This window comes from Aulonocara sp. 'chitande type north' Nkhata Bay, linkage group LG4 (genome assembly GCF_057382095.1).
Source record: "Aulonocara sp. 'chitande type north' Nkhata Bay isolate Kocher_YH1m ecotype deep benthic linkage group LG4, A_spYH_male_GT1.1, whole genome shotgun sequence".
Lineage (NCBI taxonomy): Eukaryota > Metazoa > Chordata > Actinopteri > Cichliformes > Cichlidae > Aulonocara > Aulonocara sp. 'chitande type north' Nkhata Bay.
The window spans coordinates 34,895,611-35,362,006 of record NC_141347.1 but is presented as its reverse complement, the minus strand read 5'-3'; the positions used below and the strand labels follow the sequence as shown (position 1 = coordinate 35,362,006).

At 43.5% G+C, this 466,396-nt stretch overlaps 1 protein-coding gene across 9 annotated transcripts; it reads right to left on the bottom strand.

Moving 5' to 3' along the window:
- Positions 1 to 18,535: 18,535 nt before the first annotated feature.
- On the bottom strand, positions 18,536 to 453,067 carry LOC147333167 (RNA binding protein fox-1 homolog 3-like). 9 transcript variants are annotated; one of them, XM_086290156.1, is made up of 17 exons: positions 452,722 to 453,067; positions 406,378 to 406,500; positions 360,445 to 360,536; positions 293,134 to 293,196; positions 230,651 to 230,744; positions 161,555 to 161,664; positions 73,671 to 73,964; positions 62,457 to 62,600; positions 51,674 to 51,727; positions 47,616 to 47,708; positions 46,859 to 46,919; positions 46,726 to 46,779; positions 41,757 to 41,889; positions 40,563 to 40,602; positions 38,227 to 38,285; positions 34,728 to 34,806; positions 27,176 to 32,602 (listed from the first exon to the last, which is right to left on the bottom strand). In XM_086290156.1, the coding sequence occupies exons 5-17, from the start codon at positions 230,670 to 230,672 to the stop codon at positions 32,558 to 32,560; spliced, it is 1,188 nt and encodes a 395-aa protein (XP_086146282.1). In that variant the 5' UTR covers positions 230,673 to 230,744; positions 293,134 to 293,196; positions 360,445 to 360,536; positions 406,378 to 406,500; positions 452,722 to 453,067; the 3' UTR covers positions 27,176 to 32,557. The 9 variants fall into 9 exon arrangements, with proteins under 9 accessions (XP_086146277.1, XP_086146282.1, XP_086146283.1 ...); XM_086290157.1 differs by lacking the exon at positions 293,134 to 293,196; XM_086290151.1 differs by lacking the exons at positions 27,176 to 32,602; positions 360,445 to 360,536; positions 406,378 to 406,500; positions 452,722 to 453,067 and adding an exon at positions 18,536 to 24,576 and having other exon boundaries at positions 293,134 to 293,539.
- Positions 453,068 to 466,396: the final 13,329 nt, after the last annotated feature.

Below are 466,396 nucleotides of genomic sequence, written 5' to 3'. Positions count from 1 at the left end.
TCACAGCTTCACCCTGGATGAAGCCAGGGCTTTGTGTGGGTTTTCCTCGCAGAAAACTTTTCCTTTATGGAGACACACTTTTCACACCGTTAAACTGGACCCTCCGAATCCCAGAATAATGTCAGGTTAGCTACATTTCTGGATGTAAAGCATGCTTTGTAGCAGTGGTTCTCAAACTGTGGGGTGAGTCCCACTGGTGCATGAACCTGATGTTAACCTGTAACTTTGATGCTGACGTGAATCTTTAAGTCAAATTCTTTTCTGCCTCCTGAAGTGGGGCATGTCCGAACCACTGGGTGTGTATGAGAATCCACTTACAAGTTATTGGTCTGAGTGGGACCTTGTTCAGCTCAGCGAACCGGTTCTTCGCACACTTCATGCTTCAGCGTAACCTTCAGGTTCATAACTGGAGCAGAATAACCGCAGGACGAGATCTGGGCCAAGCCAGCTGTTGGGCTGAGACGGGAGAAGCAGAAAACAAACTTTAAGAAAATTAAATAAATAGAGTGCTAAAATAAATCCCAAACATACTTGCTGTTAACGTACCTGTTTGATGCGTGGGAAACAAGTAGCTTCTCCAGGTATACAGTGATGTTTCGCTCAGTATACTTTAAATATGCCTCATTTTTTCATGTCCGTTTAACAACAAGATAAAAAAAAATCCTTTGGAAATATGTTTGTAATTTATTTATTATTTAAATTAACACGTTTTGCAAATTTATATGACTTTGAGGTTACTTTTGTCCGTCTTTGAGCTGGAAGTCGTGCCTCCTATCTTTCTTTGAACGATGCATTTTTCACAATGCTGTTGTTTGGAAATAATTTATATTTTTATATCTTGTCTCTTAGAATAGAATAGAATAATCCTTTAATTGTCCCACAAGGTGAAATTTGGTTGCAACAGCAGCCAGAAAGACACATATACAACAAACAAATCTTGTCTCTTGTAAAGTTAGATATATTTTCCATCCATCCGTCCTCTTTCGCAGGGTCGCAGTGAGGTTGGAGCCTACTCAGCTGTCACAAGGTGAAATGCAGGGTCAACCTATCACAGGCAGCTAAGAATCACCAGCTAACCTCACATGCATGTGTTCAGACGGGGCTGTCCGGAGAGAACCCGCGCACACGCTGACTGACTTTCAGCATTTAGCTGAGATTTATCATCTGTTTTCACTCCCTGCTTGCAGAGCAGCAGGTCGATACTGTGCTGAGAGAGACGCAAACTGAGGGGATGGCTGCATGTGAGAATCTGTGTCTCTTCGAGGGGAGCATCTGCAGGCTGTGGACGCTGTGGCGAGAGCGTAGTCTGTTGGCGAGGGAGGGAGGAGCACTTGATGCACGTGTTCGGAGAGTTGCGTTCCCCTCCTGATGCTTGCTGTAATGGTCACACTAAAACGCTAAAATGACCCCCCACACTGGGAAAGGTCCCGGTGCTCCCCGTGGGCAGTCTGCCAGCATGTTGAAATTGATCATTCCTGTTATGAAATGATTTTTGCACGTTTGACCTGATTCCACAGCTGATGTGAAAATACAGCTGCAGCTTTGACCTTGGTTGACCTTGGCCATCTCCCAGCAAACATGTTTCACTCCTCTGACCTCAGAGGCTCAGCGTTGTTGTGTCGAGTCTGCAGGAACTGCAAAGTAGAAATCTTTGAAAGGTCACGCTGGTGTTCTGGACATGAAACGGCACCGAGACAAACTTGACTTTAACAGACCGGCGCAGGCTGTCTGCAGGTGACTCATACTCGTCTCGAACGCACCACAAACACGCCGCCTGAAGCTGTTTTAGCTCCACGTTACTGATTTGATCAGGACACCAGCCCCCCCTAGAGTTCAGAGAGGGGAAATGCACCTGCTGATTTGCACGTGAAATTGCTGCTCAGAAACACTCTTACCTGTGAACTGCGCTGCACTTTGCCCTGTGTTTAAATATTTCAGTGTCTCAACCTGCACTCCACTTTCTCAGCCCCGAGCTGACTGTGAATGAGCTCAGAATCATTTTGATGACACACGTTTACGCACTTCCAGGTCACATTTGCATATATTACATTGCCGAGCTGCAAACAATCTCCATCACAAAGGCAATTGCAAACCGCTGTGGCACGCACAAGCCATTAATCTTAATTTCTTCCCTTGTGGATGAAACCTTGGAAAAATGAATCCTTTTTCTCGGGCAGAAGGACATCAGTCGGATTTTATGAGCCTGTCAGGGCGGCACTGAGAGATGTGCCGGCGAGGCCGTGTTTGTTTCTCTGCGTACGATGCTGGAGGCTGAGCCCGCGACCCCGATCGATCACCGGACGATAATAAATATCCACGAATCCCCAGTTTGTAATCAAGAGCTCACAGGCTTTCCTCCATTGATATTTGATCAATAAGGCGAACAGATGGGACTGTAAAGCTACAACGAGGTGTTGGGTTGTTGCTGAGCAGGAAGTGTTACCTGGCCGACGCGGGTACACCTTTTATTGTTTATTTTTAGTTTCTCTTTTCTCCATCAAAAGAAGCAGAAAACAAACCTGAGACTTTCTTTAATCTACAGTCAGAACTTTTCTGTTTGTTGTTTTGAGCAAATAATTGCTCAGCACTCAGGATGATTTTGACCTTCATACCACAGGTGATCTCAAGTTTGACCTTGACTTTTAGTTTGAGGTCAAGTTTTGTGATTTTTATATTTATGCTGTTCATGCATCTGCTAAGAGGGAAGCCCTGGTGGCCTCCAGTATTTTCAGGAATAGGAAACACGTGTTAAGTTTCTTGTTTGACTGCTCCTGATTTATTTATTTATTTTAAACTACATGACTACATTGTTTTTTATGTAGGACGATGACGCGCTGTTAAAGCACGTGTTAAAGGTTTGTACACTCTGACTGTGCGTGTGGCTCATCATCCACGCTCCAGGTTTTTTTGCCTCACACTTCCACTTGTCATCTTCCTGAACCGTCGGTTCTTTCCTTTTCCGTGCTTGTTCATAGAGGCTCACCTGACTGTTGGGGTGTCTCTGTATTAGCGTAAGGTTGTACCTTATAGTATAAAGCACCTTGTTGCTGTGATTTGGTGCTTTGTATACATAAAACTTCCAGATATTCCACCCACTGGCTGGTGAAGTCTCCTTTTTAAACCTCTAACTGAGCTATTTTCTGAATTGCCATTGGCCAAACAGTGATTTCTGACTCTAATAATGACGATGATTTACCGAATCGAAAGTGTTTACCGAGGTCACAGACGAGGAGAGCTGAGCGCCGTGCATCTGCTGGCTATTCAGAAGCCTGCAGGTTAAGGTGCTTCCACTTTGGCTTCGCTCTTCAGGCACAGATGCTATGTCAGTCTTTTATACCAACCAACGGATTTTCTGATTTGGAAGCATAAGAAATGGATCTGATTTCAGAGCATCAGTTCAAATGACTTCAGCGAACTCTTTGATGAGCCTGATCTGTTCAGGCTGACACACTCTGTTGCTGTAGGCTGGCATTCGTGTAAACTGTAAGGCTTTGGCCGAGCAGGTGGGCTGAGCGAGGAGGAAGTAACACATGTCGGGGCAGCAGCAGAGGGAAAGGCAGACATATGCTCTTTCTCTGTGGCCTGGCCTTCCTGCTTCACCGGACAATATGGCAGCGAATCACAGCTGACCCAAAATAATATTTCCTCACAAACGGCAAACCAAACGTCATCTCGGGCGTCACCGTGGCATTTAGAAAGAGCCTCTGCTTTTCTTCCTGGCAGCGCTCGGAGATATTTTCAGATGAGTCTGAGGTGAGGACAAAGAGTAAGGTAGAAGGTAAAAGGCCACACTCGGCTGCTGTGGATCTCACGAGGGGGCGCACATTTATCCCACCTGTGACCGACACCAGCTCGACTTGTTTATGAGACTCCTGAATGAAAACGTTTCTGTAACGGCGCTGTTAACAGTGATGTCCCAGACTCATTTACTTTTGAGCCTGACTCCTGCAGCCTCAGCCGGCATGACGAGCTGCTCCCAAAGTCCGCTGGGTGTCTCGAGGCTGTTTGGCGTTTCCGTCCAGCAGCCAGCGGCGCTTCACTCGGGCCCAGAGAGCCCGGACGCAACCTGTCAAGCCGTTAAGCGTCTGTTCTCCCCAGAAGCTCGTGCCAAGCTGAGACCGGTCACCTGATGGATGATGCAGTGACTGTAAACAGGTCAACATCACTGCTCAGGCCACTCGCCACCAAAGAACAGGAAACAAACATGGATGCAGAAAATGACTTCCTGCTGCACGTTTATGGAGCGTGTCTGATAAACGAGTTCACGCGCTCACATATCTGTTACCTGCAGCTGAACTTGGCTTGGCACTGACTGTACAGAGCTGAAGCAGCTTAAAGTGTGAGCAAAGCTTTTCTCTTCTAAGCTCACCGTGTGTCCTGATAGCAGACACACAGCAGTGTAACGCAGGTGTTTGCATTTCTGGGCAGACAGGTGGGTACATTAACTTCACATCTTTTCAAATGGATGTCCATACCTCCCCTGAACATGTTTAACCTCCAGTGTTCTGTTTGGTTAGCCGACCTCAGCTAGCCTGGTTTTGCTATCTTACCTCTATCTGCTCCTTTGCAGCTCTTGACTCAGCTAGAGAAGCTTTGCATGAATCGCCTGTTAAACAAAGTGTATTTATGTGAAACCTGCCTTTGCTGTGCTCACTTCTTCACCTCCCTGACACTAGTAATTTTAGGCCCCGCCCCCTCCCCCTTTAGTTAATCCATTAAAAACATATAGAAGAGGGCGCCGGTTGGCCCACCTCGTTGAAAACTATCCTGAATGAAATAATATTTTGTGAACCTTCAGTAGTGACGTATGTAACGCATATAAAAGCTAGACTTGCATTTATTCTTTGACTTTTATTTAAAGCGGTGAGAGCTTTGGAGATCTGTAAGGTGCATTACTCTGGAGTGTAATGTCACAAAAGCACATGAAATCTAAGAAGCCTTTAATGTTTCACGTTCAGGCTGTGCACAGACTACCGACGTCCTTTATTCTCCGTGTGCTGTGACAGGCTCTCGGGTCTGTTTGAGGACTTTCTCTGCAGGCGAGCGTCAATTGTTAGCACCACCCCGAGACTTCACACACACATGCAGAGACTGAGAAGTGTGTCCTCAGCACCTCTCCAGTCAGCTGCTCTCATCGCCGGTGTGCCAGCGCCCTCCACAGGCAGCTCACGCCACTCAAATCCCGTCTGTCTGGATTTTGCACCCAAAGCTTTGCCCTTTCGACAAAAACAAAGCAAAGCATTGGTGACAAATTGCTTTTATTTGCAAGGCGTCGCCAGTTCCCCTCTACTTTCCGTGCTCTATATTCAGGACGTCCACCTGCACGAGTCCCCGCTGGCTTTAGTTGCACGAGGGCGGCCTTGCCAAGCAGTCGTATAATCCACAGGGTGAATAAAAATGGATTTGGCTGCAACAGACGCCCGGTAAGCTGCCTTAAACCAACAGGCAGAATTGTGCACAACACAGATTCTCTCATGTACATCCTCATTTTTCACAGGTCACACTGTTCCTGCTGATAACACTAATCTGCACGTCTGCAAATACACTTTTTGATCCCCCAAAATGTAATCTGAAATGAGATCATAACACAAAGACAAACACCCTCAGTTCAGCTAAGATGGCGTTAAACGCTTCATTTCATTGATCAGAATTAGTTTTTATTCCCGTCAGCACACGGGGAGAACGCTCTTCTTCACGAGCTGCGTGAATGATTCGCACCTCCCGATAAAGAGCTTTGGTCTCGAGAAAAGCCGCACGAGCGTACACGTTCGAGCGTTTCCTGGCACCGTGTCCTCTTCTCCCTCCGTCTCCAGAGGCCTCGGACAACAGACGGGTCACAGCGTAGCCACATTTTAAATCCGGTGTGCAGATGGACACCAGTAGTGGTTCTAAATCCTGAGCGCCTTGGCACCAGGCAAACGCAGAGAGAGAGAAGACAGCGATTCATCATCGGTTCGATTTTGTTTCCAGTGAAAAAATGGTCCGAAGGAGCGATCATCCAGGCTCTTTGCTCGCGGAGCTTTGTTTTCGTTGCGTTAGATAATCAAGCAGACAGATTTTCAACTGATGTCAGTGCTTTGACTCCAATTAGGAACCAGCGGCGTTATAAATAATATGAATAAGCACAGTTACAGTGTCACAGATGGGCTCTAATTGTCTTACCAAGAGGCAGAAACGAAAAGCTTTTGTCTCCCACAAAGGTTTAAATGTTATTTCTTCAGTTTTCTTTCCAGCTTCGTTCCAGAAAACGTCCCAAACTTGTTTTATTTCCTTTGCAGTTGTTCTCTTTATGCTTCTACTTCATGCATTTACGGAAAGAAAATGTTTCGAAATATGTTTTTCGCTTTGGGTTTGTGCTCGTTTGAAGCTCGACGCTGTTTTTTCACCCGTAAACTATTATTTTGGTAAATTCATCGTCATCGTGTTAAATTTAAGTCCTCATTAGTCACCCGAACACTGTCTTTTAGAGAAAAGTATGTCAAATAATGGGAATTATTTTTTGATGAATGATTAGTGTGTTGTATCCACCCTGCCGGGACACATTCTGACATATTACGATTGAAGTTTGGGGTAATTAAGACCTCAGATATTGGATATTAGATACAGTCATAACTTCCAAGCATCCATTCTCTTCCGCTTTTCCTTGTTAGGGTCGCTGGGGGGTGGAGCTTATCCCAGCTGTCTTAGGGCGAGAGGCAGGGTGCACCCTGGACAGGTCGCCAGTCTGTTGCATTGCTAACACACAGAGACAGACAACCATCTGCACTCACATTCACACATATGGGTCATTTAGAGTCACTAATGAACCTTTCCCCACTAACTGCATGTCTTTGGACTGTGGGAGGAAGCGGAGTACAGAACCCACGCAGAGAACATGCAAACTCCTACAGCCATAACTTATCAGATATAAACAGACGGGTTGGAGTTTACAAGATGCAGAACGACCAGAACGAGATCTTTTAATAGTCTTATAATCAGAAATAATATTAAATCTCCCTCCACCCCTCTTCTGATAGTAACAGGTCTTTCTCTCTGACAGACTTCACTTCTAAGCTCTTCTTGTAAAATTTGCAGTCCAGAAGTGCTGCTCATCCTCGGAGTTTCTAATTCTTTTGGCCGTAACAGATTGGGTTAATTGTGGAAAAGGATAAAATAAAAAAGATCACAGCAGGCGGCAAATTAAAGGGAACACACTTCTCTTTTTAGTTTTCTAATGAAGAAGAAGATAATTATGCCCGCTAGTTAGAGAGATAGACCTCTGCCTTATCCTAACTTCTGTAATGCTGCGTGCTTTCTCTGTGATGAGGCTTTCTGAAGATCTTCTGGAGTTTGTTGGTCGTATGATGAGACAAACGGGTGTCTGATGGGCCAGTGACACGTCTGTGTGTGCATTAGGGGAGAACATCATATCAGGGAGGCCCCGAGTACATGTGGTTTGATGGCAAGCTTAACCTAAAGGATCCTCTGGAAGATCCAGGAGAGAAGAGAGACACGTTTTCTCAAAACATCACATCTCTGTGGTTTTCAAGTTGCAGAACATCATTTAAACCAAACAACCTTCGACTAAACAGATGGCGCACCACAGACGAGCTACAGTACCTCGTCAGGCCGGGACTCTGCGGTCTATTTACACCCACAGGTCTGTGGCCGCTCTTTCACTGGTGAGGCGTACACTTCCAGGAGGAACGCTGGTCTGAGCGGGGAGTCAAGGGTCCGTCCTGTCATAGGCACTCATGGCCATTGATCGGTGCTCAATTAGCATATTGGTGATCATGGAACTGACTTCATGGCCCATGTTGGCCCATTATGTAAATGTGATGTTTATAAGGTTGAGAAACCTGCAGTCAGCTGAGACAGAGGACGTCACTCGGATGACTTAGAGATGCCACACTTCCTCAGCCCGTGAGCATCGTCTGCTGGGTGAAGCTGGCTAATGCTAGCATGGCGCCAACCGACCCAGAGAGACGCGTAGAAACCAAACAATCTCCCCGGAGATAAACTAGGCCAAGTCCAAAATAGCACGAGTTGCGAGCCAGAGACGGCAACACTGCTTGGATTGTGTGAAGTAGTGTGGTAAGGTGATGGAGGCAGAATCACTGATGGTGTCTTTGACTGCAGACACAGTACATCTATGTTCCTCCTCATGACTGCGAGCGACTCTTCTTCCCCATTCACCCCAAAGTTCCTTTAATTCAGGACCCCGCCCACTTCTTGTTGGTTACTTCACCTGTCACCAACATCGCTGCTAGTTTCCTACTTTTAGATGATGTGAACTGAATCTTTTTGGGATTTGGAGTTCCAATTAAACCACCCGCTGTATCAGCCACTCTTTGCTTTCTTCCCTCTTTTCTCCTTCTCAGATTTTTCCATCCCTCTCTGCTGTTGTTGATTTGTCGCCTCGTGCCAACAAAGCGGTTCTTCCAACCCCTGGCTCTCAGATCACCCAATTCCTCGGACTGACCTTGCATTACCCACAAGGCCATGGGTCATCAAGCGTGCGCTCGCCTCATCCCACAAATTGTGGCTGGTGCTCCTTTTCTGTTGAGCCCAGCACTTTTGTTTCCATTTATAGCCGGCTCTTTTTCAGGATCCCAATCATTATAAGAAGGGGAGGTGAGTTACAGCCCTGCTGAATTGCTAATGACAGCACCTCTCCACCGCTGTAATGGGTATTAAACCACAATCATATTAGAGTGGAGGGGATGTCACCAAGGCCGGCCTTTCTTTGTGCTGCACGCTGGGAGTGGGAACAACCTGCAGACGAGCGTGAACATCTTCCAGCAGATCTTAAAAGTCTTATTTTTACTTGTGAAAGACTGACTCCTTTAATTAAAGCACGTTTTATCAAATATATACCACTGTACCTAATTACATTATTTTTACTGCCTTTATTAAGAAGCAACCATCTTCACAGTGTGCACGTGTCAGCTTCTGATCCCTCAGTCTCTGAAAGCGTGGTCAATGCAAAACTGATGAGACAACACATCCAGTCGTTTGTCTCTCAGATAAAACATTTCTCAGTCTTGCGTGTGCGATCATTTCTAAACAGCCTCACATTGTTCGCAGGGTCTGATGCCGGCTTTGATTTGAGTTTTAAGCTGAAAACAGTGACTCGCTGCAGGACCGGCTCAGCGGGACGGTTGTCTCCGGTGCATGATTGTTCCTGGCTGATCTGTGTGTACATTTTAAAGGTTTGTCTCCCTCATCTGGACAGACGGCATAACTACAGCTCAGGTTGGACGACTAAGAGTTGGACAATGTGTGTAGATGAAGGGTTGTGACATTAATGAAGTCTTATGGGATCATATGAAACAAAAATCCAAGTGTTCAGCATGATCGATGGCACAGAAGGAGAACTTACGCGTTACCAAGTTTCTGCCTTTCACCTGCTGCCGCCTTCTCAAACGGACAAATGAGATCACCGGATTTAACGAAGCCCCACCCCTGCTCCACTCAGCGCTCGCGAGTCCAAAGTAAAAGTTCTCCGAGCGATGTAAGCGAAGTTGGCTGCAGATGGCACTTAGCTGGGCCGAGCATGCAGCGTTAGCAGCAGATGGCGCAGTGCTGGGCTGATGGATGCACTGTCGAAAACTCCAAACAAGAAACCTGCTGCTCTGCTTCCATCAGAGAGGCTGAGGAGGACGAGCCTCTGTCGCTCTCAAACGACAGAGGCGCACACAGACTGGTGATGAATGCTGCGTTAGCTGATTTATTAGAGCCATATTGTGGGTTCATACTCTCCCCTGTTGATTCTTGTTATTTTGTGTGATGGGATAAAGTCTGCTGAGGACTGCGATGGCAGCGAAACTGGACGGGAAACAACGGAGGATCGCTTCACGGGGATTTATAGGTCGTTAAAAGAAGAGAAGGCTGAAATCTGAGGGTTGTATTTTACTTCATGTGTCATTTATATACAATGACACATGACATCTATCACTTTTGCATCACGAAAAATTTGAATATTATAAAAAACTTTCCTTTATTGAGCATCTTAGTTCGGCCTCCATCAGTTTCTGGAGATGGCCGTGTTGCGATTGGCTGAGGAGGCAGATAATGGAGTGACAGTGACCTTCAGTCCCTCCAACTGCTCGTGTCTCTTCAAACTTGGAGACAAGTTTCTGTCCCGTCTCCAGGCTGATTGTCCTGAAGCTCCTCGGGGATTCAGGTTGATGCCCAAGGACTTCAAATCCTCCTTTATCTCAAATTATTTCCTAAAATCAGCCACAAAATACTAAAAGAAATGGATGGTTGGCACTGATGCTGTAATTACATGAATCACAGCATCAGTGTGGCACTGCTGAGGTCTTATTGTGATGGCAGAGATTACTTAGTGTTAGTTACTATAATAACCGTGATGCAGAGACAATATATCTATTACAAAAGAAGGAAGAAGTAACACGATGTTTTCAGTTTATTAGCAGAATCGGTGGTTTTTATGTCCACACGGTGATAGAATAGCACAAAAATATGAGGACTGTTGCTGTGTGCTGTTCACGAAGTGGACACAAAAACAGTTTTTTATGTCATTAAGTTTCTTTTGAAAAGGACCGCATACAAGAAATGTCTCAAAGAGGAGAGGAGATCCTAGAGTCTGTCCCTGAACGGTGACCTTTCACCTACCGCTCCGTGTTCCTGACCTCTGGGCCCAGCCCGGTCCGGCTCGTCCCTGCGGAGAGGAGGGTCAAAGCGAATCAATACAAAGTATTTCCGATCTGTCGCCTTTATCCCGCGGTGAAACAAAACGATGATCTTCATAAGAGCGAAGTGACGTTGTGACTTTTACAGTCTCAACCCGTTTTAACACCGGTGGGAAATTTTCCATCATAGCGCTCTCCTATCAAAACACCAAATACCTGCTGGAGGAACGTCGCGCGCCCCTCCAGGAGAGGCCAAGAGACTTGGAAAATCAATGCCAAGGTGCAGCGAGGCTGTTAGCTCATACTAACACAGCTATAAACTCTACTCGAACATCCATTTTTTCTACCTGGAAATTCACCCCTGCAGTATACGTGCAGCTGTAACATTATATGTCTGCGGTATGTGTGTGGACACTGATGAACAGAGCATTCATTCAAACAGCAGCAGTCAAAGAAAGCGCGCGGGCCTCGTGTCATCCGAGATTAATCGCTGTGATATAAATACTCGAGCGGCTGAAGAGCGAACTGTATTACAAGCCGGTTTGGACTCGGCCGTCATTTGGCTCATGAATCATCTTTGTTAATTGTATTTGCTACCAAAATTACACGAGGGAATCCTGTATCTACAAAATTGATAGTGGCTACAAATATTTGAGCCGTGTTTTTCTTTGACACCAGCGGGCTCGTCGTTTTGTCAGCGGCCCTCGGCTCCCCTCTGCTAGATGTGCCGTGACTTGATATATTGGGTCTTTTAGCCCCCGCTTTGGCTCAAATCCAAGGCCCATTTGTACAGATGGGGTTTTACGTCGGCCGTTTTAGCAAAGCACCCTCCCCATAAAGCCAAAGTGTCTCATCGCTTCATAATTGTGTGATTATGGTCAATTGCTGCGGTTGGGGTGACAGATTCTATCGGAGCCCAACAGATGCTTTTATCATATTTTAGATCTCCATTTGACCTTAATCAACCGTTACATGTATGAATAAAATGGGGAGGTGATATTTCACGGGATCAGGTGTGCGAGAGGAGCAGGTGTGACAGAACGAGGCCGTGAGGGACGATGACACACTTGGGTTAACCCACACGGCTGCTGGCGTGGCTGAAAAGTGATGCCGCTGAATGAACTGTGCAACAACCAAGGCAGACAGAGGGTGCCACCAGGTGGGAGAGGGTTGACATTGCAGCTATTGTTTGAGTATCTGTGAAGTAGAAAGTTATAGCATATATATTTATTATTGTACAGAAGGCATTAAAATGAACCCAAACACTAAAAAATAGCACAAGTGCTCAGCTGAAGGCAAAAACGACACATTTCATTTCGACTCTTCCACAATGCTGATTTCTGAAACACAAACAAAAGGATGAGATGATCTGCCGCCGTCTCAGCCCGTCCCCTGGATCCTTTATTTATTATATAAAGTATTTTGCGTATTTGATTTGGTAAAAATTTGGCCTGTAAGACGATTCATTCCTCGTTCTTTCAGCTACATGTTGCTAAATTTAAATCAGAAATAGGCTGATTTACTCTTGCAGCACTGAAACACCTCAGTGTCCAAGTTTGGCATTAAATCTATGAATACTTATAGAGCAATAGAAGTACTTCAGATTTGTTTGCAGACATCAGGAAACAAAAATCAGCTTTGTTGTTAAGGATCCTCATCGGGGGAAAGTGAGCACGCTGAGGTTCGAGGGATCTTTGCCTACTAAGAGTAACTCGAATCTCTTTTCTCAACTCAGTGATTTCTGCCATGTTTCAGGCTTAACAGAACAAAACGACTGCGTCTCAAGCTACCCTGGGAAACATCTGGAAACTATTCTAATCAGCCCACATCTTTAATCAGACATACTGAGGTGACAAAAGTCATCGTTAAAGGTGCAGGGGAGGCCTGTGCTACAACATATCCAGGACATGTTTTCTAATAATAATACATGTGAAAACACTACAGCAGAAAATGAACGAGAACAATATTAAGAGATTTAAAATCCAGGAATAATATGAATGTAAAGTATGAAACAAGATGGTCAGAGGTGATGTGGCTGTAAAATCAGTTTCTCAGAGTCTAGCTGACAAAGATAAAGTGGTTATAGGTTCTATAGATGAGCTGCAGCACAGCTGAAGGCTCAAGCGCGATCACGCGGAGGCGGTTATCAACTGGATGGTCGACCCGTCTAACCATGAGATCACAAACTGAAAGCACGAGCACTGTGCAACGTTTACATCCCAGTATAAAAAAAAGTTTGTGTGCTTTTAAGCTCTTAAAGACCATTAAAAACTCTCCGAAACAAACAGTTTAGGTTGATAGAGTCATCACTGTCAGTAGTGAGTAATGGGAAGATTTGGGTATAATTACAGCTGCTTGTTCCATTAGATTAATGCATTGTTTAGATTTGCTTCTTAGACTGTTTATGCCCTACTCTTTCAGCTGCATCTCAGAAACTCAGAAAGTCAGAAACATTTTACATAATGTCAACAAGTAAAATGCTCCGGGGGCTATTTTTAGCATAATGTCACTGTATTACAGCTCACAGAACAATAACAGTAATGCTTTGTTTGCAGACACCAGGAATAAAAAGCAGGAAATAAAGTTTGTTTTGTTTCTTTAATGATGTTCGTCAGGTTTCAGGGATCTATTTTCTAGAGAATTGATTGGTTAGTAGGCGGTGGTTTGGCACATATTGATCTTTTACCTTGAACATAACCTGCAGGTCAGGTCTGCAGCATGTTACTGTGGTGAGGAACCACCTTCACAACCCAGAAAACACAGTGTTAAGCCTGAAGTTTACCCATCACCTGCTACTTAGGGCCTCGGGACGTGAATGCGAACACAATGTCAGAGTTCTTCTCAACATGTGCGCACAAATACATTTTTGCCATGATGTCACCACAGCAGTCAGAAACAGACATAATGTGACCAGGTGAGGCCCAACGTCCAACAACAGTAATGATTTAAGGCATCTGCAAGTCAAGCACCTGTAAAATAAATATATATAAATGTAATTAACACTGAGAGAAATGTGAATGAATGTAAATTAATATACACTCGCTATAAAGCAGTTCACCTTTCGCAGCCTCGCTGTGTCACAGATTTATTTTTGTGTACAATTTTGCGTGCTTTATTTTTTTTAATACAGCACATTTTCTCCTGCGTCCTGATTGGCTGCAGACCATTGTCAAAATCTTGCGCCGTGTCTCCTGTACAGTACAGAACGTGTTCAGCTTGTCAAATTTACATAAATCTTCGATCGCTAACAGCGTGACTCTGAAGTGCTGCACTGTATGTTTGTTTTCTCCCCAACAAACAACACTGTCGACGAAACGTTTGCACCGTCAAAAGCAGCTGCGGTAGCTCCCAGAAGGCAGAGGAAGATGCTAACCATCGCACAAAAAGTTGGACTTCCTGACATGCTAATGGAAGGTAGAAGTTACTGTGTTTTCCGGATTATAAGGCGCATTAAGTGAAACAAAACAGTCAGATAAGTCAAACTTTACTCAGCTCCTCCTTCTTGCTTCCTCTACTTCCGTACCAGTGATTCATTAATGTTGAATTCTCTGGCAGCTGCTCGGTTCACATGTTCTGGACCTGAAAACAGGGTTTGATCTTTGGTTTCTTTCTATAATACTGGACTTATTTTTCTACCAAGGTTTGAACTTTGAGTGTAAACAAGAGAGAAAAGTGTGAGAATGTTCACGCCTGTCTGAGTGTATAAAGTGTGTAGTGAGGGGTTTTACAGCCTTAAAACATCTGTAATAACTGTAAAAAATAAAGTTGGCTACTTTACACGTAATTAAATGTACAACCCTGAAAAATGATGGAGTAATCAAAGTAAATGTAATCTAACCTCTTTGCATTAAGAAAGCAGTTTAATTTTTATCCATTAACAGGATAAGTCGAGTGATTCCTGTAGCTGAATCTTTACTTCAGAGACACATTTAAAAAGTTAAACGTAAATGAACGCAGCTGTGTAATGTTCGTTGTTGAAGCCTCTTTGTGCTCGATTTTTCCTCTTCTACTCGGTCTCGGATGATAGCGCCCTCTCCTTGATCCCGGTTCTGTTAAAAGTGAGTTCCTCCTTCCCACTGTCGCCGAGTGCTGCCAATAGGAGATCATCTGATTATTGGGGTTTTTCTCTCAAACACTGTAGTTATTTACCTGATGTTTGACAGTTTCGTCACGTAACCTTTACTGTGTGGTGATGAGGGGCAGCCAGAGATGTTGTTCCATACTGACACAACAGCATCCATAATCTCCTCTGTTGGACTCTCATGGTGAACATTTTGAAAAAATCTTAATGTTGTTAGCTTTTACTTAATTTGCTCATGCTTGTATGGTTAATGAAAACTGGGGTGTCTTCCTTTAGCAAGCCTCGGAGATAGAGTTGGATGTCTCGAGACCGGTCTCGAGACCACTTTTACATGGTCTTGGTCTCGACGGACTTTGGTCTTGGTCTTGTCTTGGTCTCGCTGTTTCGGTCTTGCGTTCTCAAATCGACATAGTGTTCGGGAGATTTGGAGTCAACCATCAGCGGAGCGGGGGGGTGGCTTACTGGGCTTGAGCCCCGGTCATTTTTTCAGAAGCATGGGGTCTTTTGGAGTGTAATTTGTTAGTTAGAGGCCTGACTGACAACTGTATAAAACAAAAACAACACACGAAGCACAGAGCGCACCGTTGTAAATTCCCCCTAATTTTGGTATGATCCGAGCTCAGGCACTAGGCGACTGAGCACAGCACCCATGTGAGCGAGGGGGGAGAAGCTGCTGCCTGCGAGTTTGCTGCAGACAGAGGAGAGCTTAAGTTTGACCAGGTACCAAAGCAAATCATTCGTACTGTACAAATAATGTAAATATGAAGGTTTATCACAAAAGATTGATATCAAACTGATCACTTGGTTGCGTTACTTGCTCTTCGAGTGAATCAACAAATGGATAAATAAAAAGCCGAACAGCAATGCTGATTTTTTTAGAGAGTCTTAGCTTACATTTCATATTTTCAGTTGTTTCCCTCCACGGCTAACCAAACTCTCTAAATCGGTTTCAATTGTGTACTGATGAACACAACAATGGACATAAGGAGCTTCTTTCAAAGAAAAAACTCAGGTAGATGTTATTTTATATATTATGCTTTGGATGTTGTTCAGTATATCTATGCAAAACAAGAGGAATTTCAATACACAGCAGGATATTCACAGTTGAAACCAGATATTTACACTTTATGGAGAAAACATAAAAACTTTTTTTTACTGTTAAACATCAATTTAGAGCAAACTTTTGTTTTAGATAAATAAATGTTGAAATATCTTTTGAATTAGTTAAATGTCAGAATAAAAAGAGGGAGCTGTCTATTTTAATCCCTTTCATCAAATTTAGGAGTACATGTACACTAAGTTTATTGTTAATTAATAAGAAACTCCAGACGATTCCATTCTGAGCTGAAGAAGCTTCTGATAGGTTCGTAGAGTCCATGTGAGTAAATTGGTGGCACAGCTGTGGATGCATATAAGGAAAAACACAGAGCCTGTTTCTGTGACATGGGAACATCAAGACATGTCAACCAAAACACCAGGAAAATAATAATGGAGTGGATTTATATAGCGCTTTTCAAGGCACCCAAAGCGCTTTACAATTCATTCACTCTCACATTCACACACTGGTGGAGGCAGCTACAGTTGTAGCCACAGCTGCCCTGGGGCAGACTGACAGAAGCGAGGCTGCCATATCGCGCCATCGGCCCCTCTGGCCAACACCAGTAGGTGAAGTGTCTTGCCCAAGGACACAACGACCAGGACAGAGAGCCCAGGGATCGAACCGGCGACCTTCCGGTTACAGATGCGCTTCCCAACCCCCTGAGCCACGGTCGCCCCAAAGAATTGTGGAGCTCCATAAGTGTGGCTCAATTTTGAATACAATTTGGTGCCATTTGCAATTAAGAAATACAGATAGTTTCTCATATTTATCAATCTTAAAAAAAATAAACATTTAGTCTGATTTGATGTTACAATTAAAAAAGTGTTTGTGTTTTTATCTGAAGAGTATTTAAACATCTGGTTTCCACTGTATATTTGATGATGTTGGTGTTTGGCTTGATTGTCAGCACAAAGAGGGAGAGAGAGTGACGACAGAAGAGCAGGTGAGACACACATGTTAGTCAAATGGTTGTTTGCCAAAACTCATCAGAACATGTATCTCGTACCTAGTGTTTCTTTTTAGGTTTGCTATTTTTCAAATTCTATATTTATTAAGTTATGCAGGCTTGTTTGCACAACAAGGCTAAATAATTATATGAACTTTTCTCAATCTAAATATTGTACTTTGGTAGAATTAAAAAATAAGTGTAGTGCAGGTCTATGATGATTTTTAGTGCTACTATCATCTAGTTCTGATTCTGGTTCTGTCTTGGTTACTGTTGTAGTCCTGGGTCTGGTTGAATTGGGGTTTAGTCCCTGTGTCTTGATACAGGCCCGACTTTGTTCTGCCTTGCTGCTTAATTAAAAAACTAGTTTAAGGTGTCCTGCATATGTATATAGAATAGCATCTGGCTGCAGTTTAAAGACTTTTTTTTGTCTCGGTCTTGGTCTCGATACCCTCTGGTCTTGGTCTTGTCTTGGTCTCGGATTAGGCGGTCTTGACTACAAGTCTACTTGGAGATACTTCCACATATTAAAATGATAAAAAAAAAAAAAAAGACCAAAACTAAGCAAAAACTGAACAATTAAAAAAAAATCAAAGCAAAAAATGAAAAAAGCAAACTCACTCTGAACCCAAACTCAAACCAACAACTGAAAACTAATAAAAACCAGAGAACTCTTTGTCTTTGTCTTGCACAGCGTGTCCAGGCTGCACCGTCACAAAGAGCGAACTCTATGTTCTCGCTATGGAGAAGCATCCGGAGACATTTTCCAGGGTTCTTGTGTGAAAACAGCTTTAGTTAAATATCAGGTTATACACTTGGTTTGGAAGAATACATAGAAAACTGATACGAGTCCTCTCTCAGCTGTTTGAATACTAAAGCTAAAAATAGTTTATTTTTCAGTGTCTTTTTGTCCCCTGCGTGCCCGCTCTCACGTGCCTTCGTCGCCTCCATTAAATGTCAGTTTCGTGTTATTATGTATTATTAATAAGCAGAAAACAGAAACTGGGGCATGTCTTAAACAGCTAATAAAAACGGCGACGTTAAAACAAAAGCACACGAACCGTATTCGCCTACTGAAGGGGAGCGTGTGCGCATCCTGATGTGGCACAGCAGTGACACAAATAACATTTTCTAGATTTTGTTGTGACAAAAAAAAGAAAAAATCCCATCTCCCATTGTTTGTAGAGGCTCAAAGGATTAAACAAAGTCAACAGTGATGGAGAGGCACTGATCTTCTGAAGTATTTACATTCGTGTTTTTTGTCTCTCCCGCTTCCCCCTGAAGGCGCTTCTATATTTCTCCACTCGCGGGCTTCGGTCTTTGAGTTTGTCTTTCTCCGGTTGGGTAAATGGCAGCCTCGGTGACAGACAGGTGCTCTCCATCATGCGGCCCCAGAGGGGCTCCGGCACAAGACAAATGGGTCTGGAAGCGTGGCCCCGCCCCCATTCCACCTGGCTCGTGTCACGCGGCGTCGTGGGACTTGTAGCGTTACCGCGAGCCCCGGCGCGTCCCGAGCATCCAGCAACTCATCACTCACCACAAAACAGCGGAGACGCGGAGGCTGAAGTAGACAAGTTTATTAATGATAATAATGAGGATGATGAGGATGATGATAATATTAATAATTAGTCATAATTATAATAACGTTAATGTCATAATAAATAGAACTCTTCATCTGAAGCACGTAAAGAGAAGCATACAGAAAGAGAAAAAACAAAAACACAAAGTTCAGAGTACAGAGCCAGAGGAGGGGGCGGGGACTTCTAGAGACATTTTTTTTTTTTAACCTTTCAATATATCCATTTAATTTTTTAACATTTTTTTAAACTTTATTTAACTGGAACATTTACAAAAGGAGAAAGAGTTAGATTTTAAAAAATCCTTATAAATAAATTTCGTCATTATTAGAACAAAATACAAGATTTCAGGGGAGTCAGGATGTTTTTGTTTTTTTTTTTCCCCCTGAAAGGACAGCCGGGGGCGGGTAGGACGGGAGAGGGAAGGGAAGGTCATTATGTACAGAACACCAGGAATACAAAAGGGGACCGGTCAACTCACATACTAGAAGGCTGGGGGGCAGGGCAGGGGGGGATTGGGATGGTAGTACTGGGGCGGGTGTGCTGGAGGCGGGGACATCCTGCTAGTGTCACAGCTCAAGCAGTTGTGCTCAGGAAGATCAGGACCAGTTCGTTATACTAAAGGCATCTGAAGGAAGGAAGGAAGGAAGGAAGGAAAGAAGGGAGGGTCACTTCAACCCCACCCCCACACACACACACCCACCCCCGCTCCATCCCACTGTTAAGGCGCAGGCTGGAGTTTTGGACACAACAAATGGATGCAGATGTAAACTTGGAAGTTCAGACTTTGCACCGGCGGACAGAGACAAACAGCCACAGTTAAAACGACCCCAAAAAAACAAAAACATGAAACAAAAAGTCCCTAAAAATTTTCATGTATCCTATAATCCAGACTTGACCACTGGAGAAAGAGACATTACAAACATCTAACTACTCAGATTACATCATTTAAAATGTAGTAGATACTTTTCATATTGACACGGATCAAAAGACTTTTTTTGTTGTTTTTTTAACTGTTCGAGCGCAGCTCCCGTGAGGCTTGGTGAGCACGTTTAAAGGAAGCTTTGTTCACAGGAGCTGTTCTCAGTCAGAAAATGTGACAAGATAACTTCATGCAATGAAAGCTACTAGGACAGAATTCTACCCGTAAGCAGGATGAGCTCTATTCTTTACACGTACCAGCAAAAAGTTATAAAGGACAACATTTTCTCTCTCACTCCGTCTGTTTTTTCTTTTCAAGATAATTCAAAAGTTGGCCAAAAGTCACCTGTAAAGCTGTTTACACGCTCGAACACTAAAGAGGAAGCGATGTACCCACGTTGTGTGCACACGTGTAGTGTCGTTGTTTTAATGGGCAGGAATGCAGGTGAAAATCACCTTGAAGCTGCGGCTCTAACGTGGTGTTCAGACCAAACATGAAACAGAGTTTCACTTTGTGTGACTCTCATGAATGCGGTTGCTGGTTTTGGATCGTTTTGCAACCCCTAAATATTCACCCCAGCGACCGATGGGACGCCCGGTTCCAGATTTCCTCTGAAACTTTCTCCAAACTCTTCCTCCCCCCTCGTATCTCTCGGATGCTGAGTCAGGGGAAGCAGCTGATCGGCTTTAACAGCACAGCTTGAAGTGAATTTCTCGCTGAAACCCCGCGGCTGTTTATTTGCCTCTATTCTCGCCTCACCCGGTGCAAATCGGTTTGAATTTGCACCTTTTGCATAGACTGTGTGTATCAAAATTGGTCTGAACACGTCATTAGATTTAGCGATGGTTTAGTGATATTTGCTCATCATAGTCATGTAAGTTGTCCAGTGTGACGTAAAAACTCTGTTTTCATTCTTTGTAAAACTTTTTTTTTGGTTTTGTTTTGTTTTTTTAGTACAAGGTAGAAAAAAAAGCGGGTCGGGTTAATTTCTAAATGGAGTCATTGCTCGGTTTTCCCAGCGGAGGGGCGCCGACGCCGTTTGCAGCACATGTAGCAGAGCAGCATCATGGAGTCGAGGCGTGTCTCTATTCTAAGTTGCTAAAGTGTTTCTGAAATACATTGCTGGAATACTGAACGGTGACCACATCGTTAGTTATTTGATATATCGCTCTAAAATACTGTGTACTTACATATCTATAAAAGAATACTGGCCCATATAAATCCTCATCAGAATGTCCTGCTGCCTAAACACTGGTGTGAGCGCCGGCCTCAAAAATCCAGCGGACTCTAAAGAGAATTGCACGAAATCCCGAACTACTCTTACTAAAACTACGACGACTACTGTGACTAATATTGTTCAGAGGAAAAACTAGAGAAACGGTTATACTGACTGTGAACCACTGTACTGTAAAAATTCAAGTTAGCAGTTAAGAACTAAAACCGTGGCAGCCTAATATATTACATGCGTCTGCATCGTCGCCCCGTAGAAATGCTTTATATTGACCTCTGACATCAAATGCAATAAAACGAGCAGAGGTGCAGTGTAGTATCGTGTGTGTGTGTGTGTGTGTGCCAGATGTATCTGCAGAGCTTCATTGTTGGCCAGAAACCGTTAAAATCCCAGCAGGGAGCCACACTGTTGTCCTTGATTACCACAGAAACACACACTATAGTTTACTCTGACCTGAACCCACACACACACCTCTGCTGCCACAAATACTCACCAGAGCACCAAATGTGGATTAATCAGCTGCTGGAAACAGTCCCTAAGTAATGCACTTCAGTTTGAGCAATGCTTACAAAAAGTATAGCGGCCAGCTGCTTCCTCGGTTTTAAAGGGGACTTATTTCAGGTTTATATCATATATGTGAGAGATTGCTGAAGCCTTCGTTTAATTAGGCGAACGTGTGTTATTGTAATCCCTGTGAGCTGAAAGCTTGAAGCGTTGGATCTCCTTACACGGTCGTCTCGAGAATCTCCCCTCGCCTGAAGCTCTGGGAGCCAATCAGAAGAAAAAGAAGGATTTTAAGACTAAAGGCGCCAAAACGGCTTTTCCAGGAGCGGCGTAACGAGCCAGGATACGATCGATACGAGTTTTTTAAATATGCGAATCACACATAATAGTCTTCACTATAAACCAAGAGACACGGTCAAAGTGGAAGTCAGAAAAACAAGAAAAATCAGAAACAAATTTTTTTTTTTTTTTGTCTTGTGTTGAGATTTGCTGACAAAATTAAAATGCATAATAATACCAGTGTTATCCGTTTAGGTTTTATCAGCTAGGAGTTGACTAGAAGAAGTAGAGAAAAGTGCTGTCTACCCAGAATGTGCCTATCACACATGACATCAAGTGTTCTTGTTGCAGAATGCATAGATATTTCAGTGGACAAAATCCGAACATCTGATCAAAACCTAAAGTTCGTTAAAAAACAAACGACAAACTGTGGCTCTTTATCGCTGCTGATCATGTAGTGACCATTTAGGTTTCCCCCCGTTTTCCTTTCAGAGAAGCTCTGCTTTCCACAAAGTTGCCATCGAAGTAAAACTCCAGCCTGCTCCTGCGTTGCTTCTGCCCTACCGCGGGGCTGTAACCCGTAAGTAGGCCAGAGGAACCGCGTGACAAACCTACAGGTATGAAGACGCTAAGCCTGCGTGTGATCGCTGCATGGGAGAACGAATGACCGACTTTACCCCAATTAGACTTCACGACAGTTAGTTGGCATGATATAGATACTCTGTAATATATGAGAAGCTGTCTACGGATGAACAGAGGTCGCGTGGGTAGGAGCCCTGATTTAGAACAAGTACTTTTTTTAACCTGAAATAAGATGAAGTTAATCAAGAAGTGTGAGGTGAGATTTACTGTACAGGATAATAACAGTACACACTGTAGTTTTGTACAGGAAGTCAGGAGCTTAACCTAGTCTTACCCTCTTGTAACCACTCACACAAAACCACTACCAAGTAGTGTACCCTGAACTCTCAAACAAAGTTGTGCTTCACCCGAACCCGCTCGCCTCTGATAAAGTTTCTCCTCAGGGCCAGCAGGTTGTTTCCAATACGCAATAAAACCGCCCGCCCACCAGGGTCAGCGCCAGAACAGCGGCTCATAAACCGAGGCAGCTGCCGCAGGAAGCCGCGAGCCGGGCTTCGTCAGCGAGGCTCGTTACGTTAGCGGGAGAGCGAGCTCTACCTCGGCGGCGATGAGCGAATGAAATCTGGGTCACGTCAATACACATCCGGGCTCCGCCGTCATCACCGAGTCCCGCTGTCTCCTGATCAAAGAGCACTGAGACTGTGTGTTCAAATCATGCTTTGGTTCAAGTAAGAAAAGAAAAATCAATATTCATAAACTTTTTATCCCACTAAACTTTGCGCCAATTAGCAAGTGCTGGAGCTCCGGCGCGGGGCCGGAGTTAGCGCGCAGATGTGGTTCTTTTTGTGAAGTGTCTGAAAGTGGGATGTGGTGTTTTTGCTCAGAGTGGGGCACAAAAAAAGAGGGGAAAAAAGCAGTTTGGGGATTGTGTGTGTGTGATCCTGCCTGTGTTGTTAACCTGTGTGTGGTAAACGTGGGATTCGGGGGGCGATGTCGGGGGAGATCAGTTCACACTATCACCGTCACACTTTCAATCATATAACACATGATCACATGTTACAGTAAATATCAGGGACATATTTAGTGGGAGGGGTCTGATATCTATGTTGGGGGCCAGAGGCTTTCCTGCCCACCCCCTCTATTCCCTGACATCACCACAGCCCATATAATAGATATGTATATATATTTATATACAGAAAAAGAATACATACTTATTGGACACCCTAGACATTAAAGTACATTCAAAAACTGAACCAACATTCTTGATTTAACACGTTTACAGTGATTTTTCCTGATATAAAGAATTAAGGTTTCGCTTCCACCAAATTAAAACTTTTTTTTTCCTGTTTAAAACTTTCAGTGCTGCAAAAAAATACAAAAAACACACAAATAAATATTCTCAGAATACACGGACAAAGAAAAGTTGACATATTTCAGCCCTAGTTCCTCGATTACCGTTGGATGGGCACTACTGTATTTCTATATGTTTTATCTAGCGACATAAGTCTATATGCCTCAGGCTTGTGTTTTGGTTATGCACCTGCTGATGTAGTACGATGGGATTATTCGATTATAATTCAATTTGTTACATGGACGTCGATGAGTTATTCTCGTCAGGTGGAAACGTGCATCCTTGGTAGTCGTACGCACCTTATCGTCGCGTTGGTCTGACAGTTTGTCCGTCGGTGCGGAGTGACGCAAAGGCTTGGGCTCGGAGTCTGGCAGGTGAGTAAAGTCGGCGACTTCTGCGCCGTGTTCTCTAACTAGTCCTCAGTCAGTGACCTCTGCTGGGGCGTGGAGAGGGGCAGACGGGGAGGCTCGGCTTTACACCGTCTCACCGTCCCGCCGTGGCTCACCCCCCCCACTCCCCAACGCTGTAAACCAGTGATGCTGCCCATTGGGGAGGGCGGGGATGCCCAATGGTGCTGCCGGGAGGAAGTGACATCACAACAGTATCCACGGGGGACGCTGCTAACGCTAGGCGCTGCAGGCCAGTGACACCGCAACAAGGAGGAAAGAGCGTCATCACCGGCCCGAGAAGGAAGGAAGGAAGGAGTTTTGGGGAGGTTGGAAGGAAGAAGGCGGAGCAGTTAGACCAGGAGGTTGACCTTTGACTCCACCCACAGGAAGTACAGCATAGAAAGTGCTTCTGCCTGGATGCCGAGCTCTCCCTGCCACCTTTTCTGTTTTGTTTTGTAACTTTTTTTTTTTCAAACACGACCTCGGCGACAGAGCAGTGTGCCACAGAGAGAGGAGGGGGGGCGGGGCTCCTCCCTCCTCCTTCCTGCATACCACAGAATCAGCATCAAGGGCCAACTGTTCATCTCCCTTACCAAAAAACATAAAAACAGATTTGTACATATATACTGCTTTATACACACTTTTTTTTTTACCATTGTAAATCACAAAAGTATAGAAAAATAAAATGTTTTATAATAACGGGACACTTTTCATTCTCTCTCTGTCTTTTTCTACCCGGCAAAAAGGTGGTCCCTGGTGGAAACTGGCTCACTCCGTCTGTCAAGTTTGTGGCTGGTTTGACACCACTGCCGCGGCGCCACTTTGTACGCCTCCCGTCTTTCCTCGCCAGCCTCAGTAGAGGGACTCCTCCTTGTCTTCTTCTTCTTTTGTTATTTTCTTAAAGCTAGTTCTCCTCTCTTCGTTGTTTTCATCTGTGATGTCCATCAATACTGAGTACAGCTCTTCATTTTGTATTTACTAGAAACAGGGGAGAGAAGCGGGAAGACTGGTGAATATGCAGAAAGTTATGTTTCTGATAGACATGCATAATGAGAGGTGCTGTGAAGAGTCAGTGTGCAGCAGCTCGGTGCAACTTTGTGCCTCTCTGAGTAAGTTTTTTGGGGGCGAGGATCGTGTCGCCGACAGCATAGTTCTCTGAGAGAAACCAACACTGGTGAACATATGGAACAACGTATGGAGTAAACAACCCGCGCTCGCTTTAAAGCCCCCTCCGCCCCATCTGTGCAATGTACACTAAAAAAGTTCAGAAGTTGAGGTTAAGACACGGCGTGGAGCCACAGCGTCTACAACTCAACTGCGAAAAAGTTTGGGAGCTCGGCGTCATTCGCGTTTCATCGCGCTCTTGTAATGCGGCATAAAAGAAGCGGGAGTAGAGGTCTCACGCATGCCAAAACCAAAGCTACTGCTCTCCCCAGGATACAGATCAGAGCGAGCTGTAATCGTGCGAGTGGAGATCGGCAGTTTGGCAGCACAAAGTGAAAAGTCTCAGCGTATAATGGGGCCGGATGGCAGCTGGGGAGAGAGGGGTGGAGGGGTGTGGGCGAGGCGAGTGTCCCGGGACCCTCGTCGTGACAGACGCTTCCTAATTCACAGTGATCTTCGGCAGCTCTGTTGAGCTTCTGATGAAAAAATAAATAAATGAAAGAAGATGAGGCTTTAATTTCAGAATGGCTTTGTAGTGCATCACCCCGCCCAGTCCCCCCACCACCTCCTAACCAGCAGAGACAAACAGTCAAACAAGTGGCGTGCTCAATCAGCCTCCACCCTGCACCCCCGCCCCAATCTGGCTCTTCCCAGAGAGGAACTGGCCCAAGCTTTTCCTCTCCTCTATCTATTCTATACCTCGGATTTACTGAGCGCTCGCTGGGGACCCACCATACAAAAATATCCACATGCGGTCTTACGGCTCAGCAGGGAGGGAGCACAATAGCGCTGCAGCTACATATAGGCCTCGCTGTCAGGCAGCCTGGAACTGGAAGGACTGCAGACACAAATATATTAATCACCCACGGATGTGAAGGATTCAGGCGTGAGAGCCTGTGCTGCTCTCACTCATAGTTTGTGAAGTCTGCTTAACAGTGTGCATGTTAGCTTTGAGCCCTGCGGACAGTTTGGGGTTTATTTCCTCAAGTTTTAATCTGTTTGTGCTGCCACCGTGCAGTGAAGGAGAGCGGACGCTAGTTTGGATGTTGCTGGAACGTTACACGGGCTAAACAGTCGCTGGATCGTCATTAAGACAAAGGCAGAGTAGGTGAAGATCCTTAAACACTGTCACCACTACAGAAAATAATCTTTGAGCTCTGAAACCCGCCCTTCCAAATCCGAGGTGTGTAATCACAGCTCAGAGGGGTTTGAAGCTTATTTGTGCTGCTCATCTCTAACAGAAGTGAGGCTCTTATCCAAGTCCTCAACACCTTCAGCTGCACGCAACCGCCTCCACAGCGTCATCAGGTAGCTAACCGACAGCGTCCATCCGTCGCGTTTTCCCCTCACAGTTTCTCCCTAACAGCATTTATGGTAGTGAAGGTCCTCAAAAACACCAAAGACTCCTGAAAATAATCTTTCGTCTGAGGTTAGCGGAGACCTGCTGAAACCAGCTGTGTGGTGTAGCTTCTGAAGCTAATTTTGGCTGCCCGTCATAGGCAAACAAGTTGATGCAACAAGTCCGCAACCGACCTGATTGGCTCCCACGCAACCTTTTTCATCAGTTACCTCAGCGGTCCCCATCCTTTAAGGTGTGGCGGATAAATACAACAATATAATAATAAACGTGACTTCACTGTGTAATTATGTAACTTTATTAGCAGCGTCCTCCTAAAATGCACCAACAACATTGAGCGTAGCATCCTCCTGTCTGCCCCTTAATGATCTGATCGTTATGGTAACGCCTAAATATTCCTTTCAAAATAAGACACACAACTACAACACGGGAAACGACGAGTTGACACTAAAAACTCTAAAAACCATAAACTTCACACCCCGGTACCAAACGACTCACGGATCGTTACTGGTCCATGCCCCAGGGATTGGGGACCGCTGAGTCACCTGACCAAAACAACCAATCACAACAGCTGATTCAGTCTAGCGCCAACCTTTCAGTTTGTGGTGTTCATGGCCTTTAATTTTTGAGTTTATTAGTTATTATAGTTCCAGTGTATTCATTTATTTTCCACAATTTATTATTAACCTTGTGCTCTAAGTTACCCATTTCCTGTTTGGATCATTTAAGCGTGATCAGATCAGTCTGTCAACCAACACAACTTATGACAGGAATACACGACAGTGGACGAGCAGTTACCTCAACTTAAATTATTAATAGTCTCCCCGCTGTTTGATTTCGTGCCACAAAGGAGCAACTTAAAAAAAAACTGAAAGAGCTACACGTAGCAATAAGTTGGGCTTATTCGACGCTTAAATCTCAATGAAGCGAAGAAGAAGAAAAGATCTGTACTGACTATTTTTGTTAACTGACTTTGGTTGGTAGGAAATTTAGACTGTGGTGAGAAAGTCTTAGATTGACAACAGCAACAACAACATCCATGTGTGAAGGCAGACATGATGATCATATAACTGCTTTATTCTGACACTCAGAAAACAATCAGAGGTTACTTATATATATGTCACATATTGACAACAAAAGAATTCATGAATAAAGAAAAGGCTCATAATAGCATACTTTTAGCTATGAAATTAACCCAAAAGAATTACTTTACACCTTTCAGACAATATATTTTCATTATAAAGAGAACATAGAATTCAAGAACAAGTTCAGCTGAATTGAAAATACACAGATGACCCCACTTCATATAGGAATACATATAAAACAGTTACTCAGAGAATTGTGATATAGTGTATGGGTGTGTGTGTGTATGTATATACAAGTACAGTAACTTTTTTGCTTGGTTTTCTTTTGTACAAATATTTTAGGTGGATTAATAAATTCACCTGCCAGCTTATCAGGGCTTAGTGAATACCTATAAATATAAACGATGGATGAAGAGTATTTTCAGCTGATATGTAAACATATATACTACTATTAATAAGTACCAACACATATTTGGATCAATTAGAGGTCTAGTTGCATATTAAGCTGGTTGTGGAATACAACTAAAGCAAACAAACCCAAAAATATTAAAGTGTTTGTATAATAAATTCACATTTAAGTTACCTTTGACTTACATAAGCATAATAAAAACGGCTCAGACCTCTACAATACTGACTGCCAGTTATTAATGTTATATCTTAACATTTAAGCCTTGATAAGCTGACACTGAAACGGTTAAACAATGCTTATTTTAACTTTTTCTGTAAACTGTTGACAAACCCGTGCAGACTGATAGGAGCAATTCCAGATGACAGTACTCAAAGTTGTCCCCGGACTAACATGACGGAGGGGAAAAGTGGATGTGCATCCCCAAATAAATCTCCATGTTCCCTTATTTGGACTGCACGTGCTCATGCTAATGCTTTGGCAAACCCTACATGTATTAAATTTTTACAAATCATCAAATGTGTACGTGACGAAAATCACTGAAACAAAGTTCAACTTACAGCGTAAATCTTGATTTTAGATGAATCCGTATCCAGTTTTATATAGAATGTGATCATTAATTCGTTTTAATTTAAATCACGGGTCTCAAACTTGTGGCCCGAGGGCCACTTGGAGCCCACGATACTTATCAAGGCCGTATGTTAACATGAAGAAATATAATGTAATTTGATCCTTGAAGTTACTTTGTTGTTGAGTGCAATGTTAAAAAAAGATTTAATATGAAGGCAACATTGGCAGAGAGTCACAAACTAATGTGGACACTTATATCTGAATTTTTATTTTATTTTTAAAAATGAAGTGATAGCAGAAGTGCTGCCACGTGTGTGGCCAGAGAGGACCAAGGCGTTTATTTGGTAGTTCAACGAACGGCTTCAGTTATTTAGGAATGAGGGAAAACTGTGTTCATGTTTGCAGTTTTGTCTTGTTATAAAGTATCTGAAATTAAAAGCAAACAAACAAAACGCTGCATTATTGTAAATAGTTTTGGGTGTGTTCTTGTTTCTTTTTGTACTACTTGGTCCTCCAATGAGATCCAGTATCAGCAGTGGCCCACAGCTCATTCCAGGTTGAGACCCCTGCATTAAAACAACAGAATCTGTCGTTTGTTTGTAAACTCTGATCATTTATAGTAGTTTTGTAGCATAAAAGTAGTTCTTCCTCCCCACAGTTGATAAATTCTTCTGTTGTTTATGACAGCGTAGTTTGTGGTAGAGCTGTGATTGGCTAATAATCTATGGTTTGGACAAATTTGAGGTAATTTCTACCTTTTGACATTGATAACAGTGATCAAGCTTCACTTTCAACCAGTTTTCATGTACGATCACTGTCTGTCAAAGCATTAGCACGTGCACCCGCTCCGCTCAGGAAACTGGACGTCCAACCATCCTTCATGAGGTAAAATAAATGCTGGAGCGTGATCAGATCGTCATTTTTTCATTGCCACTGAATCTTTTATGAGGTCAGAGCGTCTGTGTCGTCATGTTATTACAGGGACCGTAAGAGTGAAGTCATGCAAAGCTGTTAGCTTACTGCAAACTACAGTGTTTTAGCGAACTGCCTTCACTCCCCCATCTCTCTCCTCCCTCACACAATCTAATGCATATGTATGTATATATATATATATATATCTCACATAGGCACACACATTCAGCTCTAAAAAAGAAACAAATCGATTTCATTCCAGTCTAATAGTGGTCACTAACTGAACGCCCACACGTGTACTCTGCTGCAGAGTTTATGTGAGAAACTCCTACAAATGTACAATCAGTTCTCCCGTTTTTTAAAATGGTAAAAATAATATTCAAAGTTTGTTCTATAAAAAACCCCAAACGGTGCGGAGCGTACGTACTAGCATACAAAAGGAAGAATAATGTTTGTTTACCTACGTAAAGACTTTTCTTTTACTTATGAGATAATGGGTGTTTTTTTCTTTTTTTGATATACAACATTACTCTATATCATTTTAACATCTCGACTAAACATAACTAGCTGTATATGATACTTTTTTTATAAATATATTACATCTCAGAAAGAAAAAAAGGAAAACAAATAAAGTGCAACAAACAGATTTTTTTTTAAGACCACAACACTTTGAGTGTGAGTACATAGAAATTAAATATTATTGGCAAAAGCTTTCAGTTGCATTTCCGTAGCTGCGCTTAAATCTCGACAGCTAACAGCGGCTACACAGAGTTTCTTTTAAATCCACCTCACGCAGCACAAAGTTGTAATAGAAGCCAATGCAATGACCGCATGTCGACGAAGAGGCGAGTAAGTCTGCACTCTACACACATTTACATTGTGTCTTCTAACTCCTGGGTGCTTTCATATATAATATCTTCCTGGACTTGTGTGTGTATACAGTATATGTCTTAATATATATATAATACAGTAGTTTTAGTAAAGAACAACAGTACAGTCTTTATTTTATCATCATGGGATCTCTGCTTAAAGAAAAAACTGAAAAATTAGCTCTTCCGAAACCTGCTGGTTGTGTTAGAAAGGAAACTGTCCTGCCGGCTGAGAAGTGAGTAGCACTGTATCCTAGTTTGTGAGTTTCAGTTAGCTCATCCTGAGGTAAAACATTTTGTGCAATGCTTAAAAAAGAGAGCGGTGACTTGTAGAAGAACAGCCCTCTGCCAGGGTTAACCCACCTCAGTGCTGTGTCATTCCCGTGTGACGGATGTGTGGGGTTAGCGTAAACCTTGTGTACAGATCACCCCCCGTGTTGTATTAGTGAGAATATGCAACCGTGTCTTCTGCAAACTCACTTCACATGCGACTATTCTGCGTTTAACAATGGCGTTTTGGGGAAACGTACACTGCAGACACACAGGAACCGCTGCACAATGTTATGCAAATTTTTGATTAACCGATTTACCCATTTAGTCAGTGAAGTGTGAAGAAGAAATTGTTCGCGGGGCTTATCGTGACTTCCCAGAGCCGAAAGCGATGGCTTCAAATTGTCTAGTTTGCTCAACCAAAAAAGCCAAAACAAAAGATGCTCAGTTTACAATAAGACGCAGCAGCTGGGAGCATTACTTTGTCTGTCAGTAGACTAATCAATTATTTGACTAATCCTGCACATCAGACATGTAAGAAATTCCACTGCAGGTTTTTGGTTCATATTTAAAAATGAATCTCTACATCGTGTTTCCAGCGCACGTACGATATCGTTATGGATTCCCTGCACTCATGTTTCAAGTGTAATTAATTTACCCAAGATGAGCTTTACTGACACTATAATTTTTTCTTTAAGACTGAGGCCAAATATTTCAATTCATTTTCTTTCCGTGAAGCATGAACATTTATTCGTTTAACTTTCTGTGCGGCTCGCACAAACGTGTTGCAGAGTGCCCTCTGGTGGACAAACCTGGTCACAGCGTGTTGCTTTTCAGCTTTTAAATGTTTTGTTTTTTATAAATCGGATGGATTTTAATGCAAATTCTAGATTCCCATATTCCAGTGCCTGGTCCCTTTATCCTTTCGAGCAGGTGTTCCCAAACTTTGGAATTCTGAGGATCGCACAGTTTCACTTCTTTTTGCTGGTTTGTCGTTTTTTTTAATGACTTGTGTTAAAACCAGTGCACGGTAGGGTTTGGTCTGCTTCGATGGCTACAGCGACACAAACTGTGCGCCTCAGAAATGTGTTGATGCGACGCTACAAAGACGAAAACTAAGTACATTCATGAGCTGAGCTCCAACAACTTTGCAGATAAAGTTCTGTTTACGTGTCGTCAGAAGAACTTTTCAGCCAATTCAGAACTTTTGTATGTCTCCTGGAGAGGTGGTGTAAAGCAGAAGAACTAATTTTAAATCGCCTGGGAGAAAAAAAATCACTGGAACAGGATCTAATAAAAGACAACTATCCCTTAAAGTAATTTAAGGCGGCTTAAAGCACATGTTTCATGGTCCTATCAAATTTCTAAAAATACCAGTGAGCATGAGATAAGATGCGAACACAGGCCGCCGGTGGGAAATGCAAATGCTCATCCCCCATATTTACATTCAGCTGTACTTATATGAATCGCTGCACATCAACACAGCCGGTGTCACATTTCCCCCAAAACACAGCAGCTAATGCAGAACAGTTGCATATAAATGCACGGTGCTTTGCAAGAGACCGGGCTGGCATATGAGCATTGTGAGTTCAAGACAGAAATCTGACCTTCATGACCCTTTACTCTGCATGCTGTCATACCACATAATACAGCTTGTAAGGCTCCACTGCAAGTGCACAACAGTAGGACACTCCAATGTTTGAGGAAAAAAAAGAAAGCAATCAGAGCAGTGCTGTCTTTGAACTAAGAATTACCAAGGCATGCTCGTCAGCATTAAGCGTTCTGCGTGCTGGATGAGTCAAAGATTCGATGATAAAAGCTGGGAAAGGAATTAAATGGGATGGATCAGTGTTCACCATCAACCTGATTTCTCTTTGTTGTGTGCACACACACACACAGGATAGAAATGCCCCAGTATATTCTTAGTCAGATGACAGCAGCTGCATATACACACCTCTGAGCATGCACCATGCGTGCTGCAGTAGGCTCACATTGGTTATGGTGACACAGCACCCATATACAGCAGTCAAGATAATGCACATGTGCATAAAACTTTCCAAAAGAAAACCAAAAGCACAAAATGAATACGAAACAAGAGCAGACCAATGATGACATCAAAAAGGTTGTTGTAGAAATATCTGCTTGCGAGTGTCAGGGGAGGGGCTCAGCATGTGGACCTGGAAGCTTTTAGTTAGATTTAACTCTCCGCCAAGGACTGGGTGTTCGCTCGTTTTGTGTTTGTATTTTATTTTTTTAAAGAGAGGATTTTTTTTTCGTTTGTTTGTTGTGGGTAATGTCTCTGTCTTTTCTCGCTTTTTTCTTTCTTTTAGTAGGGAGTGAAGCGACTGTACCCTCCTCTGTATAGGCTAGCCTGCAACATCAAAGATGAAAAAGTACCAATCAGTATTCAGGTGACAGCTAGAGTCGGTTTCTCTTTCTCCACAAATTTCCTTCCTTTTAACTTATTGAGTTTTCATATACGTATAATCTCGACACAGATTGAGAGTTTGAGACACTGAAGCCAATAACGGGTTTTGTTGAATAAATTCCCCGATTGCATACAATCCGAGTGTGTGTTAGGAACGGGAGGTAAAGTGGATTGTTGGATTCGGAGCTTAACTGGTGCAATTCATACGGAGGAAATTGTTTATATGCATGTAGATAGAGCACTTTCTTGAACGGCGAATACATTTTGATTTCATTACGCTTAGAAATAAATTGAAAAACAGAGATTTTTGTCCTTTTACGGCCGTAACAATATCAGAGATTGGACTAAAGCAGAATAAGTTCTGAGAGGTTTAATCACGGCTCCTTTTCAAGTCTGGCAGAGGTGCCTGCACCTTTCTGGAGGGCCAAACCACCACAGGATATTAGCCCTTAGATTTAGCACCATGCTCAAGATATCTAGGGCAGACACACATAGAGCATGCAAGTGGGCCTATGCATGCACACCTGCACATGCACGCACACACACGCAGTCCTTCTCATCTTTCGGTGGCTCTGCTGCAATTAGGAATTCAGGCAAACTCCAAAGGCTACCGAATGTCTTCAAAGGCTAATTTTGCCTAATTTCGCGGAGCCCTCTTGCTTGTACAAAACTTTCATCCGTACGAGATGCTTCTGTAAACTGGAAACGAGTAAAGAGAATTTCCAACCTCAACCTCAGAGGAACTAATTATTGTATAGCTTTTAAATGCAAAATTGACTCCTCGCTGCTGGAGAACCATTAATCAAATATGATTAAAGAATTAGGAACCAAACTGGTCTTTTCTCTTTAGCTTAGGAGTTTATTAGATGTTGGCCTCAGCACAGCCTGCATCCCAGTAGCCTCGCCATTTGTTCAGCGCCCCGTGAACCCACGAGCACACACACACACAAACAAGCCTGCGTTAGCTCCCTGAGCTCCCAACACACACCACATTAGATATTTTTTAGGGTCCAGATCCTGACTTCTACATTCACTGAGAGGACGATTAAAGTGTCAGAGGAAAGGAAGGAAATTTGGAGGGAAGAGAAGAAAGAATAAAAAACATTCAAGCACATTTTTTTAATTAAGTAAATGAAGAGGAAAAAGAAATGTCTTAATTAATGAAAGCTTTTAGCTAGCAGCTGCACCGGGGAACTGTACGCTTCTTTTTTAAAGTTGTTGAAAAATCGCATGCATGCTGTAATGATGAATTTGAGTAATTTCTCAAGCTGAGAACACGCCACCGATCAAGCTTGTGGGCAGGAGAGGAGGGTGAGACAACTCCCTCCCTCAGTCTCGCTCTCTCTTTTATGTCCCACGGCACACTGCTGCATGCGTTTGATGGGCCTTAATCTCTAGGTTTGGTCTGCGAGCCCGGCCCAACTCCCTCCTCCTCATCATCCTCCTCGCCGTCGTAAAACAAAACCAAAGAGGAACTCTCAGTTTCGGAAAAAATCCTCGTTTGTTTATCGTCACTTTTCATCTTTGATGTTACAGTAGCTGCAAAAGCTAGCTAAAAACAGACATTAACAGTTCGACCTCATCTTTTCGGGTTCGGTTTGACTGAATGGGGGGGGGGGGAACAAAAAGAAGATGATCTGTCGCACTCGGGAGCAAGTTGAGCGATGTAGGATGAAAACAGAGCTTGGAAATGTATCTGTTATGTAACATGTAAAGCTCGTGTTGGGAGAGGGAGAAAAGACTGCAGTGATCACTCATTCTCACTTCAGGAGGAACTTGTGTCAGATCAATAGTGCAGGAGGTGAGCTTGCATGGCATTGCAGAAGTTTATTGCACTTAATATCTGAGCCAATTTCCACATGCCAGGGCTTCACAGTACTACTCAGTACTGCCCACTAGGGTGTGCCAGATAGCATGACAAAAACCCGAATCGATTAATGAACAACCCGTAAATAAAAACCAGTGACGAGTGAAGTCTCTGGTCTTTATTTTGGAGTGTGTGTGTGTGTGCTGTAGCCTGTGTCATGGAGGGTGCAGACAGGAACAGGCGGTGCTCTCATAGACTTACCATGGTCCCCACACTGTATGTGGCTGCAGGGCCAATCGTGTGGTGATAAGGGTCTGCTGTTGCATAGACTCTGCCATAGCTGCACAACAGGGGACAGAGAACGCGGTCATTGATCTATCATTGACGAGGAGAGAAGAACATTTATGCATGCTTGTTTAATGCTCAACCCCTCAAGTAAACCCTTTCAAGTCTCTAACGCAATCAATTATTTCCCTCCCCGGCCTCCTGGGCTTCCTGCTTTATACAAGGTGGTTCAAAAAGGGGAGTTCAAAGGTTGGTGAATTATACTTGTCTTTTCATTGTCATCTTGATTAGCTGGATAGAATAGGTAATGAGCGGAGGGAGGCAGAAAAAGAAGGATGCAGAGCAGAGTTGGTGCTGGAGGGCTCGCTCTCTCACCCTGCTCTTGTTTACCGAGGCTGCACACTGGGCTCACGCCCCTGTCTTTTCATTGTTGCTGGTTTGGAACTAATCCTTCCAATTTCCTTCTGAGACAGGACAAGATGTGTGCGCTTTATTTATTTATTTATTCGACTTCACATATTCCTCTATTTACTTTCTTTTTTTTTTTTTTTTTAGCTCTTGCTTGCAAATGAGGGTCTGCAAGGAGCAGATAAGGCACACCCAGCCAAGGACTGAGGGCACCAAATCAACCAGGAATTAAAAAAAAAAAAAAGGAGTGGAGAGAGGAGGAAATTCTCCTAAAGGAGACAACAAGACGTACGACGTTCGTACGAGATGCGTTGAGTTATATAAGATCTAAATATGGCGCGGCCCATTCAAGTCCGTCGGCACCCAAGGTCAGCGAGCAGGACGTGAAATCGGAAAGGCTGTCTCAGCTCCTTGGGGAGGAGGCCCGTGCCGTGAGATGGTCAGGGGAAGTCTCCGTGGTCCTCTTATCTTCAGTGAGCACTGAACCCCACAGGCCCTCTAAGGCTAATACATCTCCAAAATGACTCTCACCAGAGTGGCGCCGCTGACGAACAGCAGGTCAAACCACCCCGCGCAATGTCACAGAGCCGACTGGAAGCTAGCAGGGTCTCTACGATGTGCCTGGCTCCTGTGAAGGCCTCTTTGATTCATCAGCCTCGCCTGTACCAACTCTCTTTAGTTACTTAAAGGGCTTTGGTAATGCAGCCTGTGAGCGGTGTGGGCTTTTCGGATAATAAATGTTTCATATTTTGCAGGGTTTCACACGCCTTCCTCAATCCCGGCGACCTCTTTTTTTATGATTGGCTGACGGCTCCACGGTAAAGTCTGATAAGGTGCGGCTGAGACAACACCAGCAAACCCTTATTGATCCAGTGGGCATGACCGCTTATTCAAAAGGAAACAAACAGACAAAGCAAAACAAACAACTTGGGGCGAATTATATTAAATCTCAGAGAAAAGTAAAGGCAAGAGAAACACGAATTAAATCACTCGGAGAGGGAAAAAAAGCCGCCGTCCAATTTCTGCTCTCGCAGAGCGCGGCTGCTCATAATTCGAACCGCGGCGAGGCCTGATAAATCTTACATTATCGATATGATCTTCAGGCTCTCAGGCAGGGTGTACGTTATCACAAGTGACATGCTCAATCCTTCCCAGATTAGATTCCCAAACCGGCCCACATCCCGGCTGACAACGGCTTTCGGGGCCGAAATGAATCAGCGACGCCTCCTCAAACAGAGCACACCTGAACCAGAGTGACATCACTCAGAAGTGATAGAGTTCCCGCTGGTCCATCTCTGCCTCTCTCCGTCTCCCCACCTCCCCTCCGCAGACCCGAGGCCATTAATAAATACCGCAGTGATATACCCACTCTCCCCTCACAAGCGGAGAGTCACGACATATATCACTGCTTTTCTCATCGAGTCCAACAAGGTTAGTCTTTTTTTCTCCGTGCGCGTGTGTGCTCTTTAGCTCCGAGCTAAAAAGAATATAGCGGTTTGCCTAATAGATAAGATAACTCGAGAGGAAGAAACCCAAAATAACCCTCCACAGAATATTGTAAAATGCTGCCGGAGCAGCCCCCATTCATCACACGCGCTCTCCTACTATCACGTCTCCTGTAGATATGATCATTTTTGGTGGGAAAACACTAATTATTCAAAGCTGAAGCCCACCCTTTGCTGCATTTATGAGATTTATGAGGACATATTTAGAGGCGCACTCCTTTTTCCTTCTCCCAGTAATTTTCCCTGTTTCACAGCCTGTGGGATCAACTTGTTGCTTTAAATCAAAAGTTCTCGGGAGCCGAGTCGGACACATCGGAAACATGTCCGTGTTTTTACTTTCAATTCAGCATTTTCTCAACAGCTGCTCGTGGAGAAAAAAAGTAGCCTGTGCCTGCTCTGCAATGCATTTCTGTTTCTTTAAGCACTTGAGAAGTGAACGCTAACGATGGCTGAAGTCAGCCTTGTCTTATGGAATTATGGGAAACACTCAAAACAGCCTCAATATTCCCAGTTACAGCCAATAGTCTATTGGCTGTAACTGGGACGTTAGCATATGCTATTTCCGGTGTCCTATTCGCGCCTGGTTTACGGTCCAAAACAAGTTAAGCGGCGATTTACATTTCTATAGATGTCTTGGGCATTTACCCAATATATCTGTAAATGCTGTTCATAGAGTTGTCGATATTTTTTCCCTGCACCTCAGAGCAAAAGAAAAAATGGATTCAAATGTTATATTTCGCTGGTGTTATGTTCTAAAATAGGTGAAATCAAGTAGCCAATTTTATTTTTTGACGGTGCAAAACGTTTCGTGGACATACAGTACTGCACTTCAGAGTCACACTGCCAGCGATCGATGCAGCGATTCTGTACTGTACAGGAGAGATGTCACGGAGGAGATCGTCTGCAGCGATCAGGACGCAGGATGTGACGTAAAAAAAAACGTGCAAACTTGCACTAAAAAATCTGCGAAACAGCGAGGTGAAAGGTGAACCGCTGTAATTTTGAAGGTAAGTCACAACATACCCTTTGTAAATATTAATGTATAGAAACCCTTACAAAAAATGAATGATTGCTGGTGTGGCTTTTTTTCACGGTTTGTTAACATGCTGTGTAGGTGTGTACTTGATGAGCTGATATCAACATAACGGGGGAAACATCTGGTTTGACTATTCTTCACCTGTTTAAATCATCAGACCAGTGCTTCTGAATGTGGACGATGTGTCTTCTGCTGCAGTTCTCCAAACAACTGATCGATCTAAACTCTTTAAACGTAAAAATTGATCATTAGATTTTTTATGACACAACAGTGGTGAGTGTTCCCACCTTCTGCTCTTTGTAACTTAACGCCATCTTTCCGTTTTCTGGACATGATTTTGGAGGATATCTTGACCGCAAAGTAAAGCTACCGGAAACGTACAACCCTACATCCGGTCTCAAACCAGGAAGTTAGCATTTTCTCGTGCACAGGGTCTATTAATTAATAACTTTACAGAGATTTTTGTCTTTAAAACCCCTCAAATTACATACAAGAGAATCAGTCTCATACAATCTGAGACCCTCACCTGTCACTGTAAGCAGCGGTGGTGGTGGGTTGGGCAAATCTGTATGCTGCATAGCCACCCTGTAAAAGAACAAAAAAATACCACCATATTTAATCAGTGATTACCTGTGCAGACAAAGGTTAGCTCTCAAAGACGCAAGAAAACAACCACTTGCGCACACACAGCCTCAAATTGCCTTAATGGTTAAATGTCACCACGCAGTAGTTTGCTCATCTGCTCACACTCCCCGACTGCAGCCTCCCCGTGAGACACCAGAGGGTGCTGTTTGATATATGGTGTGTTAGGCAGGTGGTGGCAACAAGAGAATGAATGATGTTCTGAGAGGCAGCGCGTTTAGGGGGAGCAAGTCATTGTCGCACCGGAGGCTCATCCGAAGCGCAGCAACGGAGGCAACATGAGCCAAATCCCCACATTCGGCCCATTTTTAGATTGAGGGCGCGCCGCTGCTCCGTAATTGAAGATCTCCCCCTTTTTTCCCCTTATACATGACCCCCCCGGCTCACAAAAGAAGTAAGAAGGCAGAAGACGGTCGGACCATTGGGGAGTCAGGACCGCTGTATTCATTTGCCAGAATGGGGAAGGAATTAAAGACCTCATTGTGGAGTGCTGCTATTACTCTCCTTGAAAAATGAAGCTGTTCTCCCACTGTTTTTCTATTAGTGCCAGTGGAGTGTGTGCCCATCTGTGTCCATACGGTGGATAGGTGGCTTTTAATAATGCATGTTTTCATTTATTTTTAAACTCAAGGGGAGGGGGGTGTCCGATGCAGAGCGACATCGCGAAGTAACGGTGAGTCGGCCGAGGTCGTGGGTGCAAGCGAAATCGGGGCCACGGCGATCGAATTCCGCTCCTTGATGTTTACCAAGGGGACAGGAAGTCACAGCAATTGAAGCGGATGACTTCCTGTGGGACGGTCATGCCTTGGGAATGTGTTGATTACAGCAACAGCCTGAACAAACACGGAACAATAAATCACTCTCCCACATTGTCAAATCCTGCACGCGGCCGCGCAGCACATTTTTTATTTTGTCATGGGGAATATGTGGGTGTGCCGTGTGTGTCTATGCATGCATATGCATTAGCGCATGCCACGTATGTGCATTTATATGTGCATGCATTCGTTCCCCCCCCCCCCTTTCTGCTAATGTATTAGCAGAAGCCTTGACAGAACAGCTGGCTGCTTTTGACAGCACGCCAGTGTCCACTGAATGATTGTATAGGACACTGAGGGCTGTGGGACGGCTCCCTCTTGGTCACTCGAGACCTTCACATACTCTCAGCCAGTCTGAAGCAATGCAGTGGCCATTGCCAAAACTAATGGCAGTAAAGCACCAGGGGCCGGCCTGACGCTTTGAGTGATGGACCGACCTGGCCAGGCCTCGGTCAGGGGACATAGCTGTGTAGGACTTAGCTGGAGGTGGCTAAATGAGCGTGAGAGACAAACAACATCGCTCAGAGCACAGCCCGGGTCTCTTCCACAGTGGTGGGTGTCCCTACAACAAAAGCCGGTGAAATACGGCCCTATCGTGCGGGCCGGTGTGTAAGTCATGGATCACTTGGGTTTAGCATTTCATTCCCAGACACCGGTCTTTGTCAGGGTGAAAGTGAGAAGGAACTGTCATTGCTGCTGCTGCACAGACAGTCATCTCACTGCGGTGGAAAAAAAAAAAACCCAAAAGGGACAAATTACATTCCTCGCAAACGTTTGGACTCGTGTCAAAGTGGGGCAGCGTGGTAATTTCAGCATTATCTCCACAGAGTCCACGCTCTTCTCTGTCAAGGGCGAGGTGCAGCAGGGCCGGCCCCCGATGTGACCCTGCCTGCACAGACAGCTCCAGAGGGACAGTTAATCCCTTTATCTGCGGCTTCTCTTATCTCCCACTTGCTGATGGCTGGGAGGAACCGGCTCCACTCAGGTCTGCGCAGACCCCCTGGGGCAAGCAGGGGATATCCCAGCCAAACCCTGGGAGTGAATGCAAAAACACCAGAGAGGTAACAAGAAGAAAGAAAGCTGGCAGGGCGGCGGGGGGGGGGGACTTAAAAACCTCCAGACAAATATAAAGGAATAAATGACCAAACTTGACATGGGACACTGAGTCAGGGTCTGCCTCTTTGCCAAAGTCTGAGATCATAGGAAGAAAAGAGGGAGAGGAGGGAGGAGCTGAGGGGGTTTTAAATTTTGTTGTTGAGTTTCTTGGCACAGTAGACGGAGGCCTAATCGACGCCGGCTTGGCAGCGAGGCTGGGGGCTGAGGAGATCACGTTTTTGTCTCCAGGGCTGGGCTTCTTGTCTGTTTTACTTCTGTTTCATCTAGAAGAAAAGTCAACTGTACTTACATAGATCTCTGCACCGTAGAAGCCATCTTGGTACACCACCCTGTGAACGTGCGAAACAGGAAAGCACAGTTAGTTGACTTGGACTGCATCCGACCCCACCGACTCTCAGCCTTTGCCAATTTTCCTATTTTGACCATTTGCAGGTCTGTGGGGTCAGCTCTTAGCAGCTTTAGCTCGCTGTACCACAAATAATGAATGACACAAACTGAAAGGTGTAACGGTTTCACATCCCTGTCCAATTTTCTGCTCTGGTAAAATTGTTTGTCTTTCCAGTTGCTGCAGTTGCTATCAGGAGGGCTGGCGGTGGAGAGGGAGGACAAAAGAAGGCAGTGAAGGAGCTGCGTCACATGACTAGGCTATATAAATCAACCGGCTGCCATCAGCAGCAAAGGGGTCCCCGAGTGGGAAGGAGGCGAATGGGGATGTGGGATTTCCAGTCTCAGCTGCGAGTCCCACCGCACTAAGACAGATCCAGATCTAATCACAGATAGACAGCTATGGCGGGGCAGCGGCCAGCCTCCGTCAGACCTCTCCCACGGCCACACAGACCAGCGCTGATAAGAGACGAGTGCGAGGCAGGCTTGCATAAAGCCAGGAGATCAGCACGGGCCCCGGTCACAGTCCAGTGAGATCTGACTGGTAATACACTATCGCAGCTCTCACCTTGACTTTGTCAGTTACTCCTTTGTCAACACACGCTGTACAAATGTAAGGACGGGCAGGGTTCGGTTATGTATATCCGCAGATAAAAAAATATGTAAAATTACAGCAGCAATGCTGCCTGGCTATGTTAGACAAGCGGGTTTCCTGCAGGAGGGCACGGTCTTGAGACGCAACAGAAAGATTTCTTTTAAATTATGAGTAGAAAAGCAAAGTTTGGGCATAAATTCAGTCGGAGCAGTCTTGGGTACAGTTTCATTCATACTGCAGCGTGAAATCTAACCAAACGACAGCTATCTATATAAAAAGTGTTCGTTGTGTTCAGACTACACAGTATCAGCCCAGTTACGGCCTGACACTGATGATGTCGTGTGCTACTTTGCATCAGGAGGAACAGTCCACAACACGCATTTTGTCTTGATGTCTGAAAGAGTGTATAAAAGCTAAAACTCTCAGCTATGAAAAGACAAAACTTATCGTACCAGACAAAAATATCATGCGACCCGAACCGGGCCTCGGAGGGTCAGTACTCACGCTCCGTAAGCTGGGATTGGTGGTGGAGGTGGAGCTGTGCGGAATGTGTTGTACACAGCCCGTCCCCGTCCCCGCAAGTGGGCACCCCTATAGGCCACCGTAGCGCCTGTGGCAGGGTAGGGAAATCCTGTTACTATAGAACAAAAACACACACGAGAAGAAGAGAAAATGACTTTCAGAGAACATCCTCGACTTGGCATTGCTTACCTTATGACAGAATACATTAGAGAGAGACGTGTGGCACTGCTTTCCCTATGACAGAATGCATTATAGGGAAGACAAGGAAACAATAGATTTAATCTTTTCTAGGTGCGCCTCATCGAGCACTCTCCCCTTTCCCAGCTCGCTGCTTTGTGCCGTACTCAGCAAGGATCCACATTTGCTGTACGCATCCTTTCCCAATGCCTGGTGAGGGGCAGCCTTGAAGCTGGGCAGGTAATGGATGCAATACCACTAGTTTCGCACCACGGCTTTTGCATAGTTTAGACACAATGGGCTAGCAACAAAGAGCAGCGGGAGGGTGGACGGGGTAGAGGTAGAGGGCGTTTCTCGGTGTCGGGCGGAGACGAACAGGCGGTAAAGGTTGTTGAACAACTTGACTAGACGTTCTGAACTTCCCCGAGGGGAAATGGAGCAGATGGGCAGGACAGCCAAGTCCCAAACCTCAGCATGACCCCCATCTCCAAACCCATCTGGGACCATCTTTAGCCAATCGCACAGCCACATGCTCTGTCCTCTGCTGATGGCTACCACTGAACGTGAAAAGGGTCAGTTGGGGTGAAAGGCTTCGGGGTGATGAGTAAGGGTTGGTGTGACGGTGCGACAAAATAGCCACGGTCGCAGATTAGAGGACAGCCGATGTGATCGTCAGCTCTCCACTTAACCTTCAATCGGTCCACTGGCTGTCTGATTACAGGCTGTGGAGGTGCATACAAACACACTGATCTCTAGACATGATTAAGCTGGCCTCTACTTTTCCAGCAATTGTAATTCCCTCACTGCTCCCTTCCCTCTGGTCTTCGCCCTCTCTCCCTCCCCCAACGTCTGGTCCATCACAGCACAGTCAGCCCCGTTATTCTTTATCCCCAGAAACGCCCCTTCGTCACCCTCTCCTCACCTTACTCTTCGCCTTATTCATTTCCGCGACACGCTTTGGATGAATTCATCACGGACTGCTTCACTTTCCCCAATCACAGATCACTCTGTGATGTGGAGCTCGAGTCTGATTTGGTTTGGTGGGGTGACGCGGTGCCTCGGCTGGGGTAAATAATGCGGGTTAATAACACGCATCCGGCCTGTTTCAGACGACCCGCCAGTCCCTCGCAATCTCCGACAAACTAGACTACAATGAAGTTCCATGGCAGCTCGTAGGTAAGCGGTGCTGTATGGGTTTGTGCCTGGGGAGTGACAGCCTGATGGTACTCTGCCGTGTGCAGCGCCAGCCCTGCATTTGGTCGAGACCAGTGAGCACCCTAATGGACGATGCTCACCCTAGCCTCGCTGCTTCAATAAAGCTGACAGGGAGACAGATTAGTGGTGCTTTTAAAAACACAGAGAGCCCGGTTTAATGTCTTCTGCCATTAACATCACGCTCCATTAGTGAGTCCGCACACATATTCAAACTTTGCGTCTCATTTGGCCAGGTGACGCCCACCAATGTGCGGGGCGCTTTCTTTGCTGCCAACACACCCGTGGACGGCCTGGACTGGGACGGTGCCCCCTTTGCCTCCCGGGTGATTTATAACGCTGACCTTGACATTTAAATTAGTCCCTCCTTTTTTTTGGAGCAGTGGACGTCTGAGCACGGCCGCTAAAGGGCAAAAACAATCCTTGATAGTTTTCGAGGTGCGTTGCCCTCTTCTTAACAAATCGCCGCTGTTTCTGGGCTCCCACAAAGCCCAATTGCTTCCTTCTCTTTTTTTTAAAATTTGTATGCAATATGCATGCGGTGATGTATGTGAATGTAAACTCATAATGAGTTGGCGATAGGCTACACTGCTTCAATAATAACCCATAAATCAAAGGCGCTGTCACACCTTGGTAAGCCCATGAAAAGCAACAACAGCAACAGCGTATGAGAGCGCAAACCTGGTCTAGCCACCAAAGTCAAACACCCTTTCCGGGAGGGGGGCTGGAGAAAATATGAGTTATGCGCTGAAGGGCGGCGGGGTCACGCTGCACCTCGTATGTCATATGTGTCAACTTGAGAAAAGCTCAATACCTGCAGAGCCAGTTGGACCCGAGGTAATCCCGCTCTGTGCCAATGATGGGGTCATAACCGGCTCCCATAAAGAAAGATCTGATTTTCCACAAGGTTGATCTCTCTAATACTTCCTGCTCAAATACATCGGGCAATGAGCACTTAATCCACGCACTGGGGACCAAAAAAACAGTTTAATCTAATCAAGAGTCTGGAGCTTAATTATCCCCCTAAAGTACACTCCAACAATGAGAGGATCTGTCTACATATGTTAAGATGGCAATTAGCCTTTCTTTTCTGTCATTTACACAGCTGGTAGCTTTTCACGAGTCCTCAAAAAAGAAGAAAAAAAAAAGAAACCACCTTAGTCGCAGAAAAATATGAACTGGTGAATGAAAAGCTACTCATCTCCTGTCTTCCTGGGAATTAGCTGCCGAGAAGAGTCTCTTTGCGTTAGTCTGAGGAGAGCCGAGCCATACGAAGGGATTTCTAAGTGACAGCTGTCCATGGTGCTGAAAACATCCAGCGCAAGTTTGCCAATTGCAATAAGATGAGCTGAGAATGCAATATGCACGGGATGTGCCGCTCACCCTGACGAATGATGTCACATTAACAACAAATAACGTAAAACAGAGTCCCGACATTTGTGCCGTTTTTAGCTACACGCCTACTTGCTGCATCTGTATGGATGGAGCCAGACTCTTGTCATACTATATTTGGATAGCGGAGCACAGATTCTGGGGCTTGTTCTACAAAAGTTTAGCGCTCGCTAACACAGGATAAAAATGAGCACTGGTACTGGATGCCTACCAGCTACCTCACACTATGATTTGTGCCACAGCCATGTGCTATTGCCAATCCCTCCATCTGACTGGGAACCCCACTGCCATGCCTCTTTTTCTCTGGACCACACCGCTGTCCTCTGCAACCCCTTCAGCAGGGCTCCATGGGAGGTTTGGGTATTAGGTGGCAACGGAGAACACGGACCCACGTTTGGAGCTGGCTGCCAGTACCCTACCGAGAACCCTCCTACCCCCTCCTCCACGCAGAGGAGGAGCCAATCTACCCTGGAAGAGGTTAAGAGCGGGGAGCCGGTATGAGGCTCTCATCCGTCATTCTCCTGAATGGGTTTTGAGGACAATAAACCTGTAGCGCCAGGACGAATGGAGACGAAGTGCGCTGTCACCGAGCCAGGATTTATGGCTACCAATTTCACTGATCTCCTGCACAGAAATGAGGACTGATAAACAGTGATTAATCGCCTTTATATCCCATTTTACTCCCACCAAAAGTATATTAACTGTAGCTGTGATGATTTTGGAAAATGTCCTGAATGTGGTCATCATGTTTTTCTTTTTTTTTTTAAAGGAAGAGTAGAAGAAGAATGCAACAGTCAACAAGCTGGTCAGAGTTTGTTTTTTAGCGAGTTAAAACAGCCTTTTGCTGCTCATTAGGGAGGTTTTGTTTCAAAAATGTATCTCTTATTTATGTTTCCCATCTTCCCAGCTGGCAAGCATATGTTGTCGTTTAGGCTTGGCAAACTCCAGCGCCATGTCAAGACGACTTGAAAAATTAGCAGCCAATAAATCACCCAACCCCTCCTGCTTCCCCTGCCTGGAGTGGTGGACCACACTCCCTCTGATTTATGAGATGATTTGGGAAGTGTGTGTGTGAGAGAGAGAGAGCGAAGTAGAGAGTGTGTGCATGGAAGAGGGGACATGTATTTGAGTCTGTGCTCTACATAGGTTATCTATTTCTGTGTGCTGGAGTGCTTTGGTCTGAGAAGCAGGGCAGGTGTTAGCGTTGCGCGTGGATATGGGTCAAGTGAAATTATTGTTTACGTAAGCTGAGACTTACTTAACGTCCCGATTTTCAATTTAGAGAAAAGGCGCCACGTTTTTTGTGCCTGAGCGTGCAAGAAGGAGAGGGACGAGCGTACGTTTGTGTGTGTGAATAATTATCGGCAGGAGATGTCGAAACTAAAGGAATGTTGGTGGGGGGAGGTGGGGAGTGGGAGGCGAGGGAGGAGGCTCGGAGGGGGCGAGGGGTTGGGGATGAAATAAAAATGATAGATGACTGCTTTCTGTCATGGACAGTTATTTAGAGGTTCGCCGTAAAGCTGTCCGGGGAATGAACAGATTTTAGTCTAATGAGCAGAAAGGAAAGCCGTTAAAGTGGCGCGATGTGCTCAGCACTTCTTCCAAATGAAATAGTACCATTTCCCCCTCATTAAAATGCAAAGGGTTCATATAACATACAGCAATAAAGCTGGCATGTCGAGGCAGAGAGAGATAGGGAAAACCCCACTGAGCTCATCTCATTCCTCCATTACCGAGACCAGAAGGAATAGCGGCCTTCGACAGGGTAGGTGCCAACAATATCGCTCACTCAATCTCCTTTATTCGGTTAGCTCTGTAAAAGTCAATCTGGCGCACTTGGCAAATCCATCCACAGCAGCAGCCTCCACAATCTGATAACAGTTGCAGGGGCGCTTGCTCTCGAAATCATTTTTTTTCCAGCGTTACAGTTGCACACCGCGCAAACAATGGCTCAGGCTCCCTCAGCCACTCAGAGAGGCTTGGATCATCCACTGCTTATCTGAGCTGCTCTCCGATTCACTTTGATTCGAGGGGAATTTCATGTTCAGTAGGTTCAGGATGAACCTGATTGTAGAAATTCAGGGGTCAGACTGGGACTGATAGCGGCCTCGGGTACGGTGCGATGCGTACAGCGGGAGGTGGAGAGAAAAACACAGAAAACGGCTCTTACCGGCATACAGTTCAGGACCGTAGACAGCTCCGACCACCGGATTCAGCTTCCAGCCTGGCGAGAGGACCGAAAGAAAAACTTGACTCACAGCGACGACTACGAGCGAACTCTTATCGTTTAGTTTGCCACTCACCGTTCGTGTACGGGTTGGCCACTTTTTTGTTTGTCATCACTCGTGCTGTCGCGTTGTTCACCTGTTCCAAGCAGCAAACACAAAGCCTGTGATTACTGACCTTTACATTTACCATCCGCGTATCCACGGCGAGCTACAAGCGAGCAGCAAACCAAGATGAATAAAGACGGATTCATAAAATAAATGATTATGTAAATTTGTTTGTAGTGATTGAGTTTTGGTTCGCCCTTTCATGAATTTATTCATCATTTCAATTTTCTTACAGATGATTATATTACTGGAAAGAGAGGGAAAGCATGCACCAATTACCCACAGGTATGAATAATAATAATAATAATAATAATAAAAAGCATCCTCAGAATTGGTTGGATAAACAAATGGATTCCAAAAGCAAAACACAGACAGTGCTTTGATTTTCTTCTATTGACCTGATGAGAACGGCCGAGTGCGGGCTCGGCTCGTCGTAAACAAAAACAGAATTAGAGCAGGCAACACTAAACGGTGGCGATAGGGGAATGCACGACTGATGGCATGCATTCACTCTGCGTTGTCAGGTAATGATGGACAACTGGTGTTGACGTGTATGGATCCCGCATTCTGCCGAGAAGGATTTAAACGCACCGTCATGCATGCATACATTCAGGCACCACACGCACAGACAGAGCAGCCGCATGCTTATGCAGAGGTTTATGGGTAAGTTGAGAAGGCAGCAGGCAGGCAGAAGAGAAGATGAGAATAAAGGGAAAAATGAAAGCACCTCTATTTTGCGTCCCTCTACGATTGTACCGTTTAGTTTCTCCCGTGCACGATCAGCATCTGTGCTTGTTTCAAAAGTTACAAACCCAAAGCCCTGAGAGCACCACATTAGCCATTGGTAGAGAGACAAAGGAGAAGGAAAAGATGGACACACACACAGAGGAGGAAGAAAAGGGAAGGGAGGAGAAAAGGGAGAGAGAGGTGAGAAGACAGGAGTAGGTGAGCAGCAGAGTCGAGTTGTAAGCAGCCAGATTAATTAGAGGCAGTTAGTGAGGCGTCAGGAAACAGCAAACAGAGAGATCCGAGGAGAAGAGGATAACGGTGACGTGACCTCACACAACAACACCAACAAACCTGCCTGCTTTACCCAATTAAACAGCACAGCACCGGTGCCATGGGTGAATGTCAGGAAGCAGCGGCTGCCATAATAGTCGTATAATTATCTACACAACTTCAGCGGCACAGCCGCCGTCTCCCTTTGAAGGCGTGGGCAACGGCACAAGGAGTGAGGATGAATTCTCTGAACAGACACGTTAACTTGATCTCTGGCTGTTTCTTATTCACTGCACTAATAGGTGGGCCATTTTATGGAGGCGAAATTACACCGGCTCATTGATGCAACAATAAAAAGAAAAGAAAAGTGAATGGTGTCATTGCAAATATGCTCGTCTGTGATAGAGAAGAGCTCCGATATTGACTTTAAACCCCGACCAAAATATACCCAACCTCTCCAAACTCTCTCTGCCTGCCTCCCCTGGGGGGTTTGTCACTTCCTTGAGTTATGTGGACTGGGATACTGGACTCTCTATAGCGCAAGCTTTAAGATATTCTGGCCAAACAAGTCCCATTCCTGTGGTTTCTATATATACTTATAGAGGTATAGGCTGAGGGAGAGAGAGCATGGCCGGCGCTGCCTGATAATTGCTTGAGGATGTAATACATGTGAGAGATGGCGAGCGGAGTGATCTTGTATGCATACGCAGGATCTCCGGGCTGCTATTTCTAGCATAAATAACACGCGACCTGTCCTTGGGGAAAGAGAGATAAAGAAATAAATTCAAAAAAGGAATTGAGGGCAAAATTAATCCTTTGGACATTCACCCGACTGTGGTTACCCCCTCTATCTTTTTTTTATCATGCACAAATAATTAGCTTACAAGAGCACAGAGTGGAGCCACCATTTTTCAAAGGAGACAAACATATTGAATGCAAATTGCCAAAGCTTCATAGGAAATAGATTGTTTATTAATGGCCTGGTAGGTTCATTATATAGCACACAGAGTGCAAGAGGGAGAGAGGCATCATGGGTAATGGCTTTGTAGGGCACAAACAATAAATGCTTGTTACGGGCGGAGGAGACCGGTTTATCCGGTGCTCAATCTTGTCTGGCAGAAGGGGCTGAGTGCAGCAGCGTCGCCTGGTTCCGGGGCTCCCTGCACGCCTGTATACGAGCCCAAAGTACTCCCAGGTATGAATGGGAATCAATAGCATTCATGCCTCAACACCCAGCCAGGGAGCCTGTCGCCTTTATGAATGGAAAGCTGTGGAGCTTAGTACACTCTATTAAATGAACAGCTGGATGAGTAGCTCTCGGCTGCTCACACCTCCGCAGGCTTCACCTGTCCTGGTTGGGAGACTGATACTGCAGTAACGCATCAACGCTGTGGCCATTTTTCTGGCGGCTGGTTGGCGTGTTTACGAGTACAAATTATCTTTGAGACAAATGTAGAAATGATCCAAGGTGTGCAAGTTCACAATGTTGTTTAAGGAGGCGCAGCTTGAATTATAAGCAGTATTTCTTATTTTCTGCACGGGTGACCTTTAAGAACACTGCTGTCTGCATTCTGCGTTTTTCTTTGTCGGCAAATTGTACAAAAAGACAAAACTAAAGTATCGTGCTTCCTTGTGTATCCCTTTGCCGTCCATGAATTATTAAAAACACATCACAGAGTCACCGCAAAGACCCACTGCTTACACATACACTGCTCTGCTACTGAGCACCAGGTCTGCAGCTGAAAATAGTCCCCAGCAGTAGTATTTACTTCCCTTTAAGTCATGTTTCCTTTCAAAAACATCTTAAATAAGGGTTTTGGTTTGTGGCCTTTTTTAGTTGTTTTGCACTTTATTTCCTCTCACTATAAACTTCTTTGCTGATGATACTGTGATATATGCCCCAATCCTGTTCCTGCAGAGTTACTGATTCAGTCTTCTAATGATGTTTTGCAATTACTGCAGCCTCCTTTAAAATGCCTACCAACTGTGTGGCATTCTCCACCTTGGTGTATATGACTCTACCTGTCCTAGACTTTAAATGGTACTAACTGTTAAATTAATTGATGTTAAATTAAATCCATAGGTTGTTAATGTGTAACTATACAAATGTAGGATAATCTCCACATCTAAAATCTTTCCAAATTGCTGCAGAGAGAAAAGAAAAAGAGAAGAGCAGAGAAGAGATGGAGTTAGAAAGCCTCGCTGACTAAATTCATGAGGACAACGACCGGAGAAAGAGAAAATTATAGTATTAAGTTGTGTTTAAGAAACACAAACAAACAAAATGTATAATTTTTAAATTTTCCTACTAGTTTCCTAAAACACACAGAGTAATCTCTATTATCCAGCCATCTGTCAGTAAACTTGAATCTACACATTTCTAATGACGAGTGTTTCTATCATTGTAAGTCATCAGGGGCAAAAGCTTCAAATTTTAGTATTTTTAATATAACTTAGAACAGTTAAGTTAATGTAGCCTATTAGCCTACTGTGCATGTTAAGCACTTTTTACACATATATAAAGCACAGGCAGTCACACACTATGAAAACACTCAATTAAAGATTTCTATTCAACATCGAACCTACTCGTAAACACAAACGTCCACAGCCTGTCTTAGACAATCGAGATATTCAGTATTGTTCTGCGGGCCCATCAGCACTCCGGCAATTAAACCCTTCATCAGTTTTATTATTTATCACACTTAAATCTAATTAAACATTCTCATGCACTACTCTGGGTAAAAAAGGTTTCAGGTACTGCAAACTAACCTCAAACCGGAGACCGACGTTCCCCTTAGAGTTCCTAAAGCTTTATTATCTGATGTTTTTTGCTGCTGTTTTTATTAATTCCTTGTTTATTGTGTTCTTTTGTTTCTGCCTGCTCATTGTGTTCCTGTTAATGTTTTTGTTCTCCCTTGAAAAACAGATTTTAATCTCAATGAGAATGTCTGAATACATTAAAATTAGAAAAAAGATAATGGCCCGATGTATTGCAGAGGTGTTTTTTTTCTTTTCTAATAAAGTTTGTATCCTTCTTTTAAAGACGTTCAACCTCGGCACAAACCAGCAAGCTGCGACCCGAGTGCCACAGAAGTCAAAGAGCCGACAAACACCGCCAGTCCTCACCCCAACCAGTTTCTTTAAAATAACTTGTGGCCAATAGATGAAGCTCTTTTTGCCCAAAGTTGGACAAGTGTGTTAAAAGTAATAGATGTAAGAAAGAAGGGGAACGTCTACACAATCTTAAGCTTCACTTTAATAATTCAATTCTCTTGGAGGCAGCGTTTCGATCTGCAGGTTCTTCTCCAGGCGTGTATTTTCATAAACGTGGTATTAGCCTTCAAATTCATTTTAACTAAACTACATTTATTTGGTAAATATCACAAAGAACTTTGTTTTTCATCCGGTCTGAAACAAAATGATAAACCTGAATAATGTAGGACCTTTTCAATCAATGCCCAGGCTTCAAAGAGGACCCCCGTCTCTAAACAAGCAGTTTCAATTCCATATGCTGGAGGACCTGCAGCCTGTTGCTGGATTAAGTGAAATGTGAAACAGCTCAATAATGAATTGATTGACAGGGCTAATGATTCACAACTTGGGGGAGAGCTGCAACAAACAACAAAAACAATAGGGAGAGAGAGACAGGAAGGCAGTGGATGCAGCTCTCCAGGACCAGGCTTAGAGACCACTACTCTCAGCCAATGTACACACTACACTAATGCCATCATTAGGAAACAGAAGAAGTACATGGTAATGAAGCAGCTGGCGTTCTAGTTCACTTACCTTGGATCCTCGCTCATTAAAGATAATCTCCACATCTAAAATCTTTCCAAATTGCTGCAGAGAGAAAAGAAAAAGAGAAGAGCAGAGAAGAGATGGAGTTAGAAAGCCTCGCTGACTAAATTCATGAGGACGACGACCGGAGAAAGAAAAACCATTAAGGCAATATGGAAATGTTACTTTTGTGAGGAAATGGTGGTCAATTTGCATTTGTTAGCTCAGCAAACACTTCTTGAAGCTCGCTGGCGTGGTTTGAAAAGAGAACTCGTAGCTGCCGCTGCAACGCGTCTCTGCGCGTCTCTCGGTACTTTACGAAATGAAATCACAGTATTCGTAAAAGTACTTGATCTGTGATTACGTGGCAGTGTTTATGATGTAAGTTTGCTCGCCTGTTTCGACACAAAGAGAAGAGCGGCGTCGGACGGTGTTTTGATGTCGTCTTGAGACGCGGACCCCGACACCTCCGCGATCACCTCGGGGAAACTTGCTCCTTCGAGTCTTGTGAAGAGTTTAGTTGATTATTTCTACCTTTCTCTCTGTTTATAGAGCCTCCTTCTCTTCTATTCTTTATTCTCTCATCCTCTCTTTGTTTGTGTGCTCTCGCAGTCAACAGGACCTAAGGGCCGGTCCCCGGGGGTTAACACGCTGCAGCCTTTCGATTTTAACAGGCCTGCCTTCGGATCATTAGAAAACAGAGGAATGAAAGTAAACTGTAAGTTCCTTTAATGAGTGGAGTGAGAGCGACTTTTAATTGCTGTCTACAATGGCTGTATTATTTCATTAAAAGTAATTACCCTGTCAAGCGGTCCGCGTCGCCTTCATTTCAGCACAACAGGGAAGAAATGGGCCTTTCCATGTGGTCGACACTCAATGGGAATGGATGGATCGTTTGACTGAGCCACTAATAGGGGTTAGGAGGAGCCGGCTATTATCTGGCTGGAGTGAGTGGAGTGGACTCCAGGAGATGAGCGTTTATGGGTTAGCGGGAAAACGTATGTTTCCCCTCATTTCAAAGAACGCAGCAAGCTCAACGCACCAAGTCGCCAAGCCAAAAACAGGCTTTGTCATTTAAATCCACCTCTGTTTCCACAGGGCGTGTCCTCTCCCCTATGCGTCTGCTCGTGTTGAAACTAGTTCTATAGATCCTAGACGCACATCTGCTTCATATGGCGCTCGGCTCCACTGATTCGAATGGGGAGCGTTGGCTCGATCACGCACGCAGGCATTTATATCCCAGCGTGATGCCCCTTTCTCGCCTGAGAAGACAATGCTTCCCCCACGCAACGTGCAGATGCTAATTGTTTTAACCGAGCGTAATGGGCTTGTGGCGTCGATTAATTAGTTTCAGAGGAAGTCATCTTTGTGGATTTCCACATGGCGCTGGGGACTGCTCGCTGCTCACCAGTGATCTCATGCACTTCTATTCCCACCCACCTACTTGCTCTCAATCTCTCTCTCTCTCTCACACACACACACACACACACACACACACACACACACGGGGAGAAACAGCTGCATCAGCAGCCCCAATAAACAATAGCTTCAATGGGAGGAGTCTCCAGAGGGAGGACAAGGGAAAGACTGATGTCATCTAGGAGGCTGCAGCTACATGCATCCATCCATAGATTAGAAAAACCATCCAATATCTGTATGAAAATAAAAAAGCATTAAGAGAAGCATCGAATGATGATACTGGGGGTTTGCATGTTTTATCTAATTTATCAAACTCGTTATGTTTCAATTACGGCTTAACTGGAGCAAATCATTCCCGTGCTTTTGAGACATTTGAATGTTTTTATTTGGTTTCGCATTTTTTTTGTACATTATAATCTGCCCTCAGTACATAATGGGGTATGGTGATTGGGCAAAAATATTAGTGACTGATTAAATACATCTGCAGTCATTTTTTTATTTTGCTGGTTTTGTGTTCTGCTTCCTAATTAAAGTGCAATTACTCAATAGAGCCACAAGAGGGAGTCTACTTCGGTTTTGTTGAATTGAGCTAGATTGGAGAGTCGTGCATAGACACGATTAACAAATGTCGTGTTGTTGTCCTGTCTGTGTTATGTAAACAAAGCACCCGCGTGGAAGCCTGCTCTGAGTAAGTTCAGTGCTATCACGGAGCTTATGCTACGTAACCAAGCTGTTTGTTTTCATCAACGCTACCACGTTTCAGGTCGTGCACCCTAAATATTTACGGATCAGAGCAGAATAAAAACAGGATGGGAAATGTACCAAGTAGTTGCAGCAAACAGCTCCTTTTTCCGAGGCTGATCGTGCAGCACCCCCAACTTCTGGGCAATCACTTTTGTTCACATTGGTGATGGCCACAGGTTGACCGGTGCAAGGCATCCTGCCTCCAAACAAGAGCGCCACGACTTGGACTGATTGCCGACAGCTGCGTCACTGAGTTTCTGTTCCAAGGTTCTGGCTGAACTGAATGCAAGTCGTTACTGTGTTTTCTGTTTAGTGTGAACGTCTGTTTTCGGCAATTTATTCATCGTATTATCACAAACTGATTGCACGTAATTGCCAACCTGACCCCATTCAGGTTAGCAGTTAATTGGGGTCAATTCCCAACTTGAATGGCCAGCTTCAATTGCAAACTGATAACAGACTGACACCGTCTTATTGCATTTTTATCAGCGTCTCGATGCATGAATTTGATGACGACAACCGACTTCGACGTTCTGTGCCGCTGACCATTTCAAAGGGGATGACACTGCACCAAGGTTTTGTGGTAGCGTGACTGCACCATTAAGAACACAGGTCGTGCTTGTATGTTCAATAACAGGGCTGTAACTTGACTCTTGGGTGCTTTTCCATTTATTTTCTTTGTAAACCACAAAAGAAGAGGCTACTCTGAAACAGCTCTGGCTAGACAGCGTCTGTATTTTAAGAACACTAGTGTTTTTGTCTTTTTGCACTTGGAAGTGATAATCGACTATATTTACTAGACCTCAAGCTTCCAAGTGTGGAAGCAACAAACAAGATTGAGGCCCTTGTGCCTCCACCTTTGATTAGCCTGAATATCTTTAAGCTCTTCAGAAACCTATAATTACGCTACGGCGCCCTGTGTATTCAAACAGAGCACGCTCAGGCGCAGTGACAGTCGGAGTGGTGGTGGTGGGTGGGGGAGTGCAGAGGTCCTGATTGCTCTGGGGAGCGCTGCGAGAGCCCTTACGCTCGCTGCAAGAAGCACTGCTGAAGAACCCAGTCACACAAACGAGGGCACCCTCAAGCAGCGCAGCATGGGCGCCGCGCAGAGCTCACTCGCGCTTGGAGTGTTTTCATTTCCCCCACACTTACTCACTCTCAGAGATCACAGTTTCTAATTACTGATTAACGTCCGCTGCGGTTGCCCTAATGAGGCCTTCATTCAGCGCCTCGTTAAAAGCTCACAGGTTTCTCCACACCCTTAACCCTGTGATGTCAGGGTGGATTTCAGGCCCTCCCTTCTCGTTTGAACGCCGCCTACCGTTGTCGAAACCTTCGTGGCGCTCAGCGGAGACAGTTTCCCCGTGCCGTGTGGGAGCAGATGGAGGCTCCTGGTGGGGGCTTTGCTCTGCTGTAGACGCCTTCTCTAGTGAGCCGTGCCGCACTTCCACTCTCTCTCTCCTCTGTCTTCCCGCCTGCGTGTCTGTGGCCTTCACTCATGCGTAACAGTAATGGCGTATTGAGCCGGTGGCGCTCCAGAAGCCATTAGAGCTAGAGGGATGAGGCTTTGCACGTGCTGATCGCACAAAGGCCCATTGTGGAGGCCATGTCAGAGGGTGGAGCAGACCAGCTATCGCCTCGCCAAGCTCGACCCAAGACAATTGATCCCACAATTCTCTAGTGTGCCAACCACCAAGAATGAAAGGAAGGTGCAGGTAAGAGGAGGGAACGGGCAATGTGGGTGAGAAGGGTGATTGAGGGGGACTGGGTGGGCTGTGATCAATTCTGTATCATATATCTGCACGAGCCAGTCAGGCACACAAAGCTTCTAAGCTAATTACTGAGGTGATTTGGATTCCACACGACCTGCACCAGAGCTGGGAACAATAAAGCCAACAATCAGAGAGAGAAAGAGAGAGCAAGCACGCAGCCATGTTGTCTGCAATTTATAAAGCCACAGCCACGGCTCGCGAGTAATTAATATCATCAGCTGGATGTTGTCTTCATAACGACGAGAATTAACGCCTCTGGATTCTAATGGTCCAATTAGCGCATAACATTTAAAGTACATTTTTGGCAATCGTCTCCATTCAGATCCATTATCGTTATTGAATAGGGGATGTTTGGTTCAATTGGTATCGAGGCTTTTGTGAGACACGAGGGTGAGCTGTTGAACTGTATATATTGGCTCATTAATTGCAAAGAGACAGAGAGAGAGAATTTCTGTGGTGGACCTCTATGGAACTCCAAAGTGTTCAAAATTAAATAAATAAATAAATAGGTCAAGATGAAATAAATAACTATGTGAATAAATAAGACACAGATATGTAATGTGAGAATGATATTGTGAAATAATGGAACACATTTTGAAAAAAATGCTCATTATTGTGAAACATATTACATTCTGCTATATAAATTTTCTTATTATTGTGAAATATTATTTCATGGTCATTATTTTTCACAATAACAGAGATTATTCCTGAGGCATTTTATTTATTTCCAGCCGTTTATATTCCAAAATGACCTTTTTTCAAAGTCAGTCTTTATTTCAAAATCCCGTTTTTCCCGATGGTCTATTTATTTCATAATGCGACTTTTCAGCAGAATGACTTTGTCTGTCAATCAAGAAAGACAGGGCGGAGCCAGTTGTGTGATTGGTTGCTCCTTTACTCAGACATAAGTAATAGCACATGAATTGTCGATTTAGGTTTAATGGTGCAATGCGTCTCCTATGCAGCTGGCGGCAGTATGCAGCTCAAAATAAACTTAAGGCACCGACAAATGCAAAACACTGGGCGCGAATAACGTTACGGGCATGGCTGCAGGAAACAAGTCCGTTTCTGAGTTACTCAGAGAACTTGCTAACCGCTTAGATTGAACGTATTGCAGCAGTGTACTGGAGATGAAGTGGTCCCTGGTCCAAGTTCTCATCACAACCGCACAGTGTTAACGTTAGCAAATGCTAACGCTATCACAGCTAGCTCCACTCCACGAAACGCTGTTCAGGGTAAGTAACGATATGTTATTATTGCTTGGTTAGTCTGTCTGTCTGGCAAAAATGAGCTTTTTAATCAGTTTAGTCACAGATTTTTTTTAATACTGTTTTTTATCATAGGTAAGAGAAAATAATTGTCTTCTGGGTTAATGTCTGTATTACTATTTACATTGTTGTAGGTAATAGTTATTCATGACTGTTTTAAAGTGGCTTATGTTCTGTGCTAATATGGAAGACAAGTAATCTATGTGAAAGAAAAGAAAGCAATTTTAGTTCAACGTAGTGATTTTGTAAGTGGGTATAATTTGAAAATGCTTTTACTAGTACAGTGGATGTTCTTTAAATATTTAACATTTAAAGTGTGTGTCACTTTACAGACTCCAACTTCAGTTTTGGTTGTAGGTCATAACACAAACAAGTCGTCAAGTCAAGCAGCTGAGGAAAGGGCTTAAGGAAACCATGGTATGGCCGCTTCTGACAGAAAGATCAGACATCATTCCTCCTTTCTTACCAAGGGAATCAGAGACTGCTCCCTGTTGTGAGGTAAGGTCAGGTCACATCTTTTAACATCTGAATAGTAAAGGTTAATTTATGAAGGATGAACATTAATTGTTGACACAAAACACCAATATACTGTTTTGTATGCGTGGGTTAGTTGAACAGCTGGGTTACATTTAATAAAAATACACCTAATGTTGCTGATGCTCTTAAGACTACAAGATAAGTAAAGCTATAAAATGACTGTGGCCTGCCACAGAAGATGAAGATGAGGAAGAAGAGGAATGCTCTCGAGGATAAATGCAGAGTGGCAGGTTACCTTCGGTCCTTCATTGAAAATGGTAAGTCTGCTGCGATAGGTATTTTGCCATTGGTTTTCTCTGATTATACTTTGGAAAATTACATACAGTCCAGTGATCTTGGGTCATTAACAAAGTACACTATAGTAGAGCTGGGCGATATGAGATTTTTTCATATCACGATATTTATTTTTATTTTTATTTTTATAAAAAGGACAAGAGCGGTGAGGTCTATCGCAATAGTTTAATTTTCTATTGAGAAAAAGTTATTTCGCAATACATATCGTTATCGTTCTATCGCCCAGCTCTACGCTATAGTATAATTTTGTTTTGTTATTTGCTCCATGCAATACATAAGAGTGGTGGCATTATCAGTTGCACTAGAATTGTATGTAGACTACTTTTAGCTTTGTTAACATAAAAATATCTATAAAAGCTACAACAGCAATTTGAGTGGGGCAAAAATGTCTGGTGCCCTGTATGTAAGTGGTCATCTTTATGGTATTTCTCCATAAAAGATTCAAAATAATGAATATAGGATGTCATTATAGTTTAAAACAATCTTCTGTTGCAGCATCTTGTGCACAACAAAAAGCCCTCATCAAGTTTTGGACAGGATGGGAAGTCTTGCCGAGAAATGACTGTGGAAGTGGTCAACAGCAATCTTCCAAAGTCTTCCTGCACACTACTGTACCTATGAGTCATTTCTAATGGACATTCAGGTGTGTCTCAACTCTACTGACTCAGGTTTTGGTCTGGTTTACGATTGATTCCATAACCACATGGTAAAATTAGACCATTTCTTCTTTCTTGCATCACATTACTGTACTCGGTGTTCAAAGAAACGGACAATCTAGTGAGTTCTAGTTCTTTTTAATACACTTGACAGTGAAAAATACACACTACAGGTGTGCATTTATGGCTTTTTTAATATAAACTGATGAAGAGTTCAGATATCAAAATCAGTTGTTCACTGTACATTATAAATTACACAATATGTTTTGTTTATACTCGCTACTGATACAAAAAAAATTTCTAGAAAAAATTATTTGAATTAAGATGTTACACTACTCTACTGTGTTCATTGTATTAAATCTGCTCAGAGTTGACATGTACTGTATATCCAACCAAGAAATGAATATCATTAAAGTGACAGCTGTATAAAACAAATCCTGTTTTATAGCCACTCACTGTTTTGTTGAAAATGAAATTGGTTATGCTGTTTTGAGTCAGTATTAGCTACAAAGCTGTAGAAATTAAAAAAAAAAAAAAATCCTCCTGACATAGAAACTGATTAAATGTAATAATGTCTTTCTACAAGTGATTTTGAAGTATTGGTAGCACAGCAGGGTCTTGTTCATTCAGTGCATCTGGGAGCTGAATCTCAGGAATGGTGATCTCATTTGATGGGCGGCGATTATGTTGTCCTGTCCAGTCCACACCATAATCCTCATCAACCTGAAAGAGCATGCACATGTTTTAAATCTAAACTGAAGAGGTGTTTCCTGCAGCTGTTCCTAGATGGACTTATTGAGTCTGCCAGGGCCTATGTGAGTTGCTTAGGCATTGGCTACCAACTAATTATTCATTCACCCATTCTAGGTCAGGATTGGTTCTCTTCAGGTATAACAAATTTAACTTTGTTTAAAGTATTGCCATCTATACCTGACAGGTGGGATAAAAGAGAATGGCTTGGGAGGCGCACAGCAAATCTCAAAGTTTTCCAATTAATGCTGAAAGAACCAAGGATGTAAATGTATTCTTGTTTTAGCTTTACCGAAGACACCAGAGAAAGTATATCTATAATGCTGCTGAAATAGACAAAACCATTTCAATAAACTCGCTATTTAACATCAACCTTGTTATGCGTTATCAGAGAACAATCAACTGCAAACAGCAATGAAACATTCAACTATGTACTATTTAAAGCACTAATGACCCTGCTGTCTAACAAGATGTGATAAGTAAGTAGACTGTGGAAAGCTGGTGGGTCTACTCTCTGTGTAAAAGGTTCCTACAGGCTCCACTGACCCCAGTCTCCGAGTTAACACACTAACAGCTAACACTGCTAAACGTGTCTCAACGCCGAGATGGCGCCGATAGCTTTAGCCGTAGCTGCCCCACTTTAGACAGTAACAAAAAAAAGTAAGCGATAATAATTCATTGTCAAACGTCATAATTAAGGTCAACATCTAAACAATGCTGTGTACAGAATCACACAGGTGCTCAATTACAGCATAAACTTACCTTAGACCATCCTCCGTCATTTTCCTCCTAATTGTGCTCGGAGACACAGAAAATGTATCGGCAATTACCCCGACGGTTATCCCGGACAGCACTAAAGTCCTGAGTGCTGCACCGGGATTTCTAGACGTGGACGGCCAACATTTGAAGACTGTTCTTCCTCGGCGTATTCCAAACGAACACGGTGCTGAATTGATCTTAAACCTTTGACAATGCTGTCATCGATGCGAACATCTTGAAGAGCAATTATCATCCCAAGCATTTCAGAAACATCTAAACGACTCAAAACAGTATCTACAGGTAAATGATCCCTCTCTATCTGATTTGCTTAAATGAGCAGAACTGGCTGAAGTTCACACCAGTCCGCCATCCTCCGTGACTTTTGACCTAGCACGCTGTTGCTAGCTGCAGCAGCCGTCCGCGGAGCCGGTATCCAGGAAAACTAGTCGATGGTAAACGATAAGCCAATAGGTGCAAAGGTCCAGCCCACTTACATTGATTGACAGACAAAGTCATTCTGCTGAAAAGTCGCATTATGAAATAAATAGACCATCGGGAAAAACGGGATTTTGAAATAAAGACTGACTTTGAAAAAAGGTCATTTTGGACTAAAAACGGCTGGAAATAAATAAAATGCCTCAGGAATAATCTCTGTTATTGTGAAAAATAATGACCATGAAATAATATTTCACAATAATAAGTAAATTTATATAGCAGAATGCAATATATTTCACAATGTGTTCCATTATTTCACAATATCATTCTCACATTACATATCTGTGTCTTATTTATTCACATAGTTATTTATTTCATCTTGAACACTTGTAATCTCATTGCATTTGTCAGCAGCTGACCGTTCTGTGTGTAACTTCTAGAAAATAAGACTGTTTAATGACCTGTGGAGACTACCCATTGTATACGCTCTGATATACGAGAACAAAACAGAAACAGAAATTAAAGTTAAATCTGTTTCCCCCCCATTTTCTTTGTATTTGTCCTCATATTTTACGATTAAAATTACCCTCACGTCAGTTGTTCAGGGGACACGGTAGCCTAAAAAAAGCCCGACAAAGCGAGCCGCAGCTCTCTGGGAGAGCAGACAAAGATGAAGAGTAAAATCATTACCGCACCGGGCTCCTCTAACTTCTCCCCAGTGCCCAACCTGCAGTGCAGCGATGAGTTCAGCACCTGATTGGGACTGATTGAGCTGTTTGCTTTTAAAAACTCAGAAGACACTCCTCCTTCTCCCCCTTCTGACAATGCATTAACTAGATGACAGTTTAAGCGCTGGCTTTGCTCATTAAATACGCGTCCTGTTGTGTGGTTTAGATTGTTTTCCCAGAAGCTTCATACTCACTTTAATAAAGATATAATAATTTGCTCTGACTTTAGAGGATGCGCTCTTTAATTAGGGTGAGGTGGGACCGCTCAAGAACAACAACTGCTAGCATGTCAGATTCTCGAGTGCTGACCTTTAACTTTACATCCAAATACAATGTTTTTCATATATTCTGCAGAAACTTTGCTGTCGGTTTGGTTACCCGAGTGAGCCTGTGTGTTTCAGGCTTTGTTGTAGGATCGTTCTTCACATTGCAATAAACAGTACATACACTAATATAACAGGAACCTTCTTCAAGTGCCAGATTTTTGATTAGTTTTTCTTGCAGGGAAACTATTTTTAAAGATGTCCCAACTTGCACAAGTGGACACCGAGCATTCTGATTGGTGCAAGTGTCCTGCTAGTTATTATATGTAGTATCCCCCAGTTTTGGCAAAAGCATGAAAAAAACCCCCAAAACAACCCCCAACCAGTCACAGCTATAGCTGCCCAGAGCTCGGCTCTGCCGGAGGTCTCTTCCTGTTTAAAAAGAACTTCTTCCTCCCCACTGTCGCCACATACTTGCTCTGAGCGGGTTATCAGATCGTTGGTGTTCTCTGTCTCTCTAATATTGTCGGACTTTTAACTTACAATATGAAACACCTTGAGATTTAATTACAATGTAATAAAATAAGTTAAACCACAGATATTTCATGTAACGTTAAGACTCATCCCGTCATCTGTGGTCGAGCAAGACGGAGCGTGGCATCAGGAAAATAAAACGGCATCTTCTGATTGTTTCAAAGCAAACGTGCAGAAAAGTGAAGTATTGCTGTATTACACGTGCATGTAACTGAAGGGCTTTAATCTATTTAATGTGGCTGCTCTGCTGTGTGTGTGTGTGTGTACTGCAGCTCGGCTCTGCCATCCGAAAGAAATGCAGATCTGCAGCTTGGACCCAAACACGGAGCAGAGGAGAGAGACAGAGACTTCTAATGTGGCTCCATCATGTTGGTGCAGCATAAACATGCAACATGTTTACAAAGATGCCCAACAGACCAATGATGTTCATGCCTTTGTGCTTTATAGTTACACTTCCCACTGAATTAAAAAGAAATCCAGAAGCAACAAGAATTAATCTGATCACATCCCAGTAACAAGCAAAAACATTTTAGTTCCTTGGAAAAAGCTCCTGGGATTCAAAGTTCTGGATGGAAACGAGGCAACGGCAGAGCCAAGGTGTGATATTTTGAAATTTTTCTCCGAGGTACTCACCCCAAACATTTGCCTTAGGTCAGGGTCCCGGAAGCGGAAGGGAATGTTGGAGACATGTAACCTTTTGGGCTGCTGCTTCTCTGAAGAGTCTGAGTGCTGGAGCTGGAGCTGCTGAGAGCCCTCTGTTTGCGTCACATCATCTGTCTGCCAGAGGGAAACAAACAGAGGAAAGACACAAGCTGCTCATTAGCTGCTACAGTATACTGTACCTCCTGGTCATGAAGTATAGGAGAAGAGGGGGTTGAAACAGGAGGGTGGCAGGGTACGGGGCGGGGTGGGAGGCCTGGCTGACTGACTTCCTCGGCGTCTGCTATTTTTCAATCGGGCGAGAAAGCCAAAGCGATAAACAGCCTATGACTTATAGTGTCAAACCTGAGGTTGTGCATTACAAATCCACTTATTAATCTCTTGCACTTAGCTCTTGAGCAACAGGGAAGATTGAAGGCGCTGACAAAAAGGCGTGGATATAGATCCCACAGAGCCCTGACATGTCTAGACTAAAGACACATTATTGGTGACGTTTGCACACAGCCATCAGAGTGCGAGGCCCAAAGCCCTCAGCGTTGTTGTTTCCATCATTATGCGAATGCTGCGCTGACATTTCTATATAAATGACGTGTCTGATGTCAGTGACAAATTCCACTTGTTTCTTTCTGTGACACCCGTGATGAATCTCACCGAGGGTGCTGGTGGCTTGTCTGTTTAGATGGACCTCGTATTTGAGGCAGTTTTATTTTCTATGGACGAAACCTCATTGGTTAACTGCTCAGCTTATCCTCCCTTCGTATGCACTGCTCTGACATCGGTCCGTCTTTGTATTTGGTCAATAGGTTGCCGGTAAGTGTTTTCTGAAAATGTGTTTTATGCAAATTGATCAAATGCGTGGTTTCTGACCTGCTCGCTCTGTGGTTAAAGTTTAAGCCACTAAACATTTGGCTAAAACTATCAAAATATTCGTTTTAGATGGTAACAAACAGCATCAGTATATGAGCAGCAAGTATCAAGCTGGAGCCAGAAGCATAGACTGCATATAAAAAATGGATGTTAGCTGTTGTTGGTTTGTTTTTTACATATGCCATTTTTGAGTGGATTCCTGTTTTAAAACATTTGGTTTGAGATTTAGAAATGTTGACATCCACTGGGATGCGTGCAACCTAAGGATGGATCCTCTTTCTGTGGAATATTCAATGACTTTGCATTTTAAATAAAAAACAACCCATCATAGAAGAACTGTAAGGCCTGATTTTAAAGGTAACATCTTGATGTTTCTGTAGCTGAAACACAAACCAACCGATGTGTTTAAAGTCGTGCTTGAAGGCAGGGTTGGGAACTGTATTTTCCCGAGAGGCCACATGAGGAACTGGGACTCTTGTGGAGCGTCGCACCGATGAGTTTGCAAAGAGGGAAAATTAATAGTGAGCAGAACTGAGTTCAGCTTATTGGTGTGGCCCTCCACGAGAGTCCCAATTTCTCATGCGGCCTCTTGGGAAAATAAATAGCCCAGTCCTGCTTTTAAAGCCTACTCTGCTTTATGTTCTGTTTTACTCTAAATGGAGCCATCATTTACAAAATGACCATCAGGCTATGAAATGACAAAAATAAAATTAGGGGTTAATTATGCAGAGAATAAATCACAAGTCAAATCAGCATTTTCTCATCGATTCTGTAAAGTCTGACATCTTTTTGTCGAAAGGTGAGTCGCTTCCTGCTGGCCATTAAACAGAATCCAGGTTAGCTTAGCATAAAAAATAGAAGTGCCAGCTGTTCAGCAAACAGCAGAGGTGCAGTGACATCCTGGGGTTGTGACAGTGGTACGATATCACTGCACCAGGAAACCTACACTAAACTCTATCACCTCACACTAACTGGGCACATGAACAAAGTTGTGTTTATTCATTTGCACCAGAAAGCACAAACAATAAATAAAGTATATATTAAGCAAAATAAACACGAATGATCTCGTTCTTCTGGTGACAGTGATCTGCATGGTAAACAGGTGAGGTACACATGGGGGGGTCTGCATGCACTGGCGTCATATGAAACACGCTGGTAATAAAGGGTCACACACAAACACACACAGCGTCGTAGGTGTTGGCATTTCTATACTTCAACTCTGGAAAGTGCCGACTGTTAGTGAGCGACAAGAAGTGAACTACAAGCCATTCACTACAATTTCAAATAAAGTTTTAGTGTGAAGCAGCACTGCACAATTCCTATTTGTCTCTCAGAGAGGAAAAGTAATTGCTCTCATGACCACAAGAGGTCACTCATCAAGAAAAGATAAATGCTGTGGTTTTTTTGTGTGTTAGAGACAGTGTCCATTTCTCAAAAGCAAGCATATTAAAAACAAACAAACAATAAAACGAAGGCTGATTTAGAGCCAGAGCCTCTGGGAAGATACTAAATAAAGAAACGGCGAGAGAGGAGAGGGGAGAACGAGCAACGAGAGAGTGGAAGTGGCAGATATCGAGAACAAAAGCTGTTTGAATGTGATATGTAAACTGCCAGGTCTCCTGGGAAGTGCTCTCTGAGCATGACACACACACACTATGCTCTGACTGGGAAGTCACATACACGGATGCAATCTTGTACTGATACAGGCGTGAAAAGAGAGTAGGCCGTAGCCAGAGTACAAGCGGTTCGAATGACACGCACGCACACGCCGATAACCCTCACGCCGCTCCGAGGCTGTCAGATGGCTGCAGGCCTCTCGTAGTGATACATTTCCCACCATTTAGGAAATGGGGTAGGGATTTATTCATTATAATTCATCATCACAGTATTATCATTATCATCATGATCGTAATGATGATCGCCTTTATTATTCTCATTATCATAATCACAATCTCCACTGTAATGGCCGTCATTTATTTGGTTTTTATGGCCCATTCCGAGACGGTGACATACATTGTTAGCAGTGACAGTTGTTTGATTCAAGGTCCCGCTTTGTCTTCCCCTGCAGCCGTACAGGTAGGGCGGACTCGTGGCGGCGGCTTCCTAAGTCCCGCCTGCTCTGACCAGAGGTTAACAAGTGATAGAGGACGCGAGAGGCGGGAAATGCACTCGGTCGGCCGGCCGGCTACTAAGGAGTGGATTTGTGACAGAGAGAGACGGGTGGACGGGTCTTAACTCTGCCGTGTCCTCGTGCGCTGGAGGTTAATAGCCTGAGTAGCCATGTTGGGCCCCGGGGGTGACACATTGCAGACAGATGCCGGGACCGTGGAGGGTGACAAGGTACCACAGCCCCGCGGGTCAATCTGTTTCATCGGTCACACATGACACTATCGACCTTTAGCGTATGTTGCCAGACTACAGAGCACCGCTGTCCTCCAGCTCCTCCGCCCGGCTTTTTATCACGGCAGGCGCAGTCGCGTGTTTGCAGACATCCAGATTAACTTTGGCTCGACGCTCTGACAGGCCAGCGGCACACCCCGACACCGGGGGCAAGTACACATATGGAGAACACAAATACTGAACGCCGACTCCCGAGCGCCTCGGACCGCGTCCTGCTAGCTCAGTAACTCCGAGTGTCACCGCGATCCGCGACGGCTGCCTCTGCACGTTGCTCCCGAGGCTCCGACCTGCCTGGTTGTGAGACGCTGGTGCAGCAGTGGAAAATAATTACTTCCGTATTACCATAGGAGGCCACCTTCAGCGGCGCTTTACTGTCCCGACAGCTGCTGTCACGGGCAGGAGGCGGCGGGATGCAAAACATGCCGTCACCGCCAAAGCCAGCAAACCTAAGAGTGAGAGAGTTGTCAACTCCGGCAACTCTCCGGCTTCCTGTTCAGTCATTTCTCTAAAAGACTCCCTTGCTGTTATTTGCAAATCGCCTGCAAAGTGCTCTGCTCAGCACTTTCCCCCTCCTCGCAGAGTGGCATTACAAGAGCATAATTGAAACTATCTGATTGGAATGCTGCCAAGCAGGTAGATTACATCCGATTAAATAGGAGCTGGGGTGGGGGGTTTCTGAGTCTTCGCTCTCAAGAATTATAATGCCAGAGGTTTAATTCATTATTTTCCTTTTCCAGTCCTTCGCCGTTTGTTTTCTTTTTCTAAAGAAGCTGCAAATATAACCTTTCCATCACCTGAGAGAGCAGGGAGTTAAGTGTGGAGTGGAGGATCAGCCCCCACCACCATCTCCCTTCGATTCATATAAACAAGTCCGAGATGGAGGAGTCATTTTCAGCACGCCGGCAACACCGAGACCAATAGATTGTCTTTTGCGATAGGCCGTTTCGGCGCTAATAAAGCTCAGAAACGTGAAAGTCTCCTCTCTCAACTAACTCTGCAGAATCAAAAGCTGAGAAGCCCACTTCAGCTCTGAGGTATGTTTTGGTTGGTAAGAAGCATCAGTGGGGATAAATTTTACATTTAGGGTTGGGCTCACTTGCATCGGGTTTGACAGCTAATCCAAACTGTATCACTGCACTTGAGGCCAAGGAAAATATCGATGACGCACGTGTAATGCCCTCGTGGCAGCCGGTATGAAAACCACACACACAAGACAGATGCTGCCGGTGTGATGTCACCCACTACGTTATGGATTCTGCATTTTAAAGCCCGGACATTAGTGTTTTGGCCGCTTCCATCTCGCTTTTCTTGAGCCAGAAGCCACATTTAGACCCACGGGTGAAGTGCCAAGTTATCAGCGAAGGCTAGCGAGCTAATGTGACAAGCTGCATTCATTAACTGTACAGGTGCATCGCACAGACAGAGATATCTGCTTTTAGCGTGTTAAGTAACAAGCTAAAAAAGGGTACTAAAACACTATAGTCACCAAAATTGGAGCACAGACTTCTTGGACCATCTGGTGCATTAACCACACAACGGGCCAAATTATTTGTCAGATAATTCCATTAAAATGCTCCAAAAGGCAACAACAGCACAGACGCAGTCGAGAGGTCCAGTTCAGTGCCTCTAATTAGCTGAGAGGAAGCCCATTTTCTGGACACCGTCTGGGCGATGATTGTGGTGGCAACACATGCTCATATTTCAATCTATTTAGATTTTGAAAAGGACATCTACGTTCTCTTAAAGGTTATTTCTGCATGTGGTCTCGATTAATTAGACCGACACTTCGACAGCGTCACAAGGTCTCCTTCACGTTCGTGACGTGCGTCGTGTTGGTTTTGTGCACAACTCTGTGACTCGACACATCTTATTGTTCTGAAAACTTTTAAAAACACACCAGTGAACCTCTGCGTCGGACCGGCTGACGTGCATCTTCATTATAAAGGACACACTATGTACTGTAGCTGGGAACTCTTGCTGCTCTAAAGACTCACTAGAGACCCGACTCCGCATTAATGCACAGCTGAAAATAGTCCCCGACAAATGCGTTGTTTATCTCACAATTGCTAAAAACTACGGCGCCCAGATGTTTCGGGACATTACCGAGCCTCTATATTTGTGAGCGGCGTTTCTGTGAGTTGCGTCTTGAGAGGGTTCGGGCAGCAAGCTTTGAGAGACGGGCTATCGTGCTGTCAGTTTTGGCCTTTTCGTGGGATTCACCCGTTTGCTGACGATAATAGAATAACAGCATCCTCATCCTTTAAACGATCCAGGAGAGTATTTATTTTAGGGAACACTGAGGATATCTTTGAAAAGGGAATTTACACCAGGGGGAAGTAAGCGACTCCTCCCACTAACACAGTCATCCCCTTTTAATGGCGGCCTACATGCTGCCATCAGCAGTGTCTCTGAAAGCTACACCCTGGTGGTGTCTCGATCCCTTAAACACAGCTTGTGAGAGATGAGCGTGTGTGCGTGCACGGCTGTATAAGTGTTTGCATGTGCTCGCCCATGTTTTCTGCATGCCCCTGTGTGTTTGTGTGCGCGTCTATGTTATCACAGTCCCCCAGAATACCCTTTGGAAAGTCTTCGTGCCGCTGACACGGGCTGTGAAAAATCTGGAATTGAGTGCTGCCCTAACGCCACTGCCTTAATTTGTTATCTGAAAAGAGAATGATTACTCATGAAATTCAACCAAACCTCAGACTATTTGAACTGAGCCAGATAACGAGCTCAGTTTTTTTTTTTTTGCTCGAGCAGAGCTCCTTGGCAGCCCTCTGCTACCCTCATCTCTAAGGATTTGGAGAAAGTTGGGGGCTGCCTCTCTTCCTCAAGTCGACTGCTTTCAAGTCAGCTTGTTTGAACATGGCACAGAGCGAGGTCCCAGAGGTCTGACTCTGGACAACGCCACCTTCCCAGTATAGACGGTGGACTGGAGACACAGAAGCAGAGAGAAAGAAGTGGAGACAGTCCCCCTGCCTCATTAAAACATACACACTCTCCGTTCTCTGCAGGGAATTCGCACAGAATCCATACGTTTCACTGAATTTTCTCTCTCTTGACTCTTTTTAAGTCTTTAAGTCGAGAAGATGTGCAGAGTAAAGCATCGTCGTGGGGTAGAGGAGCTGAGCGCAGCAGAGTCGAGTCAAGGGAGGAGGAACTTAGGGGGGAGATTCGCAGCGAGTAGCTGATCTGCTCCCTCAATCTGTGTTTCTGCAGGGTGCCCTAATCAAAGGCGCCCGGGCCCGTCTGTGACACCCACAGCAAACAGGCTGGGTCTGTCATTAAAGCTGGGGAACGCAGCGGTGGGCGACACTACCCCACCAGCCCCGGGGATTAGACTCTCTGTTTACACCCCACTAATCTCGTCCCTCCGTCCTCTCGGAGAAAAGACGGGTGGAAGTGAGGAGAGCGTGGATGGAGAGAATGAAGATCGCGCGAGAAGGGGAGAACATGAAGGAAGATGAGGCGAGCTCTCATCTCTCCATGGCCACCATCACTGGGCTCTCTTCACAGCGGGTGAACAGATGAAATGAAATCAAATGCGAAATGGAGAGAGAGCGGAGACGGCGAGCGATAGAGAGCGGAGGGGAGTGGTGGGAAGGAGGAGGAGGAGGAGACTAAACCTCCTGCCAAGTCTCTCCTCACTTTAAATTCTCGTGTCCCAGCCATTACTGTAAGTGCAGCGCATAACCACAGAGCGGTCCGAGTGCGTCGCACAAATCTTCAAATCAAACATTGCCACATTACAGGCCGATGATGATACGACGTGCAGTGCTATCGCCCTGCTTATGCTGTATAAGCACTTTTCTGCCCCCAAATATTCATGGCTGCGCCGTAATTGTGAGGCTGGGAAAAATCGAGTTATTAAAGGTGCTCTTCATGAGCAACCCCGATGCCTCTCAGCAGGGCTGTGGCCTCACGCTGACCTCTAGCAGCAGGTGTTTTCATACTAAAGGAGAAAAAGAGGTACGCAGGTCCCGCTTTTTTCATCTCTGCCGGCACGATCCGTCTTTCTAGACGCGCCTCTTAAGTTCGAAGCTAAGCGTTCTCCCTTTTATCTGCATCTACCCCTTGTGAAGGTAAATCTCAGGTCAAGGCATTTTATGTAAGCGCACAAGAACGAAGTGTATGCTATATAATTTAGAATTTCTCTCACAAGCAGTTGCCAGAGGTTTGTTTTCTCCTTCGAGTGCCAACGCTTTAGAGGCATGCACTCTCATGATGGAGTGAAAAGAGGAGCATTATCATGTCCTGGCACAGACGACGGTGTCTTATGTTCGAAAGAAAAATCTCAAACGCCCGGGTGTAGTTACAGATAATTAGCTGATTTCACTAAGCAGCTGTTGGTTTTGGCTGCTGGAGAAAAGTGCATCTCTTTCTTTTGCTCCTTTAACGGAGGGAGAAGAAGACAAGTGGGGGAGGGCGTGTCCTCCTTTCAGAGAGCCTGAATCATTCATGTCGAAAGCATGTCAAATCTCCTTCACGCAAATAAATAAAACAGCTCAGGTTGACATGTTTTTCTGGGAGCCCCCTAATGGTTCTTCAGATATGCGCTTTCATTTTAGCAGCGCATTCTCAGTCAAATTCGCCTCCATCGTCAGGCGCCGAGCTTGGCCTGAACATGAAAGCCTGCTGCTGCTGCTGCACATGAATGTGCAGCCGTGCGACTCTCACTGTTAACCCTCACCTTTTAATAACACGGGCTGTTTTTGTGTCTGTGATGCAGGAAACATTCAAATTAGTGTCTGAAAAAAGAGGGGGGGAAGAAAAATGACCTAAAAAAATGGGCAACAAGGGTTGGGGCCAAAAATTTCACTTACTACTTATGTAAACATAAGAGAGAGAAAAAGTTAATTAAGGCTTTTGAAAAATGCAAATATGTTACAATAACAAAAATAGGCCAGATTTGCATGTTAAAGTAAGAATATGCAGCTTTTTCTGAACAGTAGAAACAGTGACCTCTGTGGCCAGAACGGGTAATTACAGGATTCTGGTGCATTCAGCTCATAGACAGTATACAAAACATGGGTGTAGCAGTGATAATCTCACATGTGGTTCATTCTGGGCTGGCTTTTTTTGCTATACATACTTTTTTTTGAACAGGATATTATGATAACTGGACAAATTCATGTAGTTATATGAGAAAGCAAGCGAGTTTAGTCACCAGCCTGCTTTCCAAAACAGTATTAGTCAACCAAACACGCAGTTGCTGATAAGTCCAAATAACAGACTAATACTATAAGTCCTCACACTAAAACTGGACTGCAGACGTCTTAGACAGACCTAAAAAGCAAGCAATAACAGTCTAAGTTGGGTTGGGTATTTTAACACTGAAGCGTATGTAGACCTACTAACATCTACTGGAAGCTGCTTTCTCTCGTGACCTCTGTGAACACTCTCCTGCAGATTTTATAGATTCAGGAACTCATTTTGGTCAAATTAGTTTTGTTTTCTAATTATGGTAAGTAGGGATGGGTACCGGTTCTGACATAAACAGTAGTAACCAGACCGAAAAGCAGCGCACATTTCGGTGCTTTTTTTTCCTGAGATGTCATACACTTTGAATTCTAGCCAATCATTTTACGTTTCCAAGGATAGTAGGCGGGTCCAGGTACGTACGTTCTTTTAGAGCAGAGCTACAGATTAAAAATGTCCAAGGCGAAGCGGTCAAAGTCTGGCTGTACTTCACAGCAAAAGATGCAAACTCAGCAGCAACAAGTGCTGATACTGTGATACTGTCAAAGGAGGTAACACCAAGAATCTGGCGACGCATAGCGTTTTTTTTAAAAGCCGAGAAATGCGCCGCATTTGATAGCTTGCTGCGAGACCTCACACCGAGCGCATCTACTGCGGGTGTGGTGCCTGTTATCGGACCCGGAGCAACATCCCCCAAAAACACGAAGAGGAGAGTCCTGGCCCCTAGCCCTGCCAGTGTAGCAGAAATGATGATGCAGCAGCAGCCGTTCTTCTCTGCGTGAGTAGCTTAATGTTGTTCGTGTGTAATTTACGTTGAGTAGGCTAACCACGTTATTACATTAATGCATGTAAGGTGAACTAGCAAACACCATCATAGCTACATGCGGCTGTCTTCTTGTTTGATGGCAGATACTCCCTTCACCCTGGCCAAAAAGGCTAAAATGACCAAAGAAAAAGTGGAAAACAGCTGAACATGAGAGGTTTTTGGACAAAGTTTGTGTTTTTTCCATTGATTAAGCACTGCTTCCAGCCAAGAGTGATACCATATATGCCCCATAGCTGCAGAAAAGGCTAACATTGTTATCTTTTTACAAAAAAAACAGCTGAACATGAGAGGTTTTTGGACCGATTTTGTGTTCTCCATTCTTTAAGCACCGGTTTGAGCACCGTTCAAGCACCGGCACCGTTTCAAAAGTACCGGTTTGGTACTGGTATCAGATAAAACCTAAATGATACCCATCCCTATTGGTAAGCTTAGCTCCATCTTTTATTATGCATATATTTCATGAGCCAGCCTCAAGTGGTCATTTGGAGAACTGCAGCTTTTAGGGTTGTGAGTTAGCTTCATTTCTGAGCTCATCAGCTGCTCATACAACAGATGAAATCATTTTCTTAGTACAAACCACAAATTTACTGTTAACACACCCACTCAGTGTTACGTGTGCTTCAGCAGAATAAAACCCATTTGTTTGCACAATAGCAGCTTCCTTTGTACACTTTATACTCCTAACTTTAGGAAATATTCAATCACAATCACTGACAGTAATGAAGGCAATGCAAATCCTGCACTAAGAACCACTTTAGCACACGTTATAATAAAGAGAAGAAGCCAGTGTAGAAGTTATTTGATCGGTTGAGGAAGGGAGATCTTTTTATCAACAAATCCAGAAATGCACATAACATGTGTGTGTGATATATGATGTTAATATGTTCTTCTGCTGCTGTTACAGTACCACCATGTTTCCCCTGCATGGTAGACTTTTGGATTTATGGCCGCAGCACCGCGCTGTATTCACAGAGTGCCCCTGAGCCCATGCAGTGATTTGCACCTCAGAATCAGATGTGTTTATAATGCAGATTGCAGATTACAATATTGAAAATGAAATTGTTTTCAGCCTCGTCCCTTGCGTACAGAGATCTCTCTTGATGCTCTTAATCTTTTCATCATCTATGGTACATAACAGAACGAAATTGCCAAATTCTTTGCAGCATTTTCCTGAGATACATTATCATCTTCCCCTTCTTCCCTTCTAAAGACTGAGCCTCTCTAGGATACTTTTTATGTATCCAGTCATGCTGCTGACTTCTTGCCAGTGACCTAATTATTTGTGAGATGTTTGGACTGATGTTTTTTAAGCTTTGAACAATTTTTACAATCTTGTTTTGACCATTTCTTAGGTTTGACTTCTGATTTACTGCCGCTGTACTATTCTTCTGTCAAACATGGGGTTTAATTTGCAGCGATTTAAGGGGTCGTGCTTCTGAATGAGAGTTTATGCTCCAAACTGCACCAGTTTTTCCTCAGTTTTCCGTACGTTACATGTTATTTGGTTCCAGTTATTTGAATCGTGCTTGTCAAGGCCACATTTACTTCCAAAATGTTTTTATACTGGAGCCGAAAAGTTTGAAGACTTTACATGCTGTGATTTGGGATCTGTTGAAAAAGTTTCCTGCATGCACACAGACTTTTCTGTCAATATACAAAGAGGGCAGAACTGGAGAGTTATAGGCAAGGACAGATCATGTAAATATTGACTGAATATTAAACAACAGGCTCACTTCTCAGTGAAACAAGGGAGAGGAAATGAGTCGAGAGAAATCACAGCATTTGGCTAAGCTCACACTGGTAAGCAGACGGAAGAAACCAGTCACGGGAAGAACAGTCGGACATTTGTAACGTTATAATAATACGGATAAAAAGATAATATGAAGATATTTTACTTGCTGACAGCGTGTTGAGAACAGTGTTTGCAGGTGGTGAAGGACACTGACCGGTGCGGTCGTGGTGGCGGGCGTGCTGTTGTCAGTGCCGGCCGGCTCGCTGTGCGTCTGTGTGGGCGTGTAGAGGGTCATGGCGTGCTCGGGCACCCGGCTCTGCCCGGTGTAGTCCTGCGTCGGGAGCGGGTGAGGTGCCGCAAACTCTGCGGGAATGCCATTCTGTGGGGGAGGCGGGTACTGGGCTGGGGTGTACGGCTGGGCCATCGCTTCTGGGGGGTTGGTGGCCTCTTGGTTACCCTGTGGAAAACGCACAGCAGGAGGCGGGTGTTAGAACTACGGTTAAAATTAAACTTAAAGTAGGTTGTTTGACTTGTAAAACCAGCATGAAAGAAGCGCAAAGATCCCTGGTGTGATATGGAAGGCAACCAGGGAGAGATGTCCTGCACACCAACTAAGTCGGGGGGAAACAGCCATCATATCACATCTCAGCTCATATTAGAGAAATCCTTGATCTTCTCTAATGAACACAGTTTATGTTGTAGAGCATGGCTTGCTGTTGGAGGGGCAAGAGTCATGGGGAATCTCAATTGCACTTGTGGCAAAGCACAGGAGGAAAGATCAATTAATTGATAAAATTTTGATTAGGGCCTTTGATTTCAATGACAGGTCTGTTAAACCAGCAGCTGCTCCCTCTCCAAGCTCCACTTTCATACTTTTTGCTTTATGAGCTCTCCTGCTCTTCGCCACCCCCGTCTTTGTTTCTGTCTCCGGTTATCGTGTGGACTTTTTTAAAGAGTTTTAGAAAGATTACTTTTCTCTAATTCTGTTTCTGCCGCCTTGAAATTTCAGATTCAGCCAGTTTTATTTTCGAGGCTTGCACGGCCTCTGGCTAAATAAACGGAATAAATCTGCAGAAATCTTCTTTAAATTACGAAAAACCGTGAGCAGAGAAAAACAATGTGAACAAGCATTTGTTTGCACCTTTTTGTACTTTTTGTCAGTACAGACATGTCTCTGTCAGTAGTGTTTTTCATAAACTGTAGATAAAAGATGGATGTAGTTACCCGTGGCGCCGACTGTTTTACTGTTTGGTAATACTTGTATCACAGCCCAGGACTAAGGGTGTGATTCCCTGTAATTAAATAGAATTTCAAAGTATTTTATTTGAAAATGCAATAAAATTATTACCTATACCAATACTGAAAGATATTGATGCTAAAATCAGACACCGAGTCAGAATTTTACAGTAAAAGAAGAAATAAATATGTTGTAAGTAATTTTATGTAATTTTACGTACGTTGGCTTTACTCTTTAGGGCAGATTTTTATATCTTTATTTAATTTTCTTCATGATAATGTGCACGACCAAAGCTTTATTTGACTAATATAAATGTGACCGTTCTCCTTTACCAGCTTACAATACAAAAATAAATACTATAAATACTTGCAGGCCTACAGTATGTGACCTCATAATTATGAGCCAGGTGGAAGTTTCTTTTCTTTTACAGTCACTGTTCGAACATAACTTTGAAAAACAGCGTCTGAAGAGTACAGTATACTTTACATGTAAGATAGTACTGTTATAGTATTGTTTGTTTTTCTGCAAAATTGCAGACACATTACACAGTACTTAAAATCACTAACAGTATAACTGTGCCTCCTTCCCCTCAGGCGACACCTAAATTTACTAACAAACTGCTGACAGGACTTTCTTTCTCTCCTGTAGAAATCTGACTTGTTACCCTCTGGTGCACCTGCCTTTAAGGATGGCGACACAAATATGTAATTTTAAATAAAATACCTTGAAATTCAGTTTTTAATACAGGGTACTTACAGTCTTAGTCACTGAACGTAATCTAAGGTGTTGCCTACTGTTTTCTGAGCATTTCTTCTGTTGGTCTTAGTTTTTTGAAACTGGACATCACAAGCTATGAGTGGATCTGACTGAGAAACCACGAACTCTGCGCTCTGGTACAGTAGCTACTTGTGAATCACCCAGTTGGCCAACCTCAAAACAGACTTGATTTATTGCTGCATATCAATAAAATGGGAAGAACGCAGGTTTCTGGCATTTTTCAGACCCAGAAACAACCTTATGTTATGGATGTTCTACATCTACTCAACACCCAATGAACACGCTCGTGCTTTAAGACAGTCGAGACCTGGATGTCAATGCTTCATCTTTAAAAGACAAAAAAAAAAGGAAATTGCACCGAATAATCTCGTGCACTGAAATCCACAAATAAAGGTTATCACTTTGAGTTTTTAGACAGTTGCACAGTTGTACTCTATGATCATAAAACAATTGCAGCAACACTGAAATGTAGGCCTACGTTTTCTCGACTGACCACAAACTAATAAGAGAATTTCTGAGGAACTGGACCGAGAATCGATTACGTCTGTGTTTGTGAAGTCTTACAAAGGTAAGGGTGAGCCGGCTGAGTCCGATGGAGATATACTCATATATATATAAAGTTGCAGAGCCCTGTCACTAGCAGCACGCGCCCTTTGTATAACTCTGATCCATCCATATGCTTCCTGCTCGGTTTGCGCTGTGTTCCACGTGTATTTTGTAGTCTCTGCTCCTGACTTAAGTGATAGATGGCTCTTTGCAATGAAGCAGTTTCACAGACCCTTTGTCTCGTATGGATGCTTGAGATGATGAGCTGCAGAAATAATGGACTTTTCTGGCTGGTGCACATTGTTAAACTCGGTAATGGCTGGACTACAGAAGTGCGTGTCTTATTGTTACGAAGCACCGAGGTCTGCGAATCCAGACTAATGAGCAGAACGGTGAGATCAGTGCTGCTGGAGCGGATATCCATCCCAACATTAAAAAACACAGAGGGAAAAGGTGAGACAATAACGCCGAAATCCAATAACACCCCCTGCAAATACCCTCAATCAAATTTAAAGATACAGATCATGCGAGCTCGACGCATAAGTCTCTCGGTTAGAAAGGAGGCAAAAAAGCACCAGAAGTAAGTCTTTATGATTGGAGAAAAACAATAACGGTAAACAGATCAAGAAGTTTCGGTCTCTTTCTTGACAAGCTGACTAGGGATGGTGTGATGGTAGATAAATGTGTTTTCTTCCTCCTTGCTACTCGGCCTCCTTCTGTAGATTTCCAAAAAAAAAAAAAAAAAAACAACCCTATCTGGGCAGGAGGAGCCTGCGGTTTTAATGAGAGAGCCGAGCAACACTATGCTGTAAATGTAGTGGAAATAATTCTGCTCTGACGTGTTGGCAAACAAACCCCGGCCTAAACTGCGCTCTGCCAATTAAGGAAATGCTCCATTATCTAAATGAAAAAAGAGAGGAGCCTTGAGAGAGCCGAAGGATTGACCAGCCTCCTGCAGCCTGCCAGGCCCAAAGGCTGCTCCCACTGTAGGGGTGAACCCTCACTCCTGCCTGACCTAATCCGCCCTTCTCTTTTTCATTACGCTATATTTCTATCTCTGTCTCTCCCTCGATCCCCCACCCCTCCCCCCTTTCCCTTTTATGCTCATCTCTTCCTCCCTCCTCTCTTTTTATGCAGAAAGTTTTTTAATCTCTACCCCTGTGCTCTACTTTTCCTCTCCCTCCAGTCATGGCATTATATAACACACTTGCATTGCAGGGCATCCTAATTCAAGGAAGCTCTTGATGTTGGCAATTTTCAACTTCTAAGCACCCATTTTAAAGGAGAATGGGGTTGGTTACCTAAAAAAAAGAAAAAAAGAGGATGCACCTCCTGGTATGACAGCTGAATGTACTACCAGATCCTCTGTCCTCCTTTTAACCAGCCCGTGCAAGCTGTCGACACGTCAACAGTCCGGCAGAGACAGGAAGCTCGGAAACAAGGAGGTGCTGTGTTTGTACATCAAACGCCGTCCGTGTCATTAAAGGGATCAAAGCTTGGGCTCCGTCTTTTATTTTAGCTACTGTCGGGACTTGTATCCCGATCTGTGTTTTTAAGAATTTACCAAATGCAATTTAAGTGTCCGCTGTCACGATCGGGAAAGCGTCGTCGTGTAAAGATTAGATCCACGGCTTAAGGACAAATCTTTGCTCCTGTTTTTTCTTTTGTAGGAAACCTCATTGTGCTTTAATCCAGTATATGGTGGCACCTTTAGGCTGTTAGAATAAAACACTGAGTCCTCATTAGTTTTCAATGAGATGCCTGCATTGGCACAGGAGAGGCTGCAGCAATATGCAGAGGCATGCGGCAAAAAGGTTGTGCCACACTACAATGCAGCGCCACACTCACTGAATCGCAGCCAATCGGGTGTTTGCACCGGATCACATTTTGTTTGTTTTTGCGTACGACGTGCGCGTTTTACTCGGAGTAATTGCAATGATTGCAGAAACCTTAAGAGAGGCCACAGTTTGGTGCTTATGAACGAGCGCGGTCAGCAAAATGAACGAAATCCCAAAAAACCTCAAGTCAAGAAGACTCTCCAGGAAGTAGGCGTGTCCTCGACAGAGTCGAGAGACGCTTTCATGCATGTAGATGAGCTCAGGTCGGAGTCCACTGGGAACGTTTAGGAACATAGTTCCAGCTGAATGTGTGCATGAGCGAGGGAACAAGAAGAGCACGAGGAAGGAGAGGAAGCGCTCATTATCCCAAGCAAACCGCATCATCTGTCAAACATGGTGGCGATGCACGCAAACGCAAATCCTTACAGGTCTGACTGCGTTACTCAAACTCCCCCCCCCCCCCCCCCGATGCTACGTTCCTTCGGGTCCCCCACGTGAACAGGTGGGTTCTCTTAATTTACTATTAGTTGATCGATAAAGCAAGAAAAATGACGCTCTACACGCTGAAAAGAAAATTGAAGATAAAAAATATTGTTGTTCTTGTCTGCCATTAATAACAATTAGATGCCAATCCAGCAGAGTGGTACATGCAGCAGCGTCCTGGAAGCCTGGAAACAAATTACGTTCAGCTTAAACCGTTTAGGTAACTACGCTGGAACAAACATGACAGAGTGCCTAAGAGTTGGAAAGTCGGTGTTTCTTAAAGTGATATTCTTTAATCAGCAGGTGCTGACTGTATTTCTACAGCTTATTTGCTGCGGATCCTCCTGCTCCTGAAATAAAACTCTTCCTTAACAACATGACATTTTTTTAAAGTTCAGTATACTCTTTCTGCGAGAGGAGCTTCTGGTTTTAGTTTCTTGTTTGTTATTTCCTTGGCTATTTACTTGACAGTTCCTAAGTTTAGGGACATTTTTTCCCCTTTCTCGCGCTTTAGTGCTGCGTTAGCCGCGACACGTTCCGCTAAACTTGTTAAACTATCATCTGCCTTAAAGTGTTCCTCTGAGCTGGGGACGCAATCTGAATCGTTGCATTCACAGATCACACAGGCCAGTGTATATGTGTCAGGTCTGCTGCCATTTGAGCTTTAAACAAGTGCGAAGGACTGAGACGGAGCCAAGTGACACACAAACAGCGCATCAGCCCGGAGCTCGGGATCGGCGAAAGAAAACTACTAAAGTGCTGTAGCACCACGTCGCTGCCATTTCAAAGGGCAGCAAGGCAAAAGCAAGGAGGCGGAGAGAACAGGGCTCATTAGTGAAACACAAAGTAGCGCTGGCTCTCGTATGATCTTCGCCTTCCTCTGATGTAAGTGACAAACGAGTTATTCGACTGGAAATGAACTGGGAGAAGAAGAAAGGCCCACGCAAATCAGGGGAGTTGTGCTCGTCCCAGCGCGACCGCACGCCCTTTCGGCTGGGGCCGAGCGGACCCCGGCAAACGTCCACGGCGCCTAATGAAAAGTCATCCGTGACAAACCGGGCAGGTACGCAGCACATCCCTCTCCCTCCTGTTCGTTATGGCTCCGAATGAGCGCTTGTTAGACCGGGATCCCGGTGAGTGTTTCTCTACCTGCAGGCCTGTTTATGAGAAAAGACCAGGTCCCTTTGCGACACTTTAATGCCCTCCCCACATGGCCTCCAGCCATGAGCCGCCTAAACCTCATCTCCACGGGCACGGCGATGAAGAATAAAGGCAACCGGAGAGAGCAGCCTTTATCGATCTCCCATCCTTTCCATTCCTCTTTCCCCCATCTCTCCTTTCACCCTTTCTACTCCTATTACTGAAGAGCACAATAAAAAACACTATGTCTTATCTTAAGCACTCTCCTCGTGTAAAATTGGATTGGAAACCCTTACTTAAGGAGATCACTTCTGGAGCGGAGTTTTGTTTTTACAGTCAGCATAAGGAGCCAAAGGGGTCAGAGGGAGGCCTGGTGGCGATGCCCACTGCCGAGGCTGTCAGTCTGGCACAAAATCCCATTGCGCGGTGCTCAGAAAGCTAGAGACGAGAGGCTTTCGCTGTTAACCCCGGTGTGGACGGTCAAGGCTATATTCCATCTCAGCAGGTACAAGGGCTTGGCCGCTCGCCAGCTACCCGTGATCCTCTTTAGCGGCACTCGCAGGGACGGTGTTGAGAGGCCGAGAGGAGACGGGCTGTGCAAATACAGGAGCTGTTAGGAGGAACTCATAACGGCAGAGTGCTGCTCTGACTCATACGTGCGATGGAGGGTCAAAGAGCAGCGCGGAGGCAAAATACGGCGGGCGACTAATTGCGTTGCATTGAATCCGGAGGGAAATCACTCAAATGGGAGCGGGCTGATCAATCTCAGCGATAGGAGCCGTGATGGAGTGGGCAGCTTTATGGCTTCAGCTCCGTCACACACAGCCTGGATCATTTTTCAGCAGATGCCTTTCTACTTTACTGGCTTCCTACTGTACTACGCTAATAGTCTAAAGAAGCAAGAAATGTTCCTCCCCACTCTATACATTAAGCAATTCAAGTAGATTTATGAAGAGCTCGGCAGCGCTTTTGCATAACCCAAACAGCGTGAATACTTAACACACAGCTCTGCCGCCTCATTCCTTCACGGAAAACATACACAAGCAACTTTTCTTTGTCAGATTACAGATGACATAACATTTTTTAAAGCGAACCTTAAAGCTTTTCGGTGCCTGAAAATGGTTCCTGTGCCATCTAAAAGCTCATGCCTCTCTAGAAAGATGCTCATTTGCTTTTAATGACTGGCTCACGGTGACAGTGGCAAACTTGTGACAAATCCCACGCGGCCGTCACGGCATGAACCCGAGCGCGGTTTGTCGTGAGAAGCGAAACGCAGCTCGGCGGAGGCCGATCGGTTGATGCAACACAAACGAAACACTGAGTGGTTTTCAGCCAGCTGCATGAAAGCCTCTTGTCGTCCCCCCGCTCTGCCGCTGATGCTCGGTTAATTGTAGCCCCGCTCGCAGACAGTCAGGCAGGCAGGCGAAAAGACGGCCTGAGATGATTTCCACAGGCAACTGGCATTCATTTTGTCTCGAAGGCGCATAAATAAAGGCTGTCTAGCTGGGTCCATTTTAATTAGATGAGCCACATGATCTTACTCCAAGTTTCTCTGTTAACACTCACCAGAGGCTGCGGCATGTGTTAATTACAACCACATGCCACACACTGAATCCAAGGTGTGCTGGAAAGGAGAAGCTAAGACGAGGTAAACAACAACAACAACAAAACACCTTCAGCAGAGCTTCTCGTGATGAGGTACGTATTTGGTGCAATGGCTATTCCCCTCCCCCAAGTCAACCAATTACAGCGAGCGGGAGAGAGAGTGAGGGAGAGAGCGAGCGGGGAGATTGCAGAAGCAGCCCAATTTAATGCAGATTCACATCACACCCCCAGCACAGCCAAACCCTGGTCCTCCTCACAACTACAGTAGGTTTATGATTTCAAATGGGCTGGGGAGTGGGTTATTGTTTTGTCTCACATTTCCTCCCCTGCAAACTCCCATCTTCCCATTTTTCCATCTCATTTGTGCAAAAATCAATTCGCGAAAATAAACACTCGGCTTCCTCGCCCCGTGTCCGAGTCAATTTAGATTTTGCGCGCGCTCCTGCCGCGCTTTTCCGAGAGCCTTAATCGTTTTCACGTGTCACATATGTTTCATCCGCTCTAACATGATTTTTCCTTGTTATTGGGAGCACTTATTTGCTCCACGGCCTCGGATGAAGGTATTAGAAGGAGAGTTCATTTTCCCCAATCCCTTGCTGATTTCTTCATTACATTGCAGCGGTGGCGCCGCACGCAGAGCCCCGCACCGAGATGGGACTGCTCTTAGCGGTGCGACTGCGAGCGTTACTATACCTCAGAGACGCCGGAGCGCCACTTAATAAACAGAGTAGACAGAGGATCACTTTGAACTCCTGTGACATGTAATGAACCTGTCTGCCGCAGCCACGGCGCTGTCTGGGCTCGGGCGCTGCGTGGTAAAAATGCAGATAAATAAAAAAAGAGAGAAAGGACCAAATAAGCCCGGAGGCCCTGTGAAAAAGCCATCAGTTACACATGGTTAGACTCGGAGCGTTTTGCCAACGCCGTAAGAGGAGATAATTGTCTGTTTCAGTGCCGTTGCCGCTTTTGTTGCATAACAGATATTTACATCTGGGACTAATTACTCCGCACTGGGTGTCAAAATTTGGATTAACTTGTGGGATTCGTCAAAGTTTTGTGTTTAGACTCGTTTATTAACGGGGAGCAGACAGTGTGCCCGTTTGACCTCGTCAGAAACGCGCCAAAGAACTTTTTCTTTTTTTGTTCTTTTAAAGTTGTCAGAACAAAGTGAAATCGACGTACATATTCCATTACTGAACAGCTGCTTGGAGATTGCAATTGATCACCGAAGGGAAAGGCCTGAACCGAATGAAAACCGATAACTGAACGGCGGGATGTTCTGTCATTCTGGTCATACAAACCCGCAAATCAATCGTCACGCCAGGGGTTGCTCTTCAGACTGCAGATGAGCGTTTTTCCAGATTCTAGTGGGGATAGAAACGCCAACATTGGTTTGATTGTCATGTTAATTCACTACCTTTTTTAATTTTTTTCCATTCTCACAGGCAGGGGTTATGATACCGGGGCCAGAGTTCCTCGTGAGGACAAAATGCCATTACTTAAGCATGCAGGAATCTCGACATGACATTCCTTGACCGCTGTGACAATGGCAAACATATGCAAATGAAGGAGAGCGCCACTGTCATTATGACCCTGTCACGGAGACGCTGACACCTCCCCGTGGACCCCAAGCATGTTAGGAAAAGGGGGAGATAAACAGCTGAATTCTGGGAGGAGAACAGGTGTAACGGCGTCTCTCGTGTTATCTCTTTATTCCCTTTGCTCTGCTGCGATTCCCGTCGTATTTGCATATCGTTCCAGCTTCCGCTGGCCTATTTGCCTCGTTGAATCCTTCGCTCTCCTTTTTTTTTGTCTTTGCTCTGCACTGGAAGGAGGGACAGGTTTACATGGGCGGGATTCTTTGAAGTGAAAAAGCCGACTACTCCCCGCTGTAGCCAAAGCTCATCTAATCAGGGGCTAATTCCAGTTATTAAGATTTGAGAGATAACTTTGATTCATCACAGTCCATCTACCCCGATCGGTTAATCACTGTCGCGCTAAGCTCTTTTTTAGTCATCCTTTTGTTTCCACTCCCTCTGGCGTGCAGAGAGAGAGAGGGGGATAGAAGAGAAGGAAAAGGGAGAAGATATTAACAATATTAATGACCCGTGATTCTCGTCTCCTTAATGAGAAGGGTTATTAACTATGATTATCCATGATGAAATGGTGGTAATTCTTGAAAGCTTGAGAAAACTTGTACAATCACTTGTCTGCTGATTTGCTCCTGTGATGTTTAAGAAAGAGAAAAGGTGAGTGTGGTGAGAGAGAGGAGTCGGAGGATAAAGAGGCGGGGGTAACTCGGGGAAACAGCGATGCTCGCAGCGGGAAGCTGGGAGGCAGGCGTCTCCAGTCCCGCCGCCGCTGCATTTCGCAGAGTTAAAATCTGTCGTCTTCAGAGAGATGAATCCAAACTCTGAAGTCATTCCCCCTCTTTAAAACCCTCGTCGCCTCGACGTCTCTCCTGATTCCTCTGCTGGTGGCTAACGAGTGGGCCAGCGCATGCAGCCAGTCGCCCATCTGCCGGTTGACACTGCTGAATGGCTGTTTGAACACCTATGCCACTCTCGCAGATCCCTGATGCAGCATTTCCCTCGCTCGCCTCTTTTTTTTTTATTCCAATTATAGGAAGTTGCATGCCTGTGGAGTCCCTGTCGGCTCCATATGATTCCCTCAACGGAGAGGGGGGTTGCGTGGTAGGGGGTGCTGTCTGGTGAATCATTGATGTGCAGTCAGACTGTTTCATTGCAGATCTGTGTGCGTGTGTGCATATGGGGGAAGAAAGGGGTTAGCAGCAGACAGATAACAATCCTGAATTATGCATGTCTGTCCCTTGTGAGGAGTCGAGGTGGCGGGGAGGGGGCTGGCGACGGGAACGAGCTACACTCTCTCTCATCCCCGGGGACAAATTTGGATAGGAAAGAGCTCGGTGCGGAAAAGTTGGGACCGCCGTGAGCTCCACCTGACCGATTCAGACGCCTCTCTTTAGCTCGACGAACTCTTCAAACTGTGATGGCTGCCGTCTCGTAGGCGCGGGATGCCCGGGAAATGAGTTCGGGAAACAGCGTGCTCTCTGGCAAAACTGCTAACAGGACAGAGCAGCAGATTTCCCAACTTATTTGTTAGATATTTTTTAAAGGCATCTTTGGGAATTCAAGCACGGGCCATGTGGAAACACTCACCTTCCCTAAATTACACTGTGTCACAGAAACACCTGCTGGGCCCATTTTAGATAATAATCCCATTTCTACATGCCAGTACAGCTCTCACACTGGAGAAATTGGATTGTTTGCATTACTGACCTGTGGAGCAAGGCAGTCTGGGAAAAGCAACAGCCTTGAGGCTTTATTAGATTCGGCCGGTCTTTCATAAACAAAAACCTTGCTTTTGAAAAAGGTACAAAAAAAATAAAAAAATCTACTAAATGTGGGTAAGCGAGCACTTTGTGGACACACTCCATTTATTTTCTCCAATTAAATCTCTTTAATTGGATTGAGGGCTGGCACCTGGTTTACACTCTGTCAACCACGCAATCCACAATAATTGATGCCAGAGCCGAGGTGTCTGTGTGCGCGTGGGATGTGTGGCGATGGGGGAGGGATTCAGAGCATGTCTCACTACTCCACAATTTCACTCTGATCAATTTATCAATGGCCCGCCTCGCTGTCCGCCAGCGTCCACTGCACTGAGATGGGGAATGCCTTAACGCTTTAGTGTGCAAGCCAACACACACACACACACACACACACACACACACACACACACACACACTAGCAGTGCCGGAGGAAGCAGACATGCAGCAGCAATACTACAATGTATAAAAAAAAAAAAAATCAATATAAGAACATTATCTAAGAATGCGCTGTATTAAAAAGCACACAAAAGAAAAGTGGACACTTTGTTACTGACGCCTTAATGTGTAACCATCGTTTAACCCTGAAGCTAAAATGGGCTGTTTTAACATGTTTTGGTAATACAGTGCACCATCTCCAAATGAAAGTTATCCTTTTTCTCAGGAAGAAAGGGCATTATCGTAGGTGGCGAGTTTGCATTTAGAATTTAAATAGCTGGTGACAAAGAGGATGCAGATTTTACAGTAGATTTGTTTACTTGCCGTCCATTGCTTTGGGTTTTAAAGCCGGTACGAGTGCTGCAGATCACAGCATCACCTTGAGGAGCACGTGACTTCAGGAGGATCGTACTAGGGCAGCTCGGTCGGCTGCGTCTCAGCGGGTTAATTCTGCAGATGTTTCAGGTGGAGCTCATTTAAGTACTTTACCATCAGGTAATTAAAGCTTTAACGGCGCATAATGCGTCATAATCTGATGATATGTTTTTATGTAGTAGCTTATGTTTTGTATTGTTCTCGCCATCATTCCAAAGTGAGCAGTTTGTTAAAGGGAGCGTGCGACCTGTGGCCACCACGCTGCACAGCTTCCATCAAAATTAGATTTTTATTATTTTTACATAGATTATAAAGTGATCAAAATAAATTAGAATGCATGTACGTTAATATGCAGATACGAGCTTTGTTTTTAGTCATTATAATAAAGTACTTACTGAGGTATTAATCTGCATGAATCTCTACCTGTAATAACTGTTTTGTAAATCGGTCATAAGCAATAAAACTCACTCTGGAGGCGTTACAGTTACAACTTTAATGTGCTACGTTTCAAACTGTTGGTGAATTAGCTATGAGCGAGGCCGAGCACGCTTTAACTTGAACCTAATTAAGAGTTAGTCGGCTGTTTTTAAAAGGTGCGATTTTATGTTTTGTTACATATGAACAGACCACAACATGAAGTGTAATTACAATGAAACTGGTGTTTTTTCCCCTTGTTTTCTGTCATGTATGAATTAATTAATATTGAACATAGTTTCAAATATGATAACGTCAGCTTATTATTAATACAAACTGCTGCGTGTATTTTTTTGTCCATAAAGGGAGACGAGCTACAACAGCTGGTTTGCTCTGTTGGTGAATGAACTGAAGGCCGGGTATAAGATAAAAGAGGATTAATTTGAACTGTGAGTTGTGTAAAGCTACTGTGGTACAGTTAGAGAATAAAAAGAAACGTGGACTGGGAAATAGTCTTCTTTGAGTTCATAATCCATGTACCACAGCTTCCTTTCTTACTAACAGAACGCCACAGAGGACGATGTCTGTTGTACGTCAGTATCACGTTTATAAGCATTTATAAGACTACACACACACACACACACACACACACACACACATATATACATATATATATACACATATATACATACACATATACATGTGTGTGTGTGTGTGTGTGTGTGTGTGTGTGTGTGTGTGTGTGTGTAGTCTTACACAATGGTCTGTAGCATGTGAGCTACTAACTGATGTTGTCACAAACATGTAGTGGAGTACAGTCACCTTTCTCACTCACTATGTGTTAACAGACCTCTCTGCATTGAATCATATCTGTTATTAACCTCTGTCTCTCTTCCACAGCATGTCTTTATCCTGTCTTCCTTCTCTCACCCCAACCATTCACAGCAGATGGCCCCGCCCCTCCCTGAGCCTGGTTCTGCCGGAGGTTTCTTCCTGTTAAAAGGGAGTTTTTCCTTCCCACTGTCGCCGAAGTGCTTGCTCATAGGGGGTCATATGATTGTTGGGTTTTTCTCTGTATGTATTATTGTAGAGCCTACCTTACAATATAAGGCCTCGAGGAGACTGTTGTTGTGATTTGGCGCTGTATAAATGAAACTGAACTGAATTGAGTAAAAAAATATTTTCCTCTGAAATAAAGTGAATTAAGTGAAGTAGCATAAAATGGAACTGAGTAGAGTACCTTAAATCGTTACTCCAGCCCTTACCCTGCCCATGTGCAGGCTACTTTCCACCGCTGTACATAAACATAATGAAAACCACACGCTCTCATATAAAGGGCCTGCTTCAAGGCTCAAACACATGCTAATGCCACAGATTTACATACATGGTTGCGAGCTGTGGAAACACACGTGATTATGCACACCTACAGAACTCGGATCCACTCCTGAATGCAAATGCAGGCGTGGAATACAAATGGTGCGCGCCCACGTGTGGGAATGCGCAGACGTACAAATCCAGGAGATGCATCACGACGCTCTGACAGCACCTTTAAGACACTTTGAGAAACGCCCGGCTGCTGAATACGGAGCGCCGCCGCCGCCGCCACTGCCGTACAAATGAAGAGAGGCAGAGACAGAGCGAGAGGGAGGCCAAGGGAGACCCGACACAGTAAATAAAAATACAATTTCCTCCAGTGACATGCCCATTCTGTTGGAAGCCTGACTCTAATTATTCTAAGCACTTTGAGGGATGGCTTTCCACTGCATTAATCTACACATCCCACCAGCCCATCCACAGTCGATGCACTTTTAACTACCTAAGGACGCTCTGAAACTCTTCCTGAAACCTCGGGAGGAGGAGATTGACTTTGTACAGTGATCGGGTAAGGTGCTTTGCCTGACTGAATCTTTCTCTAAATCTCCCAGCACAACACCGTGCAACAATTTTCATTTTCAATTTCAAACTGCGCCTCTCCCTCTCTCTCTTAAGGAGAAAAGATCAGATTCGAAGGGGGAACGTACGCGGCGCCGTGCGGCTCAAAATAAGTTGGCGAATTCTCATTACGGGGCTTGTGCGGTTTTGTGGTTGTTTTCCTCGGGGCAGGAAAGCACTCACAGCTCATTTGGAACTGAGATGAATTGATAAATCACCAGGGACCATCAATCAATCGATGAGCTTATCAGTACTCGCTGGTTGAGACTCCTCCCACTGCGAGAGGCCATTTTTGGTAGGAATATGTTGGGCAAATGGGCTTTTAACATAATAGCTCTGTCCACTTGTGCTGAGTGCAAGATTGATGCCGTGCAATGTTTACATGTTGACACAAGCAGTAATAGTGATGCACAGCAGGTCCTGTGTTTACATGTAAAATAATCTCCACACACACACACACACATACACTTAGACATACTGTAATATGAAAGAGTGCTCACATTCTGGTCGTGTTTATCAAAATCTAAACAAGATCAAACCATCTTTGAACGGCTGTGCTCTCTGATCGAGCCTGAACGTTTGGCTTTGCTGCGCTGCAATATCTTCTCTTTATAAACATCTGCCCCCTCAGCGGAGCGAGAGAGAAATCTAGCTTTCCAAATTATTCACCACTCTTTTTTAAGTAGAAAGTTTGTAATAACAGGAATCCCAGCAGCTATTTTTTTTTTGCCTCTGAACTGACACAGAGGCCAAACTGCAGAGTGATATTTCCAGCTTCTCCCATCATTTAAAAGAAAAATGCACAAAATGCAGAACACGAAGGAGGCTGCAATAAAGAGCGCTGCAGCTACTCTTAAACATAAGCATGCTGATATTTTTAAATGCAATGCAATGACTGTAACTGCATTACATCGCCTCTGTCAGTGCGCCCCAGGGTGGCTGTGGCTATAATGTAGCTGCCATCACCAGTGTGTGGATGGGTGGATGACTGGATGTAAAGCGCTATACAAATACAGACCATTTACCATAATTCACTCTGTCTCCTGTTCACACACACTTTCCTAGGAAGATGTGTATTAATCCGCCGCTGATTATCGTCCCAAACCGATGCAACATTTAGCACTAAAAAGTGCAGTTTAGTGAAATGAAGCCAGAAAAAGTGAAGAAAACAAACCTTTAAGTTGCTGTGTTCTTATATGGCATCTCATTCAAACACCTTTCATTAAGTGTATGCCTTCAAATCTCTTAGAGATACTTTTTTTTTTTTATCAGTGGGAGCAGGAACCTGAAATTTAGAGTGAAAATTCCTCTGCTGAATATAATTCCTCACACTGGCTGCGAGCGCCAAGTGTTGGCAGGTAAATTAACTTTCCTCCAAGTTACCATCTCCAACCCACGTGCCCTTCAGCAAAGCACTTATCCCCTAACCGAGCTGCTTGCTAAGCCATCAGCGGAAAACCGAGACTGCAGCGAGAGTTAACATGCGCGAGTGTGTGAGAGCACCGCAGGGCGATGCCTAGAAAAGAGGTTGCACACTCAGCAAACATGGGTCGAATAGGGGGAGAGAAAAGAAAGTAATGAATGAATAAACAAGCAGCCAAAGAATTAAATAAATAAAGTTGTCATGTTTTTATTCAGAGGGAAATTACTACAGTTGAGGACAAAGTGTGAGGAATTTGCTCCTAAAACCAGTGGCTTACAAACATTGATTTAAATTATGGAAAAAGAGGCAGCTGCATTCTTCTTTATTCAGCCACCCAATCAAGGATTTGAGACTTTGAAAAATGCCAGAAATCAGAAAGCGAAACGCTTTCAAAAGGAAGATAATGCGTCGCTTGTGTGCGGCTCTGCATCCGCATGAAAGAGCTAACTGCGCCGTAATGAAAGAACGTGACGTGCGACAGAAGGACGGTAAAGAGAAAGTGTCCAAACACTCAACTGTTGTGATCCATTCACGACAGCCTGACTGCTACAGACACGATGATGGACAAGGTAATAAATGGCTCTGCGTGAGATGCTTTGTGGTGCGGCGTATAATAACTGCTTGTTTTTGCCTATAATGCTGATGAAAAGAAGGCACAGAGCCCAGTGAGAAGGAGAAACTGCTCACGGCACAGTGATCGATCCTGCTAATTCCAAGTTTTAGAAAACACGTAAAAGTTTAATGCAAATGGAGAAAAAGAAAAGAAATTCTAGGCCAAATTACCAGACAGAACCACTTATGCTGTGATGCTTTTTCTATACTGCAGAAGCTTGTCAAGTATCCACTTATATCGCAAAGGGTTTTTAAGGAGCGCCGTTACCCTCGCCGAGGCCACACAAGCCTCTTTAAGGCGACGGTTTGCGCTGAAATCAAACTTACACGTTTGTCCTCCAGCCTGTAGAGCTGTTTATGCATCTGGAGTGTTTCAGCACAAGATAAGATAAGATAACCTTTATTAGTCCCACACGTGTCTTGGTGATACTGGCTGTTGCATTCGAATTAAAGAAAACTACGGGAAACCTGGCAGCGACGTTTCGATTTCCAGAAATCACGATCGGGTTACACAAAGGACGGAAGCACAAATCTACCCGCGACGAGAGATTTGTGCTCGTGAGGTGAACGTAAGTGACTGGCGAATGTAGTTAGGCAGAGAGAAAATAGTGCTCAAGGATTAGCTTTGAGGTGGCAAACTCACGCCAAGACAACCTACATGGAGAGTACGTACAGCAAATTAGAATTTGGAGTCATGTTGCCTCTGATAAAGGCAGATCTTTACACTGCATGTGGATAAACGCAGAACTACTTGTCCCAACTTTCACCAAATTTCACTTGCCTTCATCATTCTAGCTAACAACCACAACAACCCCCAAATTGGGCCAGCCCCCCTCCTTCTTTACAGTTAATGATCCAGCTCCTTATTTATGTAATTGATACAACATCCCCTCATCATATCAGGCTGGCCCGTCTCGTGACATCCAGTGGTTATTTAAAAACCAGAATCAGCTGGATGTATTGCTGCAACCTGAGAACACAGACGTGTGTGTGTGTGTGTGTGTGTGCTGAGGCTCTGAATACAGTGCTACTATGTGGCAGCTGACACAATGGAAACAGATTGCCACGGTTGCTCTGCAGCTCTCCATCACATCTCAGCAGAAGGAGGGAACGCGAGGCCTAAGGGTCAGCGCTGTGGCCGCCTGCAGATACAAGGCACCGGGCCCGGCCATTACTGTTAGCTAATTGGAGTTTTCCTCGGGGTCAGCCTCGCCATCTGTGGTGCCTTTACCAGCAAAGAGCACTCAAACCACTCCTGTATCGTTTTAAACACCGTGTCACCGCTTGACGTGACTCCCTTTCTCTCTTTCCACCTTTGAGGACAGGGAGAAGAGGGGGGAGGGCCGAGGAAAGAGCGCGATCCTCCTCCTCCACCGCAGCTGGTTAATAGGAAAAGTCTCTGTCTCCTCTGTGCACCATTCATCATGTCAAATGTTAATATCTTTAAAGGTCAGGCTAAGTCATAAAGAAAAAAGAGCCTTGGCTAAACTTTCCCTGGGATTTCCAGAGGTCTAATCACCAATCACCAAATCTGAAGTGTCTCTTTTGATTGGCTTTTGATGGCTTCGTTTCAGAGTGAATTATTACACAAAAAGGGACATTTAGAAGACAACAGCCAGCTTATTTTTTTCCATAGTAGCATGGAGGAAATTCTCCGGGTAGATCGATGGGGAAAAAAAAATAAGAAAAGAGGAAAAATGGAGTCTGAAGATGTATGGAAAGAAAAAAACTGCAGTGGCATGATTTATCCAGCTGACTTCAAGCTGGAAAGCAGCAGGGTGCACAAAAAAGGAGCATAAAAGCTAGATGAAATAGAAGAAGAAAAGGTTGCGGGAAATAAAAGAGAGGCAGAGGAGCTAAAGACTGCTACTGTCTGACAAGTGTCACACTTGCGCTTCGATCCAGCCTTCCTCCTGCGCTAATGACTGTCAACACGACAAGCAGGGCCGTCTGAAGGGGGAGAAAATTACTCGCTGAAAAGCAATTGACTGACCCCCATCATTTCTCAGGGAACCAGTGACCTGTGAATATTTCATTATGGGGAAAGTCGTGAGGCCCATATAAATGGAGGGCGGGGGTGTCGATCTGCCGAGCTGTGCCGTCCCCAGCCAGAGAGGGAAACCGGGGGCAGACCTGCCTGTCTGGTACCCTTTTCACCATTCTGCTCCTACAATGCAGATTTTAGCCCGGGGAAAAAAAGAAGAAGAAAATGAAAGGATTTACTTTCTGTTTGGAGAGAGATTTTTAAAAGGCTGCACTGGGAGCTAATCTAGAGCTTTTTTGTCCCCCTGTACATCCGAGGAGAGGATTCGAAACCGAAGAAAACAGGAAAAATAAATAAATAAAATTCCAGAGAGGTCTGGCAGGTGCGGGTCAAAGCGAGCCATTCTTTTACCCTCTGTGCGACATTCGTCTTACATCGAGAAACATCAGAGGCCTCGGAATCGAGAGGGGCAGAAAGAGAAAGAGAAGACGAGAAAGATGAAAGAAAATCAATCCGCCGGCAAGCCTGATTGATTGGTGGAGTTTTGGACAATTTCATCAGGAGACTCCACTAACCAGAGATGACACGACCCATATTGGAGAGAGAACGCATTGTGGAGATTGATACCCGCATTAGAGGCATCAGGTTGGATAAACGCAGGCTCTGGCAGTAAATACACCGGGCCCGCGTGCCCCCTCAATGACGACTTAATGCCAGAAAAATCCTCGCAACCCACACTTTACTTTTCAAACTTTGGCTGGACGGGATAATTGAGTCAATTAGGAGCACCTTAATCCATGGTAGGGATCTTCAAAAGAAAAATATACAGTCAAGGTTTGGGTACGGTCTTAAGGATATAAATAAAAAGGGCGCGGAGATCGTCTCTGTTTATCCAACGATGGAGGGAAAGAGCAGAAGGATTATATTTGATCCCATTCGGGAACCTGATGTTACATATTAAGTTCTGCTCTCGACTGTTTCGGCGAAACTTTAATTCCACACTTTGGGCCTAAAAACAATGTTTTTTAATTACTTCCTGACAGAGCTGCGATGTTCCATCTGCTCCACGATATGCACCGTGTCCTCATCTGGAATTGATTTCATTAGATAAGGACGGCAGAATCGAGTATGACGTCGTTTCCTGGTCATTTCTCTTTATTTGCTCTTACGAGCTTAGAAGATGTGAGGCGAAAGGAAGTCGATAAGCGCATCGCGATCCAAACTTCCAGTGAAAGGCAACTTCTCTGCTCCTTTGCCGCGTACGTCAAACCAATGGAGGGAGGAAATGGACAGGGCGGACGAGGGGGAGGTGCGGAGGGACGGAGGAAATACTGCTGATCGAGCAGATCAGGCGAGAAAGCATGAAATACTACATTGCAGAGGGAAAAGGACAAAAGCAGCCACCAGGGCCCGATCGTGTTGGCCTGACAGGGACGCAGGGGGTGGAAGTAATCGAGGGTCACGCGGGCCAGATGACTGATTGGGGGACGCCGGGCAAAGCGACAATTTGTTTGGATGGTAAATATTTCGACAGCGCTCGGTCGCACAGTGGAGGTCAAGCAAGCTCTGTTTTAAAACGCAATCAAGAGGTGCCTTTAATAAAACAGCCCACACAAACACACAACGACGAGGCCGCTCGTGAGCTTTCTTCACGCATGCACACGGAAAACTCGCTTCTTTTTCTTTTGCTTAATAGTCTCATTTCCTCGTCGCAGCGAGGGGAAGTTGCCCTTAGAAAAAGGATAAAATTCAGGTCTGTGCTCATAAGCAGGTGGCGGACGTGACCATGACAGTCACTGACATTTGCAATGATCCACGTTTCACACATTTTAATGCAACAAAAAGCCTCCTCAGTCCTCCGCTCGTATCTGGTTTAAAGAGATTCTGATTCTTTAAGTGCTCTGCTGATGAAGGGAGGGAACAAAGTGAAGCAGAAAAAAAATCAGCTAAGCTTCCAGCTCATAAGTCTGGCTTCCCTCCAGATGAGATGAGTGTCTCACTGATATGCAGCACGGGTGCAGGTGTGACAGTGCACATGGAGCTCTTCCACGTATCGCTGGCTGAACATCACTTGCTGCAGCTCCTGCAGACGCATCCAACTCAAACCCTTTGTTGACTACCCAGAGTGCCTCTGTTCTCTTTGTCCGTCAGCGCAGGTAGCTAGTCAAAGCGCGCAGGCACACAAAGCCCGAGCCTGGTCCGCAGGCTTTCCGCTGGGCCCCTCCCCCCGGCTCCTGTAAACTTGGCAGCCCGTGTCAGCTGGTGCCGAGTGGGGTTGGAAAAGCGATGTTCCCCCGTTTTGCTCTCGCATAGTCCGTAATAAGGCAGCTGAAGGGGTGGAGGGGAGAAGCGGGGCTTGTTATAGTGTGAGAGACGGGACTGGCCTGTCATCTTCTTTTTTTACATTACTGCATGTCTGCAGGAAAGTTGATTAAAGCCCGAGCGGAGATGTGAACTCCTCACCTGCTCTGCCTTTCATCACCGCGCGGGTGGCGAGGTTAGCGTGGCGTTCCCTGCCCCGCTTCGCCGTGCTGTGTATGCACTGAGATTATGGCCATGAAGGCTGCATTACAGTGCCCCCAAAGGGTAATCAGAAGCTCGGGGGTGGGTGGGGATAGGGTGGCCTGGATGTGGGTGGCTGCAAAGAGCTGGATGGTGGGTGCTCATTTATCAAACACCTCCAGGATAACCTCCCCCCCTGAAAAAGCCTCCTTGCTTTGAGCTTGAACCTTCTGCACTGTCCTAGTGACAAATTAGCAGTTATAATGAGCTGGAATCCAGGGCTCAGCGCTGCCATCAAAAAGAGCCCTTGGGTCCCAGGTAGACTCTGTTCCAGGACCACTGGTGTGTTAAAGCAGTGAAATGCACACCCTAGACCTCAAAGATGTACTGGCTGAACTCTTGACCCCCCCAGCCCCCTCACATTGGTCTCTCCTGACACGGTTCCTTGGAGCCGTGTCTCCTGATCCCAGAAGCCATTCACCCGTTTACCCATTTTGAAACAATAAAATGGTCACAATGACTTCTTGGATCGGATTCAATAGGTACTTGAAGAGAAGGGAAACCTGCTGAGATTGGCTTAAATGATGAAAACTATTGTGCTCAGAAAGAATCAATTGGTGCTTTTCAGCGTAATTCGATTCTTTTCACAAAGGGGTTTGGGAGGCAATCTGAAAATGGAAATGCCACTTTGCTCGGAGTGGGTGCGGAGGAGGTGAAGGGGGGGTTGCTTTGCATGGCGATACAACACCTCCTAAGGACAGTACACCTTTCAGTCATGTCACCGCGTCTTGCAAATCACTGTTGAGTTTGTGCTGAGCGTGACAAAACTGCCCTGAAGTGGGTTATCGTTTACAGACAAATAATTACAGCGATGTGGGCGGCCACACTTTAAACATGCCTCTGTTTGCACCTTTCACAAACCGCACTCCTTTAAGAGTGCAATATTAAAGAAATTTAATACACTCAAAAGTTCAGCTGGGACTGCAGATCATTCCTGCTTTATCTGTTTTACAAAGAACGTGAACGCTGCCAGTTCAGATAGCCGCTAGCAGCCAGAGAGCCTTACAGGTATTCAAGGTTGGGGGGCTGTGTTTCATATGGTTGCATAAGATATAAAAAATGTGACATCCTCAGAATAACAGCATGCTGTTATCTAAAAGCGCAGAGCTACAAATTGGTACATTTAGCTGCTTTGATAAAAGTAGGCCAGAGGGCAATGATGGCTCAAAGTGCAAGGAACTTTTTCTTGTTCTCTTTAATCAAATCTGGCACCTTTTTTCCTTCTGGATTAACGTCTTATACATTTTTGTCTGCACAACCTAGTGGACCGACTGCATTAGTTAAAAAAAAAATAAAAAAATCACGTGCACGCGGTGAACCTGCAGAAATCGGTGGAGCTTTTCAATGGGAGAGAAAAGAGATGCAAGAAGCCAGCTTCCCTCTCAAGCGCCAATCCAGCAGGATGTCGCTTATCTCTCTGGCTGGCAAAGTGCGGTTAAGGCTCCGGTCAGCATCCTTAACCGCTATCTGTCACTCTGCCTCCTTTCCTTTCACCCTCACCTGCCTGCCCCTTTGCTGCTCTGGGAGCGGCTCAGTTTCAACCTGGCTGTGGTTGCAAACGAACAGGATGAGGTGGACGGGGGAGTTGGACTGAGTCTGAGTCAGGCAGGCGGGCGGGTGGGAGGGAGGTTGTTAGAGGTTAACCCATGGGGCTGTTCAGTTCAGGGGCCCTTCTCTCTCTCTGTCTGTCTGTCTTGGCAAGAGAAGAGGCAGTGTCTGCTGCTGCATCATTAATGAAGGCGGTCGACGCCCCGTACAGCCGTGCCCGGCAGCCAAAGTCTCTGCTGCCTGCCTGCCTGCCACCAGCCTGCGAGTTTGAAAGAGAGGCGCTGTAGTGTATATCCCCACTATGGTAATGACAGCGGTAAAGCCAGGTCTCACTCTACTTTGGCAGCTCATGCTGAATAATCAGCCATGACGAATTGAACACCTCGGGAGATGGAGAGGTCTGCTAACTTTGGGCTGGCACGCGGTGGTCTCCATTGTGAAGTTTCAGAGTAATATTCAAAAAGGATCGTGTGAAACTTCTGAACATGAAAGCTGCTGTCTTTGTCAATGAAATTTAATCTCAACCAAGCAAGAACAATGAACTAATTAAAAGATTTTTTTTTCTTCTCAGAATTCAAGTTTGACTGAATGCTGGATAACTTGCATCTCAAAGGGAGATGGAGGCTCTGTCAGAGGCTGTTTACTGTAAAATGCACAATGGAGACAGACAGAAAGGGGGAAAAAAATACCTCTAGTCTCCTTTCATCTACAGTGAAGACAACCATGTCACAATTGTTGCCTCCTCAGATTTCCTGATCAAAGTGCCTTAGTTCAGTTCCAAGCCTTCAAATCACATCCATACTTCATTTTGGGAGTTGAACTCTCCGTCAGTGCAATCGATACTCCTTTTTGATTTCGGCTGAAAATTGCCACTTCTCAGAAATCTCAGCAAGCAGATGACAACAACATATAAACAGTATTTAGAGCCCCAACCTGTAATTCAGAGATAAACACAGGGTAGCCCCACTAAAACATCCGAAGCAAAGGACAGAGAGCCGTAAATCTGAGGCACAACGCGAAACGCTCCCGTGACAAAAAGCAGGACTGCAAGGTCTGACGGTAAGTTACAGTTTGTCAACATTGACTGAATTCATTTTTGTTGCCCACCGAGCCTGAAGGCCACACGCGCTGAAACTCAGCCTCCATTGTTCAAAAGTGTGCATGCAGATGGAGGCGTGCAGAACGAGCAAGAAATTTATGCACTGCAGCACAAAATGAAACTTTTACTACCTGCACTTTTATGACCGAGTAGATTCTTATTTTGGAAAATTGTTAAACTTGCCTAAAAAATGTGATGTAAATAATGTTCGCCCAATGGAAAGCGAGCAGCACGCTTTAAGCTGGGAGCACAATGTGTGGCACAAAGCGTGAGGGAGGTTATTAGATAATGGAAAATCGACTCAACTGACTAAAACATCAAAACCCTTTACAATGAACTAAATTAGGCATATGGGATGAACCTTATGAGGTATAATTCATCTGTATCCTGCCCACTAAACCATTAGGAAATAATAAATGTATTTATTTTTACCTGGCAGTCAGAGAAAAATACATTTAAACAAAGATGAATTTTAGATTTCTCAAATAAATCCTTTATTCCCCTAAAAAAGTATTAGTGTAGGTGGGGTCGTGTAAAGACCCAAAGGTTAACACAACTGAGAAATTAAATATGAGAATAGAAAGAGTAGAAACGGATCAGACCTCCAAAATAAAACTGATAATGACATAATTCCAACAATAACCTACAACGACGAACTGGACGAGTGAAAGCTGCAGTCCAAAAACCATAATACATCATCAAAGACGTTTTTTCTTTACTTCTTTTATGTAATCAGAAATTAATTCTGCAGGATCTGCAGAGTAATCAGCGTCTGGACTGAGCAGTGCACAGCAGACAGACCTCGCTGTTCCTCATTACTAATTTTCCCTTTAACGGTAAAAACAAATAAAATTATATATTTGTATTGGGTGGAAATGGCTGAAAAGGATGAAGGGGGAGGAAAGGCAGAAGTTAATTTCAGCTGCGGTTTATTCCTTTTACTGCGCTGTAGTCTTCAACAAAAAGCTTGAGGATATTTTTTGCATATGAAAGGCAATTAGTAATAAAAGTAGTCAACCCAGCCAGCGAGCCTTCAAAGCCTTTGTTGTTTATGTCGACAAGCTGCCTGAGCACATCAAAAATGTTTAAGTTGGCCACTGTTGACTTTCGTGAATCCATTTAATGTCATAAATAGAGTGGGCGGGCAGGAGGTGTGCAGCTACATGAAACTGTTGAATCAGTTTACTTGTGTGACATATGGAGCGGACAGCGCGGTATATAATACGCTATGTATAGACTCTGAGAAGGCCATTAAATATTTTATTGCACACCACCTGTTTTGGAGCAGAGCGGTTGGGCAGTCAACCTGAGAAAGTTGCCCAGAATCACAAACATTTTCTTGCATTGTCAGCAGGGTCAACTGAAGAGTAGAAGAAGAGTAAAAAAAATTTGTGAAAATACCAAACTTTAAACAAAAACACATCCACTCGCCGAAAACGCTCAGATATGCTGAGGAAACGGACATCTGTGCTTGTCACTTCCTTTTAAACTTGAGATATTACAGAACCGACTCAATGCTAATCGACATATGAATGAAGCAGCGAGGCGAGCTCATTCAGGAAGTGTACCAGCGCGGCCCTTTACTCCCAGAATAGCCTCCAGCTTTACTGGATCTTTGGCTCTTTGTTAGCACTTCGCCTCTAGCCTCAGCTCGCTACGTTTGTGCAAAAAGCCACAACAAAAGCTCTTCCCTGTAAAAAACGCTTGTTTTTAGAGGGAAGAGGCCGAATCCGATTCAACTTCAAAGGATTAGAGCGACAATGGAGAGCTCGTACGCTCACACGTGCGCGCGTTCGGGAGCGGTCCCTGCCCGAGTGGGAATGAACTGCTCCAGAAAGGCCAGGGCCTTGGCAAGGTAATTAACCGAGGGTGCTTGTTTCACATGGCAGAGTCCATTAAGTGCCATGTCACACTGATGTCAGGGTAAAGGTAGTGCGCGCACACACTCTCACTCACTCAGGAACGCATACATTCTGCTTTCAAATAGGAGCAGGAGCATCCGGGGTGGAGATAGTGCAGCGAGAGCGACTGTGGGAGAAGCAGCTGTGGCTCCTTTGGGCTCTCTAACCGATCCCTCCCTAATCAGCAATCCCACTCCCCCACTCCAGGTCCAGCCATCGATCGGCAGCACTACCACCGCAGCGCTGAGATGAGGAGCAGGGGGAGAAGTGGATGTGATACCCCTCCGTATACCCTCTAATTGCCCTGCCTGGGTTACCACCAGCACCACCCAGCTATCCCAGGAAAAAAAAAGGCCCCTGCAGTAACTGACGGAGCAACTGTTCTGCTGGCAAAGCTTGAAAACGGGGCCTCGACCTAAGCCCATTAGGTAAGGATGACCACACCAGAACGAGTGGATCGAGTTGGGAAGGGCTGCGTTAACCGAGGGAGGAAGCGGGCGCCATAACCGCAACGGCGAACAAACCGCACACCCGAGAGTCTAAGTACCAACACACACCGACGCGTATACCTTCCTGTGCCTCTCAGACTTCTGCTTCATCTCAGATAACGCCGTCCCCACTGAAGAGACTTCCACGCAAGCTAACTGAGGTTTATCTCCCACTTAACAGATGAGCCAAAGGAAACAAGAGAGGCACTCGGGGACTGAGCGAAGAGAGGCGAGGTGGGGACAAAGAGGAGGTAGGAACAGAGAGAAGCGGAGCAACAAAGCACCAAAACAACAGGCGCAGAACAAAAAAGGAGGCAGGAGTTAATTTTAAACAGAACGCACGGGTGTCTGTGTCAGCTTAAGGTGAGGCTGCTCGATGGGAGAACGCAAAGGACGAGATGATCACTGGAGGCGGGTTTCTCTGACGATCACGCCGAGCGCTGCCTTAAACTTGATTGCGCCGAGTGTGTGTGCGTGCACGCGAGCGGTGGACTGTGGCAGAGCACGTTGACGGATGGATGTGCGCCTGCAGTCCTATGAGCCGCCGTTACGCTGCCCAGAGCAGCACTGCAATTAAACGAGCAAAGGCCTGGATGCTAAGACCGGAGGAGCAGGGGCCAGAGAGCTTTGGACGCCAAGTGCTGAACTGAACACTGTGCTGATTTGTGCACTGACTGTCCCCGAGAACAGGGCCATGTATTTTTAATCAATGTCAAAGTGATGAAGTGTGTGTTTGCCACAAAAAAATCCCCTGACAAACACAAATAGAGAAAGACAAACTCCCCAAGGGGCCCCTTTGTGCACGCACACGCACGAGCGCAAAGCCTCGGCAGAACATTCCAGCAGCTGACCCGAACAGCTTCCTCGATATTACTTGAAGTGCACTACCTGCTATAAAAACTTCTTCATTTGTATTACATAACACGCACATGAAAAGCAGCCTAATCCAGAACGCAATTAACATTTTTAATAACAATAAATACTCCTCGGATAAGTGGTCGGCTGGCCGATAATTAGAAATTGGCGGATCTATGGCCATCCCTCAAGACAGACACATGCTGACGTTACTGCAGGTTATCTGGTATTGGGAATCATTCCTGAAGCATAAACAAGCCAGGGAGATAGGCTGGCTGCCCTCCAACAGCCTGTCTCCTCAATTTTACAGGCCTCTTTTCCCCTTTCAGCCAATTCAGCCCCAAATATCGATCAGCAGAGAGAGAGAGAGAGAGAAATTGAAAGAAAGAGATGGGTAGAAAAAAACGGAAAGAGGGGGGATTGAGAGATGGGATGGAGAGAGGGAGAGAGCGGAAATGGAGGCCAAAGAGGTTAGGCATGTGTGTAAGTTGTAGAAAGTTTTTCAGCACATTTCACGCACGCACACACAACCACGTGACACGAGCAGAAGATGGTGGAGACTGTAGAAGAGCACAACAAAGCAGGTGGGAAAGGATGAGAGATTGTGTTGTGTCTCAGTCCCTCAGTGTGATACTGAAAGCCGTGGCGCCTTAATCAGATCATTAACCCAAAGACCGTTGACCTAAGAAGAATGCTCCGTGATCCCTGACTGAGACGCAGAGCATTAAGGAGGCTTCTGGATGATTGCTTCAGAATTATGGGACCGCAGAACGTAGGCAGGCGGGCTTGTGGGCATAAATGAAGCCACAACCACATTTCTGTGATACATTATTCTCATAAGTTCTCTCAGCTTTTATTGGACTCTTTACACTCCTGCCCCCACCGCTTGGACTCCACTGTACTGTATGTAATCTGACAAGAGGCTTCAAGGGCTTGATTCGATTACACGAAATGAAATTACAACACATTCGATGCGCAAAAGCACTCTGCCTTATCAAAAGGACCAATTGGAGCGCTGCTTAAAGAAGTGCCAGATGTTATACGGCGAATGGCTCGGAATGATCTTATGGCCAATCGGCAACGGTGCATCCTCCAGCGGCGAGCGAGGGGGCGGAGAGGCAAAAAAGTGGCGAGTCAAAAGCCAGGCTGTACATAGTTTTACACACTATAAAATATTCATTTGCTAAGTGGTACAGCATTTTGCCCTTTGAGAGGTTCATGCATTGTTTAGGCAGCTGAGCAGAGGAGAAGGAGGCTGGATGGTGGTGGAGGAAGTGCTCGGTAATGGGGCCAAACAGGAGTGCTGATTTATGTGCACAGTCACCGAGGTAAAAGCGAAAAAGAGGGACAGTAAAAAGGGGGAAGAAGCTGCGTTTCGCCAATGCTCTATCCCCAAAAGCAGTTCACCTCCTCTGCACTGCACCGTGTTTGGCCCAGCTATCGCTGCACAAAAAAAAGTGTTCGTGACATGCCGAGAGCTTCAACGAGGCCACGGTTCAACTTCTCCTAAAATGCATCTACTATATTTTTAATTGCGTGTGTTCTCAACTGTCGATTAAGCCGAAGATGAAGAGCCACCTCTGGGACTGCTAGCATCACTGACTGATTCGCAGTATGTGCTTCTGACAGGCGTGCAGCCTCTCTGTCTCAATGCGAACCGTGCGATACCGGCACGGCGGCCTCGTGGAACCCTCTCACAGCCTCAACGCTAAGGTTACGTCAAGCATCAAGCAACATGAGAATGAAAACCGAGGCTAGGCAAAGACCGCGCCAGGCTCAAACTGAATTCTCTAAACGCTGTTGGTGGGTTCAAGCATTGTCAGCAGCTTTACCTCCCACTGTCTTTATACCAGACCCCCCCCCCCACAGGCCTGTAATGCAGTTGCCCCTCCCTGCAGCCACAATAGTGTAGGCTAATGTTTGGACCCAAAGTGGTCACCACATTCCCAGCAAACACAACCCAATCTTTAACCTCTTTACAGTGTGCATGATATACTTTGCAAGCAGGGGCCAAGGTTTTATCCATTATGAATGAGACCCATATTACTCTAGGCATTAGCAATGTATGAGCTGGGCTTTAGAAACACAAGGTCTGGGGTTTTTCTGCCTGCTTCCCCACCACTCCTTCTTCACCATACTTTTTTTTCCTCCTTCCCAGCCACGTGCTGCTGCTCTCACACAGCCTCCCATGGATGCCCCGACTTCTGCCTGACAGCTCATCTGGCCGAGCCCGGCCTGTCCAATCGGCAGCTTCGCGAACGCGGCGAGTTTGAAGAGGCAGGACCGCGCCCGCGGCTAAAGCTCTCCACTGATCTCGGCTTCGCCCGCTCTCCAGCTCACCGCTCCTAACCTGGCCGACCCTTGACTCAGCTCCATCGCTCGCACTTCACCGTCTTCCTCGGTCTGATCTCGGTGCATCCACAGCCTTTGTGATAGTATCTGATTTCCCAAGGCCAGCCGGCTGAAACTTTAATGAAATGTAAGCATGAAGAAAAAGGAGCAACATCACGACTGAATATGTTCTATTCTTACAATCCCCATAGCTTACAGCTTTCGATACATATTTCATAATATCGTGGGTTGTTTAGTTTGCTGGAAAAAGTCAGACTGCGACAGCATGTTGCCAACATGTGTTGCGGACAGTTTAATTTCATTCAAAGACTCCTTCCTCGCCCGATCTAAGCAACAAATCAATGCGGGCAGAGCTGGCGACGGCGCGATTGTGATGACTGGAGCATCTTTTACTGCTTACTTTTAGAATTCTGGCGGTGTGTAGTTAGGTGGGAAGATGGAGCAAGCGTTCCCAGTGGGGCCTGGGACTCCTCAGGGCTGCAGCCCTCATCTCCACCTCCTCTTTCCATTCCCCACTGTGGGACAACGAGATTACAAATGCCCCCGGGGATAGCCCAGCTCCCGGCAGGCGCCACAGTCCCCTGCTGGCTGCTTCAATATCCCTCTCTGGTCCTAACATGGGTCAGCCTGATAAAAATTATGTCTCATTTATAAATGAACAAAGCAATGTGCTGAAGCCATTAACCTCTAGTATAGTGTTGCTTCGCATTACTAGACAACTGCAGTGTAATTACTGAGCAACACGGCTCGGACGTGGTGGATATGTGTGGTTTCAGAGCCCATTAATAGTTCAATGTACAGAATGTTATTAGCTACAAGGTAGAATATGAGCGCTTTCCCCATGTTGTCCCCGTGTAAAAAGGAAATTAACATAGTTTCAGCTGCGTTTCAGCCACAACAAATAACGCAGGACAGGAAGGAGTGCGGTGAGCAGCCGAGCGGCAAGAGGCCTGGACGAGGCCTATTATGACAGGAAGCTCGACTCATCAGCCATTCAGGGTGCGGTAAGAGGAGACATAAATCAATGGCGTGCCAATTATGACACCACACTCAGCTGTGTGAGTGCAGGGAATTAGCCGCACAAATCTCAGTATCAGGTTCAGTAGATGGGCTGCTCTGGACCGGGGAGGCAACGCCGAGGAAGCACGGGGAGGAAAGGAGGGAAGAGCAGAAGTAAACACTGAAATGTGAGGAAACTCATTAGGGTTGATAAGGAAAAAGCAGTTATCTCTTTAGGTCGTTTTCAGCCTATAAAAACAGTATCGTACATGGATGGGGGGGGGGAGGCTCTGTGCAAGCCCCGTTGTCAAGTGCTCACTGAACCACACAAAACCATTTGAGGTGAATACTGTAAGACTGTAGTCGCCACACATCAAGCACAGTTCTCATATTTCATTCTCTCACACTGAGATTTCTCTCTTACAAACATTAAACTTCACCTGACACCTCCCCCACTACACACTCGCACGCAGCCTCGCGTAGTGCAATCAAGCAGGCATCTGAGGCGGGCTCTGGGATGCTGGGAGCGCAGGTTTGAGGCAGGCGGCGGCAGCTTTCAGCTGGGCCCGAACACGACGCCTTGACACCGCCGCGCACGCAGCTGTATCCCAGAACTTAGATTCTGATTAAATGGAAACAGAACAGCCCATTAAAGTCATTAACATACATCTCGAGTATGCGTGGAGGGGGATGTGCACCAAAGGGTGTGCGCGCACAGTAATGTAGCGCATATATTAAGAAAAGATCCGCAGATAGGACTTGAAAGAGCATATCTTGCGAAAAGCTTATATATATTATTTATCACTCAGACATCAAAAAGGAGACTTTGTAATGACCTTTTTAATTCATATGCAAAGGTAATGCAGATTCTGAAAATGGAAATCCACCGAGAAGCGCAGGCGCAAGAGGCTGCAGCCTGACTGTCCTGTCCTGGCCTGGCATGCGTTTCCATTTCACAGCTGCCAGTATCTTTAATTTAATGTCACAGTGGATATGGTACCGCTTTATCTCACGGCGTATCGCGAAGCACATACGCCTCTTTAAATTTCGAGCTTAAGATGTGGTAGTTATCTGGCTTGTGTGGGGGGAAAAGGAAAAGGAGAATACGTGACTAACGTTTAGGAACATTTAGGCACAAACTCATCGACAGGACTCTTCGTGATGGAAACAGTATTAAGTTTTCAGATTTTTTTTTCTTCATTTTCTTTTTTTAATAAAGAAAAAAAAATCTAATAGCGTAAGACATTATCCAAGTTCTATTAGATCATCTTTTGCAGCATTTATCAAACACGTCCCTCTTAAGTCTCAAACCACTACTAAAATCCTCCATTAAAAAACGCCATGCATGGCATTAAGACAATCTACTAATCTGCAGTTCTTGACGTACCCGTTTTTTTATTATTATGATGGATTTACCAGCGAGCAGCAGTTTTCTAAACATACACATTTCAGAGAAGCCCGTAAGCTGTGGTGACATCTTCCCAAATATAAGATTTGAACACAGAAGTTTGATTTTAAAACCTGTTCCCTGCTGTCGTCACGTGGATGAAAATCCCAGCTATTACCAGGTCTGTCCCTTCCAGAGCTTTTCAATTTTTGAAATTCAGAAAGAAAAAACATACCGGTCACTTATTTTAAAAGCCAATTTGCCCTCTCTCATCTTCTCGCTGTGACAAACATTAACATATAGTGAAATTCTGACCGGCTGTCAAAGATGGCAGATGGGGATGTATTTCTGATCGCTCGTCACCTCCGGTCCACACGCTGGGGAGCGGCCAGAAGCCAGATATTCCCAGTGAGCCTCTCGGGTCAGACTCCAGCGTGCGGGTGCACGCTCAAGTCATCGGGCCTGGAGGTTTGTTGCCTGCGATCCCTGCCGATTTTGGTTTCTGCTCATTGGCTGATAAATCGCGGAAGTTTTAATTGTACGCTGACCTTGACGAAATGAACGGACGTCATTTATCAATTAGGAGTGCAATGGGGTGATGTAGGGAGAAAGTGTCTGCTGACAGAATTATTTTTCATCTCATCTTTGGCTCAGTCAGCTCTACACTGTACACCTTTAAAAGGGTTGAAACAATTTTCATCTTGCAGTGATGATGGTGTTTTTTTTTTTATTGCTATTGCATTTTTTTTTTTCCTCGCTCATAAAATCCCTCCCCTCGGTACGATCTGCCGCTGTTTACCAAGTATAATTCAAAAGGAGGAAAAAAAATAAAGAAAGAAATGTAAAAAATTGAGAGAGAGAGCTGGTATGACCAGCCTAATCTGTGCGTGGGCGCTTCACTGTGCTTGCACAGTATGGCTTTTCATGACATGAACATCAAATCCCCAGAGAATACAGCTGCCATGATGAGATGTGTTTTTATGGGGATTTAGGCTCCGGAAGAGAGATTTGAGTATTACCTATTGTCAAAAATGTGCAATGTTAGGAGAGCTGCAGCAATGGAGGATGGGGATATTAAACGGGCCTGTTAATGTTTTACACAGTGTTGTTGATGCTCCTGCAGACCTGTAAAGTCTCGACAATAACTCTCGCTGTTGAGTGGTGCAGGACACTTATTGAATGGTGGCGAGTGGGAGGTGCATGAAAGAAGATAATTCTGCTCTTCTGAGGGTTTGAAGCGGTTGCATCCCCCCCCACCTCCACCCTCATCGGCCGTTTCTTAGCGATAGCAGTCTAGCATGCAAAGGGACATCGTTTTTCATCCCTCACAAAAGGCTCAGTGAGCCCTGTCTTTAACCAGCTAACAACAGACCAGACTCGCCTTTAGTTCTTCAGACATCCAAATGCTGGCGGCGTTCGTTTTCAGCCAGGCGTCGGAGAATCGGCTCGGACCAGTTTTCTAACCCGGAGTGCAGTCCGGCAACGTACCCAGATAGATTGTGTGACCACGAGCCAGAGAAGCCCAGCGCCGACCTTTTGAATGGTGGGCTGCCATTCTCAAACACCGGGCCCCAGATTGACTTCGCCCTCAGCCAGATGAGAGAGCCTGCTCATGTGTGAACGGCTCTGACTGCTTGCATGGGCTCGCAGATCCAAATGCCCTGCAGGTCTGAGGGAGCATTTTACAGCCTGTTTAACAGTAACTTCAAAAATCCCCCTGTCCCATTTTTTTTTTTTCCACAAAGAGATTTCTCAGACATCAGGCCTTGGTTGCTGATTGCCTCTGAACGTGGTGTTGATTAAAAAGTCAGCATTGTTCAGGCTTTCTTGTTTTCTCTTTCTTGTGGATCCTGGGAGTACAAACAGCTCGATAGGCTGCGTGTGAAAGTCTTCGGGCCTTGTGTCTGACGAGGAACCCGCGGTGAGAGAGAGAATGGGGCCTGCTCGCCCAGCTTTTGGAATCCAATAAAGTACTTTATTTCAGGGCTGGGGCCGACGTGAGGCTAATCTTTGATCTGAACTGGAAGCTGAGGGCTCCGGAGTGGGCCACGCCGCCCGATTATTTATGGGAACTTCAAAGGTTCCGCTGATCACACTTGTGTCTCTTATCTAGCGAGAGAGGAACAGCCACAACAACAAAAAGTGACTTTGCAAAGAGAGTGGAAATTCAGAGCACGGAGAGGAAGGTGGGGATGAAGGCGTAAGCATTTGAAATAGAAGGGGGAAGGGTTTGGTGGGGCTCTGCGGGGAGATCTCCAGATTAGGATGATCAGACCGATGTATACGGGCCATCTGCCTGGGAACGCGCCTCCGACTCCGGCCGAGAGACGGTTGGACCCGAGGAGGATAAGTATTGCTCCTCCTCCCCTCTCCGTTCTCATGGAAGAGAGGGAACCCTGCTCTCCTTTCCCCACCTGCCTCTCGCCATCTCCCTCACTTCCTCTCCACTGCTCCCCCTCCATCCCTCCTTCCACTATCACCGCCGCCACCTCCACATCACATCAGAAATGTGACTGGCCTCAAACTGCTGACTTGCTCACAGTCCATTGAGTTTCCTCTCCTTATCAAATTACAGCCACCTCAATAACCCACTCGCTGCAGCACGCCGGAAGAAATGAGGTTTTCTCCACCGCCCGCCCCTGGCACTGCACTCTTTCCCTTGCTTTTTTCTCCTCTCGCATTTTTCTTTCAAAAACAGCAGACAGGGTGAAGAAGGGGGGTGTAAAGAGGACTGAGGGGGGGGTTGATGTGAATGTCGGCGTGTATTTTCGAGGGGGCGTAAGTTCCTAATGTTTCGTACGATGTGTGGAGGGGATAGGGAGGGCCCTTCGCCTGCTGCACACTGCCGATTTGCAGACACGGGCACAAGTCCAGATGGTGCCCACCTTCCGGAAATGCATTTTTTACTTCCACCCCAACAAGTGCAGCGCCGCGGCGGCCCACCAAGACCCCTTTTTTCTGCCACCTGTCCTCGAAAACAGGCCGACGTGCCCGCTGCCGTCTTCCCTCCTTACCCCCGTTCGAAAGAGAGCCGCCGCTATCTTGCTGGAGAAGGTGACACAGTCTCATCACCTGTTCTCTACCTGCAATGAGAGAACTTTGGGGAGCCTACGAAACGGACCAAGCAAGGTCATCCATCTCATTTTGCGAGCGAAGCTGCTGTTATTACAAAGTCAAAATGAAAAGCCTCATCCCCGGGTCAGCTGTCTGACAGGTGATGGATGTCATTTAACCTTCCCAGCAGCTGGTTACTGGTTCAGATACCAAAGCAAATATGGTTGAAAACACCTCTCCGAGCCCAGATCCATTTTCTCCTGATGTGACATAGCTGGCATCGAAGAGTAATTGATTTATTTTTAACATCGGCGGCGTCGATGTTTTTTGAGGTCGTAATTGCGCCGGCGTTAGTGCATGCAAATGAGAGCTCGGATGAATTTACAGGAACTTGTGCACACCTCCCCTGCACACGCTGCTCCTCCGATGTGAATTAACATCAATATTTATCTTAGTTCTATTATCCAATTCTTACCTCATTCACATGCTAATTGCTACAATTACCATTAAATAAGGGCCCCAGTTCAGAGGAAATAACCTGCTGCTGAGCACTTGAATCACTGACTCGTCACCTGTGTGCACAAAATGCATTCACACCTACACAGGCACAGCCAGAGAGGAAAAGAAGAAACAGGAGGTATGTTAACATCTGCCTCGTGGTGGGTTTTTAAACCTCAAGCTACCTGACAAAACTACAGTGCAGCCACGAGTCGAGACGCGTTTTGGGGAGCTCTTCCTGTCAGTGGCATCGCGAGTGGTTCTCTGAAACAAGGAGACAGCGAGAATAACTGATTGCAAGAGGAGCCCAAATTGAGAATGAACACTCATGTATAATGATTGGATGCAACCCAGGGAGGGTTAACATGAAAGCCCAGCAGAGTGCCAGCCCCAGTTACCTGCAGAGCCGCAGTCAATGCGCTCTGCCTTCACCTGTTTTATTGGAGACGACGCCGGCGTGTCAGTGACAGCGAATGTCCAAGTTGAGTGCGAGTAGATTAGATTAACTCCCCTGTGAAAGAGCCTTGTCTGCTTCCATTGTGCATCCTGTCTAGTTAAAACGACGCAGGTATGCCATAGCAATAAGCAGGTGTGCTGACATCAGAGTCGTGTTGGGAACGCTGACGCTGATTGGAAAACCTATAGAGTATTCTTCAAACGCAAACACACGGCTGACGTGCAGCTTCCACCGGCCCTTGAGCAACACTCTTACGCTAAGATCAAGAGAGTGATTCTTAACTGCCGCTGGGGTATAAACTGTACTGCGCTACACCCACTGGACTCTGCGCGCGGTCCCTTAAGGGGGGTTTGGCTGTGCAAAGACATCCATTTTTTAAATGGTGGAAGACAGCAGGAAGGTGTTATTGAAAAAGGCCTCATGAGGAGGAAAGTCTAGAGGCACTGACTGCAACCAAAATAAAGGCCTAAAACCTAACTGGATAGAGACACAGAGCTCAGTACTAACTGAGTTGTAAACTTCCATTGCCCCGGGGTGCAGCCATATTCTGCTCATCAGATCAGCCTGTAACACAGGAGGGTGAATTCAGACGTCGTCAAGAAGACAAAAGGAATAAAAGCAGAAAGGAGCAGAAGGTGAAGAGTGAAAACAAAGAAAATCCAGATCTTCTGGCTCGCGCACTTTAATTGCAGTTGAAAGTTTTTCAGAGGAAACGTGATCCAAAGATGCTGAAGATCTTTCTTCGCGTGCAAAAAGTTTCTCCGTTTCAGTGCATACAGGGGGCTAACCTCGCTCCAACAGAAGTACGCATGAATAATGATTACCAGCGTCAGAGCTGTCTTGCCTTCAGGTCCGGCCCCACGCACACACCGCACAATCAGGGGAGCTGATGACCTTTGCTGATGGCAGAATACCTCAAAGTGAAGGCCTCTGAGTCGTAAAGTAGTAGACACCCCGCGCGAGATCTATTAGTTTGCTCTTTTGTCTGTAATAATCCTGACAGAACAAATAATACGCGGGCACATTCAGAGCAAAATCATTCAAAGCGATGCTTTGGGAACGAACGTGAAAATAAATTCTGTTTCGATAAATCGACCGCGCTCGCAGGGGCTGAAGTGAACGGAGGCCGTGGAGTGGATGGATACCACGGAGCGCTGTCTGTCTTACGCACACAAACCTCCCTCGTAAATTATCTCGAGCAATGTAGAATTTATGAGGCAGAGATATCTCACTGCCAGCCTATCATTTCCATGGCTCTGTCACCGTAATTCTCTCCAAAACTGCCCAAACCCATAGATAAAAATGGACACTGCAGCTGCAGATGAAAAAGTGCAAAGAGGCGAAAATGGACAATAAGCCAGTCTGGATGAAGAGACTGTGGGATTTCTTTTTTTTTTTCCTGACTCAAGTGACCGCTGCATCTGTAAAAGCGAGCAGGAAACATGCAGAAAGAGAGCAGAGGAGAGGACAAGTGTGACAATTAGAATTTGCTCTGTTTACGTTGCGTGAAATCAAGTGTCGGGGGAATCTGGCCAATTGGAAGATGAGTCAAATTGCCAGGCATAGGCTGCTTACATCTTTACCTCAGCTGGCGCGGCTCCTCTGCTCGACAATGGCTCTTACCTTTTGAAATATGTGTTTGTGTTTCCCTGTGTCAGTGGGAGTGTATGCGAGTGCGTGTGAAGAGATTTGGGGGAGCTTTTAGAGCGCTATCATAGAGTAGGTGGAGGACGGTGGAGTGTATCAGAGAGGGCAGTCCGCACATGCTGCCCTGTGAGATTGGATTCTCACCCATGAAATGTAAGCACACAGAAAAACGCTCGGCAGCAACAACCTCCAATTTACACAGCAATTTTCCACTCGCTCGCGACAGAACCAAATCGCATTTGTCTCCCTGCCGTTGATACCACGCCGCCCTAGAATTTCATTCATAGCCAGTTAATTAGCACTTTTGCGCCGGGCACCAGAAAGAGCAATCATTGGACAAAATGTGCAGAGTAATTTATTACAGTTTATTACAGTTCATTGAGGAAGACGGAACGTGTTGGATATTAGAACGATTACTTGTATTCGCGCTGATAGCAGTCAGCGTGACAGGAAGACGCCAAAACAACAAAAAAAAGTTATTTACCAAAAACAGCTGGACAGATAAATTAGGCCCTTTCTCTACATGACAGTATCTCCCCGGCTGCAGTGTTTCAACATTTCTGGGTGAAAAGCGACGTCTCTCAAGCTTTACTCCCTCCTTTGAAAACGTTAATTGCTATTCATTACTCGCTATTGCTGAATGATAACAATGTTGGGAGTTACAATTCTGAGTCATTAAATTAGCAGGAAGGGGCTGAATAGGAGGGGTGGGCAATAGAAAATCCTCATCCCCGTTAAGCCTCGCCTCTGTGTTTAAAGGGTCGCTTCATCCAAATTGGATTTTTTTTTTTTACTAATCTTTAGTAGTATCTACCCATGCAGATTTCTCCTGTTCGATTTGGCTGCCACGGGCGTTCCTAGACATAAAACCACCGGGGCACAACTGAAATTGCACTTTTTTGCCCCCCTTGGTGGATTAAAACCTGCTATATGGACTTCCTTTGCTTAGCTTGCTGTTACTGCTGTTGTCCTGCTGCTGTAACAGTAACAATCCTACAGGTTTTAATAAAGATGTATTTTTTATTTCCAGATTTGTGTTTCAGGCTTCAAATCAGAGGAAACTGGACTAAACTGAGTGAAGAAATAAGAAAATGAAATAATTCGAGGCAGCTATTTATATGCAAAGTATAAAATATAGCAAGTAAAAGTGTCTTGGGTTTAGGGCTGGGCCATATTATACCGTTCACGGTAATACCGGTATAATGTTAGGCAACGATAGGAGAATGAAATATCGCGATAGAATGGGAGTAAAACGCGCATGCGCAGTGCCTTTGTTTTCATACGCACATGGCCGATTGTTGAGTGAAACAGATGAACCAGAATTGGTTTGTAAAAATGGTGCAACTTCAGTGATGTGGAACTGGTTTGGTGTTTGTCCGTCAGATACACAACAAAGCACATTTTTTTGCAGAACATGCAAGCGGCCGTCGTTATTGTCATATTTGTCGGACTAAGATGCTCTTAAATCTGGGAGTAATCTGGGTCCTAAACTCCGTATGCTTCAGGTCAAACAACACTGCAGCATCACTTAGAGTTAAAAACTGTCTAAATTCTTTCATCTTTAATAAAACGATCAGCATTGCTGCTTTACCAGGTGTAACTATGAAGTTTAACATCCAGGCATCCATGAAAACTAAAGTTATTACATTTAACGGAGTTAGAAGTTAGCAGGAAGCTAGCGGAAGTTAGCTCGCTAGTTTCGCTAGTTACCTAAGCATGATATAGCATGTTCTGACTGAGAGATTTCTGAAAAAAATCAAACGTACAGCTCTGCTATCACTTCCAACATAAATGAAGACAGGAAACTAAACAGCAGTGACGTTTGTAGGGTTACTGAAGTTGGGCTAGCTGGTATATAATGATGTGCTACGTGATCGCTAGCGACATAGCTATGTTAGCATAACATAAACAGTGAAGCTGGAGGACGAACACTAACACTTTTCCACTTATAAAAGTTAACGTGAAGGTTCTTCATGGTTAGAGACAAATGCAATCGCATGGCAGGATGTTGTAAACGGACCAAACTTCAGTCAGGAGAACAACTGAGATAATCCATCCACAATACGAGGTTAGTCATTAATATACTGCAACAACATGGGAATAGAGCAGCTGCCAGAGAATTCAACATTAATGAATCAATGGTACAGAAGTGGAGGAAGCAAGAAGAATGAGTTTAATAAAGTTTGATTTATCTGACTGCTTTGTTTCGCTTAATGTGCCTTATAATCCCGTGCACCTTATGGTCCGAAAAATGCGTAGTGCACACTGCAGTTTAATGTTGCAAAGCACCTCTTTTTAACTTCAGTGGATATTATACATGGTTATGCTCAGGATATGTCAGCCCATTTCTACTGGAAATGCCTTTTGGTTAAACTTTCAGCAAGGAATTTGCATTTGCACTGTTACATTTTTATAAAGCTTTAATGTACATAAAAACCAGCTTCTTGTTTAAGTGAAAATAAATGGAAGGTTGTCTTTTTGCGCTAGTAATGTTGTGGAGTTGTATTTTGTCTCGCATCAATTATATCGTCGGTTATATCGTTATCGCAAATTTTCAAATATATATCGTGATAAATATTTTTGGCCATATCGCCCTGCTCTACTTGGGTTTAACATCGTTTTCATTTCATCATTAAGTTAGTCTGGATGCGTGTTTCACAGGTGTCAACACGCTCGCTGCCGTGCACGGACCTGAGGTTAGCCGTGCTGCTTTGTCATTCCTAGACCAAAAAACCCCCTCGTCCTTTACACAGCAGCACAGGCGATCGATACTGGGGGACGTGCCCCGCTAAAAGGGGTCTAGCGATGCTGATGACTTCTCCTGTAACGCAATAATACAGGATCTACTTTTACTTGAGCTGCTCAAAATACTGAAAAAAGAAAGATTATAAATGTTATAAGCAATCAGTCTTTGCCAAAAGAATCTGGTTAATACAATGAGTCTGCTGTCCACATTTTTCTTTCATGTCTTTTGTATAAATTGGTTCCATTAGTAATTGTTCCCTATGCAGCAGCAGGAAAAAGATAATATTCACCTTCCTTTTATTGACTTGCAAAGAAATTTCTCAAAAGTTGGACAGAGACATTTAAAAAAAAGAAGCTGTTTTAATAAAAATCCCATGTTTGAAAAATTTTCTTTTATGTAGTTTGAAAATATTTTTGCTTAATATGGTCTGCGGCGAATGTGAATTACTGGCCAGAGGAATTAGACGGAGAGGTCGAAGTGCACAGTTGGCATACAAAGCAAAGGTCTTTAATGGAGCCCACCGATCCACTGAGTCTAGATTTCTGGTGCCAAAGCTGGTAACAAATATTAGAGTGTGGAAAAACTAAAAATCAATATACTGGTCGGCTGCGATGACGAGCAGGCTTCAAAACGATGGGACGGGGAAATAAGAAGAAGAAATATGGAAAACATATCAGAAAATGCCTTTTTGTGACACGTGCGTTTCAATGACGTCATAAAGTATTATTTGGAGTTCAAACTTGGAACAAAAAAAGCCAAATCAAAATAACAGCTGATCAGCTAATTGCTTCATGCCTGAATGAAGGTTGTCTGTAAGTCCAAACTACCAAATGTGACTATATGTGCAAACTTATCAGCTAGTAATTAAAAGTTAACCAGACTCATCGTGTCTGAATGGTACTGATTTATATTTGCTTTCTTACAAACAAAAGAAGGAAACTGCTGTTATTTCCAGAGCCTCGTAGCACCGCTTCTAAAGTATCTGCATTACATCCAACTAAGCAACAAAATGTTATACAGACAACACACGCACTGATCCTGATGTAGCTGCGATAGGCCCACACGTGCACGTCAGCCTCGAGTCTTTAACACTGAAGCCCAGGTGGTTTCCATTTCTAGCCGGCGGGGACGGATATCGGAGACAAACATTAAATTTGTCAGCTATTGTTCTGCGATGTGTTAAATCTGCAGCGTAAAACGATCCCTTCAGGCGGTGAAAGTAATTACACAAACACTGTCGACCCCCTTCTAAGTTTTACCTCCATAGGTATCGTGGCTGCTTTATGTAAAACGATGCAGGTACGCACCGATGCCGCCATTTACGCGCGCTTTAATTCTACCAAATCCAGCAAAACAGAGCTTCACCCGCCTCTAACGTATATAATGTCCAGTGCACGAGCTTCAAACACATTAACACTGTGACACGTCTCCTTGGAAAACCCAGGATTTCTGCTGTTGCGTTTACAGAGACGGCAAAATATCACTAAAAGTAAGAGAGATGGAAAAAAACGACATTTTTCTCAGTGTAATTTACTTGAACTGACCCATCAGGCCAAAACACAGTCAACCTGACACCGACCCTCGCCATCACCGCTAATGCAGCACCCGCCCGGCAGCAGCGGCCGACATAGACGCTTTTGCGCTGCTTGTGCCACAAACACACACGAGAACATTCCTTCATTAAAGTGGCCGCGCTCGCCTCAGTCTCTGCACAAAAACACCGCCCGCTCGCAAACACACGCTGCAAGGTGGACGCACGCGCGCCCGTGAAGGCTGTAATCTGTAATTTGTAAGTTCCATTTGTTTTTAACACACACCAAAGCAGTGGTCCTGTGGGACCTAATAAAACCTCATAAGCACATGGAGAGGAAGCCCGAGGCGCTGCTCTTTCCCACAGATCTCACCTTGATAGATGATTTTAGAAAAACACAGAGGCGTGCTCCACTAACAAAGTGCTGCAAGAAAAAGCAGTGATATTTAGACTCTCCATCTAAGGAGAGGAAAAGCGAGGAGGAGGAAGAGGAGGAGGAGGGAGGGCGGCTCTGATTTGAGGTAAATTACATGAGCTTCTCTCCTTTCTTACCGATTACCCAAAGCAGAAACAGAGTAATCAGCGAGATACCTGTTTGGCTGCCTGCGAGGAAAGAGGCAAAACAACGTTTTCTTCTCTCCTACTGCTCACGCAGTGCAGAGCTGAGATTAACTAAAGCAAAAGGTCCCATTTTTTATTTTAAAGTCCATCCCACAGTCGTTCGTATCGCAGTGGTAAAAAGGAGTAGCCGGTGGAGGAACCCCGGCCATTACTTTATATGACTTCAGGTCTCTAAAAACCAGCGTGCCATAACCGGCAATTTCAGATGTCCAGCTCTGCATCCCAGAAATAATAATAATAATAATGATAATAAAAGGGCTCATTTAATTTGGGGAAACAAAAACAATTACCAGCCTGCCTGAGCGGAGGTCAGCTCCCCTCTGCGGCATCTTGGTTTCGTTTCAGAATACCTGTAGACTTTTTCAAGGAGAACTTGAAATCAATTTCAAGGCCCATTTAATTTTATACACGCGTACATGCTGACCCACAACAGCATAGTTCAAATATTGATCTTCTTTAGCGGGTGACCCAGGGTGCCTCTTAGTAGTCAAAAACAGCAGCACGAGTGCATCCTTTAAAAATGAAACACTGAGACCGGGAGGAGGCGGCGAGGGGAGAGAAACTTCTTCCTGACGTGAGGAATCATTTCCCCAAACTTGGCTCCCGTGCATCGTGCTCGCTGCTCCGACGAAGACGGATAATGACCTTTTGAAAAACAAAATTTGAGCGTTTGTCTGGAGATCTATTTGTCGGCGTGCCTTCTGGCAGTGGCGAAAACACGCTTGCAGGAGCACAAGGAGAACTGTAATAATGCTTTGCTGTTCACCACTGCCATTAAGCTGCTGGTGATAAAAAGGTGCAGTGCTTTTAATGGCTTGTGATGGCTTTTTTTTTTTCTTTCCGCTCTCACTCGTACGGCCACTCTGTTAACTCAGCACACAGGGTAATACGTCTCATTTGAGAGGATCCCGCCGCGAGGAGAATGCTTGAAGGACAGTGTGAGAGTGACACCACATTATAAACATAATAATCACAGCTGGCTAAGATACTGCAGTAAAGAAATAATTGGACTCAAGCTGGTCTGGCTGCTTAAGCATTTTAGCGTGCCATTTGTAGAAATAGAAAAACCTCAGGTCAGGTTTTATTCTCAGGGATAAAAAAAGAGGCTGCAAACAGTTTCTACTGCGAGGTTATCCCCCTGTCTTCATGCTGCTCTGACTGTATGAGCTGGTGTGTGTGTGAGAGAGAGTGATGTAGTTAGAGCTCCTGCAGTGTAAAGACAGGGAGGCGTCGTGTTGTGCGTCTTGTCTTTCTCCCTCTCGGCGTCTCCTCCACCTGCTCAGGCTCGCTTTGGCCTGAAGGAGCACTCGGGAGAACCGAGAGGCTGAGATTCCTGCGCTGTATTAAGTGGCCTGGGTGGGAAATACTGCAGTAGAGCAGCAGAGCAACCGGCAGCCTTTATTCTAACCTCTGTGTCTTTCTACGGTAACAAGAATCAAGAGAAAATCTCAGAGTTTAGACAACATCCAAAGGGCGGTGAGTTTTTCACGTTGCATTAGCAGGTAGCACAGAAAACACCGCCTGTGGTGTCATATTTCCTCATTTCTGTGCAATGCACACCAGTAAATGTTTAGCACAGATGTTAATTAAAAGCTTCATTAGATATTTGCCTCCGTCTAAAAAAAAAAAAGGAAAGAAAAAAAGCGACGGCTAATTATTGCGAGGTGAGGACATTTGCGACTGCAGCTTTGTTTTCCAGAAGTTGAGTATATTAGCATGAGCGGCGCCGTGAATGCTAATTTACTGACACTACAGGTCCAGAGCACTCCAAGCTAACGCTCACCATTAATGACTGGGAGATATTTAGCATTATTGGCAAAATGTAAATACACATTTATCGATGCGCTGCACGGCCCCGCGCACGCAGAGCCCTGCACCATCCACCTACAGATGACAACAGTTCCTCACGGGGAGGCAAATAAATAGAGATATGTCAGCTCAAATATGTACGTTCGCATTAAAAATACAGTCAGACTCCCAGTGGAGAAGTCTTTGTTGGTGAGTAAACCTATTGCACTGTTTGTGCCATTCTTCTATACAGGGAACAAATTTAATTTTGTTCCATTTACAAAGGTCTAGTGGAGTAAGACGGTGGGTAGCCTTAAGAAAAGCACACACACACACACACACACACACACACAACCTGATTGTGAAGTCTCTGTGAAGAACAAGGCAGCACTCGCTCACACACCAAATGAAATTTCAAAATAAACGACTGAGCTGTGATTTACAATTCTCCTCCGGGGCAGAGAAAAGTGAGAAAACATTTCAATCAGTCCCTCCGCCTTTGTTATGCTGCTATGAATCAGCTGTTTAAGGGACAAAACAGCTGAACAGCGGCGAGAGAAAGACTCTGAATGATTTCACACCAAAACACTGAACATATTGAGAGGTATATTCTAGAGCCCATGAAATTGGGTTTAAAGTTTTTTTGATTTGTGCCTGATTGAATCTGAGTGAATTGTGCTCAGCTAAAACTGACTGAAAAACAACAAAGCTGGCGTCGCCTTGTGATATAATGGAATATTTCAAATACACAGTTTATCTATAGAAACACAACAAATGAGAATCAGATAGCCGGTGAAAGCAGATCCCTAATCACAACATCTGGGTTTGGCTTGCAGGTGTTTTTTGTGCTTTTCTTCTTGTTAACGGTTTTCCTAAAAGATTAAAACCGACAACGCGTTCGTCCATCTTTCTAGGCTTTTACACGAGAGGAGTTGGGTCACAGCGATTCTGAAGGTGGACATCTTTCAACAAATTAGTCCGGGGGCCATTTTCAGTGGGGTTATGGGAGCAAAGGGGAAAACACAAACAAAAAGCTAGATTAATAATAAGGAATATTAAGGACAAATAATATGATTCGTTGCCATTAAGAGCCACGGCTGTTGTGTTTTAACCCCTTTTCCCCCCAAGATGTCGTGGGGGAGGTGGCAGGCCCGCCGAGTCCCATTGGCCTTGACTCACTTCTCAGACTCGTCTCCAATGTGCCCACACGGGCCTAACGAGAGCCCACGTAGAGACAAAAACCTATTAGTCCTCCCCAGTTACAGACAGCATCTCCATTTACAGCTGTCAATAGTACAGCTTGGCCTACAATAATTATCCCCCAGGAAGGAGCCGTCTCTGCACGGTGCGCATTAGCCCGTCCCCGAGAGACCACCAACCTGAATCCTTCGATATCTAAAGTCCCCCTGAATAGTGGCGCTTTGGGAGGCAGGATCAAGGCCCGAACTGAGGGGGGAAGTGTGTCACGAGTATTCCCACTACTCTCCTCTCTGCATTCCTCGCCTTTAACCAGATTTATCAGTGTGTGAGTGTGTGTGTGAGAGAGCAAGGAGAGAGTCGGTACCAGTGCAGGCGTAAAAAGAGATCAGCGTGAGTAGGAAGAGGAGAGGAGGAGGAGGAGGAGGCCGCTGAAACCAGAGAGCCCGGGCAATTCCTCGCAGGATCCACCGACATGAAAGGATCGCCTCTTCGAGGTGACCTAACCGTTTAGAGCGATACCAAAGCCGTGTACAGTTAAGGGGGAAATTCAAAACACCCGGCCCGAAGAAGCCACAAAAAAGAAATCAATAGATGCAACAATACCAATAGACACCGGCAGAGTGGAATGCCACGATAGAAAATCCAATTACAAATCAAAGGAAGACATTTTTAGAACACGGGAGATCTCGAGATAAGTCTGAGGCAAAGACTGGAGAGAGATGTGACATCAAGACAATAAGAACGGCTGCTTTTTTCCTCTTTAGACATAAGTGACGCCGAGCTTCCCGCCCAACAGCACCGTCTTAGATAATAGAGCTACATTTACGAGCGTCGCCATATGCCCACCCAGCGCCTGGTAAATAGAAAATCCATGAGATGCCATGTTTTTATGACTCTGAAGACAGCTACTAACTACCACCAGCAAACCTGAGCTACCCCCGTTAGCTTCAGCTTGTACCATAAATATATTTATACTTTAATACGGGCCTACAGCGGTGAGCACTGCATCCCATAAAAGTCTCACCACACTGTAATTCATAACTCCTTCAATATCCAGCGCCATAACTCACGAAACGAGCCCCTACAATACAAATTGAGGGTAGAGGAAAAGTGACATCATCCTGCGGAAGGATGAAGCCGGCACCCCGTGTGGCGGAGAAACTCTCCCCGTGTCGCGGAGGAGGAAAGGCCCTTCAGCGGTGGTGTGATACTGCCACTTTTTGTGCGCGCGCGTGTGTAATCAGAAGCCCACAGTTCTCCCACCACACCGCAGGGAGTCTCTCCTTGTGTTAATGAAAACAAACATTTAGCCGGGATTTATATGCACCGCAGCCGACTACAAAGAGCATCAAAGCAAGCTGCCTGAGAACACACACCCAAACACTGCTGCACACAAATAAAGGCAAGGTATGCTTTGCTAATCTTTTATGTAATAAACTCCTGTCTTCCTGTGATATCATGCAGCACCATGTTCACACATAATAAGCAAAGCTGTTCGGAGCCCAACTTAATACAGTGTCTTATTTGAAATGCAAACAAACTGTGAGGCAGAGGCTATCACCTCAATCTATTCCCCTTCTGTTCGCTGGCTGTCATCTTACACGAGCCGATGCTGCAGCTCTGCACTGTGGCGAACGGGAGGAAGCGGGAGAGTGTCGGCGGCGGGGGGAGGAGGAGGAGAGGGGAAAGGCGGGGGAACACAGGCGGCATGCTACGAAGGATGGGTGATGTGGGGGAGAGACGCTGGCCACAGTGTGACTCAGAGGGTTGCTTCCTCTCACAGCGCTGCAGGGCGAGGATTTACCGCAAAGAAGGAGGAAAAAAAGAAATAAACAGAAAAGAAAAAAGGAACAAAAGCTGCTGATACATTAAAGGGATTTGAAACAAAAGGGGGGATGTTTCATGAAAATAGCACACAGGAAGTTTCAATTTCAGCTCTGACTTGGACTTTAAAGGAATCCACTGTGGACCAAAACACACGCGCGCACACACGCGCTCCAGAGGCTCGTCCCGAGGATTTGGAGGTAACAGGATGTAGTGGAAGGTAGATGCACCTAAACTCGCTCGCGTTACATCGTGCTCGCTTGTGGAAAGGCGCTCAGAAGGATCCACGTGTCGAATCAAGACATTTAAGGTTGTGGTCTTCAAAGCGTTTTTGTCCCCTCAAATTTTCAATAAGCGATAACGAACATTCAACCATTATTCGAGTTTTTGGAGGCGGCTTTGGCTTCCTCCACAGTTTGCGTGTGCTGATGACACCTGGCTGTCCACATGCCCTGCACCCCCCACTACTCCCCCTCCCTCCCTCCCAATCACAGCCCGGCTGGTGGGGTGTGCCCACTCTGGACAGATGGGTGGGAGGTGGTGAGGGCCATTACCGTGATGGCGTTGGGGAGAAAGTGGGAGGAATACGGCTCAAAACGGGAGATTGAAAGCAGGATTTTCCAGCGCCGTTATTTCCCCTCAATCACTGCAGTAACACACTCTGTTTACAGCAACACATGGTGCCGGTAGTAAAAACAGAATTGGACGCTCGACACCAACCCCCCCCCACGCACCCATCATCCCACCACTAACAGCGCTCCCGCCCCCAACTCGCTGAATTAAAACATGTGAATTATTCAGCAGATAGACAGGCGCACGGGCTCTTAAGAGTCACCTTGTTGTTGATTTTTTCACCTCCCTTCAGAAGCAGTCTTCAGGTTTCACAAAACAAGGGGATCAGTGACAGAATCAATTTCCAAAGGAGGATGGCAAACACACTCGCGCACACGCACAAAAAGGAAAAAATCAATGTTAATTTGCTGAGAGATATAATTATTCAAAGTGTTGCCACTATGAGAAAAATTAAGGGGTGAAGAACGAGGCGCTTGCTTTGTTAAATTTAAACAAATCTCACGGTGAGAGCAGTTTTAGTTTAAACCTTAATGTGTGTTTTAAACAAATAGAGATTTTCTGTTGCCCGTAACCACATGAAATCAAAGGATTATACGGCAAGGATAGTCCAAAAAAGGAGATGACCAAGAAATGTGGACTTTTTCTTTTTGAAGCTCATAACAAAAATAAACTGCACACATTGTAATAATAATTCAAATAGGAGCGATCTCGTGTCATCACTGCTTTGTTCGTTACTCCTCAAAGCCCTCGAAGCTTTAACTTCCTAAATTCAGGGTTAAAATTTAAATTCGTGTCTTGAAGATTCATGTGATTTTAGCAAACACAGGCAGGGATCAGACTGGGTAACACATGCACAACTACCACATGTAGATAAACGAGGAGTGTTTTTTGCAGTCAGCTACAGAAAAAGTTGGCATCTACTTGCATAAAAAAATCTGAGATAAAGAAGCAATTTTTTAAAAGGAATTTTCCCATTTAAAAACACAACTAACTGTAAAATTGCCTCATCTTTGCAGCACAGAAGTGACAGAGCACAACAGACTGACCGAGAAAACATTTCCAAGCACAATGAGTCATGAAGCGACTGTTGTACACAAACGCTGCGTGCTCCCACGTCACAGCGATCGCTAATTCACTGCTTTAATTTCACTCAAAAAAAGGGAGGCACTGGAGAGAGAAGAGGAAGACGGGAGGCGATGAAGAGCGGGACGGTTCAGAGGGTAGAATTAAAGGAGGTGATCCCCGCTCCACCTCCGCCTCCTGCCCCCCTCTTTCTACTCCTCAAAGGCAGGCTGAGGGTCAAGGGTTAGGCGGGTGAAAGTACTCTGAGTAACAGCACAAAGCGAGCGCGATGCCGTCACGTGCTGCCGAGGAGCGCACGGAGAGACGAAAAGGGATGCAGAGCGAGGGAGAGGAGAGAGAGCGAGGGTCGACAAAGCGAGCATCGTTCAGTCTTACCTCGGGCAGGTAGAGGAAGGCAGGGGGACACTGGAGCGAGTGAGGTAGCATCCCGGAGCCGGAGAGCAGGAGGCAGCCGGAGTTGGCCATGGAGCTCAGCGTGGGGTGACGGGACGCTTTGCGCATTTAGCAGGGAGATCCTTTTGCTCTACTCTCTCCTTCTTCTCTCTCTCTCTTTCTCTGGCTCGCTCGCTCCCACTCACTTACTCACTCTCTCTCTCTCTCTCCCTCCTCGGATCAGTTCCCTTCCTCTGCCTCCTCTTGCCTTTTAAATTTCCCTTTTGCTGGCTTTTGTGTCGCTATTGAAGATGTAGCAGGGAGGCGAGCGGTGCGCAGACAATGTGCATGTTCCACGTTTATCACTATTGCACTCTCTCTCTCTCACGCTCGCTCTCTCTCTCTCTCGGTCTCTGCCGATCTCTCTCTCTCCCCTTTTCTCTCGCTCACTATCCCTGGCGCGACTCTGTTTACTTTGTGTGCGATAAAAGCCAACATAAGCATTCAGACACAGAAGGGGAGGTTCTGTGCAAGCTCGGGAGGAGGAGGAGGGGTTGAAGAGCCGACAGGGGGTTGGGTAGGTTAGGGTGGGGGTATGAAAGAGGTGCTGGTAGAATGAAAGGGGGGGAGGGGGGGTACTGATGAAGTCCCTGGTGGATTCATACATCAAACGGGCTGGCTGAATAGCAGAGGGGATGTGAATGACATTAGAACAGCTGATCCTGGGCATTAGCACCTCGTGGGACACTGCATGCTGCCTTTTAATTGCGGCCCCCCCATCCCGCAAAAGCACACATAAACACACACCCCCCTCGGTGGTCGGGCAGCACCTCCCTCTCCTCCCCCTGTGCGTGCGCGCGCGCTCAAGGACATAAACCGCACGGCACGTATAGCAGATCTATCCGTAAAGCCAGGGGAAAGTGCATTTACACAAAAACAGGCTGTGATTAGGCCCAGTCGTGACATCCCTCTTCATCTACTCAGCTGTAAACATGCATTCAGCCAAGCATGTACTGTAGAGCACGCTAAACTGTACAAGAAAAACAACTTCGAGCTTCCTTTTAATGTATTTTTCTGATTAATTCTCTTTGATACTGCTTTAAAAGAAGCAGACAAAGAGAATGCACAAGATGTATTCATTACATCACGGGCACCAGTTGGGTATAGAGATCGAAGTCAGAGGGGGGAAAAGCAAGAAATCCAGCTTGAATGTTATCCAACGCAGCCCTGGATTCAGACCCTTGATGTTTCAGCAGAGAAAGGCAGAACTCGGGTCATCGACTGGGTTTGGCCAGATGTGTTTACTCTCGAGAACGTCATCCAAAACATTTGATATATTTAGAAATTTGTCTAATAATGTTCTCTCTGTGAATGTAAGTTATTCCTGCCATTAATAACATGCAGGTTAGATTCTCCAAAGGGGCTTTGACCAGTGCACATGCCTAGAACTGATGCTGGTTCTTAATCCCAATACCGAGAATGGGTTTAATGCAATTTCCCTACAAGGATCAATCACGAATAACTTAACTTAGCTAATTCAGCTTAACCTTATTCCAAATATTCATGAACCTCTGGAGAAATTTAAGGCATGGATGTAGTATGATCCAGACTGACATTAAACTATTAAACTCTTTACTTGATTTTTGTCTTTTGGGTTCTTGTTGAGATCGACTGTTATGCTCATAGCTTTGGATTTTCAACAGAAGACAATAGGAGTTCCTTAGACATGGATAACATGAGGGATGCTGCCTTCATGTGAAGGCCCGGAACTGTATTGGAAAAAGGTGACGAGCACGGATCAGGCTTAAGGCTGTCAATGCTGAAAATCAATGATTCGAAGCATCAATTGATCCGACTCTAATTCTATGAGTCGAGCATTCGTTTATCCACAAGACAGAACGTTCTGTGCTCGTGGTTGACTAATGAGAAGCTGAATCTGAGGTGCAGTGATTCTCTTCATTTAGAAGTACCGGCCAAAGCTTTGCTTTCAAAGAAGGTGGCCTTGTGGATCATTTGTGTGTAGCGCAGGTCCGGTGTAGCAGAAAGTGAGTGACTGAGGGTGTAAGATGTAACATTACCAGCACTTTGCTGCAGCATTGTGAAGTGCATGCTAATAGAGGTGATTAAGTGATTGTAATCAGCTGCAAAGTGTTTAGAGATGCCTGAGTTTCAGTGTAACAGTTATCTGATTGTTGTGTAGCGTGTTGGGTGCCCTATAAGAAAGGAAATAAAGGTCCAGTTCATGTAGCATTGTGGCACTTTCTCTTCCTGCCTCATCTTCATCGCGGCAGAGTCGGTCCGAACAGTAAAGGTTACCAGTTAACGAGACAGGCTAGAGCAAAGTAACAGCAGCGTTTTGAACTTTCAAAGAACTTTTAAAAAGTTAATGCAAACTGTCCGAGCGAACGCTAAAACACGTCATTGTACGGACGAAGACTTGAAAATGGAAATCATAGAAGGCGATTCAATCAGTAGATATATGTATAAGAATTGTCTAGATTTTTTTCAGGGTCAACATGGGGGGTGGTCATTGAAACAGCTACCCGCTGCACCCGTGGTGTCACTGCTTCACTCGACCAACACGAAGGTAGAGAAAACCCAACATGACCAAAAGAACTGTGAATATAATACCAACTGTCGAGGAGGGAAATTATTTTACTGCTATAGTTAAATAATTGTCATCATTACCATTGCATTAATAATAAAATCTGGAGGTTCTTGATTCAGGGGTAGAACAGTGTGTGTCTCTTTCAGAAAGACTGAGTTGCAGGCTGACAGGAAGTTGTATGTAGAAAGAAGCAGGAAGTTATTTTGAGCCGCAGGCTAAGACGAGGCTTTAACAATGTAACAGATAGCTTTAAGAAGGCCTTAAGCAGTTATGACTATTTTATACACAATGCATATCTGTGCTTATTAAAGAGTTGGAGCTCGGTCAATTAATTGGGGGTCGGAAGCTTTGTTCGGCGCGATGTTCGGACAATCTATTGTGCAAGTGACTTGGAGCCATAGAAGGAATCGCAATACATGCTTACAAAACACTTATATCAGGTCATTTTATATTAAGGTTTTAGTAGAGGTTCTTGATTAAAACATTTATTTAGTAGAAGACATACACATAGTCTCAGTGAGCTTCTGGTCTGGTAAAAGGTCAGAAGTGCAACAGGTGAATTGAGAAAGAGCATTTGAGGACGAGACACAGACAGTAGGTGAAGAGGTGACACAAAGAGCATGTGAGGTCAACACACACACACACACACACACTTTAAATTAGATTTATTTAGAGGAGAGGTTAGTTATGTTTGGCCGTAACTGCAAAATTGTCTTGGTAAAAGAGGAACCGTTTCTTGGTGTCTCGGCAAGAAAGAGGAACAAGACAAGAACTGAAAGGTAGACAGGAAGGGCTAGTCATGAAAATAGAAGATGATTTTCTAGGTGAAAAGTCATGATGATGTTGATCTGATCTATGTATAAAATGTATCTGTGACGCATGAAGGGGCGTCAGTAAACAAACCCTGATGCTATAAAATATCTGTTCATGCTTTGATTAAGTCGAAGACTACTTCCTGTCTGCGTACAGAGTTGTCTTCCCACGCGTGTATTCATTAAAATCATCGTTTGACTTCACCCGGCCGGATCGGTGTGGTTATTCTTCGATCACCTCTTGTACCCTTCCTCAATATTGAATCTTAACACAACATACAACAACGCATTATCAACCCAGAACCCTCCACAGCAATTTCACAAACCCTACGCAACAATAGACGGCTATTTTTATATTATTATTTTTAAAACAATAAGACTGCTTACCATTATCTGAGTAAATGTTCCTTTATTTTGTCCAATAAATAAATAAAGGAACAAATTTTAGATTTTTTTCTCAACAGACAAATTAGTGAGTCTGGAGCAGACCTAGCTATAACATGTGTGCCTCTTTCTACTAAAGTTTCACCCAGTTATTGAGTTGTATCGTTATAATCAGCATGTATTTTTGTTCATGCCCATTTCATGCTAAGAAGCAGCTCTGCTTGCTTAATGCTCTGATCTACACAATGCATATGTAGATCTACAAAGTTCTGCTATTCCCATTTTTCTGCACGTACATTACCTGATGTGTCACCTTCTAGGTTTGGCGTTGTGGCCGTAATGACAGTAATAATTGGGTCCTGCTGTGGGAGACACAACACGGCGGCAGAGGAGAATTAACTCTCTCTGGGACACTCCCTCTGCAGATTAAATAATTCCAAGCAGCCACAGGGGGATAGTTGACCTGTAATTACATATTCGGTCGTGTATTTCGCTAACTTCAAAGAGAAAAACGAAATAATAGAAAAATCATTAAATGAAATAAGCACTCACCTTTATTGGTAGTCATCTTCATTACCAATATACACGCTTTGTCTGTATAATTGGCCTGACTGTTTGATGCAAAGACCAGTCCTCGCTGATATCTGGGCGTGCTTTAGGATTAACAGTTTGGCATCGCCTGCTACAGATGGGGATCCATCTCTCCGTCCCTCCTCTATGCGTTTTCCATCTCTTGCTTTTTGGCTCCTTTTTTTTTTGTCTTTCTTTTTTCTGTATCTGTCTGTCTCACCCAGTTAATAATTCAAATGAGCACTGCCAGATCACTCCCTTCAAAGGGAGTTTCTGGAATGTTCTCAACGGTGCCTTTTCTTTATGTCATGTGAAATCAAAGCCCTCAAACAGCAGAGATATCCTCAGTTAACTCCACACACTGCTGCTCTGCCAATTAAAGAAAGATCAACAACTGCAGCGAACGGCTCATAGTTGATCACAAAAAGAAAAAAAAAAGTGATCTTAATCATCACGATCAGTTTTGTCACCATCACCCTTTGTCTTCCTCCATTTCTTCCTTCAAGTGCAATCACCACATTGCTGTGGCAGGCCCGTAATAATCAGCGTAATGATTATTACCACAATCACCATCATCATCACTGTCACCGTCGCCTCTGTCACGTCTTTGCCCGCCTCTGTTACCGTCCTGTTAAAGACCACGATTTACCCTCTGAGTCCGGACTTGTGTTTGATTGTCATTAAGTCAGCAGGCGCGCGGGATTTTGCAGGTGTGTGCACATTTCTGTCGAGTCTCCGCTCTGGGCTCGTTTCGGGCAATGCGAGCTTTAAAATGTGTGTTCAATCTCCTTCAAAAGCATCTCCTCTGTCTTTGTATATGAGCCCGTGTTTGTCTTTTGTGCCGGCGCTACGTTAATGTGCTCCTCCAAGAAAGGTTGAAAGCAGCAGTTCTTGCAGTAAAAAGCCATCACGTGCACTGGGAGCACACTCAGCAATAATCAAAGGCATACAAGCGGCGACTAATGGGGCCCAAACGATTGGCGGCGCACTCCAGTTCGCCGCTGTTTATCGTATGACCGCTGATCAATAGAGCACACTCACACTAATCATCATAAGAGATGACTGTTTATTTCCCTTAACTCCATCACTCTGACAGTGGGGGAAGACACATACTTCGCTGACCAGTATCAATAAGTATAAAATACTGCATTAAGGTATTCAAAGATATCTGCAACTTTACACTTGACTTTGCATTTTTAATTTATATTCAAACATATTTTATAAAGCAGGAAGTAATTGTATATTTGTCGAGTCACTGTAACGTATAAATCGTTGGTGTGTAATGACTCTTCCAATTCAGGGTTTGGCTGAAACCATCACTTAATCATGATTAGATCATGAAGAAAAAGTAAACTCGTTCAATCGTTCATTCATGAATGAATCCGGGATCTTAATTACTAAAGCTATCATCACTCGAGCGTGATAGATACACCGACAGATAGAATGTGTAATGATAGAAAGCAGGCCGATAGTATTAGGTAAGGAGTTTTACCTAATACTTTTTACTGTGTAAAAGTACAAGTAGTACTGAAAACATTCAAATTTAATGATGCATTCATTTAAAAAAAGAACAAAAAAACACGATGAACAGGCTGAGATGTTTTAGGAAAAATATGTGGAATTTCGACGTGTCGATTTTTCAAATTTCTGTTTTCCTACATTAACTCGGTCGACTGTCGCTGCATGTGCACAGAGCTAAACAACAACAGCATTTTACTTCTTTATGATCCAAACAACTTGGCTTTAAAGAGCCTGCAGTGTAGCAACGCTGGCACCGCTATCACAGGAATACCGGTGAATGTTAATTAATGACTTGTCTGAAATTGTCACACTTTGCAGATTTTTGGGCCAAATGTTTTACAGCCTTTTTATATATATATATATATATATATATATATATATATATATATATATATATATATATATAGCCGTGCATCGCCACATATAAAATATTTTCCTAATGCAATCCTAATATGCAAAGAAAACAATTTTATATTTTGCAGGTAATATTCACTGAAACAATCAGTTCAATTAAAAAGGCACCGTTCCGAACAATTCATCTTTTTTTCTCATTTCTTAGTAACTGAATATTTTATATATTTTTAGCTGAAATGTTGGTTATGCATATAAAGCTGTGGGTGTGTGTCTGCTCTCAAATGCACCATTTGCCAAGTATCTCTAGACTGCAGAGCAGCTGAATAGATGTACTTTGCTACTGCACCCTGCACTTCACTATGGACACAGCTCCCCCATCAGGACGACCACCAGAGTCTGAACAAAACACAAACATGTCAGCGTGAGCATTATGCAATATTATTCAGCGATCCAGTCATTCTAAATGCGTATGAAAATAAATACAGGGATGTGTCACATTCTCCGGGGGGGCGCTCCACCCTGCCGGACACGCAGCCAAGACCTCTGGAGGCGCACTCTGAGGAAAACAAAGCAGCAGTGTTTGGTGCTGGTGGATTTTGTTAAGAAGCAGTGAGGCCTTTGGAGGGGCACCGCTGAAGTGCCCCTCTGACAGGCTTCCTCATTATCTGGCATCTCCAGAGTGCCAGCCAACCCCGCTGTAGAAGAGGGGGCATGAGGACGCCTCGATCAGCCTGCCTCGAGGGTACCCAGAGAGGGGAGGGTTGTGCTCTTGCTAAAGGTCCGCTGATTATATCTCAGGCCCAGAGCTTCAGGGATCCCCACTAATTAAAGGTTGTGTCATATCTGTTAGAGATAACAAACGTATGTAGCTCGTCTTTTTTTTTTTTTTTTTTTTTTTTTTTTTTTTTAATTCCTCCGCTCCCATATCTGCACTTTACAGCATCACGTCAAGTTGCAGCCTCGGTCTGCATTCAAGGCTGACCAGCTTTCTGCACCGAGAGGAAAGGGTTTCTGTTTAACCTGCCCTCACCCATCTCAGTGTGCCAGCGGTGTTGCGGAGGCATCAGGGATCCTTTGTCTGGAGGCATAATTAAAGCTCTCGTTCATTATTTCTTCACTTTGAGCGCAGATCTGAGTAATTAGGAGGCAGTGCCACGGGGAGGCTGGAACTTTCACGGAAGCAAAGAAAAACACGCACACAATTACACATGTCTGCACACATTAAATCGAGAAGAAAGTGAAGCCTGTACACACAGACCCAAAAAAGCTCACTCTTAGCACCAAATGAGCTGCATTCATCTCCCACCTATCTTTGGATGCCGATATTCTGCACCGAGTGAAGTATGCCATTTCTTCCCTCAGAGCTGTCAGGTACTAACACATTGATTAAAAATTTGATTAAACGGACAGTTAAGGGAGGAACTGGAGGAACGAGCTACGACCTGCACTTCAATCGGATGCCGGGGTAGGATGTGGGGCCCTGGCTTTTGCTGCATTTGGAGCTGAGGCACTTGCCTCTCTAATGGATTTTGAAACAGAGCTTGGCTTTTATATGGTGTCATTCATCCTCATATGTTTTCGCCTGCCGCGTCTTACAATCACTGCTTCTTTATGGCAAACTAATGCACCCAGTGCTAAGATCAGCAGGTTGGCTCTGGCCATCGCTCACTGAGCTCTGGCCAGATATTAGAGCATTTTGAAAGCTTCTACTGGGGAAGGCAGAGCAAAAGCCGAGGGGTACCGACTCTGCCTCCTCCACTGTCATATATCAACCGTCCACGCCACGCTGTCTACACCAATAACACACATACACACCGAGCCGCTGCTGCTCCGGCTGCTTTGACAAGGCAGGGAAGGAGAGGGTTGATTGAGCTTTATGGCAGCGGACAGTCAGCATCAATACATTGACCGTTTTACCACCCTCTCACCTAAAAGTCTGGTGCGCTTGCAGCTAAAAGACATCGAGGAGCGCGTGTGCGTGATACTGCTATGTGGTATGGGTGGAAGATGGGGAAAGGTTTGGTCGAGCCATGGTGGGAGACAATAAACGGGGGCGATGGCTCACGCCCTGTTAGCCCTCTAGGCCGAGCGAGGCTGCAATAGAGAGAGAGCTGACAGGGCAGAGGGATGGCCAAGCATGGAAATCACATCAGATCAATGATGAAAAATTCAGAGGCGGCAAGAGTTGCTCTTGGGGATGATATAACACGGAGCATGTAAGCTTGTGACTACATGGAAGTACATGGAGAAACTAATGTCTCAACCAGCAGATATACGAATTCAGACACTTTGTCTTTAAGCGGCTAGAAACGAGTTAAATGAGAAAGGAAACGAACGCAACAGAAACAGAGGGGAATGTTTGTATATGTACACTGTTTAAAATTACAAGACTGTTTCTTGGGCTTTACAATCTGAACAAAATCTATCATCCTCCATCCTTGAACCCTCAGTTACGTCCCAAAACATCCTTCACCAGGAATAAAAATGCTCTGGAGAAAAGCTGAGAAGCTTTCCACCTGCCTACATGACGTGTATATATCAAATATATCACACTGTTAGAAACTATTAGGGCTTCAGTTTCTAGATTTCCAGGGGAAAGAGTCATTATAATTTTATTCAAATAGCACTTTTTCAGACACACGGTTACTGTGCTTCACATCTGGGACAAACTCCACACATTAATAATAAACAAACATGCATACATATGCATAGGTCTCTATAGGGCTGTTGGATATAACGATATATATCGGGTGACGATATCACGCTATCGTTTGTTTACGGAAATATTTTTTCAGCGTTTTCAAAGTTCTCTCTCTCTCTTAAATGTAATATAACCACACTACGGGCGGACAACCGACTGTTTTTAAGTGTTGTCGTTAGCAACAACGACGGTAAAACCATCGCGTGGCTCCGCCGTCCGCTTGTTTATTTTCCACATAAACCTTTCAAAATAAAGCTGAAGATCCTGTTGAGATTTTTCAAAATAAACATAATTACGTGAAATAGTATGCAGAGTGTTTACGGACGAGAAGCTAAAAAGAGCCGTCGGGTGCTAAAAAATAAACCTTAGAACACGCCCTGTAATAAATACTCACAAAGAAAATTCTAACTTATGTAACACTCGAGTCCAGGTACACGACGCCCAGCTGAAAACACTTCACAGAGCTGCCCGAGATTCACAGAATTTACAGAAAATGTAACATTTTTCTGATACATATCGTTGTCGGGACGATAAATGTCTTATGATATGAGATTTTGATCATATCGCACAGCCCTAAGTCCCTACATGCTGTATATACGTGATGATCACAAACAAAAAATAGTGTGGCCGCCACTGCAGCCAGAATATGATCCCAGCAGCTCCACTTCATAAACTGAGCCAAGCAGATATGTTACATGTGATTAACAGAACTTTGAAATCGATGCCAAATTTAACTGGAGGACTTACCGGTATATAACAGAAACATGAAAGCATCACAATGTTTTATTAGCTTCAGGTTAGCTTAGCTGTCGACGAGGACGAGCCTGTAACGATTAATTAAACTGTAGGCAAACACTTGGAGCTAGATGAGGACCTGGTGGCTCACAGAGCACGTGACCATTGAAGGGTTATTAGCTGTGATCATTTTAATAACCTTTCTAATGACATGTCCCTTTGTCCTTATTTATAAACCCCAGAACAGCTGGTGTTAAACGATATATATGGTAAACCACAAGATGACACAGAGGTACGCTTCCCTTTGTTAGACCAGCTAATATAAGATTCAGAGAGCTCTTTGAATCCTATATTAGCTGGGATTTAACAGAGCAAGGTGTTTTCATTTGAATACATCTGTTAAAAATGTGTGCACATAAAAGAGCACTACCCAAAACACAGACACATGTTTGATTCACAGGATTTATAAATATGAAATATGTCTGCTTGTGAAGTATTTAATTATCGAGACGAACCTTTTGATACTTATGGGCTCAGCGCACGTCAGTTTTACAGGATCGGCAAAATAGTACTAATGTTCTTAAACGTGCATTTGTTTTTATATATTTTGTTATTTCAAGATTTCTATAACATGCCAGGTACAATTTCATATTGCAGTGTTATTGAATATACCAATATATAATTTCACTGGGGCTACTTAAACTATCCACACCATCGTGTGTGTTTGTTGAAGTGAGCTCTGCCATAAAACTTCATTTTGGATAATTCACTTCATTTTTGTAACGCAGACATGCGAGGCTACACAGCACCACGATACTGTAATCACGCCACTGCTAAGTTAGTCAGAGGAACGCTCTCAAATCCAGTCCTCGGGGTTCAGAGCACTGCTGCTCCTCTCTTCCGCCGCCTTGTTAATTGCATTCACCTGTTGTCCGCGGCCTAACCGCAGTCCCACAGACCGAGTGAATACTCCCTGGCAGCAGCGCTTTGCAGTCTGAGGACTGTGTGTGAAAACATGAGACAGTGCACGGTCCCCGTCGAACACATTCGTGGCCAAAATGTTCCAAAATTCAAATCCGTCCAGAGCAATCTTTCTCAGAATCTGCCATCCGAGTGCATTTCAGATTCCACTGACATTCTGTTAAAAAGAAAAAAGGAAAAAGAAGCACCCTTAACCATAATGGCTTCAGCCCCAACGCAAAGTCAATTACATAGATTGGTGCAGTGACATAAAGTGTATTCCATTTGGGAGCAGATTGGTCATGCCCAGTAATGTTCCCTTCCTGCAGGCATACCTTTGACCATTACTCTAAACAGGCATTCGGGGAACCAGAGACCTATTTCGCACAACTGTGAATGCCGGTGTGTCTCCCAGAGGGGTCAGGGGTTCACACTGCAACTACCATGCTCTCATATTTAGCAGCGGCAGGTGAGAAATGGTACATCAATACTGTCAGACGCACTGGGCCAAAGCGGCCTCCTGCACACACATATCATATTAGAATGGAGCGTAAGAAACCACAGAAGGTGTCAGGAAATGTGTGAACGTGCGTGTGTGTAACTGGAAACATCTAAAATGCCCGAAATGTGTTGGATTTTAAAACATTATTGGTGCAGCTACCTCATTTATCGACGCACCTGTCCCTAACCTCAGACCATTTAAAAACCATCGAACGCGATCGCCGCGGAGATGGCTTTGATCATCGAACTCAAGCTGATGGCGTTCGTGTTTTTCCCAATCTGAGCAATAAATCACTCCGCTGTTTATTTCGAAAGGATAACGCCACTTGCCTTTCCTCATACATGTTTAAATTTTTAATGTAACTAATGAGGATAAATGCGTTTGAAGTGACAACTGACATATTGATTCATTAAGACTTCTCGAGCTTTAATATTTTTGTGTTTTGGACCGATGCTCGAGACAAACGAGGAATATGACGGTTTTTAAAAGATTGATCAGTTACATGAAAATTAATCAACAAGTTAATCAAGAACCAAACAAAGGAAGCAGGTTTCAACCCTTCTGGGAAGCATTTGTGTATGAACGTCTTAAATTTAGTGGCTAATTTAAGGGTCCATTGAGGCTTTCTCCACAGCTCCATTTCTAGACTTTTAGTCTCCTGTAAGCTTAATGATTTCTTTTCACCCAATACTGTCAATGTCCAAGTCTAAAGGTGCCTGGAGGCTATGGACATCACAGTGGTTTCTCCCTGAAGGCTCCTGTTCTGGCTCCAGGTCCTATCGGCTTCAAAAGTGCAACCACAGGCTTTCTTTTTTTAGTGTTGCAAGGCAGAGCACAATCACTGAAGGGGCCACCGAGTACTACTACAATCACTAAAGTGGATTTGTTTGTTCAATTGTGTTGCATCAAATTTGGTAGAGCTCCACTTTACAGTTTCTAGAGCTGATTGTTGTGCAGGCTGGCTTTCGCGTGCACCAAGTGGTTCTCCAAACTGAAATTGTTCCATCTTCAGATGTTTATAGAAATTAATAAGTGTGTTTTTATTTCTTACTAGCCTATTATACTTTCCAGTGGGCTAAAGTTAATCGTGAATATCTGCTTTACCACTGGACCAGATAAGGAGACGCGCTCTTATCTATCGAGCTCAGAGATTTGACTAAATTTGGGGATTTATAAATTTTTTTTCCAGGTGGACGCTTTAAACAAAGGGGTTAAATCAGTGCCCTCCTTTGAATTGCCATCTCAAACACCATTTGAACCAAATGTCAGACTGTTGAATGTTTTATGTAGTCTTTTTTTCCCCCTACCAGCGTTTGGTAAGAGCCTGTGTTTTTAGAAGTGCTACTTAAATAGACGCTCTAAATATAAAGTTTGCGTGGGTGTGTTACTCTGCCCCAGTCCCAATGTGTTTCCCTCAGCGCTTGTATCTCCGTGGGAGCGTCTCCGGCTGTGGATGTATTCGGCGTGTAGGTACCTGCGCGGTTATAAAACCCTTCTGTGTAGAACGAGGCGCCCGGAGCATCTGCTGTCGCTACCCGTGATCCAACCCTGCCCTCTGACCACATCGCGGGCAGCATTCCCCCCCCCCCGCCCCCTTCCCATTCCACCGCCATCAAAACGTAGCTACGGGGACTCGCACGCTGATACAGATTTTCCACGGACATCTGCCCTGGAACGATGGCGGCTGGAAGAGAAAGGGTTTGCCCAAAGGAGGTGGAAGAAATGTGAGTGTAATATCTCCGAGTGGGAGTCATGAATGCGCTATGATACCGAACCAAAATGCTGCGATCGCTGCTCAATATTTCAAAAGATGTCTGGCTTTAATGCCGCCCCTGTTGAGGCCATAATATTGATGGTTCGATGGGAAATGTTAAAGTGTCAAACTCTGCAAGGCGCATCTCTGGAGGAAAGAAAATTACACACATACATACACAAACATGAAGGTATCATATAGGTAAATGTTGAAGTGCAGCACCCTCGGAGAGAGGGATTGTTTTTCCCGGTCAAGCGTGTCCTTTGCCATCGTTCACGCTCGTGTTGCTGTATTACTTCCTGTGACGCTTGTTCGCTCTTTCCCTAATGCTTCTTTTTCTCCACTCTCCAAATGCTATCTGTCAGTAGGTGTTGCAGGACTGATAGAGGCTTGTCTGTTGCCTTTCTCATTACAGCGGGGGAGACAAAACCCAGCGAGTGCAGTAACCTTTCATGGAGACAGAGGGAGGGAGGCATCCGCACAGAGCCGGCACCTCCGTCTACTTGACATAACCCTATTACCGCTTCCTTAATTTGTCCCGCCGTGACAACTCGCAGCCAAAGAAACGGTTAAAAGAATGAGTGAACAAAAGCTGCATTGCATTATGGGGAGTGGAGGAGGGAAGAAGGGAGTCTTTGAGGGTGGAAGACAATGGGGAGGCTGAGCTGATGCATCAGCCATACCGGATCATTTCTAAACTGCCACACATTATCCGGAGGTGGGCCCAGATATACTGATAGCTCTCAGTTTCAGCTCAGGGGCTCGTTCTTTTCAAAGATTTTTGTCTTTAATGTTCATTATTTAAGTTTCTCTTTCAAATTCTTTTCCTCGTCCAAGTTACGAGAGCTTAAAACGCCACCCAGGCTGATCACTTTTCACTTAATCAAAAGAGTTTGCCAACAGTTTACAGGAGCGCGATTTCAAAAAGCTCCAAAACGGCGATGACGGGGTTTGCTTTTTTCTTCTTTCTTTGGCCTCGTTTCCCTTTAAGGTCTGCTTTAGTTAAATGCAATAATGTTTCTTCCCTCATTTAATATTTACAAACAGCAAAGGCTCCAAAGAAACCTTCAGCGCTTCTGCTTTGTTTCCTAAATCTGTTTGTACAAAATATGATCAAAGCTCCGAGCAGTCAGACTGTACCTCGACATGAAAACGACAATGCCTCAGAAATAACTAAATGACTGGCAAAATGAGTAACAGCTTCAAAATGGCTGATAATAAGAGCAGCTGAAGTACGAGCTCAGTGAAAGTGCCAGACACTCAGACAAATGTGACACTAAATCCCGCATTTGGCACATCCCAAGTAAACAAAAGTGTTGATAAAAGGAAGCTGAGGCAATCTTCTTTTGTACGTAAGATTTGAGGAAAGGGGGGGGGGGCTTTCTCTGTCTGTGACCGCCCAACATGCGAGGAGAATCTCAACTCAAAGGCAAATAAGCTGTAGCATTTAAAAATCTAATAAAGAAAAAACAACCACACAGGAAGAATGAATTAACCTGGAAGCGGTTGCAGAAATACCTGTTTTACACCCTAATTTTACATCTCTCAACACTCGCTTGTATTCTCGAGTGATGCCGTTTCAGTGGTGAACAACAATTTACTCAAGCACAATCCATAAGTATAGATTCGAGGTGCTTATAAATCCCATTTTACACCGATATGTACTATGTTGTACATCCAGGAAATATTGCACTTTCTCCGCCTCTGCGTCCATCTGTTTGCTCATTCATATGCTTAAACGGCAAAATAAAAACGCCAGGCGCCCAAAACGGACAATCATAAATAACATTACGGCATAAAAAACAAAGCTGAACAAAATAAAGGAAAACGTGGTAATGCTAAAGAAGAAACTGTCCCCTCGTTGATTAGCGCCGACTGTTAGAAATGAGAGTTTCCTCTGGACCCGCCACCAAATGTTTAACATGTTGGTTAGATTTGAATCCATCAGAAATACCAATCCAACAGTCTTAATGAAATGGAAGGAAGCGGCGTTTACATAGCACTTCTCTAGTCTCACTGACCACTCAGAGTGATTTAATCTGAATATCATCATACAATTAGCTTCAAAGGATAGTTTGTCATTTAAAGCTGGGAGAATAAGATTGTAAGCATTTTTATTTTCCTGCAATTAACTAATTCCACTAAAAAGGCCAAAAAGCAATATTCCTAATACATTAAGCAAAGTCCTTCTACAAGCAAGTCTTGCCACTCTGCAGCCAACTTGGCCTGCAGGCACTTATTTTGGGCTAACAAGACCGAGCCCTTATCTAAATGAATGAGGAGCAAACGCTTGTGACAGAAAGCACACAAACTAAAAAAACAAAGGGCTGGAAATGGCGTTTCCATGTGCAAAAGTTCACATTACAGTTTCATTTCGGCCCAGCGTGGCTGCGCTTTTATCATCTCTGACTCCTTCCACTACAGCACAGAACAAAGGTGAGGCTAATTCACCTCATGAAATATACATAACTACATCTTAATTAACATAATGAGTTGATAAACCTGCCACCACGCAGTTGAAACTGTTGTAAACCTTGGCTGTGCTCTCGTGTCTACATTATGCTTCCCGGTTCGGCTGCTGATTGGCTCTTTAGGGCCAGACGCCACCGTCGCTCTGCAGATTTCAGCTGTAGAGTCAAGGCGGTGTCACATCTTATCCACACAGAGTCTCCTTCCTCGGGTGTTAAGACATTTTTAAAAGACATCTTTCAAGCACATGTGAATTGCTTTTTCAGGCAGGGACTATTTTCTGTGGCGGTTTGATCTACGTTTGGTATATTTGGGGCATCAAGAGGGGTTTGTATAAATAACGTACATGGTGTGTGTTGGTGTTAATGAAGGAACACGCCACCCACACGCAGCACTGTTGCTCACTGATGTATTTTTAATGGTTTTAGGACAACGAAGGAGTTCTGGGGTACAAAGGAATGAGCTTTGGATACTTGTTAGTCACATCGGTTTGTGGTGGTCTTTTGCTCTTTTAATGGGAATTGCTGACAAAAACAAAACTACGTGGAACTTGTCCCTTGAGTGCACACTGCTGATGGTAATTCTGGGCCTCAAGTGCAAATGTCAGTTCAGGAGATTAGTTTGTTACAGAGTAAGAGAATTATAGCTGTATGCTGTGTAGTAGTAGCAACAGTGGTGTATTTGAAGCAGAAATACAGTAGCGCGCGCACACACACACACACACACACACACAAAGACTTCTTCCCACCGGTGGTGAGTTTTAAAAAGTACTCTTCAAGCCTCCACTCCAGCTGTAGTACCTGTTTTGCAAGCAGACTTTAATGTCTTGGGAAAGCATCAGGTATGGGCCAAGTGTTGTTTGGAAGATGCTGGAGACAGTCCACAGTCATCCTGCCCACCTCAGAGGCTGAAACCCCTCGTGGCTTGAGCAGATTGCTCTCCCTCTTCCTGGCCTCTGATCTGGGTTGCAGCGGTGGCAGCCATGGGTGTGGGTTCAACGCCTGAGTGCGGGAGCTGTCTATGTAGAGAGATTAAAGGGCCTGTATCGATCCACAAGCGCTCATGCATTTTGCATGAGGGAGACATTGTCAAAGAGGCGTCTCAGATTAAAAAAAAAAAAACTAGTAGAGGGAGAGTTGTTGAAAATATGCTGAACTCTGTGAAAAATCTTAATGTTGAAGTGTTATGCATGTAAACTCGCTTTTATATATTGGATTGTCCATGAACTCTCATCGACCTGAGATATTACTCGTTTTTCATTTCTTCCCCTCCTCAACACCCCTCCACGCCGTCTTCTTCTCTGGTTGTAATGCTGAAGTCAGAATGTGAAAAACAAGCACCCCGAAAAAAAAAAAGAAAAAGAAGAAGAAAAACTGGCAGCCAGAGAGTGTCTAATGGCGGCAGTGAGTCCGTTGGAGAATTCTCAAGTAGAGTGTGAATTATTTAGGATGTGTGGCTAGTGTGCAGAGCATGAAGCCACCCCGCCCGGCAACCGCCAAGCAGCAGAGTGGCCGAGGAAATTCAGTGCGCAACAAACATTCGCCCGACTGAGGTCTTTATTTCTCATGCTCTGCTTCGGCTTGGTGGACTGAAAGGCTGAGGATGTGCTTGCAGCTTCAGACAGACGAGCAGATGCAGTGAGCGTCTGATTGAATGCATATCTTCAAAAACAAAGTGAGGCGCGCCGAAGCCACTTTGACCTATTTACAGTCCCCATGATGCAGCCGATTATTCATCATCAACATTTCATGCAGGTCAGCATGCATGTTTAACGGCGTGCCACCGTATCGTACTGAGGACCCCCCCCCCCCCCCCAGTCTGAGAGCCCCTCGGAGCCTTCTTATCCTGCAAGCATGTGTCAATCTCACCTAAACGACCCCGATAACAAGACAAAAGCAATCAATCTCTGATATTGGCCGGGTGGGAGAGTCGGGGATAACACCGACGCTATCAGCGAACGCCAACAAAGACGGAGATTTTCTGCGTGGGGATGATTAGAAACACGGTAGCTCTGACTCACTGATCTGCGGCGGGTTAAACAGAGGCGGCTGTCATCACTGGCAAATGATGACGCCGAGCACCGATAGAGGAGATGGGATCTAGGTGTGTGTGTGTGCTCATGCAAAACACACCAGTGTACTTTTACACACTTGCCGAGGCAGGCTCACACGTACAAACCAGATACTGTATATCTGAACACTGCAACGTTAGGTTCAAGTTAGTCAGGCTTTTTATAGTTTAACCAGGAAGGAATACAAATAATGATTAAACCCATCTGATACACAGGAATCTAAAAAGCTTTATTTAGTGGTTATGTAATGTACTCGCTTATTCGGCTGTATGCAAAGCGCTGGGAAGCTTTTAAACAACAAGTTCATTTACTTTTAAAAATATTGAAAAGTCATAAAAATTGATTGCAGGTTTTCCAGACTGTTTTATTGCCCCTGCGGTCAGCAGGCTAACGTCAGTCATGCCGGCGGTGGACAGCACTCGCTCTTTGATAATCACAAACCAACCCTGACCTCGACGTTGAATGCCAAGTTAGAAATGTATCATTGTAAAGCTCAAATGAATCTACCTTTGTGGATGGACTGTTTGTTTACTGTTATTTGTAAGTATGTTGCTACTCCCGCTCCGGTGCTTTGGAAGCCTGTTTAAGATAAGATAAGATAAGATAACCTTTATTAGTCCCACACGTGGGAAATTTGTTTTGTCACAGCAGGAAGTGGACAGTGCAAAAGTTATGACGCAAAAATTAGAATACAATAAGAATAAATACAGTACACAGCTGTACAGAATAGAATAAAATAATATACTATATACAGTAGAATAAAATAGAATAAAAATATACAATAAGATAAAAATAGAATACGAATGCTATATACAACTGAGTAAAAATACAACGATGCCAGAAAAGATTATTGCACTTAGTGTTATTGCACATGTGTGGATGTGTGTGTTTGTTCAGTTAAAGTCTTTGTTTGGCCTGAACATACAATTTATGCATGACGCAGTAATTAAATCAAATCAATCATCAGACCAAACTCCAAATACGTTCACTTTACATTTAGACTGAAAACTTTACTTTGGCTCAACATAACTCATCCTGCAAGACTTTCAAATATCCACTGCTAATAAATGCTCAACTTAATAATTATTAAACATGGAAATGATGAAAAAATAGTAATATTTTATTCCTTAATAAAAGTGTTGTAATTAATCTATGGATGTGAATGCTTACTGTAAAATTCAACTTAAAACATTGTAAACAGTTAATAATTACTGTGTAATCCAGTCGTAAACATCACTGGATGACTATTATAACACTGAAACCTTACACAGTAACACCTGTGTAATTAGGTGGGTGTTAACCTTCACTAGTTTATTGGTTAGATTCAAGCACCAGTAACAGTGGTTAGCTTTTGAAAAAGACAGTCATGTGCACATAAAAAAAGCTATGCTTAAAGTTACCCTTTATGTTAAAACGCAACAGCAAAAGGTCCCATCCAAGCGTCCACGCGTAATGATTAGGAACTGGTCCCAGCAGCATCACAGCACCAGGAAAAGGACGCCGTGTTTATCTCTGAGACACCAGCAGCTCAGACCAAACAGCAGTGTCTGAAGGCGGGGTCACAGAATAATAAGAAACCATTAAGTCGTCCTTAACACCTGTAATATTGTCAGGATGGTCCCATTATCCCTTATTTGGCAATTATAAAATACATAATGCAATGTATAATTATTAAAGTAACTATTACTATCAGTTAATATTATATATTTTTTCATACATACACTATGAAAGAGCGAGAGAGCGATGTGGTGGAAGTTGAATTGGGGACACTGCCGTCACGACTGGCCGATTAAACACTAAACATTAGCAAACCATCTGATTTCAGGTCTTTTTAAGTCGCTACCTTATTAAAGGATACACAAGGCAATTTACTTATATAGCACCCATCAGACATCGAGTGCTTCGCAGAGGTGTAGCACTACATTCAACATAAGGCTTCCGCAGTGTACAAATAACAGAGAACAGGAGCAAAAACACAAAAAAGGAAAATTCATTCAAGTGTTTTTTTTAATTTAGAAACTTGTAAAATGCTGAAGTATTAAAAGTCTCTTCCTAGCACACCCACGCACCTGGATCGAGAAGAATTACAGAATTACGCTGATGCTAATTCTGCTGCAAAGATGGCAACTATGTAACCAGAACGAAGGCAAAATGATGCCGAGCAAGAATAAAGATGCCCGGGTGCATGCTGGGTAACACAGTTGCTAAGCAACAATGAAAACTATGAGGAAAAACTGAATCTTTGAAATCACGAAACTGGATGAACAGCAGCGTTCCTATACCCTGATGAAAACTGTCACATGATAGAGGATGACATCAATAAAGTCTTTGCATTTTTGCCTGATTTATGATATTGATCAATCAAAAGCTGCTATTGATCAATCCCCCGTTGCTTCAATCCTTTCAGCAGCAATCTAAAACATAATGAAATAACGATAAAATAATATGAGCAGAAGCCCGACGGCTACGAGCGCACGCTCGCGCGCTCACTGTATATGCGGCGTGTTGGAGGGGAGTTTTCCTACATCAAAAATCAAAGCATTTAAGTAGATTGTACACAAGCACGTCTCGGAAGCTTGATCTTACTAATCTACAAATGGCTTCTTGTTATTAAACTGCTAATTCAGAGGATTAAAGGATCCATGAGAACACAATCCCCTTTACTTCCTTTCCAGGGTACGCTGAAGGTGGCTTAAATATTAATTAAGAACGCACACATGTTCGCTCATGAGCGCACACGTACAGCTATGAAGAGTTCTTACTTTGCTCAAGTTTGTATGTGTGGTACTTTCCTCCTTTCTTTGTCTCATTTTCCCTCTAAAAACTTTCATTTCCTCTCAGTCACAAACACAAACAGGCCTATTTTCATATCGCAGACGATCCTGCGGATTAATTCATTTTTTCTAAAGTGCTGCTATCCCTGCTCCTCGCCGCCTCCAAAAATCATCATTCGACTGCTTTTTTTTTTGCCACAGTGACTCAGGATGAGGAAATAAACTCAGGTTGTAAAGCACAGTGCCGCGTGTCAGGAGATTTCACCGGCTTACGCAACCGAACTCCGAGGAAGTCGGAACACACCTGTATGCTTTGGACAGCGTGTCATTTACTTCGCTGCTTGTTTTTCTACAACAAAAAATGCTGCATTCACTTTACAGCTCATTGTAAATTCATGAAAGCATCTTATGTGGAAAATCTAAAGTTTTTCCACTTTAAAAACACAGATATAGCAATGTGAATCATCTTTATTGTACTATATCTTCCAGGAGGAGGATGGCTCGGGCTAAGGAATGTGCTCATTTTTCAGCCAAGGGCATGCCTTTAAAAAGTACTGCAAATTGTTTCTTTTTTCCCTGATTAATATCACGATTCCACATCTCTCAAACTGCAGGGATCTCATTTTTGATTGAATCCGTTATATATAGGACGTTATACATTATATATAGTACATTAAGAGTGACACTAATAAGACATTTTGACATGCTTGCCTTGCTGAAGCTGCACAAACTGCTGATAATGTGGATTTATAAGGTGTATCGCTGCACCCGCATTAAATGAAAAGTTAAATTATGAACCAATCTATTTCTGATTTTAACAACATCCTCCAACGACACATTATTTTAAGTGTTCCTGTAAAAAAGCCATTACGGATATAAAACACCTCAAATTATTGTAATATCCCGACGAAAGGGAAAAGTTCATCTCGGCCGGTCCCTCCCGGTCTTAAAACGAGACGGTAAATTGACATCGAGTGTCAAGCGTGTAAAAGTCAAAGAGTCAAATCTGTGCCATAAGCCCAGAGAGAATGTACTGGGGCCAGCATGAAAAACTACTCACGGCGGATCGCATTACCCGCCTTTTTCACTGAAATAAGCAGTGTAATTTATCCTGACCTTTTTAGATTACTATGAATGTGCTGTCTGTGTAATTTTAACTGAAGCCCTCAGCAGCTTTGCTGGTCTGGAAACGCTCGCCATGAAACCCGAGCGGTGGTGTAACGCCACCAATACAGCAGTGATACAGTACCAAACAAATGCCGAGGGAGCGCCTGACACTCGCCGCCATTAACCCGCATCGAGGACAATCGCTGGGTTTCATCATCGTCACTGTGGCCAGCGTCACAGGAGATTCACCTTCAGAGCCCGCCACTTCGATTGACGGCTAATAACAAAAGTAGAAGCCTATTTTAGCTGTGACAAGTGTTTCAGGATTAGACTTTCATTCCTAATGGGTTCTCTGGTAACGGTTTAATTCACTACCTATGCGATATCAATTCCATTATAATCTCATTAAGCTATTGCACACTGAGGTGATTTCGAATGAATGTGAAACAGCCAACCGTACGCTCCCCTCTAATTGAGCAATACTTTTTATTCATTATTATTGCCCATTATTAAATTAATGAACTTAATGGACTTATTTTCCAAATTGCAAAAGACCCCTGGCAACATGTTTTTAATTCCATTAGCAGACATATTGAAATTAAAAAAAAGAGGAAAAAAAGGCAAAGAAACAGGGAGATACACGGAGGTGTGCGGGCAATTAGCCTCCTGCTGCGACAGATCATCAGTGGCACAGTTTCCCCCCTCTGACCGGCGGGAGTTTGTCCATCTCGTCCTGAATCCCGGCCGATGGCGCTCACCTGCTCACACTTGTATGCTAACGTGCTTCACAGCTCCACGTCGCGCCGCTTTAACCTCCAGCCCGTGATGTTAAGACGCCGCACACGACAACATATTTGAATATTGTATTGTAAGCCGAACTAAACATAACCTAAATAATATATGAAATAGATTTTCTGAAACGAGATCTTTTCAGTAACCAGAGGCCACCGTGCAGAATTGCCCAGAAGATGAAAGCGGCAGATCTGCATAACTGAACGGCTGATCGATACTCCTCAAACTAAAATGGCAAGTCTTGATAAGGTTATTGAATTTTCTTTTTAATTAAAAATCACACCACTTCACTCTGTCAAATACCAGAGCGGTGCTGATGATGAGGAGAGGAAAGGGTTGTCCTTGTTTATATGTTCATCACTATATGAAAAACAGCGGGGGAGTGGGGGGGGCTGTCGGCACATCATCAATCAGCGCGGCGGAGAAATTTATTTTCTGTTTGTTGTCGGTTGTTTCTTAGAATTAAGCTGTCACGGATGCCCTCAAATCCCAAACGATGACATTCGTATAGATATGAAGTTTTATTACATGTCATTCATCAGCTCAAAAACCATCAGTGCTATTTATTCCCATCCGGAGTCGTTTTCCATTTAATGTTTTCTCTTTTTTCAACCGGAGAAAAACAGCTTTCGTTCGGATTTTTGCATCTAAATCAAAAAAGTCAAAAAGGAAAAAAAAAAAAGATGCAACGACAGCAACGCAGCCGCATGCGTAGAGATTACGTAACGCGCGAGAGACTGCATCGGTTTTGTTTAATGCAAACGTCCAGGAGTGGTACGCTCGCCTCCCATATTCTAGTCATGAAAATGCATAATTTAAAAGAGCTGAGACCAAGCTGTTCCTCAGCAGTGCAGAGCTGCGTCGTATCAGTGCGAACATCAGTGGATGGAAAACTCTGCTCCCCAGAGAGAGCGCCATTACATTCAATCGTCAACCGCTGGATAAAACTCATTTCACTCTGCACAGTGTCTGAATGGCTCCATACATTCTGCCGAGGCCGCGATGTGATAGCGCAGCATGTCAGAAGCACACTAAAGGGCTTTTAAAGCAGGTTAGAGAGCCGCACAAAAGCCAGCGCACAAAGCCGCAGAGCGCTGGGGCAGAACGGCGCCGCCGCAGCTGACCGTCCTCACGCAGCCCCAAGGACCCCAGGTAAACAAGCAGCACCGAGTCGCCGCTCGCTGGGAGGTCCGAGCCAAGTTGTTAACAACGAGATAATGTCAGCTTCTATTTTTAGATGAATGGAAGCGTCTCTGGGTGAAGAGAGTCTTTTTTAAGTTTTAATTCATTCCCTCTGTTTAGCGCTCGCGCTGTGCAGCTGCACAAATGATTTAAGAGCGCATTTGGAAGTCGGCATTCGGTTAGCTTATTGCACAGTTATGACATGTCTGAGCCATGCATGTCAAGTGTTATCAGAACTATTTAGAAATTCTGTTTTGCATGGCTACTAGTCTTTTTGGATCTTTCCCCAAAACATCCAAAATTCCCTTTTATACGCTGGAGAATCCCCCTGCAGGACGGCAACAGCAGATACTAAAGTATAAAGAGCTCCTTATCAATTTAACTGCATTGGAGGGTCACAAGTAAACTGTGACGGTAGCTTTGCAGTCACTCAACAAGCAGTCCCAAAAAAGTTGGGTTACTTTTTCAGCAGACCCTCGACTGACATCAAAGAAACGTCTATACATTATCTTTATGAAAGCGTACGTATGACGCCTCTTCTTCTGTGGTATCACGGCACAGACTGTGCACAAAGCAGCTCAGGGCAGTAAAAAACAAACCAAACAAAAAGTGGTGTTTGGGATCTTTGGCCACAGTCCTGTTATCCTCTCACCTGTATTCATTTTTTTCCTGATAAAATGACAACGCTGTCACATTATACCGTGTTTTCAATAAGAATTATTTATCAGCGAGAGTTCAATCATCTTTATGGGGCTGGCCGTTTGCGCGTCGCTGAATATTTCTGTTTCTAGTCGGTGCTTAAACAGGAGCTTTGACCAGCTCTCACAGGGATGGAAATAGACACCAGTAGCTGCAAATATACCGCAGGTTATATAATGATCATGAAAACTACATGAGAACGAACACCTCCCCCACCGCAGACAAACACAGTCGAAAATCACTCTGACAGCAAAGTGGGTGCACATAAACACACACGCGTGCACGCGCAGACAGCGGCTGACACCGTGAGAGGCCAAGCCTGACACGAGGTGAGATGAAGTAGCATTTCTCATCATCTGCTGAGACTGCCTGTGTCTGACCTGGAGGATGGAGGTAGGCCAGGGGCATGGCCTCGGGACCCAGGCAGGCGGAGTGAAAGCAGCCTCCGCTGAGACTTATAAAGTCCCGGCCACAATTTACTGGGAAGGCTCAAATTGTGGTGTCCAGTGGCCACAGCGCAGCTCTGCTGTCAGCGCCACTCTTATTTGCTTCATTCCCTTTGACACTGCCACTCGATTAGGGTCATAAATTCCATGAAATCGGTCAATAACCTATAACACTAATGTCACTCTCCTACCATTAATTTTACAGCCTGTGTGCCACACTGTTTCTTAACCCCCTTTTACGTGACAGAGGGGGTTACACTGGCTGCGATTGATTGAGAAGAGTATATAACAAGCTTTGAGCACAGTCTTTGCACCCACATAGAAAAACACATGCATTAAAAACACCAGTGTTGCAGACTGTTGCCCAACAATGCATCCACTACTCTCTCACTGAACCATGCGACTGTGCAGAATTTGGATTTGCAGTTTTATTAACTGCAATATTCACAATTAGCACAAAAGCTACTTGGATGCTTCTGAATAGTTTGCATTAGATGGGAGTATAGTGGTTTTTTACAAAGTTGGATCTTGTACTAATACAAAAAAAACCCCAAAACATTAACAACACAAAATACTGCACAAAGCTGACCATGGTGTTCGTGTGTGTATTATAATTATGCAGTTCTGACACCGAACTCCCCAAAAAAGAAAAAAAAAACCCACTTTGTTCATCAAATATACAAAAATAACAAGAAATTAGACAGATTTCTACCATATATGGTAAAACAGGCTTATTGCTTTTACCATACATGAACTGTCAGACCGTCATCCCGAGAGGCCAATTCTGAGACCAGAAGCAGCCAGATGATGCGTCATATTCATATATTTGTACGATCTACAGCTACTGGTTTGCATTCAGCTGCTTCTTCCACACATAAGGTTTGTTCACTTGGTTTTATTGCCATGTGTTTTATAAATGCCACCGTGCTCCAGTGAATGCGGTCGGTCCAGGCTGCGGTGGGATCTGTTTAGAACATCGACATGTTCTAGTAAAAATGTAAATATTTGGCACAGACATATTGACGGGTGCAGACACGAGCTAATTTTAAGAAATGTCTTTTTATATACAGACAAAGAAACGGCAGTTCAGCAATTTTCCCTGAATGCACTTCCAAAGCTTGAGCGTCTTACAAATATAGTAGCTAATCAAATATATATGTGTGTATTTTACTGTACAGTAGAAGAACCTTTGGGTTATGAAAACCCTCCAAACTGACATTTATATCTTTGAGGAAAGCAACAGATACACCTGCTGACCCTGAACTGATGCACAGGTGAAAGATGACACACAGCAAGTCTGTTTTTTGTTTGTTTTTGGGGGAGAAACAGAAAAAAAAATAGGCCTACATCCCAAAAGATTTAAGAGCATAAAACAAATAAAACACACATGACTGTGGAGCACCTCAGTGTCCCAGCAGAAGGTCTGAAGGAGGAGGAGCTGCTCCCCCCACGACCTGGACAAATGGATGGAATCTAAAGATAACTATTAAAAACAATGTATCTATGAAAACTACTAATAACACTTAAAATATCATTTACTTACGCAGTACACTTGGTCAGTACATCCACACGACAGTGAGTCATTTACCTTTAACGATAATACCCGTTTTAAATCTTTTCAGATATTTCCCCTCATTATAACTTTAAAAACAACTAAAGTGATAAAGCTGCTAAAAAATCAACAGGTTTTCTATTTAATTTTACTAAAACTCAAAAAGAATTTTCGAGTACTCGAGTCTAAAATTGGGGGAAACACACAAATTACATTTGTTGCTGTGAGAGAGGGGCAGGAGTGGGTTTCTTGTCATGCGTGGCAGGTTGCCAGCGGATATGTTGCTGCCATTCTCACAGGGGCCTCTCCTCCAATCTTTTCTGTATGTGAGAGCTGACACTTCAGGGCAATATCTACAGCACAGGCGTGTTAGCAGCGTGCACGCCTTCTGCTGCAATGCAGCCGAGCAGGATGAAGGACTGCCGTGAGAGACTTGTGGAGTTACTGGAGGTGCAACGGGGCAACCGCGAAAAGTTGAATAAATTAATAACAAGGCTGAAAAATAGAATTAGCAGCATATGACTCGGCTTTGGAGGTCTTTCTGTTCAAATGAAGGAAGAGAGAAAAGGCAGCCTCTTCTAAACGCTACGATGCGCAAACTCACTCGTCGTCCTGCTGCTAAAGCTCAGGTGTTGTTTAAAATTTGGAAGGGAAAAAAAAAATCGTTCAACTTTTGCTCCAGTTTCATTTGCCGGAGAAGCCGTAACCTTAATATTTAATCCTCCGAGTCATTAAGATGTAAAATGAGTGCTTTGAACATCATCCTGCACAATCGCACGTCTCCTGATTCACTCGTGCAGGATTGTTCACTCAGTCAAGAGCGAAAAACAGACGATATCGCCTCGTGTTCTGGCAACTTGGCGTGCACTGGCAACAATCCATCCTACTACTTCGCTGGCTCCTTCCTCTCCTCGTTGTTTTGCTTTTCAGCCTGCGCTCCCTCACTCTCTCGCTCGCCTGAAGAAAGGGAGAGAGAGATAGAGAGCCAGGGCCCTTTAAACAACGCAGCCGCAGTTAATCATTAAATCAGATTTTTATTTTTGCCTCCTCTGGAATGGCTGGGCTTGAATTGACACCGAGCCTCGGCGGCGGCGAGGCAAAATGGCCGCTCGCAGTAACAGCTCACAAGACCCCGGACAACCTGAGGCATGGCCATCCAATCCCACATCATTAAGGCTAGAGTCCTTTATTGTGTTGGAGGCATTAAAGGGTGCGCTGGCTATAGCCCTGAAGTCACACTCCACTAGGAGAAAACAGCAGAAAAATAACAGCACAGCTGGATAATGACTTTTCCCTGGGAGGCTGACCATGTGTACAAAAGCGCTAATGATAGCAGGTGCAATAAGCGAGCGCGAGGCTTTTACTGCGTCCGGATCTATTTTCCTCTGCTAAACTCACCAGTGATTTCCCCCGTGTAGGTGTCTTTCTGTAGTTTAAGAACACCTACCTCCTCCCTCCTCTCCATACACTCTCTCTTCCTGTATCTAATCTCTTTATCAGCTGTGCAGCTCATATCAAAGAGGACTGTGGTGTGAAAATCCTGCAAGTAAAACCTGCTGTCAGAGCCTAATCACAATTAGCTGGGCTCTAGACCCATTAGCCCCAAGGGGAAGAGACCAAAAGCTGACAGAATTAATGTTAAAGCTACTGATTACTAATGATCCCACAGAGCACAAAGGGTGGAGCCCCGCTATCCCGAAAAAGGAGGAAAATAAAAGCCTACTGGCCTCATTTTTCTGACTGAATTGATTTTCTATGCAGCTGGCATTACACTGGAAAAGAACTATACAATTTGCTCGTCGGTGAAGTTGCTAGAACCTCATTGGTATTAGCGGTTAAAGAGATAACACAGTTCCTGGATGTACTTCCCATTGCTTCCTTAGCTCAGCTTTGTAGCAGCGTCGTTACATCAGCCCTGCTACAAAGGCATGTGTGCCGTCCAGATTATAAAACGTCGAGCTGGAAGTTAATGACTGATTGCAACAGCCGTTACTCAAACTCGTAAGGAAAAGAGAGCAACAACCAGCAGACAAAACAACGGCACACGGCCCCCCGCGGTGAATTTCAAAGAAGCGCCTCACATTTGATGTTAAGCCCTCAAACTGTTCGGGCTGTCGGAGGTCTTGCCGGGGAGATAGAAATGTCCAAAGTTATTACAGCAGTCAGGTAAAGTGTGTGGCAACACGGTCCTGTAATGGGGGTGGAGAGTCGGCCAGCAGCTGCTAATGAAGGCGTCTCGGGGAGTACTAAAGAGCCTACGTGACACTACTTCTGATTTTCCCGTCTAAGGACACAGATCAATTAATACATTAACAAACGATCGCGAGCACTTCATCTTGCAATATGAAACCAGCGGCCTGGACTCGCTGCTCTCCCGCCCAGAATGGCTGATCAGCTCTGCCTCTTTATGCTGTCCATCACGAATTTCAACATTTCCTGCTGGTCAGGCTGCAGACGTCTCTCTGAGTATTTGCAACCAGGCCATATGCATGCACATGAAATGCATACGGGACTTCTTATATGTGCACAGAGTTGGGCCTGAAACTCCACGCTGCTTTCATCTTTTAAGGAAATCTACCTTCATATCACTTCCACCACATGCACGTCCTAATTAAAGTGAGGCTGTGGTCTTCAGGTCGGCTGGTTGATTGGATGGTCACCTGATCTTGCAATTCTGATTGGCTGGACAATTGCTGGTGTTATTTTCATTAGGAGAATTAATCCATTATTTTTGGCAGCATGAGGAATAGACTTCCTCTAAAAAGAAAAAATTGCCCAGCTGAAGGCAGACTGCGTGATCCAAACTTCATTTCTTAATCAGAGCTGGCTCAAAACTAACCGACACTGCGTTTGGCTAAAATAGATGACCGTGCGTAAACTTTGCAGCTCTTTGCATTTCACAGCTCAACCAGCAGCTTCGCGTTTCATCTAAATCCTGCTTTACTAGTCAGTTAGTGGGAGAGAAAAGTCCAAGTAGTCCATTTAAAGTAAAAACACACCTAAAAAACTGCATTAACTTCAAACCCACAGGCCAGGTTAAACTGTAAGCCTTCTGAAACCATTAATCACATTCATTAATCAAACTGGATTTCAACTGTTGCTCCGACGTTACGTGGCGTATAACAGTGCACAGCATGATGCCAAATCAGTCACAGATCAGTATGGCTAACTTTAGCGTAGCTACCAGTAGCGGCCTTTTTTCTCTGCAGGCTAGTGGCCACACGCCTCAGCGACCCATTAAAGCACTCCAGCACCCGAACACTGTAGCGTCTTAGAACCAGCAGTTTGCAGCCATTGTTCATTGCAGACTAGCAAGGGCAGCAACATTCAATCATCTCGTTGACTAGTCACTGCTAGAAAGGGTAGAACAATTTGTCTGTGCTGGACTTTTCCTCCAAAATTTGTGTTTAAGACTTCCTGCTTTGGGTTTAAATATATCTTAATATTATTATTTGGTGTGATGGTTGTTTACAGGACGCCTTAGCATCTGCAGCACATCCAGGTAAACCGAGCTAGATGTAAAACTTCCTCTTGCATTAAAACAGAAAAATGAAATCATGAAGCTCAGGAGCAAACGGATCGTGTAAAAGTAAAAGCAAATGTCTGATTTTGCTGTTATCGCTTAAGGACAACAGCGACGAGCCTAGCGTGATTCAGCGTGCTATAAATACAGGCCTTTTGTGTTTATTTATAATTCATCTAGGCTAATAAGGCTGCAGGTCGAGTACACCAAGACCAATTTAGCTAATCTAGCGATAACCTGCAGTTTTATTTCCCCTCGATCGGTTGAAGAGAAGGCACAATTCAGTCAACCAAGTTGTTCTTTGGTTGAATGCAGCCCGAGATTGAACATCTGCCTAAAGGGAATGCACTCCTGCTAATGGCCACAGCTCCAGAGCCTCAAACCAGCCCCGCCGCTAGCCGCCGCGCATCGACGTCCGCTGTTGTTTGGTTCGGTTTTCTCCCCGATAAATAAAAACAAAACATTAATACAGGCCAAACACGCCGTGTGAGCAGTCTGCGGCGCACTCGAGTGCGTTGGTTGGGGAAGTCTAACGTAAACCATCGCTCCTTGGCATGCCATATATATCCAGTCTCCCCATTACCACCATCTCTACTCGACAGCAAGGGCCCTGCACTGCTAAATTATTCATCACACTGAGGGGAGGACAGAAGCATGCATGGTTTCTCCACTCCATGCCTCTTCCCTTTTTCTCTCTGTCTCTAATGCAAAGGAACAGCCGGGTGGAGAGAATGATATACAGGCCATCTTTCCATCACTGCATGGCCATTGCAGGAGATGTCGCCTCCACTTCCTCCAATTACCACAGTGGAGCTGATTTTGGGTTTTAGGTTGAACACCGTGGCAGGCCAGACGGTCGCCGGCTTGCCCGTCGCGCATATGCGGGGAATGGTGGGTGGCACCCAAGGGTCCCATGCATAACCTGGGACGTCTTTGTATACACATTCATCTATATCAGTGGGCAACAGGGAAATGTAAGCCAAAGGTAATTGCCCTGGATAAGAACATCTGCTTGGTGAATAAATATTCTAATGAGGGGAGTTTGCAGGTTCCCCAGACTGATGCACGGCTGACAGGCCTCCGGAGGGACCGCAGGTAATGCTCGCCACCTGCAGTTCAAACGGGAGCCAGTCGCACCCTCCTCTCGCAGCTAAATGCTGGCCGACTAACACAACTTCGCTTACTCCCGCGCACACACACATGAAATACACTCCAGGTATGGTATAGTAAATCATTCCCTGGATGGGATGCTGCTTTTCTCATAAGTGTTATTACACCCTGGCAGTTTCATTTTTGTGTACCCCAGAAAATGTTTTGAGTGTTTCAAATTTTACCTTTTTTTTTCTTGAGGAAACGCAAAATTCAGACAAGGTGAGAAGAAATCCATAATTCTTTAATTCCACTTCCTGGAGTGCTGTGGGAAGCCGGACTCTTTATATTTTTTTAAACTTTTAAAACACTCAGCAGTGACTCCCAATAAAGGCTTGGTCCTCCAAATAATTTCCCTTAAATCCTAAAATCGTATGGTATCCTTAAAGGCCAGTGGAAACCTTTATATGATGGTGGCTCGTGTCACAACAAGGAAGTCGCTCCCGCTCCTGCACAGTGGAAATATTTAAGTCAGTCTGCATCGTCAGACGAGGTTAAGCCCACATCAGCTACAGCTGCGTGAGAGCTACGAGTGGAAATTTTCTCCTGTGTAAAATATCTGTCTGCAAAATGTTTTAGAGGCTCCTGCATAAACAATAATATGCAATAATTATTTGGTGAGCTAAACACGTTTTAAAAAATTCATCTCATTTTTAAATCAGCCCAAGTTTGCTTCGTCATATTGTTTATTTTGTCCAAAGAAGAGTCAAAAAGCCGGAAATATTCCATGTCCTATGATAAAGAAGTAGGAGGAAGACAATCTCATACTTGAAAGCTGCAAACGTTAAAAACTTCTAGAAATTAGCTAATAATTTATTATCATTTGGTTATTTTTACTTGTGGTTAATTAATCACTTTGTTCCTTGTATGATTTTCTCGTTGTGGAAATATTGACCTCTTTTTAGGCTCTGGGTGAAAAATCATCACAAAGACATTTGGCTTCTGTGATCATTCAGAAATGCAGAGTCTTCAAAGATTTTGAAGTTTTAGAGGCAAAATGATGAAACGAGTCATGAGTCATGTATTGACTCCACGCTTTCAGCAAAATAATGTTGCTTCTCAAGTGAGCAGAAAGCGAAAGTAGTAAGATATATAACTTTAATTTAGCATAATGGATGCGCTCACAGATGCAATAGCTCCTTTACTATAAGCTCTTTTTTCTTAACACGATGAGAGTAAGCCCACTGCAGTACACGGAGCCTCATGTTACAGTGATGAGCCTGCAGGGCTGTAAACTGCCAGCACTACCGCTTCGGTCTGTTCAGCCTACATCTGCGTGTGGTCATCACTCTGACCGGCCGGAGGGGGAATACGTGATGAAACGGGAGGTGGAGATCGGTGAGCTGCTGCAGACAGTGATGAGCCTCTTTCAATAAGCATCAACACCCAGAAAACATCTCAAGGCGAAAGCTCAGAGTATCAAAGAGGCCTGTGTAGCAGCGAGGCCTCGGAAAGCACACGAGCACCGCACGCTGCGTTACGTTCTTTTAGTTATGGCATAATTTGGAAAGCATACGCCGTCCTGTCACTTCCATTCTGCTCGGAGACAAAAGGAGAGCTTCGCGTGAGGCTCGAATGTGAGCTCGCGTCACCACTTGGAGCAACTTTGGCCCCCAAACATCCTCTTTCTCCAGAAACGTGAGCTCTGAATCAATAGCCAGGGCTGTTTCATTCATAATGTGCATAGCATACTTTGCTTATTTATGTTTTGCTTCACTTCCATATTTTAAAAAAGTGGTTCGAGTAGAAAGTCATTCATAATGGAGTCATCCTTGTAAAGTAGCTTTTCCCCAAAAAGATGCACTCTCCCCAGAAATCTGAACTAGCGATCAATAGCTACACACACACACAGACACACACACAGTCTGCAGGAGACATATCTCCAACTGCATCACAGCTCAGACTGTTTACAGTGGCAAGGCTGAAAATATTCATTTACTTTGTATTTCTGTGAAGGTACAAAATACAAGTTAGCAAAACTTGGGGGGATTAAAGTGATCTGCAGTGTGCATCAGTGAGAAATTTAGATTAAAAAGCAGAAGAAGAAGAAGCACAAATGCAAAAGCAGAGTGAGCGTTGGGCGGGTATTGTTGTGGTGAGAATACAAACCACCGAGGAGACAAAACCAATCTGACTAATCACACATGATCTCAAAGAGAATTAATCAGCAGCTCTGGTTAACAATCTGTAATTATCCTCATTCTGCGCTTAATGCCATTTAATTTATGAAATTCTGCCTGACTTAGATATATAGGCGAGGAAAACAACAATATCACACAAAAAGCGTTGGAAACACAGCGCAGGCGAGGAAATCACAACGTGTCCCCGAAAGACCCCGAGCGTCGTTCTCAGACGGAGGGACACCGTTTCAGCTGCATGCTGGGTAGTTTGACAATCGGGGGGGGGGGGAAGTTGACGAACTCGTGAAGGTATTGGCGTGGATAACAATCGCACCCAAACATCCGATTTCGTTTAAAGGCTGAACAAATGTGACGGGTAAACACAGGCCTCTGTAGCTTCTGGCTGCAGCAACCCAACATCAATAAAACACACGAGAGTGGAAAAACCATCAGCTCTGTTCATGCATGTGGGAGGCGCTGCACCACACACACACGCACACACGCTCAAACTCACACTGTATATAATGTAAGGGCTGCAACACGCTCTGACACATGCGCCACACACGTTCTACACGCCAACTCTGTGCATACCGGAGCGGTGTGAGCAGGAGGAGATACCCACACTTTAGTGGTGCGGTACTCACCCAAAAGTACATCATCATGGTGGAATCGGGGCAGGTGTGGGCAGCCGGGTGGAGGAGAGCGGGGCTAAGCGCTGGGACCAGTCCAGCCAGCGTGGGTGTCAAGAGGAGTCCGAACGTTTGGACAGAGAGCTTTACTGGTCCCTGTTCCACTGAGGCAGCCCTCCCTCTCAACTGTTCAATGGGGCTTGACTTGAGGTCCCCCAGCACTTCTTCTCTTTTCGTTTCTTTCTCTTGACAAGCAGCTTGTTCTTCAGTTAATTTTTAAAAGAGCCCTTTCTCTCTCCTCTTCTTCTTCCTCTTTTGAGCCAACACAAGAAAGAGGGGGGGAAAGCAGACGGGAGAAAGGAAAGAGAGCTGGGGAGGTGTTGTAACCTCTTTTTTCTTTCGACACTCTTCCACTCCACTTGCCTCTCCACACCACTCACTTCAAGACTCTCTCTCTCCGTCTCTCTCTCTCTCCCCCCTGTGCCGTCTCTTATTGGTGAATGTGAAATCAGTCGGTACGGCACCGAGGCTCAACTAGAGCAGCAGGAGCAGCAGCCTGCGCTTGACAGCTGCCTCCAGCGTTCCTCCACCGGAGCCGTGTTGCTCTGCATAGAGGAGTGCGCCGAACAAACCGGGATCCTGCAGACGGTACTGTAAAATTCAGCGTCCCGGGGAGGAGGCGGGGGGTGGAGGGGGGAGAGTTTTGAGGGAGGGGGTGGGGGGTGGGGGGAGAGCAGGAAGCTGAGAGTCGTGGTGGGGATCTCTGCGGGGAGGGGGGTGCTGTGTTGGGGATGATGCTGGTGATAGTGGAGGACTAACAGATCGCTCCCCTTTCTTCTTTTCACCGTCTGCGACTGCGATGAGTTGCATTGAAGTTGTGGCAGTTTTAGTTCATTGAAGAGAAGAAGAAGGAGGCGATGCTGAAGGAAAAAAAGACTCTCAGAGAAAACCTTAAAATATGCCACAGGCAATTGGGAGGCGCAGCCTATTTTCCACTTGTTTTCTACTTTTAGCTGCCGATAGCTCCTCTGCCTTTTATTTTCCCTCTTTTCCTCCGAACTTGCGATTTGGTGACGTTTTTGTTTCGGTGAAAAAATAATAATTTTTTTTAAAAGCACTGTTTTTTCAGGTGGCGTTGTGGCAGATCAGAGGCCAGATGAAGTTGGTGTGAAATACCTCTGTGTGTGCCAAGCTATATTACATTACATGCTTTAGTGTGTTTTCCATCTGGCGGCTATAAAGGGGGAGGGGAACGAGGGAGAGAGAGGGAGGAGAGGGAGGAGGATTGGCTATCTTCTAGACAGCACTGTAACAATGAGCCTGCCTCAGCAATTTTCAAAACATATCATCAATACACGACTGGGAGCTCGCGCTTTTAAATATTAACCCTGTGGCAACCGGGGCAGGCTGCGGAGAGCTCAAGTGGTTTTGCGGCATCCTCTGGAGCCGGATCATCCAATAAAAGACGTCCTGGGGGATGAGCTAATTTGCTGTAGGATCCTAAAGAACATTTGCCAGTTATAGAGCACATTGGCCTAATGAACAGAACAGATATATGCAGGTTATGTTACCCATCAGTAATTGCCACATAAGGAGCCCGAGTTAGATTTGCAGCTGGCTTTGAGCGAATTGATACACAAGGGGCCTCATTCATATGGTGTAACTGTCATCTTAAATTTATCACCCGTTTTATTTTTTTCCTCCTCCTTCAGAAAAAGCACAAGTGAGCGGTGAAATATGAAATGGCACACAGGCAAAGAACCGCAATTAGTAACTTTGCAAATATTGTGATGTTTTAAGAAGCTTTTCATAAATCAAGACACGCGCCATATAATTCTTACACCACCCCCCTCCATCACATCGCACAAACCAGCATCTCCGTTGCTTTGCACGCACGCAATCTCCCCACTGGCATCACGGGATGCACATGCAAGGCTTCCATATCTTTATATATGTCCACCAGAAGTCAATGGATTTACATTAGCAATCACAGAGTGGATAACCGCCCCAGTCCTCCATCAATCTCTGATGGGAAATAAAAATGAAATGCACTTCTCAGGCAACTCAGATTAAGGATCACGCTTTTATCAAATACTGAAGTCTATTTCAAGTCGTGCTCATAAATAACTGAGGGGGGAGAGAAGCAGGAAAAGAACGAGTTCGGAGGCAAAAAAGAAAAAAAAAGAGCAGGACAGGCTGGAGAGCGGGTGGGGGTGGGTGTAGGTGCAGACAGAGAGCATCGCGGTCCGGAGCTAAGGCCACTTAGGGTTGGGGAGAAAAGAATCAGAGGGCATTTAAGCATTACGTAAAGTCTGCATCTCCTGTCTAGGAATCTACGCCCGTTACCAAGGGAAGTGCAATGCAGGTAAACACGGTGTTGTTTGGGATGCTTTTCCCTTCTTCCTGTCACCTCTCTGAGTTGCATTTCTCCCATACTCCACACTACTTACAGAGCATTGGAGTGGCTTTCCCAACCATTTAGATTTCCCACCATAGTCTAGACACTCCCCAGAGACTCCGCCATCCATTATAAAGATGGAGCTTTCAAACTGAAGAGGAAGTGAAGGCCTCACACACAGAGTGTTCTGCCTAAAATGTCCGTCTGTCTCCGACCGTCGCCGGCTCGAGATCTGCCGTCTTAATATTTTATGCCGATCTCACCTCTCGTCCGTAGCGCCGCTACTTACAGAGCATCTTCTGTCGAGCCACACTCAGATCTCGTCGTTAGAAAGACACCAGAGGAGACAATGAGAGTTCTCGCTCTCATCCCTGCGAGCTCCCCGCGGGGTTCTGGGCTATAGTCGCGGCCGGCTCGCCCGAACGCTCGGACCGAGCCGGTGCGAGCCCCGAAGGAAGACGGCGGCTCCACTCTGATGCTGCCAGGCTGGTTTTCTCTAATCACACACTTCACTTTATGGAGTGACCAGTTTTACAACTTGGCGGCCAAGGATCTGCAGCTATGCTCGTTTTATCGATTTATGGGTCTCCATCAGCTCCACAGGTAGGTATTGACATTTCTATACAGCACACGTCACGTGAGGAAAGGGCGCCGGGGAAGGCCGTGCAGGCAGAAACAAGCGGCTAAACGAAGCCCTTTCTCCTCTTTATCTCTGTGTGCTGAAGAAGTTTCATATTACATTTCCATTCCCTTATTATTCTCACACTGACAGGAAGTTGCGGCACTTGCAGGGGCAGAGCACTCTGCTAATAATACTCACATGAGAGATTTTTCATATGAAAATATATTAGAATTGGTGATAAGTAGGCAAAGCTTATGTTTGGACTGTGATTTGCCATAAAGAAAAAAACGAGATATTGTGTAATGCCATCAAGACGCTCTGGCAGCCAATAAATATGCATAAAATAACAAGAAAAAAAAGACAGTGTGTTACTTAATTCTGTATCTCCAGCTTTCTGACACAGCCTGCATATTTAGCCTTGAAAATGGTAATGTTTTGCTTCCTATCCCTGGAAGATATCATTAAACATCATTTGTAAGCATACATTACCCTATACGCAGCAAATCGCCCATCTGGTGATTTTGGAACTCGCTGTCTGGAAGACAATAAATTCATTGTATGCTTTCGCATAAAGAATCCCACTAAAGTAATGCCTCCATGTAGACATACGTCGAGTACATTAAACCTAGCCGTGTGCACAGACTGTATGTCGTGTTAATAATGCAGTGTTTACATCTTGGCATTGAGCAGTCAGTACTGGCCTAGGGGTACAAACTGGCAGGGCTGTGCAGTAATTAGGAGCTGTGTGTTGGGGATGTGAAGGCTTGCCGCGTGTCATGCTGATACCACTGCTGGGCGGACCTAGTGTGTCGGCAGCGGGCACACTGAGCGCTACACAAGGCCGCGCCTTGGTGGCGCAGCCGGGAGTCGAACCTTTTACTTCAACGAGTGCTCCTGCGGGCTCAGAGCTCGGCCGCTGCTCGCCGTGCAAAGGAGCGACACGGAGGATGTTAACCTAACGACAGCGGGGATTAGGTGTCTTCACACTGCGAGCGCACCGTGTGTGGTCTGTTTGTGTTAATCCTCCAGGCCTGTTTGCATTGTGACATCAATAAGCTGCACGGATGCCACATTATGTCTGTTATACGTACATATTATATTATAATATATTATTAAATGTTTACTTTAAACATTTGTGCACATCACCTCATTCGTGTTACATACTTGCACCTGTTATTGTTTCTTTTCACGTGATTCTGCATGACTAAATGTATTGTGGATTATTGAAGCATGTGCTTCAGCTTGTTCAGGCAGTCCACAGTAAACATCATAGATATTAATATGGAGGCTGGTTTAGAAGCAGCTGTATGTTGGGTTAACATTTACATAATGCAACACAGTAATTCCTTTAAATCACATCTGTCTTGCAAATACCAACAAAAACTGAAACACTTGGATAGTCTGCATGGGTGCTCGTCATTGAGCGGCTTGCCCTCGAGCCTCGAAATACACCAAACCAACCTGGACGCTATGGTGGCTGTCTCCATCTTTTATGTATTTTACCATATATTCACGATGTCATGGGGTAAACTCTTCTCGGAGTCACACAGTGGTTATTTTCCATCAGCTTTCTCTTCGTGGGAGGATTTGTCTGAGAAAATGTAAATATGCTAGTAATTAAGCATCCTACTCCATTAAACTCTCGGCTTTGAAAAAGGCACCATGAAGTGACTTTTGAGCCATGAAATATTTTAATCATTTTCCTCCTTCTACTCTTTATAGCTAAGAACAACAGGCACATTTTCCTCAAAAAACAATTTCTGTTTAATTAGAAGCCAAAGCTCTGTTACCTGTGGCGTTTGATGTCCTTCTTTTTGTTACATCTTTTAAAGACTTGTTTACCAGCGTTCGCTGTGCACGCGTGCTCCAGCGTTACTTTGAATTCGCCAGCGCGTACAATATTAAATATACATTTCACTGTAAAAACTCCTGGCTCTTCTTACAGCTGCAATGAGAGTAGCTTTGCCACATGCAACACAAGCAAACCCAACAGGATTCCTAACAGCCTCTTGCATCTCCGTTTGACATTAATTGATAATCAAACAAGGCTTCACATTAGACATTTATGAGATCAGCTGAATTATCTATTTAATGTAACCCAATTATATGCAACCCTTGTGCACCAATCAACGCTAATTCCTGACTCATAAATGACAGCAACAACGACAGATTTAATCAATAATAAACATTGATGAAAACTTGCGACCTGCTTAGAAAAAGGGTAATTAACAAGAAGGGAAAGGGCTTCGTTGGATTTCATCTTTTGGAATATCGCTCTGTGATCCTTCGTGTTTATGCCGTTCACAAGAATCTCCTAAGCTCACATTCCACCATCAGCGAGATTAAGTGTAAAACAAACATTCGCTTTCCCTTTGACAATTAGGGATAGACATTTATCATGAATTCTTAATGCAAGCTTCAGCCGCTCCGGTTCTTAATTAAAACCTTGTAATTTTTATAAAATTCTTGCCGTAAAACTAAATTTCATGAATTATTTAGCCAGCCTTTTTTCAGCACTACTAGCTACACACCCAGCCAGCCAGCTGGGGAAGAACTGAATCCATAGGTGGGCTCACCTGCACTTTAAGGCCAGAGAAAACATCTTAGTTATGCCTTTTAAAAAGTCTAATATGAAATGCATGTGTGTGTGTGTGTGTGTGTGTGTGTGTGTGGTGGGTTTTCCTCGTCTCCTACATCCACAGCAGAGGATTCACATCCAGGTCTTAACCTTAACTAACACATGTCAACAGAGCGGGCATCAAAAACAACATTACAAGCTTCGGGGAATTCCACACCTGTTAGATTCCACACAAGCGTGTGAAATTCTTCCAACAAAAGTGAAGGTAAGTGTGCACAGAGGGGCCTGCTGCTCTTACCAGTCTTGTAAAGAGGGGCACTCCCAAATGCCAGAGGTGATCGTTCAGCAGTCCGCTGTACACCACGTTCCCGAAGACAGCAATGCTTCCTGACTTACACAACGTGTTTCCTGCAGGGACACACAGAAACACGAGCAGGTGTCACCGAAACGGACAAGAAGCAGCAGAGGGGCGCCTCCAAAAAACACAAATAAAGCAATTCAATCGCAGGAAATCATTGCACAGGAAGAGGCATCATAGAGAATGCAACATTGATTGTTATAAATATTGATTTTGAGGTTTATTGACCTTACGTGCAGTAAGGAATACAGATAGGTGGCTTGGCTACGATCAATAAAGTTACACAATTGGGTCAAGTTGATCTACCAGCATAATATAAATAACCAAATGAGGTTTAGTATCAACAGGAAAACAGTGGGGAACATTTAATACGCCAGAAAATAACCGTGAACTGACCACCATCACATTTAAAGGATATCCTCTATAACCACTTAACTACCCCGTGTCTGTTATGGAATCAGCTCAAAAGTATGAACCCAAAATAAAACAGTTATTGCTCCTAAACCTTTGCGATTATAGTCTTGACTCGGTTCTCCCGTGAGATGTAGCACTTCAGGGACTACTATTAAAATGTCACAATAAGTGATCTGTGATAAATGCACTTCACCGAGGCACATCATTTTGGCAAAGTTTCAATGTATGATAAATTTACAGTTCTGTTTTTTGGGATCTCGAGAATAACGCGCACAAATAAAACACCGAAGCTTTCAGTTTGATGAGAAATGTGCGTTTTACCCAGATGCTACCCAAACGGGTTAATAATGGGCCTTGGTAATCTGTGTTCAGGCCGGCGCAAATTACTCGCAGAAAGTGACACAGCCATACTCTAACTTACTAAGTGCAACGCTGGCATAAAATTTGCATGTTTTTGGTGTTTAATTCAAAAACCAGGGGACTGCTGAAAAATTGATTTTCGAGGGTGCTAGTCCCGAAGTCACGTCCTGTCTCGCAAGTCTTCCGACGCAACCTCTGCAGCTCTCGCCGAGGACGTCCGTCACCTTTACTGTCTGTGATCCGAAATAAACGAGCAGCTTCTGCAGCACCCGATATTCAAATCTGCACCGTTCGAGACTCAAAGTTAAACAACGGTTAATTTGTTGGTCCCCGTGCCTACTTGTTCCTATTAAGTTTTACCATGTGCAAATACATCTTTGGTCAGCTCCGGATCCAATTTAGAAGTGGGGGGCTTATGTATGATTACAATACAAACCCTCAATATTCTCAGTTTACAGCAGGTGCACAAAAAAAAAAGCAAACAGGACACAAACACAACACACACAGTCCACCAAAGCGCCGCTCTGGCTGAGAATACAGAAACTGGATTTCAATGAGCATTATTGCATAATAGAATGGCAGTGCATCCATTGCTGACAATATAGAAAGATACATGCTAGATATGCCTACCTGTCCTGGGAGTACAGTATAAATATTGTATATATAGAATATCATTAGTATGTACTCACTGATATCCACTGATGCTCTCGTCTGAATCATTGTTAGCATGTTATAGCTGTTTCTCTCCCACCTGAGTATATGATTGGGTGATATTACAAAATGCATAAATACTAATAAACAGCAATAAACTGCAGGTTTAAATGTTAATTAATCTATTGGATGGCTAAACTCATGTCATTCCTTTTCCACTGAACAGTGTCAACCCACACTTGGACACGGAGACGTTTAATGTGCGATTAGCTTTAAACTCAAAGCGAAACTTTTTACCACACTTTTTCATGCAGTCACGAACGAGCAGGAGCTGAATACCATCATCTTCTTTCTCTGCGAATCGCCCCTCGTGCTGTTGTGTATCGTCTCAGCCGTTTTTAAAAATATATATTTTCGTATTGAACTTTGTGTGTTGTGCCATGATGTATGTGTATAATTTTGAGTTTGTTGTGTTTTGCTGATTTGTGTTCGTTTTATTGTTCTCGTTTTATTGCCCATCCAAGGATGGCCAAAGCAAATTAACTTATGCCATAAACGCTATGGTATGTATCACCGATTGCCGCTCCGCACCGGTCCCCGGACGAATGAAAATTAAACCTTCTCTTATTGATGAATCTCTTACTGTTGAATAAGTTAACTGCAAGTGAGCCCAGAGGATCCCGAATACTTCGGGGTCTATATGAGGTTTTCGTAGTTGCATAACAACAGTGGCATGCTCGGCAGACACACCAAACCGCTAGCGGACTGTCAGGTTTACTGTATCACAGAGAGCATCATCCTTCTTTATAAGTCATGTTCGGTGCCACCGAGCATCACAGTTCACCCTCTCAAAGACGCTCTTAATTAGCTCAGTGCCAATGAGGTGCCTTCACAAACAAAAACGCACACATGCGTGGCATGCGTGCCCACACACACGGCCCCGAGAGTGTGATGTACCGCACTCTGATGTCCCTATGAACGTGATGAATGCAGCTTACGGAGCAGGCGGCACAGAAAACACAGGTCTCCATTGTAATTTCTGCACAATGGAACGCTGCAAAGGCACACCAGGGGTGGAGTGAAGCAGTGCTGACAAGCAGCACATGCATTATTTAAAAACAAAAGTAAAAAATGCCCATTAAAGTGTCAGTGGTGCTTTCGGCAGTGCTGGCTTGGGCGCGGTGTGCGTATTACTGTTATTAATGGGCCAGGCGTGGGGGGCATTGCTTCGGTGTGATTGCTCTGCTGCTGTTGCTATCCGCGGTTCAAGCCTCCTCTCTTTTTTTCCCCCCATTTCTTCTCTGTATGTGTGCACGAGGAAGAGAAACAGATAAAGAGCGTGCTACAGACAGAGACGAAGAGACACCGAGAGACCCTGAGTGCACAGTCAATGAGCTCCTACAGCTAATATCATTTCACATTATTGAATGCATATTAAGGCAGAGAGACCTTGTCAGATAAATAGGAGCACCAGTGCTTATATCAAATTCTGATCTGCCTTCACGGCCATGTCTAAAAAAAAATGCTGGGAATGTAGTCAGCATATTGAAAATAAGTGCACACCATTTTTCTTTGCAGTTTAACATCAAGGGCTATACATTACCGCTACTGACACAGCAGAATGAGGTCATTGTGCATGTTGTAATTACAGCTGGGTAAACACTCTGCTCTCTGCTGCAACACTGGAAACAGAGCACTGCGAGACTGACAGAGATAAAAAAAAGAGGGCACCGACGCCGATGACTTTTAAGTGTTGGAAAATACTTGCATCAGTGGGAATAAATAAATTGAACACAATGATCACGGGTGTATGATCAATTCCAGAGTGATGCAATGCATTGAAATCAATCAGTGCACCGGCTGTAATGCGGTGCGCAAATAATACATACTCATCCCTGACCTATTCTTCTAGAACCGGTTTGTTATAGTTTTATTGATGGTGTTTATACGCAGGAGACAGAGCACATAATCAAATTTTGCATATTTGCATGTAGAAAATGTCACATAAAAGCGACAACTTAATTTTCCCCCTCACAAACTCTGCAGAACTCTATAGCCAGCGAGCTTTTGTTATTTATTTCTTTACAAAAAATGCATTCAAAGCTGCCTATTCGCGCCAGTGGACCGTCTGTATTTTCCTTCAACTTTAAGAAAAACTGAGCCTAACTAGCGACGTGTTGTCTAGCTGTTCATTTTTTCCTTTTTTTGGTTATTAATCCCCTTTTTTAAGGGCTTGTCTCAGCAGTTGGGTGTTCTCTCATCTGCAGGCTTGACAGCATTGAGCCCAACCTCTGATTAATTATTAATTGTGTGATTAAAGTATGTGTTGGCGGGGGTATGCAAGTGTATGTGTGTGGCTCCGAGGGAGGGGGTAGGAGCATGCAACGTGCTTTACTGTACTTTGCATTATCTACAACTCGGAGTTTTTATTTCTTGCATTTCACAGCAAGAGATTTAACTGCAGGCATCAAATTTAATACCCAAATCACCGGGCATGTACAATACCTGCAAGAGCAGAAAAAGGGAAGGATAAAGTATTGTTTTATTAAGTGATGCCTTGTTGAGTCTGGCTCAATATATGGAGAGTTTGCTCCACATAGATTTCAAGGCTTACGCAGCTATCAGTATTTCAGGATTGAATCTGCTTATAAATTATTCTAAATGTCAAGATTCAACCTTAAACTTGATCATTTTCAAACTTTTCTAAAGAAGAAAACAAATGTTCACTTGGATAAAAGTGGATTCAGTTCAAATATTTATTATATTTCTCCCATATATGCAATCATGAAAATGCACCATCAGTGCATCAGAGAAGATGTATTGACAGCTCTGAAAATTTCTCCATCTTACCAAGTCTGCACTTGAGCCCTAGAGAAAATTCAAAAAATACATTTCTAGTCCATCGCAGCCCGTTTGTTCCAGAATATTCTGCAGCACAAACGAGGTTCAGCCGCGAACGTATTTGTCTCAACAAAATCAAGTTAAACGCTCAATTACAGGCCGAATGAATTAAAGAGATGAGAGGAAAGTTTGGCCAGCGTGGCTACAGTAACTGTGACTCATTATAATTAATCCGAGTCCTTCTAAAAACAAAGCTATAAGCATTTATGGGTACATTTATTTGAAAACAAAAACTGCAGAGTGCTGGATCTGAAATATTTAAAGGGATTATTAGACAGCACTAAAACATTCATAAAAGACATCCCTTAGTTCCATCTTTCTTAATTGGGAGGACTTGCTTCTTCATCCTTTATGGTGTAAAGAATATGTGTAGGTTTGGGACTGTTGTTTGGGAAAAAGGCAATTAACTGTAATGATATCACCTTGGGCTTTAGAAAATTGTGATGGGCATTTTCACCATTCTCCAACACTTTATAGTGTAATGTCCATTAGGCAATAATGGAGATAATCATTAGTTGCAGCCCTGCACAGTTTAGCAAAACAAACTAGTTAGTTCACAACGTGCATTATATAAGAGAAGCGTAAGAGAGCCATCTGAGCATAACGTTGTGGTCATTCAGGTGTGTGTGTGTGTGTGTGTGTGTGTGTGTGTGTGTGTTGGGGGCCTTCCGTGCTCCTCTCCTGGCTTTGCCGTTGGAGGTGGGTCGCTTTAAGCATTCAAACTCCACAACGTGCAGCTCATTTCTAGCAAAGAGGCACATTGCTGCAATGCAATAAGGGAAAACAACACTTTTAATAATTCAGGCCCTGAGACCGTGAGGGGGGGGAGGCGGAGGGTGGGTGGGGGTGGGTGGAAGGAAGACGTCTTAAAGTACCGCAGAATGGCTCATTTAGCTCCTGCTACGCATTATTAAAGTTGTATCGAACCCCCTCCTGGGTCTTTCCCTAAGTTTTTTTTTCATTTTCCTTTCCTCTTTCCCCTAAAGCCTGCAAGGTAACCAATAACAGCTACCAACATTTATAAACGACAGAGTATCCTGCACCTTAGAGGAGGAGGTAAACAATGGTGTAGCTCTTAATCTCTCTTTCTCCCTGTCCTCCCCGCTCACTAGTCCTCCGGTCCGGAATTTGTCAGTGCTTTATCCCGTTTGAGCCGTAATACACAGCCCTCTCTGTCCAGATTATTTTCTGCTTGAGCTCAGCCCACAATGCATAAAAAATGCGGGGAATGAACCCTGTGTGGCATCAAATTGAGTAATAAAATTGTGTTCACGGTGGCACTGATGAACGCATGATGGTACCGTTAAGGACGTGTTCAGAGGTACCGTAAATTGCCTCTGAGCCTGATGGCAGTTTCCAGAGCAAAGACGGGGAATATGAATAAAAAATACACAGGCAGAAGAAAAATGGGAGCGAGCTAAAAATGCAGATGTGCTCGTTTTTGGTTTTTTGGAGGATATTAACTCCTCAACGTCCAGTTTCCCACTCCTTCATTACAATGTGAGGAGCTGAATGTTTGATAGCGTCACACAGACTCTGTAGCCTGGCCTCGAAACAGCTTTGTGATGTTTACAGTTGGTAAAATATTAAAGCCCGCCCCCTTTCTCTGTCTTTAGGGCTGCATTATGTGTTTGTGGATCACTGTATACAAATTTCCTTCAAATCATTTGGACACAAGTGGTATTCTTCAGAAACTCTAGCAGAATAATCACATTCAGCCTTACAGAACATTGTTTTAATTTGACGTTCTTACTTTAAGGTACGTTCGATTCCATACGGGCCGAGATTAACTAAAAACCACCACTTATTAAAATCCTCTCAAATCCTCGCACGTGCCGTGCTGGTCAGCCTCTGAATGGAGCTGTTTTCTTTGTGAAAACTTGACATTTCAGAGATACTGTGCAAGGCTTTCAGCCGGCAGCAACAAATTATGATTATAATAATTTATGATTACTGCTTACATTGCACAATACAATGAAAAAAAGTAAAAGCCTATTAAAATGTCCATTTAGGATATATACACCATAAACTGCTGCAGAGGTCTTAAATCAAAGCCTGCTGTGCTGTAAGAGATGCAGAGACTGAAGGCAGGAGGTCAGGAGAGAGAGAAAGACAGGGGGTGTCAGATGTGTTATGATTGGCTGATATATTGGTCTTTTATGAGATATCAAAGTGGCCATGTCAGTGTTGTTCACGGGGTATCGGTCTGATGACCGATTTCATATTCATTGTTGCATATGATATACAACTTCTTTATAAGACACTTTGAAACTGAGCTGCTTCCAAACCAATAACAAAATCCAGAGTTTTTAAGACTAAACACTTTTTGCTTTTTTTCTTGGGTTTGACAGGAAAACTATTTGGTGTGTTTACATTAACTGTTAAGCTAGAAAGACGACCAGCTGGCCAAACAGCCACTCTGGCAAAACTGTTTGTTGTACCAGGGTGCAAACATGGTTTTATTGCTGTTGGGTTGTTTTAACATAGGAGTTGATAAGGACTTCAGCCTCAGCGCGCCACTGCAGGAACTGCAGTCTTTGGGACTTTTATTTGGCTTTATTCTTCAGTTTTTCACCCTGGAAGTTGCAGCTTTGTTTGTTGAGGACCAGTTCAGTGACTGGAATTTCCACTTGGTATTCCTGGTGCAGCCCTGTTATCTACTGTGAAACCAGAGCTGGTCTTGGCATTTATTTAATTTACTTTAAACAGTTCCTTAATATTACTTTTAAACTGTGATCCAAATCTGCCCACAAGCTTCCAAGCAAGAAAGCAATATAATATAATCAATATAATAATATTGCAATATTATTGTGCATAACCAATCAGAGTTGGAGTCTTCTTCTGGGATGTCCTTCAAGTCTTTTGTAGTTTACTGCTAGTGTAACTTTCTAACTGGTATGAAATCACGTGAGTGGCTGTGATGGACTGAATTAAATTAAGTTCAGCTATTTTATACGTCGCCAAGTCACAACAGTCACGTCAGGGCTCTTTGTACTATAAGGTAAAGACACTACAATAATGCAGAGAAACCCACCAACAATCAGACAGTCCTCCATGAGCAAACATTTGGCGACAGTGGGAATGAAGAACCCCGTTTTAACAGAAAGAGACCTTGAGCAGAACGAGGCTGTGACAGCTGGAGGCGAGGACAGACAGCTAATAAATGCTGTGTGTAGATGTATCAGCTGAAGCATTCAATTAGCTCACAGACAGCAGGAAATACCAACTTTAAAGGGAACAAACTGTCAGGTGGAACAGATGTTTTTCCCCTGTGACAGGCTAGTTTTAGCACATTTTAAATAAAGAAAATAAAACCAATCTGTAATTTTCTAATACGAGTAATTAACACCAAAATGAAACACATAAATGATAATAAGGCTTAAAAAAAGCTGAATCGTTGCCCTGTTGACCTAGATTATGTTTTTACCACCTTATATTTAATGGTCTAAAAGCTATTTCAGATATTTTTCCATCCTGACAGATATGCAGTAAGAAGCAAATTGAATTTTTAGGAAGCACTTTTTAAATTCACAAAATCTGACAGCTACTGCTTCAGCAGGTTCAACCACCAAAGTATCTGCACCTTCATAAACACAGTTTGATGAGGTGCCTTGTACATCAAAGCAATACCAATGCAGCCAGCTAGTCATCCAGCCAGCCTGAACGTCAGAGAAACCAGTCAGCTGCTTTGTCTCCCGCTGAGTGTCAGACTCTGACGTTCCTTTGCCATCTAAGCTGACTAAACACAGACCCCGTTTTCTTCAAAGCTATGCAAATTAGCCACGTTGCTAAGTGGATTCCTCTTCTTTTTTTTCCTCTGTTGGAGAGCCGCAGGGCTGATTAGGCCCAATTTCTATCTACAGAATGTATACACACTTACATACAGTAAAAAAACTGCTGCATTACTGCCCATGGGCGATTCTTAGTGGTCCTTCCTTTCTCATAACACAGACCTGCTTTCAATGGGTCGGTTGTTGAATTTAAAGTGAAAATAATGTACGTTTCTCAGCTGAAACGAAATAAAAAAAAAAGGAGGTGGGAGGGAGCTCGTAAAGATCAAAGCGCAATGCAGAAAACACACAGCGGCAGTCATCTTTGACCTCAAAAAACATGGCTGCTCTTTGATTGCATTATGTACATTACATGGCAGGAAGTATGCGGAGAACTCAGCAGACCTAATGTGCTTTGGTTGGGATTTTTTTCCACGGCTTGCCATCTAATGACGGGAAAGCCGAACGCTACGGCGTGTAATATTTTATAGCTGCGGCTCCCAGCTTGAGAACTGGGACATCCACAAAGAGTGACGAGTTAAATCTGAGACACGATTTTAATCACGTAATCTGTCTTTTCCTTCATATGAAATATTAAAAAATGTAAAAAAAAAAAAAAAAACCTGATAAAAATTAAGATACTTCGAGAATGAAAAATAATCTTTAAATTAACAATTATATGCAACCCAGTATCTGGCCTCAACAACACTCAAAAACATGGATTCAGACATACCACATGACGTAACATTAACATTAGCATAATATATTCAGCTGATTCAAAATGTAAGCCTTTATTAAGTTACCTTCAATTCCACCTTAAGGTAACTTACTCACTGTTCACTGACAAAACTGTTTTTGGGGTTAATCAGTCCGCGTATTGTAAAATTACTTCAGTATTACAACTCGCCATTGTGTAGCGCTGAGTACTTTTGCAGCGTTTGAGCCGAATCAAAGTGAGCAGGTATGTTGGAGCTGCAGATGTGAGGCAGAGGGGTAGGTGGAGATAAAAGCAGCAACTAATTATTCATAGATCCATGCATACTTAAGGATGCAAAGGTGCAGAGTTACATCTAAGCCATTAAAAAAAACTTCTAAATATGTAATTTTTATGAACACAGACAAGTTTGTAGGAGTCTAAGCCTGCAGAAGAACAAAGGAATCGCGAGCCTAAACTGCGTTTTAACCTCAACATCAAGCAGGCCACCAGCTACCAGGATTCAGATTGGGTTTATAGGCAAATCCTCAGAAACTAGTGGATACAGATTAGAAATTAACCCTGATATATTTTAGCATTAAAGACTTTCTGCTGAAAGCTTTTTCTATTCGGATCCTCCAAAGAGGCGAATATTCTATAAAAGAGACGAACGCTCTCCGATGCTACCGTAAGAGATTAAAATTAAAAAGATGTGCTTGCATCTTCATGCCAGTGTTTTGGAAAGGTCCTTTCCTTGTTGATCGTGGCAAATGATCTCTTTTTCTTCTTTGCATCCCTTTTTTTTGAAGCTGTTCCAAAAATGGCTCATTGCTGTCTTTAATCATTCCTCATTAGTGCAAAGGCCTGTTCACTTACAGTGGAGAGATTAATAGGTCACTGGCAATGGGCACCATCCTTTGGTCCGAGCTGCGTGGGCCGGCTGAGTCGTGGGGGTTTCGGGATAGTTGGGAAAATAATTGGAAGTGGTGTTATGACCTCTCCTCTTTCTAACGAAACGCAGGGAAGACGAAGGCAAAGGCTGATGATGTGGGGAGGGGTAATTTTGGACTTATCATCATAATAATTATCATTGTTATTGGTGTAAGACGAGTGTGTCGTTGCTGTTGTGGAATCATCCTAAAAACAGAAACCCTATTTGCCAGAGTCATTTCCATTTCATCTTATCATTATCATTATCACCATTATGATTTGTCACAGCGTTTTTATCTTAATTGTTCTCAGCATCATTGTAACATACAGCCGCTAATGACAACCTCGAGATGTGGAGTGCGTGTGTGATGGGGGGGGGGGGGGGGGGGGGGGGTCTAAATGCAGAGCTAAATAATGCAACTACAAAACAACCAATGGAAAAATATCTGAACTGCCCAGCTGGCTTGAAATGTTCTGGAGACACAAGCGAGAGGAGAGAAACCCAAAGCTGTTTTGATGTCTCAGTCTGGATGTGCGTTGGCAACAAGCGAGGGCCTCGGGATTCCATCAGGCTATTGATCGTTACCAATGCTCAGGTCCTGCTTTACCACCCTTATAAACAATCTCTCTGTCAAGCACACTATAGGGCAACAAATGATTTTATTTCATAGATTTTCGGATTTGATGAATTATTCACTCACACTCTACCCTCGGTGCTGAAGTGGGGAGAGGCTGTTGAAACGGAAAAGACAAAGAAACTTCAACATGTATCACACACAAGCCCGTGTGCATGAACGGTTTCTGTTTCAAAAGGATTTCTTCTTCTTCTGCAGCTTTTTTTCCCCCCTTTCACCAACCCACATCAGCTCTACTTTGTCACCATCAGCTGAGTGAGAACTCCCAGGGGCTGACAAATCTCCTGTAATCTGCCAGACCTCCCCTGCATGTCCGGTGCTGTTGTTTTCCTGTATCCTTCTAAGTGTTATTGAGTCTGAAAAATTATCAATTTGGATCCGGTCCAGCACCTGTGAAAAGCACAGTATGGCTTCTTTTTTTTCTTGCCAGTGCTGTTGAATTACACCGCCTTTAGTAGCACACACTCTTGGCCCAGATGTTCAGGATAATGTGACAGTAAAACTACAAAGAAAGATGGTTACAGGCGTTAAAACCAATTTACAGCTCGGATTTTGCGACGTTTTCTATTTTGTAGGATGTTTAACTGTGGAGGTCAATTGCTGCATTTTGGTAGCGACGTCTCGTTTCGTGCACGCGTTGCGATTGTTGGCGTCCTTGGACGGCGGCCGAAGGCGTCTGTTTATTGAAGGTCTCTGGTGGCCACAGCTGGATCGCGTCGCTGGGGGAAATACTGCAGCCTATACTGGTGGAAGCTGACTGGGGTCTATAAAATATCAAAGCGGATCGATAAGTCTGACCTCATGGCGTATCCGTGCTTTGCAGGGAGGCAGGGTTAAACCCAGTCGAGAGAAAACAAACGCTTCACGACGGTGATTTGCAGATTTTCCAACAGGACGCCTTTTGATGCTTTCGCCTCTTGCAATAAAGATACATAACAATGTGGCTTCTTTGTGGATGCAACAGCACCAGCTGGAGCCATGCTGAAATTAACTTTAATGCCATTCTCTCTTGTGTGAGAGACAGAGGCTGAATAATGTAGCAGTGGTAGCTCACTTCCTGAAAAATCTCCAAATTCACATGGGATGATGATTGTTGTATTGCACTTGGCATTTGTGTTGTATCCAGTATCAGACCAAGGCGCTCTCAATTGCACCCTGGAGGCTGGAGCTCACTAACTGAAGGGAAACCAGGTCAACTGATAGGGGAATTGTGTAGTTATCTTTATATGTGCGTGCTGCAGATACAGCGGCGCAGCTCACGCTCACAGCTCGCTACATTTTACAAAGCAATCAGGGCCCGTCATCGACACAGGGCTAAACTACAGTAATCCACTTCTTGTTTACTAATGAATCGCCATTTAGGGACGCAGCTCATTTCTTTATCGGGCTGAGGGCGGGGCCGACACTTGGGTACATTCACATGCGAGTGAGGGAGCGCAGGCGCGAGGGGCGAGCGGCAGCCTCCCAGACTTGACATCCCATCGTGCTCGCTGGGCGGCTTGCTGGCAATGCAGAGTCTGTTTGTTGTGCATCCATCAACCCCGGTGTCCTGGCCAGGAGCCGATCGATAGCCAACACAAAAGCTCATTGATGACAGACAGCTCTTGACAAACATATAGCATTTTTTCTGTCTAGTATAGCAATAATCTCCAAGGTCACTGCGAGTCATTCGACGGCGGCCGGGACGCGAGGAGCTCCTACCGAGCCTTCCGTGTCTTTTCACGCTCGGGAACAAAAACGGCCTGATGCATTTTAAGTCAGCGCTGAAAGCTCTTGGCACATTGTTAGGCAGCTGTACACAAGAAGAATGAAAGCACACATTCTTGACAAGTGGCGAAGCTGCTGTGACATGTCACTGACTGACAGCTAATGCCCCAAGGACACACGAGCAACCCGGCACTTAATACCGTAACAGAAGGCCAAATTACTGGACAATCTCGGTCAGCATGATTGCAAATAGCGGTTAATATTTTAGGAACGCTTTCATGAGAAATCTTAGTGTTCTGTTTGCCTGCTGCAAAAGTTTGTTTATGTGACAGCCCAGGAAGTTGCACAGCCACACATGCGAGCGCGCGCACACACTGAGACTACAGGTGCGTTAGGGCACAGACTTGGAGTTATAATAAGAGGGCCAGGCTCCCCCCCCCAGGCCATCCTGCCAGCTGGCCGGACTGAGCGTGAGTGATGCCCGAGTGAGGCAGCCCCATTAGGGAAGTGCTGGTGGTGAGTGCAGGATAGCTCAGGTAATTAAAGCCAAACCAAAGCAGGCAGCCGAGGCGGGGGCTCCCAGATTTATGTGGCTGAGTAATGCACATACTGAAGTCAGCTCGCCATCCAAAGGCCTCGCTCTCTTACAAACAGTCTCAAGAGGCATTAGCTTCCTCACCACTCTGATGCAGCCTATTACTCTCGCTCACTCCATCTAGTTCTTCATTGCTCCGCTGTGTGACTCACACAGAACATCAACATCTTTGACAATTACGGCTAGATTTAGATTTTCTTTGATATTATTAGTCAACCGCCGCCTCATGAAAGGCTACTCGCTGACTGGCACATTAGGCTTGATTTAGGGCATTTATTTCAACATTGTCAATGGAAAAAGCATCTAAATGTGCCTAACCTTTAGTGCATTAAAGACCCGTTAATGCATTGTTAGAAGAATAATGTCATATTAAGTAAAGAGACGCATTGCGGGAGCGTCGCGTTATCATCGGTACAAATGTACTTTGGTTTTTCTTTCCAGCATTTTTTTTTCTTTTGTTGTCGTCTTTAAAAAGAATTATAAATCCTTAATGTCAGGGTTAGACCGCCAGAGTTTTGGATCATGTAGAATAAACTTTACAGGTTTTCTTCTGTCAAATATCAAACATGCAAACACTGAAAACAAATCCCACACACACACGGCAACGCGCCGCCTCACAATACAGATGTGAGCAACTGTGGAGACGGCGCTGTGAAAGCTTTCTCCGACGTGAGCAATAAAGCGAGAAGCTGGTTGGTGAGACGCGGTCAGCCTGGACTGCGCTTGTCTTTGAAATTCTGCTTGATTTGCTCTTTGTTATCACGAGTCTGTCTCTGTGATCCTGCAGACATCCACCGTAAGAAGGAAAGGACAGTTTTTAAGTCATCTTTGAAAAAAGACACTCTCGGTCTGCAGATGTCGAGGTTTGAGTACGAAGCCGAACAAGGATGAGACATTAGCAGCTGCACGTGGTTATCGCTGTATGGAATGATGGAGCTGCAATACAGCGATGATGCAGTCCCGGTTTCAGAACGGCGACATCCCTACAGCCAAAGCACGAGTGTCGAGGAAATGGGGTAAACTGAGAACATTCAGCAGATTTGTAACGCCACACGAACATATACGATTTTTGAAGATGGGTGAGGTCCGAGAACGGGTGTGCAGTGCGAGAAAAATCAAAGGGAAGCTTATTTGAGAGCAGCTATGATCTTTGCTACACCTTGTCACTTTCTCCTGACACACATTAACGTGATGCCGAACATTTCGCAAAATGATAACAGCATGTCTGAGCAGCAGATAGATTCCTGAAGTCAACACTGTCAAGAAACTGTCAGAATAAAATCTCAAAGATGAAGCTCTCAGAGGAAAGCGACCACACTCTGTTTTGAGGTTTTTGGTCGATCACACCTGTCAGCTTGTACATTAGTTACTTATATGGGGCCTTGTTAGCCGACTGATGATGTGAACAGCTACGGGCTACCTGCTGCTGCGGATCGGCTTATTTCTGACCGGCATCGCTGATCAGATGTGCCGTAAAAACAGATCAGCTTAGATACTCAAACAGAGAGCTGAGATCAGGGGTGACTGTAAGGTAGCATACAGTAAATCCAGCCTCCTGTCAGATCACATTTCATTCCCATCTCCACAGATGGAAAGATAGCCGGAGACGTATCAGATGGACAATGCTTAGATTGTCAAACAGAAAAACAGATCAACAAGAGAGAATGAGAGCCAGGCGGGCTTGTCCTCGGGAGGGACAGCAAATGAGAAAAAAAAGCCAGATGGGCAGACAAGCATAAAGTAAATCATGGAGAAGCTCCCCAATACCAAAGCGGTATGGGGAATGGCAGGGCAGGTTGGGAAGAGTTAGCCGCAGTGTGCATCAGCTAGCATTATCAATGCTGACAGGCAGACAACCCGTTTATAGGGAAAGGGGGGAAAAAGCATCAAGGAAATCCTGCTCGTCTATCCCCAATCGAATTACTGCCGTGATCCAAAGATGGGAGGAGTGAGTTGGGGTGGGGATGTGGGGGGCGGTTGAAGGAGGTGGGGTTGGTGGGGGGGGGGATAATATTCTTTGACGAGAAGGGCCGCTCCAAATGCGCACAGAAAATGTATATCCGTACAGTCCGTCCCCCAGGGCTCACATCTCACAACTTTGCCCATCTATTTTTATTTGTTCCCCGTGCTTCTAGTTAAAGCAGTGCTGCAGCCTACAAAATGGAGAAAGGGGGGAGGGAAGGGGAGAGAAAGGGAAAAGGGGGGAGCGTGGAAGCACTGCTGGGAGGAGATCGCATGACCCCTGCGATGCCGCTGGAATACTAATGTCACACAAAGTTCCCTGGAAAAAGCTACAGAGGAACAAAGTGCACAGAGAGACATGCGTGTATACACCGCGCAGTCGCATATACCCACCCACGCGCGGGAGGAAACGGTAAAGTCGCTGAATAACTCGAAAAAGGAACGCGTCCGCCAAACAAGCCCCTTCGGACCGACGGGAATCTGGATGAGACGCCAGCGGCGTCCAGCTTAGCCAAACACGCCGTCTAATCTCTCATTAAGCTGTCTCACCCTGAGCCAGCTGCCACAATACACACAACGTGATGCAAACATCGGTAGATCCTGCATCTCACAGGAGGCTTCCGATTTATTAAAACTCGGGTCTCATTGTTGTTCTTTACTTCATTATTTCTTAATTTTGTGCTCTCCCAGCTAATGCAAAGTGCTGCGAAACAAGAAACTTCAGCTCAGCCAAGTTACGAAGGTGAGGCCACAAGTGGGTTCCCAGGAAGTGCATGCACGTGCATGAAAACACCTACATCGCTGCAATATGTACAGCGGGCGAAAACAGGAGGCAAGTAAAACTTCCTATTAAACCAGCTTTAATAATGTTGGCTGCAGTTCATCGAGAGGACGCCCGCCCTAAATGAACACAAGCGAAAGGAACGAACAGGCAAAAAGAACAAAGTTTATTTTATCTGATCATTCATAATGCATGCTGACAGGTCAGTTAAGGATTTATGACAGGACATACTTCTTTGATGGCACCCATTTCCAAATTATAACTACAACAGATGTTAGCAGCGTGGTTAAATTAAACATACTTGTATATCAGAAGCAGCTGGCTGCCACGGTCGAAGGTGACTGCTGTCAGGTGGCGGCAGCTAAAAATTTGTTGCTGCTGCTCGTACGCGGCTCAGTACTAACGCGGAAAAGTATACAGCAGGGAAAAAGACGAGAAAAAGGAAAAAATAAACACATTTTTATTGTTTTATCAAAAATAAATCAGAAAACACACAATTTTTCTCTCTTTTTCACTCATTTTAGTTTTTATTTATCCTGCGAGAACTCCTCATGAAGCTGAACTGTCTGGTTTTTGGTACTGCAGTGCCATAAATAAGCAGCCTCAACCCCCGGGCCACGGACCGGTACCAGTCCGTGAGTCGTTTGGTACCAAATGTATGGTTTTCAGGGTTTTTAACGTCAACTCTGTTTCCCTGGGTCTTTTCCCGTGTTGTAGTTGTGTGTCTTATTTTGAAAGGAATATTTACACATTACCATAGCGACCAGAGAGCATTAAGAGGCAGAGAGGAGGATGTTACTTTAAATGTTGTTGCTGCATTTCACTAGGACGCTGCTAATAAAGTTACACAATTCAAAATATGCTCAGACACCAACACAGCTCTACTGTATTTCCTACTTTGCGAGTGCTCGATGGTTTCAGCATCGGCGTTATGGCCGGGGATGCGTGGCTGACCGAAGGAATGAGCTGTCAAAACTTTAAAAAAATAAGATTTAACTTGCAATAAACTGTAATTATTCTTAAGTGCGTCCAAAATCTCCTCGCTGGAAGCTTTTAGTAGCTTTGCAGACTGCACATTAACCATTGAATTCTACAGTACCAGTGTTTTAGCTCTCAGAGAGAGACTGATGCCCCGGCAGAAATTGTTGTATTACTGCCGATGCTTCCCCTCAGCCGTCGGTGAGCAGGAAATAGGAAATGATGCATAAGTACCAAGGATTTACTGTCACATACAGTATGGCTGTCATCACACAGAGGTGCATCATGAAGATATACACCTCCAATCCTCCGTTTCTACTCAGCGTCTTTATATCTCCGCCTTAACCCAAATCCCCGGCTGGCATTGGGAGGCATCAGTGGGGGTTTAAAGGTGGGGGCATTTCCTCAGTCACACCTGCCTATTATGTTTGCTACTCAACTTAATGGCACTCCCAAGTACCCCAAATGTCTTGGTGAAGATCATTTTCTTGACAAAATGCTCAACTCTGGAAGCTATTGTGCAATATTTCCAGAACACCTGTACATAAGCTTGTTTGGTTGGGGAAAAAAATGATGCAAGTCTAAAGAATCTACCCAGCATTTCTCATTATTATCCATTTTGTCTCGCTCAACACCTCAGCTACTATCAGTAGGTGGCACAGTTTGAAGTGTATCATAATACCCAGGCAGTGCTGGTACCTCGCCGAAACGGGGAGATATCCACTAAAAGCAACTCGCAGCAACATTCATTTATAGTTCACGTTTTCATTAATGAGTTATAAGCATGTGACCGCCCAGAAGATGCGGCTGTAGTCATTAACACAATGCGGCCGCCTCATTAATGGGGACAGACCATTTGGAATGAGCCAATTGAGCACATGCTGCTTAGCCAATCCCACGCGTTGCTGTACGCCATTGATTTCATTTGACCATTATCGTCCGAGGTTGTGACCAAAATTAGATGCAGCCTGGATAATTATCTGACAGTCGGCAGCTAATTATCAGGCTGCAGGGAGACACGTACACAAGAGAGGGTCACAGAAACCTCCTACCATCTCTCGCAAACCAGTCATGTGCGAGGCTCGTGTTGGAGACAACAGTGAAGGTGGAGATCAGGTCGAGTGATTTCACTTAAGACCTGAAGCAGGTTCCTTCAACAGAAACGGAGTGAAATGAAGCTTATTGTAAAACCTGGCCAGACTACAAAAAACACGGCTCTCACAAAAAGGCAGGAGGGAAAAAATATGAGGCATGATGCTTGGCCTGATTTTTATCTGATGAAAATTATTTCCATCATTCACGTAACGGCGGGAGGACTCTGCAGACAGAGCCAGCAGACCATAACACACACTGTGTAGTCAGTCAGCCAAACAAATGAGTGGAAGATCAGGCATAATAGCAAATTAGCACTGTGCTGCTTCCCAGGGATCAACTGCTGTTTGGTCTTTTGTTTGGCAGAGATTCACGAGGAGATGCCGACATTAATGGGGGATTGTAGTGCTGGGGGACAACTCTTGAGGTCAAAGGTTACCCTAACTAATTACCTAAGATGCTATTCCTTTCTGCTGCACACAAAGGGATGATATTGTTGGAGAGAATGACATAAGCAAACAGCATTGGCATTGCTTTCTTTTTCAATTTACACAACTCACTAACAAAAGCAGCTGAAATGAAAAACCACAAAGCAAGAATGTGGATTCCAGCTTCTCAAATGAGGACTACAAAATCCAGCTTCTTATTCCTGTGATGTCAAGTTGTTTGGCTTTTGCTGGTAAGACCAAGCTCACATTAGACACATGCTCTCGTAGATTAGTTTTTAGGCACCTAATCCTATATTTAACAGTGATTCGTGAAAAATGTATCATTTGGTCTTCGTGTTACCAAACGCTCTCAGTAACAATGACGGCAGAGCTTTGACACACATGCACATTTCAGACGACACATCAAACACACCGATGTTGATGCAACTGGCAAATTATTAGTAATTATAAATATATTTAAAAGAGAAATATGATTGTGGTCTAGCAAAGGAGACAGACAGCGTCCACGTATTGTGTTTGCTGAGCAGACCCTGGACACACCTTGCTGCATGCGCAGTCCTTTCAGTGGCTTATAAAATGTATAATGTTTCCAGTTTGGCCAGTTCCTTTTTATGCATATATTAGTATTAGTATGGAAGCAACAGTTGCTGATGTGTGGACATCAAACCACAAGTTCTGGTTGTAATATTTGGTTTCTGACTTCCTTCAGAGTTATGGCTCAGTCACGTAGGTGTAGGAACTGGACGGACACCCTGTAACTTTATGCGGCGACCAACTTGTTGAGGGTGTTACACATGACCACTTTAGACTGCAAGGTGATTTCACAGGTTCCAAATAATCATGGTCTGAACTGGAGGGACTGCAATCATTTTTAGACAGATTGACAAAGGTTTGCAAATAACGTCTTGATGCTTGCTCAATCATCCAGGTAAGTAAGTCTCCAAAGGTTGATTCTGTTCATGTGGACTTTTCCCCAACCTCACAAGCGGCTGCTCTGATGAACTTGTTTAAAATGCGTCTCTTTGCAGTTGTGGACCCGACTCAACTTGGAGCCAACGGGTTGTACTCCGAGCACACTCCTATATAAAAGCAGAAAATCTAGAAAAATAAACAGCATATAAAATGCAATGATTACAAAGGTGTTCGCGATATATTAGCAGTAACCTGAGGTAAACACAGGTTTTCTTGTTGTGTTTTTCAGACAGCTAAAGGACATCGAAGCCTGCAAACGGCAGCGCTGTCCTCAGTTTCCTGTGACCACCAACTTTTTTCCACTCTGAATGATTAGCTCGAGTTTCCTAAACCAAAACCAAACCTTGACCACAGAAAAACTGAGATTTTATTTGATCTTATTTTCTAAATAATCGTTCAAAGTTTCAGCGACGCTGGTAAACAACGCTATCCTGCTGTTAGAGTGCAGTAAGCTAAAAATGCTTCCGTTGTTGTATGGAGCCGTACAGTAATGAATAATTAATGTTTTGCTGCATAATTTACATTTTTCAACAATATTACATAAATTTAAGACCTCGCTGAGTATTGCTCCTCTCTCCCCCCTTTTTTTTTAACCTGAGAAATTACACTTCCACAAGAATATCCTCCTCTTTTTCAGCAACAGTAAACAGACCGCAGACTTCCTTAAGCCCTCATGCGTGACCCCGGAAGTACATCGGCAGGAAGCCCCCAGCAGACATGGGTTGCCATCGGGCTTGTCCGCCTGGCTCTTGGTAAACAATCTGCGTGTTTGTGTGAGCGATGGGCACGTCGTTTGTTTTGCTAATGGGTGTTTTTCTCCTTCACACTCCGCGGGGAGTGCTATCTAATGAGCCGCCCACCCGCGCTTTCCCTCCTGCAGCCCCTGTGCCCTGAATGTGCGGCTTTAACCCCAGTGCAGAGGAGGATGGATCACAGGGGTTTGGGCCACACACACACACACACACACACACACACACACACACACACACACACACAAATAAGAGACATATATTCATGCAAACTCAACTAAACACGCAGAGGAAGAAGAAAACTGATCAAAAAATATATTATACATAGTTAAACATTGATAAACATGCTCTCATACACCCACGTGAATATACCCATGTAGCTATTCCCATGCTAACACACAAAAATCTTTAACTGCTAACACATGCGACATTTGTGAACTGACAGGAACATGGTATCTCAGCTTTAGTGCTCTCTCTAATGCACCAGGGAGAGTGTTAAATATACATGTGAACCTATGAAGCCAGGCCATTCGGCTTCTTAGGATCATATCACACAGAGGATGCTGCTGATGAAGGAGGTGCAGTGATCAAAGCCCGTGCATATATGTAAGGATGCGAGTTTATGTGCTTCTTATAAAGTTACCCCATTGACTGGTTGGATGTCATGTTTCAGACGATGACAGTTTGAAGTCGAAAAGAAAGAAAATTCAGGACAATTATCTCTGTCAGCCTTCTGTACGTGTTTGTGGAAGGCTGCCTCTTTCCAGCGTTTTGAATACAGTAATGATCACATGGCAGAAAATGTTTTACAACACTCAGTATTTCCAGCACAAGTGCACGATATTTGTGGACGGGCTGCCAAAGGGCACCCAGGAGAATTCTAACAATAATATATAACAGCGATGTACCAGGGTAACTTTTATTTGAATAAAGAAAACCCATCCAGCACTGGTGCAGATTGTGCTGCTGTTAGCTGTTTCTACAGGTCAGACCCACCGAAGGTGTCGGTAGCATGTGGCTTCTCAAGCACTGTCTTCTAATCGATACCATCTTCCCTTCAAGATCATCTTCCCATGCTCATCTGCGCTGCTTCCAGCTGCCATTTTTAGACCGTTCCCTTTCTGTGCGCTGGAACTGACGCCTCCCTCTAGCGTTACTACGCTGACCTTTCACCTGAGTGAGACAAATATAGCCACGGCGTGGGTGGTGACTTCTGTGTGACAGAGAAGCTGATGCCTGCTTTCTCTGCCAGATTTTAGGTGTTAAAATGGCAAACAAGCAAGTGAAATCAATGAGTAGGGAACTTCCATAGAGTGATCTCAAAATAGGAGCGGCACCGGATGCATGAGAAGATGACCCTGAAGGAGAGAACCGTTTTACGGACAAAGTTGTGCAGCGACTATTAGCGATACTGAGGTCTGCAGGTAAACATTTAAAAAACCGTAAGAAATACTCGTAGTGCTGAACTCACCGAGAAAGCAAACAACTTTTAAGAAAAGGGCAACCACTGGCAGCATCTGCCTCTGAGTGATTAGATTTATTGATGCTGCTGCAGTACATCTTCCTTTTTCTGCAATTAAAGTGTTGCCATCCTGCACCCTTAGCCCATCCATAGCCTGCATATGTGATCCATAGTTAAAAAACACACCCAAATCCAGACAAACAAGCAGGTACTTGGAAGAAAAAATGGGATTTTAATAAACTTAGAGGATGCTGCAGTTAGAAGAATGTGAGTCCATCAAATTCCACCAAACACACACAAAAAACACTAATATGAATAAATAAAAAATAAAAAAAAAGATTAAGGGAAACGATCAGGAGACACGAGGAAGAAAACAGGTGGAAGTCAGCTTGGCAAACAGAGTGAGAGGAAGCACAAAGAATAAATGAAAACACCAAAGAGGTAGGGTAACAAGGAACAAGCGAACACAATCAGTGAAGAGCACACAAGAAAAAGTGCGAGGAGACAACAAAGACAGGAAGTAAAATGAGAAAAAATGCACAAAGAAAGGGATTTACAAAATAAAACAGGAAAAGGCTAAAGGCAGAGACATGAAATACAATAACAAAGACACAGGAGACACAAGACAAACAGGAACAACACAAAGAAAAACAAACACGGCCAACCTGTTGGTGCCATGAATTCAGCTTTTCTAGTTACAAGTGCTGGAGAACAGCACGACCCTCTGTAAAGGTCTGAAATATTACAGCAGATAACAGGAAATAATGGCTGTAAACAATACAGGTTTATGTGACGACTTCTTTTATGTAATGCAAAAGCACTGTGTAAAGTATTTAAGGACATTATGAAAAATGTTTTCCTTTTAACGTTAGCACCAGAGGCCAAATATTGCAATAAAATAACATTATTGTAAACATGCTTCATGTATGACGGCATATGGATGCCGCCATCTCGACCTAGGGCATAGGTTTTGATGTGCACGCCGCGCTATATTCAGATTAGTGTGACATCATATAAAATGCCTTTAGATTTGCTAACCATCTGGAGGCAGGCTGAAACAGGTGTTCCTCCAGAGTGGAGGCGCTCCCTCAACCCAAATCTCTGCATCGATGAGAAAACACATCAATAGCGAACAGCACATCGGAGCGCAACAATCCTGAAATATCTATGCAAATAAAACAAAATCCCGCGTCTTGAACGTGCTGAACGATTATAGTGAGAAAGGCCTTTTTTGTGAATGGGATCGTTATGTTTTCTAATACAGCCTGATTTCGAAAATACCCCCACAAAAACAAAGAAGAAACACTAAAAGACGGCAGTGTTTGATATAATTATGAATTCAAGTCATACGGTTATTTTAGCTGAGTGAAGATGGTTCATCCAGCTCACTCTGCCTCCCAGGGCGTCTCTATATTCATATGTCAGATGATGAACGGCGCCAAAGCCATCACGGATGAAGCGGCTGAGACAGGCAGGGGCAAAGTGCTGTGGGTAAGAAGAATAAGGAACAGCTTTCCTGGGAGCGCCGAGGCTATATGGGCCTTCTGTAAAACAGTGGCACAAAGGAAGGAAGAACTCTTTTTTTTTTTTTTTAGACCATATGCTCCTGTTCCACACAGGAGCTCGCCTGAATGGGATATGAGGTCCAGAGACACTGCCTGTCCAAGCCGAGCAGGTGTGCTGCCGAGGCTTTCAATCACACAAACACACAGGCGAACACACACTCGCGCAGACACGGATATATACTGCTGTTTACACTCTGCAAAGCCATAACGCAACACGTTTTAATGCAGCAGCTGCCCAGATCGGCCATCTCAAGCCGGGACGCTGCATACTTACACTGTTAAGCAATTTTCAGTGAGTAAAATTAAAGTTTTATGAGTATGACCGTATAAGAAAGCATCACTGGAAAAAATGTAAAAGGGCTGTCAGTGCTGCTGCTTTCATCCATAATTCTAGGCCTGAAAACAATAACATATATAGAGTGGTCCTTCAGCAGTGCTGGCCATATCCCTATTAAATTTGCTGTAGATACTCATTGTCCCCATGCAGTTTATTCTTTTGATTTCAAATGCCCTGTGACATTTGTGCTAGCATCAACAAAAGACCAAAACATGCTGTGGTGCACAATAAATATTGATCTAGAGCAAGTTTTAAATTTTTTAGTCCAGCGAGGATGCACTCTTATCTATTATGGCGACACTGTCCTCTTCAAGCATCTACAGAGCACTCTTGTAAGCTTTTGCACTCTGGACATTTGCATTGAAGAAACAATGCTTTCACAAAACTGCTCAGGCTTTTCTTGGCTTCACACAGCTCTGTTTCTTACATTAACTTATCACAGTTACATTATTTAATGATATAGTAACAGTACGCAAAACAGTGGCTGGAAACAAATAGCATTCTTGTGACTGTGCAATTTTGTTGCCTTTTGAAATAGTTACTTTAGAAATGGGGTCACAAATAACAACTCTGATTCCAGACCATCTCCGAGGCAAGCTTTCCCAGATGAATGTGCCTGATCCCATCTGCCGGTGGATCACTGACTTCCTGACGGACAGGAAGCAGCACGTGAGGCTGGGGAAGAATGTCTCGGACTCCCGGACCATCAGCACCGGCTCCCCTCAGGGCTGTGTTCTTTCTCCTCTGCTCTTCTCCCTGTACACCAACTGCTGCACCTCCACCCACCAGTCTGTCAAGCTAATCAAGTTCGCAGATGACACCACCGTCATTGGGCTCATCTCTGACGGGGATGAGTCTGCCTACAGGAGGGAGGTTGAACGTCTGGTGTCCTGGTGCAGCCACAACAACCTGGTGCTGAATGCCCAGAAGACAGTGGAGATTATTGTGGACTTCAGGAAGCACACAGCCCCACTCCCCCCCATCATCCTGACTGACACCCCCATCACCTCTGTGGACTCATTCCGCTTCCTGGGTACCACCATCACCCAGGACCTGAAGTGGGAGCCCACCATCACCTCCGTCATCAAGAAAGCCCAGCAGAGGATGTACTTCCTGAGGCAGCTGAAGAAATTCAACCTGCCAACACGGACGATGATGCAATTCTACACTGCAATCATCGAGTCCATCCTCACCTCCTCCATCACCGTGTGGTACGCTGGAGCCACTATCAGGGACAAACAGAGACTGCAGCGTGTTGTGCGCTCTGCTGAGAAGGTGATTGGCTGCAGACTCCCATCTCTGCAGGACCTGTACACCCGCAGGACACTGCGGCGTGCAGCCCGGATCTCAGCTGACCCTTCTCACCCTGGACACAGTCTGTTTGACCTGCTCCCCTCAGGCAGGAGGCTCCGGTCCATTCGCACCAGAACCTCTCGCCACAAGAACAGTTTCTTCCCCTCTGCTGTTGGACACATGAACAATAACCACATGACTGTCCCCGCCACTCACACATGACCCTACGCTGTGTCACTGCATCATTTCATGTCTGGCACTGATCACCACCTGCACTCATGTATATATCCTTCTACGTAGCACTCTTAATTCTTATTCTCATGTATATATCTCATGTATATCTCATGCACATATCTTTCTTTCTACATAGCACTTTAATTCTTATTCTTATTGTTTGCACTGAAGCACCGCAGCAAATTCCTAATGTTGTAAACCTCAACATCTGGCAATAAACCCATTCTGATTCTGATTCTGATTCTGATGTGCCAAATAGTGATTCAAGTGTCAGTCTGCTATCAGTTTGTGACTGAATGGGTCAACTTTAAATACAGCAAGTCTGATAAATCAACACAAATCACACATCTGTTACAGATATTCACATCGGCTACATCGGCAGCTTTTCTTTTATATGGGAATAGAACCAGTTGAGTCAACTCCACTATTGCAGACAGGTCGGCTAATTACCAAATACTGACTCACATTATTTCCAATCTGTTGCTAATGTGTCTGTGTTAGTTTTACATGAAAACTATTTACAAATCTTCATCAGTCAGTCTCAGAGTGACTGCAGTCAGCCCGAGTCAGTCTGTGATTGTTTACAGACTGGTTCCCTGTAATCAGAATCAGAATCAGAATGGGGTTTATTGCCAAATGTTGAGCAGGTTTACAACATTAGGAAATTGCTGCGGTGCTTCAGTGCAAACATAGTGTCATAAATAACACTTAAATAGACTTGGAAAAAAATAAAAGTAGGGATAAGAATTAAAAGTGCTACGTGGAAAGATATGTGCATGAGTGCAGGTGGTGATCAGTGCCAAACATGGAATGATGCAGTGAACACAGCGTAGGGTCATGTGTTAGTGGTGGGAACAGTCATAGGGTTATTGTTCATGTGTCCAACAGCAGAGGGGAAGAAACTGTTCTTATGGCGAGAGGTTCTGGTGCGAATGGACCGGAGCCTCCTGCCTGAGGGGAGCAGGTCAAACAGACGCAATCGCCCGACGATCAAGACCCCCAAAGGTTAAGGGTGTTGCACGCCAAAGCTGATTGCCTTAACACTTAAAATCAGACTTTGACAGCAAAAGAATGTAAATGCAACTGGTTTTTCCAAGTTGCAGGGACAGAACCGTCCTACTTTCCGGAAGGTTACATCTTAAGTTGAGACTTTCTATAGACAGGGGTGCACATAAGTGGTCCGGAGGTGCACATGTGCTGTCAAAATAAAAGACGCACACCAAATGAGCTGGCTTCAAACAAATGCTAGCTCACCTCTTGCAACCACTTTTCAGAAAATATGCGCTCCTTTTGTGGTTCGGACTCCTGACATTTCTTTGGAGGTGGAGAAATACCAAAGTAATTGCTTAAAGGAGCTTCTTCGACATCTTTAAGAGTTCTAAACAAATGTCTGTCCTCCTCCAGAAAATCTTATGTACGCAAACGCGCGTCGCAACTTCTTATCTTTTATTTTGACGGCGCATGTGCACCTGTGGACCACTCATGTGCACCCCTGTCTATAGACCAGTGCTTCCCAAACCTTTGGAGCCACGGCACATATTTCACATTAGAAAAATCACACGGCACACCAACAAACAAAAATGTCCCAAAAAGCATATTAATAATTAGCGGAATGGCCTCTGTTTGTCCCCAGTATACCGTTTTGCTTTCTTCTGACCACTACTCATGCTCGGGCCTTCATCTGGGTCGCAGTTTTCTCCAGGACCAGGTCAGACTGACTACTTTTTCTTTTCAAAATGTATCTATTGCCATTACGCACTGCATCGACTCACTCGCAACGTGACTATTATGTAATTTCTTCTTCTTCTTCTTCTGTTTTACTGGCAGTTGGCAACCCATTTAATTAGAGCAGGTAGTTGTGCTGCCTTCTAGTGGAAGAGAATGTAACTGCTTTGCTTGTTACTCGCGCCAGTCGCTTACAGTACCAATCAGGTGGAACCAGATAATCTTCCACGGCACACGTGATCATGTCCCGGGCCTCAGTGGTTGGGAAACACTGCTATAGGGACTCTTAACATTTCTAATCATAGTGCTACATGAACTCTATATGCAGAACAAGAAAGGGGAAGTCTTGGCCCTGATACCCTCAGACTTCGCCAGAAACCCCGAGCTCTGCACCACTGTCCCAGGAGGCTGACAGTTAATGACTTCTGAGATACGGCACAAATGTTTAAAACATCACACAATCTCTACTCTGCACATGGTGATCGTGTTATCGAAACCAAAACAAAATGATTTTATTAATACTACCCATTTTAAGGTCTCCTTTATGAAAAAACACAGGAAACATGTGGAGGGTGTAGAACATCCACTTAACTGTTTTAATTTCCTTACTGTCGAAAGCCCTCCAACATACCGCCGCTCTAAAGCGAGGCCAACTTCCAATTTAAATTGTTCTAAAACGTGCTTTTTTTGGGTGGATTTGATATTAGACTGACGCTTTATCCAAATGAGGCTTTGCACAAATTACAATATTACTGCAATATGTTTGTGGAAACGCACAGATCTGACTCGAACACGCGGGTGGACGCGCACACATCCATTAATGCAGCCCTCCCAGAGGCTCCAGTATTAGTGAAACCCCAGTCTGCTGGCAGCACTATCCATCATCGCACCACACCAGACAGACAACAGAGCACACCTTCACACATCCCACAGTCTCACATTTGCATTTGACCACCTTCTTAAATTCAGCAAAGGTAAGACTAATTCAGACTCCTGAAGGCAACGCCGCTTTTCAAAGATTGCCTGCTAATAGAAGCAAAGGTAGAGGTCGTGAGTAGTGTATTATTTAGGTGATGGACTCAGTTGCACCCGCTCTTTTGTTCTACAGTGGAATAACGTCCTCACAGTACGGCAATTTTATTTTTCTCTGCTGCCAAAAACTTTGTATGATATGTCAAATGTATCACAAAATTTTATTTTTAAAGATAAATGATTGCTTAAGAAAAAGGGTAAACAACCTGCTCGCAAAGGTCCATTTATGTAGTTGCCAATTTCAGTAGCTTTCTTTCCATCCACCTCCATGGTAGTTTCAACAAGGACAAAAGCAGAGGATTTAGGCCTCGTGGCTAATCCACTCCAAATCAACCCGAGCTGCAGGTGCATTTCTCTTTCCCGGCAAGCCTTTATATGACTGCAGATAAAATCTCTAAGCCCAAATGTCAAGAGGTCACACTGCATAAAAGCTGAGCAAGCTGATTAGACAGTACAAGCACCATTTCACTATACTCTTCAATTTTATTTCAGGCTTGTAAATGAATGTGCAGATTTTCAGTGTTTGCCTGCCACAAATATCAGGTAATTAAGAGGCTGAAAAGTTGAGGCAAACGTTATGGATGAATGTGTCGGTTCTGGTGCAGAGCCACAATCTTTCCCTTTTTTAAAGATTTATTAACATCGGCAGTCTCAGTTTAAAAAGAAAAAACTGCACATGGATGGCACGAGGGTCCCATCTTTGTCTAAAACCATCAGATTTTTTACCGTTTACTCTGAAAATATTAAAATATCATCATTATTATGCTGAATGCATGCATTTCCTCAGATGATTAGAATAGCCTCTCTTTATTATCAAACACTTTTGCCCGAGGTAAACCTTCAGAGCGTCTTCAACAATATTTAAAATTATAAATTCAGTTGAATGAGCCACTTTCAGTGAACTTTGGTTCAATCTGTCATAATTTGTATTAAAAAATTCTCACATTCAAACTTAGATCTGGTGTGTTTGCAGGAACTATCCGGAGGAAGATCATAACCCGGTGACTCCACTTTCAGATGACCTTATGATCTTCTACTATAGTGCACACTGCCTCTGCACAGTTGTTTATAGTACTAGGTGGTGTGCAGTAGCATCAACCTCTCACAGCTTGGAGCGATGTGAATACAGTGCGCCAAGCAGAGGCCTCAACTTTCATGTACATGTGTGAGCTTTCTCACTCCTCTGTTGGCCTCTGGCCTGGCTGACTCCTGACTGCTGCTCTGACCAGGTTCTTAACAGAGAATGTGAAGCGCTGGAACAAATGAGATGTCTCCTTCCACAAAAACAGCTTTGGTCTGCTGTGTATGCACACTCTGCCGAGGAAAACACTATATTCGCACAGACCCAGACGAGCCTAGCGCCACGGCTGCGGTCAAAATCTCTTCAGCCCCTTTCCTTTTTTCCTTTTTCTACTGCAGGTAAAGGAGCTTCTGTGATCGAGCAGCAAGCTACAGTTGCTTGCATCATCTGCAACTACACATCATAAAAAGAGTAATGTTATCTATTTTCATGCTAAAAGATGACAGTCATGCTGATTTCATACTCTTAATTCTTGGACTGTACTAGAGTTGCTTTGCATGAATTGCAGTTCAACATAAGCCTCATTTCGTATACTGTGCCTTGGCCTCAGTTCATCTTCATGAAACAGGATGTCGCACCTCCCTTCCCTGATCCTTAGGAAGGCTTTCTTTTGATTTGCTCCTCTTTACATACAGAACATTGAACTCTTTCCCACATAAAGACGACATCTGACGACCTCCCTCCATTACATATGAATATGGATGAGGTTTGATGACCACTAGAATAGTTTCTGGGATTTTCCAAGGGTAGCTGCAGAGATGTCTACACTGAAGCACATAATAATAATAATAATAATAATAATGGATACTTTATTGATCCCCATGGGGAAATTACTTGTTTTTCTCTGCATTTGACCCATTCACTCAGTGAAGCAGTGGGCAGCCCACTAAGCAGGCGCCCGGGGAGCAGTGTGTAGGGACGGTACCTTGCTCAGGGGTACCTCAGGGTAGCCGTTAAGTGGATTCGAACCGCCGACCTTCCGATCATGGGGCGACCACTTTACCTACTGAGCTATCCCTGCCCCTTGACATGCTGTCAAGCCTGACGTAAGCTTTTCAGGGGGTGAAGAGTTAAAAAAAAGCCGGTGGGTGTGTCCTCTTTTGCCGGAAATGACCATAAAAGGGAAATCCTTGGTCACTGACATCATCCAGATCCAAGAGGTTAAAAAAAGAAGGCAGACGCAGAGCATTTAGAGCATTGCTTCTTTATACAGTGACCTCAATTTTGAAACGTTGGACATTTGAAATGTGACTGTAACTTTAACAGCATTAACAGGAAGAAAATAAGGAAAATCATAGTTTCCCTTCAAGTAAAAGGAAGAAATGTGGCAACGGGTAAACTAAAATACAATAAAATATCTTTTCAAATTCAATAAGCATAAATATAAAATTGAAAAGTGAAAACAATAAAACAAAGTAATAAAAGTTTTTTTTTTAAAAAAGAGAGATAAATGAAAAAAAAATCTCTTGTCAGCATTATTAAGCTTCAAAGAAGCCAGAAACGTGCATACTATAGGCCGCGTCAATCAAGGCACAACAATAATTTCATTTTCATTCCTCGAGGAAACGCAAATCAAGTGAGCAGTGACTCGAGCCGCTCGATATCTGTGCACGGGCTCGACGAGCTGCAAGGTGAGTTCTGCAAACGCGCGAAGCCACGAGAGGCCGTTCAAAATGACGATCAGACAAAGAAAGAAGAAGCAAAAGTGCTTTTCTTTGGTGTGGATGATGAGGACATTTAGGTGTCCTCATTATTACTAACGTGGCGCTGCGCGGGTTCATCCTGTTATTGATTTTGTCCTCATCTTTGGTGATAAGAGGTCATTACTGTGGCGTGTTTTCACAGAGAGAGATGAGAGATGCTGAGTAAAACCCAGTTTGATGTAATACCTTTTTATCTGTCATTAATTACATTTGTCTTTGTCCGGAAGTCTAAATTTGCTAAATTTAATGGGGGAATGTAGCAGTATGTAGATACAAACATGATGATGATTTATTACTGTACCAGGTAGGGGTCCCCTCTTTTCTTACCTTACCTTTGTTAGTGCTCACCTTTGACCCTTTCTCGTGTTTCGCTGCGTCTTCATATGTCCCTGTCAGTTTACTTAAATCTTCTCTTTGATTCCCGCTGATCTGGCGCGCCCTCATTTGCATCACCTCCGTTTAGTCAGCACCCCGTTACAAACTCTGCCCATTTCCTGTGCTCGTTTAAGAGTTTTGCTTCGTGCCATGTCTTTGTGTCATTCGTGATTCGTCGGGAACTCTGTTTCTGACACTTAACGAGTTAATTTATCAATCTTTTTTTATTTGCTGCAGTTTTCAGGCCTTGTTGTGAAGCTTCACATCAGATGCACGCTTGGAGAACGGAGAGGCGGCTAATCTTCACCTACCCGTTTAACAGCTTGGGGTCAGCGACAGTTCTCATTAGCTCAAAGTGTCGTCTTCATTCAAATCGTGCACAGCAAACTGAAAAAAGTTTGGGTAAGTTTACAGCATAACTTACCAAGTATGTATATTTAGGTAATAAATAAACCCATCTGGGAGGTTTTTTCCTTCTCCCTGCTATTTAATTCCAGTCGTCTTTTTTTGTATGTGTGTATCTGTTTTAGTTTACCTAAATGAACAAATTTGATCCAATTTCTATTCATTTTTTTAAATTAGTGTTCTCTTGCTTGACTAATTTATTAATTGTTAGCACTTCGGCGCAGCTGTTATTACTGTAAGTATTATTATTTTTATTTTGGTAATTAAAGCCCGTTTGGCTAGAGTGGAAGATGGAGACGTAAGCGTGCACTACCCAGTGAAGTAAGGTGTGCACGCAGTATAAATCTCATATTGAAATGGGAGAGAGAAAGCAAAAGGGAATAAGACAAGGTCGCTGGCTGACTTATCACTTGTCTCATTACTTGAAACAGCGACTGTCAGCAACTGAGCCCCTTCCTCCTGGTCTAGTACATATCCATACTCTAGCAGAAAGGAAATCAGTGGAACAGCAGTCCTTACAGCGGTGATGTCTTCTGTTGAGCTCAATTAGCGATAAGATAGCAGAATGTGGATGACTGAGTTTATACGAGTGTGGAAAGATGGTAAAGAATTTGGACAGGATTCATAAAGGCAATAAAGACACTGTTTTAAAGAGGAGTTCCTGATGATACCGAGGACACGCAGCACATTAGCAAGTAGCAGCAACTACAAGATGAGTTATAAGTGAAAGCCAATTATCACGGTGGGGTGCGTATTACTGTACCGATGAGCTGCTCGGCCGCTCAAAGTTCTGTCAAGGTTAAAAAACAATGTTTCGAGCTTTAGTGTGCAGAAAGACTGGGACGAAAACAAAAGGAGTTCGACGGGGACACGCACAGAATGCCAAGGAAGGGAAAAAATGCGAGGAACAAAAAAAAGAAAAGACAGACAGACAGAGCGGGAGAGTGAGAAGGAGAAAACACAAAAGTGCGGCCCTCCTGGGTTGGATGCTGACACCGGTGAGGGATTACTGAGGGGAGGAGCACGGCCATATGGCTGCATGGCAAAGTGGAACCCACGGGGAGGCAGCGGGCACATTAGCTTGCACGGGGCCCTCCATCGCTTCCTCTGCACTGCGGTTTGCGGGACACACAGGAACATTGACAATGACATCAGGCTCTCCCACCTCTGTGATGGCTCCTGGATCCCAGCTGACACTACTGGCGAAAGGCCAGGAGGAGAAAAATCACCTGCTCCGCCCCGCAAGCACACAGTTACTTATGCCACTCAATAATGACCCGGGGACCGGCACAAAAACAACAAGCGCGATGGTCATGGGAAGGCCGAGACCAAAGGCGTTCACCCGGCGCTCAGTATCGCCGGGCCCTTTCAAGCAACGGAGGAGAGACTCATAATAGCACCACGTTTCACACCAAAAGCGCCACTGTCGTTAAATCAATAAGTCATTACCTTTAATGGGATAAGCACTTTGAAAACTAATTGAAAACAGCTCCATTTACTCCAGCCAGGCCCTTAATGCAAACAATACTGTTGTTGCAGCGAAAAAAACAAAGAAAAAAAGCAGAGGGAAAAGATGGAGGGAGGCACACGCGCTGCAGCCAGGGATCCAGTGTCTGATAATTCGGTCAACTGTTTCCACTTTGTAACACACTTCTTTCTCAAAGCGATACGGCCATTTAAACCAAATCGCATTTCAAACGCCGAGCATCAAGGGAGGAGAGCGATGGCGTCGAACGGCAGTTCGCCAACAGCCGCGTCTTTGGCTCGGGGAGATATTTCAGAAGTTTGGGGGGAAGAAAGGATCTGAAAACTTCTTACTTAGCAAGGTAATATGATTAAGTCTGAGTGGCTCTTAAGTGATTTGTTTTCCACCGTTTCACAAACAGACTAATCTCGCTGCACAAAACGTGTCAACTATCTGACCGCTTCACTAGTGCTCCAAACTCCACCGGAGCAATAGTGAGCATCAAAAAATGTGTTGTGGCAGGTTTGGAGAGTATTGATTTATATTAGAGAAAATGACTGTGCATTCAATTCCAATCAAAAGCCTCTGTGGCAGGCGGCCAGTTCTGTTACTGGGTGAAAGACACTGTATTAAATGTAAAGCAAATTGAATGCGCAAAGCCAAATATAAACCTTGGCAAGCGCTGCTTAATCAGAAATGGATCCTTATCAACACGGCTACTAAGTGGGATACGTCAGTGGTGGTTTGATCATATGTTAAAAAGCCAGGAAGCGATTATGCATGTGTGTTTTCTAAACACTCTCAATAGAGCGACACAGAAATCTTTTAGGTCCAGGCCTCTGAAACTCTACTAATTACTTTACCGAGACAAAAACTGAATATTTTGCACAAATGCGAGGAGCGCCAGTCAACTTGTAAAGGTATCGGGAATGTAAAATTCATCCTGTGAGTGTGCATCGCCCATCAGAGGTTGGGTAGTCTTATAACTAGGTTACCAATTAGACTGCGGGAGGGAGAGATGATCGTGCTGATAGACGATGCTGAAAGATTAGTTAACAGGTGGGAGTCTGGAGGCTCCCACAGTTATGTGTGTGCACCTCCACCCCTGCCACACACACGTGCACATCCAAACACTCATTCGCGTCAGTGTTTTTGGGGGCTTTTTTTACACTTGGAAGAATGACATGCCCACATAAATTGGTGAATAAAAGAATGGGGGCACCATCTGGTTGATCCCGGTGCTAATGGAGCAGCTCAATTATGCTTTGACTTTCAGTGGACTGACCGGGACGGCGCGCTAATGTTGGTGTGTGCTGTTTATGTTTAACTCCGCGCGCTAAGTGGACGTTCTGGTTTGCTGGAAGGCAAACCCCCCCCACTCTCAGTGGCTACTGCAAGGGCACCAACAGCGTGTCACCGATGGCGTCCAATTCAACTACCGCTTCCTGTTCCCCAAGAAATGCTCGGATGGGGCAGTAGTGGCGGAGGCGGCGATTCGGCAGTTGTTCTATCCTTGAACGAGGTGCTCGAGTTAAATTGGCTGCGCAAATGGCTAATGTGTATAATGGAATTGAGAGTTGCCCTGCATAAGGGCGTCTGCTAAGCAAATAAATAATTTAATGCAAATCCCAGCATCGTGCCTCCTGCCAATTAAGCTAACCTGTTTTAGCTGTAAGTGATTTTATTACATTAGCATGCCGTAGCTCTGACTGCATTAGGGAGGGTTTAATCAGTCTGTAATCAAATTAGAGCACAAGACAGGAGGAGGAAGTGCCACGCTTCCACAAAGCACCTTGCTCGCGCACCTGCAGGTCTCATCTGAGAAATCTATATTTAAAATGCTTTTTTTTTTACGTATGTAGCGTGCACCCTCGTGCTGCGTGCATGTTAATACTTTGAGCCTTCGAGCTGGATCACTTGCAACCAGTGACCACAAAAAAACCCAACTAAACAAAAATGTTTTTTATATTAACGTGCACACTGAAATCCAAACCTGCGCTTGTTTACGACCTATTGAGCCGCCTTTTGTTTTCAACACCATGCATATGGCTAACTACATGCCATCTTGTCCCTGTTGATGTTAGCTGTCACATTCAATAAAGCATCACCAACACGCAAACTGCATTACCAGCCTTATTAACATAACACGCTCATGCAATCATCCACGTTGCTTCATCACACTGACCAGAGAAGAGGCATTCAGAGATGATCTATGGCTACTATGCACACAACATTTCAGAAAATTCACAGCGAGGTAGCTTCTGTGCTTAAGCTGTCAAGGAGCAGCCTCGCAAAGCCTGACAAATCTGCCTCCGTGAGAGTGAGTGCTCAGAAGGCGCTGCCAAAACTGATACCCTCATTGCCTTGTTTTCCAGCTTTTGTTTTTCTTTTGCTTATTGGAAGATTGGGTTTAGAGGTGGAGGGGGGGGTGGGTACATGAGAAATGTGTTTGCCCTGAAGGCAAAGTGCAGAGAAGAGTCTTTAAAGACTCTCTGTGCTGACAGATGGTAGTGATGGCTGACAGACAATGTCTCACATGAAGGAGATCTGCAGGAGACGAGTTCAGTCGTGATCACCTTCCATCCCATTATTCTCTGATCACGATAAAGAAATAAACAAAAGAACAGACAGCATATTCCCAGCTAATTAAAGGTGCATAAACATACGTGGAAACATACAACCACGTGTGTCCACCCAAGCGTTTTTCCTTCCATTAAAAAAAAGGGAAGGGTACGCAATCGCTTTGAGTACAGAGGAAGGAAACAAGCTTTAAGTGCTTTTCCTCCTCTCAATGTTCGGGCTGATCTTTTCCAGAAGAGGGGGGATTCTCACATCTTGATGTGCTTATCATCTGGTCCCAGGGATGTGTGAGTAAAGTTCATCCTTTTGGCCTAATTAACTGATGCCTCCTCTGTCAGCCTGCAGCAGCATGGCCACTAATGAGGATCATTACAGGTGGGACAATACAGAGATTTTGTCGCCCGGACATATTTTATGGCATTTTCTATACCAACGTACATGTAAGTAATGAAGATGAGTTCATAAGAAATTTGTATAAGGAAATTAAAAATTACCCAGCTCTGCGGTGTTTCGTGAAACGGAGACTCGGGGCAAAGGTGGGCCGTCTGTCATACCTGTCAGTCAGGCAAAGTCAACATCCCTGCACTGCGAGCTGGCAGTGATGTCATACATTTTTACATGAACTTACCTATGCACTAAGCCAAGTCCTCAGTCCACCCCTGCAGCCCTCTCATGAATTATGGCCTTGCAGTTTGAGAAGTCATTGATAGGAAGGCTGGGCAGGAGCAGAGGAGGAGGAGGAGGGACGTGAAAGGAGGAAAAAAAAAGAAAGAAAATCAATCAGAAGCGTCTCAATTAATCTGGCGAGTGGCGGATTGATTGCAGCCCTAAACTGGGTAAACAGGATTGTCTATTTAAGGGCCATGATCCCTTAATCATCACTTTAACTCAAATAGACCAGGATCACCACATCTGCTGGCCTGGCGTGACGCAGATGCCAGGGCCTCTTGTTTTAACTTCAGCCTGTCGCACCCCGCCTCCCCTCTTTTCCTCCCCTAGTCCCCTCTAGCAGTGATGGACGGACAAGGCGCATGTGGCCTGGAGCGCTCTCGCCCCAAATTGCTGGCTTGGGACCTCTCGGAATGGTCCAACCTGAACCCCGACCAGCGTGCAAGCTGGGGCCTCCTGTTTGTGGCTGTGCTGAAACGGCTGCTATCGGGGTTGAATACAAAACGTGGCATTATGGCTCGCTCAGCCCGCCGTGAGGACAGCATTATCAGGCTTGGAGCGGGGTAGGTGGAGGACGCGGATGAGGACGGTATAGTCGCTGGTGAGCTCAGCTCAGGCTCTTGGGGCATAACACGAATTACAGTGGGGAATGTTTTACGGTGAGTTGCAGAGTATAGAGTACCTGAGGGTGCTGGCTTCAGACGAATGGTACACCTCACTCTGAGCATAGTCATCACCATACAGGAATATCACTGTATCTCCTCCCCCTCCCACTCTCTTGCTTATTGTCTAGAGTGCCAGAGTTGCCCAGGCTCCATTCTCTAGAGCCTGATTGAAGAGGCTCTCCTCTCCTCCTCACCGGTTTGATTTACTTAGGCTATCTGTGGGAATTGGGCTGGAAGCTTCCTTATTAAGAGGAGACTGTCTGAAGGGTTCCACTGACTGATTGGGCAATTGAAGGGAAGGCACGTGAGTAGAGATACAACAGCTATCGCTATCTCCCACAACACATACACACAAACGAATACAAACACCCCAGTGGTTTATGTATGAGGTCTAGCAGGCACATGTCTGTCACAATTCTTGGTAGCCAGCTTCAGCCCAGTAAACCGGACGGATCCATCTCTATAAAAGGCCCTTAAATCGCTCCCGAGCGGTGACTAGCTTTCATTCGGTGGCTGCTCCCACATATTCTGTACATGCACCAGCACACTTGTGAGGAAAAAGCAAAACAAAGCTAAGATCAGGTCCTGTGACTAAGGCGAGAAGCAGCCGAAAGGCGAGAAGCGCCGCGCCGGCGGACTCTAACGACAGCTCATCATTTACATTTTAGACACCGCTACTCGCATGCGTTACATTATGCACACTCCCCCTCCCTCCCGCTTCCATCCTGAACACCTTCGCATGATGAGGATCGCAGCCTCAAAGAGGAGGGACGTCGCTGGAGGAGCTTCCGGTTTTCCCGAAGCCACGGGGCCCTGCGGTCGCACAGACGAGCCTGCGCGAATGCAAAACGCGACAAATTCCAGCACGCTTGCTTCGTCTGAGAGACAAGTATAAAGCCAGAGAAGAAGAAATCCGCTTATGAAGGGGGGGGGGAAGGGGGGGGGGGGGAGCAAATGCATTAATCAAATTATCCCTGCCCATTGACGGCTGTCTGTGCCCAGAGGCTCGTCCTCTGCCATATGCACCGATTTGCGCAGAAGACACCTCTTTAAACAAAACTCCTTCCTTCCCGCGCTACACTGGCGTCTGATGTTTTGAACGCACGATTCACAAGACCTGCTTGATGACCTCAATTTGCTTCAGTGTCTGTATCTGTAATAGCCCATCTGTTTCGTCCTACTCATAAGCAAACCGGCATCGCCGCAATCTAATGTCCCCCGTGCTTATTTTAGGCACAACAGATAGATATGGAGCGCGGCGGTAACTTCCACTTTCGATGATTCTCAAAAAGTAGTCAGTAAAAATTCACAGTGCTTCAGACCTGATGCTCGTGGCAGCTAATGAAATGAAGCTGACTTATCGTAGGACGTATGAGAGGGAGCAGAGAGAGCGCTACAGAAATCCAGGCTTCCCGTGATGTCTCCATGACACTTCGATCACGGAAGCGCCGCCATCTTTTCATCCGTCTATCTCGTGGCAGAGCGGCACTCCGGTGCATTCAAATTCAGCCGTATGTGCCTCGTAAAGATTAGCCTTCATCTTAATCAATTCTGTAAATTATTTCATCATTCTGGGGATATCGCATCAATCCAGCCTGGATATATGTTTTTTCCGGTTGCTATTCTGCATACAAAATGTGCGCAATGTGCAATGAATATTTATTCTTCTCGCTGACGAATAATGTTATCTGTTTATTCGAATGAAAGGACTGTAATGATCAAACAAAATCACCATTTATGGCGGTTATGGTTCCCTCCTAAGACTGTGTGAATTATTAACGAGCTCCATTGATTGCTCGGTCTAAAGAAGGTGAATTCCATAAGTGCCATAGTGTAGATTGGTCTCTCAGCTCCGACTCTGGTTCAGCCTTTCCCCCCTCACTCCATCTCGCTCTCCATTTGTGCCTTTCGTGCAGTGCAGCCAGGGCAGGGTCTTTCCTGTAATTCCATTACTGCTGCTACTATGGCATCCCATCATCCCGCAGGACAACTTAGGGACCACTTAGAGACTTGTGCACGTTTAGCTGCGTTACGCTCATGCTGCCAACTAGGCAACAAGCACCATCTATCACTATCTAACAAACACCATCTCCTGCTCCAGAGTGTAGATGGATCAGTTTTAAAGACACTAGTGGGACGAAATGGAAAGAACCCCATATGGAAACAAAATAGTAAAAACTTATAAGACGTATGTCCGGCCTGATCTCATTCCCAGGGCGTCGAATGCAGCCGTTTATGTTCCTTGACATTTGTGCTCTGACACGCCGGCGTATGGCAGTTGTGAGACAAGCTTCACTCCCAGCTTGTAACACTGTAACGTGTAAACGCTTGTAAAGGAGCCCTCGGAGTCACATTTAAAGCCGCTGGGTAAATGTAATTTTTCACTGTGCGGGGTTAATGTTGTGAAGGGGCATATTTTAACCCAAACCACACTCTTTCCCTCAAACTAAACTATTCAAGCGTGGCTCTACAAAGTCAAGCTGAGCTACAATCCCAGCAGATCAGCTTTTCTCAATGCCAGCCCGCATCACCAGTTGGCCCGGCTGATTCACTTCTACGCACTACCCTCAAATTGGCAAGTCTCTTATAGGGAACCACGTTTAAGCTGATTCGGCAATTGCTGTGCAGCTACAAGCCGCTTTGCAACCCAACTTGACCCCAGCCTCGCCTCCTCCTGCTTTTTTTGGTTAATGTCTCACTTACTGCTATCCTAGAAAAGACCCACAGCATCAAATACATATATATTTTTTGTAGCGCTTTTAGCATTTTTGTTGCACAAAACTCATATACGAGACACTCACAAGACTGAAGTGATTAGAAGAGAGCTGAACTTAAGATTAATAATCAGTATTACTGTGACTAATTGGCAGAATATAAAAAGAAATAAATACACATGAGTACACATAAAATGACAAAGAAGAGACCGTAACAGAGAGCATATGGAATAAACAAATGATAGACAACAAAATGAACACATTATAGCAAATTAAATAAAGACAAATAACAGTGGATAGTAACAGATAACTACCCATGAGGGCTGTAATAGTGAGATTAATTGACTTAATTCTCAGCTGTGAGGATTTAATTGTTTTCTGTGTCATATATGATAGTGTATTGATCAATACGAGCAACGTAAACAGACTTGGAATAATAACATGACAAATAACATGTCAGCATGTAGAAAACACGAGTTGAAGCTACAGGACACGCAACGCAAAAACATGGACGCTGTGTTAAAATGGCAGCATGTGATATAATGAGACTTACTAAGGCATGACAAATTAATGGAAAGCCCTGAACCGTTGACCCCTACGGTGTGGAGATGCTGCCATCTTGGTTTGGGTCAACCTGGCCCCTTAGAGGAAAAGGTCACCAGAAATCAATACAAAGTTGTTCTGAGGGATCACCTTCATATTATGATGAAAAATTTCTATCCTGGTGGGAGTGGCTTCTTTCAAGATATCATCTTGATGGTTTGGGCTACGGTCTTCGTAGTCACCAGATGCCAAGTCAGTTGGGCATCTATGTTAGATAACACTCTCTGCCGCCATAATCAAAAGACCAACTGAGAGAATCAGTAGAAGAATGAGGGTCTATCCTTCTGCAGTGCAGAGGTTAGCTCCTTCTTTCATTTGTCGCCTACCTGTATGTCATCATTTTCATTTGGTTAAACGAGTCAGCTAAACTAATAATCATCAGCCACAAATAACATCTTTCTGACATATTTAAAGAATTTTTTGTACAGCTGCCGTTTGGTATTTTGGAAATGCAAAGTTACGTAAGCAACAATCCCTCGTAAATATGTATAAATATATATTTTTTGTCGATCTAGACCAATGCACGTCCTCAGAACAGAGGAGAACAGAGCAGAGCAGCAGCCCTATGAGAGAATAATGGTTTATTTTAGTGCTGTGACGGCTCAGTGGATTAGAGTGTGACCACAACGGTTCTGTGATGGGCTGAGGAAGTGCTCTCCCCCCGCCGCCGCCGCCACCCCTCCACACTGGGCTCACTGCTGTACTCAACAGATTAGCAGCCTTTGTTACACAAGTGGTGTTTTCTGAAAAAGGACAGGGTGTCTGAGAGGCTGAGGGCTGAGAAAAGAGTGTGTGTGTGTGTGCAGAAGCAGAAAAAACACACATTCACAGCGATGCTCAAAGGATCAGGCACAGATCTCATCACCAGCCCACTTTAAAGGACTCACTTCTCCCTCCATCTTGTGGGTTTGGACCAAGTCCTGCTATTCTGGTCTGCTTTGGCCGATCAGTCTCACTCATCTCCACCCACATCAGCGAGGAGCGAACCGGGCTGGAGGAGGGGTCAAGCGTGGGCTCACCCAATAAACCTGCCTCTCCCTAATCACCCTTCTCTCACTCCTTTTCATCCCTCCATCTCCAAGCCAGAGTGCATAAATCTGCCCTTCTTGACAGTTGCAATCAACAAGGGCCGTAGTGAACCATGCGTAATGGGCGGTTAAGACAGGGGCGTTGGGGAGCGGCAGAATTTACAGCAACAATTATATCCCCCATACAACGAGATGCCTGGGGGCGGCGAGCTGCTCGGGAAGGGGGCTGCGGCGCGGCGGTGGGTTTCAGCGAGATGCAGGTACGTCCCCCATACCGCCAGCCGCTCACAGCATCCTCATAGTAATACATTTGGATCTCTAGCAGAGCAGCGCAATAAATTCCCCAGCGACGCACGAGAGCAATTGCCTTGCAGCAAAGCCAGAGTCTGCCAGGAGAGAGCCAGAGCGGCGCAAAAATAATGTGTAAGAGATAAATGATGACAAGTGTGAGGAGAATACACGGATAATCCTTTTCAGTTGGTTGCTAAGGCTACACGTCTCTCTTCATCTGCTCGTACAGTATCTCCGCTTTTGACCGCAGTATGTAAAAATCTCACACGCGTGCTTTCTGTACCGAGTGACACGAGACGATGTGACAATATTTCAAGAGTGTGTCGCTTTTTATATATTTGCCTGACCTACTTCACTAATTCATGTATCCGTGGCCCTCTCTGCATTCATCCATAATAAATGGCACCGTACACCGTTGGACATGACCCACAGACGTGTGTGTGCGCGCGTGGGTTACCGGTGGATGCTTTTAACGATCAGTCATTTTAATCAACACGTGTGACCTTTTAAAAGCCATTATGACAAACAGATCAGCTATGAAAGCTGGTGACCTAGTGTGCAACCCCGGGATGTGTCAACGTGACCTCAACCCGCCCCGCCAGTCCTGCTCGCATATGTAAACAGAGGAAATCCCAGAGCAGGACGAGGACGTGGTTAAACCACAGCAATGTACGTCACTATAGGGAAAAAACTGATGGTAAAATATGTGAAAATATACGTCACAGCTTTTTATTTTTCTTATTTAATTTTTTATGAATGGAACCAGCTCACGTACTACTAAACCAATGACAAAAATAATAATAATTGGACTTACCAGTATAATATCTTTTATTGCAAAGGCTTCAACTTGAGGAACACTGAAATAAAATACCTTCTAATTAGCGATTCACTGCGCAAATTCATTTAGTTTCAATGAGCTGAGAAACTAACAATATCAGTTCTCAATTTCAAATCTAATTTTTCTGCACTACATATTGAATTACTGAAATGCATTGCAGTTGGGGGGTGGTGGTGGTGGTGGTGGTAGAGGGGTGGGGAGATAAACACTTGGTCATTAGTTCTAAACAAGGACTGAGATTCATTAGGATTCATCGAGAAAAAAAAAGTTTAGATAAACTCCAGGGGAGAAAAGAGAAATTGTAATTAGACATGAAAAATATTCCCAATAATCAAATCACATTTTGTACTCGGGGCTTTGAAATTAAATTAACTGAGTTCATATACTGGTATATCTCTCAGCCACTTTCTTCACTCTAAAATGTGTTGCCGGAACACCAGTCCCCAGAGACTAGATAGGAATCTAATTAACTAAGATCAATATTACTCAGAATTTTCTCTCTGTCTTTCCAGCTCTCCAGCTACTTGTGTCTCCTTTGTCTGCCAGTCTGAGGCTCAGATGAGTTTTATTTCTGCAAATGTGCTCGCTATGACAAGGTCAACACAAGAGCCGCTGCCTTACATCTCCATCTGGGGCGCGCGGGCTACAAATGCAGCCCTGCCTGGTTCTTGTCAAACAACAACCAGGAGCAACGCGACGAGCTTTTTATTTTCACATTTACCCCGCGGCGTTTCACAGCTCGCGCCCGAAGGGACGTTCGCGGCGTTAAAGAGCGACGCGTGGCGGGGCGCCCTTGCATGGCAAAGCCAAACGCGCTGATTCAGGTGGAAGGAGTGAGATTTGGTGCAGGGAGAGTAAGATCCCACAGCCATATGCCACGTCTAGATCAGCGGTTGGCCTTTTCCTCTCAACGGTTCAGATTAATTACGATCATCACGTCTCGAGTCTGGGCCCCATAAATCATGCTGACTTTAAAATAATGTAGTAAAAAAAATAATTCCATATATGGCATCTCAGGAAATTCAACACCATTATCGCCTATCTTCAGAGACGAGCGGAAAATTAGATAAAATGTGAGACTCCTTATAAAATCTTTCTCTCTACGCCGGAGCATAAATAATTACATTCCCAGTAAATGGCTGGAGGTTGAGAGCCACTCGGAGCAGGACGACACAGCTGTGAGCAAATGTAAAGTTCAAATAAAGAGTAAAATGGGAATATGGCAGCGCTACCCCAACAACGCTGGCCCCCACGGAACATAAATCCACTCTGAGGAAATCTACAAGGCTGTCTATCAGCAAGATAAGTTTGAGCTGCCTGTACCCCAACCGGACACAAATCCTCTCAATCATAAATCTGTATGGGGAGACAGGGACAGCCTCTCAATCAAGACTCCACTCCCGTCAACACGTACCCCCACCAGGTGAATGCAGCGTCTACATGCACGTGTGCAGATGCATATCACTGCCTGTGCAGACACTCCAACGACTGTATCGCCCTACAGCCGTTCTTGATTCGTTCTTCCTAATATGCTGCTGAAGCCCCAAAATATATTCAGGATCTACAGTAAACCTTTTGGTCGCAAGAAGTTTTGGGGTTTTTGCAAACCTTTGCTCGATACCCGTATTACAGCATTTACAAGCTTGTTGCTATCAGTCCCTTACATATGGCTGACATACCCTCCAGGCTCAGATGGCAGCTGCTATCATCTGTAACCAAAGAGATCAACCTAGATTGTGACATAAGACCTCTAGTGGTCATGTGAAGAAATGGTAAATGGCCTGTATTTGGATAGGGCTTTACTTAGTCCCTAAGGATCCCAAAGCGCTTTACACTACATCCAGTCATCCACCCATTCACACACTGGCGATGGCAGCTACATTGTAGCCACAGCCACCCTGGGGCGCACTGACAGAGGCGAGGCTGCCGGACTTGCACCACCGGGCCCTCTGACCACCACCAGTAGGCAACGGGTGAATTGTCTTGCCCAAGGACACAACGGCCGAGACTGTCGGAGCCGGGGCTCGAACCGGCAACCTTCCGATGCTGTGATAAGCTAGGACAGCTATCGGTAAGGTGTGTGCCGGTGCAAAGGTACGGCAGGTGGGCCACAGCAACATCATGGATTCATTTGAAAATAACGCACAAGCAGAGTGCAGTTACATATTTTAATAAATGTATTTATTATTAGAAAACGTGAATTAACACTGGTAATCTGAGTTGGTTACTCTGACCTAAAGTTACGGCTCTTGCATTGAACTTTGTGTCCCAGTGGCAGTGGGTCACACACTGGTCTCCATAATTTGCACAGAACAGTGTAAAATAAGCAATTTACAGCCTTTGTTGTGTTTTTTCTTTTTAAATTCGAGCACACACATCACTACTGTACTTTGATTAGAGTGAAGATTTAAGATCGGCCCGCAGCACTCCTGACTTTGGGAATGGCTGAACTTCAAACCAAGCGGACGCTTTTGAAGCTGAAAAACAAAACCAACACTGGAGTTCCAAAAACGGCAGATTTGAACCCAAACCCTGATCAGTTTTATAATGGGAACCCATCACTTTTGAGGCCTGAGCCTAAACAAAAAGCCCCAAAAGTAAACAGCAAGGAAAATATAAAAGAACATCAAAATATGAGGTTGAGGTTGCCAACAGAAATGAGCAGCGAGGCCATCTTGAATCTCAATTCCTAATAATCTGGATGAACACTCACTCTTATCTCTGCTATACTGAGGCATCATATACCTCAGCAGAAGTGGTGCAGCAACATCTCCTGTCTTTAATTATCTTGTTTATCAGCGAGTTATGAATTGATGAATTGTGCTGTCCTGCCCACTTCCATTTTTTCTCTCTTTAGAATCCATCTTTAAGAGAAACATCAATTTCTTCCTCAAGCATGCCGGCAAAAAGCAAACCAGCACTTGAAGACTTTAAGACTTCATCAGGAGCTAATAAACGCCTAATCAGTCTGAATTATATTCCTGCTCAGGGTCGCAGTCTGTCTTATTTATGTTGCCTGGTACGTAACCCAAAAATAAGAGTGTAAACCTGTCAATACACAACAAATAAAATGCATTAAAAAATCCAAACCATTAGTATTTTTACTTTATGTGTTCCATGACCGTCCTTTCAGCCAATAAGCTGGAAAAACAAATCATGACTTTTCTCTCATTGTTGTTCTTTCATCAATTAATACCAAGCAAGACTAGTTTACACTCAGCATGTGTTAGTGCTGTTTTCAGTGTTACAATGTAAACAAAGGAGTGTAAGAAAGTAGTATGCCTCCAGTTTTTGAGGTGCTACAACTCTTCTCGAGGCCATTAGAAAAATTTTAATTCATCAAATTCCCATAAACCAATTCATACGCAATTTGGGGCTACTGAGGCATTTGAGGGTCTGGGCCTGGGGCGCGAGCCCGGTGAGCAAAACAGAAAAATAAGCAAACGGCACTCGCCCTGTGCTTCCTGCCACCTCCACGTGAGGTGAGACGCAAATGCAAATCAGACTCGGGTAACGACGAAGCAGCAATCTGACGGCGTCTCGCTTACCCGACGACGGAGATATCGACAAGAAGAACGTGTCACTTCGGAGTACCTTTTCCTCACCAATTACAAAACTCAAACTCTGTGTTGTGCGAAAAAATTCATTAGGCTTGAAGTGTGTGTTTTGTGCCTCTGCTGGTGGTTCGGGCGCCTGTTCCAGTAGAGACAGCATAATACCTACAATGTAACAAACAGGAAATGTTTGCCGTCTGCTTCATTTCAGAGACACCGATGTTGCCTGGGGAAAACAAAAAGCAAGCAATGTCTGTTTGTGTTTGCCTATGTAGTGTACACAGGTCCAACATAATATTGCATAATGTCTTCCTTGCAAATAACTCGGTTTGAAATGTGATCCACTGCACTGCACACATGTCGCGGCGTGCATAAAAATCAGGCTGATTGGGAGTGACTGAGGAGGTGTTTTATATCTCCGTCCACCGTAAAATGCTGCAGCGAGTGGCGAAGCTGTAATTCGTCCGTGCCGGTTGTCGTTTTTAGAACGATAAGGATTCAAAAAAAGAAAAAAAAGAAGCGGGAGTTTGTTTATCGATCCCTGCTCCTGCGACAACTACATACAAAAGTAAGTGTGATTTGTTTGTGGCGTTTTTAACGGCGCACAAACTCATGCATACATACAAGTGAAATGAGAGGCCTTTAGGTGTCCCGGGCTGGCGCACCAGAGGGACTGTAAAACATTGATTAGTCATCGTTTCACTCCTGATGAGATTCCAGCACTTCAGTTGATGGGAAAGAGGGAGATCAAAAAAAGCTGTGTATATGCCTGCCTTCCACTTCCAGAGTTCCTTATCTCTTCTTTTTTATCCTCCTGGTATCATGGAGTGAATGCCCAGTCTTAAATAAGGAAAAAAAAAAAACCCAAAACATGTAATTAACATAACTCCCACATGTTCTCACTGTCTGTAATTCTCCTAAGCATCTCAAACAACAGATAAAAGCGTGGAGGCATCAAACAAGGAACATCCCGTCAAAGAGCCCGCGGCCATGCAGGGTTTGTTTCAGGCCATTGTTCTGAGAGAGAAACTCTTTATTTCTGGAGTACAATCCTCATCCCTCCCACCATCACCAGCTGCACCCCCATCACCACCAACTCTCCCTCTTCACAGAGCAGTTCTGTGCGTTCAGCACATTTCAGCACAGTGGATATTTGAAATGTCAGGACATTTACTCTGCTTATGTGAGGTAGATCTGAACTTCCATACCACTAGGCACATTCTTGAACCGGCCACATGTATTATTCATCCCCGGATGTATACAGTGCCAGTGCACTTGACTTTGTCAACGTTCTGTAAACACATGCACTAAATTATTGAGGTGTCTGAAGGAAGGCCTGTTTCTCAGGCTGGTGGGTGCAGTGCCATGACAGGTTGGATGGGCAGTAACAAGGAGCTGCGTAAGCAGCCCCTGAAAACCATTAAAAATGTACGACTCGCCGTGTCCCTCTAGCCAGGCAGAGGCTCGTCCCGCCACCCGCCGATTCAGCTCACCTCTCAATAACCACGGCAAAATACACCTGCCAATCTACTCCCGTCAGCCTGTCTGCGCGACATCACTGTCACCTCCATCAGCCGGGGATTATCAGCCGTTAGATTCGGATACAGCCGGGTCAACTCGTAATCGCTGCAACCGGAGCCCCCAGAAGAAAGACGACATAAATTCTCAGAGCCTCGCGTGAATCTCCTAAATCATGTTTTCCTCACAAGTGTTTGTTCAAAAGCTCTTCGATATGATGTTTCTAATGGTACACAATCCAGTAGATAGTAATTTCCTGGTGGTCTAATTGGTCCCGGGGGGAGTTTTGTCTTCATCTATTATGAGGAGACCCACAAGACCTTTGCTTTATTAGATTTATGACAGCAGAGAGAAAAGATACTAAAGGTGTAATTTATTAACAGCCATTTTTAATTGAGCTGCGTACTTTAGCTGCTTCCTCCTTGAGGTTTCCCACGTCTGTTCGGAGTCAGTAGGATGTGTCACTACAGAAAAAACGGCTACAAATATTTTAAATGACAAACGGCAGCCGATTATGTTGACGAATTACAGACCGTCCTTTAACCACATCTATGTCGGGCAAAAAGCTCTTCTTCAAATCTCGGTTGTGGGTCATTTTCTATTTTACGATGAAAAGAAACCAAAAATATGTTGAAAGTCTCCAGCAGTTATTTTCTATTCCAGCTATGTTAGGCAAACTTTTTCTATTGAATTAAAATATGTTTGCGCCATATTTTCACTGTGTGATTTTGCATAGCCACACTTAACCATTAGCCCCAGTCTAGCCGACTGCAATGCTATATGTCTGCTTACATCTGCTTTGCTAAAGGGATGTTGTGGATGAAAGGTCCAAAGTTCTCTCTAAGGGATCAATTATTGATCCTTAAAGTCAACAAGTCATAACAAACTAACATCTCTTAAAAATTGGGTAATTCATAACTGGGGATCCATACTCAATCCCACTTGTCAGAAAAATAGTAAATGAGGCTTTTTACACATATACTATATATTATATAGAATTTCAGCCTTGTGTTAACCCTTATAAATAAAACAGCAGCACAATCGCTCTCCAGCTCTCTCTCTCACATTGACAATATTTGCAACACAAGCCAAAGTTATCTCCCCAAAGATCTTCCCACCTCAGCCGCTCACATGCCCTCGGTGCGCATGCCTAAGGACCAAAAGGCAAAAGCCAAAGCAATTAGAAAAGCATCTCCTCCCCTGAAGATGGGTCCCTAAGGAGCGCCAGTTAAAGCTGAAACACCACCAGCTCTGACGCAGCAAGGCTCTCACCATTTAGGCAACGTGCTTTGTAAAAGCATGGTCATCATAATCCATCTGTTTTTAAGATGCATCCGAGTAGTTTTCCACATCCATCTTGTGCAAATTAGAATTTCTAAAGCATATGTGAACCAGAGCTGGAGCCCGGCTGAGATGATTGCAGCGGTTTTCTATAGTCTCCCGTGGTGCTCTCCCTGACCCCGAGTCTGTAATCTATATTTTCAGAATAATACTGAGAACCAGAGATGTTCAAGGGCATAACCCTCTAATCTACTCCACTTGCCATGTTCTTGGAATGTCCACAACCACTCTTGATCTCAGAGAAATAAAAGCTGCACTTTACAACGGGCTTCTCTTCAACACTTTGGCTAGTCTAAAAGAAAAAGTGACAGGTGCAAATATGCTTACTGGTTACATCATGCGTTTAATAGCTGACACACTTGCAAGAAGGAAAACACACATGCTCGCGCGTGCACGTCGCACGTGACCGAGGCAAACACAAGCCGAGAGACAGACAAACACAGAGCATATGCTCCTTCCACAATGATCAGTGACCTCCCAGGCTCGCAACACAGTGCTAAATGAGCAACTTTCCTCTGCGGAGTAGTCAATAACCACACAGCCACAACGATCGTGTCAGCGTCCAGCCTGGCCAACATCCCCCGTAATTAATTAGTTCATGTCTCCTCCGCTCAGAGAGAGGGAGACAGCACAAGGCATATGTACTCATCCATTACATGTGCTATCCAGGGGTCAGTGGCCCTGGCAGGAGCAGTCGGCAAGAACGCCTGCAGACTTCAACCCCAGCCCATTTTAGAAAATTGCCTTTTGGGTTAAGAAATCGCGGCTCTTGGCTGCTGTGTCAGTCAAAGACAATTTGATTAATATCAATCAGCATTAGAAGACAGCAGATCTATACGCTTGAGGACAACTTGTCCAGAAGCAACACCGGCCTGGCCTGAGTGGAGTCTCTGGGCGCAGGATGGCTGGAATGAGGCAGCGGTCCAATCCCTTCAGTCCCGGAGAGCGGGCCTCGGCTTTTCCATCTCTGTCTCAGTTTTTCACTTCTCTCTCAGCTCCAATCAACCCTGCCTATCCCCACATCACCGCCCTGCCATCTCTACCAATACCAATCCCACCATCTCTGCACAAGACTCCCCCCACCCCACCGCCCCTACAGCCAGACCCTCTCTGAAAGTCTCATATCGCCCTGTGTGAAAAACAAGCCCTATATCTCTGAGTGGGGAGAGAATCAATCTCTGCTCACTCTGTGGAATCCCTGACGGTCAGATAGGGTGGAGGGAAGAGAGGGAGGGGGGGTATTCGGCACATCAGTCTTCCCTTTGGTCACATGCTGCCTTTTTGACTTTGTGCTGAGTCAGGATAAACACTAAGGACAAAAGCCGACCCCCCCGATCACAGAGCATTCCCTTTATCGATTCTCTCAGCAGCCACCCTCTGCAACCGAACAAAGCACAGAAGCGCGACACATCTGTATCAATCTGTGCATTCCTATAAGTCTGCACTTTGAGCATCTGCGTTGCCTGTGTGGGGTAGCATTTTAATCAAGGCCTCCGCATCAGATTAATGGAGAAATTTGATAAACGTTTCCTATTCACGAGCAGATTTTTGCCAACTCAGGACTTCGGCTCCGAGCAATGGGAAATGAAGAATTAGAGCGGAGATGAGAGAAGTGAGATGTTTGAGGTCATCTCTTTAAAAAATGACTTTTAATCAGAATTAAAACCGTCCGCAATATCCCAGTGATGATTTCATTACCGGGGAATCAAGATGTCATCCATTTTAAGGACAGGACGTCAGAAGTTTGGGGGGCTGGATCACGTGGCGGCGTTGCAAAATCCCGAGCAGCTGCTGGCAGAACTAGTCACAGTCATCAAGACAGACAAGTCAGGGCTCATAAAATATTCATGCTTTAAATTTTCTCTCTGCAAAGTGAGCCTTCATAGATTTAATTTTTAATGAGCATTAAATATTCCCAACAAAAACTAATTGACATCGCTTTAACTATCGCAGTTAAATTTATGTACAGTAATTGAGTTCATCAACCATATCTGTCTTGAGCCAGTATCACCTGTAAGAAATATGTGCATCTTCATGAAAAGCCTCGTGCTGTCCGGCTACAGCGAAAGGACTGCAAAACACAGAAGCTGAGTAATAAAAAATCAAAACAAAAATCACTTATAAAACTCTTCCTCCCCATACAAAACACACCTCCATTTTCCATTACGGCTTAAACGGCTGCACGCGAGAACACAGACAATGGCAAACTTTCATAACAAATATAGATTGGTTGTTTTCTTGCTCTCTTTTGACATTGTCACAGAGCTGGGATAATATTGATGGCAAAATTATTCTATTTATTAAGTAATCTTTGCAAGGCTGGGTTTCTATCGCGTGCTGGTTCCACCGGCTTCCACAGTGGCACTTTACGGGGCACATTGAACCGTGTCACCGCTAAGCGAGGCTGACACATCGGGAGATGAAAGTCTTGTCATTCATTTACCACTGACAACCTGTGTATGCTAATGTCCAAGCATCTTTAGCTCAAGACGGAGGACAGTTCTGCTTGTGTCGGCACACAATGGGGCCTGCGGGGAAATCTGCAGGGACGTACAGTTCAGCACCAGCGCGCGCCTCTGAACAATGGAAGACACCGATGCAGCATGTGGGCTATAATGGCGACACATTCTGCATTAATAAACTGCACTGCTGCATATATGCTTAATGATGTTGTGCATTTGGGATTTTTAGTAGCATTGTTATTCTTCTTCTTTATTGTCTTACACATAGTTGGCCACTCCCCAGAGGACTGGAAGGTAAATGCCATCCTATAACAGCAAATACTGCCATTACATCAGAAACTGGTGCCGTGGCGGAGACTTTTGGTGGACCGGCCACCGCAACACCGGTCGATGACATTAACGGAAGTCCGCTGTTGGAAGTTAGAAGGATGGCGTTGGAGTAAATCTCAGCCAGGAGACTGTGGTTTGTGTCCTGTTTAAGAGCTCTGCACTTTGTTTTCACTCCCTAGTTAGATTTAGGCACGAAGCCCTATTTTGTTAGGCTTACCAAAAGACTGTGGTTTGGATAAAATATGTCCCTTTACAACATTTACCCTGCACATCATGCTTACCCACTGATTTTAAATGTGACACCATGGAGTCTTTCTCCATATGTGACAAGTTGGGAGCGAGAGAGAGCCGTCTCAGTACTGCCATAGGCCAATGCATCACAGGACTAATACCAAAGGACAGCTGTGAGACGCTCGTGACTTTCAACACAACAGCAGCATCATGGGAATAAGACTGGGATGGACAATTGTTCTAGGTTTACCAGTCAAAATGCAGGATAGTTCATTAAGCAGTTACTACACTCTAACCCTTACCCGAGCTGTCAGTGGTGGGATACTCAAACTGCCTTTAAGGGAAAGTTTTTATTAGATTTATCTTCCAAGATGTGTTAACCTAACAAAAATATCATTGCTTTGACACTACTGCCCTGGAGCGCTGACTGCAGTGACCCGTGGATCAATGTTAGGTAGCTAGCAAACGTTAGCTAATTAGCACTTACTTTTACTTTGACAATGAAGAATTTATTGTCCTTCACCTCCCCAGGGCAGCATTATTGACCCATGCGAGTAACATACTTTTGTACATTTTCACCCTGGCTCGGGTGTAAGATAAAGGTGAGCACTGCCAAAGTGGAGCTCCAGCAGGAACTCCTGTGTTTCTAGTCATCTAAATATTCAGTTCATCACATGTCCACAAAACCTAAAGAGTGTTGATATATATTTGCTTTTTATTGAAGGTGAAATATGTGTGGCTTGGACAGGACGGACAACTGACAGATCGACAGACAAATTAGCATACAGAGATGGTGTTTTTGCCCTCCCACACCTCCTGTGCTGGTTAAAATGACAACATGTCCTTAGTCTTAATATTAAGGCCTTGTTTAGAGCTTTTGACCTATGAGTCTATGAGACTGTTGTCAAAATGTAAACCTAACAGTCCTGCAGCAGAAGCAACATTAGGCAACAACTATTAAAATGTAATGTTGTTATCCAATAAACTTTCCTGCGTTACATCGTGCTGTTGCAAAGCTTTAAAGATTGTACAAATGTTGCTATTTTCACTTGTCTAACACAAGCAGCTCTACAAATTATATATATATATATATATATATATATATATATATATATATGTATGTGTGTGTGTGTGTGTGTGTGTGTGTGTGTGTTGTTATCTTAAAATAAACAGTTTTGCACTTAGCGGTGAGAAACGTGCCATACAGGCGCCTCTAGCTGAGCTCTGTGCCCGTCACCTGGTAACCAAGACAAATACTAAATTCTTCAAATGCTGCACGTCGATAGAATTCACCTTTGAGCAATATTGACATACAGTTAGCTTTTCAAGTATTCACTGGGGCTATTTAGAGGGCAATAATTACATAGTATGGATCCCTGTTTGTTCAATAAATTCTCAGAGTGGATTGATACATTGAATGGGTGGACGGTGTATTTAGTGATTAATGTAAAAATCTATCACATAAAATATTCAAGAGGTCTGCAGACTTTTTTGTAGAGTTTTGATTTCACGTGTCGTCGACGCGGCTCGTTGGAAGTCTTGCTGTCCCAACGTCTGATTTCCAGCCATCCGGCAATTTCAACAGGCAGAAAGGCAAAACGTGAACGAAAACGTGGAGCATACATTATATTGATGTATTGATCGTACACATCTGTTAAGGCAGTCGTGCATGGGAATGACTTAGAGCCAGTGCAGATGACTAATTCTGCTGAAAATCACGGCCATCAGTGTTTCTCTCATTTCCATTACTCAGCCATGTAATGTATGTTGATTTTGGTTCCTGTTCATCCCCGAACAAATGCTGCAGACTCCAGGCAGACTTATGCTGTTGCTGCTGTCAGGGCCCTGCATTTCCCCGCCTGCGCTCGCAGCTAATGTCTACGCCGCAGCACAGACGGTGCACGCACGTGCTCCTTTTGACCACATCAACAGCACGGAGCTCTAAATGTAACCGCTCTGCAATTACAAGCTTAGATCGACCCAGTTAATAAAACAGTCCATTTGATCCGCCGAACCCGTCCGTGTTTTGGCTCTGAGGTACAGTGAGTGTTGGTGTCGTGATCAGATGTATCGAGGCAGACACCTGACATGCTGGTGTTACTTTCACAGCAGCTGTCACTGCGCTCTGTCAGTGATTGACTCGCACCAGATTTGCTTTAAGATTAATATTTCATCTCTCACTTAATAGAAAAACAGATGTTCTGCAGCCGTGTACACTGGGAAATAAGCTGGTGGTAATGTATGCATGACTTACAGCCAGCTAACTAAATTTAGAATGAAATATGCATCTGACAGATGCCTCACAATCAAGTTCCAAAAGCCTATAATGGGATATTGACAGATTTCATTTATGCAGGGCAGACTGACCTCATTGGGGGAACTAATAAAACTTTTGGTACATTCAACCGGAAAGATGCCCTGGCTGTATTTCAGTCTTAGGCAGCTCTCTGGGTGCCCTTTAAAGCATTGACCTCTTCACAGAGTGAGGGCTCCTATGTGATTAATACTGCTAGGCATTTATTGGCACGCAAGGCACTTTTACCAATAGGTCACCTTCTTGACCTCGGCGCGAGCACGGAGATCGAAACCGAGTGGACAGCAAACTATATGGCTTAAGGTGGTAACAACAGGCAAAATACCAAAAAAGCATCTCAAACTCATAACCAACCCACACATATAAAGCTATTTGGGCACGCACACACACACACACACACACACTTACAGATCCTTAGTCTCTATCGCATTCTCCAAGACCCACCCACACAACACACACAGCCCGGGGCATAAAAGGTTTCTGCGGCCAGAACACAAACAAACTCATTTGTAACCTGCCACGACACACTCCAACACACACGCGCACGCACACAACAGAAAAGCCAAGTAACATTATCCCTCTGTGCAGCTAGATGGATCAGACTGTTTATCAGAGGCTCTCCACCAGCACATTGTGAGAAGGATCATAATGTCACCAATCGATTCCATGACAATCAATACAGATACCTGTTCGGATATCTATTGATGCAATTTAACACGGATATTAGTCCACGCTCAGGTAAATGTCAGGAGTTCTGCTAAACAGCATTTCTGGGTCAAAGCTGAGCGGAGAGGTGCCTACGTGACGTCCAACAGTTGCATAAAGTTAACTTAAAGCGAACTAAAATGGTGCTAAATGATAGAAAAAATGTTACGTTTTGAAAAGCCTTCCTTTTTTTTGCCTGTATCAGGTCAACAAGCTTCCTAAAAATAGGAAACAATTTGTCTTACATAAAGCAGGATAGATGGAGCATCTGAATAAGAATAACACAACAACAAATGCACACTCTGGTTTATCAGCAGTAAGTAGCCAGTGCCATGTTTCCACGCTCCTTAATCATACTGATGCATGTACACAAACACAATGCGCACACGCGCACGCACACACGCCTCTCCTCTATCTTCCACAAGCAGTTGAAAATACGCACACGCGACACATATGCGCGCTCATTCGCACATATTTTCCGAGACCAAAGGAAGAGCTGACTGCAACATTTTTCTCCACTTCAAAAAAGTAGCCAGTGTCAAAATGATAAATGAGGGATCATGAGGGAGAGCGTGCATACTTACATTAGACTGCACAGGAGCTTCAGGACGAACGCTGGTTTCAGATGGTTTCAGCGCCGCTTTAAGGCTGCCGTTATTACTCGGAAGGAGTCGACATGCAAATTGCATGCCACAGCAGTGATTAGCGATGTGAAATTACGATCGGGGTAACAAAACATCTTCGACACAACAGGCGTGCGAGGGTGTGCGACCTGACATTACAAGGGTTGGGTGGTGATGTTGTGCTCCTTATACAGGTGTTGGCTGGTAAAAGGTTGATTGCTAATTTCCCAGAGGTGAGTACAGCTCACAGATGTGTGCGGAGAACATCCGATAGGCCCTCAGACTGCTGATGCAGGCCAGTGCAGGGATATTTTCAACCCTCATTTATAACATCATTTCAGCATCAGTTACAAAATGGTGGCGAAAAGATTGATGGGTGGCGAGGGCTGGTTAATATGCGTGATCGGAATGATACGCGTGGCGTGCCGTTTGGTGTTGTTGTTGCGAGGGTGACGGCACAGAAAATGAAAAGACAAGCTGTCGGATTTTCAGGATCAACATTAATTCCAATAAAGCTGATATTGACATGTAAGCATTTCTGTGCATATAGCAACTAATCAGCATGTTTTCTATGCTCATGTTATGACTTTCAATAAAGTTCAAACCTGCTTAAAGGGACAGTCCGAAAATCAAGCTCGCATACTTTCTTTTGGCTCGTAGTCCTTCTTGTCTTTCCACACTGTTTTGTGAGTAACCCGAGCATGTGTACAGCTGAGCTGCAATGTCTCTTTCCAGAAATCGTGACCCAGATAAATGTTCACCTCCTGCTGTGATTATGAGCCACACCTCGCAGGTAGATGCACGTGTCCTTTTGCACAAACATGTTAGAACAGTGTAGTTCAACAGAAAGAAAATAGTCTGTGCTCACAGCGAGGCTCCGGGATATTTTTGAGTAACCAGGTCATGATTTCTGCAAAAAGAAACTGTTGCAGAGTTTCTCTCCATTTTTTGGGGGGGAGGGGGTCTTTTTGAGCAACACAGCATGAGGTCCATTTGGCTCCATTATAGTCAAGAGAAGGCGAAATTTTAAAGCCAGCATTTCCAAAAAATGGGAAACGTACACCGAAAGGATCTAGATGGATAAGCAGCGCCACAGGCCAGAGCGAAAATATATACATTTGATTTCATGATCAGCTGTTTGAATGTCTTCTCGGTGTAATTTTCTCTGCTTCGTAACCACTTTTTTATCTTTTACGTCTTGCTTTTACGGGATGGTTTCGGTCCAGCAACAGCGGGTTGTAAAAACAATTACAAGGTTTGCTCGCAATGATACCGTAGCACTTTCCCAGATAACAAAAGAAAGGAAAGCCCTTGCAAAGTTACTGCACGGGCACTGCCCAGCACACCCTCAGATCAATTACAATGTAATTACAATAGCAGACAGAAATACAACCTGGGTCTGTGCTCTGTCTGCACTGATAACTGATAGATAAGCACCTGAGGGATGGCTGAGAGAAGCACCTGGGCAGAAACACATCTCAATGCTGTCAATAAATTACTCTGCTGGGACCGTTCTTTCCTGGGTAAGGCTACACGATCGGTGGGCACCAGCCACATCCCAGCCTCCCGTGCAGTCCATCTAGCTGTCCGCCGGGAAAGACAAGTTGGAGAGGGGGGGGGGAAGCAGTTTCGGATACTGCGGAAGAAACGGGCTCGGCTTTCCATCGCACAAGCGCCACGCGCTTGACTTTCTGCGAGCCCTTCAGTAACCCTGTGCAATTTCAAAACTCTGATCAACCCTCAGCTTATCGAGAAGCACTCGGAGCTAAAACGTGTGACACCGATGCAGATGTGCCAGTGATCCTCGCTCAAAAGGATGAGTGGGAGAGCAAATTTCACTGCAGAGCGTGCACAAAGACAAAGAGATCAGCGATAAGACAGAGAAGTGCACCCATATCGACTGCTGTCAGTTAGGAGCATGTTAAGGAGTGTATTAAGGATTAGAGGGGATTAGTCATATCAGATCACTAGAGGGTTATCAGTGGTCGCAGCTCCACAATGAAGAGCTCCCGGCCACTCAAAAACATGCAGCATGCCGTCCTCTTACAAGTCTTAATATTAACCCATTAAGCTGGACGATTTATGAGTTTGGAAAAACAATTAAGGCCCGTGATTTTTATTAGGAGCTTGATTGAGTGCCTCCTCCCCGGTGTCTCGACATTACCAAAGTTTACCCCCTCCAGAGAACAGGGGCCCGCTCCAAATATTACCGTGATTTAAGATGCAAAACCAACACACATTAAAACGGCTCAGAGCTTATTCCATGCTCGCTTCCACACAAAACCAATTTAGTTTCCATTGATCGCTTTTCAAGCAATTAGATTTCCATTGATGGAAAAAGTAGAGGCTGCTTGTATGAGACGGGGAGGGTCAGTGGTTGGGCACTGTGATTTGCACGTTTATTCAGGCCGTTTGACCACCTCCTCTAACCTCTGACAGATCCCTGGCTCCCTCCCTCCTTCCTCCCCCTCTACCCCTTCCTCATCCCCACCTTCCGGACAACAAATAATTCAGCCAGCATGAAAAAATGCCTGGCGTCAGATTATATATCCGTCTTTATTTCCGATATTGCCTCTTTGTTTCTGCAAACTTGGCTGATTTTCTAAATTGTGGAGTATTGACTGTTTCAGAGCCTGACCAAGCGAGTCTGATGTAACACATTGGAGGTAATGATATCCCAGCGACGGGAGAGGCAGTGGCTGGGGCAGCACTGGACGATGGCCAGGCCCTGTAACCATTAGTCTCCTCGGGAGCCGGAGTCTGTTCCGTTCCAGCGTGGCAGGGGCTCGCCATCAGCACAAACGGTAACCCAACTCAACCAGTGAAACCACCAGAACCCCTCCCGTGTGCCCACCACAGACAGAGATGCCATCGGGAATCACACGGCCAAGGTCATTCCTCATCTTTCTGCAAAAATCTACGACATGCTTAATCCTAAACTGCCGCCCGGCCGACCGCTTTTAAAAGTGAACGATTACATATTCAAAATCCACCGCAGAGGTTAAAGGGTGAAAAGTAGATTCAAGGTATAAAATAGGAACACTGAATGCCATTAATGTGAAAGTAGGGAGTAATTCCCAGCATGCTCCCTGAGGAAATCCACCTATCGCCAAAGCCCGGGGATTTTGACAAATGCCTTTCTCAACACCAGCAAAGGAGACAAATGTTACATTTAAACAGAAATACTTAATTTCCGCTTTTGGTGACTTGCAGCAGATATCATTAATCAACAGAGGCCTACCACGCTCAGTGAGCCTGCTAAGAACCAGATGATCGCCTTCTCCCACTCAATCCATCAAGTATGATTGGAGAAAGAAAAGGTTCAAAAATTTTGAGTTGCACCCACGCAGGAAGAGTAATTACCCTTGTGCCAGTCGCCGAGGTGTTCCTGTGACACCTCGACCCTCTGTTTATCATGCACCAGATTACTCACGGGGGTGTCGGTGCGGCATGACAGAACCGGCACCTGCACCTACCCTCACTCGCCGCGCCCCAGGGAGACAAACGTGACGTACAAGTGTCATATTACAACTTTTAACGAGGAAACTTATTTTGGGATCCGGGAAAAAACAAAGCGTAACTTCGCGTGTAGAGAAGATGCCGAGGTCCGGAATTTGAAGGATGGCATCTCTGTTCCGTCATTAAAGACCAGTCTGTTGATTTTTGTCATTATCTTGCAATGTCACATCAACCAATCGTTGTGCCTCAAGCATATTACTCACTGTCTACTTTAGGATGATATGCATTGAAGCAGATTTTTTATAAAGTGCTATGTGCAGCATTTTGAACATTAATGCATCTTTGTCAAAATAATTGTGATGCATTTGTTTACCTCACCATTATGGCCCGTGCCTCTAAAAGGGTTTGTGGTTCTAAAAGTTAAAACCGCAGTGCTCCCCAGTGCTGTTTGCAAAGTGTTGGGCTTTTTTCTTAACTCTAAACGGTAATTGATTAATCAAGCTCTGTGACTAGGAATGCAACTCTCGCCTCCCTGTTTGCATAACTGTTTAATAGTTAAAGTACAATAAATTAAGATACTGGAAAAATATTACATTTACAAACAAATTATGGTCTGTCACTGTCAAGAAATAAAAGCACTGATGTAGGTGGGGAAATACCTGTACTCTGACAGCTCTCCGGGGAAATTTACAGTGGTATAATAAAAATGGTAAATTTCCACAGCATTAATTCCAGCAGTGTGGGATTCTCACCACTCTGCTGCTCAGAGTTGCTGTTTTGAACAAACCTCGTCCTACTCACTATCTAATCAACACTGCAGATAAAAGTACAAATAAAATACTTCCTATGTATTCCTGTTCAGCGAGAGCTGGCGCAGAGAAATAGGTGTTAAAAAATAAAGCCGAAACAAAGATAAGAACAAAAAAAAAACCAAGATGTATATCTGCCAACAGAGTAAACTGTGGTGAGGAATTTCAAACGTGTACTAGTGAAATCGTCGCCATGCAGACTACGCTATGTGAACAGTATAGGTGGAATATACAAAAGCTTCAGCCCACATTGTAAAACATTAAAGTGACCTAATTCAATAAATTACCTATAAATATTCACTTGATCAAAAGTGGATGTTTAGTGCAATGCAAACACACGTGATACTGAATTTATAAGTGTGGGAGCTCTCAGCTTACATGTCTGTAACAGCATCTCAAAGCTTTTCTGCTTCATAAAGAAACTTTTTGTGGTAAGCAGATTTCCCCGAATCTAAGCTCAGTGGCACACAGTTCAGGCTCATCATTTCACCAAAATATACAAAATTCTGTGTTAGGACAACATTGTTTAAGCTGATGTTAATATCATTTAATGACTTTAATGCAAATGAGTTTTATTTCTTGCTCCAGGAAGCCGCTGTTTACTGTACACTCAATTAAATCCTCATCATACCAGGACAGCTTATGTATGCTTTTGTTAATAGAAGGTTAAGATGAAAATGGGGACAAAACACTAATGAGCTGCTGATTATGCACCAGACTCATATTCAGTAAGAAACAATGTATGGTTGAAATGCATGTCGCACCAAAACTAGGACTTTTTTTTATTGTTTTAAATACAATTTTTTGTGTTTTCCAGAGTCGCAAATAATTGGAAACACATAAATAAATGATACATGCACCAATTTTCTCAGGCACAGCCGTCTGTTTTTAGTAATATCAGCTGCTTACATTTAAGGTGGTTATACCTCAGTATAGGTCTGCTGAAGGGAAAGTTTACCCAAAATCCCTCTGACCTGTGGTGGCATCTATCCATCTCGGCTGTGAAGACGTCCGTGTTCTCTTTTATGTTTACTTTCATTAATTTCAAGATAAGGCAGAAATGATAGCTTAAAATCTGCTACATATACTCCTATAGGCCAAAAGAAAATCCTGTGACCTCCCTCTTTTTGTGCACTGTATAAAAAAAAAGAACAGAGAATGGATTTTCGGTAAAACGGCAAAGCGGATTTGTTAAAATAAAAGATAAACTTTGCGTTTCATTTAAAATGGCAGAACATGAGGAAAGAGGCAATAACAGTAAAGCAAACAGGCTACTGCCTTTGCACCTCTGCTTCTTGCCTCCCTAGTGATACATGCCAGAGATAACAGCTCAATTTCAACCTCAGCACTTTTACTGCACTGTCCAAGGCATTCACTGCATCAATGTATCAATGTAGCGCCATGCTAGTCACTCTCCACTGCGACAACTCACAATTTTTCTATGATGGAAGCTTTCAGAAAAGTGCCACGATTTAGCTCACACACCAGCCGCCCTCCTCTGATGGCTTTGGTCTTTGGAGACTCTGCTGGCTGTTTGTTTCTCTGAGAACAGGTCACAGGGCAGACTTTTGATTGAATCCCCCACACTGTGACGAGTGAAGGGGGCGGAATCGTTCTTGATTTTGCTGCAGAAGCTCTTCCCACTGCAAAACATTTCCTCCTTCACTTTGAAAAGCAGGTGCTGGAGCCACTTCAACACTGAGAGGGGGAAAAAAAATAACAACAGAACAAAACACATACACACAGACACACACACAGAATCGTGTTTTCATATCTTTGTGGGGACATCTAATACCCTAAACCTAACATAACCTATTTATAACCCTATAACACAGAAACCACATTTTGAGTCCATAAAATGCCTTTAACTTGTGGGGACCGGGATTTTGTCCCCACAGGCCAGTTGGTCCCCACAAGCATGGTAAACTTTCAATTTTTGGACCCCACAAAGATATGTAAACACGTTCAAACACACACATCAAAGAAGCTGAAGACTCTTTATGTGAAGAGCTCCAGTGAGCGAGTTCAGTGTAGAAGAGGAAATGCTTCGCACTTTTTTTCCCCCCACATTTAATGACCAAGATCAGATCTACAAAATGATATAACGTGTACTTCAATCCAAGAAGAATGAATACTTGGAAAATGTTATTATATACACTTCAGCGAAAATGTTTCAGTTCTGAGTGAAATCATAAATGTTAGGCAGCCGACTTCAAGGGTTTCGTTTTTCCTGAAATTTGAATCGATACTGAAAAAAAAGAAACAAAGAACCTACATTACACCTGTTTTTGGGCCACGCTGGTGTTGTTCATTTGAAGCGCTGCGCAGTCATAAGAGAGGATTTATAAAGAGGTTACACAGACGTGTCAGGTCCCGTATTTGCTCGCTTTAATCGCCGCACTACGTTCTGAGCTGTGGCTTCACCAAACCGGGCCTAAATAGATCACGTTCCGCGCAAATCCTCAATTCGCTTCCTCGTGCATCCGGTGTAGCGGGAGACTCCGTGCCACGCTGGCCGGGATTTCCTACAAATGCCCAGCTTTGCGGAGCACTGACCCCGCGTGGCACCGGCGACATGGCAGGCATGCCAGACTGTGATTAATGCTGACATAGGATGCACCCTGGCTGCCTGGGGTGTTAAGGCCACCGTGGAAGAGGAGATCCACCTTTGTCGGTGCGTCACGTTGAGAAAGCGGCCGCATCGCACACCGCCTCCGTCTGCAGGGGGCTGCAAAGGCCAGCGCTTAAAAGGGCAAACATGAATTGAATAGAGAATATGCTTTGTAGCACTTTTTTTGTCCTCCCATTGAAAAAATATTTGCTTACAGCAGCTGGATTGTTGTGAAATAGCAGGGTGCTATCTCAAAAACAGGAACACTTTTTCTTTTAAGCATCCATATATACGTATGACTAGACATGACAAGCTCTTTTCAGCACTCATGTTTGCAGCACTTCGCTCATGCATCTTCACATGAGTAATGATCTAGCAACTTAAAAGTAATACAGCCATCTATACCCTCTCACACAGAGACAGCTCTATGCAGGCATGTCTCCTGTTATCCATAGGGAGGGCAGAATGAAATGTGCTTTTTATCACGTGTCATGAACGCTCCTCATGCCTTTCCTCCCCCCTTTCATTCATATCCATGTTGAACCTCCCGTCAAAAAAATATTGGCAAATGTTGTAATTACGTGCCGAGGATCGGCGCCTCACATGGCTCGAGGCTGGGCGCAGTCCTGGGCCTGATATTTCAGCTTTATCATATTTTAGTTTTATTTGAGGACGGTGGCAGCACCGTGCCTCCAGTCAGCCATAATTGAAATGAGGGAAGGAAGATGTAGAGGCTGTGTGCCCCACTCCTTGTAATCAAGCCCTTAGTCCTGTGCGCTTCACCATTTTTCAAAGTGAAATATCCTCACAATCTTTATAGTAATACGCAGCGAATCCTCTTCATGCCTTAGCCCGTGGGTAATTAGGCATGAGAAAGTGTATTTTTTACATGCAGAGGAGCCGTGTGTTAGCAATGCCGGGGCCACAAACAGGGCCCGGGATGCTGCGAGTCCACCAAAGGTATTCGATTAAATTCAGGATAACGCACGTAACAGCGTAACAGCTGCTTTGTAACTAATTTATTGTGCTTTTTGCAGCAGGCGTGAGATCAGTATTCAACGAGCGATCCTATCTGTTTTCCCACATTCGCCGTGTGGGTTGCATGTGGGGCTCATGTGTTCGCAGCCGGATAGTGAAAAAGTGAAGCCGGGGGACTGATGGAGAAGTTGATGTATGATCCCTGGTGGCTGAGCTTGTTTGAAGCGTGGAGCCGGGCAGGTGATTCGGAGGCGCCGGCTCTTTAAACAGCGTAATGAGCCAGAGAGGATGCCCCCCCCCACCCCAAAGACACACATACACACACACACCAGACGCCCCTCCTTCTCCCTCCATTATATCAGAATGTTATGAAGAGATTTGAATTTTTAGGAAATTCGGTTTCTGCATCCTGTTCATTTAAAGCTCCAGTGATCAGTTATTAGCAATTAAAATCAATCAGTATGAAAGGAAGTAGGTCCTCCAGCATGACGGCCCCACAGCTGTCACAACCCCCCCGACTTTTAACCTCTTTCAGCCCCTCGTTTTGTTCAGTCTCCTTGTTAGTCAACTGATAATACATTGGAGCCACGTGTCAGTCAGTTTGCTGTGGAGTTTTTCTGCCCCCTAATGAAGAAAGTAGAAAAAAAATCAGTTATTCCAGCTTTAAGTTCTGTGTCAATATTAAAGATAAAAAGGCCTAATACACAACAAGACCCATGCACAATATATGAAAGGAGTGAGAAACGGCTCCTTTATTTCCACAGACACGGGTGCTCCGCTTCAGGTGAATGTGGCGTGATCAATTTTTGCATATTTATGAATATGATAAATATGATATCGATTTCACCCGCCCTACCCTCGCCTTATATTCCACTTACATTGCAGGTTTCATACAGATTAGATCCTTAGAGGGTCTTGTAACACTGCTCTCTACAAGGGCAGCAGTGCACTCCCACCAGTGTCTGATGACACTCTAACAGGTAAGTACACGGGAAACAGGGTGGAGGGGGCGGTGTCACGGCGTGGGCACAGAGCAAGACAAAATGAAAGCCGCTACACGTTTAGATAAAACGAAACAAAGGCCGAGTGAAACTGGTCCTCGTGTACAATTTACCGCGCATCTCTTCGCAAACACATTTCCTGCAAAGCTGAACATAACGGCGGCTTCAGCTCGGGGAAGAAACAAAGGCGAGGGGGCACGCGGGGGAGAGAGACGGGCTACGGGGCTTCTATGCGGCGTTTCATTGCTGCTGATAATATATAAATGCATGCACACATGGATGCTGCTCGTAAATGAATAAACACATACATCAATTTCAAAATCCAACACATTTGAATTTCAAATGCAGCGGTGCCTTTCTCTCTCTCTCCCTCTCTTTTTTACGATATGTCTCATTTCTCTTGTGGAGATATAAAAGGAGAGGGCTGAGAGGGAAAAATTAGAGGGGTGGGAGAACAAATGCTGTATGGAATTTGAGATTATGTATTTGGTTTGTGTGTTTCCCTCCTGTTTAAATCAAACATGTGGGGGCCGCGTAGCCCTGGGCTTGTTGCTGGTGACAGTTTCAGTGTTTCTAGACTTCTCTCCTCCCCCTTTTCAGCAGCAGTCCTGAATTGAGAAGCGGGGTGGAACGGGGTGTGGGCTTCTGGCGGAGGGTGAATTAAATAGTCACTCTCTCTCTCTCTCTCTCTCTCACTCTCCCCCCTTGCACTTTCTCTTTTTTTCAGTGGCGTTTAAAATCAATTCATTCAGTGGACTGCTGACACAGCCCGGCCCAGAGAGCCCAGGATTTATGGCTCCCTCTAATGGGCATGCTCTGAACCAAAGCCCTGCCGTCAGCACAATCCTGCCAGCCACCCATCCGCCCCGCTCCCTCACTCCATCTACCTTTTAAAGATGCAGGCATCCCTCCTCTTCCTTCCTCTGCTCCTCCTCCTCCTCCTCCCCCCCTCTCCCCCTGCTCGCATCGCCCCGATGCTGGCGGCAAAGAGGCCCTGCGAGCGCGCTCAGGATCCAACAAATTTATAACACGACGCAAACAACAGCATCTTCATTTTGTAACGCTGGGGTGTTAAATGCCTTCTCTTTGTGCTTCACGGTGATTAATATCAGAGGAGTTTCTCTTCCAACAAGTGGTGCTTTCCAGAGCGGTGAATAATACCTCGCTAACTATTATTAGACATCTATTAATATCTGCAGTAGTTCCCATAGCAGCATTTTATTTATTTATTTATTTTTGGATAAAGAGGAGCACATATTTTTCTGTAATGCAGGCAGACATTTGGTGTGGTGATGACCGAAGAGCACTGTGATTACTCACCGTAAAAGCAGAGGATTTCTACTTCTCCAAAAGGAAGAAGAAATAAACATGTTCAGCCTCATTCTTTTCCTCCTTCTAATCATTAAAATCCAAGGAGATCTTATCTAACAAGTGGTGGCTCCCGGAGCAGTATATAACGTCTCTGCATCCATTATCTCGTCTGACTAGTGGCACTACCTAAGGTCTTGTGAGTGTATATATATTCATGTATTCATAACCAAGTCTAGTCGTGTCACAGGATCTGAAACAATTTATGGCGCAGAGAAGAAAAAAAACATGATTGAAAACACTCGCCTGTGAACTCAGTCAGTGTAAAGGCATAAAAAAATGATCATGGCCCGAATTGCAATGACAACACCAAGTCGCTCCTGTGCACTTGATTCGAGTGAGTTGGCCAGTCTCTCGGCAGGAGGCTGTGTGCCGCTGCTTTGTGTTTATTTCTATGACAGTATGTCTGCGCGCACAAAATATGCCACGCCACTCTTGACCCCATTATATTCTCAGGCAACGTGGCAATTTGCAGACAAATACAGACCTTAACTTCAGCCCTGGAGCCTGCAACTTACATCCTTCTCCATATTCCAGCTCGGCTCCCGCAGCCTGTCAAGGCGTTATGGGCCCTGAATTAGCCTCCCATTACAGCAAGGCTCCAGCTTCCCCCTAAAGTTAACCATAACTGACCATTTGCCGTGGCTTCATTATAAAGCCATGCATGTAAAATCAAGTCGTGGTCCCTGGCCGTCACATTCGATTTCAAAATACAATCCCCAGCTCCCCCTCTCGGAATCTCCATCTTTCTCTCTTACTTAAGTTCAACCTTCTCCTTGTTTCATAAAATATGATCTGATTAAAATAGATTACACACCTTGTTAGCGGAGCGTTTCATATTTGATACAGTGTTGCTTTAAGATGGGCAACCTCCTTCATGATTCAAAGTGATTGTGGCCTTGTTCTCTGGCCTATTTGTTTAATAAGCTCTGCTACATCAGCGGGCCTTTTAAGTGAACACGCTCCCCTGCAGCGTGTTCACTTAAAAAAACCTGTAAAAAAAACACACAAGAAATTTTTTTTAAAAACGAGGAATCACGGCGGCCAAGGATTTTCTTCTTCTAAGGAGTGGGAGGCCAGATAATAAGCAGCAATCCTGACTGTATGAGAGGAAACCCAAAACAGGAAGCAGCTTTTATGCGCTGACCTGTAGGGAGAGCTACGGGTCAGCTGTGAAATATTCAGGCCCGATTAGCCCAACGCCGCTTAAACTAAAGCTTTCCGATCATACGAGGTATGCAAATGGGATATTACAAACACAAAGAAGAAAGGCAGCGTCTTTGAGGGTAAATGAATTCATTATAATCCTCACCTCATCTGCTCGCTGATGGAAGACTTCTCGTGTAATCGCTGATGGGGGGAAACCTTCCACTGTACCCAGGGAGCTCAGATGTGGGAATAATACCGGGTCGGATCGCCTTAAAATGAAAATAATACTCCCCCATTTACCGTGAACAAAGTCCATGTAAGAGGGTATAATGTAATACTATGCTTGAGGAATGTAATTATCATTTAGTGGGTCCGTGAGCTGTGTTTGACAGGGCCTGAACTGCATGAAAAACTCATTTTCATTTTTCTTATTATATCATGATTATATAAACATTCTTAACCAGTGGCCACAGCAGCAGCAAATTATTGCAAATTAGCCCCATATTGCCAGTTTTTAGCGGAGGCAAATGAACAAGCACTACAACTCCAGTGTTTATTCCATAAATCAGCCAAACGCAGCACCTGTTGAGAATGTAAATAGCTGAGGCTATTTGATTAAACTTGCATCAAAACATTTGAAGAGCTCTGCTCGTTTTTGGGGCTGTTTATCCTCCTGTTTTCATCTCCACGTTAAGTTTGTTCTCTCCGCCCACGCCCGCTGCAAGCCGAGTTTCGATGGGCGGTGATGGGGGAGACATAACACCCACCAGCTATACGTGGGGTCACGGGAGGTCCGTCATTACCGAGCCACAGTGGTGATCACGGCAATAATATAGAACTATAACCGAGCAATTAGACTAATGGAAAACGTCCCTATTTCTCCCGGTGTGCTGCAGCGAGACGCGCCGCATGCCCCGCGGGCCCCCCGCCGAGATGAGGCTGGAGATATGAAGTGGAGAGGAGGTAATGGCTGGGGCCCATTGATCCTCGCTGCCACCTGCTATATGGCTCCGCAGAGGACGGGCGAGGAAGCTGAGAGCTTCATCTGGGGAGAGATCACACCGACTCCTGGGCTCTCAGGCATATGGATAAGAGTCTTTTTCTAGTCTTCCGCTACTTAACCAGCGCACATCAGCACAATATGGCCGGATAGGGTAGAGTAGGACGCGCATACATACAGCCTTTATCGCAGTGAGAGAGCTTTCACACCGAAAGGGCGTGAAGCTGTTTCCTCAAACTCTGGAGTGTTTCGCCCCTGGAGTGAAGAAAGGTGACGACCGCTGAAATAAAAACCACAATAAGTGGCAAAGGTCTCGCTCTCCTTTTCTTTTTTGTCTGCACGCAGACGAGTTGTTGCTGCGCTGTAAAGCCACAAAATCATAACTCATAATTTGTGTTCGTGAACACGAATTCCAGCGCTTGTAATGTGATGGAGATGCAAAGGATGCCTGTAGCGCTCGCCTCCAAATACGAGGTGTTAAAAAGCCAAAAAAGCTGGAGTCGGGTACCAAAACAGGTTTTCTCTCTTAACAGCTGTCACAAAGGTAATTCCTTTTAATTAAAGTTAGGAAATAGGCTGCTAACACACTGCACCCAATCACAGTTTGCTTTGCCTCACCTTCAGCACCTGATGCCACTGAACTGGACCTCTCGACAGCCTTTGCCGCGTCGGTGCCTTTGGGAGAGGTTTTATTGGAATGTGACGCTGACTTCTGTCTCCGAAAGGCAGCAACAAAGGCTCAGTGATATGACAGTGGCTTTATCTATCTTTTATATACAGCCTATTATATTTGTATATAATATGATCGCTCAGAGAGAAAGTCAGATGAAAGAGAAGCTCTTACTTTTTTCTCTCCCGCTGTGCACCACTCCGACATGCTGTTCATTTACCCGACGGACACAGCAGAGAGACGGAGAGAGCTGTTCCCGTGCAAGGTGAGCAAGACGTTGTTGTCAAGCAGGAGGACACTGTGCAGATTTGTTTTGCTAGGTCTTGCAAGTAGGAGCTAAATCTCTAAAGTTACAAAGTTAGCGACAGCGCAGTGAACTAAAACGTGGTGATCGCAGCTGTGAGCGAGAGGGGCGTCGGGTGGATGGGCTGAGATGGTTTATAAATAAAAAACAAATACCTACAATATTAATAAATGCCCTAATTCAAACTGACTGGTCAGGATTGGCATAGCAGACAGAGTGGCATTAAACAGGGACTTGTGACCCCCACCCAAGCTGGACTTTAATGCTGTACCACCCTGAGAATCATTTTATTGCACTCCCTGGTTGAATTTGAAGTGTGCTGCTTCCCTGAACATCCCCAGCTGCACAGTGCGTGTGCTCTGATACACATGAAACCACATCCATGACCTACGTCACAGACCTCTAACAGCCCCCGGAGTACATGCATACATCACCGGGGGCGATGTGAGCAGCTGTATCACTGGAGAGGTAATCCCAGTCCCTCTTCTCTAGTAGCTGAAAACATTGGAATTTTATCTGTCCCTTCACTTTAGTAAAGTGTGTTTTTAATCAACATCAGAATAAGATGCTTTAAAAAAAATGTCACAATGAAAATAAAGCACTGAAAGTGTTCTTTTTTTCCTATGGATAATTTTTGAAGACAATTTTTTAAAAATCTGGTTTCGATCTTTTAGCCTGTGAAGCCAAAAACAGGAGGAAAAAATCCAAAACTAGACAAAGAATGTGCAGCATGTTCACAGTGATGATGTTCACAACTTAAACCTCTGCTCAGGAAAAGCTGTGGATAAATTACCTCAGTGTAAACTCCACTTGGCTATAAGATAAGATTAAAAAAAAAAAGTCAACCAGAACAGAACAGACCAACAGGAGGGGGGGTCCGAAGGGGGTTAGTTAAGAGTCTGACCTGCCCAGCTGGGGGTCTCCATGTACAGGTGAAGCCGGTCGGCCTGGAGCTGGGTCACTCGACTCGCTGCTGTTGGCACAGGTGCTGATGAATCCTGAAAATGGAGAAGAGAGGAAAGCTCCTATTAGAAAACAGAGTGCAGCAGCGAGAGGAGGTGATTCATTTAATTATGCGCTAATGAAACAGGGAACAGAATTCAGCCGTCTACTTTTACTACTTCATACTAAAGCTGTCACAATATCACACTTTTGCTTCACGGTGATCAAACATTTCACAATAACAACATCGGTGTGACGCGTGCAGAAAATCTGAAAAACACAGTGAAAGAAATCATGTTTGTAACAGCAGATTTTCATCCAAAATCCAAAAATATATCCTAAACATGAAGGCATGTTTCAGGTTAGTCCTAACATGACATGTGGAAGAAGACAGGTGAACGCAGTCAGTGTGCTACAAACACCTCAGCGATATTAACTTCACCCATATGTCGACTACACCTGATGTACAGTGTACACTTACTTCACAAAGACATTTGGCTGGTAATATTTAGAGACTTTCACCTTTTTAGATAACATAATGGAAAAATTCACAGGGAAATACTTTTTTTCTTCAGGCCTGTAGAGCTGGATGGTTCTCACTGTGTGATGCTCAAAGAAAAAAAAATCCTTTGAAAACCTCAGCAGCGTTACTTTTTTTCAAAATCTACAAACCCTGTTGGGAGCAGTTTCACGCAGGAACTATTTTCTTTCTACCCAACTACACCCCCCAGCCATATTACTGTGCAGAAGGGGGCGTGCATTTAGCATTGAGTCCAGGCTTGCACTTCCAACAGAATGTCAGGATGTAGATGGTGCACACCTTGGTTTAGCAGCAGTGCAAACTAGCTGAAGCCTTCATTTAGTTGCTGAATGCAATCGGTAAATAGTTCTTGCATGAAACGCCTCAAAACAAGGTTCACGAATTTTTACCAAGCAGCTCAGTTTCATGTTCGTTTTTGGTGCAAAATCAGGCCAGTGCCATCAGGCTCTATTATAACCTTTCTACAGTCTCCAAAACAGGCTAGATGCATATATGCTACTGCAACTGAACTGTCCCTTTAATGGATAGTTAAAGGGACGTCTAGTTAGATGAGGAGAAGTGATTAGTTCGTCTCTGTGAAGGCTTAAATAAGCACCAAATCCTAGTAACACCTTAAAATAACTAATAAATAAGGAGCATTTTATTTGTTTGACACGTTCGCACAACTTCCACGTAAAGACAATGATGTGTAGTTGTAGGGGCGTGAGCCGCTGGAGCCGTTTCTTGACATTTCGTCCTGCTGCGTAGCATCTCCAGCTAGCATGAGGTGCCAGATACAGTGAGGAAGTGCAAGTTTTTGTTTAGTCTCTTCACAGGTACAGTGGCACCAAACTTGACAACCTCACTGCAACAACAAGACTTCCAGCTGTTGCTCACCAGGAAGTAGTTATAGTGAAATCCATTTAAGTCGAGGTTTCTAAAGACGTCTCCTGTCACTCGCAATAAGTTGTGATGACGGCAGAAAGTAGCACTCTGAATTTAGCGATCAAAAAAACAATGTCGCAATTACACCGAGTACGTTTGGTGCATCGTTTGCAGAGCTGGTATTAATCACCGGCGCTCGATGCTGTCAGACGTTACATCCCGTGTGTGTGAGATGCAGAGCCAATACACAAAGCATATATATCTGAATGTTCCTGCATGTTTGTGCCTCAGTGGGTGACTGTTCTCATGCAGCAGGAGGTTTTTCTGCTGACTTGTGTATCTTCGCAGGCCTCTGGTTGGCTGTTGCCCAGAAGCCCAGCCGGTGAACCGCAGAGAAACCGCATTGATTTCATCCCAGCAGAAATCCCTTCTCCTGGTTCCCGCCTCCCTACCCCGCCCAGCACCTGATTAAGCATTTGCAGGGAGCCATGCCAACACAATTTGTCATTTATCAAAAGTAATTAAAAGCAATTTCTTTTCTCTTGTTGATTGGGAATTGACTAATTGTTGAGTCAGTGAAAACGGGGGAATAAATAAAACAGGGAAGGATGAATTTTACATAAACTCGGAGGAAAACATAAACGCTGTAAAACGAGGGCCAGACATCTGGCTCTGTGATTTCTCTCTACATGATTATGGCTGCAAAACCGAAACAGTTGTTTAGCGCATTCAGATATACAGCCCATAGGCAGTAAATAATATATTAGAAACAGCATATTGACTAGCTGACTTAAAAGGGTGTTTTCACTTCATGTTGTGTGAACACAAGAGTGGGAGGAAAATACAAACACTGGTTGGTTATTTGTTAACAGGAAAAAAATGAAAAACGCTGCTCCCACTTGTGCCAAAAGAGATATTTGAGCCGGTAAATACCAACATCTCAGTCTCGGAGAAACCCCCCAACCCCCCAAAAAAAGGGACGAGACAAGGTGGAGAGAGGCTGGAGCCATCCCACAGCAGAGGTTACAGTACATCTATCCAATGAAACCAAGCAATACCGTTTCAACATTATCGGTAACAACCTCTGAATGCACCATTACCTTCTATAAGGGCAGAATGAAATGTCAGAATTGATTCGAGAGGGGAGGGTTGAGATATAAGTGGGCAGCTAAGGTGGCCATTTTGTTTCAGCGGCCCTACTCGGTGTCCCTGGATCATTAGCGGACGGTAAGAAAGAGCTGGAAGAACATGAAGGAGGTGTGGGTGGCCATCGCACACATCTCTGGTGACAGCATATGAAAAAGCAACCAAAAACAAACACACACAAACACACACACACACACACACTGACATGGCAGGAATCAAAGGGGGAAAAACAGGCACGCGCGGAATCGCTGGGAGTCGTTTAAAATTTCGCACCACTTTGTAAATAACTTTAACTGCACAAATACCTGGTTTCGCTCCGGGAGGATGAAAAAATTTCCAGCCAACAATTTATTCCCTGCCAACAAATGGCGCCGTTGCTTCAATGAGACTATTTGAATATCCCTTTGAAGGCTGCAGATGGACAAGCAATGCTATCATTGCCTGGAAACACAGAAATAATTGGGCAACAGTGGAAGAAGCCTGCATTCATGTCTCTGCTGAGACCCAGCTTGGAGTATCTAAATGAACCTCTCATTCTCCTGCCTTTTGTTTACGTTCCTATTTATCATAAAAACTCAATTACTTATGTTACCCAACATGTATGGTTATTAATGTTCTAATTATGCTTTTCCCCTCTAATCTTTGCCTCGCAATTTGGGTGATGTATGTTTGAACAATGCACCGAGTCCCCTGGAAGTGAATGCTGAATTAGGACTATGTATGGTGACAAATTAAAGGGGAAAGCCGACATCCAGTGTCTTTTAAGGTGCTGGGGCACCACTCGCTGCCCGAACAGCTTCAGTGCACCTCTGCGTCGACTCCCCATGTTTCAGGTGTTTTACTGGGACGAGCACGTTCTTTCAAATGTGATGTGTCGTCTTCATCATTGCTTAATGCACTGCTCATGCCAGTACAGAGGCGTAACCTTTTACAAAAAGTATTTACCTATTTAACAAGATAAAGTGGATGAGATTAAAACATACCATTTGTGCTGTCTGTCTTCACTCTACATGGACATCTTCACCTTTCTGCAATCCTTCCTGGCTGAAGAATTGTAAAATGTTATTACTATTATAGTTAAATAAAGTCAAATCTACTATATTACCAAGTATAAGCTGAAAATGTAAAGTGCTGGAGAAATTTCTAAACAATTTCTTCAGGAAAAGAAGCAATAAAACACCATGAAAACACCTCACCACTCATAAAACAATATTATTGGGAAACTGTGCATAAAATATCAAAATAAAAATGATTGTTCTTCAGGAAAATGTTCCGCATCAGTATTAAATTGATTAATATTACTGCTGCACATTGAGCTAATCTTAAATACTTTATAGTCTGTTTAATGCCCAGCATCATATTCTATAAATCATGTGTTTGTAGTGGCTGTCCTGTGAGAGCCACATATCTAGGAAACACACAGTTGTTCCAAATCACAGGTCTCTTCAAACAGTACAGTAAAATAATAATTTAAAAAATCAGCTAAATTAAAAGGCTGGATCAGTGTGTGACATGGTTAACTATTAATATCCACAGTGGATTCAAAATATAAATGAAAAATGAATGTGGAGTGTTAGCAAAGCAGCTGGTTAAACCTATTACACTCAGGTATCCTAGTAGATGCTAATCTGAAAGTGCTGCTGAGATTGCACCTGCTTAACTTGCCTGATTTATTAGCCCGGACATGGTCAGAGCTGCTGCCTCTCCATCATCGTCACAGCTTTCCTTATAAACGGAGTTATTAAAAAAAATCTCAAACTCAATCTTCTCTACATCATACATGTTAGCCAAAGCGGTTAACAATGGGAAACTCCAAGGTTACGACGCTAAATCTCTGAAGCCTGTTTACTTACAAATGCTAACTAGCGTTAGCTAATTGGCTAATGCTAATGTCTTAGCATACCAAGCACAAATCATAGCTAATCTCAGAGCAGTGAAAGCTGACCAGCAGCAGCTTGCTTCACACTCTGGTCTCGTCTCAAAGGTCAGAAGTTTATCCAAAACCACTGAAGGAAAAAACTACTAGCCTCGAGTTTACTCAGCTTCAGTCACGGACACGCCCTCAAACCTGACAGAGCTGCTTTCATGAAAATGAAATAAGCACAGCTTTCAGCAACAACATCCGACTGCGGCCACAGGCTGGCAGCAATGTAAAAGCTGGATTTACATATTAACTGACAGGCGAGGAGCTTGAAGTAGACAAATAGCTTTATTTCTAAAATACACATTTTAATGTGTATTTTTAGGCAAGTACTGCTTGCCTTGCTTGTTCTAACTAAATGCCACAATTTGACTTAATGGAGTATTCTTCTAAATCAGCGGTCCCCAACCCCCGGGCCTCGGACCGGTACCGGTCCGTGAGTCGTTTGGTACCGGGCCACGAGAGTTGAGGCTCAGGTGTGAAATGTATAGTTTTCAGGGTTTTTATCGGTTTTCAGCGTTATTTTGTTATCGTTTTTATCGTTTACTCGGTTTTCCTTGGTCTTTTCACATGTTTTATGAATAAATTTTCTTTTTTTCGGTACCGGTACTAGTTTTATTTTGTCGTATTTATCCGCGACACCTTAAAGGCCGGTCCGTGAAAATATTGTCGGGCATAAACCGGTCCGTGGCACAAAAAAGGTTGGAGACCTCTGGTGTATAGTCTGTATGTATGATAAGTGCACCACACAAACATAATGGCATAAAAGTACCGAAGCCAGACTGTTGATATTTGGTCAAACTGACTAGAATGAACTATACCTTGATGACAGTTATCAGCTAATTGTAGCTCTGCCAGACAGACAGGCTGTTAGTACAATTACTGAAAAGGCAGCCACATCATTTGTAAGATAATTGCTGCGGAAGGGAACCAGCAGCGTCCACTTTGGTGACTCAGACTAGCAGAGGTGAGGCTGACCGTAAAGCTAGTGGCTACAGCCTCCTGTGTTGCTATGCACCTATCAAAGTGACCCGACTTCAAACTCAAATAAACTCGAAGTTTCACTTGACCTCTATGAAATAATCTACAAAGGCTGAAACCATTCTTGTACCAGACTGAAAACTTTTGGAACCAGCCTCAAGTGGTCACCTGAGGAACTACAGCTTTCAGTGTTTCCGCATTAGCTTTATTTTCAACCCCACAGGCTGTGGGCAGGTCCCACAGTCATAAGAGGAAATGTTACATTTTTTGCATTGCGACCACGTTGATAAATAAAGCGCATCACACCAGCAGTAATGATTTTACTTTGCACCAAAGTTCATAAAGCTGAGCGTGGTTGGCACTGAAACTAAGCTTTAAATGTCAGTCCACAATCTGTGATTGGTAACCCATTCAACTGTGTTGGACTCGGCGAGTATGAAAGCCAAAAGGAACGATTCACATAAATCTATCGCACTCATCAAACCCTTCAGTGACCTCTCGCGCCCTATGGATGGGAGTATTGTCATCCTTGAAGAGGCCATTCATTTCATCACTGGTTAAAAAGGAGATCACTCAGAGCAACTTTGTATTGACTTGAAGTGACCCTTCTGAGGGAGAAGTAGACCCAAAGCAACATGCCCGACAAAGAATAACAGAGCCATCCGATCCCTGCACTGTCGGGGTCATGGTTCATGTTTTTTCCTATAATTTGTCACTCCTGTGTATGTCCAATAACAAATCTTCTCCTGGGAGCGATCTGATGGAGACATAGAGACAGCTTGTGTTAGATTGTTTATACATGGGGATTTATTCCAGCTCAGCTAGCATGTGTGATTCCATCCAGCCTTTGTTCAACATAAAGCAGAAAGTTGACTAATCTCACCAGCAACAAAACAGATGTGCATTTGGAAAGAGACAAGAATGCACAAAAAAAATAAATAATAAATGACAAAACAAAGCAAAGTACTTTTGGCTAGCTCTTCTTATTCTTCTTGTGAAAGGCTATAGGTATGACAGCTTTAGAGGTATGAAATAATGTCAGCGCGAGCCACGAGGAGCCCCTGCAGAGAGGCTGAGAGGGTCCTGTACTGCCTCAAGCAATAAGTGTTCTTCAAGGCTTTTCCTCAGAGCACTTTTACAAGAGCACAAATTAGGTGTAAGGAATGCCGGCGCTGGCGGCGCACCAAGCCAGCAAACAGAGAAAAGAGAAAAAATAAAATAAAAATAAATATATATTTAAAAAAAACGGGGTAGAAACTTGGATGACAGTGAAGAAACGGAGGGCTTCATAAAGTGCGGAAAATAAGCTCTCACTTTCAAACGTTTACAGCGGCTCAAATATCTGATGATACCTCTCATAGCTTTTAATCTTTAATGTGAAAAATTAATCATCCCATTCATTATTTTAATAGCTGTCATTTTTCTCTCCCCAAAGTGATGATTTATAACCATTAAGCCCTGCATAGGCTTGTGTGAGAGGGATTTATCGTAATGTTTGCACCAGGTAGCCTCCAACCATATTTCATTACTCTGACAAGCCATTAAAATGCCCTGGTGATTAAACAACAGCTCTGAGGTCAGTGTGTAAAGCTGTTTCTTTACCCATGCAGGAGCGCAGCCGTGCAGGCGGGGACCGCTAGCCTAACAAAGCCCCTTTCGCCTCTGGTTCCCTCCAGACTGGCAATCGTACTTATAGATCTCTATCTGTTGTACTGTGCGAGGGCGACAGGGGCAGATGAGAATAATGTGCATGCACAGAAGCTACAATGAAATAAAGTTAAGAATGGGGCTATTACAGCGCTTTTCCTCCGTGGTTTGACACTGTGATAACTGTGCACTTACAGGAAAAACTCCTGCTTCAGATACTCCTATATCCATCTGTCTGCGGGGCTCACAGTGTTCCAGGAGTTATTTTTGTCTTGTCATTTATGCCTCTGGTCTACCCACTACTCCCTTCCACTGCTATTTCAGTTATTGTTTTCCCACTGATCCCACCATATATAGATTTGTCTAGTGCGCCCAGGAAAATACAAACAGAATTTAAATAAAGTTAGACCTTTGTGAGGTGAACACGGTTGGCGCATCATATGCACCGACTGCCTTTGAATATTAAAAAATGGGAATTTTGTGTCAGGAGTTCCCGTTTTCATTATCTCCAGTTTCCAGTCATGCGCGTAATGTGCCGACATGCCTCAGTCATTACTTCAAGCAGATTTGGGGTGCTCACTGTGAGCGTAGTTAAAACGTGAAGAAAGACAACCGTGTCACAAATGGGACATAGTTAAAAAAGTATTGTTGCTTCATTGCATTCTGGTCTACTGAATTCACCATCTGGAAATGGTATCATTGCCTCTTCCGCCCCAATTTCTGCCTGTTTTGTGTTGCCTGTGTGTGTGTGTGTGTGTGTGTGGCCGTGATATGGCCATTGTAGGAAATAAACCTTAGTGTTTCATTCTGAAGCAGCGATGCCAACACCTGATGTTTCACTCCAGTGTTTTTAACAGATGATATCCCATCATTATTTAAAGGAATTGGAATTGGAACACACCACAACCACCACCGCACGAGGATGGCCTAAAGCGCAGGGACAATGCTGTTTTGTTAGCGGTTAAAAAGGCAAAGTGTCAGTTTTAGTGAACAGATGCATGTATGAACAGCAGGCCAGGGAGCTGCGGGGAGGGTTTAACTCCCTTGCATGTACTGTATATCCATGTCTAATGTCCTGAGCCCAATGAGCTGGATTGATCACTGATGCCACATCTGACAGTGACTGACAGCGCCTGTAATTGCTGTGTTTGCTTAGGGAGATGGGCAAACTACCGTGGTGGGACCGCATGGCAGAAGCATGCAGACGTTTCTAAATTACCAAGATTTTCACTTCTGGATAGCAGCTGACTACTCACTGTGACTATGGCAGGAATCAGACCTGTTGTCATGACCAGCAAACTCCTGCTCCAAGTCAGCTCTCGTAAAGGGTGCTCACACATCTCAACTTCAACAAGTCGGTATTAATTTGAGACGGATTCTCCAACAAAACACAGCAATTAGATGAGACGTGCTTTTGTGAGGCCAAACATGCCCCTGGAGAAGAGCTTGCAGCATGCGGCTAGCTTACCTAATATTTGGTTCAGGATAGATTATTTACTCTGAAACTTCGGTCCGCAGCGCTACATTTACTATTTATACATTATGAGAATCAATGTCAGCGTCGGGGTACAACTCTACGCTCTAGGTCAACACAACAAGAGGGAAGGAGGCACCGGCTTGTTGTACTATTCAGCAATTGCACTGTCGAATTTTTAAGATGGAAAAGTCCCGAGTTGGCAAAACAAAAATGACAAAATTCACACGTGAAAAAAACAACTTGCCAATATATTTGAAAATGCAGTATAATCGCGAGAGAAAGTACTAATTATATGCAAAAAAAACCTCCAGAAAACAATCCAATTTGTGGAATGCATTTGCCATATGGTAAATGGATTGTATTTATATATATTTGAGTGCTTAAAAAACAACCCCCCCACTATGTAACAGTGCACCAGCACTGATGCATTAATGTATGTTTTACCCAGAACAAATTTCATTTCCTAAAGTGAAATGTTTTGTATAATCTCTGTTTTTTCTGAGATAACAAGAAACAATCGCTCTCTCAAATTGATGTAGCGTAGTAAAATATACAATCGTTCCCTCTAAAATGTAGTTAAACAGAAGTTTAAGGTAGTAAGAAGCTCAAAAAAGTACTTTAGTGCTAAATGCACTAAATGTCCGTCACAGCCAGACGCGACTGGGTTAAAGCGTATTAAACCGCAGAAACACATATTGGCAGTTAGATGGGATTTCAGCCTGTGCCAGAATCTAAAAACTCTGTGTTGTTAACATTTACAGCTCCTCATCCTGAGGGAGAGAAGTGATCATCAGTGAAATCACCCTCATAGATTTGAAAGCCTCAACTAAAAACGGGGACATATACTATAGGCCGCGATTTCTGCAGTTTTATTTCTTTTCACCGCTGGAGCTCGGATCGTCGGTGATGAATGGCAGAGCATACTCTCTGGCGTTCTCCTCTTGCCACGGCGATCCAACAGTTGTCACAGAAACAAAACGAAAGCTGCAGAGGGAAATTTGCATTCTAATGCGCCCAGAACATCTCATGTTTGTTGTGTCCCCGATGAGAAGTAGAAAAAATAGCGCTAATTTGTAATAGATATCAAAATTCCCAGCATTAAAAAGTTAATTACCACAGCAAATATAGCAGTGATAAACGGCACATGATGCCATTTCTGCAGACGACTGTTGTTTCCGCCGAGCAGAAAAATATTTAGCATCCAGCTGTACTTTTGGATGTGAGCGAAGGGGGGGGGAGGGCGAAAGGTACTTGTAATTCAGAATATTTTTTCTGCAACTTTGCAAGTTTTCATCTATCAGCAAGGCACATTAAATCCCAGCTGGTCAGATGCTAGACTCCTGATGCTCGGCTTTAGACATGAAACAAACTGCTGCCGAAATGAAAGCAGTTCTCGGAGCTGTGGAAATTCCTCCTACAAGAGTCTATTAAAAATACATGCTCAAATGAATCTTGGTGGTGATGACAAGTTTTACCATATTCTTCTTAAACTTTTAATGCACCCAGCCCCGACTTCAAAGAGAAAATCAAATATTAAGGCTATTATCTAAGCTGTTCTCAATATTATCCAAGCCTGGGTTATTTATATAGCACACTAATCATTGTGTTATATAAGCCCCTTTTCGTTTTTGAGCCAACGTAACGATCGAGAGGTGGTTGTTTGTAGTTTTGCAACCTAAAATAAGCATTCTAATTTATATATTTGCTGCAACGAGATTATGTAGATTTATTATAGCAGCTAGCTGGATATTGTAAATGTAAATATATTTATAATTTATGACTGCGGGGAAACAGATCATTTTTAATATAGTGAAAGCGAGTAGTTGGAGTTTTGGCAGAGGCTTGTGCACACTCAACATAATTCGCTCCATCTGTATAAAAAAAACCTAACAAACAGTGAATGATTATCTGCTCTGATTGAGAGGAATCACTGTAAATCTGGTGCTACCTAACCTGGATCGCAATTGTTTACCCACCAGCGAGACGGTAAATACTCTGGCTGACATTTGAGGGAGGTTAGTGTGCTCGGAGAGCAAAGTGGAAGTGGAGGCTCAGATGAATTTGTCTGACAAATGCTCCTGGAGTATGTGTTGTCGACTGTGCTTCAGCGAGGCCCTGGACTGGGATTTGAGTCTGACTGAAGCCAAGCAAAGCATGCCAGATCACTAATTGCACAATTTAAAACCAAAGTCCCTGGCAGCTTGTCGTTTGAAATGGAGAGAAGAGCCATTGCTTAATCACTGAGCTCAACATAGATCTGCAAGGCTCTCCACCGAGGAACCCCAGACGTACATGGCTGAAGTTCAGTGTCAACAGCCAAAGCAAAGGCGGCACGATTGGCTGCTTTCTGCCGCAGCTGTAATTGAAACGTTTTATGAGCCGACGCCTGCGTGTGATTGGATGCCGAATCGCCGCGCATCAAATGTTGCTGCATTGGCAGTAATTTCACTTTCATTTAATTGTTCATATATGCTAAGAGACAACTGTAGCTCACATTTGGTGGCGGCGCACAGTAGCTGCGCGTCTGATGAATTGGATCTCTCTCTTAAAAGCACTGGACGAATGTTTGACTGCAGTGCAATTAAAACGCAGTTGCATTTTTTTCTACCTTCTCTGGCACTTGACACATTTATCTGAACTAACACGCCCCTGCTCCCTCCCCCCCCCCCCCCCTTACACAAGCAGGTTCGGGATATTCATGCATTCACTCTGCATGTCGAGTACAGGAGCCACACATCCAGCCACCTGCCTTATCATTAGCTTCTTGAGACAAAACAGTTCTGGGGACTATCGAGGGATAATTACCCACTGGGAAGGTCCCGTGGGAGGTGCATACCTTCCAGACTGATTTTCTCTTCCAGATTGCACATCACGTCTTGTTGTGATCTCATTCTCCTGTTATTCTGTACCGGTCGCTTTATTTTCAGGATTGCATCACATTTGAGCAGGTGGAAAACAGCAAAACCTTATATTTGTTTGTTTCATATCTCTATTTTTTAAGAGCTGTTGCTTACATAACTACCCATATGGAAAAGAAATAGAAAAAACTTAAAAAACTTGCATCAGATGTGGCCTACTTCACATAGTGAATCATAGAAGGCTTATATGATTTACTCATGAAAGTGGCCACTTTCTCATTACTTTCATATATTGTTATAGGAAGTATCCAAAACATACAAGTTTCATTTATATAATTTTTCAAAGGATCTTTTATCTGTTTTCACTCTTGTATGCTTTTCATACAAGTTTCACACAAGACTGATACAAACTTTATAAGATTGATATATATCTGTTCCATATGTGTAATACTGCCAAGCTGCATCTGACCGGTCAGTGTAAAACTACTTTTTTCCAGAATCATTCCACTCAAAGCTGAGTTGCACAGCATTGTCTGCTGCGACGGTCCCTGTGTCAGATTAGGTGATTAAATAAAACTGTAAAACATCACCCACTGATACCTGAATGATCATCATCAGGAAGGAAGCGCTAACTATCGGCCAAAGCCGGTTAGTTTGTTTCACCGTTCCAACTACAGTAGCTCCATCATCCACTGACCTCCTCATTTTATCCACATGTTAAAAAGTAAGAGATGGGCTACATTCACGACAGGTCGTCAGTTCACACCAGCAGCATCGTTCTTCCTTTGCTTGGACATGTTTAGCGTACAGTTGGGCTGTGAATGCTCACAGTTGAACTTAATCCTAACATGCTTGAACGTGCTTTTTTTTGCCGTCCTAGAATAAAGTGTGAATGCACATCCACTACAGCAGGTGGCGGAGTTTATTGCACCGAGCGTGCGCGCACACTCAGCACAGTGCAGGAGATACAGGAACCCTCAAGACCCTCAAACATTGATGAAAAGAAAGTCAGAGAGAGACGGAGATAACGAGAAACTCTAACGTCTCCTGAAAGCTAAGATGAGGACATATGACCAAGTGTAGCACTTGGCTTCACTGCGACTATGGTGGGAGATGAAGAAAATTTTAAATGTATTTACTGATTTTGTTTAATTTTATTTTTCAGAATGGTTCAAGTCTGTCAAGAAAATGTTTATAGTTTATTACAATTAAAGGATTATTCTATTCTATTCTATTAAATGTAGTCGTAGTAGTTTAGAGAGTTGCAGTACTACTACATGCACTTTAGATATTTTCTGTTACAGACGAAAAAAACAACATTAATAAAGTTATTCTTTGTTTGAAGTTGATCTACGTCTCTTTCTTTTTTCTTCATTTTTTTGTTTTCTTTAATGTTAATAAGGATACAATGTTATGCAGAGATGTACTTATAATAACAATTTTATAGACAAATGATGCTATTTGGGGGGGCGCCAAATGTTTTCTTCTTCCTAAGGGGGGCGTAGCAGGAAATAATTGAGAAGCACTGTCCTAATGGAAGATTAAAACATCACTAACACTTTTCTGTGAGCAGACTGTGAAGCTCCTGATTTACAGTACGGTTGTTTTTCTTGTAAAACATTCGATACGGCGTAAAACGATCGACTGTCATGGACGAAAACCATTTTGGACCTCGGATACATGAGACACACTAACTGGTTTAGGTTAAGCATTAGTCGGGCAGAAATCCTGCAGATGAACCGGTTAAATACCGAGTCAATAATACAAGCAAAAAAAGAACAAAATTAGGAAGTATGCAGTTGGAAGCACTGAAGTGTTGTTTACATTTTGTATACAGATGCTGCACTACAGAAAAAAAGCTGAATGCAATGAAAAGTAAAATTTTGGGATCAATTTTTAATTAAACATGGAAATAATAATAAGAACGATGATAACAATCATCTCCAAAGAAACAGACATGGAAAAGCATGAGCTACGATAAGAAAGACATCACTCAGCCTTCAGAATATATATGTTATATTGCTTCTACAACGTCGCTCTACGGGGCATTAAATTCTCATTTCCTGTTATAGCTATGTTACAGGTTCAGGCGATTCTCCACTGGCTATTGGGAGGAGCCGTAAACATTATTGCTATTGAGGCCAGATTGTATTTTGGTGAGAACATTAGCAAAGAGGCATCTTACTTATTGCCCCAGCGACATGAAACTAGCGGGGTTTTCTTCTTCTTCTTGGTCCTAACAAGAGAATACACACACCACAGGGAGACAGCAGTTAAGAAGGGAAGGAGTGGACCTGCAGACACACACGCACGCACAAGCATGCACGCGAGCATGCACGCGAGCATGCACGCGAGGAGGCACGAAGTAAGATGGAAAAAAAAAAGTGAAAGAAAATAAAAAACACTGCCCTGAAGTCAATTCCACACTCAAGCAACATCCGTCTCTGATCTGGGAGCATTCTTGCAGCAGCGGCACAACAAGAGTGATGCAGCACTGAGGGCCATGAATTAAAAAGTCAATATGTAAAACCATAGAGGGATGCCATTTTGAAAAAGCGTTCCATCAATGGAAATCATATTAACATGATAAAGGGCAGATTGGTAGACAAGGGCATTGATTCAGTTGCTGCTCCGTGGCCCGCTATGTCCACCTCAACATGTTAATGAATCGCACCGCAAAAGGAGAGGTGGGGTGGGTCGAGGTGAAGTGTGGAAGGCATGGAGGGAAAGGGAAGGGGGAGGGGGTCGCACGAGGGGAAAGAAGTCATCTTTAAAGCAACAGGAGGCGGTTTGGGAGCAGGAAGGTGGCACCCTAGTGAGCTTTACCTTCCACTGTCACATCAGCTGTCATCACTCCTGGATTGTTTTCTGAAGATGAAGTTTTTGTGGAGGTTAGGAAAGGTGGCGGCTGACTTGCACCGATTTTTTTTTGGGGGGGGAGAGTAGATCCAATTATAAGGAAGCATGGGAGAAAAAAGATGGAGTACTGTAATGCCACCCAGACCCGGAGTGCTAGCGCAGACACAGCAGAGGTTTCACCCCCTGCTGACCATGACTACAGACACATAGCCTCGAGGAGAGAGCATCCAAGGCTTCACATATGCACATGCGTGCACACACACACACATACAGAGAGAGTGACATGAAAGCAACAAGGCAGTGCTGCCAGGCCAAACAGATGAATTACTTATCAAAGACGTGCACAGCAGACCGGCTATGAGGCTGCAACACACAGACAGCTGGGGCATTATCAATTCACCTTCAATTAGCTGTCCTTGGCACTGCCTGCCAACAGGACCTGGAGAATAAGTACATTCACAATGCATAAGCTCATTCAAAAAAAAAAGGATCAGGTGGATTCTTTTGAGGAATTCAATTAAAACAGTGTCAACATTTAAAAAAAAAGAGAAAAGCGCACAGGCACAATTTCTATAGAAGGATAAAAGCAAAGGGATTATTTTCAATGCCATAGGAGGCGACGAAGAAACAGAGGGCGGAGGGAGCGAAGAAAAAAAGAAAAAGCACTTCCTTGGAGTCTGATGGCACAGCACCTTTGTTAAATATGAACTAATTAACTGGAAAAATGAAAGTGTTTCATCTTCATTAGGATCAGACAACAGGAGTATGAAACATAATTGAGAGTAGTTCCACTTTAATAGAATGAACAGAAGTCATTTGGTATTGAAATGTGCAGGATGATTTAGCCAAAAGAAAGTGTATTATTAGATTTAATAAAATACCTACACATGATCAATGCTCAGACCACAGGTGGTAGTTTGTCTCTGGTTCTTCAAATGATTAGGCCGACAAAATAATGGCCAGTCGGATTCGTGTTGCTCCCGCATTGATTACAGCGAGCGGCCCATTTTTCACAAAGTTGAGCTCTGCGCTACATTTATTAAGCCTTTACGCATCTGACATAACAACCGGTAGCCACATAATCACATAATGCACTGTGCACACTGGATTTGGTGATAACAGGATGCCGTGGTGAGGCCAGTTGATGAGGATGACGAATGACGCCGAGCTAGATGACCAGTAGAGTCAGGACGCATAAACATTACATCGCGTGTCGCTGAAGATGGCCGCGGCAGCCTCCTTCTTCCTGTGACAGGCGTTGCATCAGATTTTGGAACCTGGCTGGGGGGATTTTTGTCCCATTCAGTCTAAAGAGTATTAGCGAGGTCTAACACTGATAAGGCCAGGCTCACAGATGGCTTTCCAGTTCACCCCGAAGGTGTTTGGGTGCAAGGCTGGATTAGTCACAGAACAAAGTGTGCCTCAAAATCCCAGTGGCACCAAAAGCATCACATTCACTGCATGTGAGCTGTTAATTTGCTATAAATGTAACTTAACCTGGATTAATACTTAAAGAAAAACACAAAAAATGTGAATTGAAGCACTTCCTGAATATTTTTTAGATTAAAACATGAAAAAGAAAGAAAGTTTAGACTTTTGTTTGTGCAGAAAAGTGGTGTTTTTGCACCAAAGCACAGTGGATCTAAATTAATATTTTAAATAGATGATCATATATTGATGATATTTGCAGCTCTCATTACATTTGCAAAGATTTCCCAGGCAAAAACAAGCAACTGAGAGCAGTAGGGCAGCCATTTTGGATATAGCATTTAAAGGCCATGACTGCTGCAGTGCACCAACAGCCACCTGTGAGCAGGATGCTGTTGTTAAATATAGTACAAACTTAATTCTCCAGGTTAGTGTCTGCATTTATGTCATATAGAGGAAACTTTACTGTTTTAGTTCATATTGTCTTCACAGTTGCACCAGTTGTGCAGAGTCACATATTGCAATGTCAGATGAGTTGCACTCTGACTCAGGCTGTTGGTAATCTGCCTGCATTTATAAGTTACACAGCAATTATTTGCAAACGTTCTCCAGCGTGTCCGAGAGTCCGTCGGAGCGGGATCGTGATTGTTTGGAACCAGTTGGTCATCGCGACTAGCAAAAAAAATTCAATCCAATCTAATTTTTCCAAGTCACAAGAAGGCTGAGGTCCTATTTTTACTCAAGTGTGACTGATGGAGATTTTAGAGGCGCTAAGGTTTAGACAAAGCTGGAAAATTGGCCTATGGGGGCCTCGGGAAGCAGAATTCCACCTTGGGGCCTTCAAAGAGGTCAGTCCATCTTTTGGCGAATGGAAAACCTTTTTTAAATCTGGCTTTGTTTACTGCAAAGGGTTGTCCTTTAACTGATGCCAAAGTTAAAAGCACAACATTTTCTAATATTTTTATACTGCATCACAAGTAGGTCCCCCTGCTGGAACCCAAGCCTTTGGTCCAAACAGAGGAAAGCCTTTGCTTACAGTGGATCCACATACTTATGGTCATAAAGTGCACATCACAAGTGTGCTAGAACCCCAGACTTCAAAGAAATTGTAAAGAGTTTAACTCGTGCCGCATGTGACCCCTTCCCCCCACCCCACCAGCCCCTCAAAGAAATGCATGGTGCACAAAAGCAACATGGTCATTTTTAAAAAACATGAGCGCATCACAGAGCTCGGCCACATTGAGACAGCTGTCTTGAGAAACAGTGGGTCTTTATCACTTCAAAGGCTGACATCCCTCGGGCGTCTCGGGGAAGCCATGACTGGCACTCGTACAGCCCTCTTTCTGCTGCATTTGTTCAATCTTAGAAAGCCCAGAGTCAGGAAACACAAGGTCTTTTCAAAGTTAGTCAACAGGCCTTTGAAGCGCAGCCAACGGAGTCAGCAACCCAGCGACAAGGTGCCGAGCCATTATCATTCAATAGACAGCCGGGATTTTGCATATTTAACAGGAAATTTCACTTTGCTTTTTTGACACGGGGCATTATGCATCCTCTGTACATAAAATCCATCAGCACCTTGCCAATTTTGTTTGTGCTTTTCCCATTTCGCTGGGGAAATGTGTTTCTCTTGCAATGCACACTACATTCAAAACATGAACTGGAATTAAATTATATGTCTGTTTGGACAAACAAATTGGACCACGGGTTCAAGGTAAAGCGTTTTACTCCTTTATTTATTTATTTTCTTAGTTTGTTTGTTTTAGTGCTGATTTAAGCTCGTAGGTCGAAAAGCCTTAAAACGTGACATTCGTTATCTTTGCTTGTTTGTCGCAAGAACGTAGGTAAAAACACGACGTCCAGATCTATTTCGTCTTAAGGTCGACGCTAAAACAGAGTTTTATTACAAACAACAAACTAAGAAGATTAAAAAGTCAGACAAGCCCCAAAGTTCAATCATTTATTTTGACATATTGTTCACTTTAACTACACATTATGATGACGGCGATTACATTAGGCCTTTTGAATTCACGACTTACGCCATTAATTCCTTTATTTCTTCTATAACAAGGTGCTGTAAAAGGTCATTTAATTTAAATTTGTCCTTTTTTTCCATATTTAATAGATAACCTCCAGACATCCAGTTGTTAAACACCTTCCTTCAACTGGTTGAGTGGTGTTAGAAAAACAAAACAAAAAACAGAACGGTGTCCACTCTCATGTAACGTAAGATTAGCCCTTCTTAGCTATAAAAAGGTAACGAATTAAAGACCTTTTGAGTCATCTTTATCCTGAAGATGAAATGTTTCTATCCTGATGGTCGTGATCTTTTCCCGGATGACTATCCACCCCTTGATAGCCCATGAATTTAACTTAACAAGTACAGGCAATTCTGGTCTAGTTGGTCAGTGCTCTCCGTCACCAAGATACAAACACCAAATACGAAAATATCTTTCAGAAGAATGGCGCTTGATTCCTCTGGCAGAGATCGTGGATCAAGAGTTGGCAGTTCGTCTTGTAATCGGAAGGTTGCTGGTTCGAGCCCCGGCTTGGACAGTCTCGGTCGTTGTGTCCTTGGGCAAGACACTTCACCTACTGGTGTTGGCCAGAGGGGCCGATGGCGCGATATGGCAGCCTCGCTTCTGTCAGTCAGGGCAGCTGTGGCTACAACTGTAGCTGCCTCCACCAGTGAGTGAATGTGAGAGTGAATGAATAGTGGAATTGTAAAGCGGTTTGAGGGTCTCGAAAAGCGCTATATAAATGCAATCCATTATTATTATTATTATTATTATCTAAGACCTTGGAAATTTTAAATGTTGAGGTTTAGTAAAGCCGTCCTTGTCAGCTAACTCATGGCTCAACACCTTACAGAGATGCCTTATCTTTTCTTTAGGTTAAACATGCCTCTAGACCACGGGGTGTCCAACTCCAGGCCTCAAGGGCCGGTGTCCTGCAGGTTTTAGAGCTTTCCTTGATCCAACACAGCTGATTTAAATGGCTAAATTCCTTCCTCAACATGTCCTGAGGTTCTCCAGAGGTCTGATAATGAACTAATCATTTAATTCAGGTGTGTTGACCCAGGGTGAGATCTAAAACCTGCAGGACACCGGCCCTTGAGGCCTGGAGTTGGACACCCTTGCTCTAGGCTGATGGGCCGGTTGACTATGACCAAACATCGGAACATTTCGACAGCTTTTGAACGATGTACGTTGGGGCCTCTCTTGGCGTTGGAGCAAAGAGTTAAAAATTGAGCAAACGCCACAGATTGATTGTTTCTAATCGCATTTGTTTAAGAGAAAAGACTCTTTTGTTATGGGCCATTCGTTATTTTAGAGTCCGGAGCACAAACCCAACAGCAAAGTCCATCCACAGAAACGCACTGTTGGCATTTACTATTTGGACTTAAGGGCACCGTCTCGTCTCTCTAGCGTCTCCACGAGCTTTGGCGTCCCTCGGCAGCCTAACGCTTTCAGTAATAACGGCGCGTTCGCCTGTCGGGATTCGCTCTGACGAACCAGCTCGAGCGCATCCATTCCTAATGAGCAGCAGCCAGTGACCGTCTTCTCCTGTGGGCTGTCAGCTGTCTGTCCCTTGGTAGATAGAGGGAAGGAGAGCACCCAGCAAACACTCAGCCCCCCGGAAGGGCAACTTCATAGGATGGGGTCCCGCAGTGAGCTGCTAATGATCCATATGATGGCGTAGGGCAGCCATTGTTTGGGCTACATTACCCAGAGAGGGACAAACAATCGTTCGCAGTGTCACTTGATAATGGCCCAAAAAGCAAATCTCACAGACCTTCATTCTTCACAAGGGTAATTAATTCGCTGCTGTGCTGGGATGCTTCGTCTCTTCCAGCTCCTCTAACGCTGCCCCCACCGTACTCTCCCAAAGATTTCCAATTGTTTTGCAGACAATGGTTTCAGAAGGCAGTAAAAGACCATTGATCTGAGGTCTATTTGCAAATACCCATCTCCATACAGAGAAATGCATATTACTGTGTTACGTTAAGCAATTCCACATTTTAATGGGTGGACTATTGATGGTTGGTGCCAACGGAGAGTGGTACCGATGCACTCAAACAAATCCACAACGCAGTCTAGAGGGGATAACACCAGCTCAGCACGATAAATAAAGAAACGGGCATCAAACAGAGGAGGAGGGATTGCGTAACTTTGCAGAGCCCTCATAAAAGAGTTACTATAATGTGCTTCGTGATTGACTTTTGTGATCAATGCCAATGTACATCCTAAAGTCCACGGCAGCAGAGCTCCAAATAAGCAAGTCAGATCTATAGTTCTCAGGCCGGACTACGTAGTAATTACAATCGCCGATTAGCTACATGTGCATTATTGGATGTAATAGGGTGCTGATTAAAATTGGAACATAACTTAGAAGCGATCAAATGAGAGTGATAACAGTAGGGGCCAAAGACTGGACCTATATCTTTATTCATCATATAAAAAATGCAGAATACATAACATAAAAGCATTTTCTCCCCCCGTTTCTATATTACCAATAAATCCCACGCACTGAGAGAAATGAATGATCTTTCGACGAAACAGAGACAGCACAAGACAAGACAAATGTCTGTGCTTACATCAAATGTTCCCAGATACGAAACAATCCAACCACACCAATAAAGCAATCAATGCTAACTTAATCTCTACAGCCTCAGCGGCACTTGCTTGCCATTTCTTAGCCCCAAAATGAAGAGGAAAAGAGAGCCTGAAAGGCATAAATAAATAAACCTCAAACCACTCGTTCTATTGCTGCCACTAAGGACGGGGGCGCACAAACAACCATCACACATGTACAGTATATAAAGCTCATTTTGGATAAGAACGCAGCTTTATTCATGCACAGAGGTGAATTACAAATGCAGTCACTTTTAAATTTGGTTAAATGAGCGAGATAGAGGGAGGTGGGGGGGTGGGACGGGAGGCTGAGGCTGAGGCTGAGTCATCTCTGCTAGTCTGGTTGCCCACACTCCTCATGCAGGGGCTGACAGGGTGAGGAGAGCACTTTTTTCTAAGGGGGGGGAGGAACAGAATCTGGCCTAGCCAAAGGTGCTTTGGGGGGTATAAGCTGGGCACTGTGTCTCAAATGGGGACACTCGAGTGGGTAAAGCCTGCCTTAAAGAGAGCTGTGCCTTTTTCTCCCACTGTGACTCTTCATACCTCCATCCATGCAGAACTAAGGGCGCCGCTCGCAGAGATACAAAAGGGACAAAATCACTCTTTCACACTTCCACACTCCCATCTCTGCATACCCAGTGTGCATGAGTGTATGTACTGTACAGCAACACTGAAAACACACACACGCACACACATACACACACAAGCAGGCACAAGACTGCTCCCTTCTGGTCGCGCCGCGTGGCTACACCGCCTCCCCCGGCCAATCGTCACAATCGGGACCAAAGCGTGGCTGGATATTGTCCAGATGCAGTTTTAATTTCACTAATGCTCACTCAAATGTCAATGGGGTCCAGTGACAAAGGATTCTTAATCCCTCATATGAATATAGCGCCCAAAGGCAGAGAAGAGGCGTGTGTGTGTGTGTGGCAAATATGAGGGAGCTGCATGAGGGGGCATACATTACACACGACTTGTCTCTGGCCTTAATGGGAGCGTTCACTGAATTCAGCTGATATTTAAATCAGCGGGCAGGAAGGGGCGACAAGACAGCGAGAATGATGAGCGTGTCGAACTATTGAACTTTCCCTTATTCACCTGTCCCCGTGTGGAAATGTCTTCCACAAGCGAACGCGGAAGAGTCGCCACAGAGCTGAGAAGGAAAGAGAGAAACGCCACGCAAACACACCCATCCCCATCAGCCTAAATCACTTAAGGGGGGCAGAAACAGAAGAGCTTCCCCTCGTCCCCTAAGTGAGATGATGTAGTTTCACTCTATTTGCCCAAATTATACTCTGCTGTCGGTAGGGCCGCTTCGTCCTCAGGAAGTGATGAATCAAAAGTGAAAGGCAAAAACTGCTGCAATTTGACTTTTTTTTTTCCTCTCGCTGCCATTAAAACCTGAGAAAAGTCGAAACCTGACGATGTATTTCAGAAACTGCACGACAGTCTGTTCGACTGCAGGTTTGCTTCTGTGCCCATTGTTCTCAAAAATCCATTAAAAAACAGCTTGCAGAGCCATACTGCTGCCTCCACAAATGTAATATACATTGGGCTGCAGCTTTATTGTTTTATCTGTCTGTGCAGCAGTTTTGGTTTTTTAACAAACATCATTTTTATCTCGCAGTCGATTATTGGTCTAATTGGCACTTTATTCCAGTTTTTACATCGCTTCTCACTCCTGTGGCTGGCGTCAGTCACTCGGCTTCGCAAAACGATGCGTTCCGGCACGAAGGAGGACTTCATTTGACGCGTAAACATACAAAGTATAGTTTAAAGGCATGATATCAGGGGATGTCTTAGCACTGGAGTTCATACTAGCCTCATTGTTTCTTTGCTACTGTCCTTTGAAGCCAAAAGTGTGAATAATTCACATCATTCCAACAATAAGTGGATCAACAGACTCATTTCTTGTCAAATTTCAAGCATCACTTTGGTAAAATGAGGGGACATTAAAGTTCTATTACAAGTGACATTTGGTGATTTTCCTTTTCTTCATTTCTTTTGAACATAAAATACCTTCATGTTCACGCTCGGCACAAATCCCGCACACACACAGGGACCATTGTTTCCCTCTAGCAGTGGCCCTCATCAGAAGGGACAGCTCCTGCAGTTTCGGCACCAATAATTACTTGACTTCATGTCATAATCAAATCCCTTTAATAATGGGAACAATTCAGCGATTGCCTGGTGTAATCAAATTAGCCCGAGTCTTTTTGGATTTTCAATTATCTCCAGTCGGCGGAGCACTTTATCCGGGGTGCTGGCTCTAGCTCTGACTCGGAGCTCTGTGCTGCACCGGGGCTGACAGCAGCAGCCTCACAATTACAATGAGGCCGGGCTAATGTGATGACAAGATCGCCTGCCTGCCTTACTTAGCCTTTCATTTGTGCTGGGTCTCCTCCTGCGTCCCCGGCCTTATCATCGTGTCCATGTACCTGCTCTGCACCGAGCAACCCCACAACGCTCTGCTACTTCTGTTTACCGACTCTTTATACGGAGGGCAGCCGGCACTAAAGCTTTGGGTGCAACATTTACCCTTTTACAGCTTCTGAAGAAAAGGTTTGTTGAACGGGTTTGCAGCATCTTCTTATTCATACGGCTCTGCAAACGCACACTTAGAAGCTCCTTTTAGTGCTCGCCACCACCTTTTGAAGCAAAGGCAGGTCTTTGACAGTGGAAACCTCCAGTGGGACAAACAGTACCACACAGCCGGATGTAGCAGAAATATGACTGCTGGCTTCAGCTTGTCTTTAATGACGAGGTGAAAAAAAACAAGAAAAACAGGTAAAAATTGTACACGAGCGCGCAACCAACATGTGCACACTCAGTAATGTGTTAGCGTCTTATTGTTGTTCCATCCGGGATCTTTGCTACACGACTATAGTGCAAACCTGCTAAGGCTGTAGTTCTTTTTCTTTTTTCTGGAAATATTAAACAGCTTTTATAAGCTTTTATCTTATCAATGAGATCTAGGTCATGAAACAGGAGTAGAAGATCTTTAGATTCCACTGTGATCTTTGAATAATAGATCTAATGTATGAAGACAAGTCTGCCCTGCGATAGCTGTGATAGGCTCTGGCCCAACCGCGACCCTGAATTGAATAAGTGGAGGAAAACGGATGGCTGGTATGAAGACAAGTTAAATATCATCAAGGGAAGAAGGCTTTTATCACTTCTTATTGCTGAGCTGAACGATACAAATAAAACCTTTAATTCATAGGAAGTCTAAGCTATGCAAACAACAATAACTATTGGACGATTACATCAGTTTGTAGCTGTGTTACTGGATTTAAAAAGACTTCATTTTACGACACGTCACTTTTTCTGTGTGTTCATTATACCGCGACTAAAACAAAGACAACAAAGGTTTACCTAGTCTGCACGGTTACCACTGAGTCACCAAAAACAAAACAGAAAAAGCCTTACAGCCAGGTTCACATACCTTTGGTGTGGGTTCTCCTTTTCTATTGCCGTGCCCTCTACTGGAGATCTGTAACGTTGCTGCTGGGCCTCTAATGTGTTGCTGTATGTTTTCATGGCTTAGCTGCTGTCATGACTTAAAGTCAGTCGAAGCAGTGAAATATCGTGTTTTTCTTTATGCCGCTTTTCCTGTAAAACATCCAACTCTCTGCTTTGTCCTCACAGATGCGAAATACTGCAGCTGGTACCCGTTTACAGCTATGCAAGTATAGATGGAGATTACTCCTGAAACTAAAGGCTCATCATTTTGTGTTTAAAACACAAAATGTTGTAGTGCTTGTAGGAGAAACAGATTCCCGCTGAACGTTCGGAGAACTCAGAGATTAAGTCAATTAGCTCATTTACACAAAATCACGTTTGCTGTGATTTCTGACCCCTTGGCTGCTTGCAGTAACAAAGATACGTTAATTTCTTCCTTATATCTGATCTAAAGGCTGCATGTGTTCCGCTGCTTTCTTCCCATTCAACTGGAAACATTCTGCACCAAAGATCCTGCGAGTTCTTCTAAGTGATAGGAAAAGCACTGAACAACAAAAATCCTCTAAAACTCAAAATTTAATCAAAGCACAATCCTCTTATGATGCATTATCTAATTTTTGGGAGGTGGGGGTGGGAGCTCAGCTAAATATCTATAAATCAAATGTGTACATTGCTCCCTGAGACTTGGCATCACTTATGCAATTATCTTAGTTTGGCTTTAATGGATAAACTCGCGAAGCTGCGGAGGTTTGTTTCGGTGACATTTGTCCACGCTTCGAAGCGAACGTTATTATTTCTGCAGCAACATTAAGCAATGCTCTCGGTGTTGTGCAAGTAGCTGCATGTAAAATTTGTGTTGGTGTCATCACTTTTGGATGGGGGGGAAGAACTCGTCACCATAGCAACCTGTAAAAGGGAGCCTTCTAACTGTTCAACGTGGTAAAAACTTGTATTTTAACTCCAGGGTGGGAGTTACTTACCATACAGCAGTACTGTACATTACAAGACAAAAAGCAGGATTATTTTTAGTGCCTTATGTTTTGTATATTATCATAATTCAATCAGTTAATTTTGTTAATAACCTCTATGCCGTATTGTTTGCTCCCATGCTGCCTATTCCCTCTGAGTTTCTTCACTTCTACTGCAGCTTCTGTTCATTTTATACCCAATTATTCGATAAGTGCTGAGTGTGCCAGGAAAACCTGTTAAACCCACCTGCATGTTTTATTAATGATATCTATATTTCGTGCTGGTATTTCAGTAATTGAAACTCAAAAAGGATCCACAACTATGATTTTTACAAGTAGATGTGGCGCCTCAACACAAGGTGACTCCAGATGAGGGTCAACTTAAAAACAAGCATCCGAAGAAAGCTGGACTGAAGGCTGCCGCTCAAAGCTCATGAGTGTTTGTGATAAAATTAGATTATAGTAAAATAAAACATAGATTTTCAACCCAGTAAGCCTGTCCACGTGTCGCTCCTGTCAGCTAGATTGTTCCTTCCTCGTATGCTAGCACTGTACCACAAATACACACACAAAAGGAAAGATTTATAATATATAGTTTAATAGTTACACAGTTTCTTTAATAAAGAAACATTCTCATTAAACAGCTGGACATCAAAGTTTTTTTTAACAACTGTTACTAGCTGGTGCATTTCTTATCTGCACGTTTGCTGCTAATGAGTACTTCTGAAAGAAAGACTATGTTCGTGTGAGTGTGTGTATTCATATGTTTGTGGGGACCAAAATCCTGGTTTGAAGGCTGTTTTGAGATGTGGTTACAAGTGGGTTATGGTTATTGTGTCAATTAGATGTCCCCATAAGAGATGAACACCAAACATGTGTGTGTGTGTGCTCTAAAAGGAAGGTCCCCCCCAGCGCAACAGTGCAGCTCGCGTTTTTTGAACCATAACCGAGCTCCACAGTTCAGGAGAACATATGTTATAAATCATAAACACATAGAGAACCCAGTAGGTTAAATTTGCTTGGATTTCCTCCACTGGATTTTCTGACAATAACAACAGTGAAGATGCAGATTATTATCCGACGTATCCTCTAAACAGTATCCTGTCACCCTCCGAGTGTAAAGTGCGTAGCCTAAAGGCATGTCAAAGGTGGCGCCGCGGCTTCTAAAAGCTGCCAGCGTGAAGACTCACAGCAGACGTTTCTAAAAACGAAGCGGGATCAAACATTTCAATAATCCAAACATTACACTTCAATCATGCTGCCTTGTGAAAGGACAAACACATAAGTGCAGTCATTTTCCTATTTACTGTAAATGTTCCTCCTCTTTTTTACTCATTGACAGTTTCACTGAAGTGATTTTTCACCCCTGTTGAGGTTGTTTTTTTTCCTCTTGAATATTCTGTATTTGAATATTATTCCATAATCAACACAACATGTTGCTGCTTGTCTGTGTTTACGTCGCTGATTTGCATTCAAATCATATTTCCTCTTTCTCTCCCAGCATGCTCGAGTACAGATGCTCCAGAGGTAGCTGGGAAAAGGTTGCTTGTGCCAAATATACTGTAGGAATAAATAAACACTTTATCAGGCCACGGAAGAGAGGGAAACCTATGTACGGGGGAGGAGCGGGCCGGGGAAAAAAGGGGGGGAGGGTGGAAAAAAGAAAACCCTCCATTGTCCTCTTTGGAACGAGCAGTGTGAGAAGTGATAATTAACCGGTAATTAATTTGGTGGTCTTTATCTCAGAGCAATGTGTGCTCTGCAAAAGATTAGGAGAGCTTTTTAATAAGCGCCATAGAGTTTGATTCTGCCTATTTCCGCCTGCAACAAATAAGCCTGTGTTTGTTTATTCCAGACAGGCAGCTGGCAGAGAGCTGCTGATACATTCGCAGGCAGGCTTTCCCAGTTTATTCTCACTCTGCTGCTGGTGGAGGCCTGGCAGCCTGCGTGTGCTGTGTACCTGACATCAGAGCACCACTGATAATTACAGATGAATGAATTTTCTCCTCTTCTCCCGCTGTGTTGTTTTCAGAGCGAAGCAACACATTTCAAACTCGGGCGGTTATTCTGGGTTAAAAAACAAAATATAAAAACAATCTTAATGTTTTAATGATGTATTTTAGAGCTGAAACACTCAAAGTTAAATGGTAAACAATTAATTAGTGCCAATTTTAATAATTGATTTGTCTTTTTTTTTTAAAGTAAAAATACTGCACGTTTTTTTTAAACACTAAAAATAAAACTTCAAACTAGTTGAGACTGTGACAGGCACTACAAATGGATAATTGGGAGATTTACAGATGTGAAAATAATTAACTGGAGCCTTGATGCACTTGATACTTCAATGCAAATCCTTTAAAGAATATCCATGTTTGCACCAATATGGAAGTCATATTTTTTGTGTATAATCAATGCAGCTCTATAATTGAATAATTCAGATTATTATTAAAAAAAAGTTGTATTATGACACAAATCTGTGTAGGTTAACTGTGTGAGTAATTTCCTGCTGAAAATCTCCTGTTTGTGCTCCCCATTAATATGCATGGGAGATAAATAAAAGAGGATATGAGGCAATCTCATTAAGGAGCGATATTTCCTTTGCAGTATGCAATCGCACGAAGTCTATATTATGTTGAATTAACGAAAAGAAGAAGAAGAAGAAAAAAAAATCAGGCATGGACGTGAAGGCGTTTGATAAATGCATGTTTCATTCCATCACACACAAAAGGAGTTCATGGGGTTTGTTGTTTTCCAGAAAGCAAAGCCAGAGTTCTGCTGCCATCTACTGGTCAAGGCTAACAACAGGGCAGCTCGGCGATGGGGAGGACAGTGAATCAGAGCAGCACAGTGATGAATAACTGCACAGGATCAAAGAGCAAAACTGAATCGAATCAAAACAAATCAGAACATCATCCTGGAGGCAAGATTTAAAACGTCAGGTTGGACGGTTCTCGATTATGTAATCTAAAAACATTGGGTCGCTGAGGAATGCAGACAATTTCCTGAATGACTTTAACATTCCTGCTCAGACTCTAAATATCTCTTCAAACATGTAAAAGAGCAGCAGCAGCAACAACAACAAAATCCAGCTCTGTTCATGCATTTGTATCAACACTGCACTGAAATCCCACTTTCGTCCACCAGATGTCCCTGTGCAGACAGGAATGCCACCCCTGCAACCCCTCTGTCCTCAGCCGACCCCTTACCAAAGCTGCAGCCGGCATAAAGCACCCCCTTCCCCCAAATAAATCCAAACCGCTCTCCGCGCGCCTTTACCCATCAGCCCCAACATCCTCGGCGGATGAGAGCTGTCACGTCACCTCTGTGAACCCTGCCGAGGAGACAGATTCAGCCGGTTAAAAAGGAGTTAAGTCCCAGCAGAAAACTGTCCCCTGGTTTATATTTAGCTCGTACGCAGTCGGAGGAGGTGGGCTCAGTGAGAAGCCGTGTCCGAAATGTCACACAAACCCACACCGCTCCCTACTGTACGTCCTTCACCGGATGACCTAAATCAATTGTCAGCCCACACGACGGGTGAGTGCCCCCTACTGGAGCTTGACCTTAACACTCCTGTCTCCTGCTCGAAGGGCTTGATAACACACACAAAAATGAAAAGATTAAATTAGACTGCTCGCAAAAACTGCCCGCCTGCGAATAATGAAAAGGAGATGAACAGTGCTCTAAACAATGGAGGCCCCAGCGACCGTTCTGCAGCTGTTCAGATGGCTCGCTGCGTGCTCTTCACTCCTGGGCAGCCCGGCCTTTATGCGCTCTAATACAGTAGCACACCGAGGCCACACCTGCTGTCCCCGTGGCTGCCCCGGGCCCTCCAACACCAACGCCGCACAGCCAATAAAAGAAATATGAGTAGGATGTAGCAGGAGGGCAAACACACACATCCACAGAGTGCTCCCTCTCCTCTCTCCATGAAGAACGAGGATATACGAGCACACAAAATCCAACTCTATTTGTCTCTACTAGCCCCCCCCACACCATCTCCATCCTCTCCCTCTGCACACTCTCTTCATCTCCCCACGGCAGAACTGACTAAAAGTAATTATACATGTTTAATAACTTCAAGGACTATAAAAACCGCTGTCGGGGGGTGAGGAGGTCCAGTTTAACGACGGTGATAAAAATGAGGGTAAGGAAGAGGGGACAGGGGAGGGGGAGCAGCGACGGTAAGAGAATGAGCTTGTGAAAGGAATCGAGGCCTCGGAAAAATCCAGGGAATTACGCAGCGCGGAAAGTAGTTCAAGCCCGTTTCAGCTGTAAATGTAAACTCGACGAGCATTAGCCGAACGGTCGAGACCAGGTGTCTACCGCGTTACCTGCAATCCTCCTCAATTCTGTCTGCCGGTAAAGCCCGGAATGCGCCGTGCCCGTTTTCCTCGGGAGCGTCGTCTTTAAAAGTCAAACAGACAACGGCGATGAGGGAAAACCTGCTTCAAAGGCGCTGAAGTGAAGCAAATCTCTTGTAGCGCATCCTGACAGAGTCAGACGCTCGTGGGCCGGGCTTCTATTAGTTTGAATTCTGGGAGTGTGGGATCGACGAGACAAAGCTACAGCGTCTGCTGTGTGAGAACACAGGGCGGCGAAGGAGAGATTGGGCTTTTTTGCTATAGACACTGAGTGATCCTGGTGTTAGTTCTGAATTTCTCTGCCTGCTCTGACTGACTGCAGTTCTGCCTATTTGGTGTGCAGCACAGCATGAAAATCCCCAGAATAACCCCTGGTTCACTCATTCCCACAGCAGCCCAAGCGCAGAGAAGACTCGCCGTGTTTTTGGGCGAAGGAACCGGAACACGCTCGTCTACTTTTACCGACCTTGGCTGAGTTACATATTTTGCTTTCGTTTTGTTTTCACCGTAACCTCTTAATCGTTGAATTATTGGAAAAGTGCAGATATTTCTCTGCATGGCTTAACTGTATGCTGGACTTCCTTCAGAGATCTTTGTAAAAAAGGAAGTGAAGGCTCGCTGGCTCCGCTCCTCCTCTGCTCTTCCTCGCATTTTACCATTATGTATTCTTTCCCAACTTCCTGACCTTGTCCCGGTCCAGGTGAGTGTAGATGGGTTCATTCGACCCACACGCCCAGCAGGTCTGCTTGGCCTGGGCTGTGCGGAGGTGCCCGCTGCCCCGCTGAGGGCGTGGGCGAGGAGTGTGAGGGGTGCTGGGAGGAGGAGGAGGAGGAAGAGAGGACATTCCTTGGCCTCAGGTAAAGCTGGGCGCAGTGCCGCAGTGCCGGGCACATACTGTGAGCAGGAATATATAAACACACTGTGCTGCAAGCTGCACCTGCTGGCATGCACACACACACACAAAGAGGAAAAACATGCACAGGCATGCATATGCACAACAGTGTACAAACACAAATCATATCCATAACAAGGCTGGAAGGATACAAACAAAGTGCATAAAGAGCTCGTCTGGCAAGTACACGCATATATATTTTGTGTATTTATATCACAATTATAACACCAACACGCCGTTGGGTATTACAGCACATTACTATCCTCCTGCTGCTACTTCCGGTGATGACAGCCAAGGCCTCAGCTCTAAAGAAAGACTGAAGCCAGGGATCAGGCCTGCAAGCCTGCCAACACAAACCACCAGCACCACCCCCCCACCCTCCAGGACCATACTGCCCCTCACATAAACCCACTCAGCTCTCCAGCAGCAGAGCACAAAGGGATGTGGGAAGACTGTGGCAGGTGTCCCAAAGCGGAGTGGAGACACACGCATGACAAAATATTTTGCTGAGCCAAACAAAAGCCAAAAAGAACAAGAAGACGTAGGCGCAAAGCTGCACATCGACGACCGACGCCTGCCCGTAACGCCGAAAGAAAAGTCTAAGAAAGAACAGCGCTCGATACTTCCTCCAGATTTTTATTTTATTCCCAAAAAGAAGCCGGACCATCTCAGGACGTGAAAAATCCTTACTCAGTAATAATGGAACTAATACTTAAGCTCCGGTGGTCAATTATTTTATGTGAACAATGAATCAAAAAACTGCTGGCGCGTACCAGCAAGGGCAGACCCGCAGAGAATTATTACCGAGTCTGGAGCTCTGCTGAGCGTTTTAACCCCTTCTACACGAGTCCTGCACGACCCTCACTACCTGAACTGCACCAAAACCGAGCATTAGTGTCTGGTGACCAAAGTAGAATCAAACAAGAAAAAATAGAGACCAAAACAAAGCTAAAAGACGAGTGAATGTGAAAAATGAAAACACCGGCGAGTTCATCCGGGGTCCGGAGAGACGAACGCGTTTTGTCTGTAGATGTGAAAGCACGCAAACACATAACAAATTTAAAGAGCGAACGGTATCCGTACCTCGAGTTCTTCTTCTCACTTTAAGGCAGCAAACTTTTTAAGACACAAAGTTTCTTTAGCACATCCTCAGACTCTCTTAGATCAGTTTATCTCAGCGTAAGCTTACTACGACCTGCTGGAGCACGAATCGCATCCAAACAAGCCTGCAAGAAATGTATATTTTTGTGCTTTCACACAAAATATTTTGTCTTCCTCTGTCTAAATGAGCGGCAGTGCGCAGTATGGTAAAAATGCATTTTTAAAAATCACATCAAGCACGAACCACACTTACAGGTTTAGACTTTTAATAACCGCCCAGTCGAGCCAATGCAGACACAGAGCAAGACAAACACACTGTGACACAAACACACTTGTGCCTGCAGAGTGACAGAGGAGCGGGATCTGTCGAGGAGACGTAGCCTTGGCCTCGGAAGATGGCTTCCCCTCCAGAGCAGCGGGAGACAGGAGACTCAGCGTTGGCTGGCTTCGGGTTAGCTCCATTTGGCAACCAGCGGGCCGAGTTGGCCTCGGCGTGCTCGCAAATGAGCATGGAAGAGAAAGGTGATGATGATGTGTGCGCGTGTGGCAACTAAGCCAGCGGAGTCATTATGAGACTCCATCATGACTTATTATCGCCATAACTGATCATATCGTACACACGCGCGGTTGTAGCGTTCTTGGATGACAGCCTCTTATTTTCTCGGTACAAACGCTGATAGAAATGAGAGGCTTATTGTTGCCGCCGCCCCCGCGGTACCCAACCCCGGCCCGATCATCAGATACATGCGGTAAAACTGCATGCCTGCTTGTTTGATGACAATGACCTCCCCGACTCGCGTGCTTATTTTCTGGGAGCTTTCAGGAAGTGTCTTTTTGACAGGCTGACACGCTGCTGCGCCTCGTCGGGAAAAACAATTCCAATCAGAGCTTCATTGAGATAGTGCCATTCACAACACAAGAACAATGGACTAACTGAAGTCTATCATGTTCTGCCATGTAAAACAACCTTTGGGCTAATTGTTCCCAATTAGGTGGCTGACACAAAGGGAGGCTGACAAGCACACAGGTGCCTGTCTGGCTGGCTGTCTCTCAGAGGGGTATATCCTAGCTGCTTTAGCTTTGTTAGCTTCACACAGCATCTCTGTGCACATCAAACCAGAGCCCAGGACAGGGGAGGGAAAGGAGAAGCGGTGTGATTTATAATGAAACAAAAAAGAAGAAGAAGAAGAAGAAGAAAAGGAACAGAAGCAGGAAGGGTTTATTTTTTCCTTCAGTTTTTTTCCCCCCAAACAGGTTGATAGGGCTGAGTGAATTATTCAGGGTGTTAGTCTGACTCTCGGTGGGATGCAGCTATAATGTGCTGTGGATTTGCTTCAGGGCTCAGTAAAAGTTGGTGGTTTGGACAAAAAGTAAGCAGGTTTAAAAAAGATAAACAAGTGCGACGATCGATTTGTAAACTTGTAGTAAAAAAAATCCGTCTGCTTTTTTTACTCGCTCGTGTTCCTGTCATTAATTACTGAATATTCATCCAAATTCTTCATTTACGCCAGAAATAACTGGGTAAAAATGTTATCCTGGGTCGGGCAGCAGCCTGCTTTGCATTCATTTGAATAAAGACGCCTTTACAAACGTCTCTCACCGTTTCAACGCCAGCCACAAAGGTTGCTCTGATAGCTACTAGTCATTCTGTCAGCGTCTGCAAAAAGATAACGAACAACAGAGAAATAATAAAGAGAACGATATTCAATATTTCAGTTTAAAGGTCCTCACACACTCACATCTGAAGAACTCTTCATCTCCTCCAAAAAATTTCAGCATCTCCCTGATTTGAATATTGACTTGACACGATGAGGCCTTCCCCTTAAATCTGTGCTGCAGACACAAACCGGTGCCATTCGTCACCAAACTGAAGATATGAAACGAAGGCTGACATCTAAATGATTCCAGCGAATCCCCCATATTTCACAGCAGGCCCGCTAATATGAGTGTTGACATTTAAATGAACATTCTCATCTATGGGAAGGTCTAATTTGATCAATGCAAAAAATCCAAAAAGTAGACCGTCACACGCACACGCGCTACAGTACTCATTCACTACTGCATCTTCCTGTACATCTGTCACCTTCATGAAAGGAGACCTCCCGGTGACCTGGCCCCCATAAAGACAAGTCGCTGCTCACAGATTCACCGCGGGCTGCCTGCATCTGAGTCTCATCCACCACCGACGCCGCTTTCATCCGGCATGGCTGCAGGCAGCAGGGAACATACAATACATCGGCTTCGCAGAGGCATGTGATGGCAGACAGAGACAAGTACACAGCGATAGGAACAAAACGCAGCCACGGCGGCATAAGCTGAGATAAAGATCCTGCTATTCTGCAATAAATCTCCCCAAAACCTGCAACAAAATCTACAGTTCATCTTTATCCCGGAAGGTGTTACGTTTTATTTAACGAAGCCGGCGTGTGTTGCATTATTTCCTTTGCTTTGTCGCAACTTTTCACCTATTTCCCCAAATGAACTAAAACACGGAAAAATGATGAAATCTCTTGACAGTGTCAGTCATGACGCACGACCAAGCAACAAGAAGAGAAATGAAGCAATGCACTTGGGGCTGACGGCGCTAAATCACAAAGTTACGTTTCCTGCTGAGATTATGTACACAATGTTCGACTTTTTTATTGTATTCCAGGTGTCAGTCAAACATTTCAGTGTGATCCAATGATGTGTGTACATTTTTAACACAGGACTTCATGCATGTTGTTACCCCTTCACCCTGGCTTTATTTACTTGTACCTCTAGAGGGAAGAGATCTCAGCTTTTAGCGATTCCTCACACCGGCACGGTTACAGGAATGCTGCTCTATTCAGGCTGGATGGCATTTATCGTAACAGGAGTGCAGTCATGCCCGCCTATTACGATCTAAACCTTAAAAAGTGTTTTCAGACACTGAAGCGCATTCAGAAACGCATCGAAAAAGCCAAATTTAAAACACAAAAACTGGTGCCCTACTGAGTGTAACTGTATTCTGAAAGAGCAGTACTTTACTGTAAAATACATCCTGTAATTTTACATAAGCAAGGGTTGTTTACATAGACAGCATGCTTAGAGATGTGTCATTGTGTGCTTCAGAATAAAAGCCAAGTTTTAACCAAATGTCACAGAGACATAAAGATATCTGTTTACTCGGGGAGCTGAGTAACACGTTTGCAGAGTGGGTTTTTTTGCCGTTTAATTTGGTACTGCTCTTATCACATTTATTTTCTACACTTGTATTTGTGTAAATTTCTTCTGATCTTTTCATTTCACATCTTTTCAACTTTTTTTAAAAAAACCCTTTAAAGCCCAACCAAGTGTGCCAGAGCTAACTTTATATTTTTACCTGCTGTTGTGGCATTTTTGGGAGCATTTCAAGTTGCTAAGGTAAGATAAGATAAGACTTTATTGATCCACGGTGGGGAACTTTTTGCGTTACCTCAGCTAAGGTACAGATAGCAGAAGGAAAATACAAATAAATACAAATAAAAGTAAGATAATACACCATATACAACGGTAGCATACACAGTATGTCATTATGGATATGGTTGTGGAAATATGCAAGACATAAACTATAAACAACATAGTTATAACATAACTATTCTACCACTACTATACATCAATACAACTGTGTTATCCCAAATTTTAATAATATGCATTAAGTCCATAGTAACTACAGAAATTGCAAAAAAAAAGTGCATTAAACTTAAAAATTGAAACACAGGACATTTATTTTGAAGGTCTTCATAGTTTCATTTTTGAGATACATTAATATTTATAAACTGCAGAAAAATTTAATATTATTGTGCACGATTTGCAAAAAAACCACCTGTTGGACATCTTTCTTTGCCTTTAGACAACAATTCTGATGGCAAAAGAGCCAAACGGGACAGGCAAAAAAAAAAAAAAAACCACCTGTGCACCTAAATGAAGTATTTCTAACAGTACAATTTAAGTTCTTAGCATCTCAAAAACTATACAGACACAGACATAAAGTCAAACATGACTTTGCAAAAACACCTGTAAGCCTTTGAAAGGCCCTGTAGGGAACAGCTCTCAACAGCTGATCAGGTCGGCAAAGCGTGATTCGGGATTATAATTTTTTCGTGGAAGGAAACTGCGACCTGGCACAAGTTGAATGCATGTTATGCAAGTACAACTCTTCTGGTTTCATATGCAAAAAAAAAATATTGTGCAATCTTATGTGATTACAATTCTACCAGGATTTAAATAGAGTTACCCAAATCATAGCGTGCGCGCTCCGATGGGTGTAAAGGGTTCAAATCTTTAGATTGTTGGTTTAACCCTCCTGTTAGGTTGGTTTCCAGGAACACTGGCATTGATTGTTTTACAATTTTCTTTTATAATTTAGATTTTTTGTCGTTTTCTGTAGTGATGCAGATGACATGTGACATCTCTTCTGTTCTGGGTCAATCTGACCCGCAACATAACAGGAGGGTTACGGTACTTTATAACTCCTGGTTCATCTGGTTTACCAGCATCGTGCAGTGTTTTTGGTCATTATTTCAGGTATATTTAGGATTTCATTGTCATAGATATGTGAGAGATGTGGTGTGTATTCAGAGTTAGCTACCCACACACACACGCTGCTGTAGAGATTAATGGCTTCCAGCAAATGTTCCTGTTCAGTTAAATGTTAATTAAGGTCGTGTTTCTGTCACTGGGCAGCGTCTACGACATGGACAGCCAATAAAAAGTATTCCTTAAATACATCTGATGTTTCAAATTCCACATTCTGGGACGAGCAGTGATGAATATTAAGTGTATTTAACTTAAAACTTTAAATATTCTGTCCGACTTTAATTTATTTGCAAGGTTTAATTAGTTGATGTAACACACTTTGATGGTTTAACTGCAATATTTTGCAAATGAAATTTTAAAAAATGCCTTTTTTGTACAGTTTGGAGTGAACGCAGAGGTCGACTCGCTCTTCAGTGGACAGAAGTTGAAAAGAAGCTCAGTTTTACTCTTAAAACCAACAATTGGCTTTGTTTTGGATTTGAATTCAGCTTCCATCCATTTTTCAATAAACATCCAACAAATGTGACTTTCAAGAAAGACGGAAAAAATTTCTTTAAAAAAAATACCAAAACGCATGTAATCTGACTCACAAACCATTTAGAAAAATAGAAGAACACACATAGAACGACGAGCGCTGTCTTTACTCTGTGCATGAAAACAATCAACGTGAGGAAAATGCCACGGCGTCTTCTCGCCCCACACTCGGAGGCTGTATACTAAATATAACACGTAACTACAGGAACAGCTCGCCAAGCCTCACCTCCACGCAGGCAGTACGCTTAGCAGCATTTGTGAAGCTCGCGCACGCGCACACATAAATCGACAGCATATCAACACCCACTGCGGCCTCCTGCCTGCTTATGAGAATGCGTCACCTCTTGTGGCACCCGGAGCAGATAGCAGGAGGCCGAACCAGAGTGTTTAACTCGGGCTCCGGTGAATGGCTGTAGGTCACCACTGTATCATCTCACCGCCACATACACACATGGGCTGCTAGGTGGCTTTTATTTGACTTTAATGTGAAGAAATATTAGATTTTTCCTGGGCAGGCTAAATCCTTCCCCTGGGCTCCCAGATAGCCCTGCAAAACCGTACACAGAAGACGGGTCAATAAGAGCCCTGATGCCAAATCTCCTTGAAGTCTCTCTTTATTCACGAATATGGGCTGAAACAATCTTTCAGAGGCATTAGAGGAGTTTGTGAACAGAGCACAGGCCTCTCTAATGCACTTTTGTTAACAAGAGGAAGGGATGATGTGCCACTTTTGCTTAGTCCAGCTGTGGCGGGGGATATTTTTACTTTTCTAATTATCGGGGGGTTATTGTTGAAGTAATTAGGCTACCGACTGTAGGTGTAATTACTGCAAACAAATGACACCATGGGCACAATGACTGAAAGGCTCTAAATCACACTGGTGGTATTGTTAGTGCTTTTATTTCTTTAATTCAGAGCACAACTGTTATCAAACCCCTCAGCTTTCTCTAATAAAAAAAACAATGTAATTATTCTGAGCTTTAATGAATGGTATTAATTTTTAATGCAGGAGTTCAAAAGAATCTCCGAGCTGTGATCTCTTTCATTTCAAGTCGGAGTCACGCGGGGATTTGAATTTTTGGAATTTACTGACCGCTCAGCGGGTTAAAGCGGACTCTCGGCTGACGTGGGCGACGGTTAACCACGACTGCTCTCTTTTTCCTGTTGCTTATCCACTTTGCAAGACTGGAAATTCTTATTCCAACTACCCGCCTTTGTTTCAAGTATGAGCAGGCGTGCAACTACTGCAGGGAACAGATGATAGATTTCCGTCTTCAGGCAGCTGATCAAACACGGGCCACAGAGATAAAATAGCCACCGAGGAAGTCCAATGCACGACTGATCGCTTTTGCCATGACACGCAGCTGCTCCGGTTCAATCACATCGTATGTAAACAGTTTGCCTCCTGTGATCAGGAGATATTTTATTTTGTATTCTCATAATCAGTTATCATTGATTAATCATTTACCATTGTTGAATCTGTTGACAGAATAATCTTTTAATTACATCTGTGTTACTCTGAGCAAATATTAATGCACACTGACTGTTTATTGAGGTTCTGTATCATTCTTGTTATCTGCTTAAGTTGTTGCACTTTAGTGCAGTCACACTGTTCAGACCCACCAGTCCTGTTGGGCCCAGGCCCGTCTGCGTTTAGTTCTGCACGTACGCCGGCCTGTAACCACATGCACGCACTTATGTAACACACGCACGTTCACCTACACACTTAGGAGGGTCGTCTGAGGACAGTTTCTCTGATAGATACACTTTCACAAAATGCACAATGTAATACACACTTGTTTTTCTCTTAAGAGTAGCAGTTGATGTCTATATAAGGGAAAACTCTTTGATAGGCGGGGAATTGTTATCATTTGTGATCATTTCCAGTAAAGATCCAACTGTGATGTCATAATGGCAATATAAGGAGATGGGATGGTCCAGTTGACGAAGGATTGTATTGCAAATTGTCTTTCCCACACTGACTGCGCAAAGTGTGTAATAAAGATCACTATTTTTTGACACCTACTTCGGCCTGGGCTCGCTTTCTTCTCTTCCCTAAATCGAACGAACCATAACACTCCTAATGAAAAAACACCTATGACCAGATGGAGGCTTTAAGGCAGCTCACGCTGTGATGAACGGGAAATGTTGCATTTGACTTGATAGTCGGTGAGTATCCACCAACGCCGAGAAAAACATCTAGAGAGAAAATATGACACAGCACTGCAGTGAGTGATTCGCAGGGTTTCTCTGGAAAAGCGCATCACAAATTTATCAACATTAGCAAGAAACTCATTAGGGAACACTTTAAAAAGGAAAAAAAGATACACTAATCAATGTTCGTATAGTAAAAATAAATCAAATGACTGTGTAGAATATTTAAGGGGCTGCTTTTAGCGATGAATCCTCAGCAATTTATCACCTGACGCTGCACTTCTCATGGACTTTATGGAGCGTTTTAGGATCTTTTAGCTCTCGCTTTTTGGTTTCAGGGCAAGCAGCGTGCAGCGTGCAAACTTCAAAGACAGTGATATGCATCCAGCCCAAGTGTTTCCTCAGATTCAGCAGGTAACACAACAGGTATGATGGTTTGTTGAAATGAGTCTGTGCTTCATCTTCAGGCCGAGTTATCCGACATTAACTCATATGCACAGCAAAGCCAGTTGCAGTTGATAAAGTGTGTTTTCTTGGTTAAACTGGTGTGGCGTCAGTATTACAGCTGCTCCTGTCGGTTAGCATTTATTAGTATGAATTAATGGCCAAAAAATGGAGTAAAGCCTGTGCCACACTGCAGAGTAGCAGCATGTGTCAGCGTACTAAACGTCTGCACCCAAGACTGTGTCGACCCATCCCCCAGCAAACACACGCCGAGGCCGACGACGAGCATATTAGCACCGAGGAGCATTAATTAGGCCCGAGCATATGAACCTCGCGCCTTTCTTGTTGTGCAGACGTGTGCAGAGGTGCGGTGCACATATGTGGGCATGTTTGCCTGATTCGCCCCACAGATTAACCCATAAAAAGCACAAAAACACTCACACCTACACACGCACAAACGACTCCGCATCACCACCTCGTGCCTCTGATGCCCCGCCCCCTTCTTCTGTCTGCACAATCTAGCTCAGTGCATGGTTCCTTGTGTTTTACACTCATAATAAAATGCTCCATCCTGCTCCTACACACTCCTCCTCCCTCTCCACACATTCTCCTAATGAGATAAATTAGCGCCTTGCAACAGATGCATGGAATATACACTAATGGCCACCATCTGTCACTCATCTCTAGGAGACAGAGTGAGAACGTGGCGCTAAATCCGATCACAAGCCCCTGGCAGAGCCCCACCGCGGTGAGGAGGAGGGAGGAAGGCACGTGGAGAGAGGAAGACAAAGAACGAGCGCTGAAGAGTACAGTACAGAGCGAGGAGGGGGTGGAAGTGTGGAGGTTTAGGTGCAGACTGGACCGAGGTACAGTACAGTAAGTGGTGGAGAGGCGTTGGAGCAGCAGTACAGCAGGTTAGATCTGCTGGTGATTCAGCAAGCACAACAAGATCTTTAAAAGTGTCGAAGGGGGTTTGTTCAACTCCCTCTGGTCACTGATAACTAAAATTACAAAACGCTCCATCTTCATATCGAGTGCAGGACTCTGATGCTGCGCCTCGCTCAAGCACTAAACAGTGATGAGCACGGCAAAGATGTCCGTTACGGAGGGCCCAAAGGAAATGATTAAAATCAGAGCGCATTTTTCGACTATACGAGTGTATCCAGCATTTATTCTTAATGCGTCTGTGTTATGCATTGTTGCATTTCTGCATTTCAAATGCACTCCATTAATACTGAATGAGTATTCGGTATCGTTCGTCACAGCAATGCATACCTCAGTCTTTTCTGTGATACGGTACGTTACCACAGCAAAGTGTTCTTTCTTTTAATATCAAATATTTTTTTTCCCAATTAAAAAATGTTTGAGCAGTTGGCCTGATGAAACAGACCAGTGCATCTGCATGTGGCAGCTCATTAGTTAGCTATTTTTATTTATTTATTTCTCATCGAGTGGAAAATGCAATATTATTAATATCATGTCCTCCATCCTTTAATTATCTCCTAAGCTTTGCTATTGATCAATCTAATCAATTTGCTACTTTTCAATGTGTGACTCTCTACACACAGATTCAAAACTGGAGTTTTTTAAAGCGTGCAAGTTGCACATACAATTATTAGAACAGTAATTAGACTGCATCTATAGTCTTATGACAACTCTTTATGCAGTCCTGTGCAAAACACCATTACTGCTTCCATAGACGCCAAGAGTGTCAGTACAGTAGTACTTGATTCATTGATTAATCGTCAGCAAGTGTGAGCAGCTCTGGAGCATTCAGGTATGTGTCAACAAAATGCCTCAATCTTCTCAGGAGTGGACGTCCCAGCAAACTGACCCTAAAGTAATGGTTAACATAGGCTGCTTCTCCAACTCTACAGGCCTCACTAAGTATGTTAAACGTTGAAGTTCATGGAGTTCAGTACGATTAGAAAAAGACTGAACAAGTACGGCTTGCCAGGAGAAAGCCTCTTCTCTCTAAAAATAACACGGCAGCACAGCTTGCAAAGTTACATACAAACAAGCTGCAGGACTTCTAGAACAATGTCCTTTGTAGAGAGAGCAAAAAAAGAGAGCGAAGCAGAGACGTTTGTCCACAACGCGCAGCACTACGCTTGGACATGAAACCAAAAACAACACCTCATGCCGACTGCGTTGCACGGTGGTGGAGGGCTGATGATTCGGGCTGAACTCGTCTGTATACCAAAGTATTCTAAAGTCAAATAAGAGCTTCTGTCCAGCAGCTGAAGCTTGGTGCAAACCGGGTCATGCAACAGGATCCTGATCCTGAGCACAGCAGCAAAACAAGAGATCAATATGAGATGATGACTTCAAGTTATTGCTACTAAAGCTGATTCCAAAAGATACTGAATTGTATGGTCTGCTTCGTTTTTCACAGGACTGAGTAATTCGATTACTGTGGCACACTATCTTATAATGACTTAGATATTCATCCATGCATCCTTTTTCTTTGCTCTGGACCGGCTGCAAGTCAATCACAGGACCACTATTTCTATTCAGAGAGACAACTATTCACATACAAAGACAATTTAGAATCACTAATGCAAGCTTTAGGATTATGGGAGGAAGCTGGAGTACCTGGGAAAAACCCATGCAGGAGCAGGGAAACATGCAAACTCACTGAAAGGTCCAGGCTGACCACCAGATTCAAACCCAGGACCCTCCTGCTGATCACTGTCCTGCCCCCGGTGTGCATGTCAAAAAGCCAAAAAGGTAACTCAGGGGAGGAAGATTAAAAAGAGAGAAATATCCTTGTCGAAAGCTTGTTGCTGTCTGGAAAATAAATCTATGCACATTTTATCATTATTAATATTCAACTTCTAAAAGGTTATTTCTGCATCAAGGTACCTGCCCAAATTTTCCAACACAGTTAGTCCCAACAAACAGAAACAGAAGGCTATTTCTGGGACTCTGGCCACAGACTACATCAATCAGTGTTATTCCCACATGAGCCTCATAAAAATTCCCAGATTTACACTGAAAAGCAGGAGTGAGCAAGCTTTATTTCTATGTATATTGTTTGATATAAATATGAATAATTTGCTGGGGGAGATCAGCCAAGCCACACTATTCGTAAATGCACATTTACTTATTTATTCCTGAGAGTGCTCGTCTTCTGCATTTAAATGTAAATATACATTACTAGGGGTTTTCATGAAGTTTATATTTAATTGCCATTTTTTTGTATTAAGGTTTAATTTAGCTTTGTTTTAAAAGTTGCCTATATAAATAAAATCATTTTTAATCATTTTATTTATATAAAAAATATCAATACTACAACTTGAAGTTAGAGATAGCCTGTCTGCGGTCTTTAGATTCTGTATTATTTGTGATTTTATGCATTTTAAATACCCGGTTTTGTCAGATGATTAGATTGTTGTCATTGCCATGGTGCACTCTGTCCTCACAGACGTCCGTGAGATTTACTGAATAAATGTAACTAAAACCAACTGAATAACCTACAGCTCCTCGAGGTAAGGTGTCAGGACGACTGTATTGGACTTCACTGGAACCTTTACGTAATGCAAATGACCATTTTGAGCATCTTGCTGGGAGCAGCAGTGCTTTGCACTTCAGTTCAATGTCAGAAACGAGCAGGGAGGAAGCTGTGCGTGAGAGAAGACTTAAGCACCTCTGCAAAGGGCTTAAGTAGTAGTCTGAATTGCAGTACTTATGCATAAGGTACCTAAAAAAAATGACTTGGAAAAAAAAGTCTCAACGTCAACTCTCGCTCTGGGATCCATCACAGATATTCTAATAGAGCTTCCCCTTGACGGCCAATAATTCCCTCAGCAGTTTTTCCCCGTCGGAACAGAAAGCTGCTGCAGAGCAAACAGACATTCTGACAACCTGCTGCAGCTGTACCTGCACTGAAAACGTAGCTTTTCACACATAATACCAATGTGACACTTCCTCTAGGCAAATAGCCACATATCCATTTATAGAACGTAATCAGACAATGATATATTCCAGAGTCTGCAGTGGTCGCAGTGTGCATTAACACGACGCCTGAAAGTCAAGGAAACAATGAGAACTAAACAGGGTGATGAAAAGGCAGAGGTGCTGCGCATCTCTGGGACCTGGAGAAATGAATCACCCAGCAAGCCGCCCTGTACGGCTTCCATGAGGACAAATAGACTAAATCCAGCTATAATTAATCACTATTTGCATGGAATTTGCCATAATTCTTTTTTTTAAGTGGTTTAACTAATGACAACAAGTGGAAATTAATGGCTTATTGCAGTAAATGAAAGAGTAGGGGTAATTGGTGAAATAAAAACTTTGCAGAAGACCCCCCAGAAAAGGACCAACAATACAAGAGTCCTAAAAATCACACAATAATGCAAGTAAAACCAACATATCCGTCTATTCAGCACACTGGGAGTTTAATCCTAATGCAATTAGATAAGATATGCATGAAAGAGAAAGCTTAAATTACAACCCCAGAAAAACTTCATTCTCTTTTAGCTGTGTTTTGGACACATCCACTGTTCCCTATAAACTTCATAATCCAGCAATCATACCGCATCAACATTTCCACTGAAGGCTCCACATAAAACGTAACTGGCCTCATAAAAGCAGTGTCAAATACAGCCAACCTCTCATAAAAAGCACTGATGAAATTCTCAGACAAAACTATAAATGGCATCTGTAGAGAAACATAAAATACTGCACTTTATAGAGCAGAGCTGGACTGCTTTAGAGCATTTTTACAGTCGGAACCTGTGACACACATTTAACTGTTAATGGCGGCAACACAAATCCAGCCTTGAACATCAGAACCGCGCACACAAAACCCAGTCCATACGTGCATCCTAATAATCGCAGGTTACACGCACTGTTCTGCTTACTTTTTGAAGACTGTCTGACCGGTCCTTCCCAAAATCTTTTTAACCTCCAGCTAGTTTCAGTTTACACAATCTGGGAACACATTAACCATCATCCGCTGATTTAACTAGCTGATAAACAGATCAACTCTTCTTGCTCCACGCTGGTCACTCTCTACAGTCCTACTTTAAAAGCAGAAAAAGAAATATAAAGCAAATGATGAAAGCCTGCACACAAAGCCTAAACGCTCCTACAAATGCACCAAAATTAGAAACCAGAGAGCTTCCAGTACCAAAGATCAGTTATTAACAGACAGTGGATCTTCATCTGGAGATAAAAGGTCTCAAAGGTGGTGGTTTATCATATCCAGGGTACAGCTAATTTATCGTTGTTTGCTAGTTCTTTGAAATATTTTGCATACATTCATATATGCTTACTAAATGATAGTTTAATTAGCATGATGCTGAATCCACCATATTTTGAGGGATTGGAAATAAACTAGAATAAAAACGACTGCTGTCAAAGGATATTTCTGTCTGCAATATTTTGCATTTGGCAGCAAGGCTCTGTTCAGGGACCTCCTCGCCTAATGCAGTCTCTGTATGCACACAGAGAGCGGTGCAGAGCAGAGCAGGCGTCAGTGACAACGCATGTGAAACTGATTAAGTCAGAACCGTAATGCAAGGAGTAGGTGGGGTTGCAAAGCGGCTTGCAGCTAAGCAACAACCGTGAGGGGGCTTAAACAGCCGGCCCTACGTGAACTAGCCAATTAGACGTTGTATGAGAGTGAGACCCGTTTAAAACTGATCTGCTAGGATTGCTGCTGAGCTCCAAGTTTTGACCTGCTTGAGTTAAGACAAAAGGCTGTTCGTAATAAGATGTTCTGCACTCCCAGTCCATCCTCAGACAGACCCACACACCCTCACTTTACAGTCTCTACAAAGGGCCATTACAGAGGTTCCTGGATTTGGAGAAAACACTGATTTTGAAATTGTGACGTTCACAGCTGACACTGCCAGGCTCAGGTTACTATTCTGGTAACCTCACCCAGTGATTAAACATTGTTTGTTGGTTTATTTAAAAAAATCCAGTTTGGAGGAAGAAAGAATAATAATAAGGTAGTAACGCTGGAAACAAACTTGTTATTTGTTATTTCCAAACAAAAAAGAAAAATGAAAGCTATAAAAAAAATGCTCCTGTTTTAATTAACCTTAATTTGCACAGCGGATCGATGCAGATATTACATACTTCGCTGAGACTCCGTTGCAGATGTTGCTTCAGCTGGATGTTCTGTGTCGTTAGTGGGTGTTAATATTTAGCAACAACTAATCTTCAGGTAATAAGTGATTATTTTTATGCGAGTGTTTAAATATAGAAAAGCATAAATCTCCACCTAGTAAACAACGACTCTAGGTGTAAACTCACAGCTGAAGGTGGGCGAAGAATCATTTACTGTGTATTAATGGAGTAAACTGCCCCTGAAGAGAAGCACAAAGCTTTTTTATTGAAGCACTTTTTTGAGTTTTAAAAAAAAGAAAAGAAAAAAAAGCACCGGTCTGTCTTTTTCTCGGGCTGATTAGAAGGTTTGGTACACAGCCACGTCCTTTCAACACACTGTTTCATTTTGTTTTGTGACTGGTTGCTGATTAGTTGGATGTAATTGGATTTTTTTCTTTTGTTCCTGGCTCTTTTCTTTTTCTGTTCCTGTCTCTTTAAAGTCCTTTGAGACTCGCGTGTGATAAACGGCCATGGAGATAAATGACCTTGAACTTTAACTTGAACTTTGTCTGCCTCTCTGTCTCTCTTCTGCCCTCCCCCTTCTCTCACTCCATCTTGCTCGTTCTCATTTAAATGGCCCGGGCTGCAGAGCGATCCAGCTCGGCAAAGACGTTGAGAAGGCCCATGCAAATAAGTGCGAAATTACACTGTAATCAGACATGTAAATCATAGCCGTTCTCAATCTGGTGCGTCGTTTTATTGTACTTGTTTACGAAACGCTGCGTGGGGGTGACGGGTGAGGTTTAGGTAGAAGGAGGGAGAGAGAGAACGTGCGAGAAAAGACAATAAAAGAAGTGTTTGACAAGGAGGAGGCTATGAAAAACATCCAAAACGCTTTGATTCTTTATTCAGAACTGAACTCGTTTTTCCTGTTGGATTCAGATTTAAAATTTATACCATGATCAAAATTGCTCAGCAATGCGAGTCTTCGGGCGCAGAGGCTTTCCGCCTGTTCTTTGATGAGGAGAAAGCAGAGGATGGAGAGAAGGAGTCTGATGAGACGGAGGGATGAACGCGCAGCTTTGTTCACAAGACTGCGGCTACGGGGCTGCAGAGTAAAGGTGAAAAGCACTGAAGAGGACATTATTTTGACACAACTGGAGGACACAAAGCTAAAGCTAAATTGTTGCTCTTGCTTTTAGAAACGTTTTATTAAAGAAAATATCATTTGAGAGCATATAGCGCACAATGCAAGCTCAAGCCTTCAGATCGCAGGAGAGCTTTTGTCACATCTTCCCTTCGTGAAGGGTCAGAAATATCCAGCCTTGTCTAGAAAAACGTCGGTCCTCACTGAACTTTTTGCTTTGGTGCTAAATCCTGCTTCATACTTGCTTCAGCTGTGACAACCTGTAAAATCATGGGTGTATTAAGTGATCTGATCCCCACTGAGGCAACGTAGTAGTAAAATGTGTGCTTATATACGTCAGAAAGAGGTGATCGACATGAAATAGTTTCTAAATTTAATTGCACTGTGATGCACGGCACAGTGTGGCACACTTTAGATGTTTGGTTTATCATCACCACACGGTAGCATCACCGAGGTGCCTAATCTCTTCCAAAATCCATCCCGCAGCACGACAACGAGCCAACAAACACAGCCAGTGTTAAGGAACCATCTTCAGCCACAAGAAGAAGAAAGAGTCCTGCAACAGATGGTATGGCCCCCACAGAGCCCTGATCTCAACATTGGCGAGTCCGTCTGGGATTACATGAAGAGACACAAGTAACCGTCTAAATCCACACAAGGACTGCAGCGTGCTCCCCAGGTTTCTTCAAATAACCTGCCGTCCCAGAGCCTTGAAGCTATTTTAAATGCTGGCGGCATATCTCAAAATATCAAGCATATTGCAATAAAGAAGTTGGGAACTTTCCCACAATAGGGATGCTACTACTGTTCAGCGTGACAAAATCTCCGATACCACCCCGTAACACTAGCATTGCACTGGCAACAACGGTGGCGTGTCTGCGTGCGCGCTACGCCAGCCACGGCCCGATATAGCTCGCACGCCTGTGTGGATGCAAGGCTTAAAATTACATTTAGAGGCCATATTGTTTCATTCGGGTGACACGCACACACGAGACGCACTTTCAGATTCAGTTTCACACTGTCGCCAGAATCTCCTGTTGATACCGCAAGCTGTAAGAGAACATATCATCCCGAGCGTGTGCGAGCGCTTGTATATACACGTGCGAGTGTGTCAGCATATGCATGTCGACAAGCCGGGGAGGAGTGAGAAAGCAAAGCACAAGAGGAGCAGCGAGACGAGGGATCAGGATTTTGGCTCAAATACAATCTGTGGAGGAGTCACTCAATGAGCTGACAGCCGTCAGTGAATCCTGGTGGGGAGAGGGCTGAGCCACTGTGGTCAAACACACACACGCACAAACACAAACACAGAGAGACTCCATCAGCACCGGGAAGCTCAAACAGACAGATGGGCTAATTCGTGACTGACTGTGTGTTATGAAACATTATCTCTGTGTCAGTGAAATCAAAATAACATTTTGGGTGTAAACGCGGATCTTGTAACTGCCAACAGAACACCACATGGCTGTGATACATGCATATGGACCGCGATGCACGGCCTCGGAAAAATGTTTTGTTGCTAAACTGCTGCAAACGCTGTTTATTGAGTCATCTGGGGTGAACCGCATGCAGCCGTATACGTTTGCCAATGGCATCCCACCTGCCGCTGCCAAATTAAGCCATCGAATCAATTTCAAGAGTCTGCAGGAAAATGAAGGCCATTATAGGCATTGAATTTTATTTGCTCTCTATTCAAAATTAAAGGCTATTGACAGACGGCTTTGTTTTGTTCTCTCAGCCACTCCACGGTGAGAGCGTGGATAGGTGGTTGTGGCTGCATTTTAATGGCCTGCCCCTTTAACGGCCGGCTACAGAGCCACTTTATAATCCCCATTGCCGGGGATTTGTGTATGCAGGGAGTGTATTGTAGCTAACTGAACCTGGCTCGCCGCTCTCCGCGGATGTTTTGTTGTCAAATAATGGGAGAGTGATGGGGTCCTACCCCGCTGTGAGCCACCGCAAAGATTAGACAGATCTTCACACTGGACGATTGGTGAAATTTATCACTGTCACCGGGTGCCAATCCACACTGCATTTTTACCCCCTCCCCTGCCTTCCCCTCTCCTCTCCTCTCTCTCTCCTGCCGCCCACACCCACGCTGTTTGTGGTGGTTTCTCATTTGGAACCTGCAAACCAGTTGTCATGTGTACTTTCCACTCCGATAGTGATAGCTTTAAGCAGCGCCTCAAAAAAAAAAAAATCACCCTCTGCTTCACGCTCTTTGCACAAATGCTCATCGCGTTCACCGACCGGTGTGCATGGGAAATTTTAGGAGATGCCAGTGATTTGTGTTGGGATGGATGTGTGTGACATCCCTGAGCGAGTGATGAATTTGGAAGGGGGGAAAAAAACCTGAATTTTTAATTTAAAACTAAAATGTTGACTTCTGTCAATTTCAGCTGGTTAGAAACGCCCTTCAGCCTGTGAAAGAGCTGCCCTTCAACCATAGGAGACATATAGAGGTGTATATAGTTATATAAGCAAGCTCAATACCTTTTGAAATTTATGAGCCAGCTGACGTAACGCTCAAGGATACGAAGCTTGTACTTTAAAATACTTCGTTTAGCCACCGTGCAGCTGTATGTTATTATGCATATGTGTGCAAACTGGCTGCTAGAGAGGCATCGAGCAGAAAAGGGGATTTCGCCTTCCTTTAGTCAGTTGAGAGGCCACGTTTCCCAGCCAGCAGATTTTGATCCCCTTTGAAGCGCTAGTGGAATTAGCATGCAGAAGAGAGTGCTGAAAGGTGCTCCGGCCCTTAACTCAATCTCTCTCGCTCTCGCTCTGCCTCTCCTCTTCCTCAGGTAAAAGTAATGGATTGTAGCTGACTCTGGCCTCAGCCCTGTCGCGTCACGCCTGCTAGCCAGCCAGGCGGGAGGGCAGCGCTGCGGGCTCTGTTATTTAGCATCCATTCCTCCACAGTCACACTTGCTAACTCTGAGGCCGACTGTCCAAGCACACCAGGCCTCGAGGATGCCAGCGCTGCCTGAACTGAGAGGTGACACCCCCCTCCATGTTCTTTAACAGATTGCCACCCTGGGCCAGCCTGTCTGAATACCAATGAATAAAAAAAAAACAACTCCTTACTGCGGCAGTGAACAGGAAGAGCAAGATAAAATATAATAAACACAATAAAAGGAACATATGGTTAAAATTTCTTGTATCTTATTTTTCCCCAAACATCTGCTAATCAATATTACAGACACTCACACAGAAAGCAAAAACAGGCCTGCAAGACTTACTGTCACAAATTATTCTTTCCATTTCTGATAAATCAAGCAAAATCCATAAAGTCATTTTTGCTTAACATTACATGAATTCTAGAAAGGCACCAAATTACTGTCACATCTGAGTGTAAAACCGCTGAAAAACCAATAAAAGACAATGTTTAATGTGTTATCCACATCTGCTTAACACTGTTTATGAATCAAAGTTCTGTTGTTTCCAGTGATAAACTTCACGACTCTTCCAATGAGTCCTCCTCCAGACCAGCGGTCTCAAACCCCCCGGCCATGGACCAGTACCGGGCTGCGAGAGTTGAGGCTCGGGTGTGAAATTTATGGTTTGTTTCCCTGGGTCTTTTCCCGTGTTGTAGTTGTGTGTCTTATTTTGAAAGGAATATTTACCCATTACCATGGGCTAATTATGTTGCAGAGACCTGGAGCCATTCATCCTCAGCTCTAAAACAGGCATTTATCTCACAACTAATACAATACTACTTGGTTAGGGTTAGTAAAAGATCACTGTTCTGATTGATATCCATATTTCCCACTAGAGACTTTACATGCACTTCCTCACATGACCTCTAGATGCCTCTGCTCTTAATCTGGGTTCCTCTGTTTATCACCGATCACAATAGATGATAACAGTCTACTGAGCCGGCTGCTAAGAAGAGAAGGGCGCCTATTGGTGATATGTATGGGAGTGATAACAAGCGATAACAGCCATTCAATGGGCTGATAACATCGGCTATGGATGCTGAAGCAGGCAACTGTTTTCAGCAAACAAACTGATAAACCCAGCGCATACCACCTATCCAACGCCAAACAGCAGGCAAACTAAGCAATTATAGCCGGTAAAAGAAAACTAAATGCCCTCGTGTTTCTTTCAGGTGTTTGTAGAGCAGAGAAACTTAAGAGAGAGAGCCGGCGCTAAAACGAGAGACAACAATAGACACAGAAATGACCCCAGTGGGATGATGAAGGTGCTGCGTTTGCAGCATGTATGTAGGGGCAATGTTTCTATCATTACCACCATAAACTCTCATATAATATTAAGTGTACCATTTTTAAAAAAAATCATACTTTAACAAAGCTTTAATAAGCTATAATGGCATAAACACATTAACCTGCATATTCTGAGACATGCATAATGTGCCCTGACAGTCACCTAGTTGATGGGTATGTAAATGTTGAAGTAAGGAGCTGTGAGAGGGAAGTCGGAGCGAATGTTGATGCACAATCAGTGCAGGAGATCTTCCTTGAACTGACAGCTGTCTGTGAATCCTGGTGGGAAGAAGCCTGAGCCACTGCGCTTAATGAATGTGCGCTGCCATCAACTCAGAATCTCGACCAAAACAGGCGAGCCTGCGTACACACCGACACGACATTAGCAAGAAATTTTTTAAAAAACCCGTCTATTAGAAAAAAAAAAAAAGGTCTTTGGAGTAAATCAAAACTACAAACGCTGCTCGCAGTGGTGAGTCATATTAGGTTGAGTGCGAGCGAGCTATAAAGGAAAGTCAGCTATAAAAGAAGCTGGGAAACCAGCACTTGTGTGACTTTTCCAACACAAAGAGGACAAATCATCTGTGCCCACGTTACATGTGCATCAGTCAAGAAAAACTCTAAATGATTTAATATCTCAGGAGATATGAGTGTGGAAAGGAAAACAGCATCTGCCGAATGCAAACAGAATCAACAAAGAGGACGAGCAGACGCGCGCTGGAACTCACCAACACGTGATGCTATTTACCGTGCATCAGTTGACTGTCAAACGCGTGAATTGGAATGACAATTATAATTATAACATGAGCCTGCTGGAGTATATACAATATACGACAATATTTACACGGCCTTAGTGCGTTTTATACGAGCCAGGCCGCCGGTTCTGACGTTCCCGCGTAGCAGAGCTGCTCGGCGAGCACACGGTTAAATCGTAGCTGTATATTAAAGCAAGTAAAGCAATTTGAGCGCGTTTCATGGCGGGGAAGCATTGAGAAAACACAAATGGCAGCTTTTCTTTAAAATTGTCTATCATAATTTGTGTCTCTCATAACATTTTCTTTAGCATCCAGAGTCAACGTGTAATGCCAGGAAGCTTTGGATAGGTTTTGACAGACTCTGCGTGAACACCACATACAAGTTTAAGTGCATTTTTTTAAACCTATCATTCGCCAACCTACCTTGGACTAGATGTGACTGAAATACAGCAAGTGTAACGTGTCATTTCCTCCCTAAATAAAACACCTGTTTTCCCTAAACCAACTCCAGTGTGGTGAAGTGAAGCAAGAGGCATCGCCGCTCACTTAAGGTGACAAACAAAAGCACAGTCCATTAGAAACGGCTCGCAGAGACAATACGGCTACATTAACAAATACAATCATGGCGAACAGCACGTGCATTTTTCATTTCTCCTGCCACTGCTTCGTAAGGCCGCGGTCACACCGCCGCAGCGATATTGCCAGACAAAATGAGTCTGAAGAGCTGGCTACGTGTATCTGCCTTCCACGCTACCTTAACTTCTGTTCTGCCTCCTCACTGGCAGGGGAATTAAACCACAGCGTGCAGCAACGGCAAAAGTGAAAACCGTCCTCATTAGATGTGATAATAAGCCGTGTGGCAAAACCGTGCTCGCAAAAATTGCAGTACATGTGTCGTTTAACATGATGTATTAGTTCAGGTTGCAGTTTGTCTTTGCGAGCTATTTTTAATGGATTTCTGCAGCCTAGGACATCCGGAAGGGAATGTGCATTAGAAGAGACAAAATGAGCTCTGAACTGGGACATTAGTGGGTTTAGATGTTTCCTGGGTAATAATGGCAAGAGAAAAACAAAATGCATCATCTCGTAAACAACAGGAAGTGAGTTCTGCATTAAAAAAAGGAAGGGGAAAAAAAATCGCTGGCCCGGCATCTTTAGGCTCGTAGATACAGGGAGGAGGTGCACGTAATCTCTGTTTGATGGATGTACAGACAAGTCATGACGCCCCCCTCCACCTCCACTTGGAATGAGTGTTGCAGTGTAAACTTTCCCACTGACCAAAATCTGTCACAAAGCCATCCAAGGTCTTTTTTCCCTTTAAATTGCCCGATATGCAGCAGCAATGACAGTCATCTCAGAATGTCATCTAAGCGAACAATTAACAGAGCAGCAAAAATGTGAGGTCAGATATAATTAACATATGTGCTGCTCAGCTATAATTGCTGAAGTCTAAAGCAAGTAATTAAATCAAACAATGAGTGAGTTCTTTCTCTGTAAAAAAAAAAAAAAAAAAAAAAAAAAAAGGATGAGGGGGAGGGGTTGCACGCGGACGCCGGTACACCGCGCTCCTCTCCGTCACACCGCCCCTGGGACCATCACCGCATATTCGCCGCGCCGCTAAAAGACAAAGCAATAGACACTCTGCTTGTGATGCTACGTGCGCTCGGAGGAGAAATGACGCTCATTCCCAAAGGCCAGCAGAGATCCCTCATCTCTTCAGTCACATGCTTAAGATGCACCTAATTGACGGCGGCAAGATCCGCTCATTATGATACATGCATCTGGCTGGCCTGTCAGACAAAAGGAGGTGGAAGGGAGCGGCATTAAGCGAGTGGCAGGAGCATTATCAGTCTATATTTCACAGGTGTCAGCGGGGACTTGTCCCCGTTTCGTCCTCTGGGTGTCATTTATTAAATGAAGGAATGAAAGGGATGTTTAAGGTAGAAATACAGGCCTGCCCGGACGAGGGATTATACACTGTTAGGGGGAGAAAAATTGCATTTGAACCCCAGATACAAAATCAGGCCTCCGGGGAATTTAATTATTGACCTAACAGCAATTCAAGATCGCATGCAGCCTGCATGCTTCAGGTGCAGAACAGTTTTCTAGGCTAAGGGCTCCTTCAGAGTATAATGCACAAAAGTAAGATTTAGCACTGCGTTAAAATAATTTTCTCTGGAAATGCAACAGTCAGTGGGTTTGCTTCTCCTGTGCTTTCACACAGTGATTCCATAGTTTGTGTTTATTGTGCAACTGATACTTTGTTTCTCTGTCTTCTTTTGATCTTGGCTATAGTGATCATATTTCCTTTGATTGATTTTTACAACACATACACACATTTATTTAAGTGGACATATTTTACTTTTTCTTATTTTAGTTTTTTAAGTTGCGCGCGCACACACACACACACACACACACACACACACACACACACACACACACACACACACACACACGTCGGGTATTCATATCTTGAAGGGACATCTAATTGACACAATGCTTTCTCTAGCCCCTTAACCCTAACCATCAAAAACGAATGCCTAACCCTCATCCTAAACCTAACCACAACCCAAGTGTAACCCTGTCACTAAAACCACACTTTGAGTCTCAAACACACACACACACACACACACACACACACACACACACACACACACACACACACACACACACACACACACACACATAATTAGCTCCCCTATGAAAACGTCATTTCCAAACATCCTAGTTTAATTTTGGATGCTTGCATTATTTTAGGACTGATACTGCTGGCTGGCCCTCACGCTCTCCTGACCTAAATCTAGCAGAGCCCCTCTGGGACATGATGTTTTAGTTCATCCGATACCACCAGGTTGCACCTCAGCCTGTCCAGGAGCTCAGCGATGCCCTGGTCCAGATCTGGGAGGAGATCCCCCAGGACACCACCCGCCCTGACAGACGTGCATACAAGCACGTGGCGGCTATACTTGTGTGTATATATATATATATATATATATATATATATATACACACACTGTAACAATGGATGCTAATGTTAGCCATCACCAAGATTTTAGACAGGAGTTCAGGATGTTAGCAAGTAGTCCCTGTGCGCCGAAGCTTCTACTGCTCTAAATCCTCTGTTTCAAACATGCTTTCTACTCGTGCTCCGTCTGATATCACTGAGAGTGTAACGTGGTCATCTCAGGCACACAGCGAGAGAACTGGTAGTATTATTAAGAACTTCACAGGGGTTTATCTTATGAAGTAAATGTTAACTCAACAGTTTAGTTCACTATAGCATAATGACACCATGTGAGCTTCAACTGGTACCCTACATGTGACAGGATAGCTATTCTTAGTCTTCAGGATGCTGACTAAATGGTGCTAGAGCATCCATTAATGTTCCCTGTTGCTAATGGTATAATTCCTGGTGATATGAAAGTGTATTTGGCTTTATGTAATGCATGCACTCCACAATACTTTCTGGGGGAGGGGGTGGATTTAAGAGAGATGAGCGTGAGCTTTCTTTAAATGCCTGTGTCACAAAAGTGAGAAACACCAGTGATATCAGACAGAACAAATTTAGTTATTTTTATATGTTGTCACATCAAGAATCTTTAGCATTCTCGCTTCGTGGCAGTAGAGGTAGAAAACAGATTGAAAATTGCACATTTCCATTCATAAAATTCAGGAACTAGGAGTCTCCAGTCAACCTGCCTTGTATATCCTCTGACTGTGAGAGGAAACCCAGGCGTGAAGAGAGTGTACAGCCTCCACGCTGGGAGGGGGAGTCCTTTCAGAGGATTTGTTTCTGTCAAATGAAGAAGGGGCTGGCAACTTTTGACATTATGTTCCCAGCAGACCAAGGATGAGGTCAGAAGCAGAACATCATCTTTTTTTTTTTCCTTTTTCAGTGGTAAAACTCAGCTGCAGAGTGCCTTTTTACACCACGTCTTCTTTTCATAATAAACCAATATGCTTTCAACCTGTGTGACCCAGGGACCAAGGCCTTCCTGAGCAATTTCAAAACACTTTGCGTGTGCTCTGTTCTTGACATTTAAAACCATATGAAAATGAAAATGGATCCCAATTAGAGCCGCGGGAAGAACGAGGCCCTCTTGGTTCTCTTAGTAACTAGACGGTTTAAACATTTCCCCCAACCAAATGCCTTGAAAATTGACCTTCTCGTTCTGCGAGCGGCGATAAAAGCAGTCTGTGGTGGCCTCAGATCAAGCTATTTTGATAGTCATCTGTGAGGATGAAAATGTAAGAGTAAAAATAAGGGAGCGTAATCGCACAGCGTATAGCTGCAGAGGCAGCACCTTGAATTTAATGTTCCACATACTCCCAATAAAGTAACATGACATTAACCACTAGGTATTAATGTAAATCACAGGAGTGGGAGACAGTAATAGCCACTTTAGGACAGGTGATTATTATTGAGGCGATTGTCGGAGGTTTGACACACGTACTGAATAAAGTCTAAAAATATAGAAGCAATGTGCCTCCATCCTACAGGGTTACTGACACAAACACACAGCGGTGCTGTAACAGGCTAATGCGAAAGGCGCATAAGAAAAGTCTGCTATATTTAAACTTGAGCGCGCCGAGGCAAGGGAGTCGGCCGGATCACCTGTTGAAGAGCATTCATTTGAGCAGGGGAACAAAGGTCAGCATCCTTGCTGGAGCTTTGATTGGCAGGCGGGGGAGCTTGATGCCCACAGCAGCGGCCCAGCGGAGCAGCCAACGGTGGCGTGTGGCTTGGCTGGGCCACATTTCTGACTCAATGCTGACTAACTGAGTGTGTCTGCTGACAGTGTGTCTGACTGATAGGATCACCCCGGGAGGCTCTTCCAGGCCCTTTACAAAGTGTCTCTGATAGGCCAGGCCCGTAGCACTGCCGCGAGGGCCCGCCGACAAATTAAATTTAAGCCCTGCTAATGCATAGCGTAATCATAGAGTGAGGTGGTGATAAATTTTTCAGCGGGGTTACCATGGGCGCAGCAGAGGAAGAGTTCGCTGCAGAATCTGAGATGGGAGGAAGGAGAGGAGAGGCTACAGAAGCAGAGGGAAAAATAGCCGAGTGTGACCTCAGCTCCGTGCTGAAAATCCTACGCTCGGAAGCCAAGAACTCGTATGAAAGAACAACAATAACACACCATTATGAGATGTAACATTTTGCGACGACCTGCGTTTCCAGGGGGAAATTTGAAAGAAAAGCAATTTCACATTAAACTATCTGACACAGTGCAGGTCTGTGGAGTGGAAGGCGAGGGGAGGGGAGGGAGATAGAGAGGAGTGTGCATGTGTGTGTGTGTGTGTGAATGGTTGGCGGACGGGGGGGATGCGGGCGGCGGGGATTTTCAGGAGCTTCCTAACGTGCCATTGGCCAACTGGAGCGAGACACACACATCCCCTCCGCCGAGTTAAAAGGGATGGAGTGGATGAAATTTCAAAGCCTCCCCTGCAGACACACGCTCTGCTTTGCACACATCAGCACTGAGATGTTCAAATATTCGACTCTGTCGTTCCAGCCTGGTTCCCTCTCCCGTACGCTAGTATCAGCCATGGTTCTGCTGTGATTAATGAGAAAGCCAAACTCAAAGAAAATGGCTCCACATGCATGTGTGTGCACGCACGGGAAAATTCTTTCAAGACATCCAAAAGTCAAAAGCCTTTTTTCTTTCCATAATGCTAAAAACTGTCCCTAATTAAAAACGGCGTCTCTGAGTCATATATTTCCCATGATTACTTGCTGCGGGCGGTACGAGAAAGTGAAAGTCACCGAGATAAGAAGGGAAGTGGAAGACATTCACCTATTAAACTCATTCACTTATTATGGCCAACAATGCTTTTCCTATTAGCCGGCACGCTGACAATGTTATAAGACATTCCTGAAATGTACCGCAAAGAGTAACTGTGTTGCCCTTGTACAGACAATACAGAGCCCTCAGAGCTGGAGCGCGTTCGCTTCCCCTTCCTCCGCTTTTATTTCCCTGACTCGACGGCTTTGATTTGACCAGCCGTCTCCTTTTCTTTACGAGCATCTCTCGTGCCGAACATCTGTACGGCCACCGTCGCACCGGTCGGTGCTATAAAACTAATTAGATTCTAACACACTAAATCAAGTCACAACTCCAAGAGCTCCTCTTTTTTTGTTGTTGTTGTTTTTCTTTGTTTTGTTTTTTTCCCCGTCTTTTTATGATGGCAACATCTTTGTTGCTAAGCAGTAGTTGCTGTGGTGATTTTGCACTGCAGTTCCCAGAGATCATAAGTCACTCAAAGAGTGCGGCCGGTACGGTGACGTCTTCCGTGTACGGTGAATTAGATGACGTAACTTGAAACCTTCGCACCTAGTTATTCTATTTTTTCTTACTTGTGTACACTTGAACAGGGAATAATATCACTCCATGCACTCACTCGCTTCGGTTTCCCCCTATCATATGACAGCTGGTGACCAAAGTGGTAACATCCTTGCTCTTGAGGCTCAGTTATAATTCAATATTCAAACCACAGACGGTCTAATAAGCTTCAGTATTATTGGTGGAATGAGATTGCCGCACACTTTCTTTTTTAAAGTCAAATTTAAAACCTTTTAAAAGCCTAAACAAAGAGAAGTGAAAAGCATTTCCACACAGCAACATTACCAAATCAACAAATGCTTTATCTTTTTGAATGTATCTAAAAGTTCAGAGTCAGAAAACATCTTAAAAATACAGATTGTGTGCAAAAAAACAAAAAAAACAACAACCCACGGAGCAGTTTAGCAGTCGCTGAAAAGAATTACTGAAAGATTCAGTTTAACAGAACTCATCAATACGTCCAATTTTACCAGTCAGCGTACCAGCAGGAGATGACGGTGTACTAGCAGCAGGCATGAAAGAATCCATTGGCACCTTATCTTTTTTTAATACAAGCATAGTGTGCTCTTCTGGTTTCATACGGGACTTGATTGTTCAGGAACTCATTGTCCCAAGTTTCAAACTTTTTTTTTTTTGCCTCAAAATTGCTCCTTCGACTTTCAGGATATTCTTGGTATTTTTCATCTCGGAGCCAAATATCTCCAAACTTGTATTTGAAAGCTTATTTTTCTTCCTTTCATGGTTTGTGTGATACCTTCAGTGAATGTGAGATGAAGCTTTTGAGCACATAATTTAAAAAAAGGCATCAATATAAGATAGCTGCAAATATAGAATGTGATCATCTCAAAATAGAAGACTTCAAGGGTGAAAATAAAAATTTAATGACCTTAAATGTGATCATTGACATGCATTTCTCTTTAAAGATGTGCAGGAACCCATGGTTGTGTCCTGCACATTGAAACGTTGTGATTGTAATTTTGTCGAGCGTCCCACCAAATGCTAAAGTCCCACCAGGAAAACAACAGACTGCAGGATGACCAAAGGTACTGTGACGGCAATGAACCAGACATTTCACTGCCACTGAACTAGTTGCGAGCAGGTCTGCGAGCACTCGTCGGTCGATGTTTTCAGTGCGACTTTGGTTCATTAAGAAATCAATAAAAGATCAATAAGCCAGACTCAAGTTGGCAATTGCATGCAATCAATGATAATATGACAAATAAATTATAAGTTAGCGAAAAATGCAAATCTGCACATGTAATTTTAGAGATAGGAAAGCGGATTTCCTTCACAAATTGTGACAAATGGTAGTTTCTGCATGCTTTCATATAGGAACATAACCAGTTGAGTCCCCTGTTGCACGTGTCGCAGATCGACTGCAACATGTCGGCAGTCTGTCAGCATTTATAAATTAGATGCTAATGGTTTGGAAACCTTCACCAATCAGAGTGACTGCTGCGAGTTGTTTGGAGTCGATCAATAACCGTTGCCAAGGTTGAGGCTGTTGCTAAACCATCACGTGCAATCATTGTGCAACCATTTTTTCCCCTGGTCACAAGAAGGTTGCCGTCCTATTTTTACTCTCGTGTGACTGAAGCATTAACTGAGCTCTCCATTTAGTCACGAGATCAGTATCTTACTAACAAAAGGATTAAAACTCTTAAAGTGGAAATGCTGTTCCCAGCCAAAGCTCAAAGAGCTTTTTTTACTCTCACACATACTCTTGATATTACTAGATTGAGTCAGTATGAATCATAGTTTTTAGCATTTTTTTTTACTACTGGCTCTTATTTTTTTCTTTTTCAAACATGCATTTTGATTTGTTTTGGTCCGCTGGGTACTCGACTTTGGAGTAGAGTTAAAAATGATTTCAAGAGGGAGAACGAGGGATGTTCTGAACTGACGGCGAAAGCTCAAAGTAGTTCTCGGCGGTATAGGATAAAGTCTTTTACTGTATAACACACTACGTGATACGCCACGAGGTGGACACCAGGGAATGGCTTCCTGTCGTTTCTTCCTGACCAGAGATCCCAGAGATGAGAGTCGCGCTCACCTATTGACTGGTCTACCACCAGGTCCACCCCTCCCCAGTTTCCCACTGGTATCTGCACTCAGACGCACCTCCATAATCACCGTCACCCTCGCTGAGTAATTACGCCGATTAATGCACAGACAGAGCTCGCCTCTGGCTGTGGATACTCTATCAAGACACGCGCGATAATGGATGAGCGTGCATTCTTAATAGAGAATCCATAGCGCCTAAACCTGGAAAAACATGTGTATACTTTTTTGATTACCCACAATCCTCTTGGTGTAGATCATTTACCAGCCCAGAAACAAGAGAACGCGGTCAGGTTCTTTCGCCCTTGTTGTGGCGCTCTCGCTGACCTCTAAAAATGGACAACAAAGATCATATCACGAAACCAATACTAGCGCCAACAGCCTTTGCACAAATTGATTTACCCACCCAGAACTCACTCCCATCTCAATGAGGTGGCAGGATGCTCACAGCATATATCACTGTCACACAAGCACCCTCTAGTGAAATGTGATTTTTATCTTTATGAGCTTTTTCCCCTCCTTTTCGGTACAGCGTGTAGCGGCTTGTGATAAGTGATGAGAAATAAAGGCTTAGCGCATTACGTTAATACAGGTGCTCTGTGCGCATATGGGTGCTATCACACAGGCAGAACGACACTGCTGCGGTCGCGCGCGTTCGAAAGCGGCTGGCGAGGCGGCAGGGGGTCGGTGCTATATGGCTCATAGATCACTAGCGTGTGGGTGAGAGTTGTCACCACAGCCAGCGCCTGGCTGCGAAGCACAACATAGTTTATGGCACACTCCTGCTAGACGTAAGCACGAATCGTGGCCCAGGCAACAATGAGGAAAAGCGCACTAAAAATAGATGATAAGCTTTTTTGCGCTCGCCCCAGAAACAATGGCTCCTTTTGATTTTTCATGCACTGAAACTGTCGAACAAAGGATAAAGGAAGCGGCGCGTAATGTCTGACTGGGCCTGTAGTAAAAGATCTGGATAAATACAGGCGAGAGGCCCCCGCTAACCTGAAACGCACCCTCGGTGAAAGCTGGAAAGACACGATAAACGTTGCACTTTCAAGTGTGTTAAATGCACTAAGATAGTCGGGGCTTTCTCTCTTTCCGACTGACAACCTCTGTTACACAGTTAATTACAGCCAACTGCAACACAGCGCAGTGTCAATTATCATGTGCTTTAGCTCTCTCCCAATGGATATTTTTACTGCCTGGGTTTCACTGCTAAAGTTTCTACCTTCTTTTATTGCTATTCTGCCCAGGTCTCGAGGCTGAATTACATTCGCCAGACAGAGCTGTAAAAACAGAAGGGATTTAAGGATTCAGATTGGTGGAGGGTAACCTAATCTTCCGTAATTGGGGGAATGGTTCTCATTTATATCAGCCTACTTTAGAAAGCAAGCTCATCGGCAGGCTGCTATCATTTCAGGCATTTTACTCCGACGATTCATTTTCATAAAGGCAGAGGAAAGGGAGGCCGGGCCGCCACCGCTTTCGAACACGCATATTAAACCTAATCGCGATTAATCAGCGCGCCGCTTTGACTTTGCAGGTTGTGGGAATCAACATACACAGCAGAAATGTTGCACAGAGATCCTTCATGTGCTCGCTGGGTTTCTCCCGAGCCGCTGTGCTGCTGGAGTGCTGTGAAATAACACATTCTGGGCTGCGTTGTCTGAAAATGGAACTAAAATGGTAATCCTCTGCCAGGCAAAGCGTTCTCGCCTCGCCAGATGCTTAGTTCTGAAATTTGCCTAATTGCCACGCTCAGATCAATCCTTTTCACTCTGCCAAATGAATCTGCCAAAGTGTGTTGTGAGCGTTTTGTTGGCCCAATATGGGCATTTTTTTTGCCTCGCAAAGATTGGTGTTTTCGTGACTTGCGGTGAAGGCCTCGGAGACTTTTTAGTATTGGTGACATATCTGCACAAGCGGAGGAGCGTCCAACCCTGCTGACCCATGTGCCCATTAGCTATGGTGTTGCAGTGAGGGCACAGGGCCCGTCTTGGCTCCATCACACACACACACACCCACCCACTCTTCATATGGCTCAGACACATGTCGTGGGCAGACTAAACGTGGCCCTCTGATCAAAGAGCAGCATGTACGGATGGACGCTGACTTCCTGACCCCCCCTCCCTGCACCCACACACACACTGACTATCCTTTATTGTGTACAGTAGGCACAATCACTGCACTCTAGGCATGCACAGCTCTGTAGTAACGCGTTTTCCTCTTTAAAAAACCAAAACCCTGTCACAACTAATGGTACGTGGGCACAAACACTGAATTTAAAAAAAAAAAAAATCCTACTCGTGCATCTGCTACTGTAGTCATTAAAACTACGCTAAGTGCTTTTGAGGCTATGAATGGCACACACATATGCTTAGCACATCTTGGACCAGGAGCAACATCCATCTACAATTCATCCCCCATCTGCACGGCGTCACCAGAAAAATGACGGCGGCGTAAAAGTCCTCGCTCCACAACAAGAGCAACGTCGGTTAAAAAAAAAGAAAGAAGAAAGAGAAGCGCATCTATCTGTGTGCGCGTGTAAATATGGAAAGTGACGGATGAATCAGAAGTTTAGTCAACAGAGAAAACCTTGGTTCCAGCTGCCCGGCTGTCTGATGAGCCACTCTATGCTTGTCAACAACATCCCCTATCATTCTCGCACAACTATCTACTCACAAAACCAAGACCCGCCCCCTACATCCCTTCGGCAATTCCACCATCCTCCAGGAGAAACACCTCCGAAAGCAGAGCGGCTTGCTCGCAGCGGCGGCGGCAGAAATCCCTTTCCCTCCTCGACTCTTTCCCCCCCCCTCCCTCTCTGCCTTCCCCTCTCTTCTCCTCTCTCTGTATTTCTGTGCATGTCCTCTCTCATTCCTCTTTCTCTCCCTTCCCGCGCTGCTTCTCCTGCTGCCGCCGCCGCTGTGTTTGGCGCGACGGATGAAAACATAAAAGAGGCAAAGAATAAAAAGAAAGCGAAATAGACAAAACCGATGTTGGGGAGGCTGGAGAAGCCAAATTAGCATGAGAATACTCACAGTGTTGTTGCTGAAGGAGCGCGGGGATGGGAGCGCGGCACCGGTCCCTCCGTCAGATACAACCTGCACAAGATTGAAGAGGAGAAAAAAAAAAGAAAACCGAGGCTGTGAGAGAGCGGCAAAGCGAGAGGGGAGAGGAGGAGGAGGAGGAGGAGAGAAGAACAGGACAAGGAGGAGGAGGAGAAGAAGAGAGAGGAGGAGGGAGCTGAGCATCTAAGGCACGCACCAACAGGAGCCCAAATAAAGAAATAAAAGGATTCCTCAAGCAATGTGCGTGTGTTTGGGCAGCGATGCTGTGTTTGTGTGTGTTGTGATGAAAGGGGGCGGGGAAGCTGGTTGTCTTTGGGAAATATAAAAACACACACACACGCTCACATGCGGGGTTGCACTTGGCCGCACAATCACATCTGACAGGTCTGATCTGTGGTCCACCTACCTCCTTATCGCTGCCTCACTCTTCCACAGTACTCTGCTCTCTCTCTCTCTCTCTCTCACAAACACTAAATCTCACTCGCTCGCTCGCTCTCTCTGTTGCTCACACTGATGCCAGAGATTCGGCCGCTACAGGGGAGCTATCGCCCTCATCACTGTATGTTGCTGGAAGAGGGAGGGCACCGTCGGATCTCCCGCCCGCCCACGCCACCCGGCCCGACCCCTCCTCCCCTCCTCCATCTCCACCTCCAATGTACAGAGAAAGAGAATGCTTCAATTGAATGAAAGCAATCCCAGCGGCATTGAGGCAATTATAGAGGCTGCTGGCACTGTTTTCTGCTTTTTTCGTCCTCCCCTCCTCTTTCTCGTTCCCTTCATCCTCTCCCGGGCTGGTGGAGAGTCTGTTTTCTCTCCCTTTTAGTTTCTCTCTGCTCCAGACATATGCCACTATTAATGTAGCTTCTGTCACTTCAGCTGTTTCGGTCAGATCACCTCCATCTCTGCTTCAACCTCCGAGGCCCAGGTAGAGTTGCCTCTCTCCCTGCCCGTCTGCACGGCTGCCAGATCCTTCTGAGCCCCCAAAAAGCTCCTCGAAACCTGACTCTTCACTCCACAAACCCGAGAGCGTAACTTAGTAACGGCACAGCGAAGAACAGAAACGCCCCAGGGAAAACTTTAATAACTATCTCTTAGGCTCCTCCTCGTGCGTTTCTGTCTTTCTCCTTGAAAAATCTGGTGCTACATATATCATCATCAAAAGAAGAGCTGTAAGTCAAACACCTCAGCCTCTAATCAGGTAGCTCTCCCTCCTTCCCCTCCACCCCCGCTCCGTGCATCCCCGCAGCCACTACTGCACTTTATCTCCCCTCAATTAACATCTTCCGAGCGAGCCTCTATTATCTTAACCACACAGAGCAGAGAGGTCCTCCGAGGAGACACCGTGGAGGACGGCTGAGCTGTGGACAGAGGGCTCCCAGCCCTGCTGCTGCCGCCGCTTCAATTCGCAGGCCTAATTAAAGCCCGAGTCAGACATGACAAACTGCGAGCGGAGGTGCAACAGAAACAAACACAGTCAGAGGCTCTGCCTGCGCGGATGCATGTAGCCCGGAGGATTCTCTTTGTGAAGATTATCTGCCAGAAAACAGACACGTCCATGTCAACGTCATGACAACATCATCCAAATCTCCTTTGACAGTTTGCTCACTTTGATTGTGCTTTTCTGTGCAGACGCCACCACCGCGTCGCGGCATCTGTACCAATGCAAAGGCTCAAGGATTCCCATAAAATATTTAAGCGATACAGCGCGTCGATGTCACGCTCGTATACGACTAATTTCCATTTTGAAAATACACCCCCTCCCTTGTGTTCGGTCGCCCTCGCTAACTTCAATTTCACCCAACGAAGCGATCAAACCGCACATTAAGCCATCAAGCTGCCCTCTTTGTCCTTGCTTCCATCACACAACAACAGTGAGAGCCGGTCCCCCCTCACACCTCCACTCCCGCCACAAAGGAAGCTTGGCTATTTGGACGTCTCTGCCGTGGACTTTGGCTGAGGCTAGACTATTAAGAGTATTCTATTACTGTTAGGTTAACCTGTCACGCTTGGATGTGGCTCTCTTTATTGTCTGGCTGCTGTGAAAGGGCAGGGGATAAAACTCAATCAGCGGGACAAACGACCACACATACCTCCATTCATCAGGACCCGGGGTTTCCCCCGGCCACCGCGCCCGCGCTGTAACGCCGCGGGGGCGGACTTGGCTCCTTAAAATTAGAGACCCTCCCCTCAGGAGCCAATCTGTCCAAGGATGGACGGATGGAGTGAAATCTTTGGTAACATCAGATTTCACTCCTTAATCACGACTTGGGGAATAGCAGCTCTAAGAGGGATGAAGGAGTTAATGCATCGACTGAGATCAAGTATTGCAGTAGACAATGCGGGGGAGTGATTAAGAAAGCAGACTAGTGATCAGTGGATGACAGGGGTCAATCCCCTGTTGGGCAATTGGGTAGTGGCCCTGGGCTATGGTACTTAGCCCCAACAAAGCAGCCAGACACTCAACTGTGTGAGTGGATAAAATGTCAAATTCAACTTCACCCTTTGCCAAGGTTCAAAGCAAGAAGATGACAGTGAACGCTTTGGTTATTAAAAAATTCATATCGTAATGAAACAGCCGTGTTCCATCTTCACACATCCCCCTGCAGCAAACACGGCACTCCTTTTTTCATGGGATCCATCAAGGGAGGGCCACAATTAAGTGACTAATTTGATTAGGAGATAATGTGAGTCCCACTTAATGGAAAGGACAGACTTCACAACACAGGCAGATTAGTTTGGTGGATGCCTGCTTATTAATTAAGACAGCCCTCCGTGCCCATATTAAGTCAAATGCACAGATGCAGTTTTAATGGGTCAAACGTAAGACAAATGGAAATTGGGATGTGGAGGAGAAAAAGAGAAGCTGCTAATACTTGACGATGAAAACTAAAAAATGACCATGAAATGTTTTAATTAAACTTGTATTAACGTCTCCTTAAAAAACAAAAAGTTTGGTGCACGCTCGCGTTAATTATCCCTTCGTAACGTAATCGGTAGCTTGTTGCTAAAACGTGCCGAAGCGCTTCTCCTCTTGAATTTCACTGTGCTGCGTCTGTGTTTCCACTGTGTGTCATTGCACACCATGGCAACAGCAAGTCATTACACTCGTTCAAATTACCTCTCTCACTGTCATTCAGGTTTTGTCTCTGATTCTGCATAAGCCTTTAGACGAACTCCTGCTTTTTATTCATGATACGATCGGCATGCTAACGCACTGCTACGACTTACGCCTCGTGCCTCGGAAGATTTGATACAAGCATACAATGAATTATTTATTAATAAACTCATTTAATCTTTGAGCAAAAAGCAAATAAATGGCCCAATTTTCTCCTTTGAAAACTATAAGTAGGCCCGAATTCTTGTCTTGACTGATGCACGGTTCCTGTGAGCAGCTTTTTTTTTTTTTTTCCACTCTGGCCTCCTGCTTTCTTTTGTCTGTAGCTCGTGTCCTGCATGCCCCAACGGCTGCCCAGTGCACGCTGACAATCAGCCAGATGGATCTCCAGCGCGACGATTTCTGAGTCCCTGTAGAAAAAGGTAAAAACCACAACCAAAAGCATGAGAGATTACTGTATTTGCGGCAGTCCTTGAGTTTGTGCTCGCCGTCTGGCTGGAGTATTCAGCCACTGCAGTGCTCTGTCATTCTGGGCACACAGCACACTCCAAAGCGCTCTATTTACGGTAGCCGAATCCCTGCTGCGTGGAGCAGGAAGGGTATAATCTCCCAGTGGTATTCTGGGTGGTGAATCTGCCGGTGTTGTCTGTGCATACCAATAGCAACCTCACCTCTGTCTAAGGAGTTATAATGTATAGAGAAAGAAAGAAGCGGAGAGCCGGCCAACAGAGCGCTGAGGTGTTGGAAGGGAAACGGCGGCGTCTGGTACCCCCGGTGGGGAAATACATTCGCTCCCACCAACACTACCAGTGCGAGTGTTACCACTTTGGTGTCTCCTACTCGTACCACCTGCGTCTGTACAGTCGCACCGTGCTGAATTCAATCAAGCAGTCATGTAAAACAGCTACGTCTACGTAGTGTTTATGTATGCCACCACCTGCAGACACGGGGCTCATTCTGAGAGCTATGATCATCTCGCTGCAAGAAAATGTGATGGAATTTCATTTGAAGAGAGCGTATCTGCAAACTGAAGAGGACTGTAAGAGAAGGTGTAGATTAAACTGCTGTGAGACTCGAGCATTTCTCTGACATGGGCTACAAAACATTGGATTCATCTGTATTTTTTAATCTATTTTTCCAGACGTGGTCACTTTGGTATTGCTTTTTTTTCTGGCTCTATTCAGACATACGCCCGACGCCGACAGAATGAGCCGTAGCACTCGCGTTCTGTGCTACCCGAACTCGATCAAAGCCCTCTCGATCGTGCACCGCGCCGACCGATCCTGAGACGGATAATAAAGTTACTGCTGTGTGCTCATTGCTGCTTGGAGCAATATTCATTTCTAATAGATGTTATTGAGGAAAAACTCTGCACGTTCTAATTTCGTGTGTGCAGAAAGAGCGTTGGTTTAATACATACGCACACAATTTTAATTCTTTCGCCCATGACAGAGTGAGACTCTCAGACTGGATGTCTTACACCAGCAGCAACCATGTCTGAACTGACCAACTCGAGACGCAGGAAAGAGACGTGAGCTTATGCAGTCTTGGGTTTGCCTTTTCTGTTAACATGAAGGCACGCATTTAATCGTGTTAAACCTGAATGCTGCTGTGAGGACTGTCCTTGCAACTTTTACTAATGCCTGAAGCTGACATTGTGGAAAGGAGCGCTACATGGATGCGAGCGCAGACGCATCGCACCGCAATGCCCTGAAGTAACGAAGCGCAACAATGCTACACGACGGCTAGTGTCTGAGGCGTCAGGTGACTTCCCTCTCGGCTATGCGTGCCCGATGAGGCCTCGGCTTCCTTTCTGAATACGATTTGTGCTGAGAACTGGGCGAGCCCAGGGTGAGAGCCAAACCGACAATGCTGAGATGGAGGGAAGATTCAGAGAGCCTCTGTTCTCTCACTGGGGGATCCCCCACATCATTTAGCGCCTCATGCAGATCGCTGCTAGTGGTAACACAGCCCTCTGGGCCTGGGGAATTAATGTACCAAGCAATGGCAGAAGTGATTTATTAAAATAACACAGCCTGATGAGAGAGGGACCAGGGCTGCTCTTCCTCAGCTCAGCCCCATATGTCACAGAGGGAGGAAGTGGAATCATATAGGTGCTACAGCGAAGAGCAACAAAGGAGAGACTGAGAGAAAGTGGAAAGCCACTACACAAATTGTGCAACAGTCCTCGCTGTCATTGCCTATTTATTTACCCTCTTTCCATTTGAGTCAGGCCTTGTATTAAATTGATCCCTCCTGCCGCGTTTTGCCTTGTTGAACAAGCGCAAAGCCCCGTTAAGTGTCTGTGAAAGGCTGGTGATTGTGTTTGCGGCGCCCCGGGTGTGATGTGGCCGTCTGCTCCCCTCTATCTCCCCCGGACAGACGGGATTAGAGGCTGAGAGAGGGGCTGAATGACCCTCTAGGGGGGGACAAGAGACAGGCAGGCTGTGAGCAGCTTGGTCTAGAGCTCACACGCAAATACACAGTGACAAATACAGGCCTGTGCACACACAGACTCTCAGCAGCACAAGCACAAAGTGTTTAAGCTTAGCTTGCCCCCAGACAGAGGCACGGCCATCCGGAGGCTTGGCCACGCGCAGAGGTAGACACGCACTTATCCACGAGCTCGCTTATTAGCTACAGCGGCAGCACCAGTGAAAAGCCTATGTATCCTCTCACTGCTGGTGATATAAAACATCTGCTGTGTTGTTAAACATCTGCTGTTTAATAGTTCATATCTCTGATATTTTATCATTTTTCATTGAGCTAATCAAGATTTGCATAAATTCCTGCTGATATCGTTCCCGCCTGCTACTGTAGAGTGACAGCGGGTGATTTCATATGTACTGAAATAAAGGAGCCGATGCAGTTTCCTCGCAGAACCTGCGATGGTTACGGGCAGCCCCTCGTCACTACTAGGATGTCAAAAATGGCGATTTTTCTCTAAGCTGCTGACGTCTTAAGTATATGCACAAGGTGTCCTTGAGCATCCTTTATGGCAACAGCGAGAAGCATCTCTGACTCCCAACTCATCACACATGGATGCTCATCATAAAGGACACTAGGTAAGTGTCATATTGCAACATGCAATATGAAAAATTACAAAATCTACTCATGCAGATTTCACCGGCTTAACCCAAACAATTAGTTTACAGCTAACCATTGACAAAAACTAAAAAAATACAAAGGCGAATGAGTGAAAACCAATCAAATGCTTGCTGCATTGCAACCCCTCCAAGCTCATAATGTTTACGCCTTTATGACTGACATATTTTGGCGTCCAATATTGCCTCTGGTTTGGTCACTGCAGTAAGAGGTCTAAAATTTGCATGCATTTCCATCTTATGCTTGCAAGCTCATCCAGCGTGGCTGACTATACATACAAGGGCGGAGTAATTTCAAATGACTGAACGACAAACACAGGTCGGAGGAAAAAAAACAGAAAAGGAAGTGAAGTGGATTTTTTAGGAGACACTGATATAGTCAGATACAAATTTAACTCCAATGTAGCGGAATCTGAGATTTAAAGCGGCTTTCCCCCAACAAAAATGGATTCCTGGAAAAATAACTGCAGTCTTCACAGATCCCTGAGAGGCTGCCGCACACATCTCCCAGCCTGCTCCATCTGATCCACGGAGCCCCCAGGGGATGTTACTGTACCGCTCCCCCCGTCAAAGCAATGGAGCAGCACTCGTTCACATCAAGGAGCACACTTTGAATCCATTCAGATCAGATGATTACGATGCTGGGCACCTTCCTCGGTGGGGCAGATAAGTGGAGAGGCTCCATCCGACATTTACATCTCATACACCTCATCAAACACTGGGTCTTTGTAGTCATGTGTTACATTTGAATAAAGCAAAGCTGGAATTTTTAAGCAGTGTGAAAATTCATCAAACCTTCCATCCGGTGAGGCCCTTGTCTCTCCTAGCAAATAACTCTTGGTTACCTTATTCAAACTGAAAGTGGCAGGGCTCAAATCAAATCAAGTCCAATCAAATTGCGCTCGGGTGAAAAAGTGAGGAGTGGGGACGGAAAGGGAAAGGGCTCAAAAACAGTCACGTTTTCTCACAGTTCAAGTTCTCTCAACCTTTTAATGGCTCGCTGCTGAAATTTACTAAATAATGCAGGTGAATTTGCACAAAGCTCGTTTTCTTAAAAGCAGCAACAGCTTCGTTAAAGACAAAGTCAGGAGGAGAGGAAGGTAAAGAAGGCAGTGCAGAGACTATAGAGATCAGTGTGAGCTTTGAAGATTTAAAAGGTGTGTTATGTTCAAAACGGCGACCTTTCTTTGTGTAATTCTGTCACTTGATAGAAGAAACGTGTTAGAAAAATGCAAATGTTTATCCATTTACCTGAAAAGGAGGACTAGCTAAAGGAAACCTGAATGCATGAATGCATCCAGACAGAAAAAGACCTGAATGGAGACAAAGGCAGAGATAGAGAGCGAGAGGCAACCACGATTTCTTCCTCTGCCTCCAGCTTGAACTTTCGGGGCAAAGATGAAATAAAATAACAATGGGTTACTATAGAAATAACGCTGGAGCTCATAACTAAGTAGCTGGGAGAGATGGGGAGCATCTGAAGGAGGTGGTGGTGGTGGTGGTGGTAGTGGTGGGTGGGGGGGGGAGGAGGTTTGGAGGGGGTCCAGCTTTTATCTGTCAGCCGCAATCCTCCATCATCAAAGCTCTTTACCACTTTCAGGGCCAGGATGCAAAGACACCAGTAGATCATTAGTCTCCAGTGAAGAACAGTAATTTATCCGAGTGGTTTTTTTTCTTCTTTTCCACAAAAGTTGAGAGGAGTGAAAGAAGGTTTGTGTGGGTAAGAAGGATAGAAAAAAACGACAGAAAGAGGGAGTAATCTTTTTTCAGTAAGTCAATTTCTCTGGGCACTAACCTAGCTCCCTTTGGGCTAGCGGTGCAGGTATCAAGCCTGCGGTCTGACGGGCTCCTCTCTCTGTGAAGCACTAGCCCTTTGCAGCACATCAATACACTGAACTTTTCCAGCAGAGTACCTGAGCTCTCCTGCATGACCCGCTTCTCCTTTATCTATTCTGTTTAAAGATACCAGTTGCAGGAGAAGGAGCTTGATTACCTCCTGGGACAGCCCCGCTCCTCTTTAAGTTTTCCAAGTCAGAAAGTGTTCAGAAGTTTGTTGACAGATCTCTGCTGCAGCGGGAGGGAGCGATGGACACGGTAACCTTGGCTCTCCAAAGGACAAACTGAGAGTTTTGAAAAGATCAAGCGGGAGGGATTTTGTTTATGCAGGAGATGGACGGGAGCAGAACGGAACGGGGAAAGCAAGCGAGCAAGGGGGAGACGAGCGACTCGAAGGAATAACCTTAACGCCTGACCCTAACAGAAAGGGCATACTGTGGCTCCATCATGCTGTGGAGGGAATTTCGCTGGCAAAGGTCACTGCAAATCAATCACAGTGATCGGGAATATTCGTCTTTATCCTGTGATGAAATATTTCTTTCCGGGTGGGAGCAGATACTTGCAGGATAACAGTACTGCCATCCATATAGCAGGACGGCTACTGACAGTGGAAACAATTAGCTATGCTCCCTTTTAGTCAACTGATCTCTGACTAACTGAACAACTAAACCATGTGTTTGACAGTGTTCACAGCCAGTATATATCAAAAAAAGAAAATATATAGCATTCCTTCTCTTCAGTAGACTTCTAGAGACTTTATGAACAAATGCTACTGTATTTTCCACACTTTAAGGCTCACTTAAAATCCTTAAATATTCTCAAAAATCGACAGTGCGCCTTATGTATGACTTCTGGTTGTGCTTACTGACCTCTAACTGATTTTATGTGGTACACGACGCTCAAAAATCTTTAAAAAATTGTTTTAGTATGACTTTGGTAAGCTATGAAGCCGCACCGCTCGATGGATTGTTGGAGCCTCGCGGAGTAATCTGGGTCCAAAACTCCGTCTTCTTCATGTCCCAAAACAAACACTGCAGCATCACTGAGAGTTACAAACTGTCTGAATTCTGTAATAAAATGATCAGTGTTGCTGCTTTACCAGGTGTAACAATTAAGTCTAACATCCAGGCATCCATGAAAACAGAATTTATTACATTTAACGTTAGCAGGAAGTTAGCTCGCTAGCTTCCACCTAAACAGGATATAGCATGTTCTGACTGAGAGATTTCTGAAACATTCAAACGTACAGCTCTGCTACCACTTCCAGCATAAATGAAGACAGAAAAATAAACAGCAGTGACGTTTGTAGGGTTACTGAAGTTGGACTAGGTGGTATATAACGATGTGCTACGTGTTTGCTAGCGACACAGCTATGTTAGCATAACATAAACAGTGAAGCTGCAGGATGAACGCTAACTTTCTTCCACTCGATAAAAGTTAACGTGAGGGTTCCTGATGGTTAGGGACAAATGCAATCGCATGGCAGGATGCTGTAAACGGACCAAACTTCAGTCAGGAGAACAACTGAGATAATGCATCCACAATACTAGTTATTAATATACTGCAACAACATGGGAATAGAGCAGCTGTGATAGAATACAGCATTAATGAATCAATGGTACAGAAGTGGAGGAAGCAAGAAGATTCAGTTGAGTAAAGTTTGACTTATCTAACTGTTTTGTTTTGCTTAATGCGCCTTATGGTCCGAAAAATACGGTAAATGATTTTCCTGTAATCTGTCAACCGACTGGATATACGGATCTAGGACTCCCGTCATGGATGTCTGGCCAAGATAAAGCAACATCACTCAAATCCTTTTCATGTGAATACGAATACAGATAATAGTCTGGTTAAAAGCAAGTTGTGCAGAGCTGAACTAAAGGTATTTAGATGTGTCAACCTGCCTGACTAGCTTTCACTCATTCATTGTTGCTGCTTTTGTACAATAGAGACAGAAAAAAACGTTGACGTAAAAGCCTCTGTTGATAAGAAAAGTTACTTAACTTTTACATGAAAGTCTCGCTTAAACAATTCAGTATTTTAAAAAATGCACAAATTGTTTAAACAAGGTGTTTGAGTAACTGTGTGTTTGCAGCTCGATATATAAGCTAAGAAATGTGCACCAGGCAGTGACTCGGAGAATCTTATACTCATCTGTAATCTGTACGTCGTGTTTAATGAGGAAGAATGCCTGCACAGGCAAACATTCAAGCAATTCAGCACTGTGACTACAGTGTATTTGGACAATACACCATACATCTCGTCAAGCCTGTATAATGGATTCGTGTGTCAGGGTGTGACCTAAGGTGTTTCCTGAGGAGCGCTGTGTGTTTCCAGGCCTTCATAAAAGCCCTTTCGTTGTATAGTTGTGTGCGTCACTGTGTGTGTGTCTGGCTTTGTAGTTGCCGGGCTCCACAGGTACACAGGCCATCGATCACACGACGCGGCCATTATACACAGGCAGGGGTGGAGGTGGATAATGCTCCCACCACTGCCACCGCCGGGGCCTCGACCGCTTGAGGGTCAAGCGTTTGGCTGGCCAGCGGTAATCAAGCAGACAGCGGGCTGGCTGTCTGCATGACAAATCATGTCACCGGCACTCATCTGTAGACTTGAGCACGCAAATACACCTGGCCCACCTACGCACAGCCCATCTACCGGGTTGCTTTTGGGATGTAAAAAGAAGAAAATGCGAGAGGTAGCATTAACCAACAACATCTGTCACAGATTGGTTAGAGAACAACCTGCACTACTTTTTCTTAACAAAACCAAAAATGTGTTTAATTCAGGTCCACAAAAGGAAATGATTTCAAACTGATTTCATTTGTTTTTGGTGAAACTGGTCTGTTCTGGGACCTCCCTGGCCTTCCAGGCAACATGTAAAAAGCCCGAAGCTTAAACACCAAATTAAAGAACTCTGCAGTTAACAAAGTAGGCATGGATGACAAGAGACGTGTTATTCACTAAATAACAAACAGCAGGAAAAGCAGGGTCTGCGGTGGGTTGCATAGCTGCTTGCAGAGGCACCACAGGTAAAGTTTCAACTGATGTAGGCGGGCATCTGGGGGTACCGTTTGATCTGTAGCTTCTAAAATATGGAGTAATACAATATTATGCAAAAGTATTGAGTCACCCCTCATTTTATTATATTTTAAAGTGGTCTTGAGCAAAGATTCTCCAGGATTTCTGGAGGTTTTTCCCAAGTTTTTGCCATGGACATTGGCTAATTCTTCACTTTTTCAGTACAGTCAGTGCGCTTGACCATTTTAGCAGACATTTTTTTTTGTGTGTGTGCTTGTTTGTTGAACCACTTAACACTAACAAATGAATCATTTAAGCATTAAATAGGCAACTAACACAAAGGATGAACCAGTGTTGAGTGAACACAGAAAAAAAAATCACATTTTAAAATGTATCTTTGCAAGAAGACACAATGTTTCCATTGCTTTGGTTAAAACTATGAAAATTACCAAAGACAACACAGTTTTATAGGCATAAAATAATATTGTTGCTCCAACAAAGTGATTCCCAAAGCACTATTAGCCAAAAACATGGTACATTTTGGCTTGGTGTGCAGTGTGTCCTTATAAGAATTGAAGAAATTGGACAAGTGAAGAAGTGGTAACGCTTAAAAAACTCATATACTCAAGAAACAGAAAAAAAAATTCAGAAAAGACCTGACACAGGACCTGAGAAATGCATCTGACCCTTCAGTTCCATCTACTGTTCGCCAAAGCTTCATTAGAAATGGCCTCAGTGGAGGGTTGGCTGTCAAGAAACCATTGTTAAGGAAGAGAAACGGGGAGAAAAGGCTGAGGTCTGCCAAATTACACAAGAACTGGATGGAAAGGCAACAGGAACTGGAAACAGGTCTGATGAATCCAAGTTTGACATTTTTGGTTCAAATTATCATCAGTTTGTACAGAGGCGGTCACGAGAGAGGTCCAACAGTGAGTCTACAGCCATCTGTGAAACACGGTGGAGGCTCTGTCATGGTTTAGGTCCATTTCAACCAGTGATGTTGGAGATCTCATTAAAACTAAACATAGAAAATCATAGTCAGATTTCTATCCACCATAACATTTATTTGACAATGCGTTGGGGACGATGATTCCAAACACAATGCAAATGCAGGAAAAACATACCTGGATTGTAAAACACACAATGACCACCGTCAGTCAAGGATTGGCCTCCCAGAGCCCAGATCTTATTGTTATTGAAGCAGTGGGGGATCCACAAGACAGCCAACAACCAAAGAAGGCCTTTGCATGTCTTTTAAGATATCTGGAGAACTATTCCTGCAGACTATGCACCATAACGCTGCCTAAGAATAAAGGCGACCTCAACTAATATTGACATTCAGTCTTCTTAGAATTTGTAAACTCTTTATTTCTCTTGTTTACTGCATTTTAAAGGCACGTTTGAAGGTTTCAATAAACTGCTGCATCTATTTCCCATCTTCAAAGCAAAGCATAACTCATAGAAGAGTGACTCAAGACTTTTGCACAATGCTGTAGATCTAAAGTGCAAAGTTTGGCATTTTGTGTGTTTTTGGACAAAAGCTCTGCATTGCATGAAGATGTAATTTTTATCAGATAGCACAGCAAACTAATTGTTGGTTTCGGTGTCTTCGGGGGATTTGTTTATGAACTAAAAAAAGACAAAGTAACCAGTGTTATCCTTTAAAGCTGCTGCATGAGATATCTCTGCAATAATGCAGTAACCTCATTAACTTCAAACCAGGAAATGAGGCAGAAACAAAGAAGAGCGTTTTATCCCTAATTGCACAACTAGCTGAAGAGTGAAGATTCAAAACGGGCGAGATAAATTTAAACTTGTTCCTGTGAGAAGCGAGCTGGGTTCACCAGCGACAGCTACACTTGCTCAACACCTCCGCCTTCACCAATCAAAAAGACACTCAAGACCAACATGTGTGCATAAACTGATAAAGTTTTGTAGAGAAAAAAGAAAACCCCAATAAAGTATCTTTACATCCAGCTGCTATTTGTTGTCAACACCTGGAACTGGCCACAAAATACTATCTATAGCCTAATTAAGAAAAACAATGCAAATAGCAGGTAAAGACAACAGTCTGTGTTTCAAGTCTAGATTCAGATTGCATTTGGCAAATTTTTAATTTGCTGAAGAACTCGACAATTATGCAAACTGTCGACGAAAAGCCTAAACATCTGCTATTTGAGCTTCCCGAGTGCAGGTGGAGGACTGAGCGAAAGGAAGCGAGCGAGACGCAGATGGGGAAGGAGACAGAAAGAGAAGAAGACAGTAAGAGAAGGAGACAGAAATAGAGGAGAGCAGATAAAGAGAGGGGAGAGGATGTGGTGAGGAAGCAGAGCGTAGTAGAGCCGGCCGCTGGGACTGTGAGGAATGAGCTGGCTGTGCTATAGGAGGCCTTAATGAGCATTCTCTCTAAACCCTGGAGAGTCTCTCTACAGCTCTCGTCCAATCTCTGTCTTTTCTCACAGCCAGCGAGGTGCAGACACACAAAGCTGCTCGTATGATGCCGTATGCACAAGTGCATACAAGAACGTAAAGAAAGGAAGGCACCGCCTCAAACGTGCTCCTGATCGCCCCTGACTGGTGAGCTGGAATTCGTCCAGTTATAATTCACTGTCGCCTCTGCAGGGCACACGGTCGCTTAAATCCTCTCTCATAATGAAACAACATTAACTGGCTACGTGACACAGTTCTCTCTGCTACTGCAGACAACACTAATATCTTGCTCTATTTCAATTCCATTGCATTCAATTGGTACAGTGAAGCCAGCATGGATCCTAATAAACCAATAAACACCTGGGAACCAAAGGGAGAAGTGTGGCAGCTACGCTCAGATAATAGCCACTTTATGCATTAACAAAACACCTGTGGTAATAATGGTTTCCTACTGTAGGTGCATGTGTTTTTTTCCTCTCTGCAGACTAATGTGCCCTTGATTCTCTTCTGACTTATTCCTCCCCCCAGCTGTAGTTATGGATGGAGGGGTACGACAGATGAACCCTAAGCATCTGTATGCAAAAGCCTCTGGTTTTATCCGCCGCCTTCTTAAAAAACAGCCTCTTTATTTTTCCCAGGGAAACTGCTAAATGACAAGGTGTCTTGAAATATGGCTCGATGCGTGCGGGCCTGAAAAATGGAAAAATGATGAACAACGGGACAAAAAAATTCAGGGAAAACAAGTTGCAGAGGTGACGGGAACAGCTGTAAATCTGGCTCCGGGACAGGGCAGGAGATGAGGCGGGGACGCAATCACCGGAGCAAGCGGGTGTACGCGCCGTGTTTATTTTCTGCCTTACTGTGTGCACAGGTATCTGCTGAGGTTAAAGAGTCGGCAGCCCTTATTTAACAAAACGATTAGACCTCTCCGTTACCTCTCAATTCCAGCCTTGAGTGCCTATGAAGCTGCTGTGCCTGAGCTGGCCGGAACTTGGAAACCATCCAGAGTCTCTGAACAACTCACTCTCATTAACTATTAACCAGTGACTCGAGCCTTAAATCATCTCGGTGGTCCCCAGCCTGCTGACCCTGCTGTGGATGGTGAAGGCAGCAGCGGAGCGCCGTTTCATCAAAGCTAGCCCATCGTACACCCTGCTGATTTAATGGGCTACAATTACAATACTTCTGACACAATATATGGGCAAACATTTATAGATTTTCCTCCCTCCAACTCCACAGCACTCTGCGCCAATACATTTATTTCTCTCCCCCACAAACCTGCATGACGACCACAGTGTTGGTATTACTAAATTACATGTTGCAAATTCAGCTCCGCACTGACCTAGAGGCCCGAGCATATGGTGAGTGCTGCATTGCCCGAGCCTGTTGCACCACGTGTGCCGCACGAATCGACGTGCCGTACAGCAGAGCGTCCCTATAGGTATGATCCCTTATTTCAAACCCCTCCAGGAGGGCTGAAGACGTCACACGCTGTTGTTTAAAACATCACGGTGAAACCATATGGCTGACCTGCTATTTATGTATATCTGGTCTGATTAAGTCAGGCCTAGAGGCCCCAGAGTACAGCCGTTAGTTGATGGTGACTGGAATGGGCTACTAGGACGACACCGCGCTCGATCACGTGCAGTGGAAAAAAAAAATTAGACAACACTCCCCTGAGTACCGTGCCTTGTTTTTGTTCCGTCGTTAAAGAAGACATGCTAATGTGCGTCTCGCTATAAGTGGATCACAACTGAGAGTGCACAGAGCTCTGGGTCGTCATCAATCATGCCACTGATGTTTATTGATTCCGTCCAGACTCATTATGACATCCAAGAGGTGCCTCGTCTCCAACACGTGTCCAAACACTGGTGCAGTTGGGAATCTGGAGATGTTTCGTGCTCGGTTACATGTGTCAAGGAAGGTTTTCGGTCAAAGAGTCGCAGTGGGCCGGTCACGTCACGTCTGCCAGACTCATCTCTAAAGATTTTCACTTAAGACAACATATTTTTCATAACCAACAGTTTTAACTGATGCTCATTTCTTATCCTTGAACCAACGCTGAACCCTGACACCCACACAGACACCCACTGTCCTCTAACTATGCTAAACCTGGCATGTCACCAGCTTTTCTTTGAAGGTCACCTCACTGAAATTGATGTCTCCTGGGGTAAGACAGCAGACTGCAGTTTGACTCGTCAACAACATTTCTCGTACGTGAAAAGAAGGTAGAAGTTGGAATTAATCATCCCGATAATTGCCATTTTGTTTTGCCTTCATGTTCACATTCGGTTTTTGATGTATGGCACTGGTTGTTATTCATCCTTCCATCTTCAAGCTCTTTTCTGGGTTGTGGTCACAGGGGCAGCAATCTGAATAACAGGCTGTTATTTGATGGAAAAGGTCTTAGTGGTTTTAAAGATCATACATTGTGAGAAAAATATCAAAAGTGTGTTTTCCACCAGTCAGAAAAGAATGTATTTACTGATAAAGGCTTATGAGAGGAACCAGACCTATTTCTATTACTGGAATAAAGCAGAGGTGTGGATGATAGTGAAGAGGTCAGACGCTGGCTAAGAAATAATTCCATTAGTAGATGGAAAAACTGACAGAAGCTAAAATCCCAAGTACTAAAAAAACAAGTCTTAGAATGCAAATGTGGAAAAAGAGAAGACTGTATAATGAAGCTGTTTTATTTCTTTAGCACTGTAGTAAAATGCATTTAATAAAAGTGGAGGATTTGGGCATGTACTGATGGTGTTTGAGCGAGCAGGGTGAATCATTTTGCAGGGTGAAGAGGAATCCTTTCGATTGCTGAAGTGAAGAGTAAAAGGAAGGATACTGTCTAGCACAGGAAGTGCAATTTCAGTGACATACAGTAGAGCAGGAGTCGTGCAAAATTCTGACAAAAAAGTGACGGTGACCTCGGTGGCATCTGTTAGCCGAGTTTATCTCTGTCAACGATTTACGCTGTGGAGAAGCTTCAGTAAGAGTTAATGAGTCAGACTAACATCCTGGTGGGAGGGAACCTGCTGGGTAAAACTGGCCTGTAGGAGACGGCCTCCGGGCACGTAGGAGGCCTTTGTGCCAAACACAAGGCCTTAATCCACCCCGCCACCGCACAGTGACAGGAAGAGGGAAAGAGATGAGATACCGGGGGCCTGTCCTCCTACTCTGTACTTCCTGAGACGAGTGTGTGGTGGTGGTGTGTGTGCTCGCAAACGTTCTAGGAGAATAGAAATATATATATATACAGTATGCGTCGACTGTAAACAGAATGCCCCTGTACAAATACACTTTGTTTATGTGTTGTATAATATCACTTTGAGATTTGTTTGCTCGCTCTCTGGGTTTTGTTTGGTGGGCAGCGTGGATGATCTGGGAGCAGCACAGTGTGGAGGCACCCGTGGCAGGCACGGCCTTTGGACCGGGCTTGCGGTGTAGGCCCGTTGACAGGCATGGGACTGATGCGCTTCACAGCTTCCCCCACCACCGCATGCACATGCTCACACAGAGCAGAGCGAGCCCAACTTGGCCCCTTGATTTAGCACTGTGGGTGGCACAAGTCAGAAGACGGGACTCTAAAAGGAATAGAGAATGGCCTGACTTGTCTGTCATTTTCTGCCTTACTGGGGTTTTTTGAAATCCCACAAACCCTCAAGTTATACCAAGTGTGAAAGCATCTCTCTACTTTAAAATGAATGCAATACCAACACTTGATACCAAAAAAATAATACTAATAGTACATGAAATTAATTTTTCTATGTAAAAATGAAAGAACTTACATCACAGTCTAATGCAGTTGCCGAATGAGTAAATTCTTCAGCTGCTATTTGGATAATTTGTGCTATTGACATATTTTATATAGATTAACATTAACCAAATCATTGTCATTGTAAGGAGTCACGAAGTCTTGGCACATAATAGTGAAGATGAAGCATTTTAAATATTGCTGTTTTGGACATTAGTAATTATCGGTTATGGCCGAATGTTCTTATTTTGCAGTCTGGAGAAAAACAAAATGCACGTTGGAATAAATCCATCAAGCTCCAGTATCCCTGGCTGCATTAAAGGTCCCCTATAGTGTAGATGGAAAGGTCACTTGCTACTTCCATTTCTCTAGAGTGCCACGCAACTTTATGACCTGCCAGCGTTGCAAGCCAGCAATATTTTCTCTTAGTCTAACTAAAAATATGTATAATAATGAGAGTGTAGCATGCTGCTAAATAAAAAGATCTAACTATTTTTTTGCACGATGCTATGATGGCGGACCGCAAATCCTGGTTTGAAGAAGCAGACTTGCATGACTGGCATTTTCCTGCTTCAAATCGCAGCTGTAACCAGAGTTTAGAAGCACCTGTGTAAGGTTTGTGCTCCAACAACCAATAAAAAGAGACTCTGTAGAGACTAGATTTAATGTTTCAATCAAAACCAGAAATTTTGAAAAGGTTATTTTGTGCACTTTCCCTCTTTTCTAAACTATTCCTTAAGACTACTTGAGTTCAGCCGTGTTGAGAAAATAACAAAATACAGAATTCCTTCATTCAAAATTAATATAGCACAGTGGAAAAAGTTACTTACTCAGTAATCTAATGGTCTCCTTGTGTCTGAACCAACCAGTTACCCTTCCATTTATGGTGCATCAACCTAACACCTTAAACCCAATCAGAGTCCATCTGGGGTGTCAAACACTGAGACATGACAGCTTTACTATCTTAAAAAAAGACAAGAAAAAAAATGGCTACGGCCACGCTTTTAATACCATCAGGACGTCATTTCCACTGAGGAACGAAAACTGGTTTCACTTTCCAGAATAAAGAGAAATCCAGAGGAATCCAAGATGGCGCCTGTGTGTGCGGCATGCCGTCAGCTGTTACCTGTTTTTGTTTAGCTTTGTTTACATCTGTTTAGAGCAGGGCGATATGACCAAACATATTTATCACGATATACATTTGAAAATTTGCGATAACAATATAATTGACACTAGACAAAATACTTTACAACTCCACAACTTTATTAGTGCAAAAAAAAAAAACCACATCAATGTATTTTCACTTAAACAAGCAGCTGTTTTTTATGTGCATTAAAATTATATAAATATTTAACAGAGCAAATGCAAATTCCTCGCTGGCAGTTTAACCAAAAGGCATTTCCAGTGGAAACTGGCCGACATATCCTCAGCATAACCATGTATAATATCCACAAAACTTAAAAAGAGGTTATACACACACAATACGGTAATATTATGTTGAAGCACAGTACGTATCACTCCGCGAGGCTCCGCCTACGATAGCCGTAATGCTCCGACAATCCATCAAGCGGTGCGGCTTCGTAGCTTAGCAAAGTCGTACTGAAACATTTGACAGATTTTCAAGCGCCGTGCACATAAAATCGTTTCAAGGTCAGTAAACACAACCAAAGTTCATACATAAGGCACACGGGATTATAAGGGGCACTGTCGACTTTCAGAAAAATCAAAGGATTGATTTTAAGTGCGCCGTATTTTCCAAACAACACGGTAATAACGACGGCCCGCTAGCATGCGCTACCAAAAATAGTGCTTTGTTGTGTATCTGACGGACGAAAGCTAAACCAGTTCCACACCACTGACGTTGCAGCATTTTTACAAACCAGTTGTGGTTCATCGTTTCATTCAACGATCCACTTTTGCCCTTCTCATTCTCCGTCGCCATGCTTTTTCCACCATTTGCGTATGAAAACAAAGGCACATTTTGCGCGTTTTACCCATATTCTATCGCGATATTTCATTTTCTTATCGTTGCCCAACATTACACCGGTATTACTGTGAACGGTATGATATGGCCCAGCCCTACATCTGTTTTGATCAAAAACGTCTCTACTCTTTTGGTTTATGACTCCCAATCACTACTAAACATCCGAGCTGTTGAAGAGCAGACCGGACTGACTCCAGGACGCGAGTGTGACTGCTCCTAAACTGTGGAGCAAACTGGCCCTTCACATCAGGACCTGCCCAACATTAGACACTTTCAAAACCCGTCTGATTACTCACTTTTATTCCTTGGCTTTTAAATCAGAATGAGTTTGTACCACTTTTATTTGTCTTATTACTCAAATCGTTTTATGCTTCTTTTTCTTAAATTTGATCATTTCTTCCTATGTTTGTATCTCTTTTGATGATCTTAAATATACAGCACCACGGAAAACAGTTGTTGCTTTAAATGTGATATATAAATAAATTTGACTTTGTCACTTTAAAATGTAACACGTCAGTTAGCATAATAACCCCAATAACAGATTAACAAGAGGTGTTTGTTTCACACCGAGTGATGTTACCTTTCGGTTCAAGCTAAACTCAGCTAGCTTACTGTTAGCCTTTCAGACTTTCCTGCTCCCTCTGGTTATGTATTGCTTATTTTAATACAGCTAAATTCCCAATAAAGCAATTTTCATGTTTTTGCATTTCGGTTGTCAGAAAAAGAGTGACTATAAGATGACCCATGAACTATACAGTGACCTGTTTAATAGTGATGTGCGATACCACTGATTTCCTTTCCGATCCAATACCAAGTAAAATTCAGGGTGGTATCGACGATACTGATCCGATACCGATACTTTGTACAAAAACTCTAATCTTTTATTGTATCTCAAATAGGGATGGGTACCGGTGTCCAGTGCCATGATGGCACCGGTTCTGACATAAACGGTAGTAACCAGACCGAAAAGCAGTGCACATTTCGGTGCTTTATTTCGGTGCTTTTTTTTCCTGAGCTGTGATACACTTCTAGCCAATCATTTTACGTTTCCGAGGATAGTAGGCGGGGCCAGGTACGTACGTTCTTTTATGCAGAGCTACAGATTAAAAATGCCCAAGGCAAAGCGGTCAAAAGTCTGGCTGTACTTCACAGCAAAATATGCAAACTCAGCAGCCTGCAACAAGTGCTTTAAGCTGATACTGTGATACTGTCAAAGGAGGTAACACCAAGAATCCGATGAAACACCTGGCGACGCATAGCGTTTTTTTTTTAAAAGCCGAGAAATGCGCCGTATTTGATGGCAGCAGCAGCCGTTCTTCTCTGCGTGAGTAGCTTAATGTTGTTCGTGTGTAATTTACGTTGAGTAGGCTAACCACGTTATTACATTAATGCATGTAAGTTGAACTAGCAAACATCATCATAGCTACATGCGGCTGTCTTCTTGTTTGATGGCAGATACTCCCTTCACCCTGGCCAAAAAGGCTAAAATGACCAAAGAAAAAGAGGGAAACAGTTAAACATGAGAGGTTTTTGGACAAAGTTTGTGTTTTTTCCATTGATTAAGCACTGCTTCCAGCCAAGAGTGATACCATATATGCCCCATAGCTGTAGAAAAGGCTAACATTGTTATCTTTTTACAAAAAACCAGCTGAATATGAGAGGTTTTTGGACCAATTTTGTGTTCTCCATTCTTTAAGCACCGGTTTGGGCACCGTTTGAGCACCGGCACCGTTTCAAAAGTACCGATTTGGCACCGGTATCAGATAAAACCTAAACGATACCCATCCCTAATCTCAAATTATAGCATCATAATGATTACGGGACATCAGATTACTTGTTCTTATCACTTAATAATGCAGAGTTCATCATATAGAAATAAAAAAAAACTGAAGTTGTGCGCTATTTGAGCATGTTGCCTGCCTGCAGCACTAAAGGACTCCGTGGAAGACGTCTGTCTCGCCCTAGCAGCACCTGTCCCTGTCCACTACTCCTCTTCAGTTCGCCTCTACATACGCTCGTTATATTCTGTGATATGATTTACTCTGAGGTGTTTGACAAGGTCAGTGGTGTTGCCACAACACCTCACTTTCTTGCCACATGTATCGCAAACCACGTCTCGGCTGTTTGTGGATGCAAAATACGTCAGCACATGACTCCAATTACGCTCAGCTATTGTTGTGAGTGCACACGCAAAGGGGCTGCGACACAGTTATACAGCTGTATTTCGCACATGACTATGGAAGGCGGAAGAGGAAGTAGTTCCTACCAATGTAGACAATCCGAATGTTATAGTTTCTTTCCACTGTGTTCCTGTTAATGATAAACTACAATTTTACCCAAAATTATTAAAATATCGATATTTTAATGTGAGAATCGATTCTAGAACATAAATGACTGGTATCGGAGGAATCGATATTTCAGGATCGATCCGCACATCACTACTGTTTAATATAACTGTTCTTTAAAATGCTACTCAGATATGCTAAAATGCTGATTTTACCACTAAGGTTGTTGTTCAGATCAAAAAATAGAAGAAGAAGAAAAAAGAAAAGCAATACAGTGTAGATGTTATTAGTGGAGGTAAGCTGCTATGGTGCGGCGCAGCACATACCATAGCAGCCCAGTAGGCTCTGTCACTGTATGAACTCGTGCAGAAAGGGCACGGGAAGCAGACTCAGATGCATTTAAGGTTACAGCCACAGAAACTGCTCAGAGAACTAAAAACAGGGAGATGCCCGCACGGAAAAGACAGTCACGGCTCGTTCTGCACGGCAAAATGAGCTGAAACTCGTTAAAAAAAATATGGGACCTTATTATCCCTAACAACTAAATTTTTTATGGAATCTTTTTTTCAAGAGCTTTCACTGCAAAGTCCTGGTTTATGAATTTTTTGGGATCAGATGGGATTTCTGACTTTAGAAATGATGTACTGATTCCAAAAAAGGGAGCTTCCTGCCTTTGATGGTTGATGAGGACAGCTGATGTGCCGTGAGGTTATAGCTGAGGCACAGGGAAAAGTAAAATCAGCATATTCCAGATTTTTTTTTTTAAAAACAGTTTGAAAATATTTTGTTTTTAACATAAAGACTGGGCCGATATTTACCATGAGAAAGTTCCCACATCATGTATCATAATCGGTTATAAAACTAAGTGAGGATCCCTGAACACAGACACAGCACGTCCCCTATTAGGAATGCACCAACTTTCTCCATCTCCTGACATATTGCAGAGGTGCAGCCATGACAACACACACACACACACACACACACACACACACACACACACACACACACACACACACACACACACACACACACACAACCTGGCAGATCTGCTTGAACCACCTCCCCTCCCTTCTCTTCCCCTCTCTCTCTGACAGCTGGCCTGAAATGACAATTTCAAAGCCTGAATATTAAAGGTTTGGAAAGTCACTTTAATCTGATTACCTATCGGCTGCAAATAACCACACGGGAAACTTTATCGACCGAAGAGAGTGAGGAAAGGGGTAAAAATATATCTATGGCACATATTTTGACAAATGCGATGATAAATGGGAGTTAACTGGTGGACGGAAAATAAGTGTAGCTGTCTATTTTAGCGGGAAAAAAATGTTTCTAAAGATGATATTAACACTATCCATCACTTGCATGTCAGCATTACTCACGCACAATCCATCAATCAGATTAGTTATCATGCACCTTCTATAATAATGTTTACTGATGGTGCTCCCAACAGAAGAAACATATTACTATACTTTATCAAAAGCATTTAATAAGTACAGATGCTGCAGATCCAGCAAACTGACATCAAAACATCTAGAAGCAGAAAATGCTCAGCACCACCTCGGTCCCGCAGACAGGAGTCCTATCAGTGCTGGCACAAGACACAATTAATTGGATGGGCGTTTGACTTTGACAGTCTGCCACTGACAGTCAAGGTTGGGTCTTTTCCCCCCGTTTGTTTCATTTGCTTTGATTTTTATTCAGTTCTTCCTCAGCAGACAAAATCCACACCATCGCTGCCTTTTAGTCCTTTTGATTAAAAGACTAAAAACCTGTGCTTCGGTTCACAGATTGCAGGCGTAACATGTCACTGACAAACTCCAGAGTTCATTTTGTGTCTGTGTGAGGTCACGTCATCTGATTTTTTATCTTTTAAGGCATCTCACCTTAAATGCTTAGTGATTGGTCATAATAATTAAGTAAAGATGATCAGTTTGCAACCAAATCTATGTTAAACGCGTGTTTGTTTATAAAACGCTTGAGCGAAAGAGGAAATTTCTTTGGCCCCACCCTTGGTGCCTTTTCTAATAATAAAATATTTTACACCTTCAACAACTGAAAAATTAGAAGATACCCATCTGGTTTCATGGATCTGTTTTCAGTACCATGCACCACCCACCCATTCTCTTTCACTTATCCACTTCAGGGTCATGGGGCGCCGCAGCCTATCCCAGTTGTCATGGGTCAAGAGGTAAAATACACCCTGAACAGGCCGGGGCTAAAACAGCGAGACGACCACTTACGCTCACATTCACACCTACGGCCAGTTTAAAATCAGCAGTTAACCTAACCCCATGTGTGTCTTTGGACTGTGGGAGGAAACCACACAGCCAGAGAGAGAATATGGAAACTCCACATGGAATGGCTCCGGCTGCTCAGTAGTTTCAAACCCCGAGCAAGTAAAAAGTAAAAAAGCAAAGAGATCAATGTCTGTGAAGGTTCTCAGTCATTTAGGTCGTCGGAGTCTAAGGAGACAGGAAAGAGTCTTCTTTAAGTTTCCTTGAAGATGTTTCACGCGAGAAGCTTCGTCAGTTCTAAGAGCAATTGGTGAAGGGTCCCAGATTTAAGGCCAATAGGGTCATGGACCCCTATCGATCCTCTACCTAATCACATGAGCCAAGGTCTGAAAACGGGTCTGGGTCACAATCAGCCGATGTTTCGGGTGAACCCACTGTGAAGCCTAGTCCCACCCTATCCTATCATGTGATTTACTGAAGTCAAATGGCCCAGGACTTGAGTGGGCTCTTAGAACTGAAGAAACTCCTCGCATGAGAGGTGAAACGTCTTCAAGGAAACTTAAAGAAGTCCCGATGCTTTTCTTTCCAAGCTCCTTAGACAAGGAGATCAATGAAGCCAAACAAGCAGATCATGAGAAAAACAAAAAAAACCTCCAGTATAGGACCCAAACTACAGCTTCCTGGATGATGAAGTGGCTGATTTACTCCACGACCCGAGAAAGATGAGGAGGAGTGAGAGCGGGTCATCTGCTAATTGGAAAGTTGGTAATTGGATCCGATGCTCAGGCGAAATGCTGAACGTCAAGTCGCTCCTGACACTTGGAGGTATAAAAAAGCTTGTGAATGAGACATTTTGTATAAACATGTTGTAAAGAGTGCACAGAGTGTTCAAGTAAAGTACAAAAGCTCCATATAAGATCTGGTCCATTTACCATTTACCGACTTCAGACTCGGAGGAGCGATGAAGTGTTTCTAGTGTCCAGATGAACTGAATCAACTTCTGGGATTTCCCTACCTGGGCTACTGAGCGTGCATCAAGACGTTTACTCCACAATCCCCCTCCTACCTCTCAATGCAGACTTTGCACTGCTTAAACACAGGAATATATCTCGGTGCTCAATATTGCTAGCTGGAGCATTAAGGCATCTACACCAACGGGCAGCAAAAAAAAAATCTGTCAAGTTTGTTTCACAACTGCTCACCTTGGAGTGTCTGTTTTTTCCTGCGTTTGTTGGGGGCATGACATTCAAAGCATTAAAATTCAACAAACCTCGTTAGAGTTCAAATATAATATAGCACTGTTTTGTCACTACTTATCAATTAAACCTTTCCACCTTTCCAAACACATAAGCAGGGATGACTTAAGGCAGCAACACTACTTATTAAAAGTTGTGCTTTTGGAATCATTAACAAATTCAGGTTATTTAAGCTTATCAAAGTCCCTGAAAATTTATGTAGAGGCATATCAGCTCCAGGAGGTGCAGCGGCGTTTCATGGCCCTTTTGGACTAAATTATTTTTTTGCAAATAAATTGTCCTCTTTTTCTTTTAGCTTCAAAAACGTGACGTGTGAGAAGGAAACACCAAAGACCTTGCGCCTGCCGTGTCAGGTACGAAAAGCCTCGCGACTGCGGATGGCGGTCTAATGAAAAGCTAAGCCTGCATACGGTGCGCTGCAGTCCACATGTTGATAAGGCAGCTGTTTCTAGCAACAGCTGAGTAGGGCAGGTGGTATTTTAGTCAGAGAAATACTTTGAAACAGTTGACTGGAGTGAGGATGTCACCGACTGGTGAGATATGAGCCTGTTCCACAACTCATTAGTCAAGGTACAGAGACCAGCCAAACAGCTGTGGAACATTTTAATTCCAGCCTCAAATCAGCGACTTGGACCCGAGCTGCTGCTTCCGATGACCTCCAACCTGCTTCTGCTACCGAAAAAATAACACAGTAACACGGCTATATGGTGAATAATTCTTCTGTCCCTCATTTCCCCTCAAGTCCGCCTCCCAACCCAAACTCCTGCGCCGCCGTTATTCCAGCAGCAGCAGCTACTTCCACAGCCCAAGGCTACGGTGTTGATATTGCTTACTCAAGTCTCGGTGAGCTAATTAAGGGGGCTGTTTCTAAAGTGCTCTTGCATTTTGTTTGTGTATCACCGTAGCCCCGCAAATTACACAGACCAAAGGCTTGTCTGAACTTTTAATCTAATCACGCCTACCGCGAGCCCCCGTTTCCTGGTGTCAGTTTGCCTTAATGAGGCCCGGCCTGAGCCGTGGCCATTAGTGGAGCTCAGTAGTGGAACAGTACCGCGACGAGACAGGCTCAGCCCAATGCTGCCACAGAGCCTAATCCCCGCTTGCTCCCTGTGGACCCGCAGCCATGAAGCGAGTTGTAAAACCTCCAGCTGTGCAGAACACGGATGACATTTGGAAACATACAGTATCTGGGCGGCAAATTAAGAGATGAATGCATTAGACGCAGCGCTTAAACGACATAAAGAGGACCGCCAGGTGCATCGCCAACACATTATTGAACCGTTTGTCAGTGGCACAGGCGCAGAAGCGAAATGATGGGTTCGGACGATAATCGTTAGTTGTCGAGTGCACAAACTTTCATGTGTAACAGGCGTATTAATGCAGCGGTGTTTATCATCACTGACAACGCGATGGTTTAATGCCACTAACCTTATCAGCTTGCATTCTTTGAAGTGGCAGTATTTCGCCTTGGACAGTTGCACTAACACACCCATTAGTACAATAATCATGAGGAGAAGGTCCCTACACTATTCATTTTCCATGTAACTTTCATTAATTCAAATTCGGAGAGAATTTAGTGCACTTTCCCATTTCCAATCTGAAGTGCTTTGAATTCTGCTCACTGCACCCATTTCTGTGTCATCAGCCCACTCAGAGCCTGAATAATTCATAACAATATTTATTAGCACTCTGAGGTACAATTAGATGAATTGGGATTAAGAATTGGCTCGTCTGTGGAAGAGAAAGTAGAACAGCTCTGCCGATGGATTTGGGCAGGCGTAGCTCTAAAACATTATCAAAATAAAGCCAAGCGGATTAATTCCCTTTCTCTACTGTTTTTTTTCCCCCTCTTGTGTTTAAAGGAACATACTTAATATTCCATCTGCAAGAGTAAATCAGAGATGACAAGTTAAAACAAGGGCTATGCAGGGGACTCGCAATTTTCCTTAATCTCCAATTCTTCGGTTTCCATTTTTATTTTTTACTTTTACTAATTCTTTACAAAGAGAGCCGGCCTCTCTTTTGCATTTGAGGTTTTAATTTTATATGTCTGCACAAGCCGACCACTGAAATGGTTATAGCTTTACAGTTTGCGACAATAGATTGGACAGTTTAACCTCTTAAAATTCCCCGGGTCAGTGGAGACCCATCTAGGGCAGGGATAGGCAACTCCAGGCCTCAAGGGCCGATGTCCTGCAGTTTTTATACATGTCCTTGATCCAACACAGCTGATTCAAATTGCTAAACCAGCTCCTCAACGTGATGATGAACTAATCATTTGATTCAGGTGTGTTGACCGAGGGTGAGATCTAAAACCTGCAGGACAGCGGCCCTTGAGGCCTGGAGTTGCCTACCCCTGGTCTAGGGTTAGGGTTTAGCTCTGGTTAACCTTTCTGTAGCATGTCAACATGTCTGAAACACCCACCTTGAAACACGAAAAACTGCAATGCCAAAACACGTGAGGCTTTATTAATTAAATCATTTCATCTTCTAGTTTCGGAAAACGTCCTTATTTAGCATGTGGCTAAAACAAAGAACGCCCTAACCCAGGGGTGGGCAACTCCAGACGTTGAGGGCTGCTGTCCTGCAGGTTTTAGATCTCACCCTGGGTCAACACACCTGAATCAAATGATGAGTTCATTACTCTGGAGAACTTCAAGACATGTTGAGGAGGTAATTTAGCAATTTGAGTCGGCTGTGTTGGATCAAGGACACATCTAAAACCGGCAGGACACCGGCACTCGAGGGCTGGAGTTGCCTACCCCTGGCCTAACCCTATCCCTAGGCCCGGCCGGTATTAAGGTGAACACAGCTGTCTTCAAACATCAAATTTCCCATGTGGGGAAAAAAAAGGCATCAATGAATATTTTTGTCATGGCTTCCACTGATTAAATTAACAATAATAGATTAGTGAGAGCAGTCTAGGTGAGAAAACGCATTTGCTGGGGTCAAATAAACAGTTAATCTGTATTTATGTTGATCACACTCTGTGATAACATGAGAAATACGCTGCGAAAACCAAATAAACTCACAATAGCTCTTTGATTACCTGAGTCACCTCATCCATCCTCCGGTCACATCGGTGTCCATATCATTGTCCGCTGAGTAATTTCTGGCATTAACAAGTTGTGAAAATAGCTTGTTTTTGGTGCGGAGTGGAAATTAAGAATACATGAATTAATGCTTCAACTCTAAACTCATTATCTCATCGGGCAGAAATGGAAAATGAAGCTGTGACAAAGTTAATCATGCTGTAAGGGAGAGAGGATTGGAGGTTTCTATGAAAAATGTTGACCTTAATACATGACCTATCTATTCAGCTCAATTGTATTTTCTTTCCCTTTTTTTTCCCTCATCCCCAATTAAAGGAGCTTCCGTCTGCCCGTCTCGGTAACAGATGAAGCCAGCGGTTCTTGAACTCTGCGTTAATTAAACATAAGTGCATGTCTCGCTATGACTTATGGAGGTTCACAGTTCCTCCCCTATCCAGATAATATCCCCGGCCCCTCTGGGTCATCACGAATCCACATGCCATACAAACAAGGACTAACCTCTAACTTCTTATTGTTAAATAAATAAATAAACGGGTTTAAGGGTGTACGTGAAAGCTGTTATGCAACACTCACAGCTCAACGGCGGCAAGGGTCAGTGCATCCGACGTACTTGTGCGTATGCGTGCACGAGCCCGTGCACGTACCTGTGCAAACAACAAGCTCACTGTGATGTCGATTAAAAATTCTTTGGTTCGTCTTGAGAGTTCAGCTCATTAGATTTCATCCTTTTTTAATCTTTTCGTGTTCGAAGATGCGCGAAAGGAAAGGATTCGGGATTTGGGACAACAAAATTCTCCAATACTTTGGAATTCTATTTGAGGGGCGGGTCGACATTTTCCAAAAGATATCCACTGTGGGGCCAACGTCCAACGCTGCGATTCTTTATCATCATCTGAGTAATTTAACATCAAACAAAGGGAGAAGAAAAGTCATGTAGTTATTAGTGTATCAATAGATTATTTTAATTATTGTAGTAGTTAAATACCCAACACAGTGGCTGACACGCCGGTGTTTTTAAAAGTAATAAAAACACGCTCGATATACAGGATCCTTCCCTTCACAGGACTAATGCATGTGAACTTATTAACAGTGTATTATATTTGATACATGCATTTTTAAGACCTCATCAGTGTGATTTTTCTTACCCCTAACCCCCCACAGCCCCTCTCTCACATGTTTTTGATAAATAAAGATACATTTAATTAAATATAAACAAACTATGAGCATTAGAATAATTTAAAGTATTTTTAAATTGTTGTTTAGTTTTTTTATTTGTCATAAAGTTGAATAAATAACATATTTATAAAATATTTTTTGAATTTTGTGATAATGGCTTCATACTGCAGGCTTTACAGGGTTAATTTACTGAAACATTAAAGGAACTCCAGCAGATTGTGTAATTATAAAACTGCTCAAAGTCAAAGCCATAATTAATAGGGGCTTAAAATATTTTAAATGCAGCCAAAGCCTTTTTCTGGAGATGTCCCTGTTAAAGATGCGGACTGAAGCTTTTGGGCGTTTGAGTTGCTGGTTCGGTCTTCTTGTCATTTTTGTTTAAATGTCAGCGCAGTGCTCAACAAATACTGTTCCTCAAGGATAACTAACGATGTACAGCGATGTACATACACTGCGACTGTGTGTGTTTATACGTTTACTGCACACACAAAACACCAGAAAAAGTTTGGGAGCCTCGGCCACCGGTTCTGTGTCAACACAACTAATCCTGATTGAATGGCGTGTCACTTCCTGCTGATTGGTTTGTTTTAGAAACGGGAACAAAGCAAACACAGCTTGATGATTGGCCATTTCTTACTGCAGCGCCGGCCACGGCATTGATCCATCTGACCCTTTCATTTCTATCTGTTATGAAGAAGTCTTTGAACATGGTGGTTCAAGGTTTGTATGGGTGAATAAAGCTACTCTGTTCCATGTACCGTATTTTCACGACCATAAGGCGCACTTAAAAGTCTTAGATTTTCTTCAAAAAGTACGGCGCGCCCTATAGCGCAGTGCGCCCTTTGTGTTGTAAGGAGGACGTAGTAGAGAACACCATGAGAACGCTAAAGGGTGAAGTGTGTGCGTTGACTTTATTGCACATACCTGTATAAAAGAACAGGTATGTGCGTTATGCAGGACACCGTTGTTTTAACAACCCTGAAAATGGCAAAGAGACACGCTTACGAAGCACAGTTTAAACTGAAGGCCATCAGCTACGCGGAGGAACATGGAAATTGAGCAGCGGCGAGAGAATTTAAGATTAATGAATCGATGGTTCGCAAGTGGAGGAAGCTGGAAAACAAGCTCCGACAGGTCAAGAAAACGCAGCTGAGTTTCCGCGGACATAAGGCGATCATCGAGCAAAGAACGAGCGGGAGAAGCGTTTCGAAGGTCACCATTCGGCTAAAAGCAGTTTCACTTTCACTTTTTATGAAACGGTGCCATTTTTCCATCCGGACCAGGACTACGGTAGCGCAGCAACTTCCAGCGGATTATAAGGAAAAGCTGGCCATCTTCCGCTCCTACTGCAGCAAACACATCGGCGACAAACACATCCAGCGATGGATGACCGATGGAGACCACAGTTTCACCAAGAGTGGAAGGCAGCGCCGGGCGAGTTACGCCACAATTTGCCAATGGATTGTAGATGCTTGGGCTAACATGGCTGCTGGCACTGTTGTTCGAGCTTTCGCAAAAGCCGGCATCATTTCCGAGGAGCCGCACGGCACGGAAAGTGACTCTGACAGTGAAGAAAGTGAACCTGGCATGTTTGATGGAGATTTAGCGCAGCTGTTCAATTCAGACACAGAGGATGAGGACTTCGATGGGTTTGATGATAAAAATGTGAGTACCAAACTTTGTTTTGCTCCTGCTTTATTTTTAAATACGCACACTTGTATGCTTGTGTGTTGTTGATGATGACGATTACTGGTAATAAAAATGTGAGTAAGGTACCGAACTCAGGTTTGCTCCCGCTTTATTTTTAAATACGCATACGGTACTTGTATGCGCCCTATGATCCAGTGCGCCTTATGTGTGTGTTAAATACAGTAAGGGCACACATAACTGAGACTGCGCCTTTTAGCACAGTGCGTCTTATGGTCGTGAAAATACGGTACATCCAAGCAGAAATACTCCAAGTGTAAACTACTGAGGGACAAGACACAAAGGTTATTATAAGTACTTACTTCACTGCTCTGTGATGCTTGGAGTTTTTGGTAGGAGAGACTGAATTTCTTATCTAGAATCACGACTTGTGGACGAGGGCAGCTGTATTTTTGACCTGCAATAGTTCTTAAAGTGAGTTTTTCTCAGATATTTTGTTGCCAGTTCAACTTTCTCGCTCACGTGTATTTTTAATCCTGCAAAGGACAAAGCTGCTCTTTCCGCTATGTTTTACGGGGACCTTGAAAACCGTGAGCTTGCTGACGTGGTCGGGCCTTTCGCAGGCCGTGGCGGTACGGGGTTCTTTGTTATCGCTGGAACAGTGGTGGGTAAACACAAGATAAAGAGGCTGAGTGAAACTCTGCCATGTCTGTTTTCCCATCTTGTCAGTTAGAATGACTCAAGCCATTAAGGCAGTTACCACAACATGCTGACAACATGTACGGATGCCACCTGGACCCAGATGTGCCTCAGCGGTGGGTAAATGGAGAGAATGATGGAGAGGAAGTTTAGGGCCATGTCGGCGCCAGCATATGCCCCAACCTGTACGTTCTATTACTCTTCCTCTGATAGTCCCTGTCTGCGAGGCAGAGACAATAAGCCATTGTTATTCTTTATGATGAGGACACAAAAGCAACAATAAAAGAAAGAAAAAAAAAAAAAAAAAATCGCTGTGAAGTCCTTGGCAACTGAGCTGGATTTTTTCCGCCGCGTCGTCTTTTCATGTGTGCTGCGAATTCAAAAAGGCAAAGGTATTGTTGACGCCTGCCCTTTCCCGTGCCTGAACACAGGAGTACATATTTTCATACACTGTCCGTGGTTCAATGAAAGTGATCGCTTGGGAGCGGGGTTTTGTTTCCGCAGACAATCGCCGGGTCTGTGCAGAATAGACGGGGGACGCTGGGATCATAAAGAACAGGCCAGTGATGAGCGCACAGACAACAAAAGCGGCTCGTACTCTCATCCCTTCTGCGGTGATACAAAAAACCCGAAAAAACAATGGCGGATGAGTCCGATCGGCGCGTCCGACTGGAGCATTCAACTCCATGTCGCTCAATCTCATCGCTGAATATCGCAGATGAGACACTCTTACTGTCGGAGCCTCGGTCTTTCTATTCCTCTCGTATTAAGCAGAAGGGTATCAAGCAATTACAGACCAAGGTCTCCACGCAGTTGGGGATTCTTTCATCCCATAAAGTTTTACTACTGAGACTGACAGTGACCTTCTCGAGGTCACAGAGTCAGGCATCCAGTGCCTATTTAAAAGACAGACATTCTTTATGTAGCTTTCACAAAGGATTTAGTGGAATAACATGATGTAGATAATACCATTCAGAGGCCATGTCAATGTTCCTGCCAAACACAAGGTGATGCTTAAAACTACTTCTTTATAATACAGGCATTTGAAAAGTTGCTGTTTCTTATATTTTATCTCATTTTCTAATACAGCGACGTATAACACATGGAGACCCAGCACTGCGTTTGCAGTAAAGAGGGTTTCGGGTCAAATCTGCACTTGAAATCTCAGGAAAAATACTGTGATTTAATCGTGCAGTACCTACACAGTGCCTACATGTGTCATGGAACGCTGTGCGGCAGGCAGGAGTAGGACCCAAAATGCAGGACTCACAGGCACGAGGGAATAAACTCAAAAGGCAGCTTTATTGCGTAACAGAAGATGATAGGCGATACAAAACTAGACTGGGAAAAACTAACATAAGGCTCACCAGGAAACACGGGGGAATCACACACAGCATGAGGGACGACGTCACAGAGAGCACAGGAAAACACAGGGCTTAAGTACACGGGGAGTAATCAGGGAATGGGCCACAGGAGGGAGACACAGCTGGGAGCAATAAGGCTAACGAGACAGGGGAGAGGTAAAACTGAACACACTGACATGAGACATGAACTTTCAGAATAAAACAGGAAACTGACACAGAGAATCAGACAGGACACTGAACATGACAGGCAGACTCATGAGCAGACACAATAACACCATGGACAGACAGAGGGAACACAGAGAAGTGGGAGCAGGCAGGCAAAGAACAGAAACCTAACAAATGGCAAAATCACAACAGAATACACACTCGGAATGAACAAAAGCATAAGGAAACACAAAACACTGAGTCCTCAGACTCAGGACCATGACAACATGGACTCTACTGTGCAATAAGTTTGGATTACTCCGATGTATCCTAATGTAACATAACAATAAGTTATTTAGAAATGTGCTAACGGGAGATGGAATCACTCATTATGAAGCCGGTCGGAGCGGGCACGCTCTGTTTTGCGTAACTATTTTTAAATCCCGGTAGCACTGCAACCATGTAAGCTAGCGCAATAATTTTTTTTGCATATGAAACTGGATTTATTGTACTTACATCTGATGCCATCAGCTTGTCCTAGGTCACAGTTTCCTTCCACATAAAGCTTTGCAAAAACTGCAAAGCTTGCAGAAAACAAAAACATAATTTTCCAGAAACACGCTTTGCCGATCCGATCAGCTGTTTGTAACACTTCCTACGACCATCAGCGTGAACTATCACATGTCCGCCATGTCCTGCCCGAAACCGGAAGTGACGTCATTTTGCGGAAATGTAGTTTTTTACTATCAGGGCCTTATGAGCCTATACTGGTATTTTTAAAAGTTATCTTTGACTTTAAGACTTCCTGTGTCGTTTCTGGGATGCTTAGGACTCATATTGCACTGTTGGAAATAGTTTATTTTGATGCATATGTTGTTGTTTTTTTGCAAATTTGCATTATAATATTTATTTTCGTTTTTCCTGCAGTATATAAAAATTGGTGCATTTCAAAAATAAAACTATGAAGACACTCAAAATAAATTTCCTGTGGTGGGAAACTATTTTGTGCAACTTTTTTGTATTTACAGTTTTGAGGGATAAGCCTCTTAAATTTCTCTAACTAGAAATATATGTTAAAAAAACAAAAACGATTTTACATTTTTTTGTAGTTTATTGCACTTTTTTGCAATTTATGTAGTTACTATGCACTTAATGCAGACATATTATTAAAATTTGGGCTATAATGGTTGTATTGATGTATATCAACTTGAAATGCTCCCAAAAATGGCTCCACAGCAGGTAAAAACATAATATAAGCTCTGGCGGACTTGGTTCTATGGTAGGTCTTAAAGGGTTAATTTCAAAGTCATCGCATTAAAAGCCTTTCTGGTCATAAGTAAAAATGTTTTGCAGGTAGGTTAGCACGCTTGAAATTCTTCTGCTGATTGAAGACGTAGCACGTTTGGCTAGTTTAGTGTCTGTGGCTACATGTAAAACGGCTGAACAAAGAACTTTGATGTGAAACTTGTCCCAATGAACAAAAAGCCAATCATTGTGGGAAATGAACAAAACAAAGATTTCATACAACAGCGTGCACCGCTCCGCTCGCAGACGATAACAGAAGGGTGCTAGCCAGAAAAGTGAGCAAGAGGTCAAGTACATTAGATGCCTCACAGCTCCTCAACTGGCAGCTTAAATTGCACCCGTGAGAGAAGGTTTGAGCTGGTTTGCAGTAATAAAGCACGCTGAAAACATGGAACAGCCCTCTATCTACAAACAAAAATATTCAGACAAAGTTCTTTCCTTTAGAAGATTTTGACACACTATTCAAACCCACGCAGGTCACTCACCCAGACTTTTACCTTCCCAGTTTACCGGCTCGCTATCCAGCGCATCGTTTCCAGCTCGGCCAACGCGACTGATTCGACTTTTCATATGAATTTTTAATTTTTCAAATTTGCATAAGGTAATCGGCACGTGTGACTGCCGCTGAACATCGACCTCCGATGCTGGGATTTCATTAAAATCAGGTACTTTGTAATATTTCTGAGTGTTGGTGTGTCTTACATGAAAACAACTGTTCCCTTTTGAGAAATAGTGCAGGGACGCTGCCAGCTTCAGGGAACACACAAGCAGCTTTTTGGGTATAAAATGTCATAAAAGTAAAATCTGGCCGTCTGAATGGTGAAGCCTCCATTTTTGTGTCTGTTCTCTTGTCTAAAATCGCAAATCTACTTAAACTGCATTGACAAAAATCAGCAAATTATTACATCTGAGAAACCAGAAACTATAGATGTTTAGCCGTTTTGCTTGATGGAGGGCGAGCGGCTGTCAGAGCTCTTACTTGACTAATCATTTAATCATTGCTTGTTAGTATGCAATGAAGAAAAACGGTGTGTAGCAATAACTACGAGCCTCTCTGTATATTCACCTCAGTGCTCTTAATGTCACGAGGAGAAACAACAGTCCCTCGTGACTGCCGTGATGCCACTGCATTTAAAAAGGCTTTAGAGCACAAATCAATCACCATAGTCTGACAAATGAAAAGTATCACAAACTCAGACTTTTAATCAGCCAAACAATCTGGGCTAGGTCACCTCTCTGATTTGGGGAAGATTTTCTCACTTTTTCAATCTACCCCACAGGCTATCTTCATCTTCCCCCCAACACGAGGCCAGTGGGGGCTTGTTTCCCAGCGCTAGGCCACCCGGGGGAAATGTAATTCCCTTCCTCCGGTCGGTCAGGGGAGAAAGGACTCAGAGGAGGAAGGATGCTGCTCGGCTCCCCTGATTAGGAACCGAGGATGCGACTGGCTTCTTGCCAGCGTGGTTTCACACACCAGTGTGCATGTTTGAGGTGATCAAAAAGGCTGCTGCAGCGCTCACAACACACAACATAAAGCAAACAAATGACCAGCTGTGAATCACTAGTAAGGTGGGGCGAGCATCAAACGCTCGCAGCCCTACCATACCTTTCCCCCTGCTGGAGCAGCTCACCCGCCCTCCCCTGCATTTGCCTGCAGGGCAGTCACTATGTATGATGGAGAAGGCAGGTTAGGGAACAGGGACCCCTCTCTGTCCATTAGTCATAAGTGTCCTGGTGTTTCCAATCCCCATTCACAATAGGGCTTTTGAGTGATCACAGACTGAACTGATTACAGTGCGCTGCAAGGGAGGGCCTGGCTGGGGGCGCACTGCTCTCCCACAACCTATAACTGCACAGCTCTGCTTCCTCGGAGCTGCAGGTGGACATTGCTGATAGTGGGCGACTCGCAGCTTCAGGTGACTCGGTCGGCATTTTCAGCATTCCTCTTTGTCTCCAGTTTCCGTCTAACTTACTAAAAAAGAGAACAAATCATTACAACTTTTACTCTTGTAGCCATTATTCCTATCGTTAATAATAGCATTGTGCATAGCACCTTTTACCTACAACATGAGCTTTGGGTAATGACTAACAAAATGAGACTGCTGACCCATGAGGGAGAAAATTAGATTCTTCTGCAGGGTGGCTTCAGATGGTGAGCTCATTCTAGGCTGGAGATATGCCACAGTACTTGCTTATAACTGTGACATTTGTGTGGCCCTAATGGTTGTCTTGCAGATCCTGCATCTGCTTGAAGCGCTGTCCACGTCCTCCGAATGTGTCCACAGGATGCACACGCACGGAGGGGGAGGGGGGGGGCAGTGTAGGGTCAATATAGGCATGTCACAAATTTACAAGGCGCTTGAGCAGTGACAGAAATGCCACAACATGACCTGTCCCATGAAGCAGGCCTATCATACCCAGGATATTGTTCACTTATCTGCCTTCGCTTGCCCCAACATCAGCATTCCAACTAAGCAGTCACACTTGATAAGTCAACACAGGGTTTCCCAATCCAGCTATGTGTATGTTTGCATTAAATAGGAGGCAGTTTCGCAGCAAAAAAGCAGCAAAGAGGCACATCTCACAAAGGATCAACAAAATATATCAAAATGAATAAATCAATCAAGTACTGCCTAAAAGCAACAGCACTGCTGCAGGCGAGGCACCGCTGTGTGAGTGTGTGACAGAATAACTGCTGCACAGCACCTACAGTGGTGCAGTATTAGTGTGTGTGTGTGCTAAGTGCTCCGATTGGTCAGTTAGACTCTTTATGAATGAATCTACATACAAGTCTACAGAAAAAAGATGTTTCTGAGAAATTATAGTTCTTATTAGTAACTGATGACACTTATAGTCCATGGGATCTTTTAGGGATGAGGGATCTTCCTGATCCGCTTGCATTGAAAGACATCACTTATGATGAACACGATCTGCTCCATGGGAGGTACAGCGAGCAGCATACGCTACTGTGGCAGATTTGAAGGATGGGTCGGGTGTATCCTTCGTGGACCAATATATCCCAGAATTCATAGCGCGCACCAGCCAATTCCAGTTTCCAACAATGGAGGCAGCTACTTCGTTTTAATATTACTCTTATTACTCTTTCTGGGTCACAAAATAAACTTTTAAGATATTCTCAGGCGAGAATGTAGCTGTGTAAACTTCAAATATCTGCTCGGTTTATCAAGACACCGCATATTTGTAAAAGTGCTCCGACGTTTTCGGAGACGTCTGTTACCCACCAGCTCATTTGCTATTTATCTAGGGAGTGAAGAGTAACGCAATTTCTATTCTCCGTATGTCCTGTACATGTGGCAGAATCGACAAATAAAGTTGACTTTGACTTGACTTTGACTTTGATAGCGAGCCGTTCAAGGCTCACTCGAGCCGGCGAGAACAGCGAACTCCCAGCACATCGCTTTCAAACCCCCCGCAGTCTTTCGCTACTCAGGTTAAACATGATATTTAAGTCACTTTGATAACTTAAAAATGTTATTGTTTGGCTTTTTTCAGTGTTTTATTTGTTCCTGAGTAAATCCGTTTGGCTGAGATTAAAGTTATAGTTTTCACACAGTTGAATAAACGTCAAGCAGGCAACTGATTAAATAGAAGTGTGAGACTGTAGAATTTACTCCAGTGTCTGTTATATTTTAGATAGAAAGGAGTTTATTAAACTCCACCGAAACAACCTGCAGATATCATTAAAATTTAATAAACTATCATCTGCTCTTTATTTTTAGTTAGCACAGACCTTAAACACTTCATACTGCAAGCTAATGATTGTTATACAAAAGCAGACCCATGCTGATGCAATACGTCCAATGGATGCATGATCTGATTTGTCGACTAATTGCAAAAATAATCGGTGACTAGTTGACTATCAAAATAATCGTTTGTGGCAGCCCTAATCAAAATAAGACTGTGTTTATCGTTTACATCGAGTAAGTCTGGAAGTTAAGATGTCAGTTCACTAATGTGCCCCCTAGTGGAATCCTCCAGTACAAAGGTGAGCGGCGTTTCCTACAGTCTGTGCAGAAGTTTTCTTTTTATTTTAACTGCACAAGTTCATCTCCACCTTAGACAGGGTTGGGAGCTGAGAGTTCCAGGAAGAGCTCAGCAGAACAAATGATCCTTTGCACTGAAGAGAGCAAATTGAGGTGGCTTGTGCATCTGATTAGAATGTCTCCTGGACATCTCCCCACGGAGGCATTCTGAGCACATTTAATTAAGAAGACACCCCAAGGCAAAGACATTAAACTCTACAGGGGTTAGAATCCCACCAGAAGACCTGGATAACTCGGGTGGAGAGGATGTCTGGTCTAGCTTTGCTAACTTGGCACCAGCACAATGAGGAAAGTGGTGAAAAACACATGGTTGGATGGAAGCTTGGTCTGACTGCTGATGTGTCTTTGGCAGCGTGGCCACTTCCTGATCAAGTTGTCCTCATTAAAGTTATTTCTTGAAGCGTACTTGCTACATATTAACAGACAAAAAGCTCCAACCAACAGGTTATGTGCACGAGGAACAACAAAACCTGTAAATGGACGAATCATGTGTGGCGCTTTTACTCTGCTAACTAAACTGGTTAATTAGTGTAGCCAAATTCTAACCGCGATTCAGACACATTCACACTGAAAGGCAACGAAAAGGAGTTATCTGCCAATAAGCAATAGATAAAGGGTGAATCAGACCAAAATTCGAATCAACCTGAATTTTAAATAATGCTCCTACAAGTTAAAGCTCCAGGTTAAACACGCTTTGCTGTGTTGCTCATGTTTTTAAATACGTAGCAGTCTTTCCCGTAAGTAAGTCTCTGAACGGCAATTCCTCAGTGAGCCTCTCGCCGATTAATCTGGCAGATTCTCCTTTAATATCCAATAGCGCCAATACATTTTAATGCAGCTTGAGATCTGGAGATGAGACCTGTCCTTAAAAACTCCCTCTCCCTTCAGGCTTAAAGGAATGCCTGTCCTCTCTTGGCGTAATCGAAAAAGATGGATCTCACCAAGTGTTTCACCAACGCAGCAGGTAGGAATTGGATTGGGAAATGTGTTCTGTATCATATTGCTATGTATGCGTTCGCCAGAGGCTCGCACACAGTCGGTGAGAGACGTCTTCCGCTGCCTGTATTGAAAGGCAGGAAAACAGAGAAGGGAGACATTTGCAATTTTATTACTACTTTAATGGGTTTCTCTATCATTCAGGAATTGCACTTTCTAATGCATTGGGCCCATAAATACAAGGTTCAATAGACAGCCGCTCTGCACTCCTCATTATTCATACATTCGAACAAATTAGAACAGAAGGTTGAATAAAATATGCTGTCCGTTTCCTGCATGACACCATCAGAACTTGATCATGCATACAATCTAATCCACGGTATATCATTAAATGCAATATCTAAAACTTGCACGTAGCATTCCTACGTGGGCTCATGTGTAATGTGAGCCAAAAAGTGTTGAGACAGGACCAGCCGCTCCTCGATTACTCTTATTATGAGGCGTGTTTTAATGATGCAACTGTTAAATCACCAGTTAGGTCAGATTTTGCCGCTGCAACGCATAAACTCGCTGTTGTCAGTCTAAGCTTTCGTAAATTATTTTATATCGTGCTTTTTCGCACGATACATTTCTATCTGAAAGAACTGAAAACAATTTTGACCGATTGTTTTTAGTCATTACTCACATTAAAATAAAACATCTGCACATTTCGGCTCCACTTTGAGAATTTGTCTCCTTTTTTTTACATCTTATTATAAAACTAAATCCTTTTAACTATTGAAACTGTTTGGGGAAAATAAACTTCCTTGCAGAAGGTAATTTAAATAATGAAATCTGTTTTTACCATTTTAAAAAAATCTACAAAAATACCAAAAATCAACATGTCAGTTTGTCCTTCAGAGACTTCTGACTTTTCTACCTCATATCCGAGGCCATTGGTTCCCATTAAAACGCGCTCACAATTATACAGCCTCATTATCAAAACACCATGGTAATTTTCTAGCAGGAGACTTAAGCAAAGGTTGAGAACAGGAGAAAATGGAGATTTGTTAGGAGCATTTTTCAGGAGCAAATGAATCCACATTTAGTGCTTTACTGAAACCCCCCACAAGTGGGACTTCCACACACTTGCAGTCCTAATGTTCCCATTACCGCAGGAAATGCTTTGGACCCTCCTCATCTTCCTTCAGCCCCTGGAGCTTCTCTATCTTCTGTAAATGTCAGCTCTGATCCTTATCAACAGCCACTGTGTCTGCTTGGTTGGTCAGCAGCTGCTCAACAGGTTGGTCTCATGGTTGGAGTGTGACCCATTAAGCAAGTGTCACACATAATCTACAAATGTCCTGTACATTATCCCAGACACTTGTTTATGCCTCGCAGTGACTGTGGTCCCGAGTTGCATCTTACATCTTTGCTAGCATGTTCAGGACTATCTCGGGGGCATCTCATCCTTCCGCCTCTGTGGATCTGGTGATTAGAGCCTGTTAATGTGCTACCGTGATCTGAGCCTTTGTGCTGGCCTAAAGGACACCACGGAGTCGATTTGATCCACATGTTGGGTTTCAGACACTTCCTTTGTCTGCGGATCACAGATCCCATGGAGGGGCTTGGTCTTTCAACGTTTGCACTGCTTCAATTCAATCTCGATCAACCTTGGCACTTGTTCCTGGGGACCATCTTTGTGAGGTATTCATGGATGCTCCTTGTTTCATCAGTGTCTCTGACACTTACTAATCTTTTACTGCACAGAGAGTCTCGAGGTGCCGGTCAATGATTGGGACCTTTTATGTCTTGACATCAGTGGCATCTGAATCCTCCTGTGGCAAATCTTTATTAGTATACTGTTTTATCTTTAATAAAAGCTCTGTCATATAATTTAATTGCACAGACACCATAGTGGGGAACTGGAAAAGGGTTCTGGGGTCCTGTGAGATCCCTTCCTTTGCAACCCCTCTGGTACACTCTGGTTTCTCTGTCCCTTACCGTGCAAAGATTAACTGGTGAGTCCAAATTGGCCATTGGTGTCAGTGTGGGCATGAATTTTTGATCTATTTAGAGTTACAAGTTAGAGATGAGCTGTTCCTGGCAATTCCTGAATAGCAGCTATGCGTGTCAACGCCCTGTGCACCTATACAGTGTATTGATGTGCCTTACTGAAACAATGTGTCAAGTTAGATGAGACAAAAAGAAAAAGGAAACAATGTAACATGTTAATAACAGCTGCTGAGCTCAAATCAAGACTCCACATCTACCTCTGTGATGTTCATACAAACTCGTATTATTTCAGGTAAAAGGTGAACATGCCATACTTCCATTCTAACAGGAATTTGCTTAATTATTTTTTTGAGGATCAAACATAAAGTTATCTTTGTGTCCAGTTATGCAAATCACGATATCCTATAGACCAAACATAGACCAAACATACTGATTTGATTACATCAAGCCTGATAATAACTGATAAGTGGAGAGAATTAAGCTTTAGAGGGGAGCACTGCACAGTCAAACTCCGGTCCATGTCAGCTGTGAAATAGCACCTGTCTCAGCCAGGAAGCAGCCGAAAGCATAATGACTTCTTCTTTCTTCACTTAGTTCACTCAGAGCCACCTTGTGGGAGGAAAAACTTACTTTTTGGCACATAAGCAAGTTTAAATTTAGGTCCAGGTCTTTAGCTGCTATCTATATGAAGCAGAAGCTGACAATTAGCAGCTGATGGAATGCCAAGTACTTATTCCTGCCTTTCACTGTGACAAACAATATAAGAAAAGAAGTCTGACCTGTGGGCTGCTAAAACCGCTTCACCCCCACCATCACCACCACCACCTCGGTCGTGCCTTTCAAGTCTAAACAGTTTTCATACAGCATAGCTCTATGGCCAGCCAGCTGGAAGGAAGAAGGATGTCAGGGGAAAAAAAAAATCAAAACGCAGTGATAAAAGAGAGAAAGATCAAGTGTGGATAAAAGAGATCAGCTTATCCTTCTGACTAAAATCGAGTGACAGCCAAAGACAGAGGATATGAGCTGGGAAGGGTTAGAAGACAACAAAATGACTCTGAACTAGGAAAAAACCCTCAAAGTCAAAATGGACGCATTATAGGATGGATGGCAACTTGAACGACTCCAAATGGACTCGTAACGCGTCTGCTGTGTCTGCCGCATAAAAACAACATTTGCAAATTGGTTTTCATCTCATTTTTAAAGTTAAGCAGTTGCTGGAAGTTTTACTTTTACCCCTGTAGTCTTACTTCCTGTTTGATTATCCAGTAATTTTGAGGTGTGCAGATTCAAAACAAAATAAGTATTAAGCTAGTGAGTATGACAGCACCGAGTCTGTCCGGTATGAAAGCCAGGTATACCAAACAGCAGCAGCTATCATTAGACAGTGAGTGTCGTGGGGAGCTTGGAAATGGAGTGCATCTAATCAGGGCAAAGGAAAGAGTCCCTTCCTCCAGCCTCCCAGAGGAGGCAGCTGTTCCCAGGCCCTCCACCACTTGTTCATTAATTACTGTGAATTAATGCTTTTCTGCCGCTGAGAATAAATAAAAAGATTGCGGCAAGGCCTCACTAATCAAGTGTGGCTTTTATTAAATACTGTCAAAATGTCAGCTGGTTGCGGCTCAATCGGAAGGGAGCAATCCGATCCAGATCCACTCAAATCAAACATGGTGTCTCGCTGTTTGGATCTAAATTGCCAACACCTGATTCACACGGCTTCCAGATGTATTGTCTTTGCCCGAAGAGAGTGGGGAGCAGTGGTTTATATCCGCAGCCAACCTTCGCTGAGGCTTTGAGTTAGTTCAGCCTCTCAGGAATCTACATCAAATAAAACTATTGACTTCCAGCGCTTGCAATGTTCCACTAGAGGAGCCCCTTTGTTTGGCCAGTTTTGTCTGTCTCCGTCTAATCCAAGATGCTGGTGACTCAGTCGTCCTGAGGCTCAGCCCATCAATATATTGCTGGGAAATGTGATTCATTGGTAGTGCTGCAAATAGTGATTATCTACTCTATTGATTCAGCCATCAATTATGGCTGAAATGAGGTTTTAGTCCATAAATTAAAAACATTAAATCAAATAAGAAGCCCTTCCCGCTCAAGTGGAAAAAACAGACATTTTATACTAATATTAAAAAACAGAAAGGATGAGCTCACCGTGCTGGAGACGCTTAAAAACAATGATTTTGTTTTTATTCTACAAAGCTCCTGGCGCACAGTTGCTGTGCTGATGTTAATGCCAGTTACCGAGAGCAATCCTGCTCAGTAACTTTAAGAGGTCTGTCACGTCGTAGCTCAGTTTCTTACTTGTTGTACTGGTGACGTGCCACTACAGCAGTGTTTCCCAACCTTTTGGAGCCACGGCACACATTTCACATTAGAAAAATCACACGGCACACCACCAAACAAAAATATCACAAAAAGCATATTGATCATGTTTCCCTGCGCACCAGGTATAGCGGAATTGCCTTGGTTTGTCACCAGTATACCTTTTGTTGCTTTCTTCTGGCCACTACTCATTCTAGGGCCTTCATCAGTTTTCTCCAGGACCAGGTCAGACTGACTACTTTTTCTTTACAAATATTTATCTATTGTTATTATGCGCTGCGTCGTCTCACTCTCACAATGACTATTATGTTGTTTCTTATTCGTCGTCTTCTTTTTTAGTGGCAGTTGGCAACCCATTTAATTAGAGCTGGTAGTTGTACTGCCCTCTAGTGGAAAAGAATGTAACTGTACTCACGCCGGTCGCTTAAGAGTACCAATCAGGTGGAACCAGATAATCTTCCTTGGCACACCTGATCATTTCTCACGGCACACCTATGTGCTGCGGCACAGGGGTTGGGGAACACTGAATTACAGCATCAAATTCATCCAATTCAGTGAGCTCTAAAAACGACCCCTTCTTTCACAAATGTTTGTAAAGGCAGAACCTTTAGGTGCTTGATTTTACACACCTGCCGCAACAGAAACAACAGTTTTATTTACGGGCTGCGCCAGCACAGATAATTTGAATAAATTAATGGGATTTTTTCCACATAATTTCAGATTTTTTCCAACAACACAGTAAAATGTCTGCATGTGTTTGTTTTTGATTTTGAAAAATCATCTTTTTAAAAAAAAAATTAAATAACAAAATAAAATTTAAATAACAATAAATAAAGACAAAAATACTGAAAATGTGTAGGCTGAGCCTGAGCGTAATAAAACTTCTGTTTTCCATAAAACACTAACGGGCAGCCTTCAGTACCAGGTTCAACTGACAAAACAGCCAAAGAAGAAAGAAAAAAGCTACAAATGTTTGACATGCCACAGTTATTAAAAAGGGCTGAAATATATACACAGTCCTTGCACTGTTCAATATCTGCTTCCTTCTTTTTCTTCAGGTCTAAAAATGTATTTCCTTACCTGAGCGACAGTCCATACATCAAGGGACACAAATATCACCACCTTGGTTACTGCGGCTTTTTAAAAAACATGCGTCTGTCAGCGTTTCTCTTTCTGGCCCGCACGCTCGAGTGGTCTGTGTGGATCTGTGTTTGTGAGGAACAATAACGCCAATTAGTCTTTCTAAGATTAGTGTTCATTAGCCAGCACAGGCTACAGGTCATAGCAAACACTTCAGAATATTAAACTGAATGAGCCTGCTTTGTTAGCAGAAGGCTACGCTATTCACTACTTTTCACCCTCTTCTTTTAACACCGGTCTCTCTAAAGACTCGTTCTATTGTCTGATCGTCCGAGTTAAAATTCCAAAGCACAAAGAACATGAGGACGGGAAGCGGATGAGGATAAATCAGACAGCAGCTCAGCTGATGAGAACAAACGAGAGGCCCGGTAATTCAATGTGAGAATGACACATCACATCCAAACACAGTCAATAATACAGAGCTGTTCAAACAGATGGGAGAAGGAACAGCTGTGTGTTTTAATTGGTCACACATGCTATATCAAGCACGCAGCCCATCTAAAACTGAAGAATGCTTCTCTCCGTTCAGTCTCCTCCACGATAACTTGGAAGGATTGTTCGCCACAAGGACAAAAACAAACAGCGACTGTACTCGATGTTCACCCTCTGTGCACACTGAGAGAACAATACCTGGTTCTTGTTTTGGGCTGGGAAGTAATCTGTCTTTGTGCCATAAAACAATCCAGCAGATTTACCACCAAAAGTAACTGCGTGCCACCGACCTGGATTTTACAGCTGCAGCGGCTGCTATAAAAATACAGCATAATCCGGTGAGAGTATCTGAGCACTGTAATGCAACGTAGGCAACAAGTGAATGGAATTTCTTTAATGAAATGCTATTAATGTTTCCTATTGACGTTTTTCATTTACATTGTAGTTAATCATTAATTAAGAGGCACTTTATGTTAGATTAATATATTTATCATGACTTCCTGGCTGCCTGGTAAACTGATGACACTGAGAGGAAGCACAAACATCTTCAGACATCGCTATGATGAAGGTGAATTAGTTGTTCGGCAAATAAATGATCTTTTCTAGCTTTACTGCTGTTTTTTAAATTATGTTTTCTGTAGTAATCTGAACATTTGTTGTGTGTGGCCATTTATTGTTTGCTGTAATTTTACATATTTAGGCTATTTTACGCTTTGCAGTCATAACGTTATGGCTTTAATTTAAGAAATATGTTGAACTGCTTCTTTATTTTTAAAAGACATTATCGGCTTACAAGCACACATTGTACTTTTGAAAATGTTTCAGTTGATTGAATTCAAGACTGTATTTAAACATAAATGCACACACACACACAGGGCACTGGGACACTACACTAAAGAGAAGTTCCTTGAAGAGCAAATCCGGTCTTTAAGTATGACGTCATTAGCCGTTTCCGGGTCCAAACTCCGCTTCAGGTCCCAATGTCAAACAATCGCTGCGGCATCACTGAGAGTTACAAACCCTCCAAAATCCTTTCTTTCTTTATTAAAATGATCAGCGTTGCCGCTTTACCAGGTGTAACACTTAAGTTTCACATTCAGGCATCCATGAAAACAGAATTTATGAAGTTTAACAGAGTTAGAAGTTAGCAGGAAGTTAGCTTGCTAGTTTCCACCTAAACAGGATGTAGCATGTTCTGACAGAGATTTCTGAAAAATTCAAACGTACAGCTCTGCTATCACTTCCAACATAAATGAAGACAGAAAACTAAACAGCAGTGACGTTTGTAGGGTTACTGAAGTTGGACTAGCTGGTATATAATGATGTGCTACGTGGTGGCTAGCTAGCAGCTATGTTAGCATAACATAAACAGAGAAGCTGGAGGATGAACGCTAACTTTTTTCCACTCGATAAAAGTTAACGTGAGGCAGTCACATGGCAGGATGCTGTAAACAGACCAAACTATAGTCAGGAGAACAACTGAGATAATCCATCCACAATACGAGGTTAGTCATTAATATACTGCTGCATGGGCTGTAGTTACATCGTAAGGTTTTAAAAACTGAGCTTTAAAATGAACAGTGGTGATAAAAACCGAGAGGGGCTGACAGTGATCACTGACTGTTTTTAGGGGCTTGTTCAGATTAAATAGAACAAGATACAAAACATGTTAAAAACACAACAACCTTAATAAACACAGAGTAGTTTGGACCTAGCAGCAGGGTTTATATGTCATTATTTAAAAACCGGATACAGGAGTGTTGTTGTTTTTTTTCCAATTTAATTTACAATTATAGTTTCAGGGGAACAGGGATGAAACAACACATGCATTTGTTCAGTCAATACAACATGAGTTGTTATTGACTTTTTTTACTGAAAAAATAATGATGTTTGACAAACTGAACAAACTTTTGAGTCATAAATCAGTAAACTTGTTTTATTATCCTCTTTCTAAAGCATAGTTTTATGTTAAAATTACAGTATAGCAGAGGACGAAGTGATCAGCCTGTTCTGCATAATCAAATGCTCCCCAAAAATTAATATGTATGATCCAGTTGACAAACTGTTCTCAACTGAGCCAGCAGGATGTGCGGAAGTTGCCAAGACACCAGGTTTACTTGGCCGACATTTAGCCTAATATCACTCAAGTCGATCATTATGAATATTTCTAATGAGGAGTAAAATGTGTAACACGGAAATCTGAGACAGGATATTTGTGTTTGTGTTTTGGCTCAATCTAATTTTACTTTTGTGTGCTACACTTGTTGTCTTGTATAGTCTTATACATTTACAGTAAAGCATTCATATCATTCTTAAAAGTTTATTTATTTATTTATTACTCGTCCTGCCCAGTATTTACAGCAAGGCTTATGTCCCCAATCACTGTGCTGGGTTTTCTAGCAGACTTACTTCCTGCTTCTTTATGGCGATAACTGTAGAGTATCCAGTGATACACAGGCAAAAATCACTTTGAAGTAGCCTTGGTTACTTTGACAGTTTGGTCGGCTGATAGTAAATTGCTTAAAGCTCACCGCAAACAAAGCATTATGCAAAACGCATGCAATTAATCACGGAGAGGGCGGTTCATATTTTTTATGATTATTAATGGCCTTTGCCACGCTGTGGGGTCATCTCACCTCCCTGAAATATTTACATCATAAACAGCATGAATTATGGGGGTTGCGGGAAGGGCGCTGCTTTAAAATACAGTTTCCTTTATTTTCATCACGCTGTGGCGGTCAGGAAGTAGCCATCCGCAGAGCTCCGTATGGAAATGAGATGCTGCCTCCGGTCACGTGACGCCTGAAGGACATTGTTAGGATTCAAATTTCCCGTTGGTCAGTCAGCTGTTGTGCGAGAAGTGAAGAAAGTAGTTTTCAGCTCATTAGCCAGAGATCAATATGGTAATGTGAAGAAGAGTGATTGAGAGGTAATTCAAATCGAAAAAAATATGATTTTTTAATATATTTTGTGAATAACACAAAAGACGCTGGAGGATTTCTTTTCACACCACTGGACCCTTTTGACCTCTTACATCTTCTAACTTTCATATTGTGAAACACAGAAGAAAAAACCCGTTCAGAAAGTCGGTAGAAACTGTTTAGAAATGATGTCGGTAGCTTATATACCTTCAGGCTGCAAGAAATTATACAGCTGAAGACCGATTTCTGTGCTTGTCCGGAGAGCATTTAGTATCTTTTGTGTAGAAAGTTTGCTGAACGGTGCACGACGGCGAACCTGGAAGTTTCTGGACGGCTTTGTGTAGAACTCACAAAGTCAAGAGAGGAAACTAAACACATACAGAGCGATGCGAGCAAAGCCAGCGCGCTTGTGGAACTGCTAAATAATCATTTTCATGTATAAATGTCAAAACATGTTTTATTTATATTTATCCCATATGCCAATACATTCTGCTAAAGTACTACATTACAAAGTGCATGTAAATTGGACAAAATTAATGCTTCAGTGTCTGCCCCTGCTATTTGTACAACACTTTACACTCGAACGGTGGACTACTAATCGCAAAATTGAATATGCACTGTGATAATGTTTAAAACATGGGGGGAAGTGCGGGATTATGTTAAAATGTTTTCTCTTTTTTAATTGAAATTTTATTCAAATTTTCCCCGAACTCTGTAATAAACTTCTGGCTGTTCAGTCAGTCTTCTGGCATTATTGGCTCATTTTCTGATGGCCTTATCAATGCAGTTTTTATTATTATTGTCATGGCTATTACTGGTTAAGCAGATCTTTAGTCTGGTTGCTTGGTTAGTGGATGTCTTTAGCGTGTCAAACACTGTCAATGATTCTAGTTTTTAACACAGCATTAAATGAATATGGTATTTAGCACTTTATGCATCGGCTATGAATAATCAAAATATTGTCTAAGCTAGAAAGAAGTCATGCCTTAACCTTTCCAAAAAAACTACAATAACATATTAACCATGCTGTCGTTATAGTTGGAGAACATTACGTTGTAGAGAAAGGCGATTTTCTTTAAAAAAAATGGTGTTGAAAGCCAAAGTTGGCATAAATCTCAGCTTTAGTGCCTAAATGTGAAACCATATTTTATCCTTTTTGTCATTTTCTCTGCTAAATAATACATAAAGCAGAACAACAGAAGAAAAGCTTAACTGAGTCGAGTCCAATCAATTTTATGTATAAACCCATTCGTCACAAATCAAACGTTTCCCTCACAGGCCTTCGAAATGTGTACAGCAAACGACATCCTCTAACAGCTCCCATTAACGGCCAAAATAGAAAGATGGATGCAAACTGCAACTTGAATGGTTGGCAGAGACCTACAGCCGTGAGGTGGGATTTCCAGTTTGAAAAATGATCTCTTGTTGTTGTTCATTCAATATTCATGTATTTAGTGGGTTTTAATGAACACATTCCCCCAGGAGCGTTGGTGAGTTTAATGGATATGGATGAAACCAAGTTACACTGACATAAGTACTCGTGCTGCCGCACTTTGAGTTTTTTAGGAGCAATGTTTGCTTTGCTCCTGCTAACATTTGTTAGATTTTTCCAATGGAAAGGATTGTGAGGGGTTCTGTTTGAAACGTGTATGACTGTTAAACTGTGTTTGAGGAAAACAAATGGAAGAAATGCTAAATGAGAGAGAGAGTATAAAGTAGATATGGTAAGTAACTGTTTCCCCCATAAAGACGGCGTTCGACAACCTCCGCTCCTCTTTGAATGATGAGTTTTGACACCTCTGTAAACATCAATAAAGATGTGGTTTGACGACCATTAGAGAAAGTTTTGGTTTTTGCGAGGGTAGCTGCACAGACAGCTGAAACCACCCACACTAACTTCAGATGCAATCCCAGTCATTTTGTTGTAGAAGCAGGCCTGAAATATGGCAGAAAGTGCTCAGTTAAGAAAAGGGAATCAAGAGTTTAAAATGATTTAAAATGACATCCAGAGTTCAGCTCTCTAACTCATGTGTGCCGTGGAAGATTATCTGGTTTCGCCTGATTAGCACTCTTAGTCAGCGGTCCCCAACCCCCGGGCCACGGCCCGATACCGGTACGTGAGCCGTTTGGTTCCGGGCTGCAAGAGTTGAGGCTCTGAAATTTATGGTTTTCAGAGGTTTTATTGTTTTTTTATCTTTTTAATCGTTTTTATCGTTAACTCAGTTTCCCTGGGTCTTTTCCCATCTGTTACGAATAAATCTTATTTTTTTTTGGTACCGGTACTGGTTTTATTTTGTTGTATTTATCAGCAACATCTTAAAGGCCAGGCCGTGAAAATATTGGTCCGTGGTGCAAAAAAGGTTGGGGACCGCTGATCTAAGCGACCGGCGTGAGTAACGGGCAGAACAATTACATTATCTTCCACTAGAGGGCAGTACAACTACCAGCTCTAATTAAATGGATTGCCAACTGCCACTAAAATAGAAGAAGACGAAGAAGAAATGACATAATAGTCATGCTGGAAGCGAGACGACGCAGCGCGTACAGCAAAAAATAAATACTTGAAAAGAAAAAGTAGTCAGTCTGACCTGGTCCTGGAGAAAACTCTGACCCAGATGAAGGCCCTAGCATGAGTAGTGGTCAGAAGAAAGCAAAGAAGGTATACTGGGGACAAACCGATCCAATTCCGCTATGCCTGGGATTCGTTTGGTGGTCTGATTTTTCTAATAATAATAATAATAATAATAATAATAATAATAATGTTATTCTAATGTGAATATGCACCGTGGCTTCAAAAGGTTGGTAAACACTGCTCTAATTAATCCATAAATCAGTAACTTTGTTACATTCTTGTTACATTCTTTTGGGTTCACTGATGCTTATTTTTCCAGTTTTGCAAAGCACAGGAGAAATGATGTCATCGTCGCCACATAAAAAAGGGAGGGTGTGGGGCAAAAGTCAACTTCTAGAAACAAAAATTTAAGGCCTGATGTCACCACAGGTATAGAGTGAAGCACAGTCCTTCTTAGAACTGCTGAAGCAAACCCGTCAGTGTATAAGCCGTCATTAGCTCATGTGGAGAAAAATCCAAGTCATATTTTTTGTCTTTCAAGCGCTGTTCAGACACACAATATCTGCATTTACGCATTCGTGTCAGCATGAATCCAAGCACAAAGTTTAAATAGCCTGGACACGATTCTTTACAATGCTATTCAATCAAATCAAACCCATCCTCTCAGTCGCTTTTTGTTCTATTCTATTCCTTTTGATTGTCTGTAAATGCTGCTGCTGCTTTGTGCACAACCGCAGCTAGTTCCGGGAGAAGGGAAATCGTCCTTGGAGCGGATCATCAGGAGAGAGAAAGAGCGAGGATGCCTCCACCTCCTGTTGTTTGTCCGGGATGCCAAGCTCACGCTCAGCATGCCAGGCCCCATGCGGGCGCCCAGGCCGGCCGGAAAAGACAGAGCTCTTGGAAGACTCGGGTCTGGTCAGAGCCAACACGACGCTCGTGCCAGGCAGAGCAACTGTGGCCAGCGTCTGCTAGTGCATCTCTCCCCTTTACCCGTCAGCACACGGCAGACCTCAGGAGAAAGGATGCGACCATCAGGGGACCGCTAGTCCATCCGGGCAGAGCTGGAGGACAGACCCCATGTGGCGGGGAGTGGGAGGTTTGGAGCTGTTACACGACAAACAGCTAGCAGCCTGCTATCTTGTTTCTGTTTCTTCCTGATGATGTCTAATTTAAGCCAAAGCTTCGCCATTGCCTGTAAAAGTGCATTTGAGGCCAAAACGTGAAATAATGCACCAAAGTTGATCACTCTTCTCGCTGGTGGCAGTGTTCTCAGAGCTAAGGTCACATTTTTCATCAAATCTCACTCCTGTCTATCAAGATATGCATTGTTTATGACATCTTTCTGTCACTTTGACGCTGAGGTATCTGTGGAATCTCAGTGTGGTTATTGGATAATATGAGTAATTGTAATGGCTCTTTTTAAAATGGAGAAAGTCACATTTTGTAATGTGCACAACAGTGGTGGAAGAAAAGAGCTAAAAGTTTAAAGTTTGAACAATTTTAAATGTTTTATAGACTTTACCGAACATCTCTGTACTGATTCTTTAATGCAGAATCGTGATAACAATATTTGCAAATTCAGCCTTTGTATATCAGTGACCAATATTTTTTTTTTGCTTTGTTATCAAACCTTACAAATATTTTTTTATGTTCAAGGTTCGTTTTTAGTATTAAAAGGTCAAAAAAAGACAACAAACATGAAGTGATTAAAAAATATTTTAGCATCAATTACTGATGATATTTCTATGAACATAGGCTCTGTTATTGGCCCTAAAGTTCACCCCTAGTTTTTACTACAGGCTACTGCTAAAATACCCAACATGCAGTTTGTATTAAAGGTTGTCTGACCTTTACTGAGTTTTATAACAGTAACCGGGAACAACAGGTAACAAGTCAAAGAGACGTTCAGTGTTTTGTTGTACATCTGTTTTTTCTTTCATCACACTGGGAGGTGGAGAGAAAAGGAGCTGATGCAACCGAGCCTAAGAAATTCTGATATTGTTCAACACAAATACATTAAAGGTGCGCACCGTCTACCGAGGATGCCTTTAAAGTATGCACACATTTATATTTCTATCATGGAGTCTATCTTGTGGATGATGAGAGTGCTGCAGCTTTTGTGCCAGAGGAAAAAAACATGAGGATGTGTGACACATGAAAACTAGCCACTTGTTTTGCTGCTGCTCTGAATTCTGAATTAATGTGCGTTTCTGAGGAAATGCTGACGAGAACGGGAGTTAACAGAGCTTGTACGCAATCGCTCTTTCTGCAGCCGGTTGAAGCGACCGATCGTCTCAGCAGGACTTGCATGATATCTCAGCTGTGACCTGACTGGCAAAACCAGAGGACTGTAAAGCAACAGGCGAATGTGGCAGTCATCCAGCGCGAGGGCTGAAAATTAAGTTCCTGGTTGACACGCAGCACGAGTTTGATCTGTTTCACCTGCTATTTCTGCTGTTTGTTTTATTTTAATGCCTCCATGCTGCCAGTCAGATAAGACCTTTGCCACTGAAGCTGTGACAGTACATCTGAAGCAGATCGGGTCGCCACACTGGTTTTGAATGATAATACTGCAGCGTCGTGTTTCACATCGATTCATTTTCAAAGAGAGTCGGTATTATTTTTTATTGATCGGCCTTTCTTTATAAACAAAGATGATATATAGGCTTAGTAATAGCGGGATTAAATTACATGGCCCGAAAATAAGCTGGATCGATAAGAAAAGTAATTTAGCACAATTCGGTTCAATTTGTTTGAGGAATCCTGCGCGCCCGAGTTAGCAGGTGAGGTGAAATGCCACAGACGGGACTGAGCCATCACTACAGACTTTGACTGTTTCTACCTTTTACATCATTTTTTCTTCCACGTTATCGGTGCAATGCGACAGCGGAAAGTTTGTCGACTTTGACTAGTCGACAGAAAAGTACTGATTCTGCAGGAATGTTGTATCACTTAACAGACAGTTGCAGCTGTTGATGAAACCCTCACATCATCATGTGTGAGTGTGGGAGGATTGAAATTAACATAACGGAAGAGCAGAAACAGATTCTCCGTGGCGTCTAAACACATACTAACCAGGTGTATATGAATGCCGCGAGAACGAGCCGCTCTCCCCCTCCCCTGTCAGCGCGGCTAAACCAAATGCTGCCGCTCTCATTTGGGGCATTTGTTTGCCTGTGTGAGAAATAATGGCGGCGGGAGCAGGTGGAATATTGCTTCGGCAGCTAACCCATATGGATCAGAAAAGCCGCTTGCCAAGTCTAAACTCCACTTTTACAGGCACATCTGGAGCAGAATCTCCATATTAATTGCCAGTTAATGTGTTTACACACAACGAGGATTAATCCCTGAGAGAAGTTGCTTGACCCAGGTCACGCGGTCGGCGGGAGGGCGGTGTTTCGGGTTGAAAAGCAGCGGGGAGAGGTATGGCGCCAAATGTGCGGACAAAGGCACGTGCGTAAGATAATTCTATTCCAGCAGAAAGCCATCTGTCATGTGTAGCCTTTCTGTTATGTTGAGAGCATTTATGTCAATATCCTCCGATGGCTTCGAACAGCAGTAAAAGTTCACGCGGGGATTTATGAGGCTGTGATCACATGAGACGCTTTGTTGAACACACCTGCATTTTTGTTGTTTACTTTGGTTGTTTGGTTACAGCAGACAGAGGGTGGGCGGTGTTTAAGGATTTAGGGGCCCCGGAGCTGGACAGAAGCCCTGGAACACGGAAGGGATGACTGATATTTATCGCATTAGAGCTCCTTGCTGTGCTGCTTTCACCGAAGGCAGAACCAGAAAGCATTTGTGTGCGTGTGCATCTGACTTTATTAACTAGACCCTGAGAAAGAAACTCTAAAACAATCCAAGCAATAGTTTTGGTGATCGTAAATATGTAATTGCCACTCCCGTTTTGGTGATTGAGTATGGGGGGAAAAGGGGCAAGGAGCCATTGTGCGCCACATTATAAAAGTTTAATGTGTGGAAATATGGTCTCTTTTTTTCTATATATGCATATCTATCTTTATAAGAATTTCAAAGTAGGGCTATTTCCCATTCCGCCTACAGCTTTAATGAAATAAATACAAATAAAGCCCAAAATTCCAAAAAGAGAGGATGTGCAATTTAATCCACAAAGTAATTCTTTCATATACATCAGGCGACACCTGAGCTGTCATCTCCCTCTCCTCATCCTCGAGATAGCCTCGGGTCTCTGAGGGTTTGGCTTAGCACGACCTCCTAATGAGAGATTTACTGTATGAAGATAATTATGGGGGGAAGCAACATCTCGCTCAGGCCCACTGATTAAGATAAGAGCACTTGGGTGCATATTCAAGCGGCACCCTCCTCCTCCTGACCTGTCACTCTGCCGAGGCTCTATTGGTCACAGACAATCAGCTGGAAAAACACCGAGGGCATGCCTATACGCATGGCGAGTGCAGACGCTCGGAAGCAAACAGAGCCGCACGCGCATTTTAGACTGCACCGGGAAGGACAAAAACAACGCAGAGCACACGGTGATATCGCTGCCATTTTATAAATCAGCCACCTGGGCGATTAAGGGAAAAATGAGTGAACAGAATCAGAAACGCGTGCTCTTGTTTATTGCTTTAGAGACTTAGCTGGCAAGGAGGCAACCATCGTGTGATGATGAGAGTGGCCCCTCTGGAGACGGCATTCGCACACTGGCAGAGGAGCTAATACAGACTTTCATTAGGATGCACACTTCAACACACTGTCATAGTATTTACAGTCTCACACTGGGGAAACAAATAAACTGCGTGATTAACAAGTTTTCCTGATGCCTGGCGCTTCGCTGTGTGCGCATTGGAGTGCCACCTCGCCGACTTAATGATTCTTAATGGTTTCTTAATGACTTCTTAATGACTTCATCAGGAAGATCCTGCAACAGCACATTCTGACAAGCGGGAGCCTCCCCTTGAGACCCAGGATCACACCGAAGCACTAACCCCTCTTCGGCTTTCTGCTAAAACAACACACACTTTAAATCTGCTTATCTGAGACGGCATCTTCGACTCGGGTGACGCGAGCTTTTGATCCGTGGTTAACTGTAGGCCTATGTGATACAATTTGATATGAAAGCGTGCGAGCTGATGTGTGGAAATGCACTAAAAGGCGAAAAGGGATGTCCAACTAGGTTGTGGGCAAATGCAGTCACATCAAACTAATCTCAGAACATTGGAGTGACATCTAGTGTTGTGTAACCAGAATTAAACTGCATTGTGCGAGGGTATCTAGGAAACCCATTTGGTAGCATTCGGTGTAAAGCTGCGACTGTGATGCAACACTGGGGGAAGCGGGAAGAAAACAAAAGGAACAGGAAATTCTCCAATTCCTAGAGATCCCGGTAATTGCAGAATTTCATTACTGCGGGACGTGCGGCGAGATGACACTCAACACTCCAGAGAGAGAAACAAGCAGCGTGTTGTTGAGCTGGTAACAAAGTGTGGTCAGCAGCAAAAAATTCCTCCAAGCATTTAATGACATAGAATTTTCTGGTTCACCTCAATGTCACCGAGCAACAAATAGTTTGGAGTGTGAAGTACATAGTGCCGGCCATCACAGATTGCCATGTCACTCTCAGCCAAGGAACACCAGTAAAGCCTCCAAATTACCACTACGCCTCTGAGTTTGGTGCTCAGAGCTCCCTCCATCGAAACCACGTTCAACGAGATCAAAAGTGTCATTCTAGTTTTTCAAAAGTCTTTTTTTTTTTAATAAAACAAAAAGCTAAAAAGCTATTAAGGTAATTGTGATAATCAGTGTTTGTGAAAAAGGATATAAAAATAAGAAGAAAGTCCATATACTGCACGCACACACACATATACACACACACACACACCACAACTGGTTAACAAATTGTATTAGCAGAGAAGCTTGACTGCATGGCAAATTACATCGCCCTGATGGATGTCCTCTTTACGGGTTGTAGAAGCAGGCTGAGGGGCCGTGGAGAGAGGATGAGGCTCTAGCCAAACACTCATAAAATGATGCATAGCCGGCCATGTGTCACCTATTGGCACAGGCTCGGCTATCTCGCCCAGATACCAATGCCCAAAACACAGAGAGACACTTGCTCCACTTAATCCATGGCAATCAGGAAGAAATGTGATTCAAATATTCCTCTTCCACTCCAGAAATGAATACATCAAGACCGTTTTAACCCCTCAAGTTCAGTTTTCTCTTCCTAAATTTATAAAAAAAAGTTTCCTAAAAAAAAAAAAAAAAGTGTGTAATTTGGTAGTAATTATAGGTCAAAGTCTAAAGCAGTGCTACTGCAGCTCACCAAGTGCCGAAGGGGGCACCAAAACAGGCTAATGATCATCAATCATAATAATCATAATGATGAATTATTTAAATTCAAGATGAAGCGCAACTTCAATAGGCACAATTAGACCATTATACCAAGAACAAGACATACATAATTCATTGAAATAATGAAATAAATTATAGCCCCCCCCCCCAACAATCTCCCTGTGGTTTATGCCTATCCTGCTGCCAGCTATCATGACACACACACACACACACGGAGGTTGTTGGTTAGACTCAAAAACAATGTAACCCAGTTTAGACAAACAGCACGTTTTTGCTTTTAGTTGTTTGTGTTTTCTTTTGTCTGAGATTATTAATGACATGCAGCCTCTCGCCTTTAGCAGCAGGATCCACAGGTGAGTCTCCCCAGCATGAAGGTTTCGAGCTCTTACAAGAACAATACCTGTATTTGTTCCTGACACAGAACCTTGGCTAAATCACCTTTCTACACCTCAGACGTTTGGGCCACACAGCAGCCATCCTGAGGTTGAGTTCTAAGCTCTGTCACATTTGTCTACATATCCTCCCGAACACTGAGAACCAAACCAAGTAAATAATTAATGAGTATTTACTCTCAGCTCACTCAAACTAGAGTGAATGCAGGCAGGCGACCTCCTCGCAACTCGGAAACAAAGAGTTTGGTGTCGGAGACCGACTTCGCAGGGCACCTGTTGAGAGGCAACGTCTCGCCATACAGTTGCGGTCCGACTCGGACTGACTGCAGTCGCTCTCAGACAGACTGGTCATCCAAATTAAATTAAATGCAAACAGATTGTGAAAATCAGCCGGAATCAGGCTGCCGCTGAGCGCAACTCGTCTGGATTCGTCTCTTCGCGATAGGGACTCTACTCTGGTTCTATTCTTATATAAAAGCCAGCTTGCTGAGTGCATATGTGAATCTCCATCCTTGCAGGAGCTCTGACACTGTTAGTGGAGGGATTTCTGTTTCAGATCTGAGACTCTAAATGCACACTGAGTGCAAGCAGTTAATGTGAATTTATGTGCATGTAGGCAGCAACACGTTCGCAACAGACAGCAATAGATTTTTGTGAACTTTGCTGATTTATCAGAGTTAATTACCTCACTAACTGCAAAATGACAGCAGACTGACTCAATAAGTCTCTGGCTTATTGTTGTTTTATTGCCGTCTTCATGCAGCAAAGTCTTTTTAGAGATGCTGCAGGTGGTCACAGACCTACTCTTCAAAACAACAAGATCACCTTTTGCAAGTTCCCTGCACATGGTCCTTGGTGTGACTCTAGCCATTTATCAAGCTGTTTATCAATTTGCAATCATCACTATTTACACCATTAATGTCTCCAAAATGATCATCATGGATCATACATGATGATGGAGCCTTTTAAGCTGCAGCGCTGTTGAAAATGCGACTAATAAATGACCGTGACAGCTGTGTAAAATGAAATAAGGGTCATGTGTCAGATTTTCATAGCCTAGTATTTTCAATATATCTGATAGCAGCATGTCTAAGATGAGTAAGAAACTATTACGTGCTTAACATTTTTTTTTTAACCATAAGATATACGTGTAATTTATATTTTGATTTTGTTATGTAACTGGTCAGGCTTAATTTCTGGTCTGGTCAAACCTAGTCTAGCATAACAAGTTTATCTATCTATCTATATCTATATATCTCTATATATATATATATCTTCAGTTCAGTTCAGTTCAGTTCATTTTTATTTCAAACATTTCAAACATGTGCCTTCACAATCATTACAAAACATCACTCCATCATTTGTTCGAAAAGGAGTAGGCCGAAGTATTTACTTATTTGTCCCTACCCCCTCAAGTTTTACCTCTCATTCATTTAATTTTTTTTTTGTCTTAAATTAAACAAACAACATATGAAACATATAAACATATGAAGTAAAACAAAACATAACATACATAAATCAAAAACAAGAAATTAGCAAGCCCCAACACAGTATAGTTTCTTTCATATGAAAAATACAGAATGTGTATATTTGCAGATACACAAGTTATGGAAAAACAACAAACCAAAACAAAACAAAAAAAACAAAAAAACAACCAAAAAAGAACCGCAACACCATTACCAGCAACATTACCATCCTGGGTTAACCCCGTTTTCTTCATTCTTATACTTATTTAAAATTAGGTTTTTATATTTTACTTTAAACTGTTTTATGTTTTGACTGTCTTTTATTTCTTCTGTTAGACTGTTCCATAATTTAACTCCTGCAATTGAGATTGACATAGTTGTTAAAGTTGTTCTAGCACTTTGTATTTTTAAATTCCATTTCCCTCTTAAGTTATACCCACCTTCTCTTTCTATGAACAATTTACAGATTTCTTTGGGAAGCAATTTATTTCTGACTTTATACATTATTTGCGCTGTTTTAAGCTTCACCAAGTCTTGGAATTTAATAGCTTGCATTTTGACAAAGAGTGCATTTGTATGGTCCCTGTACCCTACATTATTTATTAATCTAATGGCCCTTTTCTGTATTATAGTTATTGTTTGTGTGTTACTTTTGTATGTGTTTCCCCAGACCTCTACACAGTAGCTCATATATGGCAGTAGTAAAGCACAGTATAAAATGTGCAGTGCTTTCTGATCCAACATATGCTTTGCTTTTCCCAGGACGGCAATGCCCCGTGCCAATTTCCCCCGAACATAAGTAATGTGTGGCTTCCAACAGAGCTTGTGGTCAATGATCACCCCAAGAAATTTTATTTCATTTACTCTTTCTAAATATACATTGTCAACACATATTTCTACTTCGATGTTTTTCTTTTGGTTTCCAAACAACATAAATTTGGTTTTATCGAGATTCAATGATATATATATATATATATATATATATATATATATATATATATATATATATATATATATATATATATATATATATATATATATATATAGATATAGATATAGATATATATAGATATAGATATAGATATATAGATATGGATATATATATAGATATAGATATATATTCCCTTTAAGATCTATAATGTCACTCGTTGTGCCTTTGCTATATGGCAGGGGTCTCTGCAGTGTTGCACTTATATGATATGACCTTCCTCTAGAGACCTGGGAAACATTCTGTATCAATTAGACCACCGAGGCGTTTGAGGAGTCTCGCTGTGGAGAGTGCAGAGAAGAAGCCTGTGACATGCCTCCGCTGTGACGATCGACCACTTCCTCTGAAGCATCCAAACAACGTTTTGAGAGAGAATTAGAGCGATAGAAACAGTGGAGGATTTACTGCCGGTGGGATTTACTCCTTGTTCCAATTTGCAGGGGGATTACTCATTTTTTTCACCATTTATTTATTTTATTTCCAAATTCATTTCTACTTCACCTGAAGGAAAACAAAATATCGAGCCAAATGCATAAATAGTGTCAGAGTGAATAGATAATGACAGCAGGTCAAGTTGTGAGTGAGTCACGTCTTTCCTCCTGGAAGAAAGTGATTACTGTAACACAGAGCTGACAATCATGACCGAGATAATCCCATTTCTCACATGGAGCTCAAATTGTATTATGTCACATTGTGTTTTGCATATGCTATCAAAACCTGGATTTAGATATGAAAACTATCTGAAAAAGTAAAAGTCTGAAGGAGGCGCGGAAAAAGAAAACATGCAGCCACAGGGCTGGCATGCAGGCATGTCACTTTGTCAAGCTGTTTTCTCAGAGAGCTTGATGGCTTCTCAAAGGCGGGAGGAAGAAAAAAGTGTTGCAAAGCATGGTATTCTCCAAGACGAACAGATGGCAGAGCCTAAGTGTGGAGATTTGTTTTATATCTCTATCCCATGTTGCTGCGCAGTAGATGTGGGCTTCCGTTTTCTTTTCCTCCTTCTTCAAATGTTATCTTACAGGATAACGGACACACGCAATGTTTAAGCTAATGAGGAGTGGGTGTTGCTTTGTCTTTCTCTTTATGTCGTCCCCTCTCTCCCACCAACACATCCTCTTGCTTTCCATTCTCCGTCAAACCCACGCTTGGAGCGGAAACCTATATGCCACACAATTATGCAACACAACTGGGAGTGCTGCTTGCAGACTGAGTGGCTGACTAAAAACACAGCAGACTGCAGAGTTTCTGCAGCTGCATTAACATCCTGTGAGTAACAGCGTTTAAAGGACACCAAGCACTGTCCACTGCCAGATACGTCAGCAATTAGCAGATACGTGGCTCAGAAGTATGTATCCTGCACTTTTTATCCAGTGCCACTATCGGAACAAATATTCCACTTCAGTACAACGCAAGAAGATCTAGCAAGCCATTGGCTATTGTCTGCTGGCTTAGCCTCTGGCAATGATGCCAAATATTTTGGGGCTTCCGGTGTAGAAAGCAAATATCCCGAAAAAGACCTCACATCTGTCTACCTGCACGCAACCAACCCCACAATACTTGGACTAAAAACAGACTGCAAACAGAACTCTTGTTACTCGCCTACAGATATAAAGATGTTTAAAAATATGCATGTTAAACAATATTGTGTGCAACTTTAAAAGTGAGTTACCTGTCCACAGTACGCTGACATTATGCTATAAAATGATTAAAAAGGTTTTGACATATAACTGGAAAGTGTAACCACAGCAAAGATGTTGGCAGCTAGATTTGATATTTTTTATTCCTTCATTTTTTAAAGTGTACTTCCTGTAATCTACAACAATTGTTTCATACTGTAACAAATATCAAAGTATAGGGGTGGATAAATGATCTAGAAGTTACTGTAACACTGTCAGCTGTCTGTATAACTGCTATTTCAGCCTTCCTGTTGTAATTCCCATAAACACTTTATCATTGTAAATTATAGCAATGCACTGTAGTCACTCTGTGTGTCACCACCTCTGTGTCTCATTTTGTCACTACTTCTTGCACCACATGGTAAAAAAAATTCAGCACAATGCATTTTTATCAGCCACCCTGAAGGTGAACACTGGCTGGATGTGACCACGCTACAGTGGTCTCAGTCAGGGTAGACCTTTGTTATGTTAGCTACATGTAAAATACTGGTGGCAGTCAGTGGTACCACTTAGCCTCTTAGTAGATCGTCGCATTGTTCTCATAGCATTCACAAGATTTTCAGCGAACTTGACCAGCGACCTCTGACCTTGAAGTCAAGGTCCCTGAGATTTCAACTCATCCAAGACTTTTAGTAGCTACACCTGTGGCATCAATTTCAAGCTCCTAAGTTGTTTCGTTCTTGAGTTCTTGCATTTACAAACTTGTCAAACGTGTCTATGTCGCCTGCCCGGCAGCAACACGGCTGAGGGGTGAAAACATTCTCAGTTATTCAGTCACTGAATGCACCACACAATACTTCAAAATTAAGAATTTCAACTTAAACACCTTTGCACACATTAAATCCAGAGCTGTTCATAATCTGAGCAACAACTTGGTTTACTTAAATATTTAAACTGATCAATAATTTCACATTGTTTGCTAAATGAGGTAGTTTAGCAAACAATGGGAAAAATAATGGGAAAAAAGAGCTACAATAAAAGAGACAGAAGAAAATTAAAGTACTAAGAGTTCCGTATAAAATAAAAACCTGATTTTTTTTTAAATGTTTCTTAGCTGCAGGAAACAAGATTTAATGCACTTTGAGACGCCAGATGCAAAACTTAATTTTTGGTCAAAAATAACAAAAATAAGGTTCTTGCTGTTGGTGAGGGAGGTGATGTAATGACTGATGCTCTCAAGACCAAACACAGGAACCTCAGCTTTGCCAGGATTAACAGGGAGAAAATGTAAAAACATTCAGTTATTAATGGCTGTAAAGCATTCATCAAGGTTAGAGAGACTGTTTATGTCGTTTATGCAAAAACTGCAATAAATGAACAATATTGGTAATTACCCAAAGCATTTTTTAATATCCATAATGGCTGATCCACCAGTATGCATTTCAAATTTACAATATTACAAAAAAGCAGAAAACATAGTACAACATATATATATATATATATATATTTTTTTTTTAATTAAGATGCAAAATTACAGTTATTTCCTTACATCCTGCACTGAAAAATTTAATTTAAGTAGATGAATGTTATGCTTGATTAATTTCTGACGTCTCAGAGAAGTATAGAGCTTCAAAATTGGGTTTTAAAAATGCAAATTCAGCACATCATTCACCTAATAAACAGCAACATCGGTTTTTTGCTTTGTGTATATACTACATACATATATATTGAGAGAGAGAGAGAAAGAGGGATTCTCAGTTACAACAACAGTAGTTGAGGAATGACTGGAATAAATTGACCAGTGTTCTTTATAAGATGTTTTACAAGCAAATGGTAAATGCTTAATGTGTGTAAAGGTTAGAATTATAAATGTGACATTCTAAATGGCAGCACGGTGTCACCTAATACTGCTGCATTCATTTCACAGTAGAGCTTAGCATGATGTACTTCCAGCAATCGACACCTAACCCAGGCGAGCTGCATTCGAGAGGTGGAGGATAAACCGGTTTGATTTGGGTAACAGCATGTTCTTCCCTCCTTATCTTACTCTAAACAAGGATCACAGCATTTTAATCCTTCTAATTATTTTGTTTAATAACGTGTACAGTAATGAGCAGTCTCAGTACGGCAACAGGGGACAATAACTGCAGACTCTGAACACTGTTACATTTTTCACTTATTATTGTTGACTTATTATATTTGACTTACATATTAAAGAGCGTCCTTGGAAACGGAAGAAATGCCTTTTGCTCTAATTTTTCCAATTTCTCCAAAGTGAATATGAGCTGGTTCATTTAGCTGTTTAGTCATAGCAACAGGAATTTACAATCACACCAAGGTTGCACCTGAAAGGCTTAATCAAAAATAAGACGATAATGAAAGCACTGCTAACAGCCACAATACCTCGTCCTCTAATGTCAACCTCAGGTGCGCAGACAATGTTTCGACCGGTTTAATCAAACTCAGAGTGTTGACTCCTTCGGTCTAGATCCTGAAGATAACACTTCTGAAAATCAGGAGCACCAATTGTACCAAACGCTCTTTCAATCTCTTTCCAGAAACCTTGAAAACTACTTGTTGGAAATGAACACGAAGCTCCCACAATTCAGCAAGTTTTCAGAGACGATCAAAACTGAAAACATAAATGGCGCTTGTGCTCAGCTTCATGTGTTGTTTGACTGTAGACGAGCCAGCGCTCAGTAAAAGTGACAGGAGATGTGAGGTGTTGTGACTCCTCACCTGCCACCAAAACCTCTACTCCGGCAGAATGACAAAACACAAGCCCTCAAATGCCCGCAGGACAACGTAACTACTTTTGAGTCAAACTTTAGTTCCACAGACTTGTCTCTTCCTATTCTGTGAAATCAATGTGATTGCAAACCAACTAAATATTAACATTAACGAAGAACACTTGTAAACATATACTAAAGACCAAAGCAGGAAGCCTGTGAGGCTCCAAACGCTACCAGAGCGAAAGAGGAAGAAGCCAAACACATTCCCCGCATCCTTCCACCCGGGAGATCAGCCTTTGCACCTGTGACCAGGTAAACTTTCCACACAGTCGTTAATGGACACAGCGGCTGTTGTTTACTGAAGACTCCCCGCAGAGGAGACTAGCTGACCCATGTCTGCAACCGGTGAGTGGTACAAATGGCAAACATCTCTTGGAGTCATTATTTATGCAGGAATGCCCTTGGGAGTCTTTGCACTTGTTTACACAGTCATGGCACAGTCCATTCATGACGGCTCCGAGTAAATGAGCCGCTTGCTACCAATTTGTCCTGGACGACGAAGCTTTGGGGCTCTACTACCCACGGTTACTTTGACGCCGGCGTGTGTGTGTGTGTGTGTGTGTCGGGGTATGGAAAAGAGGTTAACGCAGCACTGCTGTGCTGTTGGGAACCGACCCGGAACTACGGACACAAAAGTCCCAAGGGTATTAGGAAGCACAGTGTCACATTTGGAAATAAATGAGAGAAGGGTTTTTTTCAAGAAGAACGCCACGGACTTTCACCTTTGAAATGGGCTGTTTGTTTGCCCGAGGACGGGGACAGTGGTCAAAGTTAGTGAGCACCGCCTTTCACATAAAACCAGAACCAAGGCAGGAGTTTTATGGAGGTTGAACTCAAAGGCAAAGTAAAGAAAAAGTGAGTGCGGCACGATGTCGGGGAACCGGTGTAACTTTGCTTACAATAAAAGTGACAAGAGCGGTGTGTGCGTGGCAGAGATAGAGATAGGAATGGCGGTGTTACGTTATTTTTCTTTTAAAAGAAACTGTATTAAAACAGTCGTTTTAGCAGAAAGATGGCTTCCTTTGAGGTGTAGATACCTTCATATGTAGCTGCACTCAAGTACAACAAATGCGCAGATGTCCAGTCAAAGACATAAAACCATCAGTATCTGCGTTAAATTGTTATTTAAAACCACGGCTATGGGCTTAAAGTTTAGGCTGTCGTCTAATGATGTATACACACAAAAATAATACTGTGGACTAACAAGCACAAAGTTTTACATGTACTTAACCAAAGGCTAAATGAACCAGTTTAATGAAGCAAAGTGGAGGCATATTGTACTGATGACCTCATGCATTCTGCAGTAATGAGAAACCAACATAATCATTTTGTTCTCAAACTTTTTCCCGTGCTGTCACACGAAACAATTAAACAGAAAACCGTTAAACAGAACGCGACGTCAAAACGCGAACCTCCTCCGACTCTATTAATAACATAAAGGCATCAAACGCGGCTCAAACGTGTTCAAAAGCGTTTTTAAAGATGCTCCACCCCCGAGTGACGATGCGTGCGCGTTTTTACTTTGAGTCTAAATTTGCGTGCGTTCGATTTGTGGTTGAAAAAGACACAAAGAACCAAAGGGAACGAATTCAATTAAGCGTAAAGTACTAAAGGCTAAATGACTCCCCCTATAGTTCTCAGGATTTCATCCAGCGAAACAGCAAAAAGGGGAAGAAATGTGTTTAACAGGGAGGCAGAGCGGCTGAGAGAGAGAGAGGGGAAAGAAGCGATGGGATAATTTAACAAGCTTCCTCCTAAACCACTCCAAAACCTCCAGAGTTTAATTGCTGGGAGGCAACATTATCCCTAGCAACACTGTGTCTGTCTCTTGGCTGGGATTCGGTGGGTACCTGCTGTATCCACTCCCCGCACAATACAGCGCCCACTGAGCCATATAATCCTCTCAGGCCCTCCTCTTCTGGAGAACCACATTCAATCTCTTTGTGACACGGGAAAATCTCCTCTTCTCCATTTTTTGTCAAGGTACGTGCTTCAAATAAGTCCAATCAGTAGGTGCCGTTATGTGTGCACAATGCTACGGGGAGCCGCAGAGGAAGGGAAAACAGAAAGGAAGAGTTAAATAAAAAGACGTTTGATTTGCCGCTGTGAAATTTGGGGCTACTTTCCATTCCTCTGCGGAGCTCCCTGGAGCAGCCATATTTCTGTTTATGTTTAAATGTGAATCAGTCAGATGGGCTGTTGGGTTCCTGCTGAATCATCCCACTCTCCCCTCAGAAAGCAGGAGGTTACTTTTGAACCAGCTGCCTTGTAGGAGAAAACAAGAAACCGACGCCACTTTCTTCCCGACTCCTCTTTCAAGTTGCCCTTGAAAAGAAAATTACGACAACGCCTTTGATGCAACGCAGACATGCTTCGACATATTCACCATAAGTGCAGACACAAACTACATTATCATTCCAATGAGTTTGTTCGGATGTCTTTTAAGCGTCTGAGTATTGCACAAGCCGGCGAGAGAAAGGTTGTTTTGTTTTTTTAACAGAACATGGAAACGGTGGCTCATTACGCGAAATGGCAAAAGAAGAAAAATGGTTCTTCGCTGTCCACTGGCTTGTGACTTAAGTCAATATAGCACTTGGAGACCTGCGAGAGTGTTTTTAATGAAAACATGTGGTACGTAATGAGAAATTATAAAGGTGGCGTTCCGAAGAACATTTCTATGATTTATTAATTTTAACAAATGACGACCTTTACTTTCCAGATTTGGTTCCCCATGAGCAAATGTAACTTTAAGGCACAAACGCTCATTCTTTTTCCTTTATTGTATATTTTCTGATTAATTTCCAGATGATGACAGCGGCATATAATCCATTTTATGCCTAAATATAGCTTTGCATCTTTTGTTTGCTACACATGTGAAAATGTTGCATTTGTGTTCAAGAAATCATCCTACCTGTCAAAGAGGGTGGAGCTCGGAGGTGTCAGTAAGAGGAGAAATCACTTGTTGTTGCACAACAGAAGTCCACTCGTTATACCAGTCGCTTTCTGCAACAAAATAAACAGGCACAGTTAGATCTGGTGATCATTGGTAACATCCTTTATATTTGAGCCCATAAATGTAACTGAAGCTTGTGTAGAAATAATGCGTGTGCAGATGCTGCTCAGTTATTGTCCTTTTACTTTATATGGACCCATAACTAACCAGAGAAAGGTCAGAAAAGCTTAATTGCTCTGGGTGGAGTTAATTGCTTTGCTACCAGTTCGAATAAATAAACTAAAAGAAATTAATAAATAAATCATCACAGCTTTCCTATTCTGCCTTTGGCTCTCAGCCCCAAGACCAATGTACCCACTTAACATGAAAATATGAAACATGTAGCTGACTCTTTCCTCTTACAACTGTTTAAAGTCGCAGGTTTTTATTTAGAAAATTAATGGTAAATAATGTGGGATTGATATGTTGTTTACCTTCCTCTATCCCACGGACAACAAACAAAAGAGGGAATGACAAAGCGAGGCGTGCTCGTGATAATTTTGCAACATTTCTCTGAGCTCTGAGGATTCAGATGCACACACACTCGAGAAACAGAATATTTCCACATTTCCCCACAAACTTTCCTCACCAAATGATCGGCTGTAAAAAGAAGAAGAACGAGAGGTTGCTAAGGATGGGATAAAGTATCTGCACTCGGCATCTGCACGGACCGGCTGAACTTTAATGCAGCTGTTCGCATCCTTAAAAAGATCCAACGCTGCTGCAGGAAATAAGACAGTGAGGTGGAAGGTTAGCTTGTAATCCATAACACATAGTTGAGGGTGGCCACGCTGGCATCGATTCCTTGTGAAAATTGTAATGGGCCTTGGCTCGAGCAGCACAACCCAACAAATACAACCGCGAGGCTTCGGCTCATTTGTAGTCAGGCCACGGAGGTTGTTTCTGAAATGTTTGTCAAAAACGTGGTCAGCTGCTCAGCTCCCACTCGCCGCTCTGTTTTTGCAGAATTTGTAGCATGTGACGGCCGCAGCGCTAAGCCAACACGGCGAGCGTTTTAAGGAACGTTAGATGATATAAATTGTCAGTAATGAGGCACAGGGGACGGCATCCGTGACCTGAAGAGGTCGGCCATGACGTTCTGCCTCGCAGCTGAATAAAATGCATCCTGAGCGCAATTTAACAGCCTTAACATGAGCAGGTACATACGGAGAGACAAGCGGAGGTCCGAGAGGGCGCTGCGCTAGTCGCAGAGGTCACGCGCAAAACAACAATGATACACAAACACTGCTGACAAGGGGAAAATGTGACGACTGAGTGCTGTAAAATGTATGAAGAAATGGATGGAAGGGTCATTTTACTGAGCAGCGCCATTAACATCGCTGCCCTTGTCTGAAATTAAGCTCGGATCAGTCACTCACACGCGTGCGCGCGCACGCACGATCGCACAAAGAGCAGCAGTTTTTACATTTCTCCTCTTTTCGCCCTCGCAGAAGGAGAGGTCGACATTTTAACTGCAGCGGTGAGGAGATGGCTTCCTTTCACCTTGACGGGCATATAATGAACATTTTTCATTTTGAGCTTAGCTTCACTTACAGAGTCAGTCAGCTATTTTCTCTTCCAACCCTTTTTTTTTCTCCCTTCCTGACATTTTCCTCTGTGGTTTTGCCAGGATGATCTTCACAGTAAATTTGTGCCCCTTTTAAAGAAATAGGTTACATTTCTGTTGATTTCTTTTCTTTCCGTTTTTTTTAACCCCACAGAGCTCATTTCCATAAAGGTCCCTGTACAACACAAACAGGCCTGCTGTAAAGCATGAGACACAAACAATATGCTAATCACACATTTTTCAATTAGAACCTGGATATCTATGAAATCCATATTATTGCTTATTTATTTAGCCTTTTGTAAATAAATAAATGGGATTTTTGAAACGACAACATCAACAAAAAAATATATGTCTGTGCTTATGAAGTACGTACGGTAGGTTAGGAAGGGAAAAACACCAGTGCACAGAAGCACACAGAGAGATTAGTGAAGGTGCATGAAAAAAGGCATAAACGAGACAGTTTGCAGATTGACAGACTTCTGCACAAAGACACCGCTCTCACTGTAGCTTTACACTGTGTCCTGCTACAACAACAGCACTGTGCTGTGTATAATATAAACTCGATGCATAATAATCAGCCGTTTCATTGTAATGATTCTGTTATTTTAGCGCTCATAGTGCTCCACAAGCAGTTCATTACTGCTAAATATAACTTTACGTTGACTGTCCATGTGGCCCGTCCTGAATTATGAGACAATATCAGTAGTGGTGTGCGATACTGCATATTTTGGTATCGATCCGAGTAAATATGGGCCAATATCGCCGATACCGATGCCGATACCGATACCCGTCAATAAATAAGGTGGATGTGCCATTGAATTGCTAAAACTCAATTAATTTTCATGACCTTGAGTGATTTTTGTGATGTTTCCTTTTTTATTATTAAATAGTTAAAACCCAGGACATAATTAGGACAAAGTTTATAACTAAATAGAAAAATAATATTATCAATTTTTTTTTAGAAAAATCTGAAATAAAAAGTGCACGCAAACCAGTAAAGAAATTAAAACAAACAAGTACTGTTGAGAAACTATAATACAAAAATTACAATTAAAATTCTCAACAACAAAAACAACTGGTGAAAATATAAATAATATGTAAACAACTTAACAACCTTCAAAGCCTCTGAGTCATGTGACGGCGCAACATCTAAACACAAGGGGAGGGGGGAGCAAAGTGTGCCTGCTCTGCGCCGACACAGGAGCGGCGAGTCCGGCGCCCTGGCTGTTTCGTTGTCACCGAAACCACAGCATTGCAAACAAGAGCGGCACTTAAAGTAAAGAAGCGATCTCTCCAGGCTAGTATCGATCCGATACCGATGCAGACTTGGTATCGATACAATCGATATTTGGATTGATCCTCCCACCACTAAATATCAGCTTTTTGAAATGCACGCTTGCAGGAACGCAGTTTTTAACAGTTTAATGACCGTGATGAAAAGGAAGCCGGGCTGGAGGCGATGGCATCGATAGCTAAATCCTAACACTGCTGTAGTGCCATCCAAAAAAACTGAAAAGCCCACTGTCACGTCTGCTGAGGGAGACAGCGTCAGAAGACGGCGGCAGAGTGAGCTGAAGGACGAAAAGTGAGCCTGCACAAAGCTATAAACAAAAGCTAATTTAGACTGAGAGAAACAAAAACCTAAAACCCGGGTAAACTAAGCATTACATATCACCTGAAACCTGGAAACATGTGGAGTGGTGGGGGCAGAGGACACGCAGACAACCCCACGAGGAGCAAAGGAAAACACACACAATGAAAACGGAGGGTAATGAGGGAAAACGTAACAAAAGGGAAACACAGCTGAACCTAATCTGATGCATGAGACAGGGAGGAAGCAAAACACAATACTCAAACACGGGACTGTCAAAATAAAACAGGAAACACATGAACGTAGAAACCAGGATGACTAGACGTAACGCAGCACACAGGGGAGGCATATTAACAACACCCAAAGACTAGAAATCACCCAAAATACTGAAAAAATGAGCTAAAAATACAGACTAAACCACGAGAAACCACTAAATGACAGAACATTAAATAATCAAACCAGACCCAGGACCGTGACACCCACCCATATTAAACATCCACAATAATCAAGGCCTGAACACAAAACAAAAAAATACAAAGGTATTAATATAAACTTGCCATATTATTCTTATTACTAATAGTTGTACACTCCTAATTTTGTTCGAGCTGTGTGAAAATATTTCCTGTCATTTAAGATGAACAAAATCACCACAAAGATGGAAAAACAAGCACAAACAAACCACAAAGACAGTAGCTTATATTATAAACGCCACAGCCCACCTTGAGGAAATACAGTTCACTGGTGGGACTGTGCATCCCGACACCATCAAATACCTCCGTTCTGTCACAGAGATACGAGTTATCCTGGGAGCAATTAAATAATAAGTGATAACAGCTTGTGTCCAGTTTAGCAGCTCTCTGTCATTAGTCTCCTTGTCATTCACATTTTTCCCTCGTCTTCATTCACTGCTTGGCTCTGCTAAGGCGCTAAAAACTACTTTTTTTGGTTCACAATATTAATCCTGCACACTGAAAAAAATGACGCTTATAGTGTCTTTAAATGTGAAGCTAAGGGCCGCTTTACAGGGGAAGTGAGGAGCATCTAACTATTGCCATAAACCCGGTGCGTCACGGCACCGGCGCCAAAGGACACCTTGTGCCTGTCTGCGAGATGCCAGCGGCTTTGACAAAACAGCACTATTTTACACCCTGGGAACGAGAGCAGGCTGGATCGCGAAACGTTCTGGTTCAGTGAAAACTCATTGCATGCATCTTATAACCTCAATTAGAGAAAGAAATGAGAAAAGAGCAAACCCCTCCATACCCGAGAGAACATACAAAAATGATTAATTATCCTCAAACTCAAACTGTAAACTCTTATAACGATTTCAGGACCAAAAATGCTAAATGCACCGACGTAACAAAAACAAGTCTGTGCAGAAAAACCCTGACTTGTATTCAAAAGGCAAAGCGAGGGCCACGCGTAGCACACACTCCAGTGCACACATTTGGCCACACAGGGGGGGGCTGGCAGGGTGCATTCCAAGACAGCTGGTGAAAAGCGGGCGCGCTCTGGCTGCTAGAAGGAGCAGATTCAGGTGACATCTGTGCCTCCTGTTGCAGCGCAATAGTAGAAACACTAAAAGTGAATTACAACATTAATGATAGTACTCTGCAAGCTGTCGTTCCATATTACGCATCCATTATTCCTTGCATGGGTACTCAAAGGCATCGTGAAGGAATAGGACCGTCCCTCCCGCCCCGCCCGCCACCCACCTCGCTGTGAAAAGGAGCAGTTTATGAAAGGATTGTTGGTTTATGGAGTAGCACCTTCTCCTGCTACTCCACATCACCACATGGCATGGTGCTGACTGGGTGACTGATTCCCTCTCTCTCCATTTCCATCCATCACTTCATCTTTCGAGCAAGCACCCTCCCACCTCTGACCCCACCCCCCTCACGGCACTGTCGCTGCTATTTCAAACAACATTTGTTTGATCTTGCCGCCCTCTACAGTTGAATGAAATCAATCTGGGAGAGATGTCATGTGTGAGCAGAAATGATTGGCCACAAGAATACCATGTATTGGAGAACATGGACCCCGTGCCCTCTTCCTCACAGGCTGGGTGACGCATGGGTGCAGGCGAACACACGGAGTGGCCGGCGCATGCCTGATAGGCATAACACAGACATCTCAGAGCTGTCACCCATCCCCAGACTTTCAATAACTTCAAATCCCCTGAAAACTTGGAGAATAAAGGCAGAGTCGATCACTCATAGCTCCCCTTCTTCTCTTCAGGGAAATAACAGCTGAAAGAGAAAAACAAAGTCAGGATCCCATCCTCTCCAGCAGAAAAGCACTAACATCCCCGGAGGACATGGGGAGAACACTTCTTTCATCATTCCCGTTAAGACACAATAAAAAAAAGATTCATTTAAGATGTTGTGACATAAATAGAAGGTATGAGCCAGCTCTATGGGAGGATCAATGGTAATCAAAGGTGGATTTTTAAGAATAAAGAAAGCCAGATGAGAAAGTAAAGTCGGAGGTGGCGATTGTATCGCCAACACGGCGACGCGGCGCTAATGCCGGCCTACGCATTTCTATAGGAGTATTTGTGTGATTTGGATTTGGGCCATGTAGGATCGCGGGTGCTCCCTGCACATCCAACCACAGCTCTGCGCCGCTCACTGTGCCTGTGATTTCTTCATTCAGGAGAGAGTGCCACAAAATGTGTTGTACTTGAAGTGTTTTACAATTACCAGCTGATTATATCAGCCGCATTAGCATATTAAAAGGAAGACTACTTGAACACACAGATAATGTCTGAGTGTTGAAAATAATTTCCCCACTCATTATCAACGGCAGGCACTGAGCTCTGGGAAAGGAAATGTCGATAAATACCCGTAAAGCTTTACTGTGTAAATAACAACAATTACGCAGAAACTAGATCAGGCTGTGCTGGTGAAAAGGGAGATAATTCTAATTAAAAACGTGCATATATCTGGGCAAGAAAGCATAAAGCTTTGAATCCATCTATAGGAGTGAATTATTATTCGCTCAAGTGTGGAAAACTTTTGAGCTGTTCACAAGCTGTCACTAAACCAAATCATTACACCATTTTCTCCCCCCGCCCCCCCAAGCAGCCTTCAGTTTTGCTTCAGACTTATTCAGAAAGTGCAGTGTTCCCATCACAGTAAAAGGCACAGATAGAACATCAATACTTAATAAAAATAATGACTTTATGTGCAAAGTAATTAAATAACAACTGCAAACTTGTGCAGCCTTTATATGATGTGTTTATCCCCCTGAAGCTTTAACTGTGAAACATTGTTAAGGTGGACTGCTCACGCTTTGATTTTGAAAAGCGGGCGGGTTAGGCGGCACACTGGTGCAGTGGTTAGCACCATCTCCTCACGGCAGGAAGGTGCTGGGCTCCAACTGCAGTTTGCATCATCTCTCTGTGTCTGAAGACATGCATGGGGTTAACAGGTGTCTCTAAATTGGCTGTAGGTTTAATGTAAGCATGAACGTGTGTGCGTTAGCCCGTGCTCCACTGACGGTCTGTTCAGGGTGTCCCCACCCCCTCAATCTATGACAGCTGGGACTCTGGATAGGTGGAAGGAAATTTATGGCTGGATTAATGGATTCTACTTCTTTAAAGCACTGCTAACTTGTGATCAACTAACTGTACGGTTATTCTCTGTGACAGGTTTTTAAAGCTATGGCCTGACCTAATATTTCCTTCTGTATTTACCTGCCAAGGTGATGGTACTGCATGAGACAAGTGCCTTTGTTTGGCTATCTGTCCACCTCTGTGTGAGCAAAATCTACCAAGCTGAAACCGGGTGGAGCGTTAGAGCGCGGGGAAGGGAAGAAGCCATTAAGATTTGGTGGAGATCTGGGTGACTTCCCTCTAAAACTGTGAGATAGGGCACTGGATTGGCCTTGGTGGAGGACTCGCTCTCAATTTTCTCTCTCTAACCCAACTTTAAAATGTCCTGGTTTACCTGAACAACATGAAAAAGATAAGTAGCTGAAAGCAGCGAGCGTTTGCCGTTGTTGCTTCATAAATGACATGCAGAACTACTTGTTTTTTGACATCAAATATGCATGTAAATGTTGATGTCTCTCAGCATCACTGTGACTGCAACAGTGCCCTTTTTCTTTACCCAGATACATTACCACGATTACGAACCCTGCCTATGAATATCTGACGTGATTGCACAACATACTGCAGGAGATCTCAGATGCAGTAGAAGGTAGACCGAGATGATGATTGGCACTGGCTAATTAAAATCCCAGGCAGGACGTTTTTTTGTGTAAAAATATGCAATGATTTATATGAATGACATATCGGTGGTTTTCTGTCAGAGACGGGAAAGAAATTCCTGCCTTTTGATGTAAAATAAAATAGAATAAAAAGTCTTTGTCGTGTCTCGTTTCATGACTGGAATCCTGCATTCTCACGCTGGAGCTCTGTCCTCTGTCGTTGAGCAGCTGAAAGTGCACGTGGATGGGAAGGAGACTGAATGTCATGTAATTCATCAGGGTCCCTGTTTTAGTTCATAGTGCTGTCAAAGAGCTTTCATAAGCAAAAATCTCAGCACTGGGAGGAGAAATTTTGAAGTTATTAACATTTCCAAACGACCGTCGCAGCCTCCCTGCATATATGCTGTGGTCATTTTGTGATGTTTTACACCTTTGAAGTCTTTTGATGCCTTCAAGAGTTGAGAAATATTTAGTTTGACAATGGTAGGTAGATTTCTTCCCACTTTTTTTCCCCCTGAATTCCACCACCACCGGCACTGTTAATCAATACACACTTTTCTTGCCCTTTTCCTCCTCCGTACACATATCTCCCTGTCTGACCAAACTGGCAAATTTGTGCTCTTAATCAGCTTGCCTGCCTTGTCTCTTCACTGGAGGCTGGCGACACGCTTCCCTTCCCCCTTAATTCCCCGGCTCTCAACAGACAGGCACACTGATTAACATGCACGCCCAGGTAGGAGCTCCCTCCAACACAACCCCGCTGCCCACCATTATCCCCGCTACTCAATAGCACCCATCTCAATGCACATCTGTCGAGCTGCCGCATCCACACTCCTTAATTAGCTTTACAACTTTCCCCTCCACTCCTGGATAGAAAATAAGGGATAAATTTGTGGCCGGCGCACAGATAAAACGAGGGAGGGAGAGCGGGAGACAAAGAGGGAGGAAGACATATGCTGAATACTGAGATGGAAGATGAAATGGACTGTGCGTTCGAGAAAGGTGGCGGCGTCCGACGAGATTCACATCAATTCCCATCGTGCCCGTGCTGCGGCGTCACCAGGAAACCCTGTCCGCCTTGCTTCTGTGCTACTGTGCCTAAACCCGGAGGATATTTCCCCATCAGCATGTGCCTTATCTTATCGCTCCAACATCGATTCCCCCTTTGCGCCTTTTGAGTTGCTCCTCATAGACTGCTTCAAAGCTGCTCAGACTCCCCTTTGATTCTCATCCCCCTCCTCCGCTGTCACCACCGTCGTCTGCCCCAACGCCAGCAATGAAGGTGGTGTTTCTTACATTCGAGTTGGTGCTGCGGTTGATGCTAATCCACTACACCAGCACGGTGTTTGTCTGCAGCTTGGGGGGAAAAAAAACAAAGAAGTAGGCAGTGAGGAAGAAGAGGCATCCAATTAATATGAAATTGTCTCCAGAAGTCAATAAGGTTTTAGTTCCACTTGAGTGTGTCTAAATACGCAGAGTAAGGCTAATTATAATCCCATGGAGTATTTATACTATTTACGCTTTGCCCCTGTCATTACGACAGGCTGTAATCCCGTTGTGAGCATGTGCTGATGAGCCTTATGCCAGTTGCCAAAAATACTTAAGCTCGTTTCCCATTCCTGAAGGCACAGGCAACTATGTTATGCGCAAACAATGTGAAATTAATCACCGTTACTATGGCGATGAGCATTGAACAATATCATAATCAGTGCTGCCATCAAGAATGTAGTTTCAATCCAGAGGGGCAAAGGTTGCTGTGGAAAGAAGAACAATGAGCTATTTTAGTCAATCTGCTATTCCACGTACATGGCAGCTTCATTAGAACTACCCACTGCGTGCATAACCTTCTGCAGGCCTCCTACCAATCGTCTCCAGTATTAGAAATACTAATCTCCTATGTGTATTTCACCCTCCATCCTTCCTTCCATCCAGCAATTATGCCCCCCGCCATCAAAAGCCATCAAAACAGTAATTTCACTTTTTCACAGGCAGGCTTTTCACATTTCCTTCCGTGAAAGGTCTGAATCATCCCCTTATCTCCATGGCTATTACACAGTGTGCATGAGAGTGAAAACAATGGGTTTGCTGTGATGAGATCATGGCACTTCATTTCTCCGAGGCCACTCCGGTAGACACAAAGACAATCTACCAGCAGCAAGGAGGACGGGGACGGTGAGGGCCACAGGATTTCTCGGTCACTGAGCGCAGGGCTGTGAGGCAGGTCATCCCCAGTAATAAGAGAGGGAAGAAAACGGAGAGGAAGAGGAGGGGGGGAAAAATGTGATGGCAGTCGTGGTGAAGGGTCTCACAGCCTCAGCGGAGGCTTTTGAGGCCCTGAAACCAAGGTCAGTGGCTGGAACTCAGACTCGAATCCTTTATTCCTACTTGTGTACGGAAACTCTCGAAGGACTGAGCGGTGCTGCTGCTGGATGAGCCCTGTGCTGTTTGTGAGGTGGAGACTTGCAGAGACAGAGAAAGAAGGAGCGAGTGCTCGTCTGAAGAGGACATGGCAGAGTGAAGTGACAGGCCTGGGGATGGAGGAAGAGGCTGGAGTTGCAGGAAAAGACAAGCTCACTAGTGACTAAAACAGCAGGTCTGAGATCCACAGTCCCTGCACTCTCTCTCTCTCTTTTGGCTGGAGCCAGCTCATGTACTCCAATTCTTCCTAATCTGTCATCATTCCAGAGTTCATACTGAAAGCCCAGGAGAACATCCTGTGGTGTGAAAAAGTGTTTTCCCATCAAGCACATTTAAATATTAGACAAAGATAATACAAGTCAACACAAAATGCAGTTTCTAAATGAAGGTGTTTGAAATTCAGGAGTAAAAGAAAAAAGTGATTGCCCCCTAAACCTAATAACTGGTTGGGCCACCTTAGCAGCAACACTGCAATCATTTGTGATAACTAGCAAGTCTAGTCTTTCACAGTGCTGTGGAGGAATTTTAGCCCACTAATCTTTGTAGGATTGCTGTTATTCTGCCATGTTGGAGGAGTTTTCAAGCGTGCACCGCTTTTTTAAGGTCATGTCACAGCGTTTCAATCGCCTTTGGAGCCTAGGCCGATCCAAAGTCCTCATTTTATTTTTCTTAAGCCATTCAGAGGTGGACTCGCTGGTGTGTTTTGGATTATTGTCCTGGTGCAGAACCCAGGTGTGCTTCAGCTTGAGGTCACAAACAGATGGCTGGACATTCTCCTTCAGGATGTTTTGGTAGACAGCAGAATTCATGGTTCCATTGACCACAGCGAGTCTTCCAGCTCCTGAGGCAGCAAAATAGCCCCAAACCATCACACGACCACCAACACATTTTACTGTTGGCATGATGTTCAGTTTCTGATATGCTGTGGTACTTTTTTACGCCTGATGTAACGGGACACAAACCTTCCAAAAACTTCCGAGGTGTCCAAATTCATAGGCTGCATCCTCCTGGGGACCCGGCCTTCGCAGTCTACGTGGGCCGGGTCCTCCGAAGGGTAGGGTAGACCATAAGTGAGCAGAAGTGAAATTGGACGGTCTAGCCTTCAGTTTTGCGTCACCAGCTGTCTCGGTGGAGTGTAATAAACTCAGCCGTCTGCTCTTTGCTATCTAAAGTATAGCAGGATACTGGCCTTAATTCTTGACTTATATATCATGTTTAACCTGAGTAGCGAAAGACCAAGGGGGGTTTGAAATCGATGAGCCGGGAGTTCACTGTTCTCGCCCCGGTCAGCTATCGAGCTGGTGGGTAACAGACGTCTCCGAAAACGTCGGCGCACTTTTGCAAATATGTGATGTCTTGATAAACCGAGCAGATATTTGAAGTTTACACAGCTACATTCTCGCCTTTTTATGACCTAGAAAGAGTAATAAGAGTAACATTAAAACTAAGTAGCTGCCGCCATTGTTGGAAACTAGAATTGGCTTGGAATTCCTGGAATTGGCGCTATGAATTCTGGGATATGGTGGGCCACGAAGGATACACCCGACCCATCCTTCAAATCTGGGGAAAAAGGGGGACGCATTTTTTGGCTGCATTTGGAGGAGTCTACGAATTTGGACAGCCTTCGTCGCATCGCTGTGACGTGACCGACCTACAAATGCGGCCTCAGGAGGATGCAGCCTATGAATTTGGACACCTCCTTCATCTTTTGTCTCTTCGGTCTGCAGAGTATTTTCCCAGAAGTCTTGGGGAGCATCAAGATGATTTTTTGGGAAACAAGAGACGAGGCTTTCTTCATGATTTCTCCGCCCCTGATGCTTCTCACATTGAGTCAAGTTCCCTCGACTCCCTGAAAAGCAGTATTGATACTGAGCGGATCACCCTGCTGAGTTTTTCTCCTCTGGGACTCATTTGCTTTCATTTAATTCCATACAATATTAAAATCTATACGACACTTGCTTGAGTTGTTAAACGATCACAGCAAAGATCAAGTCCTTATTCACTGTCACGGGGTTGCTGTTGTGAGGTAATGGAGGTAAGGCGGCGCAGATGCTTTAAATCAATCTGCATATAAAAAGCATTATCATCTAATTACATTATATGTAATTACATTGGAGATGTATGGTTCTCCTAATCGATTTTCGTATGACGTGGATGGATAAGAGGGAATTACAATGCATGTGTTAAAAAAAAGTAAGTACACATTACATCCACATCATTTGTAGTTAAATTCTGCATCCGTACTGTTGCTATCTTTTACGGTTGAAATCAGACGGCAGCAGTTTGTAAACTTCACTTGCTTGTGAGGAACAATCTGATTCACTGACATATAGGCTTTCGCTTCCATTACTGAACTCTATTTGTGTGTCTTTAACTCTGCGTTTGTCTGTCTTGTGCAGCACACACACACACACGAGCGCACACTTCCTCTATCTCTCACTCCATCTCTCTTCCTCTTTTTCCTCATTGGAAAGGGGGAATCGGGAGGGGAGGAATGATCGTGTTAGGGGGTTCACAGAAGACTGACTGTTTATTATTGTCTTCGGCCCACTTAACTCTGACAGTAACAGAATGAGATGGGGAGAGAAGCCTGTGCCATTAATCACTGTGTCGGGAGGGCCTGAGCCGAGCGGAGACGCATCCATATCGCATGTGCCTGGGAGAGGAACACAAAGTGATTTTCAGGCCAGCCGGCCTCGTAGCACCGCTGTGCAGCCTCCAACTTGAGGCTGCTGGCGGATGAAGAGTGCAGGGGGGGGGGGTGGGGAGGGAAAGGAGTGGGTGGATTTTCACACTCAATCTTCCTCAAATGTTCTGACACACTGCACCTACAGCTATCCCCTGTTAGCAGCAAACCTAAACAAGGATCAGCGCTATTTAAAAACCCAAAATGTCTCCTACCTGTAGTCGGAGCATCACCGAAAGGGAAGAAGTTGGTGCTTTAATTTTGAACTCTAATCAAGTTAACGTCGCGTTACGAGGACGTTAACTTGATTAGAGTGGAGGCAGATATATTATTAAAGTATACGGTGTGGCTGGTGGCAGCATTATCGTGTGGTTGTCCTCAACAAAAAGCACATTCGGCTCAGACATGAATGGCAGTCTCAGTCTGGCAGGTGTCAGTCTGTGTGAGCTGGCCCACCATAGAGGGACGCTACAAAGCCTCAGCGCCTGTGCCGCCCAGCTGATTGACAGGTGTGTCTCTTAAGACTACCTCCTCCATAGCAACACCAGCCGCACACCTTCCTCTGCTATCAGTGACACCCAGATGTGCTATAGCAGCTGTCTCCCAGATTATTCCTCCATGTCTCCGAACCGCCATCTACATAGACAGCCGTCTAAATATTTAATCGAGCCAGAAGGAGCTGCTGCATTGCACACTTCAGCTGAGGAAATGCAGCATCTCCAACCAAAAGGAGAAAAAGCGACAGATGAAAGGTAGGGACGGAGAGGTGAAAGGCTTCAGGGTCGCGACTGGGCCTAGCCGAGTTGAGTTACAGGTAAAAACCCAAGATGACAGTATATGCCACAATTTTAGGGCAAATGACAGCGATGCAGGCAGAGATGACAGCCCGCGTTTTGGATATACCCCGAGGACAACCTCGCCTGACATCAAATGTCTAACAAGCCAGACAAGACCATTCTGATTTCGTGCCATACCTTCAGGGAGAGACACAGGCCCCCATGAATGTGACATTGCTAACCATGATGCAAAAATTACATTGTGTATATGTGAATATCTGTCTCTCTGTCGAGCTTCTCTGCCGCCTTATTTCCACGTGCATGTGCATCAGAGTGTGTCATCACTGACAGCTGATCAGAATATACACAGCGCCTGAGGTACTTTCTGTAATTTTGACTTTTTCTTTTTTTTTTTTAGCCTTGGCTCATTCCCAAGCAACAGATTGCTGCTGTCGCTGGAGTTGCGCCTCACAGATGGAGCAGCATCACTTCCTGAGGAGCCTGACAGGATCAATCCAGGAGCTCATTCGCTCGCAGTCAATTAAGCCATGTTAGTTTTGACAGGAGCCACGGGCAAAATAACAGCCGTCACTGTCTGGGAGGAAAATATTGTGACCACACAAAAAATGCACTTGTTTACTGGAGGGGGGACTGACTTTGCAGTGAAAAGGGCTGCCAGCTGCATCGAGCCACAGCAGGAGCTCGAGCAGACATGACGGAGAGCAACGACTCAACCTCAGCAACAGTCAAAGAGCTTAATTTGTTTGAAAACATAAAGCGCCCTGGGTAATTTAATGAATTCCAAAATGGGGACTAATCACGACCGTCATTGATTCTGAAGGCATATTCAGTCCATCTGTCCATCTCGTGCCTCTGCCTTTCTTACCGAGCCAAGATCTTGCCTATGCATCGAGCGCGCGCGTTTGCATTCTCCTGTGTATATAGGTCATTTAAATCGCTTAAAAATGCTCCTAAAATGCTTCTTCTGATTCCTTAACAAACCTGATTATGCCGAGGTGAATAATACAATACAGGAAAATGAAACAACCTAGAAATTTCTGTGTACCACCCACTGAGAGAAGAGGTGGAGCTGGTCTCTTTGAACCTATTGGAAGGAGAGTGAAACTCTTTGATTAGGACATGTAGGTAGGTAGCTGTGGGCGATGGACTGAAAACACTTGGCATCTGCTTGCAAGTCTCCACACACCCGAGGTGAGGGACGCACACACACACACACACACACACACTTTTCCCTGGCTGAGCTCGGCTTTACCCTGGGCATCATTACAGACACTACACATCCCTCCTTTGAAGGGTTATCAAGGCTCCTCATTAAAGATGTCCCTGGCTTTCTTAGTGATGTGGGCCTCCACAGGGCGTAATATACCCCCTTTAATTAGTTTGCAAACTCATTAGTGTGTGCCAGGCAATTAAATGTCCTTCCTTCAGTATAGTTTACAACAGGACAAAGGGATCCCAGGGGCTGTCAAGGAAGTAGGGCTTATAGCTGAGACAACTGTCCCTTCTGCAGGGGACCGTCATTAGGGAGCCACGGCCCCTCGATCATTCCTTGTCCACTCTGCTGTGCTGAGGGAAAACCTGCTTCTCCAGTGTATTTAATGGCCTTCTACCCTGATGTTTGTCACTGAGATCAAATACTCTTCTTCAGCAACCATTAAGGAGAAAGCCAACACCCAGTTTGAGTCTGAAACGTGTTTGTTTATGAATGCACATCTTATTACGCAAAACTGCTGCAAAAAACACCTTAAAAATATTGGTGAATAAGCAATATTTAGCAAAAACAGATGTGTGACACTGCAGAAACCAGCTGGGTGCTCCGCTACCCTTTTACTGTTAAGAATCGTTTGGGGTTTCATTTTTTTATTGGGACTTATGCTTTGTTTCTGGGGGAGATGAGTGCATAAACTGAATAGAAATTCAGACTGTAGCCAGTGTAATGTCACCTCTTGGTTTGTGGCCACCAATTTTGGAAGGGGACTCTAGGCTTTTATGGTCTCTATTTTTTGCTCAAGCCATTACCATATTTCAAGGTTTGCTAACACTAGCAAACTTTGTTAGCAAGATGCAACTTGTAGACTGAATGCAAAGCAAATATAAGGGTACGTGCTAATAAAAGGTAAGTAATAGAGAAATAAAATAGTAGAAGTTCACTTCCTAAACCTGGAGCACAAACGTCTTGGACTGGTCTAATTCAGTGACATGAAACCACAGAGCTGAGGCCTAGCAAACAAGTACCAGCAATCGCTGCCTGGAAGTAGACACTGCCCGAATAAAACTTTATGCCTTTATACAGTTTAAACAAGTGAGTTACAAAATAAAAATAAAAGACTGTAGAACCTGTAAAGACTATTATTTTTGCTGTAAAGTTGCAGATTTTAAAATAGGACTGATTGCACTGCTTTTGAGAATTCTTCATTGTCATGAGCCATAAGCTATAATTACCAACAGAACAATAAAGGCCTGAATTATTTAACTTTACATACCAAATATAGAATATTAAAGAACTTTTTAACAACTATACTTTTTTAAAAGAGCAGTGTACTCACAACAAAAGTCTTAAAAAGTAGAGGAAGTAAACCCACTTTTTAAAAAAATGAGACCAAAATCTGGTCTTTAAGTATGACGTCATTGTTTCCGGGTTCAAACTCGGCTTCAGGTCCTAAAGTCAAACGAACACTGCGACATTACTGAGAGCTACAAACTGTCTAAATTCTTTCATCTTTAATAAAATTATGAGTATTGCTGCTCTACCAGGTAAAATGATTAAGTTTAACATCCAGGCATCCATGAAAACAGTGTTTATGAAGTTTAACAGAGTTTGAAGTTAGCAGGAAGTTAGCTCGCTAGTTTCATGATATAGCATGTTCTGACTGAGAGATTTCTGAAAAATTAAAACGTACAGCTCTGTTATCACTTCCAACATAAATGAAGACAGAAAACTAAACAGCAGTGATGTTTGCAGGGTTACTGAAGTTGGACTAGCTGGTATATAATGATGTGCTACGTGGTGGCTAGCTAACAGCTATGTTAGCATAACATAAACAGTGAAGCTGGAGGATGAATGCTATTTTTCCAGTCGATAAAAGCTAACGTGAGGGTTCCCGATGGTTAGGGACAAATGCAATCGCATGGCAGGATGCTGTAAACGGACCAAAGTTCAGTCAGGAGAACAACTGAGATAATCCATCCACAATCCGGTTGTTCAGTCTGACGTCACTAGCCGTGTCTGGGCCTAAACTCCGCTGCAGGTCCATATATCAAACGATCACTGTGGCATTACTGAGAGTTGAAAAACTGTCTAAAGTCTTTCATCTTTAATAAAATGATCAGCGTTCTGCTCTACCAGGTGTAACAATTGAGTTTAACATCCAGGCATCCATGAAAACGGAATTTATGACATTTAATGGAGTTAGAAGTTAGCAGGAAGTTAGCTCGCTAGCTTCTATCTAAATACAATATAGCATGTCCTGACTGCGGGGTTTTGGAAACAGAAGTAGGATTCGTCACGTCATCACTTAACAACCGGATATGAGGTTAGTCATTAATATACTGCTGCATGGGCTGGGCTGCAAGGGAAGAAGGGTTCATATGTCATCATTTAACAACCGGATGTTACCGTGGTCACTTAATTAATAACGAAATTCATTCATAAATATTACATAACTAACAAAGGTTCCTGTAACTGCTCTTGGACGACTAGTTGTCTATTTGCATGAAACCTGTTCGACTGTGGATTGGTGAAATCTAAACGCTAAACATAGTTCTGTAATAGTCTTAGCCTACGAGCATCAACAGCTCTTTTCCTGACTTTATGAGAAGTCTCATTATTTCATGCTTTGATACAGTTCCACAAACAAGGGCTACGGAGATCACATTCTGACAGATACGTGTTGTTAAACTTAAATAAAGCAGACCACCCACACTTGATTTTCACTCCACTGACTGAACACCTGATGCTCACTTTCCTCCCTTCTGCATGTGGGCACATTTCCATAAATAAAGGACATGATAAATGTGTCATTTGTTTAATTGTGCTCCCTTTATCTATTAGGACTTGTGAGAAAATATGCTAATGTTTCAGGTTATAGCTATGCAGAACCACATAAAATTACAGTGTTGGAAAATGTATAATTACCATTGTATCCGTCACATTTTTCAGTCACCTGTCGCACTTTTAACAGATTCAGTGGTTCGTGTTTCTTACATGTGCAACTAGTGTCTTATTTCTTATCGTATTACAAGTCCACCACCAGAGACTTCATGCATTACTACCCTCTACATTACCCAGCGTTTCTTTTTTAATACATATAGATGGGGTGGCAATGCCCGGAATGAACATGAGTCATTCTCCTCGCTTTTGAGATGCAAGGTTTCAAAGGTTTTTTGCATATTTTAGCTGGTGTGCAGACTTAACTGAAAAAGTGATGCCGTTCCACTGGTTTCTTGTTAATTGGGGCATCCGCATGACCTGTAGTATTAATACTAATTTCATTCCTACAGCAACCGCCATGTGGATGGTGGTGGATTGTGGTTTCACAATTAAGTAGAAAACTAGTGCGTTAAAAGAAAAAAGAGGGAGAGATGAGATAAAGTGTTATACAACAATCAAACACGACTTTCATACGTTAATGCTAAAAGACTAATAAAATTGGTATTGTAGTAAAAGAATAGATACAATGAAGATGAAGGCAGAATGGGTATCATTAACTCCCATCTGAAAGGCACAACAAAACGATGGGCCTCTATTTTTAAGATCGTAAAATATATATATATATATATATTTTTTTATGGATTTATATTTAGTTTATCATCTGAAGTTCACAGCTCTGCACTCTCTCTGATACTGGCCCCAGTGGAGCCTAAGGCGCATTCCAATGCACTGTGATTCTCTATAAATCCAGCCAGCATGAAATCTCAAGGAGCTAACGCGGAGAAGAGAGCCAATCTGCCTGTTTACACCATCTCATCTTACACAGAAGCCTTGGCGCCTGCCCCGAAGAACCCCCAACTCCCCCCCACACACAACATGTTTGCAGAAGTGTTCATGCTGAACAAAGTGATTGTATCATCTGGGCCTGCTCTTCCATTTGTGTTGCTGCTTCTCCTGAAACCTGTTTCAAGCTGTGTCACCCCCAACTCAGGCGAAGTTTGAAAAATGGAAGAAGGGAACCATGCAAAGTGGACATATTCTCCAGCCTGCCGTAAAATAACCGGGGGATGGACCATTAGCCATTTGCCGCTACCGACCGAGTTGCAGATCTTGCATCTGCACGAACAGAAGGTCACAAGAAACATAACAAAAGAACAGCAAAAAGAGGAAATAATGTGAAGTTTAAAAACACAGAAAGAGGGAGAAAACAAATTTCTCCACTTGTCTCAGGGTTTTTTTTTTTATAAATCTCTAAGTCTATTCTCCATTTAGTCCGAGAGCTGTGCGGTAGATAATGCAGCTCGCTGTCTGACCTCGCCTCAGTTAAGACTCGACTAAAATGCCAGCTCCACCTCTCTCCCTGATGTTAGCCCACCGTTAGCGAGGAGCAGGGTGGACTAGACATGTTCCTCCACTTTTCCAAGGCACAAACCAGTCAATTTGTCATCCAGTGAAGAGGTTGAACCTTTAATTAAAGTGGAGAGCTGCCGTCATCAGGGCCCAGCTAAATGTCACATGATAAATAACGGCAGAAGATCTGAACAGCTCCCTTGGAGTTTGTTTCACTCGAGGGGATAAAAGGCCACACACATTACAGGGTAACTGCATATCAATATGTTAAATAGGTTCAATTGTATAAATTGATTAAATGACCCAATTGTGAACCGACCATGCTTCAAAAACCCCGTTGTTTGAGCAGTGAATGTTGACAATGTCACGTAGGCTGACTATTAATGGAAACCAAGCAGGGAGAATGTGGTGCTGAGTGACATTATTAAAGTAGATGATGGGTTTCTGAGCAGATCATTCGCCGAATGCAATCGATAGCTCTGTGTCTAAATGCTCAGGCAGAAATTACACTTCAAGGCATATTGGCCAGGTTGAAATGACACGGCCGTGAAAATGCATTGCTATGGACACTATTAGAAACGATTGGCTAATTACATCCACGAGAAATCTCGATTCTTTATTGGCCCTTCACGTTTACCGCGAAGAAACAGCGGCGCGCGGGAGACCTAATGCGGGCTCCAATATGAGCTGTACATTAATATAGTGTGGCAGGCGGTGAAACAGTCTGACTGTACAATCCAATATTTCCAAAAGCCTGTTGTCTGATACCAAGTCATTTGTGGAAGCACTGACAACCCCCCCACTCCCCAGTCGACACTACATCAGCATATATTTTCAAAATTGGTTCATTTCACTCTGCTTATTATCAGGCAGCTTAATCTTGACCCTTCAAATCTCTAAAATTATCGCCCTGTCTCTTGTCTTCTCTTCCTCTCAGAAACCCTTGAATGTGCTGTCAATACCACTAAATTCCTCTCTCATCTTTCAGCACTTGATCCCCTAATCTTGCTTTTGTGTCACTCACTTGACGGAAACTCTTCCTCTGTAACTCAGTGCTTAAACACAGCCTCACCTCCCTGCTTTAGCGCCCCATCATGACTCACTGTTCCATACAGCGCTGATCTCGAACTATTAAGCTTCTTTGATAATTTGACAAACCGTTTATTACGAAAATAATTCTCCAAGGTCACATATTCTTTGGAAAAAAATTAATTAAAGGCATCGGAGTTCTTTTTGCTTTTTTTTTTGCTTGAAACCTTTTTACATTGCAGGATATAAAATGGTAAATGGTAAATGGTAAATGGCCTGTATTTATATAGCGCTTTAAAATGTAGCTGCCTCGTGTTTAAAATGTCATTTTGTATTCAGAGCCGTGCAGGCCGTAATTCAATCTGAGGGAACTTCAAAGAAATAATTGCTCTCTCGCATTCACGTATATATTTAATTTAACTCATTATGGATAATATATATTATATCAGTGTTGGAGATTTTCCTGGAATAAAAGAATTTCTGGCACCTCTCAAAGAGACTGTGGCCACTTTCATAAGAAATTCACCAACAGTGCAATAAAATGATGTTTTTTTGTAAGCAGCATTGATAATTAGGTTGTCACTTACCCAAGAATAATGGATGTTCTGCTCTCTTAGGGTCCACGGCTGTTCCTAACTAAACCCTATTTTGTGCAGGCGACATATCGATGGAACTCCAGAGGCAGGTGCTGTCAGCTCAAGTCTATTTGAGATTTAAAAATAAGGAAGTTGGCATCTTTTATGAACCAAACTTAAGCACATGGTCTGGAATGATTTTACTTGACTCTACGGACATTTTTAAGTGAAGCACATGCTCATCACAGCCAGAGCATGATTTTTACTCTTAATTAAAACCTCGTGTCTCCGGGTTTCACAGTTTAAAACGCTGTGGTTAAGATCAGGGCTAGATTGTAATCACATTTACATATTGCACAACTTAGTGACAGTTTCTGTCAACATGCTTTTTAATGCATTAATGGACCATCTTCCAATAGCACCAGACACAAGAGAGGTATAAGACCAAACTCTGTCCTCATTTTGATCTCAGAGTTTACTCTGCATGACAACTGCATTAAGAAAAAGTCTGTATAGACAAACAGACCTAAACTTGAGCACAAACATCTGTAAAAAGTAAGGATTCGTAACCAGTTTTAGTCAAAGCGATTGCACAGGTCAGGCAACCTGTCTCCAAATAATCACCGTCTGATTGGGACTGATGGCAATTGCTCTCAGACAGACTGGCGAAGGTTTGCAAATAACTGCGAGAATTTCTATTCATGCAGACACCAACAGATTTGTTGTTTTCACCAAATTATCACAATTAATGGAAGCACTCTCACAAACAGACTGCATGAACATATTTTTGGTCATGCCCCAGTCTCCAACCACTCCAGAACTACATTTTGCCACCGTGACTGATCAAAGGGTCGAAAAGGAAAAGTTCTTCACCTAAGCTTTGTGTAAAAAAATCAAATGTTTTAGTAGCCTAAAACAAACACTTAATTCTTGTGTTTGGCAGCACAGTCTTTAGGTCCCGTGAGTTGCTAAGCTGGGCCTCTGTCGACTGGTTTTGTTGAGCATGTCCTGTTGTTGTTGGTCAGATTGGGATCTGGGGAGTTTGGAGCCCAGGTGAATGTCTGGCAGCTTTTCTCATATTCCTTGATCCACTCCACCGAAGGTTTTGAGGTGAGAGGAGTGTGAATTGAGGTGTGTTTTTGTACTACCGTGTGCTGGCACATAGGTAGCTTTTTTTTTTTTTGGTAACACCTGCAGAGAAGGCACAAGTGAAACCGGTCAGCACTTCCAGGGAGCGATGGACTAATAGCCTGGAAGCACCAAGTTTGAACCTGCTATAAGTTATGATGCTTATTTGTAGAGTTTATGGAAGTTTATTAAAGTGAGAAGTAATGATATAAGATTTCCTCATGTCATGCTGGCTATATGACCTTATATACATAGCACATGTTAAACTCAAACTAATTACTTTGTCATACGTTGCCCACAAAGTCCTCCTTCTATGCAATATCTTAATCAACTGTTACAAATACTGTTAATAATTCAAGCCTCATTGGTGTACTTAATCTACCTAATTTTCTAATCTTCCTAATAATTCATTTGTTGAGTGATTAATTACGCTCATTTATGTCATGTGGAAACAACATTTGTTTTTAATTGTGCATGTCAAAAGAATTTTCCAGTCGTCCCATTTATGCTCACACTCAGTGTTTGGAGCTTTGGTCACCGCGGGGTTCCTCGCATTGGGTTTTTCTCTTCGACTCCTCTGCATCCACCAGCGATCAGATTTTCCACCATTGCACCATATGTGGCATCACAGTTAATTACTCAAGAGAAATTGGCTGAAGACGAGGCATAACAGCAGGTGAGGAGCTCCAGCCCAGAGCTAAACCAACACTAACTGGTCAAGCTCAGCTGCCCTCGCTCTTGCACTGCCTGAGTCGCACAGGATGGACTCATTCATGCTGGTTGGCCTTCATTACAGATCAGGGAAGGTGCAATTAGTAGCAACCCCCCCACCGGTTTATAATTACCTTAAGACACCCACTTAAACAGAGAACCTTATAAATCAGCTCCCGTTGCCTATCAGAGCCCTGGACGCTACATTATGCCAACAGATGTCGGCCGCGGCCATGGACAAGCCCCTCGGTGGCAGTGACAGCCAACAACACTGCAAGCTTGTCTAATGAATAAGAATGGCCTTTAGGTTTGGCTTTACAGGACTTTTTGCCTCAGGATTATAGCTTTATTTCTTGTGAATTGAGAAATAAGAGGGAGACGAAAAAGGGGGCAGAGAACAAAAGGTCAATTAAGAGTTGGTGAAATGCAACAGATTGCGCTTTGAAGTGTGCCGTGTCTGTGACATTTGTGGCATTTATGCAGCAATATTATTTCCAATTTACAAATGCAAACAGTGGAAAGGCAGGTGTAACGTGAAGGGTTGTGTCCTTTTTTCCTCCTTTGAGCCAATTCTTGGATGGGGTAGCTTTTTCTAATCTGCACACATTTGCATGCAGATAATTTACCAGTGTAGTGACAAAAAATTATTTACGAATAGAGTATCTTAATTGGACACCTGCTGTTTCTTAATTATGAGAAAGTATTTTGGGTTTAGAGTGAAGAGGACATGTAACACAAAGCAAACAAATTAGCCTATCCTACAGACAAATCCTCCCAAAGACTTCCCTAAACAAAGCGCAGATTTGGCAGGTTTTATAAGGGTGAGCTTTTGTTTATCAATAGCTATTCCAAATGAGGAAAGAAGATCCTTTGCAGCTGAAAAGTTGGCGCAGGCGGTCTGCTGCTTTCTGTTTTTTCCTCCTAACTCTTTTTGGTAAAACTGTCAATTTGTGCTGTAATTTTGCAAAACTAATGAAATTCAATTTTAAAATGGTTTTTTTGTCTTTTGAAAGCACTTTAAAAAATAAGATGTTTGACCTCAACAGGCCTGATGTTGTCACAGACCAGGAGAACAGCTGAATCAATGAATACCAAAAATTCCTTTGAAAGGTGACTGACAAAAGCATGCCAGGTGTGCAGCGATGACATTCATGTCCCTGTCCCTGAATTTTAAGCTCTTTTAATGCCACTATTGAGGAGATCACCTCTAACCTCATCTCACTTGTGTTTGCTCCAAGGAAACATATTACTGGTGCACCAGCAGCAACAGAATAAACCCTCTAGACTGTGTGGAAAATCAACACAGCTATAACGATGAATGCCTCTCACTAAAAATAAACCTGAATGAATCTCAGAGGTTTAATGAACAAAGTTTGTGCAGAGGGGATTTATCTTATTGGAAAGATGAATTCACTTCCAAGGGAGGCATACTGACAAGAAATAAATGTCTTTTCAAACTGTAAAGAGGCTTCGTATCTGCCGCTGAGCAAGATTCATTCAGAAGGAAAAAAAATGCTTTGTCTCAGTTTGAAGAACCACCGTAAGGAATTCATGAAGAAGAAAAAGCAACAACTTCTGCATGAACAAGTGCTGTTGTGAACACGGCTGCAGAGTAACAGCTCGTTGTGGAAAGGCTGCCCTCCTCTTGCAGGATGAGGATCTGAATCTCAGTGCATTGAAAGTATAGTTAATTAAAATTGGAGTATATGTAATCAAAAAGTAAAAATTCAATTTTATAGAAGGTAGCACGATTATCAGCAGCGTCACGTGGAAACAACGCATATGAACTACGTCGCGGTGGAGAAAACTGCACAGACCTGAACAAAAATGCAGCGCTACACATTGTTGTAATCTCTTTCTGCTGCCGACTGAATCACAGCTGCTCGTGCTCACATGGTTCATTGTTTTCCATCTTTGCACAGGCTCCGAGGAGACTGTTCTCCAAAGAAAAACAAGACAAAACCCGGTCCGCAGAGAAACGGATGGATGGGTCACCGAAATGCAGAATTTCAACACAGGAGACAGATGTTCCTGTCCTGTTTCCAACACGATTTTCTGTTGTCTGTGAAAGTGATCATTCCCTGAAACTCAAAACCACAATTTTTGTTTTGATTGTAACCATGACAACTTTGATTAATTAGCCCATTAGCCCAAAATCTTGATGTTTATTTCCTAACAAAGGAAATCATCTCTGTAGGAAACCCATTGATAAAATTCATGAAACCACTTGTTCCTTATTTTGGAGGGAATCTGCTTGTGAAACGAGCCTGATTCTCTTCTAATTAAAATAATTAGAAATAATTTCTTAAAGCTGAAGAACCTACAGGAATGCTAATTACCGATGTATGTTAAATGCATGCAAATGACTATTATTTATACATTTTAGGTTTTTAGTATTTAGGTTTACGGAAGAGGAAATTATTATAAAAGCAGAACATACTGTGCTATACTGTCTTTATACTGGACGGTATGAAGGTTCTAATTTTAATTTAAATCCGTCAGAGTATGGAGAGCTAACCTGTTTATCCTGCACTAAACTGCAATGTCATGCAACCTTTAAGCAAAACAAAGTTAGCATACTTAGCTTGTTTTCCAGAACGTTTCACATGACGAAAATACACAACTTGACAACAAATACAGATCCAATATATGATTTCACAAAGAGGAACCCACATGTTCTTTAAAGTTTTACTTTAAAACACCACAAGGCAGTCTTTACCTTTAAATTTAACCTCTCTTCTTCGTCTCTGAGTGAAGTTAGCTTGCACTGCTGGACCTTTAGCTAGCAGGCACGGTCTATGACAAACTGCACACACACAGTCTGCGTTGATGTTTGTTGAGCTGTTAGAAACGTTGCATTCAAAATTACCTTTCACTTAAAAAAACGTCCCTTTATGCTCGCTGCTCTTCTGTAGGACGAGCTAAATGATGAAGTACCGGAATCACGATGTATGGACACCTGCACTCGTTCCACCGTTGACCAAAAGAAAAGGCGCATTTTAACCACTGATATGGTATTATATCTCTTTTTATCCAGTGACCCCTGGTGATTGGTACACCTATAGAAAGTGCATTACATGTGTTACTGTTTAGGCTCAAATCGGTTTGAAATAACTCCCCTCAAATGTCCTAAACCTGAAGTACCGAGCTTGCTTTGAAAATGTAAGCAATAGAAAATATAGATAATTCTGTTAAAAGGTAAGGAGTAAATGTAAAAAGTTTTCGGAAAAATAAATACTCAAGAAAAGAAGAGATACATTACAAAGTAGGTACTTCACACCTCCTGGGAAATTTCTCACTATTTATGCTAATTTAAACAATAACTTAACTCAAGCTAATCACAAAGGGTGGAAAAGACTAAACTTCTTTATTTAAGGAAATTGGAAAGTATGACACAAAAAGTACAATATAAAGGAAGAAAAAATACACAAAACAAATGAGCTTTTAAAATTTCATCCTTCGTAGAAATTCCATAATCAGCTGTAAGTGGAATTGGAAAGTGGAAGCATGTAGGAATCATAGACACTCAGCCATGAATTGTCTGACTTCACAAAGTTGCTGAGTTTTGAAGCACATAGTGTGTAAAAATTGCCAACGCCCCACCAAGAACTGCAGACTCCTCTGGCATTAACATCAGCACAAAAACTGTGCTGGGAGCCTCGTGGTGTGGATTTCGGTCAAGCAGCTCCTGCAGGTGACCCAGTAGTTTGTCCATCGTGATTAGGCCACTTTTATTTAATTGGATTACGTCATGTAATTTGTAAAAAACGTACACACGATCATAAAAAATAAAATAAAAATAGTTACAAAGATACAGAAATTACATTGTACTGTCATGTTCTGTGATACATGTAAACTGCATCTATGACAGAAACATGTCATATATAACGTGTAACCTGTAATTTGTTATATGCAGAGGACCCTTTCATTATTAGAGCCCTGCATGACGTTGGGCTGCTAGGCTAATGCTAAAAGACAAAGCTGTTCCAAAAAGGAAAGAGGGTGACAGCTGCACGCTGCAAGAATTATTACATCACTAATATTATTGTCCCGTGTCATTAATAATCAGAGCAAATGGCTGTTGGCCAAAGTTTCCGGCTGTATTGTTTGTCACTGTGGATGTTTGCGATGTCCACTCTTGTATGAGACATTAGACTGAATTAGAGTTCAAACACTTAGTGGATGGAGAGGATGTCAGTCCTGATCAAGAATAAGAAATTATTTGTTGCAGACTTAAGGTTTGTTAGGCAGCAGGCGATGCACACAAGCACCCGATTCAATTTGTGAAAGTCGGAAAATGAGCAGCTAATTATTAAAAAGGGGACTTTAGTGGTGGGGGGGCTCAGGAAATGGGGTCTAAAGCACTATTATGCAGCATTATTGCCCATTCTGAACTGTGAAAGATGCTAAATTACATTAGTAGAGTCCAAGAAGTTCACTTTAATAATGCATTGTAATCTAATAACACAACTGTATATTTGATGCATTTTCCCCATTTATATGGTCAGTCAAGGCTTCTTTTTCTGCCAGAAGATTCACCATAAGAAAGAGTATAATACTGCCCTGTAACGGTGATGTTCTGATTTTAAGTCTCATCTGGGCATATGTGTTCATTTTAACAATTATCATATAATTCAGGGGTGTCAAACATAAAGCCCGTGGTCCAGATTCAGCAAAGACTAATCTGGCCAACGGGATAGTTTTGTCCTCCAGAATTTATGGAGGACACAAATTTGGCACTTTTAAATGTATTTTCATAAGTTTTATAACCTTCAATTCTGATGAAGACCACACAGCCACTCATTCTGCACCAGTTTAATCAAGTTACAGACAAACAATTAAATGACAGAAGACAAACTAAGAGGTATTGTACATAAATTTCATGTCTTTTTCTTATAAGATATGACAAAAACATGACACTTTGGCAACAATTTGGTTACTTTTTAGCATCACTTGATTGAATATTGACACTTCGATGGTATTCCTACTAATCACGACAGTTAAGGAAGCCTTTCCATGGCTGATTTGATTTAAAATGCATATAACTTGTTACATCTGTGGATTTCTCCTTGCAGAAATAAGCAGGCACCTTAATAAACCTGTAATAGTCATAGATCATAAGCAACGACCTGCAGTGTCTCAGCTTGTGTTGTAAATACCCACCTTGTGCCCACCATTGCTGTTAACATCAGCTGTGTTGGCATGTCACAATAAACCAATAAAAACATTAACATATAAATCACACATGTCTGAACGACTCAGGCTGTTAGTTTAAATCATTTTTGTCTTGAAATGTATCCTGTTCCTATTAATAAAAAATATACATCTTTATGACATATTTTGCTGTTAACATGCTTGAAGGAGATCGTCTGAAAAACACCCATTAACCATCGTTTAATTTCACATTTCTGTCATCAGAAAAATAAAACTCCATCTGGGTATTGACGTTTGAAAAGAGTGTGACCGTTTCATTTGTGTAAAGTCTGTGCAACAGCGTGAAGTTTACAATCCTGCCTGAAGACGTTTCAGATACTTACACTTTTCTTTGAGAGGCTGAGATTCCTTTCAAAAGTACTGTTATTCACCCGAAAGTAATGACGGAGACATAAACAGTGTTTTCTATTCATGGTCTAACCTTCCTGCATAGCTTTGATTTGGCCTTGGCGGCAAACATCACAAAGATAAGAAATGCTTCAACAAGAGAGATCTGGTCAGCTCAGTTCAGCAGCTGAGTGAACACGAGCGAAAAAGATTTCAGCTTCTGCCAATCTCCTCCTTCCCTCCTTGTGTTTTGACCCGACTCAATGCTTTAAGTGACTTTTATTAAGCTTATTCAAATCGGTGAAATGTTCCAGGGACATTATGCTAAAGTCACACTAGGGAAAGCAGTCGAAAATTATTGCGACCGCTTGCAATTGCGACGGAATTTGTTGCCTTGGAAAACGTTGCTTCAAAGACGGGACCAGGTGCGTCAAGACGGCAATAAGATGGAGTCAGTCTGCTGTCAGTGTGTGATTGAAGGGGGTCAACTGGCAATTACATGCAATCTATTTGTGGTAATAAAATAGCGAAAATGGAAAATCCGTTGCCATCTGTTGCTTCACATTAAAAACAAATTCACATGAACTACTGAACCTCATCGATCTGATTGGTGAGGTTCTGGCTGCACAAGTTTTTATATAAGGGATATGACCTGAATGCAACCAGTTGGCAACCATTTGAGTCGAGTACGCAATTGCAAAGAGACACTTTGCTCACACTGCAATCCTCTTTGTTCTGTCTGCATTTCTAAATTAGATGACAATTATTTGCAAACCTTCAAAGCGGCTCAGAGTGAACGAAGACACACCAAGTTGGCCCGTTGTTGTTTGGAGACAGGTTGCCTCCCATCAGCCAACCTGTGCAATTACAACAAACATCCACAGGTTGAGGGTTTTGTACACTGATCATTAGTGTTTGTCACAAACTGCTACAAAAACTTCTGTGCAATCGCTGGCAAGAGCTGATTTTTCCTAAAGAGGTTGACATTGTTTTTACTCTAATGTGACTGAGCCATTAAAAATACATACCTGATACTGAAGGAATTACGTATACTGATATAATTTCAGTTCTGTTAATTTTAAAGTTAAAAAAAATTGATAGTTTTTTTTCCCACTCTGGCCTGTAGTATCATTTATTCATTTAAATATTTGTGATGTGATTCGCCCACTTTTGGAGCTACTATTTTAATTTTAGATTAGCGAGATGTCTGCCTTGTCTTAGAGATACTGAAACTAATATTTGCCTTGTAGGGCAAAAATGGCAGCAGTTTCTCTTCCCAGGAATCGTGACCCAGTGACTGAAAAGAAAAGTTCATGAATGATGTTTGGAGCTGTTTTTTTTATAACATCTACAGATTTACATTTAGCAACCAAAGGAAGTTAGCAGCTAGCTAACATCTCAGCTCAACTAAAGAGGGATGACAGCAAAATCTTGCAATTAGGATGGATGGGCCTGTCATCACTGGTGGATGGATACACTTGTGCAGAATGCTGGTTGGTGGAGTACGTTTGGTAGAAAATAGTTCCTACATGAGATCGCCCAGGACAAGGATGCTGCTGCTGCTGAGGGTTCAGATGTGTTCTTTGTCCCTTTAGCAAGTGCTATTTAGTTTCATGACATCAGCTGAGGGCAGACATCTCCAAGGCAGACACCTTGACAGCCGATTGCTCTGAAATTGTGCGACTGACACCAAAATACTCTAGATGGCTTTAGAGCTCCACAAGACAAACATCTGTAAATCTGATTCTGGTGTTAAGTGCCCATTTAAGAAAGTAGTTTGTCTGTCTGTTGCTTTAATTCTATGAGGTATTTCTTTATAAAGTTTTTTTTTTTAAAAAGCATCCTTTCCAAATGTTCAGGGGTACACACATTCACTCGTGTAACAGTTTGTGTGTTATGACTGCAGCTGTTTCACCTGTCACAGTTACTGCTGCTTCACATTTGAAGGTCAGCAAGAGGTAAAGCCTTTCGCCTCACGCTGATTCCTGGTGACACACGGTGCTGCACTCTGGCAGAGGCTAAAGGAATCTATTTTGGACACATCCTCAACCCCTTTGTCTGAAAGGCCCTTCCAAATATCAATGTAATCATTTCCATCAGCTGTCTTTGTAGAATTATTTACGGCTGACATGACACACTCACCTTTCATCACCAGCCATTACTGAGTTTTTTCTTTTCTTTTTTTTGACCGCTAAAAAGCTGACAGATCCAATGATACCATTTAGCTACATGATTGTCAGACTTAACAACCTCCAGGTCTGTTAATAAGCTTCACTCTTTGTGCCACGTCTGGAATTTGCAATATTTTTATGCACTTTTCTCGCCTCCGAGAAATGAGTTCAGCCTTAGTCAAGCCTCGCTTCACGTCCACGCCATATCAACATCATTTGTCATTTCTCTTTTTTTAAATAATTCGCTCGATATTAGCAAATTAAATGAGCTTTTTTTCTCTGCCTTTTTGCCCCAAACTTTTGTGAGAAATTATAGGTTTCTATGGTTGACAAGACAAAGCTGGACAAATAAATCAATACAAAGCAAATGAAAGCAAATTGAATCTATTAAAGCAAAATTACTGAGAGAAAAGAACCAAACACAATGTAGCCCGCAGAACCATGGCCGCAGACAATTAATGGCGGTGGGAGCAAAAAGGTGCTGGCTCATTAAGCCTGGCCAGCCCTGTGCATGAAGACAAGGCCAACAGCCAGACCAAAGCAGACCAGCACAAACCAGTCTGCTCAGCTGCAGGCCCACAGGGAGGTACCCTTCTACCTGTAGCTGCTGAAGGCTAAAACCCAGGGATGTGTTTGATTCCCCGAAAATAAAAAAAAGCTGAATTAGAGGAGATGAGCTTTTCAATAACCTCCCCCTTCCCCTCAGCACCTCCCACGTACCTGCGCCTTGTCCTGTACCCAAGGAATGGCAAGCAGCAGGGTGCCACGGAGGACCTTCAGATCAGCGTGAGCCAGCGAGGGGGGCTCTCCCGGGCAGCAATGAGTAATTAGCGCTAATTAGTGGCAGTGATTAACCACACTGGGGAACGTGGGGGCCGGAAGGGAGCAGATTGATAGAGCTGGCCCTCCTAACCCACAGAGGCTCCAGTGCATCTTAAGCAGGGGGTGGGTCAGCTGGATGTGGCTGGCAGCCAGATGCTATGGCCGTGAATAAAGGTGGAACATGCTTGGAGCATCCGTAAAAACCATTTCAGCAACAAGGAGGCGAGGGCTGATACGCAGCTACTGAAGCATACGTTTCAAATCAAAAGGCTGTCAATTCATTACACCCCGAGGCAGGGTTATTCAAATGAGGGTCCTTGAGTGGAATTGGACCCTCAAGTCATTTCAGCAAGGTAATTTGAGTGATTCTGAGGAGCTAATTGAAAATCGTATTGATTAATATATTCAATAAAATGTCTTATCTTGTGTTAATTTCTACCAATAACAGAATAAATTAGTTGGTTACTAGTTATCAGCCTTGTGCTGCTCCTGTGCGGTTGCACGAGGAAGCGAGCAAATTACATTCACAAAACCAGTTGCATTGGAAATCAGACAAGTTTACATGCACTGCAGTGACCTAGTTACTGAAAAGCCACAAAAAAGACAATTCAGCAGAGACTGTAGTTAGCACATATGTTTTCCTTCTGAGCAGATTTAATTTATTTGTTTTGCTGTGAAATGTTTATGCATTACACTTTGAGGGTGTGCATGTATTCGCTATCAGGGCAGTCAGACTTAAACAAATAAGGCTGGATTACTAGCGCTCCTTCCACTGCAGTGTCACACTTTTTCCCTGTTCCCTGGCAGTTTTCAAGTCTACATACATCCTTCAGCCACAACTCTAAAACCACTGACAAGGGAAGTGAATAACATTAATCATTACAATGTAAGACTCTTGTGGGAAAACTCGGGTCTTGGTATTCATGCCGATGCTGCTTTGAACATCCCTCATACCCCACCCATAGCAATAGTGCTCGTCCGCAGCAACAGCCCCCCCCCCAGCGGGACAAATCTAGCAAAACCGCAAGAGCTCAATAATGGCTCGAGGAACATAACCAGTAGGTGTACGTAGCCTCCAAACACCCCCAGTTGCTAATCCGCACGCCTGTGGGATGCACCAGTACAAAGCTGGTTCACAGAAACCCTCAGGGCCCAGAGGATCTGCAGTCCTGGTGCCAGACACCCCAGGATACCTCCAGATGTTGTGTACAACATCCAACAGTCTGTTTTGGAGATCTACCTAATATTATACAGGTGGTTTTAATATTGTCACTGAATGGTGTATATGTCCAAGCTATATCTACATGGGTAACCCAAAACTAGATGTCAAACATATATGAATTTTTTTTTTAAAGGGTATGAAAATATAATAAATACATTTTTTTAAAAAGCTGCTGTTGTCTCCGCACTGGATACTGGATCATTATCAAATAAAAGAGGTTCTCAAAGTCTGCCAATGTTTGATATTTGATTTGAGCTTTTGTTTAATAAATGTATTACTTTCATTTTCTGCAGAGGCAGCCGCACCTTTTTCCTGAATGCCAGCACAGTTTACAGAACACATGAAATAACTGAAAATACTGTAAAACAAAGATTAAATTCACAGGCCAGAGCCAGCTGATGAATAATTGACACGCTCTCCTTCAGCAAGACCATTATGTACCTTTCTGCACTTGATTAGATGTAAGGGCAAGTCACTGCCTGTCCTCCGCGTGCTTCAGGTTTCCAAACCAAAAATACAAAGCACAGAAGCTACTTTGGCAAACCTGTCAAAATTTTCAAAAACAAGTCGCTGATTAAATCTGCAAGGCTGACAGGTTAGGGAGCCGACAACCACCTTCTCCTTTTTATTGGTTTGTCCAGTGTCCATCAGTGGATATTTTCAAGACTAAAACTGATGGTAAAGATGAAGCGCTGGGAGCTCAAGTTACCACAAAAACAGAAAAAGAAAAAAAAAGCTCCAGTTACCAGCTATTTAAATCAGTGGATAGAAAGAAGGTTGGCAATTTTGACACAATCAGTGCTAGATGTAACTGCGCATATTGTTACAATAACATGTTACTTTAATAACATCACATAAGTCATGTAACGATGTAACAATTTATTGTTACAGAACCAAAGTTCTAAGTTGTCTGGACGCTGGGTGGAGTCCAGGCGCCCTGCTACAATCAGCTGATTTCAGTTCATGTGTTGGAAAAGGGAACGTGATGGAGCGGTCCACAGCAGAGATGCAGACACTACTTTTATTTTTATTAAACAAGGACAAGAGGACAAAGGAAAAGTGCAAACTGCCTCCAGGATAGAAACAAATGCATTGTACTGCTAACACAACTTTGCAAACACCTGCGCAGATAGCATGCTAACACTAAGCTAGCCAAGAAACCAGAGGGATGTTAGTGTTGACTGTATGCTGACCTCAGCCCAGCAGCCAGACACTGAACAGCTAACAAAGCCAGTGATAAGCTTCCAGCATCCATTTCTACCTCTTCATGTTTGTGTTGGTGCATGAAATTGTAGCCTCAATTTATATTGTTAACTGTGCATTTATAGTGTAATATATAATGTAGCGAGTAGTGTAACACACACTTTCTCTGAGTAATTAATACTAATTAATACAAGTACTTAATATAAGTACTGCATTACCATTTAGAAAGCACTGATTTACTGCAATAAAAAGTAAATACAGCAAATATTTGGGTTTGGAAACGTCCAAGGATTAAGCAACATTTGAAAACAACCTTACTTAACTGCCTTAATTCACTCTTACTGGATTCATATGCTGTGAACATTATTTATAGACTTATACAGACTTTATAGAGGCCCTCTTGCCAGATATTCAAAGAGATGGAAAATATGAGGTATTATAACACCAATATTATTTACCATAAACACTTGAGAGAGTTGCACATTCAACTCAGTTTTCACAGACTGAATTTGTTAGGAATCTGACTTTGTATACCACTTAGCATTTCAAATAATGAATCTAGCACAAATTATGTCACTGGAGTCAGTTGGGGGAGAAGGAAGACGCGGTATAAATAGTCTGAGTTTTTGGTTTTGCTCCATTATTATAAATATTAGATTAAATTTAGACTCAGTGAGCCTGAGCCCAGTGCTAAAAACGAAATGTAAACACCTCAAGCAGAGCTCTCTCCCATCTTGAGGTGTGTGCTTTTTTTTAATGAGGTGACACACACGTGCAAGTTTCTCCACATGGCTTGAAAACAAATAGCATGATAGCTTACATGACGGGGCCACGTTGAGAAGCTATCGGAGCTTTTTGTGACAAAACAAGCGAGACGTGCGGAGCTTGATTTTAAACATCAATGACTTTAATTAGTGTCATCCTACAATCACCAATAATAGTCCCGAAATGTGTGGGCCCCGGCTCTGACAGCCGAGCAGATCTGTGGCGAAGCAGGGGGCTCTTAACAAGATAAGCCCTGAAATCAGCGAGCCTGAAGGAACATTACCTGAACAAGAGTGCTGATGAAAATGACTGCGGTGTCGGCCTGCTTGGAAACAACTGAAGTGTTGTTCACACGTCTTATCGTAAAACAAGTCAACAACACAAGCAGCACTACACCGGATAATTCCCATCACTTGTAGGTCTGAGAAAGAGGGATCATCCTTTTGTATGTAAATGATCCGGTAGAATCTTTAGATCTCTGGCAAAGAAGGGAAGAAGACAAAAAAATTGGCATTTTACAGAGAAACAGATTAAACAGATGACTCAAATCCTGTCTGAAGATTAAAAAATGCCTATCTGGAAAAGGATTTTATTAACTGATGTCTGCTTTTGGACGGATTGGTGCTGTTTCTATGCAGTCAGCAAATCCCATGAAAAGGCGAGAGAGTCTTTGTCCGTCTCTCCATAGTTTCAAAGCTAACGCTCTACTTTGAAAACAGCAGGTGACAAACAATCCCAGGTCAAAGTTCACACTGGCCGCGTTGGCTCCAGGCTTGCAGTATCTGTGCCGCTCACATGACGCCCATTAAGTCTGCATTCCTGTTGTGTAATAAATCCCAGCTCTGAAAGAATAAATAGTAGAAAATGACGCCTTTTCTTCATGAATGCTCTTTACTGACATAACTGATTTTCTGATATGACTATATAGCACATTTGACGCCTCCGCTTCTCGCTTTAATAGCATGCAATTGCTAACGTAGTTAAAAAAAATAGTTGGGAACATAAAACTTTGTTCAATGACACATTTGATCTTGTAAAACTTTGCATGTGTACACACCAGAGTGGATCTGTGGACCCATGTGCAACCGTAGCTATGAAGACCAAAACTGATTTCTTTGTACCCGGATGCTGTCCGTCGATCCATCCATCCATGCATGCATGCATCCATGCATGCATCCATCCATCCAAACAAACATCCATCCATCCATCCATCCATCCATCCATCCATGCATCCATCCATCCATCCATCCATGCATCCATCCATCCATCCTGCATCCATCCATCCATCCATCCATGCATCCATCCATCCTGCATCCATCCATCCATGCGTCCATCCATCCATCCATGCATGCATGCATCCATCCATCCATCCAGCATCCATCCATCCATCCTGCATCCATCCATCCATGCATGCATCCATCCATCCAAACATCCATGCGTCCATCCATGCATCCATCCATCCATGCATCCATCCATCCATCCATCCATCCATCCAGCATCCATCCATCCATCCATGCATCCATCCATCCAAACATCCATGCATGCATGCGTCCATCCATGCATGCATGCGTCCATCCATCCATCCATGCATCCATCCATGCATCCATCCATCCATGCATCCATCCGCTTCTGCTTATTCTTTTTCAGGGTCGTGGGGGGCGCTAGAGCCTATCCCAGCTGTCTTACAGTGTTAATAATTTTTGCAGATCAGGTCATCTCACATATTAAACCAGCATATTAAGCTCGTAGCTCTTTTGCACATAAACCTATTTAACACTTCATTTTATTATTTTTTGTCTCCACTTATTGATCAATGCTATGTGTACATATTAACCGGCATCTGTGTGTGGACAGCAGAGAAAGAATTTCATTGTACAGAGAAATGCTTTTTCTTTGCACACATGACAATAACGCTTTGAATCTTGAGGAGAGGCAGTGTACACCCTGGACAAGTTGCCAGTCTGTTGTAGGGCTGACACAGACAACCATTCGCACTCACATTCACTCCGTGGGCATTTTTCCAATTAACCTATCCCCACTAACTGTCTTTGGACTGTGGGAGGAATCTTTGGGCACTGACTCAGTGGTCATGTGAGGTAATGTGTTGGTTTTATTCTTCCACCTAAGTTACTGCTTGGGAGCAACGGATTATGGCAAATATGTACATTCAAAGTAATCAATTCAAACTACAGTGAATGTTTTGTGAAAATACAGCAGCCAGAAGATTTACAGTAATAGATTTTGGACTACAGTGGTGCTGTAGGCTTTATTAGACAACAGAGAAATTATTAGCCAACAAGATTAAATTTATCGCCTGGTTTGGCCTTTTGGGGGATTTGTTGGCAGTTTGCTGCTGGGATCAGTTTGAGCCAAGCTCATCTCAACTGTGGTTGAAACCCTTTAAATGGCCGCTTCTTCTTCAGGTGCGTTCAAATCAGTGTTAGGTATGTGCGGTGCGGTATACATCCTTTCAAGGACGGTTTAGGTGGTGTTTGTGTTTTGAACAGTGTTCTCACAATGCCCAAGATACCGACTGGTTTCAATTTCCTCTATTCTGACAGCCCATTCCATCCACAAGCTTGAATGAAGGCGGCCGTTACGGGGAGGTATTGCTGTAAACATCAAAACACCACATTCAGATCAAATGTCCCCCACAATCCGAGACCTTTAACAAAAGCTCTACAAAAGATGAGATTGCCTATCACATTCTAATTAACTACAATCACAACCAAAGTGGCCACAACACGTTTTAAACACAACAGAAAGTAAAGTCATGCCGGATGGTACGAGCAGCTTTGGCAAGAGATAAAGAAAACGTTCAAGCGCAGTGGTGACACTCATTGAATTATATGTTGACAGCTCTGTGTTAGTGAAGAGATGAAAGCAAAATGAGATTTTCAAAAGTGAATATGGGGAATGACGGTATTGCTTTCTCCACATTGTCAAACTTGACAGTGCTATTACCATCACCATAACATCAGGTGCTGACATATAGGATTCAGTTAGCACAAATCAGCTCCCTCCTTTGAATACTGATTGCATTTTAGGAACGAGGGTGTTCGCATTACTGTTTGGTAAGATTTAATCAAACATTAGGCCTAGAATTACAATAAGACGAGGAAAGGATTAGAATCAAAGTTAATGACCAACACCATTACTGCAGCAATTAGCTGTGAGATGCTTTAAAAAAATAAATGTATTTTTTTAATAATTAGGATGACAAGCAGGTGTTCATGTTATTCAAAAGAAGTCTTATCTTTAAAACACACATTTGTGGAATCATGGCATAAACAAATGGACTTTCTAAAGAATTCAGAAAACGAGTTGTTGATGCTCATCAGGCAGGAAAAGGTTATCAATCCATCTGTGAAGCGTTAGGATGCCATCAATCCACAGTCAGACCGACTGTGTACAAATGAAAGAAATTCAGGAGTGCCGTTAGCTCTTCCAGCAGTTGTCTACCAATAAAGATAAACCCAAGAGCAAGGTGTGTAATAGTCTGCAAGGTCACAGAGGAACCCGGGGTAACTCCTAAGCAGCTAAACGCTTCTCTCACACTGGCTGTTCACGTTCGCGGGTCCGCCATCAGGGTAACGCCGAGCAACGGGATAACAATGGCTGCGAGGGAAAAGCAGCTGCTCTTAAAAAAAGAGCGCTGCTGCTCATCTGCAGTCTGCTGAAGATCACGCGGACAAACCCGAAGGCTGCTTGAAGGCTGTTTGTTCTGTGGACGGATTAGACCAAAATAAAACTTTTGGTTTATAAGAGAAGCATTATGTTTGGGGAGAGGAAAGCGCTGCGTTCCTGGATAAGAAGCTTATCCCATCTGTGAAACATGATGGTGGTAGTATTGTGGTTTGGGCCAGTTTTGCTGCTTGCGGGCCAGGATGCCTTGAAATCACTGATGGAGCAATGAATTTTGAGTTATTACAGCAAATTCTAAAATAAAAATGTCAGGACATCTCTCCGTGATAGAAGAATAAGAATCCAGCAGAAGGAGAAACCTGGAGCTACCACAAAGACTTAGTCGTACTAGGCTGGAATATCGAAATATGAATTCATGTGGATTCATCATTCTCTGACAGTATTATGCTTGCGCTGTTTGCTCATAGTCATAGAAGATCGGCTGGACCCACATTAATGGTCATTATTATAAATTCCATTATTAGAAAAATAAGAATTTAATTTCCTCATTTATCACAGGAAATATTATTCCAAAATATGCGCGGTAAGAATTAATGAGTGTGACAGAAATACGGGATTTCTTTCAAATCTACAACCATCAAATCAAAAACAGCAAAGTTATCTAGGTGGCTTAACGACAGAATTATCTTTAGAAAATATATGGAATGTAAAAAAAGCAGCAAATGAGCTTAATGTGCCTTAAAATTGATTAATCTTTTACGCCTAAATGAAAACCAGTGGAAGAGTACTTTATCATGAAAGCGTGAAAATCACACCGCAGCTAGTAAAAAGAAAACTTAACTTATTAAAACTTCCATTAAAAACTCCCATTAGTGAGTCTACACTTTTAACATGCACGGGGAAAAGTTTCATTTTCAAGACAAAAAGATAAATGACAAAGTAGTCCTATTACTCCAGGATTTGGTGTGTTAATATATTATCTCTTCATTAAACATTTGTGTTGGATCTCTGCTCTAATTAGTCAGCTCGCTTGTCTATTTGCACTGGAAGTTGTGTCAGTTTCAGGTAGAGCTGTCGCTGTGCCTGGAACGGTGGAATCGGAGGTGCATTCGGTTTGACATTTTTCCTCTGCGGTCAGTGGAAACAACGGATACAGAGGTGACTCTGAAGAGTGGGATGATAGACTATCCATGAGCTCTGATATCTGCCACTCTGACAAACATCAGCACACTCGAGCACTGATGGCGAAGACGACCATCCAGCCTCTCCTGCCATCCTCATGAGAAATGAGCATACAGAGCTTCTCCTGAACTTCCACAGAAAGAAGAAGGAAAATCAGCTTGGCATCTGCAGGATGACATGGATAGTCTGGCACATTCTGCAGATGCTCTGTGGGACTGGGATTGAGTTCAGATGCCGGCTCAACACTCAACGCATATTCCTGAAATCATTCCTGTACAGTCGTTGGAGTTTGGTTTGGCCATTTGTGCTGGTGGGCGAGGAGGAATACAATCACCGAGGGCTAAGTAACGCGTGTGACCCGAGGTTTCCCAGCAAGATACCGAAGCTGATAAAGCTACAACTATTGCAACATCAGTGAAAACTGATCTCTACTTTGAAGACGCTCCCTTCAACTGTGTGGCCGATTTCACATTTTCTCTATATTTTAAGAACAAAACAGGAAACAAACTGAAGAAAAAAGATCAAAAAGTTAACCGATAGTCAACTTTAGCCCTATAATAATGACATAATCTAATATTTCTTAAAAGAAATAACTGTGCAGTCAAGGATCATAAATATATTATGTATGTTCAAATGTATGCAGATAGCAAAACAAAGCATGTTGAGAGCGAGAGATTGCATCTATCCCCGATGCTACCGGGTAATTTAGCATCTGTGATTTATGCCCCGTATAACTGCTCAGTGCTAGTGCAGGATTTATAGGAATGATATACCCTTTATATAATTTCACTGACTCCAATTTTATTTTTTTGTTTTATTGCAGTGGTCTATCACGAGTCTTACATCACTGCAGCTCAGACACCTCAGCTGATCGCAATCCTTTCTGGCATTTTGAAACGCAGTCTGCCTGAACTGCCAAATTTCCACTCATTCCAAGTTAATTTAATATATGCAACTATTAGTGTGCTGGAAATCTTCCATCAAGCTACAATAATTAAACAGCTAGTCCCTCTAATAGAGATCTAATACAGTTAATTGTGAATTATCAAGCGAAACCAGCGATCAGCAAAAATTCAAAACAGACATTTATCTGCCTGCACTTGGTCGACGTCGCACTAAACAGCACAGACTCACAGTTTTCTGCTCACAGTGAGGTGGTAAACAGTCAAATTGGATGCATTAGTGCAAGAATATCTGCAACAAATTGCTCCTGGCATGAAACTCAGCCCATTATCTGATCAGATTTGACCACACATTTTTCAGTCAATCCAGCTGACACAAACAGCACAAGTGGGTAATGTGCCAGCTGGTGATGACCTCAGACCGGGGGTGAGGTTTTCAGTACTCAGCGACTCTTCTTTCCTCCCGCTTTGGAGTTCTTAAGGTTCACAGTGGAGACTTCATGAATAAGCTTTAATGTGACAGAGAAATTGGGGATCACTTTCTCTGTCTGGCTCTGCCAACAGTCTGATGGTATCGATGACTAGATGGCGTGAACGCGAGAGACTCCAAAGAGCGGATTAGAGAGGGGAGATAAGGCTATCCACTGTAATTAAGCCCTATCTCTGTACAGCCACTGAAGAAAATAAATCACCCTTCAGAGCCCGCCAGTGTTGAAATGTAGGAACAATTATTCAGTAATTAATCGTTACACATGCAGGCTCCAAACACTAATAGGACATATTTTAACTACAGCATTATAGAACTGTTAAATTAAATTAAGTCTGAATGTATTTAAGATCAATGTAATAGATCACATATTTAACCTTTTTTAATCACTCTAATGTAATTGTATTAGCTCTGTTATTAATCTTTTTATGATGTGCCCCATGTTAATTTCTCATCCCAGCCATGTGTAATTAGGAACAGAGATATATGGGGTGTGGCACCAGCCATACTACTACAAACAACAAGCAGAGCCCTGGAGGAAGGTGCTAGTCATTCCTGCAGTCAAGTCCCGGTTCTGTAATAGGCTGAGAATAACAGCGGATGAGGTCAAACATAATTAGACGAGGTATCACAGCTGCTAGTTTTGAGAGCGTTATCGAGTTTACAAAGTGCTCCTGCTGCCAAACAGTTAATGAACTAGTAATTTTTCTGTTTTGAACAGCGCTAGGTCATTTCCTCCATCATGAGAGAGTTGTTGGACGAACATAAAAGGGTGTCAGCGTGAGCAACGCTAGCTCAGATGAATGGAAAGGTTAACGCGCAAGCAAGGAGCTTAAACACAACTGAGAGAAAATTCAAACCGCAGCTCTACAGAGTGCACAGAGTAAAAATGCGAGGGTATTATTTGGTATCAAAGAGTCCTTTTAAATGACTCTTTTTTTCTTCGATGCCATTTTCAAGTTTGTGTGAGGTAGTTTAAGCACCTGAAACTATTCACAAGTAATAGTTGTGCTGGCTAAATAAGGCAAACCTAGACATCCCATATAAGGGAGCGCTCCCCCTTACAACAACTAAACTGTCTCCTCCGGCCTGTAATGCTATTTAGTCATCTCGATTGTTTTCGCATCTCTACTTTTGGATATATTGGCTCGAGAGATGTCTGCCTTTCCATCAATCTATAGCAGCGAAATGGCTCGTGCTGTGTGCCATTTGAAAAACTCAGCAACGATATCTGTTTCCAGAAATCGTGATCAGATCCTTCAAATGAAATCCACAAACCTTGTTGTTGTGCTGTGTTTCGCATAGGAACCTTTTAGTTTTAACCAGACTACACTTGGCAACCGAAGGATGCATGCAGCCAACTTACAGCTCAGCCGAGGGGGGGGCCACCATCAATATTTTCAATATTCCTGACACAGAGTCATGAGCAAGAGGCGCTCCTCATGGCTAGATGGATGCTTCCTTTTGAATAGCATTATGGTTAAATGAGATGCCAGTATAGTAGCCATCAATTAGGCAGTTTGCTTCCATATAAGATTTCTTTCATAAAAGGAGCTAAAGTCTCTTCTGTTTCAGTAGTCTACGCTCAGTCCAAGTGCAAAGCAGAGACACTAGAACACTTGATTTCTCCAGTTTAAATAATCATACGTTATAAACACCAGATTTTCTTCCTGTTACTATCTTTCCTTCAACAATATTCTCAGGACAGCATGCTAAAAATATTTCAGATAAATGTGGAAAAGTCAGGGAAGGAATTGGACATCAGTTTTATAATCTATAATCAATCAATTCTCGTCCAATTCAAGGTTGCGGGAGGGCTACTATAGGGTGAGCGGCGTCTGACGCCCCAAACAGATCGCCGGCCTGTGGCAGGGCGAGCACAGAGACACAGACAACCATTCACATTCACACCTTTGGACAATTTAGGAACACCAGTTAACCCAATTCAACTGCCTGCATGTCGTTGGACTGCAGGAGAAAGCTGGAATGCCTGGAGAGAACTCAACAGATGAAATTATCATTTCTTTAACTTTTGCTAACTGACCTTGCTCATTCCTACACTCTACACTATTTAGCTTTTTCTTAGCTAGTAAAGCACAAAACCTAATGACATTATCCTCCTCATTTGAACAAGAATCTAATTTCAGGGAGCCGTGCAATATTACAGTATACAATCCAGATATCTACTTAAGGCTTCCAGGCTTTGCTGGGATGTGAAATATTCTTGTTTCTTTTTTTAAAGAGCCCTCATAACATCTCCTAAAGTAACAAATCCATTATGAATGTAGAGAACAGCTCTTATCACAACAGGAGAGGAAGGGCAAAAGATATCAAATTTGTTCTGCAACAGAAGAAGTGCAGATAAAATCTTTTTTTTATCTCCAAATTTGGAGTGAACAACTTTATCCTGACCAATTTCTCACTCACCTGATCATTACTTCAATCTGCAAGCCATCAATGCACCAAAAAACCAACAATATTTGTCACAAAGCAGTGGTTTCTGTGCACAGGTTTGTGCTTTATACGGCTCTCAGCACAGCTCCAAATACAATGGTTTGCACAGAAATTGCCCAGATACAGAAAAAAAATGTAATATTGCCTCAGGTATTCACACTTATACGTATTTTCATGTCAAAATTCCACATTTTCTCCTGCAAAACAACTACTCGTGCGCTATACCTCTTGCAGGCAAGGCCCTTTTGCTCTTTGCTAGCTTGGTTAGAGCTTTTCCAGGTCCATATTAGGCAGTCAAAACTAAAAGGGTGATAGCTATAAATAAAACAGAAGTTCTCTTTGAAATGATGTGACATTTCCACTGGAATGAAAACATTGTGGTAGCCTTGATCTGTTCATGTGAAACGGAGCCAAGTAGTGAGATACTCCAATGTTTGATGTTCTGCTGAGGGTCTGAGTCAGTCAAACTCAGACCAGCTGGTGTTTAGATGGACAAACGTCTGAAATTCCCCTAACCACTGTGGTCAACAGCATGCAGACACATCTGAAGCAACACACAGGAGATGTCAATGGACTGAAACACAAACCGGCAAGTTTTAACTGTTAACATACAGTAATACAGTGACACTTTTATTTATTACATAGATACAGTATAAATGTAAGCGTTGGGCCACACCTCCTAATCTTTGATTCCAGGTGTTTCCACTCCCATTGCCACAGGTATATTTAATCATCACCTGCCTTTATGGACATTTTTAAAAGAATGAGTTCAAGTTTGGCACTTTACTTGGATCCCAGTTAGTCAGTTAGTGAAATCTTTACCCTCTTAGATTTTCCACAACCAGCTGTAAGAGGAATTGCTGCAAAGCATTTAGGAACCACAGCAACTCAGCAATGAAGCGGTAGACCATGTAAACGTTAGATAACACGGTTGCCAACTGCTAATTGAACAACTTCAGAGCTCCAAACCTCCTCTGGCATCAACATCAGCACAAAAACTAGGAGCATGGGAGCTTCGTGGTATGACTTTCCACGGGTGAGCAGTTACATGCAAGCCTTGCATCGCTAAGCACAATGCCAAACATCACATGGAGTGGTGTAAAGCATGCCATCAGTGGGCTGTGGAGCAGAGGAGGCATGTTCTGTGGCGCGAGGAATCATCTTTCCCTATCATCTTTCTCTAATCCGCGTTTGGTGACCACTGGGTTGTTTTTCAAGGGTTGACCTGGACCCTTTAATTCTAGTGAAAGGAAACCTTGATGCTTCAGTTTACCGTGACATTTTAGACAACTATGCTTCCAGCTGTGCGGGAACAGTTTGCATAAGGCCCTTTTCAGTTCCAGCATGATGCACCCCAATGCGCAAAACAAGGTCCATTAAAGCTAGGTTATAAGTGTGTTATGGAGGAACTTGACTGGTCCAAAGAGAGCACTGACCTCAACCTCGAACGCCACTGAAATAAACTAGAACAAAGATTGCGAGCCAAGCCTCCTTGTCTAACCTTACAAATGCTCATCTGGATGAATGAACAAAGATTTCCACGGGCGCGCTCCAAAATCCTACAGCTGCAAAAAGCGAACCAACCCCATATGAATGCCTATGATTTAGAATGAAGCTCCTGTAAGTGTAACCTACAGGTGCACCAATACTTTTGCCTATAATCACAGCAAATATAGTTCAGTCAGGTATTCCTGTTTGGCTCATCAGTGTCAACACATGTGATAATACAAGAGGAGCCGGGTTGCAAAGTGGCTTGCAGGTGACAAACAACAGGAAAGCTGAAGCAGCTTTAAAGGCAGATACTAATGATATCGACACTATGATCAGCTGGTGCTCCGGGATCGTGGGCTCTCTAGACTTAACCGACACTACGCTTCACTTAACATCGTGAATGTCTTCAATCAGTCGGCTTGCCTTGGATATTTTTGGTGAGGTGGCAGCTGCATTTAGATTTAAATCTCACATTATTTAAAACGTTTAAAGATCTAGAATAACTAAAGTGGTACTATGTCACATGTGTAGTGATGCTAAGACTGCAAACACAGGATGAGGCTAAAGTTAAAATGAATTCCTGATCTTTGTGCTGATGTGTGCACGTGATTAGTAAAAATGAACTTTGGTGTCGAAGCTTCTCAGTGGGAGAGAACGCGGCGAGCGACTTGACAAGCTTTTGGTTCCTAACTGAAATTCATTTGATGGCACGATGTGACTTCAAAAATGTTAAAAGTTGTAAACTGGCATGCAGCTCAAATATCTGCTAGCGGGAAATACAGAAAAAACAAAAGATGCTGTGAAATATTTTGTAGAACATTTGTAGGACGTACAGCGTGATATTTTCCAGTTGCCTAACACACAGGAGCCCGCTTGGTTTCATCTCAACAGTTAGCAGTGGTGGGGCCCAATCAGAGGCCCGAGGCTTTTGTCCTCAGGTTTTCTACCCTTTGAAGAATGAAGTGCGTGATAGCTGAAATTCCTTTTTTCTTTACCAGCACAGATTCTTTGTTCCTAAACTTTGACAAAGTCTCTTTAAGGTCAGAATGTTAAGTGCTTCAGAAAACTGAACATTAACTAGCTGCTGGCCTTGATTACACTCTATAACCATTCAAACACTGTTCCCAAACTTTTTTTTTTCCTTCACCTTCTTTCCACCTTTCCCCGAGGCAGTCGCCGAGTTCGGCAGAGAGAAGGACGTAGAAGCATTTTGCCAGAAGCACAGAATCACTAGATTAGTCAGTAGCTGCTTGACTCCTCTGGAGAATGACAAACACAAGGAAACAAAGACGGCATGACGGTTTGACTGACAGCCTTTTATGTCTATTCACTACAAGGTCAGATGTACCCCAAACAGAAGAGAGATGTGAGTGATCCTGAATTTCTTGAAGAATGCCCTTCGTGCAGGATTCAACACTGTATGTTTTGGTGAAGATTACGAGCTATGAGTGGCAGTGAAAAGAGCTCCTCTAATGTGTCGACATCAAAAGACGAAGCCAAATAACAGCTGAATAATCTAAATATAATTGTGCGACGGCTGCTATGTCAACTTCAACCTTGTCTCGTAAATGCCATAAGGAGGGAATGTTCTTGGAGGTTAATTTCATTATATTATCAAGAGAATAAGGCAATTACTAACAAATGACAAAAAGGGCTGTTCAGAACCAATTTTGAGGATAACTGACCGTGCTACGTCCTCTCAGCAGGTGGTTATTCATAATACAGCAGGTGATTCGTATGAATTATTTCCTACCTGTCATTCACTTTGCTCTGCTGCCTCAGTCTGTCCAAGTAATTGTAGTCCTGTAGATTTCACTTTGGCACCTACAGCGAGGTTCTTGGCTGACCTTCCTGGGTGCTTCCTTCTAGCAATTATCTGAGGACATTTTGCAAAGAGAAAGAGTGTAAATATTCAAGAGGGAATCCCGAAACAAATACTGTTCGCACAGGAAGCCCGATGTGGATATCCAATTAAAGAAAAAGTCTTTTCATCTTTTATTACTAATTTATATAAATATATTTCTGTCAAACGTTTTGGAAAATAGGATTAAACAGCAGTCAGACTTCCCCAACCTGTTTCTGCCTAAAATCGTGCAGGACCAAGACTGGCCGTTACACAGGTTGTTATCCCTCTGCCCTTTCAGAAGCAGAGAAATACATCAATCTGTTTTCAAATGATGTGGTACAGTACGGCGCTTTGGTATTTTTCACGTATGCTTATTCAATACCCCTGCGATAAAACCAGCAGGACCTCAATTTGCCTTCGAACGTTTAATCTCCAAAAGAAAACACTTCCACACAAAGCAGCAAGAAGCTAAGTAACAGTACAGGGTCATTTGGCACCAATGAAGTATTGGGAAAATGAGTTTCCATGGAGACTAATACGCTCGCAACTAAAGACACATACAGCGGCGTTTTGGAATGAGCTAAGCAAACTGTGGGGCACAAAGATAACAAGCTCAGACAAAGAGACGTAATGTCAATGAGGTCTCGCACAAAGGGCTTAACCTGTAATCAACAACACGTACAGTAGCTGCAAAAGGTGGTCGCCATTATAAACAGCTGAATGGGGAATATAAATTAAGTGTTCTGTGAATCAAAACATGCAAAGCTGGATTTGGAAGCCACGTTTTTTTTTAAACCAGTTTTCCCAGAAATAAGCTTTTTCATTTTTAAATTGGATAATGTAAGAAGCGTGGTCATCTGCTGGTCCAAATTACAACAGGCAGTTGCATATTACCCAATTTGATCTAATAGCAATAATAATAATAAAAGTATATAACAGTTCATATTGGGGGAAAAATGAGGAAACGCAGACGCGAGTGCAACAGAAAAATTATGATAAAACACACGATGCTAAAGCAGAAAAGCCACTAAAAGTAATAAATAGGTTTGATAGGAATGAACTCCTTAAAAGCTAAAAGTCTAAAAAGATCGACTGAGTCAAATTTTATAATCTTATTTGGAAGGCTATTACAGAGTTAAGGGCCAATGATACCGAATGAATCATCTACTGGTTTTAACATGGGGAACATTTAAAACTTCATTTAAAATCACATATTTCTCCTCTGGCTTCCAGCGGAAAAAACAAAGCACAAAAACAAATCAGCTGTTTTACGGTGAGTCGTTCGCCTTCCCATGAATAGAACTAAATAGGATTTGATTTGTGGTGCTTAAACCTTATAAACCTTCAGTTAACCTTCTTTTCAGAATTATAAAGCAAAACAGGGTTGATTTGATGGTTAAAGTTGCCCAGCTCTATAACCAAAACTTATCCAATTTACCTATCCAGGCCTTTTTCTCACACATGTCCAGATCAAAACATGGCTGCTATTTGTAGTCCTGTTCTCGCTGGAACAGCATTGCTTCTATTTGAGTTTCCTTTGGGGGAATTGGACGAATTCACAAGAATTTACGTGTGGCAAAATGGGCAGGTTTGAAAAAACAAAAATAATAAAAGAAACCTCTTATTGGATGCTACAGTAGCAGCACTACACTGACAGCATTACCCTGACAGATGCATAACCTTTTCTGGACACTTTGACTTAAACCTGATGAAAACTGCTGGCTGGCAACTGGAGACCCAGTTCCAATCAGTGGTGGTCGAATCGCTTTTACACAGAAGTGGAAGTTTTCTTCAACTTTGAGGTCCGTGGTGAAATTGCAAAAGGAGAACAGGACTTCCAGGGAGAGATCTAAAAATAGCAGCAGAACTGAAAACAATCTGTAGATGTGCACAAAAAAATCTGTTTGATTTGCCTGGGCCGATTCCTTTCCACCGAAACAAAGTCTTAATAATTAAAGGTACGAAGGCGATTCAGATTCTGAAAGCGCACAGTGATAAATTTGCCTGTAAAACAGATATAAAGTCATAAAGTGCTGCTTAGACGTGACCTTTGTTTCGAAGGGCAACAATGTTGCGAATTGGCCGGCATAAAAGCTCCAGAAATTTATGCCTTTGCGCGGCTTTGACCTCTAAGTCAACACTATGTTGAGGGGAAACAGACAGTGCACACACAGCAATAAATGTATGACAAAGCACGCTCGGTAGCAAACCTCTGATGTCTATCTGCAGGCGAGCCACTGCGACCACTGTCATTGGTTACAAGGTGAGCAACCTACATGCACTCGAGTAAAGTATCGATGTGATCGAGTTGGGATTTTTGCTTATCGCCGCAATATCAAGTCACCTTGTTCTTTTATTTTTTCTAATCAAATGTCAACCACGGCGCTATCTAACCCTGATATGAAGCCAATTAAATCCTCGTCTCAATCTATGGAGCTGTGGAACGCATTCTAATGCGTCTCTTTTCAGCCTCTGCGACCTGGCTTGATGCTCTTAAAGGAAAAGTTTTGATTCTTCGGAGGAACTGACGACAAACCAACAAAGTAAAGTTGTTAAGAAGAAAATACGTTCGCACGGGCAGGTTTACAGGTGTAAACACACCGAGATTGGGCGCCACGAGCTTCTGTTTTATCACAAGGTTGAGGGAGAGGGTGAAGCTATTGACACACCGAGGTACGGCTAAGCCACTTCACATCCCAATCGATCACAGGTCCACTCCACTACGAGAGGCATTCCCCTTATAAACTAAGACTGTTCTGCCCGCGCTGACTTTCAGAATCCAGACACCTGGCTCGACTTTGGTCCAACAATATCTTCAGTTAGAGTCCTTTTGTCCTCTCCTTTGTTCCTCGATCAGTTAGTTTGAGAAAGTTTTGTAGCTCAGTGTTTGGCTGTGGGTAAAGCAGGAAACAGATGGCAGGCTAATTCTGGACGGTAGTACAGAGTATCCAGCTCAAATAAAATGTTCTTTCACAGGATCTCAGAGTTTTTAATGCCTACGTAGGGAACTTCATAAAGCCTTGGACCAAGAACTTGTAAATGGCCCGTGACAATGAGATTAGAAAAGATGGTTTTTAAAGTATTTCACATTATTATACTGAATTCAAATGCCTCCTGCCTTACTTTCTTTAACTCCAGCAAATCCCTCCCTGGAGGATGCCTATTAACCTGGGCCAACAATCTGCCCCTCCTGACGGGGCTGCAGACGGGGCTCCTCTATTTGCTCTCCTGATCTCTGTCACTCAAACGGTCACATAATTATTGTGTGTCTCCACAGGTTACATAGTGGATATTAGCTGCATTGTAAGCAGACATTAATTACATGAGAAATTGCACTGAGATAATGGGGCTGTTTAAAACACGTCAGAGGATCCACCTCCGTGGATGGTTACAGATAGGACATGAATAAACCGGGCTGTTTATGTTCTTGGATGTAAATAAAATCATGGCACATTGATAAGCCATTCATGACATCCCGTCTGGCAGCAGGTGACAGTTTGAAATTGCATTAATCCTTATCTATTCATTATGAAATTTGCGCGTCTGCATGTAGGTGCAGCAATGCCTTATCGCGGCGCAGTACGTCAGCTGAATTTGAATTGATTTCAATCTTTCTGGAATCCATTGCAAATTCCTCTCATGGCCGGCAATGCAGAAGCCAGTGACTGCTGCTTCACAGGTCAAGTCAGATTCATCTCAGGCTATCTGATCAGCCCATCCCAGAGCTGCGCTATGTGTGAGAAATAGCACATTTTAGATTACAGCACTCCCTCTAAAAGCCTTCGGCTGTAGCGCACGTCTTTCAATAGTTTGGAACGGAGCATTCATTTCATCTCTGAGCGCTTGTTTTAAAGGCTATCCCACAAGGTCCTATCACTAGGAGGTTCAAGGGCAAAATAAATCAGCGATGACATGTCCCATCGTTGTTATGTAGGGCGCAGAGGTCTCCTGTCTGCAGAAAGAGCTCAGGTTGAGAGATCCCCTTTGTGTCTGAAGCTGGATCACATTAACAGCCTGACTCATTACATTAATAGCAGTGCCACCGCTGCAACACGAACAGCGCCATTCCTTCTGTGAAGGGGTTACAAACCAGTCTGACAGCGGAAAAAGCATCCGACTATTATTAACCATAAATCCATAAATGACAAACACTGGCCATACGAGTGCGTGTGACTGTTTACGTATCTTTGTGGGGACCAAAAATCGGAAGTTTGCTGTGCTTGTGTGGACCAATGGGGCCCTTATGGGGACAAAATCCCGGTCCTCACGAGTTTGAAGGCATTTTTCAGACTCAAAATGTGGTTTAAGTGTCAGGGTTACAATTAAGTTATGGTTAGGCATTTATTTTTAAGCAGCTAGGGAGAGCATCGTGTCCCCACAAAGATATGAAAATACCGTATTTGTGTAACTGAAATACTTTTTCCAACCCATCACCGATGGACACAAGATGATATGAGTAAAATCTTTGTTTAGATTTACATGAAAGTCAGGAGATTGAAAGTAGCAGATAATACAGAGTGACTGGGTCGGGACCTCCTGGAAGATCACTTGTCTGAAAGACACTGTATAGGTGCAACATCATAAGTGCAGAATCTCCCCCAGGACCATTGCCACAAGTCTTCTCCTGTTGTTGTCAAATAAAGCAAAAGATGACTGAAATATAATCTTCAAAAAAAAAACCCGTCTAGGCTGCAAATGCCTCGCAGCATCATGCCCTTCATTGTTATGAATTGCAGGGAAGCTTGTGGCAGCTCTACTGGATCAGCAGAATTTGGAAATTCTTCAAAAGCTGAATCTCCTCTAACCTTCCCCACCTACCCCAGCACCAGGGGATCTGTCACAAATCAAGGATGGGAAGGTCAATAAAAGCAAACCATGCCAGACTCTCTGACTGACACATCAAAAGTTCCCTCTGTAGTGCTCAACACTCTGCCTTCCTTCCCTTCCGACCAATTTAGCGGAGTCCGAGGGGAGCCCTCTAATCCATGCCTCTGAAAGTGCGCTTAATCAACCTCTGATTAAGAGGGAGCACGCCAAGGTGTCCAGCAGCATCTTCACTGCCCCCCATTCGCTCCCGAAGTCAATCAAAACACAAGAAAATAGGATTTATTTGTCCTCACAGCTTCCCGTGACTGATGTTCTCTCTCAAATGTCTCAAGTCTCCTCGGTCTTCTGTTAGGCCATTCGTTCGTTCATTCATTACACATCTGTCAATAGCAGATACAAAACAAACATTTCGTTCTTTCTAATTTCTTTTCTCATCCTTCCCTTCCTTGTCTCTCCCTCTCTCTCTTTTTGTCTTTTTCTGTTGTTGTTACGAGTGTCCCCCGGGTGTCTGGGAATGAATTAAACATGTTGGTAGGAAGGGCACAGCTTCCCCTTAAAGGATTGAATGCAGAGTGTTGTTTGAGGGGAGAACAACAGTGGAGGTGACAGGCTTTGCTCAGCACGAGGACACAGAACCATCAGGGAACCACTTTGACCTCTAACATCTAACTGCCTTCATGCATAGTCATTTTTTTCCTCCCCAAGTGCCTCCAAGTGATTGGGGTATCCCAAACTTTTGAATAAAGCGGAGGCCATGTTGGTCATTTGGCAATAAATGTGATGCTGCAGGCTGTGGTAACCTCAGACATTTAAGAAGCATCCCTTTGATTTGGCTCCGATAAATAAATGTGTACCATGCCTACACTATCTAGAAATGCAGAATTAGTATTACTCTATTTTGACAATAAAAATAAGACTTAGTTAAATATATCTTGACATAGAGCTAGGTCCAAGGTGCACTGACTCTGATAAATAAATTACCAGAGTGCAAATCAGGACAGTCACCTACAATATGCCTCCTCCTGAGCGAGGTCTCTGTGCAACTCTGCAACATTACAGAAAACTACTATTCTGAATTTCATGGATGTTTGCAGAGTGGCCAAAAGAAGAACCAGTTACATTTTGGCAGTTTGCATTCTTTAACAATGTAAGATACAACGCTGCCCTGTGCAGATGACTCTCCAACGTGCACCTTTGATTACAGAAGATTACTTTGGTGCCACGCTGAACTGCATAGCAAGTCATTTTATTTAAAAGTGTACTACTTATTCACAAAGCACCAGCACGCAAACTTCAGTTCAAATGCACCAAATTGCTAATAGACGAGTCCCCCTATCGATCAAAACAGCTGCACCCCTGTTGATGCATAACCTCAATGCAGGTTCAGCGGGTGCTTTAGTAAAGAATTGCCTGAATTTGTCACAACGGGCGAAATTAGGTGAACATTTCACCAGGTGACCGGGCAGATTTCTTTTTGAAGCCAAGAGTGACCATGACAAAATTATTTTTTTGCTACTGAACTCGTGGTTCAAATTTTGAAACCCCAAACGTGGCCACTTGAGGTGGAGGCGGACCAGTGCTTACAGCCAGAGTTTACTGGACATTCTTCTCCGACAGAAGTCAGTAATATTTCCTCTGGTGTGACAGGTAGAAAGAACACTGAGAGGAACTTAGAGGGACGGGAAGCTGTGTTTATGCACTTAGCAACAAAGACGTCCTTTTGCAATAAGTAAGTAAGACCAAATAAATAGAAACACTGAAATAAACACTGAAGCCCTGATGAATATTCAGGGTAAGATACCAATACTACAGTTGGAAAGCACATTAAAGTCTTTGGGGCAGAAATAATGTACTACACTCACCCCCGCCTCTCCAAAAACACAAAAACAGAAGAACACATCACTGTGTCCGTATGTATCCCATAAAATTAACCCAGAGGGCGCTGATTGATTAAAATTCTTGAAAAAAGATTCTTAAAATGGCAAAACTGGCCAGAATACAGCGTTTAAGCCAAAATTACCCATCTGTTAACTCTAAAAGAAGGAAAACTACATTTTAATTAATACGGGCTTTCATGTAGATTTATTCATTTACTTGTTGGCATGCGTGGCGTGCATGTGTTAAGAGAAGCTGTGCTGCAGAATCCCCGCTTTTATTTCATTTGTTTTCTTTGGGTCTGGTATAATCAGGCATGAGCGTGACAAGTTTAAAATCCCGCAAGCAACTTATGAAGCATTTCAAGGTGAAATATCAGATTTTTTTTAACCCCCCCCCCCTCTAAGTTGATTATCCAGGAGAAAGGAGAAATGAGTCTCATATTTCAAGGCAGAGTTCACTGAACTGTGGTCATGTGATTAATACCCTTCTCTGAGTCGTTGCCAAAGAGCTAATGCCTTGCTTTAGGTTTAGAGAGGGATTTGTGTTGTGTATGCGGTCAAAACAAGAACAGAAAGTCAAAGGCTTTTCCAGAGAGAGAACAGACTTGGTAGGAGTGTGGGTTAAAAGGAAGCATCTATCTCCTCAGCCCAACTCCTCTGTCAAATATCTCTGCTATTTCACTGTGACTTTGATCAACAAAGTACTGTGCTTGTCCATGGAAGCACCCACATGAAAAAGAAAAAGAAAACCAGGCGAGGTTGTGTAATCTCTTTTGTGTAATCACATGTAACAGAAGAAGACTTTTCCCATTTTTGGCACTTGTCCATTAGCGGTACTGACTATAGACTACATATAAGATCTGCAGAAATGCATGACACGCCTAAAACTTGACCCGTAAGATGCATCGCTACTGTATATTTTTAACAGCTGAATGAGGCCCTGCAAGCCAAATCGTGTACCGAGAGAGGAGCGAGAAGCAAACACAAGATTCAATGTGAGGGCTGTGAGGGCTGAGAGTGGCTATGTAAAGGGGGTTAGAGGATTAAACCAACCGTCACCATCGAGCCAACTAATCTGGTGTTTTTGGGAGATCTGCTACTGAGGCTACGTCCACACTAGCCCGGATAAATATTAGGGCTGAACGATATATCGCATTTGCGATAATATCGCGACATGATCAAGTGCAATTTTCTAACCGCAAAGGCTGCGATTATACTCTGGACATGTCCAAATTCATGGGCTGCATCCTCCTGAGGCCGCATTTGTAGACCGATTACGTCACAGCGACGCGCCGAAGGCTGTCCAAATTACTACCATATCCCAGAATTCATAGCACGGCGCAGCCAAACTCCAGTTTCCAGCAATGGCGGCCGCTACTAAGTTTTAAAATTACTCATACTAATCTTTCTGGGTCACAAAATAAACTTTTAACATAATTTCAGGCGAGAAAGTAGTTGTGTAAACATCAAATATCTGCTCGGTTTATCAAGATATCCCATATTTGCAAAAGTGCTTCGACGTTTTCAGAGGCGTCTGCTACCCACCAGCTCGACAGCTAGCCGGGAGCTCGAGGATTACTGATGCGGCCGAGAACGGCACAACTCCCGGCACATCATTTTCAGATCACCGCGGAGTTTCGCTGCTCGGGTTAAACGTAATATATAAGTCACTTAGACAACCTAAAAATGTTATTGTTGGGCTTTTTTCAGTGTTTTGTTTGTTCGTGAGTAAATCGGTTTGGCTGAGATTAAAGTTATTAGATTAGATAAAATAAAACTTTATTAATCCCCCGGGTGGGTTCCTCCTTGGTTTTCACACAGCTGACTAAACGTCAAACAGAAAACTTATTAAACAGAAGTATGAGACAGTCGAGAATTTACACCAGTGTCTGGTTATATTTTAGATAGCAAGAAGCAGACGGCCGAGTTTATTAAACTCCACCGAGACAGCGGTGACGCTAATCAGAACTAGACCGTCCAATTTCACGCCTTTAAACTTTAAAGGCGTGTTTGTGTGTGTGTTTATACAATTGCTATTATGTTTGCACTTTATGTGTAATGTTACTGACTGCAGAGATCAGTAAGATGTGTGTATTTTTTATTTATTAGTTTTATTTATTTAATATTATTTTTTAATTGAATGACTGTCTAGTAGTTCACAGATGTCGAAAAACTGAGTGTGGTAAAGCCACTGATTTTTTTTTTATGTATATTTCTGCAATCTGCACATTGTACTGACTTTCATTTTAATGTTTACACCAGGGTTCCTTGTCAGCACTTTATGCTCAGATGTTTGTAAGCTAAAAATAAACTATTGTGTATGTTCAAATATACTGTTGTGATTGAAGAAGTTAAATAAAAATGTCAGTCATCAATTCATGCATCACCTCATGTCATCATAACAGAGGTCTGTCTTCCAGGAAAGAACAGTTTAAAATTAATGTAATATAGTATTGGCCATACTATATGATGTATTGCTTGTCTTTGTTTAATAATACAGAAGACAAAGACCTTAAAAAATAATCGCATATCGCATCGCAATCGCAATATTGGGGCAAAAAATCGCAATTAGATTATTTTCCATAATCGTTCAGCCCTAATAAATATGATAACGGTGTATACGTCTGTAAACGCTCCGCGTCCACACTATCGTTTTCAGTCGTTTTCACAGAGTTGTGCATCCACATTGAAACAGCCGAAAACGCTTACGTTCCAGTACTATGCATGTGTGAAACGCAAGACGATTCAACCTGCCTCATTTCTTTCTGCCGTTTATTTCCTTTCCGGCTCTTTGAAACGGGTTTTTTAAATGGACTAACAATGAGGTGGAGTTGTTGCTGCGAGTAACACAAAAGTACAAAGTTTCAAAGGCGAGTGAGAGTTAAAGAATTTGAACAAAAGCTATCTGGAGCATGTACAGACTGATATTAATCTTTAATAGGGCTGTCAAACCTGAGAGCAAACAACATCGTTTTCGACATGAAAACTGCGTTTTCAAATGTATCCGCTTTGGAGAGCGTTTTCAAAACGCCATCTCAGTGTGGACGGAAGGCCAAAGAGGAGAGAAAAAGATGTGATTTCAAACGAAAACGTATTAGTGAGGATTTGGTTCCAACAACAAATGAGAGACTTTATAGTTGTCCTCTTCCAACATGTACCTTTAGCACAGGCACATACTGTCATGGTCCTGGGCCATGTTGGCCCAGTATTCTTGGTTCCTTGTATTTTCACTCCTTATTTAGGCCATGTTTTCTGAGGTGTCCTGTTGTGGTGTTCCCTAAGTGTTTTCCCTTTGTGACTCTTACCCCCTTTGTGCCCCTCTGTGTATTTATGAGCTCTCGTCTCTCTTTGTGTTTAGTCCATGTTTCCCCCAGCCTGTTATGTCTGTGTTCTCCCCGTGCTCTCTCTCCTCCTGTCTGAACCTCTGTGTACTTCCTGTTTTACTTTGACAGTCTCTCGTCAGTATGCGTCATGTTGTGTTCACTCCTGCCCTGTCTCGTTATGTTTATCAGTGTCACCTGTGTTCCCCACCTGTGTGTAATCTCCCTGTGTTCTCTGAGTGTATTTAAGTTGTGTCTTCTGTCATGGTAGTTGCTGGTTCGTCTGTGTTGTTTCCCCTCGGTCTCCCTGCGTCTTCCCGTATGTATTTCCCCGGACCTCCCTGCATCCTCGTTTCTGGTTTGTGTTATTAGTTCTACCCAGTTTAGGTTTTCCTGTTTCATGGTACCCACACCGTTGCTGTTTGTATTTTCGGTTGTCAAATAAACACTCATCTGCACCAGAGCTGCCGCATTTTGGGTCCTATTTCAACTCCACACGGCTTGCCCCGCAAACCGTGACACATACGGACCATTGCAACGTTATATGGCAGACCTCTTTTGTCAACCTGAAGACACCAAAGAGTTGGTAGATGTAGTGCTAACGTCTACATGTGACAAGTCAGGAGTGAAAGAACTATCATACATAAAGAAATGTAAAAAAGAAGCATGCACATCCACATCAAAAAGGAGGCAGGTGCTGGGCAGAAAAAAGCAAACAGCAAATGTAACCAACAGCTTGCACGCTCCAGTTTTACCCGTTTATCGCACCATGAAAACGGCGATGTCTCGAGCACACCTGCTCTTCATCAGATGGTGCGATGAAGAGCAGGTGTGCTCGAGACGTCACCTTTTTCGTGACCCGTCTTACTTATGCTATAAACCCTCAGCACCAGTGCCGAAGGACACCTTGCGCATTAAAAAAAAAGTTCTGGTGCTTGATGCCACGGGAATGAGAACTGGCAGTTTCCACAGAAACTGTTAAATCAAGAAATGCCAGAAGTCTGTACACCTGGAAAGCACCCAGAATAACCAGAGGACTTCTTCAAGCCTAACGCTGCTGTTGAGTTCTAACATTGAAATTAAAAGTGGCAGGATTCAGTTTTGTTTGCCTTTGTCGTTTGGAAGCGGGAGTACCAGATTCATGTCTGAAAGCACAGCCGATCCAAACATTCGTGCATCTGCATATCATAGAATAGGACTGTATTGCACTGCACAGCATAATTGTGTCAGTTGGGTGAAATGATGTTTTAGTCTTTCATGGGGTTGTGATAGAAGTGGAATTCAGTCAAATGTCCAATATAAACATATGAATATTGTATTATGTCCAAAATCTTTAAACTTCACATGGCTGCAGTTTCTCATCTGAAACTTGAGTGGAACCTTATTTAAAGTCAACTTTAAGAAACTGCTACTCGAGGGTAAGGTCTTAAATCATGATGCACTTTGTGCACAACGAGCAGAATTACACCTCATTCTAAATTTGAACAAATAGGGAGAATCCATGGGGTTTTAATTAATGGATGCTGCCAACTCTTTTGTCCTGCAGCCCTAGAATTTCTTTTCGTTTTTGGAAGTGTGCTCTGGGTTTTAATTTAAGATGAAATCTTGCTTCATGCAACGTTAAATAAAAGTTGGGGAGGAAGACGTCACCTCCCAGCCCTCGTTCTTTCCAACCCATCCTCCTCCGGCTTGTATCAGTTTGTTTTTTTGCATGTCGAGTCAAAAGGAGGTTGTCACGGGAGATAGCTCGCTTGTCTCGCGCTCATGATTGAAGCACCTGCGATTTATAACGTTCCAGCCAGAGCGACAGACTTTACTTATCTCGGGCTGACTTCTCTGCCGGTGCCCTTTCGCTCAGCCAATGAGGATGAAGGTTGCAGGTTGGGTTACTTTGTCAAAAACAGGGGAACCATTACAAATCTACACTATCCATCCTTCTGTAGGGCATGGAGCTTTTCCCCTGGCGCAGAGCTGTTGCAGACCCGAGTCTCCTCAAAGCTGTCTGTCTATCTCTCACGCCCAGGAAGCTCACAGGGGGGTTGTTATCACAAAGGGCCAATTTGTTATCCTGGTTTCACTCCATCACAGGAGGCATTATTTGGGACTTTTATCTATCAAGAAAAAGCTGTTAATGCGAGCAAGAAAGTGTGTACTCTGTCATTGTGCTACAGAGGCTGTTGACTCCATCTTATACCGACGCAAGCCGAGCAAACCTGAGGCAATTACTCCAGCGAAGGAAGATTGACAGAACCACGCGGACGTGAACTACCTTGAACTTTTAAGTTGCGCCCTGGTGGAATCGCCACGCCTGATCCTTATGTTAATATTTTGTGTACTAATTGCACTGCAGTGCAAAGCCCTCGATGGATCGGGCACTTCAACCGTAGGCGGATCTTCCTATTAGCTGCAGCGCGGCGCTGCCTCCGAGCTCTGACACCGAGCTCTGACACCGGCACCTCAGCCCAGGAACTCTGACGACTAGATAACGCGTCCACGCCTGCAGGATGGACAATATTTCATAAACCTGAGTGTAACGCCGTGATTTATCACTTTCACTTATTACTCGAGACACTCTGAATGATCGATTGGTCTATCCTCTAAATTGAAGCTATGTATATATCAGTTAGGGAAAAAAAGAAGGGGAAAAAAGACAATTACCTGCCCGGGTACGTTGGAGAGAGGATATTTTCCGAGTGTCAACCTTCAAGCAGCAGCCCCGTGCCCTTTGTGTCTCCATCGTGCACTGTGACTTAGCCATCATTATCAGACACTCGGCGGATCCCCTATGCAAATGCTTTCTGTGCTGTCTCTGCGCACTATGATTGATTCAGGAGTGGTAGTAGGTTCAGAGAAGAAAGCCAGGCACAAAGCCACGCTACACTTTGACATTTATGTCCAAGAGAAGGAGAATGTCAAGGAGGCGTTACAGATATTAACACGAGATAGCGCTACAGGCCTCACTCAGAGAATGACAAATTTAGATTAGACTTGCTGTAAATATTTTTTTTTCTCTTTTCAGATAAATGCTTCCCTTGCCACCAAAAATAAGCCACTGGATGAAATGCCACTGCTGTTTACAAGAGGAGTTTGGGGGCTTTTTTCCCCACACAGTAACCTGTGAAACATCTATTTGGCTTCCTGACATGCGACGCAGAAAGTCTCGACATCCACAAACCATTCGCAGTCCAGCCCGATCACTTGTCACATACTTAGTGTGGGCTGCAGAGCCCCTCTACCCTCATCACAACTCATCATTACACCACAAGCTGTCAAATTAAAACTTTTAAATTGTGCGAATGCCTCCTCGGAACTTTCCCTTTTTCCCAGCAACATATTGCAGAGATAATTGAGGATATTAGCAGCCAGACTGTTACCAAGAGATGAAAGGCAAAGAGGGAGCGGTGACAGCTCCTCTCGCTTGTGGCGGTAACGAGGGACTGTCAAAAGTCTCTCCGTGTTTATCTCGGATCATCTAGGGGGATTTAAAACCCTTACCTTCACAATTCCATTCTTTATGGCGCGTCCTTTATCCACAGTGATTTACGGAGGCTCAAGCCCTGCGCCGCGTGATGAATGAGCACTCTTCACAAGGTGTCAGGGCCAAGCAGTGGTGGGAGGCAGTGACTCCCACCCCACCGCCCCCCACCCACTCCAAATGCTTCATTTTCTTAGGTTTTCCTTCTTGGCCCTTCCTCCCCATCCCATTTCCAAATTGGGCTGATTAGACACTGACAAGTGGATATTCAGATTTGGACAGCGCGCTTTAAACACCTTTATAAAGACGACGGTCTGGGTGTGTCGACATCTGCACGCAATCTGATTGTGAGGGACAGATGCAATTTCAGATGTTTTTTAGTTGTAGGTTAAAAATAAAATCAAGCAGAATGACTCAGGTCTACTTCCACTGTATGTCAGTTTTCCTCTATTTGCATCAGTGAAGATTTTTCCACCAATTAAAAAAGACTTGCTGTTTTTATAAATCGTGACTTATTGACCGACCCAGGGGGAAAAAATTCAGCCTGCGAAATGCATCTTATTGATCCCAACATTGTCCCAACTGGATACGTTTGCACCACTCTGAACACTAAATCTTTCATTTTAGTCCGTAATCACCTTTACCAATATCAGCAGATCCCAAAAACAGGGAAACGACAAAAGTAAGTCACCCAAACTCTATAAAGACATTTTTTATGGCACAAACTTTTATGAAACTTTTATGCCCAAAAGTCGCCAATAAAAAAGGAGCTTTAAATATTAATAAAATATGCCTCTGAGTTTGCCCTACACAGCACGAACAATAATTCCAGCAAACATTTAAACAACAGAAAACTTTTTGAAATGAGTTGGATTGCATTTGCATTTTCAGTTCATACATTTTAATTTGTTTTAGGGCAGCTGTCAGACTGATTTGTGTCACAGATTTAGATAATGTAGAATGCTGCAGGGGGATCTTATTGAAGCCTTTCCTGTCGGGGGAATGAAAAATACCTCACTGACACAGCAAGTGAAGTGTCATTTTATTGACATTGTTATGCTGACAACATGTTAAAATTTGTTTTAAGAGTTTGGAAATCCAGCCGAAGATCCTCTGGGAGCGCGTACGTGACTTTGCATAAACATCACCTAATTAGCATTCAAGGGCGAAAGTAGATTGTCGCTGACAAGTCAAGGCTCAATCATTTTAAAAGCAGCAGGTCCCTTTGTGTTTGTGCTGCTGTGAGTTTGGCAGGTTAGTCCATTAAGCAGAGTTCAGCTATGTATGAACAGAGTGTATAATACAACACAAACATAATAAAACACAGAGCAGCGTAGCAAGGAGAAGGAACGTGTCAAGGTTACTTTAGTTCCACATTTTCAAATCTGTTCTACTTTCCTTCGAAATTTGATTTTGCTTTCAGTTCACTTTCCCGCACTTCAATTAATTTGCCAATTTAAGTTTTATCTCAGTTTAAGGGAAAATGGCAATAAAAACCAGACTGGGAAATTCATCCCCTAGCACCTTTCTGAAGGCACTTTATTTCACTGTAAGCCACCCTGATTCAAAAAGATGCCCCCCTCTTTACATTGCTTGTCGCTCTGGCCTCACCAGCTTTACTGAAGCATGATATTACAGTCAAGGCCCAGCAAAGTGCCTTTGCTAGGCCTGGTATTGTGTTCTATGTGCTGGGCTGCTCTCTATTTGAACACATTTCTGCTCAATGTGTTCATTTATAAATATGTTTTGAGAGGTTTTTTTCTTCGTTTTTACAGCACAGCATGTAGAAAAAAGAGGGAGAGAAAAATCTGTGATACTGTTCTGTCACAATTCAGTTCAATTCTATTTATATAAAACAATTCACTGAGCCATCACAATATTATAATAGAAACCCATCAATCTGTCAGCCCCCTATAAGCAAGCGCTTGGTGATGTGGAAGAGCACAAAACAACCTCCTCCTAACAGGAAGAGGAGTCCAGGGGGAGTGGGCATCAGCCACAAGTTGACTGTTGAGATTTTGATTCAAGTTATTAATTCAGTTAAATTCAGTCAGGCCCCCATTTTAACTTAAATACATCCTATTACCCCAGTAGAACAGTTAGTTTGTGGCTTACTTGTGGTATTTAAAACCCGAATGGTAATCACTGATGGCTGCAGTGCATCTGCAGTGCTTCTTCACTCACCTGGTTTACCTCTTTGTGTTTATACACCCCAACAATGGCAAACCAACAATGGGTTTGCTCTGTATCATTATAGTGTCTTACCTGACAATAAAGCGCCTTGAAATTGTAATTGTGCTATATAAATAAAGTTGAATTGAACTGAATTAGCCGCTAACACTAGCAAGTTTGGCTAGCTAGCAGCATCAACTGATTGTGTGTTCGTATTGTACAGATACCTGATAACTAGTGCAAGTAATACATATAGAATTCTACAGTGTCACTCACCGGAAGTTTACACGGGTGCACATAAGTGGTCCGCATGTGCGCATTCGCTGTCAAAATAAAAGACGCGCACCAGATAAGAAGTTGCAACGCGCGTTTGCGTCCATATAAAAAGCACTGTTTTTGTCCACTAGAGTGGGATTTTCACGGCACATTCCGCACCACATCTCTGTGCGTTCATCATTTGTTTGAAGCCAGCTCACCTCCTGCAACCACTTTTCCGAGAATACGTGCTTCTTTTGTGGTTCGGACTCCTTCTGACATTTCTTTGGAGGTGGAGGAACATCACAGTAATTGCTTAACCCTCTGATGCATGAATTATGAAAGCCTTGGTCAAGATTTTTTTCTTAAGTGCTTTTATTCTTCTCAGGACATGAAAAAAAATGTTCAACTCTTTTTTCCCCAAAAATATGTTTTTTTATAAAGTTATAAACTTGTCCACTCCAGTGGACTACATGCGCCTGAGCACTTAGCATGAAATACTGTGAATTTACTATAAAAATTAATTACCTTGTGTTCTATTGTAAATATACAAACACTTGTTTGCTTGTATCCTTTGAAAAACATCTCAGCAATTTTTTTGGAACTTTCAACTCATAAGGCCCCAATGTTTAGACGTAAATAACAAAACCAATCAACAGTCCTAGCTGTGAATCCTACACCTGAATATGGCAAACTATCTCCAACAAGAGAAACATTTTTGAGTCTACACAGTTCTATAACGATGCAGGACAGTATTACCAAGCCCTTAGTAGCATGCTGGAAGAAAACACAAACTGACATCTTAGTCTCTGCATCTCCAAACAGTTCTATGTTCATCACACCTAGGCTGTCCGTAGTTCCTATGTCTCTGTTCTGCTCTGGCAGCCACTCTCATCATCACTGGACTTATCACTGAACTCATCATCACTGCACTCATCAATGAAATCATCATCACTGGAGCTGGATGGAATTTCCTGGACTATTCTGTACGCTGCCTTATTCTTTGCTGCATTTGAAGTCTACAAAATATGATAAAATAATTATTATAGTAACTCAAACTACAGCTGATCTGCACAGAAATATACATTTTAAATGAGTAGCTTATAAATGTAACAATTATATGCTTACTTATAACCAAAACAGTCCCAAAAAACAGTGAGACAATTTATGACTTATGTTAAAAAAATATAGTGGGTAATGCATGATGTCCACTACAGTGGACACATGGTTAATCGTAGTTTTCTACATATTAGACATAACAATTTCTTATTCCAAACAGATAATATCCTTCCCTAGATGTTACTGCATATCATCATATTTTTTTTACCTGTTGGGCTCTTTTAGCATAGAAGGATTGACAGGATATGCCAGCAGTGGTCGGCAGGGGTGACAGTTTGTCTGCCATCTTTGATTCAGAGGAAATTTACTTGCAGTTGCACTAACTGAACACTGAATTGACCTCAATGGAGCATGGCAGCAGAGAGCACTCTAGAGGCTAATATGCAGTTCCACCATAGAAACCAATGCATTAAAGAGATATGTACGTTTTAGTAGCTGTCCACTCCAGTGACCACTATGCATCAGAGGGTTAAAGGAGCTTCTTCGACATCTTTAAGAGTTTTAAACAAATGTCTGTTCTCCTCCAGAAAACCTTATGTACGCAAACGCGCGTTGCAACTTCATATCTTGTGCGCGTTTTTTTTTTTTTTTTTGACAGCGAATGCGCACCTGCGGACCACTTATGTGCAGCCCTGGTTATTTAGCTCGCCATATCGCAGCCACAGAAATTATTTTGTCCATGAAACCATAAAGCTGCACTTTCTTTTTGCCTTATAGTCTGATTTGTCATAACTTTTCCGTTTTGTGGTAAGCTTTTCTTTGGCTGTCACTTCTTCACCCTGACCTGTCTTATTTGTCTCAGCAGAACTAAAATATATCCTGCTGCTTTTACACACACACACACACACACACACACACACACACACACACACACACACACACACACACACACACACACACACACACACACACACACACACACAACGGTCAGCGATTCTCTGCGCGATCAACCTCTCACATGTTTAAGCTTGCTGCGGGAGATTTCACTTGTCATGTTTGCATAGTAAGCTAACGATTAATAAGACGATGTCAGAGGAATTGGTGCGCAAATTATCATCACTCACAGATCAGTGCTGTCGCTCTCTATACACAGTTCGCGCGATTGCAAAGTGAAAGCAAAAAACAAGCGCAAATTCAAACGCGATTTCAATATGTCACATATTGACAGTGGCTCACCGATGCCAATGACATAATTACCCAGCTACATTTCTGAAAGAATGCAAAAGCATTGACATATATTTTTCCTTCCTACAATAGCCCGACGGGCAGGGCAGAGATAGATTTTGGTAGCCCGGGCTGTTCGGGGTTCTGTTTGTACAGTTATGCTTTGTTTATGTTGCCATAGTGACGGGTGACGGTGTGTCCTTCCGGGGTCAGAGGGCGCCCTGTGTGGTGTTGTTGTTGTTGCTGCTGTGCGGTTGCCGCGCTGAGCAGTTAGCTAGCGGCAGTGTTCTTCTGCAGATGTCAATAAACGGCTGTGCTCCCTGGCTAGCTCACGGGAAGCAAGACCAAACGATACCTCCGTCTCCTCCTTGTCTGAGCTCGCCACATTGGTGTCAGAAGTGGGATGATGGTGGCACCCCATGTTCTGACTTTTCCCCCGCCGGTCGTGACCGGCCGGTGCGCCAAAAGAAGGCACCTGGACATTTGCAGGACTTTGTGTGGGGCAATGGGGTCGTCGGGGACGACTGACCCCTTAGGTGGGGGCTATGTAGCGGGTCAGGGCTGTTCGGGGTTCTGTTTGTACAGTTGTTTTGTTTATGTTGCCATAGTGACGGGTGACGCCCTCTCGCTGCGACGGTGTGTCCTTCCGGGGTCAGAGGGCGCCCTGTGTGTTGTTGTTGTTGTTGTTGCTGCTGTGCGGTTGCCGCGCTGAGCAGTTAGCTAGCGGCAGAGTTCTTCTGCAGATGTCAATAAACGGCTGTGCTCCCTGGCTAGCTCACGGGAAGCAAGACCAAACGATACCTCCGTCTCCTCCTTGTCTGAGCTCGCCACAATATTAAACATATCAGGTCCCCATAAGGAGAATCCTGTGCTAACGGCCGTCTAAATGACTCGGGTAAAGTTTGTAGCATGGATGCTTGTTGTTTTTGTCTGCTTCCACTTGTCTTTGCACTAGGATGATGTCGGCGTAAATGTGCAGTCATATTCGTTGTGTTCCCACTAGTGCTGTCAGCGTTAATCTCGTTGAAATGACGTTAACGCCGCAACACGGCAAATCTCCTTTAACAGCTACCCCTGATTGCCCCGTGGGTGGGGCTAGACAGCCAACACGTTAACGAGCTAACTGCGCTAACACACTAGTTCCCACCCATGTAATTGAGCATTGCGTGGCACATCCAACATACTGTTTTACTTTAGTCCATGACGCGCTTACCTTCAGGGTCATTCTTCACATGAAAACCAAAATAATTCCAAACGCCAGATCTGAATGAGGGTGGGGGAGGTCCATGTTGTAAGGAGAGCTTAACTTCTGTCTCGCTAGCTTGCCCTGCGCTCTTCCTTCTGATGATGCTGTCTGTGTTGAGCGCTCAGTGGATCTGCGCTCGACAGTGCAGCCTAGGCGGAGTAGTCGAACGCAGATTCACTGAGCGCTCAACACAGACAGCATCGTCAGAAGGAAAGTTGATAAAATAAATTACAAATTTTGTATTGTTCGATACATATGCGTACCGAACCGAAAGCACTGTATCGAACGGTTCAATATCGATACGAGTATCGTTGCACCCCTAGTTAGCACCCACTTGTATGTCCCTGCAGCCACACGGATAGTTTAAGCCTCGATAATATTTAATAAACTGTTGAGTTATACAAAAATCTACCTCCGAGTCATTTGTTATAAAAGAGAAACTTACAGTAAAAACATTTTAATATTAAAACAGCTTTTTGTCGGTTCTCTGAGGATCAACTTATTTTTGATCTCCTTTGATGGGATAATTTTTAATCATAATTTCTAAAATACCTTTTCCAGGTTGTAGCTTGCAAACAACCAAATCCAAATCACAACCTACTATTCCACCCTAAATATGACCAAACCGCAAAATTAAAGTCTAGGTGTCCGAATGCGAGTCCACAAACTACCAGGTGAGGCTGTGGTGGTTATAGCAGTCTTTTATATCCATTCTGCAGTTGTTACACATAGAAAAACAGAACATAGCAGAAGTTGGCTGGCATTACAGGCTGCTAATAAACAGTAATCAAAAGGAGCTGCACAGCCAGTCTCAAGGGCAGCTGGTGATTTTCTTTGAAGGGCAAACTTTCGCATTAAAATATTCTCTCCTTTCTCTTTCTCTTTGGTTGCAACTCTGTTTCCCCCCCCCCCTTGATTAACTGTGGTAAGTTTCAAACATTAAAGCTACACTTGACATTAGTTTCTATTTACTTTCAAGAAATATCTTTCACATTTTGGCTTTTGGCTGCTGATTGCTAGTGACAGCTGGGCTTTTTACAAATGTATTACAGACTCAATGTAACAGACAAAGTTCCCTGGTCCAAGAAGAGAACCCAAAGCAAAGTGCCTTAAACCTGTACCCCTTAAAAAAAAAAGAATCCGATTATCAACTGGTCTCAATGCAAACACACAACAAGGAGGACGACGCATTAGGGCAGACAAGCCTCCGCTGATAATCATCCATGTTACATGTGTTCATTGTGATCCTCTGTGTAATGTGCTGTACAGGCATAACACGATAGCTGTGTGGTTTGACTGCATGTCACATGGGCAAAAACACCGCCAGCACTCAGTCTGTGGTTCAGTTCTCAGGCAGCTGGACCTTTGCTACATGTCGCTCGCTTGCCCTCGCTCCCCATATTTCCTGTCTCTCTTAATTATCACTGTTTAACAAAGGCAAAATGCCCAAATAATAAAAAAGTAAGGAGCTGTCTCTTTGATCTCTATTAGGAGTGAGTCACCACAGTATTTTAATTGTATTATCAAAATTATTGCCAGGGACAATGCAGTTGCCACAGTATATTTAGCTTAATAAGGACATGTCCCTACTAAATTATACATCCTTGTACTCAAAGTTAGTACTCACTTCTTCTTAGGTAATTAGTTGTGCAGTATATTGAGAAAATATTAAGTTTGCTTTATCTAATTTATTTTAGATAAATTAAAATCTAGTTGAAACAACAGAGAGAAGTTGTATACTGTATGATTGAAATTTTCCATCAATATTTAAAAACTCACAGAAGCAAGACTGCACTGCTAATTAAGTGCTGCTATGAAAACTGATAGCTTTCATACTATAATGATATCGGTGTCAAAATTCAGATATCTTTGATATCGATCCCTCTTGCTGTGTTATCTACATTGGTCTTGCTCAATTCCCATTCTAGGAGCATATAGCCAAGATATCCTCAGACCGGATGAGAGATATTCATTTCAAGGCCTAATGTTCCTGCACCAAGCGAGTGTTTACAAATAATACAGTTAAGATTTAAAAACAAAGAGGTGAATAAAGAATATATGTGATGATAGCTGATGATTTTGAGACTTTATTTTGGCAAATGCAGTCCTCCTTTTTCTGTCTGTATCTAACATATCCCTTCTTAAAAACTACAAAACCCACAAAGTTTCCTGTGCCATAAAGTTTTGGCCCTTGCCTACACACCCAGGATAGTATATGATTATAAAGCGTGCTCAGTTATCCTGTAAGTCAGGTACATTTTTGTCTAGTGGATCCCCGTTTTATTTACAATAATCAGCTCCTAAAATACTTGCAACACAAAAGGCGCCTGCCCAGATCACCGTGAAATGATGTAACATGACATGATAGCATGTGACATGACATAATGTGATGTAACATCATATGACTGCAAGACCCGTCACAAAATTAAGTACATCATGCCTGATTTTGTCATTTCCCGTTGACAACGCTTCTCCCCCATCTATTGTCCATCACCCTCCTCCATCCGGCGAGAGATGTATGAGTCTCTCCGCCGATCCATCTTCCTCCTTTAACTGTTTGTCTTGCAGAGTGTCAATGTCACATGTTAGGGCATTAGCTGTGAAGACATCAGCGGATGAGGTCAGCACTGACACTGTGCCTCTATTAAATCGGTGGCCTCTTAAAAGTGTGAGAACAAGCCTCAGTGCCACGTTGGATCCGACTGTGCTCAGGCTGGAGGGTGACAGACGTTTTATCCTTGGCGTTGGGTGTGGCAGCTTAGTGTTGCTGAAGCCCACCTCTGCACATGGCCTCAAAGCAATGCTGACAGAAGCCATATGCCACTCTGGTCTCATCAAACAGGAAAAAAATGGAAATAAGCAATCCAACCTCAATGGGATCCTTATAAAGCCTCAAATGATTTTCTCCCCCTTGAGGAGTGTTTTACAGCCAAACCATCCAGCAGATGGTTAAAGTGACAACAGTCTGCTATCTTGCTAATAAATTGCTCTCCAAAACAGTAAACACACTCAGTAGGACATTATGGTTTAAACTGGGATAACAATGCAAAGAATTAGTGTTATTTTAAAATATATGCAAAGAGTCTATTTAACTAAATGAACTGAATGAGCAATGAGAATCGTAAAGCCATCTGCCCTTGAGTGGTTAGGTTGGTTCTAAGTTCCTGTCTAAATAAGACTTGCTTAAATGCACGCCGCTCTTCTCTCTGTACAATAATCATGCCTTTAGTGGTGCAGAGTGTTGCAGTGCATTAAGATAAAAGCGCTAAAACAGTGTTTGTGCTGCATCCCAAATGGAGGCTGCTAAGTGAAGTAGCATGCTGTTATAGGAGTCGAGGGATGATGCTAGCACGAGTGTTTCTCTGAGTGGGAACACTTCACACTGCAGGGGTTTGCACTGATGCTACAGCATAAATTTGTCATATATCTTTTTCTCCCAGCTTATTTTTCCCCCCTCTAAATGTATGAGAAGATAATTTATCACATTTGCTCATTTAGTCCATATTTTTGGATCGCTACCACATTGCTATTCATGACATGGTTTTACATTTTGGGCTGCTGCTGATTTCATTTTTTTTTTTTTTTTTTTTTTTTTTCCAGACAGATGACTTTGAAGGCTGTGAATCAAAGACTTTTTGGAAGGACTGATGGCACAAAGGAGCAGGGAAACTCATGATGAAGAAATTCACAGTCAGAAGGACTCGATGCGCTCTCGATACAAAAAAATAAAATAAATAAATGTATCAAAATAGGCTGCAATATAAAAGCCGCATCAGAGAACTTAAGGGGGTTGGAGCAGAAACTACTGTTCCCATAATCCAGTAAGTCACACCTTCAGCTGGAAAGAATGCTGAGAAAGACTATCAGCTTTACACTCTAATTCACCTTCCATAGACTCTTTTTCATACTGAGAAGCTTAAAATGGATTAAGCTCATAGGCTCTGAGATGAAAAATAAGAGAAAGGTGCATTTCACCAAATAGCCATCAATCTGCTTCATGTTAAATGACAGGGCTAATCACCTCGAGAGCTTGTTGTTCCCGGCGACGCTGAAAGATAAATACCGCGAGCTGAGGCCTGACGATGGTTGATGGAGAGAGACAAAGTCCAGCTTGTGTGCTTGTTGCAGAGTGAAACTGAAGACCTCCCCAGCGTTTAACATTGAACCTGCTGCAGATGCGTCACCAGGACAGAGGTCCTTAATGCACCGAGGAGCCGTTCAGAGTGGTCTTAAAACTCCAGGCGGGCCCCGCGACCACTCTTTGATGATTCTGAAAACATTCTTATAAAACTGTGGAGGATGAGGAAAATAAATTTGTTGTGATGTTTACGAGTCTGCACGGTTGAGGGCACTGGAGCATTGCATAATGTCATCCCACAAAAGCAGATGGGAAGGGGACCTTGGCCCTTACTCTTTCCCACAAATGCATACATGCACCGAGCCCGATAATGAGAATCCACCTCACCAAATCTTTCAATTCAAGGACTTGCTTAGATTGACTGTAATGCCTAAGTAATCAGCCTGTTCTGACCCACCTTGTCCTCGGCCAGGATTTATAGCACCCAATTACTGATCTCTATTACCCAGTGTGCCAAGGGGATGGAAATCAGACGAGTGGACAGACGGCCAACGCTGTCTGCTGGTCTGGGTGACCAGGTGATGAGAGAGTGGCCTCCATTCCTCTCTTAATACTGCACTGCATAGCCAGAAGAAAATTGCAATGTTCTCTCAAGTGTTGAAACTTTTCCATTGCTTTGGTTTGCTGTAATGAAAGTTATACGTGTGCCTGTGAAATCGCTACATACATTTTATGTTGTCTATCAACAGATTTGACTTTTACCGGCACATTTTGTACTTTAGGGGATTTGCAAAAAGAAAATATCAAGGTGAAAGAATTATTTCCAGTTTTTTAGTCTCTGCAGTTTTTTCACATAAATAATTCACTAACCTTAGAAGCCAAAGTCAAATAAAATCCATTCTTTAAATTCAGCAAACCAACATCCTTGTAAGTTATGTGAAGGGCTTTTTTTCATTTGTTTCACTAACTCTGTGTTAGGCTGTTTCTCTCCCACCAAACTTCTTCATTTTTTAAAAATTACCAAACTGACCTTAACCTTAACACGCTGAGGCTCACAAGAGTTTCAGCTGTTTGCTGGAAGACATAGCTACTGTGTTTTGCAGGAGAGATAGAGGAAATTATGTTTTTGCTGTGTTTTTTAATTCATGCCCAGAATTAGGATGGCTTTTTCTTTCTAATTGATTGGATTGAGATGCCAATGAAGCCACGTGTGTCGCACGTGTTTAGTAAAAGTATTAGGGGGAAAGTAGAACTTTATTTTAGGGCAAATACACTAAAAAAGAACAAGAAGTAGAGCTGATAAAAGCTGCAGTTGTAGCAATTTTACCCCAGTCATTTAGCATTTATTTGGTGCCATACTGTCAACTTAAAATAACTGCCTTAAGAGCCAGTGCTGATGCATTTGGGTAAGCAAGGCAAGCAGTGCTTGCCCAGTTCAATCTAAAAATGGATGTCAATTGAAACCTGCAGAAGTGAAAATGATCTCCATCTTCTTTCATCTCACACATTGCTCTGTCATTATCACCTGTTTGACCGACCTTTTGAATTGCTGCCACCTTGAGGCCAGACTCATTTCTGTAAACAAGCTTGACCCTGCTGGAGTTCGATTCCATCAGGATCTGTATGCTGCCACTTTGATGCGGGTGTCTATGGTCTGGAGGTTGTCAAGCTAAGAGGTTGGTCGCTGTGTATTCATGTTTTGTATAAATCTCTGGTCTTTTATGAGAAACTGATGGGAGACTAATGTGCTACACAAGCTGCCCCTGGCTCTGCTTTCACTGCTATAAGATCAGTTATGATCTGTGCATTGCAAGGAAACAGAAGTGACATTAATAAGGCAACGAGCCCTGTGCGAATTATCATCTTATCAGTTTTCTCTTACTGGTGGCCAACAAGGAGTTAGAGGCTTGTGTGAGCACTTTTTAATAACTCCTTTAGCACATTAGCAAGGAAAGCCTTGATGAAGGAGGGCGGAACTCAGGCCATAAAAAAACGTAAGTTTAAAAGATTAATATCAGACACTAATGTCTCTGATATTCGTTTTTTGAGAGTTGATTGACTGAATGTATTAAGTTAACCAGCTGTTTTGCTAATAGACTGGTTTGTACATTCATATTTTTAATTCACTTGTAGATATCGAAAGTTTACCATCTCCCATGTGCTTTATTTTATTATTATATTTGAATATACTTGCATAGGTGTGGGTCAGTGTCTTAACAGGACAGTCCCAATACAACAACACAATTTTATCAGACGGCTAACACTTTTCTGTATTTTTAATTGTGGTGGTTACAATAATAGAGTCTAGGTGCAGTAAGGTGTTTTCATAGTGTGTTATTGCTACATTCAACACAGGAATGTCTGTATAAAAATCCCTCAGCACTCATCACTGTCGGTTAATAGTAATCATTTGATGATACCTACAGAAGTAATAATATTTTATCATTCTGCAACCAGGAATGTGTGCAGAAAGATGAAAACGTCAAGGAAAAGCTGCAGAATGCTGTCAGCATATATGAAAGCATGAAAGACAGGCAGCACAAAATCATGAAAAGGTGTTTTAATCTGGTCCAATTTGCCCTGTTAAAGTATTAAAGAAACCTTACCAAATCCTTTCAGGGGCAATAGCTTTTAACTTATTTCATCAGCGTGGAGTCATCCTTGTCTATACAACAACGAGAACATCAAAAGGAATATCAACAGATTTTGTGGAACTTCATGCTGATTTTCACATTTTTATACTCACGGTGTTTTTTGTGGGGATTCAATACGTCGCTACAAGAAAAGGAAAAGGAATCCCCCCTATACCAAATACCTGAAAAAATGTAAGATGAGATATTCGGGTGCAAAACGAGCATATTTGTGCATCACAGCTGTAAAATAATACACGAAAAAGGCAGTGTATGCTTCTCATCGATTAGTCCTCAGCTGAAATATGTGAAGCAACCACAACCACTCGCATTAATGTGTATAACTGCAGATCTCCCGCTGTTCCCCCGTTTTTATTCCGAGAGAGAGAGAGGCATTGTTGATCCTTTTTTGACATGCCTGTGTACTTGTTTATCGAGCACAATGAAAGTGGCAAATAGCTGCCTCGCTGACAACATGTGAAAAATGAACTCTGACACTCACAATGAGAAAGAGACTCACAGACAGAAACGGCTGCAACAACAGCAGCCTTGGTTTGTTACGTTGTCTCATAAATTTTCTCTGGGGATAAAGTTTTAGGCTGCATAACAAGTTTGATTAAACGCAGGATGGTTGGAAGCGTGGCCTCGCGGTGAGAAGGCCCCGAGTCTGTGATGCCAGCCTCTGCATCCTGGTAAAGATTCCTCTAATACCGTTCTAACCTAAATTCCCATTTTTATGACATTGTAACATCAAAGGAATACAAATAAATTGGATCGTATGACATACACTCAGCTTTTAAAATATTTAAGTTCAGTTCATGGTTCGTTCACTGACAGCCTTTGAGTCCAATTGCAAAGATCTCGAATTAATGGAGAAAAAAAAGAACATTTGGGGTATGAAAGGCTCGCGTGACGTATTTGTCAGTTACTTTGAAGAGAGTGGCAGCTCGGAGATAATTTGAGAGGCACAGTAGTGCGAGCTTTAGATAAAGTTAAAAAATATTATTCATCCTTTGAAAATATGCTGCACATACAACGAGTCTGAGGAACTTCAGACTTTTGAACACAAAGTCTTCATCATAAAACTGTCATTCAATTAATGCAGACAATTGCCGAGGAAAACATTTTCTCAGCTTTTTCATATTTCCCATTCATTTTTAGACGAGTTTAAATATATATATTTTGTTCAAAGCAATATTTTCCTCTATGCGAAACAGCGAGTCATGGCCGTGTCACACTGGTTAATTTTGAAGTGGCTTACCTTTATAATTCCGTGCCTTCAACAGGGCGTACCCGAAGCAGTCATTTTTAATTTACAAAATAGGTTTGAAGGAGTAGTGGCTGTGTTTCTGGTCTGAAATGTGAAAATGCTATATTTTGACAAGTGCATTACATAATGTGCTTTTGGAGATCTCCAGTTAACTGGTAAAATAAAGCTCAGTCATCCTCTATGAGAAATAGTTTGTGAAATTACCAGGATTTTTACACTGATTGCTTCCAAAGTCAAAATTTTAGATGAATACAATCAGACTAAACCAATTAAACATGAACATTTGCACTGTGTTCATGAATTTATTGAACAAGTGCAGGCTGGAAAAAAGTTACTTGGAGTCAGTTGTTTCACTTGAGGACATGAGATTCCAGCTTTGGGTTGTAGAGTATCCTCTTCCTGATAAAGTGTGGATTTCTCATGAAAGGTTTTCCAACAAAAAAAAAAAAAAAAGCTTCAACAGTTTTCTGAAGACCATCAGCTCACAAGCAGACAAACTATCTACATCCGTCTATCTACTCAGAGTCACATGTGTGCGAGAATCTACCCCAGCTCCAGTAGGTTAATAGGCAGGATACACAGTCTTAGAGAGGACCAACGCAGATAGACAGACAATCACTCACACCTACACCCAGTTTTTAAATCACCAGTTGACCAAAAGTGCATGTCTTTGGACTGTGGGAGGACCTGGCTTTATCTACAAAGAGGGAAAATTCAGAACTGTTGATACTCTACCTAGGAGTGGGTGTTCTGCAAAGATTGCAACATACAGTCCTGAAAGGGTAATAACAACACACCTACAGAAATCTAAAACTGGGAAAAATAATCTATGGTGAGGTTTACACCACGAGACAAAGACTCAATAAAAATGAAGTTAAAGGAAGAAAATCATGAAGAAAACCATCACAAGTCTCGTGTTTGCAAAAAGACCACCTAGTTGTTCCATAACAACCAGATACAAACATGCACAGGCTTGTTTGGAAGGGGAAAAAAGACACTGCACACCAACACTAAAACCTCTTCCCAGACGTGGGTTGGAGGGATCATCATCGTGCTGCTTTGATGTCTCAGGCATTAAATGCGTTGAGAGAACAATGAATTAAAAATTGCATGAAGAAAGCCACGCAGTAATCCATGACTTGAAGCATAGGAGGAGCTGGGGAATTTAGCAAGACAATGATCCAAAACACAGAAGGAAACGAATAAGAGACAAAGTTCTGGTTCAGTAGTGGTCGAGCCAAGAGTCCTGATCTGAACCCAACTGAGAGCCTGTGGTAGGACCTACAGAGGGCTGTTCATTCATTTAAGACATCTAAAAAAAATACAGATCAACTATAACAGCTGTGTAGATGAAATGTGTAAAAATTCTGTGCTAAATTCACGAGATCTGCTTTTTCAGGCTGCACTGTGAGTGATTACTCGCGGTGATTCCAAAGGGTTGACAAACTTTATTTTTTCTGCTAACAGTAGATAACAGTGCGCATCAGGTTACATAAATAAACTCAGAAGAAATAAATCAGCTCTAGTGCTCATAAAAGTTCGGATAAAGTCACCGAAACAGATGAAAGCACCTCTTTTGAGTTCGAGGTATACTCAAAGTAGTTAGATGTTACGTGACCTAGACGCGAACTCGCTAACATCTCACATCCTTGAAGCTGAATCTAGTACGCTCTCTCTCCTTCTACCCACCTTCTGCTTTCATGCAGTACATACAAGCTTTGTCATTGACTTCTACAGGCTGTGTAAAACTTTTTCCCCTTTTATTTTCAGTTCTAAAGACATGCGTTATCAGTGTGGTTTTGATACGAAGCACGATAGGAAATACAATATGAACAGTAATGTTGCAGTTTACCTAATTCTAAAGTTAAAATAAAATTAATGCGGCTTAAAAATCGGGGCTATTTTGCTTTTCAGCCTCGGGGTATATTTGGACTTAGTCAATATGAAGACAGAAAAACAATGAAGACGTACAAACTGCCCGAGGCAATCTTACTGAAATTCTTAATTTCAGCTGCCGTCTGTTTCCTGTGATATAATGTGATGTTCACACAAAAGCAAGAGTATGTAACATAACAGAAAGGTCCATATGTTAGTGACAGGAAACAACTGTAGCTTTATCTCCATTGACTGGCTGCTCAGGAATCTTCCCTGCCAGATGCTGTGGTCGGTGAAAAAAGTCTTGCTTGGAGGGCTAAACTCGTAAAACCCTTTTTGTAATTCCTTTTATAAACTCGGCACTAAGTTAATGCAGCTTTCTGTGCTTCATTGGTTCCGTCAACAACAACAAAATTCTATACCGAGTCCCGAGGTAAGGTTAATGTTCTGCGACGAGGACGGTACCGGCCGAGGTGGAATAAAGCACAAGACTGAGGACGAGTGACACGACACATGTGCCGTTTTAATAAAGGCAGAAGTCAACGCCATTGTCGCTGTGGTCATGCCCGCTGCACCGAGCAAACGCTACAAGCGACCCCAAAGCAGAATGCCAAGCCAAGCCTGAACACACACATTCAAACTAATTTTACATTACACATCTGAACACACACACACTATCAAACCAACGAGACGGTGCATCAACACTCTCCTGCTCTCTTTATATCAATCTGAAGTCTGCTGATGACTCTTGACGCACTCACTGGGGTAACGGCACCGAAATGACTTCTTCCACTGATTGCATCCAAGACAGTTTCACATAAACATGCTCGATAGTCAAGTGTGGATTATTTTATTTCTAGAAAGAAATACAAATAAAAAACAATGACGAAACCTACAACAGACACTTTGATTACGCTGATGTACCGTTTCTTGAAGAAAATACTTTTTTATTTAATGTTACAAGCAGAAACGGACAAGATCCCTAAAATTATCTGTTCATTATCCATTCAAATACAGTTTATATACAGCACTGTGCAAAGGTTTTAGGCAGGTATGGAAAAATGCTGTAAACAAAGAAAGCTTTCAAAAATATAAAAGGTTGTTTATTGGCACCAAATGTTTTCTGCAGCAGGACAACGACCCCGACCGTACAGCCAAAGTCATTAAGAACTATCTGCACCATAAAGAAGAATAAGAAGTGCTGGAAGTGATGGTACGGCCCCCACAGAGCCCTGATCTCAACATCATCGAGTGTGTCAGGTTTACATGACATCCACAGAAGATCTGTGGTTAGTTCTCCAAGATGTCTGGAACAAACTACCAGCCGAGTTCCTTCAAAAACTGTGTGCAAGTGTACCTAGAAGAAGGCAAAGGGTGGTCACAGCAAACATTTCTCTTTTGTTCATTCGCTGCATTTTGTTGATTGATGAAAATAAAAGATGAACACTCCCATTTCTGAAAGCATTCTTTGTTTACAGCATTTTCTCACCTGCCTAAAACCGTTGCACACTTCTGTATGTTTAGTTGCCTAAACAATCACCCCCGTAGTGCTTCATTTGTACGGTGGACTTCACGCACCATTCGTTGTCTCAGTGCTTAGCTGCTACACCAGACACGACACCATGAAGTTACAGAATGCCTACTGAAACATTTAAACTTGTTTTCTTGACAGATTTTGCGCTTCTAATGAACTAACGCTTGCGGCTCACGGAGAAATTTAAGCACCGCGCAGCATCGAATTAATTAAATGAAACCCCGGTCTTTTAATTACTTTAAACAGATAGCTTTGTTGCCTAAACCTAATTCCATTTCCCAGTGTCAAAGTCCTGCACTTTGGCCCCATATCTAAGAGAAAAAATTAGAAATACATCTTAAGGGGCTGGAACCAAAAGAGGTGCAGAGCATGCATGTTACATTACTGGTAAATAACCTCTTTGCATAAGATACCAAAAAACTGCACTTCACTGTTGAACTAAATTATATCCAAATCCGTTTTAATGGGGTAGGAACCCCCCGCAGTCGGCATGTCTAGACACCGTCAGGATTAAAAGGGTAACAAACACGCTCGGTGTTGGAATTTATGTTTTGGTAACAGCAATCCGAAAACAGCATTCCACTTTCAGCCGGACCATGAAGGGAAAAACATTGATGCTAATAATTGAAGCCCATTAGATGTTCTTATAGTGTGTAGTTTGAAAGGAAGCCAACACACCACCAGCTCCTTTTAACAAGCCTTTTTGATAAGGTAGAAGCATCTGTGTTTATGCAGTGTGAGAAATATTATGAATAATTGGGGAGTTGACGGGCTGAATTCCTCCAGCATTAATCGAGCCTCTGAAATCTCTGATATTAGCTTCACATGAATCATTGTTAATTCCCATGAATCCATTACTGTTCCATGTGCAACTAAAAATAGAGTCCTGATAAATCAATGGGGACACTCGAGAGTGAGGACGGGGGGTTGGTGCTGCTTACTTCTGAAGCTTCTCTTTTCAGTACAACATAATGCCCTTGGCTCTCATCAATGATTATTCTCCATAATTCCCTCATAGATTTCTGTGTTACAACCAACGGTCGCGGCGGTGGGGGGAGGCAACAGACCTTGAACAGAACGTTTTCAGCCCAATCCCTCCCTAAATGCATTCCCCACATTTCGGCTTCGTCAAGGCCATTTTTTCCTCTTTTTTTACAAGCTCTATCCTTGACTTGAATATTTCTGTAATGACAGCAACCCATTTCTTGTTTATGCCAACAATGACAGGAGGTTTTCGCCAATTTTCCTCCATCTATCTTGAGAGGAAGCCTAATCCATTTGAAATAGCGTGGCGATCTTCTGCACTGATTGCATTTGTCACAGCTCAGCAAGTGCGCTACCTTGTGTGGAGAGTGTGCCCCCCGGACCTGCCCTCTTCTCTTCTGCACTGAAAGCCAACGCAGGCAATGGGCATCGCATGGCCTCACTCATGCACCGGGCGCAAGGGCAGACAGGTTCATCTGCACACAATCACAACGGACGGCCGCATCCCATTCCAATTGCATTTCCGCTCACGGGGGAAAGATCCCGTGGTGCATATTACTGTGGCTGAGACAAATTTAGCTGAAATGGAAAGGGAGATGGAAAAAGCTCACCTCTTACACTAATCTGGGCAAACGACACAGCGCGGGCTTCCTACAACAACACCACCGACACCGCGGAAAAATGGCTTTTAGATGGCAGAGCTGGCCCGTCTATGACAGAAGACAGTGAATTAATTAAGATAATAAATTGCACGTGTCATATTTGTCATCTTTTCAATCTTCACCTAATGAGGAAAAACGCGCGCACAAGAGTGTTCCTCAGTAAAAAGTTGTCTCGGATAAATGCGGACACCTTAAAAGGGAAATGCTCAACATTAGAAACTGAGCGATACTCAATGCTGACTGATATTTAATATATGTCATGTATACATTCATGCGTTCCGCTCCTGTGTGGGCACAAACAGACAGACATGAATGCAAATGAGGCTGAGAAGAAGGAATGAGAGCGCGAGACGGAGCGGGACACTCAGAAGTCTGCATATCTGATAGCAAAGCGGCCTGATTAGAATTTTGTCATGCCACAACTTACAAATTAAAATGAATTAGATCTTCCATGCCCTGACCTCCATTAAAAACACTTCATTGTTGATGAGCCATGATAGCATCTGCTATTGATTGGATAAGCATCAGTATGGCCAATCCCGTCCCTTCGCGAGGAGGTCATCCAAAGCAATTTAGGCATATTGAGAGATTGATCAGGGCTCCGGAGCTGCCACTTGGGCCCACTCAAAGCATAAAAAGTCTAAGGTGTAGCGCAGCCACTCCCTGCTACTCTGCGCACGGAGAGTCTCAAATCTAAATGCTAATGGTTTCTTTTAGAGCCTGGCTGCCCTTTAACCACTACAGTCAGACGTGAAGGATGGCTCTCAGTGTTTCGACAGCTCAGTCTTGTTTTGACCCCTCCCCGGCCTCCTCCCTCCCCCCAAACACTTCCAATAGCAAGAAGCCATTCTCTGGAATCAGCACTGAAAAGGAGGAAAATAACTGTGCAACAGTAATACAACAGGCTCTGTTTGAAGCATTACCAGCCTACCTGGTAGCAGCCTGATTCTGCCTCAGCCATAGTGGACTGTGGCAGAAAATGACCCTTAACACAGCTACTGTTGTGAAACATATTTTTGTGTGTGTGTGATTAACTGAACTGCTAAAAAATGCTGAAAATACAAATGTCATACAAAACTTTATTTAGAAAAAAGGCTGAAAAGAACAGAGCCATTAATTATTAACCACAAACTGTAGGAAATTTCAACTTTACACTGATTATTTTCTTTGTCTCCAGAACGCCGAGTCTTCTGATTACATAGGATGAAGGTTAAGATTAGAGCTGGGGTCATCGCCGACGATGACTTAGACCAGCGGTCCCCGACCTTTTTTGCGCCACGACCAGTTTGTCCAACAATATTTCACAGACTGACCAAAAAAAGAAGATTTATTCATGACACACGGGAAAAGACCCGAGGAAACAGAGTTAAAAATGATAAAAACGATAAAAAAAGAGATCGGTTTGCATTTACGATCTCGCTTTCTCCTTTAACCTCTATTAGAACTGGTCCTCCTAACTATGCAGTAACTAATGGAATTGCATTAAAGCTTGGTGTGCTGGAGTATCATACTGTACATATGTCCGCTGTGGCTGAATTCACAACAATGTAGGATTCACCATGGTAACAGAAATCAGAAGGCAAAGGTCATGCAAAGCGTTGGTAGTGGTGTCGCTTGGCAAGGGCGGGGCGGGGGCGGAAAAACCTCCACATGGGCCTTTTTCCATATACCGAGCACGCTCATCATCTCCTGTCCTCCAGCAGTTCCCTGCAAGGTTAGTAAGAGTCAATAAGACTTCCGCAAAGGTTAAGGAGACCTATAAGAAAGATATCAGGCAAACCGTGACCTCTCTGGATCCAGAAGAAGCACAAATAGAGTGGCATAACTGTCTTCGTTCATTTTCCATCCGAAAGTGAATCAAAGAAACGCGCTTCGTTTTTTTTTTTTGGTACAATTGCTTCATGAATTCACTATGAGCCATCTATACACTTTGACACAGAGCACTTTATGAATACAAAACCTGAAAAATGGGTCATCATCTGGCACTTTTTCTTCCAAGAACAATTTTTATTTGTAGATCCACATTTGAGGAACTCTAGATTTCTTTTCAGATTGTACAATTTCCCTTATCATCATCCCCAGTTTTATTGGTTACTCTATCAGGTACAGGAAGACAGTTCTGTCTTCAGAACTCCCACTGATTCATTTTTAATTTACTAAGAGTGGAAGAGCAGTAGCAGCGTACCTTAAATTCGCAGTGTTTTATGTATGGCAATCACAATAATGGGGAACGATGAGGAGATGGGAACAATAAATAGTTTGTCTGCTATAGAAACCACTCCCGCGGGGTACTTAATGCAGCAGCAGGCAGAAAGTGGGAAAGAGAAAAAAGGCAAATGTCTGTGTTATAAGCTGCTCTCTCTATATATGCACACAATTCATATATTCTAAAAAGCCACGGTCCTCTATTAAACCACTGCATCTTTATACTGCTGTATGCAACTCATCTAATCTCTAATCTGGAAAAAACTGGGACAAGAAAAACTCAGATCACAGACCCAAGAGGAGGACCACCTGAATGTTTGTGTGTATGGTACAAGTACCTCTCGTTTTGCTTTCAATGCTGAGAATAAGACAAGAACTGAAGCAGGTTTGAGGCTGAACTTGCAAAATGTCTTCTGGACTAGAAAGACGTACTCAAATAATGATATTCGACTGTGAGTTAGCCGTCAGCATGAAGGTTGTTGAGTTGAATCCACTGGCTGGCTGTATGAACCCTTCATGGGTTCTCTCCAGGTACATTTCCTCCCTAACAAGCCTAACAGACATGCATGATAGGTTAATTAACTGTGGATGTAAATGTAAAGTAAAAGTTGTTCCTTTTGAAACATGTTGGTTTCAGTACTAAGGCACTTTCACGTTAAAAGATTTCTGGTTTGTGTTGCACTTGTTTCACAAAACGAGTGAAACCTGGAGTGAACCCGGACACACACAGAAAGGACAAATGATCGATTCAAACCCAAGTCATTCTTGGTGTGCGGCAAGAATGCTAACCACCATGTGACCATGCTGCCCAGTAAATATTTCCACGGTTAAGAGGAAAAAAAAAATCACAACAGATGTTGTCAAGCAACCCTTGAAAAAGGAGATCATCATTGCAAAGATCTGCAATCAAGAGATGCCTTCATGAATGGAGATGCAGAGGTTTACAACTTCCGGCTGTTGTTTACACCAGAAACATCAAAAAGAGTCACAGCGCACAATCATAGCAAAGAAATTTGACAGATGAAATAAAGATGATCTTGAATCAGAATAATGAAGGTAGGTAAAAATCACGGAGGAGGGAAACGGCTCACAATCTGAAGCATGCCACATTATCTGTCCAACATGGTGGAGGTAGTGTTATGGCATGGACACGTATGGACATGTACGGCTGCCAGTGGAACCAGGTCACTAGTTTTTACTGATCATGTGACAGCGGGCAGAACCCTTTCAGCCAGGACGTTTTTCGCCCTGCAAAAGGCAAAAGCAAATCAAGAGTTTCAAAGCAAATAAATGGAATATTTTACAATGACCAAGTCAGTCACTGGATTTCAAACCAATACAGCATGCTTTACAGTTATTAATAAAAAAATGAATGCAGAAAGACCCACAAACAAGCAGCAACCGAAGGTGATGTCAGAGCAACTCAAGCAAGGAAACTGCAATCGGTCAGTCAGACACTATGAAGGACTTTCATCAAAGTATTAAAAACAACCCATATATTTGAAATCACGTTAGTCTGTCCAGTTAATTTTGAGCCTGGAGACGGTGCACAAGAATAATTCCTAAACAACAGACACAACATTTCTGTAAAGGTCCTGAATTAAAGCTGAAAGTCTTCACTTTGATTGTCTGATTTAAAATCCACCGTGGTTTCGGACAGAGACAAAATCGTCCAGCACATTATGGACCTAAGTGTACATGTGTATGTTTGGTCAGACACCAGCTCCGACTGGCTCGTGTTTTCCTTTCAGTTACGGGAACTGTGGCTTCATTATTGCCTCTCTGTCCTACGGGCTGCTGTTTCCTCAAGTGAGCATAAGAGGCTTAAGGGTAGAGGCGCATTTTCAGTTAGGGAATAAAAGTTCTGTCTATTAAATCTGATTAGCACACTAGTGGTGCCCAACTGTGTTGGATCGTGGCTCATCTTGGCTGATCAATGCCTTCACTCGAACAACCATCGGGTACAAAAAGGTTTGTACACAGCTCACGTTGTGCCCAGTTTCTTTGAAAGTGAAAATGTCAATATATCGAAAATATAACGTGCAAAACTGGCTTCAGGAACTGTCAGCCGTGCAAAGCAAAGCTTCTCTCAGTAACAACCTCTTACAGGTTTCTCACAGATTACACGTGTACTTCAGCTGCTGGGACGCTGGATGTAATCCAGGGAAACTTCTTGAGTAGAAAAGCCTTTTGGTCTTCGTATCTCTGTGATGGAATTATGTGTACCAAAATTAGAGTGCAAATTTGAATCAAACCTCTAAGCGAGATCTGTGGGTTCTTGGCAGTGAAGGGGGAACACAACAGGATTCTCGCACATATGCCACGCACATCCGTGAGAAGCTCAGCAGGCTGCCAACACCAAAGTGTTCATCACTCTCTTCCCACTCCTTTTCATAACACAGAGCAGATAAAGCCCCACAGTACCGGAATGAGCCCGACCAATCAGTATCGAGCATCAAAAAGTAAATGTTCAAGGAGAATGAAATGCCCCCATTGATTGGCCGCAGCACCGGTTCCAATCGATACCTGAGAGATAAGCAGCCGCTAGCCGCTGACATTGGTGATGTATAACTCCCGTGGCTGAACGGCAACTGATGACTTTTTTCCGTCTTGGTCAACACTCACCGGAGCAGCTCAGGCCGGGAGGCCAAAGGCAGACCCGGAGCGGCCGGCCGCCATCTAGATCGAGCTCCCGTTAGTCAAAATGGCCCCAAGCCATCAGCCGTGAAACCGAACTAGACTTAATCCATGCTAGTCAACCCCTACAATACGACCCCTTCTCTTTTGATTTGGAGAAATCCCACTAGTAAATCAGCTGGGGTTCATTTTTTGGAAGGTAAAAGTAAAGCGTAACACAGCAACAAGGATAAATTACCTGCAAAGGAACCAGTGTTATCGCTCTGTTTGTTTTTCAAAAGACAATAATGAAATAAATAAATGAAAAAATGGTTTGGAGAAAATGAAATGATGGCGTGGCGGTGTTTTGTGAAATTGTGCTGTCAAACGTTTCTCCTTTCTAATTTCCTGGAGCGCAGATGATGGAGCATGTGTGCTGACAGCTGAATCAGATAAAAAAAAAAAAAAGGGGAGAAAGACTTCTCTTTTTCCACCTCACGAGCGTTTCTATGTCACATTTATAAATATAATAACAATTAGTCTGGGGCAAATGACAATTGACAGATACCGCGGACTTGTGTGCGCTGTAATTTTTTTCAATGTGGCCATTTGTTTAAGTGTCAGACTGACAGGTGCGGTTGGAAATATGAAATACGGAGACTGACGCAGCAAAGGGAGAAACCGTATCTATTCTGTTTATTTACCAGCACGGTGTTATTTAAATGGGGCTCATTTATATTTTATGAAAGCAGGTGGAAGCTCTCAGAGGTATTAAAATTAGAATTACGGTATAAGCCCAAAATGTGCTCGCTCATTCATGATACAGTAACTTTTAATACGGCCACTGCCGCCGCCGCCGTCTTTATAAACGTACAAAGGTCTTGGAGCAGCCGGTCCTGCGTGCATGCGCGTGCACATTTGATGGGACCGTCCCAGCACAACTGTCACTTCGCTCCCCTGTTACAGGTGCTCCACACAGGGGAGCTGGCAGCTCTGACGGACGCCTCCTCCTAGGGATTTATGGGAAATGACAGCTCCCGCAAAATAAAACTGAAGCGGTCGGGGAAGGGAAGACAACGGAAGTTCCAAACCGTGAGTGCACAGGGCTGACACTAGCTGAAATTTATTTCCTCCGCTCTGCCTGGCAGTTTGGTTGGAAATGTGCTATTCATACTTTTAGGCCCGCAGACAGAGCGAGAGCGAGAGCGAGCGAGCGAGCGAGAGGGGGCCCCACCCTTAATCTACTTCCTCTGTTTGGGGTAATGGTCTACGAGGTCTTTCTGCCGGGGAAAATCACATTTCTTACATGGCTGCCTCTTGATGAATTATTTCACATTTCACTTACTTACCTTTTCAAAAGTTAATCTACATCAATAATGTTAAAGGAAAATTTCACAGCTACAAATGAACTGCTCCCCTTATTTAAACTCAAAAGGTGTGGACCGTTTGGCTGCTTAAAAAGTCCATTTCAAACTTCATCATTTAACCGTTTGCCAGCATATCTGAATGCACACGGGCCAGCCCGGCGTTCTGATTTTCTACATATTTAAATATGGACCATCTTTAATTGAGCAGAAACTGCTGTGGAGAACAGTGCTGAACTAATACTGAGGCTGAAATATCATTACGCTGATGGAAGCCGGGCTTCTGTGGCTTTTATTGGCAGCTAGCGAGCTAAATGTGTGGTTCGATTCAGAGGCGGCCATAGCTGCAGAGGCACAGTAATCGACTTTGGGACAAAATGGTGTGGAAAATGACGTGTAGGCTTTCGCCTAAAGGCAAGCCGATGCAGGCAGAAATCTATCACTCAGGTGCACACCGGCATTGGCATTTTCACAAATGTGATTTAGTCGACGATACCGTAGAGCTGATGTGCTGGACCAGTGCTTTCGGTGAAAGGATCGGCTGCTTGAGCTGCAGAAAATGTCCGCGCGTTTGATTCGGTTTGAACCCTGCCGTGTTCAGATAAAACAATGTTTTACATATGAATCCCTGCAGCGTATCGGAGCATATTTAGGTCAAACTACCCTGAACCTTGCGAGCATTAGACCGAATTTTAAATCTCTAACCTCATTCGAGTCATTTCTTTGCCAAGCCTGTTGAAAATCAGCCCTTTGTTTTTGAGATCAACACGAGATTCACTGCTGTTCCACACTACTGTGCTGTGAGTATTTTTGGCTCAGTGCTGCCAAAGTTTGGACACAGCCATTTATAATTCTCTCACAAGGCAAGCAGCTCGCTTCTTTTTTCCAAACACACTCCATGGGATACAGACCGGTCCACGCTGTCGTGTGGTTTGCTCGCAGAATCGCATTATTTCCAAGCAGCAGCAGCTTTAGCGAGCACCAAAGTCAAAAGGGCCTTGACCAGTAAACCGAGCGTTAATCGTCACAATAAGACACAATTAAACAACGATTATGTAAAAGACCTTTTTGCTTTGGGAGTGTCTCAACTATTACATCAGCGTCTAAACCTCAGATTCAGAGTGTCTCTCTCCCAGTAGCATGCCTGGAGGCGCAACAGTCACACCCACACATGCACGCACACACATATACACTCGCCGAAGCACAGTGCAGATCAAGTGTGCCTGGAGAGCTCTATAGAGAAGCCAGTTTTACTCATTAGACTGCATGTGCACCGCTCTCCAAAAAAACCCTCACTCTAATCACTGTCACCAGACCTCGGCTGAAAAACAGATAATTAATGTTGGGCCCTGCCTCAATCGGCTTCCACGCTAAGCAGCTCTGTGTACATATGTGTGCGCATGTGTGTGGGTGTCTGCATGTTTGTCTATTTGGAGTCTGTCGATGTAGGAGGCCCCCCGGGGACCGCGGATGCTCAAGCCATCCACAACAACGATTTCTCTCAGGCTCGCATTAGCTCTCAGAAGAACAATTGCACACCAGATAATGCACGAATTTACAGAAGAAGAAAAACCCCTTCCACTGCGCAGCCAGAGCCGTTCGCCGCCCGTGTTTCACGCCGTCTCCGTCTTCGACGATTCTGTAACGTCTCGCCCTTTTTTTGCCCTTTTAGCTCCCCTTCGCCCATTTATTACATGGAATGGACTTCTTAATTGTATGCTTTGCAGAGCAGATTTATTTATGTTCTTTTTCCCTTCCTAAAGGCAATTATTAATATCATAAATATTTGATGATACTTTGCGTGACCCTGCAGAGAATGACAGAGAGAGGTACTGAAGGTTAATGCTGGGGGTGCAGACTGATTAAATGGCGACCGAATGGCAAAAGCCCATGCAGAGCTGCTATAAACTTTCTAATGAAATGGACTAAATAAACACTGTTTGCAGCACAATTTAGCTACGGGACTTTAATAAGGTAATTTACAAAAACACATTTTTTTCCTCTCTTGCCCCCAGTGATATCTACACATAAAAATACTTTTGGTTTTACTCGCTCGGGTTTTGAGATATCCGTCTTTGAAATTGCTGCCTCAAACCAGAAACGGTGAAGGGGAATCGAATTTCAGGTGTTGTGCTCGCAGCATTCAAAAATCACATTTAACAAAAACCCAAAACTCAACAGCAATAAGTCTCTCTGGAAGAACCAAGTTTGGATAATCAAGAGACCTCTGATAGTCTTTAGGTTCACCAACTAATTTGTGCATTCACAGAAAATTAATTAGAATCTCTTTTACCTAAGTAAGGCGGCAAACATCCACCTGTTTCGTATTTAAATGTACATGTTTTTTGAAACTTGGCATAATTACTAGCCTCTACTAGGTCAAAGAAGACTTTTAAAAAAGAAAAAATCACCCCTAAAACAAATTTACATATTTTTTTTTATCTCTGAACCAGGGTTAGGTTTAGTGATGCACGCAAACCGTTTTATTGGTTGATGGTTCCTGGCTCTACCTAGACTGAATGTCAAAACATCATTGGGTTGCGTGACTGGGTGAATGAGGCTTACTGTAAGAAAGTGCTATAAAAGTATAGTCCATTTATCTTAAATATAATAGAACTAAAGCGAACTACACGACCAAAACTACTTAAATAATCAGCAATGATGAATCTTTCTACAAATTATGACCTGGTTATTCAAAAAAAATTGGTTACTCAATCCTTTCTGTGGATGGTTTCATGTAGGAACTTCTGCCAGCTGAAAGCAGCTAGCTAAGGTTACAGCTGAGCTCAGGAGGGAGCCATTCATGTTTGCATCCTGTCACGAGCAAGACTTACAGCTAGAGGCACGCTTGCTCTAGGATGTGATAAGTTCATGCAAGTAACTCAGAAAGGTAACATTTTTTTTTCTTCTTGAGTTACCAGAGCAGGATTTGTGGACAGCTTTGAAGCCAGTCTAGTCTGTAAGCCTGACGTCATTAGCCGTTTCCAGGTCCAAACTCCGTCTCCTTCAGGTCCTAAAGTCAAACGAACACTGCGGCATCACTGAGAGTTACAAACTGTCTAAATTCCTTCATCTGTAATAAAATGATCAGCGTTCTGCTCTACCAGGTGTAACAGTGAAGTTTAACATCCAGGCATCCACGAAAACAGAATTTATGAAGTTTAACGGAGTCTGAAGTTAGCAGGGAGTTAGCTCGCTAGTTTCCACCTAAACATGATATAGCATGTTCTGACTGAGAGATTTCTGAAAAATTCAAACGTACAGCTCTGCTACCACTTCCAACATAAATGAAGACAGGAAATTAAACAGCAGTGATGTTTGTAGGGTTACTGAAGTTGGGCTAGCTGGTATATAATGATGTGCTACGTGGTGGCTAGCTACTCGATAAAAGTTAACGTGAGGGTTCCTGATGGTTAGGGACAAATGCAATCACATGGCAGGATGCTGTACACGGACCAAACTTCAGTCAGGAGAACAACGGAGATAATCCATCCACAATATGAGGTTAGTCATTAATATATAGTTGCATGGGCTGGAGTTACATCATAAGGTTTTGAAAACTGAGCTTTAAAATTAACAGTGGTAATAAAAACAGAGGGAGACTGACAGTGATCACTGACTGATTTTGGGGGCTTGTTCAGATTAAATAGAACAAGATACAAAACATGTTAAAAACACAACAACCTCAAACACAGAGTAGTTTGGACCGGAAAGCAGGGTTTATATGTCATTACATAAAAACCGGATATCCCCAAACCTGGGCAACTCTCAATTTAGATGGATAAATAACACGATTGGCCAGAGGAAATGATGTTACTCCATGCTTTTTCTATTATTTATTAATGTGACTAACTCCCAGAGGTTTGAAACCCATTTCCAGAGGTCCTCCTGTCGCCAAGAACCCCTTACAAATAAGGTTTTCTAATATGCCGCCAGTTTAGCTGCCTCGGTCTGAACTTCTGTGAGGACTGGCTCAAGCATTTCTCTGTCATCACCAGCTCCTTCACTGCCTACAGTAAGCACAACCAAGCAACAGCAGGAAGGTTTGCTGCAGGAGCAAGAGCAGTGATACCAAGCTCATTGTTTCTATTGGAGTAGCATTCACAATATGCTTGCTTTAACCTCCTGAGACCTGAGCTGTTGTTTGGGATGCATTTTTAATTCCTTATAGCTATTCTGGGCTATTTGAACAGGAAGAATTTACAGCCCAACACCATATTGTCACCATTGTGTAACAAAGTTTAAACACTTTACTGAGGTCAAGAAAAGCCAGAATGTAATGCCTCCACACGAGGACATCATTTTATATTTATGTGTTTTGTTTTTTACATGAAGTATTTTGGGGACCACTTGGCTATAGTCTGTGGATTCCTGGAACTTCCTTTATGACACTCAGTTGCTGTAAGTTGGCTATTTAAGGTTCTACATGTAATTATTAAGCAGTGCAAACAAAATTCGACTTTATTGATCTCGGCTGGAGGCAGATACTGTAAAATCCAGATAAAACAACTGTATACAGGATTGGAAAATGCATTTTGATGCCCAAGCCACTTTCATAGCTTAGAAACTGTTAAACGTTTTATTGCACGTATGCTCGTGTTTCTTTAAAAACCTTGTGACTTCAGCGGCACTTTGCCCTGCCATTACAATCTTTCTCACAAAGGTTTTTAAAACCAAGCTATCCTTGCCAGGCTCACTCCTCAAATCAATTCTGCTTTTTTGGCTTTTCATGAAGAGATACAAAAAAAAAAAAATCTCTTCAATATTTGCCACACATGTCCTTCATCGCTGAATTGTGGTATTCAGGAGGTTCTGAATAGGCACTGTACTCCATTGTCTAAGAATGCCAGCGAAAGCCAACAGCCGCACAACGCACCAATTACAGCGTCAACTCTCACGAGCAGCGCCGCATGCGTGTCGAGACTGGAAAACATACGATGGGCTTGCAATTGTAATCAGAACTGTTTAAATAGTAACAAGTGTGCAAATTAGTCGTTCTGTTGCTCATTATTCAAGACGTGCAATCACTAGTTCCCAACATCCCAAAGTCTGGGAGAGATTTGAAACAACCAAAACACACAAACATGCAAACAAATGAAATAACAGGAGCTCAAACCCTCGATTCAGTCGATATAATTTAATCAGCAAAATGTGTGATTAAAATATTTAATGAGCTCCAGCATATGACATTTATTGACTTACCAAATGTCTCTTTCTTTATACATTCAGACATGGCTGAACACCTACACAAAATGATTTCAAGCTGACATATATAATTTGACCTTGTCAGAAGCTGATCTCCTTCCCCCCACATTTCCTCGTGCGTGCTGTGTAATTGAGCCTTCAGGGAGAGTGGAAACCCTATCGGCCCTCGCTTTGTACGGATCTGTATGGATGATCAGGACTGGTTACCAACTATCAAATCAATAAGTGCAGATACACAAGCAGATAGTGATGAATATGGGTTGACGGCAATTTATCTTGCCTTCACGAGCGGTTTATTAACTGCGGAGATCACAGACTTACATTAACAGAACCTCTGGGGTAAATTCTTAGCAGTGAAAGATATATGTAATTAAATATGTTTCCTAGCATAAAAGGCTATTAACTTCCCTTCGATATATTTCTCCACAATGAAACATACAATATAGGAAAAGATACATTTAAATTGGTCAGTGACCAACTCAGAAGCAGACAGGCGTTCTGCATTTAAATTGCATAAATTTCCTATGAAAGCCACTGGCAAATCCAAAATGAAAGTTCCATTAATTCACAGAGTTTAAAGTACTTTTTTGTGATGTAGCTTTTGTAGTCTTTCTTTGCTGCAAATGTCATAGCTTTGATGATGGTTATAGGTTGTCGGTTTTATTTTTAGGCCATGAAATCAGGAATTAATCTGAGGCAAAACCGGAGGAGGAGAGGCCTGTCTTGTTTATCTTGATTTGTGTGTCTTTGTGCGTTAAGCCACACGGGTTCAGTAAATTCGCCAAGGCCAGATGGAGGCGGACGTCAGTCTCAGGCTGATCGTTCACTTTTGCTGACACATCAGCGACCAGAGGCTCGTCGGGTCTCGAGAGCTGCCGATGTCTCGCTGCACGCTTCTAACAATCGGAATCAATCCCACCTTCAGACTCAGTGACTTGGAAAATGCAGAAAAAACAGCACCTATAGCAGCTAAACCAGAAAAGCCCGAGAATTATAAAACAGCAGCAGAGTGAAGTCCAAACAACTAAAACGTGGGGTAATATAAATTCAATTTTAAGCATAAATGGGTGCTGTGGTGCATGTGATCCACGTTAAACCACATCATAAAAATGCAAATGCTTTCATTCTCACTCCAGGAGTTTACAGTCCAGCAACAAATCTAATATATTGTGGGATGTTTAACATATAGATCTTTTCATTTCCCACATTCGAAGCAAGCGAGGCACCGCACAATATCCTGGGCTTCACAAATGTAATATAACCCGGATTGCAATGGGCCAGTGTGATGCAGCTGTGGCATTAGGGCCAATGGGAGCTCTTTAAATGAGAGAGTGGCTGTAAACACCACGTCTACTTTCTCCTCTCGCCGGCATTACTAGCGAAGCTGATGACAAGTGCCGAGCAGCCCTCTAGTGCCTTTAATACAGCGAGAGCATTCTCCAGGGGAAATGCAATCTGTGTCCTCTGTACAGATCCACTGTCTGCACTTCCCCACATGTGAGCTGCTATCATATTATACTCCCCGCTCTCAAAATGGGAGAAGGAAATAGGAAATCGGCTCGGCCAGAGATGAACCAGGAACATAATCAAAAAATAGTGTGGCGCAAACGGCGCAGATCAGCCCGGCACGCAGACCTCCCCTGGCTGAGCGCTAAACAATAAGCAGCGGGGACTGCTCGGGATTCTTACGCCGCTGAGAAGAAAGTACGCCCCTTTTTTCACCCCTCGGGCATCTATTGGCTTATAGCAGCTTATATATTTAAGATTGGAGACGGGAACAGGGATACTTCCCTCATGTGGCGATCCCGCACGCTTTTATTGCCAATAAAAACAGCAGAAGTGCACAGACAAAAGAATCTGTGTGTGTGAAACATGATTTAGCTGACCTTGCTCATTACTGGGGTCCTTTTAGTTTTGCTTTTTTCCCCCCCCCCCCCCTCACATCTGAGCTGAACAAAAAGACATAAAAATGCAGGGTTGACTTTTTGGGAAAAGTATGCAAAATCTCAAAGTATGAATGACACTTTTGTTGGATTGTTTTTGTTTGAGCTGTGCAAAGACAGGACAAAGCCTAATCTAAACAGCCGACATCAAGAAACACACTGCACGCCTTACGAAAGGAAAAAAAGGAAAACACAATCTGCACTTTTTTCTTTTTTCGCCTGCCTGCCTGCCTGAAAAAGACAAAGACACTTGAGCTGTGCATGGATGGCGAGTATGCTGTTGGATCAGTGTGTGGAGTAAAGTCTCAGTGTGGGTACGAAGTAAATGTGCCAAACACGTGTGTGTGTGTGTGTGCATTTGTGCGTGAGAGACAAAGTGTGTGTGACAGCGTTAAGCCTGAGTGAGAAGTGAAAGGACTGCTGTACTCACAGTTGTGCTCTTGTTTCCCTGTGGTCTGTCGGCGTGTCAGAGTTTCATCCTTTCAGCATCTCTCCCTGGGCTGGGCTTCCTCTTCCTCTTCTGACCAAAAGGTGTGAGGTGGTGGTGGTGGAGGAGGAGGAGGAGGGGATGCACGGATTGAGCACAGAGGAATGAGAGAGAGAGAGGAAGAAGACGAGGAGGAGGGAGTGCGAGTGAGCGAGTCAGAGAAAGAGAGAGAGCACGCTTTGGATGAAGGGAGGGCGAGAGGCAGCTTGCGATTGGCCTGTCAGTCCGGGAGAGGGTGCATGGGTCTCAGTGGTGTCAGGGCGGCGAGCTGCCTGCACCCCAGTCGCTCTGCCGACGTCTCCGATTTAAACACCTCGAGAGGCGGTTGTATGGTTCCTGCGGCACACAACACACAAGCTCGCTGGCTGGCTCACGACTCACACACTCTGCATCCACATCAGAGAGAGGGAGGGAGAGAGGAAGGAGGAGGGAGGGTTGATAGAGTGAGGCAGACAAATTCAGAGGGCCGATGACAGCTTCAAGCTGAAGCTTCTCCTTGGCTCCTCATCAATGACAGGTACTGAGGAACAAGAGACAGAGGGAGGCTCCCCCCTCCCATTCACGCAGTTCTACACACGCACACACGTATTCATGTACACACACACAAATCACTCCTCCATATCCAACCACCGTCACCCTCCCTCCCCATCTCAATTACCATAGCCGCGACAGATGTATTGGGCTTGTCAGCTCTCAAGCATGGCTGTGGAGGAGATGTGGGCTAACTTATCTCATCTAATTTAACCAAGCTGTAATCAGACAGCACTATGGAGCTCATTTATGGTCCGACTGTTTTGGAGGTGGTGGGGTGGGAAAGGAGCAGTAGATGTGGGAAGCTCGTGGCATGGAGACAGACGCAGACAAACTGCAATTAGCTCAGCCTAGGTCAGAGAGCTGCATCCGTGAGGTTCAGACCGAAGTCGTTTGTACTGGGAGCCGAACTTGGAAAATGAAAAGAAAAAAACATTGTTAAAGTCCAGAAAAAAAATGCAGAAAAACAGAAAACAAAAAATTCCAAAAGAAGCTGCAAACTAGTTACAGTGATTTAACTGTGACACATGATGCTGTCGATGTAATTTGGGTAATTTTAGCGAGCCAACACCCTGAAAGATTTCAAAAATGCCGTTCTGTCTGAACAAGAGGCACTGGTAAGGATATTAAGCCTGACGTTTCTGCAGTGGACGCCCAGCTCTGCAGCTTAATGTCAAGCGCCGGAATTTTTTTTTTCTTCTCCTCATTAACCGTCGTGCCCGGTCAACAGCAGACCGACTCCAATCGGCTCCACACAGAGTCCCATGAATCCCATCTCCGTCCTCTTCACTCCACCAAATTCAATTAAAAAGAGAAATTGGCAATTAGATCACTGTTATGATCCTGTAACAATGATCTAATCTGTAATTCATTGGCTGGTGTTCCCCTGGGGTGGGGTGGGGGAGGTTGGGTTGATGTAGTGGCTCCTTGGCATTCACCTCGGCTCGGGCGGCGCACGAGGCCGCGGGTGGAGCGGTGGGACCGAAGGCCTCGACGGTGCCACCGCCGGGGCCTCGGCTTGCCCGCGGCAAGAACACGACCTGTGACGTGCGCTCGTTTGTTTTGTTCTCGTAGACGTGCAGGTTGCAGGTGTAATGTATGCAAACACGCGTGGGGACTCGCACAGATTTACAGCTGATGTGCAAAAGGCAGAAATGTGCACAAACGTGGGCTCCTCACGGGAGGAGCCGTAATTGAATTAAGTCAATTCCATTTGGCTAATGAAGGGGAGGCGAGTAGCTTGCCCTTTCGGATGCTTCAGGCTAACAATCACATTGAGACACGGGGGGATGTGGCTGGAGCAGGGTGGGGTCACAACATGTAGACTGGAACCAGTGTCTTGTCGTCACCTTTGTAACTGGAGTCGTGCTACTGGAGCCCCACCGCATGTGGACTGTCTGGAGCCCTCAGCATCACTCCTCTGACCCAACCGGGCAGTCGTGTTTGTGTCGTCGTCATTTAAAAAGCCCTGTTTCCTGGCAACATTTAACACATTACAGGCTGTTTTATCCTATCATCCATCTCGTGGCGCTTATATTTAGTCTAAGGATAAATGCAGTGTCCTTTATGACAGACACGCACACCTACACAGACACAGAGCCAGTGGCAACAGGAAAGCAAACTGACTATCATATATAGGAGTGTGTGGGCTTGCGGCACACACGCTAACGCGCACACACAGACGCCCAAACACGCACAGGAACAGTGTGATTGCTCTGCTTCGCTCGTTTAGCACTTCTAAGGCAGAGATCCCCAGAGGCCACCCATCACATCCAGTTACTGTGGCACACAGACACGACAGAGCCCCACCTGCCTGCTCTCACCTCAATCTGTAGGAGGCAGGAGGCTCTGGCACCATGTCGCTCCCTTTCTCACTTACACACACACACACACACACACACCAAAGATCAAAGATGTGGTCACAGAGGCACCCACACAGATATCTCGTATCAAAGATCAAGAGGACTTCCCGATCTGCAGACTTTAACAGACTTGCCATCACACACGTTAGCTCGCTACAAAACCTCTCCTCATCTTAAATCACAAAGCTGCACGCTTAAAATGCATGTGGTAACCCGCCGCGGCGTCGCCATACTTCACACGGGACGTGGGAAGAAGCCTAAGAATCGTCAGGTAGTCACCCCGCGAGAGCAGAGAGGATATTCTCATTTTCAACATAGCACCAATTTTAACAAATTTAATGTCATTACCCAGAATGAGTGGAATGTGTTGGCTGCAGAGCGCCAGTGAGAATAACAGATGGAATAAATGGGAATTGCTACCTTTTTTTTTTTTTTAAGAAGAAGAAGACTAATGAGACAGAGCTGCTTTCACTGTTGAGTCATGCTGATGGCATCAGGTGCTGAGATAAAGATGTAATAGCCTGCTCAGGGGTGCTTCCCTAACACGTGCAAAAACAGAAGTGGGAAGCAGATAGCTGGTGTGGGACTATGTTGTTCGGGGTGAAAGCGGGGATATGAGAGGGTATACGAGATGGAGGTCTGGCCGGTGATTAGTTAGTTCCCTGCTGGTTGAGCCTGACATGTCACAGGTTGACATGGGATGCAATTATAGAAGGGAAGTTTCCCAGCCCCTCAGGCATGTGCCAGCCATGCTGTCAACGCTGGCTGATGTGTCGGCTCTTGGCACCGCCAAGGGTGTCACAGGCTCTTATGTGTGCTCAAAACTGCTACACTCCCATGAAAATTGGCCTTAGCTTTTCCCCAATGCATTGGATGATGACTCTGTGTGTGTGTGTGCATATGGCTGTGCACACACGCTCAGCTACCTTTGTTTGAGTATTAGTTAAACCCTTCTCCACTCCCAGCCTTCTCTCAGTCTCGCTCTTTCTTATTTCCTCTGAAGCTACAAGGTAAAGCCACAACACTTGTGATTCTGCTGGCTTCTCATGCTGTTCCCACATCTTCTCTTTTCCCCCCGTATCAGTCTGCATATGACTCTGCCAGCAGTGCGAGTAAGCTCTATAAGACCCAAGGCAAATTACCTCAGCGGGACACTGCGCTTCTGTTCCCCTCGCTTCCTCTTCCTCTTCCTCATCGTCCTCTCTTTTCCCCCCCTTCTCTGCATGTCACAAATCAAAGTGTGCACCTCAGCTCTGGCTGCACGTTGTGGGAGTGCAGCTTAAAATGAATTCAATGTCCTCCACTGGCAGATTCATGCCTATCCTACAGTGTGAGAAAAAACTGCTCCACTATGTGGGAAAAAAGAGAACATGGTCTTTTACTAAAGGACACAGATGGCCATCTGAACTTTTGTCAAATCTTTTTTTTTAATCATAACATTTTTTTCCCCTCAGAAAATTGATTTGTACAAAGACTTCCATACTACCATCTAGTGGCTTGAAAGCCACGCTAGAGGGCCATCAGGTGTGATTTTCCACTTCAGACAATTTTTTTAGGAGGCGAAATGGCCTGAAATTGGATCCTCCAGTAGCTTGCAGCTCCTATGAACTAGCCTTGGGCTACACAATACTTAGACGCAGCCCTTCTCTGCTCCCATTTCCAGAAAGATTCAAGTTCTAAAGATGCAGGCGTTAATCCTAAGAGAGGGGGTGGAGGAGCGGTTGTGGGTCCGACACTCTGCGACTTTCTGACCAACAAACACGTCCAACAGTTGCATGCAAAGATAAGTGTACGGCATGTTTAGGGAAACGTAATTTAAAGCTTAAGAAGTGCCACGCAGCAGCCCGCTCTGAGTCACCGTGGTCTGCTGCCGTGCCCTCTTAGTGTTGTTAGCATCAACTGTAGGACGCGTCCCTGTGTCCTCTACCTGAGGCCCCGCTGTGATCTCACAGCAGGGGATCGTATGATGCTTCTTTGCCCCTCACAGTTCGTAGCCTAACACCCCAACCAAGAGGGCCTGATTAAATCCGAAGAACAAGGGCTAATTAAATAGGGCCAATCGGGGAGGAGTAAATTATTTAACACGGCCCACACGTACTGATGGCTCTTCTTCAGATCTCGAGTCAGAGTCTCCTTTTTGTTGCTTTTGTCTTCTCTCTGACTTTACATCGTCTTTTCTACTCCTTTACTGCATTTGCACTAATGCTGTTTCATGTCTTAAATTGCTTCATTCAGTAGCCGCAGAGCAGTCGTGAAGCAGTAACAGGAACAAATGCTCGGCCAGAGCTGGTGCAAGATTACATTGTGGGTTGATTAAAGACAAGGAGGGAGATACCAGCCCCATCCTTTCAAATCAACATAGAATGGGTGACAGAAATATCCCCGCGCGGCAAATTTAACAATGGACTGCGTTAAAATGTTAACTTTTGGGTCCTTATGCTTTATACACACACACACACACACACACACACACACACACACACACACACACACACACACATATATATACACATATATACACACACATACATGTATATACACACATACACACACACCACCTACCTACCCGAACCCATGCATTTTGAAATAAATAACCCTTTCTGCTTTATTATACCCTATGAAACCTGTAGACTGTTAAGAGAGCTTTTTGCTGTGCTGTGCAGTATGACCAAAAGTTCACAGGGAAACTCATGTATTCATTCACTCAGCAGGGGATGGCATTTTCCATTTTTTCTCTTCTGTGTTGTGGTCTTTTTCTGACAGCAGTGCTCTCTCTGGGCCAATTTCAGACTTTCTGATCACCCACTGCACTGTGCTCATCTTTCAATGGCTACAGGGTGCTAACTGCAAAGCCTAAAGCCCCACAGAAAATCACTGACCCGTGACAGTGTGGACTAGAGGAGAAAAAAAACCCCTGATCCTTTGCCTTGTAAAAGAAAATTGAAATTATGCATTTACAATCTGTTGTCACGAAACAATTAACCTTGAGAAAAAGCTGCAAATGACCACAGCAAGGGAGCATCTAAATGCAGCATTCAATATTTCCCGTCATTACGAGTGCTTGAACAAAGGAATCAAATGAATCAATTAGTTTACACAACACCAGGCCGACTGTTACTTCCAAAAAGGGAAACTTGTGCCAGATTGATTGTGCTAGACTGTGCAAACTTTGCAGAGAAAACAACATATGCATATTTGTCATATTTAACTCCATAGGTGTTCGCTCTGTTATTACTGCTCCCACTTCCAACTCCTCGCACGTGTGTTTTCCCCATGCACCTCGAACTTCAGCAGAGAGCGAACACCACTTTCTGTGCTGAACAGAGTCGAGTGTCCAGTTACAATCCACAGGGGCTGACCACTTTCACCTGAAGACCACACATCGTGTCCTTTTGCACCTGTTGTGAACAGGAGCATTCTCATCTTTCACAGGATTTTTATGCTGTGAATTTGTCCCCGAGGGTCACACTGTCGACATGTGGAATCTACTGTAAAATCCCGAGGCTTCGTGGCACCGTGTGTCGGCGTACACGACAGTGAAAAGGTTGATTTTTGGTTTACACCAAGCAATGATTTTAAACGTTATGGGCAGAGCTGTGGAACTGTTTGATCACACCTTGGAAAATGGTCTCTGTTCTGCAGAGACAATGGAGATAAAAAACACACACATGCTTCGAAATAAAAAGCGAAGCGAGGAGAGCTCCATGCAACAGCCAACAGATATCGCTATTGGCAGAACAATGAAACTACATGACTTCATCTGGGATAAAACCTCTATCAGCTCAGGGGCGTAAATGTACGGTGGCCCTGAGAGGCCAAATGGTTTGCAACTTAAGAAAACACCAGCAATAAGAAAAACACTGAAAAAGCACACAAAAGACAGCAGAAATAAGAAAAACTAGGAAAATAGGAAACAACTGATTTCCAAAAGCACAAGGGAAGTGTTTCTGGGGAGACAATAACCAGACGGACCAGTTGCAGGAACCAAAATATGCTAAGAATTGTACTGGAAGACACTTCAAAGAAGTGGAGGATCTATCAGTTTTGTGAGGAAAGAAAAAGATGAGAGGTAAGTGTGTTAGCCTAACTATTAGCCTAAAACTCAGTGTCATCAGTGTTAAATGAGATTAAAACACACTTACCCAGCATGTTTTGGTTCCTGCAACTGGTCCGTCGTGTTATCGTCTCCCCAGAAACACTTCCCTTGTGCTTTTGGAAATCTGTTTTTCCACATTTCCGTTGTGTTTTGTGTGCTTTTGCAGCATTTTACTTATTGCTGGTGTTTTCTTAAGTTGCAGTCCGTTTGGCTTCTCAGGGCTGCCGTAGAAATGTGCATATTCTATCATTTTCAGGGTGAAATATTTTGGCTAATTACATTTTTTTTATATACAGATATTAAAATTAGGACAGCAATTAATGAGAACTTCAGGCATACACCCTGACATATTTTTATTTACTGCTACAACATTGGATGCTCATATTAAAGACAACAAAAAGTTTTAAACACAGGAAGTGTAGTGTTAGTGTATGTGAAAGTAATTGCAGTGAGGTGTCAGATTGCTTTTAAATGTTTGGATTTATTCTAGGTCGTGGGTCAGGTTTACATAAACTAGCAGGCACAAACACTGCTCTGCTCTGAGAACAGCATCCCAGGAAGTTTTGGAGGCTGACCAAAAGACTATTATAAAGCAGAGAGTTACCAAAGTGGTAAGGGACAAAAACTGGAGTTTTGTGTCAGCTAATGCTAAAACACTGAGCTGGTTCCTTCCATACAGAGCCCCGTTGCATAGTCAGAACTGAAAGCTGTATGTAATATATTACTAAAATGTCTCGTATGGATGAACAGACTGAAAGGGTTACAACTTCAGGGAAACCACCAAGCAGATTTATATCTTTATCAACAATATTTCGCGTATCTGTACCTTACAAAATAAAGCCACTCGAGATTATTTGGCCTGTAAATTGGCACAGTTTAAATGAGACTGCAAAAAGCAGAACCATGAATATTTACACTGCAGATAAGCCGCTCTGCAAACTGCTTTATCTTTAAAAGTAAGTAATGGTACCAAAGGGCTACCAAGTCTCCATTAGCTTCTTATCAGACTTTTTGGCAACTACTGGACGCTAAAGAAACCTGCATATTTCCTAAAGTGTTGGCGAGTTGCTGGCAGTTATAATTGGTCAGAAAGCTCAGCACGGTGCTGCACCAAAAACCTCCTCTTGGTCGCAGGCAGCTTGCGTTTGGAAATGCGTTGGGTGCAGCAGGGAAGAAGAACTTATTTTGAACATTGTCTGTGTCCAGCTCGAGGTGCACTTTTTAAAATTTCACCACATCTCGGATTGTAAATGGCGAATGTTGGCAAACGAGCCTGCCAAAACAAACTACCCACAGGCAACAAAAGCAATCGCAGCACTGTATACGTTTTCATGCACTGCTACGTGTGGGCAACAGCCAGCTCGTAGCAGGGATTCACCAAGGTGTCTAGATCTGTGTGATTGAAGCTGCCTCTGCACTAAGGGATTCGCTCGTAGCACATCACAGTTGCGTTGGCACGGTCCGGGCTTCAGTTGCCTCTAATGTATTTACTACCAGGTCATATGCCCAAAATCATTATTCTTCATTGTCATTGGTATTTGCTTCATGCACGCCCCTGGAAGCTCAGAAAGGTTTATTCTTTTTCTGTAGTTGTCGCTTTATCTTCCAGTGAATCACTTCCAGTGTGGACACAACTGGAGGCCTAAGCAGCCGTTTGCGTCGCTGGTGGATCTTTCATTTTAGGTGTAAAATGTGTTGGACTGACCAGAGTTGACATGAAACTATGAATTTTGCTTCGAGAACAGAAAAAGGTCTACTGCAGTTTGTTTTTCAAGCCACTACATCTGCAACAAGCACAAGTCAGATGGGGAAAGCAGAGGCATAAAGGGACACTGGACTCACAAAAAGTGCCTCCTTCAGACTGCGGGCAACATAAAGGGCCCATATGAGATAAATACGGATTTTTATGAACCCTAAATCACGAAAGGCTCCTCGAATGGAGGCCCAGAATAAAAATATAATAGATCTCCTTAAGAGAATAAAACACACAATGTTCCAAAGTAGTAAAGAAAATGATCGAGATGAGAGAAAACTTGGATAATATTTTCTTCTGATTATCTTATTTTCATTACGGTCGAAACCAAGTCCCCAGACTGTGATATTCAAAATTAGAACTAGAGTAACGTTGTCATGGAAACACAAGTCAGCAATACATGTGGAGCCTTGACATATCACCAAGTAAAAAAAGTCCAGGTACATGTTTTAAACAGCCTTCGCAGCACACCGTAACTTTAATTATTAACGGCTTTTATAGCAGCCGGTTAAATCTCAGTGTTTGTGGCGAGGAAGAAGAAAAAAAAGGGACAAAGTTTATGATCTAGATGTATGCATCTGCCTTAAAATGCGCTTTTTTCTGTCTGTGCATTAAAGCAGAGACAGAGACTGCATGGGCCGTGTTGTGTCTGTGCATAATCTAGGGCATATTCATTATGAAAACAACACTTTACTCCAGTGGCAAAATGATGTTGACCTTTGCAAAATCGAATACTAGCAAACTGCGTCTCATTGTTCAAAGATAATAGCCGGGCAACATCCCTTGTAAGGCAGATGATGTTGCTGGCATGCTGAGTGCCAGCCTCGCTATTGGGTGGGTGTCGGACTGCTGATGACTCATTCTTTAGCTGCTTTAGGAAGACCTGGGTGACAGGCTTCTGTTTTAGCTACCGCAACAAAGAGTTTCCCCTTGCTGCTGAATCTCGCTCCACTGAGATAAATGACTGAGCAAAACCCTTCTTTGTGTTTGCAATACCTGTCTGAGGTTTATTCAGTGCAGCGTGGTAACATAGGATGTGCGTGTGTGTAAAAGAGAAGGCGAGATGCTGGCCGGCCACCCTAAAGAAGCTTGGTTCATTCCTCTGGGAAATTGCATCACATATTGATCCATGTTCCCTGCATCTAATGGACACAGAGGGTGGAAGCACTGGTGGCAATTGTAAAACAGCTACGGGAATAACAAGGAGTCATTAAGGCATAAAACCCAGGTTAGTCACCTGAAGACCTTTCACCTGCCTTCACATGCACCTCTCAGTCTGAGGCTACCGCAACAACCACATATACCCAGGAGTTAGATTGCCAAAGCAGTGGGTTCACAAACTCAGACAAGCATTTGTCTCCATTACAGCCCTTACACTGGCAAATAAACAGGGGAGACAGACAATCATTCTACATTACATCCATGACTATAGCACTTTACATTTTCTATCAGCGTAACAGACTCCCTGGGCCATCTCGCAATCCTCACATTCATTTTTTACTGCCTCGCACACATCCTGCTACTCATGTTCACAGATGGAGCATTTACCAGGGAGGGATTTCCGCTACTGCTATAACATTTATGGCCCTTCCTCCAAGGCAAAAAACCCAGCAAGATCCAAAACAAGGTCTGGATCCTAACCCAAATCTGTCATGCCATCAGTGTTGTTGTACAGCTTCAAAACAAAAAAGCTGAATGCAAAACACAGCCCTCAGGATCAGACAGCACCTATCCTTTCTCCCTCAACCTCACTGTCTGGTTTGTCCACACACAGGGTAGCAGCTACGTGTTACCCACTGCAGCGCAGTTTTTCTAATGGGTTTTACAACACAGTGCTAAAAGAAAAGCAAGGGAGGGAATGTGTGATTATCATTAAAGCAGAAGGAAGGGGGAGGATTGGCGGTGATTTCGCTCTGTATATCTCACGGTTCAGGACTGCACAGAAGCTAGAATATTTATTTGATGTGCAATATTTTTATCACTAAGGGGACCGGCTAATTATTTTTAATTTATTTTCCAAACATGTTCCTTTTCAGCTGAAAATGCACAGCAGGGACGATCTCGCTATAGCTTTAATCTGATTTTAATTGTTTTTTTTACCCCCTTTTCAGTAAATAACATCTGTTATTCACACCATCTGTACTGCAGTTCAAAAACCTCTCCATTATTCTTGGAGGCATGCAGACAATTTCACACATATCAGGCACTTATGTGCATGTAAATTATTGATCACCCTTCAACCCCTAAATAAAATGAATTTACTTTATGCATGTAAATAAGGTGCGGCACTTAACTGAGGTGTGTGATTCTGATTTGGTGCCATTTGGATATAAAGTGCGGTGAATGCTGAGTGCTATTACAGCCGGGGAAAGGCAGCACATCAATCTCTGTCAGAAGTGGAAACTCGTCTCAAGGCAGGAGAAGGCAGCAAGGACTCGTGGTAGCTAACACCGGCTGCATAAAAACTAAAAATCCCACGAGTGAGGGGAAAACTGCTCCTGTATAATGAAGCCTATACGAGCGTGGATACAACACCTCTATCTTAAAATGCACACAAGGTGGTTTCACTGCACCCTAGTTGCTTCTGCAATGTTGCTTTCTCCTGCAAGCGTAGCTTTGTTCGGTCAGCTGATTTTCTAAGGGTAGCACGGCAAGCGGCATCCAATATTTGATGCGTCTACTGTATGCGTGGTTAGGGATCTTTACACGGTTTTGCTCTGATGTCGGTCCATGAAATGAAAGCTGAGATGTGGTATATCCAACGCTGGCCTAATCAGTCTTTTCAGGTGTTTTTCATATTTTTTTTCAGCAGCTGCATGTGAAAAGGCAAATACCTTAAAGATCTTTAATTTGCCAGTTGCCTAGAACAGTGCGTAATGTCCAAATGAGCCCAAGTGTGAATAGCGCAGTTAAATGTCTAATGGATTCACAGCGAGCAAATGGACGTCCTTTGCCCTACCTGCTGGATACTTGAAGGATGAGGCAAAAAGAGTTGCTCCAGCAGTGACAACACATCAAATGTGGACTGTCTCCTGCTGTGTGCCGAACAATTCTCCCAACAATGTTCAGAGTTCATGTGTGAAAACAAAGTTATAGCCACAGACATAATAATCGAGAGCCACGGCACTCGAGGAATCCTGAATTGATATCTTTGAGAGAATCCTATAACAGAAAAAGCTTTGTAAAGATGACTTTTGTTATACAGACTAGAGGTGCAACGATACTCGTATCGATATTGAACCGTTCGATACAGTGCTTTCGGTTCGGTATGCATATGTATCGAACAATACAAAATTTTTAATTTATTTTATCAACTTTTCTTCTGACGATGCTGTCTTTGTTGAGCGCTCAGTGGATCTGCGTTCGACTTATCCGCCTAGGCTGCACTGTTGAGTGCAAATCCACTGAGCGCAGCGCAAGCTAGCGAGACAGAAGCTAAGCTTGTTGCAACTTGCAAATTGAACCTCCCCCACCCTCATTCAGATCTGGCGTTTGGAACTATTTTGGTTTTCATGTGAAGCATGACCCTGAAGGTAAGCGCGTCATGGACTAAAGTAAAACAGTATGTTGGATGTGCCAGGCAATGCTCAATTACATTCATGGGAACTAGTGCGTTAGCGCAGTTAGCTTGTTAACGTGTTGACGCCATCCAGCCCCACGCACGGGGCGATCCGCGGTAGCTCGTTAACGGAGATTTGCCGTGTTGTGGCGTTAACGTCATTTCAACGAGATTAACCTGAAAGCACTAGTGGGAACACAACGAATATGACTGCACATTTACTCCGACAGCATCCTCGTGCAAAGACAAGTGGAAGCAGACAAAAACAACAAGCACGCATGCTACAAACTTTACCCGAGTCATTTAGACAGCCGTTAGCACAGGATTCTCCTTATGGGGACCTGATATGTTTAATATGCTGCTGAGAATATAGCCCAGAAGAAGCGTATAGTATAGCTTTTATTTTGGAAAGAGGCATTTCTCTGTAATAAACTCTCTTTTTCCAAAGATGAGTGATTCCTCAATCAGATAGATTTTATTTTTTTTATTACTTTGTTTCAGCAACATTAAATTTAAAAACTGTACTTTTGAGTTAAAATATATATTTACAATTTTAATAAATGACAGATTAAAAACGCATGAACATTTTTTTTTGTATCGAAAAAATATCGAACCGTGACACCAAAGTATCGAACCGAACCGTGAATTTTGTGTATCGTCGCACCCCTAATACAGACTGACCAATGAGACCAGTTATGTTCTGTTCAATTCTAGAATTCTTCAGAAAACCACCCAAATAAGTACCCAGATACAATTAAGATGGGACATGCTTTCTTCACTGGAGGACTTTGGTCAGATATTAGGGGTTCTGGAGGTTTAATTTGGACAAAGACACAACAATGACAGCCAGGCATGGTTTAGTGTTGGCAGACACGGCGAACAAACGCAACGAGTGCATTCCAGGAGAAATGTCTTTCTCGTGTTATTGTTGTTTTTTAGCGAGCTGAGACTTGCACAGACAGTCCAACCTAGTAAGATTGCCATTGCGAAAACTTTCATGGAAAGGAGTGCATGTCTAAAAAGGGCTTTTGTTCACGAGCGCTTCTTGCAGTGTTACTTTTCGCTTTGAGCTGCCTCTCACGGGATCCCCCCCGAAAAGTTACCTGATGAGCCACAGTTCTCACAGGAAACCGGGAGGGGTGGGTTGGTGGGGTGTGGAAACAGAGACAGAGAGGAAGAGAAAGCTCTCATTATTTCTCCCTAATTGCCCACGAGCGACCCTCCTGATTCCCCCCTCTGCAACCAGGTAGAGTGCCTCATTACAGGCAGCCTCCTCAGTTTTCCCAGGAGAAACCCATGAAAAGGCCATGAAAGGCCTCGTCTGACAGGGGCCAGCCAGACTGGACCAATTAACAGGGTTTTTCTGCGCTCTGACTTGCCACACTGCAGTTTGCAACTCATCTGTGGTGTGAGCCTTGCAGACGTCCTAGGTCAGATTGGGATGGTTTGCTCAGAAGGTAGAAGGGCTCGCGGTAAAGGACAGCGCCATCTAGGCAGTTGCGTGTCCCCCACACAGAGGCGCTGCTCTTTTCATATTGCTGACTGCGAAAGCATTGCAAAAACACAATAAGCTTTGAGAAGGAAAATTGGCAGAGAATTAATTAAAAGTTGAAAGCGAGGCCAGTTTTAATTTTCCATTCAGGATTAAAAATTGGGTTTATTAATTTAAGATCACCACTCACACTGCGACGAGCCGCTCAGAGTTTAAAATATAGATGTTTTCTGGCGCCCTGGCATCATCGCCCCATGAAGGCTGAATGTAATTGTCTCTCAGCCTCCTAGTGCCAGGTGACTTAGTGTGTATCTGAATAAATGAC

Excerpts from the sequence above, each read along its gene's own strand:
- LOC147333167 (XM_086290150.1), bottom strand. The coding sequence starts at position 293,346 with ATGCTCAGCTCCCTCCTCCTCTCTCTTCTTCTCCTCCTCCTCCTTGTC. Across the intron at positions 62,601-73,670 it reads TCTCAACACGCTGTCAGCAA|ACAGATGATGTGACGCAAAC; the intron begins GTAAAATATCTT and ends TCCCTCTGGCAG. Across the intron at positions 47,709-51,673 it reads TTAATGAGCGAGGATCCAAG|GGCTTTGGGTTTGTAACTTT; the intron begins GTAAGTGAACTA and ends TGGTGCTCTCAG.